At 48.1% G+C, this 505,672-nt stretch overlaps 13 protein-coding genes across 52 annotated transcripts; 7 read left to right on the top strand and 6 right to left on the bottom strand.

Annotated features, from left to right (window-relative positions):
* Positions 1 to 55,543: 55,543 nt before the first annotated feature.
* On the bottom strand, positions 55,544 to 77,401 carry LOC113938221 (tyrosine-protein kinase ZAP-70). Of its 2 annotated transcripts, XM_027623523.1 has the most exons (14): positions 77,260 to 77,401; positions 76,967 to 77,040; positions 67,120 to 67,552; positions 66,274 to 66,434; positions 62,129 to 62,267; positions 61,958 to 62,039; positions 61,832 to 61,878; positions 61,590 to 61,638; positions 60,381 to 60,573; positions 59,608 to 59,814; positions 57,748 to 57,940; positions 57,516 to 57,656; positions 57,308 to 57,420; positions 55,544 to 56,050 (listed from the first exon to the last, which is right to left on the bottom strand). In XM_027623523.1, exons 3-14 carry the CDS (start codon positions 67,519 to 67,521, stop codon positions 55,927 to 55,929), a joined length of 1,851 nt encoding a protein of 616 aa, XP_027479324.1. In that variant the 5' UTR covers positions 67,522 to 67,552; positions 76,967 to 77,040; positions 77,260 to 77,401; the 3' UTR covers positions 55,544 to 55,926. The 2 variants fall into 2 exon arrangements, with proteins under 2 accessions (XP_027479324.1, XP_027479325.1); XM_027623524.1 differs by lacking the exons at positions 76,967 to 77,040; positions 77,260 to 77,401 and adding an exon at positions 76,034 to 76,205.
* Positions 77,402 to 84,455: 7,054 nt separating this feature from the next.
* Positions 84,456 to 122,469, bottom strand: C8H2orf92 (chromosome 8 C2orf92 homolog). 8 transcript variants are annotated; one of them, XM_027622986.1, is made up of 11 exons: positions 111,231 to 111,335; positions 109,095 to 109,266; positions 108,424 to 108,486; positions 105,097 to 105,183; positions 103,185 to 103,274; positions 100,975 to 101,058; positions 95,879 to 95,983; positions 94,856 to 94,939; positions 87,965 to 88,072; positions 86,532 to 86,682; positions 84,456 to 84,875 (listed from the first exon to the last, which is right to left on the bottom strand). In XM_027622986.1, the coding sequence occupies exons 4-11, from the start codon at positions 105,170 to 105,172 to the stop codon at positions 84,740 to 84,742; spliced, it is 834 nt and encodes a 277-aa protein (XP_027478787.1). In that variant the 5' UTR covers positions 105,173 to 105,183; positions 108,424 to 108,486; positions 109,095 to 109,266; positions 111,231 to 111,335; the 3' UTR covers positions 84,456 to 84,739. The 8 variants fall into 8 exon arrangements, with proteins under 8 accessions (XP_027478787.1, XP_027478788.1, XP_027478784.1 ...); XM_027622987.1 differs by lacking the exon at positions 111,231 to 111,335 and adding an exon at positions 109,906 to 110,009; XM_027622983.1 differs by lacking the exon at positions 109,095 to 109,266 and having other exon boundaries at positions 111,231 to 111,345.
* Positions 122,470 to 126,923: 4,454 nt separating this feature from the next.
* On the top strand, positions 126,924 to 134,946 carry ACTR1B (actin related protein 1B). Its single transcript, XM_027622981.1, has 11 exons — positions 126,924 to 127,088; positions 129,160 to 129,224; positions 130,495 to 130,570; positions 131,640 to 131,765; positions 132,110 to 132,234; positions 132,468 to 132,684; positions 132,821 to 132,913; positions 133,000 to 133,174; positions 134,144 to 134,205; positions 134,461 to 134,501; positions 134,664 to 134,946. Exons 1-11 carry the CDS (start codon positions 127,041 to 127,043, stop codon positions 134,764 to 134,766), a joined length of 1,131 nt encoding a protein of 376 aa, XP_027478782.1. The 5' UTR covers positions 126,924 to 127,040; the 3' UTR covers positions 134,767 to 134,946.
* A 7,272-nt stretch (positions 134,947 to 142,218) lies between these two features.
* On the bottom strand, positions 142,219 to 144,041 carry LOC113937506 (cytochrome c oxidase subunit 5B, mitochondrial). The gene is made up of 4 exons (XM_027621857.1): positions 143,884 to 144,041; positions 143,265 to 143,338; positions 142,993 to 143,092; positions 142,219 to 142,417 (listed from the first exon to the last, which is right to left on the bottom strand). The coding sequence occupies exons 1-4, from the start codon at positions 143,984 to 143,986 to the stop codon at positions 142,305 to 142,307; spliced, it is 390 nt and encodes a 129-aa protein (XP_027477658.1). The 5' UTR covers positions 143,987 to 144,041; the 3' UTR covers positions 142,219 to 142,304.
* Positions 144,042 to 152,915: 8,874 nt separating this feature from the next.
* Positions 152,916 to 258,827, top strand: FAM178B (family with sequence similarity 178 member B). 8 transcript variants are annotated; one of them, XM_027622975.1, is made up of 19 exons: positions 152,987 to 153,018; positions 162,092 to 162,367; positions 170,449 to 170,595; positions 171,829 to 171,898; positions 172,099 to 172,523; positions 174,030 to 174,091; positions 176,001 to 176,096; positions 181,359 to 181,511; positions 188,064 to 188,169; positions 191,922 to 192,006; positions 214,496 to 214,610; positions 220,527 to 220,620; positions 220,943 to 221,119; positions 221,431 to 221,528; positions 235,035 to 235,122; positions 241,757 to 241,882; positions 255,779 to 255,856; positions 256,167 to 256,319; positions 257,630 to 258,827. In XM_027622975.1, exons 4-19 carry the CDS (start codon positions 171,853 to 171,855, stop codon positions 257,657 to 257,659), a joined length of 1,932 nt encoding a protein of 643 aa, XP_027478776.1. In that variant the 5' UTR covers positions 152,987 to 153,018; positions 162,092 to 162,367; positions 170,449 to 170,595; positions 171,829 to 171,852; the 3' UTR covers positions 257,660 to 258,827. The 8 variants fall into 8 exon arrangements, with proteins under 8 accessions (XP_027478777.1, XP_027478778.1, XP_027478775.1 ...); XM_027622977.1 differs by lacking the exon at positions 162,092 to 162,367 and having other exon boundaries at positions 152,934 to 153,018; positions 170,497 to 170,595; XM_027622974.1 differs by lacking the exon at positions 162,092 to 162,367 and having other exon boundaries at positions 152,945 to 153,018.
* Positions 258,828 to 261,719: 2,892 nt separating this feature from the next.
* On the top strand, positions 261,720 to 273,047 carry SEMA4C (semaphorin 4C). 9 transcript variants are annotated; one of them, XM_035728931.1, is made up of 15 exons: positions 261,720 to 262,447; positions 265,284 to 265,432; positions 266,915 to 267,063; positions 267,439 to 267,501; positions 267,694 to 267,792; positions 267,891 to 267,987; positions 268,112 to 268,228; positions 268,346 to 268,497; positions 268,585 to 268,760; positions 269,082 to 269,226; positions 269,323 to 269,545; positions 269,764 to 269,876; positions 270,839 to 270,996; positions 271,075 to 271,145; positions 271,280 to 273,047. In XM_035728931.1, the coding sequence occupies exons 1-15, from the start codon at positions 262,260 to 262,262 to the stop codon at positions 272,107 to 272,109; spliced, it is 2,730 nt and encodes a 909-aa protein (XP_035584824.1). In that variant the 5' UTR covers positions 261,720 to 262,259; the 3' UTR covers positions 272,110 to 273,047. The 9 variants fall into 9 exon arrangements, with proteins under 9 accessions (XP_035584824.1, XP_035584825.1, XP_027478769.1 ...); XM_035728932.1 differs by having other exon boundaries at positions 271,284 to 272,084; XM_027622968.2 differs by lacking the exon at positions 261,720 to 262,447 and adding an exon at positions 262,478 to 262,729 and having other exon boundaries at positions 265,287 to 265,432.
* Positions 273,048 to 274,411: 1,364 nt separating this feature from the next.
* On the top strand, positions 274,412 to 289,341 carry ANKRD39 (ankyrin repeat domain 39). Of its 2 annotated transcripts, XR_004820252.1 has the most exons (5): positions 274,412 to 274,543; positions 279,797 to 279,900; positions 280,334 to 280,537; positions 285,194 to 285,472; positions 289,203 to 289,341. XR_004820252.1 is itself a non-coding variant. In XM_027622962.2 (4 exons), exons 1-4 carry the CDS (start codon positions 274,444 to 274,446, stop codon positions 285,335 to 285,337), a joined length of 552 nt encoding a protein of 183 aa, XP_027478763.1. In that variant the 5' UTR covers positions 274,412 to 274,443; the 3' UTR covers positions 285,338 to 285,703. The 2 variants fall into 2 exon arrangements, 1 of the variants encoding a protein (XP_027478763.1); XM_027622962.2 differs by lacking the exon at positions 289,203 to 289,341 and having other exon boundaries at positions 285,194 to 285,703.
* Positions 285,851 to 293,772, top strand: ANKRD23 (ankyrin repeat domain 23). The gene is given in 8 exon segments (XM_035728947.1): positions 285,851 to 287,896; positions 289,203 to 289,346; positions 289,525 to 289,656; positions 290,388 to 290,513; positions 290,753 to 290,850; positions 290,934 to 291,400; positions 291,403 to 291,469; positions 291,535 to 293,772. Coding segments are annotated over 8 exon segments (1,461 nt in total). The 5' UTR covers positions 285,851 to 287,869; the 3' UTR covers positions 291,935 to 293,772.
* Positions 293,773 to 295,575: 1,803 nt separating this feature from the next.
* On the bottom strand, positions 295,576 to 315,747 carry CNNM3 (cyclin and CBS domain divalent metal cation transport mediator 3). Of its 3 annotated transcripts, XR_003524770.2 has the most exons (9): positions 311,273 to 315,747; positions 304,783 to 304,926; positions 303,579 to 303,728; positions 303,031 to 303,200; positions 302,731 to 302,827; positions 302,238 to 302,371; positions 301,652 to 301,790; positions 298,548 to 298,647; positions 295,576 to 297,995 (listed from the first exon to the last, which is right to left on the bottom strand). XR_003524770.2 is itself a non-coding variant. In XM_027622960.2 (8 exons), the coding sequence occupies exons 1-8, from the start codon at positions 312,630 to 312,632 to the stop codon at positions 297,931 to 297,933; spliced, it is 2,259 nt and encodes a 752-aa protein (XP_027478761.1). In that variant the 5' UTR covers positions 312,633 to 315,747; the 3' UTR covers positions 295,576 to 297,930. The 3 variants fall into 3 exon arrangements, 2 of the variants coding, with proteins under 2 accessions (XP_027478761.1, XP_027478760.1); XM_027622960.2 differs by lacking the exon at positions 298,548 to 298,647; XM_027622959.2 differs by lacking the exons at positions 295,576 to 297,995; positions 298,548 to 298,647 and adding an exon at positions 300,081 to 301,482.
* Positions 315,748 to 315,883: 136 nt separating this feature from the next.
* Positions 315,884 to 353,355, bottom strand: CNNM4 (cyclin and CBS domain divalent metal cation transport mediator 4). 3 transcript variants are annotated; one of them, XM_027622956.1, is made up of 8 exons: positions 351,872 to 353,355; positions 326,630 to 326,773; positions 326,136 to 326,270; positions 324,568 to 324,737; positions 324,172 to 324,268; positions 322,723 to 322,785; positions 318,796 to 318,977; positions 315,884 to 318,499 (listed from the first exon to the last, which is right to left on the bottom strand). In XM_027622956.1, the coding sequence occupies exons 1-8, from the start codon at positions 353,271 to 353,273 to the stop codon at positions 318,302 to 318,304; spliced, it is 2,391 nt and encodes a 796-aa protein (XP_027478757.1). In that variant the 5' UTR covers positions 353,274 to 353,355; the 3' UTR covers positions 315,884 to 318,301. The 3 variants fall into 3 exon arrangements, with proteins under 3 accessions (XP_027478757.1, XP_027478758.1, XP_027478759.1); XM_027622957.1 differs by lacking the exon at positions 322,723 to 322,785; XM_027622958.1 differs by lacking the exons at positions 315,884 to 318,499; positions 318,796 to 318,977 and adding an exon at positions 321,069 to 322,290.
* Positions 353,356 to 371,604: 18,249 nt separating this feature from the next.
* Positions 371,605 to 399,650, top strand: LMAN2L (lectin, mannose binding 2 like). Of its 5 annotated transcripts, XM_027622783.1 has the most exons (10): positions 371,605 to 371,829; positions 373,028 to 373,146; positions 376,545 to 376,662; positions 377,433 to 377,515; positions 391,231 to 391,263; positions 392,348 to 392,509; positions 392,599 to 392,713; positions 396,803 to 396,922; positions 397,257 to 399,385; positions 399,606 to 399,650. In XM_027622783.1, exons 1-9 carry the CDS (start codon positions 371,643 to 371,645, stop codon positions 397,397 to 397,399), a joined length of 1,080 nt encoding a protein of 359 aa, XP_027478584.1. In that variant the 5' UTR covers positions 371,605 to 371,642; the 3' UTR covers positions 397,400 to 399,385; positions 399,606 to 399,650. The 5 variants fall into 5 exon arrangements, with proteins under 5 accessions (XP_027478584.1, XP_027478585.1, XP_027478586.1 ...); XM_027622784.1 differs by lacking the exons at positions 391,231 to 391,263; positions 399,606 to 399,650 and adding an exon at positions 379,708 to 379,746 and having other exon boundaries at positions 397,257 to 398,734; XM_027622785.1 differs by lacking the exons at positions 391,231 to 391,263; positions 399,606 to 399,650 and having other exon boundaries at positions 397,257 to 398,732.
* Positions 399,514 to 454,514, bottom strand: FER1L5 (fer-1 like family member 5). 6 transcript variants are annotated; one of them, XM_027622778.2, is made up of 53 exons: positions 454,370 to 454,514; positions 452,148 to 452,200; positions 451,457 to 451,548; positions 450,620 to 450,728; positions 448,900 to 448,954; positions 448,295 to 448,404; positions 446,137 to 446,265; positions 444,991 to 445,053; positions 444,210 to 444,260; positions 441,977 to 442,007; positions 441,022 to 441,137; positions 440,667 to 440,790; positions 440,176 to 440,228; positions 438,669 to 438,737; positions 435,400 to 435,443; positions 435,225 to 435,307; positions 435,053 to 435,147; positions 433,952 to 434,080; positions 432,069 to 432,246; positions 418,274 to 418,398; positions 417,306 to 417,406; positions 416,445 to 416,622; positions 416,212 to 416,367; positions 414,917 to 415,048; positions 413,538 to 413,701; positions 413,100 to 413,214; positions 412,360 to 412,462; positions 411,606 to 411,769; positions 411,350 to 411,523; positions 410,966 to 411,110; positions 410,768 to 410,845; positions 409,741 to 409,922; positions 409,373 to 409,534; positions 408,960 to 409,061; positions 407,757 to 407,903; positions 407,505 to 407,667; positions 407,330 to 407,355; positions 406,641 to 406,691; positions 406,413 to 406,514; positions 405,931 to 406,050; positions 405,254 to 405,415; positions 404,908 to 404,999; positions 404,336 to 404,506; positions 403,976 to 404,124; positions 403,634 to 403,773; positions 402,299 to 402,387; positions 401,963 to 402,052; positions 401,616 to 401,757; positions 401,316 to 401,415; positions 401,048 to 401,241; positions 400,769 to 400,878; positions 400,306 to 400,450; positions 399,514 to 400,194 (listed from the first exon to the last, which is right to left on the bottom strand). In XM_027622778.2, exons 1-53 carry the CDS (start codon positions 454,452 to 454,454, stop codon positions 399,967 to 399,969), a joined length of 6,171 nt encoding a protein of 2,056 aa, XP_027478579.2. In that variant the 5' UTR covers positions 454,455 to 454,514; the 3' UTR covers positions 399,514 to 399,966. The 6 variants fall into 6 exon arrangements, 5 of the variants coding, with proteins under 5 accessions (XP_027478579.2, XP_027478580.2, XP_027478581.2 ...); XM_027622779.2 differs by lacking the exon at positions 438,669 to 438,737; XM_027622780.2 differs by lacking the exons at positions 441,022 to 441,137; positions 441,977 to 442,007.
* A 6,918-nt stretch (positions 454,515 to 461,432) lies between these two features.
* Positions 461,433 to 504,901, top strand: KANSL3 (KAT8 regulatory NSL complex subunit 3). Of its 3 annotated transcripts, XR_003524548.1 has the most exons (23): positions 461,433 to 461,506; positions 462,580 to 462,844; positions 465,177 to 465,347; positions 474,690 to 474,780; positions 474,923 to 475,108; positions 482,334 to 482,465; positions 482,710 to 482,826; positions 483,077 to 483,178; positions 483,287 to 483,358; positions 484,496 to 484,570; positions 484,749 to 484,906; positions 487,378 to 487,441; positions 487,887 to 488,087; positions 488,301 to 488,457; positions 490,001 to 490,078; positions 491,490 to 491,681; positions 492,488 to 492,572; positions 492,974 to 493,101; positions 493,979 to 494,088; positions 494,499 to 494,721; positions 495,036 to 495,169; positions 502,366 to 503,230; positions 504,392 to 504,901. XR_003524548.1 is itself a non-coding variant. In XM_027621170.1 (22 exons), the coding sequence occupies exons 2-22, from the start codon at positions 462,630 to 462,632 to the stop codon at positions 502,384 to 502,386; spliced, it is 2,712 nt and encodes a 903-aa protein (XP_027476971.1). In that variant the 5' UTR covers positions 461,433 to 461,506; positions 462,580 to 462,629; the 3' UTR covers positions 502,387 to 504,901. The 3 variants fall into 3 exon arrangements, 2 of the variants coding, with proteins under 2 accessions (XP_027476971.1, XP_027476972.1); XM_027621170.1 differs by having other exon boundaries at positions 502,366 to 504,901; XM_027621171.1 differs by lacking the exon at positions 490,001 to 490,078 and having other exon boundaries at positions 502,366 to 504,901.
* The last annotated feature ends 771 nt before the right edge of the window (positions 504,902 to 505,672 follow it).

The raw sequence follows: 505,672 nt of genomic DNA, 5'->3' as shown, positions 1-505,672 counted from the left end.
CACAACCAACACTGAAGAAATACAAAGAATTATAAGAGAATATTATAGGCAATTATAATGCCAACAAATTAGGCAATCTGGAAGAAATGGATGCATTCCTAGAAACATATAAACTACCAAAACTGAAACAGGAAGAAATAGACAACCTGAATGGACCCATAATCTGCAAAGAAATTGAATCGGTAATCAAAAATCTCCCAACAAGCAAGAGTCCAGGTCCAGATTGCCTCCCAGCAAAATTCTACCAAACATTTAAAGAAGAATGAATACCTAGTTTTCTGAAACTGTTTCAAGAAACAGAAATGGAAGGAAAACTTCCAAGCTCATTCTGTGAGGGCAGCATCACCTTGATCCCAAAACCAGACAAAGGCTCCACCAAAAAGGAGAATTACAACCAATATCCCTGATGAAAAAGGATGCAAAAATTCTCACCAAGATCCTAGCCAATAGGATCCAACAGGACATTAAATGGATTATTCACGGGGGCGCCTCGGTGGCCCAGTTGGTTAAGCGTCTGCCTTCAGCTCAGTTCATGATCCTGGAGTCCTGGGATGGAGCCCCGTGTTGGGCTCCCTGCTCAGCGGGGAGTCTGCTTCTTCCTGTGCCTCTCCCCCCTGGCTTGTGTTCTCTCTCCCTCTCTCTCTCTCTCTCTCTCAAATAAATAAAACCTTTAAAAAAGTTAAAAAATAAAAGGATTATTCACCATGACCAACTGGGATATATTCCCAGTGGCTCAAGAGTGGTTCAACATCCACAAATCAACTAATGTGATACACCACATTAATAAAAGAAAGGACAAGAACCATATGATCCTCTCAATAGATGCAGAAAAAGCATTTGACAAAATACAGCATCCTTTCTTGATAAAAACTCTCCACCGTGTAGGGATAGAGGGGACGTACCTCAATATCATAAAAGCCATATACGAAAAACCCACACCCGTCCTCAACGGGAAAGAACTGAGAGCTTTTCCCCTAAGGTCAGGAACATGACAAGGATGTCCTCTTTCAGCACCGTTGTTCAACATAGTACTGGAAGTCCTAGCCTCAGCAATCAGACAACAAAAAGAAATAAAAGGCATCTAAATCGGCTAAGAAGTCAAACTTTCACTCTTCACAGACCACATAATACTATATGTAGAAAACCCAAAAGACCCCACAAAAAAATTGCTAGAACTGATACAGGAGTTCAGCAAAGTGGCAGGATACAAAATCAGTGCACAGAAGTCAGTTGCATTTCTATACACTAACAATGAGGCAAAAGAAAGAGAAATCAAGGAATCAATCCCACTTACAATTGCACCAAAAACTGTAAGATACCTTGGAATAAACCTAAGAGATAAAGGATCTGTACTCTGAAAACTATGGAAGACTTATGAAAGAAATTGAGGAAGACACAGGAAATGAGAAAACTATGACTCATGGATTGGAAGAAAAAATATTGTTAAAATGTCTATGCTACCCAAAGCAATCTACACATCTAGTGAAATCCCTATCAAAATACCAACTTTTTTAACAGAGCTGGAACAAACATCCCAAAATTTGTATGAAACCAGAAAAGACCCTGAATAGCCAAAGGAATCTTGAAAAAGAAAACCAAAGCTGGTGGCATCACAGTTCTGGACTTCAAGCTCTATTACAAAGCTGTAGTCAGCAAGACAGTAGGGTACTGGCACAAAAACAGACACATAGATCAATGGAACAGAATCAAGAGCCCAGAAATGGACCCTCAACTCTATGGTCAACTAATCTTCGACAAAGCAGGAAAGAAATTTATTGAATAAAATAAATGTCCTTTTTCCATTGTATGTTCTTTCTTGCTCAACATCGCTTGGCATCAGGGAAATACAAATCAAAACCACAATGAGATACCACCTCACAGCAGTCAGAATGGCTAAAATGAACAACTCAGGAAATAACAGATGTTGGCGAGGATGCAGAGAAAGGAGAACACTCTTACACTGTTGGTGGGAATGAAAAACTGGTGCAGTCACTCTGGAAAACAGTATGGAGGTTCCTCAAAAAGTTAAAAATAGAGCTACCCTACAATCCAGCAATTGCACTATTAGGTATTTATCCAAAGGATACAAAAATACTGATTTGAAGGGGCACATGCACCCCAGTGTTTATAGCAGCAATGTTCACAAAAGCCAAAATATGGAAAGAGCCCAGATACCCATCAACAGATGAATGGATAAAGAAGGTGTGGTATATATATAAAATGGAATATTACTCAGCCATCAAAAAGAATGACATCTTGCCATTTGCAACAATGTGGATGGAACTGGAGGGTATTATGCTAAGAAATAAGTCAGTCAGAGAAAGACAAATACCATAAGATTTTACTCACATGTGGAATTTAAGATACAAAACAGATGAACCTAGGGGAAAGGGAAGAAAAATAAGAGGAAGACAGGGAGGCAAACCATAAGAGATTCTTAACTGTAGGAAACAGAGGGGGGGTGGGTGGGGGGATGGGGTGACTGGATGATGGGCATTAAGGAGGGACTTGAACTAATGAGCACTGGATGTTGTATGCAACTGATGAATCACTGAATTCTACCTCTGACACTAATAATACAATATGTTAATTAAAGTGAATTTAAATAAAAAATTTAAAACCAAATTTAAAAAGTGTATATACAGTATATATATTTGTGTACATATATAGCATTTAAATATCTTTTTAAATAGCTTAATTTTATAAAATTCTTAAAATACTACAATTCATTAAGACTTAATATGTTATTGAAATTTTAATGTCCAGATTGGTAACTAACTTTAAAAACTTGGACCTTAAATTAATTTATAAATAATATTTAGAGTTGTACACTTTATGGAAAGAAATGGATACAAGAAGAATTTTAATTTACCCTTTCTTAAATTAACAAAATAGGGAAATACTTTTAGATGAAGATATACATTTGACCCTTGAACAACATGAGTTTTAACCGTGCACGTCCACTTATATGTGGATTATTTTCGACAAATGTGTGTCTTATATTGTGACTGGAAAGTAAGAAGTTGCCAAATGACTAGAAGCAAAGGGAAGGTGGAGGAAAGGTGCTAGGAAGGCTGCAATTGCAGGATTCTGGCCTGCTCCTTGGCACTCCTCACCCCCCTAGCTGGGCAGAGTTGGGTTCACTGAGGCCTTGACTCAAAGAGGCAAAGGAACAGGCTCTGGAGATGGATTTTTGCAGAAGTGGTGGGGCCAATCACTGACCAGAGCTGGCCAAGGACCACAGAGTGATAACTTGATTCCCCCCCTCCCTGCCCCCAGGTAAAGGGTCTGGGAGAAAACAGGGTTGGGAGTCAGGAAATAGCAGCAAGAGCCTGGACCACAGAACAGACTGGGGTGCTGTCCGCGGTACTGAAAGTTTTAAAAAGCAGTTTCAGAAAGTATTAGAAAGTTCTAATACCACCTGGGAGCTGGTGGTTCACCACTTGTCACCATTTCCCACAAGCAGAAACTGCATTAGAGAGGCACCTGGGTGGCTCAGTCGATTGGGCGTCTGCCTTGGGCCCAGTTGTTGATCCCAGGGTCCTGGGATTGAGTCCCACATTGGGCTCCCTGCTCAGCAGAGAGCCTGCTTCTCTCTCTCCTTCTGCTGCTCCCCCTGCTTGTGCTCTCTCGCTCGTTCTCTCTAATATATAAAATCTTAAAAAAAAAAATCAACTGCATTAGAACCATATAAAGGGAGTCAGGTGGAGCAAGTGACCTAGAGAGACAGATAAAATTCTCTGTCTTCCCCTGGACTCCACTTGGAAGGAGGCTTTGCTAATTCCTGAGTGAGAGATCAAGGAGTGGTGTCACTCAAGGATCCAGGTTTGCCAACTTCTGGTGATGACAATGATATGTATGATGCCTCGTTCTATTACTGTACTGTACATAGTTACATTTGGGGGGATTCTGACTGCTTTTGACACAGAGTCTTTTAAAGATCTTGACAAAAGCCTATAAAAGTTGAATGATGAAGATTTTTTTAGGATTTATTTGAGGGGGGGTTGGGGGAGGGACAGAGGGAGAGGGAGAGAAGCAAGACTCCCTGCTGAGCATGGAGCCTGAGGAAGGGCTCGATCTCACAACCCTGAGATCATGACCTGAGCCAAAATCAAGGGTCAGTCGCCTAGCCATTTGAGCCACCCAGATGCCCCACAAAGACATTTTATATGCTTTACTACCATCTAAGAAAATAGCTATAATAACAATAAATATTAAAACACAAAAACCCAGACACTAACGGTAATTCTTGGGCTGACCATTTTTCTAAAGAAACAAGGTTAACCTAGAGAAATACTTGTATAATCTCACTGGTAACAAAAGCTGGAGAAATTCAGAGAGGCTATTATTAACTGTCAGAACAAGCCCCTGATTAGGGAAAAAGGAAATGGGGAAAGTTATGATGTGCATTACATTTTAGGATTACCAGCTTATATCACAAAAAGAGAGAGAGAGAGAGAGAGAGAGAGAGAGAGAGAGAGAGAGAGAGAGAGGAGTCTAACAAAATTCTTGGTATTACCCATAATTGCAGAGATAAATTGCCAATGATATTAAATGGGATAATGTTAGAGATACTGTCAGGGATGTCTCATCTCCAGAGACCTCAGAAGATGGACACTATCTTCATGCTTTTCCTCTGCCATACTCCAGATTGCCAGTATCTCCAGGAAGGGAGCTTGTACATGTGTCTGGTGTTCTGGCTTTCATGCCTGCCACCCAGGGGATGTCCCTTGTTCACCTGACTCTGGTGGCCAGGGGGCCTTGTTTCATGGGTCCCATGGGACTATAACAAACAAACAAGACAGTTCTTGTTTGGCCACCACCCCAGGGCAGAGCAAGGATAGCACATCCCCAGTCTTTCTGTGAAAGAAGCTTATTTGCTTGTCTTAGAGCTTTGTCCCGAGGGGCAGGCCTCTGGTGTGAACACATCTAGGGGCCTATGAAGTTGCTCTCAGGGAACGTAAGCCAGGGGACACCATCTTTGCATTCTCCTCTACCTTGCTTCAAGTCAGCAGTATCTGTGAAAGAAGCCTATTAGTTTATCTTCATAGCTGTGGTCTGAAGGGCAGGCTTCTAATTAAACACACGTCTAGGGTGTGACTCTGTAGAGAGTTGGTGGCTGACCGGCACATATTCATGCTCTCCCAATGCCCTCCTTTTGTGTCTGTCACCCAGAAAATACCTTGGTAGTCTGGCTCCAGTGGCCAACCGGGCTTATGTTCACAGGCTCAACAGGATAGCAGCAAGGAAACAGTTCTTGATTGGCTATTATATCAGGGCTCAGTGCAGAGGGAGCCATCATTCACTCAGCTTCCAGTCTTCCCGTGAAAGAAGTATATTTGCATACTTTAAAAGTGGTTGCCTGATTGGCCTCCAATCAGACTAACTCTAGGTGCTAAGTTCCTCCCCTTTGGAACACTGACAGGTCTTGGCATACCCTCAACTACTGGAAATCACTAAAAGTAAAGTTGACTGCCTGGAGATCACAAAGGTTTGAGAGACAGCCAAGAGCTAAAGAAGGTTGAACAGTAAGGTCCATCTCCTAATGAGGCCATGCTTTAAGACTGGGAAAGGTGACTGTTTTATCTAACACATAAAAAGCAACACAAAGAGACAAGGAAAATGAAGAAAAAGAATAATATGTTCCAACTGGAAGAACAAGGTAAACCCTCAGAAAAACACTGTAATGAAACCGAGATAAATGACTTAACTGATGAAGAGGTCAGAATAATGGTCATAAAGAGGCTCACTGAGCTCAGGAGAAGAATGAACGAACACAGGAAGAGTTTCAACAAAGAGATAGAAATATAAGAAAGTACCAAAAAGAAGTCACAGAACTGAAAATACAATAATTGAACTGAGAAATACAATAGAGGTGTTCAACAGCAGACTAGAAGAGGCAGAAGAAAAGGTCACTGAATCTGAACACAGGGCAGTGGAACCTACCAATCAATCAGAGAAGCAACATTTTAAAAGAATGAAAAAGAGTGAAGATAGCTCAAGGGACACATAGGACAACATCAAGCGGACCAACATTTACGTTATAGGAGTCCCCAGAGGAGGAGAGAGAGAAGGGGGCAGTAAAATTATTTGAGGAAATAATGGTTGAAACATTCTTAATCTGGGGTTGGACACAAAAATCCAGATCTAGGAAGCTCAGAAAATTCCAAATAAGATTAACCCAAGAGATCCAAAACAAGACACATGTAATTAGTCTCAAATGTTAAAGACAAGGAGGGAATCTTAAAAGCAACAAGAGAAAAACGACTGCTAAATATAAGGAAACACCCATTAGACTATCAGATTTCTCAACACAAACTTTGCAGGACAGAAGAAAGTAGCACAATATATTAAGAGTGTTAAGGGGGGGGGGGGGGGGACTGCCAACCAAGAATACTTCCCAGCAAAGTTGTCCTTCAGAATTGAAAGAAAGATAAGGAGTTTTCCAGACAAGTGAAAGCTAAACGAGTTCATCACCACTACACGGGCCTTATAAGAAATGTTCAATGTTTCTGTAAGAAAAAACAAATGGCACCGTTTAGTAACAGGAAAACATAAGAAAGTATAAACCTCACTGGTAAATGTAAATATATTGTAGAATTCAAAATAATCTAATATTGTAGATGTGGTGTGTTAATCACTTATAAAGCTAGCATAAAGGCTAAAAAACAAAAGGTAGAAATAACTAAAAACTACAAAAATTTGTTAATGGATACATAAAATAAAAACTGTAAATGGTGGAATCAAAAACAAAATGTGAGGAGAGAGAATAAAAATGTAGAGTTTTTGAATATGTTCACACTAAAGGTATTTCAACTTAAAGTAGACAGTTATAAGCAGTTTTATGTAAGCCTCAAAATAATAACAAAGGAAAAACTTATGGAAGATACACAAGAGAGAAAGATCTATTCTGGAGAATGTTCCATGTGCACTCAAGAAGAATGTGTATTTTGTTGCTTTAGGATGGAGTGCTCGGAATATATCTGTGAAGTCTATCTGGTCCAGTTGCCATTCAAAGTCCTTGTTTCTCTGTTGATCTTCTGTTTAGATGATCTGTCCATTGCTGTGAGTGTGGTGTTAAAGTCCTCTACCATTATTATATTATTATCAATGTGTTTCTTTAATTTTGCTATTAATTGGTTTATATATTTGGCCACTCCCAGGTTAGGGGCATAAATATTTACAATTGTTAGATCTTCTTGTTGGATAGACCCTTTAAGTATGATATAGTGTCCTTCCTCATCTCTTATTAGTCTTTGGTTTAAAGTCTAATTTGTCTGATATAACAATTGCTGCCCCACCTTTCTTTTGATGTCCTTTAGCATTGATAAATGGTTCTCTACCCCCTTGCTCTCAATCTGGAGGTGTCTTTGGGTCTAAAATGAGTCTCATGTAGACAGCATATTGATGGGTCTTGCCTTTTTACCCAATCTGATACCCTGTGTCTTTTGACTGGGGCATTTAGCCCATTTACATTCAGAGTAACTATTGAAAGATGAATTTAGTGCCATTGCATTGCCTCTGAAGTCACTGTTTTTGTATATTGTTTCTGTTTCTTTCTGGTCTGTGTTACTTTTGGGCTGTCTCTTAGCTTAAAGAATCCCCTTTAATAGCTCTTGCAGGGCTGGTTTAGTGATCACAAATTCTTTTAGTTTCTATTTGTCCTGGAAGCTCTTTATCTCTCCTTCCATTCTGAATGACAGCCAAGACATGAACAGACATTTCTCCAAAAACAACACACAAATGGTCAATAGACGTATGAAAAAATGCTCAACATCACTCGGGAAATAGAAATCAAAACCACAATGAGATGCCACTCACACCAGTCAGAATGGTTAAAATTAACAAGTCAGGAAACAAACATTGGCAAGGATGCAGAGAAAGGGGAACCCTCTCACACTGTTGGTGGGAATGCAAGCTGATGCAGCCACTCTGGAAAACAGTATGGAGGTTCCTCAAAAAGTTGAAAATAGAGCTCCCCTCTGACCCAGCAATTGCACTACTAGGTATTTACCCCAAAGATACAAATGTAATGATCCAAAGGGGCACCTGTACCCCAATGTTTATAGGAGCAATGTCCACAATAGCCAAACCATGGAAAGAACCCATATGTCCATTGACAGAGGAATAAAGAAGATGTGACGTGCGTGCGTGCGCGCGCGCGCGCGCGCACACACACAGCAATATTACTCAGCCATCAAAAAGGGTGAAATCTTACCATTTACATCAACGTGGTTGGAACTGGAGGGTATTATGCTAAGTGAAATAAGTCAGTCAGAGAAAGACAATTATATGGTTTCACTCACGTGGAATTTAAGAAACAAAACAGAGGATCATAGGGGAAAAGAGGGAAAAATAAAATAAGACAAAATCAGAGAGGGAAACAAACCATAAGATACTCTTAACTATAGGAAACAAACTGATAGTTGCTGGAGGGGAGGTGGGAGGGAGATGGAGTAATTGGGTGATGGGCATTGAGGGCGTGTGATGTAATGAGCACTGGGTATTATTTGTAACTGATGAGTTACTGAACTCTACATCTGAAACTAATGATACACTATATGTTAACTAATTGAATTAAATAAGTTAACAAAAGAGAGAAATCTAAGCATAAAACTACAGAAAGTCATCAAATCAAAAAAGAAATGGACAAGAACAAAGTAATCACAAAATAGCTAAAGAAAAGCAATTAACAAAATGGAAATAAGTACATACCTATCAATAATTGGAAAAGTGTCTAACACAGCAATGTAGGAAGACCCTGAACTCATCCCCACCATAGACACACCAAATCTACACCTATTTATAGAGCAATTCCTCCTGAAGAAAAACTGGGGGCTTCTAGACAACAAAAGATAGAGACCACATAGAGAACAGCAAGAGAGATAGAGACATAGTAATGAAGGTAATCCCCACTCCCAATGCTGTGAATTTTACTGGGAAGCATGGTACTGGGGAACACTGAGCAGATTGGTGGGGCACAGAAAAGAGCCACAGTTTAGACTTCTGGAAGATGACAGAGTAGGAGGATCCTAGGCTCACCTTGTCTCGTGGGCACACCTAGATAATAGCCACAACTTTGAACTGGCCCAGAAAATGGCCCAAAGACTGACAGAACAAACTTTCTACAGTTAATCATAGAGAGGACACACCAAAAAGGGTAAGAGGGGTGGAGACATGGTTGGGAAACAAACTCGCAGCAAGACTAACCACAAATGGGAGGGAACCAAAAGTACAGAGAAGGGAGGAGAGGTGGACCCCACATTAGGCACCCCTGACACATGGGACCTGCACTGGGAGGACAAGCCCCCATAACATTTGGCTTTGAAAGCCAGTGGGACTTAACTTCGCAAGTAGTTACCAGCAGCAGGGCTTACCTCTGGTACTTTAAAAATCCATGGGCTTAGCTCTCGAAGAGTCAGAGGACAATAGTCACAGAATCCCCACCCTTAAAGAAAACATAACAAACAACCCAGCGGAGATCAGTATGAAAGCAACAGTTTGAAAAATGCCTGGGGTACACATGAAGGAGATTTATTTACTAATCTCCAAATATACAAAAAGAGCTGGCAGGCACCATTACACCACACACACACACACACACACACACACACACACACAAACACACACACACACACACAAAACCTGGATAGCCAGACACTTAAAGGAACCCTCAAGAATACTCTGGGCTTACCTTGCTAAAAACACCCACCCTGCCCCCAAGTTCTTCTGCAGATCTGCCCCATCTAACCTGCCCCCTCCAAAGGCATCCCTCCAAAGTAGTTTCTGTTGCAACACACCCTGCAAGCAGCCTGGGAAGGGACTGGTATCACTCCAAAGTGACTTCTGCCCTGGGAAGAGGGGAAGATAACCACACACCCCAGTTCAACTACAGCCCCAGCAGATGGACTGAGGACAGACATCTGGTCTGCCTGCTGGCCCCACCCGCCAACAAAAATCTCTTAGGGAGCAGCACATGGAGAGACACCTGCAGTTCAGGGTCACTGCAGGCCCAACAGGCGGATTGAGGGAAAGCATCTGGTTTAACTGCAGGCCCTGCTCACCAGAAAATCCTCTCAGGTGACAACAGAGGGAGAGTACCTTGCAGTCCAGTGTAACTACTGCCACAAGATACAGGCTGAGGGCAGGCATCTGGTCTGACTGCTGAACCTGCCTAACTATAAGCCCACAGCAGATCCAGATTGTCCCTTAAGAGCATAAGGACCAAACCATGCCCACAACAGGCAAAGTGGGCCATTGCAGCCAACTGGATTGAAAGAAAACACAGCCTAGCCACAACAGTAGGGTGCATGCAACCTAAATAGGAGACACTGCTGAAGCACCTGGTTCTAGTGAACAGAGGACTGTGCACTACAGGACACAACAGGACCTCTTCTTCTTAAGGCCACTACTATCAGGAGTGTAACTGTCAGGAGATGTAACTGATTTTTCTAATACATAAAAACAACACAAAGAGTTAGAAACATGAGGAGACAGGGAAATATGTCCTGAATAAAAGAACAAGACAAAATCAGAGCAAAAAAGCTAAATGAAACAAAGATAAGCAATATACTTAATAAAGAATTCAAAATAAGGGTCATAAAAATACTTACTGGACGTCAGAAAAGAGTGAAGGATCTTAGTGAGACATTCAACAAGGAGATATAAAATATTTTTAAAAAGAACCAATAAGAGATGGAGAACTCAACTGAAATTTAAAATGCCCTAGAACAGAATCAATAACATTAGAAAAGGCAGAAGAATGGACCAGTGAGTGGGAAGACAGTGATGGAAAGCAACTAAGCCAAACAGCAAAAAGGAAAAAGAAGAAAAAATGAGATTAGTTTAAGGGAACTCAGTGACATCATCAAGCATAATAACATTATCATTATAGGAATCCCAGAAGGAGAAGAGAGAAAAAAGGGTACGTAAAATTTATTTGAAGAAATAATAGCTGAAAAAGTTCCTAATCTTGGGAAGAAACAGACATTGAGATCCAGGAGGCACAGAGCCCCAACAAAATCTACACAAGGAGGTCCACACCAATATACATAATAATTAAAATGGAGAAAACAAACTGAGGGTTGGGGAGGTGGATGAGGGATGGGCTAGATGGGTGATGGGTATTATGAAGGACACTTGTTATGTTGAGCACGGGGTGTCATAAGTGATGAATCACTGAATTCTACTCCTGAAACCAATATTGCACTGTATGATAACTACCTAGAATTTAAACAAAAATTTGAAAATAAAGAGAAAAGTAGTGATAGAGAATTTTTAAAGCAGTAGGAGAAAACAGTTACATAAAAGCATAAAGCAATCAGCTCATTATTCAGCATAAATTTTGCAACCAGAAGAGAGTGACACGATATATTCAACGTACTGAAAGGAAAAAACCTGCAACCAAAAAAATACAGTACCAGCAAGGGTATCATTCAGAATAGAAGAGAGCATGTTTCCCAGACAAGTTTAGGAGTTTACAAAGTTAAAGGAGTTCATCACCACTAAACCAGCCTTACAATAAATGTTAAAGGGAATTCTTTAGGTGGAAAGAAAAGATTATAATCAGTAAAAAAAAAAAAAAATTATGAAAGGAAAAATATTCATAGGTAAATGCAAAAATAAAAGCAGCAGATTAACCATTTATAAAACCAATACAGAGGTTAAAGCACAAAAGCAGTAAAAGTTATATCTATAAAAATCAGTCAAGGGATTCACAAGAGGATATAAAGTATGATTTCATATACAAAAAAACACGGATTGAGGGAATAAAAATTAGTGCTTTTAGAACAGATTCAAACTTAAGCAACCATCAACTTCACATAGACTGCTATATACATAAGATGATATATATGAACCTAAAGGTAAGCACAAATCAAAAACCTGTGATACAAAAAAATAATAACAAAGAAAGGAACCCAAGCATAACACTAAAGAAAGCCATCAAACCACAAAGAAGAAAGAGAAGAAAGGAACAAAGAAGAACTACAAAAATAATCGTAAAACAGGTAATAAAATGTCAATACATAACTATCAATAATTACTTTGAATATAAAGGCCTAAATGTTCCAGTTAAAAGACACAGAGTGACTGAGTGAATAAAGAAGGAAAACCCATCTGTATGCTTCCTTCAGACCAAAAGACACATGCAGATTGAAAGTGAAAAGATGGAAAAACAATTACCATGCAAACGGATGTGAAAAGAAAGCTGGGTAACAATAATTATATCAGAAAAAATAGACTCTAAAACAAAAACTGTAACAAAAGCAAAGAAGAGCACTACCTAACAATAAAGGGAATAATCTAACAAGAAGATATAACAATTAAAAATATTTAGGCACCCACTATGGGAGCACCCAAATACATAAAGCAACTATTAACAGACATAAAGGAAGAAATTGACAATAATACAATAATAGAAGACTTTAACACCCCACTTACATCAATGGATAGATCATTCAGACAAAGTCAACAAGGAAAGAGTGGCTTGGAATGACACATTGGACCAAATAAACCTGACAGATATATTCAGAACATTCCATCCAAAAACAGTGGAATACACATTCTTTTCATGTGCACATGGTACCTCAGAATAGATATGTTAGGACACAAGTCTCAATAAATTCATAAAGACTATATCAAATATCATGCACCTTTTCTGACCACAAAGGTACGAAATTAGAAATCAATCACAAAAAAATACCTAGAAAGAACACAAATACATGGAAGCTAAATAACATGCTACTAAACAGTGAATGAGTCAACTAAGAAATCAAAGAAGAAATTTAAAAAATACATGGAGACAAATGAAAATGAAATCAGTGGCTCAAAATCTTTGGAATGCAGCAAAAGCTTTTCTATGAGGGAAGATTATAACAATATGGCCCTACCTCAAGAAGCAAGGAAACTCTCAAAAAAACTAACATTACACCTAAAGGAGCTAGGAAAAAAAGTAGTACAAAGCCCAAAGCCAGTAGAGAGAAGAAAATAATAAATATTAGAGCAGAAATAAATGAAAGAAAACTAAAAAAAATAGAACAGATCTATGAAATGAGAAGATGGTTCTTTGAAAAATATCAACAAAATTGATAAACCAATAGCTGGACTCATGGTGGAGAGGGAAGGAGGGAGGACACAGAATCAGAAAAGGAGAAATAACAACTGACACCACAAAAACACAAGTGAGGATAAGACAATATTATGAAAAATATGCCAACAAATTGGACAACCTAGAAAAAATGGATAAATTCCTAGAAACATATAACCTTCCAAAACTCAATCAGGAAGAAATAGAAGATTTGAACAGACTGAATTCTAGCAATAAATTTGAATCAGTAATGAAAAAATTCCCAAAGAATAAAAGTCCTGGACCAGAGAGCTTCACAGGTGAATTCTACCAAACATTTAAAAAAGAGTTAATACTTATTCCTCTCAAACTACTCCAAACAATAGAAAAGGAAGCTTCCAAATTCATTCTACAGTATCAGTATGACCCTGATACCAAAACCAAATAAAGACACTACACAGAAAAAGAACTACAGGCCAATATCTGATGAACATAGATGCAAAGATCCTCAACAAAATATGAGCAAACTATATCCAATAATACATTTAAAAAATCATTCACCACAATCAAGTGGGATTTATTCCAGGGATGCAAAGGTGGTCCAATATTCACAAATCAACCAATGTGATATGTCACATTTACAAGAGAAAGGATAAAAACCCATATGATCATCTTGACAGATGCAGAAAAAGCACTTAACAAAGTACAACATCCATTCATGATAAAAACTCTCAACAAAGTAGGTTTAGAGGGAACATACCTCAACTTAATAAAGGCCAGATATGAAAAACCCTCAGCTAACGTCATACTCAATGGCGAAAAAATTGCAAGCTTTTCCCCAAGATCAGGAATAAGACAAGAATGTCCACTCTCGCCACTTTTATTCAAGATATACTGAAAGTCCTAACCACAAAAATTAGACCAAAAAAAAAAAAAAAGGAATAAAAGACACCCAAATTGGTAAGAAAGTAAAACTTTCACTATTTGCAGATGACATGATACTATATAGAGAAAACCTGAAAGACTCCACCAAAAAACTACTAGAACTGATAAATGAATTCAGTAAAGTTGCAGGATACAAAATTAATATACAGAAATCTCTTGCATTTCAATACACTGATAATGAAGTAGCAGAAAGAGAAATTAAGAAAGCAATCCTATTTACAATAGCACCAAAAAAACAATAAAAATGCCTAGGAATAAATTTAACCAAGGAGGTGAAAGACCTGTACTCCAAAAACTATAAAATATCAATGAAAGAAATCCAAGATGATACAAACAAATGGAAAGACATACCATGCTCATGGATTGGAGGAAAGAATATTGTATAAATATCCATACTGCCCAAAGCAAACTACAAATTTAATGCAATCCCTATCAAAATACCAATAGTTTTCACAGAACTAGACAAACAATCCTAAAATTTGTATGGAACCACAAAAGACGCCAAATAGCCAAAGTAATCTTGAGAAATAACAACAAAGCTGGAGGTATCACAATCCCAGATTTCAATACATACTACAAAGCTGTAGTAAATAAAACAGTGTAGCACTGGCACAAAAACAGACACATAGATCAATGGAATAGACTAGAGAGTCCAGAAACAAACCCACACTTATAAGGTTAATTAATTGATAACAAAGGAAGCAATAATATGCAATGGGGAAGAGTCTCTTCAATAAATGGTGTTGGGAAAACTGGACAACTACATACAAAAAAATGAAACTGGACCATTTTCTTATGTTGTACACAAAAACAAACTCAAAATGGATTAAAGACCTAAATGCAAGACCTGAGACCATAAAATTCCTAGAATAAAACATAGGCAGTAATTTTTTTTACATCAGCCATAGAAACATTTTTCTAGATATGTCTCCTCAGGCAAGGGAAATAAAAGCAAAATTAAACTATTGGGACTACACCAAAATAAAAAGCTTTTGCTCAGTGAAGGAAACAGCAAAACTAAAAGGCAACCTATGGAATGGGAGAAGATATTTGCAAATGACATACTGATAAGAGGTTAGTATCCAAAATATATAAAGAACTTACACAACTCAACACCAAAAAAACCAAATAATCTAATTTGAAAGTAGGCAGAAGACATGAACAGACATTTTTCTAAAGAAGACATTACACATGGCCAACAGACACATGAAAAGATGTTCACCATCACTAAGCATCAAGCAAATACAAAATAAAACTACAATACATATGATATCACTTTACACCTGTCAGAATGGGTAAAATAAAAAACATAAGAAATAATAAGTATTGGCAAGGATGTGGATAAAAGGGAAACCTCACAACCTGTTGGTGGGGATATAAATTGTGGGAAACAGTATGAGAGTTTCTCAAAAAATTAAAAATAGAATTACTATATGGATCCAGTAATTCCACTACTAGGTATTTACCCAAAGAAAGCGAAAACATTAATTCAAAAAGCTATTTGCACTACTATGTTTATTGCAGCATTATTCATAATATCCAAGATATGAAAGCAATCCTAGTGTCCATTAATAGATGAATGGATAAAGAAGATGTAATATATATTATATACACACACACAATGGAATATTACTCAGCCATAAAAAGAAGGAAATCTTGCCATTTGCAACAACATGGATGGATGGCTGGACAGACGGACGGATGGATGGATGGACGTAGAAGGTATAATACTAACAGAAATAAGTCAGAGAAAGACAAATTCCACATGATTTCACTCATATGTGGAATTTAAGAAACAAAACAAAGAAGAGACAAAAAGGGAAACAGTCTCTTAAATATGGAGAAAACACTGGTGGTTGCCAGAGGGGAGGTTGGAGTCAAGATAAGTGATATAAAGGAGATTAGGAGTACACTTACTGATGAGCATTGAGAAATGTAAAGAACTGTTAAATCCTTATTTTTTACTTGAAACTAATATAATATTGTATGTTAATTATACTTGAGGAAAAATAATTTTTAAAAATTTTAAATAAAAGAAAAAAAATCAAACTCATAGATACAGAGAATCACTTGGTTGTTGGGGGTGGAAGGTGAAATGGATGAAGGGGGTCATGGGATGTGACATACAACATGGTGACTATAGTAAATAATACTGTATTATATATCTGAAAGTGGCTGAGAGCACAAATCTTAAAAGTTCACATTACAAGATGAAAACAATGCTTTAACTATCTGGTGATGGATATTAACTAGACTTACTGTGATCATTATATAATATATACAAATATCAAAACATTATGTTGTATCCCTGAAACGAATATGTTTTATGTCAATTATATCTCAACATTTTTCAAAATAAATATGTAAATGGCAGCACTTCCTATTCTTATTGGTCACAGTGATAAATTATTCCAAGGGCATGTCAAATGCTAAGCCTTTGAAATGCAAACTTTCCCAGGGGATTAAACTCATATTGGCAGGGGGAATGGATCACAGACCTGGGGCACCCTGAGCTCTTTGCCACCTCACTTGGCCCTGCCCCCTGCACTTGCCCACCCTTCAACCACACACCTGGGTTGAGAGCAGACACTGGATGGCCCTTGCCATAGTCCCTGTCAGAACACCCTGTGACAGCAAACCCAGGGCAAGTTTCTTAGAGGAACTGGGTTTGGATAGAATGTCTACCATTGCCTGAAGGATCCTCCTGGCCCATACCCTTCTTCCCCCACCCCACCCACTCCCCCACACCCCGGAGAGAAGAGGCTGCATCAGCTCTCTAAGCCCACAAACTTCCACCTTCTTTTCCAGTTAGCCAGTATGGGGTGGGGTTGCAAATTTTAACACGTCCAGTATCCTTTGGTGACTTAATTCTTCTACCCTAAGTCACCCTCCCACTTCCGAAGTCGTGCTTGCAGGCATGCCTTTACTGCCGATACTGGAATCATCTGCAGACCTGAGCTCTTGACAGTGCATTGCCCACCCAGAACCCCAGGGCAGCATGGTTTGCTGCTGCTGAGAAAGACCCACTGTCTTTCATCATCCTCTTCTCCTTGCCCCATAGCTATCCCTTTGAGAAAAGCACCTCCCCACCTCCACCCTAATTCCATCCCCCTTTCCCCACCCCCCCCAAAGGTGGGCTACTGCACATTCTCCTCTAGCCTCCTGCATTTAACAGGAAGTGTACAGTCACCATAAGCAATACTTCCTCTACAAATGCACTCCCCAACTAAACCATCAGAGACATATCAGTCACCATAACAAGAACAAATGAGATCACGATCAATGTATTCTCATGGTCTCCTGGGTGTAAGGGAGGATGGGAATCTGTGGTTCTATTTTTAGGAGAAATGTTGTATGAAGCAATTCATAGAAAATAAAATTTGGCCTTACAGTTCTTTTTAAGATTTTATTTACTTATTTGAGGGAGCACAAGCAGGGGGAGAGGCAGAGGGAGAGGGAGAAGCAGACTCTCCGCTGAGCAGGGAGCCCGACATGGGGCTCGATCCCAGGACCCTGAGCTCATGACCTGAGCAGAAGACAGATGCTCAACCGACTGAGCCACCTAAGGCACCCCTGGCCTTACAGTTCTACAAATCTGTACATTTTATAAAATTGGAATCAAACGTTCATTTTAGAAGTGTCATGAACTTGGGAGAGAACATACTGGATATTGAAAATATCCTCATGAGGAAATCCCTCGCCATAGTCCTTGTCTGTCAGAACACCCTGTGACAGCAAACCCAGGGCATGAGGAAATCCCAGTGAACTAGTTGATAGAAACGGACAGGGCTGGGAAAACCAGCCATAAGAACCTATACAATGTCTTTGTGTCAGACACAGTGGCCACCAGGGGTCAGTCTAATGTAATCATCAATGAGAAAAAGACCCTGGTATTTCTGCTGCATAAACACTACCCAGGCAATTTGCTAGACTAGTCCATTGGCAGGGTGGAAAAACACAACTGACTTTTCATGATCACAGTCATGTTTTCCTAGTTCTTTTCCTCTTTCCTCTGCACCTGAGGAAAATCAAAACAAGAAATTAGGAAAGAAGAAAGTGTCATGACTTTTTTTTATTTTAATTTTTTATTGAAGTATAGTTAACAGTGTTATATTAGTTTCACATGTAAAATATAATAATTTAAGAAGTCTATACATTGCTCAGTGCTCATCACAATAAGTGTACTCTTAATCCCCTTCACCTATTTCACCGAACCCCCCACCTCCCCTCTGGCAATCACCAGCTTATTCCCTGTATTTGTCTGATTTTCATTTGTCTCTTTTATTTTTTCTTTGTTCATTTGTTTCTTAAATTCCACATGAGTGAAATCATATGGTATTTGTCTTTCTCTGATTTATTTCACTTAGCATTATACCTTCTAGATCCATCCATGTTGTTGCAAATGGCAAGATCTCATTCTTTTTTATGACTTTTTTAAAAAGTAAACCTCTCTTGTTCAAATAAAACCTGCCTCAAACTTGCCAAACAGTAGGAGTTTTTCATCAATTATTACAAATACTGCAGTAACACATCAATTTTAAGGAATTGGTTCCCCACCATGACTGAGGTAGGATTAGCACCATCATGAATCTCATGAACAAATATTCCTCACATAGCCATTGCCCTGTACTAATACCATCAAAAGGTAAGACATCTGGGCCCAGTGTACATTATTTTACACATGAAAGTGGAGAGTTGAGGAGAGACCACACACCTACTGCTTTCTCTCTCCAAATGGATCAACTGGCTTCCCATAAATTGGAAATTTCTCCCAGTGTTTTCCATACCTGGGTTTCTAAATGTAGGCCCTTGGCTTCGAGATCCACTGTAAAAACTAATAGTGGTATCCAAATTGGTAAGAAGTAATACTTTCACTACTTGTAGATGACATGAGATTATATATAGAAAACCCTCAAGACTATACTAAAAAAACTACTAGAACTGATAAACAATTTGAGTAAAATCACAGGATACAAAATCAATATACAGAAATCTGTTGCATTTCTATACACTAAAAGTAAAGTAGCTGAAAGAGAAATCAAGAAAACAGTCCTATTTACAATTGTACCAAAAATAATAAAATACCTAGAAATAAACTTAACCAAGGAAATGAATGACCTATACTCTGAAAACTCTAAAACACCAATGAAAGGAAACAGAGACAACACAAGCAAATGGAAAAATATTCCATGCTTTTGGATTTGAAGAATTAATATTGTTAAAGTGTCCATACTATCCAAAGCAATCTATAGATTTAATGCAATCCCTATCAAAATAGCATGGGCATTTTTCACAGAACTAGAACAAATAATCCTAAAATTTGTATAGAACCACAAAATACCCCCAAATAGCCAAAGCAATCTTAAGAAAAACAAAGCTGTAGTGGTCAAAACAGTATGGTTCTGGGGAATATGGCAGAGTACCAGGACACTAAGATCACCTTGTCCCATGGATACAATGAGATAAACACTCACTTTAGTGTAAATAACCCAGACAACAACTCAAAGACTGGCAGAACAAACTCCACAATTGAGTAGAGATGTAAAAAGGCCACATCAAAGAGGGTAGGCAAAGTGGAAGTACAGTCAGGAGCTAAATGGACCTGCAGAACATCCCCAGGAGGGAGAGATACTGTAGGCATGGAGAAGGGAGAGAACAGACCCTCACACTGGGAGCCTGCATGGAGAAGAAGAATCCCGATAACACTTGGCTTTGAAAACCAGAGGGGCCATGATTCATGAGTTTTTACAAGTTTCTACAAGATTCATGAGCTTTTACACCAGCTGGACTTAAAACCTGGAATTTTAAAAATCAGCAGGCTCAACTCTGGGAGAACCAGAAGGGCAAGAGGAAACAGAGTCCCCACCCTTAAGGAGACAGCACAACAGTGTCATGGAGATACAGTGTAGAAGCAGCAGTTTAAAAAATACCTAGGGCATACAGTAGGGAAAGTTACTTAATAATCTCGGAGCATGTACTGAAGGGAGAGAGATGACTGGGAGATGCCTCCAGGAATGAAGAAGCTAGCAGGTGCCATTTCCCTCCCTACCCAGGCCCTAGCATAAACATATGTCTACGTGTGGGAACCAGCAATGTGCCAACACTTGCTACCTAACTGGCTAACACAGCTTCCTGCCACTCCATCCCTCCAGGTCACACTTTGACAGATCCACCTCCACCAGACAGACTTGCCTCAGTCCTGGTGCTGCAAGGCCACTCCCAAAGAGAAGCTGTGGCATGCAAAGCTTGCTAATGCCATGGCCTGCCACACCAACCCCCCCCCCACCCCCAAATACCATGGATCTGCTCCCTCCAAAATGCTCTGGGCCAGAGCCCATCCAAAGCAGTGCTGCAAGCCTGGAAGTGTGGAAGCAGCCCTAAAAGGGGCCAGCACCACCACTCCAAAGTGACTCCTGTCCCAGAAAGAGAGAAAGATAACCCCACACACCAGTCAGACTGTGGTCCCAGCAGTGGGCTGGAGGCAGTCAACTGGTCTGACTGCAGGCCCCACAAACCAGTGAAAATTTCTCAGGGGACAAAACAGGGAAAGTGCCCTGCAGTTTGGTGCTACTGCATCTCTGGAAAATGCCTGGTCTGACTCAATTCAAGCCCAAGGCATTCCCAGAGGGGCCTATTAACACCAGAGGGACTAAACACTGCCCACAACTAGCAGAAAGAGGCATTGCAGATGATTGGACCGAAGGAGAAAGTGGCTCAGCTATAACAGCAGGGTACACACATCACACAGAGGAGACATCCCTCAAGTTCCAGGTTCTGGTGAACGGGGACACTGCACTTAAGGGCACTACAGGACCTCTTCTTCGTAAAGACATTGTTTTCAAGAACAACAGGTGTTGTGGATGACATTCCTAACACAGAGAGTTAGACACAAAATGAGGAGACAGAGGACTATGTCCCAAATGAAAGAACAGGACAAAATCACAGCAAGAGACCTAAGTAAAATGGAAATCAGCACTATGCCTGATAGATAACTTAAAGTGATGATCATAAAAATACTCACTGGACTTGAGAAGAGTGTCAGACATAGTGATACCCTTAACAAAGAGATAAAAAAGAATTAATCAGAGATGAAGAACACAATAAATGAAATTAAAAGTATACTAGATGGAATAAATAGTAGGCTAGAGGAAGCAGAAGAATGAAGCAGCAACCTAGAGGGCAGACTAACGGAAGGTAATCAAGCTGAGCAGATGAGAGGGAAAAAGTTATGCAAAATGAGAATACACTTAGTGAACTCAGCAACACCATCAAGTGTAATAACATTCATAATATAGGGATCCCAGGAGAAGAGAAAAAAAGGGGGAGGGTCAGAAAATTTATATGAAGAAATAATAGCTGAAAACTTCCCAAATCTGAGGAGGAAACAGAAATCTGGATCCAGAAGGCACAGAGATCCCCCAACAAAATCAACCCAAAGAGGTCCACACCAAAATATATAGTAATTAAAATGGCAAAAAGTAGTGATAAAGAGAGGAATTTTAAAAGCAATAGGAGAAAAGAAGACAGTTACATACAAGGGAAACCCCATAAGGCTATCAGCGGATTTTTCATCAGAAATTTTACAGGCCAGAAGGGAGTACATGGTATATTCAAAGAGCTAAAAGGCAAAAAAATATGCAGCCAAGAATACTCTATCCAGCAAAGCTATCATTCAGAACATTCATAATAGAAGGAGAGATAAAGATTTTCCCAGATAAACAAAAATTAAAGGAATTCATGACCACTAAACCAGTCCTGCAAGAAATGTTAAAAGGGACTCTTTGAATGGAAAGGAGAAACCATAAACAAAAGTAAGGAAAGTAAGTAGAACAAAAGCAGTAAAAAATAAATATTATCTATAAAAATCAGTCAAAAAACTCACAAAATAAAGGATTGTAAATATGACGCCGTATACCTAAAACATGGGGGGAGATGAGTAAAAATGGGTTCAAACTTAAGTGACCATCAACTTACTATAGACTACTATAAGGAAAAGACATTATATACAAACCAAACAGTAACCACAAATCAAAAAAACAGTTATATGAAAAATCAAAGAAAAAGGAATCCAAGTATATCTCTAAAGAAAGCCAACTAATCATGAGACAAGAGAGGAACAGAAAAAAAAAAACTACAAAATAACAAAAAAACAAGGAACAAAATGGCAGTAAATACATACCTATCAATAATTACCTTGAATATAAATGGACTAAATGCTCCAGCCAAAAGACATAGGGTGACGAAATGGATATAAAAAATAAGACCCATCTATATGCTGTCTACAAGAGACTCCTTTCAAGACATAAAGATGCATGCAAATTGAATGTGAAGGGATAGAGAAGATTTATCACGCAAATTGATGTGAAAAGAAAGCCAGGGTAGCAATACTCATATCAGACAAAATAGACTTGAAAACAAAGATGGTAACAAGAGACAAAGAAGGACACTACATAATCATAAACAGAACAATCCAACAAGAAGATACAACAATTGTAAATATTAATGCAACCAACATGGGAACACCCAAATACTTACAGCAGTTAATAACATAAAGGAAGTAATCAATAGTAATACAATAATAGTAGGAGACTCTAATACCCCACTTACGTTGAAGGATATATCATCCAAACAGAAAATCAACAAGGAAACAGTGTCTTTGAATGACACACTGAACTAGATAGATTTAACAGATAAATTCAGAACATTCCATCATCAAACAGCAGAATACACATTATTTTCAAGTGCACATGGAACATTCTCCAGAATAGATCCACCCATGTGGAATTTAAGAAACAAAACAAACAAAGGAAAAAAGACACAAATAAAAAAAACAGACTCTTAAATATAGAGAGCACACTGGTGGTTACCAGAGTGGAGGTGGGTGGGGTGATGGGTGGAATAAGTGAAGAGGATTAAGGGTAGACTTATTGTGATGAGCAATGAGTAACATACAGAATTACTGAATCACTATATCATAACCCTGAAAAAAAAAGTCATTTTGTTCCTCCCAATTATCCGCACTAGTGTTGGCATGTACATGTCCAGAGTCTTAAATACTACAGAGCAGACACTGTCACAACAGATGGCTCAACGTGTCATCTAATGGCCAAAGGGGGAAAAAGTAACTAGGTTGCAAGTGCAGACTATGTTCAATAGACAGTCTTCAGACATTTCTTTTTTTAGATAAAATTCACATAAAATAAAATTCACCATTTTAACCATCTTAAAGTGTAAAATTCAGTGATTTCTAGTATATTCACATTGTGATTCAATCATCATCACTATCTAATTCCAGAAATTTTCAATAAATATGTCATAGGGAATATAATCAATAATACAGTTTGTATGGTAATAGATGGTAACCACACTTATCATAGTTAGCATTTCATAATGTATATAATTATCAAATCACTATGTTGTACACCTGAAACTAACATTATATGTCACTTATACTCCAATTTTAAAAAGCATTTATAATTCCAGAACATTTCATCATCACTCTCCCCTGCCAAAAAAAAAAAAAAAAATTCTCATTAGCTGTCACTTCCTACACCCAGCCCTGAGCAGCCACTAATCTACTTTCTGTTTCTATAGATCTGCCTACATTTGATATATCATATAAATAGAATCATACAATATAAAACCTTTTGTGTCTGGCTTCTTTCACATAGAATAATGTTTACAAGGTTAATAGATGTTGTAACACATATCAGTGCTTCATTACTTCTTATGGCTGAATAATATTCCGTTGTATGGATATACCACATTTTTTCCATTCATCAGTGGTTGGACATTTGGGTTGTTTCTACTTTTTGGCTATTATGAATAATGCTGCTGTGTACATAATATATTTATGTAAGTGTTTTGTTAAACCGATGTTTCTAATTCTCTTGGGTATTATCTAGGAGTAGAATTGCTGAGTCATATGTAAATGTGTTTAACTTTTTAAGGAACTACCAAATTGTCTTTGCAAAGCAGTTGTACCATTTGACATCCCCACCAGCAATATATAAGTGTTCCAATTTCCCCATATCTACTCCAACATTTGTAAAGTTTTTCTTTTTCTTTTTTTGAAGTGTTATCTCATTGTGGTTTTAATTTGCATTTCCCTAATGATCAGTGATGTTGAACATCTTTTCATGTGCTTATTGGCCACTTGTATGTCTTTGGGATATGAATGGACCATTAATGGGTGTTATGCCAAGTGAAATAAGTCAGACAGAGAAATATAAAATATATTTTTTCACTTATATATGGAATCTAAAAAACAAAACAAATGAACAAACAAACAAAAAACAGAAATGCACTCCATTAATACAGAGAACTGGTGGTTGCCAGAGGGGAGGGGGTTGGGGGTTGGAGAAATAGGCAAAGGGAATTAAGAGGGACAAATTTGCAGTTATAAAATAAAGAAGTCAAGGAGATGGAAAGTACAGAATAGGAAATATAAAATGTTGTATTAATGTTGTATGGTGGTACATAGTGATCACACTTACCATGGTGTAGTATAATTGAACTATTGAATCACTATGCCATACACTGAAATTAATATAACATTGTATGTCAATTATATGTCAAAAAAACTTTAAAAAAATAACCAATCAGAAATTCTGGAGCTAAAAATAATTAAACTGAAAAATTCATTAGAGGAGGTCAAGGAGACTCAAGAAGACTTGAACAGGCAGAAGAAAAAAATCAGCAAACTTGAAGACAGGTTATTTGCAATTATTGAATCTGAAGAACAAAAAGAATCAAGAGAACAGAGCCTAAGGAACTTATGAGAAACCATCAAGCAGATCAATATATATACATTATGAAAGTCCCAGAAGAAGAGAGAACAAAAGGAACAAAGAAATTATTTGAAGAAATAATGGCTGAACATTTCCCGAATTTGAGGAAAGAAATGGATATAAAAATCCAAAAAGCTGGGGCACCTGCATGACTCAGTCTGTTAAGCATCCAACTCTTGATGTCGGCTCAGGTCATGATCTCAGGGTTGTGAGATCAAGCCTTGTGTCAGACTCCACACTCAGTGAGGAGTCTGCTTGAGATTCTCTCTCTCTCCCTCTCCCTCTGCCCCTCTCCCCTCTCTCTAAAATAAATAAATCTTTTTTAAAAAATCCAAACAGTGAAAGAATTCCAAGAAGGACTAACCCAAAGAAACCCACACCAAGGCACATTATAATCAAACTGTCAAAAGACATAGAATCCTGAAAGCAGTAAGAGAAAAGTGACTCCTTATATATAAGAAGTCCCCAAGAGGACCATGAGCAGATTTCTCAGCAACCACCTTGGAGGCCAGAAGGCAATGGGATGATACATTTAAAGTGTTGAGTGAAAAATAACTGGCAACTGAGAATTCTATATCCGACAAAATTGTCCTTCAAATATGAGAGAGGATACAAGATGATGGCATAGGAAGACTCTGAATTCACCTCCTTTCATGGGCACACTGAATCTACACCTACATGAGAGCAATTTCTCCTGAATAAGAACTGAGGGCTTATTGAACAGCTAATACACAACAAGGCTAGTGGGACCACATAGAGAATGGCTAGAGAGACAGAGAACCCGTAACAATGGGAACCCCACCTGCAATGCTATAAACTATAGAAGAGGATAGGACCAAGGGACCTTGCACAGATTTGCCTGACTTGGGGCCCAGCTAAAAAACAGTGATTTAAATGGCAACTAGACTTTAAGTGAAGGAAAACCATTTACTAACCCTAGAGCAACTGCCAAACAGTAGGGAACTACTGGAACTCTCTCTGGGTTCAAAGTGCTGGTGGGTACCATTATTTACATTCCCCCTTCACCTTGATGATACAGATGAGAGCAAAGTCTGCATGCTTTAGCTGGCTTGCCACCTCAGCAAGCCCAAGGCCTTTATGCTACACCAGCTCTAAATGCTCCCCCAAGGCAGGCACCCCATCTGTGCCTGCACCAACTCCTTCTGTCCCACCAAGGCTGTCCTGGTGCAGCATACATCAGGACAACCCTGACTTACCATCAACTTCAGCTCTAGCTGTCCCACCAGGGCACCCCCTGCAGAGGACCCTCTGGCCTGCACCCACCTGAGCTATAGCCATCCCACCAGAACAACCCTGCTGTGGCATGCCCCAGGAACCCTTGGCCTGTGCCTGCTTCAGTCCCAGCTGTCCTGCCATGGTGGCCATAACACAGGGTGCTCAGAACCACCTGAACCATATCTACTGCAGCTCCAACCATCCAACCAGGGTACCATCCACAGAGAGTACTCCAAGCCATACCTCCTTCAGCTTCAGCCACTTTGCCAGGGCAGCCTTAATGTGGGTTCTATTTAATATTTTATATCCCTTTGTTGTTCTCACAAAGGGTTTATCCATTCTTTTCTCAAGTCCAGCTAGCATCTTTATAACCAATACTTTTAACTTTTAACAGTAACAAATGAAAAATAGACTGGAGGGATTCAGTAGTAGATTAACAGATGCAGAAGAACAGATCAATGATCTGGAAGACAGGGATATGGAAAGCACCCAAGCTGGAAAGAGAGGAAGATAAGGAGGGAGACAGGGAGAGAAAGAAAAATAAAGAAAAGAAATGACAATAGGTTAAGGAATCTGTTGGATAACATTAAGCAATCATTCTCAATATAGGGGTCTCGGAGGAAAAAGAGAGAAAGAACGAAGACAGAAAACTTATTTCAAGAAATAATAGCTGAAAATTTCCCTAACCTGAGAAAGGAAACAGATGTCCAGGTCCAAGAGCCACAGAGAGTTCCAAACAAGATGAACCAAAGCAGGTCCACACTATGACACATAATAATTTATCTTTTTTTTGACAGATTTTATTTATTTATTTGAGAGAGAGAATGAGAGAGAGAGAGCATGAGGGGGGAGGGTCAGAGGGAGAAGCAGATTCCCCGCTGAGCAGGGAGCCTGATGCAGGACTCTATCCCGGGACTCCAGGATCATGACCTGAGCCGAAGGCAGTCACTTAACCAACTGAGCCACCCAGACGCCCCGACACATAATAATTAAAATGTCAAAGCTTAAAGATAGAATTTTGAAACCAGCAAGAGAGAAGCAAACAGTTACATACAAGGGAAACACCATGAGGCTATCAGCTGGTTTTCCAGCAGAAACTGTGCAGGCCAAAGAGAGTGCATGAGGTATTCAAAGTGCTAAAAGGAAGAAACCTTCAACCAAGAATACTCTACCTGGCAAGATTATCATTCAAAACTAAAGGAAAGATAAAGAGTTTCCCAGACAAACAAAAGTTAAGGCAGTTCATCACACCAAACCAGGCTTATGGGAAATGCTAAAGTGATTTATTTAAGTGGAAAAGAAAAGGCAATAACAAAAAGAAAATTATGAAAGGAAAAAATTTAATGGGCAAAGGCATACACATAGTAAAAGTAATAGACCAATCACTTATAAAGCTAATATGAATAAAACACAAAGTAATAAAATTATATCTGTGAAAATTAGTTAAGGGATTCACAAAGTAAAAAGATGTAAAATATGACATCATATACCCACAACATGGAGGGAGAGGAGTAAAAATGTGCTTTTAGAATGTGTTTGAACTTAAGTGAACATCAACTTAATATAGACTGCTACACATTTAAAGTGTTATATATGAACCTCATGGTAAAACTAAAACCTATAATAAATACACAAAAAATAAAGAGAAAGTAATACAAGCATTATACCTAAGAAAATCATCAATCCTAAGGGAAAAGAACAAGAGCAGAGAAGACTACAAAAACAACCAGAAAACAATTAACAAACTAGCAATAAGTAAATACATATCAATAATTACTTTGATATAATTTATCTAAATGCTCCACTCAAAATATATAGGATGATCGAATGGATGAAAACACAACACTCATTTATATATTGCCTACAAGAGACTCATTTCAGATCTAAAGACACATACAGACTCAGACTAAAGGGGCGTTTCATGGTGTCACTTATTTCTCTGATTCTATTTTCATGGATTCTGAGTTGTTTTTCCCTGGCCTCCTCTTTTCCCTTTTTATCTATTAAATTGTCTTCCAGGTCACTAATTTGTTCTTCTGTCTCACTTACCCTAGCTGTTCAATTATCTAGATTAGATTGGATCTCATTGCTAGCATTTTTAAGTTCTGCCAATTCAGCTTTCATTTCTGCCCTTAGAGACTCTATGTTGCCATTAATTGATTTCTAGCTATTGTCTTCACAATCGCTAGCCTGAATTCCATCTCTGACATCTTGGTTATATCTAAATCCATTTGTAAATCTGTGGCATAAGTCATAATCTCTGAGTCTTTCCTATTTTGGGGGCTCCTCCTCCTAGTCATTCTGTTTAGGGGTGGTTGGAGGAATGTATAGAGTCCAAATTATTGACCAGAACCCAAACAAGGTGCACCTGTTTTCTAGGGACCTTAGGGTTGCTGGCCTGTTATTCTCTCAGCCTGTCTTCTGGGGGAGGGGCCTGCCACGCTGTTACTCAGGCAACCCTGTTTGGGCAGAGTTGCCCTGCCCCCCTGTGGCAGGGGATGGGCTCAGTGGGAACCAGTTTTGGGGGGCTTTTGTTCTCTGGTGGCTTTCCGCATCTCTTCTGAGAGTCAGAGCAGAAGAGACCATTTCCAACCCTCTGCCTCAGAGCAGAGAGATTGCAGTCAGTTCTTCAGTGAGCACTCCAGGCCACACTATCTCTGTTTCTGTCTGTGCTGCTATAAACTGCAGCATCCTGGGTTGTGCACCCCTCCACAGGGCTCCCAGTCCTGCCTCCAGTTCGGGACACATCTCTGCCCTTTGTGCTTCTAAAACCACCAGCCACCCCCAGTTTGCATGTGCAACCCCACCGCTCCAGGTTACCATTGGGGAGCTGCCCTAAAGTCCTTTCCCTTCTGCTACTGGTCTGTGAGTCCGTGCCTGTCCCTAGCATGGGAGGCTCTTGCTCACCAGCGGTGTCAGATCCCCACGGCCAGGCTCCCTCCCGCTGCCATTTATCCTCCTATATCTGCCCGTGGAATCACGACTTCCCGCGTCGTACCTCAAAACCAACCACCTGCGATATTCTGTTTGTAGAGATCCAGATCTTCTTATATCTCAGGCTGATTTCGTGGGTGCTCAGAGTGGTCTGGTAGATATCCAGTTCAATTCTGGGGACCAGTTGGAATAGGGTCCCCTACTCCTCTGCCATCTTTTCCCCCCTCCTGCAATGGTATTGTAATTGAGCATCCAGAATATAAAGAAGTAGTCCAGCTACAAGGTGACCAGCACAAGGATACATGCCAGTTCCTCCTAGAGACTGGACCAGCTAAGGATGACCAGCTGAAGGTTCATGGGTTTTAAGAGCTTCTGGCTCACAGAAGCTTAAGTGAGAATTTCTTTGCAATGAGTAGAATTTTCCTTCTGTCCCTTGTCACAAGTTTAAAAACCTGTAACCATTTGAGGTCTGCTTTTAACTTGGACTAGTGTAACTCCTTCCTTCAATAAGCTGAAAAGAACCTGAAGTCCCTATTTTATTTTTTTTAAGATTTTATTTTATTTATTTAATTGACAGAGAGAGAGAGACAGTGTGAGAGGGAACACAAGTAGGGGGAGTGGGAGAGGGAGAAGCAGGCTTCCAGCCAAACAGGCAGCCCAATGCAGGGCTCGATCCCAGGACCCTGCGATCATGACCTGAGCCAAAGGCAGTCACTTAAGCACCTGAGCTACCCAGGCACCCCTGAAGTCCCTCTTTTAAACAGAGGTCAAGCAGTAGGTGCCTGGCAGTGTCCAGTCTGAAAGCAAGGAGTAATGTGATGTTTTGGCCAAGCCCACAGCCCCAAGATCACAGACAGCTATGTCTGGCCAGAAGCTCCTTGGCTGTCCCTCAGTTCAAAATGTTACCACCTGAACAGCCCATGGTGAAGCTGAGAGGACAGGATGGGGTAAGACCACAATGGCAGCTGTGCTGCCAGAAGGAGTCATTGGTAGTCAAAGACAGATCCCTGGTGTCTCCAACCTGACCAGCTAGGCAGAGCTTAGAACAGCCACCTTCCCTCTAGTGCAGTGTGATAAGACATCTGGCTTGCCACCAAGGTCTTTTTGACCAGACATATCCTAGCTAATCGATGTCCAAACTCCAGAATGTGAGGCCAAACTTCTACCAGAGTTAAACGTTTGACAAGGGAGCAAACTTCAAACTGATGTAACAGTCATGTATCTAGCTGCAGAGCCTGTAATTTACTAGCAACAACTGCCCAATTCCATGGGAATATGCCAAAAACTTATGGGATGCAGTGAGAGCAATGGTAACAGGGAAATTTATTGGTGGAAATGCTTACATTAAAAAAGAGGAAAGGTTTCAAATCAATAACCTAAATTTGTACTTGAACTAGAAAACAAAAATGAAATAAAATCTAGCAGGAGTAAGGCAATACTAAAGACTAGAACAGAGATAAATAGAATAGAAAAACAAGAGAGAAAATTATTGAAACCAAAATTTGGTTCTTTAAAAAGATCAACAAAATTGGCAAACCTTTGGTTAGACTGACAAAGAAAAAAGAGAGAAGAACCAAATTAACTACCACAAAAATAAAAGAGGAAGTGTTACTCCCAATTTTACAGAAATAAAAAGGACTGTAAGAGAGTATCATAAATACTTGTATGCCAGTAAATTGGATAAAATGGACAAATTTCTAGAAATACAAAGTCTACCAGGATAGAATCATGAGGAAATAGAAAATCTGAATAGACCTATAACTAGTCAGGAGATTGAATAAGTAATCAAAAATCTCCCAAAAAGAAAACCCAGGTCCAGATGGCTTCCCTAGTAAATTCTTCAAAACATTTACAGAAGAATTAACACCAAACCTTTTCAAATTTTTCCAAAGCATTGAAGAGGAACAGTTGCTAACTCATTCTGAGACCAGCATTACTTGAATACCAAAGCCAAACACAGATACTACAAGAAAACTATAAATCAATATCCCTAATGATATTGATGCAAAATCCTCAACAAAATACTAGCAAATTGAATTCAACAGCGTATTAAAAGGATTATGCACCACAACCACAATAGATACCACCACAATGGTATCTATTCCTGGACTGAAAGATGGTCTAACATATAAAAATCAATCAATGTAATATACTACATTAACAGAATGAAGGAAGAACATCACATGATCATCTCAAATGATGCTGAAAAAGCATTTAATAGGGTGCCTGGGTGGCTGAGTCAGTTGGGTGTCTAGCTCTTGGTTTTGGCTTAGGTCATGATCTCAGGGTTGGGAAATCGAGCCCCATGTCAGGCTCCATGCTCAGTGTGGAGTCAGCTTGGGATTCTCTCTCTCTTTGCCCCTCCTCACTGCTCTCTCTCTCCCTCTCTCATAAATAAATAAATAAATAAATAAATAAATAAATAAATAAATAAATAAAATCTTTTAAAGAAAAAAAAAAAAAGCAGATGCCTGGGTGTCTCAGTCGGTTTAGCATCCGACTCTTGATCTTGGCTCAGGTCTTGATCTCAGGGTTGTAGTTTCAAGCATTGGGCTCCACAATGGGTATGCAGCCTACTTTTTTAAAGAATGCATCCAATTTGGAAAGGAAGACATAAAATTAGTTTTGTTCACAGATGATATGATCTTACATGCAGAAAATCCTAAAGATTTGAAAAAAAAAAAAAAAAACCAAAACCCTGTTAGAATAAATGAATTCAGGAAAATAGGATACAAAATGAAAACACAAAATTCAGTTGCATTTCTATACACTAACAATGAACAATATGAAAAGAAAATTACAAAAACAATTCCATTTATAGTAACATCAAAAAGAGTACAATACTTAGGAATTAACTTAACCAAGGAAGTGAAATGCTTGTACATTGAAAATTACGAAGCATTGCCAAAAGAAATTAAAGACATATACATGAAAATACATCCCATGTTCATGGGTTGCAAGACTTATTATTAATATATCAATAACACTGAAGTAATTTACAGTTTCAACACAATCCCTATCAAAATCCTAAGAACGCTTTTTGCAGAACTAGAAAATCCATCCTAAAATTCATATGAAATCTCAAGGGACCCTGAATAGCCAAAAACAATCTTGAAAAAGAAGCACAAGATTGGAGGCCTCACATTCCTGATTTAAAAACATATTACAAAGTTATAGTAATCAAAACAGTGTGGTAATGGCATAAATACAGACATCTAGGCCAAAGGAATAGGATAAAGAAACCAGAAATAAATCCCCTTGTATATGGTTAAATGACTTCTGACAAAGGTGCCAAGATAATTCAATGGGAAAATGACAGTCTTTTCAATAAGTGGTGTTTAGAAAATTGGATATCCACATGCAAAAGAACAAAACAGGGCCCTTACCTTACACCATACACAAAAATTACTCAAAATAGATCAAAACTTAAACATAAGAGCTAAAACTACAAAACTATTGGAAGAAAACACAGAGGAATTTATGACATTGGATTTGGTAATGATATTTGAAATACAACACCAGAAGCAAATTCAACAAAAGAAAAAATAAATTGGGTTTCATTAAAGCCCTGTGCCCCAAAGATACTAACAACAGAGTGAAAATGCAACCCATGGAGCAGGAGAATATATTTGCAAGCCATGTATCTGATAAGGAATTAATATCTAGAATATATAATTATCACAACTCAACAACACATACACACAAAACCTCAATTGCAAAATGAGCAAAGGATGTGAATAGACATTTTTCTGAAGAAGATATGCAAATTACTAATAAGAACATGACCAGATGCTTAAGATCATTAGTCATAACAGAAATGCAAATCAAAACCACAGTGAGATACCATTTCACACCCATCAGGGTGGCTATAATTAAAATAAAAATGAAATGAAATCATAAAATACCCAGAAAATAGCAAGTGTCAGAATGTAGAGAAATTGGAACCCTTGCTGGTGGGAATGTAAAATAGTGCAGCTTCTATGGAAAACAATACAATGGTTCCTCAAAAAATTAAACATAAAATTACTATATGATCCAGCAATTCTACTTCTGGGTATTTATCCAAAAGAATTGAAAGCAGGGACTTGAACAGATACTTTTACTCCCATGTTCATTACAGCACTAGTCACAGTAGTCAAAAAGTAGAAACAATCTAAGTGTTCATCAGCAGATGAATGGATTAAAAAAATATGGTTAATACATGCAAAGGAATAATATTTTGCCTTTAAAAGGAAGGAAATTCTGACTCATGCTACAATATGATAAAATTCAAAGGAATTATGCTAGATGAAATAAGCTGAAAGGACAAATATTGAATTGTTTCACTAATATGAAATATCCAGAATAAGCAAATTTTAAAAGACAGAAAGTAGAAGGGTGGTTTTCCAGGGGCTGGAAGGTGGGAGGAGAATGGAGAATTTTTGTTTAATGGATATAGAGTTTCAGTTTGGGAAGATGAAAAAGCTCTGAAAATGGACGGCAATGGTTGCAGAACAACGTAGATGTACTTAATGCCACAGAGCTGTACACTTAAAAATGGTTAAAATAGTAAATTTTATGTTACGTACACTTCACAATAAAAAATTTTTTTTTAATTCTTCACCAAACCCAAAGTCATCTAGATTTTCTGTTTCCTTCTATAAGTTTTATACTTTTGTGTTTTACATTTAAGCCTGTGATGTATTTTGAGTTAATTTTCACGATAGGTATGAGGTATGTGTTTAGGTTCTTTTTTTGCTTATGGACATCTAATTGTGTCAGCACCTTTTGTTGAAAAGACAGTTATTTCTCCATTGAATTGTTAGTCCTTTCTTCTTTATAAAAGATCAGTTGACTACATTTGATTGTATCTATTTCTGGGCTGTCCTGTTCCACTGATTTATGCATCTATTCTTTTGACAACACTATCTTTTGCTATCTTGATTATTGTAGTTTTATAGTTAGTCCTGAAATTGGGTATCGAGTCCTCCAACTTTGTTCTTATTTAGTATTATATTGGCTATTCTAGGTCTTCTGCCTTTCCATGTAGATTTTAGAATCAGTTTGTTGATATCTACAAAATGGCTTATTGGGGTTTTGATTGGGATAGTGTTGAATGTATAGATAAATTGACATACGTATTGACATCTTAACAATATTGCATCTTCCAATCCATGAACATGGAATATATATTTATTTAGATCTTCTTTTATTCCATCAAAGTTGTGAAGTTTTCCTTATATAGATCTTTTTTATTTCAAGTTTTTATTTAAATTCTAGTTAACATATAGGGTAAAATTGGTTTCAGGTATAGAATTTAGTGATTCATCACTTATGTATAATACCCAGTGCTCATCACAAGTGCCCTTCTTAATACCCATCGCCCATTTAGCCCATACCCCCCACCTCCCTCCATCAACCCCGGGTTTGTTCTGTATCATAAAGAATCTCTAATGGTTTGCTTCCCTCTTTTTTTCCGTTCCCCTATGTTCATCTGTTTTGTTTCTTAAATTCCACATGAGTGAAATCATATGGTGTTTGTCTTTCTCTGACTTACTTTGCTCAGCATAACACTCTCTAGCTCCATCCATGTCATTGCAAATGGCAAGAATTCAATATTTTTGATGGCTGAATAATATTCCATTATATATAGATATGTATATATATGCATACACACACACACCACATCCTCTTTATCCATTCATCAGTCTACGGACACTTTCTCTTTCTATAGTTTGGCTATTGTTGATAATGCTGCTATAAACATTGGGGTGCATATGCCCGTTCAAATCAGTATTTTTGTATCCTTTGGATAAATACCTAGTAGTGCAATTGCTGGGTCATAGGGTAGTTCTATGTTTAATTTTTTGAGGAACCTCCATACTGTTTTCCAGAGTGGTTGCACCAGCTTGCATTCCCACCAACAGTGTAAGAGGGTTCTCCTTTCTCCACATCCTCACCAACATCTGTTGTTTCCTGTGTTGTTAATTTTAGCAATTCTGACAGGTGTAAGATGGAATCTCCTTGTGGTTTTGATTTGTATTTCTCTGATGATGAGTGATGTTGAGCATCTTTTCATGTGTCAGCAATCTGTATGTCTTCTTTAGGAAAATGTCTGTTCATGTCTTCTGCCCATTTCTTAACTGGATTATTTATTTTGGAGGTGTTGAGTTTGATAAGTTCTTTAGATTTTGGATACTAACCCTTTATCAGATATGTCATTTGCAAATATCTTCTCCCATTCTGCAGATGACATGATACTCTATGTAGAAAGCCTGAAAGACTCCAAAAAATTGCTAGAACTGATACACAATTTTAGCAAAGTCACAAGATATAAAATCAACATACTGGGTCACCAGGGTAGCTTAGTCCATTAAATGTCTGCCTTCGGCTCAGGTCCATGATTCCAGGGTCTGAGATCAAGCCCCACGTCAGGCTCCCTGCTCAGCAGGGTGTCTGCTTCTCCCTCTACCTCTACCTCTCCCCCTAGCTTGTGCTCTTTCTCTCGCTCATTCACTCTCTCTCAGATAAATAAAATCTTTAAAAAAAATAAAATCAACATGCAGAAATCTGTTGCATTTCTATACACCAATAATGAAGCGGCAGAAAGAGAAATCAAGCAATCAATCCCATTTATAATTGCACCCAAAACTGTAAGATACCTAGGAATAAACCTAACAAAAGAGGTAAAAGATCTGTATTCTGAAAACCATAGAACACTTATGAAAGAAATTAATGAGGACACAAAGAAATAGAAAAACATTCCATGCTCATGGATTGGAAGAACAAATATTGTTAAAATGTCTATACTTCCCAAACCAATCGGCACATTTAATGCAATCCCTATCAAAATACTAGCTATATAGATCTTATACCTATTTTATCAGATATCAGTTTTTGTATGCTACTTTAAATGGTATTGCTTTTTTATTAAATTTCAAATTCCCAGTGTTTATTGCTGGTATATAGGAAGGCAATTGACTTTTGTATACTAACCTTGTATCTTGAAACCTTGCTATACCTGTTTATTAATTCCAGGAGTTTTATTTTTGGGGGGGAGGGAGGGGGTGCTTTTTGGTTGGTTGATTCTTTGGGACTTTCTACACAATCATTTCCGTGGGAAAAAATTCTATTTCTTCCTTTTCAATCTGTATATACTGGATTTCCAATATAATGGGAATGTAAATGCTAAAAGACAACAGTCTTACGTTGTTCTCCTCTTAGGAGGAAAGTGTCCAGATTTTCACCATTAACCTTTGATGCTAACTGTAGTGTTTGTTTAGTAAGTCTTTAGAGTAGTTTTAGGTTCACATTGAAATTGAAGGGAAGGTATAGAGATTTCCCATATATTCCCTGCCTCAACACATGGATAGCCTCCATCACTATCAACATTCCCAACCAGAATGGTACCTTTTTAATAATTGATGAGCCTATGTTGACACATCATAATCACCCAAATTCCATAGTTTACATTATGGTTCACTCTTGGTGTTGTACATCTACAGATTTGGACAAAAGTGTAATGATATGTATCCCTCCCTATAATATCATAGAGTATTTTCACGCCCTGAAAATTCTCTGTGATCCACCTATTCATCCCTTCCTATCCCCAACCCCTGGCAACCACTAAAATTTTTACTGTCTCCATAGTTTTGCCCTTCCCAGAATGTTAGCTGGAATCATACAGTATGCCATTTTTTGGTTGGCTTCTTTTACTTAATAATATGTATTTAAGGTTTCTCCATATCTTTTCATAGCTTGATGGCTCATTTGTTTTTAGCACTGAATAATATTCCATTGTCTGGATGTACCACAATTTATCAACTCACCTACTGAAAGAAATCTGGGTTGCTTCCAATTTTTGGCAATTATAAATAAAACTGCTTGAAATATCATATGCAGGTTTTCAACTCCTATGGATTAAATACCAAGAAGGACAATTGCTGGATGATATGGTAAGAGTCTGTTTAGTTTTGTGAGAAACCACCAAACTGTCTTTCAAAGTGGCTATACCATTTTGCATTCCCACCAGCAATAAAGGATAGTTCCTGTTACTCCACATCCTCAGCTCCATATCCACCAGCATTTATTGTCAGTGTTCCAGATTTTGGCCATTCTAATGAGTGTGTAGTGATATTTCATTGTTGTTTTAATTTGCATCTTCCTGATGATATATGATGTGGAACATCTTTTCATATGCTTTTCATTTACCCTCTATATATCTTCTTTAGTGAGGTATCTGTTAAGATCTTTGTCCCATTTTTTAATCCAGTTATTTATTATTGTTGAGTTTTAAGAGTTCTTGTGTATTTTGGGTAACAGTCCTTTATAAATGTGTCTTTTACAAATATGTTCTCCCAGTCTGTGGCTTGTCTTCTAATCATCTTGACATTATCTTTCACAAAGCAGTTTTTAATTTCAATGCAGTCCAGCTTATCAATTATTTATTTCATGGATTGTGACTTTGGTGGTATATCAAAAAGAAAATCATGATACCCAAGATCACCTAGGTTTTCTCCTATGTTATCTTCTAGGAATTTAAGTTTTGCATTTTATATGTAGGTCTGTGGTCCATTTATGTTAATTTTTATGAAGGGTGTAAGGTCTATGTCTAGATTCATTTTTTTTTTGCATGTGGATGTCCAGGACCATTTGTTGAAGACTATCTTTGCTCCATTTCATTGCCTTTGCTCCTTTGTAAAAGATCATTTGACTATGTTTATGTGGGTCTATTTCTGGGCTCTCTGTTCTGTTCCATTATCTACTTGTCTATGATTTCACCAACACTACACTGTCTTGGTTACTGTAGCTTTGTAGTAAGTCTTGAAGTCAGGTGGTGTCAGTCTTCCAACTTCGTTCTTAAATATTGTGTTGGCCATTCTGGGTCTTTTGTCTCTTCCCATATAAACTTAAGATTGTTGATATTTACAAAATAACTTGCTGGGAATTTAGTTGGTATTGCCTGGACTCTATAGATCAAGTTGGGAAGAACTGACCTTTTTTGTTTGTTTTATTTAAATTCAAGTTAGTTGATAAATAGTGTATTATTAATTTCAGGGTAGAATTTACTGATTCATCAGTTGCTTATAACACCCAGTGCTCATTACATCAAATGCCCTTCTTAATGCCCATCACCCAGTTACCCCATTCACCCACCCACCTCCCCTCCAGCAACCCTCAGTTTGTTTCCTATAGTTCAGCATCTATTATGGTTTGTCTCCATCTCTGTTTTTATCTTATTTTATTTTTCCTTCCTTTCTCCTATGTTTATCAGTTTTGTTTCTTGAATTCCACATATGAGTGAAATCATATGGTATGTCTTTCTCTGATTTATTTTGCTTAGCATAATACACCCTAGTTCCATCCATGTCATTGCAAATGATTTCATTCTTTTTGATGGCTGAGTTATATTCCATTGTATATATACACCACATCTTTATCCATTCATCTGTTGATGGATATCTGGACTCTTTCCATATTTTGGCTATTGTGGACATTGCTGCTATAAATATCAGGGTGCATGTGCCCTTCAAATCACTATTTTTGTATCCTTTGGGTAAATTCCTAGTAGTGCAATTGCTGGGTCATAGGGTGGTTCTATTTTTAACTTTGTGAGGAACCTCCATACTATTTTCCAGAGTGGTTGCACTAGTGTGCATTCCTACCAACAGTGTAAGAGGCAAGTTGGGAAGAACTGACATCTTGACAAGACTCAGTAGTCTTCCTATCCATGAATATGCAGTATCTCTTCATTTACTTAGGATATGCATCAGTTTTTTGTTTTTTGTTTGTTTGTTCTTTTTTAAGTGGGCTCCATGCATGGAGCCCAGTGTGGGGCTTGAACTCACAACCCTGAGATCAAGACCTGAGCTGAGATCAAGAGTTGGACACTTAACCAACAGAGCCAACCAGGCACCCCTGATGTGCATCAGTTTTGCGATTTTCCTCATATAGATCTTGTACATCTTCCTTTAGATTTATACCTAAGTATTTCATTTTGGGCAGTACTAATGTAAATGGTAATGTGTTTTAATTTCAAATTCTACTTGTTCAGTTCTGGTATACAGGAAAGCAATTGATTTTTTAACCTTGTGCCCTGTAACTCTACCATAATTGCTTATTAGTTCCAGGATTCTGTCATTGTTGATTCTTTTGGATTTTCTACATAGACAGTCACATCACCTGCAGACAATGACATTTTTTTCCGAATATTCAGTACTTTTTTTTAAAGATTTTATTTGTCAGAGAAAGGGAGCACGTGCACACACAAGCAGTGGGAGTGGCAGGCAGAAGGAGAAGCAGGCTCCACACTGAGCAAGGAGCCCAATGTGGGACTCAATCCCAGCACCCTGGGATCATGACCTGAGCCGAAGGCAGACGCTTTTAACTGACTGAGCCACCCAGGCATCCCAGACAATGACATTTTATTTCTTCCTTCCCAATCTTTTATTTCCTTGTGTTGTCTTATTGCACTAACTAGAAACTCCAGTGCACTGTTGAACAGGAGTAATGAGAGGAGGCATCTTTGCCTTGTTCCTTTCTTAGTGGGAAAGCTTCAAGTTTCTCACTTGATGTTAACATTAAGGGCTTTTTTAAAAATATATGTAGATATTCTTTATCAAGTTGAAGACATTCTCCTCTGTTCCTAATTTCCCAAGAATTTTTATCATGAATGGGTGTTGGGCTGTAGATTTTATGTATGTCCTTCACCAAGTTAGAAAATTCCCTTCTATTACCAGTTTGTTGGGTTTTTATCATGAATAGGTATTGGATTTTTGTCAAATGCTTTTTCTCCATCAATTGATATGGTCCTCTGATTTTTATTCTTTTATTCTTTATAGTACAGAGGTTCCTCACAAGGTTAAAAGTAGAACCACCCTATGACCCAGCAATTGCACTACTAGGAATTTACCCAAAGGATACAAAAATAGTGATTTGAAGGGGCACATGCACCCTGATGTTGGTGGATTATACTAATTAATTAAAGAGTTGAATCAGGGGGCACCTGGGTGGCTCAGTGGTTAAGCATCTGCCTTCAGCTCAGGTCATGATCCCAGGGTCCTGGGATAGAGCCCCGCATTAGGGTTCCCTGCTCGGAGGGAGGCCTGTTTCTCCCTCTCCCACTCCCCCTGCTTGTATTCCCTCTCTCACTGTGTCTCTCTCTGTCAAATAAATAAAATAAAATCTTAAAAAAAAAAAAGTTGAATCAGCCTGATACAGCTGGAATAAGTCCCACTTGGTTGTGGTGTATAACTCACTGTTGGATCAATTTGCATCTATGCTCATGAGAGATACTGCTCCATAGTTGTTTTTTTTTTTAATCTTGTTTTAGTATTAGGGTAGTGTTGGCCTCACAGAATGAGTCAAAAATTGTTTCCTCTGCTTCTATTTTCTGGAAGAGATTGTGGAGAATTGGTATCATTTCTTCCTTAAATGTTTGGTAGAACTCACTAGTGAAACCATCTTGTTCTGGTGCTTTCTTTCCTTCTTGGAACATTATTTATTATTGCTTCAGTTTCTTTAATTGTATAAGCAATTCAGATTACTTATTTCTTGAGAGTTTTTGTAGTTTGTGTCCTTCAATGGATGGTCCATTTCATCTAAGTTATCAAATTGTAAGCACAGAGGTGTTGGTAGTGTTCCTTTGTTACCTTTTTAATCATTAGTGATGACCCTTCTTTCATTACTGATATTACAGATTTGTATGTCTTTTTTTTTTTCTTAGTTTGGCTAAAGCTTTATCAATTTTATTGACATTTTCACAAGCTTTTGGCTTTGGTGATTTTTCTCTATTGTTTTCAGTTTTATTGATTTCTGCTATAATTTCTATTATTTCTTTTCTTCTGCTTGCTTTGAGCTTCAACTGCTCTTCTTTTTCTAGCTCCCTAAGGTGGACACTTAGATTATTGATTTTAGATATTTTTTCTTTTCTAAAATATGCATTTAATGCTACTAAATTCTCTCTAAATACTGCTTTTGTTCCCTCCCCAAATTTTTGTTTTAAGTTCATTCAGTTCCAAGTTGTTTTTTTTTTTCATTTCTTGTGATTTCTTAAACCAATGGGTTATTTAGAAGTGTGTTGGTTTCCAAATACTGGGGGATTTTCCTTTCTTTATATTTTAGAAATTAAGCATTAGCCTTAAAGTGCTACAAAGCTGTACTTTTTATCAAATAAGAACCAGAAATTACTTTTAGAGTGGTATGGATGTTGGAGCACTCATACTATACAACTTTTCCTTTGAAAATTTTCTAAGAAAATGCCACTTAACTACTTCATACCAGACAACAAAGCAGAAGAAAAATTCCTATAAGACCCCAGAACACCTTCTATGTGCCACATACAGCCCAGAGTGCTGTGGTCACAAAGGGGTCAGTCCAATATAATCATTAACTTTGAAAGATTGATATTTCTACTTCATAGACAATAACATCCCTGCAGTTCAGCCGACTAGCCCTTGGCCAGGGTGAAGAAAAATCAGATTATTCATGGCTTATTTTCTTGAGTGAATTCCACTTTCCTCCTTACTACAGGAAATTCCAAACAATAAGAAAAGCCAAAGTAAAGAAATTAGGGAAAGGAAGAAGAAATAGTTATGACATATCAAAAACAACAACAACAAAATGAGTATCATCTTGATTACATAAAACCTGCTTTAAACTTTCCGAGCAGGCTGAGGTTTTTGTCTTTAATTACAAGTACTGTACCAACACAGCAATTACGAGGAACTGCCTTCCCATGTCATGGCAGCATTGGGTTTAAATCCCATCATCAACATCATAAATAATTATTTCCTTACTCTTGCTTTCTCCCCTATCCTTATGAATTAGTAATAGGCATTCTATGAATTTGAAAATTTCACTCCCAATATTGGATGCTACCTTATTATAAATAAATATAATTAATTAATGAGGAACTCAGATGCCACCTCAGCTTTATCACAACACATACAAACTACATTCCCAAATCACCTACCTCCACATGATCTCTGGTACTGTTAAAAACTGACACGTCAATTTGATTTCAAAGTATTTATCCTTAGATTCTTATTTCCCTGACCAAAAAATATTCATCACCTTCTCTGGGATACTGGACATCCATTCCTTCTGGAAATCTTAAACTGAGGAGTTTTTGGAATCTTCTAGAAACTACTAACTTATGATTCTTCAATACAATTTTTGGTCCCCAACCCCTAAAATGACTAACTTAAAAAAATATATGTGTTTACTGGGTCACACTCTATAAATTGTATTTCATACTGTGAGTAATAGTAAAAATAAATGTGGAAGCCACTGACCTAATCTAACCCCATACTTTGCCTATCTCCAACTACCAGGGCACTTCCATTTGGTTCAGCAGCAGCAGCAAAATTCTCTTAACTTCCTCTGAATGTTCTATTCACCTCTTGTTCAAAATGAAACCTAAAAACACAGGTTTCATAAACATAATTGTGGCAAAGTAGACGTCATTAGATGTCCTCTAAGCAGGAAACATTCTGCTTTATCTTGATTCTCACTGGACTTACATAAAGCACATAGATATGTGTTCATTTCTTGAAAACATATGAGTTTTTAAAGTTTGTCATATATATAACACAATATTTGCCATTTTAACCATTTTTAGGTGTATAATTCAGTGTCATTAATTACACTGTGTCATATATATAACACAATATTTGCCATTTTAACCATTTTTAGGTGTATAATTCAGTGTCATTAATTACACTCACATTGTGCTATTACCACTATGTCTAAAATTTTTCCATTACCCCAAATTAAAACTCTGTACACGTTAACCAATAACTCCTCACTCCCCATTTTACTTAGGCCCTGGGAACGTCTTAATCTATTTTCTCTATGAATTTATCCATCCTAGATATTTCATGTAAGTGGAACCATACAATATTTCTTTTGTGTCTGGCTTATCTCACTTATTATGTTTTCAAGGTTTGTCCACATTGTAGCTTGTGTCAGGACTTCATTCTCTTTTTATGGCTGAGAAATATTCCATCATACGTACACACCATATATTGCTTATCTATTCATCTGTTGATAGATATTTGGGTTATTTCTACCTTTTGGCTATTGAATAATACTGCAGTGAACATTGGTGTACAAGTATCAGTGTGAGTCCCTGCTTTCAATTATTTGGGGTATATACCCAGAAGTGGAATTGCTCAATCATATGGCAATTCTATGTTTAGCTTTGTGAGGAACCATGAAATTATTTTCCACTATACTGCACCATTTAACATTCCCACAGGCAATTTATGAGGGTTCCAATTTTTCCACATCCTCACCAACACTTGTTATTTTCTGGGGGTTTTTTATCTAAATTTTTTTTTTATTCTAGCCATCTTAGTGGGCATGAAATGGTATCCCATTATGGTTTTTATTTGCATTTTTATATCTTCTTTGGAGAAATGTCTATTCAAGTCACTTGCCCAGTTTTTAATTTGGTTATCTTTTTGTTGTAAAATGTAGCTGTTCTTTATATATTCTCAATGTTAGATCTTTATCAAATATATAGTTTGCAAAGTGTTCCCCATCTGTGGGTTGTTTTTTCACTTTTGTAATAATGTCCTTTGATGCACAAAAGTTTAGTATTGTTGAAAGCCAATTTATCTATTTTTCTTTGTTATTTATGGTTTTAGTATCATATCTAAGAATCCATTGCCAAATCCAAGATCATGAAGATTTACTTCTATGTTCTCTTCTAAGAGTTTTTGGAGTTTGGTTTTGTTATTATTGTTGTTGTTGTTTTTGTTTGCTTTTGGGGGGTTTTGGTTTTGGCTTGTTGAGGTTTTTTTTTTTTTTGGCTTTTATATCTAGGTCTTTGAGCCATTTTCAGTTAATTTTTATATATGATGTGAGGTAGAAGTATGACTTCATTCTTTTGCATCTGGGAATCCAGTTGTCCCAGCACCATTTGTTGAAGAGACTATTCCTTCCCCAATAAACAGACTTAGCTCCCTTGTCAAACATCAATTGGCCATAGTTGTATGGATTTATTGCTGGACTCTGTTTGGTCCCCTTAGGTGGCTGGAAACTCATTCCCTCTAAAGTCAACTCCTTCCAGATTGGTTAAGTTCACATAGTTTTTCTAAAATGGAGCTAAAATCTGTCTTCCCTGGGTCCTTCCCTCATATTCTTTGTTCTTTGAGTCCATGGAGAATCTCTCCCCACTTGGTTTCCAAAACCCTGACGGACTTGATGAATCAACTGTCACATTTTTACACTCCGATAGCCCCCAGTCTGCTTTCCTCCCTGGAAGTAATGTTTATTAAGCACCTACTATGAACCAACCTTGTGCGTTTTCTCACTTCACACTCATCTAGCCAGAGAGATAAGTATGATTATTGACCCTATTTTATAGATAAGAAAACTGAGACTCAAAGAGGCTAAGTGACCTGCCTGAGGTCATATACCCAGACTCCAGATCCCACACCTTCTCTAATATACCAGGTTAAACCTTGTCATATTTTTTCACTTCTGCCAAGGACACAGTTTTGAGTTTGTCTTGTATATCTGAGGGATAGAGATACTGATAGCTGTTACTCCCCAGCTAACAGAATTTTTAAAAAATTGGCCAAGGAACACATAGCTAGCAATGAGTCAAAGCTGAGATTAGCACCCAGGCTGTTAGATGCAGGGTAATGGAGAGGGTTTAGCCAGATTATAATTCTCCTTCCTATATGTGTGTTCTTGAGCAAGTCAGACCACCTCTATGAGCTTCCATTTCATCTGTGATATGTTTATAGATTATAAAATTGGAGTTCTATTCAAGATAGCAAACCAAGTACACACTGAAACCACCCATCTCACTCCAAACCTTAGAAATGACAGGAAAACATGAACATGAACAAGAGACAATAGCAGAGGTGCCCAATGACAGGACTGAAGCCCCCACACACACCAGTGGGAGGCTAGGACAGTGTAGAGGCCACTAATATACAAGGTCAAGAGTACGTGCTCTCATAATGCCCTAACCAGGTGTACCTGGGAGAAATATCTTAAAGTGATGGATTCACAACCACCTCTTCAGGTTCCCACAAACTCCTCAACTGCAAAAATTTACCTCTGAAAAAGCAGAGAGTAGGAGCAATCTAAAAAGGACTTAACAATGACTATATTAAATGATTCAAAGGAAGGAATAACCACCATAAAACAAGAACAGGAGACTATGAAGCAAAAACAGGTGAACAGAAAAGAGCTCAGAATTAGAGCTCAAATATAAAAAGTACAGTTACTAGAATAAAAATTCAATAGATGGGGAAATAGAGACCCAGAACTGAGAAGGAATTTAGCAAAGTCACATCAGATTTTAGTGACAGACATAGAACTGGAACCAAGGCCAAACTCAGGCGTTAGGTTCTCTGAGGACAATGGATGTTCTATTTTTCTCTCCCTTTCTCATTTCTCTCTTCTTTCTCTGAAGTATAAGACTGGTGCTAAGCTAAATTCCACAACTCCTTCCTAAATGAGAGACAAGACTTCTATTCCTTGACTGGGCAGAGTGAGACAATAGGTTTCTCTTCAAGATGGAGAGCTAGCAGCCTCTCTCCTCTGGAACTTAAACAGAATCTTGATGTCTGAAGATGATTTGGTTAAGTGAAGACTAGAAAAGCAGCCAATGGAATTGTCTCTTACATATTTGTCATTAGATGCTGGGTTTGTGTCTTAACATCTGTAAGCCTCTGTTTATCTGTGAGATGTATTTAAGGGTCCCCACCATAGGCAGATGTTTTAAAAATTAAATGGGAAATTTTTTAAAAGATTTTATTTTAGAGGGGGGGAGCACGTTCATGAGTTGGGGGAGGGGCAGAAGGAGAGGGAAAGAGAATCTCAAGCCGACTCCATGCTCAGCATGGAGCCCAACACAGGGCTCAATCTCACAACCCTAAGATCATGAACTGAAATCGAGTCAGATGCTTAACCAACTGAGCCATCCAGGCGCCCCAAGAATTAAATGGGAAATTTATGTAGCACATCAGAATTTTCTCACATGGAACAACTTCCTGGGACTTCACAGCCCTGTCCTTTGATCTCAAAGACACCCCAGATAAGGACAAAGCAATAAGCACATGGGGCCCCAGCCAACAGAGAAGAGAGAAATTTAAAACTGTGAAGGGACTTAAAAGGAGGGGGAAAAAAGATAAATCAAAGAATAGGAATATTGCCACATCACTTCCCCACCCACATGGCCAAAGAGCAGAGCTTTTATTTTGTTCCTGAGATAATGCACATTCTCTGGTGAGAAAGAGGCCTCATAATACCCACAGGCATATTTGAAAACATTGTTGAACCATGCCACTTACAAGAGAAATGTTAATTTGTCCATTCACACAATAAAATAGTATTTTCCCACCTGAAATTTGAAAAGATGTTTAAATGATAAAACCCAATGCTAGGGCTTTCTGGTCCAAGATGGCAATATAGGAAGAACCTGAACTCTTCTCCTCCATGGAACACACTAAATTACACCTATTTATAGAACATTCCTCCTAAAGAACCGGGGGTCACTGAACATCTTTTGCACAACCAAAGTTAGAGAGACCACATAGAGAAGAGCAAGAGAAATGAAGACATGGTAATGAAGGGAACCTCACTCCCAACACTTCAAACTGAATGGGGAGGGATGGTACTGAGGGACCAGGAACAGATACCTCTGTTCTTGGGCACAGAAAAAAAGCTGTGGTTTACAAGAGCAATTGGCATATAAAAAAGCCAGCTTAATCTCCACCAAATGGTTGGGGGGAGATGCTGCAATGTTCTCCAGGTGGAAGGGGGTGACAGATATGATCTACACTCTCCCCCACCTTGAAAGCAGACTAGTGCACAGCCTGGCCAGTCTAACTAGCCTGCTGCCTCAGTGAACACTGGGCTCATAGCTCACACCAGCCCCAGCTGTCCCACCAAGGTGGCCAGGACACCCCTGGTTAGCATTCATTGCAACCCCAGCCTTTGTGCCAAGGTGATACAGGTGCAAAGCACCCTGGAACATGCCAAGCCTACACTACTTTGGCTTCAGACAGCTTGCTAGGGCACCTCCAGTGCAGAGTGCTCTGGAACCTCTCTGTCGACATCTGCTTCATATCCAGCTGCTGTGTCAGGTGCCCACCACGTGAAGCACCCTGGAACACCCACACCAGCCTCAGCTCCAGTCATCGTGCCAAAACACCCACTGTGCTAAACACCTTGGGGCACCATGGTTTGCACCCAATTCAGCTTCAGCTGTCCTTCTAGGGCATATTTTGTGCAGAGAGCCCAGGGACCAAACCAGCCCACACTTATTTTAGCTTTAGCTGTCCTACAGTGTACCCCCTGTGCAGAGAGTACTAAGACATCCCAACTTGTACCCTGCCTCATCTCCAGGCACCTCTCCAAAGAACCCTTTGTGCCAAGACCCTGGAACATCTCAGTTTACATCTATTTCAGCTTCAGCTATCTTGCCAAGGTGCCATTTGTGCACAGAGCCCCATATCCCCCCCATGCACCCACCTTAGTTTTAGCTATCCTGCCAGGATACCCTCTGCACAGAAAGCTCAGAGACTTCCTGGTCTACACACCACCTCAGCTCCAGCCACCTTGCCAGGGCATCCTAGGATGCCCCAGGTTGCACTCATTTCAGCTTCAGCTAACTACAAGGGTGCCCTCAACACAGAGAAACCTGGGACATGCTGGCCTGCATCCACTTCACCTTCAGCTCTCTTGACAGGGTGTCCACTGTGTGGAAAACCCCAGGATCCCCATCCCACAGTAGCCACAGCTCCAGTCAGCCAACAAAGTCACCAACCACACACAGTATACATAGGGGACAACCATACACAAGACCTTCACTTCAAGTTTAAAAGTAACTGTTCCGCCTAACCCATAGAAACAAACACAGAAAGTCAAGCAAAATGGGGAGACAAAGGAATATTCACTAAAAGAAATAACAACGATAACAAACAACTCAGAAAAACTAAGTGAAACAGAGATAAGCAATATGCCTGATAAAGAATTTAAAGTAATGATCATAAAGATACTCACTGGGCTAGAGGGAATACTAGAAGAACTCAGTGAGACTTTAAATAAAGAGATAGAAAATATAAAAAAGAACCAATCAGAGTTGAAGAATATGAAACTGAAATAAAAAACACACTAGGTGGGGGGCACCTGGATGGTTCAGTTGGTTAAGTGTCTGCCTTCAGCTCAGGTCATGATCCCAGGGTCCTGGGATCAAGTCCCGCCCTGTGTTGGGCTCCCTGTTCCATGGGGAGTCTGTTTCTACCTCTCCCTCTACCCCTCCCCCCAGCTCATTCATTCTCTCTCTAATAAATAAAGTTTTAAAAATCTTTAATTAAAAAAACACACTAGAGGGAATCAACAGTCCACTAGTGGATGCAAAAGAATGAATGAATCAGCAATCTGGAAGACAGGGTAATGGAAAGCACCCAAGCTGAACAGAGAAAGGAAGACAGAAAGATGGACAGACGGACAGAGGAAAGGAGAGGAGAAGAGAGGAAAGTAGAGAAGGAGGGATGGAGGGAGGGAGGGAGGGAGGAAGAAAGGGAAGAAAGAAAAGAAAGAAAGAAAGAGAAAAAGAAAAAGAAAGGAAGGGAGAGGTGATGGGGGGAAGGAAAGGGAAAGGAGGGAAGGGAAAATTTTTTAAATGAGGATACATTAAGGGATCTCTTGGACAACATCAAGTGAATAAACATTCACATTATAGGGGTTTCAGAAGAAGAGAGAAAGGGGACAGAAAACTTATTTGCAGAAATAATAGCTGAAAGCTTCCCTAAATAGGGAAGGAGATAAACATCCAGTTCCAAGAAGCACAGAGAGTTCCAAACAAGATGAATCCAAGCAGGTCCACACCATGACACATAATAATTAAAACAGCAAAGTTTAAAGGTAGAGATTATTTTAAAAGCAGCAATAGAGAAGCAAAAAATTATTTACAAGGGAAAACCTACACAACTATCGGCTGATTTTCAGCAGAAATATTGTAAGCCAGAAGAGAACGGCATGATATACTCAAAATGCTAAAAGGAAAAAACCTACATCCAGGATTATTCTACCCAGCAAAATTATCATTCAGATTTGAAGGAGAGATAAAGAGTTTCCCAGACAAACAAAAGATAAAGGAGTTTATCACCACTAAACTGGCCCTACAAGAAATGTTAAAGGGACTTCTTTAAGTGGAAAAGAAATGGCCATAGTTAGATGTAAGAAAATTATGAATAAAAATATGTAAAATATGACAGTATATACATAAATATGGAGGGAGTAAAAAAAAACAAAGTCCTTTTTTTTAGAATGTGTTTGAATTTAAATGACCATCAAATTAATATAGACTACCATATACTTAGGATGCTATATAAGAACTTCATGGTAACCACAAACCCAAACCTCTAACAGATAGAAAGCCAAACATAACACTACACAAGCTCATTAATCCAAAGAAAGAGAGGAAAAGAAGAAAGAAACAGAGAACTACAAAGACGACCAGAAAAGAAATAACAAAATAGTAATAAGTACATACTTATCAATAATTACTTTAAGTGCAAATGGCCTAAATACTCCAATCAAAAGACACAAAGTAGCGAAAGGGATTAAGAAAAAAAAAAAAAAAAAAAAAAAACAAGACCCAGGGGCAACTGTGTGGCTCAGTCCATTGAGCATCTGACTCTTGATTTTGGCTCAGGTCATGATCTCAGGGTCATGAGATCAAGCTCCATGTCAGGCTCCACACTCAGTGTGGGATCTGCTTGTCCCTCTCCCTCTGCTCCTCCTCCCCTCGCTCATGCATGCTCTCTCTCAAATAAATTAAATCTTTAAAAAAAAAAAAAAACAAGACCCAGATATATTCTGCCTATAAGAGACTCACCTCAGACCTAAAAATCCTAAGTGATTGGGTGGAAAAATGTTTACCATGCAAATGGAAAAGGAAAAAAGAGCCAGAGTAGAAATACTTTATCGGACAAAATAGACTTTAAAACAGACTGTAACAAGAGACAAAGAAGGGCATTACATAATGATATATTGATCAATCCAAGAGGATATAACAATTATAAATATCTATGCACCTAAATACATAAAGCAAATATTAATGGACATAAAGAGAGAAATTGATGGTAATAAAATAAAAGTAGGGAACTTTAACCCCCCCTTACATCAATGGTTAGATCATCCATGCAGAAAAATCAACAAAGAAACAGTGTCTTTGAATGACAGACCAGATGGACATAACAGGTATTTAAAGAACATTCCATTCCAAACCAGAATACACATCCTTTTCAAGTGTGCATGGAACATTCTCCAAGATAGATCACTTGGTAAGCCACAAGACAAGCCTCAATAAATTTAAGAAGACTGAAATCATACCATGCATCTTTTCTGACCACAGCAGTATGAAACTAGACTTCAGAAGAAAAAAATTGAAAAAGACACAAACATGTAGAAGCTAAACAGCATAATACTAAATAACCAGTGGGTCAAGGGAACAATCAAAGAAGAAATTAAAAATACATAGAGACAAGGAAAATAAAAACATAATGACCCAAATTCTTTGGGACTCAGCAAAAGTAGTTCTGAAGGAAATATATAATGATACAGGCCTACCTCCAGGAACTTACACCTAAACAAAGTAGAAAAATAAGAACAAATTCCAAGGTGAGTAGAAGGAAGAAAATAATAAGGATCAGAGCAGAAATAAATGACATAGAGACTAAAAAACAATTTTAAAAGATCAACAAAACCAAGAGCTGGTTCTTTGAAAAGTTAAATAAAATTGATAAACTCTTAGCCAGACTCATCAAGAAAAAAGAGAGAACCCAAATAAATAAAATCAGAAATGAGAGGGAAGAAGTAACAACTGACATTACAGAAACAGAAAGGATTATAAGAGAATACTACAAAAAAATTATATGCAAACTAATTGAACAAACTAGAAACAGATAAATCCCTAGAAGCATACAATCTTCCAAAACTGAATGAGGAAGAAATAGAAAATTTGAACAGATTGATTACTAGCAATTAAATTGAGTCAGTAATCAAAAAATAAAGTAAAAGTCCAGGACCAGATGTCTTCACAAATTCTACCAAACTGTTTCAAAAAAATAGAAGAGGAAGTAAAGCTTCCAAATACATTCTATGAGTCCAGTATTACTCTGATACCAAAAACACTACAAAAAAGAAAACTACAGGCTAATAGCCCTGATAAACATGGATGCAAAAATCCTTAACAAAATATTAGCAAATCACATTCAACAATACATTAAAAGGATCACTCACCACAATAAAGTGGGATTTTTTCCTGAAGATGCAAGAATGAATGAATATTTACAAATCAATCAATGTGATACAAAATGAAGGATAAAAATCATATGATCATCTTAACAGATGCAGAAAAAGAATTTGATAAAATTCCTTTGTTCATGATAAAACTCTTAACAAAGTGGGTTTAGAAGGAATATACCTCACCAAAATAAAGGCCATATGTGAAAAACCCACAGCAAACATCTTACTTGGTGAAAAATGAGAGATTTTCCTCTAAGATCAGCAACAAGACAAAGATGTCTACCCTTGCCAATTGTATTCAACATAGTACTGGAAGTCCTAGCCACAGAAATTAGACAAGAAAAATAAATTAGAGGCATCCATAGTGGTAAAGAAGAAGTTAATTTGTACTATCACTACTTGTCACTTTTTGTAAATGACATACTATATATAGAAAATCCTAAAGACACAGAAGACATGAATAGATATTTTTCCAAAGAAGACATACGGATAGACTAATAGACACATGAAAAGATGCTCATCATCACTCATCAGGGAAATATAAATCAAAACCACAGTGAGATATCTCACCTTACACCTGTCAAAATGGCTAAAATCAAAATGACAAGAAATAACTAGTGTTGGTGAGGATGTGTAGAAAAGGGAACCCTCATACACTGTTGGTGGGAATGTAAATTGGTATGCTACTGTGGAAACAGTATGGAGGTTTCTCCCCAAAATTAAAAATAGAAATGCCATAAGATCCAATAATTCCACTACTGGGTATTTACCCAAAGAAAAGTAAAACACTAATTCAAAAAGATAGATAGATGCACTCCTGTGTTTATTGCAGCATTATTTAAAATAAGCAAGATATGGAAGCAGCCAAAGTGTCCATCAATAGAAAAATGGATAAGAAAGATGTGACACACACACACACACAATATTACACAGTCATAAAAAAGGATGAGATCATGCCATTCATGACAAAATGGATGGACCTAGAGGGTATAATGTTAAGTTAAATAAGTCAGACTGAGAAAGATAAACACCATATATTTCACTTATATGTGGAATCTTAAAAAAAACAACAACAAAAGCAAAATCAGACCTGTAAACACAGAGAACAAACTAATGGTTGTCAGAGGGGATGGGGCAGGGAGATGGGAAAAGATAGGGTGAGGGGGAGTGGGAGAAACAGGCTTCCAGTTATGGAATGAATAAGTCACAGGAATAAAAGTCACAGCATAAGGAATATAGTCTGATATTATAATAGTGTTGTATGGTGACAGATGGGAGCTACACTCATGATGAACAGAGCATAATGTATAAACTTGTCGAATCACTATGCCATACACCTGAAACTAATGTAACATCATGTGTCAACTATACTTAAATTTTAAAAACTTAAAAAAAAAACAAAACCCTATGCTAGGAAGGATGCAGCCAGGTACCTGGACCCAGGGGCTGGGGTTTGGGGTAAATAGTATGAATTACTTCCTAGCAAGCCACTAGGAAATACAAAAGGGTGCCACTTGTCTCCCACGGGGGTCACTGCTCCAGGGTTATCCCTCTACTGGCCTCAGCAGCCACGTTCAAATACAACGTTCTAGTCACTCTTTTGGTTTCCAAACGCCATGTTCTCTCACCTCCACATGCTGTTCCTTCCGCCTGGAACACTTTCTTCACCTCTTCCCCAGCCAAATCTCACTCACCCTGCAGGAGACTCAGCTTACACATTACCTCCTACAGGAAGCCCACCAAACTGACCCCTTCTCAACTAGGTCAAGAGCCTCCTCTGTCCTCAGAGCCCTGTGGGTTTCCACCATCACGGCAGCGGTTACTCTGGATCTGTGTTCCCCCGTGACACACATTTCCAGAATAGGCACACTGCAGCATTATATAGGAGTGAAATCTCTTTTTGGAGAAAGAGGTGAGTTCTATGTCGTCTTGGGGCCTTGAAGAGAGGGATAGAGATCCAGTTTGGGGTCAGCATTTGAAAGAACATTCTAGGGGCGCCTGGGTGGCTCAGTCGTTAAGCGTCTGCCTTTAGCACAGGTCATGATCTCAGGGTCCTGGGATCGAGCGGGCTCCCTGTTCAGTGGGAAGCCTGCTTCTCCCTCTCCCACTCCCCCTGCTTGTGTTCCCTCTCTCTGTGTGTCTCTCTCTGCCAAATAAATAAATAAAATCTTGGAAAAAAAAGAAAAAAGAAAAAAAAGAACATTCTAAGAATTCTGCCTCACTAACCAGCCTGAGCTAGGACCAGATTTGAGGAACTGAGCGACCTTGGATTGGAAAACAGCACCACCTGGTGGTACCTGTGTGGAATAGCACCTTCCTTCATTGGTTCGTTCAACATTTATTGCCAACACATGTAGTGTTTGCGGTATATTTGACAGAGGGAATCATTTTTAATACCTCCCTATAAAATTATTTTCAGCGATAATCACAAAATAAAACAATAATGATGACCATAAAAGAAATGCAAACAGTGAAAATGTACTTCCCTTCTGATAGAAAACTCTATGTAATAATGTAAATGATTGTCCAGTCACTAACAAGCAAATTGTAATAAAACTGAAAATATCTGCAAACGCTACAATTCAGGAAGCCACAAAATCTTGCCACTGATGTAATTTTTTTTCTTGATTTGTTTGTTAGTTTTAAAACAATTTAAAAACAATGCTTGCATCTTAATGGTGTTACTCAAATTCAGTAATATAGTTCACGTGTGAACTAATATGCACATTTACCAACTAAAAGCCTTACAGGTCATGCTTTTCCAGACTTCACTGTTTTAAATATTAAGCACAAAATCTCCAAATGGTCACCCAGAATGACAAAATGGAAGTAATATGAGCTTGTGTGTTTTATCTTCACAATCAGTGTTTGTCCCTTTTGAATCTAAATGCAGGAATAGATTATCTCCCAGGACTTGGAGACCCTCAGACAATTCCAAACCATTATAAATTTCTCTCCAAATGAACGCACATAGCCAAGAGTCTTGGTGTGTCTGGAGTTGAGGGTACAACTGGGGGTTCTCTGAATTAATTTTCATATAAAGTGCATCCAAGAATATGCTAATATGAGGCTTACACATAAATTATTAAAACTCAACAGTAAATGGTGAAATCAGAGTAAGGTCTGTACCTAATAATCCCAATGTAAAGTTCCTAGCTCTGGGGTCTTCTTGCCAAGTGTCACCAACCTAGGCCTCATGCTCCCACTCCACACAAGAGATAAAGCCCCCGTCCTTCCCCGACAGTTCCACAAAACAGCCACAGGATTTCTAAACCTCCACAAACAAAAAGAAAACTTGCCTTCCCAGAAGCTGCAGAAAATCTCTTTGCCTTTCCCTGGCTCGGAGTGGGTTTCACGGCTGCCCTTGAGCCAATTGCTCTAGAGAATGAGACAATGGCTGGGAACTGGGGATGGGGCCAATCACAGCTGAGGAACGGGGAGCAAGTTCAGAAAAGAAACACGGGAGCCTGGCTCCATTTCACTCGACCTGTTGGGTTCTGTGCTCCAACATCCAATTTTCCATGTGGGGAGTGCTCGCTTTGGCAGCATATATACCAATTTTCCATGCGGGAAAACTGAGGCAGCAAGAGGCAGGGGACAGGACTTCTCAGTAGGACTGAGCCGGCACTTGGGACACCAGGTAATGAAGATCCCAGCTGTGGCTGTCTGTGTCCAGGGAGGAAGGCGGGGCAGCTGAGTAACGTTCTGAGTGATAGAATCACCTGAAGACACTTTAAGACGCACCAATGTTGGGGCGTGGGGCGTGGGGGGAGGGGTTGGCATTTGTTAAAACCTCTCCAGGTGATGGGATGCCTGGGTGGCTCAGTCGTTGGGTGTCTGCCTTCGGCTCAGGTCATGATCCCAGGGTCCTGAGATCAAGCCCCGCATCAGGCTCCCTGCTCAGCGGGAAGCCTGCTTCTCCCTCTCCCACTCCCCCTGCTTATGTTCCCTCTCTCACTGTGTCTCTCTCCGTCAAATAAATAAATTCTTAAAAATCTTTAAAAAAAAACCCTCCAGGTGATGCTAACAAGCAACCAGCATGTAAAGCACTCACCTCACTCAATCCACAAAGACAGGGAAGCGGAGGCCTAGCGGTGCACCTGTCTCAGGTCCCGACTCCGCCATAGCTCCTCACTTGTACAAAGATGTCCTCAGGGCGGAGAAGTGGGAAGACTGGACCCCAAGGCCCTGGGGACCACGCCTGGGCCCACCAAGAAAAGCTGTTTTCAGGTTCTTCTCACTGACCCCTTCCAATGACCCAGCCCCTTTCCTGGTCCTCCTCTTCGCCCCAGAAAAGATGAGGGACTCAAACAAGAGAGAAGCTGAGTTTATTACAATGATTGGGGTCTTGCCACTTGAGAGTTCCTGGAGTCTTCCGCTTCAGAGCCCAGAGGAAGGAGGGTCCTTATTGTAAGCAATGCACCCTCAGCTCAGGGTTGCCCAGTAGACACCAGCCCAGGAGCAGGTTATACAATCCCACCCTCCCAGGGCCTTCCCTCCTCCTCCAGCCAAAGAGGACAGGTGACCAGGTGGGGAACACTAGATCGGTATGAGCCTGAGGCCTCAGCTGCCTGCCCTACCACAGCCCAGCTGGTTTGGGGAGAGGAGCTGAACTGACTTCAGCCAAACTGGAGGTCCTAGGATGGGGCTGAAGCTGGGGCATCGCAGCTTGCAGACCCCAAGGCAGGCTGGAGCTCAGACAGAAGCAGCCTCAGTCCCCTTTCCACACCCTGGGGGGCCTTCAGACTTGCTCGCCATACTGTAGTAGTAGGCCCGCATGCGCTGCTCCACGGCCTGGAAGTCTGGGCGGTCCTCCCACCTGTGGGGGTAAGGTAGATCCAGGCCACTGACCACATGCCCACAACCCAGCTTCGGCTGGAGAGTAGACACAAAGGGGGCTCAGAAAATCAGTGGGGTTGTCAGGGTGTGGACTTTGGGGTCATGGAGAGGTTTCTTGAATATAAGAGGACTAGAATTCAGGTGTTGCCGTACCATGTAATAGAAGAGCTGCCGACATACAGGATGTTGGGGGAACCATCTGTTGAGTGTTAACTGATGACAACTTAGGGAATTGAATTCATTGAGTGTCGAGGTAACAACTATCAACCAACGGGAGCTGGGATATTGAATGCTGAAGTACTGCACATGTGCCAAGGGCCAGTATATTGGGTGCTAGGTGCGGGCTTATATGGGTGCAAGGATGCTGCCCCTAATCTAGCAGAACATTGGAGCATTGACAGTGGGTTCAGCTAGTGGGGAGTTAGGCTATTAAAGATGCTAGCCTCTTTCAGTATTGGGGTGTTGGTATACTGAGTATTTCCCAATGGGGGCCAGGTTAACATATGTTGGATGGACTGATCATTTATTATTTATCATAAATAGGGTGTCTATTTAATCAGGTGGTTTAGGTGTTTGGGTGTCAATGTCATAGGTGTTGGCCAGTGGAATAATGGATGCTGGGATAGGAAAGGTATCAAATGTTAGAATATCCATGCATTGCATGGCTCAGTGTAGGACAATAGCTTTTTTGGGTGCATGTTGCCTATCTTCTGATGGGAAGTTGAAATACTGATGATTTTAGGAGTTGGGGTGTTCAAGTGTTGACTTTGAACACCAGACAGGGGTGGAGGTTTTGAATATATTGAGTGTTTAGGTTGCTGTAGAGGTTGCCTGTGAGAGTAAATAGGTGTTGAATGTTGGATGGTGGGGGACTGAGGAATTAGACTGGAGTATTATCCCATGCCCTGACCACTGGTACCATATTTTGGGTAAAAGAGTACTGACTTGTTTGAGAATGTGTTGAGTGTAGGCTGGTGGGGGACAGACGTTTTAGATGCTGGAGCACTAGATGTCTACAGGAGGTGGTGTTGTGGTGTTGGTCCATCAGAGCACTCTAGGGTCAGTGTGTTGAGGCACTGAGTATAGGTGCAGATAGTAAGGGTACCGAGGGTTGGAAAGGCTGTGAACTGGGCGAGTCTTGGGTGGGATGAGTTTTGGACTGTTGGGCACCATGACCTCCAGCCGCAGGTCCAGGTGTCAGTTCAGCTGGGTACGCTTCCCACCCACTGGCACTCACTTGTAGATCCAGCAGTCATTCATGAGTGTATACATTTCAGGCGGACACTCTGCCGGGCACTCCATCCGCTTGCCCTGATCGATGAAGGCTATGACCTCGGGGCCCTTCATCTTCTGCTCGAGCCAGAGCCAAGTACAATGTGAGTAACGGGGGCCAACTCACCCACACACCCCTTCCCACCCACCTACCCGCCTCTGCCCACGCCTGCCTTGTAGGGCTTCTGGCCATAGGAGAAGGCCTCCCACATGGTGACCCCATAACTCCAGACGTCACTGCGGCTGGAGAACTTGCGGAAGTTGAAGCACTCAGGCGCATACCACTTGAGCGGCCACTTCCCTGCCGAGCGGGCCTGAGAATGGGGAGATGCTGCCAGGGCAGGGCTCAGGGACCCTCCACCCACCAACCTCATCCACCTGGGTGCCAAAGGGGCGGGGGCTTACAGTGTAGTAGCTGTCATCGGCACCCAGTGCCTTGGAGAGACCAAAGTCACTGATCTTGGCGTAGTGCCGGTTGACCAGCAAGACATTGCGGGCCGCCAGGTCACGGTGCACAAAGTTTTTCTCTTCCAGGTACTTCATCCCCATGGACACCTGGTGCAGCAGCTCCGCCACATTACTGATGGGGATCTCCTCTCTGGGGTACAGGGGAAGACAGGGTCAGCTGAGAGGGGACAGCCCAAGTTCCCAAGGGGGCAAAGCCCACTTCTCTGACCCAGCTGAGGATGTGTTCTTGTTGGACATCTGCTGTGTGCCAGGCATAGGGCTGGGGATATGGTGGGGAGATGAACAAAAAAGGCAAAAACCTCTGTCCTCATCTAGTCTCAAGGTTTTACATTTCTCCCACATACTATGATTCCCAAACTTACACATTGACCTGCATCCTCTATATGCCCTTAGGGGAGATGTCTCACGGGCATCTCAAAAATAATAAAGACAAAGCTAGGGGCTCCTGGGTGGCTCAGTCGTTAAGCGTCTGCCTTTGGCTCAGGTTATGATCCCAGGGTCCTGGGATCGAGCCCCGCATCAGGCTCCCTGCTCATCAGGGAGTCTGCTTCTCCCTCTCCCACTCCCCCAACCTGTGTTCCCTCTCTAGCTGTGTCTCTGTCAAATAAATAAAATCTTAAAAAAAAATCTATTAAAAAAAAAGACAAAGCTAAGTTCCTGATTGTTCACACACACACACACACACACACACAAAACCAGCTCTCCCCACTGTCCCCTTTCTTCTCCAGCAGCTACTTCCTTTCATTTACCTGGGCCAGAGCACTAGCCTTTCCATCAGCTCCTCTGTCTCACACTCAGCTTCCAATCTGTCAGCACTCCCTGGCTGCTCCGCCTTCAGAATCCCTTCAGAATCCTCCTACTTCTCTCCACCTCTGCTTCTGCCACCAGGGCCCAGCCCTCATCATCATTAGCCTGGACCAAAAGTTAGCCTGGACCAGAATAGTCACCTCTGCCCTAACGCCCCATGGTCTGTCCCCACACAGAAGTCAGGTCTGGCCGAGCAGCTCCCCTGCTCAGAGCCTCCCAGGGCTCCCACCTCACTTGGGGTAAAAGTCCAAGGTCTCCCCATGGCCCACAAGGCTCTGGATGATCTGCCCCATCACCTCCCTACCACATCAGCTCCCCCTCTCCTCTTCACGTACTGTGCTGCAAGCACAGGGCCTTCCTCACAGTTCCTCAACTACTCCTGGCACAAGCACACTTCAGGGCCTTTGCACTGGCTGTGCCCCCAGCCTAGACCACTCTTCCCCACAGCTGCACTTGGCTGTCTCCTTCAGTTTACACAGACCTCAGCTTCTCACTTTTCATCTCCCACCCTGACACTCCTAATCATCTTTTTTATAGGACTTATTGTCCAACATACTCTCTGTTGTATTATAATTATTCTTGAAAACCTCTCTTGCCAACCAGAACACAGGACAAAGATCTTTGTCTCTTTTGTTCACTGATGAATCCCAAGGGCTGGTAATAGTCCCAATTACAGAGAAATTGCACAGTAAACACCTGTGGAACAACTGACTGTGTGAACCAGGTTACACCACAAACACGTGCACCAGTGGGGATGGGAGGTGATGGGCCCACGCCTCAGTGAGTGTAAAAGATCGTGTCTACGAGGGTAAGAGTTGGAGGCATGAGGACATCTTGCTGTTAACGGCTCTGCCTTGTGGGTGTGAGTGTGGGCGTCAGGGTGTGCGGGGGGTGGGGGCAGGAGTCAGTGAAAACAAGTGTGTGCTCATTGGATGGATGAGCCTGTGAGGCCCCCAAGCTCCACGTGCCCAGCCCACCCCGGGGGCTCACTTCTTCCCGAGCAGGAACTTGTGCAGGGGCCCACCGCCTGCCATCTCCATGACGAGCATGAGGGCCTCAGCCTGGCAGACGCCGATGAGCCGCACGATGTAGGGGTTGTCCAGCTGGTGCATAATCTGTGCCTCGCGCATCATCTCATCCTTGTCTGTCTTCTCCGTGCTGTGCTTCAGCACCTTGATGGCCACGTCGATCTGCTTCCTGCCATGACGCGCACCTGAGTCAGCCCGGGCCCCGCTCAGCCCCTCATGCCCACCCAACCGGCCTCTCTTCCCTCCAGACACATGTGGTGGATACTGTGGTTGGCCACCCGGCTCTCCCTTCAGGGCCCAGGCACACACTTCCTCAGCTGCCAGGAGCGTCGGCTAGGGACCGCTCACAGCCAAGTTCCTCACTGAGAACTACCCCTCCCTGAACAAAACACCTCAACATTACACCCTCCCCAGGGGCTGCCTGTAGCTGGGGAGCGGTCAGCTCAAGGGTACAAGGGGGGCCTCTCTGCAGCTGCCCTGGGATGGGCGAGGTCTCTGTTGCAACTGCAGCTCGGCCCACCTCTCCCTGTCCCGGGCTTGCCTCTCCCACACTCTCAGGTGCTATCCCTGAGCCCTCCCAGGACACCCCGAGCATGCAGTCTCCTGGCCCAGGGTCTGTCTCCCAGGAAACGGACGTTGCATCCTGGCTCCAGCCCCCAAGGCCTGGGGAGGCCACTCCCGCCCTCTGCCCACCCCCCACAGTGCTTCCCCAAACCACAGCAGGGACGGCCATACTTGCGCATGCGGTAGACGCCCTGGCGTACTGAGCCAAAGTTGCCACAGCCAAGTTCTATGTCAGCCATGAGGAGGTTCTCCCGCTTCAGGAAGAGCTTCTTGTCCTTGAGCTCCTCAGGGTCACTGTAGGGGCTCTCATACACACTCGTGTCCATGGGCATTGACTGTGCTTTCTCTGAGGACGCTAGGCGTGCTGGGCGCATACACACACAAGCACGCACTCCCAAGTCAGGATGAAGGCGTGGGATGGGGTGACAAGGAGCGCATGGCAACCTTGACACCCACGCGGCACATGCCCCAGACAGCAGTGCACCGTCCAGAGCATGCCCGGGCACATGGGTACATGTGTGTGCGCATGTGCATGTGTGCACTCGTGTGTGCTCCTGGTCCCATCTGTGGGTGAGCTGGGAAGCCACGTCCAAATGGACTCTAAAGGCATGTGGGTCTCTGTGCCAGTGTAGCCACATGTGCCCCTGTGTGCTCACACATATGCACCCACATCTCTGTGTATGATGAGGTCCAAAGGCATGTCTACATGAGTAACTGTTAGTGTGCCAGCTGGAGTACACACATCTGTGCGTGTGCGTTCACTGGCATGTCTGACCCTACCCGGGTCTGTGGATGCACCACATAGCCATGTTTACCAGGGCTCCAGGATGGGGCTCTGCGTGCACATGCAACCGTGTATGTTCTCTGCACACACACATGGACAGGCTTGCATCTACACGTCAAACACATTAGCGTCTGCAGCAAGGCATTTCAGGAACACGGGCTCTAAAGCCCACCTGCCCGGGCTCAAATCTCGGCTCCACTATTGCCGAACTGCAGGACCTCATTAAGTTACTTGCCCTCCTTTCTTATCTGTAAAATGAGAATAATTGCCATGACTACATCATCTGGCAAATCAGAAACATTCCAGAAGTGCAGACACGCGTGAGCGTGAAGCGTGACCGGCACATAGTAGGTGCTGGACAAATGTGTGTCTGTGGCCCAGGTGGTACTCCCCAGCATGTCCACATGCCCCCCACGTACATGCATACAGGCAGGCATGATGGACACACACCCACGCGGACGTCTATAGGCACAGTGTATGCACGGGGCAAACCAAGTCAGGCCTGGCCCATATCCCTCCCCTGCCCCAGCCCAGAGCCCAGCCAGAGACCTTGACCGCAGCCTGGCATGAACCCCACACGCACACCTCCAGCTCACCTGGCTCAGGGGTATACCCATCTGAGCTGGTATCAATCCGTCTGGGAACCTAAATGTCATGAGGTCAGCAAGGGTCAGCAGGACCCTGAGCTGGGGGCACCGAGCCCCTGAGACCCACATCCTCTGAGCAGTGCTGGGGGTGCCCCACTCTCCACCCCAGCCTTGCCTTGGGCACAGGACCCACCACCCACCTGCCCAGCTCCACCCCTCAGGACCCAACCCTGGGGTGCCCGCTAACTCACATGGGCCAATGTGGATGGGTGAACTGGGAGTGTGGGTGCAGCAGCCTCTGGGGGAGCAGAAGGGACAGTGAGCGGTGGGGCATGGGGCCTCCCACTAACCCCCCGCCCCCCGCCACCCCCCCTCACCTGCACTGGCACTGGTGTTGGGGCAGGCGTCCTTCAGGCAGTAGATGAGCCCATCCGCCTTCAGCTTCAGGTACTCCACCAGCTGTAGGGAGGTGGGCTCAGGGCCAGGGCTCCTCTCTTCCTCGGGCCCCTAAGCAACCCCCCAACCACAAGGTGGCTGGGCAAGCTTACCTGCCAGAGCGTGTCAAACTTAGTCCCCTCAGGGATACAGTATTTGCCCGCCTTGTCCTGGCTGATGAGGTAGTGGTACACAGCTTTCCCATAGATCAGGGACAGTGCGTAAGTGCCCTGCTCCTTCCGGGGCCTCAACCTGGCAGGGGGAAGGAGGAGATATCACCCCTATAATCACCTGGGCCTTTCCTGTGGTGACCCCCTGCTGGGTCCCAGTTTCCACACACACACACACACACATGCACACACACACACACACACACACACACACACACACACACACCCATGGGCTCTGCTCCTGATAGTCTCATAGGGAAGTGGCAGGGACTAGGGGCCCCAAGGTCAGGCCCCACTCAACGTCCAGACTTCTTGGTAACAGGCTGGTGGGGTGGGGTGGGGTGGGGGAGGGGAATGAGAGGAGAATGGCAGGGTCCACAGGGAGACACAGTTGTCCGAGAGCCAACATGTGACCATCCATGGAGGAGGGAATATTGTCCCTCCCACAGTGGACACTCAGCCCCAAATAGCCTGATACTCAGCCACACACAGCTGAACCCTTGGCCATCCAGGGGAGAACACTGAGCCACCCACAGGCAGACACCTGGTCCTCCATGGCTGAATATGTGGCCTTCCATAGGTGACACTCAGACTCAACCATCCACAGGGGATACTTAGCCATCCATGAAGTGATATTTGGCCATTGATGGTGGACACACAGCCACTTACAGAGGACACACAAGTCTATGCAAGTAGACTGAAAGTATTCTCTTGGGGGAGAGAAAGCCATTTTTACATGAAGAACAACAAAGGTAAGCACAACTCCATGGCTAGCTCCCGGGGCACCTTTGCACAAATCAGAACAAGTCACCTCATCATCACAACAGACCCACTAGTTACTGTAACAGACTGACCTTTGACAGAATGAGACCTTTGATTGTCCCCTGCTAGAAATTTGCTAAAATAAATAAACAAGTCTTCCTTGTCCATGAATGGGAATTGAGCCCCTCAAAGATGGTGGTTTTGTGTGTTAAGAACCTGTCCACTCACACACATGTCCACATACACAGACTGATCTAACCACACACACACGTGCGCATGCGCACGCATGCACGCACTTAGAGCCAGATGCTTCTACCCTCTCATCCCACAGTGAAACCAATCAACATCTCCCACAAAACAGTTTTGTCTCAAGTCACCGGCACAAGGTTCTACGCCAAAATTAAGTGTAAATTTCCAATGGAGAATGGATAGCAGTTGGTCCTGGGGGTCTCAGGCCTTGTAGAACAAGTTGTAGGCAGCTGACCAAGAATGTTGGGACTTGCACTGAGGTACAGAAGAGCTGGCTAATGGCAGGCAGCAGGAAAGAGGCCTCAGGATGGCCTGCAGGTGTTGTAAACTCTCTGACAGGGCTTGGGCCCTGCCCATGGATATTCATTCATTGGACAAATGTTTACGGAGTGTTAACCACATGCCAGGCACTGTTCTTAGGGCAGGGATACAATGGTAAACAAGAGAGATGTGAGCTCACCTTATAATCAAGCCCTTCCTTAGACCAAAGGGATGGGAAAAGATCCCCTAACTTGCCATGGCAAAACCTGAGGGTGGTACAGAGGAGCAGCAAGTTCCCCAGAGCACAAGGCAGTGAAGCATGATACTATTCCCAGGCTAGCCCACAGCAGTCAGTGAGACCTGAAGAGCTAGGAAACCAGGGTACAAGGTGATAGGGGAGCACCAAAGGGCAAAGAAGAGAGCCCACAACAAACTAAAATGCAAAAGTCCCACAGAAAGGAAAGCACTTCAATAACTAGACTGGTGGGCTAGCCTGGAGGTTACGGTCTCTAATTACTCAAACTTCAAAACCTGAAGTTCTGAACAGAGAGCAGAAACTCAACAGCCAGTACTCACTGGCAAACTCTCTTTGGAAAGAGATATGTGAGTTCATGAAAGAAGAGGGACCAATTCCCACATAATAACCACATAGGCAAAGACATGGGTGTGGTCACCACATATATTTCCATGCCACAAATTCTACTTTATTTACCAAAAACCCAGTAGGTGATAGCAGTTCTTTGTCCTTGCTGTTCAAACTTGAACTTAAGCTAGAAGTACCACCTAGGAAATCAATGTGGATCTCTACTTCCGAATATAGGGAACCTGATAATAGTGACAAAAATAAGAGCTACCATTTATTGAGATACTGGTTCTAAATTCTTCACACAGTTGTCACTTAATCTTTACAGCATCCCCCACAAGGTAAGTACTATTAGTGTGCCCATTTTGCAGATGAAGAAACTGAGGCATATGATTACATCTCCTGCACAGCTGGTTAACAGTAGAGCCAGGATTCAAATCCATTTCTGACTCAGTTAATTGCTAATAGGACCGACAGCCAGCTCTGTCACATGATCATCTGTGCCACCCCGAGCAAGTCACTGATACCCTGTCTCAGGCTCCTGACATGTAAAAAGAGACAACTGAACTACATCAGAGGTTCTTAACCTGAAAAGGGCTCCGGGGCTGAGGATCAGCTTCAACTAGGATCTCCTAGAGCTGTATGCAAAATCTCTGGGATAAACATGTTTTGGGTTGAGAAAGGAGTTCAGGGATGTCTGGGTGGCTCCGTCAGCTAAGCATCTGCCTTTGGCTCAGGTCACGATCCCAGGGTCCTGGGATCGAGTCCCATATCGGGCTCCCTGATCAGTGGGAACCCTGCTTCTCCCTCTGCCTGCCACTCCACCTGCTTGTGCTCTCTCTCTCTCTCTGACAAATAAATAAAATCTTTTTAAAGAAAGAGAGAGAGAAAAAGGGATTCAGCTTCAGAAACATTCCCAAAGGGGTCTGTGATCCAGAAGAAGTTAGGAAACACTTAACAATATCCTGTTAAAGGCCCTTTGCAGGGGTCAGGTTTCTTTTCAAGTTGAATCAACCAGTACCACAAATCCTGCAATTATGCAGAAAGCTGTGACAGCAAACAGCATGAGGTAAAATTCCAGCCATTCTTCAGCAGCTCTGAACTGAGGTCAAGAACAAGCGTGGCCCTGGTCTTAATTCCAGGCCTGAGTGGCATGCATCTTTCTATCACACCCTATACCCTTATCTCAGAACTGGACCCGTTCTGGCTTGTGACAAGCATCAGGATCCACCAGGGGTATTTCCCTCCCCACTGCCCCATGCGAGGTTCTATGCCTACAGCTTTGACCTTTAGCCCCCTAACTATCTCCATACTGAGAAAGCAATTCTTGACTACAGGAACCACAAGAAGAATCTACAACAGCCTCTGTCCAAAGCATGCCTTGCCTAAATTTCCAATAGTCTGGCTCAAAGTAGCTGCTTCTGGTCTCTTGACATTGGCCAGCGTGAGTCACTGTCCCTAATAAGGTCACTGATCCAACTGCCTCTGAACCTCAGTGTCAGCTCAGTCTCTACACTGTACCCGATCCTAGCTCCCTCAGCCTCAGCCTCCTGTGGCTCTTGCTGGCCCTACCTGCCTCTGTGACTTCAAGTTTCACATCCAAGGCACCCACAGCTGGTCAAAGCCCTTGGCCCTGGCTCTCCTGACTCCCCTCTTACCTCAGTAGACCAGTTAACTGTCATAAACTCTACAGAAAGTTTGCACAATTTTCCTTGGGGCATGGAATCTTCCATGGAAGCTTAAGACATAAAAGAGGTCAAAGCTGAGGTAGGACGGAGACAGCTGCTGGTTAAGTAGCAGAGCCTGGCTTCCCACCCAGGCTCTATTTCATTGATTCATCACTTTTGTCCTCCTGCTCCACAAGGACAGAGATTTGTGTCTGTTTTGTTCACTGCCATGTCCCTCAGTGCCTGAAATGGTGCCGGGCACATAGTAGGTGTTCAGTAAATATTTGTTGAATGGAGAGAGGAAATCGAAGCAGGCAGAAGTTCAGCTACTTGCCCAGCATCCCCAGCTGGGAAGTAGCCCAGCTCTGGAGTCCTAACCACTGCAGATCTCTTCCCGTATAATGTCCCTTCGCACACTCAGAAACACCCTACCGCCTTGCACATATTAGCACAGGTGCACCCCTCATGGCCCACCTGCACGCTGAGGTCTGCCCCAGCCTCCAGGATTCCGGCCAACAAGCCCCAGCCTCATCCCCCCAAAGCCCCAAGCTTCAAGCCCCACATACAGGAACTTGCCGTCAGTCTGGGAGCCCGAATAGAGTTTGCGCTCTGCCTCCTCGCGCGTCAGGCTGCTGTGGTACCAGGGCATCCGCTCGTGAGCTGTTGTGGCAATGAGCTTCTCCACCTGGGGAGCCTGGCTGATGATGGCCTGCTCCAGGGCCTCGCCCTAAAGAAGGGAGGATCGAGGAGACTTGTAACTGTCACCAAGTGTCACCAAGGGGCCAAGTGCGCAGCCAGAGGAAGCCTCTTTCATCTCCTGGACCTTCCTAATTGCCACCGTTCCCGTGAAACCCTTCACCCTAGGCGCACCTAGGGTGAGTCCTTCAGGCTGCGGGGGACAGCCGGCCCCCACCCCCTCATCTCCACGATCCCTCTCCAATCCTTCACCCATCCAGCGCCACGCCCCAGGCCCCTCCTTACAGGCGGCCCCAAGCGCATCTCCAGCTTGACGATCTGACCCTGGTGCTCGTGTATTGCAGGCTGTCGAAGACCACCACCCACCACCCCCGCTGGCAGCGCCCCCAGCATCCTCTCAGGCCCGGCCCCCAGCCCCCGCCCAGCGCGACCTCCACAGGCCGGTCCAGCATAGACGTGCACCAAAGCATCGCTCAGGCCCCTCCCTCCGAAGACTCCTCCTAGGTCCCGCCCCGACCCACTCCTCCGGCTTCCAAATCTGGCGTGGCACAGCAAAGCACAGGCTGGCGAAGACGGCCGTTCTACCCTGCCCGCGCACCAAGACTCTCCAGGCTCGGTGGGGGGCCAGCCGTCCCCAGGCCCAGCTCCAGGCCCAGCTCCAGGCCCAGCTCCAGGCCCCGCCCCAGGCCCCGCCCCCGAGGGCTCCGCGCTCGCACCTCCAGCTTCCAGGTCTGGCGCACGTAGTCGCGCACCATGGCGTCGCGCAGGCTGTCGAAGACCCCAGGCTGCGGCTCGAGTCCCGACGGCCGGTTGCATGGCTTGCGTAGGTTGCAGGGCAGCCCGTCCGGGTCGCGCGAGTAGAACTCGCAGAGCTCGGCGGGGCCGCAGTGCGCCTTACCGCCGGCGATGGCGTAAGTGCCGTTGAGCTGGCGCTCGATGGGGAAGTGGTGGAAGCGCACATTGTGCACGAGCGAGAGCACGTAGCCGCCCAGCGAGCGCAGGCACTGGCGCAGCAGGAAGAGCCCGTCGGCCATGCCCGCCAGCTTCAGGTGCTCCTCGGCCTCGGCGCGCGAGATGCTGCCGTAGAAGAAGGGCAGGTGCGCCGCGGGGTCCGGCATCGCCGCCGCCGCCCCTGTGCCTCGCCAGACCCTGCGCGTTCAGAAAGAGATGGAGAGAACGTCAGGGTCTCGGCTTGCCTTCTTGAACAACGTCCGTTGGGCCCAGAGATAGTGGGAGAGAGGCGGCATTGAGGGGCATCCGTGCCAATCGTGCAGAGCCTGCTTTATGCCAGAATCAACTTGGAGAGGAGTTCCAGCCTGCTGGGCTCAGATCGGAGACTCCCCAACCCTCCCCTGACTTTTCAGAGACTCTGTGCGAAGCGCCCAGACACTCCCACTGGCCCCCACACACCAGCACTTGGAACCATTCGTTCATTTCCCAAACACGTGTTGAATTATTGTGTTTCAGGCCGGTGCTGGAGATAAGAGTGAATAAGACAGACATGGTCCTGCCCTTCTGAAGACAACAGTCTGGGGGATACATTAAACAAGAAAAGAGGCAGAAATAATTACAGACTGAGGTCCGTGTCATAAAGGAAATAAATAGAATGATACTAAGAGAGAGAAGAGGCCACTGTCACCTTCTCTGAGGAGGTAGCATTTGAACTGAGATCTGAAGGATAAGGAGGTGCCAGCTTTCCAAAAATCATGGAAGGGAGCACATCACGCAGAGGGAACAGCAACAACAAAGGCTCTGAAGCTGGAACAAGCTTTGTTCCTCAAAAGAATCTTACTCTATTAACCTTCCCATGGAGTCCCCTCGGCCTTAGAAATTCCCCTTTGCCCTGCCCCCTCTGCCTTCACGGACAAATTTCTAGAAAGTATAAATTACTCTGAATATCATCCATCAATAAGAGATTGGTTAAATACATTAGGGTTTAATTCCAATGTGAACTTTAATACAGCCACTAAATAAAATGAGGTGTGCAATTGAAAATTATGATCCGGGGCGCCTGGGCGCCTCAGTCTTTAAGCGTCTGCCTCCTTGCTCAGGAGAAGCCTGCTTCTCCCTCTCCCACTCCCCCTGCTTGTGTTCCTGCTCTCGCTATCTCTCTCTATCAAATAAACAAATAAAATATTTTTTTAAAAAAAGAAAAGTATGATCCAATATGGAGAGAAGGACTTAAAGATATTTAGATAAACATCTAGTAAGACAGATAACCCAAAATTATCTGTTTTGAACTTTCTGGGGTTATAGTATAATGACAGATATCTTTTTTTTAATAGATTTTATTTATTTATTTGACAGAGATATAGAGAGAGAGCACAAGTAGGCAGAGTGGCAGGCAGAGGGAGAGGGAGAAGCAGGCTCTCCTCTGAGCAGGGAGCCGGACATGGGGCTCGATCCCAGGACCCCAGGACCCCAGGATCATGACCCGAGCTGAAGGCAGCCGCTTAACCAACTGAGCCACCCAGGCGCCCCATAATGACAGGTGTCTTGATAAGCATTGGATTGATTATACAGGTGTCTGAATTTCTCAAAGAATGTACTAAAATTTGTTCATTTCAGTGTATTTGGATTCTTCAGTTAAAAAAAGAACCATAAAATATTGAATACTAGTTAACAATCTGTATGCAGAAATATTTAGGTCTGGTGGATACTGATGATTGTAACTTACTTTGAAAAGCATCCAAAAAATAACATCAATTGATGGGTGGACAGATAGGTAGACAGATACAGTCAAGTCTTACTATTCAGAGGAGTTCTGTAAAGTTATTGCAAACACTGAATTAGCAGATACTAAATGATTGCTCCTCGAGGAAATCCAAGGTTAAGTTCCTCAAGTCTCTGGTCACAACATTTTCATCACCTGATCAGTATATAACCCTGTTTCTGCTTAAAGACACAATTTGATATGTATTGATTCATTAACATTGACTGCTCAGGCAACAGGACTACAACTATAAGATTGTCTCACACATACTTTTCCTAGAAGACACATCACAGCCTTCTTGCACTTAGGAACACAAGACAGCACATCAGCACTACACTGCCATTTAAACAGTGAAATCACCAACAAAAAGCACAAAAATGTGGCACCAAATAGAGGACACTTGTTTACAGTATGAGAAAAGGCAGAGGAGTGTCCCCTTGTTTGACCTCAGTGGGAATGTGCACGTCAGTCGACTCAAATTTCTTGCTTCTCTGCATGTGTTCCTGAATGACTATGAAAGGGCCTCAAGTATTTGGGGGTTACAAGTAAATATTGGCAAAAGTAGGCTAAATACAGAATCTGCTAATATTAGGATCAACTGCGTGTGACAAAGGGAATATAACAATATTAATTATAGAATTAACGGGGTGGTTAATGGGTATACAACTAATTCTTCCCATTTTGCTGTATATTTGTAAGTTTTTATATAATACTGAAAAAACTTATCTCCCCATAACGACTTCCAGACATTTCTCTAAGGTGGGCCCAGCAAGACCACCCAGGCATAGGTTGTGTTCAGGGGAAGATCCTTGGGTGCCTTTCTTAGTTAAGCAAATGTAAGCAGGGGGTTCAAAGAAGGCTTTTGTGGCTTGAGAAAGGCTGCATTTCCCTCTGGGTGTCCAGGGACAGGCTAGGATGGGCACAGGGACTGAGAGGAAGATACTGGAATGGGAATCAGGTGAGGTCTGGGTTGGGGTAGCCAGAGGAGGAGCAAGAATCTGCATTCTAACCCGATTGCTCCTGACATTGGGGTTGGGAAGGCCAGGCTTAAGGGGATTCCTGGATGTCCCAACAGTTACAGGCAAGTGATTAATCACGGACCACATTTGCGTCTCCACCTGGAGATGCAGGTCATTCCATCAGAGTGTTGAAGAGTCAAAAATGTTCCTAGGTATTTACCCTAGAGAAATGGAAACTTGCATTCACAGAAAAACCTACATAGGAAATGTTTATAGCTGCTCTGTTCACAACTGCCAAATTTTGGAAACAAATCTATCTCCTCAGATGAATAGATAAACTGTGGTACACCCCTACCATGGGATACCACTCAGCAATAAAATGGAAGGAAATGCTAATGCCCACAACACATGGATGAATCTCAAAGGCATCACGCTGAGTGAAAGAAGCTGAACTCAAAAGGCCACAAACTTTAATTCCATTCAAAACCATATCAGTGGGAAACAATGCATCAGTGGTTGCCAAAGGCTGGGGGCCAAGGGGAAGGATTGACTAGAAGGGACATGAGGGGATTGGGGAGAAGAGTCAATATTTTGATGGAGATGGTAGTTTCTCAGCTATATGCATGTGTCAAATCTCACAGAAGTTTTCACTAAAATGGGTGAATTTTCCTTATGTAAATTATACCATCATTTTTTAACGAAAGGAACTGGAAAGTATAGACAAACCAGACAGTAAAAATAACGACATAGGAAAGAAAATGCTGTCTACACTCCTGCTCTACTTTCTTGACTCCCACCCCCTCACCAGCCTCACAGTCTGCTCCCCACCCCCATCAGGATGCTCTCCAGGCTAGAGAGGAAGCACAGATATCACCGCCTGGTGGGCACGAGGCAAGCACCTAATGCCGCCCTCAACGCTGGGTCCCCTGAGTGATGGACATTGGTGACCCCTCCCTCCTGCTTGAGCCTCTTGGCTCTCCCCAGTCCTTCCCTGACGTGTCTCCTCCCTCTCTGACCGTTCCTGCTCTGTCTCCTTCCCCAGCTCTGGTCCTCTTACTTGGGACGTTCTGTCTGCGGCTATAAACATGCCACCGTGCCCACTTGTCTAGTCCAGATCTCTCTCCTGGGGTCTGATTATGCTGGTATCACCTCCTTTGATCTCCACCTGCTGTGTCTATTAATAAAACCTGAGATCCAGATCTAACTCACATGGTGTTTGCGGTTGGCTAAACCCCACAGTTTGTTTCCCATGAGCTGAGCTCCAGGGTCTGCAAGTTGCTTCTCGGCAATTTTACCCCGAGGCCTCCCTTGTTCAAGAACTTACTGTGGCTCCCTCTGCCCACTTCACTGAATCTAACTAAACTCTTCAACCTTCCCTCTGCTCCAGCTGGGCTGTGCTATTCGCCTTCTTTCAAATGCACTTCCATACTTTTATCCATGCAGTGCCCTCTACTGAGTACACCCTCCCTACTCCTCTCCATCCTCCCAAATCCAGCCATCCCTGCCTCACAGACTTGTATAACTGCTCCCTATACACAGGACACAGGACCAGGCAGCAAGATGGGGGCTTGTCCAGGGGCTGTGGGGAGGGGTGGGGGTAGTGAAGCTGATCTCTGAGGCAGGAAGCTGTGGCAGGAAATTGTCGACAACACAGTTTGAGAAGCTCCTCCCCACAGTGGCCACAGGTGCAACCTGGGTAGCCAAAGACATGGTTCGTGCAGAAGGGGGGGGTGGGGAGAAACTGGCCCTTAGGGCCCAGTCCAGGGCCATAAGCCATGATTGGCCATCTCAGACCAAAGGCCAAAGCATCCAAGAGGCAGGATGATAACACGACATTGCACAGCAGGTGGGTCCAGGGGTTCACCAGCCCCATGTCTGCTTTTGCCTTCCTGTGCCCTTCTAGGCTGTCCTCACTAGTAAGACAGGGGATGAGAGCCGGAGTGACCAACTTTCCAGGTACCAGAGATGCTGAGGAGGCCAGAAGAAGTAGACAAAAGGAGGCAGAAGATGAAGAGCCAGGGGGACAAGAGACTGGAACATTTGTCCACGCAGCACCGCTGCGGGCCAGGCCAGCATGGACCCTTTGCTTTCAGAGGAGCTGGGCCAGTGTGCAGCCTCCTGATGGGACTAGATGCGGTTGGGAAGATCACATGTTTCTATCCTGAGTCGTGTCCCTACAGACTCCATGGCTTTCCGAAGAGACAAGCCCACCATGAGACTCCCTTACCCCATTCCTGCCCGGCCTGACCCCATCCAGCCTCCCCATGAGCTTTGAGTTCAGAGATCCTCATTTGGCCTTCCCCGAGTTTACAGCTCCACTGAGAGATGAGGGGACACCAGCCTTGTTTTCACAGCCCAGGCCCTGGGAAGAGAAGGAAGAAACCTGTGGTTCTTGGTCAGAAGGATCTCCCTGAAATTCCACCATTCAAGCATCCTCCTTGAGTAAAGGTAGGGTTCAGTTATATCTATTCCAGAGAGACCTGAAACTCCAAACACACTTCAAAGGAAAAAGGGCTCAGGTGGTCAAACACATTTTCAAAAGCCGTGGGAAGCATATGAGCATATCAAAGGCTCTGAGAGGCGCCTGGGTGGCTCAGTTGGTTAAGTGTCCCACTCTTGGTTCCTGCTCAGGTCATGATCTCAGGGTTGTGAGACTGAGCCCTGCGTTAGGGCTCTGTGCTGAGCATGGAGTCTGCTGGAGACTCTTTCTCTCCCCCTCCCTCTCCCCCTCACCCTCCATGCCCCCCTCTAAAATAAACAAATAAAATCTTAAAATAAATAGATAAATAAAAGCTCAGGGCGCCTGGGTGGCTTCAGTCAGTTAAGTGTCTGCCTTCAGCTCAGGTCGATCTCAGGGGCCTAGGATCAGCTTTGTCAGGCTTCCTGCTCATTGGAAAGTCTGCTTCTCCCTCTCCCTCTGCCCCTTCCGCCCCCACTTGTGCTCTCTCCCTCTCTCTCTCTCTCTCTCTCTCTCTAAATTAAATAAAAATCTTTTTTTAAAAATGTAAAAATAAAAGCTCTGAGAAGACCTGCGTGGAAGGACCGTTTTAGCTTTGTTTTATCCCCACTCCTATGTGGCAGAGCCTTGAGGGTCTACTATTCCACAGAACATACTCTGAGCATCAAAAGCCCCAATTAGATGTCCATTGTGAGAGCCCGGAGGGGAGACTGAGACAGTCAGACTACAGAGGGAATGAGCCCATCCAACTGGACTCAGTGGGAGGGGGTGGGATTTGCACCAGCCAGGCCTAGAGGCTCCATACGCTGCCCTCAGCCAATGACCCCACCAAAGGCACTGCTGGAATGGGGGCCCAGCCCCTCTCTGCCCATCCTTCCTCTCACTGATCCCCGATCTTCTGCCTGAGACCCGAAATCCCCCCTAAAGCCACACTTCCTGCTCTCTAGTCCACAATCATGGTGGGGCCCCCCTCTGCCCACCAATAGAGGCAGCACAAGGAATTTCGGCCAATAAAATGCCACCTTGGTTACATTCTATGTCACAGTGACAGCAGTTGGCATTGGGCTATGGGTGGCAACTGGTTCCCTCATATCTTTTTCCTGACACCAGGGGATCAGATTTCAACCATAGAATCAGGGATCTAGCGTGCAGTAGTGGTGTGGTCCTGGGCAGTGAGTTAAGCGCAGCAGACCCCACCTAGAAAACTGTGCAAGCAACGATGCCTGGCACCGGGAGATTCCGGGGATTCCATGGGATAAGACTCACCAAGCACCAAGCACAGCACCTGGCCTGCCATTGTGTTATCATGTCCTTCGCTGCTCTCAGCCCTCCAGGACTCCCACCTCACTCGGGTAAAGCCCAAGTCCTCACAGCAGCCCCCAAGTCCTTATGCAATCTGCCCAATCCCTTCTTCGTCCTCATTCACGCCCCACCAGCCCCATGGGCCTCCTTATGTCACTTGTTCAGGTCACTTGATCAAATCAGGTTTGGTCCAACCTCAGGGCCTTTGCCCTGTCTGTTCCCTCTGCCTGAACCCTCTTCCCTCAAAACCCCTCACTTTCATTGAGTCTCTGCTTAAATACCACCTCCTCCTCCAAGAGTTCTTCTCTGACCTCCCTCCCTAAAATCACCTCCCCTTCTTCAGGCTAGAGATATCCCTGACCCAGCTTTATGATCCTTCACCACCAAAAATGTGATTTCTCCATCAACTTGTTGACATAGGACCTTTGTCCCCTGCTAGAATGTAAGCACTGTGAGAGTGGAGATTCTGTCTCGTTCCCCAACCCTGCCCAGCAAGGCACATAGTAGGTGCCCACACCCTTCTCCTGGCCATATGCTTCCGTCCCCTCTGTTGTCCCCTCCTCCTAGAAGGGCTCCATGATCTCCACCCCTCCCTCCCCAAGCTGAGTCAGGAACCTCCTCTCTTGTCCCAGGGCCCGACCTCCCCACATCACAGCCCTGATGGCCGTGTACGACCACTGTCTGTTGACTCCTCTGTCTGCGACCAGGCTGAGCTCCCCGAGGCAGAGCCTATGGCTGCCTTGTTTTCTACCAGAGCCCCTGCTTCCTCCCAATAAGTACGTGTCAAACAGGTAACAACAGCAGCAGCTTCTGTGCCGGGGACTTTACTGTGAGCATCATCCACTTAATCTAAACCCTGCCTCAACTCCCATTAAATAGGAACTGTTAGCCCCATTCCTCAGCTAAAGCAACTGAAGCTCGGGGGAGGTTAATGTCATGTTCAAAATCATGCGGCAGTCAGGATTTGAATGCAGGTGTCTGACCCAGCAGCCTGCTCTCACGACTCTGGAGAATGAATGTCCTTTAGGGGATGGAATCCCTCGTTCTGAGCTGTATCCCTTGGGGCTCGAACCCTAGGCTGGCAGGTGTCCCTGCACTCTGAGCTTCCTTTGACCGTCAGGGCCCAGAGTGCTGGGCTGTTGTGGGGTTGGGATAGGTCCTTGCATCCAGCAGACTTGCTAAGTGTCCACTGATCCACTGGACAATGCTGTGACAACAGTCCCCCCCACCCAACCCCTGCTGCCTTGGTTTTAAGGGCCACGTGAGCTCAACAAGGAACTTCCCCTTGGAAGCCTGGGTGTCAGGCTCTGTGACTGTAAAAGGGAGATGAGGAGAGGCTTCGGGGGTAGGAGAGGTGGGATGATGAGTCGGGAGGACAGCAGGGTGTTGTCCTGTGCATTGTGGGGTGTTTAGCATCATTTCTGGCCTATATCTACTAGATGCCAACAAGACCCCCTGAGGCATGACCAAAAATATCTCCAGACATTATCAAATGTCCCTGGGGGGGTGCCAAAATTGGCTCCATTTGAGAACAACAGCCCTGACCCTGTGCTTTGGGTGGGCGGATGTGCAGGGAGGGGTCGACATGGAGAGGTCTGGCTGCTGCAGCCCCAGGAGAGTCTCCAGAAGCAACGAAGTCCAGAGCCTGACCTCCCAGAGCTAGTAGTGACAATTAGAATTACAGCAACGTGCTCAGAAAGCACCTACTATGTGCTGGGCACTCTAGATCTGCAGCTGACCCCAGAACAACCCGGGTTTGAACTGCTCAGGTCCAGTTACACGCAGATTTTTAACAGTACAATAAATGTCTTTCTCTTAGGATTTTCTTCATACTATTTTATTTCGTCTAGATTACTTTATTATAAGAATACAGGACATAACACATATAACCTACAAAGTATGTATTAGACTATGTTATCAGAAGGCTTCCAGTCAACACTAGGCTCTTAGCAGTTACGTCTGGGGGGAGTCAAAAGTTATATGCAGGTTTTCAACTGCGTGGAGTTTCGGCACCCCTAAGCCCTGTGTTGCTCAAGGGCTAACTCTATTCGTCCACACCCCGTGAGTGAAGGATTTGTGGACCCGGGACCTGACACACACAGAGGTACAGTGACCTGCCTAAGGTCCCACAGCACACAGAGCAGGTAGCTGAGCCAGGACTCGAATCGAGGCCGCCTGGCTCCACAGCGTACACTTACCACCGTCCAGGCTGTGTCCCTGCTGGCCCCGTGTCCCTGCCAGGGCTGCGTGTGGGAGGCAGGAGGACAGGCACAAAAAGGAAGGGAAGAATCGCACCGAGAAGAGCCTTCCTAGGTGGCACCCAAAGATTTTCATGCCAGGAGTCCCTGGCCCTAAGCTCTCAGCAAAGCTTTACTAAGCACCCACTCTGCGCTCGCTACCCGGGCTGAGACAGAAGTAATGACGCGCATCTTGAGTTGTTCACCACAGGAACCCTGTTTCTTCCTACTGAGACTCTTTCCTGCCTGGGATATTTTTCCCAACCTCTTACCCAAGAGTCAAGATCCAGGCACCTCCAAGGTGCCGATATCTGCCTCTGCCTTTAACAGATGCACAAACTGAGGCTCAGAGACTCCAAGCAACCTGCCAAGGACACACAGCAGTTGAGCAGGATGCAGACTGTTTTCTCCTTCACCTTTCCGGGTCCCCCTTGAACCTGAGCTCCCTTATAAGTGGCTCAAGCCTGTCCTGGGCCCCCTGATAGGAATCATCTGCACTTGGTTGTTCAAGTTCACAGCCCTGTTGAGCCACCCTCATATTTATGGGGCTGGTGGGGGCAGGGGGCAGAGCACATGTTTGCTCTCTCTGGAAGATTCTCTGCTTCCTGGAGCCAAGGATGTCACCCTGATGGGGCCCAGCAGGAAGCGAGGGACTGAGCAGGCATCTCTGTGTCCCCCGGCCACGACCACTCAGCTAACACTCTGGCAGGGAATCTGCTTCCCTCAGGGTGGCCCCAAGGGGTGTCTGCTTCCTCTTCCACCTGGACACCACCCATCCAATCCTACAGCCCCTCCTGGTCCTTCCCAGTGGCCTCCTAACTCCGTCTCCCTCCACCAGACCCAGGCTACCCATGGAACTGGTGGCCAGGTGCTGTTCCATCCAGGATGACTTACCTGGAGATGTACAGATGATATCGAGGCAAATGGGCTACAGGTCTCTGGTCCCCAACGTCAACAAACAGCTGGTTCTGGATGAAGAATTGAGACCCAAGAAACTAACTTGGCTATCTCTGCAGCCCAAGCCCCCCGCCTGAGGCCCTGTGGCTCACCGCCCCCTCACATGCCCAGGCAAAGGGTAAGTAGGCCATACCCACAGAATCTTCACCCTCCACCCAGCTGCCCCAAGTCCCCCGGGGTGTGGCTGTGGTGCCAGGACAGGGGCAGAAGGCCGGAAGGCGGCCACTCACCTGGGCCCGCCAGCAGCTGCACAAAGGCCCAAGCCAAGCAGGGACCAGGGCCGGAAGGCCTGGTGTGCTCTCAGCAGCTGGTTTCTCTGAAACTCAACTTATTTCCTTGTTGTGAAGACAGGAAAGGGGGCTGCGTCTGAAGTTTACGCCAAAGTCACAAAGTGCTGTGTTCAAGGAAAATCGAAAGTCATGTGTTCCAGGGAGGGCAGAGGGCATTTCCTGTGCCAAGCAGGGCCTGCCCTGCGCTGGGGGAAACCAAGGCTAGCTGCAGGCGGGGGGGGGGGGGGTTGGTATGCAAAGTGGCAATTCCAACAGCATCCCCAAAGCCGGGGAGGAGAAGGAAAGGAGTGATGTGTGCCAGAATGGGGGGTGGAGCAGTGGCAATAGGAGGCTGATCCCCAGGACTCAATGGAAACAGGAATGCTCCCACTCCCCGTCCCAGGGGGAGGGACATGGACCCAAGGCCTGCCTGGCCGAACTGCTCCTAAGAGTGATTTATTTATTCCACAGCCAGGTCAAAGCTGGAGAGAGGAGAAATTTGCTCAGTAGGGCCATACCCCAAAGGTTCAGAGCACCTACTGTGTGCCAGGCACTGGGACAGCAATGACAACCCTGTCCCTGCCCCAACATGAGTCACAGGCTAGAGGAGGCGGCAGCTGAGTCAACAGGGAGATCAGGGCTGGGATGGTGACAGCTTGGGCACTATGTGTATTCAAAGGAGCCCCAGTGCACGTGGCAGGGGGTGGAGGTGGGTAGGGGTAACCAGAGAAAGATTCTGAGAGGGATCAGCCATTTTGTCAAGACAGAGACAGTATGTCCCCCAGTGCCCACCTGCTCCCAGCCTGCCCCACCTCGGACCCTCCCCACAGGCTGCACCTGGCTGATCCCCACCTCCTGCTCTGGCCACAGCCTCCTCCCCATCTTCATTTCCTCCCTTCCCTCACACTCACACACACCCATGATGACAAAGGGGCCACTCATCACATCCACTCCCTGCTGCATGGCCACTGCTCATGCTTCGTCTCCTCTTCTCTCCCTCCGGTGCCCCAAGGCCTCAGGGGGCTCCCCTCCACCACCTCCTTGCCCTCTTGAACACACAGGGACATCTTTAGTGGTTTGCCCACGCATGTAGCCTCAGGGGTGGAAGGGTGCGGCCATCCTAGAGCCGCTGTTGAAACCCCAAGAACGTTTCTTCTCTGGGTTCTGCCACCCTGGGGGACGTGGGCTCAGCCCCCCACAACCTGCCTGAGGTTTCCTCCATGCTCCACCCCAGGCCTTCTGTCCTGGGGACCTCTCTCCAGTCTCTACTCTCCCCCAGTTCCCTAAGTCCCCCTCTCCCCCCTTCAAGAAATCTTTTTTTTTTCTGAGTTCCTGCCTGGGATACTTTTCTCCTACATCAGTTTCCCCAAAACTGTTTTTGCTAGAAACTTCCCCTTTCCCCACAGGCATCATGAAACTCAGGATGCAGAAAAAAAAATCTGTTTCCACACTGGACAATCCTTTCTGGAGGGAAAGAAGAGTGCCCCAGCAGAGTGAAGAGAGCAGAAATCATAGCACCAGAATCACATCATGTATAGTCATCGGAGTAGCTTTTACTGAGCACTTTACTACATGCCAGACAACAATGTAGGCAGTTGACAATTTAATGCATATAAAACCCGCTTAATTCATTTTCCAAATAAGGAAAGAGAAGCCCAGAGAGGTTGAATAACAGATACCAAATGGCCAGGCGGGACTGAAGCCCAGGCAGTCTGGCAAAAGAGCCCACCCGCTGGTGGACGCGGGAGAAGGGAAAGACCTGGAAGGTGAGCAGGCTGCATGGGGAGGGCCTGAGGGCCGCCTCCAATCTCTGGGGACATCAGGCCTGAGAAGGGAACTCCTGGCCTCCTGTGAAGCACTGGTTCAGTGGCCCTCCAACCCCCTTGTGGTCGCCGGGCCGGTGCTCAGAGGCAGACAGTTTGAGATTGGCTTGCAGATAAGGCTGTGTGTTTTGCCAAAGTGGAAGGAGGTAGATGGGTCTTTTGAACGTTCACAGGAAAGAGCAAACGGATGACTGATGGAAATGTGGGCTGGGAGAATTGCAGTGCATTTGTCCCGGCTGGGTCCACACATGCAAAGAGGCTTGGAAGAAATTGGTGGCTTGCTGTCATGCCTCCAGGCCTTTGCCCACGCAGTGTCCCAGCCTGAACTCCCTTCCCCCACCTCCTCAACTGCCTGACTCCTCCTCCTCCTCCAGGTCAATGATGAAATGTGGCTTCCTCCAGGAAGCCTTCCAATCCTCAAACTGAGCAGGGCCCTGTGTCAGTTTCATCTGACTTTTGAGCAGGCCACACTCAGCACCAGACCGCTGCTGGGGAAACCTCTGGCATTTGGATGGAGTTCAAGGTGGGGTCGGGGGGGAGGTTCCAGCCTGCCAGAGAGGGATCACACCTCAGCATAATGATCCCCAAAGGGAGGACACCCCCCCCGGGGTCCCTCCTGAATTTCCTCCCACCTGGGGAATCACCTGGCTGACCAGACCACGGTGACTTTAATCTCCTTTCTCTTTCTGGTTCTGCTGCTTATACCTCAGGGGCCTTGAGCAAGCTACCTGGGCTCTCTGTGCCTTTTCTCACGTAGGATATGGGGATGATAATGGGACCTACCTCATAGGGCTATTGTGAAAATTAAAACAGGCCTCAAAGCAAATGCATCATTATTGCCATCATCATCACTGACTACCGAGTTTCCCAATATCTAGAGTGTGCTAGTAGTGATGGCATGCACGCCCAAGGGCAGCAATGGGGTTCTCTTGCACCCTCCAGAGGCAGCTCTTAAGTACTATATCCTACCAAGCACCACTCAGGATCCTAAAGGTGGAAAGTGACACCCCTTAAAAATAAGTAATCCAGCATGGTTTAAGTCAAAAGAAAATTGATTTGCCACTCCAGCCATATGCTGTGCCCTTCCCTGGGGGCCATCAACTGTCTGGCTCCTTCTTAAACACTCAAATCACAATGACAGTGTTAACGTCTTCAGATAGTCCTTTTGGGCTCCCTATTTATTTAACACTGAGCACCTGCTCTAGGTCACTATACATCTGCTGCGAACAATGAAAATCGATGAAAATCCCTTCCCTTGTGGAAGTGACGTTCAACGGGGGGAGACAGAGAAGTAACAAATAAGTATTTTATCGAGTATAGCAGGTGGTTTCAAGTGCTAAGGAGTAAAATAAATCAGGAGAGAGTAGAAGAGGTATGTGGGTGTGTGATTTTTAACAGACAGGTCAGGAGAGGTCTCGCTGAGGCGCTAACCTGTGAATTAGGACTTGAAGGAGGTAAAGGAGGGAGCCATGGAGAGATCAGGGAAAAGCATTCTGGGGAGAGGGAACAGCAAGTGAAAAGGCCCTGGGGCAGGACGGTGACCGCTGTGAGGTGGGGACTGTCTTGTTCCTGGTTGTGTTGCCAACAACTGGAGTGACACTTAGCACATAATAGTGGTCAGTAAATATAGCATGGATGGACAAAAATCCCAGGTATAGCCTTTAGGAAAAGCTTGCTAAGGGCTCAAATGATGGTTCCAGGTTGTTACCTCCTCCACTTGAAGACTTCATTCTCAGACAACTTTTCTTTCTGTGGTCTGACATAGTGACTCAGCAGATCTTACTCAAAAAGCAAGAATCTTGAGTAAAAATCTGTGAGATCTTTAAAACTATGAGAATGGGATATGATTCACTGACATATTTTATATTTGGAAAATGTTGCAAAATACATATAGAGAGAGCTACCATTTATTTAAAAAAGAAGGAGGGGGAAGAAAAAAGAACCTATCTCTCAATTTTCCCAGCAGAAACTCTAACACAGCTCATTGGCTGAGTGGATCACATGTCCATCCCCCAACCAGTCCCTGAAGCCAGTGGATGGGATGTGAGAGTGGCTTAGGACTAGGTCACATGCCTCACGCACACCACATTGAGACGGAGGAGAAGAACCCAAGGGAAGTCAGAAGCTATGGCTGGAAGGAGAGAGAAAGGATGCTGGGCAGGCAAAGAGCCAAAGTGTTGCAGAATAATCATAAGAGCTAAGATTTATTTATTCCTTTATATTGAATGCTACTGTATGTTGACCCCAGCAAAGGTGCAATGCTCACAACAACCCCACAAGGTAGGTTAGCCCCCATCTTACAGATAGAGAAATTGAGGCCAAGAAGAAACTGAGGCTTGAGACTTCACAGCTAGTGAGAGGCAGAGGCTGGGAGCCCAGAGCCTCCACAGGGCTCGATCCTGAAATCCCCTGTGCTGTTTGGTGTCTGCCCCTCACCCGGCCAGGGTCAGGTTGGCTAGACCAACCACGGAGCTGACGGTGGAAGCCCCCAGCATGAGAGCAGACTAAGAACACAGGGAGACATCTCTTGGATAGAGGAAGACGCAAGGGGAGGCTCATAGTGGGCCCATAGGCAATGGAGAGACCACTGGCAGAGGCTAGAGGTCATTGGCCCTCACTTGTTCTTCAAATGGAAGCCCGAGGTAGGGGTGGGAGGCCAACAGGAGGATGGGCTGCCTCTCAGTTCTAGGTTTCCAAGAGGTTGAGATGACGATGGGATGAGGGTAGGGGTGCAACCTATCAGTAGCTCAAGGAAGAGTCTGGTATTTATGGTGTGCCTGCTGTATACCTAAGCCCTGACAGCCTTATCTCCTCCCAAGCTTCCAAGGGGATACCAGCAACCCACTGACAGGAAAGCTGTTCTACCAACTCTCCATGGTGTCCCCAGCACCCAGCCCAGCACAGTGCCTAGCATACAGCAGGTGCTTAATAAATGGTTCTTGCTGAATGAACCCTGGGAAGGAGGTAAATGCCTACCCCCATGGCAAAAATAAGGACACTGAGCCTCAGAGATGGTCAAGGCAGGACTGGTATTGGAGTCCAGCTGGGCCCAGCCTCCCAAGGGACCATTCGTGGGATGTGCCTGGACTTGTGAAGTCCCTCCCTCCTTTCCTCCCTCCCTGCTCAGTGGCAACACTCTTGGGGGCTTGGGAAGATGATGCCTAGGCCAGCACAAGATGGGCCCAGGGCTCCCAGAGCTCCAGGACTCCTTGCCCACATGAGACCGCCAGCCACCTTTGGGTATATGAGCTCCCTCGCCCTCAGACAGCGCTATCAGTTGCCCCCAGGAAAGCCCACAAAACCTGCCATGAGCAGGTACCTCTCACAGTCTGTCTTTGGAAGGGTCCCCTCCTATAGCCATTGATCCAACTCCAGGTTCTCAGAGCTTGGAAGGATTTGGTTCAAAGAGAGAACATATTGGGTGGGGGGAGGTTTTGTTTTTTAAAAAGAAGACAGAGGATCTCACTTCTCAAGGGAAGACCCTTGGAATTGGAGTGGGATGTATGCTAGAGGGTCCATGGAGTTTGCCCAGACTGAAACCAGTAGGGCTTGTCAGGGGTATTAACCTGGACTTCAAGAGTCACAGTGACTCCCTGGTGCTGGTCCATCCTCCAGGTCAAGGCTTGGACCAGCCCTAGTAGGATTCAAACAAGAAGAAAGTGGGCTGATCATTCACTGGGCAGAGAGGGGTGCAGAGGAATGTCCCATTCAGACCCAGCCTGGCCTTGACCTGTCCCCCAATTGCCCATGGCTTAAAGCTTTGAGGGCTTCCCCACTTTGGGAGAGCAGACAAGGAAAACCACATGGCCGGGAAAACCAGAGAGGGTGCCCTTGATGTAAGCCACCCACCAGACCTGGTCTTCCAGAACCACCTCTATCCCCGGGGGGAATGCTTCACTCACTCCACCTCCCAAAAAAAGGAGACCAGATGTCCTTCCCACTCATTCCTCCTCAGCAGGTCCCAAGGGTGACAGGGGCCGGGCTACTCAAAGGTTACAGCACAGACCCCGGGTCTGGATTAGAATCCAGGCTGCCCCCTTAGCCTGGGGCCTCTATCAGGTGATCTTGGGTGTCTGAGCCTTCCTTTTCTTGAAATAAAATGACGATAATCATGCCTAAAGGGGGGCGCCTGGGTGGCTCAGTCATTAAGCGTCTGCCTTCAGCTCAGGTCATGATCCCAGGGTCCTGGGATAGAGTCCCGCATGGGGCTCCTTGCACAGTGGGGGGCCTGCTTCTCCCTCTCCCTCTGCTGCTCCCCCTGCTTGTGCTCTCTCTCTCTGACAAATAAAAATCTTTAAAAAAAAAAATCATGCCTAAAGGAATTTACACGCACAATAGGTTCTCAGTAAGTTCTGCTTATTAAGGTGGAGGGAGGGTCCTAGGCTGAAGGTGACCCAGGAGACTTGTGAGCCAGGAAAGGAGCACCGAGACCAGCACTGAGGAGGCCGGGGTTCTCTCCAGCCCGAGGGAAGATTAGCCTGGGCCTGCACCTGGGGAGACTCTAAGCAGCTGAGCAACAGCCCGTGGTGGCTGGCCAGCAGCAGCCCGGGGGACCTTCTTCCGTGGGGGTGAACATCCAATGCGCCTCCGGCTTTTAGTCCACGCCGGCCCCCGACACGCCCGGGGTTCTCCGTGGGCACTGGTTGCCCTTGGTCTGCAGGTGATGTGCCCCCTGCCCTCCTGAGGCCACCTGCCTCCCTAGAGCCCACTTCACTCCCTAGCGAAACCACCCACCCCCAGACGCCTTCCAGCCAGGCCCCCCGCGCATCCTCGCCCGCCTGGACAGGGACCCTCTGCCAAAGCCACAGCCCTCCCTGACCGCCGCCGCTGTCGCTGTCGCCCGACCTCGGGCCTCGCTCACGTCCTCGCCCTTCCGTTGTGACCACCGCCCCCACCGCGGCCCCCGCGGGGACGGCAGAGAGTGTGCAGCCGCAGAGGGTGGGAGCTGGGGCGCTCGGACCCAGCCAGGGGCGGCTGCAGCCTCCAAGGGCCCCTGCGCCAGCCCCGGGCACAACCTCTACGTCCCCATCCCAGGAGAGCGGGCGTCCCTGGACACCGCCTTCCAGCTCAGGGACAGGGCTGTTGGGTGTCCCCCACCACTCTCCCCTCTGAACCCCTGCAGATGGGAGCTCAGAAACCTAAGAACACCACCAAAGAGCTTCAGCCCGCTGTCTGCCCTCTCCTCAGAAACCTACGAGGACCAGGCCTGCTTCCAATACTTTTGGTGGCCTCATGTGTGAGATTGTCTACATATTAGGTGTTCAATTAATACCTGAGTGGGGGGATGGGTTAGCCTGGTGGAAAAAAAAAATACCTGCTCCCTGAACGGCTGAATCAGAGAACCGATGCTTTAATAAATAAATAAATCGGTAGTTGGTCAGGTTTGTCTTTGGGCAAATGTACTGTGTCTCCTGCACTAGCCATTAGAGCCATACCACACTATAAGCATCCTGTGGTACAACATTTGTGTCTTGGTCCATTCGAGATTGACAGAAGGTCAACATTTTGTAGAGCACACCTCACAGCCAGAAATCCAAATGCCTCTCCGTGGTGTCCAGGTGGAGAACTGCCTGGCCTCACAGCTTCCAGTCCTGGTTTGGCTGGCCCCACCAGCTGGCTTAGACACGGGATTTGCTCTTCAACAACCGTTTCTGTTTATCACTGTGTTTTCTGGGGTTCTTTTCTTGAAACTTCTGCCACCAAGTCTTCCCATTCAGAATAAAAATATTATATGTCATGTTCGCTGGAGAATGTCTAAAATAAAATACAACAAACCCATATTGCACAATGCTGTGTATAGGAATTCCTACTGTCTACTCACTGGGGAGTGACAGAGGCTGATGTTTCTGAGGGGTGAGCATTCTACTGCCCATCAGGAAGGTTTGTCATGTGTGAAACTCATTTTGCCTCTGGGCACCAGAGAGCCTCTGGGAAACTCCTTTCCCCCCACTTTCTGATAACACAGGCTCTCCACAGCTTCGATTTGCCTCTATGGGATGGAGCCACAGTCTTGACCACTTCTTCTGACATCTCTAAGAGGCACAGAAGGGAAATGACAAATCCAATGGATAAGCCCCAGTCAGAACTGTGAAGTGGCTCAAGCTTATTTCTAGAAGCTCTTTAAATCTTCCATCTCTAACTTCTGCCACCTTCCGGGCTCCCCTTTCACTTCAGGGGACCCAGTCCTGTCTCAGAGGAGGAAGCTGGGTATGAGGTAGTGGTGGCTGGCCTGAATAGCTTACCAGTCTCAGGAATCTTAGTGTTTTAAAGAACTCCTTTAGGGAAAGCAATGTCACTCTTGTGGGCAAATTTAAGTACCGTAGCCTCTGAGTTGGGGGGAAGGGACACTTCATCCCCCATGGCACACCACAGCCCCCTTTCTCTGTGGACAAGCTGAGTTACGCAAGACCCGAGGGACCTTGGGAAGCTGCTCTTCCCTGTGATTAAGAAGTGTGTCTCAAGGGATGCCGATGGAGGCACATAATTTCGAGATGCAATTATTGCAAATGCAGTCTTGCAAGCCATTTACTTTCTAGTGCCTTTCATGGTTATAGCCGCTGTGTGGGAGCCCTCTCATCAGGGGGATAACGGACATATTTAGCAAGTGGTCCAGACAGCCCCTGACTAGTCAGCGTGGCCACTGTCAAGAGCACAGCCCTAAAGGGCCACTCCTGGGCCAGGCATGAACCCTTCATTGGCAGGACCCTGGGGAAGACTGGAAAGTCTGTGGGAGGTCCTGGGAAGCTGCTGTTTACCAACCAGTAGAGGGATCTTTCAATATTCTAACAATCAGGGCTACTGCCCAGGGTGAACAATCCAAACATCAGCCCTGTGCTCATCTCCTCCATGGCCTCATCCCTCCCTGACCTCATTGTCCTATTTTCCAATCTTTCAGCCTGAGGCTGTACCATCTCCTCTTTTAAGTGGCCCTCAGTGTGAAAACAGGTGTGGGGGCGCCTGGGTGGCTCAGTCGTTAAGCGTCTGCCTTCAGCTCGGGTCGTGATCCTGGGGTCCTGGGATCGAGCCCTGCATCGGGCTCCCTGCTCTGCGGGAAGCCTGCTTCTCCCTCTCCCACTCCCCCTGCTTGTGTTCCCTCTCTCGCTGTGTCTCTCTCTGTCAAATAAATAAATAAAATCTTAAAAAAAAAAAAAAAAAGAAAGAAAGAAAGAAAAAAGAAAACAGGTGTGGCCTAATCTAAGGGATTCTTTAGAGGCAAGCATGGTCCAAGCCAGGAAATCCAAACCTAGCTGTGCATCACCACCAAGGCAGGGCTTAAAAACTCCTAGCCTGGGCGATCCGTACTCTATGAATACACAACCTAACTCCAGGATCGGCAGGAAGCTCTGGGGCAACATTGGCACAAATACCCACAAGTCCTTCGAAGGAAGGCGGGAGCTAAGAGCCACTCACGATAGTTGTTTCCTCCTGATGCATGTGGTCAAGGCCAGCAGCAGCAACACTGTGACCACAAGGACTCCCGCCACTGAGGCGGCAGCAATGATGATGTTCCTCTGGAGGAACTGCAGAAGCTGCGCACACGGTACGTTCTTATTTTGAACACCTAAATGAAAAGAAACATGGCAATGTAAACAGAAAGAGACAGCCCCATACAGATCTGCAGGGACGACCAGAACTGAAGACCTTAGAAACTTAGCTGCTGGCTCCAGAAGTCCTTCTGGGGACGAAACAGGCTTTGTTTAGGAAAATACACTCGTAAGCTGTTTGGCGGTGACATGGGATGCTGTTTGGTGGTGGAGGTCAGAAGCTGAGGGTATGAGCCAGCAAGCAGCAAAGCAACCAAAAAGAAGAGACAACAAGGCACAGTTTGCAGGAGGAGAATAGGGGAGAGGTCAGATGGAAAGAGCATCAGGAGCCACAGAGGTGGTGGCAAGTTCTGCAATGACTACTAAAAACAATGGAGTCAAATATTCAGTTTGAAGATGGCCCCCATCACCCTACCCTCCCAGCTTCAGGAAGTTCTGCCATATATATAATCTGCCTCAAGTGCGTAAGTTTGGGGGAATTTCATGCACAAGGGTAAACATGCTGCCAGATGAACTTGAGCTCTTACAGCTTGTAGGGACTTGCAGAAATCTTGAGGGTAGATTCGGAATGCCACCAAATGTGGGCTTTAGAGCATAAGGCAATCTTAGCTGGAGACCCCAGCTGACATCAGGGACTCCTAGAGCTTCTGTCACTCCATTTGTAATGTGACAAAAGCAGGAATCAAGGAAATGGGGCACAGACATTCCATAACAGGAACTGGATGGTTTGGTGTGGAGAACCACTGAGGGGGGGGCTAGCCGTGCAGGTAGGGGGATGCTGGCCAAGGGCCATCTTGGGTTATGGGAAGAAAATTGGAAATGTCCAACTTGCCACTTCGATCTAAGCTACAGCAAGAGGCCGCAGCACCAAGCAACTCCAAGGGCCCTCTTGGAAAAAGTCAGCACATTGCCAGGATGGGCAAGCTTCTACCCATTCTGAATGGGCCCAGGCTCAGGTCATCCAAGGTTGAAGATCCAGTACTAGTTAATATTTGGATTTACTCCCTCCTACTTGTTAGAAAGCCTCAGTGTGCAGTAATGGCAGAGGCTCAGAAGATGATGCCTATGTTAGGAATGATCCTGGTTGGGTAGAAATGACTAAAAGCATCTTTTCGAAAGGGTGGTCAAATTCCCAGAGTTAGTTTAATTCATCATTTTACCAGCAGATTGTATGCTTTTGTGGGTAAATTAAAGGCATGCTGACATCTCCTTTGTTAAAATACCATGAGAGGCACAGATGCACTCTGAGGTTATCTATACTTAAGTGTCTTATTTAGTTTACACTATATAGCTTATTACCTGTCCTAACTGCTTCTTCAAGTGTTTCTTTATCTATAGCAGAAAATGGCTCATTTACATCTCTGTTGGAGAGAGAGGATTCTTTATCCCTCTTCTCTGAATTGTGACCTACAGAAGACAAAAGACAAAATGAGTTCATCTAAAAACAACCATTGGTCTGTGATTAGTTCTATTTTTTTTTAAGATTTTATTTTTAGGGGCACCTGGGTGGCTCAGTCGTCAAGCGTCTGCCTTCGGCTCAGGTCATGATCCCGGGGTCCTGGGATCGAGCCCCGCATTGGGCTCCCTGCTCGGTGGGAAGCCTGCTTCTCCTTCTCCCACTCCCCCTGCTTGTGTTCCCTTTGTGTCTCTCTCTGTCAAATAAATAAATAAAATCTTTTTTAAAAAAAGATTTTATTTTTAAGTAATCTCTACACTTACCGTGGGGCTCAAACTTACAACCCCGAGATCAAGAGTCACCTGCTCTAATGACAGAACCAGCCAGGCGCCCCTGATTAGTTCTATTTTTATGATAAAAATAACTTCCCCCAGGGGTGCCTGAGTGGCTCAGTTAAAGGTCCAACTCTCGATTCCCCCCCCACCCTGGGTCATGATCTCAGGGCCATGGGATCAAGCCCCGAGGTGGGCTCACACTCAGCACAGAGTCTGCTGGTCCCTCTCCCTCTGCTCCTCCCCTGCTCACGATCTCTCTCTCTCAAATAAATAAATAAATAAAATCTTAAAAAAAATAACTTCCTCTAGAATCAAAGTGAGGAGTTAGGGAGGATTTTGGAGAAAAGTCCAAATGTACATCAGTGTTTTGTTATTTTTTTTTAATCTAACAAATTCCTGGGTGACCCACCCATAGATTGAGACTGTGGTTTTCACATGTGAGTGTGCATCCAAATCACCAGGAGGCCTTAAAAGACAGACCGCTGGGCCCCACCCTAGAGTTTCTGATTCAGTAGGTCTGAGGAGGCTTGAGAATGTGTATTTCTCACAGACTACCCTCCCTCCCGCCAAATGAGCTGGTCAGGGACCACCTCAGAGGACCTCGAGAGAATCTTTCAGTCAGTTGTTGAGCCCCTCTGACCCCAGTCTCCACAAGCGTTAAGATAGAAATAGTAAGACCTACCTCACAGATAGCATAGTATTCGTGGAAACAATTTAAAAATCATGAAGTACTATAAAAATTTTTCTTAAATCGCAAGGGCAAGACAGGAGAGTGAATTACACTGACATATGCATTTATTGGGAGAGGGGCTATAGAATGGCCTAGTAGAAACAGGCAGGGTTGAAAATCAGAAATATTAGCATCCTAACTCTCCCACTGGCTATCTCTGACTCATTTGTATATGAGACCTCGTCAAAGGGCCTGAGTGAGGTTAGCATGAAGAAGACTGGGAAGCCAGATCTGTCTTTGTTCAACACAAGAATGGCCCTGGAAAGGGGCTGGGAGATGTTCTGAGAAGTTCCAGGAGCAAACCAGAACCAATGGGTAGGAGATCCAGTGAGATGTGTGGACTGAGGTTAGCAGTTAGAAAGTAAGGCTATTAAAAAGGGAATGAGAATTATGTGCTATGGTGAGCGCTGTGAATTGTGCAAGACTGTTGAATCACAGATCTGTACCTCTGAAACAAATAATACATTACATGTTAAAAAAAAGGGGGGGCAGAAGAAGATAGCAGGAGGGGAAAAATGAAGGGGGGAAATTGGAGGGGGAGAGGAACCATGAGAGACGATGGACTCTGAAAAACAAACTGAGGGTTCTAGAGGGGAGGAGGGTGGGGGGATGGGTTAGCCTGGTGATGGGTTTTGAAGAGGGCATGTTCTGCGTGGAGCACTGGGTGTTATGCACAGACAATGAATCATGGAACACTACATCAAAAACTAATGATGTAATGTATGGTGATTAACATAATATAATAATAATAAAAAATAATAAAATAAATTTAAAAAAAATAAAAATAAAAAGGGAATGAGGAGGGCGCCTGGGTGGCTCAGTCGTTAAGCATCTGCCTTCGGCTCAGGTCATGATCCCAGGGTCCTGGGATCGAGCCCCACATGAGGCTCCCTGCTCAGCAGGAAGCCTGCTTCTCCCTCTCCCACTTCCCCTGCTTGTGTTCCCTCTCTCACTGTGCCTCTCTCTGTCAAATAAATGAATAAAATCTTTAAAAAATAAATAAATAAAAAGGGACTGAGGAAGAGTGAGAAGTAATGAATCCTTTGTCCCTAGAACACTTCAAGGCTGGAGCCCCCAGGCCCAGATGCCTTTGAGCTGAGTGGCAGCTTTGGCGTGACTTTGGTGTATCTGCCTTGGCCTAGTTCTCAAAGAGGTGGGAATGAGACAATGTGGTTAACACAGCTATGGTATCAAACAACAGCCTCTTGAGGTCTTAATTATTTCTGAGGAAGGAGAAAAATGTGTTCCTTATTCAATTTGACTTAGAAAAGAGAGAAAACTTCCAACTTAACATGAATCATAATTACCTGACTTCAGAAACACCAGCTTGTCAAATCAGTCAAGATATTAACAACCACAGATACACAGAAAACTCTGAACAGTGCAGAGTTAGTCCACTAAGGGGTTACATTGGCCTTGCTCTTTCACAGAGGTGTGGAAAAGATAGACTCATCACTTGAACACAAATTTTTACCCTCCTTGTCTCTGTACCACAAACACAAAACCAGAATTAGAAGTCACTGTCTACATTTACCATCAATATGGGTTGTGATTTTGATCATTTGTTGGATTTTTTTTGGCGAGACAAAATAAGCACAGTTACCGAGTTTTGCCAAATATAGTCAGTTTCCAAACGTCGTTTCAACTACAGAAAACCATTAACTATGAGAGAAGCAGTAGCCCATTACAGGAGCAAGGACAACAGGCTAAGCCCCACATCCATGAGGTAGACTCAATTCAAGTGCCAATCAGTCACATCCTGGGCCTGGTACAAATGTGTCAAATGAGCCCAGAACCAAGAAATTTGGGCTTTGTGTTCAAGGAAATTGTCAAAGTCTTATGTCATAATTTCTCTCTCTCTCTTTTTCCTCTTAGGAGACTATCACTGAAATAAGACTTTGATTGCTTCTATTAAGAGCACCCTACTGCTGCACTGTTAACTAAGACCTAGGTTCCCTTCAGCAGAGCTAAATCAATAATAGCTGGAACTCGTTGCACACCTGTGCACACTTTAACAAGACACGTCACTTCTCAAAGAAAAAAAAAATCATTTCCTCAGCCCTCTTCCTACCCAGCCCTTTTTACCATTAATTTGGGGGTGGGGGGAATGGTCACAGCTGCTAATGAAGATTTGTGGATTTCCTAGTGTAGCAGAATAGCTTCAGAGCAGCTCCTGGCCTCTGAAGAGGGGCCTGGTCAGCTTCCTTTTCTTGTGTCATGTGACCTCTACTACTGTCTGCAGGGGGGTCTCTTCTTAATTCACTCTCTCTACTCAAAAAACCTTAGTTAGCAGACCTGCCTCTCTTTTGTCCTCTCAAAGCTCCATGCAAATACAACCTGAAGCACATTTTTTTAAAGATTTTATCTATTTATTTGAGAGAGAGAAAGAGCAGGAGAGAGGGGAAGAGTCAGGGGGAAAAGCAGTCTCCCCGCTGAGCAGGGAGCCCGACGTGGAACTCGATCCCGGGACTCCAGGATCATGACCTGAGCTGAAGGCAGTCGCTTAACCAACAGTGCCACCCTGAAGCACTTGTTAAGCACCTTCCATTTTAGCATACTTATAGCTAATAATTACGGATGACACTGACTTTCCTATTAGCAGTGAGCTCTTGGAGGACACAAGTGCCTTCTTCAGCTCTCTACTCCTGGCACAGCACCTCTCACCGAGTAGGAGATCAATAGCTAGGTCTTGAGTGAGAGAAGGGATCTTGAAGACTCTTGACTGCAACCTCATGAGAAACTCTGAGCCAGAACCACCCAGCTAAGCCTGATTCGTTGGCCTAGGCTGCAGTCCTTTGAAGGCTGACTGACACCAGAGGGTCTGCTTCCAAAATGGGTCACTCATAGAGCTGTTGGCAGAAGGCCTCATCTCCCCACTGGCTGGAGGCAGGAGGGCCCGGTTGCTCACCACAAAGTCCTCTCCTTAAGTCAGTGGACACTGCTGGAATGTCCTCACAACATGGCAACTGACTTTCCCCAGAGTGAGCAATTCAAGAGATAGCCGGGCAGAAACCACAATGTCTTTGATGACCTAATCTATGAAGTAGCACACCATCACTTCTGTCACGTTCTATTCATTTGAAGCAAGTCACTCAGTCCAGCCCACACTCAAGGGGACGGATATCAAAGAATTTGTGGACCTATTTTAAAACCACAGCAGAAATGAAATTCCAAGGAAGACAGCTGAACAAAGGAAATATTTGCTTATGTCTATATAAACATAAGGATTTGAATCAGCTACCTCAGGTTTTGTGGATGGAGAGAAGTAACACCATCACAAAGGGATCTACACTCTGCAGGAAGCCTGGAATTGGGTATGTGACCCATCCCATTAAGCAGAGACGCCTGAATGATTGAACCACATGTTGAGGTTGAACCATATGAAATTAGAGCTATTTGACCATTTTTTAGAAAGATTTATTTATTTATTTTAAAGAGAGAGAGCAAGGGGGAGGGGCAGAGGGAGAGAGAGAATCTCAAGCACACTCCCTGCTGAGCACAGAGCCTGACGCAGGGCTCAACCCCGTGACCCTGAGGTCATGACCTGAGCTGAAATCAAGGGTTGGACACTTAACTGACTGAGCCACCCAGGTGCCCCTCAACCACTTTTGACCTACAAAAAAACATTAAGTTCAAATGATTCAACCTGACATTATAGTTCCAAGGGAAGTTTTCTAATCTTCTAATTGTGAGACTCCTAAAAACTCAACATCATGGGTTATCAAGATGAGTGTAATGATCAATTTGTAATGTGATGCTTTGTGTATTAAAAAAAAAAAGGAATGGCCTCCAAACCTAGTTTAAATTGGCCACTGTACATGCTGGGGGTCCAGGGAGGTAGAGGAAAATAAACCCATTTTATACTCCGAACACTGAGTCAAGCTCCTACAAGGGAGAAAAATCACACAGTGAAAAAGCCAAAAGTAAACTTGAAGAAATGGAAAGACATCCCCATTTCCAGCACAGAATGATTTACCACCAGTTTTCCCAAAGTGAATATTGTATTATAAATTTAATGTGATGCTAATAAAAATATCAACAGGCTTCTAATGAAGTTACACAAGTTGATACATGTGCAAAAACAAACATGCAAAACTAGCCAGGAAAACACTGAACAAACAAAAACTGCAAAGAAGGGCCTAGTCTCATAAGGCACTAAAACATACTATTTCAGCCTCTGTAATTAAAACAGTGTGGTACTGTTGTATACAGAAACCAGTAGGTCAGTGGTTAGGATAGAAAGCCCAGGAAGAGGGGTGTCTGGGTGGCTTAGTCGTTAAGCATCTGCCTTCGGCTCAGGTCATGATCCCAGGGTCCTGGGATCGAGCCCCGCATCAGGCTCCCTGCTCGGCAGGAAGTCTGCTTCTCCCTCTCCCACTCCCCCTGCTTGTGTTCCCTTTGTGTCTCTCTCCGTCAAATAAATAAATAAAATCTTAAAAAAAAAAAATCCCAGGAAGAGACCCAGGACATATGGGAATTTAGTATAAGATAAAGGCGGTATCTCAGATCACTGGAGCATAGATGGACTTTTTAATAAATGGTGTAGCATTTCAGAGAAAAATGGCATGACCTGGACTGTGTTGATGAAATCATTCGAACCCGTGTGTGGTTCTCAGTATAAAATCATCCTTTCAGGTCTCCTGGTGTAGACCTAGGTACCAAAGAGATGCTCAACTACATTGAATTTATGATTATCATGAAATTCACAGAAGGAAATGTATAGGACAAATTCAGGAATATTAGAGGTATTCACTTTAAAGAGAATTCTGTGGTAAATTAATCTCCAAAAACCATCTAGGTCAATGGTTCCAAATGTTACCTGTAGGCAAATCACTTGGAAAATAGGCATAATTGTACAGAACCCTGGACTCCACTTTTAGAAACTCTTGGTGGGTTCCAGAAATAAGGGTTTATAATCTCTTCCCATTTCTCATCCTCTCCTCTATGGTTGATGCATGGTCAGGGTTGGGAACCACTGACCTAGTTCATATTCTTACTCCCAGGAAAGACCACATATTTGCCAGCTTGGACAGTGACATAATTAGCCTATTTTCCCTTTGAAATCTTTCTATCTGCCTAGGGAAGAAATGCTTCATGGGATGCTAGTTCCTCATCCTGTCTTCAGAGCCAATCTGCCCCCACCATAATGGGGTCTGTGAGATGAGCCTTTGCTCATCAGCTAAAGGGGAGCACTTTCCCATACTCCCCATGGTGGGGAGGGAGAGAACTCCTCTGGGGTATCACTTCAAGAATGTGCTCTGCCCCTCACCAGTCCCCGCCCCCAGGGGGAGAAAGGGACTTCACAGGTAAGTTTGGGAAGAGGATTCAGGTACCTATGGCCAGCTCCTCTCTCTCTCTCTCTCTCTCTCTCTCTCTCTCTCTCTCTCTCTCTCTCGCATCCATTTGCCTCCAGAGAGCAGACATTCTGAACTGCTCCTCTATGCTGTGAATTTTACAGAAGCAAACTCTCTCATGGTGGGGGTTTGGGGAAACCACAGGTACCCTAAACCTCACCAGTGATTAGGCGCTCTTCCTAATTCAAAGTGAAGCACCCACATTATCCAGCCAAGTTTTCTAGAGAAGATAGTCTGAGCTCCATCTGCTGGATCCTTAGCTCAGTCTCACATTTGGCTCTAAACTCAGGCACAAGGTATTGTGCCTGAGGTATTACTTATTGATGAGGTATTACTTATTGGCCCCCAACTCCAATTATATCCATTTGCATTTACCACTAATAGAAATTCTGTCCATGCTGCCAAGGAGAAACCTTGGTGCAGTAGAATACCCAGGAACACTGGTCCCTTTGGTGAAAACTATGGGGGAAAAAAAATGAAAGAGAAAAATTTGTATCAGTACACACTTCCGAGCACTTTGGGTCTGTATTTTGTTTTAAGTGTTACAATGTTAATATAGAATTCAACTTGTATTGGGAATGTATATTTGAAAGTTTACATGTCAATGTAGAGCGAGGCACCAGCTAGCTGCTGACTACAGAGACTGGAGCCCAGGCAGATATTGTGGGAAACCAACCTCAGGAACTGAAATTCACATCTGTATGCAAAATTCCAACACAGTGCCCATTACTCGGTTGCCCAGGGCACCTTCCTGTACTGCTGGAAGTTTCTGATGCACAATTCTATCCTTACAAACCTACGATCAAACAACTGTCTTAATTCTCAAACTGCTACTTAAAAAAAAAAAAATCTGAAGCTGCTTTTGGGAAGTATCAGAAAGTATTTTTCATTTTTGTTATTTCTACTGGTGTGCCTAGGGCAAGTGATTTTTTTGGCCTGGGTCTTATCCCATTGGATGGGGGTACTAATGACTGCACCAGCTCTCCCCAAGGGCTAACCAAAGTATCAAACTATGCACGGGGAAGTACAGGAAGTATAAAGCGTGTGCAAGACAAGGTTATTACATTACTCAGGATTCCTGTTGTCAGGAAAGGTAAACACCACTTGCAATTCCAGTTCCTGTCTTCTGAATAGCCTCCAGAAAGTGAGAACCTACTTGACACATGAACTCCACGGATCCCCACTCCCCCAGCAAAATAGAGGGATAGGCACATTTTAGACCATAGATTTGAAGGTTATAGAGAGGTTTTCAGACAATTTTGTCCTTCATTTCTCAATTTGTCTTTGCCACCCAGGGAGCTGTTTTAACAAATGCTGAAATGATAGCACTGTATATATAATACGATACATAGACCTATAGGAATAGATGCACCTATAGTTTTAAAGACATATACTTACTTTCTGAATTCATGTCTCTCTTTGTAATTGATTTGCTTGATGTTCTTGCTTCATCAAATGGTGTCCCATACGGAACCTTGTAAAACACTTGCTGTAGAATTTCATCTCAAGTGAAGTAAAAAAAGCATGTTAATACCAGCCATGGGGGATTGACATTTTTCTCTGCAAGTACCTAAAGCAGTCTACAAATACAGTAAATCAATGATATAAGCTCAGTGGACATATGATATTATACTCTGAAATACCTTGCCTTGGGAAGGGAAATCCTAACTCCTACAATCATTTCTGAAAAAGTGTGATTGCACTAGATGTCTTGAGCAGTAGCTATTTCCCACTAAAAGACAGGCAGTTAGAAACTTTGCCCCAAATCTCATGACATTTAGTGTCATTACCTTCCTTCTTGCTCCAATTGTCATTCTGACCCACTTTGTAGTAAGTTTTGAAATAAGGAAGTTAGATTCCTCCAAATTTTTTGTTCTTTTTTTTTTAAGATTTATTGATTTATTTTAGAGAGAGGGGAGGGGGTAAAGACAGAGGAAGAGGGAGAGAGACAGACTCTCCAGCAGACTCCCCACTGAGCACAGAGCCTGATGCGGGGCTCAATCCCACAACCCATGAAATCATGACCTGAGCCGAAACCAAGAGTGGGAGGCTTAATCGACTGAGCCCCCCAGGAGTCCCCCAAATTTGTTCTTCTGGGTCAAGATTATTTTGATTACTTTGGGTCTACTGAGATTCTATAGGAATTTCAGAATGAGTTCTATTTTCCAAAAAATGCAATTAGAATTTTGATAGGGTTTGCATTGAATCTGTAGATCACTTTGGGGACTCTTGTCATCTTTACAACAGTAAGTCTTTCAATCCATTAACATAGGATATCTTTCCATTTATTTAGGTCTTCTTTCATTTCTTCCAGCAATGTTTTGTCCCTTTCTGTGTACAAGTTGTTTGCCTCCTTTGCTAAATGTATTCCTAAGTATTTTAATCTTTTTGATGCCATTGTAAATAGAATTGTTTTCTTGATTTCTTTTCCTTTTTTGGACTATTCATATCAGAATATAGAAATACAAACGATCTTTCTGTGTTGTTTTTATATCCTGTAAACTTTCAAATGGAGCTAGAGAGTATTATACTAAGCAAAATATAAGTCGTTCAGAGAAAGACAAATACCATATGATTTCACTCCTGTGTGGAATTTAAGAAACAAAACAAAGGAGAGAAGAGAAAAAAAGAGAGAGAGGCAAACCAAGAAACAGACATGGGTGCCTGGGTGGCTCAGTCGGTTAAGCATCTGCCTTTGGTTCAGGTCATGATCCCAGGATCCTGGATCAAGTCCCGCTTTGGGCTCCCTGCTCAGGGGGGGAGTCTCCTTCTCCCTCTGCCCCTCTCCCCTGCTTGTGCTCACACTCTCTCTCTCTCAAAAATAAATAAAATCTTTTTTTAAAAAAAGAAAGAGACTTAACTATAGAGAACAAACTAATGGTTATCTGAATTAATTTTTTAGCACTAACAATTTTTGTGAACTCTTTATGGATTTATTTTAGATCCTTTTATTTCTTTTTCTTGCCTAATTTCTCTGCTAGGACTCACAGTCTATGTTGAAAGAATTGGCAAGAATGTCTCATGGCTGATATTAGGGGAAAAACTTCCATTCTTTCATCATTATGATGTTAGCTGGGTATTTTTCATATATGGACTTTATCACATTGAGGAAGTGCCCTTATATTCCTAGTTTATTGAGTGTTTTTATCACAAAAGGATGTTAAATTTTTAAGTAAGTTTTTTTTAAGATTTTATTTATTTGAGAGAAAGAATGAGAGAGAGAGAGCACATGAGAGGGGGGAGGGGCAGAGGGAGAAGGAGACTCCCTGCTGAGCAGAGAGCCCGATGCGGGACTCAATCCTGGGACTCCAGGATCATGACCTGAGCCGAAGGCAGTCGCTTAACCAACTGAGCCACCCAGGCGCCCAAATAAGTTTTATTTTTAATTGTAGTAAAAAACACATAACACAAAATCACCATCCTAATAATTTTTTTGAGATCTTATTATTTCTATATAATCTCTACACCCAATATGGGGCTCAAACCCACAATCCTGAGATCAAGAGTTGTATGCTCCACTGACTGAGCCAGCCAAGTGCTCCTACCATCCTGATCATTTTTAAGCATAGTTCAGTAGTATTGTTTATTCTCCTTGTTATATAACAGATATCCCGAACTTTTTCATCATGCAAAACTGAAACTCCATACTCATTAAACAACAACTCCCTGTTTCCACCTCCCCTACCCCAGCCCCTGGCAACTACCATGCTACTTTCTTTCTATGAATTTGACTTTAGCTATCTTTTATAAGTAGAACCATACAATATTTGTTTTCCTGTGACTGGCTTATTAAATTTGGCAAAGAAAGCACCCACTGGTTATGCTACAACATTCATGTTGTAGCATGCAACAGAATTTCCTTCCTTTTTAAGGCTGAATAATATTCCATTGTGTGTATATACCACATTTTGTTAATCTATTCATCCATGGACACTTGGGTTGCTTCTACCTTTTGGCTATTGTGAAGAATGCTGCTATAACGCATGGCAAATACCTCTTTGAGACTTCCAATTCTTTGGGATACATAACCAAATATGGGATTGCTGGGTCATATGGTAATTCTAGTTTTAATTGAGGAACAGCCATACTGTTCTCCACAGCAGATGCACCATTTTCCATTCCCAACAAGAAAACTGGATTTTCTAGTCAATATGCTAATCGCTGCCCTTTAATAAGAGTTTAATCCACTTACACTTAATGTGATTACTAATAAAAAGAATTTACTTCTGCTATTTAACTATTTGTTTCCTGTGTCCTATAAATTTTTTGTTCCTCAGTTCCTTTATTACTGCTTTCCTGTGGGAGTTTTTTTTTTTTTAAGATTTTATTTATTTATTTATTTGACACAGAGAGAGAGAGAGCATGCACACAAGCAGAGGGAGATGGAGAAGCAGACTCCCTGGTGAGCAGGGAGCCCGATATGGGGCTTGATCCCAGGACTCTGGGATCATGACCCGAGCTGAAGGCAAATGCATAACAGACTAAGTCAGCCAGGCACCCCAATTTTTTGTAATGTTATATTTCAATTGCCTTCTTTGTTACTGTTCTGTATATGTTTTGGTTCTTTTCTTCATGATTACTTTGGGAATTACAACTAACATTTTAAACTAATAACAACCTAGTTTGAATAGTACCAACTTAGTATATGAACACTCTGCTCGTATATATCTCTACCTTCCCCTATATTGCCACAAATTACATCTTTACACGTTGTATGTCCATGAACATAAATTTACAATCACTGTTTCATTCATCGCCTTTTAAATCACATTGTAAAAAAGAATGAAGTAACAAACCAAAATTACAATAATATTGGTTTTTACATTTACCTATGTAGTCACCTTTACCAGTGTTCATTTTACTCTCAAACTTTTGACTGTCTAGTGTCCTTTCATTTCAGCCCGAAGTACTCTCTTTAGCATTTCTTAAGGGGCAGATCTCTTGGCTTTTGTTTATCTGGAAATGTCTTAGTTTATCTTTTATGCTCAAAGAATAGTTTTGTCACATACAAAACTATTGGTTGACAGTACTTTTCTTTCAGGACTTTAAATATGTCATCACTTCTGGTCTACATGATTTTTGAGGAGGAATCAGCCACTAATCTTATTGAGGATCCCTTGTAAACAATGAGTAGTTTTTCCTTTGCTGCTTTCAAGACTGTCTCTATGTCTTGGGTTTCAACAATTTGACTATAATGTGTTTCAGTGTGACTCTCTTGCATTTATGCCTGGAGTTTCTAGAGCTTCTGGGATGTGTAAAATCATCTAATTTGAGAAGGTTTTGGCCATTATTTCCTCATATATTTTCTCTGCCCCTTTCTCTCTCTTCTTCTGCTGGGATTTCTATAATGTGTATGTTGGTACACTTGACGCGACCTCACAGGTCCCTTATCCTCTGCCCATTTTTTTTTTCTTTCTGCTCTGCAGACTGGACAATTTCAATTGTCCAAGTTCAAAATGATCCTTACTTCTGTCTGGTGAAATGTGCTGTCAAATCCCACTGGTGAATTTTTCATTTTAGCCACTGTACTTTTCAACTCTAGAATCTCTGGTTCCTTTCTATAATTTGTTTCTTTATTGACATTCTCATTTTGTTCAAACATTGTTTTCCTGATTTCTTTAAGTTCTTTCTCTCTCATTTCCTTAAGTCATCAAAGACAATAAACACACTGAAGATGGGTGCCTATTGCCCATTCTGGCACCAGCAAACTACACTGAGAATTCAGGCTGCCGACTACTTGGCTACCTGCTATGGGGCTGGGGGAAGGAGAATGGTAGGATCTACATGAATCACTAAAATTTACCAGTCTCTTCATTAAGCATTCCTCTGGACGATGCAAGTGTTCAACTAGAATCCAACAGTCCAAAATAGTTGGTTAAGATAATTCTTGGCAGTTCAGTTGTGACATATTCTTGGAGCTTCCTACCATCTTCTTTCCAGGCCTTGGTTTTCTCAAATGTTACATGAGAGACTTGGAATAGATCAATGAGTCCCAGCCTAGAATCACCTGGAGAGCTTTAAAAACTACTGGTGCAAATATCTCATCCTATGCCAGGGAATCCGATCAGGGGTCTTTTTAACAATCTCTCCAGGGGATTCTCATTCTCAGCTAGGGCTAAGGACCTGGGGAGAAGGTTGACCTCAGCCTCAGGGCCTCACCATCCCACCGCTGCAGAAATCTCCCAGGCACCTTGTCAGGCAGATGTGATGCAGCTGGTCTAAGGCGGGGTCTGAGTCAGCACTTGCAATAACTCCCACATGGTGCCCCTGTTCTGCTGCATGGACCCCTCTCTGAGGAGAAGAATCCTTTCCAAGTGTTTATTGTCTATACTTTGCCTAATTTCCTGGGACTCTGACACTTCAAAGAACTGGTTCTAGCCTCAAGGCAAGCACTTTCCCTCCCACCAAAGCATTGGGTTATCTGACAGACAACCCTGGAAAAGCATGACACTCTTTAAAACAGCATGGAGGCTTCACATGAGGAAATTACTTACTGAATAGTTTAGATAAATGTTCTCCTCGTTTATTTGAACTTGATACAAATTCAATATTTTTCAAGCTCTTTTTTTGAGGATAACCTATGGGAAAATAAACCTTAGCTGTGATTAAATCATTCATTGGATCCACATGAAATCTTTTTAAATCAATACTTTTTTACATGGTGTTTTGAGAGGAGCACCACGCACTTCACCTGCTCTAGGAGGAAGAGCACTGGACTTGGGCTCTAGTCCACCTTCTGAGTGCCTTGTGATCTTGGGCAGTAAAGTTCTGAGGGATTTGGTTTTCCCATCTGAGACTGGTGGGAAAGTTGTCAACCACAAGAGGCCTGTGAGGATGGGCTGAGATGAAATGTGCTGATGTCATCTGTAGATGGAAAAGTGCTCTCCCCTTATCACATCCCAGTGTTAGTATCTACTATGAATGGCAAGAAGGGGCACTGGATGGTTATGCTCAGTGCTCATTGTGGGAGGGGAGCAAAAAGACAAATGGACACACATCTCAGTGTCTTCTCAACACTTTCCCCTCCATAGGAAATGATGCCAACAAGCCATGACTTTGACCATCTTGGAAATGGGATGCCTTCTTGTTTTGGAGGGCAGAGAACAATACTGCTTCATGCTCTGCACTAATCCACACTAGGGTCTACGTTTGGAGGGGGCTCGGAGGGCCTCAGGCCACCCCTACCTGATCTGTTTGATAAGCACAAGGATTTCCTGATGTTGTCACTGACGAATACAAAAATGAAGGTATAAATGGAAAAGCACTGGGTCAACAGTCTCCCCTAGGATGCCATGGACTGACTTCAAGCCTTCTGCTGACACTCATGTGGCCACGTCAAGGATATGGATTGACTGTGCTAAAAAGCTGTAGCAACTCATGGAATTTTGAACTATATTTTCAGGATTTTCTTTATGGATGTTGTGATGTCTTAGTTGCTGCACAAATTTTCTTGATTCTAGGTAAAGGCCAGCCCTTTTCTCTGTCCCCAGGGGAGTGGGCAAAACCAGCAGGGAGGAGAAACTTATCCCCTATTGAAGAAGTTTCAGGGTCCCAGCAGCACCCTCCTGTCGTGACAGAGCATTCATGAAGTGTCTGCGGAATCTGAACTTTTAACACAAAACCAGTGACACCAGTTTTCACATGGTTTTCTCACAGATAATCTACACAGCCACTGAGTAATCTGTGGACATTAACTTGTACACATTGCAGCTTTCAACTCTACAAAAAAATGGGTAGGGAAGCCCGCATGGTGGATGCCAAATGATTTCAAGTATGACTACTTTGATCCAACTAGTGACAAATGCACAGTTCTCTAGAGATGAAACATTGGTGAATCATTAGGAATAGATACACTCAGTCATTCAACTTTGTCAAAAATGTGTTCTTCCCATTGTGTCAGCCAAGGGAACATAATAAAAACATTGTGCAGGATACACCATCATTATTACACAGTAAAATATTCACTTTAATCTGTGGTTTATAAAATGCACCATTGGTTACAAAAATGGTTTGCTAATAGTTTTATAATTTCAACACAGCATACCTGCCTGGATTGTCCTGATAAATAATTACTCAATCTAAATATGCACACAGTGTCCACCTTAAAGGGTTTCTCTGTCACTTGTGTGATTTACGCTAATGCACCTGTTTTCTGCATATGTGACCAGCTTCTTTCCCTCAGCTTTGGCATTGGAGCATCAGTCCAAAGGCAGAAATAGGCTCTGTCTCTTAGTGCAAATATTTTCCAAAGGCTAGAGTGTGGGGTGGGGAGATAATGGGGAGGGATGGGAAGGCTTTACTATCCCAAGCCAGTGAACAGGGCACACATGCACATTGAACTGTAGAGTGTTGTTGACTAGAAAAATCATTACATGACTCACAGCCAGTGTTACCAAGGACAGTGAGCACCACTCGCAAATCTGGTTCCTACCCTCTGAACAGCCTCCAGAGTGAGAGAACCTGCCTGACACATGAACTTCAGAGATCATCCCACAATACAGTGCTATTTAGACTTTACACAGACTCCCATAGTCAGTAGAAGGTTATAGAGAGTATATCAGATAATTTTTTCTTCCACATCTCAATTTCATTTTGCTGCTATATACCTGGGTTAAGAATGTTAAAATGATAGGGTAGTACAAACGATACAATTCATAGGCCTTTAAAAACATGTGCGCTTATAATTTTAAAGACGTATACTTGCTTTCTTTCACTTCTCTCTTTGTAATTGACTTTCCTGCTGTTCTTGTTTCATCAGATGGAACTTTGGAAAACACTTGCAGTAGAATTTCATCTCAAGTGAAGCAAGAAAGGCGTGTTAATATCAGCAGTCCATGATTAATATATCTACTCTGTATATACCAGAACTAGTCTATGAATTCAGTGCATAAATGATACAAATGCAATGAATATATAATGTTATGTTCTAAAATGCCTTGTCTGGGGAAGGAGATTTTGGTCTGTCTAAATTATTTCTGAAAAATTGAGATTTGGGGACACCTGGGTGGTTCAGTCAGTTAAGTATCCAAGTCTTGATTTTGGCTCAGGTCATGATCTCAAGGTTGTGAGATTGAGCCTGCCATCGGGCTCTGTGCTGGGGGTGGAGCCTGCTTAAGATTCTGTCTCTCCCTCTCCCTCTGCCCCTACCCCCTGCACACACACTCTCGCTCTAAATAAATAAATAAATAAATAAATAAATAAAATCCCAATGGCATTTTTCACAGAAATAGAAAAAACAATCCTAAAATGCATTTGGAACCACAGAAGACCCTGAATAGCTAAAGGAATCCTGAGAAAGGAACAAAGCTGGAGGCACCATACTTCCTGATTTCAAACTATACTACAAAGCTATAGCAATCACAGCATACAAATTGTATGGCACAAAAAGACACATAGACTAATGGAACAAAACTGAGAGCCCAAAAATAAACCTTGCATACACAGTCAACTCATATTTGACAAGGGAGGCAAAAATACTCAATGGGGAAAAGACAGTCTCTTTAATAAATGGTGTTGAGAAAACTGAATAACCACATGCAGAAGAATGAAAATGGACCACTATAGTACACCACTCACAAAAAGACTCAAAATGGATTAATGACTTAATAACTGAAACCACAAAACTCCTAGAAGAAATCATAAGAGAAAAGTTCCTTGACATTGGTTTTTAAATTTGTTCTTTAAATTCATTTTAAGAGGAGTCTAGATGGCTCAGTTGGTTGAGTATCCGACTCTTGATTTCCACTCAGGTCATCATCTCAGGGTCATGAGATCGAGCACCGACTCAATGTGGAGTCTGCTTGAGATTCTCTCTCTTCTCCCTCTGCCCCTCCCCCCACTCATGTGCTCACTCGCTGTCTCTCCCTCTCTCGCTCAAATAAATAAATAAAATCTTTTAAAATAATACATAAATTCAATTTAATTAACATATACTGCATTATTAGTTTCAGAGGTAAATTTAGTGATTCATCAGTTGCATACAACACCTAGTGCTCATTACTTCAAATGCCCTCCTTAATGCCCATCACCCAATTACCCCATCCCCCCTCCCCTCCTCCCCTCCAGCAACACTCAGTTTGTTTCCTATAGTTCTTGGCAACAATTTTTTGGATATGATATCAAAAGCACAGGAAACAAAAGCAAAAATAAATAAGTGGAACTACATCAAACTACAAAGCTTTTTTTGCACAGCAAAAGAAACAATCAACAAAATGAAAAGCAACCTACAGAATGGAAGGAATTATTTGCAAATCATATATCTAATAAGGGGTTAATATCCAAAATACATAAAGAACTCATACAACACAATAGCAAAAAAACAAACAATATGACTTTTAAATGGGCAGAGGAATTAGATAAACATTATTCCAGAGAAAACCTAAAAATGGCCAATAGATACTTGAAATGGTGTCAACATCACTTATCATCAGGGAAATGCAAATCAAAACCACATTCTTACACCTGTGAGAATGGCTATCATCAAAAAGACAAGAAATAAGTGTTCATGAGGATGTGGAGGAAAGGGAACCCGTATGCCCTGTTGGTGGGAATGTAAACTGGTATGGGCTCCAAGGGAACAGAATGGAAGTTCCTCAAAAAATTAAAAATAGAATTACCGTATGTCCAGCAGTCCCAACTATGTGTATATATCCAAAGGAAATGCACACAGGATCTCGAGGAGATTATCTGCATTCCTATGTTCACTGCAGCATTAGTCACAATGGCCAAGATGTGGAAACAATTTAAGTGTCCATCAAAGAATGAATGGAAAGAAAAGGTGATGATATATATTACATAATATTACATAATATATTAATTACATAATACTATTCAGCCATGAGAAAGAAGGAAATCCTGTTTTTTGCAACAACATAAATGGACCTCGAGGGCATTATGCTAAATGAAATAATTCAGACAGAGAAACACAAATACTGTATGATCTCACTTCTATGTAGAATCTAAAAAAGCTGAACTCATAGAAACAGAAAGTAGAACGGTGGATTGCCAGGGGTCAGGGGTGGGGGAAACGGGGAGATATTGATCAAAAGTTACAAAGTTCCAGTTATAAGATGAGTAAGTTCTAGGGATACAATGTATAACATTGTGATTATAGTCAATGATACTGTATTATGTACTTGAAAGCTGCTAAGAGAGTAGATTTTATATGTTCACAGCATAAAGAAGAAATAATTATGGGATGTGATGGAGGAAATTAGGTACACCATGTGTTCTTTATTTTGCATTATATATGTGTATCAATCACCATGTTTACACCTTAAACTTATACAGTGTTATATGTTAGCTGTGCCTCAATAAATGTGGGGAGGGGTACATAAGGTGGTATCACTGTGATTCATATAGCACTGTTTGGGAGTAAAATGTGGTCCAACTTCAAAATAACAGGACCAAAATAAACATTTGGAACCCAAATTGTACAAAGAAACTCTGTGTATAATGGTTGACATATATCATCAGCGCTGAATGGTTAAATATTTTAAAGAAGACAAAAACAAAGCAGACTGAGACACACTGCCTGGTCTGCATCCGTGAGCCATCCAGACACGTGGGAGAGGTAGAAGTACACACAGACACAGGCAAACACACTGACACAGCTGCACAGAGCAATATGGCAAGGGACAGGAGCAGACAGGAGAGAAAAACTAACTCAGCCCAAGAAAGCCAGAAGGCAGGCACTAGGCTGAGCAGACTGAGAAGAAGGAGTGGGTCCTGCCAGGTAAGGCTCAGTTCTGGAACCAGTTGACCATGATACTTATTGAGACCTCAAAGTCACTCCTGTATGTAGATGTTAGGTGTCAGTAGACTCCCTTAACCTACACTCTGGTGCTCACTGTGATCTCAGCAGCCCTGATGGGTCCGTACGTGACATGCAGGAAACCTGGGACTAGCCTCTTGGGGACACTAACTCGGTGAGCTGCAAGCATCATGAAAAGTCTTTGAGGTAGTCCTGGGAGGGCTGCTGCAGCCAGGTGACAGTCCCCACCGAGATCCCACATGACATTCCCTGTGCTTCAGAGAAGAACCAGGAATGAGGGAGGGGCTGACCCAGAGAATTCCATGTCACATCAGGACTGCCAGGACATGACAAACCCAAAGGGCAAGGCTATCCTCAGAGAGTTTCAAAATTCATTTACAAATGTTATATATGAAAACTGTACCTACAAAAATTGGGTGGAGGCTGGAGGAGGGGGAGAAGACTCAGCACTTATAGATCACAGTTCTACAAGTTCAGAAAACTCTTCCTTTATAAAACTGTTAGTACTTTTTATTAGTTCTATTTTTTGAAGTCTATCATTTTCTCTTTTTATTTATATATTTTTTAAAGATTTTATCTATTTATTTAGAGAGAGAGAGAGCATGAGCAGGGAGGGGGAGAGGGAGAGAGAGAATCTCAAGCAGACTCCCTACTGACCATGGAGTCCGAGGTGGGGCTTGATCCCACCATCCTGAGATCATGACCTGAGCTGAAACCAAGAGGTGGACACTTAACTGACAGAGCCACCCAGGCACACTTCTTTCTTTTTTAAAGACAGTGTCTATCTGTCCCTGGGGGACAATAGTTTCATTTTCTCCTTCTAGGTTTACTTTGCTAAGCCACAGAAAATAATCATGAATTCCATTAATACAGTATTTATTCTGAGTCCTTTTTCAAGGGCTGTTGGTACATTGGTGGGTGGTCTACTCACTTGGTAAAATAGGTGCTTATGATAGCAACACCAAATCAGCTATCAGAATTACAAGATGATGAGTTCTCATTACTAGCCCTTTCCCTAATAGATGTGTTGATCTACAGGATCCTAAATTGTTGCTCAGAGAGAACGTGTAAAGTTTATTGGTGGCCCACCAATGCCAAGGCCAACACGGACATGGTGCTGGGCAGGTCAGTAGGCCTTTGGGGGATGATGGGATCCTCCCAAACCCCAAACCAGACACCCATCTTCACACTCACTCACTCCCCTTCCACACATGTGGAATGGGATTCAGAGACATAGGGCTCCTGCAAGAAGGACAAAAGTCTTCTGATTCCCAGGTAAGAATTCCTGGAAGCACAGTAAGGGGGCTGCAAGAGCTATCTGCATCCCTTCACTCATTAAATCATGGTAACCTACCCATCATTCAATCAGCCAGACACTCAGTGCAGATTTACTGGAGCCTCTTTAATAGCACATGTGGAGGAAGGGCAAACCCAGAATTCCCAACATGGAGCAGCTCCTGGAAAAAAGGTCCATGTCCCGTGTAGAGAGATATCCCCTTTCCAAGCAGGATTGGCAGGCATAGTAGCTCTGTGATCAGAACATCCAACAGGTCCTAACCCAGAGGGAAGCCTCAGTGTTCACACTCCTGAGAGCTCTTTCCCAGACCAGATGTAACCCTCAGTGTCTACTCCTGACCCATACACAACACCAGAGAGAAGAGATTTCTCTGGGCAAAAAGTCTCAGGGCAAAATCATCCCACGCCAAGGAATCTGATCACTGGGGTGGGGGGAGAAGGGAGGAAGATCTCTTTTTAACAATCTCCCCAGGGGATTCTCATGCTCAACTAGGGCTGAGGACCTGGGGAGAAGGTTTATCTCAGCCTCAGGGCCTCACCATCCCACCGCTGCAGAAATCTCCCAGGCACCTTGTCAGGCAGATGTGATGCAGCTGGTCTAAAGCGGGGTCTGACACAGCACTTGCAATAACTCCCACATGGTGGCCCTGTTCTGCTGCGTGGACCCCTCTCTGAGGAGAAGAATCCTTTCCAAGTATTTGTCTTCTGTACTTTGCCTAATTTCCTGGGACTCTGACACTTCAAAGAACTGGTTCTAGCCTCAAGGCAAGCACTTTCCCTCCCACCAAAGCATTGGGTTATCTGACAGACAACCCTGGAAAAGCATGACACTCTTCAAAACAGCATGGTGGCTTCACATGAGGAGATTACTTACCGAATAGTTTAGACAAACCTTCATCCAAATTTTTTGAACTTGATGAAAATTCAGTATTTGAACCTATGGGGAAAATAAACCTTAGCTGTGATTAAATCATTCATTGGATCCACATGAAATCTTTTTAAATCAATACTTTTTTACATGGTGTTTTGAGAGGAGCACCACGCACTTCACCTGCTCTAGGAGGAAGAGCACTGGACTTGGGTTCTAGTCCACCTTCTGAGTGCCTTGTGATCTTGGGCAGTAAAGTTCTGAGGGATTTGGTTTTCCCATCTGAGACTGGTGGGAAAGTTGTCAACCACAAGAGGCCTGTGAGGATGGGCTGAGATGAAATGTGCTGATGTCATCTGTAGATGGAAAAGTGCTCTCCCCTTATCACATCCCAGTGTTAGTATCTACTATGAATGGCAAGAAGGGGCACTGGATGGTTATGCTCAGTGCTCATTGTGGGAGGGGAGCAAAAAGACAAATGGACACACATCTCAGTGTCTTCTCAACACTTTCCCCTCCATAGGAAATGATGCCAACAAGCCATGACTTTGACCATCTTGGAAATGGGATGCCTTCTTGTTTTGGAGGGCAGAGAACAATACTGCTGCATGCTCTGCACTAATCCACACTAGGGTCTACGTTTGGAGGGGGCTCGGAGGGCCTCAGGCCACCCCTACCTGATCTGTTTGATAAGCACAAGGATTTCCTGATGTTGTCACTGACGAATACAAAAATGAAGGTATAAATGGAAAAGCACTGGGTCAACAGTCTCCCCTAGGATGCCATGGACTGACTTCAAGCCTTCTGCTGACACTCATGTGGCCACGTCAAGGATATGGATTGACTGTGCTAAAACAAAACAAAACAAAAAAATAAAAAACAAAAAAATCTGTAGCAACTTGTGGAATTTTGAACTATATTTCAGGCTTTTCTCTTTACAGATGTTGTGATGTCTTGATTCTAGGTCAAGGCCAGCCCTTTCTCCAGCCCCAGGGGAGTGGGCAAACCACCAAGGAAGAGATACCTATCCCCTCATGAAGGGTTGTTAGGGCCATAACACCCACCTACTGAGTGCCACAGCATTCATAAAGTATGGGCAAGAATTTGAACTTCTTACAACCAGTGGCAATGCCGAGTCTCACTTGGTTTCCTGACAGAAAATCTGCAGAGCCGTTAGTAATGTGTGCTCATGGCAGCTTTCCACTCTACAGGAAAACTGGTAATCAGGTAGTTAACAGTACACAGACAATGCTTCCAGTTCTGATGGCTTTCTGGTAAATGAAAGAAATAAAAAGTTCTCTTTTGCTAAGACATAGTGAATCATTAAGAATCTATACAGTGAAAGTGGAAGTAAGCCCAGGCAGTAGAACGTTTGTTCACAAAAACGCTTTGGTTTTTTAAAGTGCCCTGACAAAGAACAGTCACATTCTCCCCTTGTCCTGATGTCACCCCTGACATTTGTATAATGTTTTGATTTGTATAATGTACCTCCTGTCCTTTTTGCTTTGCTCCACAGGCCGAGTATCTTTACACTGAGAGAATGTGCCAGAATGCTGTCGGCCAATTAGTTTAGTAAATAGCAAAAGTGGTTCCAAATGCAGTAAAACCCTAAAAATAGAGGATGTAAATCTAATGTTCACTTTGAAAATTCTATGTTCCTAAAATGTTCTTAACAGCATGATTCAGATAGCTAAAAAGTGGTAACAACCCAAATGTCCACCAACTGATAAATGGATTGACGAACTGTGGCATTATGCATACAAGGGAATATTGTTGGGTCACAGAAAGGACTGAAATACTGACACAGGCTACAGGGTGGCTGAACCATGAGACCTGTTACACGAAAGAAGCCAGTCACAAAAGATCACACGTTGTATGATTCCATATAGGAAATATCCAGAAGAGACAACTCCATAGAGCAGTCAGTACATTAGTGGTTGCCAGGGGCTGTGGGAAAGAGGGAATGGGGAGTGACAGCTAGTGAGTGTGATAGTGCTTTATGGAGTAATGAAATTGTTCTAAAATTAAGCAGTGTTGGGGCACCTGGGTGGATCAGTCAGTTGAGCATCTGCCTTTGGCTCAGGTCATGATCCCAGGGTCCTGGGAAGGAGTCCCGCATTGGGCTCCTTGCTCAGTGAGGAGTCCGCTTCTCCTTCTGCCCGCCGCTCCCCCTGCTTGTGCTCTCTCTCTCTCTGACAAATAAATAAAATCTTTAAAAAAATATATTAAATTAAGCGGTGCTGATTCACAACTCTGTGAATATACTAAAAACCACTGAATTATACACTTAAAAGGGTGAATTTTATGTTATGTGAATTATATCTCAATAAAGCTGTTATTTAAAATGTGTGTGTATGTGTCTGTGTGTGTGTGTCTGTGTGTGTGTCTGTGTCTGTGTGTGTCTGTGTCTGTGTGTGTCTGTGTGTGTGTGTGTGTGTGTATGAGGGGAGAGATGAAACAAGATTGGCCTAATTAATGCACAGAGGTTCATACTACTCTTCCTATTTTTGTATATGTTTGAAAAATTTTGTAACAAAAAGCTCAGTGTGCCTGTGGGCTACCCTTCCACAGAGGTCCTTTGAGAAAGCTTCAGTCAGGAAAAATGTTAAAGTTACCCGCTTCCGAGCAAGAAGTCCCTACGGTAGATTCAGGGAGGTAAGGAAGGTAGAGGTGGGGAGAAATCCTGCGTTCACCATTTCCACCTGCAGGAGAACACCATCTTCCTCCTGATTTAGGTTCACAGGGAGTCTCTTACTTGGGTATCTGCCACACTATACTTGTGACAGGACCTTTGAGAGGGCAGAGCTCTGTACCTTGCCAACAGTCCAGAAAGAGAACAAAGAAGAGGGTCTCTGTTCCTCTCTTCTTTGCCATAGTCTGTATCTCTCCTAAAATCCTTCAGCCATAATGGCCTCGAGCTCCAGGATACTGTGGAACCAGAAGGTCTGTGAAGTCACACCAGGAAGCAAGGTGGGGGGCAGTTCTACAGGGGGAGGGGGCAGGGCCTGGTGTCTGTGGAGAGGGACGAGAAGGGGCCACCGGCCACCCTGAGGAAACAGGCTTTCCACCCACCCCTTCGGCTCTGCAGCACCCTCCTCCATCCTGTGTGCACTGCAGCCTGAAGATGGTAGGATATTAACCAGGACTCTTGAGTTGTACATGACAGAACAATCAACTAAATCAGCTTAAGTGAGGGGCACCTGCCTGGCTCAGCCGGTAGAGTATATGACTCTTGATCTTGGGGTTGTGAGTTTGAGCCCCATGTTGGATGTGGAGATTACTTAAAAATTATACACACACACACACACACACACACACACACACACACACACACACACACAAATCAGCTTAAGTGAATTGGAAGTAGCTAGGGTAGTCAGAAAAATCTTATGCTAAATCAAGATATTGCATTACGATAGTATTGTTATTTATTGTATTACATATGATTATAACTCTGGGGCGCCTGGGAGGCTGTCAGTTATGTGTCTGCAGCTCAGGTCATGATCCCAGGGTCCTGGGATTGAGCCCCACATCAGGCTCCCTGCTCAGTGGGGAGTCTGCTTTTCCCTCTCCCCAACCCCCACTCATGCTCTCTCTCACTCACTCTCTCTCTCAAATAAATAAATAAAATCTAAATATATATATATGATTATAACTCTGAAAATACAAACAAAAGTTGATGTTGTCACATGTGTATCACTGTTTCCCCTATTATGTTTTATAAACATAACTATTTTTAAAGGTAAAATCTTTATATTATAGCACATTTAACTGTACATTCTTCCCCACATTTTTATTTTGCACTGAATCCCACAAATTATGTAGCCAGCCCTGCCCTTTAGCCCTTAGGCTCATGCACTGTATGCAGTCGGGGACTGAAGAGATCTTTAGGGGACAAAAAGTTACACAAAAAGTTATATATTAGAATTCTGAGTGACTCAGGCATCTTAGCTTACTGGGACTGCCATAAAAAAGCACCACAAAATAAGGGGAGGCATGCTTAAATCATAGAAATCTATTGTTTTATAGTTCTGGAGGCTAGTAGTCCAAGGTCAAGGTGTCAGCAGGGTTGGTTCTTACTGAGGCCTCTCTTCTTGGCTTGTAAATGATTGTCTTCTCCCTACATCTTCATATTATCTTTCCTGCATCTGTATCTGTGTCCAAATTTCCTCTTCTTATAAGGATACAAGTCATACGGGCTTGGGACCCACCCTAAGAACTTCACTGTAACTTGATTGCCTCTGTAAAGACAGGCCAAATAGAGCCACATTCTGAGGTACTGTGGGTGAGGACATCAACATAACATTAGGAAGGGGGATACAATTCAACCCATAACATTAGGTAATGGCAGCCCCATAAAACCTACTTCTCTAAAATATCTTCACAAAAACAAAAAATAGAACAAAAGCAACATATAAAACAACACCCTCAGCGTACCCAAAAGACAGAAAATGTCCAACTTCAAATTATCAGTAAATAGAAAAATAAACACTAACTCCAGGCACTGACTCCCTCACTTCTGCCACTTGCCCTTGTTGTGAGAAAACACAGCAGCCCAAGATGGTCTAAAATCTCCTCCAGAAAGAGTAAACCTACCCTATGTGTGGAAATACCAATAATGTGTCCTGGTAGATGGGAAAAAAAATACCCAGGGGTGGAAAAGACATGAGAAAAGAGATGGGTGAAGCTTCAGTGGAGCAAAACCTTGGAAAGGGCTGAGTGTGGGCTAGGTGTGAGGTGGAAATGGAGTCCACTGGGGGCCTTTTACCGGGGAGACTTCACACAGTGCTGAGCGTTGTAGAAACCAAGGCAATGGAAAAAATAAGCTAACTTCAAACTCAAGAGGCACAGCCACCTAACTCTTGATCCCCACTGCCCACTCCTGTTACTTTCCCCATCTCAGCAACAAATCCATCCTTCCATGCACTCAAGCCAAAATCCAGGGTTCATCCTAGACTCCTCTCTTTCTCTCTCACCATACATCAAGTCCATGAACAAATCCTCTCTGTTCGATTTTCCCACACATCCCCAAGTCTGGCCACCTTCCCCACCTCCATTGTCCCTGTGGGGACTACACCAGCATCACCTTCATTTTACTGCTGATGAAATAAGAGGCCAGGTAAGTCCCCTTAACATTCTTCAGGCCACTACTGAATCCTAGGAAGTCCTATTCTCGGAATACTTACCACCTCCTCTCCCATGTTACCCCTTCCCTTCCCTTCCATCTGCTCACATCACCAGAGGAACAGAATTCAGGCTGCTTTGCAACCTAAGTGCACCCTATGGCACTTACATTTAAGTGATCATTAGCCTTTTTCTGCCTCATTTCTCTTATTTCCAGGCAGATTTGTTGAGTATCTAGGCATGAAGGGAAAACATCTATAATTATGCAGTCATCCAGGTCTAGAGCAGGAGTCAATAAACTTTTTCTATAAAAAGTCAAATAGAAAATATTTTAGGCTTCACAGACCACATATGTCTCTGTCACATATTCTTCTTTGTTTGTTGGTGTTACCTTTTTTTAAAAGATTTTTTATTTATTTATTTGAGAGATAGAGAAAGAGCACGAGCAGGGGGGAGGAGCAGAGGGAGAGGGAGATGGAGAAGCAGACTCCCTGCTGAGCAGGGAGCCCGATGTGGGTGGGGCTCAATCCCAGGACCCCAAGATCATGACCTGAGCTGAAGGCAGAAGCTTAACTGACGGAGCCACCCAGGTGCCCCTACTGTTATCTTTTAATAACGTAAAAACCACTGAAAAAAAATCAATGAAACAAACAGGGTTGCTGGAGTGGTGAGGGGTGGGAGGGATGGGGTGGCTGGGTGATAGACATTGGGGAGGAGATGTGCTATGGTGAGTGCTGTGAATTGTGTAAGACTGTTGAATCACAGACCTGTACCTCTGAAACAAATAATACATTACATGTTAAAAAAAAAAAAAGAAGGGGGCGCCTGGGTGGCTCAGTTGGTTAAGTGACTGCCTTCGGCTCAGGCCATGATCCTGGAGTCCCGGGATTGAGCCCCGCATCGGGCTCCCTGCTCGGCGGGGAGTCTGCTTCTCCCTCTGACCTTCCCTCTCTCATGCTCTCTCTCTCTCTCTCTCTCAAATAAATAAAATCTTTAAAAAAAAAAAAGAAGAAGATAGTAGGAAGGGAAAAATGAAGGGGGGGAATCAGAGGGGGAGATGAACCATGAGAGACTATGGGCTCTGAGAAACAGAGGGTTCTAGAGGGGAGGGGGTTGGGGGATGGGTTAGCCTGGTGATGGGTATTAAGGAGGGCATGTTCTGCGTGGAGCACTGGGTGTTATATGCAAACAATGGATCGTGGAACACCACATCAAAAACTAATGATGTAATGTATGGTGATTAACATAACATAATAAAATAAAATCAATGAGGGGCGCCTGGGTGGCTCAGTTAGTTAAGCGACTGCCTTCGGCTCAGGTCTTGATCCTGGAGTCCCAGGATCGAGCCCACATCAGGCTCCCTGCTCAGCAGGGAGTCTGCTTCACCCTCTGACCCTCCTCCTTCTCATGTTCTCTCTCTCATTCTCTCTCTCTCTCTCAAATAAATAAATAAAATCTTTTAAAAAAGTAAAAAAATAAAAAAAAATAAAAATGAAACCAAAAACTGGTTCTTTGAGAAAATCAGTAAAATAGATAAACCTCTAGCCAGACGGATGAGGGAAAAGAGAGAAGACACCCATTGCCAATATCAGGGATGTGAGAGTAGACATCGCTACAGATACTACAGATGTTAAGAGGAAAATGACGTTACATAATGAACAACTTTTTGTTAATAGATTCTACAAGTCAGATAAAATGCACAGATTCCTTGAAAGATATAAACAGAACTTGCTCAAGAAAAAAAAATAACCTAAATAGCTCTCCAAAAAAGAAATTGTTTTTCTTTTTAAAAAAGAAAAAGCTTGGGGCACCTGGGTGGCTCAGTCGGTTAAACGTCTGCCTTCAGCTCAGGTCATGATCCCTGAGTCCTGGGATCAAGCCCCGCATCGGGCTCCCTGCTCCGCAGGAGGCCTGATTCTCCCTCTCCCACTCCCCCTGATTGTGTTTCCTCTCTCGCTGTGTCTCTCTGTCAAATAAATAAATAAAATCTTTTAAAAAATTTTAAAAGATAAAGCTCTATGTTAAAGAAACTGAATTTGTGGGTACAAACTTTCCCACAAAGAAAACTCAAAGTCCAGATGGCTTCACTGGTTAACTCTACCAATATTTAAGGAATAAACATCATCAACTCTATACAAACTCTTCTGAAAAGTTGAAACTGAGGAAATACTTCCTAACTCATTCTATGAGACCAGCATTATCCTAATACCAAAACAAAGGTATTATAATAAAAGAAAACTACAGGCTAATATCTTTCATAAAAGATGCAAGAATTCTTTTTTTCTAAAGATTTTATTGATTTATTTGAGAGAGAGAGCACAAGCAGGGGAAGGGGCAGAGGAAGGAGAAGTAGACTTCCCGCTGAGCAGGGAGCCCGATGTCGGGCTCAATCCTGGGACCCTGGGATCATGACCTGAGCCAAAGGCAGACACTTAACCAACTGAGCCATGCAGGCGCCCCAAAGATGTAAGAATTCTTAACAAAATTTTAGCAAATTGAATCCAACAGTATTTTTTAAAGGCTAACATACCACAACTAAGTGCGGCTTATTCCAAGAATGCAAGGCTGCTTGAACATTCAAAAATAGGTAACTGTAATTCATCACATTAACAGAAAAACCATATGATCATCACATTAGATGCAGAAAAAGCACTTGACAAAATCTACCATCATTTAGGATAAAACTCCCATTGATGTAAAATAAAGGGAACTTTCTCAGTTTGATAAAGGGCATCTATAAAAAATCTACAGTAACATATATCGTAGCAAAATGCCTTCTCCCTAATCTCGGGATCAGTGCAAAAATGTCATTCTCACCACTTTCATTCAACATTGTTCTAAAGGTCTACCCATGCAATAAGGCAATAAAAAGAAATGAAAGGCATATGAATTAGAAAGGAAGAAGGAGGGGCACCTGGATGGCTCAATCGGTTAATAAGCGTTAGACTCTTGATTTCAGCTCAGGTCATGATCTCAGGGTAGTGACATAGAGCCCCACATGGGGCTCCAGGCTGGGTGTGGAGTCTGCTTAATATTCTCTCTCTCAAAAAACAAAACAAAAGAAACTCTCTCTCCCTCTGCCCCTCCCCCCTTAAAAAAAAAGAGAAAGGAAGAAGTAAAACTGTTTTTATTCTCAGTTGACTTGATCATCTACGTAGAAAATTCTAAGAAATCCTAAGAAAAAATGAGTTTAGTAAGGTGGCAGGATACAAGGTCAATACTTAAAAATCAATTGTATTAACAGAATGGAAAGACAAGCCACAGACTAGGAGAAGATATTTTTGAAACACATATGTAATAAAGGGCTTGTATCTACAATATACAAAGAATTCTTGGAGCACCTGGATGTCTCAGTGGGTTAAGCATCTGACTCTTGATCTCAGCTCAGGTCTTGATCTTGGAGTAGTGAGTTTGGGCCCCATCTTGGGCCCCACACTGGGTATGGAGCCTACTTAAAAAATAAATAAATAAGGATGCCTGGGTGGGTCAGTTGGTTAGGCAGCCAAGTCTGGATTTCGGCTCAGGTCATGATCTTGGGGTCCTGGGATTGAGCCCCATGTTGGGCTCCATGCTCAGTGGGAAGTCTGCTTCAGGATTCTCTCCCCCTCTCTCTGACCCTCCCCCTGCTCACTCTCTAACTAAAATAATAAATAAATCTTTAAAAATTAATTAATTAATTAAAATATACAAAGAATTCTTAAAACTAAAAAAAATATTAAAAATGGGCAAAAGATCTGAACAAACACCTCACCAAGAAGATATACAAGTAGCAAATAAGCATGTGAAAAGATGCTCAACATCATGTGTCATTAGGGAATTGCAAATTAAAACAGTAATGAGATGCCATATACAGCTATTAAAACAGCTAAAGTCCAAAACACTAACAACAAATGCTGGTGAGTATGTGGAGCAACAGGAATTCTCATTCATTACTGGTAGGAATGTAAAATAGTACAGCCACAGGACACCTGGGTGGCTCAGTAGTTTAAATGTCTGCCTTTGGCTCAGGTCATGATCCCAGCGTCCTGGGACGGAGCCCCGCATTCGCTGCTTGCTCAGCGGGGAGCCTGCTTTTTGCTCTGCCTGCAGCTCCCACTGCTTGTACTCTCTCTCAGATAAATAAAATCTTTAAAAAAAATAGTACAGCCACTTTGGAATGAAGTTTGGTGGTTTCTTACAAAAAAGCATAGGTTCACCATCCACCAATCACACTCCTCGGTATTTACCCAAGTGAGTTGAAATCACATTTACACAAAAACCTGCATATGAATGTTTACACCAACTTTATTCATAATTGCCAAAAATTGAAAGCAACTAAAATATCCTTCAATAGATGAATGGATAAACAAACTGTGGCGCATTGAAACAATGGAATATCATTTAGCAATAAGAAGAAATGATCTATCAAGCCACAGAAACACATAGAGGAAACTTAAATGCCTAACACTAAGTGAGAGAAGCCAGTCTGAAAAGGCTACATGCTGTATGGTTCCAACTATAAGACATTCTGTAAAAGGCAAAACCAAACAGTAAAAAGATCAGGTTGCCAGGGATTCAGGAGGAGGGAGGAATGAATAAGTGGAGCACAGGTGATTTTTTAGGGCCATAAAACTATTCTGTATGGGGGCGCCTGGGTGGCTCAGTCGTTAGGCGTCTGCCTTCGGCTCAGGTCGTGGTCCCAGGGTCCTGGGATCGAGTCCCGCATCAGGCTCTCTGCTCCGCGGGAAGCCTGCTTCTCCCTCTCCCACTCCCCCTGCTTGTGTTCCCTCTCTCACTGTGTCTCTCTCTGTCAAATAAATAAATAAAATCTTTAAAAAAAAACTATTCTGTATGATACAGTAATGGTGATTACATGACATTATGTATTTATCAAAACCCACAGATTGTACAAAACAGTGAACCCTAGTATAAGCTACAGACCTTAGTTAATAATAATGTATCAATATTGGTTCATAGATTATAATAAATGTACCACACTAAAACAAGATGTTAATAATAGGGGAAGGGGTGCCTGGATGGCTTAGTTGGTTAAGTGTCCCTCTAGTGATTTTGGCTCAGGTCATGATCTCATGGCTCGTGGGATTTAGCCTCAAGTTGAGTCAGTCTCCCTGCTTAGCAGGGAGTCTACTTGAAGATTCTCTCCATCTGTCCCTCCCCTCCACTAGTGCATGGGCACACACACTCTTTCTCTCTCAAATAAATAAATCTTTAAAAAAATAATAGGGGAGGGTGCCTGGGTGGCTCAGTTGGTTAAGCGACTGCCTTCGGCTCAGGTCATGATCCTGGAGCCCCAGGATCGAGTCCCACATCGGGCTCCCTGCTCAGCAGGGAGTCTGCTTCTCCCTCTGACCCTCTTCCCTCTCGTGCTCTCTAGCTCTCATTCTCTCTCTCTCTCTCAAATAAATAAATAAAATCTTTAAAAAAAATAATAGGGGAAAGAGGGTAAGGGGTAGAGGTATATGGGAACTGTTACTTTCTGCATCATTTTTCTATAAAACTAAAATTGCTCTAAAAAATAAATCTATTTTTAAAAATCAATTGTATTTCTAGATACTGACATTAAACAATCAGAAATTGAAATTTTAAAAATACTATTGATAATAGCATCAAAAATATAAAACATTTAGCAATAAACTTGATGAAAGAGTATAAGACCTATACACCAAAAAATTCTTAAAATAATAAATAATATCAAAAAACTACAAAAAAATAAAAATATAAATTAAAAATTTAAAAAGTAATTAATTAAATTTAAAAAACAACAAAGCGTTGGTGAGGATGTGGAAAAATAGGAACACTTGTGCAAACTTGTGCCGCCACTGTGGAAAGCAGTATGGAAGTTCCTCAGAAAGTTAAAAATAGAACTATGCTATTATCCAGGAATCGTACTACTGGGTATTTACCCCCAAAATACAAAAACACTAATTCAAAGGGATACATGCACCCCTGTGTTTATTGCAGCATTATTTACAATAGCCAAATTATGGAATCAGCCCAAGTGTCCATCGACAGATGGATGGATAAAGAAGATGTGAGATAGATAGATAGATGATAGATATATGCCATAAGAAAAGAATGAAACCGGACGCCTGGGTGGCTCAGTTGGTTAAGCGACTGCCTTCGGCTCAGGTCATGATCCTGGAGTCTGGGGATCGAGTCCCACATCGGGCTCCCTGCTCAGCAGGGAGTCTGCTTCTCCCTCTGACCTTCTTCCCTCTCGTGCTATCTCTCATTCTCTCTCTCTCAAATAAATAAATAAAATCTTAAAAAAAAAAAAGAAAAGAATGAAATCTTGCCATTTGCAACAACATGGATAGAGCAAGAGACTATAATGCTAACAGAAATAAGCCAGTCAGAGAAAGATGAATACCATATGATTGCACTCATATGTGGAATATAAGAAACAAACAAAAAATGAGCAAAGGTTAAAAAAGAGAAAGAGGGAGAAACCAAGAATCAGACTCTTAACTATATAGAACAAACTGATGATTACCAGACGAGAGGTGGGTTGGGGGATGGGTGAAATAGGTGACAGGGATTAAAGAATATGCCTTATCAAATAATGATAATAATCAGAAAATTTTAAAGACCTAATACGGAGAGAGACATACTATGCTTATGGATCAGAAGACATTATGTGGGGGTGCCTGAGTGGCTCAGTCAGTTAAGCATCTGCCTTCAGCTCAGGTTGTGATCTCAGAGTCTGCCTGGCTCAGGTCATGATCCCAGGTCTTGGGATCAAGCCCCACAGCAGGTTCCCCGCTCGGGGGGGGGGGGGGGGCCTGCTTCTCCCTCTCCCTCTGCCTCTCCCCCTGCTCATGCTCTCTCTCTTTCTCAAATAGGCAAAATCTTAAAAAAACAAAAAAAGAAGACATTATGTTGTTAAGATCTCAATTCCCCTCAAAGTGATTGGTAGATTTAATGCAAAACCAATCAAAATCCCAGCAGGGTTCCTTGTAGAAATGGAAGAGCTGACCCTAAAATTGTATGGAAAACAACTGACCAAGAATTTCAAGTGGTTCAGGGGTGCCTGGGTGGCTCAGTCATTAAGTGTCTGCCTTCGGCTCAGGTCATGATCCCAGAGTCCTGGGATTGAGCCCCATATCGGGCTCCCTGCTCAGCTGGAAGTCTGCTTCTCCCTCTCCCACTCCCCCTGCTTGTGTTCCCTCTTTCACTGTGTCTCTCTGTCAAATTAAAAAAAAAAAAAAAAAAAGAATTTCAAGTGGTTCAGAACAACTTGAAAAAGAAGAACAAAGAAGGACTTACATGACCTAATTTTGGGATGTATAAAACTATAGTAAACAAGAACATGTGGTATTGGCATATAGATCAATGGTACAAAGTAGAAGGTCCAGAAATAAATGCACATATATAAGGTCAATTGGTTAATAACAAAGATGCTAGGGCAATTCAATGGATAAAATATATTCTTTTCAACAAATAATATTAGAATAATTTGATAGCAATAGGCAAAAAATATGAACCTTAACCCTTACCTCATATCATGCAGAAAAATTAACTCAAAATAAAGACTAGACCTTAATGTAAAAGCTAAAACTAGAACTTCTAAAATAAAATATAAGAGGAATTCTTACCGACCTTAGATTTGGACTTCATCAAAACAAAACAAAATGTTTGTTCTTCAAAAGACACTGTTACAAAAAAAAAAAAAAAAAGACAAGCCAAACATTGGGAAACAATATCTGCAAAACATATTGGCAAAGGACTTGTGTTTAAAGTACATAAAGAGGGCGCCTGGGTGGCTCAGATGGTTAAGTATCTGCCTTCAGCTCAGGTCATGATCCCAGGGTCCTGGGATCGAGTCCCGCATCGGGCTCCCCGCTCCTTGGGAGCCTGCTTCTCCCTCTGCTTCTCTCTCTCTCTCTCTCTCTCTATCCCTCTCTCTCTCCCTCTGTCTCTCATGAATAAATAAATAAAATCTTTAAAAAATAAATAAATAAATAAATAAAGTACATAAAGAACACAACTTAATATAAATAGACAACCAGGGTGCCTGGGTGGCTCAGTTGGTTAAGCGTCTGCCTTTTGCTCAGGTCATTATCCCGGGGTCCTGGGATGGAGCCCTGCATCAGGCTCCCTGCTCAGCAGGAGCCTGCTTCTGCCCTTCCCCTCCACTTGTGCTCTCTCATGATCTCTCTCTCAAATAAATAAAATATTTTTTAAAATAATAATAATAAATAGACAATTTAAAAATGGGATTGAGAGTTGAAGACACTTTGCTGAAGAAGACATATGGATGACAAATGAGCACATGAAAAGATGCTCAACATTATTAGTCATTAGAGAAATATACATTAAAAGTGTTAGGAAGGCTAAAAGTTTCAAAGACTGACAATAGGGACGCCTGGGTGGCTCAGTCATTAAGCATCTGCCTCCCTGCTCGGTGGGGAGCCTGCTTCTCCCTCTCCCACTCCCCCTGCTTGTGATCCCTCTCTCGCTGTGTCTCTCTCTGTCAAATAAATAAAATCTTTAAAAAAATAAAAATAAAAATAAAAGACTGACAATACCTAATGTTGGTGAGGATGTAGAGCAATACACTCCTGGTGAAAGTGTAATATGGGGCAACACTTTAGAAAACAGCATTTTCTTAAAACATTATACATGTATTTGCTATACGATCCAGCCATTCCACTTCTAGGTATTTACCCAAGAGAAATGAAGCATATGCCCACAAAATTATGCATGAATGGTCATAGCAGCTTTATGTGCAATAGGCAAAAGCTAGACACACTCCAAATACTCACAAGAGGTGAATGGATAAACAAATTGTGGTATGTCCATGTAATTAAAGTTACGACACAATTGGGGCATCTGGGTGGCTCAGTCGGTTAAGCATCTGCCTTCAGCTCAGGTCATGATTCCAGGGTCCTGGGATGGAGCCCTGAATGGGCTCCCTGCTCAGCCGAGAACCTGCTTCTCCCTCTCCCTCTGCCTGCCGCTCCCCCTGCTTGTGCTCTCTCTCTCTCTTTCTCTCCCTGTCAAATAAATAAAATAAAATATTTTTTAAATAAGATAAAATTAAAATAAGATAAAATTACTAAACAATTAAAAGTAACAAACATGTTACACGCAATAACATGAAGCAATCTCAAAATACATGTGCTGAGTGAAAGAAGTCAGACAACAAAAGAAATACATACAGATGAGTCCATTTATGTAGTCTATTTATATACAATTTAAAATCCCACTATATTACAATTCATTCTATATATTTAAATATATAAATACTGTATTATGCATAACCATGTAATCATATACAATAGAGAATTCTAGAAAATGACAACTAATCTATAGTACAGAAAGTCCTGGCTAGTGCTTGTCTAAGGACAAAGGGGCAAAAGGGGGAGGAAAGGAAGGGCTTACCAAGGTGCCTGACGAACTGCAGGGCAATGTATATCTTCATTATCCTGATAGGGGAAAATGGTTTCACGGTGTATTCATATGTCAAAATTCACTAAACTGTACTCTTTATATATATGCAGTTTACTGTGTGTCATTTCTATTTCACAGAGCATAAGAAAATGCAATGTATAACAAGGTGACCCTATGTTTTCACCTGTGAGATACACAAAAATGAAACAGAATGATAGGGTTCTGATTCGAAGATAGTAAATTACACCCAGGCATCTGACTCTTCAGGTCACCCCAATCTTCCATCCTAAGTGCCCAAGGAAATAATAAGATAAGATCTTAAAAGGAAATCCAACAGAAATCAAAGGGGAAGCACTCAGGCTACAGCACGAACTCATCCAATTTTCAGTTAATTTAGATGACAGTATTTCCTTAATAGTTTTGTTTGGTAACTAATTTTTCTCAAATCATTGGTGGCCACAGCTGGGTATCTGTAGTAGAAAGGATGAGGAGGTAGCATCAGGCAGAGCATTCCATCTTCTCTGTCTTTCTTTTGGGGTCTGTCTCTCCGGGAAATCCCCAAAGACCCTATCCGATGGTTCTTCCATGCGTGCTAAGAACTGACCTGCATTGGTAACTTTTGTCTTTATTGAAATTGAGAAGATCTAAGAGCTAGGGAGCCGTCCAGGTAAGAAATGGGGAGATGCTGAGAGAAGCTAGAAGGAGCAAGGAGGGAGTGGCTGGCCTTGCAGGTTTGGGGGATTCTCTCACCTTATCACTCTCTCCTGCCCCTCCCAGTTTTTCTTTCTCTTTGTCCCTTTCTCCCTCCAAAGTAAGGTTTCTGAGCTCTTCTTCTTCATGGTTGTCTCAGAGGATAATTGATGAGCCTGCCCTCCTGCCTCTGTAGCTGGGTTTGCTCTACAGCCTTCAATAACGTGTACCTTGGGGGCCCTTTTCAGCCACTCTTCCCCCAGCACTGTTGCCCCTGCTGCCCAGGGTTCATGGAGTTTCTTCGCAAGCAGAACCCTAGCACTTCTTTCATAAATGCTTGGCTGTTTGTCATGCAGATACTTTTCCACTTCAGTTTTTTATTTCATTTAAAAAGTAATATGTCTGAAAGGCAGACATACAGACCAATGAACTAGAACAGAGAGCCCAGAAATAAGCCCTCACATATGTGGTCAAACGATTTTGACAAATGCCAAAACCATTCAATGGGGAAAGGACAGTCTTTTCAACAAAAGGTGCTGGGAAACTGGATATCCACATGCAAAAGAATAAAGTTGGACCCTTACCCAACATTATATACAAAAACCCCAAACGGGTCAAAGTCCTAAATATAAGAACTAAAACTATAAAATCCTTAAAATAAAACAGGGCAAGGGGTGCCTGGGTGGCTCAGTTGGTTAAGCGTCTGACTTCGACTCTGATCTCAGGGTCCTGAGATCCAGCCCTCCATGGGGCTCTCCTCAACAGGGAGTCTGCTTGTCCCTCTCCCTCTGCCCCTCCCCCGGCTCGTGTGCATGCTCTCTCTAAAATAAATAAATAAATAATCTTAAAAAAATTTTTTTAAATAAAACAGGACAAAAGCTTCAGGACATTGGATTTGGTGATGATTTCTCAGATATGAAACCGAAGACACAGACAACAACAACAAAAATAGACAAATTGGGCTTCCTGAAAATGCAAAAAATTTGTGCATCAGAAGACACTATTAACAGAGTAAAAAGGCAATCCACAGAATGGGGAAAATGTTTGCAAATATCTGATAAAGGATTAATATCCAGAATGTGTAGAGAGCTCCTAAAACTCAACAACAAATAATCGATTCAGAAATGGACAAAAGATTTGAATAGACATTGCTCCAAAGAAGATATACAAATGGCCAATAAGCACATGAAAAGATGCTCAACCTCACAAATCATTAAAGCAATGCAAATCAAAACGATGATGAGATACCACCATACATCCATTATGTTGGCTACTAAAAACAAAAACAAAACCAAAACCAGAAAATAACGAGTGTTGATGAGAATGTGGAGAAACTGGAACCCTCTTGGGCTGTTGTTCGGAATGTAAAATTGTGCAGCTGCTATGGAAAACAGCATGGCCCTTCCTCAAAAAATTAAAAATAGAACTACCACATGATCCAGCAACCCTATATGTGGCTATATATGCCAAAGAATTGAAAACAGGGTTTCAAAGAGGCATTTATACACCCATGTTCATGGTAGTGTTATTCCCGGTAGCTAAGATGTGGAAGCAACCCAAGGTCCCTCAAGAGATGAATGAATAAGCAAAATGTGGTATGGTCATATAATAGAATGTTATTCAGCCTTAAAAAGAAAGGAAATCCTGTCACATGCTACAACATGGATGAACCTTGAGGACATGCCAAGTAGAATAAACTAGTCACAAAAGGGTAACTATTATATGATTCCACTTACATGAGGTATCTAAATGCATAGAAACAAAGTAGAACAGTGGTTGCCCTGGCCTGAGGGGAGAGGGAATGGGGAGTTACTGTTTAATAAGTACAAAGTTGCAGTTTTACAAGATGAAAAGAGTTCTGGAGATGAATGATGGTAATGGTTGCACAACATTATGAATGTATTTAATACCACTCAACTGTACACTTAAAAATGGTTAAGATGGTAAATTTTATGTTGTGTGTATTCTGCCACAATAAAAAAGATGAGGGGGAAAATATATACATGAACAAGTTAAAAACAATTCAATAGCAAAAAAAATTATATTGTAAAAAAAAGAATTCCCCCTTCATTCACCCACATTTACCAGTGGTCCCTTTCCCATGTGAGCCCTGAAGTTGCCTCATATACTTTTTGGAGACTCTCACACATAAAACATTTTGGACACTGTGTCTGGCTTTCTTTGCTTTGACTTAGCCCTATGTCCTGATGTGTTTCATATGAGATTATATAAAACTTCATTATTTTTAATGGTTGCACACTGGCCCATTTTATGAATGCATACTTATTATTCCATTTGCATAAAGTTCCTAAATCGGCAAAACTAACCTTTGGTGTTACAATTCAGCAAAGCAGTCACCTCGGAGGAGGAGCCGGGCAGCGACTGAGGAGCGGGTAGCTTCTGGGGTGCTGGTCATGCTCTGTTTCTTAAACTCAGTTATGGTTAGACAAGTGTGCCCACATTGTAATAATTCATTGAAATGTGATTTCTGCACTTTTCTGTATAATGTTGTGCTTCACCTTTACCAAATTTAATCTCACAGTTTAGTGGGAAAGGTGTAAGTAGAAGCAAATAACCATGGCTCAGTTTGGTAAATGAATTTAGGACTCGATCCCTTGCACCGTTGCGGCTACAGACCGCAGAGGCGCTGGAGGCTGCGGGCATGCTGACCCCAGCTGTTGCTAGCTGGATAGCTCCGGGCTAGTCACAGAGTTGTGAGGCCCCTCTATCCCCACATCTGCGAAATGGGAATAAGAATACAGCTACCTGACAGTTAGTGCAAGGATTTAATATAATCTATGTGAAATGGGTAGAAGTGCTCCGCAAACACACAGCAGGTGTTCGATTAACGCCAGCTACCAAGTTACCACAGAACTGTAATTTTTACATGGAAAAGGATTCTCCCCAGTGCTCGGTAAAGAAATGCCTTGGGTAAAATACCCAGCCCCGGCCTCCTCGTGGACTACACGCTCACGAAGTAGCGTGGTCGCAGGTGCTGCCGCTCGGGAACGAAGTCTTCCAGGACAGGTGACTCTCAGAACCCCCTAGACTCTGCCCGGGTCCCCTTTAAAAGCCGAGCCATGACGTCACCCCGCCCCCCCAAAACACGGCGCAGCCTACCTTGGAAGCGCCCCGGCAATACTTCCAGGAGGCCTCAATTGGCTGGTCAGCACCCGGAGGCCCCGCCCCCTTGCCCGCAGCAGGCCCGGGGCGCTCGCCGTCAATCCGCACGAGTGGGAGCGGTGATTGGCCGGGGTGGGGGGGCGCCCTCCACCAAGCCCCGCGGGGCTAGCGTAAGCTGCGCGTGCGGGATGGGAGGGGCGCGGCACCGTGTCTAGAGCGGCCGCGGTCTAGGTCCGCACGCCCGCGGGTCCCTCCTGCAGCCCCGCGCTGGGCAGGGCCGGCCCGGCCGGGCCATGGAGTCCTACGACATTATCGCCAACCAGCCGGTGGTCATCGACAACGTGAGGCCCGGCAGTCGGGGGGAGGACGGGCGCCCTGCCCCCGGGGGCGCATGCGGCGGTGCCGGGAGGGACCCCCGCCAGTCTCCACGCACTGCCCGCCCGCCACGTCCGCCTAGGGCTCTCCTGCTCAGCTGGTTCTGTCGCCTGGGCCTTGGGGCCAGCCCCTACACCGGTGCAGCGGAACTCCTGCCCGAAGCGCCCCCCCCCCGCCCCCCCTCCCCGAGCCCGGCGGGGAGGTACTGGAGAGGCAGGGGATCCATCTGTCTAGCGACACTTGATCAGCATCGGGAGTGCTGGAGTGACAGCCTGACGGCCCAGCCATGCACCCGTGTGTCAGGCCCGGGGACGCACTCTGAACTCTTCTTGGTTGAGAGGGGGGTCAGTGGTTAGGTTTCGGCCCCAGCCCCTTTACCCTCTTCTCGGGCTCTGGGTACCCCTCCTCATGGAAGAGGAGAGACAGCATTTGTCCTGTTGCACAGTGCTGGTCTGATCTTTCAGGGAGAGTTCGCTTGGTGACCTCCACAACAGCAGTTCCCAAGAGGCTGCAACTCTTAGCAGAGTGTCCAGAGTGGACAGGCCCTCCTGGGCTCTTTGGTGGGGGGGGGATATATATATATATTTTTTAAGTTCTGCCAACCACATATCCACCATCACCTGGTTGGCCACTTGGCTGCTTTGACCCTCTCCTTAAGTACTCCTTGCCGGTGCTGAGCAGAAATTCCACAGCTAGCAGGACAGTGGGGAGAGTTCAGGACCACTCTTCCCAAGACCTATAGCAGTTTGGGATAATGGTTTGGAAGCTTCAGAGAAAAGTTGCCTGGCTTCCTTGTGGCCTTGTCCTTCAGCACTGGGGCTCAGCATGTTTTCAGCTGCCCTTAGGATTTCTGACCTCAGAACTTTCCGGTCCATGGGAGGAAAATGAAAGGCAGGAGATCTATAGATCTGCCCCTAGCTGGGTATTTGCCTGAGCTGTGTGTGCCTTGGAGTTTTTGATTATGACTCACTCCTCTTACTGGGATGTGTCTCCCTCCCACATGACCCCCATGTAATCCTGAATGGCTTTTTTTTTTTTCTCGGAGTATCCACGTGGGCTCCTTGAATCACAGCAGGGGGTGTTTAATAAGAAGGCTAGAACTGGGCTCGGAGGTCCTCTCCAATAGGCTACAGGAGGAACTAGGACACTTCCTTTCTTGGGCAGATCATTCACTTGGGCTAACCAAGAGGCTTAGGAGTTCAGAGGACAACCTTCCTGGTCCCCGTGGGCTTCCAGCCTCTCCTCTCTAACGTGAGGATGTTTATTTCTGCACTGCACCAAAAGGTTGTGACAGTGATCTGTGGGAAGTGAGGTTGAGAGGCTGATTCCTTCATTAGTGGGAGGTTTCTAGATACCAGGTTCCCTTTAAGATCCTAAGTCTAGTTTCCATGCTGGAGCAGTGGTGGGACCAAGTTCTTTACCTGTAGTCTTTGGAGAAGCCACTTGAAGAGAGGTGCCAGTTGTCACTGTGTACACAGTGATCTTCCCCGGGTGGGTCCTGTATGAGGTCAATGTCTGCTGGGATGGGAGGTGGGGGTGGCCAGGGGCTATTGAAAAAAAACTATGCTTGGAGGTTGCTTCTAGATGACTTTGGGGAGTAGCTTATGCTGCTAGGGATTCCTCCTGCCTAGAACTGACCCTAGAGTGTGCAGAGGAGGATGTAGTTCATGTTTTCTCAATCTCCACAATATTGACGTAGATAGATAGTTTTAAATAATTCTTGGTGTGTGAGGGGCTGGCCTGTGTATTGTAGGATATTTAGTAGGATCCCTGGCATCTACCCCCTAGGTGCCAGTAGCCCTCTCCCCCTGCTCTCCCCTCCCCAGTCTCCAGACATTGTCAAATCTGGGAGGAGGGGTGCAAAATAACCCCCGAGTTGTGAATCCCTTGTGTCCTTGTAAATGATCTTGCCCTCTTGGCAGGATCTCAGACTTCCTCCCCAGGCTGCCATGATGGAGCAGCCAGTTCTCTCTACTGCAGGGCACTGCCTTCATCTGGAGGTGTATGTCAGGAGCTAAACATTGTTTTTCCTTGCAGGGTTCGGGGGTGATCAAGGCTGGCTTTGCAGGAGACCAGATTCCCAAATACTGTTTCCCAAACTAGTAAGTGTTGCTCAGGCAGCAGCCCTAACCTTTTTGTTGGATTCCTAGAAGAACATTGGCTCTCTGTCACAGCTCTCTTTGAAGCCAACTCTTGCCCCCCACCTATAAGGGAAAACATCAGACTTGTGAGGCTAATGCTGTTACCGGCTCTGGAAGGACAAGACAAGCGCTCTGGGCTTCCTCCTCTTTGAAGTCTCATTTGGTCCCTCCTTGAGCCAGGAAGGAAGGAGAAGCCACCAGCATTCTGTTGGGAACAGGGTGGCATAGCAGCAGCAAGAATGGAAGGGAGACAGCTCTGGGAGAAAAACCCAAACTTAGAGGAGAAAGAGTGGAATATTAATGCACAGCCATCCTTTCCTCCCAGGAAATGTTTCTTTCAGGGCTTGTTTATTTTCCAACTCTAGAAAATAATGGGTTTCAGTCAAGGGGAGTGTTTCCCTGAATAGAGCCGGTGACAGCAGGGGTAAGGGGGGAAAGCACGGAATAAACCTGGAGTGCTCCTTCGGCTACTGTAGCCCATCGGGAAGTTTTCCCTGGGTGGTGCTTCTTCTCAAATCCTGGAGGTTTTAGAGGGATTAGCCTAAGTGGGGGCACTGGGGGGCCCCAAAGTGGCTGGCTATACCAAGAACCCCACACCTGGTCTGGGGACAGGGCCAGCTTGGAGCACCAAGCACTCAGTAGGGCTTCAGCTTTCTTTTCTGAACCCCACTTCGGTACAATTAAAAGTTCCTATTGATGTGCAGGGAACTTGGGGCAAATTTTGGAATGGTAGGTCGTCCGTCCAGTCTTCCAAGAACTGAATCTGTATTCTGAAAGCCCTGGCAGTGGGCAGGGACAGGACCAAATGAATGAGCGAGAGGTGCACAAGGGAGCCATGACCCAACTTTGGGACCTTGGCCTATAGACAGTGGCAGCAGCCCTGCCCTTCTGAAATTGAGAGTGTGGGCTGAGTCATTGTGGCTACAGAAGCTGACCCTCTGCCAGGGCTGGACCATGAAGGGCCGAGATTCCAGAGCTCTCCGCCCTCTCTGGGAGGGAGGGTGAGGAATGGAAAGGATACCTTTTCTTCTGACCCTGAGCATGCCATCCTGCCAAGGCCTGCTATGTAGGCCCCTATCCCCTAGGCCTGGGTTCTGGCCTTTGCCATGTGGCCACGTCCAGATGCTTTGGAGCAGTTACCCTTTGACCACAAGAGTTAGACTTTGGTTTTCCTGGACGTGGGCTCACCCACGCCCCACACCCACCTTGCTGACTCGACCTGTCCTTGCAGTGTCGGGCGCCCTAAGCACATGCGAGTGATGGCTGGAGCCCTGGAGGGGGACCTCTTCATTGGACCAAAAGCAGAGGTAACACCTGTGGAGCCTGCCTTTGCCTGGGCTTGGGGTCTTCATAGTCCCGGGAACATGGGCTCGTGGTCAGACCTGTACCTCCCGAGAGGGAATCTGTTTTCTGGGGCCATCTGTCTGGTATCTTCCTGGGCTCTCAAGGCTTCAGCTCGGAAACACCCTGAGACGGCACGAGGGTTCCTGTATGGGGGAACAGACTACTTCATGCCCTGTCTTGTAGAGCGATTTGGAAGCTACAGAGGAAAGAATTGATTAAAAAGTGACTTAAGAGTCTGGATCCCTCAGACTTGATGACTGATAGAAATGAGTGTCATGGGGCCACCTCTTACACTCCAGGTGGGGTGGCTTGTCTAAATGCTGCATGGCCAGAGGAGGCCCTGGGGGGAGGAGCGGAGGTGTAGGGGGGCAGCAGCAAGTGCAGTTTAGGCACCAGGGGGACACAGTGTGGGGGGCGCTGAGCCAGGGGTGCAGAGATGTGGGCCTCTCAGGAGGTGGGGTCGGTAGGAGCCATGGCTGTGGGTGAGAGCGGTCCAGTGGTGTTTGGTGAAAGGGGGCACACTCTGGGGGCCCACCGAAGGGCAGGTCCGTGCAGGACGTGTGAGCAGTGGCTGAAAAGCTGGAAGGAGCAGTGAGCCACAGGTGACCACAGGAGAGAACAGCGTGGGATCGGCCACAAGGCGGCTCCTGGCTCCAGAGCAGTCACTGCAGAGTGGTGGGAAGGAAACTGGGCAGTGTGAGGGGAAAAGAGAGGAGAACATGTTGGTGGCAAGTAGAGAAGCCCCCGAAGCACAGCCAGGGGAGGAAGGGGAGGACTAGCATTGGAGGGAGCACGTCGCCACCCTCACTGTCCCTTACCAGTTGAAGCTGACTGGGCCCTGAGGGCCTGAGAAGCTGCTGCTGGACAGAGGAGGCTGTGCTGAGTGCAGGACCTGCCACCAGGCTTGGGGACACCCAGGAAGCAGTGGTGGTTCTATTCAGGGCAGATGAAGGGGTGGCTCACAGGAAGGCGGAAAGCGGTTGCTGGAGAGGGGCTCGGCGCTCCGGCTGACCTTCCCACCCTCCCTGACAGGAGCACCGGGGGCTGCTGGCCATCCGCTACCCCATGGAGCACGGCGTGGTACGGGACTGGAACGACATGGAGCGCATCTGGCAGTACGTCTACTCCAAGGACCAGCTGCAGACTTTCTCCGAGGAGGTGTGATAGGCAGCCCTGAATTCCCCACTCTGCCCTCGCTCTGCAGTCTCACTGCTCTTTCCTTCCTGGTTGTGCTGCCCCGCTTCCTCTGGATTTTATTAGCACCTGCTGCCTCTTCGTGGCGTGGATGCGGGTCCGCACAGTCGGTGGCTGCCAAGTCGAGTTCTCCAGAGAAAGCGGGATCTTTGGAAGGGGAACTGCTGACAGACAGTGGGCTCTTGCCCTCGGGCAGGATGGCAGGCTGAAGCAGCCTGTGCTCACAGCGGGGGGCTGGCCGGCTGGGAAGATCCTTCTAGGGCCTAGCACGTTGTCTACCCGTGCCTAAACCCTGCCATCTCTTGTAGCATCCTGTTCTCCTAACGGAGGCTCCACTCAACCCAAGTAAGAACCGGGAGAAGGCAGCAGAGGTGTTCTTTGAGACCTTCAACGTGCCAGCCCTGTTTATCTCCATGCAGGCCGTGCTCAGCCTGTGAGTGCTCCCTAAGCCCTGGGGGTCCCCTGGGTCCCCGTCCTCCCTGCGGCCATCCTCCTGCTCATGTCTCACTTGCCCATAGAAACAGCCCCCTGGTAACTGTTCCTTTGGGGAGTTCCTCAGGTCCCTATTTCAGACCCAATAATGCCCATGTCCCAGGGTCCCTTCCAGGGGTGAGGAGGGCCCCGTGCCTCAGTGGCTGAGGTGAAGGGATGCTGACCTGGTGACAGGTATGCAACAGGACGCACGACGGGAGTGGTCTTAGACTCGGGGGACGGGGTCACTCATGCTGTCCCCATCTACGAGGGCTTTGCCATGCCGCACTCCATCATGCGCGTGGACATTGCTGGCCGCGATGTCTCCCGCTACCTCCGGCTACTGCTGCGCAAGGAAGGAGTTGACTTTCACACCTCAGCCGAGTTCGAGGTTGTCCGGACCATCAAAGAGGTGACAGATGGCAGGAGGGTGTGGAGGCAGGCTGGGTGCGGCAACGGGAGGTGGCGGCACCAAGGCGTGAGGCTGAGCCCCGGGTGTGGGTTTCCCGGTTGCAGCCTTCTGAGCATTGTGTCCCTGCCCACCGCAGCGAGCCTGCTACCTCTCCATCAACCCGCAGAAGGATGAGGCTCTGGAGACGGAGAAGGTGCAGTACACCTTGCCAGACGGCAGCATGCTCGACGTAAGTTGCCCGGCCTGGCACTGGGGGGCGGCGGTGATGATGCTATCTGGAGGAAGAAGAGGCCCCCTCAATCTTGTGTTCCAAAGGTGGGGCCAGCGCGGTTCCGGGCCCCTGAGCTGCTGTTCCAGCCAGACCTGGTAGGTGATGAGAGTGAAGGGCTCCACGAGGTGCTGGCCTTCGCCATCCACAAGTCTGACATGGACCTTCGCCGGACGCTGTTCGCCAACATTGTGCTTTCGGGTGGCTCTACGCTTTTCAAAGGTAGCCCCATTTGGGAGGTGGCGATCAAGACTAAGGTACCATCAGGACTTAGACCGCACCCCCCTCCCTGGAGCCTGGGACGTGGCCCGTTTTCTATTGGCTTTTTGGTACTCACCATTTATTTTTTTAAGAGAAAGGCTTAAAATTAAATTTTATTGACTTTGTAAGTAGGTGATAAGTTCACATAAGATCTGAAATGTGTGAGATGACGTCTCCCTTTCCCCACTGTCTTGGTCGCCCTGCCCCCTCCCCCGGCAGGTACAGGTTCCTCAGCTGTGCGCTCGGCAGCACTGTGCAGGTGTAAGCGAAAGTGCGTTCCCCTTGCTCCCGCTTTTACACCCATCATAACACGCTCCCCAAGCTGCACACCATGTATTTGTCACATAGCCCCATATCTGGAAGGTCTTTCCCCATCCATGTGAGCTCTTTCATATGGCCATGTGGCATTTCGCTGAGTGGATGTGCCGTTTCCCCCTTGACCTGCTGATGGCCTGCGAGGTTGTTGCAGCCATCTCTAATCACAGAGGTGCTCCATCGGACAACCTCACGCAGTAAGAATATCCCTAGGGGAAATCCCAAGAGACTTGCTGAGTCCGAGGGTGGGCATAGGTTCTTGTTATCTGGTAGCTACCGCCAAAGTGAGTCCCCCAGGGCCCTCCCAGCACTGCGTGTGATCTTTGCCTCTGTGATGGGCAGAAATGGTAGATATTCCCCTGATTTGTCATTTACCTGTGACTTTGCTTTGGGTGGAAGAGCGCAGGAGCCAGACTGAGCTGTGTGACTCGGGGTTCCCTCTCACACTGGCTCTCTGGGGAAGCTGGGCCCACCTCAGGCATGGTGCTCTTTCCTGCCCTTGGGGTCGCTTGCCCCCCTCCTTGATCCTGGAAAGAACTAGTAAAAGAAGGGTGGCAGCAGCTGGTACGGGGGTTCAGATGTGGGCCCTGGGCTCAGCCAGCCTTGTGTTCACAGGCTTCGGTGACCGATTGCTAAGTGAAGTAAAGAAGCTTGCCCCAAAGGATGTCAAAATCAAGGTGAGGTTACAGGGAGCCCCAGGGGGCATGGGGGTGCTAGGCAACCTTGACTGTGGGGGAGGAAAGGACAAATGCCACCTTGACACCCTCTCACTCCCAGCTCGGCCCAGCCAGCTCCTCCGTGTCCGGCTGCTGCCACTGCTCCCAGCTGATACACTTGCTACCTGGCCTCGGGCCCTCGGGGAGAGGCTCCCAAGGCTGGGGTGGGGGCTGCCGTGTGGGATGGACAATTACATTGCTGCTTGTTCCCTCTAGATCTCGGCCCCTCAGGAGCGGCTGTACTCCACGTGGATCGGGTGAGGCGGGGCTCACGGGGAGGGCTCTGGGAGGAGACCATTGGCCCAGGCCAGGTGGAGGTGGGTTCCCTCCCAGGTAAAGGAGATGGAGCTCTGAGTGCCCAGAAATGGTCGATGGCCGAACCTTTGGGTCCACAAGAGTCTATCCCTCCCTTCTCACAGTGGCTCCATCCTGGCCTCGCTCGATACTTTTAAGAAGATGTGGGTATCCAAAAAGGAGTATGAAGAGGATGGCTCCCGTGCTATTCATCGTAAAACCTTCTAGTGCCCGAAGAGGTGTAGCGTGTTGGGAGAGTGGGAGGAAAGGGGAGTCAGAGCCCTTACCCCTTTCCGGTCTGGGCTCACATCCTAGGCTTAGGGTCCCCTGCATGCCCTGAACCCTGGGCAGATGGGGCAGCCATGCTTCCCTGCAGCCCTCCCCTGCGCACGCGCACACACGCACACACGCGCACACACGCACACAGTAACATTTAGCTGCATGGATGGAGTCATGAGCTGGAACTTAGGAATTGAGGAGCCCAGCTTTGGATTTTTCCAGGGGTCTCCCCTGGCAGGGTCTTGTTCTGACCCCTGGGGCTGCTTCCCCAGGCTCCGAGGCCAGGATCCCACCCAGAGCCAGAGTGCCTGGATGCCTGCGTAGCTGGCCTTGAGGCATGGGTGGAGGGGTGGCCAGCAGCTCCCCACTGGTGCGTCACCGCTTCCTGTGCCACACCGAGGCATCCCTTACCCTATCGCATTCAGTGCTCCTGTCTTCCTAGGTGGATGCCTTGGTGTAGGCTGAGGACTGGGCAGTCTTCCATCCCCAGCCAAGGGTCTGGGGGGATCAGACCCTTTGGAGCCAGGGCAGAGGATCACGGGGTCCGGGTGGCCAGTTTATTGCGGTCTCCCTTCAAAGCACTTCATTGACACTGCTCCTTCTCCTTTACCTTAGTGCCCTGGATAGGAAAGGGTTAATGGTCTTCCATTTGTTGAGAGGAAGCCACTTAATCTGAAGTCAGACCTAGAAGGAGTAAGGGGGGCACATTTCCTTTTCCCACCTCTCCCATGAAGGAGGTTTTCATTGACCCTGTGGCCAGGACCCCCACTTCCCTCTCCCAGATATGTACAATAATTTAACACAGTTGCCTGAAAACCTTTTTTGTAAATCATTATAGTAATAATTATGGACAAGGCCTAGTGCGTGGCTCTGTTTTCTTGTGGTTCTTTGTGTTGTTGTTCACTCATCCATCCCTGGGGACTTTGAGAGAAAGGACCAGCAAGAAGGCAGCATGGCACTGGCTCTAGCTCAGGAGCCTGAGGGTTTCAGTGGTTGGCGGGGCAACGAGGCACAGGAGGCCCCAGGAGGTTGGGCTCTCAACCTGGTGGTAGAATTCCCCTGCCTCATTACCCACTTGCTGCAATCCACCAGGAGGAGTGGAGAACTCAGAAGCAGAGAACAAGGCTGCCTTCCCCAGCCTTATTCCTGGACAGGACCTCATGGCAGGCAGGCCTGGGGCTCGGGGCATCCGCACCCGCCCATTCTGTCTGGGCACCTCTGCTGGCCTGCTCAGACATGGCCGAGGCTGACAGACCCAACAGTGGTGTGGGCTCAGGGGTCAGGCCAGCTGGAAGGAGACTGTGGGGGGAGGTGGAGAAGGCTGTGTTGATGAGCTAAGCTCTGAAGGAAGAAGCTGAGTGGTGGGGGATGGGAGGGTACAGTGAGGCATGAGAGAGATCGGTGACTGTCTGCCCTTTCCTTTCCTTCATCAGGGATTTGGACACCTGCAGTATGTCCAGGAAGGTGCCACAGGTTCAGGTTTGGGGCCAGTGGTAAACAAGACATGTCTTTGCCCCCAAAAACGTATGGGTTAGGGGAAGAAGATGGACTGGCCATTTTGGTAGCATTGTGGGGCTGGGAAGAGGGGCATCTAGCTCAGCAAGTGGTGGGATGACTTGCACAGGTTCAGGAGGGGTCAAGCAGGTAGGGGAGGGTGTTCCCAGTTGAGGTAAGAACTCAAGGGGACGCCGGGGACCAGTGGGGCTTGAGAGGGCACGGACCCAAGTGATGCCAAGTTAGCAGGGAAGGCTGAGTGGCCTCCTCTGGTCATAATGCAAGATAAACCCAAAAGGGAGGTGGGGGCCAGCTCGTGGAGGGCCTGGAGAGGGTTTTTAGCTGTGTCCTAGGTGGTGGGCAGCTGGCCATGGAAGGATGGTTGTCATAGCCGTGTGTTGAAGGCATTTGGATTTGGTGGGGTTGAAGGAGGGCCGAGAGCTGAGATCAGGTAGTAAGGGAGAGCTGACTGAGGCCTGTCGTCACAGGGTATTTTACCAGGCTTTGTGGTCACAGGGTAGTTAAGCCTGTACGTGCCCTCAAGGGGAAAACAGTTTACAGAGAACACTTTTTGGGGTTGGGTTCATGGTACCACTTTCTCCAAACTACACGGGTTTGGAGCATTATTACTTTGACTCCTTCCTTTTCCTTACCTTCTCCACTTTCTGCCATTTACCAAGTTCTGTTGGTTCTTCTATGCCTTTCTATGCTCCTTTACTGTGCTGGCCTCTAGCACCCTGTCTTATGATGCTAGCTTCATCCTCCCCCTCCACCCAGTCCATTTGCTCTTGGATCTCAAGCCCACATAGCCTTGGTTCTGCCACTTCCTAATCCAAAATGTCAGGCAGTTCTCCACTGCCTGGCAGAAAAAAACTGAATTGATGTGCCGCAGGTGAAATCCCCTTCATGAACTACATGCTGCATTAAATTCAGGCCCACTGGGATCTGTTCCTTTCCTGTTGTAGGTCCACACATCATCATGCTTTGCCCGCCAGCTTCTACTCTCTGCCGGGAATGACTTTCCCTCATGTCTGTCAAAACCCCATCCTCTAAGGCTAAGCACAATGCAGCATCCTCCCCACTCCCTCTTCCAGTAGGGACAGTATGGTTACAGATCTCTGGTCATGCCAGGTTTCCCACTGTTGGAGAAAAGCTACAGACAAAAAGGTGGTAAAGCAAGAATGAACTTTGTGGTATTGGATTGGGATTGGAGGTATGGACTCATGGTTTTTAATACACATACAGATAGGTGCTGAAATAAATAGGCTGCAGTGTGTGAATGCTGGGGTTAGAATATACGTGCGTATTTCCCAGCTGTGTCTGCTTAGAGGACCTAGACAGAGTGACACCCCAGTAACAGGCACATACAGTGCTTCTAAATACCACTCTTCAGTAGAAGGAATCAGATCTGGAGGAATTCCAGATCTAGAGGAGAGAAAGTATAAAATGAGCCTGGACTATCTTGTGGTACCATAGAGTAAGGAAGTGCCCCAAAAAGGAGGGGGCTTGTTGTCTTAAGGACACAGAAACCAACTTGAAGGAGCACCCAGTGATCAAATCTGTGGTGGATGACAAGCCACAGAATAAAATACTAATGAGTCCACTCTGATATAAATAAACCGAATAGATGTAAACATAGGGGAAGGAGGGACAGTTCCTTACAGTAGTTCAATTCCTGTAGAAGGAATAATGGAAAATGGAAATCACCATAGGCAGGCAAACACCACAGTACTAATTGTAGACAAAAATGGATGCAAACATTAGTGAGCAAAAGCAAGGACATTTGCATTGCTTCAGAGTATTTCCCCACAAGATAACTAGTAACTACAAAAAGGAAAAATAGTAACTTTATGGTGGAGAAACCTAGTGGATAGCACCTTAAGCCAATGATCAAAGTGTGCCTCCCCAGTCATTAGTCACTGTCTCTTGAGGTGCTGCACTAAGGGTGCAGTCACCTGTGCTATTCCCATCACCTCAGTCTGGCCAGGAACAAACAAGCAAACCCAAACTCAGGGCATCCTACAAATTAATAGACAAGTTCTCTTACTCAAAAGTGACAGGTTATGAAGGTAAAAACAGCAACTGTCACAGATTGGAGAAGACTAAGGCATGACAGCAAAGTGCAATGTGAGGTCTGGGACTGGCGAGGACCTTAATGGGAAAGCTGGCAAATCAGTGAATAGGACCGTGTGAGTGTGAATTTCCTGGTTGCAGTCATTGTGCTGTTAACATTAAGGGAGACTGGGCGGAGGGTAAACAGGAACTCTGTGCAGTCTCCGCAAATCTAAAATTACCTCAAAAGGGTGGGGGGCGGGGACAGCTCAGGCTCAAGCTGTGTTCTGCATTCACAATCCTGGCACCACAACTAGCTAGCTGCATAATCCTGAGCTGTTCCTAGGATTCCCCATCTCTAAAATGGGGGTGATAATAAGAGTACCTACCTCATGAGTTTATAAACAGCCTGGAAGGGTGAACCTAGAACATTTTGTGCCAGAAAATTAAAAAAGTGCTCAAAGAATGGTAGGGACATGTCAAAAGGCCACAGGTGCCAACTTGAAGAAGCTCCTACCAGCCAAATTTGGAACAAATTAAACATCAGAAGCTAAATAATAGTTACGAATTATAATCCACTGAATATAATAAAGCATGAGTCCATTCTGATATAAATCAAAGTCTTGGTGAGGAGCAAGTGACATTTCAAAGTGTTGCCCACATAAGATACTTATTAAGGAGCAACTGCACAGTGAAGTCTGGCAGACATTAGTTTAACCAGGTGACCAAAGTAAATCCTATCAGCAGTGGGACAAGGCGACATCACACACCTAGCAGGAAGAGTGCAATGTCACCTTTGCAGTGCTCGTGCCCAAGACACATAATGCTGAACCCAGTCCTGGGGGAACATCAGACCAACCCGAGTTGGTGTAATTTTCAGAAGCCTGGAAAGACTGAGGAACTGTTCCAGAGGGGAGACGACTAAAGGGACATGACAACTAAAGGCAACATAGGATTCTGAACTGGCTCTATAAAGGATATTATAGGCACACTTAGCAACCCTTGAATAGGGTCTGAGGATTAAATGGCAGAACTGTGTAAATTGTAACTTCCTGATTTTTGATGGTCATATTATAGGTATATAAAAGAATGTCTTTGTAAAAAACATACACTGAAGTGCGATGGGGCATCAGATCAGCAGCTCACACTCAAATCGTTCCAGGAAACAAGTTCTTTATTCTGTACTTGCAGATTGTTTAATACCGTCAGAGTGAGGCTTATCTTCTTCCCTCGAGTCTATAGGCTGCATTCCTTGCCTGGTATTCCTTCGATTCTAGCCTCCTTCTTCCATCTTCAAAACAACAATGCTGCATCTCTCTGACCATTCTCCCACAGTCACATCTCCCTTCAACTCTCTTCTTCTGCTGCCCTCGAATTATTGAGCCCACCTGGATAATCCAGGATAATCTCCCTATTTTAAGGTCAGTTGATTTGCAACCTTAATAACTTTTTACTACATTACCTAATGTATTCACAGATTCTGGGACTAGGATATGGACATCTTTGGGGGGCCATTATCCTGCCTACCACAGTCTGGACAGGTACTGGGGATTTTTCTTTCTTTAGGGGAGAATATGTTTTTTTTTTAAGCAATCTCAACATCCAACCTGGGGCTCAAACTTACAACCCTGAGATCAAGTCACATGTTCCACCGACTGAGCCAGCTAAGCGCCCTGAGAATTGGGTACAGTTTTATTTATTTATTTATTTAAAGATTTTATTTATTTGACAGGGAGAGACACAGGGAGAGAGGGAACACAAGCAGGGGGAGTGGGAGAGGGAGAAGCAGGCTTCCCGCTGAGCAGGGAGCCAGACGTAGGACTTGATTCCAGGACCCCGGGATCATGACCTGAGCTGAAGGCAGATGCTCAACGACTGAGCCACCCAGGCGCCTTGAGTACAGTTTTAAACAGCAGAGGGTCTTGAAATTGAGGAAGGGAGAAGACAAATCCAATTAATGACATGGGGAGTCAAAAGCTCACCCTAAGAAGGGTGGAAAGGAAGACAGTGAAAAAGGAAGGGGGAATGCAGGAGGTAGGCCAGACAGAAGGGCTGAGTGGCGGTACGGAGTAAACTCTTGTTTAGAACAGCATTTGAGGTGGGAGTGGTATGGGTAGATTTAATAGATGGCTAGGTATTCCCCTTCCTAAAGGGAATGGACTTGAATGGCAGACAAATGCTCTAGCATTTCCTGAAAACCAAAGATAATGACAGCAAAGAATAGAAACAGCAGCTCTGACTATACCTTGAAGAGGAAGTAAGGCAACACTGGGGGAAAGGGCTTTTCTCCCTAAAGCTCCCCATCATCAGCTCAGCTCAAAGACCTAGTCTGGGGCGCCTGGGTGGCTCAGATGGTTGAGTGTCTGCCTTCGGCTCAGGTCATGATCCCAGGCTCCTGGGATCGAGTCCCACATTGGGCTCCCTGCTCAGCAGGAAGCTTGCTTCTCTCTCTGCTTCTCTCTCTGTCTCTCACGAATAAATAAAATCTTTAAAAAAAAAAAAAAAAGACCTAGTCTGAACCAATTTTGTGGAGAAAGTAACTAAAGCCACCTGTGTGGCTAATCCCAACAGAAACAGAAAGGTACCGACCAGTTCCATTTTACAAACAGCTTTTGAGAACTTAATTGTCCAGGATGTCACAAATATAAAGTAGCCGAAATGGACTTTTTAAAATTTCTTTCAACTCTTATTTTTTTTATTATGATAAAGTTCAAACATACACAAGAGTAGAACAATGACCATTCTTCTACCTGGCTACAATGGCTCATTCCTACCCCAAACTCCTCTTCCTTTTCTTCCCACTGTTTTAAAGCTAATCCCAGACATACTTCACCCCTAAGGACCTCACCAAGAATCTCTAACGCATAAGTTAATTCCATTAACATCTAAAATTTAATAAATCCCTAAATGTCAAATACCCAAAGTGCAAATTATTCAATTTGTTTTCTTTACAGATGCATTTCTTCAAATAAAGATCCAAACAAGGTCCACGCTTTGCTCTTGTTCTCTCCCTCACATCCATTTCACTTGATAGGTTCTCCCTACTCTTTTTTTCCTCATTGCAATTTTTAAACTATTTTTTTTAAAGTAGGCTCCAGGGGCGCCTGGGTGGCTCAGTCATTAAGTGTCTGCCTTCGGCTCAGGTCACGATCCCAGGGTCCTGGGATCAAGCCCCGGGCTCCCTGCTCAGCGGGAAGCCTGCTTCTCCCTCTCCCACTCCCCCTGCTTGTGTTCCTACTCGCGCTCTGTCAAATAAATAAATAAAATATTAAAAAAAATAATAAAGTAGGCTCCACACCCACTGTGGAACTTGAACTCATGACCCTGAGTTCAAGAGTAGCATGCTCTACCAACTGAGCCAGCCAGGTGCCCCTCCTCACAGCAATTTATTTGAAGAAACTGGTCATTGGTTTCTGGAATTGTCTCATATTCTGGATTTTGCTGATGGTATCCCCATGAACCATACCTTGAACCTCAAGTCTTCAAAGCCCCCAAGATTCTGGTCACCAGGTCACCCTATTTTATAACAATACTGTGAGCCATCTGCCAGGCTCTTTGTATTTATTACTTCTAACACCTCACAAGGTTTGGTTTTTTTGAAAATGTAACCTACCCTCAGAGGGCATGCTCCCAGTGACAAAGCTAAATGATGGAGCCAATATTACAAGTGCAGTCGGCCTGACACCATAGCCCATGCTTTCCCCATAGCAGATGGTCCCAATCATTATATTATGGGATTGTCAATCTCAGCATACACAAGCACGTGGATGGCAAAATAATATTAACAGATAGCTATTCCCAATGTAAGAATCCATGCCTCCCAAAAAACAAAGGATAGAAATAAGACCAGCCAACTATGGGAGAAGGAGCCAACACAATGGCTAGTCTTTATTGGAAAGAAGAAACTTCACAGCACATTTTGAGTAAGTTAGTGCAAAGGCTCAGTGGGCCAGCTGGTGAGGCACCAGCTTGTAATGGGTTCCACAGCTAGGGCATCGCTGGGCCTCGCCTTTGTGCAGCCAGAACCAGATGACGGTACTATTGTCCTCTTCACCTGAAAGGGAAAAGGTGGTTGAAGGCCATCCAACCTAGAAGTGGAGACTTCCAATATTAACCTCCTCAGACACCTCTAAGACACAGTTATGGCTGACATCTTAAAAGAGATCAATTCAAGCTCTCTCCTTCCCCACTTTTCAGATGAAGAAATGAGGCCCTGAGTTTACTTATGGGCTCACATCAGAGTCACTATTAGGTTCTAGCAGTTCCTCTGTCTATGTAGAATCCCAAAGCATAGTCCATTCTGATATATAGCCCTAGTGCCTAAAATGGTATCTGGCAAAGAGGAAGTACAATAAATATCTTCTGGATGAATACTCCTTCATGCTGCATCCCCAGTGAGCTGGTATTACTGATGTTCTATGCCTCTTTACAGTAAGGACAACCTACTTAATTAATGAAGGTTAATGAAGTTTGAAAGGGCCAGGGGACCCTTAGAATAACTCATTTACACATATATCCCCTTTACACACACACACACCCCATACACACAAAAGATCTGAAACATCTTACTGACATCCTGTATAGAATATATTAAACAAATGGACAAAAACATAGTGGTGAGGTACTTACAGATGCAGCCCACTATTCGTTTGTTGGTGATAGATGGGACTAAATTAGGGTCTTCCTTGGTGCCTGCAGCTGCCTTTGGGGCTAGCATATTGTATGGGTCCTGAAAAAGAATTAAGCCATTATGCCAAATGATCCCTACCCTCCAAAGGCTAGTGGTACTGTTCCCACACAAGTCAGGTTCCCTATCTCAAATGCTACCAGAGAGGAGACCGTCCTGATTCCATCATCCAAGACCATGAACTCCAGAGAAGGCACAGAAAGGAGTTTCTCACCAGTCCTTTCCGTGCAGCTATCATGACCTCCCTCTCCAGCCCAGTCGCCTGGTCATCATCAGTAGGAACACCACCTAAAGGAAAAAACGTGAATTATGATGTTGTCTGAATTATCAAGACGAAAAATGCATATACACGAATGTTTACATATAGTTTACAAGCTCCTAAGGGCTACTCAAACACACTCTCCTAAGAACCACTGTCACGATCTCCAAAGTGGCAGCACAGAGTAATCTTTTCTTCCTTCAACCACGGAGACCAATATTTCTACACATTTTTTCTAAAAGTAAGTCAGAGTCCTAGTGGGGTTCATCCAACTTGATGTGAGCGCGGGTCTGAAGCGCAGCTTGGCCTCTCCGCATCCCGCTTGCAACCCCTGTCCCCCAAGGTCACCCGGCACCTCAGTTTAGGATTCTTCCGCAGCGGGGGTCAGTTCGGTGGGCGGCAGCACAAGCGGCCAGGAATAACAGGGAGACGCCCGCCGAGCCTGAGGCACTCAGGGACCCGGAGCAGTCACTGGGGCCCCGAGGAGCTGAACGGCCCGCCCCGCTTCGCTGCCCTGGCACTACCCCGGGAGGGCAACGGCGCCGGCCCCTGACGCGCCGAGCGGGCCGAGTACCTCCAGATGCCATGGTGCGCACCGCGGCGACTCCATTGGGACCGCGGGGCCTAAGGGCCTGCGCGGCCAGCGCTCCAACTCCGCGAAGTAACCTTGAAGCCATCACGCCCGCTACAAACAGCAGCACTTCCGGGAGCAGGCTCCGGAAAGAGGCGTGATTTCCGGGGGAGGGCTTACCCCCCCCCAACCGGGTGTCGGACTTCCGCTTCCTCCGGGCCTCGAGCCCGCCCCAGTCACGTGACTCTGGCAGGAGGCCGGGAGAGTCAGCGCGTGCCTGATTCTCGCTGCCATCCTCCGCTGCTCGGTCCCAGAGGCACTGGGGCCCTCTCGGTATGAAACGTAGGCTTCTGGGGCTTTGCCCTTTACTAACGCGAGGGCAGCTCGTTTTGCGCCCTTGGGACTCCTGGCCTCCTCCATAGAATGAGGCGACCACAGTGGAGTTCCTGTGCGTCTTTCCTGCTAGGAGGCATCCTGATGGAACTTGTTAAGCCCGAGTCTGTCAAGAGACTTGCTGGACCCCCAGATGATTTAAATTTATTTTATTCTTTTTCCCCCATATGACTTACATGTAGGAGCGGGCTCCTGAAGGCCACTGTGTTAACTGTTACGCGGGTTCGCCGGGCAGTGTGAGGCACCGCGAACTTGTTGCATTGGCCCAGTCTGTAAGAACTTGAGCAGGACCTACCCGCAGTCCTAGCATCAGTTTCCTGTTACAGTGGCGCTGAGGTGATGAAGTCGTTGTGGGTGATGAGGTCCAGGCTTGAGGTGGGACCAGGGAGGGGAAGGAGGATTGGGCCAGATTTAGGGCCCCTCCCAGGACCAAGACCTTTGGTGATGTGGAGTGAGGGGGTGGGCTACACCCGGAGGTTATTAACCAAGAAACAAGTTAAGGGACGCTGTTGTGTCCTGACTTGTTATGATTTCAAATCCATGTTTTGAAAGCTTGTTTTGGACAAAGTTGTTTGTGGTTTGAACTTGTTTCAAAAGTTGGGTATTAGGATTTAATGAACTCTCGCCCCTGGCGTGGAGAGGACTATTATGTCCTTGACACCATTGTAACAGCAGTGGGTCCATCATGTAACAGACTTTTAAATATTAAAAACTAAGAGGTTTGACCGACACCTCGAGAGTGTTCAAGGCTACTCTTTCTTGATCTAAATAGTTCTCTGAAGATCTTGAGACACTTTCTCCTGCCCTAGCGAGGCTACTTTTGGTCAGCTGTGGTGTTAAACCCTGCAGCAGTCTTAGAGAAGGGGCATCTGTCCCAGCCTTGGCACTCCTAGGCAGTGGCACAATCCGTTTAGTGATCTCTTCGAAGCAGCACACCTTCCTGCCAACACTGGTGCTCCAGGAGTGAGGAACCTAAGCTGGAAGCTTTATCCAGCTTTTAGTTGGAAGGATTGACCCTACCCAGTGTGGAAAGGTATACCTCAACTAAATTTGGACTTTCATCTCCCCTTTGCCTGGAACAATAGCGTAATTAACCTGTCGCTGGTTTGAAGTATGTTATTTCTTTATTAGCTTATAAAGAGACATCCTTATGCTATTGGCTTGTGAAATATTATAAATTTTAATTCCCTCAATGAACCTGTATTAAATAAATCATTAGTAAAGACAGTCTCAGTCTCTGAGCATAATTTGCCCCAAACAAAATAGGGGAACAAGAAGGGAAGTTGATAATGGGAAATGGAGTCACCAAAGGTACCTGGGCCAGAGTTCTTTGGTTAAAACTGAAAACATCTTCCATAGCTCCCATTGCCCGCAGGCTGAGGTGTGCAAGCTTCTTAGAAGGGTGGGCGTTCAAAACTGTAAACACTGCCCCTCATCAGCTGCTAGGACTTTGTTTACATTGTCAGTATAGCCCTATCTCAGTCTGACTCCATGGAATATGTTTCCCTACCAGATGGAGATTCCCTTCAGAGCAAGAATTATGCTCTATTCATCTTTGAATCCTCAAGTGCCTTCTAGAGGCCCGGCATGTAACAGGAGCAAGTAAATTTTATTCACTTTACTTCTTGGAGAGATTATATAGAATAAGTTTTCTAGGACTTCTCCTGGCCCAGTGAGGTCAATTTGAGGTATTCTGGGGAGGGTTGAAGTCCCAGGTGTTTCCATGCAGGTTATATTTTCAAAAGGACCTGGTGGAGCATTCCTTCACAGGAGCACATTTGGTCTTCATGGGTGCCCCCTCCACCAAGCAAGAAATGGTCCCTCTTCTGAGGCAAAGAATCTCTTGATCCTCTTGAAAGGTGGGTTTTGCCTTGAATGGCTTCCAGTGTTACTCCCTTCTCTTTTAACCTCCAGTGCAACCGCTCCAAATTAAATTGGGAAAAAAAAAAATTCCATAAATCTTAGGAACGTTCCCCAAGAATCTAGAGTTGATTTGTACCTGTGGTTAAATGTTTAATGCTAGGGAAAAAGCATTGGTCTGAAATACAGGTGTCCTGGGATGGAACCACACCAGTTAGCCTGGCCAGTTACTTTTCTTTTGGCCACCCATTTCCTCATCAGTAAAATTGATTAGACTAGATCAGTATTTCCCAGAATTCTAGTCTCAGGAGATGTCAGTAAAAAGGACTTGGGAAGTCCTGCATTTACTGAATTCCCTCTTGGAGATGCACATTCTAGCACATTAAAGGCTCTGATTAGGCCTGCAGCAAAGAATCCTGTTTAATTCACCTGTGGTTTAAGCCAGAGTTTTTCCATCTTCATTGACCCCTCTTTGCCGAGAAGCACCTAACCCAACTCTCAGCAGGCCAGTGAGAAATGCAGTTGTGATGAGTTATGATTCCTTGCTGCCTGACCACAAGACTGGTTCACTCCAGTCTATAAAATGGAAATAAGGTATTTATGCCTAATCATAGGACATTTTTGCAAGTCCTTATTCAGCTCACAAAAGACCTGGGATTCTTCAGACTTTGCAGGTGAGCTCCTATGTTGGACCAGTCTTTAAGCATCCCCACCCACGCCCTGCTGCCTCCAGCTCCCACCACCCTCTGCTCACACCCCTGCCCCCTAATGTCTCCTTGGGAAAGTCTCCCCTACTCTGGCTCCATCATTGTCTTTGCCAAAATAAGAAACGTTCACTGAGTATTATATTTTTACTTTTATAGGATAATTTTTAGTGGTCAAAATAACAGATTGTAATAAGTCAAACATATGATGAGTAAGGAAAAGGTTCAATATTAATGGTTTGTGTTTTTCCTTTTTTTTTTTCTTTCTCTATGCCAGGGTTTCTCAACTTCAACACTATTGATATTTTGGATTGGATAATTCTTTCCAGGGTAGGGTGCAGTCCTGTGTGCATTGTAGGATTTTTAGCATTTCTGCCATTAGCATTCCCCAGTGGTGACAACCAAAAGTGTCTTCAGCCATTGCCATGTGTCCCCTGGAGGGCAAAATCACCCTGATTGAGAATCACTGCTCCATGCTCATATAGACATATTCAAACAAATGCATGTATAAGGGATGTTTCTTTTTTTTAAAGATTTTTTATTTATTCATTTGAGAGAGAGAGCAAGCAAGAGCATGAGTAGGGGGAAGGGGCAGAGGGAGAAGCAGGCTCCCTGCTCAGCTGGGAGCCCGACGTGGGGCTCGATCCCAGGACCCTGGGATCATGACCTGAGCCGAAGGCAGACACTTAACCGACTGACCACCCAGGTGCCCCCTAAGGGATGTTTCTTAAAATATACAGATATATAAGTGAATATCAATTACAAAAATATATATTACCATAAAATGTATTACCTATCCAGAAATGAAGAAAACATTTTTTAATTGGCTATTCATATTCTTATTAGAGGAGGTCCTTTATCTTAATTGACTTGCAGAGACTCTGAATGTTAAGGAGGTTGTATTGAGTCCTTTCCATGGGCCAAGGTTGGTCCCTATTCAAAGGGAGTAAAACGTGGCTGCTGCTTCTTCGAATCGATCACAACAAAGTGGAAGGGGTGAGGACTTGTTCTTGGTTTGGGCAGAGTTCTCACAAGCCTGAAAGAATGGGGTCATAAAAGGGACTTAATCTGCATTTCTGTTGCTCTAGCTGGGCCACAGAGACCCTGACCACTTACAAAGGCATGTGTAGGGCCAATTTTTAATTATAACAAGTGGGGTAAGGGGGAGACAGTTGCTGTGTGCAGGCCTGCTGGGATCCTGCTTCAGCCAGGGACAGCCCAGACCTCAAGGGCCACCTAGGGAGGCCTGAGGAAGGTGTGATAAAGTGGCTGAACCTCCTGCAGCCTGCTGGGAGCTAGGACTCTTCTGGCAGCAAAGCCAGGTCAGAACAAATGAAACGTTTTTGTGCAGATGCCACAAATCCGAAATGGGTCACCTGGAACTGCAGTCAGCATGAGGCCTGGCGGTCGCTGGGGCTCAGAGGGATCAAAGGAGGATTATTCTTTAAGTGTGTGTGTGTGTGTGTGTGTGTGCATGCGTGTGGGGGGGGTGTGGGGGGGATGGGTGTTTTTTTGTAAGAAACAAAAGCACTGGTTGTGGTCAACCAGTGGGGCCGTCCAGGCTCAAATGTGAATTGCCACCCTTCCTTTCCCAGAACCCTTCTCTCATCCCATAACCCTCTGCCCCATTCCGTGGAGCCCCCTTTATTCTTCCAGAGAGGAACATAGGCTCCACCTGGGAAATCCTCATCTTCCTCTCCCCCACCATGCCATCTCTTCCTTTCCCCTCTTCCCTCCATCTCCCTCCATCACCATCCTGCTGGGCAGGCCCATGGGATCTGTTCTTCCTGGGTCAGTCAGGCCCCAATGACTGCCACAGAAGAAATGAGTAAAGGGCTGTTTGCAGAGGGGTGGCAGGTTTTAGGCAGCCCCCAGCGATCTTGAGAACCAGGGACAGCCACCCTGGGCCTGATGGTATTTGCACCTGGGGAGTGCTGAGCAGCAGGAGGAGCTGCTAGAGCCTTGGCAGAGAGGGTAGGGTGGAGGTGAGGAGCAAAGTGACCCTAACTGGCAACCAGAGGGCAAGGGAGCCCCTTGATGCCGCCCATGGATGACAGCCCACCAGGCGAAGAGCAGGGGTGGAGGGGGATCCAGAGGGGCACACAGAGAGTGATCAGCATGGGTCTCTGCCTGGGATGATGTCCTGCTCAATGGTTCAACTACACTGTCATTCCCGGGTCCTTGCTCCATTGTCCATGGTACCCAATGCTAAATATGCCCAACCATCTGTTTTCTGGGTCCCTTCTTCCAAGTTGGCAAGCACTGCCAGAGAAAATCGTACACCACGAGAGGCTTGTGACTGTCACTCTTGGCTGAACCCTCCATGTTGGGAGCTTGGTGGTTCTTTCCTTCACTGTCCTTGAGCCCCAGCCCTGCCCATCTTGTATTTCACTGAGAGTCAGCCTCCCTTCCCTCCTCTTCTTCACCCTCCTCCTCCGTTCCCTTCATCCGCTTCCCCCTGGTCTTGGAGGAACGGGGTCTCTCCTCCCCAAGGCTGCCCCTTCACCTGCTGGGCTCTTCACCCTCTCCCTGCATCAGGCCCCTTCCCTTGGCTTCAAGGATGCTGAGACCCAAGTCTTTCCTCAGGTCAGTGCCTCTTCCATCCACTTCCAGACTTCTGGAAGAACGGCTCCCTCCCTGTGTCTGTCTACCTCTTCAGTGACCACTTACGATGTCACCCAACCTACTGTTTGACCCCACTGTGCCCTGAAATTCTGTTGCTAAGTTCACCCTTGGCCCCCCATTTGTCAACCCCCAGACTCTGTTTATAACCTCATTCTTTTAGACATCTTCCTGTTGTTAGCTGCCTTGTCCTTGCCTTCACTCAAACTAAGCTTCCTCTACTTTGCCTTTCAGTCTCTTGGCTCTTCTTCCTCCACTGGACGTTGATCTCCAGGGACATTTCTGTCATTCAGGCCTTACCAGAGCCCTCGTTCCACTCCGAGCCCGCCCTCCCCAGCTAAACTGCCTACCCCCATCTCCACCTCTCTCTGTTCCTTCAGTACTCAATCAGCTATCCTGCCAAGAAAACCCTTTGTATGGCCCTCAAGGTTCCCCTCAGCCTGGCTGTCACCTACGAGTTCTGTCCTTCCCCACTGATCACTGACAATCCAGTCTTCAAACACACCATTTACATTCATGCCTTCGCACATTCTCTTCCCTTTTCCTTGAATGCTTCTCCTTCTTTTGGAAATGAGTTGGTATTCCAACTCCAACTCCAAGGCTGTGGGCAAATGTTATCTTGCCTGTGAGGTCATCAGACTTCTACCCATGGGGTTGTTATCCCACTTGTGTGTGCTGCTAGAGTACTGGGCCTGCTTCCATTAGGGGATTGATTACACAGCGTAATTACCTTTTTGTGTGTGTTTTGCATCTAGGCAGCCAATGCGTGATAGCTGCTCAGTGTTTGTTGAATGACTACTGAATGGATGGATGCATTACCCAGGACAACTGTTTATCTGTCTTTTGCTGTACCTGGTTATTGAAATTTTTCTTAATTTTGTTTCATAATGTCCTTGTATAAGATCCTACATGAAAAGTTACTTTTGTAATTGAAGATAAGGAAAAACTTTTATTTCCTTCTACCATAGAGACTCTGTATTATATAGAGAAGCATGTAGAGCTTTGTGCCCATCCCCCCCAACACACTTTTATTTCTTGCTTCCAAGAAGCTCAGAGACAGGCTTAATATTCATTCACATAATCACATTAGCCCTTCTGGCCAAAATGTGGCTCTTCCTTCTCTTTGTGGTTTTGACTTTTTTTTTTTTAATCTTTTCTCCAATACCTCTTGAAATCAAACAGTGGAGTATGGAAGAAAAGGTATACACTGCGGGGTCAGAGAAACATGGGTTCAGATGGTCTTGCAACTAGCAGCTCTATAACTTGGGCAACTTAACCTCTCTGAACCTCCAATTTCACTTTTGTAGGGTCATTAAAAATGATTGAATTACAATGTATATAGTGCATGTAGCACTTGCTAGATGATCAATAAAAGATAATTACATGAAGGAGAATAAATGAATAAAATAATTGAAAGTGTCCCTCCAGGCTGGCCGATGGAAGTCAGGGTCCTGGGAAGGAGCCAGGCCAACTTGCCTAAAGCCACTCTCCCCTGGGTCAATCCCAGCTCTAGGGTCACTATTCAAAGGACTCTTGGGAACACAGCTTTTTAACCAGGCTAAGAGATCAAGTCACCCCATAGCATGTGGTTCTGCAGAGCAGGGGTTGAAGGAACAAGAGATCCTAGGAGGAGGAGGAGCCTGGAGCAGGTCCTCAGTTGGCATGACCAGGCCCAGAGGAGGGCCTCTATTGGAGTCCCTGAGCCACCTGAGGCAGCCCTGTTGGCCAAACCTCCTTTACTCTCCTTCCAAAGTCCTCTGGTTATTGAAATGTGGAGGAATGTGGAGGGCCTCAAGGACCCAGGGCCTCAACACAAAGAAGTGAGAACAACAGGTACTAAAATGAGAGCAAAACTCTGGGAGACGTGGGGAAAGACATGCCAGTAGCAATGAGAGCCCTGGGCTTAAATGTGGGCTCTCATACCCCAGTGTATGGCCCTAGGCCAGGCAGGTGGCCTTCAAGCCTCAATTTCTTCCCTGGAAAATGAGAGTAGTCAAAGTGCCCTCCAGCTCACAGTGAAGATGAAACAAGCTAATGTTGGTGGAAGCATTTGTATCCTGAAAAAGGATTATTCTTCTGCAGGCGCCTGGGTGGCTCAGTCGGTTAAGTGTCTGCCTTAGGCTCAGGTCACAATCTCAGGGCCCTGGGATCTCAGGGTCTTGGGATGGATCCCCACAGCGGGCTCTCTGCTCATTGGGGAGTCTGTTCTCCCTCTGACTCTCTCTCTATGCTCTCCCCTCTTCTTCCATCCCTCTCTCTTTCTCAAATAAATAAATAAAATCTTAAAAAAGAAAAAGAATTATTCTTGTATAGGTTAATATTTTCAACTTTGCCGGGGGCTGACTCACTCGGTTTCTTCATATTAAACTTTTAAATGACACTCATTAAAATGAATCTACCGTTTAAAACATTTAAAATGGCAGGAGTAAAAAAAAATTTAAAAATAAAAATTAAAATGGCAAGCATTCTCCAAAGAACAGGAAGGAGTTCAGATGGGATCCTTTCAACCTCTTCAATATCCCTTTTAACAAATGGAAGTCAGATGAATAAATGAGCCCAAACTCCTAGCGGAGCTGATCAAAGGAAGTAAAGGTCAAGAAGCAGTGTTGCTAGGAAGGCCTTCCAACACACCAAGGCCTCTGCCTTCTCTCTCTCACGTCCTGGCCCCGGAAGAGGGGCTCCCTCAGGGTAAATAGGCTTAGCCAGAGTGCCCGCGGTAGCTTTGGCCAGCTCAGCACAGCTCTACCGCCCTCCTGCCTGGAATACCACACAGGAGGACGATTAATTAGCTATTCATGATGCCTAATTAAAAATCAGTGCCCCAGATGAGTAGGATATGAGTTTTAATTGATGACGGGACGGGCTGAGGATGACGAGAAATAATGTGTGTAAATGGCCTAGCTCGGGGGCAGGCAAGGGTGGGGGCTCGACCAGTTTGTCGAGTGTGAATCTGCCAGGGCCAACATCCTCCAAAGCGCGCACACAGCCGCACACACTCACACTCAGCTACACATGCCTAGGACAAACACATCTGTTCTCAAGCAAAACGCGGTGAATAACAATCACGGACAGTGGTTATAAGCAGCGCGCTCTCAACACACAACACGGTCAGTGTCTTTACTTGGCAAAGATCCCAAGTGGTCTGATGTTGGAGAGGCCTCCGTGGGCCAGGGTTCAAATCTTGGCGTCACCCCCTTCTGTCGGTGTGCCTTAGCAAGTGGCCCTTTCCCTCTGGGCCTCCCTGTCCTCATCAGTCTGGAAGCCCTGGTCCCCAGGTAAGGATCCGGCGACTTTACTGCACGTTAAGCGCAGGGCGCAGAACAAAAGCTCAGGGAGGTGAGCCGGTGCTGGGCGTGGCCCGAGGGCCTCTGTGGCAGGGAGCACCGCCCACCCGTGGGCTTCCGGCGCTGCGCATGGCGTGCACGTGGGGGTGCACGTGGCGGGGGCTGGGGGACGCCGGCGGCGCGCGCTCGCAGACGCTGGAACGGCTGTTACCTGCCTAGGTGCAACCTGCTGGTTGCAACGTTGGAGACACGGGAAGGCCCTGGCGGCCCTGAAGGTAGGAACCCGCTCCCCGCCCCAGCCGGGTCTTCCGTCGTTCCAGCCCCACCGTCTCGGAAGCCCGCACCTGCTTCCTTTCCCCGCCTAGCCGGCCCCCTCCTCCAGGCCTGTGCCCGGGCTTCCACAGCCTCCCGGCCCTCTTAGCCCTGCCCTGCCCGCCCAGCTAGGACTGTAGACTGTCCCAAGGTCAGATCTGGCACAGCCGCCCAACTCCTTGTTGCGCTCTCGTGGATTTGCCGGTTCAACACGTGTGCTTGCGTGTTACTCCGACCCGGGCGCCTTGCTGGACCCAGGGCTGGCCCTCCTCTCCTGGGTGGAAGTGTCTCCAAAGCATCGTTCGCTTTGTTGGGACGGAACTGTCTTCAAACTAACTTGAGAATTGGTTTACATTTTGGTTGATTTGGTGGTTTTGTGTGTGTGTGTGTGTGTTTTTCCAGTGTTTCCCTAGGTCACAAAGGGTAGCTGCTATTTTCTTTCCAGAAAGGATCTCTGTTCCCAGCCCATGCCTAGTTTGATGGATGTGCAGTTTATAATAGTGGAGACTGTTTGACTTTTCTTTGTGGATAAAACTCATTTCATCTTTTAGATTGCGAGCTGAGGCCTCGCTAACCAGAGCCTCTGCCCTCACTAAAATTCCTTAGCTATTAAATATTTGTTTAAAAGGATGGACATAAAGCATGGTGTTAGGAGTAAGGCATCTTGAAAAAAGCAATATTCATAAAAACAGGGCTGTTGTCATAGTCTCAGTTAATCTTGGATCTTTTTTTTTTTTTACATCAAGGCTCAAAGCATTTTGGATTCCATAATTATCTGACCTCATGGCTACACTTTAAGACAGGTTATTTTATTTTTCTTGTAGGGAGGAAAGCAAAAGAACAAAAAGTGGGGCAACGTGTTGAAATCACGACGTGGGGCAGTGATGGAGAGTGGGAGGGTTGCAGAGGGAGGCTGAACGTTCCAGGCTTTGGGCTTGGGTTTGCAGGATTTGGGGGTTTGCAGTGGGATGAGATGGGCAGATGGAGTTGCAGTCCCTGGGCTGGATGGGAGAGGAGGGAGCATGGTGAGACCAGATGGCTTCACATCTTAGCCTGGAAAGGGTATGAGTGCGATGGAGGAGGAATAGGTCCTGGCTGGTTGGTGTTGGGGGCTTGGGAGGGAGAGGACAGAAGGAGAAGTGAAGTTTAGATGTTGAGTGTGTTTCCCCCATTTGACTGGGATGGCCCTCTGTTTCCTCCTGTGTTCCTGTCTCAACACCTAGCGCACAGCGCTTGGAACATGTCAGATTAACCAGAATGATCATTTTTTATTGATTCCTGGGTGCATCTGTGTTGACATGTTAACAGCTATTGAAGTTGGGCTGTGTTGTCTTCCTTTGTGTCATTGTTCACTTGGCAGCTTTTTGTCTTCCTTGGTGGCATAGAAAGTCATGATGCTTGGGGCAGCTGGCTGGCTCAGTCATTAAAGGATGCAGCTCTTGATCTCAGGGTTGTAAGTTCGAACCCCACATTGGGTGTAGAGATGACTTAAAAATAAAATCTTTGGAAAAAAAAGTCATGATGCTCTTAAAATTGTGGCATCCCAGCTCTGATGAAGTATTATAGCCAGCTGTGGCCTTGGTCCAGCAATTGCAGGTTTCAGAGTTGGGGACTCAGGCAGAAAAGATGCCCTTTTATCAGAATGTACCCTTCTACTGTCGTTCATTTCTTCTTTGAAAATGCTAATGTTTTCAAGGAACATGACAGAGGGGGTTGATAAAAACAAGAACAACAGATACAAATATGAAAAATGTATTACTCTGTGGGTTGGAGAGAGAAGTAGCTGGTGGATGTGTCTCCCTTCCTGGTAAAATTGGACCACCATATAACCACTGGTAGATGGATACCTTTGAGTGAAATGTGCTTTGCCACAGCCAGGCTTAGCCGCCCACTGGGCAGGCAGCCCTCACCCTTGAGACTGCTCATGACCAGCCAGTCTGAATACAGCTGTTGGAACTGTGGGGCCCATGCTCCACCATCCACTGGAGTCTTGGTGACCCTGAGTCGGCCCCTGGCAGAAGCCTCCCATTGCTGTAAGCTCTCAAGGGCAGAGGCTATATCTTACCCATCCTTGGTTCCCCAGTGCTCAGCAAGATGCCTGATGTATCAGACGTGCTAACTTGGGTCTTGCTGAGTAAAACTGTGCTGGACAAGTTGAGGCAAGTTGTCTTTCTGGTGCTTCAGTCAAAGTCTTCATCTTGCAGGGATCATGTTCTAGGTGAAGGTTTCCTTCTCAGTCCTCAATCATCTGTGCAACTGCCCTGTGAGTTATTGGTTTTGTGAGCTAACCTGCAGAGACCACATTTCTCACCCTTGGCTCGAAGGATGAGCTTTTGGGACTCCGTCCACTTATAAATTGGAACCTGCTTATTTGTCGACTCACTTGGTGACTTTGCTTCCAGGAGCCTCACTAGTTAACCCACAGGGTATTAGGATCTCTATGGATTGATTGTGCTGGGTCTGCTGCTTAAGCAGGTGAGCAGGTCCCAGCCTCCAGAAAGCTAGAAAGGTGAGTGAGAATCTCCTGGAAACAAAAGGGCAAAGTTCACCTTCTGCTTTTTCTCCAGAGAAGACACAGGCTGAACCCCAGGGGCCCTCAGGATCTGCAGGACTTGACCCCTGCTCCCCATTCTAGGTGCTCCTTCTAGAATGAGATGCTTTGAGCATGCAAAACATCTTTTCTCAGCCTGCACCAAGATGGTCTGGGGGTGGTTTGCACAGAAGTGGAGACTTGTAGGAGAATTCCTTTTCTGTCTTCTTTGGCTGACTCCCAGGCTCCCAGGGGGTGGCTGCACTTTGCTTGAGAATGCCACCACCACCAGTTTGCCAGTTTTATTTTTTTTTAATCTTTCAAGGTGACTTTGGGGGTATTTTTACGGATAAATGTCTGGTGATCCTCTGGCTTTCAGTTGGATTTGTGAGAAATCCTGATTATCGCTATAAGATTTTTTGAAAAATTTGAATGTATTAAAAACAAACTAGTTTTCATCACTTCCATAAAAATTATTTCAGGCAAGAATCATGAACAGAATAACACTGTATGTTAACTATCCTGGAATTAAAATTTTTAAAAAGAATCATCAATGGATGGTAAAACTAGGAAATGAAAGTAGGACGAGAAACAGGATATTTACATAATCTCAAAGCATCTTCCTGTAAGACACTGATTAATAACAAAGGGAAAAACAGTGGTATTACAGTGGAGAAACCTGGCAGAAACTGCCTTAACCAAGTGATTAAAATTAACAGCAGTAGAGACAAATCACCATCATGTGCCTTCTGATATGATGTACTGAGAACACAGCATCACATCTGTGTATTCTTGCTCCAAACACATAACCTGAATCTAATTGTGAGGAAATGCCACATAAACCCAAATGTATAGAGTCTACAAAGTAACAGGCTTATACTCTTCAACAGTGTCAAGACCACACACATACACACACACACTCTGACATGCACACGGGATAATTAATGATAAACCAAATATAGTGAAATGTTGACATGGGGGAATTTTGATACAGAACATATGGACTTTTTTTGTGTTGTTTTTGCAATTTGGGGTATGTCTGAAATTATTTCAAAGAAGTAGAAAAGGTTTTCACTTTTTTTCTAATAAGAATTGTGGATGTGGGAACAATTAAAATATGTTATATGTACTTGACAGGGAGAGCTTGACAAATCTAAATGGTTTTTGTAGTATGGTAACATCAAAATTTTGTGTATCCTGGTAGACAGCCAAAAGAAATGAGTATTTATATCCTTCAAAAGACGTGTACAAGAATATTCATAGGAACTTTATTCATAATACCCTGAAATAAGAAACAATCCACATGTCCATCAGAAGGAGAGTAGATAAATAAGTTGTGATGTAGTCATATGATGGAATACTCTACAGTAATGAAAATGAATGAAGAGCTGCAACATGCAGCAATGTGGATGAATCTCATATGCATAATGTTGAGCAAATTATAATCAGACACAAAAGAGCACCAAATATATGCTTTCATGCATATAAAGTTCAAAAACAGGCCAAATAATTGATGGTGTTACAGGCACAGTATTGTTACCTTTGGGGGTTATTGACTGAAAAAGGTATGAGAGATCCCTCTAGGGTGTGAGAGATGTTCAGTATCTTGATCTAGGTAGTACACACACACACACACACACACACCCCCACACACACAAGTTGACCCTTAAACAACATGAGGGTTCAGTCATCAACTCCCTGCACAGTCGAAAATCTGCATTTAACTTTTGACTCCCTAAAAACTTCGCTACTAATAGCCTTTTGTTGACTGGAAGCCTTACTATTGACATAGACAATTGATTAATATATATTTTGTATGTTATCTGTATCACATACTGTTTTCTTACAATGAAGTAAGCTAGAAAAAAAATGTGATTAAGAAAATCACAAGGAAGAGAAAATTTATAGTACTGTACTGTATTTATAGAAAAAATCCACATCCAAGTGGACCCACGTAATTCAAGCCCATGTTTTTTCTGTTGTTTTTTTTTTTAATATTTATTAGAGAGAGAGAGACAGTGAGAGAGGGAACACAAGCAGGGGGAGAGGGAGAGGGAGAAGCAGGCTTCCCATGGAGCAGGGAGACCAATGCGGGGCTCGATCCCAGAACCCTGGGATCATGACCTGAGTTGAAGGCAGAGGCTTAATGACTGAGCCACCCAGGTGCCCCATGCCCATGTTGTTTAAAAGTCAACTATATGTACATTTGTATACATGTGTATAAATTCATCAAGCTGAATAGTTAAGATTTGTGCACTTTCTCTAAGTTACACATCAATAAAAATTAAAATGTGTCTTGTGAGAGCTATAGATCCAAATGTGAATTGTAAAATAATAAAAATTCTAAAACTTGGGATGCCTGGGTGGCTCAGTCGTTAAGCGTCTGCCTTCGGCACAGGTCATGATCCCAGGGTCCTGGGATCGAGTCCCACATCGGGCTCCTTGCTCAGTGAGGAGCCTGCTTCTCCCTCTCCCTCTACTGCTCCCCCTGCTTGTGCTCTCTCTCTCTGATAAATAAATAAATAAAAATCTTTTAAAAAAATTCTAAAAGTTGACATGAGAATATGTTCATGACTTTGGGATGGGGAAGATTTCTTAAACAGGACACAGAACACACTAATCATAGAAGAAAATGTTGATAAATTAGACTACATTGAACTTAAGACTTTTTTCTTTATAAAGACACACCATTAAGAGAGTAAAAAGACTAAGCCATACAGTGAGAGAAAATATTTACAACACACAAAACTGACAGGGTTCATCTTGAGCATATATAAGAATGCCCACAGATCAAGAAATGTTAAGGACAACTCAGTAGAAATTGGGCAGCAGGTACTTTATAAAAGAAGATACCCAGGTGGACAACACAATATGAAGAAAGTGTCCAATCCCATTAGAATCAGGAAAATGAAAATTTATAATAAAAAATGCAATGAGGGGCACCTGGGTGGCTCAGTCGTTAAGCGTCTGCCTTCAGCTCAGGTCATGATCCCAGGGTCCTAGGATCGGGCCCCGCATCAGGCTCCCAGCTCAGCGGAAAGCCTGCTTCTCCCTCTCCCACTCCCCCTGCTTCTGTTCCTTCTCTCGCTTTGTCTCTGTCAAATAAATAAATAAATCTTTAAAAAAAAAAAATCCAATGAGAAACCAGTACATACCTACTAGAATGGTAAATGTTTGAAAGACTGACGGTCTCAGGTATTGGCAAGGGTAGGATGAGGAGAACTGGCAAATGGCATACGGAGGGTAAGTTCATGCTACCACTTCGAAACTATTTGACCTTATCTACCATAAATGAACATACCTATCCCTGTGACCCATCAGTTTGACACCTAGGTACACTCCCATCAGAAATGTGTGTGATTGGGTGTGTGTACAAAAGGCAAGTATACCAATGTTTGTAGAAGCATTCATAATTGTCAAAAACTAGAAACAGTGAAGATGTCTTCCAACAGAAGAGTTAAGCCTATATTCATGCAACAGAGTACCATACAGCAATGAAGATGAACACACACAAACGTAACAGTGGACAAAAGCGAGACAAAAAAAAAATCCATAGTGTGTGATTCCACTTATGCATTATTCATAAAACAGGCAAAACAAATCTGTGGTGTTTAGTTTTGTTTGGGGGACGGAGGGTGGGAGGGCTGGCTGGAAGGGAGCATGGAGAGGACTCTGGGCTGCTGGTAGTTGTCATCTTTTTTATTTTGGTAATGGTTACCTAGGGGTGTTCACTTTGTGAAAATTCATCTAGCTGCATTCTTACCCTGGTACACTTTTCTGTATGCACATTTGCTTTAAAGTTGATTAACTTGATTTACATTTAGTGTAGTGCTGCTTTTGGCATATTGCATGTCAATATGGATTGAATTGTGTCTTCCCCCAAATTAATGCATTGAAGCCATAACCCACAATATGATTATATTCAGAGATGGGGCCTTATGGGAGGTAATTAGGGTTAGATGAGGTCTTGAGAGTGGGACCCCATGATGGGATTAGTATCTGTATAAGAGGAAGAAGCCAGCACACAGTTCTGTCTCTCTTTCCCACAAGCACACCAAGGAGGGGTCCTGTGAACCAGCAGGCAAGTAATCTCCCACAAACCATGAGAAAAGGCCTCAGAAAGAGACCTGTCTTGCCAGCACCTTGATTTGGGACTTTCAGCCTCCAGAACTATGAAAAATAAATCTGTTGTTTAAGCCACCTAGCCCATGGTACAGGCATACTTTGTTTTATTGCACTTTGTTGTGCTGCACGGATAATGCACTTTTTTTTTTTTTAACAAATTAAAGGTTTGTGGCAACCCTGCATTTAGCAAGTCTATTGGGGCCATTTTCCCAATAGCATTTGCTCATTTTATGCCTCTGTGTCACATTCTGGTAATTCTCATAATATTTTGAACTTTTTCATTGTTATTATATTTGTTATGGTGATCAGTGATCTTAGATGTTAACTATTGTAATTGTTTTGGGCGCCGTGAACCTCACCCACATAAGACGGCAAACAATAAATGTTATGTGTGTTCTAACTGTTCCATGAGCCGGTCATTCCCTCATCTCTCTCCCTCTTTCTCCTTAAGGCCTCCCTATTCCCTGAGACACAGAAATATTGAAATTAGGCCAATTAATAACCTTATAATGGCCTCTAAGTTTTCAAGTGAAAGGCATAGTTGCACGTCCCTCACTTTAAATCAAAGCTAGGAATGTTTAAGCCTAGTGAGGAAGGCCAAAATCTCCAAACAGCCAAGTCGTGAATGCAAAGGAAGAGTTCTTGAAGGAATTTAAAATCGCTACTCCAGAAAGAAAGTGAAAGAGCCTTATCGCTGATCTGGAAAAAGTTTGAGTGGTCTGGATACAAGATCAAACCATCCTCAACATTTGCTTAAACCAAAGCCTAATCCAGAGCAAAGCCCTAACCCTCTTCATTCTGTGAAGGCTGAGAGAGGTGAGGAAGCTGCAGAAGAAAAGTCTGAAGCTGGCAGAGGTGGGTTCATGAGGTTTAAGGAAAGAAGCTGTCTCCATGACATCAAAGTGCAAGATGAAGCAGCTAGTGCTGATGTAGAAGCTGCAGGAAGTCATCCAGAAGATCTAGCTCCGATCGTTAATGAAGGTGGCTATGCTAAAGAAGAGATTTTCAATGTAGACAAAACAGCCTTCCATGGAAAAAGATTCTATCCAGGACTTTAATAGCTAGAGAGGAGAAGTCAATGCCTGGCTTCAGAGCTTCAGAAGACAGGCTGACACTCTTGTAAGAAGCTAATGCAGCTGGTGGTTTTAAGTTGAAGCCAATGCTCATTTACCATCCCCCAAATCCTAGGACCCTTAAGAATTATGCTAAATCTACTCTGCCTGTGCTCTAGAAATGTAATAACAAAGCGTGCGTGACAACACATCTGTTTACAGCACGGTGTACTAAATACTTTAAAACCCAGTGTTGACACCTGCTGCTCAGAAAGAAGGATTCCTTTAAAAATATTACTGTTCATTGACAATGCACTTGGTCACCCCAGAGTTCTGATGGAGATGTTCAATGAGATTAATGTTTTCCTACCTAACATCCGTTTTGCAGCCCGTGGATCAAGGAGTAATTTTGACTTTCAAGTCTTATTGCATAAGAAATACGTTTTATAAGGTAATCATTGCCATGCATAGACAGTGATTCCTCTGATGGATCTGGGCAAAGTAAATTGAAGACCTGGAAAGGATCCATCCTTCTACATGCCATAAGAACATTCATGATGCATGGGAAGAGGTCAAAATATCAGCTTTACCAAGAGTTTGGAGGAAGTCGATTCCAACCCCCACGGATGACTTTCAGGGGCTGAGGACTTCAGTGGAGGAAGTAACTGCAGATGAGGTGGAAATGGCAAGAAAATCAGAATTAGAAATGGAGCCTGAAGATGTGATAGATTACTTTGAGTCTTAAAAACTTGGTGAGAAGTTCCTTCTTATTGATGAGCAAAGAAAGTAGTTTCTTAAGGTGGCGTCTACTCTTGGTGAAGACGATGTGAAGATTTTTAAAACATCAACAGAGGATTTAGAATAGTACATAAACTTACCATCAACTAAGCAACGGTAGGGTTTGAGAGGACTGACTCCAATTTTGAAAGAAGTTCTACTTTGGATAAAATGCTCTGAAACAGCATTGCATGCTACAGAGAAATAGCCCATGATGGAAGAGTCAGTTGATGCGGCAGACTTCACTGTTATGTTAAGAAATTGCCACAACCTCTCCAGGCTTCAGCAACCACCACTCTGATCAGTCAGCGGCCGTCAACATTAACGCAAGACCCTCCACCAGCAAAACAGTGGACTTGCTGGAAGCTCAGATGATGGTTACCAGTTTTTAGCAGTAAATTATTTTTTAACCAAAGTATGTACATTGTTTTTTCAGACACTGCTATTGTACATTGAATAGACTACAGTATAGTGTAAACATGACTTTTTTATGCCCTGGGAAACCAAAAAACCCATTGGATTCACTTTATTGCAATATTCACTGTATTGCAGTGGTCTGGAACGGAACCCGCAACATCTCTGAGGGAGGCCTGCATTTTGCTATGGCGGCCCAGGCAGACCGAAGTACAGATACATGTACCGTGCATCATACATGCATCAACCACCTAATTTTCTGAGAATCCATTCTGCGCTGGGCCCTGGCCTGGGCACTGGGATACAGAGACAAGGCTTCGTCTGTGCACTTAAGTGAGTCAAGAGGAACCAAGTCATCAGTGTGGTAAAAATACATGAAGTGTTCTGCGGCTGAAGAGGAGGGGCCGAGAAATGGTAAGTTTCCTCAGGCAGCAATGACACATTTACTCCTCTTTTGTGCTTGAAAGTGCTCCTCCGTCTTGTGCTCCATCTGGAGCGGTGACCTGCTGAACTTTCAGAAACCAGAGTGTGCTGCTTTTCATGATCTTGAGGAACAGCCAAAACTGGAATGACAAAACCCGTCCACTCCGGAGCAGAACAAAGACCGGGGTTGTGTTTCCACACTCAGTGAGTTCTGCATTTTCAGGAGGACATAGAAAGCACTTGTGCTCAGAAAAGAAACCAATTGAAAAAGAGAAAATATCCTTCCCTCCCACCCTCCCCAGTTGCACTCAGCTTTTACTGCATGGATTTGGTCTCAATGCATCAGCAGTTTCTGATTCTTTTTATATTTTATCGTTTCTGTGGACACTGCAACATTTGCTTGGGTTACGGTGGTTTTCCTGTCTTTGGCAAATGTTCCAGACTCGACTTGGTATACTTTAAGTTCCCCCAAAGAAAAGGGTTTTTTAAAGAGCAGCCTTAAGAGGCGCCTGGGTGGCTCAGTCGTTAAGCGTCTGCCTTCGGCTCAGGTCATGATCCCAGGGTCCTGGGATCGAGCCCCGCATCAGGCTCCCTGCTCAGCAGGAAGCCTGCTTCTCCCACTCCCACTCCCCCTGCTTGTGTTCCCTCTCATGCTGTGTCTCTCTCTCTGTCAAATAAATAAATCAAATCTTTAAAAAAAAAAAAAGAGCAGCCTTAATCCCTGCACCTTGTATTCTCAAAAGGCATTATCACTTACAGAGAATATTACTGAGAGATTTTAGTGATACTTTTATTTGTTTTTTCTTTTCCTTCTTGCTTCTTGGTTAGCATCAACAATGTGAACAGCTTTTAGCAGATTTTCCAGCTTCCTGCTGTGGTCCTTTGTCCTTTGGAAGATTAGCATCAGCAGCAGCATGGACCTTCAGTTTTCCTTCTCTTGTACTTTCTTTTTTAAGAAAACAGTTTTATTGAGATATAACTCCATACCATACAATTCACCCACTTAACGTGTACAGTTGATAGAACTGTGCCACCATCCCTACAGTCAATTTTAGAACATTTTCATCACCCGAGAAAGAAACCCTGCATCCCTTAGCTGTCACCCCCCACAACTTCCCTCCTCTCTCCCAAGCCCTTACTTTGCTGGATTTGCGTGTTCTGGACATTTTATGTAAACGGAATCACACAGAATGTGGTTTTATGAGTTGGGCTTCTTTCACTTAGTGTAAGGTTTCCAAGGTCCATCCATGTTGTGGTGTGAGTCAGTACTTCATTCCTTTTTATAGTTGAGGAATACTCCATTATATGGATATACCACATTTTTTTCATCCTCTCAACAACTGATGGACGTTTGGGTTGTTTTCCCTTTTTGGCTATTATGAATAATGCTGCTGCATTATTCATGGATAAGATTTTGTGTGGACATATGTTTTCATTTCTCTCTTGTTTATACCTAGGAGTGGAATTGGTGGGTCATATGGTACCTGTATGTTTAACCATTGGAGGAACTGCCAGGCTGTTTCCCAAAGCCCTTTTCCTTGTATGATCAGTAAGCCAAAGAAATATTTTACTGGTCTTTAACTTCCGTAGGATTTTGCAAATTTTGCTACTGACCACCTTTGTAGTTTATCTGTTAAAATGCTTTCATAAAAAAGCTGGAGGTGTGATCACCATGCTTACACTCCTTCTCTCTACATATTTCTCATCCTCTATAAGTCTGATGGATCCAGGCCTTAGTCTTCTGACGCCCCTTAGGTACAGAGACTTTTCCTACCACAGGCATTGTTGTTTATGGACCAAATAGCTTTTCAGATACTTCTGGTTATAAGACCAATTTCTTTTGCCAATCTTTACCTGAGATCCCACTTACATATTGAGAGTTTGGGTAGAATGTCACACACAAGTTTTGGTTGCTTGAGCTGATGACTCTGTGATCATGCTCATGTCATGACTGTGTTGGCTGCAAAATGGCGTCCAAATCAGGAACATGGGAAAAGCCCTTGGACTTTCAGTATCACCCTTTCTGATACACACAAAGGATGTTTAATGTTTTCAGAGGCCCTCACCACCAGCCTCCACCTTCTATGGAATGCAGGGCTGTTGCTACCAAATACACTATTATAGGCTTAATTGACCCCCTAAAATTCATCATATTTTGAAGTCCTAGCCACCCCAGAATGTGACTGTATTTGGAAATAAGGCCTTTATAGAGGTAACGAGGGCTAAATGAGGTCATTGGGGATGGACCCTAATACAATAAGACAAATGTATATAGGTTAACAACTGCCACAGTTAAGGTAGGGAATATTTACATCACCCTCTGAAGAACCCTCATACACCTTTGCCTGGCCATGGCTTCTGAGCCAGGAAGTTACACAACTGAGTTGATGCCCTAGGTCTGGGAAGGTTGAATCAGAAACAAAGTTCAGGAAGGACTGGAAGGAAAAAGGGGTAGAAGGAAAAGAAGCTGGTTATTTTTTAAGGTAGAAAAACCAGAAACAATTCCACTGGTGAATGGAAGGATGGGCAGTCATGGGCAACACCTCCCTGAAGGCTCAAAGGGGAGGACAAGGTACCAGAACCAGGGCAGAGGATAATTTTTAGCATCGTCCTTAGCTCGCTGGTCCACTAGAAGCATCTGATGCTGCCCTTCGGTACTTTTATAGGCACAACTTTAGAATATTTTATTATTTTAGCCATTGTACAAAAATTACAAACTATAAATCCTTTACTTAATATGGTTATTTCCTGTATCTCTAAGTACTTTTTTTAATCCATGATTTCTGCCAAGTTGTGTTGTCCTCTACTTACTTGACATTAGTTTACATGTACTTTCCCCCCCATGGGTAATTTATATATCTATTTATCCTTTCTTGTGATAAAATACACATAGCTTAAAATTTACCATTTAATCATAAAATTCAGGGGCATTTAGTAAATTCACAGTGTTGTGCAACCGTTAGCACTGTCGAGTTCCAGAATGTCTTCATCATCCGAAAAGGAGACCTTGTACCCATCCTGCAGCTACTCCCCATTACTCCTCCCCTCCTCCTCACACCCCAGCGCTCAGCACCTGGCAAACACTAATCTATTTTCCCTCTCTGTGGATTTTCCTGTTCTGGGCATTCCAGATAGAGAGAATCATATGCAATATGAGACCTTTTGTGTCTGGCTTCTTTTACTAAGCATAATGACGTTAAGGTTTATCCGTTGTTACAGCAGGTATCAGTGCTTCCTTCCTTTTTGTGGCTCAGTAATACTCCATTTTATGGCTATCTTACATTTTATATATCCATTCAGTAGTTGATGGACATTTGCACTGTTTCCGCCTTTTGGCTCTATGAACATTCACATGCAAGGATTTTGTCTGAGTACCTATTTTCATTTCTCTTAGGTATGCACCTAGGAATTGCTGGTCATACGGTAACTCTATATTTACCTTGCTTGGGAACCGCCAGACTCTTCTCCACAGTAGCTGCACCATTTTACATTCACACCAGCAGTGGGTGAGGGCTCCAGTTTCTCCGATCCTCACCAATACTAGTTATTGATTGGTTGGTTGACTGCCATTCTAGTGGGTGTGAAGTGGCATCTTATTATAGTTTTGATTTGCACTTCCCCAATAAAGTGGCCAATGACATTGAGCATCTTTTCATGTGCCTTTGGCCATTTGTATAGATTCTTTTGAAAAGGCCCGTTGAAATCTTTTGCTTACTTTTTAACAAGCTTTTTTGTCTTTTTGTTGTTGAGTTGTAAGTTTTTCATGTATTCTGGATACTAGACCCTTATCAGATTTATATGATTTGCAAATATTTTGTCTCACTCTGTAGATTGTCGTTTCATTTTCTTGACCTAGTCTTTGAAGCACAAAAGTTTTAAATTCTGATGAAATCCAATGTATCTGTTCTTTTGTTTTTGTTGCCTGTGCTGTTGGTATCATATCTAGGAAACCATTGCCCAACCTGGAGGCATGAAGATTTACTCCTGTGTTTTCTTCTCAGAGTTGTGTAGTTTGAATGCTTATATTTAGGTTTTCCATTTTTTAAAAAGATTTTACTTATTTATTTGAGAGAGAGAGAGTGTGAACGGGGGGAGGAGCGGGGGTGGGGGAAGAGGAAAGGGGAAAGAATCTCCAGCAGACTCCATGCTGAGAACAGAACCCCACGTGGGGCTCGATCCCACAACCCTGAGATCATGACCTGAGCCGAAACCAAGAGTCGGACACTGAACCGACGGAGCCACCCAGGTGCCCCTAGGTTTTCCATTTATTTTGAGTTAATTATTGTGTGTGGTGTCGGGTGAGACAAGGATCCAGTGTCATTCTTTTGCTTGTGGATGTCCAGTTGTCCTAGCACTTTTGCTGGACTCTTCTTTCTCCATCACATGATTTTAGCATCTTTGTTAAAAATCAAATGACCATAGATGTATGTGTTTATTTCTGGAATCTCAGTACTAGTTCATTGATATGTGACCTAGACATGATATGTCTACCCTTATGCTAGTACCACACTGTTTTGATTACTGTGCCTTTGTAGTAAGTTTAGAAATCAGGAACTTGGAGTCCTCCCACTTTATTTTTCCTTTTCAAAAATTATTTCAAGGTCCCCCGTGATTTTATATGCATTTTAGGATCGCTTTTTCCACTTCTGTCAAAAAAGGCCTTTGGGATTTGGACAGGGATGCATTGATTCTGTAGACCACTTCAGGGAGTTTTACAATCTTAGTGATCTTTGGTATGTTGTGTTTGCACTTTCCTCTAAGTATTTTTTTTTTTAAGATTTTATTTATTTGTCAGAGAGAGAGAGACAGCACAAGCAGGGGAAGCAGCAAGCAGAGGAACAAGCAGGCTTTCCTCTGAGCAAGGAGCCCAATACAGGACTCGATACCAGGACTCTGGGATCATAAACTGAGCCATCCAGGCGTCCCAAGTATTTTTTAATTTCTCTTATGATTTCTTCCTTGATCTGTTGGTTGTTTAAGAGTTTGTTGTCTTAAAAAAAAAAAGTTTGTTGTCTTATTTCTACATATTTGTGAAATTCCGAATTTTCCTCTTTTTTTTATGTCTAGTTTCTATTGTGATCAGGAAAGATACTTTATAAAGGATTTCCATCTTCTTAAACTTATTGAGACTTGTGGTCTAACATATGGTCTATCCTGAAGAAAGTTCTATGTGTACTTTCAAAGAATGTACACTCTTTGCGAAGAGTGAAGAGTTCTGTAGATGCCTGTTATGTGTAGTTGGTTCATGGTGTTGTTGAAGTCCTCTGTTTTCTTTTGATCTTCTGTCTGGTTACATTATTGAAAGTAGGATAATGAATTCTTCAACTATCAGTTTATAACTGTTTCCCCCTTCAACTCTGCCAAAGCTCTCTTTTGAGGTACATGAATGTTTATAACTATTATGCCTTCTTGGTGAATGAGTCTTATATCAATATGTCATGGCTTGCTTTGTCCCATTGTAATTTTTGACTGAAAATCTGTTTTGTCTGGTGTTAGGATAGCTACTTCAGCTCTCTTTGGATTTCTTTGTTCATGGAGTATCTTTTCCATCCTTTCACTTTCAGCCTATCTGGTTATAAAGTGAGTTTCTTGCAGATAGCGTATAGTCAGATGTTTTTTCATCTATTTTGCCAAGATCTACCTTTTGATTTTAGAGTTCAATCCACTTACGTTTACAGTAATTACTGATAAGAAAATATTTCTGCTGGGCGCCTGGGTGGCTCAGTTGGTTAAGCGACTGCCTTCAGCTCAGGTCATGATCCTGGAGACCCGGGATCGAGTCCCGCATCGGGCTTCCTGCTCAGCAGGGAGTCTGCTTCTCCCTCTGACCCTCTTCCCTCTCGTGCTTTCTATCTCTCATTCTCTCTCTCTCTCAAATAAATAAAATCTTTAAAAAAAAAAATATTTCTGCCATTTTGCTATTTTGTTTCCTATATACCTTGTATCTTTTTTGTTCCTTAGTTTCTCTATTGCTGTCTTCTTTTGTGTTTAATTGGGGGTTTTTTGTACTGTATCGTTTTGATTCCTTCTTCATTTCCTTTTCTCTATATTTTTTTAGTGGTTACCCTGGAGATTATAATTTATATTTTAAATTTATAACAAACTAGTTTAAATTAGCTTCAAAAGTATAAAAAAAACTCCGCTCCTGTACAATTCTATCCTTCCCCTTTATGTTTCTGTTGTCACAAATTACATCTTTTAACATTGTGTGTTCATTAACATAGGTGTATACTTGTTGTTTTATGCATTTGACTTTTAAATCACATGGGGGAAAAAGAGTTATAAACCAAAAATATAGTAGTACTTGCCTTTTTTATTTGTGTATAAATATCACATAGTTCACAGTCTAGTTCAGGTTAATACCAACTTAATTTTAATAAGATACAAAACTTTACACCTCTATAGCTCTATTCCCACCCCTCCTTTGTCCTGTTGTTGTCATGCAAATTGTATCTTTAGACACTGGGCCCCCATCAAGACAGGTGTGTAATTATTGCTTTATCCAGTTGTCTTTTAAATCAGGAGAAAAAGAGATACAAGTAAAAACAACATTTATACTTTTATGTATATCCACCTTGTTACCTTTGTCACTGTTCTTTTCTCTTCCTGTGGATTCAAGTTACTTTCTAATATCCTTTCACTTCAGCCTATTTATTTTAGTCTTTCTGGCAGAACAGATTTGTTACAAACAAATTTTCTCAGTTTTTGTTTATCTAGGAATATCTCATCTTCTCCTTTTTTGGAGGATAGTTTTACTGGGTACAGCATTCTTGGTCCCCGGTCTTTTCTTTGTGCACTTTGACTATTTCATCTCACTGCTTGCTGATCTCTGGGGTTGATGAGAAATCACCTGTTAATCTTATTGAGACTTCCTTGTAGGTGATGAATCACTTTTCTCTTCATGCTTTTAAGATTCTCTCATTGGTTTTTAACAGTTTGAGTATGATGTATTTAGGTGTGGATCTCCTTGAGTTTATCCTACTTGGAGTTTTCTGAGCTTCTTGGAAGTGCAGTATTCTTTCTGTCCCCCTCCACCCCCACCATCTCTATCTCCATCTCTCTCTCAACTCCTGGAACTCCTATTATGCATATATTGGTGTACTTAATGGTGTCATACTGGTTTCTGAGGCTCTGTTCATCTTATTCTTTTTTCCTTTTGTGCCTCAGAATTGACTGTCTCAATTAACCTCTATAAAAGTTCACTGATTCTCTCTTCTGCTAGCCTGCATCTGGTGTTGAAGCCTTCTGCTTAGTTTTTCATTTCAGTTTTTGTACTTTTCAACTCCAGAATTTCTGTCTGGTTCCTTTTTATAATTTTTAAAATCTTTATTGACAGTCCCTGTTTGATGAGAACTCATTCTCTTCTGGTTTCTTTTAGTTCTTTGTTCACCATTTCTTTTAGTTCTTAGAGCATATTTGAGACAGTCGATGTAAAGTTTTTGTCTAGTAAAGTCCAATGCCTGGGCTTCCTCAGGGACAGGTTATTTCCTTCTTTTTTTGTCTATGAATGGACCATACTTTGTTGTTTCTTTGCATGCCTTGTAATTTTTGTTGAAAATTGTTCATCTTGAATATTATAATGCAGTAACCCTGGAAATAGGACTACCTCCCCCCATCTGAATTTGCTGTTGCTGGTTGTGATTTGTAGTTGATTGTTTAATGATTTTTCTAAACTATTTTTATAAAGACATTACTAATTTGTTGTGTGTGGTCACTGAAGTCACTGTTCCTTAAGCTTAGTGGTTAACTGGTAAGTAGTTAGAAAATTCCTTAAATCCCACCACCGCCAGCACAATAAAACTCTTCTGGTATTTGCAGTTTGGTTCTGTGATGGAGTACTCCCTCAAAGCTTAGGCAGGCCTTACTTAGGCAACTCTGCCTTCGCCTTCACTTCCTGCTTATGTGGAGCCTAATGATCAGCCAGAGGTTAACACTTACCATCTTCTGGGGTCTTTCCTAAACATGCATTAGCCCTGGGCATGCATGTGGCCTTCTGGACTCTGGTTTATGTGGGAGCTTTTTAGAATCTTTTTTCCTCTGCGTATCTTCTTCCTCAGCCTCTTCCTTTTCAGGCCGTTCAGACTCCCTGCTGCTTGCCTCACCTGTTATCCCTGCCCCAGGTGGTTGTGGCTGACAGACTTGCCTTTAAATGCTTTCAACAAATGCTGCCCAGGAGGCCACTTCAGCCCTGAGAAAGTTCCAAGTGAGAGAAAACAAAGGTAAGACCCTGAGTTGATCCCTCAGGGAGCCAGGATACAGGTCAAAACATACAACCACAATTCTTTGAGAACGAAGTTTATATTACCCTCTCTGTCACCAGCAAAGTCGCACCAGGAACACAGCCTCCACACCAGCTGCCTCTTAACTGGGGGTGGGGGATGAAAATCGGGTAAGTTCAAAATCCAGAACACAACTGTACTGAAATTTAGCAGCTTTTTTCTTCATTAAGCCTTTCCCTGCTTGTTGTTAGTTTCTTGTTAAATTCCAGAGTTCTGTAAGTGTTGGTTCTGACAGGTTTTGTCAGCTTAATTACTGCTTTTGTGGAGGGACAGGTTTCTGGGATTCCCTAATCCCAGGTATGAACATTTTGCAGTTATTTTTATGTTGATAGCGTGCTCTCTAAAAAGAATAAGCCATTTTAGAGTACCAACAGCAATGTATTTCCTCACAGCCATGTCAACATTTATTATCAATTTTTAATTTTTTAATGATTTCATTATGATTAAAGAATACTTCATAGGCATATTGATTTGAATGTCTTCCATTTTGGTTGGGTTTGAACCCTTGTTGAGTTAGTGTTTGTGTTTTTTGTAAATGGTTGTTTCCTTTGGTCAGTAGCCCATTCAGATATCAGTCTTTCATGTACCTTTCAGTTTATCTGATCCTAAGCCTGAAATGACGAAAGATGTCTGTGTGTGAGGCATAATCCATCTCAGCTATAGACGGACAGCTCCTAACGCTGGAGAAAGCTTGTTGGGCCAGCCCTGGGTATCTTTAAATCATTCATTCATTCAACAGAAATGCACCAAGCCCTACTGTGTGCCAGGTCTGTGCTGATTCTGGGGAAATGACAGGGACTAGAGAGCCCTGGCCTACCCCTTGTGAGCAAACAGTTTTTATAGGGGTGACACCGAGCAAGCAAGATGTGCAGAATGTCATCTCAGAACACATCTTTTCTGTTGAGCTGTACTAGTTTTGATTTTATAAAAGTTTAAAAAAAAAAAATGTCCATACACTTGCCTATCACATCCTTGAAATGAGAGGTGACAGCCCCTTTCACCTCAGCAACTTGATCTTCATGGTGCATGGGCTTGGTCCTTAGGGTAGAGCTGGAGGGGGATTTCCCTCCTGGGACCAGTGGGCCCAGGCCCTCTTCCATAGGGAACCTAGAACTTCAGAGCATTTAGCTTTCTTCTGGAGGCTCACGTCACCTGACAGACGGTTCCTTCCAGGACAGAAAGCCCAGCGGTTTGCAGATGGCCAGGCCTGAGAAGACTGCGTCAGCCCTTCCTCAGAACGAAGGTAGGTGTCTCTCACCTGCACAGGTAGAGCGGTTCTGAGGCCTGAGGCCATGAGGGAGTGGACAAGCCACGGTTGAGGGATTCCCCTCGCATTCTGCCCACATCAATCCGGAGCTGCCCCCTCTCCTCACCCAGCATGGCACAGTGGCCGGGGTGGTGGTAGGTGAGTGAGGGTACCACAATACTCTGTCCTATCCATAGGGGTCCAGGAAGCTGAAGTGTTGCCCCTCCTGTCGCCCAGCGTGAATGGCAGCTGCTTCGACCATCCCCTGCACCAGGGGCTCCTCCACCCCACCCGGCGCTGCAGCAGTCCTACCTCGGCTCCAACTCCTAAATTGTCAAAGAAGCCCAAGGTGGATGCAGCCAGGGACATGTTCCCCACTGACTGGAGCCCACCACCTGTAGAGTTCCTGAACCTGAGGGTACCACCGGCCGGCAGGGGGACCCCAGCCCCGAGGTGGGTAGGTGTGGCAGGGCCACAGGCCCTGAGGACATGGGCCCACCAGCTGCCTGAGGAGTTAGAGCAGGAGCCCCAGGGGAGTCTGGCCTCACTGGAGGAGCCGTTCTGGAACACGGCAGGCCCAAGCCAGAAGGCTGCAGCTCCAGTGGTGGACACCCACAGCTTGGTAAGCCAGTGCCCCGCCCCCCCCGGCCTCCTCTCCTTGCTGCCCTTTCTCAGTCATCCCCAGGCCACTCCCTTTTTGGCCATTCTTCCTTGGCCATATCCCAACTGCCCTTCATTGGCCACTTCCCCCTAACTATCCCTCCTCAACCTCATACCCCCCCCACCTCTCCCCAGCCCTTGGACCCTTGTGGCTGGGGTGCATCTCTCCCCTTATTTCTGCTGCTAACCTCTGCTAACAGATGGCTTGGGTGGTGCCAAATTTGATGCTGCTTCTGTATGGGAGCCTTCAAGGCTTTTGTGCCTAAGGTTGAGGTTATCCCTGTGGGGAAAGGGGGACCTTGGTGCCTGGGTCTAAGTTAGGCCATGCACAAAGACTCAGGCTGACTCTGGTCCAATGGATTGGAATGTCTAAATGGAAACTTCAATGATGAACTTTAAGCTGGGTGGGAATAAACAGTTCTTGCTAGGTAGACTGGGAACACTTAAGGGGCCCATGGATCCAGGAAATTTATTTTGAGAATAGGGCTTAATTATTTGTTTTGTTTGGTTTTCTTTTTAAGTAGAAGTTTTTTCTCCTTGTGGGAAGTCTTTTTTTTTTTTTTTTAAAGACCTTATTTATTTGTCAGACAGCGCACAAGCAGGGGGAGAAGCAGGCTTCCTGCTGAGCAAGGAGCCCGATGTGGGACTCAATCCCAGGACCCTGGGATCATGACCTGAGCCGAAGGCAGACACTTAACCGACTGAGCCACCCAGGCATCCCTGGTCTTAATTATTTATAATAGCCCAAGATTGTCAATAATCTAAATGCCTACCACTGGGCGCCTGGGTGGCTCAGTTGGTTAAGCGACTGCCTTCAGCTCAGGTCATGGTCCTGGAGTCCCGGGATCGAGTCCCACATCGGGCTCCCTGCTCAGCAGGGAGTCTGCTTCTCCCCCTGACCCTCTTCCCTCTCTCTCTCTCTCTCTCTCTCTCTCTCTCTCTCTCTCTCTCAAATAAATAAATAAATAAATAAATAAATAAAATTTAAAAAAATAAATGCCTACCACTAGGGAATTAATACCTTATGGTCTAGTCCTACATTAGAGTACCCTGAAAGTGGTTTTTTTTTTTTACTTATCTCTTTGGTATTGATATGGAATGACCCTCAAGACATACTATTAATTGAACAGAGCCAAGGCTAGAATAGGGTTCATAGTTTGCTATCATATGCGTTATGGATGGGGGAAGTCTGTGATGTATGACTGCTTGTCTGTGGATAAAATGTCTCCGAAAGCACACAGAGGAGTGAACACCTGTGAGGAGGGGCCTGGGTGGCTGGGGATGCAGGTGAGGGGAGACAGCTTACCTCATGCCTTTATACTTCTCGAGTTTTTAATCATGTGAAGGTATTGCCTATTCAGAAACATAAACAAGATAAATAAAGGGCTTAATTTAGATTAATTTTATTCTTCTCCCCCCTCTGTCTGTCTTTCTCTCTGTCCCCCATTCTCACGTCCTATTTCTCCAGTTCACCTTTGGGGCCTCAGAGAGCTATGTCAATAGCTTGGATTACTTACTGCAGGAGAAGCGGTGAGTGTGGGAAGAGGTCCACCGTGGGGTCTTAATTCTGTGGGGTTGGCAGCGATTTCAGGGGGTTGTCCTCTAAGACTCCTAGCACATTCCCATCAGGATCGAGCAGCCTACCATACTCCTACACAGCATGTCTCCTGGAGCGCCGTGTGTGCTCTGATTAATAGTGAGCGTGGGGTACGGTAGTCAGGTCAAAGGGGGGGGTCGTCTGGAAGGCAGAAAGCCCCAGACCTCTGCCACATACAGAGCCCTCGTTCAGGGGAGCTCATGAATCTTGGTTTGGTGTGGGTGGGATGCAGGGGGAATCCCTTGCTCTCTTCTGCCCAATTCATGCCCATGTGGGGGCCTCTTGGCTCCCATTCAAGCATTCCGTGGGAGAGAAGGGGAAAAGGCAGATGGCTTTGACAGAGGTGTACAGCCTGAGCATTGCCATGCCAGTGGTGTGGGCAAGTAAAGCTCATCAAGGCACCCAGCATTGGGAGATTCTTGCTGTGCCAGGTCCTGTGCCAGGCACTGGATATACGGAGGTGATAGTGCAGCCCTGCTCGCCTGGGGATGTATCCTAATGCTTCTAGTATTTCCCACGCTGTGAAGTGGCTATGGAGGGGCTGGAGTACTGGCACCTCAGGTAACCTGAGGGTCAGAAAAGGCTCCCCACAGGTATCCTTATCTTTGAACCTAGGAGAATTAGGAGATCTGGGGGGGGGGGCATCATGGGTGACCACACATGTGAAGGTGGGTATGACAGATATTCTGGTGGCCAACTAGAACTGGAATTCTTGGCACTGGGGAGTGGGGTTTGGGGCTTGACATAGCAGGAGGTGCAGCCAAGATGTGAACCGGAGCTGGGTCACGAGAGGCCTCATGCACACAAGGTTGAGTTGGGAGAATTTTAAGTGGGTGGTGATGTGTTTCCTGCTGTGTTTCAGAGATCACTAGGTTGCATTATGGAGAATGGATGGGAATGGGGAGAGAGGAAGTAGGGTGAATGGTGATGGGGTGGGGCCCTGGGAGGAGGGCAGTTGGGGCTATGATGAGTCTGCTGATCTGGGTGGCTGGGACTCTGGAGCCTGCGTGGAAGGGAGTTCAGACCTAGACATGTGGCTTCGGAGAGGCCCGGGCACATTCAGCGGAAAATCATTCAGTTGTCACTGGCTGGGAGGATCCAAACTCTGGATGGCAGCCTGGACTGAAGGTAAAGTCTTTAAGAACTGAGGACCTTTGGGCAAAGGCAGGGCAAGCACCTGGAAGGGCAGGACAATGGCTGGGGAGGCTCCAAGGCTGTTGAGGGGCCAAGGATCAAGAAGGCTGAAGGATGGACTGTGCCTGCTCAGGGGTTTGGTGTTGTTCGGGCAGGAGGGAGGTGAGGGAGTCAGGATTCCAGCAACGTAATGGTTGGCATGCAGGGCTGTGGTGGGGACGGGCCTCTGAGGCTGGAGACCAAAGGGTAGGGAGAGAAGGAAATGAGCAGGACCTGGAAGGGCTGCCCTTGGGGCCGGAAAGGCAGGCCGTGTGTCAGGGGCTCCGGGAGCCATGAGCCTTGGGGCCTCTCCAGGTCAGTGTGGCCAGACCCTGGGAGGAAGAGAAGGGGCTAGGCACGGGCCTGGATGTGTCAAAAAGTGGGCACATCCTAAACAAGGTACACAAAGGCGGGTTTGAAGTTGTGTGGTGAAAAGTTTCCTTCAGGCCTGTCTGCTCCTGTCCGCTTAACCAGAGATGGCACAGGTGATGCGATGTGATGCCTCTCCCCCGCCCCATCCAAGTCCATGTTGAGGGCCTTTACGCAGGAGTGCAGGGAAGTGTCCCTATTCCTAGGCCTTCACATGTTCACAGGGTCTGCAGCCCAGTGCCTGGGTCACTTGACTGGGGACAGTGCTGACCTCTGTTACTGGCTTTCTGCTCCCTGCAGGGACCAAGCCTTGGAGCGAGAGCAGGTGCTTCTGCAGCACCACCCCCATCTCAGCTCCCTGGATCTGGATGAAGTGCCTCTCAAACCTGAGCACAGGTGGGGGACGTGGGCACGAGAGGGGCAAGGGCCTGGCCACTTGTGGGGTCTGGGGCGGCGGGGGGGGGTAGTCCACGCACCTGCCTCTCAAGGCAAAGGATTTAAGTGTTGACTGGCTCTCATTTTCAGACAGAATTTCAACCAGCAATCTGTGTGTATTTATAAGTTCTCAGGCTGCCTCCTTTTCTTAAATCAACATTCAAGAAAACCCCTACATTCATTCATTCATTGATTACAGAAATATTGGATCCTCTACTGTGCGTCAGGATTTAGCGTGGGCCTTTGAGAACGCAGAGATAGGAAAACACGGCCTACTTGGCCCCAGTTGTCCACCCAAATTTATGGAACCAGGTCACTTGGGGGAAGTAACTCTACAAAACCACAATCTAAGAGAAAACTGTCTTTAAAGGGGAGAATATGGCCATGTGACATTTTTCATCCCCCCGCCCCGGAGAAAAGAAGGTTGCTTTTGTCAGTGCTATCATGAGGGGAGTGGGGTGTCTGCCGGCCATGATCTAACTGGGCCATTGGCTGGAGGGAGGGCTGGTCTCATCTGTGCTGCAGTGTCTCAGAGGTGCCGAGAGACCACAGTTTGAATCCATCATCAGGGTACCCTGTTAGCCATCCATCTACCCAACTGGCCAGCCAGCCAGCCAACCAGCAAACATCTACTGAGTCCAACTTTGTACCAGGCTCTGTTACAGACTCTGGGGATACAGCAAAAGCAAAACAAGACAGAAATCTCTGTCCTCCTAAGCGAAGAGAGGTAACAAGTGCTCAGGAGAGAGGATAAAGAAGAGAGGGGGCGGGAGGAGCTTGGAAGGCCTGTGAGATTGCGCATAAGGATCAGGGAAGACCTCGATGAGCAGGTGGCTCGCTTCTAGCAGGGCATTGTGAAGGAGACGAGAGGCAGCTCTGGGGGCCCTGCAGGGAGAGCATAGTGGCAGCCATGGAGGGGAGGGCTGGGGAGAGGAGGTCCGGGAGGCCAGGAGTGGGCTCGATGCATCAGCTTCTCTGTGAGCTAGCCGCCAGTGAGCTGAACAGGACCCTCTGCCGCCATGTCAAGGATAAACTGGGGAGCCTGGGGCGGGGTGGGGGGGTGCAAGGGCAGAAGGAGGGAGACAGGGGCAAATGAGCCATAGCAGGTATCCTGAGAAGTAAGAGGCTGGGAGGGAGGGAGGGTGGGTGGTAAGGAGTAGGCACAGTCTGGATATATTTTTAGGGTAGAACTGACAGGATTTGTTGATGAACTGGATGAAGTGTATGGGAGAAAGAGGGGAATCAGGGGGGGACCCCCCAGGATTTGGGCCTGAGCACCTGGAAGGTTGGAGTTGTCTAATTAAACTGGGGAAGACTAAGTGACGAAGACTGCGGTGGGGGCACTTGTGAGGTCAAGAGTTCATTTGGGGGATCCCAGGGGCGAGACCAAGGAGACGGCTTGGATCCCCTCTTCTGGAGAGGCAGGCCCAGGAGTCACCAAGGTGACGTTTAAAGCCACAAACTGGATGAGCTCACCTGGAGAGCAAGTTTAGAGAGAAAACAGGCCCAAGGGGGTGCAATGTAGAGGTCACAGTGACCTTGACAGGAGCGGCTCTGGTGGAGTGCTGGGGGTGAACCTGACTGGAACAGGCCCATAGGGCAACAGGAGGAGAGGTCGAAAGAGAAAAGTGTGCAGTAGCTGAAGGGGGAAGTAGAGTCAGGAGAGATCTTTCTGTATGTCTCCCTTCCTTTTCTTTCTTTTAATTGGTTCCTCCCTTGCTTCCTTCCCTCCTTCCTTCCCTTTCTCCCTCAGGAACCAAGTGCGCCGGAGGGGCTGGGGTGGACTGCAGGGGATGAGGTCACCTCAGCCATGTGGCTGAGGGCATGTTGGTCAACACGCACTAGATCATCTGCCTGTCCAGGCTTGGGCTTTTTTTTCTGTCAGCCTGAGTTAGGTTATTAAGCATTCGTCTAAGCAGTGATAGGTCAAGTTTTTGTGCACACTCTAAGTTAGCATTCTGCTTCCACTTACTAAGGGAATGTTGAGTGACAACCTACAGACTTCTTTGGAGCTTCCATTTTAGGACCCCCAAATGGTTTACATTGTTTTTATTGCCCAGAGATGGTTATGAACATCACTGTGGCTGGCTGTTTGCTTTTTTTCCCCTCAAGTTTTTCTGATAACCATCTCTGGACTTGATCAGGGATTAGCAAACTCTGTATTTGTAAATAGTAAATATTTTAGGCTTTGAGAACCATGCAGTCTCTGTGTGCAACAACCACTCAACTCTGCTGTTGTAACAGGGAAGCTCCCATAGACAATACATAAGTGAATAAACATGCCTATGTTGCAATAAAACCTCGTTTACAGCAACGGGCAGGGGTTGGCCGCAGACGGCAGTTTGCTGACCAGTGGCCTTGGTTAGGAGGACCCCAGCCTCCTCACTGATACTTTCCACTGTGAACACCTGTGAGTGTTCAGATTGGAACAGCCACCCCACATAGGTGGAAAGCTGCTAACATGCTGCCTAGAGGCCCAGAGAACGGGTGCCATGCAGGGCGCACAGCAAACCCAGAAGGGCAGATGTGGAGACTGAATGGAAGCTCTGGGTTTGGGCTAAAGGCCTCTTTGGACAAGAGTGCCTTGGTGGCATCATAAGTGATAAAAACAGTTGTCTAAGTTGGGACTCATGGATTTGTTTCCAGGTTTCCTACTCAATGGATACATAACCTTGGAATGAAACCTTTTAAATCCTCTTTAAAATCTCAATAGTGGGGTGCCTGGGTGGCTCAGATGGTTGTCTGCCTTGGGCTCAGGTCATGATCTCCAGGTCCTGGGATCAAGCCCCACAGCGGGCTCCCTGCTCAGCGGGGAGCCTGCTTCTGCCTCTCCCCTTGCTTGTACTCTCTCTGTCTCTCTCAAAGGAATAAATAAAAACTCTTAAAAAAAATAAAAAATAAAATTTCGGTAGCAAGAATAACTATTTTAGCTCTTGATGTTTCTACTGAGTGCATCCAGACTTCTGGAAGTCATGGCTTGGGTGTTTTGAAATTCCCCACAGAAGAAAGGGAGTTATCTGGGGAACCCGCTTAAGCCAGGTGTCCCAGGCTCTGAAATCACCGATGATTTTCTGGGCACGTGACATTTTCAAGTAGTACTTTGAGAAAGCCTTTTTGACAACAGCCACTTTGAGGTGGTGGTTTTGATGTGGGATCATTTTGATGGGATAGTTCGACTCTCTGCTTCAAAGAAAATTACTCACTGATCACACAAAGCCAACAGCTTTTTCTATCCCTGAATGGGGCCAAGGAGGGATGTGGATCTGGAAGGGGTGAGGCTGCGGCTAGGGGCCAGCCACCATCTGCCAGAGCAGTTGTCTGTGACCAGGAGTCACACGCTGGCCGTGGATGCCCGCCGTAGAAGAGACCCACAAGCACCCAGAGCCCAGCATCCCCTCATGCTCTAAGGACTGGCTTGCAGTTTGAATGGATGCCATCCTATGTTCTGTATTTCTTAAAGTTAAAAGACCGTATGTGTGTGCTGGGGCAGGGGACAGGGGAATATTTCAACCCTAACATCATCCTTTATCCTCACTTTGGGGCTGTACAGGAAATCCCCAATTAGACGTGGAAGAGTCATCTCAGAACTCTTAATAATGCACATACATTATATTTAGTATCACAAAAGTCCCTTTGTATGATGGTTTGGGGGACAAGACTAAGACCCTTTTACAGATGAGCCTAATTCCTACAGACTTAATAATTTGCACCTTTTCCTTAATATACGAGCAACATAAGCCATAGATCCTCAAAAGCTGAAATGGCAAAGAAATGAATAAAACAGAAGAATGTTTTCCCGTCTGTGTGGTGGTTTGCACAGGCCGCTTGCAAAAACCCACAGAAGCAGAAGCTCCCCGGTGTTTTCATGTCATTTCCGTACCGTGTGCCATTTCACCCTCCGGACGGCCCTGTGATGAGCATCGGCACCTGTTCTCGGGTCGGTGGCCAGAAAGGGAGACAAATCTTCTTGGGCCAGTGGTGGGCTGCTAGCTGCCCTGCCTCCAGCACCCGCTGCTTACGTCCCAGACCCCGACAGGAGCCCTGGGTGCTGCTCCCCGCTCCGAGTTCACCGTCCTCTGGTGACAGGAGGGGATGCAGTGCTTGTAGCTTGTTTTCTTGTGCTGTTTTTATTGTTGTCAAATGTGTGTTCTGTCTCTACAAAATCAAGCAGAACACAGTTGTATGAAGTAAACAGGAAATGTCTCTTCTGCCCCCTCCTCCAAATCCTATCCCCTAGGGATGACTTCAGCTCATAGCTGGGCACGTCAGATGTGTGGGGGGTGTTGCATGTTTCTAAGAATGTGTGCGTACGTCTGTGTATACCTGTACACACGCATGCACACACACACACACACACACACACACACTCTTCCTCTTCTGAAACTTGGCTGTTTCCACCCACCAGTGCACTGTGGCCGGTCTGTCATGATGCAAAGATTTACTTTGTTCTTAGGAATTGTCTTAACTGCCTCCCTTTTCCCCACTCCCTCTTAAACAGGTCATTCAATCCTGACAATTTTTACCCCTCCCAGTAGAGTTGGAATGTATCCCTTCTTCTCTCTGTTCCTTCCCTGTCTTGGGGACCCAGCTCTGATCTACTAATTGGACTCACAAGGCAGGGCCTGGGCATCTGGGCATCCCTGGGAAGTCCTCCTGATCACAAGAGCTTGAGGACTGGTGTCCCAGAAGAAGCATCCAGGCTCCTTCCTTGTGTGGATGCCCTCCCTGACCCTGGCCGCACCCAGAGCTTCTCTCCTCCGCCCCTGGCAGACCGTGTAGGCAGTTTTGTGGTCAGCCCATTTGCTGAAGGCTACTGTGGTGATTTATTTACCCTTCTCCTAGACATGCAGTGGCAGCCCACGCCTGACTCATCCTTCAGCACCTGGCACCCACATATCGTGGGTGCTCAGTGAAAGTTTGAGCTGAACAAAGGCAGTGGGCGGCGCTGAGTTTGGGAGCAGGACTTCTGGCTCCTGAACTAAAGCCCTGAGGAAGGGGCTGGGATGCAGGACGCAGAGTGGGATGGGGAAGAAGAGCTCCTGAGTCTGCATCTCGTAGGCTCCTCCTTTACCAGCAGGTGGCGCTGTCCTCCCCCCCCAGTCTTTTCCCCACCAGGCCGCGGTTGCAAGGCAGGGGCACCATCTGGCTTTCCCTGGCCTCCCTCCAGGCTGCAGACCAGGTGTGCCTGCTGACACGTGCCTCTCCGGCTCCTTGCTTTGCCAGGATGCTGGTGGAGAGGTTCTCCGTGTCACTGCAGGTCATCCCACCAGTACATCCCGGGGAGACTGTGTTTCTACCCAGGCGTCAGCCCCTGCACTGCCTCCTGGACCGTTCACAGCTGAAGCCACGTAGCCACCTGGAAGAACTGTTCGTCAGGTAAATGTTGGCATGGGATGGCCAGGCCTGGTCCCTCATGGAGCCCAATGATAAGGACTGGCCCAAATGAGGAAATTCAAAGCTGTGCTTGAGCCAGTTTGGATATGTCAGCTTTCAAGACTATGGGATGAAATAGTCCCACATGTCTGCTTATAATATTTAATTTGCTGATTTGGTTGTACATACTTTTAAAAAGCCCTACATTGTCACAAATATTAGGTCGGTTGTATATTTATGTATTCATATTGCTTTTTTCCTCCCCCACACCCCAGTTTCATGGAACAACTGTAGTCAGACTCACCATTACATGCCTTTGGGGTGATGTCTCCCTCAACACTGGAGCCGCTTTCTGGGCCATCCAGCAGTTTTCCAGAGCACGTCATCGTCACTTCCATCTGCTCATTGGAGACACCACCCTTCTTCCGTCCATGTGTGATGCTAACACTGAAAAGTTTGTCCCCAGCCCTAAGTGCACACTGTGTAACATTAGGACATTAGGCTCAACTCCGTGGAAGGAAATTTACGTTCATTAACGCACAGCCACGGGCTATGTTGCTTTTTAAGGGGATTTTAAAAGCTTGACCACAATCACATCCAACAGTTGCAGTTGTGAGTTCATCTATCTGAGATTAAGAGAGAAAGCCCGCAGGACTCAGTGCAGCTGACCACTCACGCTCATGAGGCCGACGCCCTGCTGCGCCTTGGTGGCCAAGGGGGATGGGGAGGAGGCTGCGGGGCCAGCACCAACCGGTGGGAAGCACAGAGGTTGAACTGTCTCTGGTCTCTTGAAAGCAGGAGTCTTGTGATGGTTTCCAGCTATTCAGGACTTCCTTGGTCTATTTCACTAATTCTAAAGCCATCTCATATCACGGGAAGTTTCAAGTATAGATAGCGCAGTGTAATGATTCCCCATATAGTCATCACTCAGCTTCGGCAACCAGCAGCTCAAAGCCAATCCTGTTCCATCTCTACCCCTGCCCACTAACATTATCCCCTCAGGATTATTTTTAAGCAAATCCCAGACACATTTAATTGAATCTGTAAGTACTTCAGTGTCTGTCTCTAAAAGATAGGACTCTATCCTTAGATATAACTTCAATGCCATTATTCCATCTAAAAATTACAAATCCTTCATACCATTGCTATCAGTCGGTGTTCAGATTTCCCCAGTCATCCTCTAAATGTGTATTCTCTGTGGTTCAAATCAGGATCTGAACAAGGCCCTAACGTCACCATTAGTCGTAATGTGAGTGGTGAGAGAACATTGCATTGCGTTGATGCCTCCACATATTTAACCATTTTCCTCAGCATATATGTTACTTCCAGCTTTTTTATAAGCGATGTGGTAGAGAACATCTTCATACACAGATATTTGTCTGGAGCATAGCCCCGGAAGCGACGTGCGGGGACTGGACCTGCGCGTCTGCATATTGGTAAAGGCTGCCGTCGCCACGCTGAGAAGGTGTCTCATAAAGGGTCGATGAAAAGGGGAAAAAAGAAACCAGGGTTGACGAGAAAAGGATAGCGGCGTTGGAGAAAGGGGAGGGGCGGGGCAGGAAGCGGAGAGAGGAGAGGAGAGAGGAAGGCGTCTCGCAGAGCTGCCTCAGCCGGCCACGGTCTGGGTGACAGCAGGGCTCCTGTCCCAGACTGGACGGCCGGCAGGAAGTGTTTGACAGCCGACAGGGCCCCCGCAGCGGTGACCTGGGGGCCTGAGCAGCCCTGCCAAATGGGGCCAGGTGGCCGGCCCGCTCCCCTGGGGTGAGGAATTCAGACCCTCCTCCCTCAAGTATGCTAATGAGGCACCGGAGAGGCGGCCTCGCCGGCCGGGAGCCCAGCCCAGACCCTTTCTGGAGGAATGCCCGCCGCCTTCCACATGGTCCGGTTGGGGGGGGGGTGGGGCCTGCTACGCAGTGGGTAAGGGCCACTTCCTGAAGGTCACCATTTAGCCTTGGGGTCACTCTTATTTCCTGTTTGTGCCAAGGACCTCAAGCCCAGACACAAGAGAGGGAAATAGTGGTTCAATAATTACCCCGTTGTGTTCAGCCGGAAGCGTGAAGACGAAGGGAAAATAGAAGGTTACTTGATCTCTCAAGAGGCAGTAGGGTTCAGTGTTTTGCCTTACAAAAAATTAAAACTTTGTGAGATTACAGGTAACTTTTATTTTCCTTATTATACTCTTCTGTATTTTATGACTCCGTCTCATTTTTAACAGGGGTTTTAGGGGGAAAATGTGAATGCGAGTTTTAAGAACCCCCTCTGGAAATAGATCCAGGTCTCCTTGCCCGTCTGGGAGGAGGGGTGTCATCTTTCCGCTCTACAAAGTGGGTGCTCTTGGCATGGGGTGCAGGGCAGGTGCGGGAGGCCTCGGCGCCTGGGCTCGGGGGCCTCGTCCTCCCGGGCCGCACCTACACAGGTTTCTGTGCAAGAACACGTCTCCTGGAGCCCACAGCCCCTGGATCAGAGATGGCCTGGCCGGCCCGCCCTCATTCATCACCCAGCTGGATGTGTGACCTCAGGTTAGTTCCCTGGAACCAAAGTCACATGCATTTATGACAGAAGCTGGTACCAAGGCCTGAACTTTTTCCTCCCTTGACAGCCGTTCAAAAGGAAATCCGATCCCCGAGTGGAGAAGCATTGGGACCTATGCCCACATGCAGCTCAGAGGCCAGTGATCTCCCTGGGAAGGGTGGAGATTGCCTGCTGAATGATTCATGGTCCTCTCTGGGCCCCCACAGAGTGCGCTGGAGTGTGTGTGTGGGGGGGGTGTCCGCCACTGTTCTGGAGAGGTGTTCACCGTGTGTGGTCAGGGAGCCCTTCCTCCAGGAACACGTCTGCAGGCAGGAGGCGGCGTGTGGGTCTGAGCCGTGTGGATGTCCATGTGCTTGTGCACTGGGTCTCCCTGAGGCCGAACTCGAGCTCCGGTTTTGCCAGGACCTTTTCCTCTTCCTGGTGTTGCTGGCAGGCGGGTCCGAGGACCTGGGGGGCGGGGGGAGTAGGAGTTTCCTTCAGGACCAGCCAAACAGTCCCTGGCTTCACGCAGGACGGAAATCAGATGTGAGCCAGCAGAAGGTAAAAAGCAGAGTTTAGTGAAAATCTATAGAGACAGAGACGAAGTGTCCAGACAGTGGGAAAGGAAAAGAGCAGGAAGTCTCATCTTTGTTCGGGGTCTGAGTTTTTTACTGAGGATGGTGGCCTCATGTATGTGTCTCCTCAGACATCCAGGAACCAGTTAAAACAAAGACGAGGGCCCAGGTGTTATTCCTTGGAACCAGGGGGTCTTCGCATCCAGATGTCCAGTCCTGGGTCTGAAATACGCATATGATGGCTTCCTCCCCTCCTTCTCACCTGGTCCTTCCTTAGGTGGTATCTATTCTAGAGATCATTAACTCCTTGTCCCTTACAAGGAAGACATAGGCTATTTGCATTACCAGGCATGTATAGAGTGAGGTGGGGGTGCAGGTCCTAGCAAGAACAGAAACAGGATAAGAAGCAAAAGAAAAAAAATGCTTTTTTTTCTCATGGGGTCCCTTCTGTCTCCCCATCTCACTGGCAGGCCAAGGTTGAGGCCCGGGTGAAATCAGCAGTTAACAGAGAGTATGGACGGAGCTGAAGGCCCAACTGGCTCCAACTGCCCCCCAAAATAAAGAGCCAGCAGAAGCAGCCAGCCGGGGTGTTGCTGGGATCCCTGGACTCCTGACCCGAAGGGTGCTCACTCATCTTTAAACAAAGGAAAGAGAGGAAAAAGAGGAGGAACACGGATGAAAGCTCTGACCGTTACTCCTTTCTGTTCTCCCTAAACTTGCATTTGAGGAACTTGGCAAAGACACAGAAACTGATACCGTATAAATAACTACACTTGGTGCTTATCCCTCTGCCATCACTTGGGATTCCCAAGGCATTTGGATCCTTTGCCCTCCAGGACTGCTGCCCAAAAAATAGATGAAGATAGCCTAGCAGAATGTTGACTCGGGCATCATCGGAACACACAGTCCAAGTAGAAGGTCACAGCTCTGCCCGAGAGCCCAACCTGCTGACCCAAGCTGGCCTGTGTTTTGTTTGGATTCCCCTTTGGGGCTAATCCCCATCTCCTCGCCACGGGGGCTGGGGGTTAGCAGTATTCTGACCATGACGGTCTCTCATCCCAGGTGGGAACCTCTCTTACTGGGATCCTTAGAGTGGACAGCTGGGGCTTCTCGCCTAGCCAGGCCTGCGTGGCATCTGCTGCCCAGAAGGCTCTGTCCCTCCCCTTCTCACTCCCGGGTCCTCTGACATTCTCAGGATGGCTTCTGACTTAGCATTGGCTTTGCAAAAGGCAAAGCACCCAGTTGGACCCCATGTCCGCATTCTTGGCTTGTGGACATAAAGTGGGTTTTTGCAAACTTAACAAGTAGTTCTGTAACCTAAGGTTTTTGAGCTTTCAGTACACACACCTACTTTGCCCACCCTTTTCCTCCCGGCTTCCCCTCCTGCTGCAGATCAGGGCAATGTCTGCACAATCAGCCTTGTCCCTTGCATTGAAGGTGAGAAGGCTCGTGGTTCCCCTGAGGTGAAGCAGCACTCGGCTTGGGATCCAGCCGCCTGCAGAGATTCCTTGCATCTTATGGAGCTCTAAGCACAGAATTCCTTGAAAGCCATTTGCTTCAAGGCGCAGCTGGACCCCTCCTGCCTATCTCTTGCTCCTTGCCTTACAGGCCAAACCTCCCTGGGCAGCAATGAACTTGAAGGCAAACTGATCTTTTCTCTGGCAGAAACTGAGCTGCAAGGCTGGCATAGCCAAAAGGAGACATTGCAACCGAAGGGTAGCTCTCCCTCGGAGCAGCAGTTGGAAATGTGTTGATCTGAGCCCACAGGGGCTTGTACAATCAGTTCTCCTACTGAGAAAGTGGTGGGGTGCCCCCCCTGAGCTGAATGCCAGAGCCGGAGTCTCCTTAGAGTCCCTGGAGCACCAGCCTCCTTGCCGCATGGCCCCTGGCCAAGACCTGCCAGTCCGTGAGGTCTTCCAGGCATTGTTCGCTGGGGTATTGTCTGCACTCGGGGTGCTGTGCTTGAACCGCGCATGCATTGCAGGGTCAGCCCATGAAGTGTCCGTGTGGCGGAGCACGTGAATTAGAGCAGAGTGCGCCAGCAGCCCTGGGGTGCACACGTGTTCGTATGCACAAATAAAGGTCTATTTTGGAGCAGTCAGCTTCACAGACCTAGAAACAAAGCCGCTTTCTCCTCTGAACTTAAATAATTTGGAAAAAAATATACAATTTGTAAACTGCCTGGACATACTCAAGGAGACAGCAACTTGGCTCAGAGGAGAATCTTTGTTTTGGAGCATTCTGTTCCTGGCAGATTCAAATATGTCCTTTTTAAAAAGGAGAAGAAGAAGTTGGGCTGACTGAAGAAATTTCTATCTAGAGTCATGACTTTAAACGCTGTCTAAAATGTTCTTTGTGTGGATTTGGCCGTTAAAAAAAAAAAAAAGAACAGACCTGAAATTACTTTTTTCATTTCCTAGAATCCCTATTCATTGCCTTAGGAACATCATCTAGAACAAGAGAGCAGAGGAACATTCACAAAATGCAGAGAGAGTAGGAGCCGCCTTCCCCGAACCCAGCCTCCCTGCAGGTAACCAGGAAGGGTGATGAAGTCCAGCCAGCCACTCTGTAGTGACTTCTGCAGCATCTTCCACCACAGGCCCTATGACCACATGAATCATTTCAACTCCTTTTACAGGGACCTGGGATCCTGCCTGCCCAGATGGTCTAAGGGGCGGGCGGCCGAGGACTCAAAGCTAGGCTCCTCTGCATGCTGGCCCTTTGATTCTGAGAGCTCAGGGCAGCAGGGAGAGGCCCAGCAGGGCCCTGTTGTGAGGGGGACCGCAGGGTAGGAGCACAGGCAGGAGGCGAGTCTCAGTGCCACCCCCTGCCCCTCAACACTGCCCCTCCCACGGTTTCTGAAGAATCCTCTGCGGCACCCTTGTTTGTTCTTTCCTTACCAGAACGGCTCCGTCTTGGGCCCCTTTCTGTTATTTTCCCGTCTTCTCAGGTGTCCTTTGTGTTGGAAAAACACAAGACTGGGCAGAAACGCTCTGTGTAACCAGACCCCAGACTCAGGCCCCACGTGGGCCCCGCAGGTAATTCTGCCTGCCTGTGGCGGCCCGGGGCCCTGGGCTAAGAGCCGTGACTCCCGGGTTCTCTCCTCACTTCCCCACAGGTTCCTCCTGCGACCTCCGTAAATCCCTTCGTGTCCCCCTCCGCCACGGGGAAAGGACAAAACGTACTGTCCAGTCGTGTGCTTAAAACACTGAGAGATGTTCACGGAGATCAAGTGATTCTGGCAATGGCATGGGCTGTTTTTCCTTCTGACAGCTTCTGGCGTCAGGGGCTCTAAGCGTTTGTGTCCCTAGCAGGTGCTGTCATGATTCTGGCGTCCAGTGAGGCTGCAAATATGGAACACCACCTTCCCCCCGGTTTTACTGAGACAGGCGTGTTGAGGAAAGGCTGCCGGGCTGCCTGCGTGGAGGGCCCCCCACCCACCCCCGACCTCACTCCTCTGCCTCCGCAGCTGCCCGCTGGCCCAGCAGCTCTCCTTCCTGCGCACAGGCCTCCTGAGCAACCTCTACCTGCACACCCCCGACTGCCCTGTGGCCCTGCTGCAGTGGCTCTTCCAGGTGAGGTGCACAGACCTGCCACTAGGTGGCGGGAGCACGCTGGCCCGACAGCACGGGCAGGGCTGCTGAGGGGGAGGATGGGCATGTCCCTCTTCTGACTTTGGGTGCTGTGGGGTGTGACCCAGCCCGGGGCAAAAGGAGGGAGGGGGGCAACCTAGGATGCCCCCGTCGTCACGGAGTTCAAGGACCAGCCCATGGTCTCGCTCCACTTCCCACCAGAGCGTGTGCCTCATGCCGTGTGGCCAGAAGCCCTCTCTGTGACTCCCCGCTACTCAGCAGGTGCTTCCGTTTTGTCTAGGCTGCTCCTCGCTCGCTACTCCCAAGTCACAGGTCCGGGCCCTTGCAGCGCCCTTGGAAGTGTGAATGGCCCTCGTGAATTTACAGCTGGGTGTGTCCCGGGTGTTTGAGCGTTTGCCTCTCTCCGTGGAGTCGTAGGGGGCCTGGAAAAGAAGTCTAGAACAGCTGCCTCTGTCTTCCCCTTTCTTCTCTTGCCCGGGCTGCTGGAACGTTTTGCCTTGGGGCAACATGCATTCTGCCCTGGGCTTAAAACCTCCACCCTGAGAAAGAGCAGCCTGCATAGCCCAGGGACCAACTGCTGTCATCCGAACGCAAGGCATGAGGATGCTGGCCTTGGCCCCCACCCAGAGCCACCCCTGCCTGGGGATGGGCAGGTCACAAGTTCCAGCTGGTCTCATTCCTGCCAGTTGGGGCCTGGACCCCAGCTGTAAATTAGAGCCACCATGCAGGGTGGATTGTTCTAGGAACTCCTCAGCCTAGGCAGACTGGCTGCCTTCCAGAAAAGGCCCTCCAACTCTCTCCTCTCCCTTCTGGGATCCTTCCCATGGTGCCCCTCCCTGCCCGAGAGGAAAAAGTCCTGCTCAGCTCCTGGGGCTGAGTGTGGCTGCTCCCCTCGCCCCTCCCCCAGGCCTGATGGGACTGGCAGGCCTCGAACAGGAACAGTGCTACCATTCTTCTCTGCCCCTAGTCAGTGCAGCTTCTCTCGGCTCCTTGCACAGTATATGGCCAAATGCACAATCAGGCATTGGGAGGCACAAAGGGCCCATCTGAGACGTCGCCCACAGAGCGTCCTTGTGTGACCCTGACACAGCATGGAGTACCTTCCCTGTCAGTCAACACGGGAGCAGGGGGTGAGCCCTGCCCGGCTCTGCTGGCTCTTCTCCCACCACCGTCACCTCAGCAGGGGGCCAGAGAACAGAGGACCCAGCCCCATGGCTAGACAGACGCTAGGTGGGAATTCCAGCTCTGCCATGTACTACCCTGCGACCTTGGACAAGCTGTTTAATGCCAGCTCTCTGCCTCAGTTTCTTTGTAAACTGAGACCGACAGTCCCAGGTGAAGACTAAGTGAGGAATTCCTGTGACCTGCCTTGTCCATAAGGCCCAGGGCCTGGACATCATGGGAAAGGGATGATGTTAGCTCAAAGGTTCTGGTTCTCCACCTTCAGGAAGGAGAAACGAAAGTTCCTCCTCCCCCTACGGCTGAAGCCAGATAAGTGAAAAGGGTGCACTTGGCCTTGGGAGCCTTCTGGGCAAGACTCTGCCCAACATCTTTGTCTCTGGAGGGAGAAGGAGGAGCAGGGCACCTGAGGTCTTATAGGCCTTCGCAGGATGGACTCTTTCTATTGCACTTTGGAGGTTTTGCTACTTGGAACATATCTTCCTATAGTAACAGTGGCATTCATTCATTCATTCATTCATTCATTCTCAGGCATAGGTCAAGTTCCTGCTACATAGTAAGCTCTAGGGATAGAAAGATCTTGGAAATGGTGTCCCAGGTAAATGTGGCCACAGAATGTGGCCGTGGTGCTCAACCCACTTCAGAACCTCACATTGTTAGTGGGGAGTATGGTTGGGAGAAGGCAGAAATCCACGGGGGCTGCCTGAAACTGTTGGTGGGATTCTCCTAAAGGTTCCTGAGATCCAAGGGCAGGGATATGGCTGGGCCTCAGGAAAAGCTAGAATCAGGGGAAGGTTTAGGGTTCGAGGACAGGCCTCAGTTTCTCTCTGTTCACCAGGCTCCATGGCCAAGTTAATTCCCAGGAAGGAGAGTCTTATTGGCCCAAAAAAGGTTAAGTGACAACCCCCCTCCCCAGTCCAATCAAAAGCAGCTAAGTGAGTAGGGTCACTGGGCTGCTGGGGGCTCATATATATGCCTGGGGTTGATCTGAGAGCTAAGGGATAGGTGAGCTAGGCAGATTTCTCCAACCCCACTCATTCAGCTTTTTTGGGGGGAAGAACATCCTGAGTTCTCATGGAAACTAGATCCTGCTGCCCACCACCCTCCCTCCTCCTAGTGGAGTGTATGGTGGCCCCTGGGCGAATAGGCTTTGGGCTTAGCGCTCACGAATTACTAAGCTCGTCACTGGAGCCCTAGTGTGTACCTGGAGCAAGGTGAGCCTTGGCTGGGGAGGGTGGACAAAAGCGGGAAGCATATGCTGTCAGTGAATGTCTATTCTTGTTGGAAAACTGTAAGTATGAAGAAGTTACAAGAAGCTATGAGAGGAAGAGGAAGCAGAGTTCTGGTATCATAGGCCTGGGCCTTGGTGGTTTCCTGGAGGTTCCCTGGGGAGGGCTCCCAAGAGCCACACCTCCGGCCGAGGGAGAGCACCGGGGAGAAAGAGAAGCTGAGTGGCAGAGCACATTCAACAGGCCACAGCCAGTTCTGCAGGTACTCTGGAAACGGGGTGACCTTTTAGAGTTGTCCCAGTTGAGGCAAGGGGTCCAGGCCCTCGGACTCCGGTATTGGCCAGGCCAGACATCAGACTAAGGCTGCGCTCAGAGAGGGGGTGCGACCTTGACTGAGGCGCTCCCTCCCTGCAAGGTCAATGCTAGAGAGGGACTTGGCTCAGAGCTCTCAGCAAGCAACAGCCCCTGGAGATGAGAGCTTCAGGCCTGAAGAGGGGATGTGCCCAGAGTGTCCACACAACAGGCTTTGCTCAGCACTCTCAGAAGGATGGTATAACGTGCAGCATGGCTGACCACGGGCAGGAACAGAGCTGCCAAGGCGCTGCCCCACCTCTAAGGCCTGGCCTCCTCTGTGTGTCCCCAGGCTGGATGGCCCTGGGGGGAGGGGGCGGGGGGAGGGTGCTGGCCCATTGTTCATTTCCATGTCATGTTCTCTCCACATTGCAAATCCCCACCCTGATGACCTTCAGACTCAAGGAGCATTCAGGTAAAGTTTGAGTCAGATGGGTGACCTGCACCCCCCACCAGGTTATTTGAGGATCCGTACTCAGTACCAAGTCCTTCCCAGAGCCAGTGGCCTAAAATGACTGTAAGTTAAGGCAGTGACCTGGAAAGGATGTAAGAATCATGGAGAGTAGCTGACTTGTCATTGTCCAGCTGAGTGTACTTAGTGCTTTCGAGCTATGTCTCTTCCTCACACTGGCCTGTCCTGGAGGGGCATGGCTGTGGCCACAGGGAATGAGGGGCAGAAGGACCAAGACTCTCATACAGGGAGGTGGACAGAGTTTCAAGTCACATAGGCTTGGGATTGAATCCTGGCTTTGCTGCTTACTGGCTCTGTGACCCTGGGGAGGTTGCTTGACCCCTCTGAGCGTGATTTCTTCATCTGTAAAATGTCACTAAGGGCAATATCCTTCTACCATGTGGACTTGTGAGGGTTAAATGGGATTTATTTAATATGGAGTAATGAAGGTTTACTACTCTTATACCATACTACTATTATGCCAGCTAACCTAAACTGCTTTTTTTTTTTTTCTCTCCTCCTAGCTGTTGACATGGCCTCCAGAAACTTCTTCAGGAGCCTTTAGTCTCCTATGGGATCTCAGCATGGATGGGCTCTTCCATCAGTCTGGTCAGTACTAAGGAGCAGGGTGGAGACCTGAGCCCTGAGTACCCAAGCTCGAGAGCCTGCATAGTACACAGCTCTCAGCAGCCGTGGAGCCCAGCATGCAGGAGAGGTGCTGGTGGGGACATTGCGTCACCACAACATGGAGACATCAGGCCATCTTTGGCTCTGGCTCCAGTATTAGTAAAAAGCTGAGCCAACAGGCTCCTTGGCACCTTGATCTGGCTTCAGATCCATGTCACTGTGGCCAAGTGCAGGCTGACCTCACAGACTCTTGGGATCCCAGAACAGTCTGGAAGGTGAGTTTTCTGGATTTAAGGGGACAGCCTTGCCTCTGAGTTCTTCCTGAGAGCCCCAGTTTGCTCGGGTGGGTTTCAGGAACATCTGCATCAAGTCAGGGAAGCTCCTTGTGTTGGAGTCACGAAAGGGGAAGGCCTTGAAGCTGTGCCCCCACCAGCAGTCCCTCTTGGCTCCTAGGACATCGGAGAAGCCCCTAAGTTTGGTCCGGGCAAAAGTGAGAGCCTTGAGTCTATACCTTGGTCCTGGCATTGAAGGGGTGCTTTAAGTCATCTTTATAGTTGAGGATGTTCAGAGTTCCACAGAGCAATCAATTTCCCTTTAGTGGCTGTGCCCTTACCAGGCTGCCCTCATTTGGTACCTGAACCTAGACACTTGGGCACTGAAAAATATCATGTAGCCAGTGGAAAAGTGCTTACGGCAGACAAGGGGAGGGATTCACAAGTGTCTAGACCCCACCTTTGCCCACAGCTGTGGTCTGCCCACACCCCGCCCCCCGACTGAAACTCAAAAGCATGTAGCTCGGAAGGCCAGTCATGGACCCACGATGCACCCTGAAGCCCCTGCCTCACCAGCCCTTCAGATTTCTGCTTTTGTGCCTCTTGTACTTCAGGAGTTGGCTGAGCCGAGGCCCATCTGTCAAATGAGGGTATTCCAGACCCCTCCTGCTCCCCCCGCCCCCACCCTTCACCCCTCCATCTGCGCGCCGGGACCCTCGTAACTGAGGTCCTCTGAATAGCACTAGTCCCGGCGTCCCCATCCTTCTCATAGCCTCTGCCCCTGCAGCCTGGGCTGCCCTTTCTTGAGCCTCTGGGGCCTCCTCTGCGACATGCCTGCCCTTTGGGGGAACAGAGGCCTTCCTTGTCCTGCTCTTCTCCTCCACGCAGTGGTATGTGTCTCCTCCTGCAGGGGCAGAGGGGACGTCCCACTCTTCTCTGCTTCTTGCCACATTGTGCCCGATTTGCCCTCCCATCAGGAGGGGCCCGGAACCTGCTCTGGAGTTCTCGGCCAGGTCAGCTCTGGCTCCGGAACGTTTCTCATGGCATCACCTGAGAGCTCAGCCCAGGCTTCTCTTTCTCTCCCATTGGAATAGAGACTGGCCTAGAGAATTCCATGCCCAAGGTCGGGATCTTGACTGATTTGGGGAAAGTCAAAGGCCAGGTCCGCAAAAGAACCAGAAGCAGGACTTAAACATATGTGTACACCCACATTCAGAGTAGCATTGGTCACAATAGCCAAAAGGTGGAAGTAACCCAAATGTCACTGGAAGATGGGTGGATAAGCAAAACATGGTATGCACATGCAGCGGAGTACCATTCAGTGTTAGAAAGAAGGGAAGTTCTGACACGTGTTCCAATATGGATGAACTTTCAGGCCCTTGCGCTAAGTGAATAAGCCAGACTCAAAAGGACAAATACTTTCCACTTATGGGAAATACCTACAGGTGTCAAATTCATAGAGACAGAAGGTAGAATGGTGGTTGCCAGGACCCAGGGGAAGAGACAATGGAGAGTTAGTGTTTAATCGGTACGAAGTTTCAGTTTGGGAGGATGAGAAAGTTCTGGAGATGGACAGTGGTGACGGTTGTCCAACAATGGGGGTGTACTTAGCACCAATGAACTACACACTTCGAAATGGTTAAGAACATAAAGAAAACTTTATGTTATGTGTTTTTTACCAAAATTAAAAACAAGTTTAGAGACAAGAACTAGGGACCAACAGAGAACCTACCAAAAGCTGGAACTACAAATCAACCACCAGTTCAAGAAGCATGTGCAAGGTTAAGTTAGATCCAGGATTGATATAAAAGGAAGTCATGCTGCTCAGGATTCGTTAGCAACTTGAGGTGTTCTGCAGGTCCCTGTCCTCTGTGGGACACAGCCCCCTGAGGCAGAACCTTGAGCTGCCTTCCCTCCCATTTGGAACTATAATTGCTGTATGTGTTTTCAGGTTGCCTGGCCTTTAAGAGATTTGCATGTGTGTACATTTCCATTCTTTCCTGGAGTCTGTGGTGATTGGCTGCTTTTCCCAGACTATCCTGGGGAGGGTTTTACACTACTCCCTTTATCCCAGCATGCCTCCCAAGTAAAGGGGGAGCTAAGGCGGGCCCAGGCTTCAGAGAGTGGACTGTCACAGGTGTACTCTGGGTCACTGGGGCTGAGGGCTGAACAGAGTTCAGGTCCAGGGGTCACTGGAGTTTTGGGGTATGGTGGATACTGTTTTCCTAGATTGAGAAGAAGCCCAGGTCACCAGTTAGAGGTCCTTGGTGAGCTTGGAGAATGGGGTATTACAGAACACTGACATTTTTCACTGCAGGGGGTTTATGCATTTATTTAGAAAACATGCATTGAGTGTGTCCTGTATTCGGTACCTTGCTAGACAGCAGAGGGAGATACAGGGATGAATAAGGTGTGGTTCCTGCCCTCAGAAGGCTGACAGCCAAGTGGGAGGGGGTGAAATGTGCAATTACAACAGGAGATGGACACAGCCACAAAACTGGGAATTCCAAAGAGAGGAAGATTACTTCTAGCCAGGTGGGGTGGGGGGTGCGGGGAGGCCGGAGACAGGGAGGGCTTTGTAGGACAGAGGGCAGTTGATTCATCTCTCAAAAGATGTATAAGGCAGGGATTGCAAACTCACTTGCCTTTGGGGACCGAGCAAGTCCATGACTAGAGAGCTCTTGCCTTGTCTAAGAGGCTAGTCGGTCTGGTCTTGCCAGATCTCTCCGTTTTCAAGAGAAGCCGTGTTTTAGTTAGGATGTACTTTGGCTATAAGTAACAATTAAGAGAATTAAATACCCAATTAAGAGAAGTTTATTATCTCACATGACAAGAAATCCAGAGGTGAGGGCTTCTGTGGTATATTCAGCAGATCTGCAGTATCAGGGCTCTGGCTTAGCTTCTATGTCTCCCTTCTCACTACTACTCCTCAAGGTTGCAAAATGGCTGCCATAACTCCAAGCATCATCATGTTCTCATGACACAGCAGTTCAAGGCAGAAAGAAGGGTGGAGGAGACGTCATTCCTTCTCGTACTTTTCTCTCTTTTTGTCAGGACACTCCATTTTGTTTCATTAGACAGAACTGGGTCACAGGTTTTAGAGGACACTTGCCATGTTTTCTGACTGTCTGGTGCCCTTGGACACCCTGGCTATGTTTGAAGAATTTTTAGCTTCATGATCCTAACCCTCCAGGGTAGAATCCTGGAGACTCACTCTTCCAGCCTCCTTTCAAATACTTGAATTTTTAGTTTTGGATTTTCCAGTTAGTTCTGTATAATTTTTTAAATAGTTTCTATTTCTCTACTGTGATTTCTTATTTGTTCATTCAATATGAGCATATTTTCATTTACCACTTTGAGCATAGCTGTAAAACCTTTAAAATCCTTGTCTGTAATTATAACATCTGGATCATCTAATTCATTAACATGGAAAATTAAGTATGAAAGTGAACATTTATTTAGAATGAGTAGAGAAATCATACTAAATACTACCTTGGGAAGTTCAGGTCCCACTCTCCTGGATATCTTTAGGATATTTTCCAGAAATGTTCATGTAGAAATGCCCACTGGTTGTAGCCTGCTTCCCTACCTAACCTAGAAATTCATAGGGGGGCCGTGCAAGGGAGGGCCCCAGAACTTAAGCTTCATTAACTTTATAGTCAATTGGCTTAAGACACATAATAAACTGTTTTCTGTTCAAATAGCTAGCGCTTTTCTCTGTTGCCTGTGGTTCGGAGCTCTGACTGCTCCAGTAGCACCCCAGACCAATCCCTGCAGAGGTAAGTGGGATGACATGGTTCATCCACTGAGGTGGACTGGGTTCCCTTAACAGGGAGGAAGGGGAGCATGGTTGTTGGATCAGCAGCCAGCAGAATCTGTCTTAGCCAGAATACCGACATTTATGTGAAATCTCCTCTTGGAACTTATTCAGTTAAAAGACCAAACCCCCAAGCCCCCACTGTGAACCCATCTGCAGGCTCTGTTCGACTGTAGATGGAATACAGCTCCACTGGTTTGCAGCCCTGGGGGTAGGATTCAGGTGTGGAGAGATGCAAGGGAAGCAGGAAGCAGTGGGAACAAAGACAAGGAGGAGGGGAGAGTAGGACTTCCTTAAAGGGGGCAGAGTAGGGGATGTTTGGGGCCAGAGCTTAGAGGACAGTGGGGGCCATTGTAGACACAGTGAAGCTTTATTAATATTTATTAAGACTGGTACAGAATTGGAGTTGTTTAGATGTAATTCACACACCATGTAATTCACCCTTCTAAAGTGTATGATTCAATATGATTAATAGAGTTGCTCAGCTAAAATCACTATCTAATAATTCCAGAACATTTTCATCACCCTAGAAAAACTCATACCCATCAGTGGTCATTTCCCACACCCCTCCTCCCAGCACCTGCAAACCCCAATCTACATTCTTTCTCCATGAACTTGCTTATTCTGGACATTTCATATAACTGGAATTATACAATATGCAACCTTTGGGCTTTTTTAAAAGATTTTATTCATTTGAGGACTCCTGGATGGCTTAGTTGTTAAGCGTCTGCCTTCGGCCCAGGTCGTGATCCCAGGGTCCTGGGATCAAGCCCCGCTTCGGGCTCCCTGCTCAGAGGGGAGCTTGCTTCTCGTCCTGCTCCCCCTGCTTGTGCTCACTCTCTCTCAAATGAGAGAGAGAGCAAGCGAGCAAAAGAGAACAAGCGGTGGGGGGTAGTGTAGAGGGGCAGAGGTAGAGGGAGAAACAGACTCCCTTCTGAGCAGGGAGCCCTGACATGGGGCTCGATCCCAGCACCCTGGGATCACGACCTAAGCCGAAGGCAGGCGCCCAACCAACTGAGCCACCCACCCGCCCCAATATGCAACCTTTTGTGTCTGGCTTCTTTCACTTAGCATCATGTTTGCAAAGTTCATGCACCCTGTAGCATGTATTAGTACTCCATTCTTTTTTATGGCTGAATAATATTCCATTATATAGATATACCATCTTTTATCCATTCATCTGTTGAAGGACACTTGGGTTGTTTCCACATTTTGGCTATTGCAAATAATGCTACTATAAACATTTGTACACAAGTGTTTATGGGGACATAAGTTTCAGTTCTCTTGGGTGTACACTTAAGAGTGAAATTGCTGGATCATATGGTGACTATATGGTTGGTTTTTTGAAGGACTGCCAAACTATTTTCTGAAGTGGCTGCATCCTTTTACATTCCTACCAACTGTGTATGAGGCTTCCAGTTTCTTTACACCCTTGCCAACATTTGTTATTGTCCATCTTTTAATAGCCAAGCTAGTGGGTGTTAAGTGCTATCTTGTGGTTTGGATTTACATTTCTCTAATGACTAAGGATGTTCAGCATTTCATGTACTTAGTGGCCATTTGTATATCTTCTCTGGGGAAACATCTATTTAAGTGCTTTGCCCATTTTTTGATTGGGTTGTTGGGTTCTTTTTTTGTTGAGTTGCAGGAGTTCTTCATAGACTCTAGATACTAGACCCTTACCAGATATATGATTTGCAGATATCTTCTCCCATTCTGTGGTTTATCTTCTCACTGTCTTGATGGTAGACTTTGATGCACACGGTTTTTTTTTTTTTCAGTTTAGTTTAGTTTTTTTTTTTTTTTTTTTTTGCTTTTAAGTAGGTTCCACACTGGGTGCCCCTGATGCACAAGTTTTAAATTTTGATAAAGCCTAATTTATCTATTTTTTACCATTGCCTGTGCTTTTGGTGTCAAACAAAGCACCATTTCCTAGTCCAAGGTCATGAATATTTTTCTGTTATGTTTCCTTATTAAAGTTTTATAGTTTTAGCTCTTGCATTTAGCTCTTTGGTCCATTTTGAGTTGGTTTTTTTATGTGGTGTGAGACAAGGGTCCAGCTTTATTCTTTTGCATGTGGATATCCACTTGCTGAAAAGCACTGTTTGTTGAAAAGACTCTTCTTTCTCCATTGAGTTGGCATTCTTGTTGAAAATCAATTGACCATAGATGTATGAGTTTATTTCTGGATTCTCATTTCTATTCCATTGATTTTTTTTAAAAAAGATTTTATTTATTTATCTGAGAGAGCAAGAGAGCCTGAACACAGAGGGAGAGAGAGAAGCAGACTCCCCACTGAGCAGAAAGCCCTATGTGGGGCTCGATCCCAGGAGCCTGAGATCGTGACCGGAGCCGAAGGCAGACGCTCAACTGACTGAGCCACCCAGGAGCCCTTATTCCATTGATTTATATATCTTTATGCCAGTACCCCCAGTTTTTTGTTTTTTTTTTTTTTTTTTGAGAGAGTGAGCATGAGCTGGGGTGGGAGGGGCAGAGGGAGAGAGAGAATCTTCTTTTTTCTATTTAGAATGCAACTTTCTTTTTTTCTAATTTAAATTCAATTAGCCAACATATAGTACATCATTAGTTTTTGATGTAGTGTTCAGTGATTCATTAGTTGTGTATAACAGCCAGTGCTCATCACATCACATGCCCTCCTTAATGCCCATCACCCAATTACCCCATCCCCCTCTCCAGAGAGAGAGAGAGAATCGTAAGCAGGCTATGCACTCAGTATGGAGCCCAGCGTGGAGCTCAATCTCACTACCCTGAGATCATGACCTGAGCCAAAATCAAGTGGGGCACTTAACCCGGAGACACCCAGGTGCCCAGTATCCAAATTCTTGATCACTGCAGTTTGCAGTGTTAAAATTGGGAGTGTGAGTCTTCCAGCTTTGCTCTTTCAGAATTATTTTGGCTATTCTGGGTCTCTTGTATTTCCATATCAATTTTAGGATGGTTTATCAACCTCTGCAAAAATGACAGCTGGGGTTTTGATAGTGATTGTGTTGAATCTGTAGATAACTTTGAGTACTACGGCCATCTTAATAATATTGAGTCTTCCAATCCATGAATATGGGATATCTTTCCATTTACTTAGATCTTTCATTTCTTCCAATACTGTTTTGTGGTTCTCAGTGTGTAAGTCTTATATTTGTTAAATTTATTCCTAAGTATTTTATTTTTTTAAAAGATTATTTATTTGAGAGATAGAGCACAAGCAGTGGGGGGAGGAGCAGAGGGAGATGGAGAAACAGACTCCCCGCTGAGCAGAAAGCCCCATGTGGGGCTCGATCCCAGAACCCTGGGATTATGACCTAAGCCGAAGGCAGACGCTTAACCAACTGAGCCACCCAGGCACCCCTTATTTTTGATGCTATTATAAATGGAATTATTTTCTTCATTTTCTTTTCATATTGTTCCTTGCTGATGTATAGAAAGAGAACAGATTTTTGTATACAGACCTTATATTCTTCAACCTTGCTGAACTCGTTTATTAGCTCTAATCATTTTTTTAATGGCAGAATTTGGTTTTGAAAGCAAACATGTTCTTGTGCAACTAATTGCTTAAAAGAAATGACTTCATGTTTCTTTAACAAACATGCTTTGGCCGTGCCAACGTAGGACTGGCCAGTAAGTCTGCCAAGCACACTGAGTAGGCAGCAGTGCCTGGAAAAAAGGAGCTCCATCAATGAGATCGAAACACTTGAGAGAAGGAGGAAAACACGCGTAGGTTCTGTCCCGTTAGCTTCCAAGACAATGTTGTTCATTCTTATCTACCCCTTCCATTCCCTACCAGCTTCTATAATATTTGTGTAGGAGGGGAAGAATATAACAAAATAAAATGACCCTGGCCAGTACATTCTTTGGATATTTTTTTTTTTTTAAGATTTCATTTGACAGAGAGAGACAGTGAGAGAGGGAACACAAGCAGGGGGAGTGGGAGAGGGAGAAGCAGGCCTCCCGCGGAGCAGGGACCCCAATGCGGGGCTCGGTCCCAGGACCCTGGGATCATGGCCTGAGCTGAAGGCAGACGCTTAACGAATGAGCCACCCAGGTGCCCCCATTCTTTGGACATTTTTTAAGTGAGTGAGAAATTTAGTTCTCAGAACGAATTAGTTTCATTTTCACGAGCAGTGTCTTTGGACACTTTGTTCTTCCTCACATGGTCACCATGCTTTTTCCCTTTGTCCCTGGGGCTCCAGTATTACAGTCATTGGGGCTTTGGGGCTCTCTGGGACAGGCTCCTGTTTTGTGGGTCACTTTTCTTTTTCTTGTATTCTGTCTCCCTCCTTCTCTACCCTCCTTCCTTATTCCCTCTCAGATAATATTTATAAGACTGCTGCTTATAAAAAGAATAAAACAAAACAAAGACCAATAACCTCACTAGCTAGGTAACCCCTGTTGTTAATCTTAAAGTATTCTATGTATCAAGTGCAGAAAATCCAAATATTAGAGACAGGTGCAAGCTGAAAAGTGAAAGCCTCCCTGCCTACCCACTCCCCAGGCCACCTCTCCCCAGATAGTCATTATTAAGAGTCATTATTTCTTGTGATGATTTCCAGGAGCAAAAGCCATGTAATACATATACAATCCACAGTCCACATAATCCATGTTTTTGTATTTATGGATTTACACCGTATTTCTTCTGACACTTTGGTATTCATCTGAAGTTACCTCCAGCAGAGAGTTAATCTTGGGCCTTACCAGCTCTCTCCCCTGGATATCAGGAGAGGCCGCAGCCCACATAACACAAGTCAGACAAGATTTTCTAGACCGGGGTCTCCAGTGTGGAGGACGCTTGAGGTGGGATATGCCATCAGGTGCAAAAAGAAAACATTAATACCTATATTTACATTTTAGCCCATCTTTTTTTTTTTTAAGTTTTATTGACATGTGTAATTGACATACATTGCAATTTATACACTTCACATATGTATATATCCATAAAACTGTCATCATCATCCAAATAATGATGTCCATTGCCCTCATAGTTTTCTTGTGCTTCTTTGTAATTAATTTCTCTCCTTCCCCTTTTGTCTGTAGAAAACCGCTAATCTACTTTCTTTCACTACAGATCAGTTTGCATTCTCTAGAATTTTATATAAATGGGTGGAATCACACAGCAGGTACTCTTTTTTGGGGGGGTGTCTGGCTTCTTTAACTCAGGATAATTATTTTGAAATCCATCGATCTTGTTGTGTGTCTCAGTACTTTATTCCTTTTCATAGCTGAGTACTATTTCATTGTATGGATATCCTATCCCTACTAATGACATTTTGGGTTTGGTTTTGCTTTCAGTTTGGGAGCTATTAAAATCTGCTATAAACATTCTTTTTTTTTTTTTAAGATTTTATTTATTTATTTGACAGAGACACAGCGAGAGAGGGAACACAAGCAGGGGGAGTGGGAGAGGAAGAAGCAGGCTTCCCGCTGAGCAGGGAGCCTGATGCGGGGCTCGATCCCAGGACCCTGGGATCATGACCTGAGCCAAAGGCAGATGCTTAACGACTGAGCCACCCAGGCGCCCCTCCTATAAACATTCTTATGCAGGTCTTTGTGTATACATCTGCTTTCTTTCCCCTTGAGGTAAATAATGGATAGGCTGGGTCATATGATAAATGTTTAAGTTCTTTTTTTAAGTGTTTATTTATTTTTTCTTTAGTAATCTCTGCACCCGGTGTGGGGCTCAAACTTGTGCCCCCTCAAGATCAAAAGTTGCATGCTCTTCCAACTGAGCCAGCCAGGTGCCCCTATTGATATTTTATAGTTGGTGCTTTTAGTGTCATATTTAAGAAATACTTGTGAAGGGTTGCCTGGGTGGGTGAGTTGGTTAAGTGTCTGCCTTCAGCTCAGGTCATGATTCCAGGGTCCTGCATCAGGCTCCTCACTCAGCAGGGAGCCTGCTTTTCCCTCTGCCTGCCGCTACCCTCCTGCTTGTGCATGCGCCCTCTCTCTCTCTGACAAATAAATAAATAAAATCTTTAAAAAAATGAATTGTTTTCTTAATTTCATTTTCAAATTGTTTGTTGATAGTGTACTGATGTATAAGTGATTTTTGCATATTGATCTCTTATGCTATAACCTTGATAAACCCCTACTTTGTTGAGAATTTTTATCAGGAGTGGATGTTAGATTTTGAGATGATTATGTGGTTTTTCTTCTTCAGTCCCTTAATATGGTGAATTACATTGATTTTTGAATGTTTGTTTATTCATCCTTGCATTCTGGAATAAATCCTACTTGGTCATGATGTATTAATTTTGTATGTATTTTTGGATTCAATCTGGTAACTTTTTGTTGAGAACTCAACATTTATGTTCATGAAGGATATTAGTCTGTAGTTTTCTTTTTCTGGTTTTGGTATCAGAGTAATACTGGCTTCATAGAATGTGTTAGGAGGTATTTCCTCTTCTTCAATATTCTGGGAGAGTTTGTATAGAACTGGTATTATCTCTTCCTTAAATGTTTGGTGAAATTAGCCAGTTGAGCCATCTGGGCCTTGAGTTTTCTTTATGGGAAGATTTTTAATTACAAATCCAATTGTTAAAAATAGATATATGGCTATATATATTACCTGTTTCTTCTTGAGTGAGCTCTGTTAGTTTGTGTCCATTTCACCTAAATTGTCAAATTTATCAGCATAGGTTTGTTCATAATATTCCCTTATTATCTTTTTAATGTCTGTTGGATCAGTGATGATGACCTCTCATTCTGATACTGGTAATTTGTGTTTCTTTCTTCTTCAGTCAGATCAGTTGGGTTTCAGGTTTATCAGCTTTATTGATCCCAAAGAACAAGCTTTTGGTTTCGTTGATTTTCCTTAGAGCTTTTCTGTTTTCTGTTTTACTGATTTCTGCTCTTACCTTTATTTCCTTTCAAATTCTTGTTTGGAGTTTGATCTGCTCTATTTTCTCCCAGTATTTTAAGGTGGAAACTTAAATCATAGTAGCTCGTCTTTTTTTTATTTGTGTGTCAAAAGTAGCTCATCTTCTTCTTCTTTTTTTTTTTAAGACTTTATTTTTAAGTAATCTCCACACCCAACATGGGGCTCGAACTCACAACCATGCGATCAAGAGTTGCATGCTCCACCGATTGAGCCAGCCGGGTGCTCCAAAGCTCATCTTTTTTAAATTCACCTTTTAACACATACATGGCCTATTAGCATCAAAGTACATTTGTAGAGCTTATAAATGTATATTTGTTAGAGGTATAAATTTAAAAAACTTTAATGATGGATATGCACCATCAGGAAAGTTTTAGGGAGCAGCAGAAGCATTCTTTGATTGGAGCTGCAGGCTGATGCCTTCCTAGGAATTTTGACATACTGTGGGAACATGGGGATGCATGACGGGTGACAGAGCATAGGATGGGGTGGATGGAGTGGAGACAGGATGTCTGACATTCGCTCCCTTGGGAAGAACCCTACAGCAACATGGAGCAGCGTCAGGACACAGATGGAGCTCGGCAGTCCGACTGTCAGAGTCCTCCGAGTGGCCAGCACTGAGCACTCAGGATCGTTTTCAGAGTTGGCAGTAATAACATCGGTGAAGCACCAGGTGTAGAGTGGACACTCAAAATACAATAGCTATTATCAAAGCAAAAACATATTTCTTTATGACTCAGAGATCGTTAGATAAAACCACAGGAGCTAAGCAGCACAAATACTCTGCTCCCTCTTCTTAATTCTTCTAGTTCTGTTTTGGCCATTCCTGTCTCACTCTAGTCTCAGATGATTGGTTTTAGGTTTTCTTTTTCTTTTCTCAGATGGCTTTTAAGCAGCCAAAAATCCCTCAGTCTATCTGTTCAGTTGACGCTTTCTGCCCTTCACTGTCTTATTAGTTGTCCTCACTTCCCCTGACCTGCCCTTTCATGGTGCTCGGGAGAGTCTCCCGCAGGGCTGGTCGGAGCAACCCATCCAGAGCCTCCTGCAGCCTCCCGGGGTAGAGGCCCTGCCTGAGAACAGCTGCCCCTGGGGCTCCACGCAGCCTGGGACCCCATGTCCGTGGTACCGGTGGCGATCCACATACAAGGAGCACTTCTGTGCAGGGCCCAGAGCCCAGCCCTCTTTTCATGTGGGGGTGACCTTCACTCCCGACTTCACAGGGCAGGTGCCTCTCTGCCCGGGCCAAGGAGGGAAGCTGGGATCCAGCTGCACTCTTAATCCTCACACTGGTACTGTGAGAACACGGTGCAGACCCAAAGGAGCAGGCAAACCCCATGAGGACCACCCTGGAGAGCCCAGCACCCCAGCCCCCTCAGAGCTGTCATTTGCTGGGCCTGGGCCCTTCAAAGTCTCCAGTTGGAACGCGACAATAACAGTAATTCAACTTCAGAATTGATCTTCATTTTAAAAGCATATTATTGTCTGTTGTGATAATAAAAGTCATTTCCTTGAAAATAATAGCTCACATTTCTAGAGAGCTGGTGCCAGACCCTGAGCGCAGGGCTTGGCCTATCTCATTTAATCACCACAACAAAATCCTCCAAGTAGATACTGTGATTTTCCCTTTTCGCAGATAATCAGGGGGCTGGAAAACCCAAGCTTCACACGATTTGTATGACCCACAGTCTCCGAGGTGGGGGGCTGGACCCCCGGTTCCAGCTCACTTTATCTTCTCTGTCTCGCTCTCTGTGCTCCAAAGTGCAGGGACTGTGGCTTCGCTTGTCTTCATTTTGTCTCCCTCTTGAGCTCCTGGCGGCTGCAGGAGCTGGTACACAGTAGGACTCAGGTGGTATTTGTTCAGTGTGCCGCTGAGTGTCGGGGAATGTGTGATTTGCCCACAGCAACACATGGGCGTCTTTTCCTACCAGCCCCTCTGATCCTGTGCATTGTGTCAACTGGGGAGCTGCGTGCACGGGCCAGACTCCAGACGTGCTGTGAGGCTGTCCGAGGTCAGAAGGTGGGATCCGCTGGCCCTGGGGGGACAGGCGTGTGTGTGATACCCCAGCCCAGTGGGCATTGCCCTCGTGTCCCTGCCGGGTTGTGCGGCACTGCTCCGTGGCTGCTGCTGAGCCCAGGTGGGTCAGCTCCGCCACCTCTGCCACAGCGCCTGGCACGGACTGGTAAAGCTCCCAGGTGATCCTAATGTGCAGCCAGGCTGAGAAAGTGCCAGGTTATGAGGACTTTGGCCAAGTGCATAAACCTCATGCAGTCATAGGGCAAGCATTTCTTCACGTTTGTCTTTCAGACCCTGATCAGAAATCTCCGTGGCTCCCCTAGAGCTCAGCCTCTAGCCGCCAGTTTTCAGTTGTGTCTGAACTTTAAACAGGACCAAGGCTTGGGTCCTGCTCTCAGAGACTGGCCTGGAGTACAGCCCTGAGAGGGGCATTCTAAAACCTCCCCAGATGGGCGCCTGGGTGGCTCAGTTGGTTAAGTGACTGCCTTCGGCTCAGGTCATGATCCTGGAGTCCTGGGATCGAGTCCCACATCGGGCTCCCAGCTCAGTGGGGAGCCTGCTTCTCCCTCTGACTCTCTCCCCTCTCATGCTGTTTCTCTCTCGCTCGCTCTCTAATAAATAAATAAAATCTTTAAATAAGATAAAATAAAATAAAATAAAATAAAACCTCCCCAGATGATTCTAGCAAACAGTGGGGCTGAGGGCCTCTGGGCTCCTGCACCTCAGGAGCAAGGCTGAGAGCTGTTGGGTGCACGAGGAGCCGGGGCTGCCTTCCATGGGTTCCTCCCCACACCCATCCCACCCCAATCATGGGTCCCTGTGTGCTGTTCTTGGAGCGAGGGCCGTGGCTTTCATTAGCTCAGTGGTTTCCCAATGTGGCTGCATCTTAGAATCTCTTGGAATTTCTTTTTTAATTCTAGAGCCCAAGCCAGGCTAATTAAACCATAGTAGTGGGGGGATGGGGGGACCGGTGACAGTAACTTGTGAAGCTGCTCCCTAAGAGATTCCAGAATGTGCAGACAAGTCTGAGAACCACTACATTTGGTTCTCAGCTGGGTCCTTGATCCAGAATGCAGCAGACACCAAATCCCTTAGACTGCTGGGTTGTGCTGCCCACGCTGCTGTGTGGGGAGGGAGACCTTTTCGTCTGTTTCCTTTTCTTCAGAGTTCTTTGTTTTTGTTGTTGTTGTTTAAAGATTTATTTATTTAAGAGAAAAAGAGAGAACACGAGCTGGAGGGGTAGAGGGAGAGGGAGAATCCCAAGTAGACTCCATGCCGAACACAGAGCCCAACATGGGGTTCGATCCCACAGCCCAGAGATCAAACCTGAGCTGAAACCATGAGTCAGATGCTCAACCTACTGCACCACCCAGGTGCCCCAGTTGTTGTTGTTGTTTTAGAACAGTTTTAGGCTTACAGGATATTTGATCAGAAAGCAGTTCCCCTATTACTCCCCTGGCCTGCCACCCCCCTCCCGCCCCCGCAACACACACTAGTTTCTTCTACTGACATTTTCCATTTGTATGGTGTATTTGTTAGGATTGATGAAGCACTACTGATACATCATCATTAACTAAAAGCTATTGTTTAAATTAGGGTTCACTCTGGAGCACCTGGGTGGCTCAGTCGGTTAAGTGTCTAACTCTTGATTTCATCTTAGGTCATGATCTCAGGGTCCTGAGATCGAGCCCTAGGCACACTGGCCTCTATGCTCAGCGGACAGCCTGCTTGCCCCTCTGCCCCTCCCCATGCTCGCGCTCTGTCTCTCTCTCTCTCTCTCAAATAAGTAAATAAATCTAAAACAGAGATTCTGGAATCTCTTAGGGAAGCAGCTTCACAAGTTACTGTCACCGGCCCCCCCCCATCCCCCCACTACTATGGTTTTATTAGCCTGGCTTGGGCTCTAGAATTAAAACAGAAGTCCCAAGTGATTCTAAGATGCAGCCACATTGGGAAACCACCGAGCTAATGAAAGCCACGGCCCTCGCTCCAAGAACAGCACACAGGGACCCATGATTGGGGTGGGATGGGTGTGGGGAGGAACCCATGGAAGGCAGCCCCAGTAGTGTGCCCTCTTTGTGTTGTACGTTCTGTGGGTTTTGGTAAACGTATGACTTGTGTCCATCATTGCTGTATCATACAGAATAGTCTCGCTGCTCTGAACGTCCTCTGTGCTCCCCTTGTTCATTCTTCCCCCTCTCCATCCAAACCCCTGGTAACCCCTGATCTCTTTATGGTCTCTAGAGTTTGCCTTTTCCAGAATGTCATCTAGCTGGAATCAAACAGTATGTAGCCTTTTCAGACTAGCTCCTTTCACTTAGCAATAGGTATTGGAGGTTTCTCTATGCCTTCTCATGGCTTCATAGCTTATTTCTTTTTGCCACTCAGTAGTAATCCATTGCCTAGATGTACCACAGTTTGTTTAGCCATTCACCTCCTGAAGGACATTTTGTAGCTTCCAGTTTTTGACAATTACGAGTAAAGCTGCCGTAAATATTCATGTGCGGCTTTTTGTGTGGGCATACATTTTCAGTTCATCTGGGTAAATACCAAGGAACACAATTGCTGGATTGTGTGGTAAAAGTATGTTTAGTTTTGTAACAAACCACCAGACGGTCTTCCGAAAGGGCTCTTTCGTGTTCCCACCAGCAATGAATGAGAGTTCCTGTTGCTCCACATCCTTATTAGCATTTGGTATCTTTTGTTTCATTTTAGGTAGAGATCAGGAATATTCCAGAAATCTCAGGTTCAGAAATCCAAAGTGAGAGAAATCCTGGTGGGCCTTGTATTCAGGGACGTTACCGGGAAGCTCTTGGTTGAGTCTAAATCAGTCTCAGATTCTTGCTTTTTAAATGTGAGAGGGCGGTTTGCTCCTACCTTCCTGAGTCATACTGAGGGGGCCTTGCTTTATTAAAAATAATCCAATAGTGCATCCTGAGGTAGGAAAGTGAGGAAATGGTTGCCTGGAGTCGAGACATGACAGCTGGGCCTCTGGCAGCCATCCTGAACCATGAGGTGATCTTGAGAAGGAGAGGCACATGCCAAGAAGGGCAGAGCAGAAGACGGGCACCCAAGATCCTACAGATCAGTCAGGTCCCTGCACCAGTGTGGCCCACCTGCTTCCAGACTTTTTCATCAGAGAGAAATAAAATTCTAGCTTATCTAAGCCCAGGTAGGTTTTTTGTTTTGTTTTTGGTCTTTTTGTTATTTGCAGCAGAACCTAGTTCTAGGAGCTATGGTGATTCAATGGTTTGGCACAATGCAAGTCTGTCCTACACACTGGGGGCCAGGAATGCTCAATGGTGTTAGGTGACCAGGCAGTGGTGTCAGTTACAGAGGGCAGGAGAGAGGAGAGGTGGGTGGCCTGGGGACGGCATCACCTACCCTGTACACATCCTCACTCCCATGAATAAAAGGACCAGGGACTGACAAGGACTCTGTGTCGGGGGTGGGGGGGCTATGTGGGGGGGGGTGTGGATGGGTGCTGTGTGTGGTAAGTATGGGTGGGATGCGTGTGTGTGATATGTGAGTGCATATGGATGAGTGTTGTGTGTGTCATGTGCAGTGTGTAGGTGTGTGGTGTGTGGGTGTGTTTGTGTTGGATGAATCTGCGTCTGTGGTATGTGTGGTGTGTGTACAGATGGGTGGTATGTGCATAGTGTGGGTGTAGTATAAGTGTGGTGCAGAAGTGTGTGTGTGTGGATGGGCGGTGTGTCTGTAGTATATGGTGTGCATGTATAGGTGTGTATGTGTGTGTGGTGGGTGGATATGGGGGTGCGTGTGTGTGTGTGATGGTGTGTGGTGGATGCATATGGGGGTGCATGTGTGTGTGAGGGTGTGGTGGGTGGATATGGGGGTGCGTGTGTGTGAGGGTGTGTGTGGTGGGTGCATATGGGGGTGCGTGTGTGTGTGTGGTAGGTGCATATGGGGGTGCATGTGTGTGTGTGAGGGTGTGTATATGGTGGGTGCATATGGGGGTGCTTGTGTGTGTGTGACGGTGTGTGTGGTGGGTGCATATGGGGGAGCATATGTGTGTGTGAGGATGTGGGGGGTTATAGGCTGGATTACAGCAAGGCAGGCAGGAGGCTGTGGAGGAGCCAGAGGGAGGGAGGGCCTTAGCTCAGGGTGAGCAGGTAGGAAAGGGAAAATGAAGGGTCAGTGGGATGGGTTGCATGGCAGAAAAGGAACAAAAGGAAGCCTGGAAAGAATGTGGGTAGAGCGGTCTGGAGAAGAAACCCGTGGGGATGAGAGGCAAGAAGAGCGAGTGGGTCAGAGCTTATCCAGGTCCCGGGCATGTAGTTGTCCGTGGTGAGAGGCAGCATCAGGCTTAGGAGAATTCCACACTCCTTCCCGTGCTCACACTATAGTTGGGGCAATGAGATGTACATGTTTTTAAAATATGGACTTGATGGAATTTTGTGTTTTTACCACATACATGGATCCCTTTGATCACATCACTCCATACCCCTGAGACCCAAGTTGCTTCCTTGCCCCAGTCTGCAGGGTGGGTGTGGTGTGGGCAGGCCGGGCCTGAGGACCCAGAGGGGATCCCGCAGGACCAGCCAAGAGGGTTGTTGGTTTCGCACAGGATAGAAATCAAAGTGAGCCAGGAGGAAGTAAAAGCAGAGTTTATTGAAGAGCATCAGTGATAGAGTATAGCAGACAGGGTGTTGGGGGGGCGCCTCAGAAAGGAGAGGAGAGCGAGTCTCTCCTTTGCTTGGGGTCTGGGCTTTTCGTTGAGGATGGTGCGCATGTCCTAACTGGTCAGAACAAGGACAAGGGTCCAGGGATCCTCCACAAGTCACTTATGCCCAGGAGCCAGGGGGTCTTGGTGTCAAGACGTCTAAGGTCAGGGGTCTGGAATAGGTACCCGAGGACCCCACCCAGTCCCTCCTTGGATGTTAATGACTGTGCCGGAAAACTCCAAAGAAATCACGCACTCCTTGACCTTTACAGTTAGGACCTACGTTATTTGTACTCTAAGGCGTGTGCAAGGTGGGGCTGCAGTTCCCAGCAAGAACAGAAGCAGGGAGAGGAGCAAAAAGCAGTTTCCCATGGGGTCCTTTCAGTTTCCCTGTCTCAGGTGGGCTCCCCTCCCTCTTTCTGCCCTTATCCTCTCACCCCTGGGCCTCACACCCCTCTAGCACCCTGGCTCCTGGCTGGGCCTAAAAGACAAGGAATGGCAGCCTGGCCTCAGGGTGTACCCAGGGCTCTTCCTTCTGTGTCTAGCTGCCCCCCGCAGCACCCCGGCCAACCACCTTTCTTCTGGGCCGTTTATACCACCTGGCTTCATTCGGTGTGAACTGTTTTTTTTTTTTTTTTTCATGTTTTGTCAGTTTCCCTGCTAAACCTTCAGCTCCATGAGACCAGGATTTTGTCTCTTTTGTTCACTGCTGGGCCCCCAGCGTTTAGAACAATGCCTGGTGTTCAGTTACTGTTTATTGAGCGAATGAAAAGTTTAAATGACAGGCTGAAGCTGATTGACTAAAGCCAATGATAGACAAGTGTAAATTTAAATACAGAAGTGCAGAGGGAAGTTGAGTAATCACAATTGGGAGGATAAGGAATGGTAAGCGGGGCGCCTGCGGGGCTCCGTCAGCTAAGTGTCTGACTCTCGTTTCGGCTCAAGTCCTGATCTCATGGCTTATGGGATGGAGCCCCATCTGGCTCCGCACTCGGGGGAGTCTGCTTGGATAGTCTCTCCCTGCCCTTCCCTCCCCCCCAGCATGTGCACTCACTCTTGTTCTCTCTCTCAAATAAATAAATACATCTTTAAAAAAAAAAAAAGGTAAGATTTGGGGTGCCTGGGTGGCGTCTGCCTTCGGCTCAGGTCATGATCCCAGGGTCCTGGGACAGAGCCCTGCATCAGGCTCCCTGCTCCGCGGGAAGCCTGCTTCTCCTGCTCCCACTCCCCCTGCTTGTGTTCCCTCTCTGGCTGTCCCTCTGTCAAATAAATACAATCTTTAAAAAAAATAAAAATGTAAGATTTGTTGAAAAGAAAACCACAGGCCCAAAATGGCATCACTTAGGCCAGGTCACTAAACCAGGGCTTAATACTTAACTGCAGTTTCAACCTCCCTCCAGAAGTGTTAAGTCTGTCAGGAATTTTCTGATAGGCATCAATGAGGTAATCTATCTGTATAATAAGACCCCCTGCCCTTCCCCCTAAGGAAAGGTGACCTTGCATAGAACAATCCTTTCTTTTCTTTCGATAATAACTTTCTTGCCCCACCCTCCTTCCTATAAAAACCTTCCATTTTGTACAACTCCTTGGAGCTCCCCTTTGCCTGCTAGGTGGGGTGCTGCCTGATGGATGAATTGCTTAATAAAGCTAATTAGATCCTTGTATTTACTCGGTTAGATTGTGTTCAACAGATTGTAAGCCTCTCCTAAATGTCTTGAGTCCCACGCTCCAATTGGGACCTGGGCTCAGTCTGATGGGGTGGTTGCTTACTTTTCTTTAGGAACCCAGCACCCCCACATTAAGGATGATTGGGAACACCCTCCTGGAGAATCGTGGGGTCTCTAAGATGGCATCAAGAATCAGGGCCCAGGCAGATGTTTGGCCCTCCCAAGGCAGCCACCCCAGAATACTCTTCAGCAGTTCGACTTGGGGGTCTGGGAGGGGGAGAAAGAGACCAGAGTCCTGCAGACCCTGTGCCCTGTCGTCTAACTGCTAAGGCCCAGGATGGGACCTGGTGGGTGGGAAGGGATGACACAGGCCTGCGGAGGGGAGCCGCTAGGACTGGCGCGTCGAGCCGAGGAGGTTTTGGGCCGTGTGCGGTTTTCCCATTCCCTGACAGTGGTGCCAGGAGCGTGGAGGCGGTGGTGGTACGTGAAGTAGCGCTTCTTCTGAGGCACAGATGGAAAAGCCACTTTTATTTTAGGCCCAGTGCCTTTCCTCCCCTGCCTTCCCCCAGAGCATCAGTTCCATTCCAGGAGAACCACCCAGAGGGACGCTTCCAGACTCAGCCCCTAAACAGAGCCCAGGAGCTCAGGGCTGTTAGCACTGGCGTTTAGAAAGGCACAGGGTCCCGATGCACCCGGGGCCATCGGTCGCCTCCAACAAGTGCGGTGTGGCTGTGGAGAAACGGAGTGAGGGTGTTGGAGCTGGCAGCCTTGCGTCTTGGGTTTTGTTCTGTGTCAGCTCTCCGGAAAACCCCCATTCGGGACACAGTGCTCAGGAAAAGCTGAGAGCATGGCCTAGTTCTAGGTGGTGTTAATTACGGGCTCTCGGGCACCTGTCGTCACTTAACCAATTTCCCACGCTGTTGATTGGGCCCGATTTATCCTGAGGCAGCCCAGGCCCCTGGCTCTGGAACCTCTCCTGACCCATCAGCCTGGTCATGACAGGGCGGGTTGGCGAAGGGGGACAGTGCTGGGCTCCAGGTTTGGAAGCTAGCGGCACCTGCAGCTGCTGTTCCCCAAGGGGTTTTAAAGCAACTGATGCACCTGCATGGGCTGAGGGGGTGATGTGAGGGTGGACACGCACAGCACCCTTTGGGGTCCTACACTGCAGGCAGGCTGTCCACCCCCCCCACCCCACCCCCCCGCCAAGCTGGTCCTCCAGGGCCTCACCCTAGGCCGATTCTCTTTGCACACGCATCCTCCCTCCTGGAAAGTTCGTCGGCCCGCCCACACATGCGTGTGCTTACGTGCGCAGTCCCCCAAGGGCCCCGGTAAACAGCTTGCTCTCATTGAGTGGAATGAGAGTGGAATCTCATTGTGTTTTGCAGACTTCATTCTTCCCTGCTCGTTTGTGAAGCAGGCAAAGGGTATCATTACTCTTACTTGTTAAATTGCCCGAGAGGGAAAAAAAAAGTTTTTCCTCCTCCAAGAGTCTAATTACTTGTTGGGTGAGCCCCGACTCATATACATTTCTAAAGAGAGAGACACCTGATGCCAGCAGAAGAGATGTCCTTGGACGGGATTCAGAGACCCTCTGCTGGCCATTCCGCCGGTGGCTGGCTCTGCAACCATACCAGACTGTTGCCAAAACTTCTCAAAGAGTTGAGGATGCTGTGTTTCTTGCCTTGAGTCACTGGGCATTCCGTGCTCTTTCATGCTTCTCTGCCTTGGTCACTTCTGTCCCTTTGCTGGGTGCGTGCTACCTTTACCGTTACCTGTGCCATGCCCCCCCCTCCCCCGCCGTGAACTTCCCCCTCCTCTGAGCAGGCTCTGCACCTTTCACCTGCTTTGCTTTTTGAATATACTCTCCTGTATTTATCTGCCTGACTCCCCTCCCTCCTAGACTGTGAGCTCCCTGAGGTCAAGGTCGCCCCCCCCCAGCCACCTTTTTATCTTGGGCACCTGGCATGGTTCCAGCACATGGGGGGATCCACTGAGGTGGACCTTTCAGAGGGAACTCTCACTGGCAGAACGGCAAGGGTCGAGCACGTGCTGCTAGTGTGCTTCTAGCCCTGTTTCGAGTTCATGATTCGGACACATCTGTCAAAGTCAATGTCTGTCCACATTCCTGACATTGCCAGCTTATCTTATGGCTGGTCTTCAGTTTCCCTCTTGTTCCAGTACTACTCAGTCAGGTTTGTTTAGGATTCTCTCCATCATTCATTCATTGGGCTTCCCCCACCCCCACACCAGCCATTCCTCCAGGCCCTGGGTGTGCAGAGCGGGCCCTGCCCTCATGGAATTTACATTCTAATGGGGAGACCGAGACAAGAAGCCAGTAAATCAATAAGATGCTGTAGAGGAAGGACCATGTGGAGACGTGGAGGGGTGCAGAGAGGTCACAATGCAAAGAGTGTGTGGGAGGCAGACTGGATTGCAGCCATCTTTGGGAAATAGGATCCTGCACGTTGGTTTTTGTTTTTCTGGTTTCCTGGTTGTGAAAAATGTCCTTAGGAAAAGCCCCGAGTACATAAGGTTTTCCCTCATCGTTGGTGAGGTCAGATTACTGTTCATGGTTTGTCAAAACTAGTCAAGAGACAATGGTACTTTGAGCTCAAGCTGGCTGTGGAGACGTGTCCCAGGCTGCAGGGAGTGCCCTGGGCTGGGATATGGTGGACCTGGGACCGCCCAGCTGTTGCTGCAAGGGCAGTGCCGAGTCAGCAGGAGGCTCAGGGCTGCCCTCAGCAAGGGCCCGGGGCTGCTGAGGCTTGTGTCTTCCACGTCTTGCAGTTCTGAGGCCTCTGGTTTAGGTCTCTTCATCTGGCTCGGCTCTGGGCAGCTCAGCACCCCGACGGCTGTCTGATGGAGCCAGTCAGGGCGCCATCACCCCTGGGCCCTCGCACTTCAAGGTGGCCAGAGCTTGAAGACGAGAATGAAGGACCGGGTTCCCAAAGCTCCAGCGGATGTCTCAAAACCGCTGGTTGCTCGATTCCTCCAGAAAATACCTGAGGTGCTAGAGAAGGCAGAAACGGGTCCCCTTGGGCCAGGGGCTGTCACACCCAGCCCTTCCGTGGGAGTAGTGCCCCTGTCCCCCTCTGCCCTCCCTGACCCTCTGCCCTCCCTTGGCCTGACAGATGGAGACAAGCGCTGGTGGTGCCCCTCGCTGCAAGAGGTCATAGAAACATTTCACAGCCTGGGAGCCCACAGCCCTGCTCTGGGCCGGGAGGGGCCCTGTCAGCCCAGTGAGAGGTGAGTCCTTCCCCGTCCTCGCTGACCTCTCTCATTCGTTCGACACTGTGGATCTCACCTCAAGCCCGTCGACTTGTATACAGTTAGATATGTGCAGGTTTTTCCATATTGGTTATACCTCTGTCAAAATGTTAAAAAAAAAAAAAGACAAAATACTACCTAAAAAAGAGAGATGCATTCTTCTCAACGTATATTCATGCTAAGAAATATTAAAGTGTTTCCTATTCTAGGGAGAATGGAAGGGAAGAAAAAAATCAAGTATTTCCTATTCTGTAAAGGTAATACAACGTAACGGGCCATTTATTGTACAAAACTATCCATTATTGTTTGTGGTCCACATCCTCAGTTCCATAAGCATTTGTAAGTTAGAAAAAGGAAAGATTTTCTCTGATTATTATATGGAATTATGTGCATTTGGGGGGGGAAGTAAAAAAAAAATTTCCCAAACTCGGCCTCTAGCCTCCATGGGGAAGCAGAGTCTGAGGGATTCTAGAACAACCACACACAAGTACCCGTGGATTATGGGTATCACACCACGAATGGCAAAGGTTCTGGTAAATGACTGTGCTCCCAGCTTCAGGGGGACGGAAGAGCCAGGCATGGGTGAGTCTGGCTGCTTTGGCTGACATCTGTTCCTGCCCCTCAGTGACTCAGAGCCCTCACTGCTCCTCCTCTTCCAGGACATGTCCCAAGTCTCTCTGGTCTACCTCCAAGCCTCAATTTTGGCCCGTTCCCTAGTATCAACTCAAGGCCAGCAAGGCACAATTTTGCATGTAATTTCCACAGTGGCCAGTTTTGTTTTGTGGGTGTCCCCTTTGTGCACTGGGCTGGGTTGAGGGGGTACTAATTTGCATAGCCATTGTCCCTGCCCTCTAGGAACAGAGCCATACAATACATAAATAAATGACTGTTGTTGGGTGGACAGTGATTAGGTCTGGGTTGTAAAAGTGTTACATATTATGAACTTATTCTGCAAATTATATTATGTTCAAGCTCTTTCTTGACAATTCTTTGAGACGATGTAATGGGGTGTTTAGAGCCCTGGACAGGCCGTTATGTGGGAGCCTCTCTCCCCCGCACCGCCCCGTCGGTGACAATCTTTTGGCCCCAGCAGGTGCAGGGACCCTTTTCCCTTGCTGTGGTGGGCAGGCGGGTGTTCCTACACAGGGAAGGCCAACGCTTTCTTAAGAACCTGTTCCACGACTGTGTTTAGTAATTGTCTGCCAAACCAAACCAGACCAAACCACACTCACTCTGCTATAAATACCCCACGCATGTGCTAGCCTGCCTCGCTCCTGCCCCCTCCCTTCCTGCAGAGCTCCACATCTGGTGTCGCAAGCCAGTTGCCTCGTCCCCAACACAGAGCTTCAATCACACCGCCTACTAGAATGAGTTGGGGGAAGACTTACACTTAGAAAAACAAATGCCAGTGGGAGGGGGTGCTGGGGGCCTGTGGGGTCCAGAAGAGCTATTTCTAACTGTTCTGATGAGCTCTGGGTGTCCACCTGGAAAGTGAGAGGTGCCACCGCAGGCGGGGCGTATAACCACCTCATTTATTCCATGCTCTGCAAAGCGCCACTTTCTCCCCCGCGCTTCTCCCTTCCCCCAAGATTCGATGGCTTCCTGCTCCTTGTGCGTCAGGACAAATCCATCCTCTCTGGAGGCACGGGGCAGGGGGGCAGGTGAGCATTAGAACTATGGCTGTGTAAATCTGCCACCTCGACTACTTGAGAACACCAAGCCCAGCATGCAGACTTGCAGACTTCCAGCCTGACCAGGCAGTTGGTCCTGTGTAAGAGGAAGGCCAATCCACGCGGTTGCAGAGTGTGGTCAGAGCTGCGTAGTCACGTCACCAGACGTGCAGCATGCTTGGACACCCTGCCTCTTCCCTTGGGCCTCACGCTGCCGGCACCGTTTCCCCACGGAGGACTCAGAACTGACCCAGAGGAGCTGGCCGATGGCTTCAGGGCTGATTTTCTTATTGTGGCCCTCTAAGGACAGGCTGGGGCCACCTGCCCAGCCACTTAGCCTGTGGAGGTTTTTCTGCCTGAACACAGCCTCTTTTTGGAAAAGCAAACACAACCTGGAGACCCCTCCAGTGACCTCCCCAAGATGTGGGGTAGCAGAGATGTTTGGGTGGGTTACCTGGGTTGCTGGCTGGCTGCTGCAGTTGGGGAGGCTCTGGGAGTCATAGGGTTGGAAGAGAGTTCTTCTAGACTATTCAGGAAGCACTGTGAAGGTTCTGGCATCTCCTCCACTGGGGGGTATGGCATCCTTCATAGACACATGGACCACAAGAGGAACATAGGGGCAGGCTGCCTCTCCCCACTGTCTTCCTTGTCCTTTTCCTGACCTAGCTCAAGTTCATCCCATCCCAATTGGCTCCATGTCACCCACTGCTCTGTTGACTTCCGGGGATGTCTGATCTAGGGCTCCTGGACAGAACAGATGCCCTGGGGCTCCTCCAGGGCACCCACAGAGCCCTCATATTGGCCAAGCTTGGAAATGAGGGGTTGAGATGTCTCTGCACATGGCCCCACAACTGGACTATCTTTTTAGTGTCTATGAGAAAGACTGGTCTTTCTTTCACCATTTGTTCTTAATCTCAGATTTCATTGAAACCCATCACCATCTTGTCGAATGCTTCAAGATCTCCTTTCAAGATGCAGCCCTTCTGCTGCCGGACCAGGCGATGCCCACCTTGTTGCAAACACAGTAGCCCTCTGCCCATTGACGGGGGAGGGAGGAATCGGGAGGATGTGTGGGAGCAAAAGGGCAGAAGAGGGACCAGAGCGTGAGCACTGACCAGGAAGCAGAAGCGAGAGCTTGAGGGGGCTTGTGCCACACGGCTATGCAGACACTCTCCATCACGGGCCCTAATCTCACCTGCAAAGGCAGGGCAGGTCCTTGGCCACCAATGGCCGGTCTTCCAAGGCTGCTCCCAGGTTACAAGGCCCAGCGGAAAGTCCCAGTCAGACACACAGGACTGGCAGCCAAACTGCCATAGCCTAGTGCTGGAAACCTTCATCCACTTGGTTCTCTGAAAGGGCAGCCTGGTGCAGAGGCCAAAGGGGCAACTAAATGACAGTTAATCCATTGAAAGAGTATCCTGTCCAATGTGGGGGAGGCTGGTCACTGGCCATCTCAGGACAATGTAATCCGACCCAGGTAAAATGTACTTCTCTCTCCCTTCCCATTAGCTTAGCATCGATTTCCCTTTACTTCATTGACCTCGGCTCGTAGAGCCTGGACAGGCCCAGTCTGGTTTGGCAGTACAGGCCTAGGGGAGAGCACCCCCTCATAGCCTGCATGGTGGGGCCCTGACCCCTGGGCGCCTTGAGGATGGCCCACGGTTCTGGAGGTTCCGTGCTCATATGCCTCTCTTACCGTCCTCCTGCTGAGAATGTCAGCACACTGTACAGACAGTAACTTTAGTATCGTTTTCAACCCTTGGGGAAAACAAATCTAGAAACTGGGATAGGGGTCAGTGACATGCCCCTCTTAAGATTACTTGTAAGTATAGAACGATGTCGTTGTAACCCAACTCCAGCTCCTGGGTGCTGGCCACAGGCTGAACCCTAACCCAGCCAGCTGGGGGGCAGGGCTGAGGGGCAGGGGGTGGACAGATGAAGCACTTTGTTCATGGAGTCCAGTGGTGGGACCGTCACCTCGTTCTTAACCTGCTGAGTCCAGGAGGGGAGCGGAGTTGCTGGGCTGTGAATGCCTGTGTTCCGTGGCCTCCTGCTCGGGGCATGGAGATGGAGGCCTGGGTGTCAGCAGATGCCACATCCCAGAATAGCAGTCAAAGAGGCAGACGGTCCAGTCAAGTGGTTCCTCAGAGCCTCGGAAAGGCAGGGGACAGAGGACGCCACCATATTGCCTGCTCTTCCCAAGGAGAGGTGGCACAGGGAGATGCTCGCACGGGGAGGCTGTTGGCCCTCTCCACTTGTCACAGACACGCTTCCTTCCCCAGCTCACGTTTTCCACACTCCGCCTCTGGCAGCACCGAACTGTCTGAAAGCCCATTCCTCTTCAGCGGAGTCACAGTTCTGTGCCTGCCCCCACCCTTGGGGAAGTCTGAACACATTCCCACTCGTGCTTCCGGCCCCCATGCCTGCTCACAGGCTGGAGCAGACCAGGACGGCCCTCCTGTACGGACATGGGCCCAGCAGGTGCCCAGATGTGCACACGCAGCCTCACCCATTCCTTGGCCCTAATAAATGCTGAGCTCTGGAAGAATGACCGAGCCCAGTCCTAACCCCTGCCCCTTCCCCTGACGTTGGTGTGTGGGCACCAATTCTCCGGTTCCTAGAGATGGATTTCTCCTTCTTCCTGTCTGAAAAGCAGCACCAGTGTCAAGTAAAGAAGAGCAGAGACTCTTCCCTGGAGCATGCAGGAACGGAGGGCTCCCCCTTGGTCAGCGGTCAGGTGGCTACCCTGGAGATGCTGTGGTCAACAGTGTTGCTGTCCTCCATACCTTCATTTGTGGAGAGCCCACTGTTCTTGGGAACTCCAAACCAGTTAATAAGCGTGGAGAAGTGGATGAGACAGCACAGGGAGCCTTGTCATAAGCTCACCTCAACAGTATCTAACAATCAACAGTATACATTTGACCAGAGAGAGAGAATGACTTAGTGAGACTGATCCTGCTCTGTTTTCTATCCAGTGAGCATGTGCCTGGAAAGTTTGTGCAAGGGTGGTACAGCTCTGCTGTCCACTGATGCCCCTCTCACTGGAGGGATCTTGCCACCCTGAGTATGACTCTAGTCTTTAAAGAGGTATTTTGTTTTTTGGGGTTTTTTTTCATGTGACCCTAAGCTCTAACTTCACTGGTAGACAGCGTGTTAGTGTGACCTTTGGAGGGGTTCTCAAAGATCACTTTTACTCTGAATTACCCCATATTACTTGCTGACTTTGGAGACTGGCCCCCACGTAAGCTACCGTGTGGTGTACTTTTCCATGCATGCGAAGAGTCATCATACCTGTATGGACAAAGAACTGTCTTGAGGAAGACTCTTTTGGGATAATGGAGTATGATTTTCTGGTCTTCGAGTCCCAGAAAAGTAAAGCCTGAGGCCTGGCTGGAATGGCAGCCATTGGGAGCCAACCCCCAGGGATCCCCATCTCCTGGTGTTCTTTTTTTTTTTTTTTTTGAGGTTTTTTTTTTTTTTAAGATTTTATTTATTTATTCATGAGAAACAGAGAGAGAGAGAGAGAAGCAGGCTCCCAAGGAGCAGGGAACCCGATGTGGGACTTGATCCCAGGATCCTGGGATCACGACCTGAGCCGAAGGCGGACGCCCAACCATCTGAGCCACCCAGGCGCCCCTCTCCTGGTGTTCTTCTCCTTGTGTGGCTCTCACCCCCACTCAGAGTCTGGATGGTCTTGTGTGCACCAGCAGAAGTGACAGGATGAAGTCACTTCCAATACCAGGTTATAAAGGCTGTGGCTTCAGTCTCTGGCATTCTCCCCTCTCTCGAATCGCCCGCTTTGGGGGAAGCTGGCCATGGGGTAAGGACTTGGAGGCCTGCTGGTGGGCACACGAGTGAGCTTGGAAGCAGTTCCTCCAGCCCATTCCAGCCTGACGTGACAGCAGCCCCACCCTCAATATTTTGGAGGCAACCTCCCCAGAAACCCTGAGCCTGGGGACCACCCAGCTAAGCAGCTCCTGGATTCTTGACTCTCAGAAACTGCATGACATCATAAATATTTGTTGTTTTTAAGCCTCTGTATGTTGGGGGGATTTGTTATGCAGCAGTAGATGACCAACACACATAGGGCATGAGTGTCCCAGGCTGCATGGACCATCCACAGGCTCTCTGCTCTCGAGCAATGGCAGGCCCCCCTCCCTGCCTCAGTTCTCCCCTTGCATCCACCTCCTCTCATTTCCTTCCCTTTGCTTTTGTCTTACCTTAGAGTGCTTAAAAACGACATCAGCCTGAGCTCAAGTCAGCAGCAGGACAGCCCCCCAGAGACTGCCTTGGACAGTAGCCTGAGCTACATCTATAAGGTGAGTCAGACGCCCACTTCTGCCCACCATCCAGACCTGCTGAGCAGTTGCCCGTGGTAGGTACCACTGAGCACCCACCGTGTGCTCAGCGCCACTGTAGGCACCACACGGGCTGCCAGGACTGATGCTGCGGAAAGTTCACAGTCCCCACGACCGGGCCTGCCACCGGAGCACCCCATGGAGGGCTTGACTCTAGGCCTTGCCGCTTGTTTTTCTCAGCTACTGCCCAGCCCGGCCACAGGGCTCCGGGTGCCATCCCTTCCTGCCCTGCCCGGCCCCCCAGGGAGGCCCTCCCTGCCCTAGCACTCTCTCCGCTCTCCAGTTCCTGGCACTGTGTGCCTTAGCCCATCCAGCGGCCTACACCGACGGGGAGCTCTTGAACCTGATCAAGCTGCTGTGCCGAGCTGGCCTAGACGTGGGGCTCCGCCTGCTGCCCAAGAGCGATCTTCAGCAGCTTCTTCTCCTGCTCCTTGAGAACATCCACGAGTGGCCCGGGAAGGTATCATGAGCCCCCAAGCCCAAGCCCAAGCCCAAGCCCAAGCCCAAGCCCTAGCCCTAGCCTCCTCTTTAAGGTCCTGAGCCTCCGCGTTTGGCCTTGTTGCTGGGACGGAAGTTGCACCTTGAGTGCACTCAATGGGAATAGCAGGCTTGGAGGTCACCAGGATGCCAGGGAGCGTGCCTGCCAGTCCCCGGCGTCCGTGACCGCCCCCTCCTCTTACTCTCTGGCTTCCCCCCTAAGTGGGCTGATGGGGAGGTCAGGGTCAAGGCGGGCCCTCCCGCAGCCCCCCTTGCCGCCTGCTGTCCCCACAGCTCCAGCAGCTGTGCCGCACCCTGAGCAAGGTGTCAGATCACCACCACAACCTGCTGGCCCTCGTGCAGTTCTTCTTGGATGTGACCCCTCGGAGCAGGTGGGTGCCCCTCCACCCCTGCCTCCTCCCTCTGACACGCATCCCTTCCCCTGGCACATGGTGGGGTGTGGGGATCCAGAATCCTCCCCCATCAGTCCCAACAAACCTCCCCCTCCTGCCCGATCTCTAAAACCCAGGAGAAAGAACTAAAAATACAGCTCACTAATGAGTTCATTCCGAAAGGAAAAAAGCCTAATTTTCTTAACACGGTCTTATTAGCAAAACAATTGCCTTATACAATTAGCTTCTGACTGCAGCACCGCCCCCCCGCCCCAAGCCTGCTGCTTCCCAGTCCTTGGTAGCGGGTTCCTTCTTGTCACTCAGACCTCAGCGGCATTATGTCCCCTAATCACTCCTCCCGGACCTCTCTCCCAAACTCACCATTCTGCTTTATTTTCTGCACAGCGTGGCTGTCTGCCAGAAATTTATCTTACTTGTTGGTTCCTTATTTTTGGTGCCTCTCCTCCATGTTCCTTCCAGGAGAGCAGGTCCCTCAGTAGAGTCACTGCCATATCCCTCAGCATCTAGAACAGTGCCTGATACGCTGTTGGCACTCTGTTAATTCTTTTCGAATGAATGAACGAGGTGACCAAACTCAGCCCACTGGGAGATGAGACCCAGTCACAGGACCTGGCCCCACCCAGTCTCTCCTCCTTCCTTCCCCCACTTTAGGCCACAGCCATAGGGAATTCCTTGCCTTCCCGGAGCAGACCATTCCTCATCTGTCCTCTCCTCCCATCTAGAGTGATGGCCCTCCCCACCCTTCCAACCAGGCCTGTCCTGGGGCCCTTCAGGAAGACCCCCAGCCTTCACAGGCATCTCCGCAGTAACCCTCCACTGGGGCCATTCCCCTGCAACTCCCTCCGCAGGGGCAGCTTCTGGAAGCAGGCTTGGCATTCCATGCAGACTCATATCCCAGGGCCCAGCTGGTGCAGTCATCCTGAGTTCAGCTTCAGCTCTTGTCTGTGAATAAAGAGAGAAGGCCTCTCCACAGTCCTAGAAGGAGAGTTATTGCTCTCTATTTGAAAGAACTGGGCTTCTAGAAGCTCTGTCTGAGGGCTTTAAGTGTGAACGCTAAAGCAGGGCCTCAGTGGGAACCATCTGCATTAAGCCCAGATGCATTGGACTTCTTTCCATATGATCTGAAGAGGCTGACCTCTGCCTCCAGGCTCCCTGCTCAGCCCCAAAGAGCTAGTCTTCTGTGTCACAGAGCCAGAAACTGTAGTCTTAGAGGTCTCTCCCATCCCCAGCCCATTATGCCTGTTCATCCTACATCCTGTCTGTTCTGACTTCCAAATCCCAAATCCTTGTTTGCGGTTGCCTGTCCATGTCAGCTCTGTGAAAACAGGTACCTGTCTGGGTCTCAGCCACCCCTGTCCCACCTGCTTCTGCTTTCATGTCCTCTCTCTCACCTGGATGGATGGTCGGTCCATCTCCTCCTCCCTCTGAGTCTGTCCGCTCTGAGGATACATGGGATTATCTTGTCTTTGCCTTACCTTGCACACCAAGTCCAAACCTCCAGGGCCCATGTTGTCCAGCCCCAGTTTCCCATTTGCTCCCAACAGGCCCCATTATTGGTACTTGTTTTCCTTCCTTCCTTCCTGCCTTCCTGCCTGCCTTCCTGCCTGCCTGCCTTCCTGCCTTCCTCCCTCCCTCCCTCCCTCCCTCCCTCCCTCCCTCCCTTCTCTCCCTCCCTCCCTTCTCTCCCTTCCTCCCTTCCTTCCTTCCTTCCTTCCTTTTTTTAAAGTAGGCTCCATGCCTAACGGTGGGGCTTGAGCTCACGACCCTGAGATTAAGAGTTGCATGCTCTACCGACTGAGCCAGCCAGGTGCTCCAGTTTGTCTCACTTCCATGTATGTATATATACACACGTATGTGTATGTGTACATATGTATATGTATGTGTATGATGAACCTCATCCATTTTCATAGCTGTGGAGTGTTTCCTGGTGTACACACAACCAGGGTACGGTCTTTGCACATCTATGTAAATATTTCTGTAGGATAAACTCTTTGAAGTGAAATTGCAGTCCTAAGGTATATACATTTAAAATTTGGTCTCCAACAAAAGCTGTATCAATTAATTATACCCCCAATGGACATGAAAATATCTGTTTCTCCACTGTGTATTCTCAGTTGTTTTTAAGCTTTAGTCAATCTGGTAAGTAAAAAGTGTGATCCTGTGGTTCTGATTTTTATTTCTCTGACTGCCAGTGAAATTGAGAATCTTTTCATATGTTTATTGGCCTTTTGTGTTTCTCTTATTGTAAATTATATCTTGATGCTTCTTGCCCATTTTTCTATGGGGCAGTTAATCTTAACGTATTGATAAATTGCTTATTATATATGTTTCAGCACTGTATTTTCTTCTAAGTCTATATATCGTTTTTTTCTCTTTTTTTTGCACGTCGTTCTTTTTAAATGTTTGTGCATGATATCTTCCGGCGAACTGAGGTTTTGGGTTTTTTGAAATTTTGTTTTAGAGTAGATTTAGCTTTATAGAAAAGTTATGTGGATGGTGTAGAGAGTTGATTCTTATTGAATCTATCTTGAAAAGAAAAGCCTTCCCCACCCCAAGATCACAAAAATAGAACGTTCTCTTTATCTCAGTACGTATATTAACTTTGTTACTCTTGGTTCTTAATCCCATCTGGGAATCTCTTCTTCAAAGATAAGAGACAGGGATCTAACTTGATTATTTTCCAAGTCTGAAGAGCCAGTGGGGCCAACACCAACTTTCTTTCTTTCTTCATAATCCACCTTTCCCAGCAGATTTGAGACTACCTTTAACATATCCTAAATTTATGATGTCGTTCATCTGTTAATTGAGTCAAATTGATTTCAGGGATCTGTGTCTTTTACAGGGTGTCTTTGTAACTCCAGAGTCCTTACTAAGTGTTCCTTAAATGCCAGCAGTGAATATAATGGAAGCCAGCCTCGCCTCACTTTTTTTTTTTTTAAGATTTTATTTATTTATCTGAGAGACAGAGCTAGAGTGAGAGAGAGAAGCCAACTCGCCGCTGAGCGGAGAAGCGGACACAGGCCCTGATCCCAGGACCCTGGGGTCATGACCCGAGCTGAAGGCACACGCTTAACCAACTGAGCCATCCAGGGGCCCCCTCACCTCACTTTCAAACAGACACATCAACTAGGGTGATAATGCCTGCCACAAGCTTTGCTAAGAAAGTGCGATGGGTATTATCTATTTATTTATTTAGAAATTTTATCTTACTTTTCTAAATAGATAAAGCATTCAAATAGAACAAAATTCAAAAGGCACCAGGAACACCTATTTGAAAATGTGCCCCTCCCCCTACGAGCCACCTAGGCTGCCTCCGTTTCTCATTGGGACTTCTGTGCATATTCTCTCTGCCCTTCTTTTCACTTCAAGGTATATATGTTGGCAGTCATTCCAAACTGGATCAGAAAGAGCTTCTAATTCTTCCTTACAGCCTCACTGTATTCACTGTGGTCTTCAGCCGGCCACCCCCCGCCCCTGCCCCATGCTCCCTGTGGTGGCGATGTTGGAGGAGCTTGCTGGCGGCCTGTTCTGCCCTCACTGGTGGCTGTCCCACTGGGCTCAGTGCCCAGACTGACCCCAGGAAGGAGGGCGTACTGTTGTACATTCTGTCACATTCGTCTACTGACTGATGAAGCACAAAGCGAGAACTTCCACCAACATTTGTGCGAGGCACATTCCCCCCCCCCCCCCCCCCCCGACCTCGTTGACCAAGACTTCAGGGATGCACTGTAAATTTAAGGCACAGTTGAGCTCAACCCGGAGAAATGAAAGTAAATACAAGAGCAAACCATTTGAAATGGGGCCAATGGGAAGACTTTCCCTTGGAGGAGAGTCTGTCTTGGGACTCTGGCCCCTCTCGGGTAGCTCTAGGGAGCTGGGGACGAGGGGATGGGTGGGGGGGGCGACTTGCCCTTCCAGCTTCTGTGCAGGGTCTCCAGTGTGTGTTCTGAGTGAACCTCTGCAGCCACGCCCAGGAGCCCTTTTAGGAGGAGGACAGAGGCTGAGGGCTGCTTTCACTCCACTGAAAGCTGATGTGTGCAGGCTCCAGGATCCGCCTCCTTCACCACCCGCGAATGTTTATTAAATATCCGATTTAACTGCGGCCTCCAAAGTAGAGGGGCAGATGAAACCGGCTTGAGCAGGCCACTGGATCTGCCAGGTTCCGACCCACAAGGAAAAGCTGGCTGCTCAAGTCCAAGTGCAGGAGCCCTAGGAAAAGGTGGCCTTCAGAGGCTTCAGGTCTTTGCACACCGGGGTAAGAGCCACGGCACGTGCAGGCACCCCATAGCGCTCCCCAAGTCCTTGTTTTCCTTCGTGTTCTGTGCTGCTGGGGCGGGGCCAAGGGCTGCACCTTAGTGGCGTGTCATGGCCCCACCCCCTCCCCCCTCCCCCAGCTTGGTGCAGGCCCAAGACCGACCAGTTAATTCTCTCCCAGTCCTTTCGCCTTGCTGCCTTCATGCCCTGGCTCCTCGCTCCACCGTAACGCCCTTCCTGTGTGCCACCACACATGGCGTGTCCCTGCTTGGGCCCCTGATCCCTTCTGGCTGACCAGGACCCACTCTGAATGCCTGGCCAGCCTCCTGGGGGCCCTCAGAAGATTCCAGACATCACCGTGCTTCCTGCTGCTGAAATCTCTACCCCAGCAAACAGCTCTGCCCCTTCTTTCTCTACTGTCTGACTGCCAGCCACCCACACACCTAGTGGACCCACAACTCACCTCCTTGCCTTGCTCCCAACCCCACCTCCCATGCTCAGGACCCCAACGGCCCTGCCCTTCCAGATCTTCTGCAGTCGTCCCTGATTCCTATACCTTTCACTTCTCAGCCTCTTACTGGCTATTCCTCAGCAAATACGTGCGCTCGCTCGTGTGTCTCCTACCTTAGAACAGCAATTCTGCCGCCTCCCCCCTCCTCCAGCTACTGCTGCACTTCTAAGCTTCCCTTCCCCTGCTCTCCCTTACTCCATTCACCCAAAACAGGCTTTCTGAACCCTGCCCACCCTGGACACATGGTGGATTCTTCAGAGCTCAGAGTGTTGGAGGGAGTTCTCACCTGAGAAAACAGACACTTCAGGCTCGGGGGGTGGGCAAGGCCAGAACATTCTAGAAGGGGGCAGCCCCAGTCCAAAATCCCTCAAAATTTTAGAAGGCCTCAAAATCCAGAGGGACAGGAGGCAAGATGAAGATCATGTCCAGGGGTCGAGGGGCCACACTGGAGCCGAGAGGGCAGCAGAGAAAAAGTGGGTCCCCATGAAGCCAGGAGTGTGAGGGGTTGTAGCTGGAGAGGATCTGGCTTGCCTTTACGAGTGGGTGCTCATGTAAGGGGTGGTAGGAGAGACCTAAAGAGCTAGGAGTAGAGGAGACATACCTCATCTGGCACTCTAGCCGAACTTCCTTATCACCCTTGACCTAATGGCCCTTCCTCAGGCATAAGCTTATCATTTTCTTCCTTGGCTTCACAATATCATTCTCCCGACTCCCCTCCCCTTCTTTGGCCCATCCTTCTCAGTCGCCATCATCCGGTTCCTTCCTCTGCCACTCCTCAAGCCTCAGTTTGCCCAGGGATTCTTCCCCAGTCCCTCTCCTGTGGTCATTCTGTGCAGTCTGGGGGAGCTTTCCAGGCTGGGCCCTGCAGTGCTCTGTCCATATGGTCCCACTTCAGGACTCTGGCACCCCTTCCCCAGCTGCTGAGTGTCGCCCTGCCAGCCCACCCCTGCCAGCCCAAATCCCAGGAATTGCCTTTGCTGAACACAGTTACTTTACCTGAGGTTAGGTGCCTTCCTTGGGAGTAGCCCAAAGGCCTGCCCCTTTGCCTCGATCCGGGATGTCTCTTAAGGACCTTGCCAGCCCCAGAGGTCCTTGCGGGGTCAGCCAAGGGCTTTGCTGTGACTGCATTCCAGCCTGGCTTTCCCCTTTGGTCCAGACCTGCTTCCTTCATCCCTACAGGAAGTCGTCCCAAGAGCACCCATCTCCCCTTCTCCCTGCATGCTCACCTCTGCTTCAAAGTCCACCTCCTGGGGAACTCGACCTGAGACCCCATCTCATCCTCATCCATGGCCACAGCTCCCGACTCATGCCAGGGGCTCCCAAGTCAATACCTTTGGCCAGACTTTTCTGCTAAGCGCCAGATCTAGGTGGAAAAGTGTTTCAGGGTTAGCATGTGCAGAACAGAAGTCACCATCTTCCAAGGAGGACCACCTTCTCCTGTCTTCCATGGCCCCATGACGGTATCAGCACCTGCCCACTGCCCAAAGCCTGAGAGTCCAGGGTCACCTCCTGTCCCCTCCAGCTCCTCCCCAACAATAGCCACCTCTCCCATCACCCTCACACAGTTCCAGCTCTTACCACAGCGCCCCTGGATTGCCGCCTCCTTCCAGGCTGTCCCCCTCCTGACCTATGCCTGCACTGTCCGGCAGCATCACCTCCCTTCGGATGCACAGCTGGCCGCGTCACTCCTTTGCTCCATTAAAATCCCTCGGGCTTCTGTCCCCAGGATGAAATTCAAACAGTGGCATACTAGGCCTTTGTGCCTTCTTTTCCAGTCCTACCTTCTCCCCCTGCGCAGTGTCCCCGGCAGGCTCCCATGCTCCAGCCACCCCAACTCAGGATTTGTCTCGGAGCCTTTCAGCATCAGTTCCATCTTCCCTCATCCCTCTGCTCCTCTTTGCCTGGTTAACATTTCCTCAGCCTCAAGACTAGGCTCAGACCAAGGCAATTCTCCCGAGAAACCTCCTAACCCAGGGCCCTGATTGTCAGTGCCTTTCGCTAATCCCTTGGGCTGTGAGCATCTTGAGGGAGGAGCTGTGACTGCTCTCTAGGCCCTCGGAGCCTGGCATGGAGGAGGGACTCGTGTGCAGGCCTGCTTGTGGAGCGGTTGCCTCTGGAGGGCAGAGCTCAAAGAGCGTAAGAGCTGGTTTTTGAGTAGCCAATTCCAAACTGAAAGATGGCTCAGGCAGGCTCGGAGACAGGGTGCAGTAACACAGCGGTTGTGGACTGCCAGTGAACCCAGTAAGGGAAAAGTAGGAAGTATCTAAAGACTGCGGGGGCTGCACCCAGAGCTTGAGCATGATCTCGGGTTTTGAAAGATACGGAAGATAAAAAGCAGGACGCAGAAACAAGGCAGATGAATAAACAGCGCGGACCAGTGTTAGCGCCCGTGGGGAGGACTAAGGCCCATAGGAGGGGCTTCCGCGTAGTTGTTTTTGAGGCAAGGAATGCTGTTGTGGGCTGACAGTGATGAAGAGGGAACCGATGAAGAGAGGACACTATATAATTCCTATTTTGCTTCTCTTCTCTTCGTCGAGGAGCATAATTTTTCATCCGGGCTCCACTATTGATCAAAGGGAATTGAGGCCTAAGACTGCACGGGAGAAGACAGTGTGGCAGCATCCCGCTGAGCGGAATGGGTTTAAGTCCCCCGTGGTACAAGGATGTCCCCAGTCAGTCCTGGGAGAGGAGCAGATGGGGGTCCCCTGAGTCCACGGAGACCTCCGGAGGTGGGGAGGGAGGGTGCAGAAGGAGCACGGCGGGCTTGAGGCGCCCCCCACATCATTCCCCAGGGACGGCTTGTGAGCACGTACACAGAAAAGGAAGCTCTGCTTTCTAGGATTCCTAAGAATAAATCATACCAGGCTAGCCTCATTTATGTTTTGACAGGCCAACCAGAATAGTACTCTGGAGAGGACCGTCTGGGTTTCTGTAAGGCACTTGGTAGAGACTACCGTCCTATCCTGGGGACAACGTAAGAAATTTGGGCCGAGCGATTGATGTCCAAGTAGCTGGGGCTCCTCATCACAAGGTGCTGCTGGCCGGCAGAGTCTGCCTGGAGGGCAAGCCCCCGGGACCCCTGAAGTCTTGTCTTCACTGACAGGTGGGTCAGAGCAGACCCGGTGTCTCAGATGAGGCCATTAACGGAACAATAGTCAGGGGCACCTGGGTGGCTCAGTCGTTGAGCGTCTGCCTTCGGCTCAGGTCGTGATCCCAGGGTCCTGGGATCGGGCCCCACGTCGGGCTCCCTGTTCCGCGGGAAGCCTGCTTCTCCCTCTCCCACTCCCTCTGCTTGTGTTCCCTCTCTCGCTGTGCCCCTCTCTGTCAAATAAATAAAATCTTCAAAAAAAAAAAAATGGAACAATAGTCAGACTCACACATGACCTGAATACAACTTCCAGGGAATGGAAGATCCCAGAAGATCTCAACAAACCATAATGACTGTCTGAGAGGAAAAGAGAGACCCAGCTGCACAATTAACAGCAGGATCTGGGAAATGGGATTTGACAGCAAGACATGTGAGAAAGACTTTGGGGCTCAATATGTGATCTGCGTCGCATCGCGGGGCAGCCAGGAAAAGGAGCGTCGGGGTCAGCTCTGAGCACCTCACTGATGAGAATGTTGACAGCCCCCAGGGCCTTCAGAGGACCCAATCCACAGCGGCAAAAAGATTCTGAAAGAGAGAAAAGTGTGGATGTTGTATACACAGAGAAGAGAGATTTGTGGAAAAGAACGGCCACTTCCCTCAGGTGTGTGGAGGGCCTAATTAGATGGACAGATGCGCGGACATTAGATGGCGTGACTATTTTTTGTTTGTTTGTTTTACGTAAGCTGTCAGCCCGGCGTGGGGCTTGAACTCATGACTTAACAACCCTGAAATCAAGAGTCACATGCTCTACCAACTGAGCCGGTCAGGCGCCACCTAGATGGGGTGACTTTTAAGAAGTGTGCTAAGCCTGAGGTTCTCCGGATTTCACCACAATACCGAAAAGAAAGGGGGAAATATGATGATAAAGAGGGTGGGAAATGGGTTGTAATTGTCCGTGTGAACTTTATCTACTAAATAGTAGTAACCTTTTCATTCATATGATATCCCTGCAGGAAAGGACGCATCAGAGGTGGCTAGTCAGTGCACTTTGCAAACGGGGCTGTCTGTGTAACTACTGCTATATCATAGGGCACGGTCACCCGCCCCCCCAGAAGCCCTCTCAAGCCCCTCCCAGGCATTCCCTCTACAAAGAAAACCATTTCCTTGACTTCTATCCCATAGCTTCCTTTGCCCGGTTTTAAACCTGTGCATAAATGGGACCGTGCTCAGTGTTCTCTCTTGTGTCTGGCTTTCTTCGGCGTAGTGTCAACACTTTGTGGGATTCGTCCATGTAGAAGTGAGCTGTTGTGGATGGACCTTTCATGTTGCCGTGTGGTGGTCCCCCGTATGGATCTGTGGCTGTCTCTTCCTGTCTGCACTGTACATGCCCGCACTCACGAGTGTCCCAACGTGTGTGTGGATGACGGGGCAGACTCCCAAGGAGGTTGCCCTGAGCTCTGAGCCCAGGCCCTGGTTCTTCCCGCCTGGGTAGTATTTGCTCACGTGCAGGATAGGCTCCAAGTGAAGGGCTGTGGGCAGGGGGTGGTGGGCGGAGGCGGGGGCATGAAGGGTGGCCGTGATGCCTGGGAGGCAGCATGGACAGTCCCCAAGAGGCAAGGCGGGCAGATGCCCTGAGGCAGGGTGTTGGGCCTCATTTCCACAGCGGAACAGGCCACTATTGTTGCTTCCTGAACTGCCCTAGAGACATGGAAAAGGCAGCTCACGCCTTTGGCCAGATGCCTGATGGCCTTTTAGGGTAGTTCAGCCTTGGCAGGGCCTCATTCTCCTCTGAACAAGTGAAGATGAGGGGCGCCAGAGGGGGCTGCACTGACCAGGGCGGTTGTCCCAACATCCTAGCGGCCCACACTGGTTAGCGCCTTTGCCTTCTTCCGAGTTTAAGCATGGTGCCCGGTGCCTGGCTGGGCTGCCCCTTGCAGGAGCGACGGAAAGGCCGGAGGCTGGGAAGCCGAGTGCCTGCATTCCACTTCCCAGCTCCACTGTGGATTCCAGATTTCGCAGTGCCTTAGGCTCCTCTGAGTGCCAATCCCGTGTCCTGATCTTACAGAGGCCCGTGGGGGGAGCAGGGCATGGGGGCAGGGCTGAGGCAGAGGCCTGGCCTGGTGAGCACAGAAAGCTGGAGCTTGTTTCCTTATATGACAGTGGCTGGGATACCTCCAGTGCCTTCTACATCCTCCTTTGTCCGTCTGGTTTGAGTCCCGGGGAGTCCTTGCCGGGTGGGGTCCAGCAGCTTCTAGGAGAGAGAGGAAGAGCTCCTGGCCGACCTTGGCTGGGCCCACAGGACCCCTTTGCTTGCCCCCTGCATAGTTTGGGTGTTATTTGGGGTGAGTCTTTGTGTTTTCTCCTCCGTAGAGTAAGGTCTCAGTCTAAAATTAAAAAGCGGTCCCGTCCCCTGTCTCTGTGTCCCAGTGGGAACTGAGAACGCAGGAGACTGTGTTTAAAAGGCAGGGGGGCCGTCAGAACGAAAGGCAGTGGGCAGGCGGGGACAGCGAGGGGGAACATGCCACCCTCAGATGTGGGTTCCTTTTCATCCATTTAGCCGGTGCTTTTTCTGGTGCTTTTTTCCTTCTCTGGACGACAGCCCTGTCCTGACCCACCCAGCCTGCTTCTTCCCTTCTGGAACCACCCCGGCTCTGCTCCGCTGGCCTGCCAGCACCCCCGCCCCCAGGTTGGCCCCTCCCCGCCTTCCGAGGCCTGGGTTTTGGATTAACGAAGCCCAGATGCAGGACTTCTGACTCTGGCTGCGAGTTAACTTTGGAGCGCGGCACAGAGGGGCCATTTACCTCCCACTGTGTTCCCGGCCCAGCTGCTGCTGGCGCTCCCGGGCAACAGCCGGAGAGCAGGTCCTGGCTGCCAATGAGATGGAAGCCATGCGGGGTGTGCCGTGTGGCCAGGGCTCCGGGAGAAAACGGGAGGGTGGGGCGCTGGGTGAGGGGCGAGGGTCTGGCCGCGCTCACAGGAGTCCGGTGTGGGGGATGATGAGGGACTCCTGTTCTCTAACCCATGCGGCTAAAAGAGGCTGCCTCTCCACAGCTCTCAGAAGGTCAGGTGGGGACGCTGAGGTGCTCCGCAGAAAGGGGTCATGGCTAAAAGGAGACAGGGTGCGGGAGGGCCCCGTGCTGGTTAATGTCAGGTCTTCCTGATCCCGAATGGACCAGGGATGGCCGGCCCCTCCCTGGGTTGCCAGATAAAATACAAACATTGTGCAGGAGAACGCCAAGAAAATGACTCTTTATCAATAAGAAATTCAAATTTAACTGGGCATCCTCTATCTTTACTGGCTAAATCTGGCAATCCTGTCTCTCCCTCCACCTGAATTGCTTCTTTAAGTAATAGTTTTATTGAACTGCAACATACAAACAGAACAGAACACAGACCGTAGGTGCATGGCTCAGTGACCACAAGTGGAACCCGTGGGAAACCTGCACTCGGAGCAAGAAATGCAGCATGAGCAGAACCTGCCCGTCCCCCCAGCCATCACTACCCAGGCTTCCAACAGCTGCTATTTGGCCATTTTTGTACTTTATTGGAACTTAATCATGCACATGTATTCTTTTGAATCTGGCTTCTTTCGAGTGGCACAGTGAAGATCATCCGGGACTTTGGATAGCGTTTTAGCTCACTGTCATTATGAGTAGGATTGAGTTGGATCAATAGGGCCCAGTCTGGGTATGCGTACTAATGGTGTACCTAAGGTGCACTTCCGCCTTGTGTGCACGCGCATAGGTACCTAGGCATAGGATTGCTAGGTCATGGGTGAGCACATGTTCATCTTTAGTTGATCTTGCCAAGCAGTTTCTCAAAGTGGATGTGCAATTCGAATTCCCACCTGCTTTGTGTGAGCGTCTCTGCCGCCCCTCCTCCTCCCCAGCACTGTGCATTTCCCCCTTTCTCGTGTTCTCCTTTCTGATGTATCGTGGTGCTGCTGCTTTTTTTTCTCCATTTCATCAAGAGCCTGTTGCTTTGTTGATCCCTCTGACTTTCTTGACGAAGTGCTAAGAAACTCAGCAAGGCCCCTGGTTGGAGTTCCAGCCTGCCCAGCCCCACAGGAACTTCGAGGAGCCATTCCTACCCCAGTTCCCCATTCCTACCCCAGTTCCCTCTGTCATGTGAGGCCCGGGCAGCAGAGGGCCCGGCCCTGGGGAAGTTGCAGCGGAGGCTGGACCACGAAGCCCAGAAGTGGCCAGGCTGGATCCTGCCTCCCCAGAGTACTTGCTTAGCATTTCCCCGTGCTGCCTGTAGCAGGCTGTTCCAGATGTCCGGTCCTTCAGTTCCTTGTGCTGTCATTCCAGGAATACGGGTGAGGGCGGCTGTGTGGGTCCCCTCAGCAGGGCCGTGACCTGAGGGCATTTCCCCTTTAAGGAGATGGTTCCAGCCCAAGTGTCTTCCTTCATGTGCCTTATGTTTCCTCTAGCTTCGGGACCTCTCCTTTGCTTCTTCTGATGGCTCTCTGCAGAAACTAGGGACTGTGGCCACAGCAAGGTCCGTGCCAGGGGCTGACGTCTGCTCCCAGAGTGTATGGAGGTGCAAGAGAGATGTGACCCTCTTGGTGGAGACGAGCTGTGGCAGGGAGCGTGGACAGAGGAGGGGCCCTCGACTCCCCCACAGCCTCCTCAGCCACTGCCCACCCCAGCCTCATCCTCTGGTCTCCACGCCCCTCCTCTCTTCTCTTTCTGATCCCTCTAGTCCTCAAGGACCCATGGAAATCAGAGCCCTGAACATGAGCTTCTGAAATCCCCATCAGAGGTCTTCAGTCCCAAAGAGAAGAGATACTAGCCCCCTGAGTGAATCAGTTAAGACTAATTAGTGCTTGACTCAGAAGCCCAGCCCAAAGTGACTAGAAGCCAAAGGCACTTTATTGTTCCACATGACCAGCTGACCTACTGAATGGTCCAGGGGCCGGGGGCTTCAGGCACAGCAGGCTCTGGGTTTTGGCAGAGCTCTGTGCCTGTCCTCTTGTCTCTGCTTGCTTCATCCTCCAGGCTCTCCCACAAGGAGGCACGATGGTCACCAGCAGGTGTGGGATCACCTCCTGCCCGACCGGTGGCCCTGCTGGAACGGCACACGTTCCGCTAGATAATTCCAACCAGGGCACTGAGGCGACCTCTAAGAGGCTCAGTCACTCAGACTCTGATGGGCCGGGCCTGGCCCATGTGCCCAATCTGGGTGAGCAGCTTCTCCAAAGGAAAGTTGATGCCGGGTGAAAGAAAAACGAAGTTTAGCCCCACTTTCCACTACCCTGTGTGGGCTGAAAGATTCTAATGCTGCCAAGGACAGAAAAGGCAAAGGTCTGTGCCAAAGCAGTTGAACATTCCTTATCTCTGTGTATCCGCAGGTAAGTACAGATACTCAGAAAGATGAACTGAGAAGAAAAACACTGCTGAGCCAACCTCTGAAATTACCAGTGACTTTAATTTTTTTTCCTTTTGCTTATTTTTTAACTCTGCCGTCATGTTTTATTGCTTCTAAAATAAATGATAAATACTATAAAGCAGGAGAGCAGGACGGAGTACTCCAGACAGCACGCCTCTCCCATGCTGCCCCCACATGCGCCTCCAGCCCACTTGCTCTCAGAGTGTCCCACCCCTCAGTCCCTCTTGCTCCTTCCCCACAGGCAACTTCGAAGCCAGCTCAGCCTCGTGGTCATTGCCCAGATGCTGGACCAGCAAGAGACGCTCCCTCTCTGGCAAGAGAAAGCCCAGGTGAGTCTTGGTCTCAGCTGGGCAGCATCCCCTGGGCCCAGGAAGCCTGTGGGTGAGCAGAGGGCGCCCCCGCCCTGAGGCCTGCCTGCTCCTGTGGCTTTTCCCAAAGGTTGGGAGCCTCAGGCCAGGAGAGGCAAGTCGAGTGTGAATTTTTCCCTCATATCCTTGCATTCAGCAATTACTGTTTTGTATGCCCACTGTGTGCTAGGCACTGAGGCTAGAGCAGTGAGCTGGGAGTATGTGTTACTTGTTGGTTTGGTTTTTTTTTTAGCTGTGGTAAAATATGCATGACATAACATTTACCGCTTTAACGTTTTTGTTGTTTTTTTTTTTTTTTACCATCATGACAAGTTTAAGTGCAGAGTTCAGCCGTTTCAAAGCGTACAATTCAGTGGCTCTGAGTACATTCACAAAGTTGTGCAGCCATCACCACCATCCACCTCCAGAACTTTTTTTCATCCTCCCAAATAAAAACTCCATACCCGTTAAATGCTAATTTCCATTCTGCCCTTCCCCAGCCCCTGCTTATATTACTTTTTATAGGTGGAAGGAAAAACAGTGCAAGTGAAAACAAACAATATGGCCTTAAAACTACTCACTCCTAGTGCCTCTCCTTTTCCAATGTTAGGCATTGGAAAAGAGGGCAGAAAGAAAAGTAGAGCTTTGTCTTCTTTCCCCATTCCCCTTCTCTCCAGAAAGCTCTGACCACAGGCTCCACAGCTCGGGGCCCTGGGGGCAGCGTGGGTCCCAGCCAGCCCAAGGATGGGTGGCAGAGAGGTTGAGCATGCCCTCACCCTTACCCCCTAGAAGCTCCCTGGGATCGAAGAATAGTTGCTGGGTACAACCGAGCCCTCTAGCTCAGCAACACGAGAGGGACCAGGCAGTCCCTGTGAAGGGCTGTGCGTCTCTGTTCATAGAGGTGTCCTCGGGAAGCCTGCGTAACCCCTTGCCCAGAGTGCTGAGAGAACGTTCCGGCACATCCCAGGGCAGGGTGGACAATATCGCTGAGTCTGCAATGCCAGGATTGCAGGGCGGGAGCTCAGAAAGCTGACTGGTTGTATTGGCTTGTCCGAGTGGGCTCGGCCTGGCTTTTGCCGTGGCTGCCCCCTTTGCCATAAATACTTTCTCCCGAGGACTTAGCCTGGCTGCAGCTTATTGTCATTCCAGTTCCTGCTGAAATGACACCACCACTCAGAGGCCTTTCCTGACCACCCAATGCAAAGTCCCCTGACACATCCCCCTGTTTTAAATTATTTACCTGACATTTTCTTATTTATTGGGTCAGGGTCTGTGTACATGTGTGCGTGTGCGCACACACACACACACACACACACACACACACACACACACACACACACACACACACCACCAGCAGCAGCAGCTCCTTGAGTGCAGGGACCAAATCTTTCTGCCCGTTAGCACCCAGCACAGTGCCTGGCACACACGGGGACTCTGCGTGTACTTGTAGAGTGAATGAGCCTGGAGTGGAGCCCCTGGAGTGTGCGAGAGGAAGTTCCCTTTCCCCAGAGACCTGGGGAAGTCACTGGGGTGACTTCACACAGATGAAAGCCTGATGACAGAGCATCTCTGTGAGGAAGGAGAGACCAAACAGTGTCTCGGGGGTGCCAGGCTGTTAGGAGTGGGGGCCGGCAGAGATGCAGCAGGCAAACAAGACCACCTGGACCCAGAGGGTCTGGAGGGCAGATGGGGGTCTGTGAGCCCCAAGGAGAACAGAGCACGGTGTCAGCAGAGCAGAGGGGAAAACCCAGAGCGTCCAGCTCAGGAAAGGCAGGACCAGCTGTGTGTGTGGGGCGGCGGGGGTGGGGGGGGTCGCCCACCTGCAGTGTTTGGCAGTGACCAAAGAGTGGCTCAAGCATCCAGGCCCAGGAGCCCCCAGCTTCTCCCCAGAGCCTGCCAGGGGCCAAGCCCGGCCCAGCCCCACCCAGCTCCAGGGCTCTCCCGCCATACCAGTTGCCCACATGCCCACCGCGCGCCCATCTCTTCAGGAGACCCCAGCTAAGCACCGCCTGTGTGCCAGTCTCCGTGCCAAGCTCTGTGCCAGGAACCAGCCTCTGAAGACGGGGTGTGAGAAAGGTGGGCTGAGGGTGCAGTGACTAACACTGCCCGAGGGCTATGAAGTGGCTTCCAGAGAAGGTGTCCTGAGCCAGGGCTAGGAGGCTGAGTCAGTGCTCATGTTGCAGAGAGGAGAGTCTGCCGGCCGCCGGTGCGGGCTGTGCACAGCTGCGCCAGCCTCCTGGCGGCTCGGGGAGAGGAGGGACCAGCTGGGGCCTGCCTGCAGGCGCCCCCCCCCCCCCCCCCGCCTGTTTCCCCCATCTCCACTGCAGGCGCCTCCCAGGTCTCCGGGCTGTAGGCGCTCCCCTTTCCAGTCTGGCCTGTCAGACGGATCCTTGCCTTCAAAGGGCCACCACCTTGGCCCCACAGCCTCCGCGTCAAACCCCACAACGCCCCCTTTCCCCAGCTTCTCTATGTGGCCTGCCCGCACCACCTGTTCTTCCCAGCCCTCCTCGCGGGCCTGCCCCACTCCCTCTGCACACAGCTCTGTGCCCTGACCCTCCTTCCTTTCCATCATCACATCCCAACTGAAACGGCTGTAGCCAACACTCTGCATAGTGTCCCAGGGGCTGTTCTCAGAGCTTACCTCTCATAGCAGCCCCCCGGCTGTAAGGACTGTTACCATCAGATGTTTTTCACAGATGGGGAAACTGAGGCAGGTGCAGTTAGGAAGCTTCTCAGGGCCATACAGCGGGGAAAGCCCTGGAGCTAGGATTCAACCGCAGGGTCCTTGCCCTTGACCACTGCAACATGCCGTCTCTGCTTCTCCAGCCCCTTCCTTGGCTCTCATCGTGGTGACAGCCCAGACCACGCCTGCCATTTCATGCTGAAGGTGCCCTGCTGGTCGCTTGAGCTTTATCCCTAAGTGGCAGATAGGAGAACAAGGGCTGTGGCTTCTACTTCCTTCATTGATGTACAAATGCTTGATAAACCTTATCAGTTGATTGACTCTGAAGGGGAGCCGGGGGATAGAGAATTGACTCCTCTAGGAGAAGTTCTGGGGTTAGTGCCTAGGCAGAGGCTCTCAGGGCACTGCTGGGCAGGAGGAGTCCCTGACCCCTGGATGGCTTGACTCTGTCTCAGGCTACAGTCTAAGGCCCTAGGAGTAGGAGCTGAAGAACTAGAATTTGGGGAATGGGACTTCTGTAGGTGGTCAGGATGTACCCCCCCCCCCCACCGCCAAGGCCTCATTTTCCAGGAGAGCCTTGGAGTCAGGCTGCTTCCTGTTGTCCTTGGGAATCTTGGGAATATCCCAGAAACAGCAGGGTTTTGGCTTCGTGCACCAGTGTGCTCCAGACCCTGCTTGGGGCACTAAAGATACAACCCTGAAGAAAATTCAGTCCCTCCCTTGTGAAACTCACTGTCTAGGGGGAGACGGACACAGGCACCAAGAAAAAAGTAAATATTTGCCATACCAGATGGTCATAAGGGCCCTGGAGAAAAATAAAGCCAGATAAAGAGGAGAGGGAATGTTGGGAGATGGGGACATTTGTGCATAGAACTGAAAACGTCAGGCAGGTTTCTCGGGGAAGAGCATTCCACACAGGAAACAGCCAGTGCAAAGGCCCTGGGGCAGCCAGAGTTCTCTTAGGTTAGAGGAAAAACAGAAGCCACTGTGGCTGGAGAGCCATTGGAAGGTTTTGATAAGAGAAACAGAATCTAATTTATAAAATATTTTTAAATTACTCTGGCTGCTATGTTGAGCTTAGGCAATTGCAGTAATCCTGGTAAGAGATGAAGGTGGTTTGGCCTGGGGAGATAGCGGCGTAGGTGGTGAGAAGTGGTCCGACTCTAGGTGTGTTTCCCAAGCACAGCCAGTGGGACAGGAGATGTGAGAGGAAGGAGACAAGGAGGGCTCCTGGACCTATGCAACTGGCAGGATGGAGAAGCCCTTTACCGAGATCGGCAAGACACAGGTGGAACAGGTTTGGAGACCAGTCGGGAGTTTGCTTCTTCTCCCAGGCCACCTCTTGCAACACAGCAAGCCTCTTTCGTCAAGCCACGTCTTCCAGTTTGGAGTCGGGAAGACACGGGCTGTAAATGGCCCAAGTGCAGGAGTTCAAGGGTCTGCATCTCCTAGGGAGAGGCTGACAGCAGTCCTGCCCTGCCCTGCATTCGTTCAGGGAACGAAGACTTAGGAAACATATAACATGTGCCAGGGGCTGTGCTCGACCCCGGGGGACACTGTGGGGAACAAAGCTGCCCTCGTGGGCCCTACGTTCTAGCGAGGGGGGGGACAGGTAAGAAACATGGTAAACAAGTAAATTACAGAACGCGCTAGGAGGTGGTAAATGTGGTAGACGCAAAAGTCATTCGGGGTGAGAGGATTGGTAGGTGTGGGTGGTGTGGGCGGCAGTGTCGGGGGTGGGGAGGCTGGGGCTGGAAGGCGGTTAGGGGCAGCTGCACGTGTCCGGTCGCAAGGCCCGGTGAGGGTGCCGGCTCCAGGGGACAGCAGGGCTGCCCGAGCCTCACTGACACTTAAGATCCTGGCCTCCTCCACTGGGCAGATGGAAGCACCACCGGGGCCTGAGCACAGGAGTGACCGGCCGTGTGGCCAGTAGCCTGGCTGGAACTCGCCTGCCTCCTGCTGCCCCCTGGGCGGACAAGACCAGTGGAGGCCTGCCTGCTTGGGTGATCATTTGCCTCTTGCCTGGAGGTGTCTGTCCTAATGGGCTGTTTGTAGAGACAGCTCCCAGCGGCCGGCTGAGGTGGGGAGGTGCGATGTCAGGCCCTGGCCCTCCCTGCTGGGATGCACGGTCCAAATAAGCCCTTATCCCAGAGAGGGGTGTGGCTGCCAGAACTGGAAACAAAGGAGGGTAAGCAATCAGAAGGCGGCAGCTTGCTGCGCTGAGCGGGGCGAAGCAGTTTTTGTGGAGAGGAAAAACATGGGAGCTAGCGAGCCGCTGAGCTGCCGTTGTGTACTCCCCTGCCCAGCCCCGCCCGGGCCTCCCATAGCAGGGAGGGGCTAGCTGGGGCGAGGCTGCCTGCCTGAGGACGGCTTCTGGGGGCGTGGGCTGCGGAGCCTGGCCCCTGTGCTTGCACAGCTGTGATCCCCAAGCAGGCAGGGCTGTTTTGGAAACCATCCCCAGCCTCGCAAGGCCTGAGCAAGACGGCCCAGCTCTGGTTTGGGGGAAGCTCCAGATGGTGCCTCTCTTCGCCTAGAACCTTCTCTCTCTTCCTGCCTCCTCTCTGTTCCTAAAGGGATCAGACACGAGGCCGGGAAGCCCTGGCCCCCTTCCAGGAGCCGAGGCCCTAGGCCTGTCTCCTAGCCCTCAGCCCAGCTGCTCTTGTGGGCTGTCTAAGCCTGTGGCCGGCTGAGATGCTAAGCAGGTGTCTGCGGGTGAGTCAGGGAGAGGAAGCCAGGTGTGCCAGGCAAGGCTGGGCTCGAGCAGGGAGCTGGGCTGGGGGCTCAGGCCTAAGCCCTTTGGCCAGCCTACATCTGCTACATCTAAAAAGATGGTGCCTCTGTGAACTCGGCTGGCTCTGCTCCTTCAATCTGCATCCACCCCTTTCCCAGGGTTGCAGGTGGGCCCAGAGGCGCCAGGGACCCACATACTGCCTGCCTCTGTCCTGACCACAAGTTAGTTCCAGGGCAGCTGAATGGTCCTTGTTGGGGCTGAACCCAGGCGGCCCAAACCAGGTGCAGGGGCTGGGCCCGAAGGCGTGGCTCACTGCTGACACCTGGACTCCTGCCGGCCCTGTTCCTGGGAGGGGTGGGGGCACTCCCATTTGTTCAGAAAGGGTGAGCAGTTTACATGGGGGGTGGGGGGCAGCTAGCAGATTAAGGGACATAGCAACCATATGCAGTGTGCAGACCTTGTGGGGAATCCCCGTTCCAACAACACAACTGGTAAGGACATTTTTTGAGACCGTCAGAGAAACCCGAACACGGTGTTAGATCATATAAGGAATTCTTGGTAATTTTGCTGGGCAAGAGAATGATACTGTGACCATGCTGGGGAAAGAAATCCTTATCCTTTTGGGTGAGAAGCTCTTTATGGGTAAAATGATACAGTGTTTGGATTTGCTTTGAAATCCCCTGGAAGGGAAAGGGCGGGGCGGAGAAATGGGGGCAGGCAGAGCGATGGGGAGCAGGCACAGCCAGCATGAGAGGGGGCGGGGGGCGCAGAGCCTCTGCTCCTCCGTGAGCCCCTCCAAGCCCACAGCAAGTTCAGCGGGGAGAGGGACTTGAGCAGCCGCTCGGGGTGGCCTTGGTTCTTCCAGGCCTGAGTGCTCCCTCCAGGGAAGTGGATCAAAGCCCCAGCCTACAGAGATCTGAGTTCACGCCTTTGAAGGAAGGCTCGGCCTGTGCCAGGCCCTGTGTGCACGCGCGGCTCTCCTGTCCTGGGAACAGGGTGTGTGGCTGTCTCCACATCTTGCAGCTACAGGACACTCGGGCTCCAAGAGGCCACACAGCATGCCGGGGAGAGGTGGATCCAGGTCGTGGAAGCTGGTGGTCTGGCTCCAGAACCCATGCTCTGACCTCCCAGTGCCGGCCGAGGCCGAGTCCCCAGGTGTCCCAACCCCCGCTCTGTGTGACAGCCTCTCTTCTCCTTCCCAGCTGTCTTCGCTCAGCCAGCTGCTGAGCCTCATGAGGCCATCATCTCTCAGGCAGTACCTGGGCTCTGAGACCTTGCCACCGTGCCAGGGGCAACAGCCAAAGGCCAGTGCTGAGCTCGACCGCAAGGTGAGCCCCCCCCCCGCCCCCCGGCGCCTGCCCGCCCAGCCAGGCTGCGGCACCGCCAGCTAGCGCGGAAGGCAGGGCCGGCCACACTGCCCAGCCTGGAGGGCCTTATTGCCACCCCAGGGCCTTAAAATTCCAGCAAGCTGCCTCCCTCTGCTGAGAGGAAGTGCTCACCGTCCCTGCAGAGCCTGTAATCAGGGCCCTTGCCCGTGCCCCTCACGGAGGCGCAGTGGGGTGCTGTGTGCACGGGCATGCGCATCCCCCTGGCCCTGCTCCGGGGTTTTGCCGCATCCTTGATGGTCCGGTACGGATGTGTTAGCATGGGGTGCTCCGGGAGTCGTACAGCACAGCTTGGAGAGGATGCAGGAGCGAAATCCTGGTGAGGGGAGTGGAGCTGGGCGCTTCCTCCCTGTTCCTCACCGTGGTTGCCACTGAGGCTGAGTCCTTGGCCTTTCCCCCAGTTCTTCCTTTTTTTTAAAAAAAAGATTTTATTTACTTGAGAAAGAGAACACAAGTGGGGGGAGGAGCAGAGGGAGAGGGAGAAGCAGGCTCCCTCTGAGTAGGGAGCCCGACGCGGGGCTCGATCCCGGGACCCCAGGATCATGACCTGAGCTGAAGTCAGACACTTAACCGACTGAGCCACCCAGGCGCCCCTCCCCATTTCCTCCTAATGGACTTTCCAGACATTGCCCAGCTCTTCCGAAAGCCTGGCTTTGGTGGGAGTCGAGGACAAAGCGGTATCCCTGAGCCTGCAGGTTGTGCGGTTTGGAATGGGGAGGCCTGGGGACACTGGGGGTGAAGGTCAAGCAGGGGCAGTGGTGTAGGATGTAGGGGCTTCAAAGTGGGAGCCCCAAGCTTGGCTCTGGGTGGTGGGGAAGGCCGGGGGAAGGGTGTAGATCTCAGTGAGCTCCCCTCTCCCTGGAGCCTCGAGGATGAGGAATGGAGATAGACATCTTCCTAATTTAGGAAAGTAGTAATTCCAAAAGCTCACTTGGAGGGTGGATGTTGACGATCCAGAAGTCCACCCTTTGGGCATTGCTCTGCAAATCAGATAAATGAATTAATTTACTTAATGAACACAAGTGAACCATTAAGAAGATATGATGATCCCAGGTGGATGCGCCTCTTCTGGAGCACGTAGGTAAGGTTATCTTTGAGTTGTGCCTAATATTAGTGCATTTACGAGACTGCTGCCTGCCTCCCAGGAGAGTCTGAGCTGTGTGCATGCCCTGTTCTGTTCTCCCAACGATTTCCTGGGAAAAGAGCTGGTCGCAGAGGCTGTGTTTGGATGTTCCACGGCCTCTAGAAAGGAGGTGGGGTTGGCTCATGGGCAGGAAGGATCTGTCTGAGCAGGACACAAATGGACAGGCCCCAGGCTGGACTGAGGGAAGGAAAAAGGAAAGAGAAAGAAGAGGAGCAGTGGCAGAAAAGAGGCTTGCGTCTGATTTGCCCAGTGAAGAGTGTGCACTTCAAACACTTTGGAGGCTACGCCTGTGACCTCACCCAGCAGAGCTGTGACCGCCAGGCCAGAGACCTCCACTTGGCTCCTTGCTTTTTGGAGCCCATCTGGTAGCAAATGTCTGTTCCACACCCAGGGAAGAAGAGGAATAAGTGGCCTGAGGGTGTCCTTTATTCTGAGCACTGTTCTCATGCGTGTAAAGGAAGCTGTGTCCCGCTGGTCAGCTACCATTTTGGAAATGACTCGTGTGGCCTGGAAACATGGAGGGTTCAGTGTGTCTCGGCAGGGTGTCCCAAAAGCGTAGGGTGTGGGCCCTGCCCAGGGCAGTGAAGGGGGCACGTGAGGCCAAGGCTGTTCTCCAAGGCCTTGGCTGCCCCTCTTGCCCACCTAGGATTGGTCCCAGCCTGACAGGGAGGTAGCCAGGAGCAGAGGAGGGAAAGGGCCCTGGTCTGGGGAAGGGGAAGAGGTGGGGCTGGTGCGGGCGTGGGGATCTGCCCAGAAATGGGAAGTGTTCTGTCCCCCTGGGCGGGTGCTGACCGGAAGGGGCCAAGTGAGGCAGGTGCCGGGCTCCCACAGCCCAGCCCTGCTCCCACCTTGGCCAACTGACTCCTCATTAGGCCCGAGCATGTTTCATCTTCAAAGGTGATCAGGCTACTCACCAGCCAAAAAGAGCAGCGGCGTCACCCGCCCTGTTTTACAGGGAGTGGTGGTCTGGGCCTGGGCTGAGCCTTTCATCCCTAGGGCTCAAAGTCTTTGCCTTCCTTCCCTCCAGGGGCAGTGGGGAAACTAAGGCCAGAGTGAGCTTGGCCCGAGGCAGCCCGGCCTGGAGGAAATAGGGCTTTCCCAGCCCTTGGGGCGGCCGTGCTGAGCCCCATCCGCCAGGCCCTGCTCACCCCTGTCTGGGAGACTTCCTGTGAGAAGCTGGGTGACAGCCCTCCTCCAGCCCTGCAGATAAACACTTCTGCCAGGCTCCCCTCCCCCTGTTCTCCCCACCTCCTCCTTTGCCCAGTCTCCTCCCTCTCCTAGGAAGCTCCCAGCCTTCTTCCCCTCCCTGGCCTGCCCTCCCTTGGGGCTGGGCGAGCTGCTGTCTGGTGCCCAGGGCTTGACTCTCTCTCTCTCCACGGATCCTGTGGCTCTGCAGTTGACCCTTTACCAGTGGGTCTCCCCAGCTAGACCGTGGGCACAGCATAGGGCCCAGCCTCTCCACAGCCCCGGTATACTGGGTACTGGATAAGTGAATGAATGAACAAAGGAATGAACGCGATTTGAGTTCCTCTCCCCTCTCCAAAGTCTCTTCTTCCACCGCATTCGGGCCGTCCACTCTCCTACCCGGTTTCCAGAACCCTCTCCCTCTGCATGCCCTCTGGCCAGCCTCTATGTGTCAGCCCCCTTGTCGCTGAAAGTCCTTGTTTCATGAAGGCCACGAGGGTTTATGGCCTGCACTTCTTGTGTTGGAGGTCCTTGACTTCAGAAGCCCTACCTGCTCATGAGAGAACCAATCACAGCGCATTGTAATTATGAGCCGGTGAGATTCCTGCCTGGGAAAGCTAACCACCAAGAGCAACAAGAGCAGCAAGCTGGTCCCGCTGCAGCACTGCAGGGGGCTGGACCGGCTGTTCGTCGGAGCTGGGTCCGAGCACAAAGTGTCCTAGCAAATCAGGCAGGGTTTGTGTAGTCTAAGACTCTGCTTCCTGGCGAGATGAGAACACTTTCAGCATTTCCAAGTGCTTTTGATAAAAGAAATGGTTGCTCAGCCCCCTTGGTGGTTATTGGGAGGCCCTGTGCTCACCTGGTTTGAGCAGGGGCTCTCCTGGAGGAGAGTAAACATCTAAGTCAGAGTAAGTACCGGGGTCTGAGACAGCCCATCGGCAGGCAGGTGCCCATTCAGCTCAGAGAGGTGGAGAGGATGTTTTAATGCAGGAGGCAACTGCAGAGCTGGCTTCCTAGTGCTTCCTTGGGTCCTTGGATCCAATTCTGTAAGAGACCAGCAGCGCTGTCCCAGGCCCCGTGTGAGCCTGTCCTTTGACCGCTCTGCAGACAAACGTGTAACTGGACGTGCTTTGCTACTGTCTCCTCAGCCTTCCAACCCAGAACCAGGAGTTTCCTTTTCGGTGGCTTTACGTGAACCGTCTTGGGCCAGATTTTGTCTAATTGCATTCTGCCCAATTTCAGAGTCTTGGTCTATTCACTTGAATTGAGATTCTTGATGTTTTGGTCTTGTTAGACCCGCCATTGTGTGTTCTGTTTCTATGTGCTCACCTTCCTGTTGTTTCTTGCTTTTCCTCAGGCCTTTTGCTATAGTGAAGGAACTTTTTTGTTCCATGTTTTTCCCCCTGGGGATTCGGAAGGTCTACAGAACCAGGATCGTTATGGTGGGATGGGACGTTTTCCCCCAGTCTGGTTAAATCTGGGAAGTTTGAGGAAGTTAAGCGTCGTGTGGGAAGAAAACGGAGGTCCACAAAGGGGGATGTCCTAGAGTTGGGGCTGCATTGAGGCACCAGGAGCCGGGTTCCTGTCTCCCCGTCTTCCAGGGCATGTCCTCCACACAGCCTGATGAGTGTCCTCATGGGGCCCACTGATGGCTCTGCATCTGTGATGGTCCTCAAGGCCCCACCACCCAGACTGAGCCTGGGGACCACAGGTGGCTCCCATCAGCTTCCTCACCATGCACACCGCGTGCTGTCCAGCTCTGTGCTTCCGAGGCTTGGGGATGGCTTGTGTGTTGGAGAAGTGCGTGTGTAAAGAGTTGATTTTTATGCGGGGGCGGGTGAGTACCACACACTTGAGTGATGCTCTGGGGTAAACAAACTCTGCCCTACTGAACAAACTCCTTTGCCCCTCACTCCTGGGTCTCTGCACTTCTTCTGCAGAGGCTGTGGGCCCGCCGCACGCACGTGTGTGTGTGCACGTGCGTGCACGTCTGCATGCGTGCATGTATGCCTGTGTGCATGTGTTGTGTGTATCTCTGTATATCTTTGTGGTGTGCCCTCGTGTTAAAGAGTTGACAAACAAGTCTGATGGCTTTTGCTCCTGCTGTGGCTGGGACTGGCCTGCCCCTGCGTCTGGTGACCCTGCCAGGAGCCGCTGGAGCGACTGGGGTGTGGTTTAGGGAGGTTGTGGGGAGTGGGCAGGGAGGGTGCCTCTAGGGCCTGGCAGCTCTGTGCCTGGCTCTGCCCTCTCCTGCTGGCACTCAACACCAGCCAAGGGACATACTCCCTCAGGCTTGGCTGGAGAACAGGCCCCTCACCCCACGTCAGCCAGAAGTCCAGGTGGAGCGGGGGCCTCTCCCTCTCCCCGTACCCTCCGCCGTCTCACCTGCAAGTGCCTGTCCTTACATCCTGCCCCTTCCCTGCACCTGAGGGGGAGTCCTGCCCGCAGGGCCGGAGACCTTAGTCAGGGCAAGATTGGGAAGAAAGGAACTGGCTTGAAGAAACAGAAAATAGACATTCGGGAATCCTGCGTTCCTTCTTGCCTGGTCTGTGGTGGGTTCCTTCTTCCTTCCTCCAAAATGAGGAACATCCAACATCTTTTGAAATAAACCTCAAAGAGATGGCCTCTGGGAAGCTGAGCCCGAGGGGAGATCCACGTACCAGCCCCGGGTCACACCCACCTCGGAGGCCGCCGAGCCTCTTCAGAATGGGTGCTTGTGAGCAGCTGAAGGCCACACTGGGGCCCAGGCCCAAACTAGCTGTGTTTGGGTCCCAGGAACCCTGGCTTCTTTGCAAGCAGGACTTGAAGTGACAGAGTGGAGCCAGAGAGAGCAGGCTTGGATTCTTTAGGCAGCTTCTGAGCCCTCTGCTCCAGGCCCAGTCGTCCTGGGACTCTTGGGGGTACCTCCCCCAGGCACAGCCCTTGCTCCCTGCAGGGTAACTCACCTGACACTGACACTGGCTGGCCTGACAGTCCTTCTCTTCATCTTTTGAGCCCTCCTGGACAAACCTGTGATTGTCTTTCTCCCACTCTTACTTAGGCAAAGGCAGTCCTAAGTGCCCATCACATCCATGTTCAGCCCCTCTGTCAGGGGGCCCTACTTCATCCCCACAGCTTCTCTCCCGCACATCAAACCACACCATTTGATTCCAGGCAGCAGATATCTTTCCCAGACGTCATGGGAAATGTGAGATGTCAAGCCTCCATTCTCTTTGCTCCTGCTGTTCCCTCTTCCTGGCAATGCCTGGCCTGTCTCCCCTGTCCTTGGATTCCTGTGGTCATTACAGTCTGTTCACTTGACCCATGGCCTGTCCACACGTTGCTTCACACACCTAAACAGAGTCACCTCTGAGGATCGGGTCCAGAGTCTAGCTCAGTGGCGTCCCACGCCTCCCACTGAAATGGGTGCCCTGGCAGGTGCAGCCTTTGGGAGGGACCCTTGCCCACCTCTCCTGCGCTCAGCCCTGCCCCACCTTGTCTCTTCTCCCGGGCTATACCTTCTCAGGGACAGTGCCTTCTAAATGCTGCGTCTAAGCAGCTTGGGCTCAGCTCCTACCACACACCTAAGGAGGACCAGGAAGGGTGTGTGAGGTCCCTCGCTCACTTCCCCAGATGGAGGAGCAGTTGCCAGGCAAGCCGTGGCCTTCTCAATTGCTCTTCTGTTCACTGCCTTTTCGGTCCCTTCTCCCATTTTTGCCAGGACTTTGTAGTAACAGAAACACAGACACATATCCTGGAAGGTCCTGGAACAGCCCATCAGCCTCAGCTGGACCAGAAGCTGAGCAGTGGCGTGAAACCTCTCTCTGCATCTCTCAGCTCTGCCCTTTGGTGTATTCCCAGGCAGGCTTTCCCTGCTGGTCCTGAGAAACTCCAGGCTATGTCCTTCCCTTAGCAGCCCTAGGAAGTGGGAGAAAGAAAGATCTTTTATCCTAGAGTCCTAAGCAGAATCCCAGAGTTGAGGCTCATTGGCTTGGCTTGGGTCATATGCTCATCTGTCAGCCAATCAAATCGGCAGGCATACAGTGGCCGGCCCGGGTCACATGTCTTCCCCCAGAGTCAGGGCTGAGGTCACCACCATGGAGTTTAGGGAATCGGGGGGCTGCAACACTCTTGACAAAGATGGGGGCAGGATCCTGGGTACCCAGAAACCTTGGATGCCGATAGCCTGGTCTGTAGCCGTGGGCAATGGCCCTACGCTGTGATTTCTATAGGAAGTATAAGGACTCAGTGCTTTCCAGGGTCCTCCCATGCCAGCACACCAGGAGATAGTTCAGGGAGCGAGAAAGATAAGAAAGAGAAGAGAAGAAGCCATTGCTTTTGAGGAAATGGCTTTTGAGGAAGCCAGTACTCTCCATAGGCTCTCCAGCCCGTGGAGGGTGCCCATGCCCACACCCTGGCTGGTTTCAATGGGTCTGTCCAGCACCAGCACCCACATACTGATGTGCTCATGCACAGCCAGTCCTAAATTCTCAAACATTTGCACTGGGAATCTGGTCCCTCTCTGGGTAGTCGGCAAAGCTGGGCTTCCGGTCCAGATCCCCCTGGGGTCAGGGTCTCTAGTCCCAGCTGGAGGAGCAGGAAGAGCCAGCCAGCCAGTCCTGGCTTGTCATCTCCGCTACCCCCCACGGCCAGCAGGAAGCCAGAAAGGAAGGGTGGGCTGGGTGGGAGCACTCTAGCAAAGGTTTGCCTACAACCCCTCGTTCCTCCCACCAGCAGACACAGGAATGGGTCAGATGCTCTGAGATAACCTCCCTGCAGCAGATCCACAGAACTAAAACCCCTCAGCCTTCCTGCCTTTGTCCCAGCTCCATCTCTTTCCCACCCCTGCCCCACTGTGCCAGGGCCTCCTCGTTCCCTCCTCATTCTCAGTACCAAGAGCAGGGGCCACGGCTGTGTAGGGGCCAGTCCCAAGTTTGAGATAAAGCTTAAAAGAGCATCTCTTTGTCTGTCTGGAGTTCAGGGTCTGGAGTCTCTGAACTCACTTTGTCCAGGCATCTGGACATGCAGGTACAGGACGCACCTTCTGCGGGATGGGAGCAGGCGGGCCCGTGCTGGGCCTCCAGGGTCCCTCAGCAGGCTGCAGAGATGCTACCTGCCTGGCTGCCCAGCTGGGACCCGAGAGCCAACTTTCTCGCCTGCGGCTGAGCCAGAAGTCCTGTTCCTTTGCAGACTCTGCCAGCCTGTCTCCCATCACCCTCGACTGGCCTCATCCCTACTCCATGTTGAGGGCTCCACCCACCCCCATGCCCAAACCGCACTTTCATTTACAGAATTAAGTGTCTGGCCTTGTAAGCCGGAGGGTAAGTGTGGCAGGCCCTGCCTGTGACATCTGCTCCCTGGCCTCTGTGCTCTGTGCCTTCAGGGACCCTGGACTAGGGAGAGGCCTTGTGTCACCATCTCATTTCCTAATTATCGGTTGTGTATCCTTGTCATCTCCTTCTTGCGAGGTCCAACCGATGACCCATCCTGGTCAGAATCTCCTTCGAACTCAGCTTTCCTTTTGGCACAGTCCTCTGCTTGCAGCTTGAGTGCTGGCCCAAGGCAAGGTCAGGCAGTAACCTTGGAGCGGTAGCAGCATGAGCAAGGGGAGTAGGTCAGGCAGTTTGCTTGTGGGCACAGGGAAGAAATAGCGTCCTAGAGATGATGGCAGGTGCCACACTCCAGGATGGGTCTCCTCTCCTCTTGTGTTCTGTGGACATACCAGCGGGACAAGGTCTGGCTCTCTCCACCAGCCTGAGGCTCTTGGCCTGGGGCCCCCAAGTAGCCCTACCTCAGGATTACTCATTCCTAATTATTGTTGTTATTTGCCCATCCTGTGGTAGAGTACCATGCCCTTGGGGCTCAGGCTTGGGGCCCCGCTCCCCGTCCTAGGGGCACAGCCTCATCCTCTGTACCCTGCCGCTAATAGGCCCTCGGGCCTCTGCTGGGCAGTGCAAAGGGAGCTTGTTCCTTCTGAAAGAGGGTGTCTCCAGTTAAATCCCCTTTATGGAAAATACACACACACACACACACACACACACACACACACGGAACTTGTTAAGCCTTAGGAAGAGAGTACAGACATCTGCTTCAGACCTAACCCTTATTGGAGATCGTCATACAGTCAGGGGATCTCTCCAAGCCCAGCTTCCACATCTGCTCAAAATGAGAATCATTAGGCCTCTCTGGGAGCCCTGCTGGGTTGGGGCACTGTGAAGTGGTACTGTAGGTTTAAATTTGATTTTTAACAAAAAAAGAAAAAAAAGAAAAAGAATTCATGGAGGCCTCGCTCTAGCCTTGGGTCTGAAATGTGCCAAGGCAGACAGACCAGTGCCGCTCCAGTCTCCCCCAAACCAGATTGGTTCAAGAGTTGACCCTCAGCATGTGTGCGTGCATCTGTGTCTGACAGAAACAAAACCCTTGAGTGGACCCACATGCAGAATTCTCCCCCTGGAGTCCATCGGCAGGCCCTCTGGACAGGGCTGAGAGCAGCCCAGCCAGATTGTGATTGAAGGCAGGCCCCCCCCAACCCCGGGCAGTCACCCCCCAGGGCCTGTGAGCATGGAGAGGTGAAAGCAAAGGAGGCTGCTTTGGGTCCTGGTGTCCCAGGCAGGGAGCGGGCACCTATAGGTCTGCAGGGCCAGCATCCTGAGCAGAAGCCCCTTGGGTCTAGCAGCCAGGCCGGGAAGACCATGTCCTTTGGGTGAGTCTTGGTTTTCCCCAGCAGGTGTTCCTGAGTCAGCCTTCCCCCCACCCCCCCGCGGACTCCATACCGCCCCCCACCCCAGCAGCTGCCCCAGAGCCTGGCTAAACCTGCTCCCACAGGATGGTCACCCAGCCTGGCAGCTTCCAGGGAAAGGGCTTGGTTTGGAGACTTGCCTGGGGCAAGCCTGGATTCTTGGTCATGACCTGAGGCGGGAGAAACCACTGTGTTCCGGCCAGAGTGACTTCCTGGGAGATCCTCTGCCTCCTCCTTTCTGCCCTATTTTAGTGTAAATAACCCAGGCCACAGCCTGCTCCCTTGGCATTAGCTGGAGGGGAATTTTCTAAAGGATGAAGTGTCTGGGAAATGTTCACCCTTTTTCCCTCCTTTCTTATGACGAAAGCGCTGCAAACGGAGCCTTGGCTGGTGGTTCCTGCGGTCCGAACTAGCCGGGCCAGAAAAGGAGACACTGACCTTCCCTTCCCCCCCCGCCCCCCTCACGGGGTGACAAGCCCTATCTCTCATCCTCATCGTCCTTCCCCAGGGGGAGGGCAGGGCGTTCAGGCTCTAGAGCCGGGAGGGAGGCATCCAGCACAGAACTTCCCAGAAAAGTTGGCCTGCTCCACTCTGGGGAGAGACCCAGAAAGTGATAGCTCCAGGCCTTGCTGGCGGGGGGACGGTGTCGTCTCGTCAGCATTGGGTGCGGGCATGTCCCTCTCTGCCCTCGCCCTCTGCCTTTCCCCAAGTGGCTGCCTGAGGTTTCCAGGGCTCCATTGTCCACAGGGGCTTCCAACAAGCCCCTGCTGACACCCAGCGGGGGAAGAGTTGGGCAGCCTGCGCTGGTGGGGGCCCATTTCTCCGACAAGATCCGGAAGGCCTGAGAAGCATAGCACCCCCGCACCCCAACCCCAAGGAGTGTCTCTGCGTTACCCTTTAACCCTGAAGCCACACTGCCTTCTACTCCCTCCCGACACACAGGACCCTGGGGACTTGGAAGGTGCCTCAGGCTGAGGAGAGGGCCACCTTGCACTTCCAGCTGTGGAGGAAATGGGAGCAGGCAGGGGGCTTGGGGCTCACCGGCTACCAGCCCAGCTGCTGCATGGCTTCTGCCGGCTTCCCTTCCCAGTCTTGAAAGGGAAGACAGAGCCCCGTGTCTCTGTGGTGCCAGCCTGGACAGGAACGGGCTTGCTGAGTTCAGGAGCCGGCCACAGCGCGACTGGAGCAGGAAATCCAGCTCCCACAACCTGGCTGTTTACTTTGTCACCCCCAGGAGTGGCCCGCTCTCCCCACTGCTGCTGGTGCTCCGGGCCTGCCTCTCAGAGGAAGGAGGCTCGGGTACAGCCCCCTCCTAGCCAGAGCCCCAGGTTCTGCTAAATGTCTGCTTCTCAGACCTTCACAAAACAGGGCAAGGGAGAGGAGTCTGAGGGAGGGTGGGGTTCACAAGAAGCCTTGCGGGCACCCGGTGCCACTGTCTGTCGGGTTGTCTGGAGGGGATCGGATGCTCTCTTACCTCTCCTCAATGCTGGGGTCCTGGGTCTAGGGGACGGACCGGAGAGGACCACAGGGGCTGGGCGCTTCCCATGCAGTATGGAACCTTTCTTCCCCCCCCGCAAAAGTACTACTATAAAGACTGGTGTCTTTGTGGGGTTTTCTGTGCACAGATGGAACTATATCCCCCTAAGTTGGATCAAAGTCTTCCTTAAAGGGCCTCCCCTCACGTGGGCCCAACTCCAAGGATCACCCTTGAGGGCAAGGAAAAAAAATGCCCTCAGCCTTCCTTGTAGGTAGTGGGCAAGGTTTTCTTCCCCCTTGGGGAAATACAGCTGGTAACGCGTGGTTCGCAGGGATTTTCTTCAGAACGACCGTTTCCTTCATGCCATTCCCGCCCCCCTGCCCCCAAAAGCACACATTCAGAATAGTTTCCCTGGGATTTTCCCCCTGGATTCAATGATGGGAATCAGTGTTAAGAACGAAGTTGTGAAACTCGCACTCCGTAGTCCCTGGTCCTGCTGCTTTTTTTCTCAGTAAATCCCCACTGCACAAGTTTTCCTCCAGGGCATTCCTCAGATCCGGGGCCCATCTTCACCACGTTTCCCATTTAGGAAGATAGATTCTGCCCCGGGGTGGGGTGGGGGCGAGGGGGCGGTGGTTCCGGAGACCCCCAGGGACAGAGAGTGGCCTCTGTACCAATCCCAGGGTGGCTCCAAGGTCCCTTTTAGCCCCTGGCTTTGTACACAGCACAGGGGTCTCTGAAATGCAGAAATCTCTCAGGTGCCTCTCCACGCCTCCGGGCCTTCCTCTGACCCACCCCCTCTATGGCCCCTGGATATTTTCGTTGGCGTCTCCTGCCACCACCACGTCTTGCTAGCAGCTTGCTCAGTGCCCTCTCAAACAGGGGCCTGGGTCATAGAGTGTCGCTCTTTTTCAGGGTCACGTCTCTCTCCCTTGCTCCCACACCCTCCCCAAACCCAAGAGGTTCAGTCAATTATAACTAGTATTGTCCTGTTTTAAATTAACTTTTTAAAAAAACTTTAATTGTATTCAGATTATACGAGTAAAGCGCACACATTGTAGAAAAATAAGCTTAGAACAGAAAAGATGAAGGATGTGCTATAGTCCGTTCTGTCAGAGACAGCCACATTTTCATTCTGGTGGTATTCCATCCCAACTGATTCTAGTGGCCTCCTTCTGGGGGGTGGGGGGGCAGTCTGTCCCCCACACCCCAGCCTTCCCTGCTCAAGAGCCCTGAACGATCTCCACAGCCCACTGTCCAGGCCCTCTGGGGCCAGCCCGGTCCTCAGGGGGCCCCCTCCCTCCCCCCTGTCCCAGCCTAGCCAGCTACCTGGTGGTCAGTCCCCCAGTGTGCCCTGCCTGTTTCTTGCATCAGCCCTAGGATCTGTCTGATGGTGTAATCTTGGCCCTGCCCCCACCCCCACAGGGCCATCTTCACCTCAGATCCTACTGTTCCTTTGAGGCTGGGCTGGGCTTAGTCACTTCCTCCCTGAAGCCCTCAGAGCTGCATTTCACCCCCTCCCCCACCAAAAACAAACAAACAAACAAACAAACCCTAGAAGGACCCTTTCTCTTTTTGGTCCATGGGGAAGTTGAGATTCAGTACTCGTTGGCCCAATGACTGCCTTCCTGAAGTATCTTCTAACGTCTCCGTGTTTGTGGCTGTGTCTTAGTACGGAACAGCGTCTGGCTCCCAGGCCTGTGCCTGCTTTATGGGGGCGGGGAGGGGGGGGGCGGTCGGCAGCAGCCTTTTGCCAGGACTGCAGAGTGAGAAGGAGTTCTGAATGCTGTGGACCTCCTTAAGGCAAGGCCAGGCTGGGGAAAGGGAGCCTGGGGGAAGCAGCAGGTTGCCAGCAAGCCGGCCCTCTGACAAGCCAGCCCAGCTGGGGGACTCAGGCCTAGGCAGCTGCAGGACCCAGCAGGTGCCGCTGGCTCAGGAACGGGCTCTTGCCCAACCTGGGGCGGCACTGCTTGGAGGCACACCGGTGGTCCCCTGGGCTTCCTGCCCTGCGTCTTCGGCCAGCCCATCCTGGCCAGACTATGGGGTCAGGCCGCCTGTGGCCTTGGCTGTGGTGCTGAAGAGCAGGCTGGGTCCTGGGCAAGACAGGTGCTGCCGGGGCCGTGGTGGTGGCGGAGTGCAGTGGGGGGGGGGAGGGGAGGAGGCTTCCCGTCTCAGGATTTTACACAGAGGTATTTTGAGTTTAGGAAGACAGTACTCCAGAGTACCATGTCTGATACCCTCAAAAACGGTTCTGGCTTCTGCCCTCAGGAGGCTCCTGGGTCTGTGCAGAGGGGATGCTGCTGTTTCTGGATGGTAGGGGCACAGGGGAGTCCTGGGCTGGTTCTGAGCTCCAGCTCTGTTACTACCATGCATCAGCCCTGCTGGCCTTCTCTGGAGCTCGCCTCTCCCCTCCCAGCGCGGCCTCAGAGCTAGTTATCTGCAACGGGCATAATGGTGGGGGTGTTTCCTGCCACCTTCCCTATCTTAGACGTAGGAGTCTGAAGGGGACAAGGCGGCAGGCACGTCTGAGTGGAAGAGTTCGATGCGCCAGGAGCAGGCTGCCTTTCATGGCAGACGCCACGCCTGTCTTTGAGGGTGCTCTCCTCCCCGTGCCTCGCTTTGTCTGGATTGTCCCATCAAAGAATGGGTGCCGACAGAGTTCCAGGGCACCCTGGGATCCAACCATTCCCTGAGCAGATGGAATTGGCCTTTGTCCTGTCTGTACCCCTCAGAACGTCAAGGGGGCAGAGCAAGGGTATGAGTTGGGAGGGTAAGCGTGCAGATGCTTAACTGAAGCCGTCTCCCGCCTGCCTCTCCTTTCTTCACCGGCCTCTTTGAGTCAACACGGTTTGACTGTCCACACAGGGCTGTACATCTGTCTGTGCAAGGGGTTTCCTGCCGAGGAGCAAGCTGGGCACCCGGGGGCCATGTCCCCCACCTTAGAGAATCGTGGCCCCTGACACGGGTGTCTCAGGGAACAGAGCAGGACCATAGACATGGTGCAGAGGTGAGGATGGACGGGCCCTTTTCCACAGCAGGCTTTCTCTGCTGGGCCCCCGGGACAGGCCTGAGTGACAGGACGGGTTTCTGAATGGCAGAGGTTTCTTCTTTTTCTGAACGAAGGGAGGACAGTCATCCATCAGAGGGAGGGTTCTGAGCAAGGGGGTCCACAGCCCTCCATTAGGACACCTCCCTAGAAACTGCGCCTGGAAGCCCAGCGGTGGGCTGAGTCCCTGTCCCGGGCCGCCGGGCCTGCAAGTACGGAGTCTGGAGGTGACGGACTTAGGGGAGCCCGTCTCTCTGTGTTCTGTCCAGGCCTGCTACCTGTGCCACAGCCTGCTGATGCTGGCCGGGGTGGTGGTCAGCTGCCAGGACATTACTCCAGACCAATGGGTGAGTCTCCCAAGAGGCTGAGATGGAGGCCAGCCCGCTGTCAGGAGCTGCAAAGAGTGGGAGGCTCTGAAAGACGTGGGCCTAGGGGAGCCAGGCGCCCTCCTTCTCCCAGTGTCCCACGAGGCACTCCCAAGGGATCCTGACCCGACCTCCCAGCAGCTGCCCTGTTCCTCTCCTCCCTTTCCTGCCCTACTTCTGAGCAGTCATTCAAATCCATCCCTCTCTTGCTCTGATTTCTTTCCCCCTCCTCCCCTTCTGCGGAGGGGCCTGGCCCATGCCACACCTCCCCCCCCACACCCCCCTCCCACAGGGAGAACTGCAGCTGCTCTGTATGCAGTTGGACCGTCACATCAGCACCCATATCCGGGAGAGCCCGCAGGCCATGCACCGGACCAGACTCAAGGACCTAGCTGCCCAGACCTACATCCGTTGGCAGGAGCTGCTGGCCCATTGCCAGCCCCAGGTGGTGCCCCCTCCGGGCCCGAGACGTGGGAGGGGAGGGAAGCGGTCAGGTGGGCTGGCCAGAGCCGGCAGCAACGGTCTGCCCTGACTGCAGCTACTGAGCTCCTGACTGGCCGATGGGTGGAGAAGGCAATGTGGGGGGGTGGAGATGCCGCACAGGGCGTTCATCATGCTCACCAAGAATCCAATGCCCAGTGCAGGGGTGTCGTGAGGGGGAGACAGAGAGGCCAACTCCTGGCCAAATGCAAAGAAAAACTTCGCCCTAGAGGAGGAGCAGTGAGCTGTGCCAGGGAGGGGCACCAGAGGGACCAGCTGTCTCCCCTCTGCCCACTTGTCCTACAGGTCTGAGGCTGGCTTCCTACTCTGCTGGGAGGGACCCTCTCAGCCTGCCCTGGTCCCTCCAATGTCTGGAGTGACACCCTCCACGCCCCTGATTCTCTCAGGCTCTCTTAGGGAATAATACTCATAGCTAATACGTATTGAACAAAGACCCCCTTTCTCCACAAATCCAGGTAACTATCCCCATGAGACACGTCCTGTTACCATCCCATTCTACAGATGAGCAAGCTAACCAGAGTCGCTGAGAGGTTAAATAGCTTGCCCCATCACGAAGGCAGCGTGTAAATGCCAGAACCAGGGCAGAGATCCAGCCTGACTCCCAACCCCTGCTCTGGCAGCCTCTTTTCTGGTCTCTGTCCCTCTGACAAACAGCACCGGCTGCCTTGGGGGCTCTTCCCTCCCCTAGCCCCGAACCCTTGATGGACACAGGCTGGGTCTGGTGAGCATTTCTCCTCCCATCCTCCCAATGCCCCTCGGCTCCCAACGTGTCTATCCTTGGCCTTGTCTCTGCTCGTCCTTCCTCCTGTAACCTCTGACTTGGGGCTGACACATTGGCCACAGGCTGTGGCTTGGGTCTCAGATTTCGCAAGTCTCTGAGAAAGCCGGAGAGCAGACCTCACCCTCAGTCCCCCAGGAACTAGATCGCACTAGTCTCTGGTGGGAAACAGCGTGTTTGTCAGGAAAAGTGATCTGTGGCCTGGCCAAGTCAGGGGGCAGGCCCCACCTTCCTGTCACACTGCCCTGGGCCTTCGAGTCGTGAGTAGAGGGAACCCGGACAGAGCACTCCTGCGCTGTGCTCAAGTGGCCTGTTGACCTGCCGTGTCCTCTCCTGGACGGGAAGCCACAGGACTCTTGGAGCTCAGCACCGGGCATGAGGAGGCCTGTAGTGGATGTTGACGCCGCAGAGTCACCGTCAGGACGGTGGGCCCTACCCGGCCTGGGGCCATCGCCCTGTTTTTCTCCTTGCCACAGGCCCAGTACTTCAGCCCCTGGAAAGACTAGAGGAGCAGGGCACGGCTGCTGGTCCCCAGCTCTTGGCTCTGGCAGGAAGCAAACGGGCTTCAAGGAACAGGAGGGAGTGACGAACAGAGGCCAGAGGAGGACCGGTGTGATGAAGCAAGAGCCTGCCTCCCCCCGAGCCCCACCAGGCAACAGATTCGTCTCCCTGCCTGGCCTGCCCCTCAGCCCTCCTTCCCTCCCAGTCCTCCCAGTCGTCTCCTCTGCCCCCAGGCCTTTGTATCCACTCTCCGTTTTCCCGGGGCCTCCTGGGCCCTCCCAACCCTCCTTCCTCTCGCACTAATGCGAGCTTTCTTTGTGCACACTAAAGTCTTATTTCAGCATCGGTGGTTTAGAAGATTTCCTTCAGTGCCTATCCTGAGGGCTCCTGCCCAGCGTCCCGTTTCCTGACATCTCTGCTGGTGCTGGGCTGAGTTCCCACCTCGGACAGTCATGTGACCTGGGCCTCTTAGGCCCCACCCCCTGCCCCAGAAGGCTGTGTGTAAATCCTGAGGGAGCAGCAGTTATTCCTGTGGCCTGAGAGCTGTCAGAAACCGGGGAGTACCGCGAGCGAGCATTTGTTTGGACCCGGTCTGGAACTACGCACCCCCCTCCTACTCACTGCCCTCACCGGGGAGGATCCACAGAGTGAGCTGGTGGGTCAGGGCTGTAATTACACTTAATTCAGTTTATCACTTGAGTTCTGAAATCAACTCCCCAGACTTAGAAGTGGGGTGGGGTGCCAAAAGACAGTTCTGGATACTTTCCCTCAGCCTTGCCCAAGATCGGTTTGGTGGGCCCTGATCCTTAATGAAGTGCTGGGTGTCTTTGACCTGCCCCCCTTGAGAAGCATGTGGGCCCTGTGCATCACCGGGGAGATCCCTGGGCATCCCCATTCTCTGTCTACTTCTCCAATCCCAAGAATCCATTTTAGCGTCAGGCTTCTCCTAACCCTGGGTTGGAAGAGGGTTTTACAGGGGCTGTAAGAGGTGGAAGTAGCAGAGAATGACCCCTACACCCTTGGCCTGGGCCCTCTCCTCAACTCAAGCCGAGCGTCTGCCGACGGAGCTTCACCATGGCTGGTGCTTACGACTTACCGTGTTTCTGTGCCCCTCTCCTTTGCTCTCATGCCACAGGGGTAGGGTAAGGCAGGCTAACTAGGAGAGAGACTCCCCCCCCCCCCAAATAAAGCACCTTCAGGACAAGTGGCTCCATTTGCAGAACTGAAGAGTAGCCCATCACTTCCTGGGCCTGTCTGTTTGTTTGTTTGTTTGTTTTGTTTTATTTAAGTAGGCTCCACACCCAACGTGGAGCCCAACGCAGGGCTTGAACTCATATGACCCTGAGATCAAGCCCCGAGCTGAGATCAAGAGTTGGACGCTTAACTGACTGAGCCACCCAGGTGCGCCCTGGGGCTGTTTTAGACAGCTGCCTCCCTCGCCCAGAAGTCTGGGAGCTGGGGGCATCTATAATTCAGAGGGCATGAGCACACGGCAGAGTGCTGGGTGCCATACGTGTCATTGCCCTGCCATGCTCCCTTTGCCAAGTGAGAGGTGGAAGAAGTCCTTGGCCAGGGTGACTTGGATACCCAGGTGACTTGACCGAGAGTTCTGGTTTCTGTTCCTGGCCACATCACAGGGCCCCCTGGCTGGGGCACCACTGAGGCCCCAGTGGCATCAGGTAGGCCTGAGATCGTCTGATAAAAGAGCGAAGGCTCTGGTGAGCCAGCCTCCTTCACCTCCCTCCGGGCAGCCCCTGCTTTTGACACTGCACATCCTGACAGTTAATCCTCAGCTCTTCAGTTTGCTCTGGAAACCTGGAAATCACCTTTGAAATTTCCCCTCTTTGTTCTCACTGCCAAGGGCAGAGAGGGAGTAGGGAGGCCTAAGAGGCTGAGCTGGGGAGTTTCCAGTTCTTGAAGCTGCCCCTTCGTGGCTCTGAGAAAGAGATCCATGCGGTCTATCGCCATAGATGTCCGGGGCCCGTCTCCCCAGTCCTGGTCCTTGTGCACTGACCCCTCCTCCCCTGTTCCCCAAACACACTCATCCCCAAGAGGGAAATAGATACCAAGGAGAAAGGAGGTGTTGGTGAATACTCAGTCCCTCCAGAGACCTAGCTGTAACCTGAGCAGAGGGGTGCGCTTCGAGGTCAGCTAAGGGCGTCCCACATCCCCTGGGACATGTAATGGGCCCTCTCTGGAACTGGCTGGGAGCTGGCTGACCAGATCTTCTCCAACTGGTCTGGGACCAGTTAGAGACTCAGTCTCCTCTAGGCCAAGAAGTCCACAATGGTGCTGGCCACTTCACCACTTGCCCTTTCCAGATCCTTAAGCTCCTGGGAAAAGGCTGAGGGATATCCTGATTGAAGCCACTGGAAACGCAGCATCCGGGGCTGTGATGACGGATGTTTTCCTGCTTCCTTTTGGTGATGGTGGCAGGGAGGGGCTGGGAAGGGAAAGGCTTCCCAGGTGGACAGCTTTGATAACTCTCCTCTAGGAGGAAGTAGAGGAAGTCCTTTTCCTATGTCCCCACTCACCTCGGTCCCCAGGCCCTCAGAAAGATCCCTGAAGGATGGCTGACCCAGGCTTTCTCATTTCCCCCTCTGTGGGCTGACAACAGCTCCCGGATCCTTTGGAAGTTGGCCAGGCAGTGCTAACTGGAGAATCCCAGTGTGAACCCTGGGCTCCACTCCGGTCCGAAAGCTGCCTTGCAAGAACTAGGGGTGAGGAGCTCAAATCAGGGACGCCATGGCACATGACCAATGTCGTGGGGGAGGGAGCGGGGGCTTGCCTTTCAGATAAGACTCCTGGGCCCATCTGTAGGGACTGGCCTGAGCTGAGCTGCCAGTGGACTCTTGGAGAACCTCAGAAGGCATTTAGCAGTATCTGGGTCTTTCCTTGACTTGGCCACAAGCAGGTGAGCAGGAGGGTCTGTTAGGGCCTAAGGCCTGAAGCATGGGTACCTTAAATAGAATATGGCAGACAGACCCTAGAGAGACATGACAGGTACAGGAGACTTTTCTTCTTCTTCTTCTTTTTTTTTTTTCTTAATTTAAAACCCAGGAATCCTCATTTTTGACCGGTTGTGCTTTTATTAAAAAGTATGAATCATGAGCAAGTAGTCATGCAGGAAACTTTATCCTCTGCCCACCCACCCATGGAAAAGGCCAGTGCTGGAAATGGACAGAACACAGCAGGAAATGAGTGAAGGTAGAAAAGGGGGGTGGGGGGAGCTGCAGCCTTATCTTGGAGGAGCATTTGAGAGGCAAGGGCTCCCGGAGTCTGTTAGCAGGAACAGAGAAGGCTGCCATAACATACAGAAGACTGTCCCTGCCAGTGAAACCAAACCACCTTTTGAAACTTTCCACTGGGGCCATCTTGCAGGTGGAGCCAGGAGCTCAAGTCTCTGCCTGGTTGGGGGTGGGAGCGGAGGTGAGGAAAAACAGCAGGAAACACGCTGTTTAGGGCTTAAAGGTTGTCCAGATGCACTCTGACTTGGTGCAAAGATAGAATTGGGAGTCCCAAGACCTGATTTAACATTCCGACCTTGCTAATTACCTACGTGCCTTTGAGCAGGTTGCTTCATCCTTCTGAGACGCATTTTATCTCTAAAATCAGAGACACAATACCTGCCCTTTTTTTTTTTAAGGTTTTATTTATTTATTTGACAGAGAGAGCACAGGCAGAGGGAGCCTCAGAGGGAGAGGGAGAAGCAGGCTTGCCGCCGGATGACCTGAACCAAAGGCAGATGCTTAACCCACTGAGCCACTCAGGTACCCCATACCTGCCTTTTGAACAGTGGTCATGAGGATTAAGTGAGGAAATGTATGTGAAGGCAGGTTGCAAAGTCTAAAGCACAGAACAAATGTTGAGCATCCGTTTACCTCCACTGAAAAAGACAGCAGGGTCTAACCTGGAGGAGGAGGGTTACACCCATCTCCCTCCCAGCCTGCTGAAGCACAGAGCCTTTCCTGCCTACCCCATGCTAACTGTTAACTGGCTTGCCCTCTTATCTCCAGCATTTCCAAGACCACAGCCCCCCCCCCCCCCCCCCCCCGCCTCTGGTGGAAAGGAGCTGGGAAATGTGGCTTTGGCCAGTGCGGGAGAAGGGGCCTTTATGTGTACCAGCAAAGACCCAATTGTTACTGAATCCAAACTGTACTGCTTTTCCCAATTATCTCCACTACTCTTCTGGTCTCCATTTTCAGATGCCAAGTTTTAACTCAGAACAAAAGCTCCTGTCGGGACTGATTTATAATCCAGATCTGCTGACGGGGGCCCTCCACTGTTCCTCCCCTCCAGGACTGCGCCCGTTTAAAGTTACCACCAAAGCCTCCAGGCTCCAGTCTCTTTACCTCTGTCATTTGCCCCTAGCCAAGAGGAGGCATCTGTGTCTGGGTGCCGATGGGGCGGCTTCCCTGGGGTTTGTCCACCTGCCCAGCTCCGAGGACCAGCTGGCAAGGTCCACCCCAGCACTGCCCCAGCGCAGGAGGCCAGAGCTACAAGTGACTTCTAGGAGCTGCTGTGGGCGGAGGCAGGCTGTTCTAAAAGGTGGTAGTTCTCCACCGAGGCTTCCCCTCAGCCGCTTTCATCTGAACGTTAGGGCTCATGTCACTTGTTATTCAGCCTTCCAGTGGCATCAGAAGGAGTCATTTTTTGGGGGCAGGCTCTGTGCAACAGGAGTCTCCCAGAGGGTTGTCTTCACCGGGAGCTGGGCAAGGGCGCTGCTGTCCCTCCGTGTGGAGCATGAAAAACAAGGAGCAGACTCTCCGGAGATTAGTGGGTCTTCCTGGCTGGTAAGACCCGTTCCAGTCTGACTGCGGGGGGCGGGGGGGGGGACGACAGTGGGCGTTGGGGCCAAGAAACGAAGCAGAATTTCGGGCCAAAAGACAGACCCACTCTGGTCCGCCCCGAAAAGGAGCCTCGATTTCCCCGGCACCCCTCCCTCGGATACTCGCCCCGAGGTGGTTTGCCCGCGTTGGTTCCAGTAACTGCAGCGTGGGGAGCTCCTCAGCCCCATTCCCGAGCCCAGCCGCCCAGCCCGCGGTTGGCCTTGGGGGACACTTCGGAAAGACCGGGTGAGTCCGATCCCCCCCAACCAAGGCAATACCCGGAGTCCCTCCCCCGCCCCACCTCCCGGCGCTGTGGCGCAGACCGCGACTCCGAGGCACGGGGCGGCAGGGCGCGGGGAGGGGCGAGGGTCCCAGCCCGCCGGCGGGGAGCTGGGGGGCCGGCGGGTCGCGGCGGGTCGCAGCCCCCTCCTGGGCCGGCCTTCGCGTCCCGCCCCCGGCCTCCGCTCAACCCCCCCCCCGCCTGACGTCAGGGGGGAGGGGGCGGAGAGCGGCGGCAGCGCTGGAGAAAGAGCCGGCACCCGGCGCGGTGGCGCGGGGAGCCCGAGCCCAGGGGCGCCGAGCCGAGCCGAGCCGGGACCGAGGGGCGGTGGCAGAGGGGACAGCGGAGGAGGGCGGGCGGGCGCGCGCAGGCCGTCGGCGGCGCGCGGGTAGGGGCGGACCGTGATCCGAGCCGAACGCGAGGGCGGCGCCCAGGGATTCAAGCCGCGAAGAAGAGGTGAGTGAGGCCAGGGTTGCGCGGGGCGGGAGCACCAGGGCTCCGGGGCCGCCGCTTTGTCCCCCGACTCGGGCAGGGGCCGCCGCACGCTCGAGGGACAGGGTCTGGGGGTGCGGGGAGGGCTAGCGGCGGGGACAGCAGTTCGTCCGAGATCCTTCCTACGCCCCCCGCGGGCTGCCTGGCGGGGGCTCCTGAGCCGGGCAAGCAGTGCCCGCAGCCATAGCATCCGGAGGCGCGGACTGGTCTGGAAGAGCGCGGCTGAGGGGAGCGGGGGTCCCCCGTGCTGTTGGGTCGGCGGCCAGGATCCTCTCCAGGCCCCCGAACTGTCCCCGGTTCCCCCACCCCCGACGGAAAGTTTGGGGCGGGCTTGGACTGAGGCCGATGTTGTGGGATCGGATTTCCCTGCCGCGGCCCCCTGCCCGCCCGCTCCGCCGGGGAGGCGGGTTGTCCTGGAAAGCCAGGCTCCCGGCGCGAGCCTGGCCGCGCAGTCCCTGGCGGGAGCGCCCGCCCTGCAGCCGCGGAAGCGCCGTTCGCGCCCCGCCGCTCGCGGTGGGCGAGGGTGGGGGGCGCACCGCCTGGGCCCCGCAGTCCTCTAGCCCCCACCCCTCCGGCTGCCCCTGCTTCCCCGCCCTGGGAGGAGCTGGGGGTGGGGGCATCGCCGTGCTGGCCGATTCTCGGAGCGCTCCGCGGAGTCCGGCCCGGGTCTAGGGTAAGGGGCAGAGGGAGGGCTGGGGGTGTGTTGGAGGGGAGGGAGGGGTGGACGTATCCCCAGCGCCCCCCCCGCCCTTCCAGTACTGGGGTACTGGGCCGACAGGGGGCGTCCGCCGGCCGGGCTCGCCACGCTCCCAGCGCCGCCGCTTTGTTTGCATTCAAATCCCGGGAGCTGGGGGGAGGGGAGAATCTGGGGGGGTGACCAAGGACGAGGTCTTGGCGGGGACCCTTTGTTTTGGGGTGAGCAGGTCCCCGGCTTCTGTGTCTCCGTACCCGGCACTGGAGGGCTGGGGCAGTGCAGTTAATCCAGATGGCTTGCCCAGGCGGGGGTCCCGGGGCGCAATCCCTGAGTTGGGAAGATTCGTCAGACCCGGGGGGAGCGCAGCAGGCGCCGGCCCTGCACAGGGCGTCCCCCGCGATCCGAGAGGAACCCCTCTCGCGTTCCCCACCCGCTCCTCAGCTCCCCCCGCCCCCGCCTGAGAGCTTCTCGCCGGGAGATCCCTGATTAGACCGGAGCCAGCTCTGTTGTCCCGCCGCCCCAAAACCCGAAGGCTAGTGTCTCCTAGGAGGCTGTGCGAGGAACAGGATGAGGCCCTGGTCATTTCCACGCCCATCCCACCCACTTCCTGCCTCCAGTCTTGGGCAACAAAGGGGCCTCGGGAAAGCTGGGCCCCTTCGGCTCCGGCCCCACTTCAGACCTGCTGATGTGGAACCGGGGTTTGGGGCTTTGCCTGGCTATTGTCTGCGCTGGGGGAGGGGAGAGCCTGGGGCCAGGACCCCCGCAAGGCTGGCTCCGTCAAGTCCCCTCTGGGGGGGGGTGGTGGAGGGGCTTCTGGAAACGCCCACCCACCGTATGCCCCTTCACCCTGCCAAGGGGTTTGCGTGCCAGAAGTATGTCTTGGGGCTGGCTGGAGCCCCAGTGGGGGCAGGTGCTGCTCCCAGAGGTTATTTTAAGAAATCCTCAAATCTGTCAGGCCTGAGTGTGGGGGGAAGGAGTCCCCTTTTAATTTCTTAAACAACTTCCTGTTGAGAGGGAGTGGGTGAGGGCCTGGAGGCCAGAGAATGTTTCTTGGAGTGTCCACCCCTCCAGCTGACTCAGCTCCTCCCCTCTCCTCTGGGGTCCCCACCTCCTTTGGAATCTGTGCGGGCTGAGGCCAGGTGTGTGTGTGTGGGGGGGACACCAAGTTCTGCTCCAAGGACTGGGTAAGGGCCGGGGTGGGGGGGGATCCAGGAGGCTCCTGGGGAAGCTGATCAGGTCATATGTCCTGTCAGTGCCTCCTGACACGGGCTTGTGTGGGCCCCCTTCCGGTCTGTTTTCTCTGGCTGTGATTCTGACCCTTTCTTTTCCCCCAGCAGGGCAGCTGGCCTGGAGCTTCGAGCCGGGGCATTTGCCATGGCCCCACACTGGGCTGTCTGGCTGCTGGTAGTGGGGCTGTGGGGCCTGGGCATTGGGGCTGAGATGTGGTGGAACCTGGTGCCCCGGAAGACCGTATCTTCTGGGGGTGAGTGCCTCAAGTCCCAAGGGGGGAGGCCAGGAGGGACTATGGAGAGGTGGGGGGAGAAGAGCGATTGCCCCTAGATTGTGCCAGCTTTATCCTGCTCTTGGGCTTAAAGCCCACCGATGTGTATGACAACTTTCTAAGAAATGAGAATGAGTGGCCCTAGAGTGGCCCCAGGGACCCAGAGCTCATAGTCTTGGGATAGCCCTTCTTCACATGGTTAGGACCTGGCTGCCCCCATAACGTAAGGAAGAGAGACCGTTCTGTATCGTTCTCCCCATGCCTTACTTCTGGAACTAGCACTTGCACTGAGAGCCCACAGAGAGAAAATGGAGCCCGGGTAGGCATAAGGCAGAGTGTTATCACCCCTCTACCCAAAGCCTTTCTAGCTCTCTCTTTGCCCCCAGGAGCCCCTTTATCAACCGTAATAGAGCCTCTCTGCTACCCCTCTGTTACCCTTGTGCCTTGTGTTGGCCCTGGATGTGTTTACACACGTGCTCATGTCGGGGGACAGCAGACCCGACAGCCCTCTGCACGCACACACCTGTATTAAGAGGTGATGTCAGGTGTTTGTATCATCAGTGCACCCTGGGGACCTAGGATGAGCTCACCTCCCACAGGCTCCACTCGGGTGCTAATGAAGCCCTCCCTTGCCCGCCTGTGTCTGGCTCCAAAGACTAAGCCTGGTTTAGGGGGACCCTGAGGACAAGTCAGCAGCTATTTTGGGGGCTGACTTAGGAATCCTGTGACTATATCGGTGTCGTCATACCTTGCATGGTGAACAGCAACAAAGCTTCCCAGCTCCGAGGCTTCAGTGCCTTCTCTGGTGCCTAGCCTCTGGTTCCCCCTGACCACCCTGGCCTGGCCTCCCAGCCCCAACTCTGTCTCCCACATCCCCGCCTGTCCCAGTGGCCGGCCGTGCTTGGACCTCTGGCCGCCTGGATTTGGGTCCTGCTGGAGTGAAGAGTTAACTCAGGCAAGCAGTGCTTACAACTTCAGTACATAACTGCTTTGCCCGATCACGGGCTGGCGCCTGGCCGGAGCGTGATGTAGGTAGCAGGCAACAAAGAAGGAAGCAGCGGAGGAAGCTGGGAGGGGGAAGAGCCCAGCTCTGCAGCCAGAGGTGCTGCTGACCCTGAGAGTGAGGGCCATCAGTCTGATGGCTTCCTCTGGCCGGAAGCTGTGGCTGAGATATCCTTCCTTCCTCCTCACCAGCCCAGATTTGCCGCCTCCCAGGCTGGGAAAGGCCAGGGAGGCTTGGGTGGAGCTGTCAGAGCCAAAATGCTATTGGAGAAGGCCCTTTATTGCCAGTCAGAGTGCTTAGCTGGCATCTGCTTGTGGGGTGCTGGCCGGCAGCAGGGGTGATTAGGCCCCGAAGACCACTGTATAGAGGAAGGCTGATTCTTGGGGGGAGGAGGGTACCTGGAGCCCCAGGAAGCCCTCTGCCCATTCACCACCCTGCTCACTCCCACCTTGTCCCTGCAGAGTTGGCCACGGTGGTGCGGCGGTTCTCCCAGACGGGCATCCAGGACTTCCTGACGTTGACCCTGACTGAGCAGACAGGGCTTCTTTACGTGGGGGCCCGGGAGGCCCTGTTTGCCTTCAGCGTGGAGGCTCTGGAGCTGCAAGGAGCGGTGAGAGGTGGGGGAGTGGGAGGCACACAGGTGTGGGGAGAGCGGCAGGACCCAGAGGGGCTTAGCTTGACCAAACTGCCCCCTCAGCCCTGCCGCCCCCACCCTGTTCTTCCCTGTGGAAAGCCTGCGCAGCCTCCAGGCCCATCCTCCTAGCAAATTGGGCACGCTGCTTTCCCTCATCTGCAGCTTTGGGGCAGTTTGCGGCTTCCGTCCTCTGTTAAAATAAACTCCCAGAGAATGGGGACTGTGTATGCTTGCTTGTGGTGTCCTCATGTGGCTGCCACAGGCCATGCATGTGGCAGATACTCCGGGCACATGCTCAGTGTGTACTTGTGATGTTGACATGCCCCCCTCCGCGCCCCCCCCCCCCCCCAGATTTCATGGGAGGCACCAGCTGAGAAGAAAGCCGAGTGTATCCAGAAAGGGAAGAGCAACCAGGTGGGTGCTCAGGATACGGCCAGGAGAGCCAGAGGCCCGCCCCCCGCGCCCGTACTTCCGCTGGCCGGGCCTCACGGCACCTGCTGTCTCCCCCCACCCCCACCCTCTCTCTTTGTCCCAGACCCGTTCTTGGTCCTTGTGTCCCGTGTCCCATGGCCCCGTACTCTTAAGTGAATGCCGTTCTCTCCCCAGACGGAGTGTTTCAACTTCATCCGCTTCCTGCAGCCCTACAACGCCTCCCACCTGTACGTCTGTGGTACCTACGCCTTCCAGCCCAAGTGCACCTACATCGTGAGTGCTGGTTTCCCTCCTCAGTCCCCCTCCTCGCCCTTCTCTGGACTCCCAGGCCCTTCTGCATCTCCTCCTCATTGTCTCTTCCCTGCCCCTAGGACATGCTCACCTTCACTTTGGAGCGTGGAGAATTTGAGGATGGGAAGGGGAAATGTCCCTATGACCCGGCCAAGGGCCACACTGGCCTCCTTGTGGGTGAGTGGCTGTCCCCGCGGTAGGCTGGGGGAGTCCGCCCCTAGAACTTGTTCTCACTATGGTTCTGCGTGGCCTGAATGTGTCTTCATGTCACTTCTGGCCTGCCTGATCCTGTCCCCCACAGACGGTGAGCTATACTCGGCCACGCTCAACAACTTCCTAGGAACAGAGCCTGTAATCCTGCGTAACATGGGGCCTCACCACTCCATGAAGACAGAGTACCTGGCCTTCTGGCTCAATGGTGAGCCCCGAGGAGCTGGTGTGGGGCTCCGGGGGGGGGGGGAGCCATGGGTGAGGGGCCCTGCAGCAAACCCTCCCCCCCCCCCCCCCGCTGCTAACCCTCCTCCCCTTCCTGTAGAACCTCATTTTGTAGGCTCTGCCTACATCCCAGAGAGCGTGGGCAGCTTCACGGGGGACGATGACAAGGTCTACTTCTTCTTCAGTGAGCGGGCAGTGGAGTATGACTGCTACGCGGAACAGGTGGTGGCTCGTGTAGCCCGTGTCTGCAAGGTATGGAGTCCTGCAGTGAGTGAGGAGCTCTGGGAGCCCTGGTGGCTCGGCAGGCCTGACTGGCAGTGTCCCCTTGCCATCCGCCAGGGGGACATGGGGGGTGCGCGGACCCTGCAGAGGAAGTGGACCACATTCCTGAAGGCAAGGCTGGTGTGCTCGGCCCCCGACCGGCAGCTCTACTTCAACCAGCTGCAGGCCCTGCACACACTGCGTGACACCTCTTGGCACAACACCACCTTCTTCGGGGTTTTCCGGGCGCGGTGGTGAGTTGGCCAGGAATACTTGGGGGTTGGGAGGAGGAGGTTTGCAGGGTAGGGATGGTTGGTGGGTGCAGGTGTCTTGAGTAAAGTCTTAAGTGGTCGGTAGACCAGAAGGCGAGGAGGATGTTGGGCATCTGCCCCTTTTCAAAGCCCCCTCAGGGGAGGTGTGCAGGACCCTTCCCCCAGTGGTACTTTAGAGCCGACATGACGTCACACACGCCCAGGACTGCTTTGTGGGGGGCCCCGCCTTCCCGGTCCATGCCACGAGCTGGGGTAAAGTGAGTGCCGTGCCTCACCCTTGGGGTCCCTCCTTTGCTGTGACAGGGGCGATGTGGACTTGTCAGCGGTCTGCGAGTACCAGCTGGAAGAGATCCAGAGGGTATTCGAGGGTCCCTACAAGGAGTACCGTGAGCAAGCCCAGAAGTGGGGCCGCTATACCGACCCCGTACCCAGCCCACGGCCCGGCTCAGTGAGTCCTCCGGGGCGGGGATGGGCTCCTGCCCTCCGCTGCAGTAGCTCTCCCACATGCTGACAGCTCTCCCGTCTTCCCCCCTCCCGCCCCCAGTGCATCAACAACTGGCACCGACGCCATGGCTACACCAGTTCTCTGGAGCTGCCTGATAACACCCTCAACTTCATCAAGAAGCACCCACTGATGGAGGAGCAGGTAGGGCCCCGGTGGGGCCGGCCCCTGCTTGTGAAGAAGGACACCAACTTCACCCACCTGGTGGCTGACAGGGTCACGGGGCTTGACGGAGCCACCTATACAGTGCTGTTCATTGGTACAGGTAGGCACCTGGGGAGGCGGGTGTGGCTGCCGGAAGCTGCCTGAGGGAAAGCAGCGTGCCCACTTTGCTAGGATGGGCCTGGAGGCTGCGCAGGATTTCCACAGGGAAGAACAGGGTGGGGGCGGCAGGGCCTGTGTGTCCGGGGCAGTGAGATCTAGAGATGCCCCAGGGGCCCCCGTGCCCTCTCGTTTATGCCTGTCCTCCCCCAACCCCCACAGGAGACGGCTGGCTGCTCAAGGCCGTGAACCTGGGCCCCTGGGTCCACCTGATCGAGGAGCTGCAGGTGTTTGACCAGGAGCCTGTGGAAAGCTTGGTCCTATCCCGGAGCAAGGTAGTAATCAGGCCCCACCCACGGCTGTCCCTACACCTTCCGCAGTCTTTTGCTTGGCCAGGACGGGTGGGGAGACACTCGAACATACCTCACTTAGCTTGGGGAGAGTTCCAGGAAACAAGCGTGCTAACGGACTCTGCGCTCCGCAGGCGTTATATATAGCCAGGTCCCCACGGGGCTGTGTTCCCAGAACTGGGCCTTGGCAGCTGCTCTCCACGCTTCCTTCAGACCCCTCGAGGTCGTGCTGTGCCTCTGTGACGTACAGCCTCTCCGGTGGTGCCATTGTGGACCGGCCCTCTCGGGCCACATCTCTGCTCAGCTGCCCTCCTGATGCCGGCTTTCCCACCGGCCCCCTGGTCCAGCCCAGGCCAGCCCAGCCCAGTCCCGGCCCTGCACTCCCTTCGCTGTTTGCCTGAGGTGCCGCTTGCACCCTACCCTTCTTCTGGCCTGTCTGTGACTCCCCTGAACTTTCATGTGCTGGCCCTTGACCAACTATTGTGGCTCAGATTGTTGCCCAGAACATGGAATAATGGCAGAAAGAAAGTCCGTGGTTGAAGAAACACACGGATTGGCAGTCACCATTCAGACAGAGGAAAACACCTTATGCTTTGCTTGTGCTATTGTGAGGGCTGCCGGGCCTAGCGGAACACACATTTCCTGCACTATTTATACAGTACGGGAGAATGTGTGCGTGTGCGTGTGTGTGTGTGTGAGAGAGAGAGAGATTATATTTCTCAGCCCCGTAGTTCCACTGTTCCCTGTCTAAGAAGGTCACATCTTGAAGGTGCTTAGGATTGTGTCTGGCTTGTAGTAAGCCCTCTGGGCGTTCTTTGGTCCTTCCGTTCCCCTCCTGGGAGTTTAGCACCGCCCTCTTCCTCCTCTGGCACCCTTGCCCTCCTGCGCCCATGCCGCAGTCTGTGTCCCAGTCTGGCTGAGCCTCCTCTGCCCCGCTTCTCTTGCAGAAGCTTCTCTTTGCAGGCTCCCGCTCTCAGCTGGTTCAGCTGCCCCTGGCCGACTGCGTGAAGTACCGCTCCTGCGCAGACTGCGTCCTCGCTCGGGACCCCTACTGTGCCTGGAGCGTTAACACCAGCCGCTGTGTGGCCGTGGATGGCCCCTTCGGGTGAGTGGGGCTCAGCACAAGGGTGAGGGGCAGGGTGTTTGGAGCCCCAGTGCCCATGGACCCTGCTTCCCCAACCAGGTCCTCGCTGATCCAGCACGTGACGGTCTCCGACACCTCAGGCATTTGTAACCTCCGTGGCAATAAAAAGGGTGAGCTGTCTTTTTTTTCCCCCTCCCTCCTCCCTGGTAGGATGGGCCCTGGGCCAGAGCTGGACTAGCCGCAGCTCCGCGTGGCCCTGGGTTTCCCGTGCTAACTCGGCTCTCCTGTTTTTCTGCTGCTGCAGTCAGGCTCACACCCAAAAACATCACCGTGGTGGCGGGCACGGACCTGGTGCTGCCCTGCCGCCTCTCTTCCAACTTGGCCCACGCCCGCTGGACCTTCGGGGGCCGGGACCTGCCTGCGGAACAGCCCGGCTCCTTCCTCTATGACGCCCGCCTGCAGGCCCTGGTCGTGATGGCTGCCCAGCCCCGCCACGCCGGGGCCTACCACTGCTTTTCGGAGGAGCAGGGGGCACGGCTGGCTGCCGAAGGCTACCTGGTGGCCGTGGTGGCGGGCCCATCGGTGACCCTGGAGGCTCGGGCGCCCTTGGAAAACCTGGGGCTGGTGTGGCTGGCTGTGGTGGCCCTGGGGGCCGTGTGCCTGGTCCTGCTGCTGCTGGTTCTGTCGCTGCGCCGGCGGCTGCGGGAGGAGCTGGAGAAAGGTGCCAAGGCGGCGGAGAGGACCCTGGTGTACCCCCTGGAGCTGCCCAAGGAGCCCACCAGTCCCCCCTTCAGGCCCGGCCCGGAGACTGATGAGAAACTCTGGGATCCCGTCGGCTACTACTACTCGGACGGCTCCCTCAAGATCGTGCCTGGACACGCGCGGTGCCAGCCGGGGGGCGGGCCCCCTTCCCCAGCTCCTGGCATCCCCGGCCAGCCCCTGCCTTCTCCGACCCGGCTTCACCTGGGGGGTGGGCGGAACTCAAACGCCAATGGCTACGTGCGCTTACAGCTGGGAGCGGAGGACCGCGGCGGGCTCGGGCACCCGCTGCCCGAGCTGGCAGACGAGCTGAGGCGCAAGCTGCAGCAGCGCCAGCCGCTGCCGGACTCCAATCCCGAGGAGTCCTCCGTATGAGGGGATCCCCACCCCCCCACCCCACCCCCCGCCTCGCAGGGGCAGGGTGCGAGGCGCCGCTCCTCCTTTTGCACACGCACCAGCTACCTCAGGGACATGGCGCGGGCACCGGCTCGGCCTGGGATAGAGCCTGGCCGGCACCCGCCCGGCCATGAGGACCTGCTCTGCTCAGCACGGGCACTGCTCCCCAGGGCACCAGCCTCCCGGAAGGCCTCTTCCTCCTCTCTGTGAGGGGCTGTGAATCACGGACACGTGGGACCCCAGCAGCCAAAACTTCCCAAGGCAGAAGTTGGAGATGTGGGTGTGTTTGTATCTATACGTCTGTGTGTGCACGTGTGTGTGACCTAGTCTGTGTGTGTGTGTGTGTGTGTGTGTGTGTGTGTGTGTGTGTGTGTGTGAGAGAGAGGTCTTCCTTTTTCTGTCCGAGTCTTCCTTCGGCCTGGGGTCCTCCTGGTGAGTCATTGGAGCTATGAAGGGGAAGGGGTCGTATCACTTTGCCTCTCCTACCCCCACCCAGTCCCCAGCGTGGGTCAGCAATGTACATATGGGGGTGGGCTGGGCAGGGTGCTGTGCCCCTTTTGGGGAGTCCGGGGCTCTGGGGTGGGCCTGGTCCTGCTCCTAGGGCTGTGAATGTTTTCAGGGTGGGGGGAGGGAGATGGATTCTCCTGTGTGTTTGGGGCAAGGGTGGGAGGGGCCTCCCACTCGGCCCTGGGGTTCAGTGGTATTTTATACTTGTCCTCCCTTACTGGGCTGGGAAAGGTGGTGTTGGGGGGTGGGGGAGGGAGGAGGAGAGAGGGTGGGCATGCTGTGGATATTGCATATCCTCTCCCAGCCCTAGGAGGAGGGCTCCTAACAGTGTAACTTATTGTGTCCCCGCGTATTTATTTGTTGTAAATATTTGAGTATTTTTATATTGACAAATAAAAATCAAGAAAACAGCTAAGCGTTACTGTGGTAGGGATAAGGCATTTGGGCTAAAACCTTCTGGGCAGGACTAGCCTCGCCTCCCCATAGTTCTGGGGCCGCTGCCCCTAATGTTACCCCTGCCTGCTTGTGCCCCTCTCCAGAGGGGGGATAGCCCAGGCTCCAGTGCTTCCCCACAGTGGTAGCTGCGGGGCTGGAAGCAGACCAGGGCCACAGGCTCTTGGGAGGCAGCTGGCAGCTTTGGCTTCTGGCCAAAAGGAGAAGTTAGGGCATTGGGAGCAAGGCCGGAGAGGAGGGCCCTGGCTTCCCAGAGCTCTGGGAAGGGAAGTGGGAGTGAGGGGTAAAGGAAGGGAACGTATTAGAAGGAGCTTCAGGTTGTATGTACTGGCTGCTTGTGAGGATGTTCTCAACTAGCCTAGAGGAGGAAAGTTTACTTCCAGCCTTCTGCCTACCCTCCAGGAATACTCGCCTCGAATGCTTCAGCGATGTACAACATGGAACTTGCCCCACCACCACCCAGGGTGCACCAAGCCACTGTCCTATGGGAGGAGTGGGCACAGGGAGGGCCCAGATACTTGTAAGGAAGGGAAGACCCAGCCTGGATTCATGTCCACAGATGGAGGCAGTTGTGAAATGGCCTCCCTACATTTGACTGGTCCGGAGGGCCTGCAGTGGCTGAAAGGGGCTGCTGCCCTGGGTGTCCTTAGCTGTAGGAAAGGGCTGTGATCTGCTGACTTCTGGGTACACTAAGCTTCCATCATGGTCAGTAAACCTCAGGCCCTAAGATGTCTTGCTATATGAAGATAGGTACGGTAAAGTAGGCTCCCACTGGAGTTGCGAGTTCCGCACAACCCACGGCCCTTGTACTTGCCCTTGGGGCTTATGTGCTCCCAGTGGCAAAAGCTGTGGCCACCTGCCTCCCACGGGTTTTCAGGAAATGGGCAGGAGGCACGGGAGGTGGAAAGGGGAAGCGAGGTCACTGGGCCTGGGGTGGTGCGGAAAGACGGGGCGGAGGGCCTTGGGGCGCGCCCGGCGACTCCCTGCCCTAGGGAAACCGGTGGGACGCAGGGAACCTTGGAGGGCTGGGCTCTGGCGGGCGGCCGAGCCGCCCGCTGCGTCCCCACACCCTACAGGGTTCCACACGCCCTACAAGGCCGCCGGCCCGGGCGCCATCCGCCTGCAGTCCGGGTCTGGGCATCCTGCGCGGTGCCCTCGGCACTCTGCTTAGCCTGGGACGCCCTCGCGCGGCCGCCTCGGAGCGCGGGGCAGCGCCGCAAGCCCCGCCCCGCCGCCTCGATTGGTTCCCGAGCTACTGGCGCTGCTGCGTCCGCCCCGCCTCGCCCGCCCCACCCACCCGTCGCGGTCGCGCGTGCGCACAACAGCCGGGACGGAGGGGGCTCCGGGGCCGACATGGCGGCGCCGCGGCCCTGCGCGGACGGCTCTTGCTGCTCCTGGACGGGTGCGGCGTCCGGCGTGCAGCAAACGCTGGACGAGATGGACTTCGACAGGGGTGAGACTCCCGGCTTTCTCCAGATCGCGGAACAAGGAGATGGCCGAGAAGCGGGGCCCCGAGGGCCGCAGTGGGCCTGGTGGGAGCGCAGGCGGACGGTGGGCTTATAGCCCCCGCGTCATTGAGATCCCGCCAGGGACCTGGCACGAGCTGGGCCTCTAGAAACTTCGTCTCGCGTGCAGGTTGGGAAACGGAGGCCCTCGTTTCGGTAACTTTCCCAAGTGGTCGGCGCGGCTTCTCAGCTGGTGCGCCCGCGGGAGGCTTGGGCCCTCTCGGGTGGCTGGGCGGGGGTCGGGAAGCAGAATCTGCAGCCGGGGTATTGCAGCCACCCCGAGGGCAGCTTCAGAGGGAGGGCTGCGCTGCGAAGGGAACTAACGTTTTGACCTCTGATGTGAGCCCCGATGTGTCAGGCCCTGTATGGTTTTAGATACGTATACACATGGCCCTCGACGCAGGGGATGTTATCTCCACCTTTGGGGCCCAGAGAGGTAACTCTCTTACCCCACGCTGTAAGGAGATTATATCGCCTGTAAGGAATAGAGTAAAGCTGAAAAACAAGTCCGCTCTTCCTCGGAGGCCCTGTATCACCTGTCAGTGCAGAGGCAGTTTTTGCAGTAATAACACTCTCATCAGCTGTTGGGTGGATGCTACGGCTTTTTACGCATTCTGATTTAACTTATGTTAAGTGGCTCTTGCACCTGCTTACCTCCCTCCACGTCGCCACCCTCTGGACTTCTGAAGCAATTCCCTCCTGGGCCTTCCTGCTTCCTCTCCTGCCCTCCTACAAAGTTTTCTACTCCACACAGAAGCCATAGTAACCGTTTGAATATATTAAACCAGATAATTTCATTGTTTTTAGAGTAAGTTCAAATTCCCTTCGTGGCCTACAGAACTGTGTGACCTAATCGTTGCCTATTCTCCTCCTCCGCTCCCACTTTATTTCTCATCCTTTTCTTCCCCTGCTCTGTGCTTCAGCCACACTGGGCTCGTTTTGGTTTCACAGACATGCAAGATCTCTTTCTGACTTAAAGCCGTGGTACTTGCTGTCCCAGCTCCTTGCAGTGAACTTTCTGCAGCATTAGGCTAGCTAATGCTTTTCTTCTGGTCTTGGCTCAAATGTCACCTCCTCAGAGAGACTCACCCTGAACACTGCATTCTGGTAGTTTTCAACTGGGGCGGTGGGCAACACCCCATTCTAGTAGTTCTCAACTGGGTGGGGGCAGTTGCAGTTCTGTTCCTTAAGGGTCTTTGGCAATGTCTAGAAACAATTTCAGGTGTTACACCTGGGAGGATGCTACAGTCATCTAGTAGGTAGAGGCCAAAGATGCTAGTCTACATCCCACAATGCACAGGACCGTTCCTCATAACCAAGAATTAACTGGCCTACAGTGCCAGTTGTGCAGCTGTTAAGAAAGAAACCTTGCCCTGTCCAAAGTAGGGTCCCTTCCGTTCCAGGTTACTCTGATATATCACCTTGCTTTCATCAAAGCAGTTTTTACAACCTGATATTATTTTGTTTGCTTACTCATTATTTCCCACACGTGGGAAAGATCCTTATCATGTGGGTTTTTTTGTTTTTTTCATATTTCCTCTCTGGGTTCATTTTCCCTTTTCCTGAAGTATAGCTTTTAAAAGTTTTTTCAGTGAGTATGATTCTTCATCTCCCTCTCTCTCTTTCTCTGTCTTGACTGGTAGGTTAGCCGGGTATAAAATTCTAGACTGACAATTATTTTACCCCCCTCAAACCTTTGAAAGTAGTGTTTATCTTCTTTTTCTGCTACTGCTGTTAAGAATTCTGCTGGGAGCGCCTGGGTGGTTCATTCAGAAGAGCGAGTGACTCGTGATCTCGAGGTCATTAGTTTAAGCCCCACGTTGGGTGTAGAGATCGCTAAAAAATAAATAAGGAAATAAATAAACTTAAAAAAAAATCCTGATAATCTGATTATAATTCTTCAGTGACTAATGATCTTTTCTTTTTGGTAACTTAAATCTTCTCTCTATTCTTGAGGCCTGGTCATTTTACCATGGTAGATATGTTTTGATTAATTCTCCTTGGGATTTAATGTGGTTTTCATCTGAGAACTCATTGTTGTCTTTACTTCAGAATAATTCTCAGACGTTATCTCTTCAGGCATTTCCTCTCTCCCATTCTGTCCAATTTCTCTCTTTTTTTTTGTTTGAAACTCCTATTAGACATGTTGGTACATTCTGCCTTTCATGTTTTCTTACCTCTCTTTAATATTTTTCCCTTTACCATTCTGCATTCTGGGTGATTTCCAAGTCATTCATTCCCTCCCGGGTGGGTCTGCAGTACTGTTCAGCCATCTGTTGTTGTTTTAGTTCAGTGATTCTATTTTTTAATTTACTGACTTTTAATTAATTTATTTTTAAAAGATTTTATTTATCTGAGAGAGACAGACCGTGAGAGAGGGAACACAAGCAGAGGGAGTGGGAGGGAGAAGCGGGCTTCCCGCCGAGGAGGGAGCCCGATGTGGGGCTCGATCCCAGAACCCTGGGATCACGACCTGAGTTGAAGGCAGACGCTCAATGACTGACCCAGGTGCACCTACTGACTTTTTTAAAAGCAATCTCTACACCCACTCTGGGGCTTGAACTCATGACCCTGAGATCAAGAGTCACATGCTCTACTGGCTGAGCCAGTCAGGCACCCCTGACTTTGTTTCAGATCTCCCTGTTCTTTTTTTTCTCCCTAATGTTCTGCTGATTTGTGAATTGTATTCCTTCATCTCTGTGAACACACTAAATGTTGTTTTAAAGTCTTTTAGATTGTGCTATTATGGCTCTTTTTTTTTTTTTTTGCTTTGATTATATTCTGTTTTTATTGTGTCGTTTACTTTGGGTGGTAAATCATGGCTTGGGAACACGGATGTTAAGCCCCGAACTAAGATTTGTTTTGCCAAAACAGAGAGTCAGCTAAGAGTAAGTTTGTGTACTGTCAGAAGCACATTGTGAGGTGTTGAAATAGAGCATATGGTGCTAGTCTTCTTCTCTAATTGTGAAAGGACCCTGTCTCGAGGGACCATTGCCTTGGCTTGTGGGACTTGTGTGATGGCCACTTGACTTCAGCACCGTCCTGGCTTCATGAAAAGACACAGAGACGTGAGTAGAGGGAGCAGCCGATGCTCTTTCCAAATGGGAATGAAGAAGGGGCTGAACGGAGAGTGTTTCCCTCCTTGACTCTGGCAGTTGTTTAAGTTTCTCTGTTCATCTGGAAATAATGTAGCTTATATTTGAATCCACTTTTTAAAACGTTTGGGCTTTTATAAATGGTTGAAATTCTGTCCATTCCTGAACGGACGAATTCAGGAGAGGCCAGGGCTCCACTGTTCTGCCTATTGTGCCCCATGGGCCTCTGGGGAGTCCCTTCATTTATTCATCTTTTCTTTGTTTTGCACACTTTGGATCCAGTTTTGAAGAGGCAATCCTGACGGATGCTACTGTGACAAGAACTTGCTGAGTATCTTCACCAAAGGGGGCAGATTCTGAGGCTGGATTTTTCTCACTTGTGGCTACTGTACTAACAGCAGTCCCGCGAGTCCTAAAGTCCTCCATGCCTTCTGTCCCTACAGCATCCCTTCAGTAGGCTCAGATGCAGGCGAACCAAGCGCAGCAGTTGCGGGGTTCTAGACACTGAGCGCGGCGTGCGGGGGATCTATGGCTCATTTTTGAAGTATGCATTTTTCCATTTGTTGTATTTGCTATTTCTTGTGGCAGTGGATTACTTCTTTGCAACTTTTAATTTTTGAGCTCACGGGGGGCAGGGGGTGTCTTCTCTTGTTAGAGATTATCCACAACAGAGCCACACCTTTGTTGGCTTGTGGAAGTATCCTTATGGGACATTTTTTAAAAGTTGCCTCTGCTCAGCCCTTATAGCATTCACCGTCTGGATCCATTTTTATGACAGATCCTTAGCTTGGGGGTTTTGCTCCCTGAGACTATAAAAAGATACAGGTCCCCTTATACAGTGATGTATGTCAACTATTTCTCCATAAAGCTGGAAAAGATATCATACAGTTAATGAAGTTTACATGATGGGAGAAATGCAAAAATAAATAAATATATGTATACATATGTCTCCAAGTTTCTTCTGCCCTTGCTGTCTTCTCACACCTCTTGAAATGGTGCCTTTCTCATTTAAGTTTCTCTTCAGATGTCACCTTATCAGAGATGCCATCCCTGACCACTGCTTGTATCCCTTCTCTCTTTTCTTTTTCTTCATAGCCCTTAGCACCACCTGATTTCTCTCATTTTTTTTTTTCTCATCTGTTTCCTTTAATTAGAAAGTAACCTCCATAAGACCAAAGCTTTGGGGCAGCCCTGGGGATTGGGGACCTTTAATTCTGGGCTGGCCTCTAGTACGCAGAACAGTGCCAGATACTTGATAGGTATTCAGTAAATATTTGCTGAATGAGTGAACTGCCTGGGCCTGGTAGCTTGCTTTCTGCGGCTATTCAGGAAAGTAGAGATTTTCTAGTCCCAGTTCACCCATGAGGTGGTACTTCCTGTCTCCCAGCTTTGTGCGCGGAACCTTGTTGTGTCTGTTCCTGGCCATGCACGTGCCCTGCGGCCTTTGCTCCAGACTCTGCCTAGTTCAAGCCGGAGCCTCTAAGATGTGTGTCTATTTACAAGGACTTTGGGTTTTCTGCAGATGGAGTACCTGCTCACCACTTTGGCTATGGGTTTCATCTTCTCTGGCAACTCGCAGTGTCCTTATCTTGCTTTTGAATTTGCCTGTGTATTCAGACATTTGAAACATTACTTTATTCAATATTTATGTGTTTGAAGTGGGAAGAGGGGATTTGCGACAGTCCAACCCTACTGCCTTGATTAGATAAAGCCCCTTTGTCCGTCTTGCTCACAGCTTTCTCACCAGCTCCTAGGACAGTCCTTAGCACAGAGGTTTCAGTTAAATTTTTTAAAAGATTTTGTTTAATTAATTAATTTATGTACGTATGTATGTATTTATGGGAGGGGCAGAGGGAGAGAGAATCTCAAGCTGAGCGCAGAGTCTGACTCGGGGCTTGATCCCAGGACCCTGAGATCATGATCTGTGCCCAAACCAAGGGTCAGGCACGCAACTGACTGAGCCACCCAGGAGCCCCTCAGTTAATATTTGTGGAATGAGTAAATCCCCCATTTTATAGGTGAGAAAATGGTGGTCAAGAAGTCAAGGAAGCACTGAAAGTCTCCAGTCATTCAGCATTATTCAGCACTTTGGTTGTCTTTCCACAGGAATCTGGTCGGCAGCCCTGAATGGAGACCTAAGCCGAGTGAAATATTTCATCCAGAAGGCAGCAGACCCTAGCCAGCCCGACTCGGCTGGCTACACGGCTCTGGTGAGCTGCAGAGGGGACTCCCACTTGGGGTATCTGCCCTCTCTGGCGGGGCTGGGGGTTGTTGCCTGTGCTGCCACCCGTTCTTCTCTCCCAGCAGGTTTTGTGGAAGAAGCACACAAGCATTGCGTGAGCCTTGTTCTTGGTTTGTTTTTTTCCTTAATTAGTGTTAAGTGCTTTACATCACTTATAATTTCGTTTACCTAACAATCCTGTGAGGTAGGAATGATTATTATCCCCACTTTGCTGTTGAGGAAGCTGATGGTAGAAATGAAGCAGCTTGTTCAGGTCACACGGCTGACGGACGCGGCCCCTGAGGTCATTACCGTCCTCTCGCCTACCCTGTAGCCTGCTCCAGAGCCCACGCTCTCCCCCGCCCACCGCCCTGCCGCCTGCCTGGGCTCTGCTGTCTGACCTCGCTTTCCGTTCCCTGCAGCACTATGCCAGCCGCAATGGGCACTATGCCGTGTGCCAGTTCCTGCTGGAGAGCGGGGCTAAGTGTGACGCCCAAACGCACGGGGGCGCCACCGCTCTGCACCGGGCCAGCTACTGTGGGCACACCGAAATCGCACGCCTCCTGCTGTCTCACGGGTCCAACCCTAGGTTGGTGGACGACGATGGCATGACCAGTCTGCACAAGGTATGCCACCCTCCCCCCTTCACAATCTTGGCTTTTGTTCAGTGGAGCAAACACGGGGAAAGCAGAGAAGCACTTGTAATGTCCGTGCTTACCAGTCATCACTTGAGGGTTAATGTCCAATGTCCCAGCATTTTCCCTGGGTGTGTAAATTAGAATTACACATACGGCGTCATTTTTTTTCCCTTTGCTTTCATGATATGTCATGAATGCTTTTCCGTGAAGTCAGTTTTCTGAAGCTCACATCTACTCTCGCCTACCCATGTAGCCTGCTTGCTGTACGGTAGCCAGGGTGACCACTTCTTTCACTTTCTGGTGACCAGAAATACCTATACTTGGTGAAGAGTTTGAGGAGTACAAAACAGTGCAGCATGAAAATGTCTCCCTTCCACCCTGACCCCTGGTCCCTCAGTCTTCTGGGACACCCTGCTCAAGGCATCACTTTTACTGATTGCTTATGCATTTTAGAGAAGCGGTTTATGCATATTTATGGCGTGCGTGTGTAAATGTATTCTCTTATGAACTTTAAAATAGAAAAATGTAAGTTGACTGCATGACTTACCGTGAGAGCCTATGGCAGACACTTTTTGCTGTCCACCAAAAATTTGTGCTCGCTTTTTCATATTAGAGACCTGTCTCTCAGACCGGGCTCTACAATCACAGACTATGTTCCGCTCCCTAGTGTGGCGAGTTCTCAGCCACTAGAAGACAAGACACACTGACAAGCTTTTTTTCCAGGAGGAGAGCTTTTAGGAGCCAGTGTTCCTACTCCGCACACTCTACTCCGTCGCCCCAGCCCGTAACAGAGACACCTAGGGGTTGGCAGATTCCCCAGCAAGCAACCTGGACTTCAGAAACATGGTAGGACAGAAAGGTGCTTGCTTAGCGACAGCAGCCTTGAAATGTTACGGCCACAAAGATAGAGTTCTTGTTTTTATTTTGTACACCTGACTGTTGAATAACATGTTATAATCATTATTTTTTAATGTATGGTGGGAGTGGGGGTAACACTTTGGTAGAGACACTAGTAGATATATTAAAAAAATACAGGGCACCTGCGTGGCTTAGTCGTTAAGCGGCTGCCTTCGACTCAGGTCGTGGTCCCAGGGTCCTGGGATCGAGTCCCACATCGGGCTCCCTGCTCAGCGGGAAGCCTGCTTCTCCCTCTCCCACGCCCCCTGCTTGTGTTCCTGCTCTTGCTGTCTCTGTCAAATAAATAAAATCTTTAAAAAAAAAATGTAGCAGGTTTTGATTTTGTTTTTTATACTTTATGATACACCTTATATGAGGCACGCCTCTGAGATACGCAGGCCACGGTCATAAAGCAAGTCGGACAAGTTTGTTTGGTTTCCCAGGACACACAAAAATTATGTTTATACTGTAGGCTATTTAGTGTACAATAGCATTATGTCCAAAAGAATCACGTATGAAACTTAATTTAAAAATACTTTATTGCTAACAGATGCTAGCCATCATCTGACCTTTCAGCAAGTTGTAATCTTTTAACTGGTAGAGGGTCTTAGCTCGATGTGGATAACTGCTCAGCGTATCAGGGAGCTCAGGGTAGTGGTTGCTGAAGGTTTAAGAAACTGCTGTGGCACACTGGTTCTTGAAATAAGACAGCAATGGACTTTGCCACATTGACTTCCTTTCACTGGAGCGCTGAGAGGCCATTGCAGGGCTATTAACTGGCTTTCAGTATTGTCATTCAGGGAGTAGGGAGGTACAAGGCAGAGAGAGAGAAAGACTGGGGTAGCAGTCAGAACCCATACATTATCGATTAGCTCCTCTGTCTTATATCGGTGCAGTTCAGGCATCCCAAAATAGAGTAGTAACATCAGAGATCAGTGATCACAGATGACAAATATAATAATGATGAAAAAGTTTGAAGTAGTTCAGGAATTACAAAAATGTGGCACAGAGATACGAAGTGAGCAAATGCTGTTGGAAAATGGCACCAATAGACCTGCTCGGTGCAGCGTTGCCAGAGATCTTCACTTTGTAGAAACACAGTATCTGCATAGTGCGGTAAAGCAAAGTGCAACAAAATGAGGTGTGCCTGTGTAGAAAATAGTCAAACACAGAAGCAGAGAGTGGGATGGTGGTTGCCGGGGCTGTGTGTGTGGGGGGGTGCTGTTGAGCTGGCACAGCGTCCCTGAGGGGAGCTGATGAAGTGCAGCAGATCTGCACTGTGTCAGTAGGTGACCGTGCTTAACAAACTTGAAGTTTGTCAAGAAGGGGGCGCGCCTGGCTGGCTCAGTCGGTAGAGCGTGGGACTCGTCATCTCAGCGCTGCGTTGGGTGTGGATGGGGGTGTGTGGCTATCCTTTAACAAAAAACAATTACCAAAAAATTATAAAAAAATAGATTTGTTAAGAAGTCAGATCTCATGTGAAGTGTTCTTACCATAATAAAAAATTGGGTGGGGGGCTGTTTCAAGGACCAACTTAATTTTTAGGAAGCCAGATGTAGTTCATTGTCCAAGGATTTGCAGATAATAGTACCCTTGGCGTGCACTCAAGGGAAGATGTCAACATTTCCCTCCTCCAGTTTCTTTTTTCTCTTTTTTTCTTTCTTTTTTCTCTTTTCCTTTCCTTTCTTTCCTTTCTTTTCTTTCTTTTAAGTCATCTTTATGCCCAACATGAGGCTCAAACTCACCACTCGAGATCAAGACTTTCATGCTCTTCCGACTGAACCAGCCAGGTGCCACTATCTTGAGCTCTCATCCCCTTGTCACTTACACTCAGGCCCCCTTTCTTTCTCTCTCTTTTTTTTTAAGATTTTATTTATGTATCTGACAGAGACACAGTGATAGAGGGAACACAAGCAGGGGGGAGTGGGAGAGGGAGAAACAGGCTTCATGTGGAGCAGGGAGCCCGATGCGGGGCTCGATCCCAGGCTGGGATCACGACCTGAGCCGAAGGTAGACGCTTAACGACTGAGCCACCCAGGCGCCCCCTCAGGCCCCCTTTCTTGATCCTGTCATGGTTGACACTCCAGGACCTTACCTGTCAAGCTATCCCCAGCTCGATGCCTCTCCTCTCCTGGTTTTCATCTGTCTTGTTTCTGTCCTTCCTTCTGGATCTTAGCTTCTACATCACACTCTCAGCTTTCCTGTTCTCAGACGTGGGTAGCTCCCCCAACTGTGTGTGCAAAAGCACCCTGCACTTGACTCCTCATAACTTTTCTCCCTCCTAAATTCCGTCTGAGCTCTCTCTCCCCAGAGACAGCAAAGACTTGATCTTGTTTACTGTGGTAGCCCCAGCTCTTAGCACAGGTCCCCAGTGAATATTTGCTTAGTGAACAACTGGATGGCGTTTTATTTTTTTAAGATCCTTGCCAGTTGAAGAGGCAGATTGCTTATTCCTTGATGGTCTACACTGGTGTTGCTCAGACGGTGTAACTCCCTTGGAGGGTGTGTACGGCGGGACACTGCGCGCATGGTGCTGGCTGGTCTTACAGCCTGAGGCTTTTTCAATGCATCTCCAGCCTTTCCTTCAGGGGATGCAGATATGGGAAGAGTTAGGAATTGTTCTTTCTTTTTTAACAAATAAGCTACTTGCAAACTTTGGTACTTTTTTTTCTACAAAATTCTTTGGAATGCATTTCACATCTCCCCAGAATGCACCCCAGAACTGCTCACAACATACCACTGCCTGAATTGAGGCAACAAAACTGAGAACCTTAGGTCTGTACTCATCAAGAGGACCTCCTAAATAAAGATCTGGATTCAAATTTGAGGTGGTATTTGCTACTAATATTGATACCTCTCAAAAGCCCCGTGGTACATCAGTGACTGTTGGGAAGAGCAGGGAATAGAGTGCTATAACACGGTTGTTAAGAGTTGAGACTTGGCAGTCAGACCTGCTTTAGGGTCCCCCAGGCTCCCACACCAGCCCTGTGACATTGGATAAGTCACTTACCTTGTATGAGCCTGTTTCTTCATCTATAAAGTGGGAATGATGATAGTTCCTACCTCTTACGGTTATCATGAAAGTTATATAAGCTAATCTGTGTAAATCACCTTAACACTGTTTTCTGGAGGAGGTAGGTTAAAAATTGACGTCCAGGTTGGGATCGTCTATTTCAAAGGAAGAGGAGAAAGCCGGGAACCTGGACCCATTTTTCTCTGCTCATCTGTGCGTTCCCAGAGGGCAGAGGCCGTGTCTGGTGTATCTTGTGCCTACGGTGCCCAGCTGATAGATGACTGAACATTTATAAAAGACACTTAGAGATCCAAGGTTTTATATTTGTTTTTGTTTGTTTAAAGATTTTATTTTTAAGTAATCTCTATACCCAACGTGGGACTTGAACTCACAATCCCGAGACCAAGAGTTGCATGCTCCATCAACTGAGCCAGCCAGGTGCCCGTCTGTATTTATTTTTAATGTGCAGGCCTGGACAGAGAAGAATGGCTGCTGAGCAGAGGACACCAGAAAGAAAAACTCAAGCTAACTGCCAGGAATGGCACTAGAGAATTCCACCAATCTTTATGCAAGTTGTTGGGATTTGGTAGGGCTTAGGGGAAATCTACTCAAATAGCCTGTGTCTCCCATTTCCATAAGACCTGTTTTAGGACCAAGAGATTCCCCGAAGTGGAGCAAGAAAGGGTAGAGCCCAGTGGGGATATGGCTTTTGATTCGGGCATCTTTCTCCACAGGCTGCTGAGAAGGGTCATGTGGACATTTGCTCCCTGCTGTTAGAACACAGCCCAGCCCTGAAGGCTGTCCGGGATCGGAAGGCACGACTAGCATGTGACCTGCTGCCCTGCGACAGTGACCTGTGGGACCTGCTGGCCACCTGAGCCACCACCTTTCTGTCTCAGGCTGCCTTGCAAGAGGACCCAGACTAGCCCTCCTAGCCCCTGCCTTGGCCAGCATCCGGGCTGCAGGGTGGGAACCTGAGAACTGAAGAGCCCTATTCTGGCCACTCGGGGAGTGTGAGTAGATGTGGGGCTGCAAGTGCTTAAGCCTGGAGAGATGATCATATTCTAAATTAGTTCATGTGGAAACATTTATCCGTTTGGAAAAAATAAAGTTGTAGCCTTACCTCATCTCATGCACAAAAATAAATTTCAAGTAGATTAAAGACTTAAGTAGAAAAACAGAACTACGTAAGTATTAGAAGAAACTGGGACATATGACAAATTAAAAGCTGCTTTCTAGCTGAATGCCCTTGGGAAAGGTCACTTTGCCCGTCTGTCCCTGCTTCCTCATCTGTGAGGTGAGGATGATTATAATGGCCTGCTTCGGTGGCCTTGTGGAGGTTAAATGAGCGAATATATGGAGGGCACCAGAGTGTGCCAGGCATGCTGCAAACTGTCAGAGCGCACACTTCCTCACCTTTCGTTTTAACAACCTGATAGACCGCCTGTCTTCGCTGAACTTCCTGTCCATAACTATGGCCTGTTTAAAGATTTTCTTCCTTTTATTGATTCATAGGAGTTATGTATTCTGGATATTAATCTTGTTTTATATATATATATATATATATATATATATATTTTTTTTTTTTACCATCACTTTGTTGGTATCTGTTCATGGAAATTGGTATACCCACCTCAGATGGGGGTTTGGGAATATCTATTAAAATTTAGATGAGGGCCAATAATTTGATTTCTCTGTAGCCATCTAGAGAAATACCCACATATACAAAGATAAGTTACTTACAGAGACATCTACAGAGCTGTGCTATAATGTAAGGAAGAAAGGAAGTAAGCTAAGTGCTGTGCTCCCTGCTAGGGAAAGGATTAAATTCTGGTACATGTGTCATTGGAGTGCAGTGTGAGACTAACATGGAAAGTGTGCTGAGGTGCAGTCACAGTATGATGCCTCTTCAGACCTGTCTATGGAAACCTGTATGTACGTACACAAAATTACAGGAAAAATGTTGATATATATTACACTGGTACCTGGGGTGTCCCTTGGTCTGCTGTGGTGAGAGTGGTTTGTCAAGTGCATCTTGAGCTTTATTGGTTATGTTTCAGTTTTTTACAAGGAGTAATTTTTTGTAAGAATTAATACCAATTTCCTGTGGAAGAAACTAGTTTTCTGGTGAGAATTTCAGATGAAGCGTGTTGAAGATGCCCTTGTCCTTGAATGTTGAAGAAGAGTTTTAGAGTCGGCAGATAGAGACCAAAGCCAAAGTCTGTCTTGTCTTTCTTACCCTCACTCTAGTCTAGGCTGCTCTCCCTTTTCATAACCAAAGGCAAGAAATCACCTTTGACAAAAACCCCTGACACATAAGGACTGAGTTTCTTTTAAAAGCTCTGGGTTCCCTAAGTCTCAGAACTTGGATGTATTTACTGAGAAGACAGCTGTGGGTGGAACCATTCCCAGCCCTTTGGGGCCTTGGGCTGTCCTTGACCTGTACTTCTCCCTCCCTCTTGTTCTGGTCAGCCCTGCTCATATAGTTCCAGTTTGGGAGTCTTATTTACTATCAGATTTCCTTTCAAAGGTCAAGGCAGAATTCAAGGCCCAGCTGGGTGAAGGGCATGCTGGGCATCTTAAATGAGGAAGTTTGACTTTGGTGGCTTGAGACAGGTTGATTTGTGACTAGATTAATGGCTAACATTCCGTACTTGGACCCGGAGAGGGTCTCAGTCCAGCTTCTCTGTGGGATGGCACGCTCCCTGCCCAGGAGAGCATCAGGTAGGGACCTGCATGTGTGGGGCATGGAAGGCTTTTCAAGAGGCAGGGGCTGCTGATGACAGGCTGGACTTGGCTCCTGGCCGTGGTGTAGTTTAATACACTGGCTCTCGGAGTGGTGAGGGAGAAGTGGGGGGCGCCTGGGCAAGGAAAGCAAAAGTATGGAGGGCAGCCTTGAAGCTGGGAGTGGGGAAGTTGCTTGAAGCCTGATCTCCTGTAGGTGCCATGCGGATTCCTGCCGCAGATGTCAGCCTCTTGGGCCTTTCCTTCCCAAGGTCCTCTCTAGGATTCTGGCTTCCTTTGGTTAGAATAGGCTGGCTGGGTCTTTCAGGGTCTCAGGCACCTAGACCTGTGGCAACATGGAGGCTCACGCTCGACTTTTTTCTAGTGGCCCAGGCACCCCTGGCCACACATTGGCCGAATTACTCCTGAGCAGGTGTAGGGGATGGCACAGGTGCAGGAGAGTGGGTGTCTGAGGCTGCACCTCATGCAGCTCAAAGCAGCTCCTGCCTTCAGCGGGCTGCACGCCCACACTGGTATTTTGGTCAGCGTTACAGAACCACTGAGCTATCTGGCCCGGGCACAAGCCCCTGGCCTGCCCTGCCCCCAGGAGCCAGCTCTCCTGTAAAAGGGCTGAGCAGCTCAGCTCCTCTCGCTGGGGGCGTGAAGAGCAGGGGGGGCGGGGGACCATGGACGTCCTCAGCATCCAGCAGTTGGTAAGGACACGCGGCGGCGGGGGTGGGAGGCAGGTCATGGTCTAGACGTCCCCAGGCCGGCCCAGCAGAACGAGGAGGTCCGGCTGGAGGAGGGCAGCTGCTTCCTGTGGTCGGAGGATTAGGTGCAGGAGCAGAAACAGGCAGTTGTTTTCTGTCCAGTTCTGTGAGGTGGTGACAGACGAAGCAACGGGAAGATACTGGGTGATGGTGTAGACGTGAGAACCCTCGAGTTTAGGGAGTCTTCCCCTGGACTGCGATGGCAAAACAGGAAACGGAGGCTACTTCAGAACACACGAGTGTAGCTGCAGCGTGGGTTGAGCTCAGCTGCTGCCATAGCCATTGCTCTGGAAATGGTCCAGAGGGTCTGGCTGCCTTGGTTGGGGAGGAAGAAGGGTGCTCTTGAGTTCCCTGGGCAGAGAGAGGAACGGTCACGCCGGTGACACTTTGGTGAGGTGGGGCCCGGGAGGCCCAGGAGTCACGCTGCTCAGCAAGCCCCACTGTGACCCTGCCCACTGCAGCCTCTCGGCGGGGGTGGGGGGGTGGGGGGGCAGCTTGCAGGCCCAGAGGAGTGTTAGGTTGCCGGCGTTGGCTTTAGAAGAGAACACTGTTCGTTCGTTCTCTGTGGCTGGAAGCCCTAGGCTCTACCATTCTATCATCCCAACTTTTTCCCCTCTCCCCTAGGGTGCTTATTCCTCAGTGCTTCCCAGCTCCTGAACCCTGGTGGGGGCAGGAAGGAAGAGCAGATCACTGTATGGTGGGTTCTGCCCCGGTTTCCTCCTCACAGCCCCTTGAGCTAGGTGCTAGTTTTATCCCATTCTAGTGATGAAGAAACAGTTTCACAAGAGCCAAGATTTGAACCCAGGAATTCAGAATTTTACCCAGGAGGCATCTCTGTTCCTCTGAGCTCGGGGTCAGGTGGCAGTATGGCGTGACCTGATAGGAATGTAAGGACGACAGCCCAGGAGGGAAGCTGAGGTGTCACCTGTCCTGAGCGTACCTGGACACAAGCCCAGCAGTATAAATAGACATGGTGTCATGCCCCCGACCCTATGTCCCACAACAGGACATGGTAGGCGGCAGTTATCCTCCTGGGCCCTGGGCAACGCTACAGTGGGTGAGAGCCAAGAGCCATGGGCATCAGGGAGCATGCCAGCAGAGCGCCAGGAAGCTTCGCCAAGGTCAGGCCACTCACATCCACAACGCTATCTCTGTAGGTCAGCTCTTGTCAGGATCCCTGTACTGCACAGCTGTGTTGCCTAAGGCTTCCTCATTTTTCTGAGTCTTTATCCTTATCTCGCTCCTACAGGTACGTGGAGACAGAGTTGGAAACAAAGTGTCGGGATGTGGACATGGAGTTCCTGATCCTGGAGGCGGGCCTGGGGTCTGGAGGCTGGGAGCCCAAGAGGCCGTGGCCCGGGAGCGGTGGAAACTGGGAGAAGAGAAGAAAGCAGTGCTGGGGATGGGGGGTGGCAGGTGCCAACCTCGAGGCGGGCAGGCTGAGCCCCGAGGACCTCGGGTGGCTGGCGTCCCTCCTGTGGGCGGGAGAGACGAGGGCCAGACCAACCCGGAGCCTGTCCCTGAGGCCTTGGCACCCCGTGGCTGACTGCTAGTCTGCTCTTGTGCCCCAGCTTGAGAGATTTAACAGCTCCAGACTGAATCTGGAGACTCTGGCTGACCTGGAAAACGGTTCAAAGATGGGGGGGGGGGAGAGGTGACTGAAATGCAGAGTCCCCCCTAGGGCATGTGAGCCCGTGGTTAAGGTGAGAAGTCGGGGTGGGGTTGGGGGGTGAACACCTGGGGCTTGAGTTTGTGAGGAAGCACTTCCTGTCCCTGCGGGAGGGCTTGGGGAAGAGCAGACACCGCCAGGGCCTGCTGAGCTGGACAGACTCCGTTCTGGAGGCCTCACAGCCCTCCGGGACCACACACGCAGTGACTTCAACAACAGAGATTGATTCTCCCAGTTCTGGAGGCTGGAAGTCTGAGATCAAAGTCTGACGGCTGTGGGAGAGAATCTGTCCCCGCCAGTCTTCTAGCTTTTGGTGCTTGGTGGCTAGCTTTGGTATTCCTCGGCTTGTGGGTGCCTCCCCCCGATCTCTGCCTGAGTTCACATGACACTCACACTGTGCCGCTGTGCCCACGTCCCCTTTCATTAAGGACACCAGTCACTGGATTAGGGCCCACTTTACTCGCGTGACTTCATCTTAATTACAGCCGCAATGACCCTATTTCCAAATAAGGCCGCATTCTGAGGTCCTGGGGTTGGGACTTCAACATATAAACTTGGGGGGAGGGGGCACGGCAACCCATAATGGGTGTAATAGGTGCTCCGTCGGTCCAAATCCGGCGGGGGGGGAAGGGAGTTAAGAATTACAGTTTGGAGCAGCCACCAACCAACATGTAGTCCTCAGCCGGCTCTTGGGAGCTGCTAGGCTAGACTGGTGAAGACCGCGTTTTGCAAAAGTGATTTGGTCTGGTCCTATAACCTACCCAGCCGCAGCCCCAGGCCCAGCCGGAGTCTGTGGGCCTGGAGATGCTCCTGAAGGCAGCTGCCGAGAGCTGGGAGGCCCTGACTGGCAAGTACCTGATAGATGGAAGGGACCCCAGTGCCCATGACAAGGTAGCAAGTGGGGGGACTCGGACTACAATGTCAGAGCTGCAGGGGTGCTATCCCCCGTGTGTTCCAGTCCTGGCCTGGGAAACTGTGGGCCTTTCCGGAGCTGGGAGGGAGGGGCCCTCAGTGCGAGCAGGGAGCTCGTGTGTGCATTTGGGGAAGCTAGTCCTGGGACGAGGACCCAGGGCCAGGCCTCTAGGGGGTGGCCATACTCCCTCTGCCTGATGTCCCATCTCCACCCCCAGCTGCACCACGCCGCCTTGCACCGGGCCTGTCCGAAGGGTCACGGCCAGCTCATGACCAAGCTGGTGGAGGCAGGTGCCGCCGTGGACACTCGCGACTTGGTGAGAACCGGGGAGGACCCACCGTCATGGCAGACCCCGTCCACATCAGAGCGTGTCTGTACGTCGGTGCTTTTGTTTGGTGGCTGGACAGGACGCCGGTGTTCTGGGCCTGCTGTGGGCGACACCTGGACATCCTCAAACAGCTGCTTAACCAGGGAGCCCAGGTCAACGCCCGCGACGGTGCGGGACGCGCTGCTGCGGGGTGGCCTGTTCCCAGGGAAGAGAAAGCACAGCCCCTTGGTGTTGCAAGGTGGCCTCCCCCTGGGGGGGGTGACAGGAATTCTCACCCCTTAGATCTGGAGCACCCCCCCCCCCCCCCGCACATGGTAGTGTGCATGAGACACTGTGACTGCCTGGAGCATCGTCGCATGTGGACCCACACTGATGCCCAGGACGAAGCAGGTGCTTGCTGTTTGGTTTGGGTCTGCTCCACCAGGGGATGGGGACTCAGGGAGCCTGAGCTCGGCGACCGCTCGTGCCCACTGGACCCTGCAGTGGGGGCGGTGTCAGGAGGAGGAGCCCCCTTTCCCCAAAGGAAGGGTACACAGCTGTGCATGAGGCTGCGTGGCATGGCCACTACAAAGCCACGCGGGTGCTGCTGCTCTGTAGGGCCAGGCTGTGGAATATGCTAGGCCCCGGCCCCCTGGTCTGAGGAGGGTGGTGGGGGGGCTCCTACGCAGGAGAAAAAAACTGATCCAGGGCCCTCATTCGCAAGCTTCGGGGACCCCAGTGCAGCTGGTGCAAGACGGGCAGCAGGGCGTCCGGGAAGCACTGCAGGCCCCCCACGGGACACCCTTGCACCCGGTCCTGCCGCCCGCAGTCCCGCAGGGTCACTTCTCAGCCACCATTCCACCCTCTTCACCGCCCCCTCCCCCCCGGCATGCCCTCACGGTTGGTCGTCCGCACCCCTCTGTGGTCCTCATCCCTCTGGCCAGCCCCGCCCAGCAGGTGACAGAGGGTGGGCGAGGACTTGCTCCCCGCTGCGCTGTGCACCAGGAAGGGCTGACACGGGGAACCCCAGGGAAGCCGGACACAAAGTGGGTCCCCAGCAGCCCAGGTTGGAGCAACACCGAAGAGTCCTAAGCCTCAAGCTGCCCAGGGCTGGGCGCTCGATGTCCCCCCCCAACAATCCTCCGCCTTGGGCGACTCGGCCCCTCCCTCCACAAGGGCCAGTTTCCCGCCCAGTGGGGCTTCAGCCTGCAGCCGGCAGCCGGCAGCCGCCATCCAGGCCACACGGCTATGGGGCATGCCCGCAGCTGGCCGAGGCCCTCGGGGCAGGGCTTTCGCTGGGGACTCCACTGCCAGCAGCAGCAAGCCTGAGAGCCAGTGGAGTGGCTGCAGCCAGCTCGGGCTTTACAGCTCCCGGAGTTGGGTGTGGCAGGCTGGAGGGGGTGCCCGACAGGGTTGAGGCCCCACTGTAGCACCCGCCCAGTACCAGCATGGTTGCCTCAGAAGCCAGAGCTCTCGTTTATTTTCCGGAAACTTCGTGCCTACGTCTGCAGGCCTTGGTCAGCCTGCCTGCCACTCTCTAGCTGGCTAGCTGATGGCGCCCCTTGCAGGGGTGACATGCCTGGGAGCTGGGGATTGCTTGTGGCCCACCTAACTTTTGGGGTGGCGGCCCGCAACCCTCCTTTGCCCCAGGCAACGTCACCCTAGCAGTAGAGCCTGAGCTCTGGCCTGGGCCACGCGGCCGCACCTGCTCGGCCCTGGAGGGGAAGCAGAGAGCGAGCAGCACCCCTCCCGCTCCCCCCTCGGCTGCGTGGTGGTGGGTTTAGGACCCAGCCGCACACAAGTTCTCCTCACGCTTCCTTCCCCTTACCGCCTTTTCTCTTTCATGCTGTGCTGGCGGCTGGGTCCTGAACTGGCACAAAGTGAGTTTTAAGGAACTCTGCCCCAAATGGAGAACCACAGGCAGAGACACCAGCTGATGAAGGGTCAGCCTCCCTCATGTACATAAAGTACCTGGATGGACATCCATTTTGCAGCAGTTCTTTCTAGTCTAACGCTGGTGGCCTTCTTAGGCCAAGCACAAGGCTATTCCATGTGAAAAAGCGACTACAGCCCCCATACACCTCTTGCCACGTGCAGCTCCAGCCCTGCAGGGGAATTGTGGTGACAGTTCACCCCGGTGCTTGGAGCCATAGGAGAAACAGGTGTTCAAGTTCATGGAGAAGACAACTCTCCATCTAGAAGATGGAGGCCTTTTATACAGTTCATTTTTTGTTCATTAAAACTGTTGACTATCCATCACAGCCTAGTTGTCTGTTCTGTGCTGGGCGGTGGGGGCAGCTCATTAGGCCCAGGACCTGGTCTTCCTCAGCAGCAAAAGCTCAACCTGTTAACCATACTGGCCTGACAGCAAGACAGGCCCCCAAGTGCAGAGTCGGGAGTCCAGGCACTTGGCTCTTTGTGCTCAAGGCATCTCTCCGCTCGTTGACGGTCAAGTTCAAAGAGCAGTGGTTCTCAGCCTTGGCTGCTTAACACAATCACAAGGAAGGTTTTAAAAGACCTGATGTGCAAGCTAATTAAATCAGTGTCTCTAGGGGTGGGACCCAGGTATCCCCATCATCATGCAGACGACATGGAGGAAATCCTTAGGAATCTACAAAAAACACCTAGAATAAGGGAGTTCAGCAAGATCTCAGGATATAAGATAAACCTACAAAGACGTATTTCTACATATTAGCGATGACTACATGAACACAAAAATTAAAAGCACAGTACCACTTAAAGTTGACTTTAAAAACAAAATACTTAGATGTAAATCTAACACTTAAGGACTTGTATGTTGAAAACTGCAACACACCAATGAATGAAATCAAAGATGACAAATAAATGAGAGACATACCTTGTTCGTGGATTGGAAGTTGAGATCTAGTAAAGATGTCAATTCTCCCCAAATTGATACACAGCTTTAATGCAGCTCCTACCAAATATCCCAGCAAGATTTTTTTGTAGATAGTTAATAAGATGATTTAAAAACTCAGTAAGGTGCACCGGAGTAGCTGAGCTGGTTAAGCATCCAACTCTTGATTTTGGCTCAGGTTATGATCTCAGGGTCTTGGGATCAAACCCCACATCAGGCTCCCTGCTCAGTGGGGAGTGTGCTTCTCCCGCTCCCTTTGAGCCCCCCACCCCCCCCGTGCTCTCTCACTCTATCTCAAATATTTATCTATTTTTAAAGATTTTATTTACTTGACAGAGAAAGACACAGCGAGAGAGGGAACACAAGCAGGGGGAGTGGGAGAGGGAGAAGCAGGCCTCCAGCAGAGCAGGGAGCCCAATGCGGGGCTCGATCTCAGGACCCTGGGATCATGACCTGAGCCGAAGGCAGACACTTAACGACTGAGCCACCCAGGCACCCCTCAAATTTTAAAAAATAGAAACATAGCTAAAACAATTTTGAAAAATAAAGTGGGAGGAGCCAGTCTACCCAATTTCAAGACTTACTATAAAGCTATGATAATCGAGGCGCCTGGGTGCCTCAGTAGGTTAAGCGTCTGCCTTCGGCTCAGGTCATGATCCCGGAGTCTGGGGATCAAGCCCCACACCGGGCTCCGGGCTCAGCGGGGAGTCTGCTTCTCCCTCTCCCTCTGCTCCTTCCCCTGCTCGCTCAAATAAAATCTTTAAAAAAAAAAAAAAAGCTACAGTAATCAAGACAATGTGGTACTGATGGAGGGACATACATAGATCAGTGGAACAAAACAGACAACCCAGAAATAGACACAAATATGCCCAACTGATTTTTGACAAAGGTGTAAAAGAAATTCAAGGGGCGCCTGGGTGGTTCAGTTGTTAAGTGTCTGCCTTCGGCTCAGGTCATGATCCCGGGGTCCTGGGATTGAGCCCTGCATCAGGCTGCCTCTTCGGGAAGCCTGCTTCTCCCTCTCCCACTCCCCTTGCTTGTGTTCCCTGTCTCTGTCAAATAAATAAAATCTTAAAAAAAAAAAATTCAATAGAGGAAAAAGCATTTTCGACAAATGGTGCTGGAGCAAATGGACATCTACAGGCTAAAAAACAGAACAAAACAAAAAACAAAAACCCTTGACCTAAATCTTACACAAAAGTTAACGCAAAATGGATCACATAAAGCATAAAACTATAAAAACTTTAGGGAAAAAAAAAACCTAGGAGACAATCTTTGGGATCTAGGACTAGGTAAAGAATTCTTAGACATGATACCAAAAGCACAATCTGTAAAAGAAAACTGGTAAACTGCACTTCATCAAAATTAACAACTTTTGCTCTACAAAGGATCCTGTTAAAAGAATGAAAAAATAAGCTAGAGACTGGGAGAAAATATTTGCAAACCAAAAACCCAACAAAGTTGGGAGTTAGGATAAAGAACTCTCAAAAGAACAGTAAAAAACTAAACAATCCAACTAGAAATGGGTGAAAAACAAGAACAAATACTCCACAAAAGCACATGAAAAGCTATACATCAGCCATTATGTTAATACAACTGGAAACCACGATGAGATCTCACTACACACCTACCAGAATGGCTAAAAATAAAAAATGGTACCACCACCAAATGCTGGTGAGGATTTGGAGAAACTGGATCACTCACACGTCGCTGGTGGAAACGTAAAATTGTACAGCTACTCTAAAGGCATGTGGCAGTTTCTTTAAAAAAACAATGCAATGGCCACACAACCTCGCAATTGTATTACTAGACATTTACCTCAGAAAACCAACGTTAACACAAAAACCTGGAAGGAATGAACGTTCATAGCAGCTTTATTTGGAATAGCCAAAAACTGGAAACCACCCAGATGTCCTTCATCGGGACAGTGAACATATCGAGGACTACTACGCAGCAATCAAAAGGAATGAACTAGACACACACAACAACCTGGATGCATCTCCAGAATATTCTGAGTGAAAAAAGCCAATCCCAGATGGTCACGTACTATATGACCCCACTTGCACAACATTCTTGAAATGACAAAATCTTAGGTTAGTGGTTGTCAGGGGTTAGGGACGGAAGCTGAGGGGGTGCTATGGCTCTGATGGGAGGGAGAGCCCCGCGTGGTGGGACGGCTCTTTACCGAGAGGGCAGTGGCAGCTACACAGACCGACCCGGGAGGACAGAGAATGATCATCCACATCGTGCCAGTGTCAGCTTCGAGGTTTTGATACTGTGTTCTAACTACGTAAGAGTAACCACCGAGGAAAACTGGGTGAAGGGTCCCTCTAGCTTGCAACTTCCTATGGATCTGTAATTGTTTCAAAATAAAGTCTTAGAAAAAAGCAGTAACTCTAAATGCAACTTGGTATCCAGAATTGGATCCTGCAACAGAAAAAGGACATTATTGGAGAAACCATTAAGATCCAAATAAAGTCGGTAATTAGTTAACAGGTTTGTACCAATGTTAATTTTTTTAGTTCTGATAGATGTACCAGGTTATATGTAAGATGTTAACATTCGGGGAAGCTGGGTGAAGTGTGTACGGATATAACCCTTCACTCTTATGTAACTCTGAAATTTTTTCAGGGGTGCCTGCCTGACTCAGTAGAGCACGCGACTCTTGCTCTCAGGGTCAGGAGTTCAAGACCCATGTTGGGTAGGAGCTCACTTTAAAAAAAAAAAAATTTTTTTTAAATTAAAATTGTTTCAAAAAATAAAATCCTCTTGCCCAGATCAATTAAATCAGGCTCCCTGGAAGAGGAGACCCCAAGTATCAGGTATCAGTATTTTTCAACTTGCCAGGTGATTCTAACGTGCAGCCAAGGTTAAGAACCACTGTTCTGGAGAGAGATGATTGTAAAATATGCTTCCCACCCGGGTTTGCTCTTAGAACTCCTTGAGAAGTTTCTAAGCGAGCATGCCATTGTTCTTTGGCCTTCATTCCCAACGGTCCCAGATAAGGGACCCAAATTCCTTTGAGAAAGGTTCCAGAAATCCTCCCCCACATCCAGTCTGCAATCCTACGTCTCTGTGACGCCCCAGTTTCTGCACAGTTGAAGAACTGCAGAAGGTAAAAATGGGTAAGCCAGAAGAAAAACATAAATGCCTTCTTGTTCCCAATTCTCTAAAACCCCGCAGCTAAGAACAGCAAAAAAGCAAACAGCTGAAATGTTTGAGATACAAGAAAAACTGATGGGTTTTTGTTTTTTTAAAGAAAGGGGATGAGGTTCTACCTGCTCCATAACCAACCCTTCCCTCCCCTGCCTCTCTCCGTGCAAATGACAGCCATCCAGCTCTCCACGGAGGCCTAGGAAGAAGGTACAAAGTAGGTCTAACGGCTGGATCCTCTCCCTGGGATCGAGCAACTGAGAAAGAGTTAGGGGCAGCACACCCCTTCCTCCCATGGGTGACCTCTCTTCTTCAAACACAGAAAGTGACAATACCGTTAGAAGCAACTAAGCAAGACAGGCAGAGAAGCAGAAGGAGCAGGCCTCCTCAGTGCCACTGGGGGCCAGCTCTCTTGCTCAGGGCTCTGAGCACAGGGCTCAGAGAAGCGACCTCCACAGGAGGGAGCAGGACAGTGGCACATACCGGTGGGTCATCGAGCTTTGAGGTTTGGCACATGGGACAGGCTGGGGCGCGTGCTCTGAAACACGGCATTGTAAGGGAAGCCAAATCGTTCACTGTGGCTACGGCCAAGGATGTGAACCCCCCCAGCCCCAACTAGTGCTCCTGGTTTGCTCAAAGTGCTGCCGGCAGCAGAAGGTTGGCAAATTGAAAGCGAAGCGAGTACAGGTCACGGCCACGTAAAGGCAGTAACCGTGCACTCACATCATGGCTTGGCCCAAAGAGGTATAAATACACTGCACTGTCACAGGGAGAAGGCTGGGTCCTGGGGACCGGAGATGACAGTGTCTTTCCATTCCCTTCAGAAGCAGGCCTGGAGGGCTGTGCCCCAACTGACCCCCATTTCCTAAAGGAGGGCAGGACCCGCTGAAGGCTCCCGGCATTGAGGTCTGGCTCTGAGGACAGCCCAGGACCCACATCTATAAGGGCCATCTAAAACGTGGCCTGGAGGGGATGGGGATAGGCTGACAAGCTACTCCTCGGCTCTCCAGTTCCCCACGTGCTTGTCCATTCCCCAGACCTGGGGCTGCCTGGCAAGCAGTTAAACCCCTGGGTTCCGCCCAGGGCTCTCCTCCGCTGGGAGGCCGGGTCTGCTGTGGTTGGGCCCTAGAGGAGAAAGGAAAAGGAGAATTACCATCAAAGCCAGTGAAGGAAGCAGGTCCCATCAAAGCCAAGTATCAAAATCCTCTTTAGGACAGGAAGGGGCTGGCAAGGCAGAGGGGCCTCAGGACACCACAGCATCAAGGCAGAGCCGGGAGTGGGCAGTCAGGAAAACAGTCAGGCTGACCTCACCTCCCAAGAGAAAACCATTGGGAGGAGGGCTGCGTCACTGAGAGGCAGGAAAGCAGGGCAGGGGGTTTCTGCTCACAGGAGGCCAAAGCCATAAGGCTGGGCGAGAGGAGCCTGCCCTGGACACGAAAGCCCCTGCACCGGAAGGAAGCTTTAGTTTCCACCACCGAGTGGGTTATTTCATGACCCCGTCAGTCTTCCAGAATAATGAAATGAAAAGTGGCAATGAAAGACAGGAAGGGCCCCCTCACACCACCCACCCCTGGAGAAACACCTCCCTGTCTGGGGGCGGCCGTGTCCAGGGCTCCTCCTGGCAGCTAGAGGGCTGGGGAAGGAAAGCAAAGAGAAAGTGAAAGGGAAGATATTTACCTTGGGTGTTTTCTGAAAACAAAAAATGCTCACTAGTCCACAGTCAATTATCAACTGCAGTTTCCAAATGTGCCAAAGAGGGAAAGGTCTACGGGGAAGGCTAGAGAGAGCAGAGGGGAGAGACAAGAAGACACCAGCTGTGCAGCTGCGCCGGCAGGGCCGCTCGGCTTGGGCCACCCCGCGGGCATGCTGTGGGGGGGGGGGGTGCCCCTCACGGCCCGCAGCTCAGAATCACAGGGAGCAGGAAGCGCGGCGTCTGGAATGGACTCTCTCTGGGAATGACCACTGTACAGGGGTTACCCCGAGTTTGACAGGACGGGCCTGGGGTCAAGAAACTTTCTGTAAAGGGCCAGTATTTTTAGGTTTTGCAGGTCATAGTCCCTGGGGCAACAGCTCAGCTCCACTGCTGCAGCCAAAGGCACTCATACACAATCCAGAAACAAACGGGCAGGGTCCAATAGGACTTTATTTACCAACCCAGCAGCCGGCCAGTCTGCCGATCCTGCCGCAGGCAGTGACTAATTTTCCAAGCATCTCAATAAGGCGTTTTTCTGCCAGCGAATCTAGTGCCAAAGTCAATCGGGGGATGGTTCTGACCTGTGCTATTTAAGCAACGTCCCCAGCGACATCTCCACGTGTGCAGCGACACAGCTCTCTTGGGGGGCAGTGGAGTGCCACCTAGCAGAGATGAGCCGCAGCACAACCTCCGAGAGCTGAGGCAAGGAGCAGGAGACAGCAGGCGAGCCTCACTGCGGACAAACGTCCAGCCACATTTTGGGGAAAACCCACATCACAGCAAAAGGATGGGAGGGGAATCCATTACGATCAGCATGGTGGCGCCTCGGGCAGACCTCTCTGGCTATGACACTGCCCCCGGCCCCCGCGCAAAGCGGGTAAGCCGTCACTGAGGGGCAAAGGACCCACAGAGCCACGGCAGGTCAAGGGCTTCCCCGCTTTCCGAAAGCAGAGAGCTCCCATGAAATTTTTTTTTTAAGATTTTATTTATTTATTTGATAGAGAGAGACACAGCGAGAAAGGGAACAGTAGAAGGAGTGGGAGAGGGAGAAGCAGGCTTCCCGCTGAGCAGGGAGCCCAATGTGGGACTCGATTTCGGGACCCTGGGACCATTACCTGAGCCGAAGGCAGATGCTTAACGACTGAGCCACCCAGGCGCCCCCATGAAATCTTTTTTAAGCCAGCGTGGCATAAAGCCAAGAAACAATTACCATTTCAAGAAGCAAAACCCCTCTTCGGAGTTCTTTCAGTTAGTGAAAACGGGCACGACCTAAGTCTTTTGTAAAAGCAAAGTGGCGTGAAGCGAACTTTCAGGGGACACCTGTATTTCCTCAGAGGATGGCCCAATGAACGGCTGAAGCCCCAAAGGACTTTAAAAAACTGCATGTATAGGGCTCCTGGGTGGCTCCGATGGTTAAGTGTCTGCCTTCGGCTCAGGTCATGATCCCAGGGTCCCGGGATCGAGTCCCACATCGGGCTCCCTGCTCAGTGGGGAGCCTGCTTCTCCCTGGAGCCTGCTTCTCCCTCTGCCTCTCTGCCTTTTATGAATAAATAAAATCTAAAACCCAAAAAACTCTACATGTGTAATAAAGCATGAAATGAAGGAAAAACCATGGTTCTTAGATTTTAGTCTATACCTTGAATAGACCATGTGAAGTTTGAGTAAGCAGGTGAAGCCAGAAAAGGTTCACATTGAAAAAAACCAAAACCAAACGCTCACATTTTGAAAAAACAAAAACGTACTGGCTTTTGAGACCCCAGTCTAAGGTGATGGTGTGAACAAGCGGCCTCTCACAAAAGAACAGAACATCACAGCGGGTAAATATAGAACTGTGATCAGCCCTAAAAGGTAGAACACCACTTCCCAGTACACATTCACCAAGGAAGGCCCAAAAGGCCCAGATCCAGGGTTGGAGCAGCACGCCTCACACTGGGACCCCCTTTTACCAATGCACAGAGATGGAGCGCTCAGGGGCTGAGCCACTCACAGGCCCAGGCCGGGGTTTTCTGTCCCTTGCACCTGCACATCACCTCTCAGAAAGTATCCATCATAAAAATACATTCGTGTTCTCAAGCGCGGGTCTAAATAACCAGAGCTATTCCCTGTGAGACACCACTGCCCAGAGGCCAAGGGCATGCACAGGCTCCAGGCCAGAGTGCCTCGGTCTCTTTCTGCTTCTGATTCTTCATCTGTAAAATGGGCCTAACAACTGCCACCTCTGAGAATGGAGACGTGTTCTTAGATGAGTGAGGATGAGCAAAGCTCCTAGCACAGTGCCAGGCAGAGCCAGTGTTCAAGAGAGCTCGGTGTCCCCACCTTAGAGTGCCCAGGGAGGCTGGCAGCCCTCAGCTTCTGCCACAGCCTCGTTGGAAGCCCCGTCCACTCACCCAGGACCACCCAGCCCCCAAGTGCATCTCTGACCCCAACTTAGGGGCTCAATCAGAATGAAAGTACCTTCCTGAGGACCAAACCAAGAAAGTTCCCTAACTTTTTAGCACTCCCACCCAAAGCCCACTCTGCACAGTCTCCTTTTTATCTACAAGGCAAGGTTTGCTAGCCCACACCCCATCTATTTCATCCAACGCGATCTTCCGGCTCCCAGTGGGACCCTAGATGTGAGGGGCAGGACTTAAATATTAGCTTCACCCGACCAAACATCTCAGCTGGAGCCCTTCTCAGCTCCTGGCATGGTGTCCACCAGCCAGCCACCTTCTGAGCCGGGCCCACTGGTGACTGGATCTTCATTTTCCAGGTGACCCAACCCCAATCCTAATTGACCAAGAGTGTCTGGACTTGGTTTTATTCCCATTTAGCAACTCTTCTCTAATGAAGGCAACCCATGCTGACAGGTCCTCCAGAGAAAATGCTGACCGCACGTACTTTCCACGTGAGCCGGCCCGCAGCACAGTGTCATCAGAGCTACTCAGACAGTGAGAAGAGGAGAAGGAAAGGATGCGCAGAAAAGGGGACAAGGGAAGAGGAACACAGGGCAGAGAGAGTGAGTGTGTGCGGGAGCAGCAAGGACCGGCACAGGACGCGCACGCCCTCCGGGCTGCCACACCAGGGGACGTGGCCCTGTGGGGCTCACCTGCTGCTGGGGCTGTCTTGTCACCGAGGAGCCTGGTCTGGCTGCCTGGGATGACCTGGAGGTCTGCGTTCTCCGGGGACTGTGGCAGGTTCTGAGCCCGAGTGGCCAGGAGTGCATTGAGGTACTGCAGCCGCGTGACCTGGAGGACAGAAAGCACCCCCAGGCAGGTGCTACTTGTGAGGCCAGACAGAGAAAGCAAGGTCCAAGAAGGTCGCACGTCTCCCTCCTGCCCACAAGCACCAGAACTAGGTGGGAGAGTCACACTCAGCAGGACCAAGGAAAATGAAGAGCTTTAAGCCAGCTAAGAGCAGAGAAGAGCAATCAAGCAATGTCTTTAGGATCTCAAAAGGAAACTGGGCACACAGTCCCAGCGACAGGACCAGACTGCCAGCAGTCAGAGGGACCTCCAGGAGCCAAGGCCATCTGTCCTTCCGAGCAAGTAACACGGTCCTGTTCCAGCAAGTCTCAGAGAGACTCAAGAAGAATTTACTCTTAATCCATACAAACTTGCGGCCACCTGGTTTAGCCCCTGGGGGGACACAAAGCTGCCTAACAGTCAGCACCAATGAGCAGCCCAGACAGTCACCTTAATGAGCTGCAGGTCGGAGAGGGCCCTCACGGTGTAGTCAGGACAGTACGCACACAAGCGGGCACCATCGGCTGGCTCGGGCTGCAGGTCGTGGCGGATGGACTGGAGCGAGGACACCGGGGACTGGTGAACTATCAGAAGGAACAATCAGTGACGTCTCTGGTGGGGACAACTGCACTGCCTCGGAGATCCACCCCACAGATCACTCTATGATGTGATCATGGCTACGAACACAGAGAAGCACGGCAAGCACACTTCCTCGCGGGAAAGGCTTGGCAGGGGCAGGAGCAAGCAACAGCGACGAGCCCCAGAGAAACGTTGCCCTTCCCTTGACACAGCCCAGAGAGGAAAAAAGCCAGCCCATCCTCGAGTGGAGCACCCAACAGGACGCGTGGGCTCTGGAGGAAGGGGAGGCCAGATCCTGGGCCCCGGAGAGCTGCAGCCCAACAGCCGAGCCCAGCCTTCCACTCCAAGAGGGGCTGCCGCTTACCTGAGGATGGTGCTGTCAGGGCAGACACTCCATAGTAGGTGAAGGCCCCATTCTCGAACTTCAGGCCCTCTTTCCCGATCTCCACCTCAACCCTGCCCTGGGAGGTAGAGGGACAGGGAGGGAGGAGGGGCAGGGAGAGAAAGAGATGTGGACAGATTACCCTCCCCGCCAGACGAGAGCACAAGGAGAAAGCACCAACCCCAATTATTCAGGGGATGTGGATGTGCATGATCCTCCCTCTCTCAGACCCTTCCCTACTTTCTGAGCAAGTGGGAGGCTCCAGTCTGGGCTCCCAGTTACCTGCAGGATGAGAATGAAATAGTCCACCGGCTGGCTGCGCTGGTACAGGTAATGGTGTGCAGCCAGACGGTTGCTCTCGTCAAACCTCACTTCCTGGTTGACGCTGGGATGCTTCAGCAGGTGCAGCAGGACCTTCTCGGAGATTCGCAGGGGGCTGAATACATCCACCTCTGCCCCATGGTGGGAAAAAGGGACAGTGTCCACCAGGCCCAGAGTGGCCTGAACGACCACACCCGACTCCTGCTGCCCCCTGAGCCAGGTCACCTCCCCAACACGAAGGAACTGGGCAGGCCGCACACCCACCCCGCTGAGGCTCCCCGCCATGGCTGGCCAGAGGTGGCGCCTGCCTGGCCGCAGCTCTCAGCCATCGGCAGACAGGAGCCATCCCTCAGGGGCCCTGAAGTGCTGACAGGGCTGGAGAGAAGCACCGAAATGCTCCTGGGTACGCTCCTCCTTCCCAGGACTGAGGGCACTCGGTGTCTGCCCTGGGGGCCTCCTGACCCGCCGGACGGTGGGCAAGAGAGCAAAGGCCCACCCTTCACCCTCACCTCGGGACAGGAAGCGCTGGGTGGCCAAGAGCAGCTGAGGCGAGATTTTCACTTTATGTTCATCATCAGACACCTTGAACAGGGAGAATTCCTCTTTCGGCCTGAGAGGGGCACTCAGAGGAGCAGCCTTCTTCCGCACGGCGGCATCTCCTAGGATGGCGAGAAGGCCCACTGAGGCAACAGTAGCCCTCCAATCAGTACGAGCAAACCGAGGCCCGCTACCACAGCCTGGGGGCTCTCGGAGGGGGGGAGGCAGCATCAGAACCCGGGGACACAACCCTGCTGGGGCCTGGCGGCCACTCTCCACACACAACAAACCTGGTACTTGGGGCAGAGGGGGCAGGCCCGTACTCCAGCCATGTCCTGAAGAAGTACGGACAGGGCCTGCTCCTGTCCTCGGAGCTGGGAAGGCAGAATACTGACAGGACGGTCAGACACCCCTCACCAGAAAGCACGTCTTTGCAGATTACGGGTGTGACATGGCAGCAGCTAACCTGATGTCCCCATGCCTATGGTGGTCTGAGGAACCAAACTAAAGAGGCTGCATTTTGGGGACAGACGCGGGGGCAAAGCGATTCACTTGACAGCAGATGGAGCTGGGGGTGGGGGGGCTCAGTGTCCCAAGCGTGCACATGAGGCCCCGGGCCATCAGGTCCAGGTTCTGTGTCTGCCCTGCAGACCTCAGCCATCTTCCTAAGAGCCAGACACCCCTAAGGCATAATCACAGGCCCCAGGATCTTCGGTTTCGGAAAGACTCTCTCAGCAGTAAAGAACGGGGTTCTCTGAGGAGAAGCTTCTCTAACTTCTGTAGAAGTTCTTCTACAGAAGAACTAGGCTTCTGTAGAAAAGGAACCCGAGAAAGCCAAAGGGCCATGGGAGTCTGGGAAAGGCCCATGAAGGGCAGGGCCCCCATCTGTGCCAGAGAAACCAAACTGCTGCTGCAGCCAGAGCCCCAGGCAGGCAGTGGGGCTGCAAAGGCCCTGCCGGGCTACCGCAGCGTTGCATCCAGGCACAGCTGCGGGCCCTCCTGCAAGGGGGCCATGCTGGCCCACTCCCCCGCGGCCCCAGCTAGCCAACAGCTCTGACTGGAGATCCAGCCTCGTTTTAGCAACACGGAGACCCGCTGTCCTCTGAGACACACCACACATCTCAGTAGGCCTGAAAGACCAGCTGAGATGGAATGCTGCCAGGAGTTAAGACTCACGGTAGTCCTCAGACTCGTCCAGGATCTCAGACTTGATGATCTCCTCAATGACGTCCTCCAGGGTGACCAGGCCCAGTACCTCGTAGAAGGGGTCACCTTCACCCTCGTTGTTCACCTTCTGCACGATGGCCAGGTGGGACTTCCCTGGGGGAAGGGACGCTCAGATTACAGCTGGCCGGGGGCCTCCCATTTTGCTTAGTCCTGCCTGGTACAAGCTCACCAGAGTGACAGGAGGTGATGTCTGTGTTCCCACAAGGTACCAGGCACCAGTGAGACTCATTCCTAAGTTCTTACTTAAGGCTCTCAACATGCTCGTGAGGATGAGCCTCCCTTTACACACGAGGACCCTAAATCTCGGCACTGTGCTCAGCCGCACAAGGCCACCCAGGCAGAGGCAGAGCAGAGTCAGCCTCGGGTCTACAGGAACGTGGTTTAGATAAGGCTGCGTCAGACCGGGACAGACGCTAGGGCTGCACACACAAGGGCACCAACTCCAGAAGCCCGGGCTCCCCTGGGGACAGTCTACATGGGGGAGTGCAGAAGGGCCACCCAGTGACTCTCCTGGGGAAGCATCCCCATTCTGAAAGCTGTCCTTTATTTCCAGAAGCCAAGGTCTATGCAAGTCATCCAGGGGGAAGATGATAAATGGTGAGTGGCCAGTCAGAGCCCAGACTGTGCGGGAGGAAGTGCAGCAGCCTGGAACTGTTCACCTTCCCCTTCTTCAGCTGAGCTTCCTATTGGTTTGTTTCTTTGTCTGATAAAGAAATGGAAGCTTGAACAAAGCCCGAGCCTCAGAGTGCTTCAAGAACTGACTCTGCTTTTCATCTATGAAACTTTATGAAACCTGTCCAAAAGAAACTGAACGCAAACCATATATGTAATTTTAAATTTGAGTAGCCACATTAAGAAAAAAACACAGGTAAAACTGAGTGATAACATATTATAATTAACACAACATAAACCCTCAGTATCACTTTAACATGCAATCAACATAAAAATATTAAAACAGGGGCACCTGGGTGGCTTAGTCGTTAAGCATCCAACTCTTGATTTCGGCTCAGGTTATGATCTCAGGGTCGCAAGATCGAGCCCCACATCAGGCTCCACACTCCGTGTGGAGTCTGCTTGAGATTCTCTCTCCCTCTACCCCTCCCCCTCCAGCACTCACTCACTCTCCCAAATAAATAAAATTAAATTAAATTAAAATTAAAACAGGAGCACCCGAGGGGTGCAGGAAGACCTCTGATCCAAATTTATTTTTTTAAAGATTTTATTTATTCATTTGAGAAAGAGAGAGGGAGAGTATGAGCAGGGGGAGAGGCAGAGGGAGAGGGAGAAGCAGGCTCCCTTCTGAGCAGGGAGCCCAATGTGGGGCTCGATCCCAGGACCCTGGGATCATGACCTGAGCCGAAGGCAGACGTTTAATCGACTGAGCCACCCAGGCGCCCCTGCTCCAAATTTAGATAAAAAGAAAATGTCCAGTCAACCAAAAGCTATTATTATTAAGAGACCACTAGCCAAATGATCAAGAAAGGAATGAGGCAGGGGCGCCTGGCTGGCTCAGTCGGGGGAGCGTGCAACTCTTCATCTCAGGGTTGTGAGTTCAACCCCCATGTTGGGTGTAGAGATGACTTAAAAATAAAATCTTTAAACAAAAAAAGGGAATGAGGCTGTAGAAAAGAAAAAGAAAACATTTACTGTATTTCATCAAATTGAAGATGCCATCGATTGTGAGACACATCCTGATCGTAGAGATGTTGAAATACAAAAAACAACGCACCTGTGAACTGAAGGAATGCGGCATGTAGTGCTTACTGTGTGCTGGCAGCTAAGTGCTGTATTCATTTATTAAGTTACTGGGAACAGAGGATTATTCCCATTTACAGTCTGCAGAGAAAACAGGCTCAGAGAGCTTCAGTGACTCACCCAAGTGCAAAACTGAGATGTGAACCCAGGCAGCTGGCTCCTGAATCTGTTTTTTCCTTTCCTTTTTTTTAAAGATTTTATTTATTTGACAGAGAGAGAGAGAGAGAGAGAGACCATGAGCAGGGGGTGCAAGCGGAGAGGGAGAAGCAGACTCCCTGTGGAGCAGGGAGCCCGAGGCAGGACTCAATCCCAGGACCCCGGGATCATGACCTGAGCCGAAGGCAGATGTTAACCGACTGAGCCATGCAGGCACCCCTGAATCCATTCTCTTAACCACCATACTCATCTCGTTTTCACTGGAGAACAAGAGACCAAATCTTAGGGGACCCTCCCCTCTAGGTGAATTACACTGGGCCAAGGTACTGTCTCCAGCACAGGGGTCCTTCTAAAGAAAACAAAGTATTGTTCTTCAGGATGCTCTAACATCGACAAAAATTACAGGCAGGAGTGACTACACTGTCTTCCCCCTTTCCAGGAGAAAAAGGCCAGGAGTCCCCGAGAACTATCTGCTCATTCCTGCTGAGACAGAAGTACTGAATGAGGAATAGCAGCATTTCCAGATGCTGCCCACCCCTGGGTATCTGTGCTGGGAATGGCTCACGCCAACAGACGGGCATCATTTCCACGAGGGCCACGCTGACCCCACCACATGATACTAATCTGTCAGACCACATGAGGAAGGCTGAAGCTTGACATACAATTCTGGTCAGATTCTAGGAACCAAAGCCCAGGTTCTACATGACCATGTAAGAGCAGAGAGAACCCATTTCAGCTGCATTCTTCCAGAATGCCAGCCCCTTATGTAGGTTACCCTCAGAATGGACTAACCTCTCCCTTGCTTTCAAACTTTTGTAAAACAGGCACAGTTTCTCAGTGACCTGCCACACGGTATGACTGGATAACAGACGAAAGCAGAGCCCCTGAAAGATCCTCTGACACAGTGGGCCACGGGATTTCATCTCAACACAGAATGTCTGAGGGGTCCAGATGGCAACCACGAAAAAGCAAGAGGGGTACACAGAGAACAGGCAGCTGGAGGGATTAAAGTTTATTTCTCATCTGATACGACAAAATGCTCTGAAAATACACAGGCCCCTGGCTGGCTGACTAGAAACACTAACAGGCCCCGGGACAACTGCCTACAGGTTCTCCCTGAGCAAAGAGCCTCAGGTAAGGTAAGGGGCAGATGACGCGTCTTACCTGAATCAACCAGAAAGCCCTGAAAAAGCTCTACAGAGTTTTCATTTTAGTTAGCAAGCTCGAATGTACTCATAAATTATATGGATGCTAGAAAACTCTTCCATAATGCCTAATTTCTAGGATATTTGTAAAAATGCAGATGTAGTTTAAATTCCTCTATCTTTGGTTTTTTTTTTTAGATTTATTTATTTATTAGAAAAAGTGAGAGAGAGAGAGAGAGAGAGAGAGCACAAGCAGGGGAAGGGGCAGAGGGAGGGGGAGAGGGAGAAGCGGACTCCCCACTCAGCAGGGAGCCTGACGCAGGGCTCGATCCCAGGACCCCAAGATCCTGACCTAAGCAGAAGGCAGATGTTCACTGACTGAGCCACCCAGGCGCCCCCCCCTCCTTTATTTTTTAAAGCAACTGTCAGAACATGTCCTAGGAGAAAAGTGCTAGGCTAACATTCCTCACAGCAGGTCTGACTCTTTTCAGAATCCTGGGGATCCTTTGGCTTCTGACAATGAACCAGAACTTTGTTGGTTTAAAGCAGAGATTCTGAAAAGCATGCATCCTAATTCCTCCTTTGGTTGACTGTCCTTGACTATTCTCACTGGGAGGTTGACAAAGATGGTGGGATTAATAGCTTTAAAGAAAATACACTTTACTGCAGCTCCAGAGTACACTCTCTTCCTGGTAATGTTTGCCCCAAATATTCGGTATCATCTTAAGTCTGCACACTAACTAAGGAGCACCTCACCAGAAAAGGTGCCTCTCCCAGACTATGAAGTTCCAAAACAGACAGTGCCCTGAAGGGATGAAACGGACTGGGCCTGGAATGGTAGCTGCCAAGATGTCAAGGACTCCAGCTTCAGGAAATTCAGAGGGCACCACCACCTCATACACTTGGCAAAGAGACAGGAAGGGAACTGATTTCTAAAACCTCAGGCGCCATAAGGGCTGCAATATGCCCTTTGTTCATAAGCAAAATGAAGAAAAGGGGTTAGGCTAAAAAGGATCTTAATGAGGAAAAAGATATCTGCCATAGGAGTGCACTGCAAAGAGAAGCAGAGAAAGGCTCCAGGATGTCAGAGGAAGACGAAGCCAATGTGCCCCTGAGAATGGCCCTCACTTGTCAGGGGAGGAGGAAGGCGAGGACGACTGAGGAGCTCCCCATTCAACCTCCAGGTTCCCCAGAGCTGCTCCAAGGCCACCCACCATCCCAGAACAGGAGCAGCCTAGACTGTGCGCCTTCTCTCCCGACTGGCTCCTTTCTGTCAACATTTCAACCCAAAGCCACTCAACTTGCCCATCTTCAAATGAAGAGCAGAGGGCCCCCTCCCCTACCAGCCGTCTCCCAGCCACCGCTCTCTGGCTTCTGCTCTGCAGCCATACCTCATGGCAGGCCCATCTACCTCAGCTGTCACGTCCCATTCATTCCCCATCACCCACGCTGGAGTACCAAATCTGCCCTTGCAGGGGTCAAGAGTATTCTGGTTGTTGGATCCAAATGACATGATGCTGGCCTCTCCTGATCATTCGCCTTCCCTCGGTAATTGGTCTCTTCTAGGGCATTCTGAACTGGGTCTCCTCAGCAGCTCTCCTCTGCTACCCTCCACCCCTCATATGCTTGTGCCCTCAGGGGTTTAGGCTTTCTGTGCCACACCTATGGCTTGAGCGACCTCTCCTTTACCAACAAACAAATCTTTATCTCCTGCTTGGGTCTTTAACTCGTATTTCTCGTCAACTGGTTGAGTCGGCCTCTTGGGCCACTGCATAGACACATTCCAGTGTCCAGAACAAACTCACCTGTGCCACACCCCCCCCCCCACCACCATGATGACCTCCCTTCTCTGTAAGTGCTCTGCCTCAAGGAAGGGCAAGAGCATCCCGAAGCCAGAAACCCAGGCCTCACCCTTGGCTCCTCAGCTAACCACAAAGCCCCCTCAATTCCACCTCCCAATGCCCTTCTGGATCTCCTCTCCAGGCTCGCTGCCCACCTTTATTCAGCTACCACCATTTCTTAGCTGGGCCCCCTACACACCGGTCTCCGTACCAGTCGGGGCTCAAAGTCAACGCCCTGGAGATCAAGTCCAGCCTTCCCAGGGTCTAAAGCTGGGAGGTGGCAGGGGCAGGATGGAACACTCCTTAGTGCACTCCAGGCCACCAGAACCTCCACTGCCTGGAAAACTACAGGAGCCCAGATGGAGTACTCACCAGCAGAGGTCTGGCCCCCACCCCAGGCTCCCCTTCCCTGAGAGGGTTTGCATAGCCACTTTCTGGGGGAAACAGCCAAGAGCACTTTCTGGGGGGAAACAGCCAAGAGCACCCAAGAGATGCTCTAGCAGAGCAGTCAAAGCTGCACAGCAAAGTCTCCCACCCAATCCTCAGGTACAGTAAGGACAGTTAACTGCCTAACTATTCAACACCCAAGCCACGACTAATTACTCAACATCCATGCGGCCTGGGGCCCGGAGACTTCACAGCCGCCAGGAAGATCGGGGGCTCCACTCTCTTCCCCGCCTCACATTATGCAGCCTTTCGGGTCAAGCCCATCCAGAGTCCTGGGGTGTCCCCCATGATCATCCTGCAGGAATTCAGGGGTGAGAAGCATCGCTGGTGGACAAGGAGCAGCCAAGTTCTGGGGAGCACACCCAAGCCTGACAATGAGAGGACTGCAGAGGAATCCACACCTTCACACTTGGAGGCTGGGTCTCCATTTTTACCTGCAACCTTGGAGTTGCTCAGATAAACCAAGGTGAAAGAAGAGGGTGAACTGTGGAGTTAAGGGAGACCCTGACAGACCTTACTCATTATCAGAAAAGGGGAAGTTAAAAAAGACAAGACAAAAGGGAGACTAAATCAGTATCCGTGAAGTTGCTTCCGATGAAATCAAAGTGTCTCCCACATCTGCAGAAAATCAGGTATCATTCCTTCTGTTATCAGCAAGGCATGAAAGACCTTAACAATGATCCCTTAAAACGACACAGGCCCTGCTAATTTGACCATGTGTGCAGGTGAAAGCGACCAAATGTCTGAAGACTATCCTCTTCTCTGTTCTTCTAGTTCTATTTAAGAATTTAGACCCTTTACAAAGCCAAAGCCCACAAAAATGAAGGAAAAAGCTGGTGGGTTAGAGTCAAGTGGACACAGCTCCCCAAATTAGGCCTACCAGGAAAAGGGGGATTTTGCTTTCCACAGCGCTCTAAACGACAGCCTTTGAGTATTTCAAAAGGTCACTGAGGGCTGTGAGGCCATCATCTAAAAGGGTACTCGGAGAGACCTCCGTAAGGATGGGACCCTTTCCTCAAGGCTTCCATAAACACCCACCCTTTTTCCAGCGGAGAGCGCTGGAGCATTCGTGTCCCCTCCCCGATGTCCCGTTACCTCGTTTGAACTCCTCCAGGACAGCGTCCAGTTTGGTGTCGTTGAAGACAAAGTGGAGCGGATGGTTGTAGAAGCGGGTGATGGTGCTGAGCGGCGTGCAGTCTTCGGGATCCACGAAGGCCAAGTCCTTGAGGTAGAGCATGTCCACGATGTTGGAGCGCTCCTCCTCATACACTGGGATGCGCGTGTGGCCGCTCTGCATGATGCTGGCCAGGACGCCGAAGTCCAGCACGGCGCTGGCGTCCAGCATGAAGCAGTCCTCGAGCGGCGTGAGCACGTCCTCCACGGTCCGGCAGCGCAGCACGCCCTTGCTGAGATCGCTGTAGGGGTCGCCGCCGCCGCGGGCCAGCTCCAGCACGCGCTCGCGCAGCCGCCCGGGCCGCGCCGCCAGCTCCAGCAACTGGCCCACGGGCAGCGCCACCGGCAGGGTCAGCAGCACGGCCAGGCGGCTGAGGAGCAGCGCGCGCGGCGCCAGCGCCAACGCCCAGCGCCCGCTCACGGCAGCCGGTACCACCTCGCCCACCAGGAACACGAGCCCCGCGCTGCCCAGCACGGCGGGCACGGCGCGCTGGCCGGCCGCGCGGTACAGCAGCACCGCCAGCGCCGCCTGCGCCAGGCTGGCCAGTAGCAACAGCGCGCCCAGGGCGCAGCCGGCCCAGCGCCGCGCGGGCTCTAGGCGCCGCGCCGCCGCGCGCTCGGCCTCCGAGCCGCTCTCGCGCAGCACCTGCACCTCGGCGGGCGCCAGCGCCAGCGCGCTTAGCTGAAGGCCGCGCGCCAGCGCCGCCAGCGCCAGCAGCCCCGCCGCCCCCAGGCCCAGCGCCCAGGGCGGCGCCGCCTCCTCGGCGGCCGAGCCGCCTGGCTCCACGCGCAAGGCGAGTAGCGCCGAATGCGGGCGCACGGCCTCGGCGCGCAGGCGCAGCAGCGCGCTCCACTCGCCCGCTGGGGCCGCCGCCTCCCGGGCCGCCGAGCCGCCCGGCTCCCCGCTCACGGCCAGCAGCGCCGAGTGCGGGCGCGCAGCCTCGGCGCGCAGGCGCAGCAGTGCGCGCCACTCGCCCGTGGGGGCCGCCGCCTCCTCGGGCGCCGCGGCCGACCCGCCCTCGGGGCAGCCCGCCCCCTCGGGGGCCACCCAGGACCAGGAGCTGTTGGCCAAGCCGGAGCCGAAGAGGCGTAAGCGGAAGGTGGCCTCCGGTGCGGCCCGCACCTCTCCTCCGCGCTCCCACCCCGCGTCCGCGGCTCCGTCCTCCTCCAGACAGACGCCCAAAACTCGCGGGCCCGACGCCGCCTCCCCGGCGGCGTTGCCCAGGCACAGCGCAGCGAGCAACCAGCCTAGACAACCCGCCGCCGCCGCTGCCGCCGCCATCGCCTGCTGCCCCCTCTCGGCCTCCCGCGCAGCCTACCCCTCCGCCTTCCCTGGACCAATCGTCGCTAGCGTTGGCGCCTCCTCCGCCAATAGGCGGCGGACGAGGGCGGGCCCCAGGGTCGGACTAGGCTGCGCCGGGGAGTAAACAAGCGGCGGCGCGATCCCGGGGCGGGCCGGGGGCGTGGGGCTCTCGGCCCCGCGGGCTCGGTCGGGACTCCCAGGGCGAGAGGTGGTCAGCGCCCGGACGCGCGGGGCGGCGAGCGGGGCGTCCAGTTCCCACAGGCCGTGCCGGCGCGCCCGGATGCCGCACTTGTGCTCTGGGAAGTCCCTGACTCGGGGCGCGGAGCGGAGCGGCTTGCAGGCAGAGATTTCAAGTGTGTGGCAGATGTACCGTTTCTTAGGAAAGGGCCCCGTGAACCACTGGCCTAGGGGCAAGGAGAGCTGAAAGAACCGGTGACCGGACGTTGGGAAGCTCAAGTTTGTTGAAGATTGTGCCCGACTGTGCTACAGGTCTGGGGACGTGAGACACAGCCCTTTGCCTTCAAGGAACTTGCATTCCTGCCAGGGAGAAGGATGGTAATTATGTAAACACAGGAAATCACTACCTCGTTGGACCCTCGGAGCTACTTCTACAGGAGAAAGGTGAAGCATGACTTAGCATGGATGCAGGATTCCAACACGACCTGCCTGGTCATCATCCCAGCCACGTTAGCAGAGGGCAGCTCTGTCAGAAATTACTGTTACCTGGTCACTCCACTTCTAGCAGATAATCCTTGGAAAAATACTTCCTCAGGAACAACACGAACTATTCAAGAGGATCCTTACTAGAGAGTTATTTAGAAGACAAGACCGGCCCGGGAGGCGGTCTTGACAGGATGGAATGTTTTTCACCCATTGTGTATGATCTCTATATGATTGGAAGGAAATAGACAAACTGAACAAGGCTTTTTTCTACAGGGATCCAGATTGTTTTTGTATTTTCTTTACGTTTTTATGTATTTTCAAAGTTCCTAACAAAGTAGACTTTTGATAAGGGTGCTCATATTCATGTCATTTAAAATCTTCATAAAGAGTCTACGGAAATACATTTGCTAGGTCATGAAAATAATAAGAAAAAGTATAGGCACTGTGGCCACAGTTAAGTAAAATGTGTGGAATGCAATGTGCAAAAATGAGCAAATCCATGGCAAATGACCAAAAGAAAAAATACTTTGTGGAAAAACTCTTCAAAGGATGCTAAGAATGTCTCTTCAACATTATAAATTCAGCGCTGTGACTAGGCCAACCATGTCTCCCACGTTTTCAGTTTTTATTATCTAGAGGATGCTACGCCTCACTTGCGGATTACAGAATAAGCCACCAGCAGAAGCAATAATGACTCTACTACTGAGCCTTTGCACTGGATCAGCATGCCTCCTTTGAAGAAAAAAAACTATGGATTCAGCCCCTTTAGTTCACATTTCCATCTCCAAGTCCAGATAAAATGCTGACATTAAAATAGAATGGATGACATCCTTGAAAGTTATATACCCGGAAAAGTTACTAATTAGCAAAGAACAGTTCCAGAGCAAAGACAGGAAAAACTCCGTATGGATCTGGTCTCAGGTGCCCTTGGAAAACAACCAGTAATTCATTTTTTGGAGAAAATCTTTGGGTAGGACAACTGGATCGCACTTGGAAACACAAATGGTCATTTAAACTGTGGATACCCAAAGACAGAAAGAATCCAGTAGGGCAAAGCTGCTCAAGGAGTGATTTTCTGTTAACAAGAGAGGCCTCAACAGTACTTCTCCAGCTTCTTTCTTCATTGGCTCTGCACCATTCTTTACCCCCATCCCCTGGGTAGTCATTGCATCAATGGAGACACGTGCCACTTGACCTTCAGGTCCCTCATTGACCCTCCCTGGGCGATTTTCCTTACCGCTCATTTGGTTCAAGACATTTCCATGTTTCACCTAAATACTTATTCTTGAGTTTTAAACTCATAACTATTGTGATGACTTCACTGGCTAATTCCTGCTTATTTCTCAAGTCTGCAAGTATCACTTACTCCAGCTGGTCTTCCTTGACCATCTTGACTAGGTTGGGTCAAGGTTATGGGAGCTATGTGCTCTTCCCTAATAGCACTGAATAGCAATCCAGTATTCACCTTTTTGTAAGACCCATTCATTCATTCATTCATTCATTCAACAAGTATTTCCTGCAATGTACCAGGTACCATTCTGGTGCTGGGACTATGTGGGAATGAGAAAGGCCCTGCCCTGCCAGAGCTTAGGTTCTAGTGTGGGAACAACACACAATATACAAATCCTCATTTTATATCTGGCAATAAGTGCTGTGGAGAAAAACAAAGCAAGATAAGGAAATGGACAGAGGGATTGGGGCCATGCTGTTTTAGATGCGCTGACCAGGGAAGTCTTCTCCAAGGAGGTGACATTTGAACGGAAGCTTAGATGAAGTCAGGGGGTGAGCCTCACAAAGACTTGGGAGAAGTGTTCCATGTGGAAGAGAAAGGAAATCAAAAGGTCGTGGTGTGACTGTCTCCCTCAGAGACTCTTCCTCACTACACTCACTGAGGGGTTGATGGCACCTGGCATGTAGCAGGGGCTTACCCATGTGTGGAACATATGGTCAGATGAAATTTATTCTCGTGTCCACCTGCTTTTTGCATCTGTTATTTTATCTACAATGTCCTTTTTCTCCCTAAGTGCATCCCTTTTTTTAAACATTAGCCCCAATTTGTCTGCTTTGGTAAGCCTGGCTTGCTTGGGCCTGGCCCCAGCACACTCTATTACACACCGTAGCCACAGTACCTATGGGCACTGCACGAGTACCAGCTCATGAGCAAGGACAAAGAAGCAGCTGCATGTTATGAAGCATGGCGATCATACTGTTGGATCAGGCTCCTTTCTCCTTCAGCCCCCAGGGGGGAGAGGAGGGACTATCAGTCCCCTCTAACCGCCCTGTCTGGTACCTGCAGGCAGAAGACTGTGGTGTCCATTTTTACAAATTCCTAACTGTGGCAGTTGAGCACACTTGCCCCATCCCCATCTCACAGCAGCTGCTACTCTCTAGCTCCTGGGACAACAGCCTTGATAATACATATTTTGTAAATTTCTGTTAAAACAGTTCCAGAATACTTGCCCCTTGCCCTGTCATAGGTGACAGCCAACCACAGCCACCATCTCTACGACAGGTGCTGAATACTGACTGAACTCAAACAGGCAAATTGTACACTCACCAAGACTTCCTATTTCATTTTTTATTACCAATCAAAAATAAATTCCATATATTGTTTAGCAAATATTATCATTGTCTTGTGACAAAAGACACAAGAGTCATAACAACAAAACTCCCCGAGAGTCAAACTCATAACAATGCCAAAATAAATCACAAAAATATACAAATTAAAATCTTATGCAAAATAAATATGAGTTATTCGCTACGGTGGCTGTGACTTGCCTACCCATTTGGAGGCCATTTGCGACAGTCTCCCTTACATGAGAAGACACGCAGGGGTGGGCCAGTTCCAGGGTACGGCTCGGCCCAGGAACCAGAGGTTGGAATAGGAAGTAAAAAATTGCACTGGGAGGAGGAAGTCATCGGACCAGTAATATTTGGAGATAATTATGACCCTCTGCAAGAAATGATTATAAGTGGGGAAAGGGAGGACCATCTGTTGGTGGTAACCGTGTGTGCAAAGAGGTAGCTGTGGAAGTGTGTGCACCTGCTCCTTTTACTTCACACACTCACTTGGTTCAGGCCAATGTGGTTTGCCCCACCTGGCACTCAGGTCTCTCAGGAACACAGCTTTGCAAGCTCCCATGTGGACTCGGAAAGCAAGCTGCTCCTGTAGAAAACTGAGGGGTTTCCCCCGACAGGGAATAAAGGTCCGGTGGGTTTTTTTCCTCATGACTGAGAACCCATGGGTGTCACCACCTTCTCTCCAGACTTCGAGGAATAAATTCTGTGACTAGGGGAGACTTCAGAACCAGCCAGGGGCAAGTATACTTGGTGCAGACACTTCCTGGTCCCAAAAGCTAGGATTCTCCAGGTGCCTGAAGAACAGAGCACTTGGGGTGACAGAAGTCACTGGCTGAGGAAAGGGTCAATAACTACCACTTAGGTGGAAGGTGTGCAGAGTCTCCCCCGCCTGATCTTGGGCCCCCAGCAACCTTTCCACCCGACAAAAGGGCCAACGTGGACCTTAGTCCCACAGCCTCCCCAACAGTGGCAAGCCTGGAGCTCTGCAGCAGGGCCTCATTCAGCCCCAGGGAAAAGGCACTGGGGCAGAATTTCATGTGGGTAGGGGGGGAGCTCTCAGGATCCAGTACCACTAGCTTCAGCAAGGGCCAGGATGACAACTCAGGCTAGGATTATAAAGACGGGGGCAACAGGGCTGCCAGTTGTGTGTCTTTTAGGTGGAAACATCCTTCCCTGGGTTTTTTAAGTGTGTGAACAAGGTTGGGTAAACCTCAGCCACAGAGGAAAGGAGGGCATGAAGAACCTGCTTAGGTTGGCTTCCTATGTGTCCTGCTGTCCTCAATCCCCAAGAAGCAATGGGCTTTGGGATGAGAAGTAGGGAGTCTGAAAAGAGGGGCTTCATAGGTCAGTGACTGACACTTGACTTTCACTGCAGGGTGGGAAAGGGGATGGTCTTAATTGCTACCAACACAGATGCCCGTGACGAGATTCCCTCCTGGAACTGAAAGGAGTATCTCAGACAAGTCACCCGTAATGTAGATGTTCTCCCACCGAGGGGGAAACCTTTGGTAAAAGTAAGGGCAGGGCCTGGGAAGCAGGGGTAAGCAATCTTAAAAGTGTCAGACCCTGCTAAACACTCTGAGTCAAACGAGTAGAGACAAGGGTGAGAGTCCTCAGCCTGGCCCAACTCACCAGGAGAGCCCATCAGCAGAGTCCTAGGAAATTCCAGGATCCAGCGGTTGACAGGAGTGGGCGGGCTCCTCTCTGTAGCCGGGAGTACCATGTCCCTCATCACAGTTACCCAGAATCCCTAGGCCTCAGCGACGTCAGACAAGCCTCAGTGCATGTGTCCAGGCAGTTGTTCTCAACGCTATTTGGTTCTTTGCTTCCTGGAAGGAACTGTCTTCCTCCCAAGAGAAAACCTTCCTCCAGCGGGCCTCTGGGATAGCATCTCTGGAGGAGGACGAAGGGGAGGAGGAGGAAGAGGAGGAGTGGGCTCCCTGAATCAGGGACATAAGCCAGAAGGTCATGGCCGGGAGCAGATTATGGCTATTGCTTCCCGGGGTGAGAAACCCTACCCTTTTTCATTGAAGTTTTTGTGGAAAAAACATTTTTTTTTGTTTTAAATAAAGTTCCTTAACCCTGTCTTCCCTTCCCCATTCCTTTCCCCAAACAATATTTAAAAAGAGGAGCAGTGAGCCTAGTTCAGAAATTCTCTCAGTAAAAAACAGCCTTGCTCATGGTAGCTGGCCCACTGCCCTGCCAGTCCAGGGCTGGGCAGCCGCTAATTTGGAGCTATTCAGAGGTCCCTGTCAGAGGCCAAAACTCCCCACACTCTGGGGGCCATCTGGCTGCTCAGTTAGACAGGCTATCTGTCCCTCTTCTGGCCTAAAAGCCTCCCTATCTTCATGTGGGCCCACTGGGGAGACCCCCGCGGGGCTGGCGGGGGACCCCGGGCCCTGCTGTCAGATGGCGCTCTCATGGGAAGCTTTGTGCAGCAAAGAGTTACGCTCATTGAGAAGAGTTGTGGTCTCATCTACCACGGGCAACTCGGACTTCCCGGCTAAGTTCTCTGTGCAGATGGTGCAGCCATCCAGGGGAAACTGAGGGCAGTTCTCCATGCGTGAGGCCAGCAGCCCATTCTGGTACTGTTGCCGAGTGATCTGCAGGAGGAAGGGATGAGGTTCACAGAGAGCCGGGACTGAGAGGCAAACCTTCCAAGACCCAGGGAAACAGTGCTAGCCAGGGTTGGGGCTGGGGGTCCGGAAGAGAGGATGTGACCAGCTCGAGAGAGTGAGGAGCACGAATAAGGAGGACACACGTCTCGGGTCCGGGCCCTCTGTGCTGTGTGTGGTGGATGAAAAAGAAAGAAGCTGCTGATTCCTGAGGCAGAGTGATCCAAATGCCCAGGACGAGGAAGACAGCGCTGGCCAGAGGGAGAGACGCAGGAAGCACCCACCTTAATGTACTGGAGGTCCATGAGCGCCCGGACACTGAAGTCGGAGATGTACTGGCCCAGGATGGAGCTGCCAAACTGGTTGGTGCTGCTTGCCAAGGTGGCTGTGCTCGTGAGATCCGTGCGGTCCGGGTAACTAAGGGAGGCCGAGCGGCTGAGGGTGGCAGGGTGGGATGGGGAGTGGTCTGTGGGGAGAGACACACGGTCAGGCCAGGAGCCCCCGGTGCCCATCACAGCCTCTTGTCTAACCTGTCCCGTGGACACGTGGGAGCGGGGCCCCCACCGGAATGGAACAGTTCTTAAGGACAAACAAGCTCCAACTGCAGAAGGTCTGACCTCATCAAAGCAAATGAGTTAGTTTGTTTAAGGTGTTGTGCAGTAAGTATTAAAAAGCCTACCAAAGCAGAAAACAAAAACCAAAACCACAAAATTTATGTCTGCAGAAGCCCTCATGTCCCCAACAAGTCATCAGTCAAGGGCAACACAGTGATCACCCCTCCACGGGAGACCAGGCACTGTCCCTGTCTCCACAGCAGCTTGTTATCAAGGGACACACGCTGCATACGTGTCAAATATATTAAAAGGAAGAACGTACACTTGTACCCTCTCACGACGCATCCACACAGACCTCTCAACAGGATGCCCTACTCACATCTTAACCTGCTCTCAAGAGGTCAAAGTGTGTTCTGCACAAGACCCATTCTATGCGGAACAGTCCTGCCCGCGTGTGTCTGCTGGCCCCACCCCCGTCAGTCTGACAAGGGGGACAGGGGCAGCAGGGCCTTCTCCCCAGGAGCCTCATGCTCCCAGAGCTTCAGGCCTCCCACACCGGCCGTCTCCTCCAGCCTGGTCCAAGCTCCCCTGCCCTGAGGCAAAGCCTGGGGTGGTGGTGGAGGCGCCTCCTCCCCCAGGGGCAACAAGGCCTCCTGCAGCCCTTTGTCAGGAACAGGGGATGACCCAACCGCAAATGAGGAAGGAGCAGACTCCTTATTTTCAGAAAGGAACTGTACACATACTGTGCATCATTAGCTCTTATTTTTGAGAACACTTAGAAAACAATGAAACACACAAGAAGTTAACTGTGAAGGCATGCTGGCTTCTTTTAAGCAAACAGGAAGTGGACTAAGCTTATTTACTTAGTTGAGCACTAAGTTACTAACTAACTACTAAGTTAGCTATTTTAACAAACAGCTCGAAGAGAGCTAACATAATGAATCTGGGTGACTGAGTGACCAATACAGCTTTAACTGAGACTGAACTAAGTAACACCCTGTCTTTGAGTTTCCTTCCTAAAACTAGGAAAATACAGTCTGGATAGTCTATTATTGGGCAATGTACAATCATTAAGAGGATCGTGTGTATGTGTGTGTTTGTGTCACTTATCCTAACTCAAGTAACACCTCTGATTAAGTTCTAGAAAAGAAACACAAATACTATGGCTATTACCTAATATTTCACATTGATCATTTGGATGGTGATGGAATGCTTTTAATTAATGCTTATTAACACTCCAGAAATTGAATATAGAAACAACACAAATTAGGGATATGGCCTTTTAAAAATAGAGGCCCTAAAAAGAAATACACCAAAATATGAAAGCTTTGTTTCTGAATAATGAAATTATTATCTTCTTAATTTTTCTTAATTAATACTTAATTAATTAATTAATACTTCTTAATTTTCTTTTTTTTTAAAGTTTTATTTATTTATTTTAGATGGAGAGAGAGAGACAGCGCTAGCAGGAGGGGCAGAGGGAGAGAATCTCAAGCAGACTCACGCTGAGCACAGAGCCCAACACAGACCTTGATCCCATGATCTGAGATCATGACCTGAGCTGAAACCAAGAGTTGGTCACTTAACCAACTCTGCCACCCAGGCACCCCAATACTTCTTAATTTTCTTAAGACTTTTTTTTCCCTTTTCTCAATTTTCTAAATAAGCTATACTGCTTTTATGATTGAAACAGAACAATGAGGGGAGCCTGGCTGGCTTAGGCTGTGGAGCGTGTGACTCTTGATCTCCAGGTTGTGAGTTGGAGCCCCACACTGGGTGTGGAGATTACTTAAAAATAAAATCCGGGGCGCCCTGGTGGCTCAGTTGGTTTAAGCATCTGACTCTTGATTTCGGCTCAGATCATGATCTCAGGGTCATGAGATGGAGCCCAGTGTCGGACTCCATACTGGATATGGAGCCTGCTCAAGATTCTCTCTCACCCCTCTCCCTCTGCCCCTCCCCTGTGCTCACTCACTCGCTCAAAAAAATAAAAAAATAATTAATTAATTAATTTAAACCTTAAAAAATAAAATAAAAATGAAACAGAATAATAAATGTGCAAAAAATGACTTGGTAATTCCATTTCTGAAAGGATATCCTAAGGACACAATCTTAAACACAGGGGAAGTTTTTTCATAAAGAGGTTTACGTCATGGTGTTATTTACAACACAGACCCCAATGACTGTCCATAAGGGGGGATAACAAATGAAGGCACGTGTGCTTGGGGGAACGCTGTGTGGCTCAAACAAGAAAGCTGATGGAAAAGCATCTCTGCTCCTGTATTAGGTAAAAACAGCAGGATCCAAGCCATGGATGCATAAACTCCTGGCCAGTATGAAACAAGAGCAAGCACAGAAGAGAGAAGGGGGCTGAGGTGTTGGCCAAGGAAGACCAACATGGTCCACAGACGTCACCTACTCAAAGGCCGTTAGCAGCTTCCCACTTCCTATCACAACCAAAAGCTGGCTGTTTGAAAGGGACAAGTGACTTCTAAGTCACTTTTTTACCTTTTTTTTTTTTTTTTAAAGAGAATCAAGAGAAAAGTGTGCTTTGGTACAGTGGAGAGGGAGAAAAAAAGCCAGCTGTACGAATATAAAATGGGAAATGATGGACTCTGGTGATAGGTGTTTAGGACTGTTGGGGCCCCAGGAGCTTCTTTAAGTTACACACCGAGACTGGAGCTCAAAGGCACTTATAAATGCACTTAACCTCCTCAGGACTCAGGGCCAGGCCAGAATTCTGATGGGGAGACCAGCACCTTCTGCCACCCCCTGCCGCCTCCATGTAAGTGGGACGGGAGTCCCGTGAACGGAGTCAACCAACACAGTTGCCAGCAATCCTGGGCTAAGGCTCAGGAGTGTGACGTATCAAAGGCCAGAAACAGCATGTGGCATTGGGCCTTTTCCTCAATACTTTCTGACTGGAATGTCACAGTTTAGTTGTAATCGAGAAAAAAACAAATAAAAACTGAGCTCTACCCGAACATTTCATACCCAGTCTCTCACTGCTCCTGACAATTCTAAGAAGTGGGCACATCTATTGTTCCCATTACACAAGAGGGAACGAAAGACTGAGAGGAAGTCAGCTCCCGGAAGCATTTTAGCTAGCCAAGTGCAGAGACAGCATTCACACGGGGCCGTCTGCCCGGGGCCGCACTTCTGATGCCCGGCGGCTGCCTCCCCCTGGCGGGCAGACACCAGCAGCAACAGAATGAAGAGCAAAGCCTGTGAAGAAAGGAGGAAAGTTTTTTAGAGAAAGCTGATGAGATGACAAGGCATCCTGATGTTTGTGAGTGGCCTTGATCAAGGGGGTGCAGAACTGCTGGGCTCACTTGGCCTGGCCAGAAGCAACCCTCCCTCCCCGCTCTAGCTGTGTGTTGGTGTGCGTGCGCGCGTATGCACGTGTGTCTGTGTCTTCTCAAGGACTGAGGACCTTTGGAGAAGCCCTTCCAGGACCAGGGCAAAGCCACCCAGTAACTGGGCCTGAGGCCAGGCAGAGCCGGTGCAAATTAGGCTGGCCCACAAGTGTGAGCAGGTGGGATGGCCCTAGATGCGAGTGGGGAGCTCCAGTGGCTGCTGGGTGAGGTTAACAGAGCTGTGGTATGTGGGCTCAGGCGATAGGTGGCAGTGCAAACTTCTCCAGCCATGCCGTGTTACCTGAGAGCCAGGAGAGCAGGGAGTTCCGCTTGCCAGGCGGACACCCGACCTGGGTTGAAGGCACTGGAGCAAAAGAGGAAAAGGTCAGCGATGGGTAGGGTGAGGCGGCAGAACACGGAGCCACGGGACCAGGATGGAGAAGCAGACCTGCTGGGGGCCAGTCTCCCTTGGGCAGAGAGTGGGCACCATGGAAAGGGGGACATGGCTCTGATGGGGAGGGGGCAGACCAATGAGCCCTGCTCAAAGAGGGGCAGAGGCTCCCACAGTGAAGCCACAGCCCCCCGCCCCCCCCCCCCAGAAGTCGTCTCTCCCTTCCGGCCACTACAAGTGGGACCTGAGCGCCTCCAGGTCAAAGGATAGAGCCAAGGACCCTGGCCCGAGCTTCTGAGGCATCGCTGCAGAGAAAAAGTGCCTGGAAGGAAAGTCCCATGACCGTGTGCCCTCCTAGACAAGATTTCCCCCGGCTGGCTGGCTGGCTGGCGGGAGGTGCTCTTGGGAGGGGCCGAGAAGTCCTCCCTAGGTCGGAGGCATCCAAGCAGGGGCCCCCTGCGCCAAAACCCAGCTCTGGAGCCTTGTCTCCCCACTGCTTCCTTCCTGAAGCCTGCTCATGCTGGGAGAGGAGCAGAGCTATGTCATGCCAGTGGATAAGCTGAGCCGTATCAGTATACAGGAGTGCCCTGGCCTCCCGCACACAGGGTCCTCTCTGTCAAAGGACAGCAACAGGCACGGCACAGAGACTCTCCACGAGCCACACACACACCTCAGTGTGTGGCCCATCCTCCAGCCACAGAGTGGACTTTCACTTTCCAGCCTGCAGCAACCCGGGGCCCCACTCAAGGCTCAGAGGGGCCGTGCAACCAGCAAGGAGCTGATCTGGTGCCCACTCTGGCCACAAGGCCCCCTGGCAACGGGAGCCTGAGCTCCCTAGGACTAGAGAAGCAGAAAGCACCACAGTGACCAGAGCGGTCCTTCCCTGGACTTCCCACAACCTCTCTTAGAGGGTGTGTCCAGTCCGCTCTTTGCCCCAAGTCCCTTTCTGCCATCAGAACCAGCCCTTAACCAAAAGGCAGTGGCTAAGCCTCCTGAAAAGCCAAGCCCATCTGCACCCTGCCTGGTAAACAGGCCTTGGCCTGACTCCCGGCCAGGGACACCCTGGACGCCCTCACTCCCTACCTCAAGTGCCCTGCCCCCGTCTCCGTGAGCAAGGCCCTGTAGCCTCCGTCCACCTGCCTTCTCTCATCCTTCCCGCTGCTACAGCTACTTGCCCAGCTGGCCCAGTCTGCTGTCGTACATCCTCTCTGCTCCGAAGCCCGTCAGGACTTCTTGCTTCCTATCACAACCACATGCCGTCAGCTTTCCGGGGCTCCCCGACACGTCCTTACCCCTCATGGCCCACCCCCCCCAACCAGGCACCCTGGAGGGCAGCACGGAGGCAGCCTAGCGACTCACCAGAGGTGGGCGACGACAGGGCCATGGTCCCGTAGTAGGAGAAGGCGCCTGTCTCAAACTTCATGTTCTCCTTCCCGGCCTCCACCTCCACCTTCCCCTGGAAGAACACAGGGTCAGGGTGACAAACAGGCTGAGGAGGAAAGCTCAACTGGGAGAAAAAAGGACGAGGCAAGAGGGAGAAGTGCGGGCGAGGAAGAGCCGGTTCCAGAGCCCTGACGAGCTCAGGGGCCCTGACCTGGAGGCTCCGGGGTGGCCTCTCAGGAAGAGGATGGGCGAAGGGGGAGCAGAGGCTCGGGGGCAGGCCACACGCAGGAAAGCCCTGTGTCCCCCAGCCATCTCAGCCGGTGAAGAGGGCAGAGTGGGCACAGGAGGGCAGGCATGGAGCAGGCTGCTCACCTGCAGGATGAGGGTGAAGTAGTCGGCCGGCTTATTTCGGGTGTACAGGTAATGGCGGATGTAGTATTTGTTGTGCTCGTCAAACTTGAGTTCCTGAATGACATCTGGGTACTTGAGCAACCGAAGCAGGATTTTCTCTGATATCAGAGAGGGGCTGAACTGGGGAACCTCTGTAGGAAGACAGAAGAAGACTTCACAGGGGGCCCTGGCCGGGCAGCACCAGGAACACAGTCACTGTGGTTGCTCACTGCCCAGGCCACCCTTCCCTTCGGTTCTGCACCTCTGTGGGAAAGCAGCACCCCTTAGATCCAGACTGGTTAGACTCGGGTCTGCCTGCCTGGGCTGGAACAGCGGCTCTTGCGCTGACAGTGCATGACCTTAGGCCAATTACTTAACCTGTGTCTCAGTTTCCTCATCTGAAAAATGGGATTAAAAACTTCATAGGGTTGGGCACCTGGGTGGCTCAATCGGTTAAGCATCTGACTCTTGGTTTCCGCTCAGGTCATGATCTCGGGGTGGTGAGATCGAGGCTGCATCGGGCTCTGCAGCCAGCTCGAGAGTCTCTTCCTCTCCCTCTGCTCCCTCTGCCCCTCCCCCGCTCATGCTCTCTCCCTCTGTCTCTCTCTGAAATAAATAACTAACTCTAAAAAAAAAAAAAGAAAAAATATCATAGGGTTGGGGCGCCGGGCTGGCTCAGTCGGTGGAGCACATGGCTCTTGATCTCGAGGTCACAAGTTAGAGCCCCATGTTGGGTAGAGACTCCTTAAAAAACAAAACAACAACAAAATACACATGGTAGGGTCATGGTAGGTTAAAGGGGTAACACATGTAAAGCACTTAGACACATAGTTGGCATATGGAAAGTGCTTCATAAATGTTACCATCATTATTATCATTAGCACCATCATCGATATCCTGGCAGGAAAAATAGAGAATTTAGCAAGTGAGAGTTGGGAAGGAAGTCAGATTTGGGGGGAGGAAGGGAATAGGCAGGAGCTTTTCAAATCAATCACCTAGGTCCCCAAAGGGGCTTTGAGTCAGGGGTGAGAAGAGAGGAATGTCACTGGTCTAGAGGTGAAGCCCTGCTGGCCCCAGCGTGGTGTGTGGCATGCAGGCAGAGCGGAGGGGGAGTGACGAGAACAGAGCTGGATTCAGGCTCTGAGGACACGGGTCAGGTAAGCGCTATGGGCCCACAGCATGTGGAAGGGCCTCTTCCTCCCTCCCCCTCCCCAGCATCCAGGGGCTCCCCAGTGCCCACCCCAGGTACTCCCAGGGTTTTTTTTTTTTTTTTTTTTTTGGCCTCCCCCCTCTCCCAGTGGTTATTTTCAGAACTTGAATGCTTCCTAGAAGTTTGCAATGACAACCCATCAACAGAGAAAACAAACCACAGGGAGCACCCCAGGGATGGAGGGAAGCCGCCTCGCCCCCTTTCAGAGGCAGCCACGTTTTCCCTGCACCTTTCACCTGCCACAGCCCCTTGTGCCATGGGAGGAAGTAGCCAGAGGCCCAGAAGACCCCCTCCGGGACTGTATCCCACCAACACCTGAGGGCCCTCCTCTTCCTCTTACCCGTGGCCAGGAAGCGATGAGCAGCCAGAAGTAGCTGAGGTGAAATTTTCACCTTGAGCTCATTGTCAGCATCTTTGAAGGCTGAGAAGTCACGTTTGTTCTTCTCAGATACTCGCTTCCGGCTTCGGTTGTCCGCTGCGAGAGAAAGAATCTAGAACTGAGAACACTGTCCCTGATGCCTCCGGAACAGACTAGAACCTGCCCGCCAGCTCCCAGCTCTGCAGTCCCCTCTTCCACACACAAGCAGCAGTGTCTGCATCAAGGCGGGGTCCCTGGCTCGATGCCAAGGCACGAAGGCCAGGGGGGACAAAGGTGGCCTGCTTTCACTGATCCGAGGGGTGAGCCCGCTGCTCACCCTGGCCAGCGTGAGGCATCCAGTTCCTGGGCCTCAGGGGGCCGGGCCTCCCACATCCCTGCACTGTGGCCTTCCCACCTAGGGACACCCAGGCATGAGCAGGAAAGGGGCTCCGGGCAATGGAAAGACTGGAACTCACTGTACATATCCGACTCGTCCAGGATCTCAGACTTGATGATCTCCTCAATGACGTCCTCCAGGGTGACCAGACCCAGCACCTCATAGAAGGGGTCACCTTCACCCTCGTTGTTCACCTTCTGCACGATGGCCAGGTGGGATTTCCCTGGGTGGACGATGCAATGAGTCAGACAAGAGCAAAGGGCCCAGTCATGAGACACCGCCACCAAAATATTAACACATTTGGGGTCATGAGTCACTGGGGTGGGGTCATGGGTGTTTTTTTTTCCCCTTTTCTGTATTTCCTGAAGTTTCTGCTGCAAACAGATACGGCTTTTATGAAAAGGAAAACCAAAAGTATTTTTTTTTTTTTTAATTTTAAGGCATTTCATTAAAGACCTTTTGTTTCATTAGAATGAAAATGGCAAGATCCTGCCTGGTGCCGTGTATCAGGGTCTCCTGAGAGTCCTGGAGAAGGGAAAGACCCACAATGACAACCTGTGGCCAGTGAGCCATAGGTTGGAGATGTGTGTGCGCCAACTGTACATGGGGCTCCTCAAATGGCCCATGTTGCTCACGGGGCCTCCAGGGCCACTCACATTCCTTCACCCTGCACTCCTTGGCAAAGGCCCCAGCATGTACCCAGGGGCCGTGATACTGCCCAAGGCAAAGGCTCTCAGTTCCCAAAACCATTAACAAATTAGCCCAGGCTGTAATTAGGCCAGGCAAGTACTATAATTAGAGAAGGGCCACCCCTTCAACCTAAAGCAAGAGAAAGTCAGAAGGCAGAGGGAGGGGAGGAGGGACCCTTCACAGAAGCTTTGTCAGGGGGCGGGGGTGGGGAGGGCAGGGCTTTCCAGGCCCTCCTTCCGGGTTTCTACCCTGTTCCTGTGCCCCTCATCCCAGTGCGTGACAGGAGGGAGACAGCCGAGGCTTGGCCTGCACTTCAGTTTGGATGGAACTGTGTACCCCACACAGGGACACAGGTTTGGAGCGGCCTAAGGGGAAAAGCCCTGGGAGAGCTGAGAAGGTCAAGCCAGGGTCTCCTGGGCAGCTTCCCCTTCACAACCCAGTCTGAGGGCCCCATCGAAGGACTTCTCTGTAGAGGGCATTTTCCAAGGCTCCAAGGCCACTGCAGATCCCCTAACCCCAGGATGTGCTCCTCAGAACTCCAGAAAGGTGCCAGTTCTTAGGACCAGCATTTAAAAAAATAAAGAAGATATCAGCATGCCACATGTGATGGGGGGGTACTGTTTTGTGCAACTTTCACTATCACGTGCCAGTCACTGTGATACACTCATCTCCAGCTCCAAGTTGTGGTCAAAAAACTTTCAGCACCTTGCTAGAACTATGCACCTAGATCAGACCTAGACAGAACCATGGCTAGACTCGATCAAAGATTTTCTGGTGTCTTTTAGACGTGAGCCAACAAGAACAAGAGACCCGTCAAGGGCCTCCAGTGGGCAGCAGCTACTCAGAGCCAGGACCTTGGGGTCTGGCCCCCTGGGCCTCTCTGCCTGATGGAGGCTTCCCACCCAAGAGTGCCTTCTAAAGAGAGAAACAATGCTCTCCGTGGTCTAAGGCAGTCAGCTAAACTATGCCATCAGGTGGGAAACTTTTACCACCTTCCAGACTGGCATGCTCTAAGACCAGTAATGCCCAGTGTTGGGGGAAACAAGCGAAACAAGCATGCCCTCACAGGTCCTAGGGTTGGTGGGCAGGTAAACGGGCGCACTTCAAGAGGCCAATCTGGCAGCATGACTCAAAACAAAAGGTCCCTAACCTTGGACTCAGAAATTCCACTGGTAGGAAGTTGGATATAATCTTCTCCAAAGCAGGAAGACACAGAAGCAAAGAGGTTCGACAGAAGAACACTGTTTTTAACAACCTCAAACCAGTAACCACCTAAATCAATAGCAAAGGACCAGGAGTACTGATGGGGGCCGCCACTGCTCTGGGGAAAAGGCAGCAGGCTGAATGGACAGAATGTGGAATGAAGCCCAACACAGGCTGCTGGTGGAAGAGCAAGCAGAGGGACAGACTGCATGGTGCCCGCTGCCTCTGCAGAGACTCGGGGTGGGGGGGGTTGCGGATGCTGAACTGCCCTGAAATGCACAGAAGAGGTAACAGTGGTTACCTCCCGGGTTAAGTAGAGCTTGGGGGAGGGGCCCTACTACCCCTTACTCTGGCTCCTTCTAATATTGTTCTATTCGATGGGCAGGTTTTACTCTAGAATTTTTTTAATTGAGAAAAAAAAATCAGGGGCAAAACAAAAATAAGGGGAACACACAAATGGAAACCAGTGAGAGTCTAGGGTGAGCAAGGACCCTGTGTGCCTCAACTGGCACAGACTAAGTCCCGGGGAATGGGGTGTGTCTGAAGGTGGCTCAGTTAGCAGCGCCTTGCTCAGAGCCCAGAAGTCAGAGCCCCTATGCAGAAGAGACACAGCTTCAGTAACCTGAGAAAAACCTCCTCCTCCCCACCAAACCTCCAATTAACCACGGGCTCACAACAAATCCTGACACACAGTCACGGGTCGCACTGGGCCACACAGCGAAAGGCTGGTGGCTTCTCTAAAGGATAGAAATAGCCGTCCTGCAGAGGAAATGAGCTGATTCCTTGAGCCCAATCTTGCCGCCACTCTCAGCCCTTTGGCCCTCTCTCTGAGGAGCCTTTGTGTGTGGCATCAGTGGTGCGTGCGGGCGCCCTCTAGAGACAGGGAACTTGTAGGTGTCCAGACCCGGGACACCGCCCACAGTCACTCCTGTTCGGCGCGCTGAGAGCCCAGTGTGCTGGCGCTGACTGGCTGGCTAGCTGGGGCCCCGCACACGGGTGCTGGGCCGGGGGACAGTCAGTTACCCTCTGCTGGCCCAGCCATGGGACTCTGAACTGCGTTTGCCTTTTTCTAATTTCTCTGCCCAGAGGGGGCTTTTTTTTTTTTTTTTTTTTTTTTTTTTTTTTAGCAGTTGGGTATAGAGTTTGGAGGGTGCAGGAGAGGGATGGGCCAGAGATTCTCCTCCTTGGCCAGAGAACTCTCTTGCCAAGGTCACCAGTGACCTCCAGTGGTGGGGTCTCATCCTCAGGCTGCAGCTTCTGACCAGGGGTCACTCTCTCCCACTTCCTGGAAACCCTCCCTCTCCCTGGCTTCAGGCACACAGCTCTCCTGGTGTTCCTCTGACCTCAGGGGCTGCTCCTTCTCCCTGACCTCTTTATGTGAGAGGGTCCCAGGGCTCAGTCCTTGGACCTGGTCCCTTGCCTCATGACTTTAAATACAAACTGTACATCAAGGTGTCTCAAATAAACACCTGGGGCCCAACCCTCTCCTGCATCCTCCAAACTCTGTACCCAACTGCTGGCTGACAGCTATAGCCTGCTCCTCCGGGATGCCTAACACCTTGAACTCCACATGGCCCAATCAAGTTCCTGCCCTTTCCCCGCCCAGCCTTCCCCATCTCTGTCTGTCCAGTAGATCAGGCCATGCGGGAGTAAACTGCGCCTCCTCTGTTTCTCTACCCTTCTCTATCCAGCCCTTCCATCAGATCCCATCAGCTCTGCCTGCATCGGACACCTAGACTCCAGCCACTTCTGGTGGCTTCCACTGCTATTATCAGTCTGGGCCACATCATCTCCTCCTTACCCAAACACTAGACTAGCCTCTGGTCAGCTCCCTGCTTTATCTCGGAGCCCGGGCTGGCTCTCAACACAGCAGCGAGAGGAGCAGTCAGGTCACCTCATGCCCCACCAAGTCCCTCCAAGTGGCTCCTTGTCTCACTGCAAGGAAAAGTCCCACCCCCCACAGTGGCCCCGGTCTCAGGGCCCTTGATGCTGACCCTCTCCCGTCCCTACTCCTCTCTCTCTCTCCAGTGCTCAGGTCAGCCACAGGCCTCCTTGCTGTTCCTCATACAAGAGGCTGCTCCCTTTGCCTGGCTTGCTCTTCCCCCACATAACTGGGTAGCTTGCCCCCGCGTGAGGTCTTTGTCCAAATGTGGCCCTTAAAACTGCGACCCCTCCTCCAGCACCCAACCCTAGTCATTAAAGCACCTAAAATACATGATGTAATATGCTCATTCATTCTATTTGTCGTTTATGGCCCGTCTTCTGCTAGATTTTGAGCTGCATTACAGTAGGGGCTTTAGTCTGTGTCCCCAAAACTCAGAATGGTGAGTGGCATACAGCAAGTGTTTAATGGATGGATATTTGTGGAATGAATGACTCAGTTCACAGACATTTCCTTAGGAGAAATGTAATCAAGGCAAAGGGGGAAAGGGGTGAAGACTAGAGAAGAATTCTTTTGAATTTTAGTAATTAAGAAGTTCCTGTAATTCAAAAATCATTTTTAATTTATCTTTTAAAATAAAAGAGCCAACTGAGGACCTATATTTATGATCCTCATCATTGTATGAAATTTAAATCTACTACAGAATTTTCATCTTAATGAGTTGCCTCATTTTATTATTAGTGTCCATTCAACTGGATAATTGGATTTTGGGGGTGGCTGGGATGAGAAACGGAACATGAAGATGTAAATAATAATTTACCCCAAAAGCTGAGAAGCCCCCATTTTTCAAAGTAGTCCTTGTTCGTAGAAAAAAGACTGAGGAAATACAGCAAAATGCTCATATTTGGCTGATCCATGTGAAATTGTTGATATCTGACCATTTTTGACCAACCAAAATGACAATTTCATATGATTAAACCTAAACGTATGGGGGGTTCATGATGGTTTGTTTTCTTTCTTACACTTTTCCTAAGAGAAATTCCAACCTTTCCATAGTCAATAGTATTAATTTTATAATCAGAAAGAAACACAACCATTAAAGTAACTTTAAAAAAGACTCTCCTACTGCTTCCCCGAGGGACTTGGGGCTTCTTGCACCTTTCAAACTCACGCACTGCTGGTAAGGGGCAAGCTGGCTGTGGGAAAGGAGGCACCTTGAAGCCGCCCTCGGTCTGCTCTGGGCCACACCTGGCTGGCAAGCTTGCCCACTCTGCCTTCATCGACCTTTGTCCAGCCAGGTCTCCTCCCAGTCAGAGAATGGCAGTGAGGCCTCTTTCACGGCCCTCTCACGTGGAACGGGGCAAAGAGTGAGAGGCCCCAAAACCTGACCTTCTCCCTCCACAACCCTTCCTCTCTACTGTCCACCCTCAGCTCTGCCTGGGGGTGGGCCGCTAGTACTCACTGCCCGCCCGGCCCCAGCTCTCCCTTCGCCCTTCACCAGCACTTGTATGGCTGTCTATGCAGTCGACTGGCGTCCAGCTCAGCTAGGCCTGCACTGTGACTTCACTCCTCTCCACGCTATACCCTATCCCCTGCCACCTGGCACCTGGAACACAGCAGACCCCCACTCTTTGCTGGATACAGACAAGCTGGTCTCCAGGGGCCCCAGGGAGCCCAGTCCTCCGCCTTCCACAGTGCCCATCTTAGCAAACTGCTGTGTCCTCTCCCCCCCATAAAAAACTTTATCTCTCAGAGACCTAAAGCACATTACAAGGTGCTGGGTTTCAAAGTCCACTAGGTCCTGGACAGGGCCCTCCCTACTCACCAGCTCCAGCTGCCTTTTCTCATGCAGAAGATCCAGAGGCCCCAGATCAGACATGGGATTCCCACTACCCAAGATGGTGTCCTGGGCATCTTCCTGGTTGGTCCCCCAGCAAATCCCAGCCCCCGACCTCCCAGGCTCCCAGCACAGGCCCTGAGCTCTCAGACACTCCCCCGGGGAGAGGTGCTGGCCTGGCTGCCAAAAGACAGGACCTCGGGCCATGGGTCTGCACTTGCAGGCGACAGGGCACCCTGATTTCCTGGGAATCCCCCCTCGTTCCTCCCTCCACCCAGGCCAGGGGCAGGATTAAGCTAACTATTAATAGTGCTGACCTCGACCAGCAGGAGGGGCAGCCCATCCCAGCAAGAAGACACAGGTGGGGGCACGCTTGGGCGTAGGCGAGGAAGCAGAGAAGCCCATCAGCAGGAGACACACCCCTGGCACAACCTTCCACCCCGGCACCCCTCAACAAGAGGGTGGGAGAGCTACACACAAAAAGAAGTTTCTGTTAAGTATCCCTAAGTAGAGAGGGCCAGACAGGAGGGGCAGGAGGTGAGCTGTTTAATCAATAAGCAACTTAAAAGAACACTGAGGAGATCCTTAATTTTAATATAAGTTAAAATCTACTGTAAGACCACAGAGAAGAAACCAGTGCAGTACTGGATAGAAAAATGGCATTTTTTTCTTCAGGATTTGGCAGCACGTGTCAAAATGGAAAATGTGCAAGACCTTGGCCTCAGCCATTTCTTCCACTTCTAGGAAAGACCTTAACACAAAGGGAAAACCCGGGCCGGTGTGCAAGCTGCGCCCAGGAGGGTCCATCCAGTGTGGTTTATGACACACTATTGCAGCCACTAAAAATTAGGCTGATGTAGACAGAAATTTATTTAAAGAGACAGTGGTTCACCATTTGCGTAAAGCAAAAAGCTACAAAACAAGGCAATAAGTGAACTACGCCAGTTTCTTCTGCTTAATGCATTTTAAAATCAGCATATGTTACTTTCTTGTTTTTACATTTACAATCAGAAAGGATAAGAATGAGAATGATGTCTCGGGGGGCGCCTGGGTGGCTCAGTTGGTTAAGCGACTGCCCTTGGCTCAGGTCATGATCCTGGAGTCCCGGGATCGAGTCCCGCATCGGGCTCCCTGCTCAGCAGGGAGTCTGCTTCTCCCTCTGACCCTCTTCCCTCTCGTACTATCTCTCATTCTCTCTCTCTCAAATAAATAAATAATCTTAAAAAAAAAAAAAAAAAGAGGGCGCCTGGGTGGCTCAGTTGGTTAAGCGACTGCCTTCGGCTCAGGTCATGATCCTGGAGTCCCGGGATCGAGTCCCACATCGGGCTCTCCGCTCAGCAGGGAGTCTGCTTCTCCCTCCGACCCTCTTCCCTCTCGTGCTCTCTGTCTCTCATTCTCTCTCTCTCTCAAATAAATAAATAAAATCTTTAAAAAAAAAAAAAAAAAAAAGAATGATGTCTCAGGGCGCCTGGGTGGCTCAGTTGGTTAAGTAACTGTCTTCGGCTCAGGTCATGATCCCAGAGTCCTGGGATAAAGTCCCACATCGGGCTCCCAGCTTATCAGGAAGCCTGCTTCTCCCTCTGACCCTTTCCCCTGTCATGCTGATTCTCTCTCTCTCTCTCTCAAATAAAAAAATAAAATCTTTAAAAAAAAAAGAATGATGTCTCATATTGAGGGGCGGGAGAAAGCAATATAGTTGGTTCATTGTGACTTACTAGAAGAAAACACACCAAAAATATTCACATTCGGAGTGGTGGGAAAAGGGGGCCTTTCATTTTCTAATCATTTTCCTCCTTTCTGAAAGTTTCTACAATAAATTTATTATTTATTTTTACATTTTATTTTTTTAAGATTTTATTTATTTGAGAGAGAGAGAGAGTGTGTGTGTGTGTGAGAGAAAGAGAGAGAGAGAGAGAGAGAGAGAGATCAGAGTGGGAGGGGGGGAGAGGGCAGAGGGAGAAGGAGACTCCCCGCGGACCAGGCCCCTGGGATGACGACCGGAGCAGAAGACAGACGCTTGTCCGACTGAGCCCCCCGGGCGCCCTACTTTTACACTGTAATTACAAATATGTTAGAGCTTTCTGCACCTTGAGTTTTACACTGAGCGATGTCACTGGAGCACCCAACTCCCTCTCCTTCCCCTGTGGAGTGTCCCACTGGTGGATGCCAGGGTGGATTCAACCCTCTCCCTTCTGCTGACGGACACACACTTGTTTCCAGTTCCTTCTACCACAAACAGTGCTGCCGTGAAAATCCCTGTGCTCCGTCATTTGATGCATATGTGAGATCCCGATACATCTACAGCTGCAGAGCTACTAGGTCAAAGGGTTTGTGCACTGGCCAAATCTGTCCAAAATCTCCCAACTGCCTTCCCTGGTAGGGCTCCCTGATTTCCACTCTCGCCAGCAGAAGTTATATCCGCCGGCTCTTGATTCGTTCCTTAATGCCTGATACGAGGCTAAATACACAGCAGGTGCCCAATAAGTAAGCCATCAATAAACACAGCCACCGTAGCTGGTCTATATTTTTAAAAGGAAAAGGAAAATGGAAGGCAAAACAAAAAGGAAAAAACTGAGTGAAGCAGGAAGAAAAAAAGGAAGGAACAGGAGGACAGCCGCAGGGAAAAGAGAAATGGAAATGCACACACTGCAGCCCAGTTGCCAAAACAGAAAAGCATTTCTAGAGACTTACCAGGAGACTTGCCCAGCCATTCTGAGCAAGATAACAACACAGCCTGACACTGCACGTACACACACAGCCCAGACGTCTGGGACCTTCTAGAACAGGGTCGCCAAAAGGGGTATTCATCCCAGACTCCGTTCACATTTATTTGTATTCCAAAATAAATAAGCGACTTTAGCTTTTGTTTATACACAGACTGACAGTGGGCTCTATCCCCACGGGCAGGGGCTCCTGGCCTCACTCAGTCGCTCTCCAGCCAAGTGAGAGGAGCTACAGATGAGGTGTGCCCAGTGACATTGGTTTACAGATTACGTTAAGCACCTTTAGCCAAATCAATGCTCACAAAATGGACCGTCGCTTAACAAGACCCCTGCAAGGAAATCCCAGAGTGAAGGGAACACGGGTAAAGCAAGCACGGGATCTACAAAGTCCAGAGCAGGTCCTCTCCCCACCACCAGCCCCCTGTCAGTCAGCAGGCGGGACACCAGTAGCGGGGCGCTGAGGAGTGGTTGGCCAAAATAATTCAAAATTGTCAAGAAAACGATTTGAAACACAGACTTAAAGCCGCCGTCAGTAATGATGAAGCCCACCACAAGGGTACTCTGTGCCTTGAGAAAGTATTAACATGAAGTGGAAACTACTAACAAGCCATCTTAAAATAATGATTATCTCATCTTTACATCTTTAAAAGTTTTTGTGTGTGGGGTTTTTTTTTAAAGATTTTATTTATTTATTTGAGAGAGACAGAATGAGAGATAGAGAGCACGAGAGGGAAGAGGGTCAGAGGGAGAAGCAGACTCTCTGCCGAGCAGGGAGCCCGATGCGGGACTCGATTCAGGGACTCGATTCAGGTGCCCCAAAAGTTTTTGTGTTTTAGAACATATGTGTTACGGGGCGCCTGGGTGGCTCAGTCGTTAAGCGTCTGCCTTCGGCTCAGGTCATGATCCCAGGGTCCTGGGATTGAGTCCCACATCGGGCTCCTGGCTCAGCAAGGAGCCTGCTTCTCCCTCTCCCTCTGCCTCTCCCCCGCTCATGCTTTCTCTTCTCTATCTCTGTGTCTCAAATGAATAAATAAAATCCTTAAAAAAAAAAAAAGAACATATGTGTTAGTAAAACAGTATGTGTATACAATTTTTGAATGAACGGAGGTACAAATTTTTAAAAAACGTTTTTTTCTAATAGGGTGGCATGAACAAGAAAGTCTGGAGAGCTCCCTTTTGAGCCCTGAAGGTGGTGGCCAAACCTTCACTGTCCCCTCTCAGAGGAGTTACCCGGGTGCCCCCTGAGGGCCCACCTCCCCCCCCCAAGCTATGGAACAGTGAGGGTGAGCATGTTCTGGGGAGGGGGGCCCAGGCATTATCCCTCGCACATCTACTATTCACGGGAGGAAACTGAGGCTCAGGAAGTCCTGTCCAGGATCATCACACTGTGGCGGGGGGGGGGGGGGGGGGGGATGGGATTCAGAAATGGGGCTTCTCTAAATAATATTCTTTTAACCCAAGCACCCCAGGGGTAAAGCTGTTGACAAGCGGATGTCAGGAGACCCTAAGACTGGTCTCTCACCCAGGGACAGGGCTTCATGCCTTTGATTTTTTCATTTAGCCAGCAGTCTCTAATTTTTTCACCTTTTATGATGGAAACTATCAAGCATCTACAAAAGTACAGGAAATAATGTAATTACACCCTCAGGGCCCTTCACTGAACTTAAACAATTAACAACTACAACTCCTGCGGCCCATCTTGTTTCCTCTTCCCTCCTACCCACTTCACTGGCTTATTTGGAAGCAAATCTCAGATTTTATCTGTAAACATCTATAAGTTTTACAGGCATTTGGGTTAGTATCTCTAAAAGATAAGGACTCTCACAACGCAGACCACAATAGAACACAATACCGCATCTAAATATGTAATTCCTTAAGATCATTAACATCAAGTGTTCTAATTTCCCCAATTTTCTTATAATGATTTTTACACCTAATTTGTATATATAGATGCATATTTTTTTTCTGATATTGCTAACAAAAGTGCAAAGAACATTAAGATCACTTATAATCCTGCCTTTCAAAGACAACTACTGTTAACTATTTTGGGTTTTTTTTTTTTTAATTAGATAATTTGTAAATATTTCACATTCTCTCTATTTTCCCATGTCATAAAAACATTTTTTAAAAATTGAAAGGCCTCATAATATTTCATTGTACACATGTGTAAATAATCCCAAACCCCACTGGGCTCTTAAATTGTGCCCCCGCTTTGTTCCATTATGAAAATCTTTGTAATAAATATATTTGGTTATATCTCTGTCCTTCAGATACATTTCTAGCAGGAGAATCACTGGGTCAAAAGATAGGTTTGGGGCTTTAAGTTTCTTAGGTTATCTAAGGAGTGAGGTCAGATCTAACGCTGATGTCTTTGTTCTCAGGGATGTGGAAACCTCTCCTGGAGGACACAGCCAGGGGCAGTGCAGAAGGCAGGGAGGAACACACAGAACAGAACTAGAGCTGTTTTGTGCCACTGAAGAAAATGAAGTGGAGAGAAGGTGCTGGCCCGGCTGACAATGCCTCCCTGAGCATGGGAAGCGCAGGGGCAAGCGACCGATCAGGAGGTGCCAAGGGGGTCCCCAGCCGTCCGTCAGCACCACCAGCCTCCTTTCGGACTTTAGACCCTTACAGCAAACTGCTTCCCCCTTCCCACCTGTCCTCTCTTCTCAGGAGCACCTCTGGCCTTGTCCTTTCTTATCCTGGCTCCTGGCCATCTAGCCTCCCACCCTAGACCCCCACCCAGGAGGAGCCCCTTCCTTATCATGCCTCTCTGCTCAACTGCTTACAGACTCAGAGCTCCCTTACTGCCCTGGGAGGCACCCATTCTTCGGCCCTGTTCATGCAACCGGCTAGTAACCTACAGAAGAATCGATCTAAAAGATGGACCATTATTAATGAGCCCGCATGTCCCATGTTTGTTTGTCACAAAGATGTAACAGGAAATTGTTAAATGCTTAGCTGACTGACATCAAAATACATTAAGTCTGGGGCTAGCTTTCTAATTAACTAACCTAGTAATCCTCTCCCCATCACAAAAGGAAAAAAAAAAAAAGAAAGAAAACAAGCAAGCATTTTTTTTTTTACCTTGGTGAGCCCCCAATGGTAACTGATAATCACATACTGTGTCCAAATGTTTACAAACTATAAAAATCATCCTAGACCTCACATCCAAACCTGAGAGGAAGAAAACCTGCAGCAACATTTGGTTTGGGGCTTATACTGTTCAGGGGAGGAGGTGGAAGAGGGCAAGAATATTACTTGATATGTTCAAACTTGCTCAGCCAAACTGGGCTATTAGTTAGAAGAGGAAAAGGACTTAATTACTAAACAATTATTTTTCCTGCCATAAAACAAAAACCAAAACCCTAACAGAGATATCTTGTAATGTCTTCCTCGGTGGTTGGTTGTTTAATGGCTGGAAAAAACAGTTGTAGACCTCTCTCTCTCATGAACACAGATGCCAAAATTCTAAATAAAGATATTGGCAAATCAAATCCAATGATGCGTAGCAAGGATCATACATCATGACTAAGTCAGGTTTATTCTGGTTATGCAATAAATGTTTATGGGTGAACATTCAAAAATCCATTGGTATAATTCAGAATAAAGGCGATAAATCATTCAATCATCTCAACAGTTATTTAAAAAGCATTTGGTAAAATGCAACATCTACTCATTATAAAAACTCTTAGCAAACTAGAAAAAGAAGGAAACCTTTTTGATCTGATAAAGGAAATCTACCAAAAAAACACAGTAAAATCTTACCTACTGACAAATTTGGAAAGCTTTTCCCTGAGACCTAGAATGAGGCACCAGTTCAACACCATCCTAGAGGTCCCAGCCAATGAAATTAAGCAAGAACAAGATATAAAATGTACAAGGTGTAGCAATAAGTAAATAAAACTGCCATTATTGGGGCGCCTGGGTGGCTCAGTTGGTTAAGCGACTGCCTTCGCTCGGCTCAGGTCATGATCCTGGAGTCCGGGGATCGAGCCCCACATCGGGCTCCCTGCTCAGCGGGGAGTCTGCTTCTCCCTCTGACCCTCTTCCCTCTCGGGCTATCTCTCATTCTTTCTCTCAAAAAAAAAAAACTGTCATTATTCACAAGCAACATAATTATGTGTAAACAATCCAAAAGAATCTAAAATAAACTATTAGAATGAGGGAATTTAACAAGGTCAATGGATTCAAAATTTATATACAAAATTTACACTATACAAAAATTATCCATACTTGTGTTGTATTATAAAGAATACATCTGGGGCACCTGGGTGGCTCAGTCGATTAAACGTCTGCCTTAGCTCAGGTCATGATCTCAAGGTCGTGGGATTGAGCCCCGCATCAGGCTCCCGGCTCATCGTCGGGGAGCCTGCTTCTCCCTCTACCTCTGCCACTCCCCTTGCTAGCACTCGCTCCCCTCCCCCCCCCCGTCAAATAAATAAATAAAATCTAAAAAAAAAAAAAGAAGAATACATCTGGTGTTGGACTCTGGCTCCCCGAATCCCTTGGAATTTCCTGCGTAAAAGAAGTGGCTTTGTTATCCTAATGAACAACTCCAGGTGGGCCTCGAGATAACTTCAGGGCAGGGCTGGTTACCAGGAAAGCCAGAACTTTCAGCTGTCCTACCTCCAGGGAAGGCAGCGAGCTAGGCACTGAGTCCAATCAGTAGCCAGTAACTTAATCATTCATGCCCAGGTACTGAAATCCTGATAAACTCTGCACCACAACTGGGGAGGGTGGGGAAGGAAAAAAAAAAAAGACCCTCTGGACCCAGAGCTCAGTGGAGCTTCTCACTGTAAACACAATGCCGTGCCCAGAGGCTGACACACCCGAACTCCAGGGGGAGAGGACATGAAGCCCTGCATCCATGACTGTTCCAGACCTCATCCTATGTGTATCGTTTAAGATAAAAAACTGCAATCGGAAGTGTAGCACTTCTCTGAATTCTAGGAGTCATCCTAGTGAATCATTAAACCTGAGGGGGGGTTGCAGGAACCCTAAATTTAGAGCCAGTGGGGGGACCTGACTTGTGGCCGGTATGTTAAGTGAGGGGAGCGTGGGGCTGGCTGCGGGGTCTCATGCTAACTCCGGGTGGTGAGTGACAGAACTGCACTACAGCACAGCCGGGTCGGAACGGTGTGCGACAACATTCTTGAAAACAAAATTTTAAAGACGCCTCTTAAAAATCACCAAATACTTTGGAATACATCTAAGAAAAGATGTGTAAGACTTCTACACAGAAACTGACAAAACATTGAAAAATTAAAAGGGTATCAACAAATGGACGGGTAGGGGCGCCTGGGTGGCTCAGTCGCTAAGCATCTGCCTTCGGCTCAGGTCATGGTCCTGGGATCAAGCCCTGTTCGATCTTCCTGCTCCGCGGGAAGCCTGCTTCTCCCTCTCCCACTCCCCCTGCTTGTGTTCCCTCTCTCGCTGTGTCTCTCTCTGTCAAATAAATAAATAAAATCTTTTAAAAAAACAAAAAACAAATGGAGGGGTAGCCATGTCTCTGGACTGGGAGATTCACCACTATAGAACTGTCAGGTCTTCAAGTAGATCTCTAGATTCAATGCAATTCCATTAAATTCTCAGGAAAAAAAGCTGAAGAATATTTAAGATAATCTTGAAGAAGAACAAAGAACAGAATCATTATTACCAAATATCAACACCTATTAGAAAACTATGGCAAGTACGTCAATGTAGTACTGGAGCAAGGACAGACAAACAGACCAAGGGAATATGAGAGTCCTGAGAGACCCACACATATACCACAGCTCAAAGGGGAAAGATAGTCTTCGCAATAAGCAGTTCTAGACCAGCTGGATAATCCATATGGATTTAAAAAAAGAATCAGTCTGTAACACCCCAGACACACAAAAAAAATTCCAGAAGGATTACAGATCCAAATGTGAAAAGCAAACATAGCTTCTAGAAAATAACACTGGATACCAGCTTCCTCACTTGTGTATAGGCAAAGAATCTTTAAACAGGATATAAAAACACTAACACATAATGGACACTAAGTATACGAAAATGTGTTCAACATCATCAGTCACTAGGGAAATGTATAATAAAAGGACAAGGAGATACTACCACACACCTACCTGACAGGCTAAAATGAAATAAATAAAGAGCTGATGATACCACAGTTGTAGGGACAGGAGTGTAAACTGGTAACAGCAAAGAGCATTCTGGAAAACTGTCTCATCTGCGCCTATACTATATCCTAGCAAGTCCAAACTTGGGCATATTCCCAACAGAAATGCCTACATAACATCACCAGAGGACATGCATGAGAGCACTTTTCAGTGGCCTTAAATAGTTCCACATTAGAAACAACTGAAATGTCATCAACATCCCAGTATATTTCATGGAATACTATCTAGCAACAAAAAGGAATGAACTACAGCTACATACAACATGGATGAAACTCATAACCTTTATGTTGAGCAGAAGGCACCAGACACAAAAGACACATACTGATGATTCGCTTGTAAAAGTTCAGAAATGGAAAAAATTAACCCACAATGACTAGGGGGACAGAGGCAGTAATTGGGAGGGTACCCTAGAGGGTACACAACCTTCTACGTTGTTGATAATGTTCTATTTCCTGAACTCAGTAACAGTTACACAGGGGTGTTCCTTTGTGAAAAACTATCAAGTCGTACACTTAATGGTTTATGTACTTTGCTTCAATGAAAAGTTTCCTTTAAAACAAATCTAGGTGTTTGCCAGAGGCAAGAGGTGGGGGGTGGGCGAAATGGGGGAACGTGGTCAGAAAGTACAAATTTCCAGTTATAAGATAAAAAAGTCCTGGAGATGTAATGCCCAGCATGGTAACTACAGTAACTACATGGTAACTAATAATATTAATTCATATATATGAAAATTGCCAAAAGAGTAGATTTTAGGGGCGCCTGGGTGGCTTAGTCGGTTAAAGCAGCTGCCTTCAGCTCAGGTCATGATCCCAGGGTCCTGGGATTGAGCCCCAGGTGGGGCTCAGCTGGGAGCCTGCTTCTCCCTCTCCCTCTCCCCCATGCTCATGCTCTCTCTCCTCTCAAATCAATCAATCAATCAATCAATCAAATGTTTTAAAAGAGAGAAAGAGTAGATCTTAAAACTTCTCATCACAGGACACCTGGGTGGCTCAGTTGTTAAGCGTCTGCCTTCAAGTCATGATCCCGGGGTGCTTCTCCCCCTGCGTGTGTGTGTGTGTGTGTGTGTGTGTGTGTGTGTGTGTATCAAATAAATAAAATCTTAAAAAAAAACTTATCACAAAAAAAGATTTTATATCTACATGTGGTGAGTGATGGATACTTACTATGGCAAACATTTATGAAAATATGGAATTATTATGCTGTACACCTGAAACAAATTATCATGTTATAGGTCAACTGTACCTCAATTAAAAAAAAAAAATCTAGAACTGACAATAAATTTTCCGGCCTGGAATTACTGGAATTTCCCAATCTTCTCATCTCTTTCTTAATATCCACGATCTTACTGAAAAGCGACACAGAGCAGGGGTTAAGAGCTTGGCCTCTGGAGGAGAACAGCTGGGGTTGCCAGTTAGTTGTCACACGTCTGGAAAAGATTCTTAGCCTCTTTGAGCCTCAGTTCCTATCTATAGCATTTGGGGGATTAATTAAGTGTTCAATAAAGGTTAACCATTAATGAAGGCACTTCCTTCTGCTCTCTGCTCTTACTTAGCCTTTTCCGGAGCCCTGGGTCTGGGGCATTTCCGGGGAGATTGGGCCTCCTGGGGAATCTCTGCTCCCTTGGATCCCCCTCTACTCTCTGCTGCTTTTCTATCTTAAACTCTCTCCCCTTAACTGGGACATGAGGGAATCCTGACGTGAAACAACTCAAGGAGAGGTGCAAAAACCCCTTGCCCTGACCGGCTTCCCTGATCCTCAGATTATGCTCCTGCAGTGAGAACACAAATGTGCGGCCAATCAGGATGGCAGGCTTAAGTTTCTCCAATTTGCAGGAAACAAACAATTCAGTAAATGAGGAGCATCTCCTCAGTTTTAAGTTTCTCGGCCATACATTTTTTTCCCTTAAGCTCTGGCTTCTGTTCCCCTTAATATACACACTAGGACCCAGATAAGATAGTATCTGAATTAGCATGTAATTATCTAGTGGGCTCATTTGACCTCAGTGTATTCACAATTCCAAGAAAGGCACCACGCCCGAACAGTGGGGCAGCCTGCCACCTGGGCCGGTATATGAGAACCACCACAGCCCAAGTTGGTACCCACGCCCACTGGGGCACATTTGGATAGTAATAACAATAATTTTTAAAATGGCTAACATTTATTGCATGAGGACAATGGTGCCAGGCACTGAGCTAAGCACTTTATATGCCTTACCTCATTTAGTCCTCACCACCGCCCTCTGAGCTGGACACCAAATCACCAGCAACCAAAGAGAAATTCTTCAGAGACCACGAGTCAGTCACTATTTTGAGCCTTTCATGAAATAAACTCCACTTGCATAAGCTTTACTCACTTTTTAAACTTATTCTTAGGGAAGTGTGAGGAGAACTGGACTAATTTTATGTAGATATTTTTAAGATTTTATTTATCTATTTGAGAGAAAGAGAGAGCACAAGCGGGAGGGGCAGGGGCAGAGGGAGCAGGAGAGAGAACCCCAAGCTGACTCCCCTCTGAGCACGGAGCCTGACCAGGGGCCGAACCCACAGACCCTGAGATCACGACCTGAGCCGAAACCGACAGTCGGACACTCAATGCCCTGCACCACCCAGGCGCCCCTGGACTAATTTTAAAGCAGGACTTGGGTAACTGAGCGTGTGTGTGTACATGCATATGTGAACGTGTGTGAGAGCCTGCTTGCAGGGGTAACTGTGTGTGAGTTTGCTTGCCTGTGTGTGGGGGTGAAGTGTGTGTTGAAGCATGCCTGTGTGAGGGCGGGGGTGTGTGTGTGTATGTGTGAGCCTGTCCTTGTGTATTTGGTGGGGGAAGGCATGAGTGTGTGTGGGAGTAAGCCTGCCTGGGGTTGGGGGAATGGAGCGGCTCCTGGCTGCCTGCTGGCCAGAGACCTGGCGTTCCAGAGAGCCCGGGGAAACCAGTCTTTCAAGAACCCTGCCCAGGTCACAGTAAATCGGCCCTGCAGCATGGAAGCGACTCTGACTATAACCTCTGGGGAATGCTCCAGCAACACCAAGTTTAACCCCCAGCAAAACAGGCTGGCGGCTAAAACAAAAAACAAAACAAAACAAAACCCAACAACAAAAAACCAGGCTGGAGGCTGCACACCCCAGCCCTCCGGGCTCACCTTTTCATCAGCCACACAGCGCAGCCCAGCCCTCAGTCTGGGGACACCCTCCAAGATGCTCCTCCCAAGAAGCCCAGGGATAGAAAGGGATTTCTTGTCTTATCAGAGGAAAAATCTGAAGAACAAATCTAAACTGGGTTCCAAAAGCAGGGCAGTATAGACAATGGTTTCAACATGAAAATACATATGAGTGGCTAATAAGAAACTTTACAGGGGGTGCCTGGGTGGCTCAGTTGGTTAGGCAACTGCCTTCAGCTCAGGTCATGACCCTGGAGTCCCGGGATCGAGTCCCGCATCGGGCTCCCTGCTCGGCGGGGAGTCTGCCTCTCCTTCTGACCTTCTTCCCTCTCATGCTCTCTCTCTACCATTCTCTCTCTCTCTCAATAAATAAATAAAAATCTTTAAAAAAAAAAAGAAACTTTACGCGGCTGTAAAATGAAAATGGTTTTGATCCTGCTGTTTGTGACATGACTTTCAGAGTCAATTTCTAAAAAGGTTATTGTAATAAATCAAAATATTAAAAGTAGTTCTCTCCAGATCACAGGTTCATGTGTTGTTTTTGTTGAGATGTGTGTGTTTTCTAAACGTCTGACAATGAGATGTATCTCTGGGGCGCCTGGGTGGCTCAGTCGGTTGGGCATCTGCCTTCGGCTCAGGTTGTGATCCCAGCGTCATGGGATGGAGCCCTGCATCATTTGGGCTCCTTGCTCAGTGGGGAGCCGGCTTCTCCCTGTCTCTCTGCCTGCCACTCCCCCTCTCCTCCTGCTTGTGTGCTCTCTCTCTGTTAAATAAATAAAGAAAATCCTTAAAAAAAAAAAATCAGATGTATCTCTTTTATAATAACCACTAGTAAAAAGAAAATCATGTTAACAAACGGGAACAAGGATAGACTCCAAAGTCCAGACTCCAGTCTGTGGAATGGACCAGGAGTCCTTTATGCAGCCACAAGGCCTTTTATGACAGCTTGTCCTGGCACACTCAGGTGTGATGAGAGGGGTAACCTGAGGGACAGGGTGGGCCAGCACCTTGTCACAGGGCTGTGCCTGACAGCAGACCTGGAGAGGCTCAGAGAAGGGGAGGAGGGGCCTGGACCAAATGGCAGCTGTGCCCCATCATCTTCGCTGAGGGCCATCTCGGGTACTCCTGGCAAATTCCGTAACTCTCATATCCACAGAAAGGGCCGAGAAGCAGTCGCAACATGTGGCAGCAGTTTTACCCGAAGTTGGTATCAACGACTGAGAAGCTCAGTTCTCATTCTGTGGTCTTGTCCAAGTTCTCCCAGAACAAGAGGCACCGAAGTGGAAAAAGGTCGTGTCTATCCACCCTTGAAGATCCAGCTGGAATGCCACCTCCTTTGGAGTGTCTTCCCTGACTTCTACTGAGCAGAAAGGCGTCCGCTTCCTGGAAGGCCCTGCCCCTTAACGCATTTCTCCCGCAGGAGTGTTTTTGTGTTTCTGTGTGCTCAAGTATTTTCAAGGTTAAACATCTGTTCAGTAACCCCTGTCCTGAAAACTCTGGAGCTGGGCTTTCCAACTAAAAATATAAGACTTTTGAAAAGTAAACAATAGTGTGATCTCGGTGTGATCTAAGCTCTTATTTGGGCTTGGACACAAAGGCATTGCCTTCCGGGGCACAAATTAGAGCTTTAGGGTGAGATCCGTCAAAAGAAGGCTAAGGAAACGGCTCTCAGTGCGGGCCCCTCTATGGCAGCCGGTCCAGCGGCCGAGCGAGGCCAACGAGGGGGAGAGGTGCAGATGCCTGCTGGCCAGCACCCAATCACGCTACCCCTGGCGGCCATGCTCCATAAGCCCACGAGCGCCTCACAAAGAGAAAGGAGCCCGGCCAGCGTCTTGTCAGCTGCCTGGCGGGCACCTCTGCCCTAGCAGGCGGCTCCAGTCCCTCTTGCAGATACTCTTGCCCCCGGGGCAGCTTCTCGAGAGCAAGTTCAGCTGGAGACTGTTTCCAGGTGGAGCTGCTGTGGGAGACCAGGTGGGTGGCTACGTGCGCTCTCCACTCTTGAGGCTGTCCTCTCCCAGCACCTTGCGACTTAACTGTCCCGGCCCCACAGTCTGTGCTTGGCCCTCACCCTATCAGGCTTCCCCAGGAGGCTCCCCAAACCACGCCTGCTTGGCTCTTTTTCATCTCTCCGAGGAGCCACTTTAAGGGGGCTTCTACGCGCTTCGCATGTGCTGCCTGCTCTCAGCTGACTCTCAAGCCTTTAACCCTGGCCCTGGCCTTACTCCCAAGTCCCACATGGGCACTTTCACCCGCATGCTTGCCTGGACGGACCGCGCCCTCGTGCTGTTCTGTGTGGTCCAGGACCAGCAACGCGGCCATCATCTGAGAGCCTGCCAGAAACACGGCCTCTTAGGCCACACCCCAGACCCACTGAGTTCACCTCTGCGTTTTAACAAAACATTTAGGCAGTTCGGGTGCACGTTTCAGTGTGAGAAGCTCTGGTAAGCACAGAGGAGTCCAATAAAGGGTCACATTGCGGGCGCCTGGGTGGCTCAGTTGGTTGGACCACTGCCTTCGGCTCAGGTCATGATCCTGGAGTCCTGGGATCGAGTCCCGCATCGGGCTCCCTGCTGAGCGGGGAGTCTGCTTCTCCCTCTGACCCTCTTCCCTCTCGTGCTCTCTCTCTCTCATTCTCTCTCTCTCAAATAAATAAATAAAATCTTAAAAAAAAAGGGTCACATTGCTGTAAATTTACCACCACCACACCCCCGCCACCCACAACCCTCCAAACTGTCTCTGCTTCTTCCTCTCCCCACTTCTGTTAAATGACAGCATCATCAATCTGAAGCCCTAGCTAGAAAGCTCAGATATTCACAACTGCTTCCTGGTCCTGACTCCAACATCTCCGAAGTGATCACGGAGTCCTGTTATTCCGACTTCAGAAGCATCTCGAGGGCCCAGGCCTTCCTTGGCCCCACTGCACCTACCTGAACTGGGAACAGTAAGCTTTGTTTACAAGGTCTGTCTCCCTGCTAGACTGAGAGTTCTGTCAACAGGGTTGTTTTAGTCCTCTCTGACTCCCAACAGCGAGCACAGTGTCTGACACCACAGGCCTCAGAAAATTAGATGTTTGTTGCAACAAATGAACGAACAAGCAAACGGAGGGAAATAAGATACTTAAAGTGTGTCAGATGGTAGGAACCAAAAGTGAATGCAAAAATTATGCACTGTTTTTTCTTGACTTGATAAAGTTGTTTCAGGAAGAAAAAAAGTACGTGGGAGAAGTGTGATGTGGCACAGATGGAAATATGGGAGGAGTTTTCAACAAAAATATTTCTAGCTTTTTCCCCTTCAATATGTAAACACGCTAACTTTCTATGAGGCCAGTAATAGGTCCAAAGTCACCTCATGGGTCGGAAACCAAGCTGCGTGGAGTTTAAACCCAAGTCTTTACAGGGGGCTAGATGGTCATAAAGTAGGTGGGGAAAGGTAAGATGACTACAGATGAGCCCAGTGCCTGAGAGGGACAGGAATGTCACAGAGGAAGGGACAGCGGAAAGCTGGAAGGTGGGCTTCCTTGTGGAGCTGGAGCTTCTGACTTCTACTTGGGAGAGTTTATTCATTACTCTGCCTCCAGGGTCTGCGAGGGCATCTTTGGTAAAAGAAAACTGCAACTGGGCCAGGAGGAGCCCAGGGAGCCTCTGTTCTAAGATCTCAAGCTGTAGACAAAGTCAACCACAACACCCCGTGCTGCAAACAGTTCTAGGCGAGGTGTAAGTTGAAGGACCAAGGTCAAATGGCATGAGCCTCTCAGTGGCCTTACAGCTCTAGCCAACCAGATGGTCTATTCTCCTAGGTCCTGTGGTGCCTATCTCCGTGTCTTGCACAGAGAGTATGAGTTTCAATAAATATCTAATGATAAATGCCTCGAGTTGGGAGGCAAAGCAGCTGGGAAGCTGTAAGCCTGCCTTAGTCTCCAAGGGAAGCTCAGCCCCATGCCTGCACGGACTCCTGGAACCTGTCTCTAACTGTGTACGCAGGAGCATCTTCATGACTCACACTAATGAGGGAAGCTATGTACATGCCCAACGGTCAAAAACCGCTTATTCACAGAAACTGAGGCACAGGAAAGGGGAACCATGCGTCACTCTCAAGACCCCAAACTCTGCTTCTCGATCCCTGAACCATTAATATATACGTCATCGTCGGAGCCCCTCCTGTCTTCCTCGGTGCAACTAGAAATATCAAGTTCCCTGGATATCGGCTCCTCAACATTCTAGCACTATGGAATGGGTGTCCCCAGATTAGTCCCAAATCTAACAGATCATTCATTCACACAGTGATCTTTTATTGAGATCTTATCTTACCATGTGCCAAGAACCATTCTAGGGACAGTGAACAATACAAAGAGCTCTGCTCTTGGGAACTTAATATTCTAACAGGAGGAGACAGACAAACAGCACAGATTTGTAAATTACGGAGTTGTTAGAAAGTGATTTGTGCTATGAGAAAAAGAAAAATTAGCACAGGGTAGAGGAGATGAGGAAGGTCGGGGAGGATGGGAGCTTATAGTTTTATTTTTATTTTATTTTTTTAAGATTTTATTTATTTATTTGACAGAGAGAGACACAGCGAGAGAGGGAACATAAGCAGGGGAGTGGGAGAGGGAGAAGCAGGCTTCCTGCCGAGCAAGGAGCCTCATGCGGCGCTGGATCCCAGGACCCAGGGATCATGACCTGAGCCAAAGGCAGACACTTAACGACTGAGCCACCCAGGCACCCCGGGAGGTCATAGTTTTAAATAGGGCGCCAGGAAGGCCTCACTGAGAAGGTAAAGCTGAAGCAGACACGAGGGAGGGGAGAGTGAGGCCTACAACATCTGGGGAAAAACATCCAACCTGAAGGAACAGCCAGGGCAAAGGCCCTCAGGCGGGAGCATCCTGGTGTGTACAAGGAACAGCAAGAAGGCTGGCAGGGCTTGTCAGTCATTCATTCATTGCTCATTCTTTCATTCATTCATTCATTCATTTAACAAATATTTACTAAAGAGCCATCCCTTTCCAGGCACTGGGTGGTGAAAACACTACTAAGGTCTGATCCCTACCCACGAGGAGCTCATAAAGCTGGGGAGCAAGGAGGAGATAAAATGATCTTAAAAGAGGATTACACGCAGAGCAGAAAGACTCTGGCAGAGGTTAGGGACCTTACCCAACTTGGAGAGTCCACGAAAGCATAGCAAAGACCCTCAGGGAGATGCTTGGCTACACCTGGCAGGCCCCCAGCTCTTGTTCTGATGCTGCTGACAGTGCTAGCCATGTTAACCCTGCTCCCTTGTTTTTCTTAGCTACAAAAAGCCTTCCAAACACCAGATGTGTAAAGAGAATCTTTTAAGATGCAGATGTAAAGTGTTTGCCGTGTCCAAGAGGGCCTCAGACTAAAAAGGTAAATGCCAGATGAAAAGATCTGGGAGACACCATACTGGGGGCAGCCCAGGGTGGCAATGAGTTAGGATGGAACCACAAAGCCCCAGGGTGTGTCCATTAGGGGTGACCATCATATCACACTCACACCTCCACAGCTTCAGGCTGCCCTGGGTAGACTATGCCTGCGTTTCCACGGAATCAGGAGCACCCCCTCCAGGGCTAGGGCTAGGGCTAGGGCTAGGGCTAGGGCTAGGGCTAGGGCTAGGGCTAGCACTCAGGCTCAGACCACCAGCCTCTGTTAAGGAGACTCCAGTGAACTAAAATGTACATTTGGAGAATTCCGCTCATCAGAGCTCTGGCCTGAAAGATGCTAGCTCTGTTTTCCCAGCTTCCTGAAGTGGTACTCCTTTTTGCAAGATGAGTCCAAAGATGCCCCTGCCAAGACCCAGGAAGCTCCCACCGGACAAGAGCTCAGCCCTCCTGATCAGGGGCTGGGAAGCCTGGCCAAGCCAATCCATACCAGTTGGCTCCAGATCCAAGCTGGACGATGCAAACGTGCTTGATGGGTGTGTCGCCAGCAACCATCCCAAAGACCACAGAGGTGGTGAGCAGGAAGCCGCCCTAGCGAGGCCTAACCAGGTTCCTGACCAAGCAACATGGGAGAAGTCTTCAGGGCCAAGAGGCTGCAGGGTGGGGGGAGGGCACAGATCCTCACTTCTCTACTCCAGGATCAGCTACCTGGGAGAAACCGGTTCCTGGGCCTGCACCTGCAAAGCTGCCCCAGCACGGGGCCATCACCACCAGATGTCCAGGTCCCTTCAGTCTCTCTGCAATGAGGCCACCTTACCAGGCTGTCTCCCACTTGGACTTCTATTACTCCAGTCCTTCTCAGTTCTGATGCTGAGATTCACTCTCAGTGTGTGTGAAAAAGGGAGGGTATCAGTAACCCACTCTGAAAAAGGGAGGGTATCAGTAACCCACTCTGGCCCTGACCAGAGCACCTCTGCGGAGCAAACCGGGCAAGGCCTGCTCCTACCACCTATCCCACCCCATCACCCCTGACCCATCCAGTCCCAGGCTCTCCCCTCCGCATCTGAGACTCGCTCCCTGCTGGAGTGCCCTGGGTGGGTAGGCTGCCTTAGCCAGCAGGAGTTCTACCTATGGGGAAGGGAAGCAAAGTCCTGGATTTAAGATGTGCGCCCTCCCCTCCCCCATTCCTTTATAAAGAGCTTCCCTTTCTGCCTCCTCACTCCCTGTGGCCTAGGAGGGTTTTACTCCATAATTGGCTTGTTTACTGCCACTGAGGACTTCTGAGTGGCAGAGGTGGGAGGAAAGTTTTGTTGGAAGTAAGGAAAGGGGTGTGTGCCCTGAGCTTTGAGGCTGATGAGTAAAACCTCCAAGTGCCTCTCTAACGACCTGAGAACTGGCCAAGAACCCATGTGAGAAAAAAAACACAAGGCACTGCAAGGCCAGCTGAAGATTTCCAGCAGACCACAGGAGGGAAGCTTATGTTTGGCGCCTGGGAAAAGACAGAACAATAACCAAAACTTGATCTGCTTGCTTCTGCAGAATAGTCGAAAGCATTACTTGGCACTGTTCTGAGTGGGGAGCCAACCAGAGACCTCCTAATTCAGCTTCTGTGGGTTAGGAGCTCCAGAAACATCACTCTTGCTCAAAAACTTCCGACAGCACCAAGCAAACGCACCGCCCTGTCTTCAGGCGCTTCCAAAGGCCCCAGATGACTCAGCCTCTCCCCACTGACCACCGAGCAGCAGACTCAAACCCAGCTCAATAGGACCACCTGCTGGGCCACAAGCACATCCTTTGCTTCCCCACTCAGGTGCTCTGCTCCTTGTGGGGCTCCCCCTGCCTGAGGCACCGGGTTTCCCCACATCTTCAGGCTCTCCTTTCAACGCTCCCTCCTCCTGTGAAGGTTTTCCCAGGGCCCCAGCCCCTTCCCCACCTCACCCCAATCAGATGGGCGGCCCCACACTGTAATCTCCATGACCTCTTTTAAAGCCTTATTCTGTCCTGCTTCAGTAGTTCCCTGAGGCCTTGCTCTATGCCTCCAAGTGCACCAGCGTGTCTCGGCTCTGATTCACCTGGAGCACAAAGCACAGTACCTGGCAAACGGCAGATGCTTATGAACTGTTCCTGCTGCCCCAAATGCCATTCACCTCAGAGGCACAGGAAGCGATGGGCAAAGGGATAGTCACACCGAAACACTTAAGAACAGCCGACACAAAACAGGCAAGGGAACGAGAAGCGTCACAAAGCCAGCTAACAGGGAGAGCTCCATCAGGCCTTACCCTTCTTGAACTCCTCCAGCATGGCATCCAACTTGGTGTCATGGAAGACGAAATGCACTGGGTGGTTATAGAAGCGGGTGATGGTCTTGAGGGGGGTGCAGTCATCAGGGTCCACGAAGGCCAGGTCTTTGACATAGAGAATATCTACAATATTGGACTGCTCGTCTTCAAACACGGGGATGCGGGTATAGCCGCTCTCCATGATCTCCGACATGGTATTGAAGTCCAGGATGGCATCACTGCGGATCATGAAGCAGTCTTGGAGCTGGGTCATGATATCCTCCACGGTTTTGGTCCGTAGCTCCAGGGCACCCTGGATCATATTTAGCTCCTCTTTCACCAGGTCGTTATAGGGCTCCGTTACCTTCAACATCTCCATCAGCTTCTCCCGGTTGTAAACGGTGCGAATCTCCTGGCCCAAAACAAAATCCAGGAGCTTGCTGATGGGGAAACTGAGGGGGAAGGTGAGTAGCATAAAGAATTTGGTGAGGATGATAGTGTTGGCACCCACAGCCAGGCCGTGTCGGGAGCACAAGGCCTGAGGTACGATCTCCCCAAAGATGACAATGCCAATGGTGGAAGACGCCACCGCCATGAGCCCAGACCCGATGAGGTTGTCTAGAAGGATGGTGAGGGACGTGTTGACCAGCACGTTTCCCAGAAGCAGCGAGCAGAGTAAGTAGTTGCCCTTGCGCCGGATGGGCTCGATCTTGCGGGCATAGCGCCTCTCCTTCTGTGTGCCACAGTTCTGCACGATGCGCAGCTCCATGGGGTCCAGGGCCATAAGCCCCAGGTTGAGGCCAGAAAATATGCCCGACAGCCCCAGCAGCACCATAATGAGGAGGATGTGCAGCCAGAGGGGCAGGAACCTCCCAGCCTCCTCCACCATGAAGAGCAGCGAGTCCTTATCGGTCCACCTCTGCCAGGGACCGTCCACCCCGGCCCGGGTGCACAATGCATACAGCTTCATGTTCTCGCTCCTCCGGAGGAACTTAGTGAGCACCACCAGCATCCCGGACGTGTTCCCGCGGCTCACGTTGACCAGCTGCTGGACGACCAGGTCCTTGGTGAGCTCGGGACAGTTGGTGGAGTTGTGGATGGCCTCGGAGTTGTCCACCTCGGTGAAGGAGATCAGGTTGCTGGAGATGGAGCCCAGCCTCTGGCCGTACAGCCTCAGGTTCACCGTGCTGCCTTCGGACACGAAGATGATGCCATCCGCGTTCATCCCACACGATTTGTTGCAGCTCGCCAGCCTCATGCCCAGGATGGCGCCCCGCTGGGGGTCGCCCTGGCCCCGGGCCCCCCGCGCCCACATCAGCACCAGCAGCAGCAGCGCCGCCAGGAGGAGGCGCCCTCGGGCCGGCCCGCCGCCCGGGCGCCCGCCCCCGCCCACCGGCGCCATGTTGCTCCGGCTCGGCCGCCGCCGCTGCTCCCCGCGCCCCGCCGCGCGGCCCCGCTCCCGCCGCCGCTCCTGCCGCTTCGCCGCCGCCGAGCCAACTGCCCGGGCCGCCGGCCTGACGTCAGGTCAGCGCCCCGCCCGCCCCGCCCCGCCGACCCACGCCCCTCATTTGCATGGGAGACCCCGCCTCCGGGCGCGCGGCTCCAGTGCCCGCCCTTAAGGGGGTCCCGAGCTTAAGGTGGAGCGGCGCCTGAGCGCGGGAGCCGCGGGCGGACGCTCGCCCCGCCCTTCTCCTCGCACGCCCTTTCCCGCCGGCCTTTCCGATCCGCTGGGCGTCGGTGCGGCCCGCTCTCCTCCGCCGGGCCTGCACGCCTGGCCTCGCCGTTCCTCTGCTGCAGTCTAGCCGGGCGTCGCGTGCTGGGCTCCTTCCCCAGAAGGCTGTTGCTTGGGGCAGGGTGGCGCTTCTCTGCAGGCCCTTCGGAAGCAGCACCGCGTTGTGCCGGGGCGGGGGGCCGGGACGGGGGAGGGGGGGATGATTTTCCTGGTATAAAGAAAGAAAAGGGGAACCTGAGGGTTGAGGCCTTCAGGTCCACCGGCATGGCAGACTGGCCCTTGGAGACTTTTCTGGCCTGGGAGTTTTGTTGCTGACCTCGTCCCAAGGCCAGAAGTAGGTTCCCTGGGGCCTAGCCCCCAGGCCGACACCGTTCGGCCACTGGCTACCTGGTGGGAGGAGAATCTGGGGAACTAAGGATATAGAAGGTACTAGCAGATGGAAGCGTCAGGGTCTGGCCTAGGCTCTTCTCATGCCATTTCCATTTAGGACACAAATATTGAGCACCTACTATGTGCCGGGTGGACACTTGTTCCAGGCTCTGGCAGTGAATAAGCCAAAGTCCCTGCCCGCTTTTTACAGTCAAGAGCAGAAACAGACCATCAACAAGTATCCTTTGAACAACCCTAAGAGGTAGTGTTATTTGTCCATATAACGGAGGAAGAAATTGAACCTAGGCACAAATTGGAGTCCCCCCACATTGCTATTTTAAAAGAGGCTTGTGTGATTGGTAAGGCACATTGGAGTGTCTTTCAGCTCTGAAATGGGGGTAAGAATGATAATAGGGCACCACCTCTCCAAGCTTATGGGAACAACTGGCCTAGGCATTGAACAGGACAGGACAACTCTGAATGTTGTATGTAGCTGATGTTGTTGCCTGCCCCACCGGACCAAACCCCTAACCCCCAATTGTGGTGACTGGCCAGCTGGGGCACACACATGTGAAAATGAGCTGAGAGGTGTGGTGCCAGGCCTAGCCCTGAAATGACTGCTTCCTGGAAGGCCCTACCTTGGTGTCAATTAGCAACTATGAATTGAGCAACAAGCACTCAGGAGGTGTGGGGAAGACCACAGCCGCCTGTCCTGTCAAGGGGAAGGAGACAGACAGACAAAGGTCCTTACAATAATTGCAGAGGTGCACTGGGGAGAATCAGGTACCAGGTTGACCACTGGGTCTCAGAGCAAGTTTTCTGCCAGCCCCGGAGACACAGAATCCATTTTACTCTCTCCCTGCACAAACACTTGTGTTTTATTTTTATCGTGGTATACTGTTTGCCAATAAAAGCAACGATCAATACCAGCCAGAAAGAGCCTAAGCAGAGGAACAGTCAGGTACAGTGTCATGGGAGGGACGTGGTGGTAGAGAGGCCTAATTTAGCTAAGTACTCTTAGCAGGGGCAGAGGGTTCTGCATACTAGGCCAGGTTAAATGCTCTCATCAGGGTTAGAAGCCCAGCAGGGAAAGAACCTGGACACTGGTCTGGACCTCAAATACCTCCTCAAACATTTTCCAAGTTATAGTGCTTTTAACTTTGGTGGAGAGATTCTTGTCTCCTGTGCTGGATTGAAGGCTCTGGGTGGGCAACAAAGAGTTTTATCTCTTTACTTCATTGAATCTGTTTTTTCCCTTTTTTGGGTAAGATTTTATTTATTAATTTGACAGAGAGAGGGGCGCCTGGGTGGCTCAGTCATTAAGCGTCTGCCTTTGGCTCAGGTCATGATCCCAGAGTCCTGGGATCGAGCCCCGCATCAGGCTCCCTGCTCCGCAGGCAAGCCTGCTTCTCCCTCTCCCACTCTCTCTGCTTGTGTTCCCTCTCTCGCTGGTGTCTCTCTCTGTCAAAAAAAAAAAAAAAAAAAATAACTTTAAAAAAAATTTGACAGAGAGCACAAACAGGGATGAGGAGCAGAGGGAGAGAGAGAAGCAGTCCCTTGCAGGTGGGCGCCTCACTTCCTATTCCACAGTGAGCATCTAGCAGGCCAGTTTGGTAAGGAGCAGGAGCCTCAGGATGGTCACTGGCCAAGACAGAACAAAAGTAGAAAGAACCTCTGACTGGCTGTTGCCTCCCATCTCCACCAACCAGGAGGAATCACCTGCATCACCTCAGAGCAAGCCCAGCTCTCAGAGAGGCTTCTGCCCACCCCACCTCATCTCTTTCCAGCCAGCTTTAAGACTAATGACCTCCCCCATGGTACTTAGAGACTTTGCCATTCTATTATCGACTAATCGGCTATTTTTATTTTGCCCTTTTCAAACTGTCTGTGCTCAGAGCTCTTTATATATACACTGAGTCCAATGACAGAAGCCAACAAAGGGAAGGAAAAAATAAGCTGTTGAGGTACTTGGGTAAAAGTGGGAGGGGTGGTGAGGGTCTGGTAGGAAGAATTAGTCTCTGCTAAAGTTCATTTAATTCCACTCATCCACCATTGCATTCACATGCATACTTAGGTGAATAGAACAGACTCAACAGGGGCGCCTGGGTGGCTCAGTCAGTTAAACGTCTGCCTTTGGCTCTGGTCATGGTCCAGCCCCGTGTGGGGCTCTCTGCTCAGCAAGGAGTCTGCTTCTCTCTCTCCCTCTGCTCCTCATCCCTGCTTGTGCTCTCTCTCTCTCTCTGTCAAATTTATAAATAAAATCTTACCAAAAAAAAGGGAAAAAAACAGATTCAATGAAGTAAAGATACAAAACTCTTTGTTGCCCACCCAGAGCCTTCAATCCAGCAGAGGAGACGAGAATCTCTCCACCAAAGTTAAAAGCACCATAACCTGGAAAATGTCTGAGGAGGCATTTGAAGTCCAGACCAGCGTCCAGGTTCTCTCCCTGCCGGGCTTCTATCCCTGCCTGATGAGAGCATTTAACCTTTCCTCATCCGCAGAGTTAAGCCTTTCCCATCGAGTGGAGGGGACAACATGGAGGTGGAGATCTGTGTGTGTGAAGAGTCAGGAAGCCTGGACAAATGTGTGGTTCCGTGAACCAGGCTGTGAGAACTGTAGAAAGTGATGTGCAAATGAGAAGTCTGTCTCCTTTGAGGGTCAGACCTGTTTCTCGGCCCCAGGGTGGAAGCCCTTACTCACCTGTCTCCATTCGCAAGTAAGGAGTTCGGTGAAGGTCGTTCTCAGAGGGGTCTGATACCTGACTCCTGAGCAGCTCAAAGCACTCCATTCATGACTTTTGGACCTGACAGGTTTCTGGACTCTATGGCAGTATGTCCACACCCCCAGGGTTGAGCCCATGCCTTTCCGGTCCTGTGCAGGGAGACAGACTTAAAGGTCTATTGCCCCTTCTTTTGTACCTGGCATGGTGCTGATGCTGAGGGTCCAATGGTGAACAAGGTCCTGAATTAGTAATCTGGGACCCCCGGCACCACTCCCCACAGGCTGTGATCCTCCCAGGCTGCTTTCTTAGTCCTTTTCAACCTCTGGGTACCCAAGATGGGGAGCTGCTGCTTCTCGGGCAGCAGCTCCCGTCTGCTGGTGGGGCTCAGAGCCTGTGGCCACCGGGGCCCCACAAGTCTCTCGGAGGATGCCCAGGTCCTGGGGTTCAAGAGCCTGGGTGGGGGCGATGAGGTGGCCTGTTCCCCAGCTGTCTTGTAAGCCTGCAATACCCCTGAGCATTTGCAAGTCATATCTGTGCTATTAAGTTGTGTGGGGAGAGAAGGGGCAGGCATGCCTTCACAGAGGCACAGAGCAAGCATGGGATTAGCTGAGATGGTACCTTGGGCTCAAATCCCAACTCAGGTCACCCCAACAGGTGGGGGCATGAGGACCTGGTGTCATTTTCTACCTGAAACAGACACTTCATTAAGGTGAGGAGGGGATGAAAGCATCAGATCAGGGGATCCAGGCCCATTAAAGGATGTGCCCGTGACAGGAAGTGGAATGCCAGAGCAGCAAAGGGGAGGAAGCACTTGTATTCATTGGGTCGGCTTCAAGGCTCCATGGCCAGAGGACAAATTGTTCTCCTTTGGGACAGGACCACAGGAGGCAGGATGCCCCGCCATGGGGGTTCCGGCACAGCTCAGGGGGCACACTGTGGGGCTGGCTCTGCCAGGGATGGCCTCTGTGACCTGGGACTCTGGGACATTCTGGAGTGCTGAGTGAGGTGATGCCTGACCCATGGTAAGAGCCCAATAAACATGATCCCTAACCACGATGGTGATGAACATGACAGGGCTGGGATTTTTGGAGGACAACTCAAATTTCTTTAGATCCATTGTGTCCCCATCCAAACCCAACCAGTGTGTTCTTGTTCTTTCCCTTCCCTTTCCTGCAGAGAGAGAAAATCTGTAGAGGATGGTGGGGAAGAAGAGACTAAACAAGACCACATCCTGGACCCCTTGGGCCTCAGAGCTGAGGGAAGAAAGGAGGCTGGGGCGCAGGTAGAACCACTGGAGGGGTCGGCACAGTGCCCATGGGCTGTGGGACTCAGGCTGCAAGAGCTGGCAAGTCGAGGAGAGGGAAGCCTATCACTGGGATCTAGGAGACCTGACGGCCCGCGAGGCAAGGACTGCTGGGAAGCCCCCTGCTCACAGCAGGGCCCCTGTGAGGAGTGCCAGGCAGCGCAGGGTCTGGGGGAGGCACAGCGGGCCCAGGACTCTGCCTGCTCCCCTTTCTGCTTCCCTCCTCCTCTCGTGCGCTGGAGCTCCCCCCCTCCCCCACCATTGGCCACCCTCCCCCTTTCCCAGGACTGGCTACCCCAGCAAGCTTTTCCTTCTGCCTCCCAAAACACAAAGACCCTTTTTTATGTTAAGAGATTCACTGTTAATCGCTGAAGAAAAATAAGGAAGAACAAAAAAACAGACACTGAGTATTTACAAAAGCCTAAGAACAAAGTTCCTGGAGTCATTGTCTTTCTGTTTCTGACCCTTTTTCTTAGTTGGCAAATGGAAACAGGCTGTAGCAGAAATGCCCTGGGCTCTGTCCCTTATCAGCTGGTGAATTGGGGCCAAGTGCTTGACCTCTTAGGGTCTCGATTTCTCCATTTTTAAGATGGGGATCAAGAGACCCTTGTGTCGGACTAAAAGGACTAAATGAGCCCAAGTTTGGTAGCGCTGCTCCTAAATGTGTTTTCCTTCCCTCGGGCTAGGACTTTCACATTACATTTCATTCATTTATTCATTCCTGTATCTTTATCTTCTTATTGGGCTTTTTTTAAAATTGCCAAAACGATACATGTTCATTGCCACAAATTCAAAGTATAGAATAGAAAGCACAAGGTCCCCTTCCTCCCATATGCCACTGCCCAGAGATTGTTTTTCTGTAATCTGTCACCCTCTGCTTCTTCATTTTCTCCTTGTCCCCTCTCTGCACTGGAGGCCATTTCCCACTGGGTTGAGAGTCCCTCAAGGACAAAAACTATGTCATAGTCATCTCTGTATCCGGCATGCTTGGCATTCCATATGCATTTGTGGAATGAATTGGATTTCCCTTAAAAAGGAGGTAAGAATAATACTGTTGGGGGCCAGGAATGGGAAATGAGGATGAAGCTTTTAGCCAGTAGCTTTATATATAAAATTGCAACCGAGAAAACTGTCTCATGAAACTACATTTACCCCTTGATGTAATTTCCACTCTAACCTATGTCTAAAAAAAAAAAAAAGTCTGCTTTTCAACCAACTAAATTGATTTCTTGACTGATCTTCAATTTGAATAATACTCTCATGCATTGCTCATGGGCATGCACTGGAATTCTCTTTGGAGGAACCTTAGGAGGGCTGGTGGGAGTTAGAATGTTCTCTGTGTAAATGACACCCACACCCACAGTGCCTGGCATAATCCACATGAGGCAATAAATCTCCCAAGGCAGATCAGTGAGGCAAGTTCCTGATTACTGAATCTTATTGTCTGCCAGAGTGGGAGACAGCCTTTGAGATTTTCATTCCCGAGTGTCCAGATTTCTGCAGGTCTGTCCCAAACAATTGCCGAGGCACCAAATAACCTGTAGAGCCTTTAACAACTGGCTCATCCCACACTGGGCCTTGGGGCCTTTATCTCCAGCATGAGGGGATTAGGTCAGATAATCAGGTTCCATCCTCATTTAAATTCTCTGATGTATTAATTTTCCTAGGCAACCAAGAGAGGAAGGTAAAGGTGAAATCAACAAGCTCAGTTGTAGTGGGCATCTGTTGCTCGGAGTTGTCCAGCTTCCTGTCCCCTTCTTCAGGGAACAGTACCTCCCTATTCTCTGGAGACCTGTCCCACCTCCTTTCCCATGGGTTGTCCCGTGGAGACGGACAACGGACCTGGCCTGGACAAAGGTATCTCAGGCCATATCAATTGACCGAGGGTGGACAGGACACCAAGAAGGGCCAATCAGGAGTCTGGTGTGGGCTTTTATATGGGGAGAGGGTTCCTAACTGGAGATCACAGAGGCCTCGAGCTGTCTGGGGCTATGTCTCCTCTCCCTGTTGACTGCAGTCTCTCTTTCTTAGCTTTAACCATAGCCCTGTGAGAGGGGGTACCATTATTCTGATCTGTACAGATCAGAAAAGAGAGATTTGGAAGCTTAAGAAACCTGTTCAGGATCACTCAATGATGGATTTCAATACTGTTCAAACCTGTCTTGACTCCAAACCTTCTTAACCCATGCGTTGTGCTGCCCCTCTAAGGACTTGGGCTAGAGGAACCATTGTAATCGGTTGACTGAGGAATCTCCACTCAGTGGGGCCTTAACATGACAATCTTGTAACCAATTTCTATCAGATTTCCCTTTTCCCTTCCTTCTTGAGATCCTAGATGGATCCCAGAGCTTTAGTGTGACTTTTAGTATTAGAAGTACACTCAGGTCTGTTAAGAACTCCCATCTCGTTTCTGGTTTACATCCCTTACACCCCCTTCCTATCATCCAGGTTTGGGATCCAGTTTCTGCTCTGGGGACTTGGAGGCGGGAAGGGCCTTGGTGAGACTTCAGTCCTCCAATCACTGCAGCCAGTTTCAGGGTGGGGAGGTGTTTGTGTGCGTGTGTGTGTGCGTGTGTGTGTGCATGTGTGTGTATGTGTCTGGTGTCCAGCAAAGGGAGTCATGTATTGGTTCTAGGATACTTCCCCTCTTCCTTTTCAGGGTCAAACTTCTCTAGTATTGGGGCCTGGTAGGGCAAGAGGGGAAGAAGGGTAATTTGTCTTTACTTAATCTAGCTTCTTGCTGTTGGGGGACACTTTGCCTGTCAGGCAGCCCCTCCTGATAGAGTCCTCCCAATGGTTGCAGTATAGACTGCCCAGGGCAGAACAGTAAGTGTACTGCCTGAGCAGAGGTTTGATTGTGGAATAAAAGGCCAGTCTCTCTTCTTGCAGAACCCTCCAGATTTTCTTAGAGCACCTCCCTCGCTTGACTTTGAGAGGTATGTTAGTTACCTATTGCTGCGTAACAAATTACCCCTAGAACTTAGTGGCTTAAAATAATAAGCCTTTATCAGGTCATAGTTTCTGTGGGTCAGGAATTAGGAAGCAGTTTAGCTGGGTAGTTCTGGCTCAGAGTTTCTCACAAACAGAAGTCAAGATGTTGGCTGGGGCTGAAGTCATCTGAAGGCTTGGTTGGGGCCAGAAGATCCACTTCCAGGCTCACTCACATGGATATTTGCAGGAGGACTCAGTTCTTTGTCCCATGGACCTTTCATGGGGCTCCTTACAACATGGTAGCTTGCTTTGCCTGTAATAAGTGAGCCAAGATAGAAACCACAATGTCTTTTATGACCTAGCCTTAGAGATGATATAACACCACGTCTTCCTTATTCTATTGGTCCTATGGACCAAAATTGATACCCTGTGGGAGGGGACTATCCACGAGCAGGTGACAGGGGTCAGTGGGAGCCATTTAGAGTCTGGCTATCACAGTAGGTAAGGGAAAATCCTCTCTACTGAAGGCTAATCAATTGATAAACTTCCTCCGCCCCTGACCCCCAACTGCTTTTCTTAAATATTGGGAATTTGGTCTTACTGGGATGATGATTGGGGTCAGAGGGCCTGTTCTCTGCTTAGATGTCCAATAGACACATAAACCTAATATCACTAAAATCAAAATATTGATCTTTCCTCCAAAACATTTATCTCCCACAATTTCACTTCTATCAGTGTATGGCAACTCCATCTTTCCAGTTGCTGTGGCCAGAAAATCTTGGCGTCATCCTTTATTCCTCTGTTTCTCTTATGCCTCTGTCAGCTCCATCAGCAAATCCTGTTGACTGAACCTTGAAAATACATGTAAATTCCAGCTGCCTCTCCCCACTTCTGCTGCCACCACCCAGGCCCCAGGCACCTTCCTTTCTCACTTGGGTTACCAATATTCTTGGTCTCCTTGCTTCTGCCCTTTCCTCCCTACAGTTTTTTTCTCAAGCCAGCAGCGGAGTGGTCCTTTAAAAATAAAAATTAGAGGGGCGCCTGGGTGGCTCAGTCGGTTAAGTGACTGCCTTCGGCTCAGGTCATGATCCTGGAGTCCCGGGATCGAGTCCCGCATCGGGCTCCCTGCTCAGCAGGGAATCTGCTTCTCCCTCTGACCCTCTTCCCTCTCGTGCTCTCTATCTCTCATTCTCTCTCTCTCTCAAATAAATAAATAAAATCTTTAAAAATAAATAAATAAAAATAAATAAAAATATAAATTAGATTATAAACCTCCTCTGATCAAAACGTTCCGGAGACTCCCAGTTTCTTTTAAAGTAACACCCAAAGTGGTGACATTCGCCTACAAACGGGAGTTTGGTCTTAATCCAATTATGGAGGGCCAGAAAATTCTTTTTTTTAAAAAGATTTTACTTAAGGGCACCTGGGTGGCTCAGTTGTTCAGCGTCTGCCCTCGGCTCAGGTCATGATCCCAGGGTCCTAGGATCGAGCCCCGCATCGGGCTCCCTGCTCAGCGGGAAGCCTGCCTCTCCCTCTCCCAATCCCCCTGCTTGTGTTCCCTCTCTCCCTGTGTCTCTCTGTGTCAAAGATTTTATTTATTTGAGAGAGAGAGAGAGAGCGATCACAAGTAGGCAGACAGGCTGGCAGAGGGAGAGGGAGAAGCACACTCCTTGCCGAGCAGGGAGCCCAATGTGGGGCTCAATCCCAGAACCCTGGGATCATGACCTGAGCCAAAGGCAGACGCTTAACCAACTGAACCACCCAGGCACCCCAAGCCAGAAAATTCTTTTTTTAAAGATTTTATTTATTAATTTGACAGAGAGAGACACAGCGAGAGAGGGAACACAAGCAGGGGGAGTGGGAGAGGGAGAGGCAGGCTTCCTGCGGAGCAGGGAGCCCGATGCAGGGCTCGATCCCAGGACCCTGGGATCATGACCTGAGCCGAAGGCAGTCGCTGAACGACTGAGCCACCCAGGCGCCCCTCGAGCCAGAAAATTCTTATTGGGGAAGTAATGTGATAGAAACTAAAAATTGGGAAGGTTAATGGTTAGCAGTCTGCTGGGCAAATGGTGGGCGGCAGTCCAGCCAAGAAGCTGCCATTGTAATCCAGATGTAAAGTGATAAATAATATATATATTTTTTTAAAAACTCCCATTTATCGAGTGCTTTGCGCTAGACACTGTGCTTTCCACTTCTTTCCTCATTTAAATATTGAGAGCAATTATTTGAGGTAGATGTTACTATTGGTCTCCTTTTACAGATGGAAACCTGGGTCCCAAAGATGTTAAATAACTTGCCCAAGGTCATACAAGATCAACGAGATCAGCAGAGCCAGGAATTGAAACCCAAACCTGTCTAGTTCCAGTGCATTCCAAGCTGTCATTTTCATTGAGAAATGTTGAAACCAAGGAACATCATAAAAGTCTTCATGACTTTATAGAATATAGAAATCTTTATTACAAAACAGCCATGCATGAGTCTAGTTATTTTTTTTTATTTCTTATTTTTTTTAAGAGTTTATTTATTTGACAGAGAGAGAGAGAGAGAACATAAGCAGGGGGAGCTGCAGAGAGAGAGGGAGAAGCAAGCTCCCAGCTGAGCAGGGAGGACCCTGGGATCCCAGGAGGACCCTGGGATCATGACCTGAGCCGAAGGCAGACGCTTAACTGACTAAGCCACTCAGGCGCCCCAGTCTAGTTGTTTTAAAGAAACACAAAGTGGAATATGATTTAAAGAAATACAATCATATTTTTGCAGTTGGGCTCCTCATGCATTAATCTTCAGTCTTTATCCATCAGCGTTTAGTCTAACTTCGACTTCTTGGCTTCCATGCCAGAGCCAATAACCCTCAGTCAGACTTTTGGAAGTGGCCGCCATCATCGGGTTGGCTCAGGACTTCAGGCCAGGTTAACTGCCAAAGCCCCAGGATGGCTTCCCTTGTCCCCAATGCCTCCGCTCGAACTGAAGAGCCTGCCATTTCCTAGAGCCTTCTGCACAGCATGGGAATTTCCAACCTCATTCACCCCCTCCCTTGGCTTCTTTATATCATAGCTGGAGCTCAGCTGTCCCCATGCCCTTCCTCCCTCATCCAGCATCTGGAGAGCTCAGGGCTCCTCCGTCTGTTCATCTTCCATAGGCAGGAGGTGAATGAGGAATATTATACCCACAAAGCCTTTTTTTTTAAGTTGTTTGACCTTCAAAGAAGGCTTATCCTATTTCTTTTTTTTTTTAAATATTTTATTTATTTATTTGACAGAGAGAGACACAGCGAGAGAGGGAACACAAGCAGGGGGAGTGGGAGAGGGAGAAGCAGACTTCCCGCCGAGCAGGGAGCCTGATGCGGGGCTCGATCCCAGGACCCTGGGACCATGGCCTGAGCCGAAGGCAGGTGCTTAACGACTGAGCCACCCAGACGCCCCGGCTTATCCTATTTCTAATTATAAACCCCAGGGATAGGATTTGTACCTTCTACACTTCTACACTGCGCCCCAGATCCCTGAGCAATATTCTCAAATCAGTCAGTGGTTTCTATTCCATTTATAAACCAACCTCCAACACATGTACTTTCTCCTAAAGGGACCAAATCCACTTTCCCAGAACACACTTCAGAACACAAGAAGACAAGTTGTAACAAAGCTTTACAAACAATAGTAATTTGGGTACTTATAGAACTCTTGAGTCTAAAATGTGCCTATGCATCCTTTATACATTTTTTTAAAGATTTTATTTATTTATTTGACAGAGAGAGACATAGTGAGAGAGGGAACACAAGCAGGGGGAGCGGGAGAGGGAGAAGCAGACTCCCCACTGAGCAGGGAGCCCGATGCGGGACTCAATCCAAGGACCCTGGGATCATGACCTGAGCCGAAGGCAGACGCTTAACGACTGAGCCAGCGAGGCTCCCCTATACATTCTTTTGTTTAATGCTGTCAATAATTCAGTGTGGTAGGTTTCAACACCCAATTTACAGATGGAGAATTTGAGGCTCAGAGGTTATGTAATTTGCCCCAGGTCAAAAGGTAGAGGTGGATCTCAAAAGAGCAGATGTTTTCATTCCAACTTCACATGCCAGAGTGCTCCTCCCTCCTGCCCACCTTCATCCTGCAATTCTTAGTGAATCTTATGTCCCAACTTCCCTGTGATAAGTGGGCATCTGGAGACCTAGAGGCAGTCTTTAATTCATTTGTCCCTTCTTAGAGCCACCACAGATCTGAGAGATGGTCCTCAGGGTATTGTTTGTTTGTTTTTTAAGATTTTATTTATCCATTCATGAGAGACAGAGAGAGAGATGCAGAGGCAGAGGGAGAAGCAGGCTCCCCGTGGAGCAGGGAGTCCGATGCGGGACTCGATCCCAGGACCCTGGGATCATCACCTGAGCCGAAGGCAGACGCTTAACCGACTGAGCCACCCAGGTGTCCCTGGGGTATTGATTTACTGATGGGTAAACACACTGGGAAGCGTAAGTCACACAGTAATGAAGTGATAAAGCCAAATACTAATTTCTTAATTAACATACAAATAGCTCATACTAACAATATGATAATATAGTAATACTAATGTCTTAATATACTGAGAAATTAAATATTAATATACTGGGAAATTCTAAGAGAGCTAGAATGTTAAGTGGGAAGTCGTTATGAATATGTTAGGAGAGTAGGCTTGATTTGAATAACGAACACAGGACACTTAGAAATACTGTCTTCCTGGACAGAATTGATACACTTGAATGTATTTTCTTTTTCTTTCTTTTTTTTTAAATTTTATTTATTTATTTGAGAGAGAGAGAGCACGAGTGGGGGGCAGGGGGAGGGGCAGAGGGAGAAGCAGACTCCCCACTGAGCAGGGAGCCTGATGCGGGACTCTATCCCAGGACCCTGGGATCATGCCCTGAGCCGAAGACAGACGCTTAACGACTGAGCCACCCAGGCGCCCCCACTCGGACGTATTTTCATCCGTTGACTGTTCTTGTTCTAGATTGCAGACTCCTCTCTTTTTAGTTATGACATTATATTGGATGGGTCACAATGAACTTTACAGATGACAGTTAATTACAGTTTTCGTTCCCTGGAGGAAATTTAGAAAACACCACAAATGCATACCCAGCACATTTCGTAATCATCTCCAAGGGAGATTTAAAAAAAGATTTTTATTATGGCAACTCCCAAACACATAAACCTAGAGGGAATCCCCATATCCCCATAACCCAGCTTCAAATTTATCAAGATCTTGCTGCTTTTTTTTTTCCATCTATCCCACTCTCTTCCTAACACACACATGATTTTCCTCCATAGTATTTTTTTTTTTAAGTAATCTCTAAGCCCAGCATGGGGCTCACACTCACAACGTAGAAGAGTCATAGACTCTACCGACTGAGCCAACCAGGCACCCCTCCTCCAGAGTATTTTATTTTATTTTTTTTAATTTTATTTATTTATTTGAGAGAGAGAATGAGAGAGAGCACGAGAGGGAAGAGGGTCAGAGGGAGAAGCAGACTCCCTGCTGAGCAGGGAGCCCGATGCGGGACTCGATCCCGGGACTCCAGGATCATGACCTGAGCCGAAGGCAGTCGCTTAACCAACTGAGCCACCCAGGCGCCCTCCTCCAGAGTATTTTAAAACAAACCTCAAAATCTTACCTCTAACTTCAGGTGCTATACCCTGTTTGAAATTTATTTTATGAATGGAGCACAGATGTCCTAATCTTTTTTTTTTTTTTAAGATTTTATTTATTTATTTGGCAGAGAGATACAGAGAGAGGACAAGTAGGCAGAGAGGCAGGCAGAGGGAGAGGGAGAAGCAGGCTCCCCGCCGAGCAGGGAGCCCGATGCGGGGCTCGATCCCAGGACCCTAGGATGATGACCTGAGCTGAAGGCAGCCGCTTAACCGACTGAGCCACCCAGGCGCCCACAGATGTCCTAATCTTAAAGTGTGGTAATGCCGGGGTGCCTGAGTGGCTCAGTCCTTAAGAGTCTGCCTTCAGCTCAGGTCATGATCCCGGGGTCCTGGGATCGAGCCCCGCATCGGGCTCCCGGCTCCGCAGGGAGCCTGCTTCTCCCTCTCCTACTCCCCCTGCTTGTGTTCCCTCTCTCGCTCTGTCTCTGTCAAATAAATAAAATCTTTAAAAAAAAAAAAGAAGTGTGGTAATGTCTCTCTTGCCCACTGTGCCAGGTCAATGAGAGGTCAAAATGAGATACTGGATGTGAAAGCATTGTGGTTCTGGACGTTGGCTGCATATCACATTCTCTGGGGAGAGATTTTCAAACCCAAATCCCTGGGCCCTACCCCACATTTATGAATCAGGTGTTTGGGAGTGGGACCCAGGCATCCGTGTGCCCCAAGCACTCCAGGCTATTCAATTGTGGCTTGTCGGGAGGCCAGAATTTGTAAGTTGCCACTGGAAAGTAATTGGCTAGTTAGTGTTAGAGCTCCTGTCCCCTTCTGTGCACTAGGGTCTGCTTGGAGAACTGGAGGTGCAGGGGGGTCGAAGGGTGGGGAGAGTGTTGCGGAGGAAAGGGGCAGGGGCTGAGGTGGGGCCGGGTTAGCTGCCACTCTAGGGCTGATGATGGACCTAATCCCAAGTCCTAATCCAGACCTCTGAGGAGGAAAAATGGTCTACCTGGCTTTGGGAAGGCTGATGTTAGGCCCTGCTCTGGGTCCTAAGTTTGGGGTGAGGGTGGATTTAAATGGAATGGCAAGGTTTAGAAGTGAAGGGCAAAGGGAGAGGAAAGGATGGGGCCAAGAGGCTGCCTTGCAGCCTCTGGCATGGGGTGGGTTAGGGGCATCAGGCTTCAAGGTGCTCCTAAGTGGAGGTACCTGTTTGGCTTTGAAGACAAGAAACTAGAGGAATCATCCAGAACTGCTGGAATGCACAACTCATATGGTCTATGAATGCTCCCACCCTGGAGGTGTATAGCCTTAGATCATGGGAAATGATTCTCTGGAGAAAAAGAGAATATTAAGCTGCTGGAAGATGGTGGGTCAAGACCTGACCTAACTATCAGAAAGTGCTTCTGTGTGTGTATAGGGCGGTGTGGGAGGAGGACTTGGCTCCTTTTTCTCTTTCCCTGTACACCCTCAAGACCTTAACAGTGTTCAACTTTATATGAACCCTGTACTTCTGGAAAGCAGCTACAGTCAAGAAATCCCCTCACCGTTTTGTGTCCCCTCTCACCCCATTTTGAGTTCTGAGAAATGGCTAACTTCAAAGGACTATCCTGCTCTAGAATATTCTGAGATAAGACCCACTTTTGCCCTTCCTCAGTGACTCAGATAAAACCATCTCCATCCTCCTTTATGACGACTCCCTTGTTTACCTGCCTCTATGTAACACCAGGTCCCCTTCCTTTTCTTTCTTTTTTTTTTTTAAGATTTTATTTATTTATTTGCGAGGGAGCGAGCATGGGGGGGAGGGGCAGAGGGAGAGGAAGAAGCAGACTCTCCGCTGAGCAGGGAGACACGGGGCTCGATCCCTGCACCCTGAGATCATGACCTGAGCTGAAGGCAGATGCTTAACCAACTGAGCCACCCAGGCGCCCCCCCACTTCCTTCTCTTTGATACTTTCCTCACTAATGAGCATTCCGCCTATTGCAACAATCTGAACAAAATCATCTGATTTATTGTCCTGTGTATTTTGTCTGTCACACCCTCTCCTTTATCCCCCTTTTCTTCATTACAGTGAATTTTACAATGAGGTATGATGAGATACTATCCAAAATCAAGTTGACAGGTCACACAGCAACGTGAATGTATTTAATGCCTATGAACTATATACTTAAGAATGGTTAAAATGGTAAATTTGATTTTATGTATATTTACCACAATAAAAAAAATTCCAGCTGACAGAGAAATAGAATGGAAATAATTTTATTCAAAACAATTAGGACTCCTACTATGTGCTGGGTGATGGGTTAGGGAATGGGGAAGTAGGTGAGGCCTGGGATAGGAAATGAGTAAGATCTGCTTCCTGTGGTCCAGGAGCTTCCAGCCTCGCCAGGGAGACAAACACATAATCTGTTAATTGAGCTACATGATTCAGGGTGACACACATTGTAATAGACATGTGTACAGCCTGATTTGAGTCAGTTTGAAGGGCTTTGAATGCTACACTAAGGCGTTTGGATTTTATCCTATGGTAATTGGGATCCACAAATGGTTTAAAAGCTAAGGTATGATGTGAATAGATTCATTGCAATTTCTTATGTTGTATCACTAAACATCTACTTTGTGTGGAGTGCATAAATGATCAGTAGTTGTGACAGTTTATTTATTTTTAAAATCTTTTTAGATTTTATTTTTAAGTAACCTCTACATCCACTGTGGGGCTTGAACTCACAACCCTGAGATGAAGAGTCACATGCTCCCTCAATTGAGCCAGCCAGGTGCCATATCGTTGTGACAGTTTTTCATTTTGTTTTATTTATTTATTTACTTATTTATTTTAAATATTTTATTTATTTACTGGAGAGAGAGCACAAGCAAGAGAGAGCACAGGGTGGGGGGAGGAGGGAGAAGCAGACTTCCCACTGAGCAGGGAGCCCAACGGGGCTCCATCCCAGGACCCTAGGACCATGACCTGAGCCCAAGGCAGGTGCTCAATTGACTGAGCCACCCAGGTGCCCCAACAGTTTTCATATAAAAATGTTGATCACTCATAAAACAGGCTTACTTTCATTTTTCTGTTATTAAATATATTTATGTTCAGGAAAGAGAGAATTAATTTGGTTAAGCCTGTTGGGAAGACACACAGACCTGGCTAGAGCTGTGTAAGCAATGTGCTTGGGCAACACTGAGAGCTCAGAGTGGGGCAACTGCCACTGCCTGAGGAGGTCAGGGAAGGCTTCCAGGAGGAAGTGGGCTGGGGAGAAGGAGAGAAGAGGGAAAGCTGGAGCATATAGATGAAGAAAGGAAGCTGTGGGCAATAAAGCCAGAGAAGGGCCAGGGCCAGGTGGCAGAGGGCTTTGTATGCCAAGTTGAGGGGCTTGAATCTCTTCCCCACAGGTGATGGCAACCATCAAGGGCTCGGTTAATAATAATAATGATGACGATATAGTGCTTCCTACATGCCAGCCACTATTTAACAGCTTTACCAATATCAACTCATTTACCCCTGACACTCAGGAAATGGCATGGTTAGATGGTTTAGATCACGTGGGTGGCTGTGTGGATGATGGTGATCAGAGTAACAGGTGGGACACGTGTTATGGTTTGGGAGAAAGACAAAGCAAGTGATGGAAAGGATGTGATGGCATTGAGAAATGATTAGGAATAACATCATCAGGACTTGATTATTGATTGATTGGGTGATGAAACTGGTGGGGAAAAGGTGGGAAGCTGGGATGACTCTCACTCTTTTGGTGTCACACTCTTCTGTGTGTATTACTGTGCCATCCAGGTAAAGGATGGGTAACCCTGTTCCATTTCTTAGAAGAATCCCTGCAGTCGTTCAGCACTTCCTACTCCTTTATGGGTTATTTAGGAGTTTAATTTCCAAATATTTGGGAGATTTCTCAGAAATCTTCCGGTTGTCAGTTTCTAGTCTAATTCCATCATGATAGGAGAACATCCTTTGTGTGCTTTCATTTCTTTCTAAATTTGTGGAGCTTTTTTTTTTTTAAGATTTTATTTATTTATTTGACAGAGAGAGACACAGCCCTTTTCCCCAGCCCACTCCCTCCCAAGCAGGGGGAGTGGGAGAGGGAGAAGCAGGCTTCCCGTGGAGCAGGGAGCCCGATGCTGGGCTCCATCCCAGGACCCTGGGATCATGACCTGAGCCCAAGGCAGACACTTTACGACTGAGCCACCCAGGTGCCCCTCAGAAATCTTTCGGTTGTCAATTTCTAGTCTAATTCCGTCATGATAGGAGACCATCCTTTGTGTGTTTTCATTTCTTTCTAAATTTGTGGAGCTGTTTTGTTTTTTTTTTTTTGCTGGTTTTGCCCAGGCTATCTTGGTACATGTTTCTTTTGCACTACAAGAGAATGTGTCTTCTGCTGTTGTTTTGTGGAGTTTCTATAAATGTCATCAGGTCAAGTTCTTTGTTCTGTTCAAGTCTTTTAGAAATTTGATAATTTTCTCCTGAAAATTGTCCAGCTACAGTAATTGTGGATTGTCTATTTCTCCACTCAGTTCTACATCCGATGGATAGCTCTGCACAGACAGGCGGGTACTATGGCAGAGAGGATAGAACGTTTGCGTGAAACTGGGAGAAACATTTTTATCTTTTTTTAAAAAGATTTTATTTATTTATTTGACAGGGAGAGACATACTGAGAGAGGGAACACAAGCAGGGTGAGCGGGTGAGGGAGAAGCAGGCTTCCGGCCGAGCAGGGAGCCCAATGCGGGGCTCAATCCCAGGACCCCGGGATCATGACCTGAGCCGAAGGCAGACGCTTAAGGACTGAGCCACCCAGGCGCCCCAACATTTTTATCTCTTTAAAATTTACTCTAGAACGCAGAGACAAAATGGAAATCACTACGTCTCCCAGCAGGCCTAGTGGAGCGCAGGACAAATGCAAATAAGGGAGGCCAGGCATTAGGCCACGCCCCTTTCCTGGGTTGGCAAGGCAACTGATACCCAAGCCAGCCAATCGGTGAGATGCTCACCTGCGGGGGCGGGGGCTCGGGGAAAGCCAATGGGACCCGGGGCAGATGGTTCCCTGGGCTAATGGCTTGGGCTACGGGGCGGGCTCTTAATGAAGGGACGGCAGTGGGAAAGATGGCGGCGACTCTGGGACCCTCTGGGTGGTGGCAGCGGTGGCGGCGGCGTGTGTCAGCTGGGAATGGGTCCAGGATGTTGCTCCTTCTCCTTTTGTTGGGGTCTGGGCAGGGGCCACGGCAAGTCGGGGCGGGTCAAACGTTCGAGTACTTGAAACGGGAGCACTCGCTGTCGAAGCCCTACCAGGGTGAGGCGCCCGGGGCGAGGTGGTCGTGCACGGGGAGGGCTCCGGGACCTGAGCTTAGCGGTAGAGACCGGGGGTGGCGAAAGGCTTCGTGGCCCTAAGGAAACTGCGGGCGGTGGGTGGGGGCCCACGGGGAACGCCGCGTTTGGGAGCCACGGGTCCGAAGGGCAGGGGTCAGCTCTCACCCTCCCCCCCCGCTCCCGTTTTGGAACTTTCCATCAGATCGAAGCCGGGCTCGGATGCCACTAGCGGTAGGCCTGGACAAAGAGGAGCTCGAGTTGGACAGGAGGGATGTGGGAAGGGATAGAACTGCAAATGGTGGGTAGTGATTGAACGCCACTAGCAAAGTCCCGGTCTCCCGATGGAGCTATGGATGTGCTAGAAATGAAGCAGGAGGCAGAACTGGGGTAGACCTTGGCCGGACTGAGAAGATAAAATTCTGTTGCCGGTTCAAACACCTGTTCTCCAGTTCAGGAGCCCTGTTGATGAAGGAGGCTGGTTAGCTTTGCTCTGTTTAGGGTTACTAGGCTCTTAGGCACAGCTTATCGACCAGAAAATTTATATAGTTAGCTACAGAGAGGACCAAATCGGTGCAGATGGCTTAACTCACACAAGTCTTGTTTCCGCACTGGAGTGTGGGACAACGGACAAATAAAAACTCAAAGTGCAAAGCTGCTAAGGGTGATCATTTATTCACTCAGCAGATATATCCAGTGCCTCATTCATGCTGCCTCTGCTATTACTGTGGATTGTACAGACACAAAGTTCTCACTTGCAAGAGCCTTATAGCCTCTCTCCGTACTGGGAGAAGTACCTTCACACTTGAATTGTTTAAAGAAAGAATGTGATTAAGCCCCAGAGGCCTGAGAGTCAAGCTCTTTTTGGTAGAACTGGGGAAATTTTTTTCTTTTCTGGTGCTAAAATTTACATATAAAATGGGAAGAATGGATCTGAGCTATGGTTATTGAGGCATGGATAAAGTGATAGCTCTGAAGTGCTCTGGGGTCTTCACCTGAGAAGGGCTTTGTGAAAGAAAGCTGTCAAGATGGTAAAGATTTGAGATTTATGAAAGACAGAAGGTAGGAGATCAAGTGTCGTGAAAGGGAGAAAAAGATGATGACCCCAGCTTTAGGAGGGTCCGTAGTGGTTTCAGAATGGGTTGGTGTTGAAGAGTATGAACTGATCTACTTCCTCCCCGTAGGTGTGGGCACAGGCAGTTCCTCACTGTGGAATCTGATGGGCAATGCCATGGTGATGACCCAGTATATCCGCCTTACCCCAGATATGCAAAGTAAACAGGGTGCCCTGTGGAACCGGGTGGTAAGAATCTTTCTCCCTCCTGTGTTGATGACCCAAAAAGCCCTAAAAAGTTTACCAGTGGCTGTTTTACTGTTTATCCCCAGTGCTCTGTCTTCTGTGGAGATCAAGGATTTTCATTTCAGAGAATACGATGACCTTCATAGTGAAATCAGATATGTAGGGAAATGCTCTCAATCTCTCCAGTTATAGCAAATAATCCATTTTGATTGTGTTTTCTGAAACATCTTTTTTTTTTAAAGACTTTATTTATTTATTTGATAGAGAATGAGAGAGCACAAGCAGGGGGATCGACAGTGGGAGAGGGAGAAGCAGGCTCTCTGCCGAGCAGGGAGCCTGATGCGGGACAGGACCCTGGGACCACGACCCCAGCTGAAGGCAGACACTTAACCAACTGAGCCACCCAGGCGCTCCTGTGTTTTCTGAAATGTCTTTAGGGATGCCTGGGTGGCTCAGTCGGTTGAGCGTCTGCCTTCGGCTCCAGTCATGATCCCAGGGTCCTGGGTTCAAGCCCCACATCGGGCTCCCTGCTCAGTGGGAAGCCTGCTTCTCCCTCTCCCACTCTCCCTGCTTGTGTTCCCTCTCTCGCTGTCTCTCTCTCTGTGTCAAATAAATAAATTTAAAAAATCTTAAAAAAAAAAAAAAGAAATGTCTTTAATTCCTGATTGACCTGGTAGTATTCTTGGAGATTAACAACTTAACTCACATTTAATTACTTTGTGAAGTAGAAGACTGCTCTTTTAAATTTATCCTAAACTTCATCCCAGTATCTGCCCTTGTTATTTCACTTTGAAGAGTCTAATTTTAAATTTTATTTTCACGTGAAAGCCACTTTGAGCCCCTTGGTCATTTTATTTGTCCTTCTCTGGACCTTTTGTAGCTACATTGTCTTCCCTGAGGTATGGCGGCAAGAAGTGAATGCAGTATTCCTGGTGTGGTTGCACTGTGATTTTGTACAAGTGTAAGATGATGCTTTCTTTTTGGTTTCCAGGACTCTTTCTAACACTTTTGGGAATGACCTTGGCATCCTTTAATACTTTCTCTTGGGTTCTCAGAAGCTAAGAACTAAACTTTTTCATGGTTTTTGATTTATAGCTTTTCATGGTCATAGATAAGTGAACCTCAGCAAAGAGAACAATTTCTTTTCCCTGTTCATTTTATGTGGCAGAGAATTCTAACAGAACAGAGGGGTAAGAGAAGTGTCTACATGAGCTATTTGCGCAAGCTGGCTTCTTAACCCAGATTGTAGTGTTGAACTCATTCTTGGACCGAGTACAGGGCGGTGTGTTCTGCTGGAACAGGCAAAGGGGCTGGCAGTTGACAGACTTGGGTTCCAGATCTAGCTGTATCACAGACCCACTGTGAACCCTCGCTGTTACTTAATTTTCTCATTGCTCAGTTTCTCCATCTGCCAAATGAACTTCGTAATACCTTCTACATGCCCACTAGGGTTATTGTGAAAATAAGACAATAGACATGAAAAGCTTTGGAAAGTTAAAATGGTCACAGAAATGTGTGTTGTTGCATTATGCATCTGTTATAAGTTTTGTTGATGGGGGTCTCTGGTTAGTAAGTGATTATGTCTAGGGCTAGATGCTTTTTTTTTTTAAGATTTTATTTATCTGACAGAGAGAGACACAGCGAGAGAGGGAACACAGGCAGGGGGAGTGGGAGAAGGAGAAGCAGGCTTCCCGCGGAGCAGGGAGCCCGATGCGGGGCTCGATCCCAGGACCCCGGGATCATGACCTGAGCGGAAGGCAGACGCTTAACGACTGAGCCACCCAAGCGCCCCCAGAGCTAGATGCTTTGTTGCTGTCTTGCTAGCTGTCTCTACATAAGTCTTTTAGCAGCAGTTCTAGTTTAGGATCTCGTTATCCTGCCCTTTTTCAAATTCTCTGATACTGTATTGTTGTTGTTGTTGTTGTCTGACTATCAGAATGAGCTTTGGAGTTGTTTCTGAGTTATTTGAATAGGATGTGGTTCTCAAGTTTGACTGTCCATTGGAGTTAATGCCTGTGGTCATGGGGATTTTTAAAAACTCCCTAGGTGAATCTAATGTACAGCCAAGTCTCAGAAGCTCTGTGAGACACAGCCCTGAGCAAAGGCGTATGGCTCTGTGCTAGAGGAAGCCAAGGATAACTGGCAGACACCCCTTGGCTCAGTGCGAACCTCTCCGGCCCTGGCCTCACCCCAGGGGCAATAATACCTACCCACTGGCTGTGGGGCAGCTTCCTGCCATGGAAGGATTTCTTGTCCTGAAATCTAAGTGAAACAGTAGAAAGAGGAGAACCCAGAATGACAACACAGGGACTGGGCTCATCAGGGTAGGGTAAGCTATCAGAGATTGCGGGTTCTTTGGTGAATTCAGAAGTAACTTCACAACTTTCATTTGACTTTGTGTTCCTAATACTAACACTTCTGGAAGATTTCCCAGAAATGATCTAGCAATATGTTGCTCAGGAGCTGGAACTGTTAAAGATTCTGGCTGAATCCTGTTGGCCTATATGCTCCTCATTCCCTTCTTTCTTCATAGTGACCTTTTATCAGGAGCCTCTCTAAGCCAGATACCTACTCTACTCTCTCCTTGAAAGCGTTCAGCTATTTAGAGCACTTAACCATCCACTTACCTCCTTCTCCATTTTTCCAAGCTTTTGATACACAGTTAAAGAAAAAACCCCAAATAACAAACACAGGAGTCTGATTAGTACCCACCTCCTTAATGTTTTTCCACCAGAGTCTGTCCCTTTGATGGGGATGGTGGTGTTCTCCTTTGGTGCATTTATGCTTTTTGGCCATGGGCATAAGGTTTTGGGGGACTGTAACTTACCCCTTCTTGGGGAATTCTGGCTTGCCCCTTGGCATAGGGCCAATTCTAGCTAATTAGAGTTGTTTATATATCTGCTAATTATTCCTGGAAACCTTTGCATAATGACTTAGCTTTTCTTTTTTTTTTTTTTTAATTTTTTTGTAATGAATGAGGCTTTGACCTCTCTTGAAATCCAGGCTTTTTAGAATCTGTCAGAGGGGTGATCTGAAAGTTGCAAATGACTGTTAATTCAGCCACCTGTACTCTATAGGCTGAGATGCTTTCCTGTAAGATCACAGTATAATTTAGCAGTCTCTTGTCTTTTCCGACTTTGGAGTACTGTCCTGTTTCTATGGGAGATATTGAAGATCATTGGGAGGCTTATTCACTTTTCATATTAAATATCATATGCAGCTGGGCAGCTCAACCTGTTTAATTTTATGACACAAACACTTAGCAAGTCCTAGATTTCAGTTTCAACCCTTCGCCTTGTATTACCTGAACTTAGGTTTTCCAAGTCTCTAGACCACTATGAGGGCTTGAGGGATTTCAGATTTCATGCTCTTCATTGATTCCAGTGTCTTCTTTACCCTAGCCATGCTTCCTGAGAGACTGGGAGTTGCAGGTGCACTTCAAAATCCACGGACAAGGGAAGAAGAATCTGCATGGGGATGGCTTGGCAATCTGGTACACGAAGGATCGGATGCAGCCAGGTATTGGGGCCCTGGGTACTCTTGTGTGGGGTGCGACAGGCCTGCTTTCTCATGTGCCCTCTTTTTGAGAAGCATCCGTCCCCACAGTGCCAGCAGTTCTCCCACTCCCTTGATGTCTGCGGATGAAGACCAGCCTGTCTCGTCTCTAGAATGGGGTCTGAACTTGACTCATCCTGGGGCGAGATCTTGCTTATTAGTTCCTTCCGGTTTCCCTTTGAGGCCAGAGGGGCCTGTCGGCTGGGTGAAAGTACTGGCTCTCCCGAACAGGGGTGATTGGGTGAGCTGACTTCTTCTGAGCATGCGCAGTGAACAGTCTCAGAACTCCTTGAGTCAGGAGTTGTGCGGGAGCCGTTGCTCCAAGGGCATGGCAGACTCAACCTGATTTGACCTGATCTCTTTTGCAACAAGAAGTGGAACTTGGGAATTCAGCTGTCTCTCAGGGGCATAGTTGTCACCAGGCATTCGTGAAGCAGAATTCTTAACGGGGCGCCTTAGCAATCGGTTTGGACCAGGGAACAGCTGTAGTGGTAAACAGCGTTGCAGTGGCCTTCTCTCTTCCCCCTGCCTTCAATAACAAACAGCTACAGACTTTACTGGGTGCTTGTTACAGGCCCTGCACGTTGCCGGGTGCTTTTACATATGTTTTCTCATCTTAAAGAGAGGCCTGGGAGTCATTTGAATTTTACTTTTTCCTCCATCAAAGCGATGTGTTATTCCTTTATCAACTCTTGGCTTTATTTCATTGTTCATCATCTGTTCTCTCTCTCTAGGGCCTGTGTTTGGAAACATGGACAAATTTGTGGGGCTGGGAGTATTTGTAGACACGTACCCCAATGAGGAGAAGCAGCAAGAGGTAATGGCAAGTGTCAGAGCTTAGGTCAGCTGCACTGACATCACAGTCCTTTGCCTCAGGAATGTTCATGAGGGAACACGGGATAGAAAGTGAGGGGTTTGGTTCTATTTTCTTCATCAACTGAACTTGAAAAGTTAATATCCTTGTCAGAGTGTTCTAGAGAGAACCGTTTATGGTGCACAGTCCTTTGGGAATGGCTGTCGTGATTGGGGACTTTTTCTTTAGCGTTAACAGTGTTCTCTTGTGCACATTAGGTAGCTGCTGGAATTGAGCATGCTTGGCCAGTTGGTCATTTGGCTTCTAGGCCCGCACCTGAACAAGCTGAATTTATATAACACAGCTCCCCTGACTTAATAGATCACCGCTGTGCTCTCTTCTGCAGCTTGCTCACTCTTTCGAGCATCATTTTCTTCTTTCTGTTTTTAGACCCGAACAGCAATTCTGTTCTCCTGTAGGAAAGGTTGTAAAAGGAAATTGATGGAGTCCCAGCATTTTGTTGCAATCCAGTTTCTGGCTGTTGGCAGAAGCTTCTTGCTTTTTGTTGGCTGACCCTAGGGTTCTTTAGTACTTTCTTATACTGCCAACAGGTTTGTATTCTTTGCCTGATGGCCCTGCTATCAGATGCTGGGGAAGTGATTATGACAGGTTGTTGGTGCATATCCTTTGGCTAAATAATAGCAAGAAAGACAGGATTAAGAATGGAGACAGAACTCACTTTATTTTTTCCCTAAAAGCTTTTTATGAAAAATTGCAAACTTATTTAAAAAATAGGAAGAATACATGATCGTATATGCAACACCCAGATTCAACAGTTTTTAGCATTGGGCACAGAATTCACCATCCAGAGGTGCAGTTAGAGCCCTGAGTTTGGAGAATAACTTTTTGTTGTAAGACAGTTACAGAGTAGCTTCTCCGTGTTGCCTCTGGGCTCTTCCTCACTCCACTATACATCAGGTACTTTCTAGGTGGTGGGAGTTAGGAGCAAGACCAGCATGGTCCTTGCACGCAGGAGCACTAAGGTGTGAGAGTTCTCCTGGGGGAACCATGGGGTGCTGTAGGAGACACAGAGGCGTGTTGAACCTGGAGTGGGACAGTGTGGTAGTGGTGGTGGTTGAGGAAGACTTCCTCCAGGAAGTGACATTTACATTGAAGTCTGCAGAATTAGGAACCAGTGTGCCGTGCAGAGGGGAAAGCATGTGTTAAAGTGATAAAGTGAGAGAAGGGATCAGAGAGGGATGATGCTAGAAGGAAAAACAGAGCCAGCCGTCTTGCCATGTTGCACAGTTTCAGGGGCCACCGTTCCTATTGCATTCTTTAGTACTAATACTGTTCCCTGTTAGCCAAGTTGCCTGGCCCCTGAGTTTGAACGGTGTCTCCTTGGGTGGTTGGTGGTTTGGCTGTTTGGACCGGCACCAGAGCCATCTGAGTGTACGTGACTCATCCTCACCACGCACACTGAGGGGCCAGATTCTGAAGTTAGGTGTTCCTGTTAAGGAGTCTGGGCTTGTAAGTGGGGGTAAGGGGGTAAGTGTTATAAAGGATTTTAATGAGGAGAATGTCATGACTAGGTTTGCAGTCATGCTGAGGAAATAATGGTAGTTAGAGACGCATCTGAGTAAGAGGTATGGGCTTTAGGGCTTGACTGGACTCTTAAACCTGGCTCTCTGCTTCTTCCAGAAATAAATTGTTCAGATTCTCTTAGCTTCCATTTCATCATCAGGTAATAGTAGTTCTCATTTAAGAGGGCAGATCTGATGGGCTTATTTTGTAAGAAGAGTAGGTGTTAATAAAATTAGTTTCAGTTGGTAAAAATTGGGACTTCTTTTCTGGCTAGCTGTTAGGGTTCTCACTCTCAGCTGTACATTGGAATTACCTGAAGTGCCTTTAAAAATACTGATGTCCAGAGGTGCCTGGGTGGCTCAGTTAGTTAAGCATCAGACTCTTGATTTTGGCTCAGTTCAGGCTATCAGGGTCGTGGGATTGAGCCCTGCCTTGGGCTCTGCGCTCAGCATGGAGTCTGCTGGAGATTCTATCCCTCCCCACTGTCTCTCCCCCACCCGCCCACTCATGTGTGCATGTGCGGGATCTCTCTCTCTCTCTGAAATAAATAAAATATTTTAAAAAATGAAATAAAATAAAAATAACTGATGTCCAGGCTCCAACCTCAGAGAGTGTAATTCTGTTTGTCTTAGGTGCAGCGTACGCAAACTTACTGTTTTAAAGCTCTCCAGGTGAGTCACATGTATAGCCAGGATTGGGAACCCCTGGACCGACGTGAGGTCCTTGTTTCCATATTAGTTTACCTGTTAAAGACATTTGTTTATTAAAATGACATTTAAGAAAACGAATCAAAGTGGTTTCTGTTTATTCAGTGGCTATTATATGCCAGGTACTTTACAAATACTGTCTTAGTCCTCATCAAAACTCCTTAGAGTTAGTATTATTTTTCCCCATTTACCAATGAGTACAGAAGCTTAGAGAAGTGTCTTGTTCAATGTAACAGCCAATATAAGGTGGAGTCAGATTTTGAACATAGGTGTATCACATTCCAGACACTGTGCTTTTAATTATGATTCTCTACCTCCTCCCATCCATTGTTTCTTCTGCCAGGTTGATTTCCTTGAGAATGGAGACATTATTCTCATGTCATCTCCTCTGTAATTTCAGTTCTTAGAGCTTATATTCAGTGCAGAGAGTATAGAAAAGGTACTCCTTTCTACATTCCAACAACCTGGAACTACTTTAGAGGGTAAAATCAAGTGTGTTTTGTGGGCGGCATGGTTTACTTTGATATCGTACATAAAGGTGCTGGGTGTTCTTTCCAACACTTGTACATGTATTATTTACTTGTAACAACTCTTTGAGGGTAGATATTGTCATCTCTACATTACGGGTAAGAAACTGAAGTGCAGGAAGGTTAAAAAATTTGTCAGTGACACACAAGTAGAGGATTTGCTTCCAGCCTGCAGTCTCATTATTTTGCTTTATTATTTTTGAGTACATGAGAAGAGGGTGACAAATATGGTACCTTTAGAAAACTTGCAAATGTCACATAGAAAATGTGCTGAACTAGGAGAACAGGCCTGGCGGGAGGGGGTATGGAACAATTCATCAAATCCCTCAAGGGAGTGGAAAGTGTTTCTCTGGTTTCTCGTTTCCTTGTCACCAGAGCACATGACCTTGTTGCTCAGCTTACTTGCAGCCACATTTGTTCAGGAGAAAACATGGGGAGAATTCTAGCAACCAGTAATGCATCTGAGAAGGGGGTGAGGGAGTTCAGTTTAGGCTTGGCTCTCAAATCAGGACAGATTGTTAAAAGTAACATAACCTCAGTTTCCCTGTCAGCAATAGAGGAATTGTAGTGCAGGTGAGTGAGTCAAGAGTTTCACTATTAGGGAGTGCAAGGTACTACTTGTGCCATCGTGAGGTTGACAGATCGTAAGTGGTTGTTAAAATGATAGTGGAAGAAATAGGAAATCTGGATAGAGCCGTAACAGGAAACGAGATTGAATTAGTACTAAAAAATGACTTATAGAGAGAAACCTGGGTCCAGATGGCTTCACTGGTTGATTCTATCAAACATACAAAGTAGAGTTAATACCAGTTCTTCTCAAAAATTCTTACAAAAAATAAGAGAGAGAGGGGCACCTGGATGGCTCAGTCGTTAAGCGTCTGCCTTCAGCTCAGGTCATGATCCCAGGGTCCTGGGATCGAGCCCCATATGGGGCTCCCTGCTCCACAGGAAGCCTGCTTCTCCCTCTCCCACTCCCCCTGCTTGTGTTCCCTGTCTCGCTGTGTCTCTCTCTGTCAAATAAATAAAATAAAATCTTAAAAAAAAAAAAGGAACCTACAGACCGTATTTCTTACATAGACATAAAAGTCATCAGCAAAATACTAACAAACCAAATCCAGCAACAAAGAATTGTATACCACAACCATGTGTATTTATCTTAGGAATTCAATTTGCTTTAAAATCTGAAAATTAAGGGGTGCCTGGCTGGCACAGAAGAGCATGTGACTCTTGGTCTTGGGGTCCTGAGTTTGAGCCCCACATTCGGTGTAGAGATACTTAAATAAATAAATAAAAACTTTTAAAATCTGAAAATTAATATGATAGACCGTATTAATAGAATAAAGGACAGGGGCACTTGCCTGCCTCAATCAGTAGAGGGTGCACTTCCTTTTTTTTTTTTAATTTTTTAAAGATTTTATTTATTTATTTGACAGAGAGCAAGCAGGGGGAGCAGCAGGCAGAGGGAGAGGGAGAAGCAGGCTCCCTGCTGAGCAGGGAGCCCAATGCAGGGCTCAATCCCAGGACCCTGAGATCATGACCTGAGCCGAAGGCAGACGCTTAACCAACTGAGCCACCCAGGCGCCCTGGGGGTGCAACTCTTGATCTCAGGGTGAGTTCAAGTGCCATGTTGGGTGTGGAGCCTACCTAAAAAAATAAAATAAAATAAAAATAAAGGACAAAAACCATATGATATATAAATAGATGTAAAAAAAAAAGTATTTGAAAAAATGTAATATCTCGTTATGATAATAAAAACACTCAACAAATTAGGAATAGAAGGGAACTTCTTCAACCTGATAAAAGGCATCTGTGAAAAACCCTCAGCTAACATCATACTTAACTGAAATACTGAATGCTTTCACTCTAAGATCAGGAATAAGACAAGGACATCTGTTCTTGTTACTTCTTTTTTTTTTTAAAGGCTTATTTATTTATTTTAAAGAGAGCCAGAGCATGAGTGGGAGAAGCAGAGGGAGAGAGAATCCCAAGCAGACTCTGAACTGAGTGTGGAGCCCCATATGGGGCCTGATCCGAGGACCCCGAGATAAGGACCCGAGCCGAAACCAAGAGTCAGAAGCTCCACTGACAGAGCCACCCAGGTGCCCTGTTATTACTTCTATTCAACATCGTGCTGGAGGTTCTAGTCAGGGCAGTTGGGTAAGAAAAAACATCTAGATTACAAAGAAAGAAGTAAAACTTTATGTAGATGACATGATGTTGTATATAGAAAATCTTAAGGAATCCACAAGAAAACTACTAGAATAAATGAATTCAGTAAGGTTGCAGGATACAAGATCAACATACAAAAATCAATTATACTTCTGTATGCTGGCATTGGACAGTCAGAAAATGAAAGTAAGAAAATTCCATTTATACTATTATGAAGAATAAAATACTTAGAAATAGTTAACAAAAGTACACTCTGAAAACTATAAAATACTGTTGAAAGAAAGTTAAGACCTAAGTAAATGGAAAGACATCCTATGTCATGGATCGGAAAACTTAGTATAGTTGATCCTTGAACAGTGTGGGCATTAGGGGCACTGACCCTCCCCCCCACACACATAGTCAACAAGCTGCATATAACTTTTGACTCCCCCAAAACTTAACTACTAATAGCCTACTGTTGACCGGAAGCCTTACAGATAACAAACAGTTGATAAACACATTTTGTATGTTATATGTATTGTATGCTGCATTCTTACAATTAAGTGGGCTAGAGAAAAGAAAACGTTAAGAAAATCATAAGGAAGAGAAAATACATTTACAGTACTGTCTTTGTATTTAAAAAAAAAAATGACATGGAAGTGGACCTGTGAGGTTCAAACCCATGTTGTTGAAGGGTCAACTATATTAAGATGATGCTCCCCGCATTGGTCTCCAGATTTGACACATTCCCTATCTGTCAGAAGCCTAGCTGGCTTCTTTGCAGAAATTGACAAGGTGATCCTGAAATCAATATGGAAATTGAAGAGAACTAGAATAGCCAAAATAATACTGATAAAGAAGAGCGAAGTTGGAGGACTCACACTTACTCATTTCAAAACTTAATACAAAGCTGCAGTAATAAAGGCAGTGTGGTACTGGCATAAGGATAGACCTATAGATCAATGGAATAGAATTGAAAGTCTAGAAAAGTCCTCACGTTTATTATGATCAGTTGATTTTTGATAAGGCTGTCAAGACAATTCAGTGGGGAAAGAACTGTCTTCAACAAATGGTGCTGACTTGGGGCGCCTGGGTGGCTCAGTCGGTTAAGTGGCTGCCTTCGGCACAGGTCATGATCCCAGCACCCTGGGATCGAGCCCCACATCGGGCTCCCTGCTCAGTGGGAAGTCTCCTTCTCCCTCTTCCTCTGCCTCTCCCCCTGCTTGTGAACTCTTTCTCTCTTTCTCCGTCAAATAAATAAATAAAATCTTTGGAAAACAAACAAACAAAAACAAATGGTGCTGACTCAACTTGATGTCCACATGCAGAGTAATGAAATTGTCCCCACCTCATACCATACACAAAATTTAACTCAAAATGGACTGGAAAACTAGGGGCACCTGGGTGGTCAGTCATTAAGTGTCTGCCTTCGGCTCAGGTCATGATCCCAGGGTCCTGGGATCGAGCCCCACATCAGGCTCCCTGCTCTGCGGGAAGCCTGCTTCTCCCTCTCCTGCTCCCCCTGCTTGTGTTCCCTCTCTTGCTATGTCTCTTTCTGTCCAAAAGAAAAAAAAAAATCCAAAATGAACTGGAAAACTAAATGTAAAAGCTAAAACTATACAACTCTCAGAAGAAAAGGTAGGGTTAATTCTTCATGACCTTGGATCAAGCAAAGGTTTTTAAGATATGACACCAAAAACAAAAGCCACCAAAAAAAAATAGATGTTAGACTTCATTTTTTTTAAAGATTTTTTTATTTATTTGAGAGAGTGACAGAGAACACGAGCAGGGCAGAGGGGGAGAGGGAGAGGGAGAAGCCTTGCTTCTCCTGATGCAGGGCTTGATCCCAGGATCCTGGGATGACGTGAGTTGAAGGCAGATGCCCAACTCACTAAGCCACCCAGGTACCCGAGTTGGACTTAATTAAAATTGAACACTTGTGCCTCGGGGGCAGGCACCTGGGTGGCTTAGTCAGTGAAACATCTGATTCTTGATCTCAGCTCAGGTCTTGATCTCAGGGTCATGAATTCAAGCCCCACCTTGGGCTTCATACTGGGCATGGAATCTACTTAATAAAAACAAAAAACCAAAAAAACAACTTGTGCTTTGGAGGATACCATCAAGAAAGTAAAAATATATACCCACAGAATGGGAGAAAACCAATGAAAATTGTGTATATGATGAGGGACTTGTTTTTTTATATTCTCGGTATAGTTCAGTAGTAAAGACAACCCAACTAAAAAATGGCTGGGATGCCTGGCTGGCCCAGTTGGTGGAGCATGTGACTCTTGATCTTGGGGTTGTAGGTTTGAGCCCATGTTGGGTGTAAAGGTTACTTAAAAATTATTTTTTATCTTAAAAAAAGTGACCAAAGGATCTGAGTAGGTATTTCCCCCAAGAGGATATACAAAGGGTGAATAAACATGAAAAGATGTTCAACGTCATTAGCCAAGTAGGGACATACAAATCAAAATCACAATGAGATGCTATTTAACACCAACTTGTGGCTATTTAGTTATAGCTAAAATAAAAAAGACAAATCATAACAAGTGTTGGTAAGGGTGTGGAGTAATTGGAACTCTCATACACTGATGGTGGGAATGTAAAATGGGGCACTTATTTTGGAGAACAGATGGTCAGTGCTTCAAATGTCTAAATACAGAGTTGATATCACCCAGCAATTCCACTCCTAGATGTATATACCCAAGAGAAATTGAAATCATGTCTACACAAAAAGTTACATGAATGTTTATTGCAGCACTGTCTATTCATAATAGCCAAAAAATGGATATAACTCAACGTCCTATCAACTGATGAGTAAACAAACATATATAAAAGATTTTATTTGAGAGAGTGTGTGTGTGCACGTGAGCGGGGGGAGGGGCAGAGGGAGAGGGAGAGAGAATTTCAAGCAGATTCCCTGCTGAGTGGGGAGCTCCACGCATGGCTTGATCTCATGACCCTGAGATTGTGACCTGAGTTGAAATCAAGAGTCAGATGCTTAACCAACGGAGCCATCCAGGTGCCCCAACAAAATTTATATTTATATTCATTCAATGGAATATCATTCAGCATTAAAAAGAAATGAAGCATTGATAGGTCCTCTAATGTGGATGACCCTTGAATACATTATGCTAAGTGAAAGAAGCCAGTAACAATTGTATGATCCCATATATATGAAATGTTCAGAATAGGCAAATCTATAAAGACGGAAAGTAGATGATAGAGGTGGGCGTGGGGAGTGACTGCAATGGACACGGTTTCTTTTTAAGGTGATGAAAATATCGTAAAATTAATTGTGGCAAATCATAATCTTAACTGTGAATGTACTAAAAAAGCCATTGAATTATAGACTTTAAATAGGTGGATTATGTGGTATGTGAATTATGTCTTAGCATTGCTATTAAAAAAAAAATGATGATTGAAACATGACCTGATATCTTTTCTTGGCACTATGAAGTCATCAGCTGATGGTTGTCAGTTTCTCTTGAGAACCCAGATACTGGTGAAAAGTTGGAAGGCACTCAGTAGCATTGGAGCAGGAATGTCTTCCTTCAATGGAAGTCAGAGTATGATCACAAGAGGCTTTCCTTGAAAGAGCACAGAAGTGCAGCCCTTTGAGCCTTGACCCTCATTCTTCCTGGCGAGACATTTATTTGGGTCTTACCCCAGGAGGCAGAAATAGCTGGTCGGAGATCAAGCCAGCTTAGAAGTCTAGTTTGTCTAGTCTATGAGGTGATGACTGCTTTTTCTCCTTGAAACCAGAAGAAACGGGGCACCTGGGTGGCTCAGTTGGATAAGTGTCTGCCTTCAGCTCAGGTCGTGATCCCAGATTGAGCCCCGTGTTGGGCTCCCTGCTCAGCGGGGAGCCTGCTTCTCCCTCTCCCTCTGCCCTTCCCCCTGCTTATGCTCATGCACACTGTCTCTCTCTCTCTCTGTCAAATAAATAAATAATTTAAAAAAATAAAAAAATTAACAATATGGTGCTATCCTTTATTTATTTATTTATTTATTTGACAGAGAGACAGAGAGCACAGGTAGGCAGAGGGGCAGGCAGAGGGAAAGGGAGAAGCAGGCTCTCTGCTGAGCAGGGAGTCCGATGCGCAGGGCTCGATCCCAGGACCCTGGGATCACGACCCAAGCCGAAGGCAGTCACTCAACCGACTGAGCCACCCAGGCACCCCTGGTGCTATCCTTTTTATTTTTTTTATTTTATTTATTTATTTTTGTTAAAGATTTTACTTATTTATTTGACAGAGAGAGAGACAGCAAGAGAGGGAACACAAGCAGGGGGAGTGGGAGAGGGAGAAGCAGGCTTCCCGCGGAGCAGAGAGCCCGATGCGGGGCTCGATCCCGGGACCCTGGGATCATGACCTGAGCCGAAGGCAGATGCTTAATGACTGAGCCACCCAGGCGCCCCTGGTGATATCCTTTTTAAAAACACATTCTCTCGGGGCGCCTGGGTGGCTCAGTCATTAAGCGTCTGCCTTCGGCTCAGGTCATGATCCCAGGGTCCCGGGATCGAGCCCCGCATCGGGCTCCCTGCTCAGCAGAGAGCCTGCTTCTCCCTCTCCCACTCCCCCTGCTTGTGTTCCCTCTCTTGCTGTCTCTCTCTCTGTCAAATAAATAGAATCTTAAAAAAAAAAAAAACACCTTCTCTCAAGTGACGAAGACACTGATCCCTCTTGGTCTCTTTATTGTTGGCAGAAGGAATCTTTATATCAGTAAAGGAACTCCACAGCTCCTTAAATTCCCTTGTTATCTTCCAGCTTGGATATGACTTAGTTTTTCAGTCCTAGGTGAGGCAGTGTTTTCTGAGAGAGAGACTCCTTTGGAAACTAGGTCCAGAGAATTTTGGCAAGTTATCTAGACGTGATTAAGCATCGGTACTGAGCTGCATTGAGAGCTAGTGTTTTTTTTTTTTTCTGTATTTATTTGTCAGAGAGAGAGAGTGAGAGCACAAGCGGGGGTGAGGGGGAGCTGCAGGCAGAGGGAGAAGCAGGCTCCCTGCTGAGCAAGGAACCCGACACGGGCTCCATCCCAGGACCCTGATATCATGACCTGAGCCAAAGTCAAGAGTCCGATGCTCCACCAACTGAACCATCCAGGCACCCCTCTTTACGTTCTTTTTTTTTTAAGATTTAATTTGTTAGCATGCATGTGCACACGAGCTGGGGGAGGAGCAGAGGGAGAGAGACAAGCAGACTCTGTGCTGAGCGCAGATCCCAACTCGGGGCTCAATCCCATGGCCCTGAGATCACGACCTGAGCCGAAACCAAGAGTCGGTTGCTCAACCGACTGAGCACCTCTCCCTTTCCTTTTATAAAATCTGGAACCATTCTCCAATATTTCTGTGTTTCAGGTTATATTAGAGACCTAGGGCTTTTGTTTTGTTGGTTTCTAACAGTATATACTAGTCACTTTTCCATATTGATTTGAGAACAGTGAAGCATAGAGATTGAGCCAGGGTCGTGGGGCCAGATTACCTGGCTTTTTTTTTTTTTTAATTTTTTTTTTTAAAGATTTTATTTATTTATTTCAGAGAGAGAGAGAATGAGAGATAGAAAGCACGAGAGGGAAGAGGGTCAGAGGGAGAAGCAGACTCCCTGCTGAGCAGAGAGCCCGATGTGGGACTCGATCCCGGGACTCCAGGATCATGACCTGAGCCGAAGGCAGTCGCTTAACCAACTGAGCCACCCAGGCACCCTACCTGGCTTTTTTTTTTTTTTTTTACTACTTAAAAAAGTTTTCTTACCAGTGCAGTGGGGATACTGATGCCACCTCTTAGGGTTGTGAGAAGTAACTGAATGGGTATGTGTACATTACTGACTACAGTGCCTGGCGCAGAGGAAGCACTCCGAAAATGCCAGCTATTCTCGTTCACACCACTAAATGCCATTCCCAGGGGACACTTTGCAGACTTGGTGGCAGTGGCTGTTGTGGCTGTGTTCTCTCCCTCTCTTCTCCCACTCTCCTTGTCTTCGTACCTAGGTTCCAGAGAGCAAACGTGGCCAGCTTCCTCCACGGCACTATGTCTTAGGTTGGAAAAAACGACTCTAAGACAGTGGCTCCTAAATGCTGGTTCATGAACTAGTATTGGTTGGTAACGAGTTTCACTGATGTTTTTTTTTAAGATTTTATTTATTTATTTGACAGGGAGCACAAGCAGGGGGAGCAGCAGGCAGAGAGAGAGGGAGAAGCAGGCTCCCATATCTCACTTCATCTTCATGATCAGCCCTGGCAGCTAGCTCTGGATTATTCTCCCTGCTTACAGGGAGAAAATGGAATCTCGAGGAGCTAATGTAATCCACCCAAGGTTATACAGCTCTGAGCGTATACCTGCAGTTAGAACCCAGGTCTCCCTGATTACCGAGGCCGTGTGGGCTCCTTTTTCTGTCTAGTGATTTACAATTACTTGTGTGTGGGATTTTAGCATAGGATCCATAAGTCCACAAGTTCATGGGTCTCTCTTCAGTCAAGATAGGCTGAAGGTACAATTACCACATAGAGGGTCTTTTTTTTTTTTTTTTAAGTGGCCTTGTAGTACAAAAATTTGGAAACATTTCTTCACCCTACAGGCAATAATCATTTGGACAATAGGTAGGAGTGCCTAATTTTTAGTGACTCTTAAACTAGGAATGAAACTACCACCTTGCCTGAGTCTGAGGGATTCTTCAGCCTTTGGTTCTAGCTATATATAGGCTGCTTTCCAAGGAAAGAAAATGAGCTGCTGTGTGAAATTAGTGGCTTCCCAAGGAACACTTAAGAACTCCTGACTGGGCATGGAAAATAAGAGGGCATTTAAAGACTTACTACTAGTGTGAGGTGAAAAGTTGAAGGCCAAGTCACGAGTTGCTGAAGTCGACAGATTCTGGCTCCAAAGCTGTGGGGTGCTGTGTCTGGTGCAGTATTTCTTAAATTTGGCCACACATTACAACTGTCTGTGGTGCTTTTTGAAAAATCCATGATCCTGTGCCCTGCCGCCCCCGCCCCCCCCGACTCTCTGACTGAGGGACCCACATGTGATTGCAGCTGGAAAGCTCTCCCAGGTGATGCTGGGGACCAGCTTACCTCTGGCTCTTATTGGATAATCGGATGCCTCACCAGCCTTGGGAATAGGAAGGCTCTGATGGGTTAAGGACAGTTGTCCCGGCACTTTCCTGGAAGGTGCAACGTAAATTTCTGATCATGCATACTGGGGTTGACAAATGAGCTGCCCAGGGCATTTTTAATCCCTTCTTTTCCCTAATTGTTCACTGAAGTTATACACATTCTTGTCAGAAGCCCATTTCTGCACATTGCTTGACAGCAGACTAAAAATTCCCTTGCTCTAAATGATAGTTGTAGAAGAGTGTTGGGAATCGGATCATCCACTGATTCATTTCGTCCCCTTCTGTAGTCCTATGCATATTCCACCAGTGGCATAGGAACAGAGCAGTGGGGTGGCTGCTCTGAGGCTTGCCCTGCACTCCTCACTGTGGAATCCTACTTGTGCCGAAGCTCACACCCACCTCTCCCTTACCGGCTGTGTTTCAGACACTGGTGTCTCCTTCTGGTCCTCGAATATGGCCGACCTCATGCTTCTTATGCCCACAGATCTGGTGGCTCCCTCCAACGATGGAGGCCTCAGCTCAGATGTTTCCTTGAGAGCTGTTCCCTCATCAGTTTATCATGTTACCTGATTTATTTTCATCAGAGCATTAGTACTCTGAAATAATTTTTTTTTAAGTTTTATTTATTTGAGTAGTCTCTGTACCCAGCATGGAGCTCGAACTCACGACCCTGAGATCAAAAGTGGCATGCTTTTCTGACTAAGCCAGCCAGGCACCTCTCTCTGAAAGAATTTTATTTACTTGCTTATTGTTTGTCTCTTCCATTCTGATGTCAGCTCTATGAGCCCCCAGCATCTGGAACAGTGCCTGGCTCCTAATAGGTGCTCACTGATAGAAGAAGGAATGTTTTGGGCTCTCTACCCTTACATATCCTTCCCATATCTCATTTCTGAGCTTGGGTAGGTATCTCTTGTTGCTAGTAGCTTAGAACTGTGGCAGTAGTCAAAGCTAAATATCCTTGAGCCTCATGATTTTGCTAAATCTGCCATGCTGCAGTGTTCCCACAGAGCTTTTTCCTTGCCCACATGTAGTAGGTTAGAATGACAACAGCTATTTGGAAATATATGTCCACAAGGTTCAATTGGAGGGTAAATGATCCCTTTGGATTAGAGTTAACTTTATTGTCTCTCAAGTGGTGGGATTTTTGTCCTTTGGGCAAGAGCTTATGCTGAGATCCTGGGCAGTAAACGCCATCTTGAATTTGGAAGAATTTAGCTCTATTTGTCAGTCCTGTGTCTCCCCTTGCTACAGAAATACTATTGTCTGGGTGCAGACAAAACAAGTGGCCTGGCCTTCTGACTCAGAGACATAAGCAAAGTGGGACCTTCTTGGACAGTGTAACGCTGTGTGTTTTATGAAGTCTCTGAAAGCCTTCGAGAGGTTTTCCTAGTGGGCCCCTTTGAGAATCGGGTAGTAACAGACCCTCTCCTTAGAAAACATACAAGCATCTATCTGTGCACATAGTTTTGCCTGTAATTTTGAGGGGTGTGAGGACTTGCTAAATGCCCTCCACGATCCTATAGTTCTGTTTGGGGATTTAGATCGGTTTGCTCATCCACCACAGCTGGGTCAAAGCTCTTCCACGGCTGTTTCTTTCTGACCTGGTCTCCTGTCTTCTGTGTCCCCTCTCGTTTTTATAATAACCTGCTGGACCCTCTCAGGCCCAGAAGAGGCGATATTCTCCAGGCGTCCAGGTACTCAGTCTTGACCCACCATGACCATGCCTTACTCCCTATGTGTCCATCTACCATTTGCTCCTGTTTACACCCATGTGGCTGTTTTCTTGAGAGTCACCAGTCTCTGACTTTAACTGCATCTCCACCTTGCATGTTGACTGTTGAGGACAATGAGGAAGTCACCAGAGATGTGGCATGTGTCATGTTTCCTGTCCTTTCATCACCCTGCCTCTGCACTGTCTCAGCCCTAGGCTGGTTCTTAAATAGTTAGCCCATCATTTCTGAGGAAGAATTCGCTCCTCCAACTCTATTGGAGAGACAGGGCCTCTGAAGTAGGTGGGAAGATGGGTGGCATATGCGGAAGCTTGTAGTGGGAGAACTTGCCCAGGGTATTACGGGGAGAAGTTATGTGTAGGTGAAGCTGAAGCGGGCTGGAAGGTCTTTCGACTAAGAACAGTCCTTGTGGCTGGAGAACACCAGCCAGCAGCCTGGTTCTGGCAGTGCTGTTTCTGAGTCCTGATCCATTTAGCATCCATCATATGCTTATAGGATTTGAGGATTTGAAAGGAGCTATCCGGAATGGAAAGATTTCCCTGATCAAACAGGTATTTTCAAAGTACCTGCTATGTGTAAAATGCTTACTTGGGGGGTGGGGGAAGGGAGGTTGTGGGGGATGGAAGGTGGAGACATACAAGTATAGTGATTTTTTTTCTTTTAAGAAGTTTACATAGCAACTGGGGAGATAGGTATATATACAGAAAAAGGAAACCACCAGTCCTGGGCCATGTATGGTTGTGAGTGCCAAATAGTGATCTGTGGAAGGATTCGAGTCCAGACTCCAGAGGGGCCATTTCAGGCCCACCCCGGGTTGGTAGCAAGGAGGATTCCTGAAGGCAAGTAGAGAGGTCAGTTGCTTTCTGGGCCATAGCCTTTGACCATCTGAATGTGCGCTCTCAGGGGCTGCTAATGATGAGGCGGAGTGGTCATCTGGTCTGCTGGAAGGGGCTCAGCTTGTATGTGCACAATCCCCGTTGCTGTTTGTACAGGCGTTCCTGAGAGCGCTTCCTTACTGTCCTGTGTTCTTCCTTCCCTGCTTTCCCAGCGGGTCTTCCCCTATATCTCAGCCATGGTGAACAATGGCTCCCTCAGCTATGATCATGAGCGGGATGGGCGGCCTACAGAGCTGGGGGGCTGTACAGCCATTGTCCGCAATCTGCACTATGACACCTTCCTTGTGATTCGCTATGTCAAGAGGCATTTGACGGTGAGTCCTTGTTTTCTGGACCAGTTGGTGGTATGGGCTGCCTTGCACCTGCTTTCGTGGCCCTGATGTATCTTTTCTTTTTATTCCAGATAATGATGGACATTGACGGCAAGCATGAGTGGAGGGACTGCATCGAGGTGCCCGGGGTCCGTCTGCCCCGGGGCTACTACTTTGGCACCTCCTCCATCACTGGGGATCTCTCGGGTACTGCCACGTGCACTCTTTATTTGTCCTGACTGAGGTCATATCTCGAGAGCCGGGCCTTAGTGAGGCTTCTCAGAGGGGAGAGCCAGATAAGCAGAGCTGTGGGAAGCGAGTACCCAGACTGTGCTTCTCTTCTGGCGTTCTGGTATTCTTCATCCCCCCCCACCTTCAGCCCTCCCCGGCCCGGGCCTAGGCTCTCCTAGTGCAGTTGGCTCTAGGAGACGGTTGGTACTAATGGAAAGCAGGGTCTGCGTCTTCATCAGGCCAGCTCCTCTAGCCCGTGTTTGGAGTTCTGTGCTTTGCGATCTTTGGTGCCCCTTCTGCAGTCTGGTTTCTTCCCGTCCACCTCCTGATGGGCCGCGTTCCCCTTCTCTTAACAAAGCTTTTCCTTGAATTCCTTGACTGTGCCGTCCTTCTTCTAATCGCCGCCCCCGGGCCCTGTTCATGCTCAGACTTTTGAATGTGCTGTGTGTACAGGTGCCTCTGTGTCCAGGCCGTCCACCGCTCTAGCCCGCTGCACTCGGGCCTCCTGTGCATCTCGGCCAGGCCGTGAGCACTACTCTCATCAAAGCTACTTCTGTTTCCTTGCCACGTCTGGTCCTCTGCTCTCAGTCCTTGCTCTTTGTCCTCTTCGGCTGGTTTGACCAGTTACTCTGAAACTCCTGCTTGATTTATGTGGCATTAATAGTACCTGGTTCTTTTACTTTTCTATCTCTGGATTTTCTTCCTACTTGTTCCTGATTTGTAGCATCCCCTTCTATGTTTATTCTGTCGCTTGGCTTGAGCTTTAATCGTAACCTCTTTTGAGAAGAGGTAAGGCACTGAACTTTTGGGTTTTTTGACTAGTATAATTCATTTTGAATAAAGCTAGTATGAATTGGAATAATTTTTGTTTATCCGAAGGAGTCCTTTGCTCTAGGTGTTTAGTGATGATGCCTATGTCAGTAAGTCTCTGTTCTCTGCCTATAGGATATCCCTAAATACAAATTAGGTCTTTCTCTTAAGATCTTTTTTGTTGGCATCTTTTTTTTTTTAATCAAGATTTTATTTATTTGAGAGAGAGTGTGTGCATGAGAGCAAGCACAAGCAGGTGGGAGGGGTAGAGGCAGAGGGAGAAGCAGAATCCCCCTGAGCAGGGAGCCGGATGCGGGACTCGATCCCAGGACCCTGGGATCATGACTTGAGCTGAAGGCAGACACTTAACCAACTGAGCCACCCAGGCGCCCTGTTGGCATCTTATTATTATGCAGTGGATTGTTGAAAATGGCTGAGGACACATTCCAGTTCTCCCAGCCTTTGATGCCCCTACATTGTGAGGAGCATTGCCCTAGCTTTTTATCTTGTCCCATGGCTTAAACAGTCCTGACAGCAAAAACATTTTTCTAATTGAAGGTAATCTAATTTTTTCCTATCGGGGTCTGCTAAAGATTCTAAGAGTCCAAGCAGCTGTAGATGCCATCCTACTAATAGAAATAGTGCTTTTCCTTTTTTGGGAACGAACTAAGGGTCACTTATCTGGAGCTGGGGCAGCCATCTTGCCACCAGCTGGAGGATGAAGATCACAGAAGAGGGCAGAATGGAGAGAATCACAGAGAAATGGTGTACCAGGGCTTCTGGTGCACCGTGCCTGGAGCCATACAGAGGCTGCAGTTGGAATAATCCTAATATGTGAGATAGTAATTGATGGATTTTTCCCCCATATACAAAAATTCTAAATTTCTTGGTTCAAAGGATGTCTATTTAGGTGTGAGGAAGAAAAAAGTGGGAACATGATATGGTTTCTCTCTTCTTATGCCAGAAGTCAAGACAAAGTGTGCTAGGAAGACACAAGTCGGGAAGGAGTCCGGGGAATGAATGGTTGAGGGGTCCCCAAATTATTACCCCAAAGTTGATTTCCTCAGCTGAGAGCAGAAAGGGCAGAAAGTGCCCTGTGCAAATCTGTTTTGCACTATAGTGTTGCACTATGAGGATCACAGTTTCCTTTGGGCCTAACATAGGTCTTAAAAGTCAACTAGAAGAATGATCTAGATCCACACTATCCGATATAATAGCGACTAGTTACAGGTGGCTACTGGACACTTGAAATAGGGCCATTCCAAACTGCCATGTGCTATAAATATAGAATACACACCAGACTTCAAAGACTTAGAAAATGAACATAAAATGTCATCCGTGGGGCAGCTGGGTGGCTCAGTCGGTTAAGCATCTGCCTTCAGCTCAGGTCATGATCCCAGGGGCTTGGGATTGAGTCCCACATTGGGCTCCCTGCTCGGCAGGAAGCCTGCTTCTCCCTCTGCCCCTCCCGCTGCTCGTGTTTTTTTTTTTTTTTCTCTCTTTCAAATAAATAAAATCTTAAAAATAATGTCATCCATAATTTTTATATCATTTGCATGTTGAAATGATAGTTCTTTTAATATATTGGGTTAAATAAAATATGTGTTAAAATGAAAAAAAAAAAATAAATGGCAAGAAATCCAGTCTGTAGCAACCAACCTGGTAGCCATGAGCACCCCTAGCATTCAGATTTGTGGTCTGTTAATACCAGTTCCTGCTAAAGGAAACAAGAGCTTCCTGATGCCCGGTCTGAGGTCGGAAATGGACAAGCTGGGAACTTCCCAGGAAAGCAAGGAAGATAATCAAAAACTTCTGGGTTCATGTAAAAGGGCTCAAGAGCCAACGTGAATAGGCTCCCACTGGAGAAAGATGGGTAGTGTTGAGCATCTATAAGAGGTACAAGTTCAATGTCTTGAAACATATCAAGACATATGTTTGAATCGATGAGATTATAATGACACTTTAAAAAGAGAAGAGAGTGGCGCCTGGGTGGCTCAGTCGTTAAGCATCTGCCTTCGGCTGAGGTCATGATCCCAGGGTCCTGGGATCGAGCCCTGCATCGGGCTCCCTGCTCAGCGGGAAGCCTGCTTCTCCCTCTCCCGCTCCCCCTGCTTGTGTTCCCTCTCTTGCTGTGTCTCTCTCTGTCAAATAAATAAATAAAATCTTTTTTTTATAAATTTTTTTTTTAAGATTTTATTTATTTATTTGAGAGAGGGAATGAGATAGAGAGAGCATGAGAGGGGGGAGGGTCAGAGGGAGAAGCAGACTCCCCGCCGAGCAGGGAGCCCGATGCGGGACTCGATCCCGGGACTCCAGGATCATGACCTGAGCCGAAGGCAGTCACTTAACCGACTGAGCCACCCAGGCGCCCCATAAATAAATAAAATCTTAAAAAAAAAATGAGAGGAGAAAAGGGGCGCCTGGGTGGCTCAGTTGGTTAAGAGTCTGCCTTCGGCTCAGGTCATGATCTCGGGGTCCTGGGATCGAGCCTGTGTTGGGCTCCCCGCTCAGCAGGGAGTCTGCTTGTCCCTCTACTCCTCCCCCTGCTTGTGCTCTCTCTCTCTCTTAAATAAATAAAATCTTGAAAAATAAATGGGATTCCCTAATTCCTTGATCCTTTCTCTAGTAATTCTTAGTGAGATTCAGGGTGACAGTTACAAGAAGCGGCAGAGAATTAGTCATCGTCCAGAGGGGAAGTGTGTGCCATGCCAATAGCCAGGCCCTGCTCATGGCCCATTAATCAGCTAGCATGAGGCCCTTTCCTATCTTGCTTGAGCGTGTCAGCCGCATGGAAGGGAAGTGGTGGTACTGTGTCTTTCCCTCACTTTGCTCCAAGGTTTTACATACGAGGTGGGCTTCAGTGCTTGCATTATGTCTTAAGTTTTTTAACTATATAGGTAATGCATGCCTGTTGATAAAAACTTTAAATCCTAAGTAATGTGGACTATGCCCTGTTCCCTATCCTTATTTTCAGATGAAAGAAAACAGAGGTTTCTCTTATTTTTTTCAGTCACTGCTAGTGGGGTACATGGCTGGCTCAGTTGCTACAGCATCTGACCCTTGATTTCGGGGTTGTGAGTTCACGTGTCACGCTGGATGGAGAGATTACTTAAAAAATAAAATAAAATAAAATAAATTTCTAAAAAAACCCAAAGTCACTGCAGATGAACTGTAGATCAGAAGTTTGAACCAAGATACTCCCAAGATCCCTCTTTTTGAGGTGGTTTGGGTCCTCCTGGTGCTTTTTCCCTTTAGATAATCATGACGTCATCTCCCTGAAGTTGTTTGAGCTGACGGTGGAGAGAACCCCAGAAGAGGAGAAGCTGCATCGAGATGTGTTCCTGCCCTCGGTGGACAACATGAAGCTGCCTGAGGGTGAGCGCAGGGGATCCCGGGAAATGGTCCTGGGGTTGGGGAGGAGGTCACTGTGCCTGGGAGGTCTGAGGTGACTTGCACCCACATCCTGCTGGGCCGTCTCCTTTCTGTGTTCTTCCCCTGAAGAGCATGGAGCATGCGCTCCCGCCATTCCAGCGGTCTCCCATGTTACAGATGAGCAGGGCTGCTCAGTTTTTAAATTGAGGCACCTGGCAAGGGGGGCGTCTGTCTGCTCTCTGGCTCCCAGAAATGAGTGTCAGAAACTGGAGACTTGGATACCTTCCCGACTGGGGAGGCTCCCTGCTTCTGACTTGCTTCCCTCTTGTTTCCTCAGTGACTGCCCCGTTGCCACCCCTGAGTGGCCTGGCCCTCTTCCTCATCGTCTTCTTCTCGCTGGTGTCTTCCGTATTTGCCATTGTCATTGGTATCATACTGTACAACAAATGGCAGGACCAGAGCCGGAAGCGTTTCTACTGAGCCCTCCCGCTACTTCCGCCCCTGTGGCTGTCACCGTGAGCCAGCGCTGGCCCGAGCGTCCAGCCAGCCGGGCCTTCTCCAGTCTCCAGCAGTGGGTCAGAGACTCTGTTCTCTCACTGGAGCTTTGAATGCTGGGATACTGCATTGCCATGGTGATCCATGGGGACATCTCGCTGGTTCCGGAAGCCCACCTACCCCAGGGCAGTGCTGCTGTGATGTGCCTTTCCCTGCAGTCCTTCTACTTGGGAGCTAAGAGGGATGGAGAGAATATATATGGTTCTGATGCCAAGATCACAGAAAAGAATTTCATAGCTCAGGCTGCCTTGTTGTTGGACTCTGAAGACCCTTGTGCTTCATTTTTAAATCCACAGAGAACACAACATGGATAACTCCTCATACCTTCCAGGCATCCATTTGTCGGGTTTTGCTTTTTGTCCAAAGCCTCTGTCCACCTGAGGAATTTCCCCTGGAAATCTGGATGGAAACTTCTTCCCTGTGTTGCCTTCTCCCTCCACTCATTGCTCTCTCCACATGCAGCCTGAGCTGGAAGAGACATCTGGATGCCTCTCTTTTTGAGCCTGGGGCTGCAGAACAAACTGATGTTTCACTGACCCTTAGTCAGGTGGCCACAGGGAGAGGGCTTTTCGCTTTGGCTCACTGCTCCAGCCGTTGTTCTTTAGCGTGAATCTTGGTTCTGTTGGTTTGTGACCTTCCCAGTTGGTTCCTTTAGGCCCTCAGTCAGGTTTGGCCGAAAGTTGGTGTGCAAGTCAAGAGAAGCTTGTATAACTTCATGGTTGCCAGGGGAGTAACTGGGAAACTGACCAGCTCCATGTTTCGACACCAGAAGCAACAGTTGCCATGTGATCTGACCATGTGTGGAGATGTTTCTGGACTCTGGAGCCTGCTGAACTGCATGTTTGGTGTTTATCATGACTTTTGGAATCCCACTCTAGTGTTCAAAATGTGAGGAGGCTTCCTTTTTATAACCTCGGCTTGGATACTCCCCAAAGAGGAAACTTGGCTTCTTTTTCTTAATGGATAAGAGACAGTTGCTGTTCTCCTGTTGCAAATCTGGGAGCAATGGATCCTCGTCCTCTGTGCCTGGAAGAGATCATTGTCATCGAGCAACAGAGCCCGAGCGTCCTCCTCTGTGGGTCAATCCTTATTCCACTGCCTTATCTGACAAGGGGTCATGTGCTGCTCACCTGTCTGCCCTGTGATTAAATGGGCCAATAGGCCAGTCTCCCTGGAGGGCCTGGAGCTCTGAGCTCTCCTAGTCATGTACTTCTGTAGCCTAAGGGAAATTCTTAAAATGGCTGATGGAAACCAAACATGAGCTTTCAATTCAGTGTCCTTCCTTCTAGGGGTGGTTTTGGGAGAAGGTCTGGGCCTTCTTACTGAGCCCCAAGCCCGCCAACCGTCGCCTTGCCTTCTTCTCAGTTGGGAAAGCCCTCCGCTCAGCCCGGAAGGAAGGGTCACCTTGGCTGGGTAGAGGTTTCTGTCGTGTTGGGCTTTCTTCTGTCCCTCCTATGTGCTTCAGTGAGCATCATATGCTGTAGTGCTCTCCTGCAGGTGAGAGTAAAGTGGGCTCCTCCTAAGACCTTCCGCACAAGAGCAGAGCAGCTCCAGGGTACCAGAGCACAAGCCATGACCTGGAGCTTGGCCTTAGCACCACTTAGAACTGACAAAGCAAATGGCTGTTTTGTCTTTTTTGAGCGCAGGGGGGATTGGCTAGACCCCTGTGGGGGGAGGACCTCGGTGGGCTCTTGAGATGGTCCAGGCAGTGGTGCAGGAGGAAGGGGTCTCATCGTGGGGGAGGGTATGTGTGTGTGATGATTGAATTTATGAGTTTTGTGTGATTCCAGCTCCCGGGCTCCTTGTGGCTTTCGGAAAGAGGACGGGGAAGACATGAAGTGCAGTCCCCACCCGGCATGGGGCCAGCCTTTGAGAAATGTGTGATGCAAGGAAACTATCTAACTGAGCGTGGTAGGTCCTGCCCTAGCTCTTGCTTTTTGTTCTTAGAAACAAGTATTTTCCATTGTGAATGGGACCAAATACTGTTCTGGGCCCTGTAATCCCAGGCGTGCTCTTGAGGAGGGAGAGGTCTGGTCTGTGTTTGAGGCTCTTTTGTACATGCACAGTAGAGGTGAGAACAGCGGCCTTGGCAAGCTGCTTACCCCCACATGAGCCATTTCTCTCCTCACAGCCCCCCCTTTCCCTTGGTTTCTCTGACTTCAGACCCTCTTAGAGAGGAAGAGACCCTGAAGACTAGAGGTGGTGTATAAAGACGACGTCGTTTCCTGTCCTTGTGAGTCTTGGCTTTCATGGTTTCTTTAACCCCCCCAAATTACAAGGTGGCTCTCTGTGACAAAATTTGTTTACTTCAGTGGGAAAATGACAACAGCTCTGTCCTTGTTGGAAGTGGTTTCTGAACAGAACATGCCCCTCATTGCATATGTCCCTGAAGCCCCCTGCCTATGTCCTAGAAGATAGAAATGAGAACTATTAGGAAGCGCAAGGGTAGGGCTGATGATGGGCCGGAGAAAAGCCAGGCAGACGTGGACCAATTAGTCTTGTGGGGCTGGAAGTTCTGGGAAAATGTCTTGCAGGCGATTCATAGGTTCCTGGAGGAGTTTCAACTCATGTTCTATTGTAGAATTTAGGTTCTGATGCTGGCTGGTGAGGTTGGAAGAGTGAGGACTGCTGCTGGTTGGGGGATTCATGACATTGGCGGATATTTTGATGGGAGCATTCAGCCGAAGTTTAGGTTTGATCCAGCTCATGGCCAAGTAGTTCTAGAGAGAATAGGCAACAGTTAGCCTGAGGTAGCGGCTTGACGCTGTCTCTTCAGAGTCATCCCAAGAGCAACTAGTGCCTTTGTCCCTGTCCCCAAGGTTGTCACTCACCGGTGCCGAATAGATAAAGTTGAACAGCATGAGTGCTATAATAAATACGATTGCACCGATTATGATTTTGAAGTGGTAGCGTTTCCAGACAACGCGGCAGAAGATTGTCACAGGTGACCGCAACATGAACAAGGTGTTGGGGCGTCTGTCCATGAGCAGAGGAGATATCTCGTCAGAGGATGGAGGGCAGAGGGAACCTTCAGGTCAAGTAATCCGCAGCAAAGAGCTTTCTTTTTTTAAAAAGCAACTTCTGCTTGCTTGTGTATCCTGCCCCTGCCCCCCCTTCACCCAGGCCGTTCTCTCCTCCTTGTAACTGAGCACTGAGGTGGGGTGCTGGGAAGTAATGACCCCTCGCCACTTGTAGGCCCACCGCTCACCACCCTATACAAATTGCTGGGCCTGGTAGCTCAGCTTCGTGAATGAGGAGGAAAGATTTGGGGCCTTTGTCCCGCAGGACTCTTACAGGGGAGGATGAAGTGTAGGGTATTGGTTGGGTTCTGATTGGCCTTGCCCTGCTGGCTTGATTAAGGCTTCCTTCTCTGACAGAATCTCCAGCGTCATCTTCACCTTACCCTAGAAACACCATAGGCGGTGGGAGGCTGAGTTCATTACAACAGGTGCGAGAACAGTTTCCCAGGGTCCAGAAAGGAAAAGGGATTTAGCTAAGGTCCCCCGAAGTCTGTTAGAGCCAAGTTATGTGGCATAGCACTCCTATGCAATAGACACCCTCCCCAGCTCCTACCGACATGCGCCATTTGCCACCATCGAGGACCTGGGAAGGCCACCAGCCCGTTACGGTCTTCTTCTTAAAAAGGGAGAAGTGCTTATACTGGAGGAAGTAGGGCCACTTGGAGTCAGTATCCATCATCCTGATGGAGCATAGGTTGGCGTGCCGGGCCGGGAGGGGCATGTCAAACAAATCCAGCTCCAGGACCCCTGAGCCCAAAGAAATGGCGTCAGCAAGAAGGAGCTCCCTGTCCTGTGGTCGTGGGCCCTGTGGCAGATCTCACCTAGGAAGTCATCCATGGAGAAAATGTTATTGTCCCAGATCTGGATGATGAGCCGGGCTGGGAACTTCATCACTGTGGGGTCCAGGCTCCATATGTAGTCCTGGAGGATGACAGAAGACCGTATGACTGGCCTGTCTCCTTTGAGATTTCCCTCGGCCGCCTTAGTAGCCCACCACCCAGCACTGATGGACTGTCAAGGAAGAAGGTTTCTTCCTGAGGCCGCATTCCAAGGGTTCTGGGGCAGCTTGTGGTTCGAGGTGGCGGGGGGAGCACAACCCCCCGCCCCCAAAGGCCTGTTACCTTCTGGCTCTGGACACACATATGCTCGGCTGCCAGGTAATCCATGGTGAAGATGAACCGCCAGTTGAAGTTGCTCTCCCCAGTCAGTGAGTGGTAGTGGATATCCGTCTTCTGCATGTCCTTCTCGAGCCCGACTAACCACCTGGGGCCAAAGGCCTTTCACCTGGGCTTCATGTGTATGGTCCCCATCCCCGAGCTGGAGCCCTGTGGGAAGGGCTCCCCGGCAGACCACCAGGCACAGGTAGGGGTGAAGAGATGTCGCCCCAGGACTGGGGGCCTGGGGCACAGGGAGGGTACGACGGGGGAACTCTGAGGGAATGCCGCCGGAGCCCTGCCCTCTTTCTCACCCTTTGACATAGATGTCGCTCATCCCGGCAGCTAAACTTCTCTTTAGGTCCACTTGGGCAGTCTTCCAGATAATGCAGCGCAGCTCATACCTGCAGCCAGTGGACTCTGAGGCTTTGCTGAGGAGCAGCTCCCCAGTTGCAGCCGTGGTGCAGGAAGAGGGGGCTGGGGGGCTGCCCTGGCGTGCCCACACGAGGCATGCTGAATTTGGGGGAATGCAGGGGAAGGAAGCTCCCAGGATTCCCAGGAGAGGGAAAGAATTGCTGCACCCTAGTGTGTGAGCACACCCATGGCCTGCGCCTGGGAAAGTGCAGTGATGGATGTGGTGGGTCACTTACCTTTTAGGCTTTCTGGGCTTGATGTTGACTGGGGGGCCAGGAGGCCCAAGCTTCTTGGGGAAGATGTCCACCCACATTTGCACCTTTCCCTAGAGTGGAAATGGTTGGCCGGCTGGGAGTTGCCAACCTCTGTTCTCAGCATGCTGGCCTGGGAGCCTGGACCCAGGTTCTGAGATCTGTTGAGGCGGGGTCCGGGCCCCCCCCCGCCCCAGCCTCACTGGAGGGTGGGGTAAGGAGGTATCGGTGAGGTGGAGTGGACTTCAGACAGGAAGTCTGGCAACCACCCACCAGCTTCCCTTTTTTCTCGTATTGGCTAGAAGAAGGGTGCAGGGTAAGGTGGGCTGTGTATGATGGCTTCAAGACTGATGGCCATGGCACTGGGATATGACTTGTGACTGGGGTCTGGAGGGTGAATACCCTTTAGCAGGCCATGCTAGACTGCCTCTCTGGACAGAGCTCCACAGTAGGGTTGGGGCTTCACTTCTTAGCCAGCTTAGTGGCCCCGAGTAAGAGCGAACTAGGTGACCAGTCCAAATGTCTGGGGCGCTGTATGTTGTGGAAGCCTATCCTAAGGATATTAGGCTGTGCACCAAGCGCAGAGGTATAAGAAAGGAGGGATGAAAATGGTGAGAAAAAGGAAGACAAAAAAAGAAAAGAAAAAGCAAATAAAAAAATAAATAAAAAATAAAAGAATAAAAGAGTAGAACTACCAACATTGGAAGGTAGACAAAAATATTCTTTCAAACCGTCTGACCTCATTTTATCCTTTTGAAGTTGACCCCATTTAAGAAAACAGGTTTAATGAGAATGGTTTAGAAAGTGCTCAGCAGAGAACTGTCTGGAATGTGGTATCAGCTTGAGAAGTTTGGAGAATGAGACGAGCCCTTCTGGTGGCTGGAGGGTAGATAATTAGGGTGCCTGTGGGGATTTTTATTCCTTCTGTTTGGGGTTCCTTGCCATGGAGAAAACACAGCCTGCAATTAACAGGCCAACCAGGGTTGTAATGTCTGCACATCTGACCCCAGGTGCTACCTCCCCGGCCTCCCTCAGGAAAGAGGAAGGCAGCATTGGCGCTGGCTGGTAGGATGCCTTAGCGCTTCCACCAACTGATGCATAGCCCAGGTTTCTTGTCGATGGCTTTTCCAGCTCTGAATTTCTCCATTCTAGGAGACATCGTTAGAACTTCCCACTTTGAACATGTGCAGAACATGCTGGGCTTCTGTGCATGCATGTACATGTGTGAATGCGTGGCCTCCTCGTCCCCTCTCTGTCACGGGCTGTGTCCTGGATGGCTGGGCTCCCTTGTCTCCCGCCCCAGCCCCTCCGGTCTTCTACCTGGTCGATGCCTGGCTGGCTGTTGCTGTACAGAGTGCGGGTCTCCACATGCTCAGGTACCAGCCCCTGGGTGTGCAGGAGGTACAGTGCAAGGCGTTCTTTCTTAGGTCCCAAATAATGAACAGGAGGGGGCATGGGCTCTAGATGGAAGGAGGTGGAAGGAGGCAATCACAATGTCATTAGCCTTCCCAACTCCCAGGCAGGTGCCCTCCCCACCCCTCCCTCCAGCCTGGACAGTGGACATGGTTGCCCTCTATAGGAGGAAAGGACAAAATGGGACAGGTGCCCTCTGGTTTCAGAGGCCTGGATCTGTGCCTTCCGGCAGGGTGCTGTACTTCTCACCAAAGCTTTGCAGTTTGAATTTTTTCCCGTTGTAAAAAACAGCGTCCTCTTCAGGACTGAACAGAGGTGGAGGCAGCCCTCTCTGTTTGGCATGGCGTTCCAAGAGGAAGCTTGGGGTCATCTGATCCCGCCACCTAAAGGGCCCTGCGCTGTGGAATTAAGGGAGAGGAAAATGTGAGAAGGTTTGCATCCTAGAGAACATTCTGCTTTGAGCTGCAGGATGAGCAGTGGTGGAGGCATGAGTGGAGCCAGGTTCGGGCCCTGGTTCCCCAGCCCGGATGCAAGTCTCCCCCCAAGGGAGCTGGGGCCTCCCTCCGCCACCCCTCCCCTACTCTCTTGCCCGGCCTCAGGTCCACTCACTGGCAGTAGGATTTGGAGAGCCCACAACGGGCTCCAAAGCCAGACAGGAGTCGGTTTTCGAGGTCAATGACTGTGGTTCCAATCTTATCATCAGGTGAGAACAGGTCAAAGTCATATAGCTGGATCTCTAGGTCCTTCTCCAGGGGGATGGTGCAGCTCAGTTCAAACATACTGGGGGTGAGGGTGTTGGAGACTGCAGAGTCTGCAGACCGTGCTGTCCGCAGGCCTCCCTGTCCAGCTTCTCAGCCCCTTGTTTGGTCACGGTGAATATGGAGAGCAGGGCCTGGGGTGGCTGTCACCTGCTAAGAACTATCCCCCAGGGTTGGCTAGAAATAACTTTTGACAGGCCTGGCTTGTGGGACCCTGAACTCCTTTCCCAGGCGGAGCGTTTGAGAGGGAGGGTAGAACTGACCACCCTTCCGTCTGTCAAGCCCCGAGAGTGTGTGAGACCCCATGCTAGGAACTCAGAGGTTAGAAAGAAATGGAAGAAGTCTTCGCTTTTTGGAGCTTACTCCTAGCACAGCGTGGGAGGGTGTGGTGAAATGGGATTGGGTAAAGTTGGGGCAGCTCACATGCCGAAGATGGGATTCAGAGTGTTGGGCTGGTACTTGTCCCGGTTGCCCATCTTTGTCTGTCCCAGTTTCAGGATCACATAAGGGTCACACTGGGGTTCAGTCATAGGAAGAGGTGACAGGAAATGGAGAGTCAGTCCAGGTTGGTTGGGGAGGATGGGGGAGGGGGCGGAAATGAGCCCCTGGCAGCAGAGGGAGCCTGTGGGGAGGTGGCCGTCTGGGTATCTGGCTGGGTATCCATAGCCTGAGGGAGCTCCAGGACCCTGGGGTTTGATGTGAGTTGTGGGAGGCACCTGGGCTGGGTGGGCGCAGAGACGAACACCACAGGGTTGGGGCTGCTCATTACCAGGCCATTGGGATCTTGGGGCTGCAGGTTGATGGCTCGGACCATGTACACGCGAACCAAGCACTCCTGGGGGAAGTCCTCTTTCTCGCGCCAAACCAAGAACTGGCGGGGGGGCTTGGGGGCTTTTGGATCCTCAGGAAAGGGGTAGACGCGGAAAAGGCCCTGTGTGTGTGTTGGAGAGGGAAGATGTTGGCAGCGCAGGCCCAGGCCTGCAGGAGGTGCCCCTGGGCCAAGCTCAGGAGAGAGTGGCCTGCACTGAGGATGGGAGAGATGGGTGCAGCAGAGATGCTCTGCGGAGACAGCAGGTTTAGGAGGGATGTTGGGCAAACAACTGTGGTGGTTAGGTGAGTTTCCAGTTTCTGCTGATGCAGACTCTCATTCCACCCCCGTCCATCCCTTCAGGTTGGAACGTGTTCTCTAAGGTTCTTGTGCCTTGGGAGACCAGCGTAGGTCTGAGCTGGAGTGAGAAGGCCCCTGCCCATCCCGTGTAAGGGGGGAGGTCACTCTGAACCCCTGCATCAGTCAGCCTCTGGTCCCCTGCTCCCCACACTGGTTTTCAAGCCCTCCCTACCCCATCCCCCCACCATGAGCGTAGAGAGCCAGGGCTTTTATGAGAGTCTTCCGGGGACAGAAGGGGCACGGGAGACGGGGGCAGCTCCACAGGGGTGAACACGCACCTTGAACTCCCCTACCACAGGGCTGTCCAGCTTGGGCTCTTCCTGGTAGAGTTTGAAGGTCTGGCAGAAGTCCTGGAGGCCTTCAAAGGCAGGCACAGCCTCCAGCTCACAGTCATACACCTGCAGGGGGGTGTGTGGGGCCCAGGCCGGTAGGGAAAGCAGGCATGGGCTCAGCCAGAGGGAGGGACCGTTCCTGCCGTCAGGGGGTTGAGGGACCACCAGTTCCCAGGTCTTGTTTTGCAGTGTCTGCCTGGTCAGTGGCCCCAGGGTCAGCACTACTTGCCGCAGATGGGGCAGCCCTGGTTCCCAGAGGGCATGTCTGCTGGAGGTGTGGCCTGGAGTCTTGGGGAGATGAGGAGGAAACTACCCCCCACCCCCCACCCCAGTCGCTTGTAGAGGCGTCAGGGCGAGGTCTGCTAGTCTCCCCCAGCAGATTTTATTCTGTGTTTCTTAGCAATCTCCTCTCCTAGAAGCCTCCAAACCTTCAGGGTATGGTAGTCTTTGTACTTGTACTGCGGGGACTTAGCATCTCCCGTGGCCCAGAACAGCTGGCTCCACCAGTCCACTTCATGCTCGTATTCATCCTGGCAGGGAAGGTCATTTTGTCATTCTGGCCCTCGGGGAGAAGGCACAGCAGAGCCCCGCCCGCCGCCACTTCCCTGAGCTGCCCGGAGTTGTTCCTTATTCCCCTAGGGCTGAGCCTACATCACCTGGGCTTTGCTGGGATTGGACCAGAACTTTTCATAGAGGTAATCTAGGAACTGAAAAATGAGAGCAGGAGAATAGGGTGAGGCGCGATGTGCTGACCTAGCCTGCTCACCATCTCTGAACCCCCAGGAGAAAGGGATGGAGGGCAGGGCTTCCTTTCCTGGTTCCCTTGCTCTTCACAGAGCCCTTTCAATTCAGGGATCGGCACACATGGGATTAGGAACCAGAAGGAGGCTAAACTTACTTCTTACCCTCCTTGCACACAGCTACAGAGGAACTCTGGAAGGGCCCAGAAATGCGGAACCTCAGGCCCCACCCCAATCAGAACCTGCTTTTGCTCAAGCTGTCCCCAGGATTCCTGGGCATTCCAGTTGGACAAGTGCTGCTCTCAAGGAGTAGTTCTGAACCTTGGAAACACTAGAATCACCAGAGAGGGGTGGGGGCTTGGAAATACTGCTGATTCCCTGGCAATCCCGATAGGATTGGTCAGTGGCCTGGCCATCAGGATTTCTTTAAACTCTCAGATGGTTCCAGTGGGCAGTCCGGGTGGAGAATCATGGCCTTAGAGTTCTCGTGTGCACCGGGAGCCCACACATCAGAACTCTGCTTCATCTCCACCCCTCCTCAGGGATAAGGGTTGTCTCCTGTAAATGGCATGGGAGAAGGTAGAGACCCCGAGCCCTTTACTCACCTTCTGGTACTTGTTCACAGACAGCACTGTGTGGACAAAGAGCAATCATGAAGCTCAGGAGAGGGAGAAGAGAGAGGAGGAGGGCTACCTGCCCGTAGGGCAGCCAGGGCCACCCCCGCTCCCAGTGCCAGCATGAAGGTGAGGCCTGGGGAAGGGCAGGGAGAAAGGGCCGTACTTGGAAGCTGTGGAGGCATGTAGTCCTTAGCCCAGGGGTCACAGAAGTAGGGTTGTAGGGAGCGGATGTTGGCCTGACCCACCACGGTTTGCTGGCCGAAGTCCTGATTGTCCACCACCTTCAACGTGAGGGCTGGCGCGTAGGCCTCCTCCATAGGCATGAACTGCAGCCCCAAGGAGAGAGAGGCAGAGCATGAGGCCTCACGGGAGGAAAGGGCTGCCCCAGCCCCTGCTCTGCCCTTGGCTGCCTTACCAGTGTGAGGAAGAGGACTGACTGGGCGAAGTTAGGGTTGGTCTGGAAGTCCTTGATGGGCTCTGTCTGCAGGGACTCTTCCCAGCATTCTACCAGGAGCTGGGGGGAACGCACCTGCTTCATGTTCCGAAGGCCCCAGACCAGAATCTGCCAGAACAGAGGGGTAGGGCAAGGGGCAGCTGGGGCCTCTGTAGTGGGGTGCTGGCCAGAGTGAGGGGGCTGTCCTGGGAGTGATGGTGTATCAGGGAGCATCCAGGCCCAGGGAAGGAGCTGGATGAAGTCAGAGGCTGAAGGCTAGCACAGGTCTCGTGTCCCGTGAGGGAATCAGTGCTTGTCCCCCAAGGCCTCCATGAGAGAGTGCCCTCTGGCTACTGTGAATATCCTTCACTGGCCTCCAGGGCCCCTGAGGTATTGCCCTTCCTCCCCTGCTGCTTTGTCTGGCCTGCGGTCTTCAGGAGGGAGTTCCTGAGGCTGACTGCCTCGAAGGCCCACAGAAGTCGGGGGTGCCCCAGATTTCTTGGGCATCCCTGTTGCTATCTAGTTCATTGCTGACTTGGATCTCATAGAACTCCGTGGTCATTCGGTGCTCTCAACAGATGGACACTGGGCACCCCAGGAAATGTCCATGCTCTTACTCACGGAGGCCTGTTTGGGGGACCAGAGTGGGGTGACCTGATCTTAGGGGGCATCTCCAGAGCCAGGAGGACCTGACCGTCTTTTGCTCTTTGCCAGATTTGTGGCAGAGCACAAAGATTCAATGTGGGGACCTCCAGCCTACAGTCAAAAGATAGGTAAAGGACATCCTGGCATTTGGAGTTAGGCAGGGCCGGGTCCAGATTCTGGCTCTGCCACTTTCCCTGTGTCACGGTGCCTCGGCTAGCTGGTCTCTCAGAGTCTCAGTTTTCTCATCTGAAAAATGGCCCCCACTGCAGAGGGGCAGCGAGGGGCTCAAGTGAAACAGCGAACACTGAAGCCCTTGGTCTACGACCCACCACGGAGATCTGCATTTAAGACAGTTACTCTATGAGAGCTTCTGCTCTTTACGTCTCTCCTGTCTCCCTCCATCTCTCAGACATTATCTTCCTAGGGTCTGAGCTTTGGATCAGGTCGTCAGGAGGGCCCAAGGAGAGTCTGCAGAGAGAGCCCTGCGGCGCCCAACTGCTCTGGAGGGTGCCCGCCCTCCCCGCCCCCCACCATCATCACCTCCACAGCCATTTTCTTTAGCGTGGGCTGGATGCTCTTGGGGAGCGTGTAGACTCCATTCTTCCACGGAACACTTAAGATGGGCGGCCTGTCTTTGACCCTCTGAAGGGAAGGGGCGAGGTGGGTCAGCAGGGAGCGTAAAGCCCTAGTGGGCTTGTCCTCCTACTGCCCAACCCCAAATCAAGTCCCTAGCAGGGCTCCAGGGGGGCGGCTCCGGAGCCCCGTGGGCGGCAGCACGCAGGGCGGTTAGGGAGAGCTTGGGCAGTCCGGTATCCCCAAGCTCAGTGTGCTGGCTCCCGGGCCCCAGGCCTTCCCTGAGGGGGTGGGGCTGGGGACTGCTGCTGGTGGGAACTTGAGGCAGGGGAGTGGGGCAGGGCGCCCCCCACCCCCAGCCGGGCCCTCTCTCCTGGTACCTCAGTCTCGAGGATCAGCTCACAGGACGCCAGGATCTCGCCATCTTTCTCCCCTAGCAGTTTTACAAGGGGGTGCCACCTCAGAGGGGGCAGGGTCCGTTTTTGGACATCCAGCCAGACCACCGGGGACCACATGCTCTGGGCCCACAAGCTCTCCTTTCCCTGCAGGGAAGGGGAAGTTCACCAGACACAGAGGCCAAGCTGGCAGGGTCCTGGCCCCGCCCCCGGGCTGCTGACGACTCTCAGATACAGGCTGGCATTTATGTCGACATGATGCTCTCTGTGAATCAGGCCCCACTGGAGCACTTGTGGTATATTCTCCTCTAAAATAAAAACTCAGCCCCTCTGCCCGCTCCAGCCCACTATACCTGGGAGTCCTGCTGCCACAGTTCCAACACCACGAGTGGTGGGCTTGCTTTGGTGTCTTCAGGGTTCTCGTACAGAAGAAGGTGCTGGAAAATGAGCGTCTGGGCCCACGTGGGGGCCGCAGAGCTCTTCAGGGGTTGGGTGCACTGGCTATGGTTCAAGAAGACCAACCGGATGAAGGGCACTGGGGGGTGGGCAGAAGGAGAGGAGAGGGTCCTGCCACTGAGCTGTCAAGCAAGGTGCTCCCCCCGGCAGCTGCCACCAACCACTGGACCAGAGATCCAGGCAAGCCCAGGCTGGGCAACCACAGCCACTGCCCAGAAGGCCACCTCAGTGCAAGCTGCAGAGCCAATGGCCACGGGACCATTGGTTCCATCCACATCTCTCTGACACCACCTAGTTGAGGTCTGGGGGTCCCAGGGGTGGAGGTCCCGTGGCTTCTCTGGAGGAGTTCTGAGGAGGAGCTACACGTGCCTGCCCTTCCACAGCATCAGTGAGTGGCTGTGGCGCCAGGGGACATCATGTGGCCTTCTCAATGTGGACACTGACGCCCAGTGGACACAGCTCCCGGCAGACACCCGCTGCCCTTGCTCAGAGCCTCATCTGGCCACCTCCTCCTTATGAACAGGGCTACCCATAAGGAGCACACGACTCTCCTGAAACCTTCACGGGCCCTCCTCCACACCTCTCATCTTCTGACACAAGGGGCAGGCGGTCCCAGTGTGTGTCACCCTTTCTTTTGTCTTCCTGTCTCATCAGTACTCTGCCAGAAAACTCTTCCCTCTTCACCGCCAGGGTGAAGCCTCCCCAACTCCCCCTTCTCGATTCCACAGCGTTGGGCACACATCTCAAGAACAGCCCCACCTCATACTCCTTGATTTTATCTTTTCCCCAAGCTAGGGCCCTGAGGTGCTGGGGAGAGGGGTCTGCAGGCTTGTCACCCCCTTCCTTGTCATATTCTTTATGCTGCTGGGTGGCCACATCAGGGGACCCCAGAGGCTTGGGCAGAAAGGGGTACCTGTTGCCTACCCCGGAATGTCTGGATCTGGTTGGACATTAGGTTCCGGGCTTGGTAGATGTAGCAGAAAAGCTGGTAGTAGTGGGGCTCTGGGTAAGAGAGGAGCCTCGTCCATCAGTTGCCCCCAGGATCCCGACACTGGCCCCTCCCCACAGCCTGCCCTCAGATGCAGGGTCTCTGGGGCCACCAAGCAGATTCTCAAAGCTTACTGTTGAAGATGCAGTAGATGAAGGGTAGGTCATGTAGCTGGGTCTCCTCTGGGGCAGGCCTCCAGGAGCTCCTGATTGTTTGGTCTGGAGCCTGTGTTAGCCTCTTACTCTCTTCCTTCCTAGCCTGCTCTTTCAGATCCATACCCTGTGCCCAGGACATTCTCCCTGAGGCTCTTGGGTGCTTTTCTTGTCTCCTCTAGTGCAGGCCCAGGTCACCCTTGCCTTACAGGCCAAGGGTGTGGCTCTAGGGCACACCCTCCCCCACCCCTCAGCCATCAGTGCCCCAACCAGGGGTGTCTCCTGCTGTCTGCCACACCGCAGCTGGGCCCCGGCTCTGGGAGGTGGGGTTGCAAGGAGGAGTCACCTAGACCACGGAGGCTTTACCAAGGATCCCTCCAGGAGGAATATGGGTGCAATGCCCTTGTCCTTGTTCAGGACCATCCTGCGGTGCCAGCAGCGGCGGCGGAACCGGCTCTGGGGCTGAGGGTTCAGGTGGAACTTGGAGCCGAAGGTACCATACTCCCAGCCCTCCTCCTCCTTGGCTGGGCTGGGGCGGTGCTGCGGGGAGGGGAGCAGAATGTCACCCTCCCACCATGGCACGGGGTGGGGGTGGGGGTACCTACCCAGGCAGTCCTCTCACCAGCTGCAGGAAGGAGAGAGTCTCCTGCTCCAGGCTCAGCTTCCCATGGTTCCGGCAGCGCAAACGCACCCAGCGCCGCCGGCGGCACGAGTAGTAGGTCTTCTCCACCGAGTTCCAGACCCGGGGTTGGCCCGACGGCTCGATCCCCACTCCATATTCCCAGCCTGCAGAGGCAGGGCCACGGCCTGTGGGTGCCTGGGTGCCCAGGTGCCCATGGGCTGGGAGGTGTGGACAGGCCTGAGAGATGGGCCCCGGAAGGCAGGCTAAAGGGGAAATGCTTTCCCTCACGTCCAGGTGTCTCAGGCCCTGAGTTGTGGAAAGGATGGTGTGCTCACGAGGGTGGCTTGGGCCCAACCACCCATCTTACATGTGAGGAAGGCAGGGCTCAGAGACGTCCTGTGACCCACACAAGGTCACGCAGCCCATATGTAGCCGACTCAACGTCTTGAGCCCAGGTCTTCGGACTTCCAGCCCATCACTCCTTCCCTGGAGCTACTACCTCAGGGGAACCCAGGCTCCGTGACCATTTTCCCCTTTCTAGAAAGTGCTCAGGAGGCACTTACAACCTGCCCGGTCTGAAAACTGGGGCCCATGTCTATAGAAAGGGTGGAGACCCCACTGTCCAGAGGCTGGGCGACCCCTGGAAATTCGGGCCCATCCCACCTGAGAGCTTGGTTGCTTTGAGGCTGTGGGAAGCGCCAGTCCCTGGCAGCTCCAGGGCCTCCTTCCCTCAGCCCGTGACCAGAGGACTGACCCTCACTGTCCACCGCGCGGTTCAGCTCCACGATCCAGTTCTCCTTAACGTGCCAGCCTTGGGGGCACTTCACGTTCTCCCGGGCCTCCACGGGCTCTCCGTTCTGAGGGTGGATAGACAGGGCAGGCCAGGGGCATCTGCGCTGGGAGGCCACCTTCACTCAACTACCGTGGCCACGGTGCCTCCCTACTCAGTGGGGAGTCTGCTGCTCCCTCTCCCTCTGTCCTCCCCCCCCCAGCATGCTCTCTCTCTAGCGCGCGCGCGCGCGCATGTGCACACTCTCTCAAATAAATAAATAAAATCTTTAAAAAAAAAATAAAATGAAACAAAATCCAAAGTTCAGTTCCTCAGTTTCCCAAGTACATTTCAGGCACTTGATAGGTGGACAGTGCAGACACAGAACATTTCCATCATCACAGAAAGTTCTCTCAAGACGGTGTGGGCTTAGTCTAGCCCCAGATTCTCTCCTTCTGGGTAAGCACTACCTTTGGAAGAAGCCTAGGAAGGAAACACTGCCCCCGTACGTTGTTCCTTACACTCTTTGAAGGTACCTCTACCTGCCATCTTAGGGTACTAACACCATCAGTGCGCACTCAGCCTCCTGCGTAGTGTGTGGCGGGCAGGGCTCAGATGGTAACCCTTGGTCTGGTGCTCTTCCCACGGACAACCCAGCTTACAGGGCACCCACCTGCGTGCACTGCTTGTCCCCCCCTCCCGAGGCAGCTTTAGCCCCTGCTTACCACATCTGTGTTCGGGATGGCTGCCCGCACCCAGTTCCCCGTGATGTCTCGACACTGGTTCTCATACACCTCCTCTAGCACCTGGCTCTTGTTGATGTCTACGTCCAGGAGGAGTCTGGGGGCAGTGAGACCCCAAGTTTCCAGCACATCTCCCCGAACTTTCAGGCTCCCGGGTCGTCCTCTGCTGGCCCAGTGTTCCCCTACCTGGCAGCCCCACCTGCTCTGGGCAAGGCTGGGCAGTGGGGCTTGGCATCCAGGGCAGTGTGGTGGGCAGGGCCCTTCGTCTTGGGCGCCCCAGCCGCTGGGAGCAGGCCACCGTGGCCAAGGGCCCACCTCCCTGGGCTGCGGCTAACTGGCTCTCCCGGGTGAAAAGAACAGTCCACCCCAGCGCTGCATGTCCAGGGGCACACAGGCTCCGGGCCCGCACCCTAGCCTTACCTCCTCTGAGGCTCCACTGTCCACTGCCCCTGCCAGTGCCATCCTTGGGGCACCTGGAAATCCTCCTTGGGGACAGCCTTGTGCCCCATGACGTCCGAGAAGTTGGGGCAGCGGTACAGCCCCTGCTGTCCCCACTGGTCTTTATACTTGGCCTGGTTCTCGTACTGGGGGAGGGGCGGATGTCAGTGCCTCGCACCACCCCCCCCAACCACACTGGGACATTGGGCCTCTCCTTGGGCCCCCTACTCTGGGCTGCAGGGACCTTTTAGAAGTGTGTTAGTCAGGCAAGAAGGGACCAGGAGCTTATCACAGGCAGCACTTCTCCCCAGCGGCACTCGGTTAGGACAGGAGGATGCCGTTCATCAGATCCTCACCTCAGGCCAGGCCCGTGCCTAGGGTTTTATGTGAACGGTCCCCTGTAATCCTCACAGTTCCATTTCACAGGCGGGGAGACTGAGGCTCAGAGGTCAACTCTACCCCAGGGTGCTTAGCCATTGAAGGGTAGAGCAGGCAGATGCCTGTGTTAGAGCCTGTGGGCGGGGGCGGGGGGGTGCTGCGGTGCGGTCTTTTAGCCTTGTCGCTGCTGACTCGGGGAACCCAGTGCTCTCCACCACTTGCCACATCTTTGCTGCCTCTGAGCCTTTTCCCCCACATCCCCCTGCTGGACGTGCAGCCCCTGCTGCCTGCACTTCATCCTAAATCCCCTCTCATCTCACGTCCCCAAGACCTACGTAGGGGCTGGTTACGCATGTTAGGATATATCCATGCACAATGTGCAACTTTGGAACCACAAAAATTTATTTTTGACTCAGTAAATTAAAAAGCTGAAAATTCTCAAACTTCTTTCCCTCTGCTCTCAGAGCCTTCCCCTGGGCCACGTCCCCCCCCAGGCAGCAAGGGTCATCTTTCCCTCCTCTGGTTCTACAGCAGTCTCTGACTGGCTGCTCACCCACGCCCTGCGTCTGTGGTTTTCTGGGAAGATGCCTCACTTCCTGCTCCTCTGAATGTTCCAGGACCCTCTGTCCCCAGAACCACCAGACTGGCCTTGAGGACCCAGCTGGAGTCTGCAGGGGTCGTAGGCTGCCATGTTGGCGACAGATGAGACCACACCTCACATGCCCTGAAGTAACTGGGAGAAACTCCCAGTGAAGCTCCATCAGGGAGAGAGTGACTGGCCCTACAGGATCACCCAGCTGCCCCTTTTATCACCATGTGCCTATGGCTTGTTAACATCTGAGGCTGCTCTAGGCTCTGCCACCTCTCTTTATCAAAGCCCATTGCATAATCGTCAGATTCTGCTGGTTAACGGTCTCCTCCACCTTCGGTGCTGGGCTCTGGCAGCCCGGCCTTCCCCCTGCTGCCCCCGGGGAGCTGCTCACCGTCTCCGCGTAAACGACAACCTCGCCCTGGCGCAGCAGCTGCAGATCCTTGCTGTCCGTGACATTGCCGAGCCACATGCAGACCCGGAGGTGGGCCGGCGGCGTGTCCTTCTGTCCTTCACCCTCTGGGTACTAAACCAGAGGCAGGGCGACCCCACAGGGGTGCACATCCCCCCCGGGGGGCAGGGGCGTGGGTGAGGGAGGGGCACATACACCTGCTCCTTTACACCGAGCCCTGGGTGCTGGGGGGCTTAAAGTGAACGATGCAGAGTTCCTGCTTTCCGGAGGGAGTTAATATGCAAATGGTATACCTGTGATCCCATGCATAACAGAGGCTGGTGGGGTTTGTGGGGAGAGGGGCGGTGCCACCCAGGGAGCCTGGGAAGCCTCCAAAGAGACGTGGTGATGGTGGTGACATTGACAAGGTAAGTGCCAAATGTGCAGGATATGCTCTGATCCTCACATGGGTAGGGGGGTGCACATCATTTTCACCAGACCCATTTTACAGAGAGCAGACTGAGGCCTGGACGTGGTCAAGGGTTGGTCTGGGGTCACACAGACCATTGAGTGGTAGAGCCAGGAGTCAAGTCTCAGTGGTTTTTGCAGGATGAGAAAGACTTCAGCGGGCATAGGAGGGACCTTCCACAGTGGTGGAAAGGGCCCAGGGCAGGCAGGTTTGGGGGTGGGGAAGCCCAGGGTGCCTTGGCTGTTGAGAGTGTGTGGCCCTGAGAAGGTTACTGCAGTGAGAAGGGGCTGGGGCCAGGCCAGGGAGGTTTGGCATTCTCCGGGAAACACTGGGGAATGAAGGACATCTTTAAGAGCAAGGGAGTGTCCCCCACCTGCCTCCTGGGTTGGGGGGAAGACTGAAAGGAGGGGCTGTCACCAGGGTGGGGGTGCTGGTCAACCAGCCTTATTTATGGCCTGCATCTGACATGATGGGCTGGCGCCCAGGCCTTGTAGGCATTAAATATTTGAAAAGCACTCAATCCTGGTTCAGGGGAGAGATGACAAGGGACTGGACCAAGTGTGGTGTGAGGATGACGGAAGAAATGAATTTGAGGAACATTTTTGAGGGATGTGGACTTGGCATCAACCACCTGATGATGGGCACTGTCCCTGCCTTTCTCTGGAGACTGTTTCAACCCCATTTCACCTGTTAAAGGGCCCAGGGGAGACAAAGTGGGTGTGCCCTCAGGGAGACCCATGGGGGCTGCCCCAAGAGTTCAGGGTTTCTCCCTTGGGGTATTTCTGGGCCCTTTCCTCCCCTGAGGAGTGGGGTGGCCTGGCTTCCCCACCTGCAGGATGAGGGTCTGTGTCTTCCCACAGAACCTGCCAGAATGCAGAGACCCTGCTGGGGAGAACAGGACGCTGTGGGCAGGCACCTGTGCATAGGCCACCCGCTGCTCCTTGGACATCAGCCAGATCATCACGTCCGGGAGGCTCATCTGGGGCTGATGAGGCGGGAGGGCGTCAGGCCTGCGTGGCTGGTTTCAAGTCCTCCTCCCCCACCAGTGTGACCAGCACCCACCTCGGGGAGCACGGCATCGAGGCGGTACAGCCAGTCCTCCACGGTGGCCACCATGTTCCTGGGCTTAACTTCCTTGGCCTTTTGGGCCAGTTCCTGCAGGAGGAGGCTGCGGAGCTTCCACCTCTTCTTGTCCAGCTCGGTGGCTCTGGGCTGATGGGTCATGCAGGGCAGAGGGTGTCTGTGGCCAAGGATCAGGAAGGAGGGCGCTGGGCCTCTCTCCGCCTCACCTCACATGACCTCCCGCCCTGCCTTAGGCCAATGTGCACTTCCTAGACTTGAGATCCTGCCCCGCCCCTGTTGGCCTGGCCTCTGGGTTCTCATGCACCCCCTCTCCCACCCTTCCAGCCCCACGCGGTGTGCCAGGCCTGTGCTCAAGGAGCTCCTTGTGGAGGTGGGTGAGAGCCCTGAGATAGGGGCCAACCAAACCCTGGGGGCTATGGGGCTGGGAGAGGCCTGATGATGAATCCTCCAGAACAGGCAGAGCCCTGTGGAGGGCACTGTGGACAGGAGCAGCAGCAGGGAAAAAGCTGCGGGCCAGGAGGTGCGGGGCTTGTCAGGATGACAGGGAGAGGTTTGGTTTGGTGGGAGCATCAGGCGTGGGTATAGGGACAGCTGGGACGAAGCTAGGCGGGGAGGTCAGCGCCAGTTTCTGGAGGGCCTGAACAGGGGAGGGGAAGCAGCTCTGTGGTTTGGGCTTCGAGCTGGGGAGAGATTTGAGCGGAGCTCCTTTCTTGAGGAGGTGGGGGTTGGGGGCTGTTCTGTAAGGTGCTGGCCTGCACCCCCACCCCGTGGGAGCCTGACCTAGCTCAGCCCCAGCCCCAGCCCCAGCCCCAGCCCCAGGGCAGCACGCTCCTCCCCTACTTGCAGTCCTCCACCAGCTCCCTCAGCAGCTTCTCCCACTGGGGGAGCAGAGCGGGGTCCCTTGGATTCCTTATGGACTTCAGGGTGTCCAGATTGGCTTTCTGCTCAGCAGGAGAGAAACAGCAAGTGAGCATGGGGGCTCACCCAGGAGAGGTTACAGGAATGACTGGCCCGAGATGTTATCAGTCAGGACTTGGGGGTCTTTGGGGTAACCCGAGGATGTCAGTCCAAAGCTATTACATGCCCTTGCAAGGTTAGGAACCCCACACACCCTCTCCACTACCCAACAGAATAAGTGGCAGGAAGGAGCCAGGATAGGGCAGAACTGTGAGGGGTACAGAGTTTTGACCCAGGGCTTTCCTTCTGTAGGTGCAAAAAAGTCATATCTAAGGTGGAGGCACCATGTGGCATTCCTGCCTAAAAATGTTCAGTGACTTCCCTCCTTAGCAGATGCATAAGCCCTTTTGTGATCTGACCTCTTCCAGTTTCTCTGGCTTTATTTCCACATCACCTCCATGCCCTTGCTCTCCTGGAACTTCATGTCACCATGGCTTTGCCAATCCTGCACCCCCTTCTCTGCACCCCCACCACGCCCCCAGCAGACTCATTCTTCAAGACTCTGCTCAAATGTCACCTCCTTTTCAAACACCTCCTCTGATTATCCTCTCTTCAGCTCCCCTCCCCCATCCCCAATCTCGCTGCCCCCCCATGGCTCTGGGTACTGTATCTCCAGCCCTGTGCCCTGCAGTAGCTATTTGTATATCCGACTTCCCAGATGGTGAGGCTAAGGCGCTGTGTTTATTCAGCTTTGGGTCTTCAGTGTCTAGCACAGTGCCTGATGCTTCTGTCTTCATTGGTGTGGAGTACATGAGTGAACTGAGTGACTGGCTCCCTAGGACTGTGATTTAGTCCCCCAAGCCTCCCATCGGTGGCCCGGCCCCACCCCTGCACCCTCCTGTACCACTCACCAGGCGGTCCCGAGTGAAGTGCAGGAGGTTGAGGCAGTTCATGCGGAAGCTGACATCTTCCCAGTGGGAGGTCACGGCCACGACTGGCTTGCTGTTGTACCAGGGCACATAATGGTAGATGTTCCCTGAGACACAGACACGTGTGGGGGTGTCTGAGGGACTCTGGGAGGTGTCCTCTTACTGTGTCCCCTTAGGGGAACTTCCCTGGGCTACTCCATTCCTCAAGGACACCATCTGCTACTAATCCAGATTGGACCCCTCCCGCCAGAGGGTGGGCTGCTGGCCAAGTGAGAACGTATGCACCTTGATGAACACGGCTGGCCTTGTTGAGCATTCATTGTGCTCAGGGTGTCACGTAGCTTTTCAAAATCCCCATTTTACACACTGGAAAATCCAGGCAGTGGGGAGTACCACTCCGAAGGGAGACCCTACCTCAAGGCATGCCCCTTGCCTTGGCATCTTGCCTGAGGCTAAGGGCATGGGGCTTTGGAGCTAGATGCCTGCATTATGACCACCTGGCTGTGCCACCTCAGGCAGAGGAAGAGTGGGCTCCAGGCTTAGGGGGAGACCCAGGGTTTGGTTGGGGTGGGCAGACATTGAACATGAAGGGCCTGCCAGGACAGACGCGCAGTGTCAGGAGAGCAAGGAGGGATACAAACCGGTGATTGGCTTGGCAAACTAAGTTCCCAGGCCATGCTCCTTATTGAAATGAGGGGGGAAGCTAGATGAAATGTAAGTTCATTTTTAAATTTTTCTGAGTTGTAGTGCTGACTTGATATAAGGAAAGAAATCCACAGAAGCCAAAATAAAGTAAAAGCAGAAAGTCTGCGAGGCAAGCGAAAGCAAAGCTGACTTTTGCCTGCTAAGTTTCTGGCAAATCCTGGAGAACTTGTGCTTCTCTTTGGCAAGGGCCAGGGCAGGGGGCTCAGTGGAGAAAGCCTAGCACTGCCCACGGTGAGCAGTCTCACAGGAGACCCTGTGTATTATGGGTTGAACTGTGCCCCCTATAAAGCTATGTTGAAGTCCTAACCCCACTACTCCAGAATGTGACCTTATTTGGCAATAGGGTCATTACAACCGTAATTAGTCAAGATGAGGTCATACTGGAGTAGGTTAGAGCCTTAACACAATACAGGTGTTCCTATAAGATGAGGAGAGGGATACAGAGAGAGGACAGCCATGTGAAGACACAGGGACAGAGGCAGCATACCACGTGAAGACAGAGGCAGAGGTGGAGTGCTGTGTCTACATGCAAAGGAGCACCAGAGATTGTAGGCAATCAGCAGAAGCTGGGAGAAGAGGCTCAGACCTATCAGAAGGAACCAACCCTGGGGCGCCTGGCTGGCTCAGTCGGTAGAGTGTGCAACTCTTGATCTCAGGGTTGTAAGTTGGAGCCCCATGTTGGGGGTAGAGGTTGCTTAAGAATAAAATCTTTAATCCAAAATCTATAAAGAACTTATCAAACTCAACACCCAAAGAACAAATAATCCAATCAAGAAATGGGCAGGAGACATGAACAGACATTTCTGCAAAGACATCTAAATGGCCAACAGACACACGAAAAAGTGCTCAACATCGCTCGGCATCAGGGAAATACAAATCAAAACCTCAATGAGATAACACCTCACACCGGTCAGAATGGCTAAAATTAACAAGTCAGGAAATGACAGATGTTGGCAGGGATGCGGAGAAAGGGGAACCCTCCTACGCTATTGGTGGGAATGCAAGCTGGTGCAGCCACTCTGGAAAACAGTATGGAGGTTCTTCAAAAAGTTGAAAATAGAGCTACCCTACAACCCAGCAATTGCACTAATGGGTATTTACCCCAAAGATACAAATGCAGTGATCCAAAGGGGGACATGCACCCCAGTGTTTATAGCAGCAATGTCCACAATAGCCAAACTATGAAAAGAGCTTAGATGTCCACCAACAGATGAATGGATAAAGAAGATGTGGTGTACATACACAATGGAATATTATACAGCCATCAGAAAAATGAAATCTTGCCATTTGCCACGATGTGGATGGAACTAGAGGGTATTATGCTAAGCGAAATAAGTCAATCAGAGAAAGACAAGTATCATATGATCTCACTGATATGAGGAATTTGAGAAACAAGACAGAGGATCATAGGGGAAGGGAGGGAAAAATGAAACAAAACGAAACCGGAGAGGGAGACAAACCATAAGAGACTCTTAATCTCAGGAAACAAACTGAGAGTTGCTTGAGTGGAGGGGGGTGGGAGGGATGGGGTGGCTGGGTGATGGACACTGGGGAGGGTAGGTACTTTGGTGAGCGCTGTGAATTGTGTAAGACTGGTGAATCACAGACCTGTACCCTTGAAACAAATAATACATTATATGTTAATAAAAAGATAAAATCTTTAAAATATTTAAAAAATAATAAAATAAAAAAGAAGGAACCAACCCAGCCAACATCTTGACTTTGGACTTCTAGCCTCCAGAGCTGTGAGAGAATAAGTCTCTTTTGTTCTAAGCCACCCAGTTTGTGGTGCTTTGTTAGGGCAGCCCTAGCAAATGAATCTGCCATTCGAAGCTGGCACGCCAAAACCTAAACCTTCAATCGATGAGAAATAATCCACCACACAGAAGACAACAGTGAAGAAACCAGCCCATCTCTGGCATGGCTCTGGGTAGAGAGAGCAGGAAATTCTCCTAAACATTTATAACTGCAAATGGGGCCTCATGCAGGTTGTATTCTGCATTCATATCACCTGTGTAGTCTGGGGAAAATTTAAAATGGTCTTTGGTTGGCAGTGCCCCAGGTAACTGGAGGAAGCAAAGAAATTCTCTCTGAAGCATTTCTTTAACTTCAGTCTAAAGTCCCAAAGGTTTCCTTCAGTTCCAAGAAAACGAGCAGCTCAGAACCAAGACAAACACTCTCTAGCCCCGCAGCTCTGTTTCCAGGTACACACCCAACTGAAAGGTGTCATGACATTATCCAAAGACATGTAGTAAATGTTCATGGCAGCACTATTTGTAATAGTCCAAAACTGGAAACCACCAAAATCTCCCTCAATAGTAGAAGGGAAAAATAAATTATGGTATATTTGCCCAATGGAATACTATACAGCAACGAGAATGAGCTAGAGCCATGCCCAACAACATTTAGGTTTGGGGTTTCCATTTCACGAAATGGTAGGCAAAAAGAAGCCAGACACGGGGCGCCTGGGTGGCTCAGTCATTAAGCGTCTGCCTTCGGCTCAGGTCATGATCCCAGGGTCCTGGGATCAAGCCCCACATCAGGCTCCCTGCTCAGCAGGGAGTCTGCTTCTCCCTCTTCCTCTGCCTGCCACTCCCTCTGCTTGTGCTCTCTCTCTCTGGCAAATAAGTAAAATCTTAAAAAAAAAAAAAAAGTACAGGGGCGCCTGGGTGGCTCAGTCAGTTAAGCATCTGCCTTCAGCTCAGGTCATGATCTCGGGGTCCTGGGATCGAGCCAAGTATGGGCTTACTACTCAGCGGGGAATCTGCTTGTCCTTCTCCCTCTGCCCCTCCCCCACTCATGCGCACGCGCGTGTGTGCACGCTCGCTCTCTCAAATAAATAAAACCGTAAAAAAAAAGTTTACTTAAGAATGAAAAAAGATAGTGGAGACAAGATACTTAAAATACCGTGTGTCAAATGGTGGAAAATACTACGGAAAGGAATGAAGCAGGGAATAGGGATAAGGAGCTGCCAAAAATTTTCAGAGTGGTTACCTAAGGCCCTTCCAAGAAGATCTAGAAGAAATTATGCAGAATACAGCTCAGAGAGATGACAAATATGGACGAGAGATTTAAAAATATGAAGAACAGAATGAGGAGTCCCACAGAGGATACAGTGAGTTTGAAGAGGAGCCATAAGAGACAAGGGGAAGAAATAATTGTCGAAGTGAAAATATCTTTTTTTTTAAAGATTTTATTTATTTATTTGACAGTGAAAGCGAGAGAGATCACAGAGGGAGAGGGAGAAGCAGACTCACCTCTGAGTGGAGAGCCCGATGTGGGACTTGATCCCAGGACCCTGGGATCATGACCTGAGCTGAAGGCAGTTGCTTCACCGACTGAGCCACCCAGGCGCCCCACGAAGTGAAAATATCTTATGATTTTCTAGAATCGTTGGAAGACACCAGTTTCAGGCTCTGGTACTGAGTGAGTCATTAGAATGATAAATAAGCAGAGATCCAGGACTGGGGTTCTCAGATATGAACGTGCGGATACAAGATGGCAATTTTCTTCTTTTACTCTTGGCTGGCACACTCCATTTTCAGCAAAACAAGGAGACAGATATAATCTGTAGACTCAAAATACACATAAGGACTGCCAAAAGCAACTACGATTGCCGTCCAGAGCTGAAGCAGGAAGGGGTGAAGTGTAACAGAGGTCACCTGCGGGGAAGCTTGGAGCAAGGCAGACAGCTGGGAGCACAGCTTGATGGGAGCAGAGTGCGGAAAGGGCCAGCAAAAATACTCTCCCAGAACGAACTCTGGGTACAGATGAGGAAATGTGAGCTGGCAAAACACAGAAAAAAAGTAGAAGCAAAACCAAAAACACCCTAGAAAGGAAGACAACATAAAAAGAAGCCCAAGGGAGATTAGACCCTGCAGACAACTCAGGGAGAGGCATAGAAATAAGGACAGAAATAAGAGAAGTGACCAAAATAAAATGGAAATAGAGAGTCACAAAGGATCAGGGAAAAGCTGATGGATAAAGAAGACCAAGGAAAATTGTTAAGCCCAAAAATGGGGCCCCTAAAGTAGAAAACCTATACCGTGGCACAGAATATTTAAAAATGCAATTTAAGAAAACCCACATGGGAAAGAGATAGTCTTTTAAACAAATGGTGCTTGAAAAATTGAACTAGTCACATGCAAATTAATTCAAAATGGATCATACAACTAAATATAAGAACTAAAACTGTAAAACTTTTTGAAGATAGGAGAAAAATATTCATGACCTTGGGTTAGGCAAAGAGATCTTAGATATGACACCATAAAAGAAAAAAAAGTTGTATTTCATCTAAATTTAAAATGTTCGCACTTCAAAGACACCATTAAGAAAATGAAAAGATGAGCCACAGACTATTTGCAAATCATGTATCTGATAAAACACTTGTATCCGGCATATATAAAGAACTCTTACCACCCCAAAATAAGAAGACAGACAACCCAATTTAAAAACTGTGAAAAAAATTATACCACCAAATAAATTATTAACAAAATAAGAGAAGATTCGAATCTACCCATGAAAGAGTACAACACGTGCCAGGGACAACTGACCCCAAAGGATCAACACTTCAACATATCCTGGTGAAGTCAGTAGACTTGCAAGATAAAGGATATTTGGGCAGCTGGACAGAAAGATCAAGAGATTTACAGAGAAAAAAATATCGGAAAGAGAGAAGGTATTGGTTATGAAACTTTAAGAAGCCACAAACTTCTAGAGCAAAACATGAGAGAATTCCTTCATATATTTGGAGTGGAAAGGACCTTTCTAATTATGACTCAAAAAGCCAGAAGCCATAAAAGTAGTTTGAGTACATTGAAAAATAAGTCTTCATGGGAAAAAAAAAACCCAAACATCATAGACAAAGATAGGAGACAAACATGGGAAATATACGTACAGCTCATATCATAAGGGCCTAATCTCCCTCAAATATGAAGTGTCCTAGAAATCAATAAGAAAATGACTAGTATCTCAAGAGAATAAAAGAGAAAATTACATAAACAGGCAATTAAAGGGAAATGCAAATGACTTTTAAACATACAAAAAGATACCAACCTCATTTATAATGAGAGAAATACAAATTAAAACTACACTGAAATACCATTTTTCACTTACCAGACTGATAAAAATCCAGAAGTTTATACCAGATTTTGAGGCTCTCAGACGTTGCTGGTGGAGTGTTGAGTGGTACAACATTTATGGAGGATTATCAGTCAGGGTACAGCCAGAAAAAGAAAAAGACCATGGTAGATATTTGACATAGAGGGGATTTAATAGAGAAAATGTGTTGAAAGGGCCAAGAGATCAAAAAAGGGAAAGTGAGGGGGCGCCTGGGTGGCTCAGTCAGTTAAGGTCCAACTGGATCTCAGCTCAGGTCTTGATCTCAGGGTCGTGAGTTCAAGCCCTGTTCTGGGTTCCATGCTGAGCCTACCTAAAATAAAAAGGTGGGGTGGGGAAGTGAGCTTCCTCAGAGATTAGTAACAGGAGGAAGAAACTACTGTTTCTAGGGGCTGGGGAACAAAAGTCAGGCAGTGGTGTGACCACAGACAGGCACACCATCAGAGCTGTGCCATCCAGGTAGCTGCACAGGATGCTGGAGCCACCAAGAAGGTGACGCCCAACCAGCAGTCGCACTGCAGGGGGGCTGCTTGGCCAAGGCTGGAACCATGGAGGAGTGGCCAGCGAAAGCTGGGGTCTCTGAAGGCATGTAGCTACTTCCAGAGATGCCTCCTGAATCGGTGGCAGAAAGGAGGGAGAAGGAGAGGCAGAGAGACCGAGTAAAGAGGTGGGGAGATAGAACAGAATGACATCTGCCCTTTAATCAGCTGGCATGGGAAGCTGGGAAATGTAGTTTGCAGGTGTTCGGCCCTGAGATATAGAATAGAGCAAGGAAGGGCAAGAATGAAGCTTGATCTAAAGCAGAGCATGCAGTCTCTCCTTGCTGGAGATGCTGAGTACAAACAAGAAAATGATCAGCACGGGGCACCTGGGTGACTCAGTCATTAAGCGTCTGCCTTCGGCTCAGGTCATGATCCCAGGGTTCTGGGATCGAGCCCTGCATGGGGCTCCCTGCTCCGCGGGGAGTCTGCTTCTCCCTCTCTCTCTGCTTTTTCCCCTGCTCCTCGTGCTCTCTGTCTCTCTAAAATAAAAATAAAATTTTTTTTAAAGGTTTTATTTATTTATTTATTTGACAAAGAGACACAGCGAGAGAGGGAACACAAGCAGGGGGAGTGAGAGAGGGAGAAGCAGGCTTCCCGTGGAGCAGGGAGCCCGATGCGGGGCTCGATCCCAGGACGCTAGAATCATGACCTGAGCTGAAGGCAGCCGCCTAACAACTGAGCCACCCAGGCGTCCCTAAAAATAAATAAAATCTTAAAAAAAAGAAACTATGGTGGAAAATAGTTTGATGGTACCTCAAAAAAGTTAAAAAGAATAACATGTGATGCAGTGATTCCACTCCTAGGCATATACCACAAATAATTAAAAACAAGGACTCAAACAGGTATGTGTACACTGATGGTCATAAGCAGCATTATTCACAATAGCCAAAAGGTGGAAACAACCCAAGTGTCCATCAACAGATGAACGGATATACAAAATATGTACATACAATGGGATATCATTCAGCCATAAAAAGGAATGTAGTTCTGACACATGCTGTCAGATGGATGAACCTTGAAAACATTATGCTAAGTAAAATAAGCCAGACACAAAGGACACATATTACATGAATCCACATATATGAGGTACAGGCAAATTCAGAGAGACAAAAAGTAGAATAGAGGATTCCAGGGGACAAGGGAATTTATTGCCTAATGGGTAGAGTTTCTGTTTGGGATGATGAAATCACTCTAGAAATAGAGGTGATAGTTATACAACATGGTGAATGTACTTAATTCCACGAACTGTACATTTAGAAATGGCTAAAATGGTATATTTTATGTTATGTCTATTTTGCCACAATAAAAAAATTTTAAAGATACTATGAACAATTTTATGCTGAAAATGTGAAAACTTCAATGAAATTTATAAATTCCTAGATGAGTTAAACCTACCAAAATTGACTTAAAAAAATAAATAGAAAAGCTGACTAATTAAAATAAATCCATATTTAAATCACTGCATTAAAAAACCCACCAGGCTTACATTTAGAGGTGAGCCCTATCAAACTTTCAAGGAATGGATGATTACAGTCTTACCCAAATACTCACAGCAAGTAAAAAGAGGAAATGGTCCTCAATTTCATGAGGCTAGCATAACTTTGATATTAAAACCAAATGAGGACATTATAAGAAAGAAAATTAGATTTATCTTATTCATATAGATGCAAAAATCCTAAACAAAATATTGGCAAACCAACTCTAGAATGTATAACAAAGGTGAAAATCCAATTATACTATTATAATTGCACTTTATATTATATGTAACAATTATATGTGAATATGTGTAATATATTATCATATGTGAAGTGATTATAATATTAACTCAAGGTAGACTATGACAGGTTAAAGATCAATATTTCAATCCCTTGAGCAACCACTACAACTAATTCACAGACGTAGAGCCATAGAGGAGGCAGACTGCAATACTAAAAACAAAATGAAACAAATAAAAAAACACTGGATTAGAACAAAAGAAGACAGGAAAATTCCAGCAGGCTTTTTGTAGAAACTATTGAGTGGATGCTAAAATTCACATGAAAATGGAAAGGAACCAGAATAGCCAGAAATTGTATTATTTTGTTAAAGAACAACAAAATTGGAGGACTTACACTACCTGATTTCAAGACTTGCTTTAGAGCTATAGTAATCAAGATGGTGTGATATTGGCATTAAAGATAGACAAACAGATCAATGGAACAGAATAGAGATTCTAGGGGCGCCTGGGTGGCTCAGGTGGTTAAGCGTCTAACTGGACTTTGGCTCAGGGTGGTGAGATCGAGCCCCACACTGGGCTCTGTCCTCAGCACAGAGTCGGCCTGTCCCTCTCCCTCTGCTCCTCCCCCCCTTAAATAAATAAGTAAATAAAATCTTTTAAAAAAAGAAATTCTAGAAAGAGACCCACAATATATGGTTAATCAATTTTCAATAAAAGTATCAAAGCAATTCTAAGTGGGAATGAAGTCTTTTCAGCAAATGGTGCTGAATTAATTATCTTTATAGAAGAAAGAATCTGACCCTTCCCTCATACCATATATAAAAATCAAGTCAGATTAGATCATAAACCTAAACAAAGAAGCTAAAATTATAAAGTTTGGGGCGCTTGGCTGGCTTAGAGGAGCATGAGACTCTTGGTCTTAGGCTCGTGAGTTTGAACCCCACGTTGGGTGTGGAGATTACTTAAAAATAAATAAACTTTAAAAATATTTTAGGGGTGCCTGGGTGGCTCAGTTGTTAAGTGTCTGCCTTCGGCTCAGGTCATGATCCAAGGGTCCTGGGATCGGAGCCCCTCACTGGGCTCCTTGCTCGGCAGGGAGCCTGCTTCTCCCTCTCCTGCTCCCCCTGCTTGTGTCTCTCTCTCTGTGTGTGTCAAATAAATAAATAAAATCTTTTAAAAAACTTTTTTAAATTATAAAGCTTGTGGGGCGCCTGGGTGGCTCAGATGGTTAAGCGTCTGCCTTCAGCTCAGGCCATGATCCCAGCGTCCTGGGATCGAGCCCCCCCATCGGGCTCCCTGCTCAGCAGAAAGCCTGCTTCTCCCTCTCCTACTCCCCCAGCTTGTGTTCCCTCTCTCTCTGTCTCTCTCTATGTCAAATAAATAAAATTTAATAAATAAATAAATAAATAAAATAAATTATAAAGCTTGTAGAATGAAACACAGGAGAGTATCTTTATGATCTTGGGGTAGACAATATTTCTTGGACCAAATAATGTACTACTATAAAAGAAAAGATAATCAACAAATTTGATTTCATCAAAATTAGAATTAATTTTTAAGTAAGCTCTACACCCAATATGGGACTCAAACTCACAACCCCAAGATCAAGAGTTGCATGCTCTTGTGACTGAGCCAGCCAGGTGCCCCTCAAAATTAGAATTTATTTCCTTCATCAAAATTAGAAACTTTTGATCTTCAAAAGACACTGTTTGGAAATTGAAAAGTCAAGCCACAGAGTGGAAAATATTAGCAAAACAGATTTGACAAAGGATTGTATCCAAAATGTAAAAGAACTGGAATGCTACGTAAAAAGATAAACAACTCATTGAAAGACTGGCAAAAACTTGAGCAGTGCCTTCACTATAGAAATATATATGAGCATGAAAAGACGCTCAGGATCACTACTGATTAGAGAAATGGAAATTAAAATTACAATTATGGACAATGTCATACCCACTAGAATGACTCAAATGAAAAAGACCAACAATACCAAAGTTGGCAAGGATGTGGGGCAAGTACAAATCTCAAACACTGCTGTGCAGGTGTAAAATGGTACAAATGCTTTGGAAGATTGTTAGCTGTTTCCTTTAAAACCCAAATTTCGGGGCGCCTAGTTGGCTCAATCGGTTAAGCGTCTGCCTTCAGCTCAGGTCATGATCCCAGGGTCCTGGGATCAAGCCCCAGTCGGGCTCTCTGCTCAGTGGGAGTGTGTTTCTCCCTCTCCCTGCTGCTCCCCCTGCTTGTACTCTTGCTCTCTGTGTCAAATAAACAAATAAAATCTTTAAAATAAATAAATAAAACCTAAATTCCACTCTGAGGTATGTACTCAAGAGAAATGCAAGCACCTGTCCATAGAGAGACTTGTACAAGAAGGTTCACAGCAGCTTTATTCATAATACTCCAAAAGTTGAATCAGTCTAAATGTCCATGAACAGAAGGATGGGTAAATAAACTGTCATATCCACATGATGAAGTACTATCAGAAATAAAGAGGAACAAAACACTTATCCATGAAACAACATGGGTGAATTCCTAAAACACTCTGCTGAGCCAAACAACCTGTAGAAAAAGAAAGAATCATATGTCTGATTTCATTTACATGAAGTTGTAGGAAAAGCAAAACAAATCTATAGTGATAGACAACACAACAATGACTGACCTGGGGGTTGGGGAGACTGACTGAAAGGGGGCAAATGGCAGCTTTCTGGGGTGATGGAACTTTCTTCCCATGGTGGTTACATGGGTGTATTTGCCATAATTCATCAAACTGTACACTTAAAATATGTGCATTTTATTGTTTGCAAAAAGACCTTAATAAAAAAAAAATAAAAAGTTGTCATTAAGATGAAGATGAAAAGCCCCAAACTTAGGGAAGGTATTTACGATACACCCATCTAACAAAAGATCATTCCCAGAAAAATAATATACAAGCCAGTAAGCAAAAGACAGCCAAATAGGGGCACCTGGGTGGCTCAGTCATTAAGTGACTGCCTTCTGCTTAGGTCATGATCCCAGGTCCTGGGATTGAGCCCCGCACTGGGCTCCCTGCTCTGCGGGAAGCCTGCTTCTCTCTCTCCCACTCCCCCTGCTTGGGTTCCCTCTCTGTCAAATAAATAAATAAATAAATAAATCTTTAAAAAAAAAAAAAAAAGACAGCCAAATAGAATGATGGATAAAATATATTGATAGGCTTTTTTTTTTAAGATTTTATTTATTTATTTGAGAGAGAGAGAATGAGAGAGAGAGCACATGAGAAGGGGGAGGGTCAGAGGGAAAAGCAGACTCCCCACTGAGCAGGGAGCCCGATGTGGGACTCCATCCTGGAACTCGATCCTGGGACTCCAGGATCATTACCTGAGCTGAAGGCAGTCGCTTTACCAACTGAGCCACCCAGGCGCCCCATATTGATAGGCTTTTTACAGATGAGAAAAAAAAAAGTTTGTAAACATACGAAAAGATGCCCAACCTCCATTTGTAATCAGGAAAATACATATCAAGATCTCATAAGATACCATCTTACATCCACCATTGGCAAAAATTAAAAGGCTGGGCAACATCAAGAACTGGCGAGAAGGAAGAGAAAAAGAAATTCTCATATCGAGCTGATGAGAGTGTAATTTGGTATAATTTCTTTTGCTTTGAATTCCTCTTTCACTTCAGGGTATATAATTTGGAAGAAGTCTTGCACTTGAGACCAGGAGACATGAACAAGAATGTTTATAACACAATTATTATAATAGGAAAAAAAGATAAGTCCCAAGTGTCTCAATATACCACATAATTGGTGCTATAATCATACAGTAGAATATATACAGAAGTGAAAATGAACTTCAGCTACACATACCAACATAAAAAAAAACTAATATTGAGGAAAAGATGGAAAACAGATGAATACAGACTGAAAAGTTCCATTTGTATAAAATGCAAAATATAGTATGCTGTTTAGGGTTGCATACATTGATGGTAAAAATTGAAAAGTAAAGGAAGGGAGTAATTACCATGAGGGTCAGGATTGTGGTTATTTCTTGAGTAAATGGGTCTGGGAAGAACATACAGGGAACTTTTAAGATGCTGACAATTTTCTATCTTTTAAGCTGGGTGGTGAGTTCTGGGGTATTCATTTTATTCATCTTTAAACTGTATATATATTTAATATATTTTTTGTGTATATTTCATAATTTAAAAACAAGTAGAACGTTAGGCTAAGTGAAAGAAGCCAGACACCAAGGACCACATATTGTGAATCTAAGTGTATGATAAAATATCCAGAATAGGAAACTCCATAGAGACAGAAAGTAGATTAATGGTTGCCTGAGGCTGGGGATGCAGGGGAGAAATAGAGAGTGATTGCAAGTGGGTACAGGGTTTCTTTTTGGAGTGATAAAAATGTTCTAGAATTGACCGTGGTGATGGTTGCCCAATTCTGTGAATACACTAAAAACTACTGAATTACATACTTTACAAGAATGAGTTGTATGGTGTATGAATTCTATTTCAATAAAGAGCTGTTCTTAAAAATCCAGGGGAGTGGGATGCACGGAAAGGCTCTCAAGGGGCAATGAAATTAGGAAGCTGTTGAAGAGGAAGTTGAGAGCAGTGGTTCTCAAACTCTAGCATGCATCTAAATCTCCTGGTGGCCTTGTGAAAACACAGATTGCGGGCCACCATCCCCAGGTTTTCTGATTCTGTAAGGACTGAGCTGGGGCCAAGAATCTGCATTTTTTTAAGAGAGAGAGCACACATGAGCAGGGGAGGGGTGGGGAGAAGGGGCAGAGGGAGAGGGAGAGAGAGAATTTTAAGCAGGCTCCCTGCTCAGCACAGAGCCCGATGCTGGACTCCATCTCACGACCCTGAGACCATGACCTGAGCCGAAATCAAGAGTCCGATGCTTGGGGTGCCTGGGTGGCTCAGTTGGTTGGGCGATTGCCTTCGGCTCGGGTCATGATCTCAGGGTCCTGGGATCGAACCCCGCATCAGGCTCCCTGCTCGGCGGGAGGCCTGCTTCTCCCTCTCCCACTCCCCCTGCTTGTGTTCCCTCTCTCGCTGTCTCTCTGTCAAATAAATAAAATCTTAAAAAAAAAAAAAAAAAAAAGAGTCCGATGCTTAACCAACTGAGCCACCCAGATGCCCCTCAAATCTGCATTTTGAAAGGTTCCCAGGTGATGGTGATGCCCGGCCCAGGGACTGCACTTTGAGAACTGCTACTCTATACAACCTGGTATAGGTGTTTAATAAGTATATATTGGATGAATGGATGAATGGATGGATGGGAGGTTGGTTGAGTGTTTGGGTCAGTGGATGGGTAGGAGTTGAATGGATGAAAGGTGGATGGGTAGATTAATGGATGGATAGCAGGTGGGCACATGAGTACCAGCAGATGGCTGAATGGATGGATCAGGGATGGTTCAGAGGAGTAGGGAAGAAGATGGGGCTGGGGAAGTTGTAGTGTGGAATGTAGCATAGAGGAGAACTTGGAGTGAACGCCTACTTTCAACTCTTGTTGTGGGCTCACCACCCACTAACTGTGCAATGTTTGGCAGGTGACTTCACCTCCCTGAAGCTCATTTTCCTCATGTGAGACATGTGGGTTAACAATGCCTATGAATTTCCATGAGCTAATACCCTTAAAAGGGCCAAGCGCAGAGCCTGGCATGCAGTGGATGCTCCCTACTCTTGGGTTGTATCTGACTATTACCATCATATATCACTGGGCTGTACTGTGTGGTTGAGACGAGAGGCTTGTAATTCAGGTCCATCTTGTTTCCGTAGTGGCCAATGCTGACCTCGAATTGGATCAGGTCCTTAAAGCTGGGCATCATGGTACAGGAAAGGAAGATGACACACAGCCCATACTTCTGGCGGTGATGATGCCTCTAAAACAATAACCCCCCACATCCTCAGTACATAAGCCAAGGGATAAACAAGGCTCTAGAGACAGACAGGGAGCCAAAGATGAGGTGCCCTATTTCTTTCAAAAGCCATCTTTGCTTCTCTTCAGGGTGAGCTGGACCATCTTTGAACCTGTGCCCCCTCAAAGTCCTGCCTTGACTCCTGCTCAAGGGTAATTCCTCCCAGGACCTCTATCACCTGGTCCCCTCCTCCTAGCCACCTGGGGTTCCTTTCCTTCCTGAAAGGGAGGCTTCTCCCTCCAAGGCCCTGAGGGTCAGGCTGGGCTCTGACTTGGGCCACCTTATCCCTCTCCTTTTTGCCTCAACGCCCTCCCCTGATGAGATCTGGTGTGGGCAGGGGTGTGGTGAAGGTGGCACACGCACACACATCTGCTCTGGGCCCTTCTCCAGCCGCCTCCTCCCACCATGCCTCCCATCTGCTGAAGGTCCTCCATCTACCACGTCAGCCGATCTCATTTCTGTGGCCAACCCCTGCCCTCCTCTTGTGCTCTCCCAGTCTGTTCACTAGCTCAGGTCTGCCCTGTCATAAAAAATAACCCTCCTTCTCCCCTCTGAGCCTCTGTTGAGCCCCCATCTGATCTTGTCTCCTTCCACTTTCCAGCCAAGTTTCTGTGCACTTGCCTCTATGCACAGTCTGCAACTTCTCCCTTGCACCTGTGCCGCCTGGCAACTCTCCCCTTGCGGGGCTGCCTCCGTGGTTCTCTTTGCAGACTCTTCCCCAGTCTCTTCTGCAAGCCCCTCCTCCTCCTCCACCTGCCTTAGGCCGTGGCATCCTTTTACCCACCTACTCCTCCCAGGCATTTCCTTCACAACCCTATGTTCAGATCCTGGTGTGCTGATGACACACCATCTGTCTACAGCCTTCAGGACTGATTTTCACGGACGTCTCACCAGCATATGTCAAAGGTGGGATTCGTTGTCTCCCTCCCCCAGACCTGCTCCTCCTTCAGGGAGCATGGATGCCACCCTGACCACCTTGCCACCTGAGGCAGGAAAGGGGAATCAGCTTAGGGGAGTTAGCCTCACTTCTTATGTCTTTTTGGTCTTTGGTTCTGATCAGTCTGTTTCCAAAGGGTCTCTCTTGGGAACCTGCTCCCTCCTCTCTGGTTCTCCTTCCCATGGCTGTATTCCCATTTTTAAAAATAAGTGGATGGCTGTTCTTAACACTGTTCCCCCGGCCCCTTCCTGCAGCAGTGGTGTTCCCCTGACTATAGGAAGAAATATAAACTCCTTAGAAGATCATTTCTCAGGCGCCTGGGTGGTTCAGTTGGTTAAGCGACTGCCTTCGGCTCAGGTCATGATCCTGGAGTCCCGGGATCGAGTCCCACATCGGGCTCCCTGCTCAGCAGGGAGTCTGCTTCTCCCTCAACCCTCTTCCCCCTCGTGCTCTCTATCTCTCATTCTCTCTCTAATAAAAAAATAAAAAATCTTTAAAAAAAAGATCATTTCTCCTTAACTAGATTGCACATTTCTTAAACAGAAGCTTTATCTTGTATTTACTGGGTCCCTGACCACCCGGGATTTGGCACAGCATGAAGCCCTCACACGGGCTTAGTAAAGACTCAGGCAGATTGACCAAACATCCTCAGGCACCCAGGAGCTCATTCAGCTTGCGGCCGGGTGGGCAGAGGGGCTCTTTCTTCGTGGGTTACCTGTTTCCTGTAGTTACCTCTATACTGGTCACTTCAGAGGAGAGATCCTTCCTCTTAAAGTCTTGATGGGAGGAGACGTGGGTGAGTAACTCCAGGAAGACTCGGCCTCGATAAGTTAAACCATCCTTAAGAGGGTCGGGAATATTCTAGGGTAACAGGAAGGAAAATGGCGAGAAAAGGAATGAGAGGAAAAAAGCAGATAAATCTCCCTTGACGCCTCTGCAGCAAAGACCGAGTTGTCTAGTGACTTCCTGCCTAGGGCTGACCACCATCCCGGGGCGGAATTACAGACACCCAAGACATGGCTGTGCCCAGAAACCTCTGGGCCCTGACCCCTCTTCCATACCCCGAGGCCCATTCCTCCTCTTCATGCATTCCACTCACTAGTCAACCCCAAGTTCCTGTTCCCCGCAAACGCTTCCTGCTCGTAGAGCGGGCTCTGATAACTACTGTGTTTGCGCTCCCAGTCTGGCCAATCAGGGCATGCCCCGCCTCCTTGGCAAGAGTGATTGGCCCAACGGAAGTATACATGACATAAGGCAGCCAATTAGAATGCTCCTCTGGCCTTCCCTATTAGAGGCTCCGATGGCCACTTGTTCGCAGAGAGGCCTGACTGCGGTAGGAAAGAAAGCAGACCAGGCTGAAGAGCAGCAGAGCTGAGAGATGGAGTAAATGAGAGAGCCTCTTGATGGCATGGAGGTCCCGGTGCCTGCAACTCAGTCCTCACTCAGAGTTCTTCCCAGCCCAGTTCCCATCTTTTAAGCCAATTGGAGTTGGCTTCCAGGCCTTTATCAATCAGTCTTTAACAGCCCAGTGCTTTCTACATTTACCTATGCTGTTTTTTGTCTCCATGTCCTTTCCACCTGCTGAAAATCTTACCCGGCGTTTCATCTCAGTGTTCCTTCCTCAGTGAACGCCCAGAGCTCTCCGTTTCTTTCTCATGCCACAACACACGTCCCATATACACATAGCCGTTTACACGCTGGTTACTTGTCCTGTACTAGCGTGGTGGACAGAAACCAGGGTCGGGCCCTCCCCCGGCACTTCCCAGGCCCCAGGGCCTTTCATACGGTTGGTATTACCTCCACTGTTCCCTAGAGCTGTCATGAGAAGCTTACAGTGCCTTCTTCTTGGATCCTGAAAGGGGCCTTTTTACCCCCACGAAGAGTCAGGAAGCTGGGGCCAAAACAGGGTAGGAAGCCAGAGTACGTTCCTGCAAGAAAAGAGGGTGAGGGGGGCAGGGCCGGGTGGTAGAGGGGCAGAAGGCAGGGGCCAGGGGGGATGGCTTGCCTTCTATTTCTGCTCCGGTGGATGAGATCTGGTTGAGGAACAGGCTGACGGTCCCAATCTCATCCTGGCAACTGTTCTTGGGGCTGGAAAGAAACACATTCTGCAGGCTGAGCTGCTGGCCCAGCTCTGATTATCTCCTCCCCGGCTTCTTTTTCAGCCTCCACCCCTGGCTCACCAGTCCAAGACTCTGAACTTGATGTAGCTGGAGAGGCAGGGCAGCTGCAAGGGGAAAGCGAGAGCCACGGTGGGTGCATGCCCGGAAGGTCTGGTCCTCACAGAGACTGAGTGCAGCTGGGTCTGGGTCCAAGGCCTGGCTCAGTCACCAGTAAGCCACGGCCACCACAGCCAAGATGGATTTACCATGGGAGCATATAGACCTGTGGCTGTGGGCCTCCCCACTTGCATGGGTCCCTTGCAAAGGCCTGGGAGAGGCCTACGACTGTGTCCCCTGGTTGCTTTGTATTCTTATTCTTAAAATGGCCCCCTAATTGCATGAGCTTCAGGACTGAGACCTGAGTCCACCCTGACCATGGGCTCAATGATTGCAGTCCTCACACAACCCTTCACTGTCACCAACCGTCTCACACAGAGGTTGTGGCTTAAAATGTCTTCTTCATGGTTAGTGGTTAACTTTTATTTTAATTTTATTTATTTTTAGATTTATTTATTTATTTGTCAGAGACAGAGCACAAGCAGAGGGAGTGGCAGGCAGAGGGAGAAGCAGGTCTCCCACTGGGCAAGGAGGAACCAGACGTGGAACTCGATCCCAGGACCCCAGGATCATGACCCTAGCCAAAGGCAGACACCTAACCGCCTGAGCCATCCAGGCATCCCAGAGGTTAACTTTTAACAGTAGGACATCTATCCCCTCCAGAGTAAATAATAGTAGCTGCTGTTGTGGGAAGGCTTTCCGTTGTCCCCTGGCTGTGCTGAATGATCTACATGGATCACCTGAGTGACTCCTCCCAACAACCCCATAAGCCGGGTGCTGTTATTCCCATTTCTAGACAGGAAAACCGAGGCACCGAGAAACTGAGTTCCTCAAGTTCCCTTTAAAAGCTCTCTTTAGAGTTCCTAATGACTCTGCCACAACCCAGGGAGGGGTGTGATTGTCCCTATTTACAGATGGGGAATGAGGCCCAGAGAGGTAAAGGGACTTGTTCAGGGTCCCACAGTCAGGGGTGCAGTCACGACTGGAACCCAAGCTTCTGGTTCTTATCTCCACTCTGCCACAGGGTCCCCTCAATTATGAAAACAAAAACCAATCTGTGTGTAAAACAGAGCTGCTGGGGTTGAGGCCTGAGTGGGACGCAAATCCTCCCAGTTGGGGCCCCTTCTCTCACAGCACTTCCTGAGGCATGGCTGAGAGTCCCTCCCATTCTCCATTCTACTCGTCCATTCTCCCCTTGCCAAGGAGCTGGGGGCCAGGGCAGAGTAGGGAAAGGGCTTTCCAGTTAAGCAAGTGGTTAAGAAGAAAGGAGGAAAGACCCCCCTAGAAGTGGGGAGACGGGCACTGGAAGGCATCCAGATCTTCCAATATTACAAATCCTCCACATTCACATTCATGGCTGAACCATCTTTTCATCCACCTTGTTGAGAATTCTCTTCCCCTTTCCCAGTTCCTTGTCTTGATTGCCCTCCTGTCCTGGGGCCCTTGGATTGTAAGCTGGCATACACCCATTTTCAGCAGAGCTTCCCCTGCAGCCTGCCTTGTGGGGGCCCTGACTGGCTGGCCTCAGATGCTACTGTCTCTGTAGTCACCGTACCATTCAGAGTGAGGGTCACATCTGCCTGCTGCATTTCCACAGGGCTAGTGACTATCAGGCTTGCATCCAAATGGCTCCAGCCCAGGAGACTGTGTTATGTGGGAAATGGGTGAGGGCCCAAGGGGTGTTTGGACATCTTTAAATGTTGGAAGGCCTCTTTCAGGGATGAAGTAGGGCCCAGCCTGTGCCACTGGTTTCTGAGCCTAAAGGCAGCTGAACATGAGGGAGGACTTTCGAGGCTCTGAGCATCCACAGAGCATCTGAGGATCCTGGCCATGAGCCTCATCACAGCCAGAGACAGGTGGGAGGGATCAAAGATGGAGGATAAACTAGGCTCCCTTTAAAAATCTCTTCCTAGGGCACCTGGGTGGCTCAGTCGGTTGAGTGTCTGCCTTTGGCTCGGGTCATAATCCCAGGGTCCTGGGATCGAGCCCCGCATCGGGCTTCCTGCTCAGCGGGAAGCCTGCTTCTCCCTCTCCCTCTGTTTCCTGGGTTGTGCTCTCACTCTCTCTCTGTCAAATAAATAAATAAAATCTTTTAAAAAAATAATTAAAAAAATAAAATCTCTTCATACTTTAAGAGTCTATAAAATTACTCAGGAAGGTAGGGATTATGAAGAATGGGTTAAAGATGATGCCTCACCAGGAGGCAGACTAGGGAAGCTTCTAGCAAGGAAGAGGGTCCCAGGAGAGTAGAGAGGAGTTCACGAGCTGATTTTACGTCACACAAATTTAAGGTATAAGGAAAGCGAAACACCCTCTGGGTAGCCAAATAGAAGCCACACAAAGTTCTACACACTCATACTTAATGACAGTGCTCAAGCTATCTCTCAGAATTTCCTACTCTTTTTCTACACACAGTTCTCAGAAGCCTGGCATGGAGTCAAAAGGCAATCAAGGCTCTCTCAGGGCTTTAAGAGGACTGGCATCCACACTCATGATAGGTGACTGAGAAGGACTAAAAAGCTCTAAAAACCAGACTACAGAATCCCACAAAGAAGAGCATCTTGGAGCCGTTTAGTGTAGGAACAAATAGCCCATACTCCATGTAGCCCATATACTATGTTCCCACAATACCTCTAGGCCATTAACAAAGAGCTATAATTATCTTCAGGGCACTTCGCCTAGAAGATAAGAAAATGCGTAATACAATTTAGATTTAAATGATTTTTTGGTTTTGTTTTGTAATGTAGGTGAAAGGACATGTTTAAGTTTTTGGGAAAGTTCAGTTGTATGGCCCGCTCATTTTTTAATACTGGACAAATAAAGTAAGTTTTCTGAAATCTGTCCTGGGCTTCCTCGTGTTCCCTATCAGGCAGATCTCACCCCCACTCCCCGCTGCCCCCCACTGTCCCTACCCAATGCTTCTTGGCCCCTACCTTCCATCCACACCCCTAGACACTCAAACTTGCCTTCCGTTTGTGGGCCAGGGGGAGGAGGGTGGTCAAGATGGAACAGCGCGGGGTGCCTGGGTGGCTCAGTCGGTTAAGCATCCGACTCTTGATTCAGCTCAAGTCATGATCTCAGGGTCGTGAGATCAAGCCCTGCATCAGGCTCCAGGCTCTGGGCTCCACACTCAGTGTGGGATTCTCTCTCTCCCTCTCTCTCTGCCCCTCTCCCTGCTCTCTCTCTCTCAAAAAAAAAAAAAAAAAAAAAAAAAAAGGATGGAACAGCAATACCTGAATCTGGAAGGTCAGGATCTGGTTCCATATTGGGTTCTCGGTCTGGGTCAGCACATTTGTCTTGAGCTAGGAACATTCCAGAGCAGTGTTGGTGCCAGCCTGCCCCCTGCTCCCTCCACTGACCTCACCTTCCAGCCCAGCCCACAGATGGACGCTGTCTCTGGCACAGGGCTGACCATGGGAATGGTCTAAAGACTGACAACTTCTCTTCAGCTACAACTTCAGTCCTTTGTATATCTGCCCAGATCCAGATTCCCTATTTGTTTTTAAATCATCTTTCAATTGACTTTGTTCTTAAATAGTCCTAGGGTTATTAACTTTATTTTTTTTATTTTTTTTTTTTTTTAAAGATTTTATTTATTTATTTGACAGAGAGAGAGAGAGACAGACACAGCGAGAAAGGGAACACAAGCAGGGGGAGTGGGAGAGGGAGAAGCAGGCTTCCCATTGAGCAGGGAGCCCGATGCGGGGCTCGATCCCAGGACCCTGGGATCATGACCTGAGCCGAAGGCAGACGCTTAACGACTGAGCCACCCAGGCGCTCCTATTAACTTTAGTATATGAGTGCATACACATAGATTTTGTTAGATAAACTCTATGATCCCAACAGAAAAGTGAGCAAAAAACATGTCGGCTATGGCAGTACACAATGGCATACCCCTTTCCAAAGCATCGCTTGACTTCGTTTTTAAACCTGGCTCTATTCTAAGCAATCATGTCAGTGAAATCGAGGGTTGGTTGGACTGGTTAAACTTTTTAATACATACTAGAAAACCATAGAGATATTAAAATTTTTGAAAATTGTGTGCCACCTACCACCCAAGAGCATCTCACCTAGACCTGGAGCACCCAAACCACCTTCAGTGTGGTGGTTTTAAAATATGTCCACAAATCCTTTGGTACAGCTTCCTTTGAAAGGTAGACACTAATCTCCCTCCCTTTATGTGTGGGTTGGATTTAATGATGCTTCTAATAGGTAGAATATGGTGGAAACAATGGTTTATGAGTTCTGAGACAAACCCACTTAACTTTAACCCAGCATTCCCCAAATTTGAACATGGGATCCTTTTTTTTTTTGCACAGAACATCCATCAGCACACTTTGGAAAATGCTACTCTCTATTCATGGAGGATCATGGAATGTCAGCAACTCTCTTGCCCAGAACCTTCAATTTCTAGATGAAGAATCCCAGGCCCGAAGAAAGTGATTGTTTCAGCATTGTTTGTTTGCAGGCATGTTGTTTCATTCACTCATTCGTACCCTTCGTATACATTAGGCTTTCAGTGGGCACCTGCTCTCCAAGCAGGGCTCTGTGCGTGGCTCTGGGAGACAGGGTGACTGGCCACAGCCTCCACCTTCACAGACTTCCTGGTCCAGTGGGGCCATGGCCCACTGATGGGGGAATTGACATCCGAATCCGGGGGTCCTGCCCACCAACTCCAGCCTTCCCCACACACTATCTAGGTGACAATTTCTCGAACCCTCAGACCCTTTCTACTCTTACCTTTTCCCCAATTAGCTCCACCTCCAACATAGGACTCACTAAGTGCTGTTTCTCTGTGAACAAGAAGTTACAAGATTTCTGAGACAGCAGCATTTTTTTTTAAGGGGAGGACATGTAGAGGTGAGATGACAGAATGACTGTCACACCCCTCTGCCATCATCTGGTGTGGTGCCCCCCCCCACCCAGGCAGACCTCCCCCATCTCCACGCTATGTGTCATGGCCCATAATGGCAGCGGGGGTGGGCGCTGGCATAGGGAACCGGGAGTCTGCATCCAGACATCAAAGACAGGTCAGGGGCATGTGACCCATTTTAAAGAGTATCTACGGGGTCTTCATGAAACAAATCTTGGTGGGTTTCAGTCTCGTCCTCTCCCCTGCACACCCTGAATCTTAGGTTCGCATCAAAATGGAACAGGGAAGCCCCATGAGAATCCAGGGTGCCACTGTGTAGGGAACCTCAGGGTCACTCCCCCCCCATCCTGACTCTTACTGAGATGAAGGTCCTCTGCGCAGTAGATGAAGAACTGTAAGTAGGCCATGTTGATCGGGACCACCGTTGACTTGAAGATCTGAGTAGTGGGGTCATCAGCCCCATAGGGCAGCTTTTGATCTACCTGCAGAGACCAGAGACCCGACAAGGTAGAGTCATAGGATGGTCATGGCCATGGCCACCAGATTTGGCTTCTCGGCCTTCCACTTGGTAGCAGGGAGGGATGGACAACCCTCAAGTGACACAGCAGGCAAATAAAAGCATGTGAAGATCAGTGGCCACTCTGAGGGCCAGGGGCACCCTATGAAAGCAGCCACAGTAAGAAATGTTGTTGGGGTGTCGGGGGCAACCTCACCGGAGCCTGGTCTCCCACACCGAGGACACAGATGGTGACTTTCAGGTAGCCTCTCACACCACTGCTGGGTTCATTCGGCTGGCAGAGGCCTAACCATTTCCTCATGAGTGTGTGACCTGAAGGGGCAGAGGGCCCATGGGAGACTGGCCTCTAGTCTCCATCCTTCTTCCCTGAAACCAGTCTTAGTTTCTGTGGGAGAGGGGTGTGGAAATGGGTTTCATAGGGCACCTGGGTGGCTCAGTTGGGTAAGCGACTGCCTTCGGCTCAGGTCATGATCCTGGAGTCCCAGGATCGAGTCCCGCATCGGGCTCCCTGCTCAGCAGGGAGTCTGCTTCTCCCTCTAACTCTGCCCCATCTTGGGCTCTCTCTCTCTCTCTCAAATAAATAAATAAATAAATAAATCTTAAAAAAAAAAAAAAGAAATGGGTCTCATATATTCTGGTTCCCCTACAGTAGCAGAGGAAAATGGGAGTCACTCCTACCAGTAAGCAAAGCTAATACACTCCGCAGGCTGTCAGCCATTGCCTTTAGGAAAGAAAGAACCCTCTTCCCCATCCTGGGAACTCACAGTTGTTGTTACTCTCCTGGTCTGAGAGAGGCAAGCATTTTACCCAACCCTAAGCTCCAACCTTAACCTGCTATGTATGTTATGGCCAGATCGTATGTTATGCTTACAGTGGAAAGCTCTACTCAAATGCTAGTTTCTGAATACTGGCCTCAAAAAATAGAAATTCAAACCAAGGCTGCAATAAAAGTTTAGCATTTGACCCAAAGGGATGCCTTGAGTTTTGAAGAGAAAGATGTTATCATTATAAATATTATCAAATACAGAAAATAATTCATACCCTCTAATAGTCTCCCCTCGTGTGCTGAACATACAGGGATTTTGAAATATGTGGACAACTGGCCTGCTTTTTCTCAGAAAGCACACTCATTTGCAACAACTGATACCTACCTGGAGAATGGTAGATAAACCCAATATCTGTCTGAAAAGACAAGAGTAGAGTAAGGATTAGTTGGGGCCTCTGGCCAAGATGAGCAATATCAACAAACAATAGTAATGTACAGACAGTATTAGCCACCAATGCTTGAGAATTTGCCCTGCTCTAACTCCTTTACTCTTTACAACAGCCTACACATGGTTATTTATCACCTCCACTCTGCAGAGGAGGAGACTCTGTGAGAGAAGTGCCTAAAGTCTTACAACTAGTAAGTGAGGAGGTCTGGATTGAGAGGATTCTCAGCCACCGCACAGCACTACCTAGCCAACACAGCGTTGACTCTTCCTTGGGTTGGGAAGGATGTCTCCCATCCTGGGGAAGAGGCTGGTCAAGCGAGAGGCTTTCCCTTTCCCTTGGGAGAAGATTTCTGCCTGAGGCCTGAGGGATATGGTACAGGACTGAAGGTGGCATGTGGCAAGGCACTGTGGTATATTCAGGTCACCCTTGTATTCCACATCTGAAGGTTCCACAGAGCAGTCCCCAGATTCTGCATGTTAGGCCTGTTTTAAAACTCAGTCACCCCTTTGGGTTAGGTAGGCCAAGATTTCTTAGCTACAACAACAAAAGCACAATCTATAAAAGAACAGTTTGATGAAGTGGACTCCAGTGAAATGTAAAACTTCTGTTCTTTGAAAGACACTCAAGAAAATTGAAAGACCAATCATATACTGGGAGAAAATATTTCCAAGTCATATATCTGATAAAAGGACTTGTATCCTGAATATATAAGAAAATCTCAAAAACTGAGTAGTAAGAAAATGACCCAGTGAAAATGAGTAAAAGATTTGAAGATTTGTTTATTTAGAGAGAGAGAGCGAGTAGGGGGAAGGGCAGAGGGAGAGAATCTATCAAGGAGACTCCCGGCTGAGCAAGGAGCTGGATGCGGCGCTCGATCCCACACCCATGAGATCATGACCTGGGTCAAAAGAGTCAGACACTTAACGGACTGAGCCACCCAGGCGTCCCAAATGAGCAAAAGATTTGAACAGACACAACCCTGAGATCATGACCTGAGCTGAAATCAACAGTCTGGCGCTCAACAGACTGAGCCACCCAGGCACCCTTCATGTCTATAACTTATTTAACAGTTCATATCACTGGTCACTGTCTGGAAATTGTGCAGTGGTCTTTGTCGAAAGTACAACATTTTTTACCTCCTGCCACCTAACCTCTCAGGAATCTCTCAATCTCTAAGCCTATGCTGCCTTTTTTAAAAAAAATCTTTTATTCATTTATTTGAGAGAGAGAGAGAGTGCACAGAGGGAGAGGGAGAAGCAGACTCCCCACTGAGCAGAGTGTTCCATGTGGGGCTTGATCCCAGGACTCCGAGATCATGACCTGAGCCGGAGGCAGACGCTTAACCCACTGAGCCACCCAGGTGCCCTGCCTATGCTGCTTCTTTAAGGGACAAGTCATGACTCTTCATGTGCGTATTACAAGTTGTGAGAAAGAAACCTTACTTTGATTTGTCCTAAATGTGCCTTTCCCAAGGTGGAAGCCTTTATCCAGGGGTTGCCAGATTTGGCAAATAAAAATACAGATGCCCACTTAAGTTAGAATTGCAGATAAATGAGGACTTCATTTTTAGTATATGTATGTCCCCTGCAATATTTCACGAGGAGCCATGCAATATTTGAGGCATCCTTGTATTTAAAAAGTATCTGTTGTTTAAGCTTCAAATGTAAGAGAGCATTCTGTATTTAATCTGGCAACCCTACCTTTTCCCAATCTTCCTGGATTTAGAGAATCTTTTTTAGCCCTTCATGACTGTGTCAGCTTTCCTCATCTCTCAGCCTGTGTCTTTCCAAAGCAAACATTTTTATTCTATTCTCATAGGCAGCAATTTTCTCTGTGTTTCTCTGCCTTTTTGGATCTTCTGCTTCCATTTCCTGGAGGCAGAGATCTGAAGTGTGTCCATAGTATTATAAGTTCGGGGAATTCAACATGGCACATAAATGGTACACACTTTCATCCTTACAATGACTCTGATTTGAGTATATCATTATTCCCATTGTACAGATAAGGAAGTAGAGGTTCTGAATAACTTGTTTAAGTCAACCCAGTTGGTAGGTAGATCCAAATCTGGATATTTCTGCATGAAAATTCAAGTTTTTGCCGCTAAGCTCGGGCATGGAGCCCACAGTAGGTCTCTGTTTCACCAAACCTCCTCCTTCATCCAGGGCTCACTTGGAATCTCCCGATCTCTGAGTTGAATCTCAACAGCGTGGAATTCATCACCTGCAGAAAGATCTCAGTTATTCACATCCCCCATTTCTCCCACCCCCATGGGAGGAACTGTAAGGGCACATTAGGGATTCTCCAGGATCTACTCAATACTTCCTAGTGGCCCGCGCTACCACATAGGTTTTCTCATTTAATTCTCAGAGGTACCCTATGAGATTCAGAATTTTAGTTCCATTTTACTGATGAGGAGGTTGATCAGACAGTTCAATTCATTTGATGAACCCAAAGGTCAGCCCAAAGCAAAGTGTTGCACTCAACTTTCTCCATGGCATGCTGTCCTGATCGTTTCCCATGTGCCTGTGTTCCCAAGAACATGTACACTCTTCAAGGGGGAGGCCTTGTTCTCCTTAGCCCTGTGCTGGGCATATAGGAGGTACCAGATAAACATGTTCATTGCTGTTACCGGGCTCCCTCTGGTTGGGGAATGGAATGTCTCATGTTGAGGGCACATGTGAGGGGTCCTTTGGTGGCATGAGAATCCTGGCACATGAGAAGGGGCTGTTTTCTTCAACTCAGGGCCTAACAGTTGGCATTCCATAAGATTTGCTAAATGAATGAAAGGGGAGTCTGGGTTGCCAGAGTGTGATAAAGGCAGTGGAGGATATGCCTTGGGGTCAGAAGGACCATCTGAAGTGACTAGCTATAAGGGAGGGGTGAGGGGCTGAAGTCTTTCCCAGAATTGAGGTGGGACAAGAAAGTGGGCCCATCTTGTTTGGCTCCTCACCTGGATTAAGATGGTCTCATCAAATAACTTAGCAGGCATCTCATAAAAATTCTGGAAGAAGATCTGAAGCAGAGAGAATGGGGGTAGGTGTTGGATGATATTCCTTCCACCACTTCACCCAGGGACTCAGTAAGCCTGAAGGCTCAGAATAGCATGCTTCTTCCCCAGCTCTTGCCCATTTCATACTCATGCTCCTCCTCCAGAAACAGAGGCTTGTCTGGCTCCTGGAGGGTGTTCTGCCAGGGTAAAGGGCAGGGGCAGGGGATCCCAGGAGCATCTGTCAAGAGTGGCCCAAGGCCCAGCTAGCTGCCCTGGGATGGAGTCCCGAGCCTCTGCCTCCTTCTAGAGGGCCCTGTCAATCCACTGCATCCCCAGCCCCTGCTGCACCCAGGATCCTCTTTCCCAAATGCAAACCTGGCCCTATCACTCTCCTGCTTAAGCTCCCAAGTGCCATCTGTGACAGGGGCCCAGAGCATTTTGCAGCCTTCCCTCCAGCCACAGACACATCTACAGTTCTGCCAAGTCCTGCCACTTCTTGTTTCTAGGCTTCTGAAGACACTATTGCTTTTTTCTGAATTTTCTTTCTCCACGATGTCCTTCTTTCCCTGGTAGACTCTTCCTTCAAGGTTTCGGAAGAGCTTCAAGCTTCCTTCAAGCTTCCTTCCTGAGTCTCCCCATTCCTCCCTACTCTCATTGTGCTTTTATCTTTTTATTTATTGGCCTCTTTACCAATTAATTCAGTGAGTATTTATGGATTTCCAACTGTGATCAGACACAATGCTATAGCTTAGTGCTTCAGCAGTGACAAGATGTAATGGTCTACGCCTGCATTTCACAGCTGCATTAACAGCACCTCCAGATCTCTGTTAACCCCAGTCTTGCACCATTGTCATTGTCTATATGTTCACAGGCCAATCCCGCCCCCCCCCCAACAGACTACTGGTTCCTCCAATGGGAGTTTCAACTGATTTTGTCTGTATTCCCAGTGCCAAGCTGTGCTTGGCTTTCTGTAGGCACTCAGCCAATGTTTGTGGAAGAAGCAAGCTTACCTGATGCCTGCAGGTAATGCCCAGCCCCTGGCTAGCCCCTGGCTGGCCCCCTTAGCCCAACTGCCCCATTCAGTTCTGAAGGGCACGTGCAGCCCACCTCATTGAAGAAAGGGTTGTTTCCCATCTTGATCCGTGTGTTGTGCAGGTGGCCTCCGATGACCACCTTCACCATCGGCTTGATATTGTTGCCCATGAGCTGTCGGGCTTCAAACACCTTCACTCGGACCTACAGCAGGGGAACACAGGAGCACCTGAGGTTGTGGCCCGGGCCCCCTTCTCCAACAGGGACTCTTCTCTAAAAGAACAAAGTGTTCTGCCAAGAGGCATCTACTGGGGATGGGAGGAGAACCACAGGGAGCTGGACTCCGCCTGCCTGAAGGTAAGTCCTAGGAAGGCCATGGCTCCTCCTGTTTCCTCTTCTGGGAACTGTCCCCTCCACTGCTTTGTCCTTTTCGTCTTGTGTAGACTCAGTGTTTCTCAATTGCAATGGGCTTATTACAGAATACAGAAATGAAATCTAATCTTTCCCAGTTTTTTGTTTGTTTGTTTTGTTTTTACTTTTATCTACAATCTTTTTAGAGAACTGAGAATTTTTTAAAGTTCCATGCCATTGAATCTCTGATCTGTGATTTGCTCTCTGATTTGTGATTTCTTCTTCCCCTTTCTATACTTTACTGGGGCTTCAGTAAAGGGGCTATGACATCTGAGCCTAGAACTAGAAGGCGGGAGGGAAGATCAATGCAGAGCCCAGGAGAGACCCCGGCCGGCTGAGGCCCGGGGGGAGAAAGAATGAAGATGGCCGTGGCTAGGAGGGCACAGGTGTGGGAGCTTGTCATCTGATTGTGGGTACTAAACAACATCCGGCTCTCCTAGCCCAGGCTGTGGCTTGGCCTTTCTCCATGAGGCCTCCTATGTCTCCAGCAAGTCCAGTGACCCTTTAGGGATCGATACGCATGCAGCTACTGGACCCTCAGATACAAGAGTGGGCCAAATCAGGCAAACAGGTTGCACGTCAGGATTTTGCCCTAACCTCTAGGACAGAGGAGGAGCAGTGATTTGGGCACGATGACCCTCTATCCTGGGCAAACTAGCCTGATGAAAAGGGATGGGGCCCAGAGGGAGAGGAAAGGAAGGCACTCCAAAGGAGGAACAGCATGTGCAAAGGCCTGGCAGCTAGAGAGAGAGGCTTGAGAATGGGGACTACAAGGTGTCCAGGATGCTAGAACAGGGTGGGGAAGGGCGGGGGCAGGAGACAGAGTGGCTTGCAGAGATACGTTTGTGTTATCAAGGGCCTAGGGAGCCATTGGAAGGAGTTTGGGCTTTGTCCTGAGGACATTAGAGCATCCTCATTTTTAAAAATTTATTTTTCATTTTATTTTATATTTTAAAATTAAAGTACAGTTGACACACGATGTGACATTAGTTTTAGGGCTACAACATAGTGATCTGACAACTAGATATTATACTACTATGCTTACCACAAGTGTAGCTACCATTTATCACGGATATCCTCATTTTTAAAGGACATTTTTAAGCAGGTGCATGGCATGGTACGAATGACATCTTTGAAAGACCACTTTGACTGAAGGATGGACAGGAGAGAGCTGGAGGCTGGGAGTTCAGGAAGAGCCTATGAGGTGGTCCAGGGAAGTGACGGTGCTGGCTCAGGCCAGGGAAGTGAAGTGGTGATGGAGAAGTGGGGGCAGTTGGGTGGTAATAAGAGCTAGGACTTGGCCATCGACTGGATGCAGGGGGGAGGGTGAGGAAGAAGGCAGTCAAGAATGACATCCAGTCTCTTGGGCAGGTGTTAGGCTGGAGAGCAGGTGAAACCATAGTAGAAATCTTAGGTTACAAGTTACAGATCAGAGGGAAGTTGGTGAGCCATGGGATGAGGGTTCCAGAAGTCATAGCGGGAACTCTCCTCAGCCCTTCCCATACAGCTCATTTTGCCACGAACATGGCTAGCCTTGTGTTGCCAACAATCGCGAGGACTCCAGGCCTTTTGCTCTTGCAAAAGGCACTTTTGCAGGGCCTGTTGGTATACATACAGCCAACAGCGCCTCCTATTGCCGCAGCAGAGCTGTCTCTAGCTTCAGCTTCCTGCAGAAGTGGCTCAGAATGACCCCGGAGGATCATGGGATGCAGTGAGGCTCTGAGGACCTGTAGCTCTGGCCCTCTGTCATGACCTTATGGAGAGACGGGGACAGCCTGGGATCACAGTGAGAGTGTCAGGTGAATCAGCCCAGAATCCTCACCTGAAAGTGCTGAGGCTTCGAGGACAGAGCCGTGGGCATGGTGGAGTTGGGTAACATCAGTTTCTGCCGGGCCGCCTCTCCTGCACTTGGGCCCAGGATGTCGCCATTGCCTGAGGAAACACAATCTGGGTGGGCCTTCAGAGGCTGGGGCTCAGGAGGCTTTGAGGCATTACACCCATTTCATTGTTCCATCCCCAGTGACTAGCTTCTGACTAAAACCATGGCCCAGAAGTCCTGAAAGGGGCACATATCCTTCCCAGAACATTCTCATGGGAACCTCCTCTTATACTCAGTAACCCTGGGCCCCACACTCTACATGTGGCGGCTCTTGGAAATGGCCATCCTTGCTTCCCTCTGCAGCCCACTGGAGGCTGGGCCTTATGTCTAGAGATGACAAGTGGAAATATTGGGGGGGATATATATCTATATCTATATATATAGATATAGATATATATAAAACCTCAGCTAGGTGTCTGGAGATCTGGCTTCTAGATCCTAACCTGGTCACAGTCCTTCTGTAGGCCTCAAGGGATGGGTCGCAAAGGTCCCAAAGAGCCCATCCAGCTATGTTTGGAGAAGAACAGGGGTAAACCCTGAGGACATACCTATCTTCGACGTATCCTGGTATCTCACAAGGGTCACCTGGAGGGTGACGGTGCACTGCAAGGCAAAGGCAGAGGGGAGCTGTAAGCTAGATCTTGCAATCCTTGGCCAAGTCATAACACTGGAACTTCGCCCAGCCTGGCCAGGTTCATGCCCAGTTCCCCTGTGCAGAGCGATGCTGGCCATGGGACCTGTGAAGTCTTGGGTGGAGGGAGGTTATAAACTGTAGGGAGAGAACAATGGGTTATAGCGGAGGGAATTTGGAGACTAGAGGAGGCATGTGGCGTGGTGGTGACAAGGGGCTACAGCAGGGTGGGGAGGAGAGGGAGAGGTGCCTTGGGACCAGCCCAGAACCGCTGATGCCAACAGCTCTTCTCCTAGCCCAACATCTCCTGACCTCGGGTGGGGACTCCTGCAAATACCTCTTAATTGACCTCCTGCCTCCAAGTGCTCTGACTACCCATCCTACCTCTAGACCATCACCAGAATTGCCCCCTAAAAATGCCCTAACCGATCAGAGTGAAGTCACAGCTCACCAGCATAGACCATAAGGCCCCTGGTCTCAGCTAATCTCAGCTCTCCCACCACCCCCTTCGCATCCTCCCAACTCCCATGTGCCAGCAGTGCAGCAGCCCAGCCTCCCCAAACCTGCTGCCTGCCCCTCTCTCTCCCTCCAGCCTTCACACATGCACCTTACACCCTTGCCTGGGATTCCCTTCCTTTCCTGTCCATGGGGCAAACTCATGCCTACTGAGAAACTGAATAAACAAATGGACAACAACCAGATCTTATGTAAAAATGGAACTCTGACCTACAATCTGAAGCAATCGATTCAGGAAACCAGCCCAATAAATCTGCAGTAACCCGCCCAGGAAGCCAGCCTGCTCTAAGTCAGCCTTGTAGGAAGTCAGAGTTCTCTTCTAGCAACCAAACAATAGCCCCATCACAATTGGCCCCAAATTGTCAGGACTTGATTCATAACTGACAGCTTCCCTAATTTTTGTCCCTTCTTCCCACTTGGTACCAGCCAGAGAAAGCCAAATACACACCCCTAATCAATCACATAGGATACCTGGCTTCTCGTTGGTTCGCTTATAGCTTCCCCTGACCAACAGCCTCTAATCAGGGCACACTGGGAGCCTTCCCTGCTTCCGCTGTACAGCTTTACCCCTCCTCTGTCTGCCTTTGAGTCTCTGCCGAAATGCAAGTGATGGTGGCCGATGCCCTTGCTCTAGCCAGCTCTGCATAAATAGCCTCTGCTTATTCTCCTTTGGTTGGTCTTTGCTTGTTTCCATTTATCTTAATCATGTCCTCTACAAAGCCGTCTGTGACCTCCCACACGGAATCACTCACTTCGTCCTGTCTTCAGTGACCTAGCCTTCCTGCCCCTTGTGCTGGAGCACTTGTCACTGTGAGTGATGCCTACTCCAATGGACATGGGCTTCGTTCAGTTTTGTATCTCAGGCCTAACACAGGTGCTGTCATCCAATGGACAACTGACTAAATAATCGATCTAAAAGGATGGATGTAGGGGTGGGAGGAAGGGTGGGTGGGTGGAGGGATGGCGAGATGGGGAGGTCAGGGAGATGACAGCAGTGTGACAGGGCCTCCTAGGGCAGGAAGTGCTCTCTGGTGGGGGCACTGGGCCTCTGCTGAAATGGAGCAGCCCAACTTCACCGGCTGCCCCCATTCTCCAGCCATCCTTCCTGGGGCCCAACTCACATCTGTGGACATCATGAGATGGTTAAGCAGGTTCAGGTCCTTCACGAGAAGGACCTCACTCGGTTTTTTCACCAAGGGCTGGAGCAGTATTGTGGCCAGGCCGATGAACCTGGGGAGACAAGGAGCACGTATGAGATCCAGAGTCAGGGGACAGAGTGTCTTCTGTCCCAGGCATGACTTTATCTAGAGAGGGTTTTCTCTCCTACAGGCTGTGCTGTCCACAGAGAGAGGCTGTAGGAAGGAGGCAGTGATGTGGAGAACCCACCAGAGGACATAGGGCTCTCACGTCTCTGAGAACTGACTTTGGGGCTATGAGCAGTGGGTGCCCCAGTTAGTGGCTCTGCCCTGGCTCAGCTCCTTCCCAGAAGTTCTGCTCCCACACTCCTCCTGAATGGCAACAGTGCCAAGTAACAGCTGATTGGACCAGGGGCTGGACACCTGATGGAAGCTGGGCCAATCAGAGTCTCCGTCCTAGGAATTTTGACTTGGGAGGCCATAGGTTCAGTCTCAGTGGGTGTTGGTCCCTGCTGGGCACTAGAATGGGGCCACAATAGGAAGCCAGGATTGGGCAGAGAGAAGCAGAGATTTGAGATCCTGTGGTTTCAGGATCTGCAGAACTGTCCCTGGCTTCTCAGGTTCCTGATTCTGGTCTCTCTGCACTCCCAGCCTCACCACCCTCCCATAAATCCCCCACCTTTTTTTTTTTTTTTTTGGTCCCATTAGCTGGCTGGAGTGGGTTCTGGTCCTTGCACCCTGAGTTATGGATTCAAGCCAGGAGATGCAGCCAGCGCTGTTGCTTTGGTCAGAGAGCCAGCCTCCTGCCTTTCTTTGCCTCACCTGTCTTTCTTTGCTGCGCCCATGTCCCGAAGGATGATTTGCAGAAAAGAGTCATTTTGTAGGGGGCTGTCCCAGAGGTACCAGATCAGGGTCTGTGGGAGGCACAGAGAGATCAGCATCCTTCCTCCACCCTCCCCTTCCCATCCTTCTATAAAATGGGGAAAGATGCAGGGAACGGGCTGGCCCTGTGTTTCTCTTGAAACTAAGGAACCTCTCTCAAGTCTAGTTTCCTAAGAGGATGGCATTAGCTACCTTTCACCAAGGGGCTGAGCATCCTACCTGGGCTCTGCAGTGTAACTGCAATATAATGGGTGTGTCAGGAGTGAAGGGGAGTGGGGACCCGGGGTGGGGGTGGGGGACATGGATGGATGGAAGAGGAGAGGGATGGATCCTACACAGGGAACCCTGTCTCTGCTTCATGTTTCGGGGAACATCAGGATGGCCAGGTTGGACAAGATGGCCATATCATGGTCCATCCTCAGAGTGGAGGAGAAGGGCCAAGAACAGCTATGGGCCCTCAGGCCCGCACAGCCATATCAGCTCAGGGGCTACTCCCAGTCCAGACGCCCTGGACTTGGGGAAAGCTTGTGTCGCTCCCTGTCCTCTCCCTAGAATTCTGAGCATGGCCAGGACCCAACCTCACTCTTAGGGTTGTCATTGCTTCTTTTGGGTTTGTCCTGTTGAGTTTTACCTCATTCCATGTGGGGTTATTCCCTTCTGCTTCATGAGTTCTCTTCTTGATATCTGCAAAGATACCAAGGGACAGTTATTGGTGGCAGGAAATATTTCAAAGTCTAGGTTTAAGTGTGGTAAAGAGGTAGGACTCCAAGAACACTTCAAGTCTGGGCACCTGGGTGGCTCAGTCGTTAAGCGTCTGCCTTCGGCTCAGGTCATGATCCTAGGGTCCTGGGATCGAGTCCCACATCAGGCTCCCTGCTTGGCAGGAGACGTGCTTCTCCCTCTCCCACTCCCCCTGCTTGTGTTCCTGCTCTCGCTGTGTCTCTCTCTGTCAAATAAATAAAATCTTTAAAAAAAAAAAAAAGAACACTTCAAGTCTATGTTGGCAGATGTGATATGGCACGGATTCTTACTCTGGGGGGTTTTAAAATTTCTCACTTTTTGTAAGAGTAACATCATCCCATGTGACAGATGATGTGTTCACTTCATTTTCTTCCTTGGAACATAGTTCCTAGCCATCTTGCAGCCAGGTGGTGCCTTGTGACTCGTTCTGGCCAATGCAGCGTGGGAGCGATTTTCACCACTGCCACAACTGGCTCCTAAAATCTCCCATGACGTTCTTCCTCTCCCCACTCCGCAAATCCATCCTCACCATCTGCAGGCAGGGTGGTGCCAGGATGACTTTGCAGCCACAAGCAGCAAGCAGCTGGTCCCTAAACCGCTGCTTGGAGGAGCCACTCAGGATTGCTGCCCCCCTTGATGCAGGACTTGGGTGTGAGCAAGAGGTAAACTTTTATTGTATTAAGGCACTGAGATCTAAAGGTTTATTTGTTACCAGAGCAAAGCCTAGTGGACCCTAAGACATGCCAAAACATCTCTAATGGGTTAAAAGTTCTTCATCCGCTAAAATTCCCCTCCTCCAGAAACATCTTTAACAAAGAACAGCTGATAGCCCTGCAAAGAACCTTTAAATTGCTAAATTACTTTGAGATTCTTCCCAAGGAAAGAATGTATGAAAGAGGGGGAGACAGTGTGTGTGCAAGTATGCACCTGTTGGGTAGTCGGAAGGGGTGCAGCGTAGTGGATGGTATATGGGAGAAGAGGGGCTCAGAAAGGTGAAAAGGGAACAAAAAATATCAAACAAACATTCAGTTATTAAGAATTTATAGGTAAATTTGTGAGCAAACCCAGGAGTCTGGGACTTAGGCATCTTTGTAAGAGGTACTTCTGGGAGGAGAAAGATCACGTCCGTGGGATGGTAGGAAAGAAGGCTCAGAATCAGGCTGTTCCCTGGCTCATGGCAAAGATACACTGAACGTCCACTATGCCTCTCTAAACCTGTACCTGGGGACATAAACGCGTATGGGTTGTCCTGTGAGCCCAGAGTCCCAAATGTCCACTCTCCGAGGGGTGTTGTCACGTTCAGTGAGCACAGTTTCACAAACCAGAAAAAAACTTAAGGACTTCATTCTTTACTCATATCTATTATAGAAACAACTGTGCCTTCTTTCTCTTGACCCCGATTTCCTCACTCCCCGCACGTGCTGGGAAACCTCCTTTGCCCATATCCACCAGCAGACAGACTGTCCATTTCTCTTGCCCTTCTTCCCTTCCTGCTCCCAGCTCTGTGTTGTGTAGACACGCTTAATCTCTTTCGTGTTGCCTCCTAAATCCTCTCCCCAACCCCCCCCCCCCCCACCGGCCAACCTTCTTGGACATTTTTCCTTACCTATAAAAAATGGAGACAATAAATCTTGCCTCATTTGCCCCATGGGATTGTTGTGAGGAGCAAAAAATCGTTATGTTTATGAAAAGGCTTTGTTGGTTGTAAAGGTCACTCATTAGGATCGAACAGTTACTACTGGAGGTTGTATGAGAGTTGTACATATATTGTCTTTTAAAATCCTCACATCAAGCCTATGAAGCGGGTATTTTTTTTTTTTTTTTAAACCTCAATGTGTGGCACAGTCCTAGTTCACAGAAGCAGCTCGGGAAGTATTAATCTTTTCTTTTTCCCGTAGCCATTCCCCTGGAAAAAAATGGGAGGCAGAGATGTCATAATAGGAGAAATAATGGCAATAAAGCTAAGTTTCGAAAGAACCGGATGATGTCTACCCTGCCTTTCTGCCATACAGGGCATCTTTTACAGAGGAGGGCCCCCATGAGTCTATTTTTTCACCAAAGGTATGTTGCCTCTCCGGGCTCGTCTCTCTCATCCCGGAGCCTGGCTCTCACCTCGGAAGTAGGCAGACACGCAGGGTCTGGGTGGGGGGCTGAGGGGCGGGTTAATCGTGGCTGACTCCACCACAAGCTGCAGCATGTCCACCCCCTACTTCCCTCCTTTTCTCTGCAGCGGAGCCTCCTTCTTGGAGCACCTTGGTCCAACGTTCTCCCAGGGCTCACAGGGTGAGGAGAGCCCCAGGCCTGTTGCTTAGCGGTAGAGGTGATGTCACAAAGGTGGGAGGTTCTTGGTTCTGGAGAGGAATGGAGGGGAAGGACAGGAGGAAGTCACAAGGAGTACGAAGCCAGTGGCTTGAGGTGCCGAGGCCTGTACAAACAAAATGATTTGGCTGCTTGGCGTTTCCTCTTTTTCTTTCTCTCTTATTCTCACTGTCCCTCTGATCTCATGATCAGGTAGAAGGGTAGTGTTTCCTCTTTATATAAATAAGCAAGTTATCTGGAGTGAATCATTGCCAAAGTCCGACAATTTAGATGGGAAAATAAGAGAAGTGAGGTGATATGGGAAAAGGAATAGGTAAATTAAAGACCATTTCAAGGACAATTCAGGAGAAGCCCTTCTTAATGCATAAGCAAATATGTAGGCCTCTTTTTTTTTTTTTTAAAGATTTGTTTGTTTATTTGAGAGAGAGAGCAGGGGAGAGGGGCAGAAGGAGAGAGAGAATCTTAAGCAGACTTTTGGCTGAGCCTGGAGCCTGACACAGGGCTCAATCTCACGATCCTGAGATCATGACCTGAGCTGAGATCAGGAGTTGGACACTTAACCAACTGAGCTCCCCAGGCTCCCCAAGCCTCCTTTTTCTAAAGGGAGCCTAAGTCCAGATATGAGTCTGTCTTTAACAAAGGGAAACGAGCTTTTTAATTAATGAGCTTTTATGCCAGCTGATTTTAAGGTTAAAAAAAAATCTCAAGGTCAGTACAATTTTGCTGTGGCATCTTGACTGCTCTCAAGGCCTCTTGTCATGAGGATGGAGCTGGGTCATTTGCTCTTGTCCACATTAAGCCTTTTTTGGCTTCAGGTTTGAATACTGTATAAATCACATCTTATCCAATAGCGGGAAGATTAATGGATGTTTTAAAAATGTGTCTTAGTTGATGAAACAATTGAATAGTAAGCTTACTGTGCCTTCTTTTTTTTTTTAAGATTTTATTTATTTGAGAGAGAGAGAGAGAGAGAGTGAGAGCATAAGCAGAGTGAGGAGCAGAGGAAGAACCAGATTCCCCACTGAGCAGGGAGCCCGATGCAGGACCCGAACCCAGGACCATGGGATCATGACCTGAGCCAAAACCAAGAGTTGGACACTCAACCAACTGTGCCACACAGGCTCCCCTAAGATTTTTTTTTTTTTTAAAGTAAACTCTACATCCAGCATGGGGCTTGAACTCATAACCCCGAGATCAAGAGTTGCATGCTCCACCAACTGAGCCAGCCAGGTGCCCCTACCATGAGCTTTTATAATTTAGTAAGAAGAAGATGAATACGCCCAAGGAAGATAAGGGAAAGTTTATAACAGGTGATAGCCCAAATGGACAAACAAAATGATGTGAAAAAAAATTCAGTCTCTTTAATAATCAAAGAAACTCAGTGAGATACCATTTATCACTTTGCCGAATTGGATTCAAGAGCCAAAGAAATAAAATAAAATAAAATAAAAAAAGAGAAAAAGACGTAAAAAAAAAATTCAAACCCATTAATAAGCAAAGAAATGCAAGAAGATATCATTTATCACCTCCCAAATTAGAAAAAAATGAAAAACAGTTAAGAGTGACATGCTGAGGAAGGAACAGGGGCAGAAGGAAGATACGAATCCCTACATAGCTCTGATGGGAGAATAAACAGAAAAAGAGCAGAAGCCTGGCCTGGGATAAGTGCCAGGGAGAGAGAATAAACAGTGGGAGACAAGGGGCAGGCACTGCTCATTTTGGGTCATTTCTTCTAGTATTAACCTCTATGTTTCTAAATAGCATCCCTTGAATTTTTCAATTTGAGACACTGGCTATGAAGTCAGCTCTTACCCCGTCCCTCACTCCTTCCTGCCTCCCAGTTTCTCTCTCCCCCAATTCCCCATTCATCACTTTCAGACATTGCTACTGCTGTTTATTATGCACGTGAGTTTAGCTTTCTCTCACTCTGCCTTTCCTGCATCCCTGCATCCTCTTCTCCCAATACAATCACCCCTCATCTGGGGACTAAACCTACACCCAGTCTTTTCATTATTATGCTGATGTATATTGTTTCACTGAAGATCAAGGAATATACAGTTGACCTCTGAACAACATGAGCTTTTTTTTTCCCCCATGAAAAGAGTATTTTATTGTTTTTTTTAATTTAGTGTTTCTTTTCTTTCTTTTTTTTTTAAAGATTTTATTTATTTATTTGAGAGAAAGAGTGAGAGAGAGAGCACCAGAGGGAAGAGGGTCAGAGGGAGAAGCAGACTCCCCGCCGAGCAGGGAGCCCGATGCGGGGCTCGATCCCGGGACTCCAGGATCATGACCTGAGCTGAAGGCAGTCGCTTAACCAACTGAGCCACCCAGGCACCTAAGAGTATTTTATTGTTTTTGTTCATACATGCCAAGTTTCAACTTTCAATAATAAAATTCAATAAATTTGATTCCTCAATCATAAAAACTTGCTTTACACATTATTTACATGTTGCCAAAGTCTACAGCCACACAAAACATCACAAGGATTTGACTCTATGCATGGTACCATCACACAGAAGGGAGCTGATCAAACAACATACATTCAAAGATTAAATTGAAGATAGGCACAGTGTATTTGGCACTGTTCATTAACATTATAACACCTTCCTCTGAGAAACAGGTATTCCTTTTTTTTTTTTTTTGAGAGAGAGAGAGACTTGGGGTGGAGGGGCAGAGAGAGAGAGAGAATCATAAGCAGGCTCCATGCTCAGCATGGAGCCTGATGCGGGGCTCAATCTCATGACCCTGAGATCAGGACCTGAGCTGAAGTCAAGAGTCAGCTCCTTAACCGACTACGCCACCCAGGCACACTGAGATAGGTACTCTTGAGCCACAATATACCAGAATTTTGCTATTCACATCAAAAGCACCTTTCAAACTTTGTGGTAACAGTAATCAGTTTAAAGAAAAAAGATACAACCAGAATTGGGAATGGAATTCAAACCTCCAACTTTTTGCTGTGCTCCAAGCTGCCATTCTTAAAGTCAGTTTAATTTGATGATTTTTCCATTGTGAACAACTTGGGTTTGAACTGCGTGGGTCCACTTGTACGTGGATTTTTTTCAATAAATGCAGTGCCGTGGGCGCCTGGGTGGCTCAGATGGTTAAGTGTCTGCCTTCGGCTCGGGTCGTGATCCCAGATTCCTGGGATCGAGTCCCGCATCAGGTTCCCTGCTCAGTGCAGAGCCTGCTTCTCCCTCTGTCTCTGCCATTCCCTCTGCTTGTGCTCTTCTGTCTATTTCTCTGTCAAATAAATAAATAAAATCTTCAAAAAAAAAAGATTAAAAAAAATAAATACAGTGCCGTACTGTAAACTTATTTTCTCTTCCTTCTTATTTTCTTTCATTTTTTAAAATATTTATTTATTTGTCAGAGAGAGAGAGAGAGAACACAAGCAGGGGGAGCAGCAGGCAGAGGGAGAAGCAGACTCCCCGCTGATCAGGGAGCCCAATGCGGGAGCTTGATCCCAGGACCCTGGGATCATGACCTGAGCTGAAGGCAGATGCTTAACTGACTGAGCCACCCAGGCATCCCAATCCTATGATTTTCTTAATATTTTTTTCTTTTCTCTAGCTTACTTTATTGTTGGAATATAGTATGTAACACATATAACATACAGAATATGTGTTAATCTACCATTTATGCTATTGGTAAGGCTTCTGGTCAACAGTAGACTTAGTAGTTAAGTTTTGGGGAAGTCAAAAGTTATACATGGATTTTCAACTGTGCAAGTTGGGGTGGTCGGCGTCCCTAACCCCCATGTTGTTCAAGGGTCAACTGTACTCTAATTCCATATCCTTTTTCTTTTTTTAAGATTTATTTTAGAGAGAGAGAGAGTGCACAAGCATGTGTGAGTGGGGGGAGGGGCAGAGGGAGAGACTCTTCAAGCGGATTCCCCTCTGAGCACAGAGCCCAACCTGGGGCTCGATCTTACCACCCATGAGATCATGAAGGGAGCTGAAACCAAGAGTCAGATGCTTAACCAACTGAGCCACCTGGGCGCCCCCATATCCTTTCTTATATAACTTTGTGTTTTCCTGTAAATTAAGAATTTGCTTTGTTTTTTCATTTGCTTGCTTATTTTGAAAGTCTGACCAAGTCTTCTAACATCCTTCAGTAGCTCTGTGATACTCCTTTTTTTAATGTTTATTTTTTTTAGTAATCTCTACACCCAACATGGGGTTCAACTTACGACCCCAAGACCAAGAGTCGCATGCTCTTCCAACTGAGCCAGCCAGGGCCCCTTACCATGTTTTTGGTGTCACCATTGAGTTTTTAGCCATTCTAGTGGATGTGAAGTGGTAAAGATTTATTTTTCATCTTGAACCATGTCTCTTGCCTTGTTGTCCTGCTATCTGTCAACCAATCCATGGATCATCAATCAGTCAACACAGAAACCACCCCCTATGTCCTGGGCTATGTTCTCTGAAGGATACAAAGAAGGTTAATGCCCCTGACTTTGAGGATCTACTCTTTACTATCTATGGTCAGTACCAAAATTCTTACTGGGGCATCTAAGGCTCTGCAGGCTCTGGCTTATGTCTGTTTCTCAACTTCATTTCTTTCCACTTGCTGACCACTGTTTCCTAGTTACCTTTTTTTAAAAATGTTATCAAGCTCCCTTCTGCCTCTCAGAGCCTCCCCCTGACCCCCGTTCCTTCTCCTAGAGACCTTCTCTCCCAGCGTATACCATGTTACCTCATTCTGCTCTTGGTTTCAGTTTCAGTGTCACCTTCACAGGGACACTTACCCCATCACCCAAGCCAAGGCTGGCTCACTGTTCTGTATGCTCATCACCTTGCCCTTTAACTAATCACAGTAGGTATGGTGGGGAGTGGAGTTGTGAGGGGTCAAATGCCTAGGTTCTGGAGCCAGGCTGGTTTCTAGTTCTGCCTTTGATACTTACTAGCTATGTAACCTTGGGCAAAATACTTTACCTCCCTGGATAGGACTATAATAAAACCTAGCATATAAAGCCATTGAGAGGGTTAAATGAAGTAGGTCATCTATGTCACTTAGAACTTGTTTGGCATTCTCTAAATGCTAGCCCTTATTTTCACGGTTGTAAATTAAACAATTATTTATGTAGATTAAAAAGAAGCATGCCTCGTCGGTGCTGTATCCTCAGCACCTAGCATAGGACTTATTGCATAGTAGGAATTTAAGAAATATTTGTGAACGAATGACTGAATGCCAAGTGTATCCTCCAGGATATCAGAAGGAAAGACATTTTAGAGAGGAGATGGCCAACTCTAATCAATTGGTAGTGACAACCTGGAGTCCTGTGTGGAGAAAATGATTTTGAAGTTGCATCTGTGGTCACAGTGGACCGTGATTGATTGATTAATCATGTCTGCCAAGGCCCTGGAAAAACCCCTCCAAAGCAAGTGTTAAGGGTTTGACCTCTCTGCTATAGAGAACACTCACTATCCTGTTGGAAAGAATACAGAATCGTGAAATGACCAGTTTGCCTCCTTTCTCTCTACTGCCTCCCCACTCCTGAACCTTCCATCTTTCCTCTGGGCACTGAGGGCTCTGTGTTGCATTGCACACGCCCTCTGAAGCACTGTGTTTCTTTCTTTTGGCTGGTCTCTGGACCTACTTCCAATCAGCGTTATTTCAGTTGTCTCACTCCTGCCCTGAGAGGCAACCAAAATGAGCTGAACCAATCCACTAATCACCCTAGAATGACTGGACTTGACTCTTGATTGTTTTCCACCCCAGGAACACCTACAGTTAAATCTAGCCTGGGGGTGCGGTGTGTGTGCCTGTTTGTGGTATAGGGCTGGGTAATGAATCAAATGCGGGGCGGGGGAGGGGGGGGGCCAAGGACGCCTAGTGAAGGTGGCCAGAGTGAGGGCATATGCAGCCTCCATGCTTGCCACGCTGGAAGGTGAGTCCCGTGCTGCCACAGTCTCCAACTTTTTAAGAGAGTGCAGAAATCTGGATTTTTACATGAAATCTCCCTAGTTTGAAAAAATGTTTGCAATTAGGGGAACCTGGGTGGCTCAGGCGGTTAAGCGCCCAACTCTTGATTTCGGCTCAGGTCATGCCCTCAAGGTCTTGAGATCAAGCCCTGCCTGGGCTCCGTGTCCAGCCGGGAGTCTGCTTAAGATTCTCCCTCCCTCTCCCTCCGCCCCTCCCCGACTCGCTCACTCGCTTGTTAGTGCACGCACACCTGCGCGCACACTCACTCTCTCTCAAAAAAAAAAAAAAGTTTGCAATAAAATTTTAAGAAAGCGGTGGGTAGACCAAAGAAAATGGTATTGGTATTGGACTGTACTTGGTCCATTTGCTGTCCCCGTCTGGGCCCTTACTAACCTTTCCAATCCCTCTGCAATGGCCTGGTCCTTCAGAGTTCAACCTTAGGTGACTTCCCCTTCATGACATCACCCCAATCCCTTCGTGGTACGTCTTTCTTCTTGTAGGACACTCTGGGGGCCCCTCATGGTAATTATTAATCATCCTGAGATCTATTGGTGCCCCTGCCACGTTACCAGAATTACTCATTTCATTCTCTCAGCTGCCCAGTGAAGTATTTGCACATTTAGAGATGAGGGGGGACGCTGAGATCTTGCTGGGGTCATAAAGCCGTGGAGTTAAGCCGTGGGTTGGAGCTGAGATTCCAACCCGCCAAGTCTGATCTCTACCTTGAGCGACACTGCTTCCTTAAACTCCTCAGCGTCAGGGCGGTGGTCTCAACTCTAGACTGAGTGCTGACTTTCTGCTTGGGAGGAGACCCGCGCGCCTCCTGGCGCTCCTCTTCCCGCCTTTGTGGCCGCAGCCACTGCTTTTCCGGGTTTTGCCGCTCACCGCCCTCCTCAGGCGATAATCCGCTTCCGCATTTTGCGGGGCGCCGGGCGTGGAGGCGGTAACGCGCACGCGCGCAGGGATCCGGCCCGGGCCGAGCGCGCGGCCCGGCGATTGCGGGTGAGGGAAGGGCCGGCCCCGGCGGGGTGGCGGGTCCGGCGGGTCGCGGCCCGGGGTCGGGGCGAGCGGGAGTCTCGGCGAGGGCTTCAGGACTCCCGGGGCATGCGGGGATCGGGGGCTAGAGCCCGGGGCCAGGGCGGCTGGGGTCGGACGGGCGCGTTGGGCCGGGGACGGACTTGGGCCGCCGTGACGCGGGAGCCCGGCCGGGCCCGGGCCCGTGACGCGGGCGGGAGGCGGGTGCGAGGCGGGTGCGAGGCGGCTCCTCCTCGTCGCGAACTCTCGGTGACCTTGGCCAAGTGGCTTCATCTCCCCCCGAGCCGGCGCCTCCGTCTATACAGTGCGCATTATAAGCCCTGCCTACTAGATGGGGCGTTTCGAGGCTCAGTGGCGAGATCCCCGGAGGGGTACGTGGAGTACCGGGCGGTTTGCCGGGGACTGCCCACCCTGGGGCGGGGGAGAAGGGACTTCCTGGGATAGCGTTTTGCTGCAGCCTTTGGCAGGAGTTCTCATCTGGATATTTTAAGGACTCCGGGGCATTAGGAAGTAGTTGCAAAACTTTTAACATAAGAAGGGGGCTTGAAGGGCTTCCTAGAGGCCCACGTTGCCCTGCTGTTACTGGAGTGCTCCCGCTCTGGCCGCCGAGACGGCTCTGAATATTTGGGAAATGGTGTGAAGCAATGGAGCGACGGAGCCCCTTAGTTTTGGAAGAATGAATGTTTGTGATTCGTGTTTGCCAGAACCTTTCCTCCCTGCATAGGAATTTGTGGTGCTGGCCAAGCAAGTTTAGTATGTGTCCATGTGAGGCCTTTGTGAACAGTGGAGTCAATCAGCTGTCCAGTAAACGAATTTTGTAGGGATTGAGTATGGAGGATCCTGTGGTGCCAATAGCCTTTTTTAGGGGTGGTGTGGGATCTCAGGAGCCCTTCCTATGGTGGCCAAGGGTCTGTGGTGTAATGGATACTCAATTATGAATGATAGAAAGTCACAAAAGTAACAAGCATATTAGATATTATTCTAGGTTGGAAGAAATTTAGAATCTTTGAATTGCCTTAAACCGAAACTTTTCACTGCAGGTGACTAGCATGCAGATACCCATTCTCTGACTTGCTGGCCCTCTACTGACATGGCCCACCGGGGTGGGGAGAGGGACTTCCAGACTTCAGCGCGGCGCATGGGCACCTCGCTGCTCTTTCAGCTTTCAGTGCACGAGCGGGAGCTGGACCTGGTTTTTCTGGATCATAGCTATGCCAAGCCGTGGAGTGCCCACCCAGATGCCAGTAGTGCTCGCCCTACGCGCATGCTCTTTGTTACTCCCCGGAGGCAGCATGAAAGTACCATGTGAGTTTGGGCTTCTCTCCTAAGGGCTGCCCTTCCCCTCTAACTGGACAGTAATCAGATGGTGGGGATTAGAAAGGATTTTATTGTGGGAGATTATATGGGGGCCTTGGATATTTACTTAAGGCATCTCTGTTAGGCAGTGTGAGGTTATCCGGCCTATATGTAGACATCTGCATTCAAGACATCTAACAAGTTAGGAAAGCAAACAACATATTCCACGTAGTTAATAGGACTTGTATGGAAAGAGGATTATTTAGCTGGTGATGAAAAAGACAGAAGAGTTGATGTTTTAAAAATTGTCACTCAGGATTAGACTCATTTCCTTTACTCCAGTGTTCTGGCTTGCTCCAACACTGGCAATGATAACCTTTTTGAGGTAATGTGATTTCTCTTTTCTGGCTTCACCCAGCAAAGTTTAGGAGCATATTCCAAGACATATTCCGCCTTGCTTTCTCTCTTAGCTTGTCACCCACGGGTTGATGTAAACCCTTCCTAGGTCTGATTGTATTTTCAACTGGCCTACATTATAGGGTAAGGATTTTTTTTTATAAACTTACTATGTAATATGTGATACAATTACGTTTGGCCTAAATAAACTTGTTTAGCAGTTTTTTGAGCTTTAAGTTATTCTAATTTTATTTCAAGATTGATATATTCTATTTTGATGATCAAATCATGCCCTGAATAATTTTGTAAACTTTTTTGGGGGGGAAGAGACTTTTCTTTGTTTTAATCTAATCGAATGTCTTATCTTTCCTCTAGGACAGGTTTTAGGTTTGTTGGTGAATAGAGATCTTTTATTTTGCTTCTTTACATCTCCTATTGAGCCTTAATGAGCTAGAGATACCATGATGTGTGTGTTTTAAACATGAATAGCATAGTGGTGTTTTGTTTGTTTGTTTGTTTGTTTTAAGATTTTATGCGGGATTCAATCCCAGGACCCTGGGATCATGACCTGAGCTGAAGGCAGACGCTTAACGACTGAGCCACCTAGGCGCCTGGATTTATATTTTTAAAAGATCACTTTGAATTTTTGTTGAATAGATACAATTCAGTAGTGGAAATAGAAGACCTGCTAGTATACCATTGCAGTAGTGGGGACCAGAGATCATGATAGGTTGAGTAGAGGCAGAAATAGTACAGATGAAGAAAAAGGATGACCTTGAGATGTATTTCATAGGTAGAACCAACAGGACCTGCCGTGGTGAATTGGAAAGACAGGGAAAAGGTGAAATTAGGATGAGTCAGATTTTTGGCTTGGGTAGCTGAGTGGTATTATGAGTTGGGGAAGACCGGGGGTGAGGCGGTGGGGGATAGGTTAGGAATGGTGACATCTGGAGTTCTCTTTTAGGCATACAAGTCCAAGTGCCTAGCTCAGTGTCTGGTCCAGAGAAGGTAATCAGCTCTTTCATCCACCACCAAATCTAGCTGCACATATTTCACTTCATTTCATAATGATGTAATTATTCCAGCCATTGGGAATAGATGCAATAAGATAATCATCGGGGTCAAAATGTTAAAGTGATGTTTGATAGACAGCCAGTAGACCATTTTGATTGGCATAGTATTTTGAGTGACTAGTTTGGTGCAGTGAAGAGCCCTTATGGCACTAGGATTTAATTAACAACATTTTAAAATATGAAAGATCCATCACGTATCCATTTCTGTTTGTTTCTGTTCTAGACTCCTTAAACAGTGAGTTAAGTAAGGTCTCTACATTCCAGGTGATCTGTCTTAGACAACCATAGGCTTTTATAGCATATAATTACCAGTTGACTTGCTAATGAAAGGGAAAGTTTGTATGAATAATTTAAAACTAGCACTGTCCAACAGAACTCTTTGCAGTGAGAAAAACGTTCTGTATCTGTGCTGTCTAATGTGGGAGCTGCTAGCCACATATGTCTATTGAGCACTTGAAATGTGGCTAGTGTAACCGAGGAACTGAATTTTTAATTCTGCTTAATTTTTATTAATTGAAATAGTTGCATGTGGCTTATAGTTACTGTATTGGAAAGTACATCTAGGCAGTCAGCTGTTTGCTTATGGAATATTTTTGTCTTTTAACAAAAATAGCTGTTTGTCATTTTTTATGTAGACACATTTTAAAATGACTGTGTTCCCCCAGCACATAACAGCATGTCAGAGGGCAGAGATCTAGACAAGTGTGGGAAAGATGACTTTGGATCGTAATTTTCTTGTGGGTATAATGTGCTTATGCATACTTTCAAGCTGATTATATTAAAAAGTCATTTTTTGGCAACCAGATGATCGTTAAACACCTCTGTTGTGTGAAGTACGTGTGGCCTGGTCCTATTTCCTCACCTGTTTACAGTGAATCAGACGTCCCAATAGATGTGGAGACAGTCACATCAACTCCTGTGCCCCTCTATGACAATCAGAAGGCACGCAGCGTGATGAATGAGTGTGAACGGCATGTCATCTTCGCTAGGACCGATGCAGATGCCCCTCCTCCACCAGAGGACTGGGAGGAGCATGTCAACAGGTAGGCCGCTGCTCAGGAGGACTGGTCACTGCAGGGTTAATGGTCATCGCATTGTCAATATTTTGTATCATCATCTTCATTGAAACGCATCTATTAGGAGTTTATTTCATTTGTAGCCACACGAGTCAGAATGTTTTCTTAACTCTGTGTTATAACTCTCAGCTCAGGATGCACTGAGGTGCTTGAGAGGAGGACTTGTGTCTCAGCCCTCTTTGCATCCCTGACCCTAGGACACTGCCTGGCACGTAGTAGGCGTATAATAAATGCTTATTGAATAAGTAAATGAGTTGAATATGATAGGTATGACTAGTTCTGTATCTTATATAGGGTAGGCTATGCTGTCGGAGTTACTCAGACTACAAACAAGCCATTAAATAAGAGTACGTTTGTAAGATACTGTATTTATATGGTCTATAACTAGAGTAATGAAAATGTTTTGGAGTCACTTGAAAAGCTAACATGTTTGATTTGAGTGGCTTTTAAAAATAGATTTACAGTCTATGGTTTTGAGGGAGGTTTCATGAGTTTGTTGGCTGATTTTATTCCCTTGCTTCCTGCTGACCCAGGGGACTCCATTCCTCTCTGGCCCATTTGTCATTGTTCCTTCAACATACATTTATTTATCTTTTACTTACTGCAAACAACTTTATGAAGATAAAATTTACATACCATACAATTCACCTGTTTAATGTGTACACAATCAGTGGTTTTTAGTATATGCGCAACCACAGTCAATTTGATGAACATTTTTGTCATCCACAAAAGAAACTCTGTACCCTTTAACAGTTACTTCCCATTTCCTCCCAATCCCTTCATCCCCTGGCAACCACCAGTCTACTGTCTTTCTCTCTAAATTTGCGTATTCTGGACATTTCATATAAATGGAATCATGAGATATGTGTCCTTTTGTATCTGCCTTTTTTCACTTAGCATAATGTTTTCAAGGTTCATTCATGTTGTAGCATGAGTCAGTACTTCATTCCGTTTTATTGCTGAAATTCCATTGTGTGGATATATCACATTTTGTTTATCCATTCATCCACTGATGGATATTTGGGTTGCTAACACTGTGACTGTTTTGGATAATGTTGCTATGAACATTCATGTGCTTTTTTTTGTGGACATGTGTTTTCAGTTCTCTTGCATATATACCTAGGAATGGAATTGCTGGGTCATATGGTAACTCTGTTTAACTTTTGAGGAATTTCCTACTGTTTTCCAAAGGGGCTTCGGCATTCTACATTCCCACCAGCAGTGTGTGAGAGTTCCAGTTTTCCCACATCTTTGCCAACACTTGTTATTGTCTGCCTCTTTTTTTATTATTACCATTCTAGCGGATGCAAAGTGACATCTCATTGTGGATTTAATATTCATTTCTTTGATGGCTCTATCTCTATCTGCTGTGTGTAAGGGAATGTTAAAATCTTCACATCAAGAGTGTGTAGGTAGTAAACTTGCCATAATGTTGGAGAGCTCTTGTTTTATAATAATGGAAGAGGAAGAGGTAATTAGATAGGAAGAAGGGTAGGAAGGTTTGAGGCAATTGGCACGGTTTCTGAGTCTGGTCAGAAGCAGGGAATGAGATTGAGCAGGTATGCTTGTGTGAGGAGGGTAGTAGCTATGGGAGGAGGAACGGTTCTCCACCTGGGTGAAGAGCTTGTGAAGAAGTTAAGTTGTTTGGGGTGTTGAGTTGGAATTACTGTTGTGCCCTAAAAACGGAAAATGTTCTCCAGAGCTTCAGCTAAAGAGGGAAACTTCTGCTGTGAGTGAAGATCAACTACTAGAGTATTCCTGGAGTCAGTGAATGCAGCAAAACGGTTTATTGCCATTGTTGCGGTTAATAATAATAAAAAAATGGTAACAATGGTAGTACCTAAAAAGAACTACCATTTGTTGAGTGCTTTCTAGGTGCCAGGCACTGTGCCACGTGCTTCATATGCATTATTTCTTTTAGTCCTCACAATAATTCTCTGAGCTATATCGCTTCTTCGTCTCTATTTTATAAGATGAAGAAACTGAGCTCGGGGAGTTTAAGAAACCTTAGTTTAGGAAGTGATGGGGCAGGAATTTGTTCAAAGCAAGCCGTCTGACTCCAGAGCTCAGTGTTCTTGACTATGTACCCTCTCTTTAAGGGCAAACCTCTCAAAAAGAGAGACCAGTTAGTGGTGGCTGAACAAGGCAGCCTTACAACGTTATGTCTCCCTTTGTGGTGTTACCAGTTGCCTTGTCCTCGGTTTGCAATTTCTGAAACTGCATGGGAGAGCTGCATGAAGTTCTTTTTATCTGTTCACCCATGGTCATGATCAGGAGATTTTTTTTTTTTTTAAGATTTTATTTATTTATTCATGAGACTCAGAGAGGGGGAGAGAGAGAGAGAGAGAGAGAAGCAGAGGGAGAAGCAGGCTCCCAAGGAGCAGGGAGCCCGATGTGGGACTCAATCCCAGGACCCTGGGATCATGACCTGAGCTGAAGGCAGATGCTTAACCATCTGAGCCACCCAGGAGGTTTTTAGGGACTCTTCTCATACTTACCAAAGTCATCAGAGACTTAATGCATATGAATATCTGATTCTTAATTTATAAGAAGAGAAATAACCTGTAAGGCAGATGAGACACTGGTGTGGCCTGGCCAGAGCATCATTTCTCGGTAGGAGAGTTTGGGAAGCTATTACGTTCCAGAAGTGGGTGGTGAGTGGACAGTCTGTCCTGGAGGCCCCCTCCTTCAACAAGGCGGCTGGAGGCACCCATCTTTCCTCAAAGCAAGATGGGCCCACAGAGTAGGCCAGGGAACACCATCACCTGCCCTGTCCTGCAGAGAAACACTGACAGAATCTTATCTTTGGCTTGTCTTTCTCCATGTGGACCTCCATCCTTCTGTTATGACATTGCCACAGATTGATATGATTAATTAGCGCTCAGTTTATCTCAGATTATTTGTTTTTTAGTGTCTGATGAGATTTTGGAGGAGTCCTCTCATTAGCAACAGGCTTACAAACCATCTTTTCAGGTAGGTCACTTTTGCACACAGCTAATTTCATTATTTGATGATACTTACTGGCTTCAATTTCAGAGGTCACCATTTTATGACCTTGTCCCCGAATTCTGGATGTGTAGCCTGTGTAGAGCTTGCAGTTAGTTCCTTGTGCTCTGATTATAATCATCTTGTTGCCGTTCTTTCCCTTGACTTGATTGTTAAATTGCTGCTTCTTTTCTTCCTGTATAAAATCCTGTAAAATTACAGTTTCCCATATCAAGAACTCATGGGCTATATAGGACAGTGCCCTAGAAATCTGTTTTTCCTCAGAGCTTACTGATCTATCAGTAGAGTCAGAAACTTAATTTTCTTTGTTAGAGCCCTATTTCCCCCTCTTGAATTATTTCAGTAGAAACTGCCTTTAGATAGCTTTCTTGGGATAGATAATGAAGGCCCCCTCCTACCCCCAACCGACTCTGACTTTCTCTAGTAATGCCTGAGATTTTGTGAAACAATTTAAATATCCCTCTCTGCCTGATTTAATTGCCTAGATCAGGGGTTGGCAAACTATGGCCCATGTGCCAGATTTCACCCATTGCTTGTTTTTGTTTGGTCCATGAGCTGAGAATGGTTTTTACATTTTTAAGTGGTTGAAAAAAAGTCAAAAGACACATGAAATCAGATTTCAGTGTCCATAAATGTAGTTTCATTGGAACACAGCCATGCATGTTATTTAGGTATTGTCCTTGTCTTCTTTTGCACCATACCCACAGAGTTGAATCCTTGTGACCCAGGCCATGTGGCCCACAAACTGAAATATTTACTATATAGTCTATTAAAGAATAAGTTTGCTGACCTCTGGTCTAGATCATGCTCTTGTGTCTGCATGTCAAAGTCTTGTGGCTTGTAGAGCCTTTGAAAATGATTTACATTTGCTGTATAGCACTGTCGTCCTGAGGAGGTTGGACTGGCTTTTTTCCCCCCCCCAGATGTTTTATCAAACGCCAAGTTTAATTAGATACACAGCTTTTGAAAGAGATTTAACAAAATACTCCTGGCACATGATATTTCTCAGCATGGTCAAATGGATTTTAGGACATTTCCAACATTTCAGTAAAAGAATCTAATGTCCTTAAGCAGCTTGTCTTATCTTAAAATTCAGAACTTCTGAATTTAGCCAAAGGAAAATTGTTCTGCATTTAAAAATTTGCTCTAATTATATCTCTCAATATTGTATGTGCCTGTCTGTGTATTAATCTTAGGTTGGATATTTGAAATTTTGAGTCTAAGATCTTTGAGTTATTTTTCCCTCTCCCCCCTCCCTCCCTCTCCTTCTCTTTCCTCTTCCTTTCTTCCTTTCTCTTAGGGTTTAAGCAAAGAATTTTTATAATCTGGAAAAAAATAAGTGTGGCCTATTCAGTCCCTCTGATGTTCTTTGTCTCTCCCTGTTTGACTTCTGGTTAAAAAAAAATCCTTTAGACATTTTAATGTTGAATTAGTCTCCCTTAAAACAGTATCAGAGAAAGAATATTACCTTTGAAAACATCAGGCTTTTCTGGGACCAGTGTGACTTTGGCTGCTTTGGATAAGATGAGCCAGAGGTCAGACATCAGTCAGGTTCTATCAAAGCATGGGGAATACGAGATTATCTGATCTCATTTAAGAAATGAAGAAAAGGCACTTCTGCACTCATGAAAATTGAATTGGTTTAGGTTGGGGGAGCACATTGACTCACCACAGTTCCCATCAGCTATTTGACTGTTTAGACTTGTATTTAAAATTCTGTCTCCTGTTTTTAAAATTTTCCTTAATTATATCTTTTGCATGCTCTTTATCTTAATCTTGGGTTAGATCATTTTTTTTTTCCTGCCCACTTAATTTTCCAGCCTCCCACGAAGCTGACAAAATATAGAGAACACGTTTCAGTTCTTGGAATCACTTTGTTATATATCCAGCAACAATCCTAAGAACTTTTTCTGGGATTTTAGACTCTCAACATTGTGGTTTTTCAATTTAATCTCAGCTGTCCTTGGTGTATTGGTGTATGGTAGTAATTTCTAAGTAGCTTTCTAGCCCCCTCCCATTTTGTTCACATCATTTTTCTTGCTTCCATCATTTTGGGTTTCAGAATAAATATAGAGTAAGAAAAACAAATAGAGAAAACATCCGGTTATATAATAACAGGATAATTTTGGAACTGCTGTTGGTGCCTTGTAAATAAATTATACCTCATTCTCTGTCCTTGGAATTAAAGTTTGCAACATGATCGATAGACTTTGAGAAAGCACAAGAGATTGTTGAACATGAAGGAATTGTATTCGCTGCTTAACCTGTTTGATTAAAAGTGAGCAATGTTGCCTGGGGTGAAGCCACAGTATAATACCACTTTAGAGGTGTTGCAGTTTTTTTATACATACTATTTTCACACAACTGGAAATTTGAAATTTTTGACACAGATAGCCTTTGATTTTTCATTTCCACTTGAAATTTATCTTACAGAGATACTTACATGCCTATATAAAGATGTAGACAGATGTGTGTAGTGTGTATTTGTGGGGAAAGGAAGGGTGGTCACTGCAACCGTTTATAATAGCAATAAAAGAGACACAACCTAAATGCCCACCAGTAGGGTGGAACCAGCCATTAAAAACAAAGAGGTGTGTTGATATGGAAATACTGTATTTCCAAGTCCACCTGAGAATTGCTATACATGAGAAAGCGACTACTCATGTGAATGTGCTGTGCATTTAAATAATGTGGAGGAAAATGAGATCGTGAACCAGTGAGCTGGAGCTGCTTTCCCACAAGCCTTCCTGATCCCGAGATATCCTGAGTTCCACTGTTGAGTTGAAGCCTCTCCCCACCTCCTACGTCAAAAATCTCTGAAATATCAAACCACAACAAAAACTGACTGGATCCTAATGAAGTAGCAGGAATTAAGCCAAGAGAACTAGGGGAAAAGAAAAAGGACAATTCCACAAGACCCAAGACTGCTTTTAGTACCCCATAAGGGGGTTATGAAGGGTGGGAGGCTTGGGAGGTTAAGGGATTCAGCTGTAGCAAGAATAGCTACTGAAGATAGAGGGTGCTTCTGAATTCTCCATCGTGGACTTCAGCTGTTCTCTTACAACTTGTGCTTCCATCAGTCAGCATAGCTGAGATTATGGTTGCTAGAAGCAACCTTGGAGACCAAGAGGTCCACATATATTTTATAGTCAAGGAGCCTGAGGACACACAGCCATCTCTTTATTGCAGAGCTGGTTAGAGTCCTCGCTCCTAGTTAGTGTTCTCTTGGACTGTGTGTGTGTGTGTGTGTGTGTGTGTGTGTGTGTGTGTAAAACTGTAGTCAGTCGTAAAACTGGAGATTTTATTTTACAGAGGAAATGAAGGCCTGTTATTTTCTCCCTTTCTAGAGGGTACTCTAAGGGCAGTAGGATCGTGTAGAAAATGAATAACAAAGGGTAATTTGTCCTCCATCTGCATATTTATTAGGCCTCGTTACTAGTATTCTTAGATGACCTGTAGAAAATAGGGTATCTTGCTGGTGGTATATGATGGAAAAGATACTAGTCTGTTATAAAGTAAGAGAAATTGAGATTGTTGAAGCTGTTTCAAGCACCTTCCCTCAGTTTGCCCACCCAGGTATGCCCACCCACTCAGTTTACAGTTGAGCCTGAATCATGTAGCGTTCCTCTCCTGCTCAGTGCTTAGTGTGGTAGGGAGTGTAGGGGTTGGTGTCTGCACTCAGCTATTTACAGGACTTGGAATGTAGTATGCATACAGTTCATCCATTTATTTATTCAGCAGACGTTCAAGTGACTCTTGTGTGTCAGACACTGTTTTACATGCTGGGGATATTATACTTAAACAAAACCAACAAAAATCCCTGCCGTGTTGCCCTTTACATTCTAGCAGAGGGAGACACACTAAACAGAAGTAAAATGGGTAGAGCATGAGGTGGTATGGCTGGAAGGGGATATGGAATCTGGGTATTGGTAGTTTTAAATAAGGGTGAGTCAGGGGAAGGCTCAGTAGAAGGTAACATTTGAGCAATGACCTGGAGGAGATTGGAGAGGGAGCCGTTGTTTGAGGTAGAAGGAATAGATGACCAGGGCCCAGTCTGCGATGTGGGAGCATGGAGGGTGTGTGTGTCAGGTGGGATGGGGCAGTGTGGTGAAGCCCAGTAAGTCAGGGCAGTCATGGATGATGAGGTTGGAGGCAGTGGGGTCCAGATAGCCTACTGCAAGGAGGTGGCTGGTTTTAACTGATTGAAATGGGGCCACTAAAGGCCTTTGAGCAGAGTGACATGATTTGACTTAGGTTTTTTGATTGATTTTTTTCCCTCCATAATTGATTTTCCACAATGACTTTCCAAAAGGTTGTACTAATTTATATTTCTATCAGCAAAGTATGGAGAGACCTATTTTCTTACACTCTTACAACAAAGAGTATTACTAAATTTCGTAATTTTCACCCATTTGATAGGTGAAAAATAATATTTTATGGTTTTCATTTGTATGTGTGATTTTGGAGGGAGTTGATTACTTTTTTGTGTGTGACCTGCCTTTTCATGTTCTTTGCCCATTGTTTTTGTTTTGAGTATTTTATCATTTTGTCACTAATTTCCTGGAGGGTTTTTCTATTTTAATGAAATGACAGTTACTTTTCCATTGTGTTTTGACTTTATGATAGTTTAGTTTTTTTCTTTATAGAAGTTTGAAGTTTTATCTTTTTTTTTTTTTTTAAAGATTTTATTTATTTATTTGACAGAGAGAGACACAGCGAGAGCAGGAACATAAGCAGGGGGAGTGGGAGAGGGAGAAGCAGGTCTCCTGCTGAGCAAGGAGCCTGATGCGGAACTGGATCCCAGGACCCTGGGATCATGACCTGAGCCGAAGGCAGACGCTTAACGACTAAGCCACCCAGGCGCCCTGAAGTTTTATCTTGATATCGTTAATATTTATCTTTCTTTTATGGCTTCTAGGTCTTAGGTCATATTTAGAAAGGTCTTATTCAAAGATTTTATTTATTTGACAGAGAGAGACACAGCGAGAGAGGGAACACAAGCAGGGGGAGTGGGAGAGGGAGAAGCAGGCTTCCCTCAGAGCAGGGAGCCCAGTGCGGGGCTCGATCCCAGGACCCTGGGACCATGACCTGAGCCGAAGGCAGACGCTTAACGACTGAGCCACCCAGGTGCCCCTAGAAAGGTCTTTTTCATACATTATACACACATACCCACCACTTTTTCCTATTTAGTGACTTTATTTTTTAATATTTAGCTTTTCTACTTAGAATTTATTTTGGTATAAAGAGTGATGTGTAGGGGTCCAGATTTTCTTTTTCCAATTGGCTAGTAGTTGTCTCAGCCCTATTTACTTTGACCCTACTGATTGAAATACTACTATGATCTCATTCCAGGTTCTCATTTGAGTCTGGCATCCACTTAAGTTGTTTTTTTAAAGGTAACTTAATTACCAGTTTTTGTGTGTGTGTGTGTGTGGCAGGGAGAGTTGATAAATACTAATTGGGCATCTTCTGTTACCTTTCTCTTAGTCTCTTTAGGAAGGTTACTGGCCAGAGTTCGAGTATCAGAGTCATTAAGATTGCCAGGAGTGGGCTGAGGGGGAACTTAAATAAGCTCCTCGCCACTGTGCTGGGTGTGATGAGATGGGAACAAGAGCAGTAGGACTAGTTTCTAATTGCAGGAGTTTACTGCTGAGTTGGAGGACACACTAAGCCTTCCTTAATCAGAGTAGAAGTGTGTATACCAGTGTCATGCGGGGTTGGTGTAGTGTTAACTTATATGGAACAGACCATTCAAAAGTAAACTTGCTAATTGTGTAGTATACAGAAAAATATAAAAAATGTACATGGAAAAGGGAAAGAGATGGTGTGGGATGCACTATTAGGGAAAAGCTTCATTTGTTATGTTCCTAAAGGTAATTTAAATAGGTCTCTTATCTTAGTCTGAGGTTTTAGTATACTGAAATACTTGTTCATCCTGTCTTTTTGTGTGAAATATTAAACATGTGAAATTCAAATATATCTGTGCAATGGTGCCATGCTTTTATTTATTAGTGGGTTATTTTAGCCTCTAGATAAATAATTAGCTTTGCTAGCACTGAAAAAAACTTCATTCATAACTGGTTTTGACTTGTATATATTAATACAAGTGTAGGCTGAGATGACTTATGGGCAGGATTGGGACTAGAATCTAGGTCTTGTGCTTTAGCTCTGTGGTCTTTAAGCTGCTTTGAGTTACATTATTTCATAGTGTGGACAAAAAACATGGCATAATCTTTGTACAGTGTACATGCATGAGGAGTGCCCCCAGCGTTTGACTTTAATTCCTCGGAGTTTCTCTTATAGGACTGGCTGGACAATGGCCCAGAACAAGCTATTTAACAAGATCCTCAAAGCCCTGCAGTCTGACCGGCTTGCCCGCTTGGCCAATGAAGGGGTAAGACTCTAGAAATTGGCCCGTTGGTGTTCTCTTCCTAGTTCAGCCTTACTGGCTGACTAACTTGTCAGTCCCTCTCCTGCCTGCCCCAGTTGTTAACAAGGTGGCCCTCATGTGTTACCACTTCACCTGCATCTTCTAGGCTTGCAATGAGCCAGTGCTGCGCCGTGTTGCTGTGGACAAGTGTGCGAGGAGAGTGCGGCAGGCTCTGGCAAGTGTGAGCTGGGACACCAAGCTGATCCAGTGGCTGCATACCACCCTGGTGGAGACCTTGAGTCTGCCCATGCTGGCCGCCTATCTGGATGCTTTGCAGACACTGAAAGGGAAGGTAAGGCTTGACTGGCGTCTGCCCTGTCCTGGGTTGGCCAGCCTCTGCTGTGGGTTCAGCAAGTGGGGTTGGGCAAGGTCACTGCCTGGTCAGCCTGGAGGACATGACTGAAGCGAGCAGGTTTGCTATTAAAAGTAGGAGACATGGTATCATTTCACGTTTTGTCTGGTATAAACGTCTTTAGCCCTGCTGTCTCCAGGATGAAATGTGAGGCCTGAAAACCAAAATGTACTTTTAGCCTCTCTAGCCCTGCAGCTTGTGGTTTGAGTCACCTCTGAGGTGAGGTGAGAAAAGAATTGAATTATCATGGGGGAGACGAAGGGTTTACCAGGGAGGTGTGTTGAGGAGGCAAGAGGCAGACTTGGGTGTTTGGAGTGCGGGGCTGCAGAGTAGGGAGATTTCCAGAGTGCTGTCCATTCTAGACTATGCTCTCAGCAGTGGTTCCTCTACTGACAGACTCTTGTTCTCTTAGACTGTCAGGTTCACAATGAATACTTTGATTGTTTCTCTCTAAAACTTTTTGAATTTATTTTTAATTTTTAAGTATAGTTGAGATACAGTGTTACATTACTTTCAGGTGTACAACATAGTGATTTGATAATTCTATACATTACTTAGTGCTCACCCCAATAAGTGTAGTCACCATCTGTCACCATAGAATGTTATTGCAATATTATTGACTGTTCCCTATGCTGTGCTTTTCATCTCTGTGACTTATTTATTTTATAATTAGATGTTTATCTCTCTTAATCCCCTTTACTTATTTCACCCATCCCCCTAACCCTCTTTCCTCTGGCAACCAGCAGTTTGTTCTCTGAATTAATATGAGTCTATTTCTGTTTTTTAATTTGTTCATTTGTTTTAGTTTTTAGATTCCACATATAGGTGGAATCATACAGTATTTGTCTTTCTCTGATTTTATTCACTTAGCATAATATCCTCTAGGTCCGTCTATTTTGTTGCAAATGGTGGGATCTCTTTTTTATGGCTGAGTAATATTCTATTGTGTATATATACCACATCATCTTTATCCATTCACCTATGGATGGACACTTGGTTACTTCCATATCTTGGCTATTATAAATAATGCTGCAGTGAACATAGGGTGCATATATCTTTTCAAATTAGTGTTTTCTTTCTTTCTTTCTTTCTTTTTTTTTGGATAAATGCCCAGGAGTGAATTACTGGATCGTATGGTAATCTATTTTTAATTTTTTGAGGAACCACCATACTGTTTTCCCCAGTGGTTGCATTACATTCCCACCAAGTGTGCACAAGAGTTCCCTTATCTCCATACCCTTCCCGCATTTGTTATTTCTTGTCTTTTTGATTTTAACCATTCTGACTGGTATAAGGTGGTAACTCCTTGTGGTTTTGATTTGCATTTCCCTGATGGTTAGTGATGTTGAGCCTTTTTTCATGTGTCTGTTGGCCATCTGTATGCCCTCTTTGGAAAAGTGTCTATTCAGGTCCTCTGCCCAATTTTTAATTGGATTATTATGTTTTCGGTGTTGAGTGGCATAAGTTCTTTATATATTTTGGATATTACCTTCTTATCAGATATATCATTTGCAAATATCTTCTCCCATTCAGGAGGTTGATGGTTTCCTTTGCTGTGCAAAAGCTTTTTTATTTTGGTGTAGTCCCAATAGTTTATTTTTGCTTTTGTTCCCTTGCCTGAGGGGACAGATCATAAATACGTTGCCTGAGGCCATTGTCGAGGAGGTTACTGCCTCTGTTTCCTTTTAGGAGTTTTCTGGTTTCAGATCTCACATTTAGGTCTTTAATCCATTTTGAGTTTATTTTTGTGTATGGTATAAGAAAGTGGTCCAGTTTATTCTTTTGCATGTAGCTGTCCAATTTTCCCAACACCATTATTTATTTATTTATTTATTTATTTTTAACATTTTTTTTTATTTGACACAGAGAGAGGGAGATAGAGAGAGCACAAGCGGGGGAGCGGCAGGCAGGCAGGCTGGAGGGGGAGGGAGAAGCAGGCTCTCTGCTGAGCAAGGAGCCCGATGCGGGACTCGATCCCAGGACTCTGGGATCATGACCTGAGCTGAAGGCAGCCGCTTAACCAACTGAGCCACCCAGGCGTCCCTTCCCAACACCATTTATTTAAAGAGACTGTCTTTTCCCCATTGTATATTCTTGCTTCCTCTGTCATAGATTATTTGACCATATAAGTGTGGGTTTATTTCTGGATTCTCTATTCTGTTCCATTGATCAATGTGTCTGTTTTTGTGTTAGTGCCATACTGTTTGGATCACTGTAGCTTTGTAGTATATCTGGGATATACTGTAGTAAGTCTGGGATTGTGATACCTCCAGCTTTTTTGTTCTTTCTCAAGATTGCTTTGGCTATTTGGGGTCTTTTGTGGTTCCATACAAATTTTAGGATTATTTGTTTTAGTTCTCTAAAAATTGGTAGTTTTTTTTTTAAAGATTTTATTTATTTATTTGAGAGAGAGAGAATGAGAGACAGCACGAGAGGGAAGAGGGTCAGAGGGAGAAGCAGACTCCCCGCTCAGCAGGGAGCCCGATGTGGGACTCGATCCTGGGACTCCAGGATCATGACCTGAGCCGAAGGCAGTGGCTTAACCAACTGAGCCACCCAGGCGCCCTCTAAAAATTGGTATTGTAATTTTGATAGGGTTTGCATTGAATCTGTAGATTGCTTTTGTTGGTATTATGGACATTTTAACAAATTTAATTTTTCTAATCCATAAGCGTGGCATATCCGTTTTTGTTTTTGTTTTTTTAAGATTTTATTTATTTATTTGACAGAGAGAGACACAGCAAGAGCGGGAACACAAGCAGGGGGAGTGGGAGAGGGAAAAGCAGGCCTCCTGCTGAGCAGGTAGCCTGACGCGGGGCTCGATCCCAGGACCGGACCGTGGCGTCATGACCCAAGCCAAAGGCAGATGCCTAACAACTGAGCCACCCAGGCGCCCCTGGAATATCCATTTCTTTGTGTCATCTTCAATTTCTTTCATTAATGTCTTACAGTCTTTATTTATTTTTTTTTTTAAGATTTTATTTATTTATTTGACAGAGAGAGAGAGTTAGCAAGAGCAGGAACACAAGCGGGGGAGTGGGAGAAAGGGAAGCAGGCTTCCTGCTGAGCAGGGAGCCCGATGCGGGGCTCGATCCCAGGACCCTGGGACCATGACCTGAGCTGAAGGCAGACGCTTAACGACTGAGCCACTCAGGCGCCCCTGTCTTACAGTCTTTAAAGTAAAGGTCTTTTACCTTCTTTTAATGCACCTGTTGGATGGAAATGCAGGTGAATGGGATCATGCTCTTTGCCCAGCTACTTTCAGCATTAGTGAAGAGAGCCATTTTGAAGAGAGCAGAGAAGGTATACACCCTAGTGTCTTAATTTTCTGTTGAGAATGATGCAGTGTTGGAAAGACCAGCTAGGCTTGGTCTGCCTAGCTCCAAGCATAGGTTACTGATTAATTATTCTAAGTAGTCTATATTGACAGAAGGTGAGTTTCAAGGCTTTATTGTTTCAGAGTTGTAATCTATTGCCAGATAAAAGCTTTTAAAGTCTAATTCGGATTAGATCCTCTGCCTCAAGGTGTTGAGTGGCTTGTAGTTACCAAATAGGTTACAAAAAAAGTGGCCAGTTTGTAGTGAAGATCCTTTGCCTTTGTTAACTGTCCTTATGTCCTCCCTACTTCCATACTTGAATCCCTGACTTCAGGCCATCTCTATCTAGAATAAGCCCTACAAAGTCTTGCTTCTGTCTGGTGTCACTGATTGGAAAGCATTTTTCCCATGTTCTGTTGGAATTCTGCAGAACACATCTCACTTCACATGCTGCGTCTTCAGATGAAAATTGCCTCGACTTCCTCCTCCTCTGTCGGATGGTTTGAATCAGCAGTGTGGGGTTTCTGTTTTTTTTTTCTGGCAGTTATAAATAGCCTCTTTTGTTATTTGTGTTTGTCTTCCTTACCCCTAGTAGATTAAGTTCTTTTGCAGTACAAGCCTGGTGCCTTGTAACTGCAGCTGTGGCATCAACATTTGTTTCCTGAATTAAACTGAGACGGTCTCATGATATATTTCCCCTAATTTCTCAGGCAAAAATCTTTTTAGTCTTGATTTTTTTTAAATTAGTAATACTGTCTGTGCTTGTCATTGCCTGGTGCAGCTTACTTGTGTTATCTTTGAACTTTGTGACGTATAGCATTTTATTAGTTTCAGCTGTACAACATGACTTGATATTTGTATATATTGTGAAATGATCACCACAGTAAGTCTAGCTAATGTGTGTCACTGTACGTAGTTATAAAATTTTTTTTCTTGTGATGAGAACTTTTAAGATCTACTCTTAGCAACTTTTTATTTATTTATTTATTTATTTGACAGAGAGACAGTGAGAGAGGGAACACAAGCAGGGGGAGAGGGAGAAGCAGGCTTCCCGCTGAGCAGGGAGCCCAATGCAGGGCTTGATCCCAGGACCCTGGGATCATGACCTGAGCCAAAGGCAGATGCTTAATGACTGAGCCACCCACGCACCCCCAGATCTTCTACACTTTAATTGGATTATTTTTTGCTATTGAGTTGTAAGAGTTATTTATAACCCCTTATTGGATATATCATTTTAGATATCTTCTGTTCAGTAGGTTGCTTTTTCATTTTGTTATGGTTGCCTTTGCTTTGCAGAAGCTTTTTAGTTTGATGTAGTCCCAATAGTTTACTTCTGCTTTTATTGCCTTTGCTTTTGGTGTCAGATTCAAAAACTTAACACCAAGACAGATGTCAAGGAGCTTAATGCCTGTGTTTTCTTTTTTTTTTTAAAGATTTTATTTATTTATTTGACAGAGAGAGACACAGCGAGAGAGGGAACACAAGCAGGGGGAGTGGGAGAGGGAGAAGCAGGCTTCCCACAGAGCAGGGAGCCCGATGCGGGGCTCGATCCCAGGACCCTGGGATCATGACCTGAGCCGAAGGCAGACGCTTAACGACTGAGCCGCCCAGGCGCCCCAATACCTGTGTTTTCTTACAGGAATTTTATGGTTTCAGGTCTTAGGTTGACATTTTTGATCCATTTTGAGTTATTTTTTTTTTAAGATTTTATTCATTTAAGAGAGAGAGAGACAAGAGAGCGCACAAGCAGGGGGAGAGGCAGAGGGAGAGAGAGAAACAGACTCCCTGCTGAGCTGGGAGCCCGTGGGGCTCCATCCCAGGACCTGGAGATCATGACCTGAGCCGAAGGCAGATGCTTAACCATCTGAGCCATCCACGCACCCCATTTTGAGTTAATTTTTGTGTATGAGGTAGTGGTCCAGTTTCATTCTTTTGCATGTGGCTGTTTAGTTTTCCCAATACTATTTATTTCCCCATTGTATATTCTTGGCTCCTCTATTGTAAGTTAATTAACCGTGGATGCCATATATTTGTGATTTTATTTCTGGGCTTTCTGTTATATTTTGTTGATCTATGTATCTGTTTTTATGCCCCAGTCATACTCTTTTGCTTACCTGAGGTTGGTAATACAGCTTGAAATCAGGGAGCATCGTGATGCCTCCAGCTTTGTTCTTTCTCGTGATTGCTTTGGATATTTGGGGTTTTTTTGTGGTTCCATACAAATTTTAGGGTTGTTCTATTTCTGTGAAAAATGCTATTGAAATTTTGATAGCTATTGCATTGAGTCTGCAGATTGCTTTGGGTAGTTTGGACATTTTATTTTATTTTATTTTTTTATTATTTTTAAAATATTTTATTTATTCATTTGAGACAGAAAGATAAAGAGAGAGCATGACCAGGGGGAGAGGCAGAGGGAGAGGGAGAAGCCGACTCCCCACTGAGCCAGGAGCCTGATGTGGGGCTCGATCCCAGGACCCTGAGATCATGACCTGAGCCGAAGGCAGACGCTCAACCATCTGAGCTACCCGGGCACCCCTTGTTTATTAGTTCTAACAGCTTTTTGGTGGAGTCTTTAGGGTTTTCTATATAGAATATGTCATTTGCAAATAGTGTTAGTTTTACTTCTTCCTTTCTAATCTGCATTCTTTTTATTTTTCTTGTCTCATTGCTCTAGCTAGGACTAATAGTAATACAATGTTGAATAGAAGTGGTAAGAGATTGGGCATCCTTATCTTGTTCCTGATCTTAGAGTAAAAGCTCTTAGCTTTTCACTGTTGGGTATGGTGTTAGCTGTGGGCTGACTTTTCACAACCTGCATCACCATAGTACTTTTCATTCTCTGGTTTTTCAGAATGTTTTTGTTTTAAAGATTTTTATTTATTTATCCGAGAGAGAGAGAAATCACAAACAGGAGGGTGGGGTAGAGGGAGAAGCAGTCTCCCTCCTGGGATCACGACTTGAGCCGAAGGCAGACGCTTAACCAACTGAGCCACCCAGGTGCCCTGTTTTTGTTTTTTCTGAAGAGTACCTTTAACATTCAAAAATCTTTCCTTTCCCCTACGTCACTTTGACCTTTTGTGCGTAACGTGGAATTCACAGCGATATTTCTTCCTTTTTTTTTTTTCACAGAGATATTTATTCTCAGCGTAAGCATCAGCATGTCAGAAACCTATACTTAAACATCTGTGAGGTCACATTTTCTGGTGAATAGTGAAAAATAGGATATGGTATAAATCACAATATACACAATACATAGGATATATTATTTTGGGCACAGTAACGATTTCTTTAACATGCCAAAGCTTGAAGGCAATACTCTAGAAGAAAATGCAGATTTTTTTTTTTTTTTTAAATTTATAAAGTCAACTGATGTTCATTGAGGAAGTTTAGGAAATACAGAAATCTAAAAAGGAAAAAACTGGGGGTGCCTGGGTGGCTCAGTCGTTAAGCATCTGCCTTCGGAGCCCCTCATCGGACTTCCTGCTCAGCGGGGAGCCTGCTGTTCCCTCTCTTGCTCTGTCTCTCTCTGTCATAATTAAATAAAATCTTAAAAAAAAAATAAATAGGAAAAAGCTGTCCATAATTCCATAAAGATAACTATTAATATTTTGGCATATGTTCTAATAGCACTTTTTCTGAGTAGAGGTAATTTTTTATGTTTTCTATTTTTTCTTTAACTAAATTTAGCAAAGTTATTTCCTTATTACAAATTCTTTGAAATATTTTAAATTAACCCTTAATATCTAGTTTTGTGGATAATTTGCTTAATCACGCTCTTACTTCCCACCTGATTCCTGCTAGTGGGCAGGTCTGCTTCGCACTGGAAACATTTTTGCTTTTACTTCTAGATCCCTACTTTGATTGACCGGATGCTTGTGTCATCTAACACGAAGACTGGGGCTGCAGGAGCTGAGGCCTTGTCCCTCCTGCTGAAGAGGCCCTGGGATCCTGCTGTGGGGGTACTTTCTCATAACAAACCAGTAAGTCAGAGCAGCTCAGGACTTAACTATGACCCACAAAATTTTTAGAATCCAGTCTCAGAACCTTAGCAAGAAGATAATAAATGACTTAACTTTTCATTAATAACTGGTTGTGTGTAGTGCTTAGCAGAGTTTCATAAGGAAATTGGCATTGGTTGGGGTAAGAAAGGTATTGGGGTACTTGAGATTTTGTGGAGTAACACCTCACCCTCACTGGTTCTCTGTTGGGGTTCTTTCTCCTTAGAGCAAGCTCCCTGGCTCTCCTCTCATTCTCATTGCCTCCTCCGGGCCTTCTAGCTCCGTGTTCCCCACCTCACGCCGCCACCGCTTCTGGCAGTCTCAGCTCTCCTGCTTAGGCAAGGTATGTGTGGGAATAAGAGGAACTGTCTCCTGGGTCGAAATAGAGTCTTGGAAGACTGAGCACACAGAATGTGGTAGGGAGACAAAATAGATGGACTTAAGTGATGAGCATCCCCCACCCCCACTCTTTTTGTTTTTAATTGGAATGGTGCTTATCCAAGGTTGAAGGGATTTAGGGTAGGTTAAGCAGAATTGAGAGAAGATTTGAAACTTAATCTCTGCTGGCATGGCTGCCACTTTCTTTCCTTTAGGTCATCCCTGTAGCCACCCATCTGCTGAACAATGGTAGTGGGGTAGGAGTTCTGCAGTGTCTTGAGCATATGATTGGGGCAGTGAGAAGCAAAGTGCTGGAGGTGAGAGTGCCCTTGTTTCAGGTCATTGTGGCACACCCAGCATGCTGGGCTTGTTTTGCACCCGGCTGTGGCCTCCTGTCTTACTATCTTCTTTCTCTTCCCACAAAGATTCACAGCCATTTCCCCCACAAACCCATTATCTTGATTGGCTGGAATACAGGAGCTCTGGTGGCCTGTCACGTAAGTAATTCCCATCTCACTTGGAGGCTGTCTTGGGATAGAATACTGATGCTTTTACTGCTGATTGCTACCATTGAGTCCTTTTTTATGTTCTAGACACTGTGCTAGATGATCTGCATACATATATGCATTTTAAAGTGTAGAAGACTAACTTTATTTTTTAACTTTATTGTGGAAATTTTAAACAGAAACTTAAAGGGCGAACAGACCTATAATAAATCCTGTGGGCCTCTCACCCAGCTTTACCAGTGATTAACTCATGGCCAGACTTTTTTTATCTTACCCCTGCCCACTTTCTCCTCCAATTATTTTGAAGAAAATCCCAAATATCATTTATGTTATATATATATATATATATGTATTTCAGCATGTATCTCTGAAAAAAATTCTTCCCCCACCCCCAAACATAAGTACTATTCTCCCACCTTAAAAAAGCAGGCATAAATTTTAGCAGCTTTGGAATTTGATGTTGTGTTAGTATTCTGTCCCTTTCTAAGACATCAAGGAATTTTTTCTTTATTATTTTACATACATTTGTACGTACATTAGTTTGTATAAGAGTCCCTGACCTGTCCAAAGCCCCAGTTCTCAAGTGGGTCAGATAAGTGGAGTCCTTGCTGCTTCATGTGGTCTGGTCAAGTATGACATCTAGGGCCACTAGAGGAAGGAGGCAGTCTCCCCACACTCCCTGGTCCTGGGAATGAGAGAATTCAGTCAGCAGCTGCTCTAACAAATTTGGAGTGTCTGGGAGCTAACCATTGGATTCAAAAGGGAGAGATTTTCTTTGCTTAAGGAAGAAGAGCAACATTTGTGTCCTCCTGATTGCATTTGCTGTATTAGTGGAGGAAAAAGTGAATAGGAGGACTCAAGTCTAGGAAATCAATAGGATGGAAGCATTGAGCTTCCCATCCTGCGGTTCAGCCCTCTGCTGCAGTTCTTGCAGGGCTCCATCTTGTGTCCTGGGATCTTGTGTCTTGTGATCTTACTGCTGCCACTATGGCTGGTACTCCTGGGGATTAGGACTGGGGAGGAAGAGATGGGACTGGCTGGTAGATCTGGACCACCTCTCGACTCTGGGTAGGGTGTAGCTGCAGTAAAGTCCATTGACCTTGAGACAAACTATTTTATTATTTCCAGGTGTCAGTGATGGAGTACGTCACTGCAGTTGTCTGCCTTGGGTTTCCTTTACTTACCGTGGATGGTCCCAGAGGGGTAAGCATGGGGTGCAGCTGATTGCTGGGTCACTGGCTGGTGAGAATAAGGGGGTACGTGCATCACCCAAACTGGCACTTAGCGACTGCAGTTCCCAGCTGACTCCCGTCAGCGGACTTGACAGGTCAGTGCTCAGTGAACAGGAACTGGGTGATTATAAAACCTGTACATGTTTTAGGATGTGGATGATCCCCTCTTGGATATGAAGACTCCAGTCCTCTTTGTCATTGGGCAGAATTCCTTGCAGTGTCATCCCGAAGCCATGGAAGATTTCCGGGAGAAGATTCGGGCTGAGAACAGCTTGGTGGTGGTTGGGGGAGCTGACGATAATCTCAGGTATGTGGCTTCCCCCAGAGCTGTGAGAGAGCTATGTTGCAGTGTTGGAGAGATGCCAGTGAGGTGGTGATGTAACTACAGACTAAATCTGCTTCCATGAAGGGGGGAGCCATTTTACATTTTAAACTAATTCAGATTTATAAAAAGTTGCAAAAATGGTACAAAAAAATTCTTACATACCCTTAACTCAGATTTCCTAAATGTTAACATCTTAAATAACCAGAGTGTAATTATCAAAATGAGGAAGTATTTTATGATGGTATTATCTCATCTGCAGATGCAGATGTTGTCAGTTGGCTCACCAGTGTCCTTTTCCTGTCCGGCGTCCGATCCAGGATTGCATGTGGTTATTAGTTGCCTTGTCTCCTCAGTCTCCTTGAGTTTGATACTATTCCTTAGTCTTCCACGACCTTGACATTTTGAAGACTTCTGGCCGGTTATTTTGTAGGCCGTCCCTCAATTTAGGTTTTTGACATTTTTTGTGATTAGGTGGAGCATATGAATTTTTGGCAGGAATGCCAGAGATGATAAGCCCTCAGCGCATCCTTCCTGGGGATACGTGATGTTGATGTGTCTTATCACTGGTGATGTTAACCTTGATCATGTGAAGGTGGCATCTTCCAGGTTTCTCCACTGTCAAGTTACTCTATTTGCCTTTGTGATTAGTAGTTACCCAGTGGGAAGGAGATACTTTGAGACTCGGTGAATGCAGTCTTGGTGCTTTCAATGGGGTAGGCATTTCTTTATATTTTGTTCCTTACTGAGGATGTACATGAACATAGATTTTATTTGTATTAAACATCCTTTTATATATTTTGGAGTAAAAATAGCTGGAGTTTGGAAGGGGCACTTAGGGCATTGAGATGGCCACTGGTCCCTTAAAGACTGGCTGCTTGTAGGGCCTTTAAAAATGCTTTCATGAAATTGTACTGAAAAAGAGGTGTGTCATTTGTTGGGCTTCCTTTTTTTATATGTTCAATTTCAGAGATTAATTTCATTTGTGTGCTTTAGCTAGTGAGCTTAAAGCAAGTACCTGCTCCCACCTGTCTTGTAAGTTTCTTACTGAGGGCTGTTTTAGAGAGGTCCTTCTGGTCTTTGTCATTTGGCTGTTTCTCGTGGGTCTAGAATCTAATGCTTTGGTGCTTAAGGCAATATTTTCTTGTAAATACATTGTTTTTGTTGGTTATTCAGACATTCTTATCTATAGGAGGGTAGCGTGTGTGTGTGTGTGTGGATATGTGTGTGTGTTGAGTGGCAGTGAGGGAACAGGAGAGATGGGAACACTTTAGTTGGGAGTTATGTTGTGAGGCTGCTTATGAGACATGTTTGCAGGGTGCTTGAGTGTTGGCCTGCAAATCGGAAGACCTCAATTTAGTCTTGGTTGCTTTGCTAAGAAACTTGGGTAAACTGCTTAACTTCTGGGACTTGCTGTCCTCATCTTACAGGTGAGGGTGCTACACAAGGTCAGAGGCCAACAGCCAGTAAATTGGGGTCTCAGAATTTGGAAGCATAGAATGTTGTTCTCCACCCTGTCACTTGGGACCCTGTTTTTCCTCTCTGCTGAGATCCTCAACCAGAAGCCAGAGGTTTTAAAACTAGCTTCCAAAGAAGGGAGTGTAGCCATCTGTGCCCATTTTCTTCTTTTTTTTCCTTTTTTAATGATTTTGCTTATTTGTCAGAGAGAGCACAAGCAGGGGGAGCGGCAGGCAGAGCAGGTAGAAGGAGAAGCGATGAGGAACTCTATCCCAGGACCCTGGGATCATGACCTGAGCCAAAGGCAGATGCTTAACCGACTGAGCCACCCAGGCATCCCTGTGGCCATTTTCTCTTATCCTTTTATTTATTTATTTATTTTTTAAGATTTTATTTGTTTATTAGAGAGAGAGAGACAGTGAGAGAAAGAACACAAGCAGAGGGAGTGGGAGAGAGGGAGAAGCAAGCTTCCTGCCGAGCAGGGAGCCTGATGCGGGGCTCGATCCCAGGAGTCTGGGATCATGACCTGAGCCGAAGGCAGACACTTAATGACTGAGCCACCCAGGCACCCCTTCTCTTATCCTTTTAGAAGTAACCTGCAACCATCTTTCCTCTTCTAATCTCATTTCTACAGCGTCCAGTAATCTCAGGGTTTGGGCCTTTTTTGGGGGACTTCTAGAGGTTGAGGTCTTAGAAGTCAAGAGTTTATCTGGGAAGCCATAGGTATAGGACTTTGGGAGTGTACAGTCCTAGGCAATTTTCATATGTTCTCTCGTTCTCTACATACGATTTTTGTAATACCCCCAAGTCCATGAGCGAGGTGTTATGATTCCCCATTTTGCAGAATACGGAACATGATGATCAGAGAGGTGGTGATACCTGCCTGAGGGCTAATGTAGTCCTCCTTCCTGGGCCCAGAAAATAGCCAACACAGAAGAGAAATCCATATTATGCCATGGAATGTTTAAAGTAAACATTTCCTCCTCTCTGTCTCTTAGAATAAGCAAAGCAAAGAAGAAATCAGAGGGGCTGACTCAGAGCATGGTGGACAGATGTATTCAGGTACACCGTAGCTTTATGTGTTTTTCTCAGCGAGGCTTGCCTTTCTATAACCTTTTAGGCTTGATCTTGTTGGCAGCAGTGTCTTTAGCTCTGAAGTGTGAGGGAGTATCCAGTGGAGCCTCTCGTAGAACTAAATCATAAAGAAAAGGGGAAAGACAGAGGGGAAGAAGTAGAAATGTCTATGGAGCATCAGGGGGGAAGGGGTTTATTGGAGGAGTGGGGGGGGGCACGACCACCCCAGAGTGCCAGCCCACAGAGGCATCGGGGAGTAGGCTCCTGCTGGTCTTTGGCTGAGGCTGGGGTTTGTGCCTGGCTCGGTGTGCATGGAGAGGGACCAGCACGCCCAATGCCAGAGCTGGTGTTAATTGAATGGAGTTGAGCCTTTTGGGGAGGTTCCTGTTCCCTAGACTGAGGACTCAGTGGCCCGGGCCCCTCTTCACACTAGGATGAGATCGTGGACTTTCTGACTGGAGTGCTCACTCGTGCTGAGGGGCACATGGGCTCTGAGCCTCGGGATCAGGATGCTGAGAAGAAGAAGAAGCCTCGGGATGCAGCCCGAAGAGACCTGGCCTTTGAGGTGCCCGAGCGGGGCAGTCGGCCTGCCTCACCAGCTGCCAAGCTGCCTGCCTCACCCTCAGGCTCGGAGGTAACGCGGGAAGGGAGGGAGCACTTTGCTGGGGAAGTAGGACTGTGGAGTTGGTTCCTTCACTTCCTGGGGGTGCTTGTTTGTCTTGCCAGTGCTGTAGACCTTTGAGTTCCTAGGAGGAGAATTTCTGGGCCGGGAATTCCAAGGGGACATGATAATTGGTGGTCAGATCCAAACAGCTGGCTCAGCTCTTATCCTTCTCACCCTACTCAGGATCTTTCCAGTGTGTCTAGCAGCCCCACCTCCAGTCCCAAGACCAAAGTGACTACAGTGACCTCTGCCCAGAAGTCCAGTCAGATCGCGAGCTCTCAGCTCCTGAAGAGACATGTGCAGCGCCCAGAAGCTGTGCTGACCCACAAACAAGCCCAAGGTAGAGGCTTCTTGGCCCAGTGGCCTCTTGGTTTATCTTCTGGAGTGATGTCATGTGGCATTTGAAAAGTATTGGCATCTGCAGCTTTTTCCAGGGGCATGTGAGAGGTACCCTTTCCCACATTTCTGTACTGACAAAATTAGGTTGGAATGAATACCAAGGATTGTTTTCAAGGGTAAGACATCACAGAAGGTCTGTGCGTTAGTGGAGCTGTATAGTTCCACTAATTATAGCTTTGCTTTGGTGTTCTGGGGAAGTTAGGCTTTGTGAGCTGACTACGTGTGTATTTGCCTCAAAATTTTTTCTGACTCCCAACTGGGGAAGCTACTTGCTCTGTTCTAGGCCCTGCCCAGCCACTCGTGCGGTCAGGGCGCTCTTCAGACCATGTGGACAGGGTGATTAGCTTTATTCCTGAGATTCCAGGGCAGTGCAGCTGGTATCATGCCCTTTCTTTGTTTTGCCCTTAAAGAGTTAAGATTCCCACACTGGGATGTTCAGGGAAGTTTCTCGGGGTTTCTGCAGATAGGCTTTAGATTAGGCTGGGAAATGTTTGTATGGTTGAGATTAGAGTCTAGAGAACAGTGAGTGCTACTGAAGCTGTAGAAAAGGGACAGTGTTTTGGGCAAAGAGAAAAGAAACGGTGGCTTTTCCCCTTTCCCCCACTTTGATCCAGTTGGGCAGCCCCAAGGTAAAGCCTCTTGGGCATTGTGTTTGATGAGATATCCAGGAACATGTATCATCTGAAGCCTCGGGTACCTGGGAGGAGGCAGCACCAGAGTTGATTGTCAAGTAGAGAGACGCAGAGATGACATAGGCTGATCTGCTCACTTCCCCTGTGCTTCTTTTAGTGGAGCCAAAGGGTCAGGACTTCAATCCAGGCCTCTTATGAGGGTGCCCTTAAGAGTGGTGCTAACAAGGAGCACGTTTGAGTGGATCAGTGAACGCAAAAAGACAAAAAAAAAAAAAAAAAAAGGCCAGGCCCCCTAGGGTCCACGTGGATGGTCTGTGACCTGACTTCTTACGTGGTGGCATGAGCCAAGTTCTGGGTGGGTGGTGTTCGCTTAGGCTTTTGATGGAGAGAGAGCCAGTGGTCGGCTGTGCTTCTGGAGGGGATACGAGGTTGAGAATCTGAGGAGTTCTGGAAGGCTGATTGGTGATCTGGGTTTGAAATGGGGCCCAGAATACCATGGCGCCGAGCAGCGGCCATAGCGCCCTGGCTTTGGCAGGGCTCATAAGGCAGGAGGGGATAGTCATAGATAACTTTTATGGAGCCCTGACTACGTGCCATGCCGTTTTCGTAGCACTTGACTTGCTGTTGCTCACTGAATCTTGGCAATGGCCCCATGAGGCAGGTGCATTTATTATTTTCAGTTTAGAGATGATTCCATGGAGCTGCTAGGAGTCAGGTTTCAAACCCATGCAGTAAATCTGAAAAAAGCCCTTGTTGACCATTTTCTAGAACATTTTCATATCTTTCTTACTCCCTCTCCTTTTCTCCTTTCTCTGGCTGGCTGTGATTCTGTAATTTTCTGATTCATTCCAGCACAGTTTGCTGCTTTTCTGAAACAAAATATGCTGGTGAGGAAAGCTCTTCCTCCCGGCACCTCCTCCTGTCTCTTTGGTGAGTATTGCTCTTCCTCTCACCTTCTCACGCTCTGCTCTCTGCTTCTCTCCACTTCTCCCTTGTTTTCTTCCCAGTCCTGCCTCTCATTTGTCTCTGGTTTCCTCCTGTTCTTTTCTCTCTTCCTTTTTCTTTCTTCTGATTCCTTTCTTGGCTGACTCCTTTTGCTTACTCCTCCATAGTACTTGCTTTTTCTCCATACTTTCTGTTTGCGTCTCATGGTTTTTCCTTTTTGGTCTCTTGTGGTTCTTGGCTCTGCTTCTGCTGCGTGTGCCTGTGTCCCATTGCCTGTGAACCTCAGTTTCCTTGTGTGTTTTTCTCCCTGCCTCTGGTTTCCTGCTTCCATCCTGGCCGCTACAAGCACACCAGCCACTGTCAGCATAAAACCTGTGGCTCCTTTCTCTTTCACCTTCCTTCCTATTCTGATTTTAGTCAATGCATTTATCCCCTAAGTGAGCCTTCCAGCTGGTTATGCCCTGTGGCCCAGGCCAGGACCCCCATTCCTGCCTGCCTTCCTCATATGACTGCTGCTTTCCTCTCCATTCTACCCCTGATTGCCTATGCTAAGAAGAGGGCCTAGGGTGGGCTTCTGGTTTTAAAGAGAAGGGAATCTCTGAGAAAGCTTGAAGGATAACTTCAGAGTCCAAGAAGCTTGGCCATCTGCAGGACGAGTCTGTTTGGTTCAGCGGAGGAGGGAATCCCATGTGTGAACAGTTGGCCTTTCTCTGTACTAGCACAGATGACCTGGGGACTAGTTATGACATGGGCCACTGTTGCCCTGTTGCTTTTGGGCAGGAGCAGTAAAGTTGTCTTGGCTAAAATGCTCCCCTGCCTAGTAGCTACTCAAAGCCAGACTCGATTCCTGGCAATAATCCTTTTTGTTGCCTTCATTTGGCCGTCACCCTTGGTCTCTTAGGACAGAGGAGGACTCTGAGAGCCTTGTGAAATTCTCCCCTTTAGAGAGGAGTGGGTAGTATGCTCCTTTACTGCTTCTTTGTGGAATGTTTACTGTTCCCCAGCCGTGTGATACGGGGGTGGGCCTGAAACAGGAAAATTAAGACACTGAGTCCAGGAAGCATTGCTTAGATGCATAGTAGTGAGTCCTCTGTTTTTTGGTTGGCCTTTGCTAGGAAGGTTCAGGGTGTCTTCTTTCTTTTTGTTCCCACCGACTCAGAGCCCCCTTCCTTCTAACTCCAGAACAGGGTAAGGGCTGGGGATGGACCCATCTTCTGAGCGGGCAGGGTGGCCTTCTGCCACAGGTGGGACCTGAGTGAGATGGGACTGAAGCATTGGCAGTTTCCTTTGAAGTGTGACTTTGTGTGTGACACACAGTCATGCCCGTGCTGCTGCTGTCAGTGTCTCTAGGGCTTTTTTGGATTATGGAAGACCTTATTTTAGCTCCATCTCTTAGTTCCCATTTCATCAGAACAAACGGAAGAGGCAGAGAAAGAGGATCTTAGGGTCCAGCTGAAGCGCCACCATCCCTCCAGTCCTCTTCCTGGCAGTAAGACCTCCAAGCGACCGAAGATTAAGGTCTCCCTTATCTCCCAAGGGGACCCAGCTGGAGGGCCTTGTCCTCCTTCCCAAGGAGGAGCTCCAGAAGGTGAGTTTTTCTTGGCCTGTTTAAATAAAAAATGAGCTCTCTCAGACCACTTAACATTGCTTTCTTGGTGACTACTTGCTGTACAGCTCAGCCTCCACTTTAATGCAAGGTGTGCCTGGAGCAAGGGGGACACACACGGTAGCACATGGGGCAAAAGTGGGCAGTGACCTGATCTGAACTAGGATCAGGGAAGCAGAACGAGGATCAGAGGGAGCTGTGGGGTCACTCAAAGCATCATTATAGGGCGCCTGGGTGGTTCAGTTGGTTAAGCGACTGCCTTTCGGCTCAGGTCATGATCCTGGAGTCCCGGGATCGAGTCCCGCATCGGGCTCCCTGCTCAGCAGGGAGTCTGCTTCTCCCTCTGACCCAACCCCCTATCATGCTCTCTCTCTCTCTTATTCTCTCTCTCAAATAAATAAATAAAATCTTAAAAAAAAAAATCCCTTAAAAAAAAAGCATCATTATATTTTGTTCTTTATCAGTTTCAATTAAAGATAAGAAAATATTCCAGGGATGCCTGGCTGGCTCAGTTAGTAGAGTATGATTCTTGATCTCAGGATTGTGAGTGTGAGCCTCACGTTGGATATAAAGACTACTTAAAAATAAAATTTAAAAAAAAGTAAAATATTCCAGAAAGTTTAAAAAATAGAAGAAAAAAATAACTCTCTACTCTACTATACTTACTCTTTGTTTTTCTTCTTCCAGTCTTTGTCCATAATATTTTGCTTTCAGCCTGGGCTGTGAAACCCGGAAAAGTAGGGGCCAGGCAGGACTGACCAGTGGCCTTGGGGTTTTCTGTTTTGCAGCTGCGGGAGGGAAGCCCATCACCATGACACTGGGGCAGGCTTCAGCAGGGGCCAAGGAGCTCACAGGGCTTCTCACCACTACCAAGTGAGTCTATTTCTTGGCCTTTCTGGTTCTGTTTCTTTCTTTCTCTTCACCTTTTCTCTGGTCCATTTAGCACTTTGGAAAGCTGGTAGAGTATTTTGTCGGTTTTGGGAATATGACGACTTTCTGAGTGGGATCTTTGTCTTTTTTTGGGTCAACTCCGAGTTCTTTTTTACTTAGTTTGCAAAGCATCTCATAGCTCTTGCTTCAAGGTTTGAAGTCTTTCCTTTAGGCCTGACTTTCAGAAGGACTAGAGGCCAGATTCAGAAGATAGGACAAAGAAATTCTAGGTTCTAGTGTCCACTGCTGGAAGCATTGCTGGGCCCCTCTGTGGACCCTCCCTGTGTTGCCAGGGTCTGCTGCCCTCTGACCTTGGATAATAGAGCTCCTGTCTTTGTCTCCAGGTCAAGTGCTTCTGAAGGGGGCGTCTCAGCCAGCCCAGCCTCCTCAGTGTCCAGCAGCACCACACCCAGTGCCTTGCACACACTTCAGAGCCGTCTGGTGGCCACCTCTCCTGGCAGCTCTCTCCCAGGTATCTGGTAGCCCAGCATTCCCTGCCTCCCAGCAAAGTCTCTTTTGGGCTGCTGCTGGAGGGTGGTCCTGGGAAAGCAGCTGAATCTGGAGGGTGCTCCTCTGAGTTGCAGGCTTTCATAGAGGCTTGATGTGAAGCTGGAATTAGCTTTGAGGTGGGGGAGTTCTTGGTCTCAATATCTACAGTGAGTAAATATCCCAGTCTGCAGGTGGTATCTCTTGTACTGTAAGGAGGAGAAATAGCTGGTGGGAGATGTGTGTATTGTGTTCGTTGTGGTGTTTTTGAACACATCTGATTGCAGAGAACTGGAGATTGTGCTGTACTAGCATTAACAAAAATGAGGCACCTTTCTGCCTCTGCTTGTCTCTTCACTTTCGCCACCCCACCCTGCATGGGAAGGCTGGTTGCCTGAGCCCAGCCAGCAAGGCTCTGCAGGTGTCCTCCTTCCGGAGGACCTCCCTCTTTGCTTTGTGGCTGCTCAGCTGTGTGTAGTGAAATGTAAATCAGGTATTTGGAATTCTTTTGGCTTAAGCTGTTCTTTTCTCTGGAAAGGATGGAATTTAGATTTCTGAAAAGTGGGTGGGGTTCAGCCTCTCTTTGGTTTTCCTAAAACTGTCCAAAAATAAGATAGGTGGTTTGGAGCAGGTTGGGATATGCGGAGCAAATCCAAGGCAGTGTGTCTAGCATAGTACCTTTCCTTGTGTGGGCATGCAGTGTGCGTGCCCAGGGAGCCCTTCCTGGCATCTTCCCGAGAGCACTGGTAATGTCCCAGGGAAAGAGCAATGGTATTTTAGCTGGTTGTTGAGGGTGGATGGGTATGGCTTCTCTTAGGATAAGGAACTGAGCCTGTGCTGACATCTGTTCTGCTCTCTCCTAGGGGCCACACCAGCCAGCAGCCTCCTTCAAGGCCTCAGCTTCAGCTTGCAGGATATCAGCAGCAAAACCTCTGGCCTCCCAGCAAATCCTTCCCCAGGGCCAGCCCCACAGGTGCACATCTGCTGTCCACGGGGCTGGGCAGCTGTGGGGAGGAGGCCTCAGTTTAGTTGGTTTTGGCAGGGCAACTGGGTCTGGAGTCTGGGTCAAGACAGACGGCTTTCTGACGTCACGCCTGGGAGCTACCAAAGGTTAAGGCTCCATGACTTCCTGTGTGACCTTGGACAAATTTGTTGACTTCTCTCTGTTTCCTTGTCTGTAGAATTAGGATAATGATAGTGTTTCTCTCAAAGGGTTGTATTGAGTATTAAATAAGATAGTGTATGGAAAATGCATGGAAGTGTACCTTGCATGTAGTAGGTATGCAATACATGGTAGCCTTTAATGCTCTGGGCCCTCCACACTTGAACATTGCTTGCTTTTGGGCAATAGCTTCTGATCACCTGAGCTTGTGTGTCCTACAGGCCACCGGTGTGAAGTTGCCCACCCCCATGCAGAGCCTGGGTGCCATCACCACGGGCACCAGCACCATTGTCCGTACGATTCCTGTGGCCACCACTCTCTCCTCCTTGGGTGCCACTCCTGGTGGGAAGCCCACAGCCATCCACCAGCTGCTGACCAATGGGGGCCTCGCTAAGTTGGCAAGCAGCCTCCCTGGCCTGGCTCAGATCTCTAACCAAGCATCAGGTGAGTCTCTCATGACAGCTGTGGGGACTCTTGGGATATGGGATCTTTCCCTAGGACCTTCCCATCTCACATGGGCAAGGCTTGTTGTTGAACCCAACTCAACAGGGTCCTGGTATTGACCCTCAAGGATTCAGCTGTGTGGGTCCATCCCCCAGAGAGGTCAGAAGAACACAGCTGATAGGGTGGAGCTGACCCAGCTGGGGAGGATACTGAAGTGGGCGGCCAAGGGGGTGGTCTGTGATGTGAAGAAACTCTCCGGGAGGAGAAGGTAGAGACTGTGACAAACAACCCTCCTTTCCCCCTCTCTCTGTCAGGCTTGAAGGTCCCTACTACCATTACTCTGACACTGCGTGGCCAACCAAGCCGAATCACTACGCTGAGCCCCATGGGCTCAGGAGCAGCCCCGTCAGAGGAGTCCAGCTCCCAGGCTCTGCCGTCCAGCTCACAGGTGAATCTGCCTAGGAAGACTGGGGACATAGGCTCTGATATTGGGAAGTTTGGGGCTGGCCCACTGGCTGAATGGAGGAGCTGCCAGTGCCCTGGACTTCAGGCAGACCACATTCAAATCCAGACCTGGGGCTTTGTAGCTTTGTAACTTTGAGCAAGTCATGGATCTCTTTGAGTCTCCTCTTCTGTAGCACTCCCTGGGTTGTCAGGAGGATTAAATACATAACTGTTTTTGGGTGTGTAGCATCGTCAGTGTTTTAAGTTTTGTTGCCGTTCCCTCTCTATTCATTTTCTCTTCCCCTTCTTGGCTTCATCAGTCACAGGTTGTGGTAGAGGCTAGCAAGTTGATTAACACCCTTTCTTTGACCAGCTTTCCAGCATCGTGCCATTCCGGCTCTTGGCATTCACTGTCATCTTTTTAGGACACACTAGGTTTCTATAGCTCTTACCCACGAAGCCACCACCAGTTCCTTGTAGTCGATCTGATTTCCATTGTGAGCTCTTCACATAAAACGTTTCTAATCTTAAATGGTGATCTGAGAGCCACTCAGAGATCAGAGGTGAAAGAAAAAAATAGTTGGGAGTCCAGTGTGGCATGTGCTTTCCTTCACTGTGCACTGTTGCAGCCACGGCCTTCCTCGTGGGGACTGCCGTGACTGAAGGCCTGGCCCCGTTCCCGTCACTCCCACCACCCCAGTCCTGCGTGGGAACTGGGGGGCGGGCTCCCAACTGTTCCAGACCATTTTCTGCCTCCTCCTCTTTAGAGGAAAATACTGTAGAGATTGTTACCTGGCATTCATTGGGATCATAGTTAGCCCTCCCTGCCTTTTTTTCAGAAAAGTGGAGGTGTTTTTATGTCTTTCTTTTTTTTTTTTCCTTATTTTTTTCAATTAGAAAAGTGATTGTGCCTAAATAATTCAAACATTACAGAAATACTGTCATTTAGAAAGTGAGTTTCCCGTGGTACCACTTCCAGAGATGATATCCACTATTAATAGCTCAATATGCATTCTTTTTTTTATTTTTTATTGTTATGTTAATCACCATATATTACATCATTTGTTTTTGATGTAGTGTTCCATGATTCATTGTTTGTTCATAACACCCAGTGCTCCACGCAGAATGTGCCCTCTTTAATACCCATCACCAGGCTAACCCATCCCCCTACCCTCCTCCCCTCTAGAACCCTCAGTTTGTTTTTCAGAGTCCATCATCTCTCATGGTTCGTCTCCCCCTCTGACTTACTCCCCTTCATTCTTCCTCTCCTGCTATCTTCTTCTTTTTCTTTTTTCTTAAAATATATTGCGTTATTTGTTTCAGAAGTACAGATCTGTGATTCAACAGTCTTGCCCAATTCACAGCGCTCACCGTAGCACATACCCTCCCCAATGTCTATCACCCAGCCACCCCATCCCTCCCACCCTCAACCACTCCAGTAACACTCAGTTTGTTCCTGAGATTAAGAATTCCTCATATCAGTGAGGTAATATGATACATGTCTTTCTCTGATTGACTTATTTCACTCAGCATAACACCCTCCAGTTCCATCCACGTCGTTGCAAATGGCAAGATCTCATTCCTTTTGATGGCTGCATAATATTCCATTGTGTATATATACCACCTCTTCTTTACCCATTCATCTGTCGATGGACATCTTGGCTCTTTCCACAGTTTGGCTGTTGTGGACATTGCTGCTATAAACATTGGGGTGCACGTACCCCTTCGGGTCCCTACATTTGTATCTTTGGGGTAAATACCCAGTAGTGCAATTGCTGGATCGAATGGTAGCTCTACTTTCAACTTTTTGAGGAACCTCCATACTGTTTTCCAGAGGGGTTGCACCAGCTTGCATTGCCACCAACAGTGTAGGAGGGTTCCCCTTTCTCCACATCCCCGCCAACATCTGTCGTTCCCTGACTTGTTAATTTTAGCCATTCTGACTGGTGTGAGGTGGTATCTCATTGAGGTTTTGATTTGGATTTCCCTGATGCCGAGCGACGTTGAGCACTTTTTCATGTGCCTGTTGGCCATTTGGATGTCTTCTTTGGAAAAATATCTGTTCATGTCTTCTGCCCATTTCTTGATTGGATTATTTGTTCTTTGGGTGTTGAGTTTGATAAGTTCTTTATAGATTTTGGGTACTAGCCCTTTATCTGATATGTCATTTGCAAATATTTTCTCCCATTCTGTCGGTTGTCTTTTGGTTTTGTGGACTGTTTCTTTTGCTGTGCAAAAGCTTTTTATCTTGATGAAATCCCAATAGTTCATTTTTGCCCTGGCTTCCCGTGCCTTTGGCGATGTTTCTAGGGAGAAGTTGCTGCGGCTGAGGTCGAAGAGGTTGCTACCTGTGTTCTCCTTTAGGATTTTGATGGACTCCTGTCTCACGTTTAGGTCTCTCAACCATTTGGAGTCTATTTTTGTGTGTGGTGTAAGGAAATGGTCCAGTTTCATTCTTCTGCATGTGGCTGTCCAATTTTCCCAACACCATTTGTTGAAGAGACTGTCTTTTTTCCATTGGACATTCTTTCCTGCTTTGTCAAAGATAAGTTGACCATAGAGTTGAGGGTCCATTTCTGGGCTCTCGATTCTGTTCCATTGATCTATGTGTCTGTTTTTGTGCCAGTACCATACTGTCTTGATGATGACAGCTTTGTAATAGAGCTGGAAGTCCGGAATTGTGATGCCGCCAGCTTTGCTTTTCTTTTTCAATATTCCTCTGGCTATTCGGGGTCTCTTCTGGTTCCGTACAAATTTTAGGATTATTTGTTCCATTTCTTTGAAAAAAGTGGATGGTATTTTGATGGGGATTGCATTGAATGTGTAGATTGCTCTAGGTAGCATTGACATCTTCACAATGTTGGTTCTCCCAATCCATGAGCATGGAACGTTTTTCCATTTCTTTGTGTCTTCTTCAATTTCTTTCCTGAGTATTTTATAGTTTTCTGAGTACAGATCCTTTGCCTCTTTGGTTAAATTTATTCCTAGGTATCTTACGGTTTTGGGTGCAATTGTAAATGGGATCGAATCCTTGATTTGTCTCTCTTCTGTCTTGTTGTTGGTGTATAGGAATGCCACTGATTTCTGTGCATTGATTTTATAGCCTGCTACTTGACTGAATTCCTGTATGAGTTCTAGCAGTTTTGGGGTGGAGTCTTTGGGTTTTCCACATACAGTATCATATCATCTGCAAAGAGTGAGAGTTTGACTTCCTCTTTGCCGATTTGGATGCCTTTGATTTCTTCTTGTTGTCTGATTGCTATGGCTAGGACTTCTAATACTATGTTGAATAGCAGTGGTGAGTCAATATGCATTCTAATAGATCTTTCTTGCTATACAAAGTACATTACTTTATTTTACCTTTTTTTTTTTTGGCAAAAGTGTAATCAAAGAATGTGGACTTTTTGTAACTAGCCTTTGTTTACAACAGATGTTGTGACATGTTTCCCGTGGGTTACATAGAGACTTATCTCCTTGTCAGTAGCTGCCTCGTGTTTTGCTGGGTGGATGCACGAAAGTGTATTTCACCATCTTCTGTTAGAGAGTTGGGCTGTTTTGTTTTTGATACAGAAAATAGTGTTTCAGTGAACACCCTTGTTCCTGAGTTTTGTGTGCCTCTGGGGGATTTCAACAGTCCAGAGACCAGTAAGTGGTGGGTACGTGTGTCTGACATCTGGCTAACTGCTGGCTAATTGCCCTTCAGAGGCTCTGCCAGTTTACAGTTCAAGCCATAGCAATGATAATACCTGTTTTCCCATGTCTTCGTCAGCTATGGAAATCAGTGTTTTAAATTTTATTAATTTGATGAGTAAAAAATGAAATTGTTTATTTTTTTTAAGATTGTATTTACTTTTCAGAGAGAGCAAGCACAAGCAGGGGGAGCGGCAGGCAGAGGGAGAGAAGCAGGCTCCCCACTGATCGGGGAGCCCAACAACACAGGGCTCAATCCCGGGACCCTGAGATCATGACCTGTGCCAAAGGCAGACGCTGACTGAGCCACCCAGGCGTCTCAGTGGAATTGTGTAAATGTGTATTTTCTTGATTACTTATGAGATTGTATGTCTTTTATGAATGGCTCATCATATTCTGTCTACTTCGATTTATAGCAGCTTTATACATTCAGATGTTAATCTTTTATTATACAAGTTGTGTATCTTTTACTCCAGTCAACTGCTTATCTTTTTATTTTTCTTCTTTCTATTGAAGTATTAAGGACATTTGTTTCATACATTAAAAATTTATATATAACAAAATCTTCAAATCTTTCCCTTCATAGCTCCAAGGTTCATATTCTCGATGGCTGCACAGACTTGGGCCTTTTTTGTCTCCATGACCCATCTGTTTTCATACTAGTTTTATATAATTGTTTGATAATGTAAGTCCTCCAGTTAAGTGAGTGTCAGGTATGTTTCTAGTTTGCTACGATCATCGTTAACTCTTTTCATTTTTCTTGATAAATAAGGTGTTGAATTTTGTTCATTGCTCTTTTGGAATCAGATGAGTGAGCATAAACATTTCTTCTGAATTAGTTAAATGATGAATTACTTTAATTTCCTAATGTCAGATCATCTAAATTCCAGATTCTGTAGCTTGTTCAATATGTCCTATTCTCTCTTTTTTTCATATGCCCCAGTTTGTTTGAATTGTGCACCCATAGGAAAGACCCTATCAAAAGAGAACAAAACAAAAAAGAAAGAAGCCAAGTGTTTCTTGATTTGCTTTTATTTTACTTAGGATCTTGGCCTCTATCAGTGAGATTGGCATATAGTTTTCTTCCCATCCACCCCTGCTTTTGTGTGTGTGCTTTCCTTGTCCAATTGTATAAAGACATTAATTGTATCTTTATAGAATGAGTTGGAAGCATTTTTTCCCTCATATTCTAAAACATACATCGCATATTCTAAAACATACAGCACAGAAATTATAAGTTCCTTGATAGTTCGATGCAAATTATCTATAAAGCCATTTGGGCCTGTTTTCAGGCAGTCTTAACCTTTGCTGATACTATATCCCTACCATGTGATGATACCTTCCCCCTCTATTAGGGGTCTTTTTCAGCTTGCTGCAGCCTGGGGGAACTAGTTCACATTGAGAAAATGCTAGATAGAGCTCATTGAGAATTGTTTTACATGGCTAAATTGAAGCACAAAATGAAGATCAAGATCTGACTTCTGACCTGATGGTATTAACTTAAGAGCTTAGTTTTTATCTCAGTAAAATGAGTGTATAATTACTAGGAGGGTTCTAGTGGTGATTCTCTTATTACAGAGAAAGGATGCATTACTAGATTAAGATTTGCTGACTTGAAAGCTTCTAATGGTTACCTCAGTGTTCACACTGCCAGACAGTGTGATATCAGTGGGCTATGGGTCTGGCCCTCTGTCTTCAGCCAGCTGTGTGATCCTGGGAAAAATCACCTAACCTCTCTTGGTTTTGGTTTTCTTTTTTCTTTTTTTTTAAGATTTTATTTATTTATTTGACAGCGACACGTTGAGAGAGGGAACACAAGTAGAGGGAATGGGAGAGGGAGAAACAGGCTTCCTATGGGGCAGGGAGCCCGATGTGGGGCTCTGTCCCAGGACCCTGGGACCATGACCTGAGCCAAAGGCAGACACTTAACTGACTTGAGCCACCCAGGTGCCCCGGTTTTGGTTTTCTTACCTGGTCTGGTGAGGAGGTTGGCCTAAGTTAGTGATTATTGTGTAGGATTGATTAGGGGCTGTCTCAGGATCTCCTCAAGACTTTGGGAAGCTGAACATTTATTTTTATTTTTATTAAGATTTTATTTTTAAGTAATCTCTACACCCAATGTGGGGCTCGAATTCACAATCCCGAGATCAAAAGTTGCATGCTCTACCAACTGAGCCAGCCAGTCACTTTGGGAAGTTGAATTTTTAAATGTTGAGAAACAAACCACCCATTTATGATGTTTATGAGACAGTTGGAAATACAAACACTGGGTAATTGCCGTATTAAGGAATTGTTAACTTTTTTATCTGTGATAATGGTGTTTACATTGGAAAAAATAATCCTTTTTTAGTTTTGGGTTACATACTCATGATATTTATGGATAGAATGAAAAAGAAAAAGATTGTAAACACTGGCTAGACTTCTCTAAGGTCTGTCCAAGTACTTAATTATCTGTTCTGTTTCTGGCACTGATGAATATTTACTGTGTGTTTCTTTTACGGAACTGGACTCATATGTACTCTTTACAGCTGAAAAGCTGTCAGAGGAAGAGGAGAGATAGAGACTGTGTTGTGCCCTGCACCAATGGACTTGTTGCCTGTGGTCACATACTCATTGCCTCCTCTCTGACACACACTGTGGTCTGCCCAGTCGTCTGCCCAGCCAGGGGGCATCCCTGCAACCCTCGCAGGGGCCCCTGGGAGAGCAGACTCACTCACTCAGTTGTATTCCTAATCAGGACAGAGTAATCCTCTTTACACAGCCTTGCCTTTGGGCAGGGTGAGCAAAGGTAGGCAGATCCTTTTAAGTTTTGATTGTCAAACCCTTCTTCATACGTGCTCTCCTGTGCCTTCTGCCTTCCCCCATTTTCTGCATTCTCAGAGACCTCTTAGGAGTTTTCCAAAGGTGAAATCTAGAAAAGTAGGGAAACCCCTGGTGAAAAAAGGCCGACTCTTTCTGCCTTGCTTTTTTCTTCCTAAGCTGCAAGGCTCAACAGTTGGTGGCATCCATCCTCCATTACTCAAAATGAATAAGACCTAAAAACCTGTATTGTCAGAATAGTCATGGAAAACTTCAACTCTGTCACCCTTAGCAATTTAGGCTTTCCTTTTCCCTGCATTCTCTTCCTGCCCTTATGCATAATAATAAGAGCTAACCTTTGTAGTTGAACTCCTTGTACTCGAGGTATTTAATGCAGATTGTCTCGTTTAATCTCACAACATCTCTGGAGAGTAGGGGCTGTCAGTGTGTTTTACAGATGGGGAAAAGGAGGCTCAGAGAGCATTCATCACTTGCCCTATAAAGTGGTAGAGGTGGGTCTCTGACTGCAGAGTCCACATTCTCGTAACCATTTGGCTGCTAGAACACATGCCCTTGTACATCCAGCTTTTTCCCCTATCGAGAATTACTTCTTTGGAATAAATTCTCAGGAGTTGGGGTGATGGGGTCAGAGGGTTGGTTATGTTAACCTGGCAAATTTTTAACTCTTGCTCACTCCCTGTCCTGCCATAGCGCCTGCCTCCAGCACCCTGAAGATGCCAAGTGCTATATCTTCTTTACCGGGTTGGTGATGGCTGCCATGCGGTGAGCCCTGGGCACACGTGCTATCCTGCTGAGCTGTCCACTTGTCTGAAGACCTCTTAAGATTGCCATTTTTGCCTCCCTGCCAGCTGTTTTCAGAATGGGCCTCTGGGTCTCATGAAACCATTAGATTAGGTGATATGGTGCACCAGCAAGGGGAACGTTGTCCTGTGGCATCTATGGGTCTGGTTCCTGGCATCCCCATGTTCCTCAGCAGATCTGGCTGTACATGGATCAGAGGCATTTCTTCTCCAGCATTAACTGTGACTGACCCAAGTAGCTGTGTTGGACTGCTCACTGCATTTAATAAAGGAGTTCCTTTTGGAAGTCTGTGCTGCCCCCATGCCAAGTTGGGAGGAGACGTCCATACGGTCTGGGGCTTATTAGGGAGTTAGGATTGAGAGCCCTTTGCTGAGGCCCCGGGATCATCCCGGCCCATCAACAGTTGTGCAGTGCCAGAGGGCTGGTTTTGGACATCACTGTTGCTTTCACTGAGCAGCCATGGGAGAACGTGTCCCATGCAACTCCTCCCTCTTAAGAACCATATTAGACAATGAGTAGCCTGCTGAGACCTGGGAACTCTTTAAGTCCAAACCCATGATAGGGTAAAGAGGACTGGGCTGTCATCTTTCATTCCCTTTGGCCACTGTAGATGGCGGGAAGCAGCTGTTGCCAGGAGGTGAAATCTGGCCCCTTTCCTTTTTTCATCCTGCTTCGGGCAGTTCCTGTATCCAGAAAATCCAGAAAGGCCAAAGAAGAGGAATGGAACAAATGAAGTGGTTTGAAGGATGTTCTAGTAAGTCCTGTGGAGAAAATGATTGGGGCATGAAACTTTGCACCTATTACCTAAGGAACTGTTGATTCGACATGGAGATGAGAAGAATTTGCCAAGTCACAGGGGAGAAAGCCCAACCCCTGAAATGTCCATCTCCAGTGTGTGGAGGTGAAACAGGGATAACCAGCTAAGTTAAGATCTTGGTGACCCAGGGAGCTTAGGCATCAACATTATGAAGGCCATGCTTTAGTGTTTCTATTTCCATTCCATGCAACTTCTTGTCTTCTTCCTTAGAATTGGGAGTTATTGGTATTGACTCTTACTCTCCGGGGCTCTTGGTACCAGCCTGAGCTCTGGAGAAGTGATCACTGGAGATGGAGCTTTGAGCCCGCCCTTATGTCTTCACAATACTTGTGTGCCAAGGTAGTTTTAGATTTGACGTCATACCTGCCCTCCAGATCACGTCCCTGCCCTTCCATACTCTAGAATGTTTCCTGCCAAGGTGACAATAAATAGAGCAACCCAGAGGTGATGCTGACTGTTCAGTATCTGTAGGCAGGAGGGTGCACAGTGTGCTGTGGCCATGGTCCAGGATCTTGACCCATGCAGCGTATATCCAAACCAGGCTACCTGTCTTTAGTCCAGGAGCCTCACTTGCCAGTCTTGACTGGCAGCCAGGAGGGAGTACCTAGTGTGTAGGAGTCTGAAACAAGGCAGAAAGGGGTGCTGTGGGCAGAGAGGGGGGCATGTGTGATAGGTAAGAGAGAGTATCTTGAACGCCAGGCCCTCCCTCCCTGACTTCCTGCAGAGCTGGTCTCAGCAGTGATTTGCACAAAATTAGGCTTCGTTCTTGAAATAGCTTGTAGGTAACTGCTTTTGGAATTCATTTAGTAAGTTTGAGGAAGATATGAAATCTGAAAGAGGCATCCATAGGTCAGGGGTTTGGTAACTTTACAGGTAGGATTATACACCAATAGACCCCAGGACAGTAAGACTGTGTGAGACTATATGAAGCTTTTAGGAATCATTGAGGACAGGCAGGGGGTCCTGAACAACCCACTCATGACTTAGGAGTACAGCTTAGACAGTGCTGGAGTGGTTGCTCCTGAAAGATGCTGGCCCAGTGTATGCTGGGGCCAAGGGAAAAACTAATGGATTGTCCTGTGTTTGTGCAAACCCTAGTATGCTTCCCATGGATAATTTCCTGAGGCTTGGGTTGTACACCTTGAAGAAAGCCAAACCTGAAAAGGGGAGTTGTGAGAACACGGACTCTTCCTCACCTTGGAGGGACAGACTAAAGGGGGAAGTGGTTGAAGTCCACAGAGTCATGTTCTTCAACTCCACACTTCTGCACCCGCTCTTCTCGAAATGCAAAAGGAAGCTTTCCTCTACCTATCACGTATCAGACTGGAGTCCATAACCTCAGAAGGCAATACTACCGGCTGAGAATGTAGAAGGATCAGGAAGGCTTTAGCTAAATTCTTGACATTCAACATGACAGGTGCATGTTGATGCCCTATGGAAGATGTCCTTGTGCTTTAAGAGGTCACTGAGAGAGGAAGATCTGCTTGTTCTTGGCCCCACAACCAGAACAGTCTTGGGCTGGGTGGGTTATAAAGCTGAGCCACTGTCACGGTTCTGTTCTTACATTAGCTGTAAAAACAAAATAAAAGCAACTTTGGATTTCTTCAACTTGTTTTAAACTGACTTCTCTCGTTTATTCTGATAGCCACTTGGTGAAGTGGCACAGGAAATAAAAGCTAAGATACTGTGGTAATGCCGGTGATCATCTTGCTGGTGCCTGGTGCCATGAGGTGGATACTGAAATTCCCTCTTTACAGGCGAGGAAACGGAGGCACTGAGAAGTCAGACAGGGAAGCGGCAGAGGTAGGACTAGAACCAGGCAGTCTGCTGCCACTGTCCGTTCTCTGCATTGTGCTGGGGTTCTGAGATGGGACACGGGAGTGAGCGTTACCCAGGAGGTGAGATGAAAGCCTTCGCGAGACCCTTGCGCGTTCAGTTCCCAGCAAGCCTGAAGTGATTGCTGCAGCCCTGGTGGGGTCGTGGCTGGGCCTGTGTCAGTAGGCGGGGTCCCTTGCCCTTGGTCCTGAGAGGCTGAAATCCCTTGCACATCCTGTACTTTTTCTACCTGCTCCAATAAATAAAGACTTAGAGATGAATGAATTCCCATGTCCAGATTATTTGTGAACTTGTATCCACAAGGACCTCCTTCCTGTCCTTGAATTCCAGATCCCTCCATTTAGCATTGGGGCCCTCTGTGGGTGGAGGCCATAGTTCTGGTAGACTACTTGGAATTGGGACCCTCTGTGGGTGGAGGCCATAGTTCTGGTAGACTCCTTGAAATTGGGACCTTCTGTGGGTGGAGGCCATAGTTCTGGTAGACTACTTGGAATTGGGACCCTCTGTGGGTGGAGGCCATAGTTCTGGTAGACTACTTGGAAT

This window comes from Zalophus californianus, chromosome 8 (assembly GCF_009762305.2).
Source record: "Zalophus californianus isolate mZalCal1 chromosome 8, mZalCal1.pri.v2, whole genome shotgun sequence".
Lineage (NCBI taxonomy): Eukaryota > Metazoa > Chordata > Mammalia > Carnivora > Otariidae > Zalophus > Zalophus californianus.
The sequence above is the reverse complement of the archived record's forward strand: the minus strand, read 5'-3'. Positions and strand labels throughout refer to the sequence as shown.

Excerpts from the sequence above, each read along its gene's own strand:
- LOC113938221 (XM_027623523.1), bottom strand. The coding sequence starts at position 67,521 with ATGCCGGACCCCGCGGCGCACCTGCCCTTCTTCTACGGCAGCATCTCG. Across the intron at positions 62,040-62,128 it reads AGTTTGACACGCTCTGGCAG|CTGGTGGAGTACCTGAAGCT; the intron begins GTAAGCTTGCCC and ends ACCTCCCTACAG. Across the intron at positions 57,941-59,607 it reads AAGTTCCTGCTCGGGAAGAA|AGAGGAGATCCCCATCAGTA; the intron begins GTGAGCCCCCGG and ends CCTGTACCCCAG.
- C8H2orf92 (XM_027622983.1), bottom strand. The coding sequence starts at position 111,291 with ATGGCAAAGAAGAGAGGAACAGAGACCCTCTTCTTTGTTCTCTTTCTG. Across the intron at positions 95,984-100,974 it reads ACATTTATCTAAACTATTCA|ATGAAATTCTACAGCAAGTG; the intron begins GTAAGTAATTTC and ends ACTTCACTTGAG. Across the intron at positions 88,073-94,855 it reads GGACAGAATTTCTATTAGTG|GTCACAATTCAGAGAAGAGG; the intron begins GTAAATGCAAAT and ends TGTCTTCTGTAG.
- ACTR1B (XM_027622981.1), top strand. The coding sequence starts at position 127,041 with ATGGAGTCCTACGACATTATCGCCAACCAGCCGGTGGTCATCGACAAC. Across the intron at positions 127,089-129,159 it reads AGCCGGTGGTCATCGACAAC|GGTTCGGGGGTGATCAAGGC; the intron begins GTGAGGCCCGGC and ends TTTTCCTTGCAG. Across the intron at positions 132,235-132,467 it reads ATGCAGGCCGTGCTCAGCCT|GTATGCAACAGGACGCACGA; the intron begins GTGAGTGCTCCC and ends ACCTGGTGACAG.
- LOC113937506 (XM_027621857.1), bottom strand. The coding sequence starts at position 143,986 with ATGGCTTCAAGGTTACTTCGCGGAGTTGGAGCGCTGGCCGCGCAGGCC. Across the intron at positions 143,093-143,264 it reads TAGCTGCACGGAAAGGACTG|GACCCATACAATATGCTAGC; the intron begins GTGAGAAACTCC and ends ATTCTTTTTCAG. Across the intron at positions 142,418-142,992 it reads ACGAATAGTGGGCTGCATCT|GTGAAGAGGACAATAGTACC; the intron begins GTAAGTACCTCA and ends TTTCCCTTTCAG.
- FAM178B (XM_027622973.1), top strand. Across the intron at positions 214,611-220,526 it reads CCCTGTCAGCCCAGTGAGAG|AGTGCTTAAAAACGACATCA; the intron begins GTGAGTCCTTCC and ends GTCTTACCTTAG. Across the intron at positions 220,621-220,942 it reads GCCTGAGCTACATCTATAAG|TTCCTGGCACTGTGTGCCTT; the intron begins GTGAGTCAGACG and ends TCCGCTCTCCAG.
- SEMA4C (XM_035728931.1), top strand. The coding sequence starts at position 262,260 with ATGTCACTTGTTATTCAGCCTTCCAGTGGCATCAGAAGGAGTCATTTT. Across the intron at positions 262,448-265,283 it reads TTAGTGGGTCTTCCTGGCTG|CAGGGCAGCTGGCCTGGAGC; the intron begins GTAAGACCCGTT and ends CTTTTCCCCCAG. Across the intron at positions 270,997-271,074 it reads GCCGTGGATGGCCCCTTCGG|GTCCTCGCTGATCCAGCACG; the intron begins GTGAGTGGGGCT and ends TTCCCCAACCAG.
- ANKRD39 (XM_027622962.2), top strand. The coding sequence starts at position 274,444 with ATGGCGGCGCCGCGGCCCTGCGCGGACGGCTCTTGCTGCTCCTGGACG. Across the intron at positions 274,544-279,796 it reads CGAGATGGACTTCGACAGGG|GAATCTGGTCGGCAGCCCTG; the intron begins GTGAGACTCCCG and ends GTCTTTCCACAG. Across the intron at positions 279,901-280,333 it reads CGGCTGGCTACACGGCTCTG|CACTATGCCAGCCGCAATGG; the intron begins GTGAGCTGCAGA and ends CGTTCCCTGCAG.
- CNNM3 (XM_027622959.2), bottom strand. The coding sequence starts at position 312,632 with ATGGCGGCGGCAGCGGCGGCGGCGGGTTGTCTAGGCTGGTTGCTCGCT. Across the intron at positions 304,927-311,272 it reads CCTGGAGGAGTTCAAACGAG|GGAAGTCCCACCTGGCCATC; the intron begins GTAACGGGACAT and ends CCCTTCCCCCAG. Across the intron at positions 302,828-303,030 it reads ATTTCATTCTCATCCTGCAG|GGCAGGGTTGAGGTGGAGAT; the intron begins GTAACTGGGAGC and ends TCTACCTCCCAG.
- CNNM4 (XM_027622956.1), bottom strand. The coding sequence starts at position 353,273 with ATGGCGCCGGTGGGCGGGGGCGGGCGCCCGGGCGGCGGGCCGGCCCGA. Across the intron at positions 324,738-326,135 it reads TCATCGCTTCCTGGCCACGG|AGGTTCCCCAGTTCAGCCCC; the intron begins GTAAGAGGAAGA and ends GTCTTCCTACAG. Across the intron at positions 318,500-318,795 it reads TGGACCTCCAGTACATTAAG|ATCACTCGGCAACAGTACCA; the intron begins GTGGGTGCTTCC and ends TTCCTCCTGCAG.
- LMAN2L (XM_027622784.1), top strand. The coding sequence starts at position 371,643 with ATGGCGGCGACTCTGGGACCCTCTGGGTGGTGGCAGCGGTGGCGGCGG. Across the intron at positions 373,147-376,544 it reads GTGCCCTGTGGAACCGGGTG|CCATGCTTCCTGAGAGACTG; the intron begins GTAAGAATCTTT and ends TCTTTACCCTAG. Across the intron at positions 392,510-392,598 it reads ATGTCAAGAGGCATTTGACG|ATAATGATGGACATTGACGG; the intron begins GTGAGTCCTTGT and ends TTTTTATTCCAG.
- FER1L5 (XM_027622778.2), bottom strand. The coding sequence starts at position 454,454 with ATGCTGCAGCTTGTGGTGGAGTCAGCCACGATTAACCCGCCCCTCAGC. Across the intron at positions 416,368-416,444 it reads TCGATGCCGTGCTCCCCGAG|CCCCAGATGAGCCTCCCGGA; the intron begins GTGGGTGCTGGT and ends CCGCCTCATCAG. Across the intron at positions 411,524-411,605 it reads CTCTCTCCTTCCTGCAGCTG|CACCGCCCCAGCCCAGCCAA; the intron begins GTGAGAGGACTG and ends CCCTCCCCGCAG.
- KANSL3 (XM_027621170.1), top strand. The coding sequence starts at position 462,630 with ATGGCCCACCGGGGTGGGGAGAGGGACTTCCAGACTTCAGCGCGGCGC. Across the intron at positions 482,466-482,709 it reads TACTTTCTCATAACAAACCA|AGCAAGCTCCCTGGCTCTCC; the intron begins GTAAGTCAGAGC and ends CTTTCTCCTTAG. Across the intron at positions 484,571-484,748 it reads CCGTGGATGGTCCCAGAGGG|GATGTGGATGATCCCCTCTT; the intron begins GTAAGCATGGGG and ends TACATGTTTTAG.